Genomic DNA, 576,716 nt, shown 5'->3' on the forward strand with positions numbered 1-576,716 from the left:
CCATTTCCTGCAGGAAAGTGAGACTTTCCTTTTACCACTTGAAGTAAAAGGGGGCCTCAGTGCACATGTAAAACACATGCCGACGCCAGCGCTGGCCCCCTTTTGCCGCATCTTGGTAAAAGAGGCCCTTAAACAGTTAACCAATTAAGCAATTCCATTGGAATATCACACAATAGATAAGAGGGACAAATATTCAATAGACATGATTTATGTGACAATTTTTTCAATAATAAAAATATCATTTCCTCACTAACCAATGAAAAGGAAGACCAAATCCGATCAAACCATTCAGAGGGTCTCAATAAAATCCTGTACTGTGCTGTCAAGTATATCAAAACCTATTGTACTTCAAACAGATGCATCTCCATCTGGGCAGTAAAGGCCTATACAAGACTGTATGTAAGTCATTTGTCATTGAGAACCCTTGAAAAGACAGCATAAACTGTCATTTGTTGATTATTTTTTCTGGATTTTTAACAGATCTAGGTGATCTGTCACCCTACCATACTTGTCTAGGGATAATGTTAGGCCAGCTAAATAAGTATTGTGGAGCACATTTCCTATGTGTAAGAAATCTTTTTTCAACCTTTACACTAATTCAGTACTGTGGGAAGTTGAGAATCATTATTTATTTATTTAGATTTTGCTCACACCTTTTTCAGTAGTAGCTCAAGGTGAGTTACATTCAGCTACACTGGATATTTCTCTGTCCCAGGAGGACTCACAATCTAAGTTTGTCCTGAAGCAATGAAGGGTTAAGTGACTTGCCTAAGATCACAAGGAGCAGCAGTGGGATTTGAACCGTCCACCTCTGGATTCCAAGACCGGTGCTTTAACCACTAGGCCATTCTTCCACTCCATTATTGCCCACATGTACAATTATGGCCCATGTAGCTTGATGAGTTCTCACTGACTTCTTATGGTTGATATTATTTTTTTTTAAATTTTTTATTTATAACCATTTAAATTTTTACAAGCGATAAAACAACTTGCCAGAAATACAGAGAAAGTAATATATATGAATTATTTCAGTCAGGTAATTATATTCCCTTCCTTAGACCACTAAATAGGGAGAGTGAAACAAGATTAGGAGATCAATTAAACAGTAAACAGAAAAAATGTGGTATTAACCTGATTATCCCCAGATATTACTCGTCTAATTCATTATTCCACATTGATCATCTGGTTGGCTTCTTCAAGGCCAATACGGTGTATAGTCAAATCATTTCATTGAAAACATACTTATTGTCCAATATTAGTTAGAAATAATACATCTGATTACATTTTATGGTTGGTATTAATTGATCCAAATCAATAAACCACCCACACAGTGTGAAAAAGAGGTAAACTCTACCTGCTCGGTGTCAATGGAGAAAAGACCTTAGTGACAAGTACAGAGAAAACAGGGGGACTTAAACCCTGAAAAAAAAATCACCATCATAGGTCAGAAAAACTCCATTACTTATATAAGATATATGGGTCTTTAAAAAACACCCCATATTACCAGTGTCCGTAAATCAATTCAATGGACTCCAGTGACTATAAGGCTAAAAGCAATATGGAGGAGATTGTATACATGGCACCTAAGAAATGAAAGTAAAAATCAATGCTGACTAAGCGTATTCTGTAAGTGGTGACTAGATTTATGTGCCTTATATAGAGTATGCGTAGTTGGTATTTCAGCACCTAAAACTATGTGCCTCCATTTACACCAAAAAATGTGGAGTAAATCCCTGCGCATAGATTGAGGCACACTGGGTCACATTCTATAACTACGCATGTAAATTTTAGAATTTCCACTAAATGTCCATTTCCCCACCTATAACCAGGCCCTTTTTGTCTCCGTGCATTAGAAGATAGGCACAGTGCATTACAGAATACACTTAGCAAGTCGTGTGCATAAATTGTAATTATTGCCAATTAGTGATCATTATTGCTTGTTAAGGGCTATTATCAATGCTGATTAGCTTATTAAGCCAATTAAGTTAGGCGTGTTGTTTTAGCATACTTTTGGATTTCGGCACAGATCTTTAGGCGTGCTTTATAGAATCCAAGGGTATGTTTCGTAGCAAAACATCCAAAATTGGATTTAGACGTCATATTGAAAATACCAAGTGACTTATGCAAGATATCAAGGAATGACAGTTGAATTAGAACCCTGGTTTCCATGGTAACTTAAGGCCAGCATATCTGAAGCCTGTGGCCATTTGGCAACCTACCAAAAATTTGATAGGCAAATAATTTATTTTTTATTTTTTATTTATGAAATTTTTCAAATACTTACAAGCATATTAAACTTGTTCAGAAAGTTGGTTAATTGTAATTTAACAACATAGGAAATTATAATCATTTTTATATATTTCTAGAATTAAACCAACATAAGTCCACATTTGGGGAGTTCAAAATAAACATTACGTTGAAGAATAAAGAATATATAAATAAAAAGAGTAAGTGGACGTGTGCTTGATCCTATACATAATAACTCAAGCATTATTAATTATTGGAGTTTCTACTCCAACTACCCTTCTAGTTGTAATAAATGAGTCAAGTTGAGAAAGATCATAAAATACAAATTTCTCAGAGTGATAGTTAACTAGACATTTGCACGGAAACTTAACAAAAAAGGTTGCTCCCAATTGAATCACTTCTTGTTTCTTTTGAAGAAATCTTTTTCGACGTGCTTGAAATTTTTAATCCCTTTAAAAAGTTTTTCTCGATTTTTATAAAACATTTTCAATATCCAAACTTTGTCCGGCAATAAAGCCACCGTCGCTACCAAAGTAGCTGGTACCATTTGCTCAGTATCTGATGTTTCTAACAAACTCGTTACATCTAAGGGTTGATTTCCTTGTGGTTGTTGATTTCTAGGAGGCAGGTAATAAACTTGGGCAAATGGAGGTATATTCTCCTCCTCTATCTGAAGAATTTCCTTAAAATATATTTTTAACATCTCTCTTGGAGCAATAGAAAGTAAATAAGGAAAATTTGTAAATCACAAATTATTGCTTCTAGAATAATTCTCCAATATTTCTGATTTTCTTCTTAAATTAGTTAAGTCTTTAAGCATAATATTTTGTACTTCTTGAACTTGTTGAATATCTTTTGCTTGCTTTTCGACTTGTATATTCAGTTGTTTAACTTTCTCTTCTACCAAATCAACATCCAATTTTATCTTCTGAATCTAAGGGATTAACGCTTTTCCCAAATCGACTATCAATGTCCAAAGACTATCTAATGTCACTTCTGGAGGTTTAGATGTTTGTAAAGACACAAATGAAGTAGCTTCTACCTCTGATAGTTGTGCAGAAATACCTGCCAAACTTGAGACATTCTCTTCCACCATCGCTGTTTCAACCACCGTGGTTAATCCAGCTCCCACTTGATCTAATCTTGCCTCTCGTCTTCCTACTTCTGTAACCACACTTGGACTCAGGTTCGGAGATGCCAACTTTGGCGAGCTAGTTCCACATGGCTGAGGTTGGGGGAGGTGCGCAATTGTCAGGGCTTAATGAAACTTCCAGCCCAGGACTCTCCTGCAGGCCTTCAACTGCCGTGGAGCTTGTCTGCGGGCCACTCACTTACGCTGTAGGATCCATAGTCCTCTGCAAAAAAGTATCACTCTGGCCACTTAGAGTTGGGGTATTCAGCCGCTGAGAGGCTGGGGCTGCAGCTTTTCCCCTTCTCTTAGGCATTTTCAAATATAGGTAAAAATGTTTGCAGGAGCTCGAACACACGTCCGCTTCACTCGGCGGCCATTTTGAACTCTCGATAGGCAAATAATTTTATGATTGCCAGTATCCACACAATTCTTGTTACAGTGCTGGACTGGAGAGCTAGAGCTGACTGGGAACCAAGTATTAAAGTGCCTGTATTTATTTCAGAATACTGCAAATATTGTTCTGTTTAATATATTGTATTATTTTTTGTGCATTTGGTTTGTATGGTATATATATATATATATATATATATATATATATATATATATATATATATATATATATATATATATATATATATATATTTATCTTCTCCTTCCTTTTACACCATATCCCTCCCAATCTCCTTTACCTATCATTTCCTTTCCTGTCTTACTCCCCCATTCCATTTCATATATTCTTGTGCACTATTACCATTTTGTTTATCACAGTTTATAATTTTCTTATTACATGTTATCTGTAATGATTTTTACTATGTAAGCCGCATTGAACCTGCTGTATGTGGGAAAGTGTGGGGTACAAATGTAATAAATAAATAAATATAGGGGTCCATTTACAAAAGGCACGTTAGCGTTTTTAGTGTGTCTCTAGCATTCAGCGTGCACTAAAAATGCTAGCACACCTTTGTAAAAGACCCCCCATAATTCCTTTGAATATATTCAGTTTGCATATTACCATGAGTAACAAGTATTGGGGGGGAGGCAGCAGTTGTACCAGTGACAAAGAGGGGCATTTTCAAAAGGTCGTCCAAATCAGAATTGGGGCGTCCTCACGAAGTTGTCCAAAATCAGGTAGGCATAATCGAAAAATAGTATGGACATCCTTAGATATTCCAAAATCACAGCGCAAAATGACCAAATCAAGGACGTCCAAAGTGTGGTAAAAAGGACGTTTCTTGCAGAACCGTAGAAGAAGGACGTCCATCTTACAGAACCGCCATCCTTCAGCAGTTCTCCAAGAAACATGTCCTTTTTACTGTACTTTCCACTATGAATGTAAATTTATATTTCCCGTACCTGGATGTTCCGCAACTACATTCACTGTACATCGAGAAATATAAGGAATATTCATATTTTTGTATTGTATATATGAAGAGGTTCGCACACTTGATAATGATCCATATAAGGAAGGCTCCGCATGTATGAACACGTACTCATCCATATAAGGCCCCGCACACGTGATGACGGTCAATGCATGTCATGGACATCCATGAGTCATGGTCATCCACATGTGGACCCATCATATATGAGCCAGGACGTCCACATGCAGACCTGTCCATATATGGAGCTGTGCATGTAAGGACGTCCATCACGCATGGGCGTCCTTATAAGGCGATGCACGTTTTCCAACGGTTATTCACTGAGAAACATGTCTCTCAGATGCGAGGCGAACTTCAGCAATGCTGAAAGTTTGTGCCTAGTGCATCTTTGCCTCAGGCACCGACGCAGTCTTTTCATGCACCACCATCACCTGCCCCCCAGGACTGCCTCTATTTAAGCCTGGACTCAAATAAGAGACAGGTTGGAAAGGTAAGTGTTTGTTTCCCCCCACCCCCAGTCTTGGGCTATCAGGTCCCCCTCCTGTAGCTACACATATAAGAGATCCCTCAGCAATGTAAGCACTAACTCTAGTCTGCATTCAAGGGTAATCAGTGATATGTGCACATGCACATTCATTAATAGAATCAATGTACTAGAAAGGAAAAACATTCCCACATCCCTACAATACTGCACACAAACCGTATTCTCTGTCCTCATGTCCACCTCAATGACATCACCTATACCAATGTAATGTCCCCCCCCCCCAATCAGTGTTGTGTGTGTCTCTCCAATTTGACTTCCAAATGAAGATGTGTGCTGAAGGCAAGAAGGGCCATCCCCTGACTCCTGGTGTACAAACTTGTATCTTGCAGACGTTTTGGCATTAGGAGGGACCTCGAGTCCCTGAAGCGCAGGTTTCGGTGGATCCGGAGCGAGAGCCCCGACATTATAAGAACAGAGTGACAGCGCCTCAGGGCTCGACGTATTATAAACAGGGCACCTGTACTCATTTGTAAATGTATTTATTTAATAATGCAAATGTCGTGTACAATATCAGTGTCAGACAAGCTTCCAGGGTTCCTGTCATGTCATCTCATGCACCTTACACCCCATGGGTATAGCCCAGGGCTCACCACACCTTTCCCCATCCCCCCGCCTCCGGCTAGCCAGCTCCTGCACTATGCAAGCCTTGTTGGATGTGCTGATCTCAATGACAATCCTTTTACATACACAGGGTGGCAGCAGCTGCAGCAGCAGGAGGAGGAGGAGGAGAAGGAGGAGGTGGCGACCACAGCACCAGTGGCACAGGAGGAGGAGGAGGTGGAGGAGGAGGAGGCCACAGCACTAGTGGCTTAGGAGGAGAAGGCTGAGCAGCAGGAGGAGGAGGAGGACGCCCAATGGGCAGATATGCCTCCTCTGGAGGGGGAGGATGAAGAGGATGAGCACCCACCAGCCCCAGCAACACCACCACCACCTATAGACTGTAGTCAACCAGTTGCTGCTGGAGGTGGCAGCACTGCGGCACTCTGTCGAGGACCGCCAACAGACCCATAGTCATCTCAAGCTGCTGGTGATTGAGTTGTTACGAAGGCTATTGAAGGGACAGGAGAGGGGTGAATGATGTTGGGGGAAAATAATTTGTATATAGTTTGTTATATATACAATTTTACACTTTTTGCACCTAACAGGGTCTGTGTGTGTACTTTGTGCACTACATATGTGGTATTATCAATGCTGGGTTGATGTGAGAGCAGTCAGCAATCTGGGTTGCATGACAGGTGAACTGTGACAGAGAAACTTTGGTATGTATGTGTCATAGGTGTGGCCATACAGAAGGCCACTTGTTCCTTCCAAACTGCATGGCTGTATGGTAAGGGGGGGAGGCTGGGTGGCATTTCTGTTGAGGAACAGAAATGCCCATCCAGCCTCTTTCCCCTTACCATAGAGCACAACAGCATAGAGTTGTGTAAATAATAGGTATGTTGTCTAGCACTAGTGATCTGCCAAGTACAAACTTGCAGATAACCATAGGTATCGCATAGACTATGTTTGCTCTCTGATCAGCAGATACCCTTACCAACAACCAAACCACATTTGTGATGGCCAGGAAGGAGCTACAAACAGCTGGGTCATCTTTGTCACATTGAATGTATCAGCAATGGTATATAGTGCTGAGGAGAAAAGGGAAACAACAGTAAAAGCATTAGATGGATGTTTACTTCATCACAATTGCAATATAATATATCAGGTACAGAAGGGCACAGGCTAAGGGCACCAGTGCCTATATAATTGTAGGACTGTGTTGAATAATGTGGAAAAGACATTCAGTGCATTTATGCTTCCCCCCTTCCCCAGCAACCTTGAGAATGGGTGGGCACTTCATAAAAGGGGACTGGGGTTCACCACATAAAGAAGGATGGAACCTAGCGGGGAGACACATGAGGTGCAAAGCAGGAGAAAAACTACCAGCTGTGGATACCCGTGAACCTAGTGAAAATAGAGTTAAGATTTGAATGCAGAGAACATAGAGAGAATGGGGAGCCCTTGACCATGAGGGATGCACACATCCATTCACAGGTCCTCTTCCCCTCCCCCACCCCTACCCCACAGGCAACCACAACTGAGTGTGTCCAATAGAGAACAAGATATCTGTACAATGAATTGGGTAGAAACAATCATGGCTCTCAGAGTCCAGTGTATTACAGTCCACGGCTGTTTCTTGCAATCCTCTTGACCAGCTGTCCTGCAAGATGCAAGAAGTGTTTGTTTAGCACCTACATAGCAGAAAGGGAAGAGGTGGCTGAGAGGTATGAGCTTACCTTGAACTTGTGGTGCAAGAATCTGTTGGCCCCAAGAGACCAGAGGCTGCCTGCTTCAACAAAGGAGAGAGAGAATGGGGGGCAGTGAGGGAGCACATCACACACAGCAAGGAGCTCCTGGAGGGTAGAGAATGGAGAGTTGGTCAGATGTAGAAAATGCAGAGTATATGCTAAGCTACCAGCTAACACCCAGTCTGAAGTTTTGGAAAGGAAAGGTACAAAGCCCACACACCAGTTATCTTGCAAGAATTGGCAAAAATGTCCCGTCCCCCCCCCCCCCCCCCCCCCATAAAAAACAAACAGGTGTACGGAAGCATACAGTGGCAAAAACAAGGTTACTATAACTGAAGCTAAAAGGCTTGAAATACCACCCTATAATCTAAAGAAAAACCTGTAAAGTGCAAGCACAGAGAAAACCATTTTAAAGAGGCGCCAATAAAGGGAATGCAAACTTCCAAACTGGAAGAGCAGCTGGGGACGTTTATAATTTTTACCCATTATCGAAATTAGGGTGTCCAAAACACAGAGCAGCTGGGGACATCCATAGTTCCCCCACCCATAATCGAAATGAGGACGTCTAAATTGGCAGAGCAGCTGGGGACGTTTAGGGATTTTGTCATAATCAAAATGACATCCATCTCGGGGACGCCCATCGCGTTCTGACATGGGCATCCCTGGGATAGTATTTAAGCGTCCTTCTCAGTATTTTGAATCTTTGCATCGCATTGTTACAATGGCACAAAAGCAGGCACCCACCCGCAAGGGTAATTTCAGTGACCCTGAAACTGAACTGCTGGTGCAGGAAATCCAGAGAAGGCATACACATCTCTTTACTCCCACAGGCCAGAGGCTGGCTGCTACAACAAAGCAGAGAGAATGGGAGGCAGTAAGGGACCGGGTCAACGCGGTCTTCCACTTTGACAGGGATGTGGAAGACTGCAAGCGGAAGTGGCGCCAGCTGAGGCGTGATGTGAGGAAGAAGGCTGGTGCCAACCCCCCAGCAGATGACACTAATAACTTGACCCCCCCCTAAAGCGCATCATTCATGGGCTCTTGCCCCAGGAGGGGATCCATGGCATTGGGTCCCTTGACACATCAGCACAGCCTGAGGGCTCAGGTAGGTTGACCATTAGGAACCTGGGGTATCTGTTGTGCTGCACTACACTCTGTTTTACACTAGTGGGGGACAGTGTAGTGCTCCTAAGTAGGGGAAGGGGTGAGAATACCACATGCAATACAAATTACTATTCATTACAGACCATGACACAGGGAGTAGCCAGGTGGAGGGGGAGGGGGAGGTTTCCAGCTATGTGTGCGTAGGTTACCACTGTTTCACAGCTTTGGGGGCCTTCCCCACTCCCTCCTCTTTTCCCATCACCAAACTGTGCATATCTCTTTCCCACACCTCTGTGCTGTAGCCACTGTGCACTCCTTCCACAGTTCTATGTCTACCCACCTGCCTGTGTGGCTCTCTTGCACATCAGTCTCTGAAGTACACTGCACTCCTCGTCTCCAGCTCTGTACCATGTACAATGACATCTGTGGCTTGCCTGCCAGTCCCATTCCTCACCATCTCTTTGCTGGGTCTTCGCTTGTGGGGCTATGTATATGAATGCTGAAAAACAAAAGGGGGTTATTCTGACCAACACACTTCCTCCCCTTTTGCTATACAGGTGATGACAGCCAGCCAGATGTAGAAGCTGGCCCTAGTGGCCACCAGCTGCAGCACATTGAACAGCACACAGAGCAGCAAACCAGTGGACCTGTAGGTGTGCCTGCACAAGAATGCACGCAGGACCAGTCACATGGGGTAGAACCACAGGACCCAGCAGCAGAAGAGGCTCTCCCTCCACCACCTGCAGCCTTTGCCAATGGTGGCACAGAGGAAGAAGATACAGAGGGGGGGCACATCCTCAGCAGAGGCCATAAACCAGAGGAGGCAGCTACTGCGCCTCGCGACACAATTGCTGGGCCAGAATGTGCACCTGGAAGATTACTGGCGCCAGAAATTGGAGCTGCAACGGGAAGCACTACAGGTGCAACAAGAAGCGGTACAGCCCCAACGAGAAGCGATACAGCAGCTCCAACGGCTAGAGCACAGCATCGAGGGCCTACGTCGTGACCGGAAAGCACCTAGTACAGCCCTGATGCAGCAATAAGTGGCATCTACTTCCACCACTGCACAGCAGCCACCCGCAAAGAAGAGGAGCTTGAGATCTTCAGCCCCCCCCCCCCCCCCAGCCACTGATCCAGCAGCCACCACACCAGCTCCCCTTCTGGGTCTTATGCCCAGGTTGCAGGGAAGCCACAGACCGCCAGGTGGCCGGACTTCCACAGGGCAGCCGAGGCAGCAGGCTGTCTTGTGGACACAGAGGAGGAACAGTGGGAGCTCATCAGAGGAGAACTCTCAATAGAGTTTCCCTGCAGCACCAGCTGCAAAGGAACACGGTGGGAGGGGTAGATGGGAACAGTAACGGGCCAGGGGAGGGAGCGAGGAAAGGATGGGACATGCTGGGGGTGGGTGGGTGGAAGGAGTGTGAGGGTTGGAGGGAGGGGAATATGTACAGAGCGGGTGAAGGTAGTGGGAGGGGGGGTGGTGATGGTGTTGTATAAGTAGTGTGTGATAGAAATAAATGTCAACTTACTCCACACAAACTTGTCTCGATGAATCTTTGCCTGGCTCTGACCCCCAGCTGGTGTGCACTCTGCTCTGCTCTGGTCTGTGGGCGGGAGGTGGAGGGGGCTCCTCATCCTCTTCATCTGGGGCCTGCTGCTGTGGTTGCTGTGGCTCTTCTGGGAGGGCCTATCCTCTGCTCATTGCCAAATTATATAGCATGCAGCATGCCAAGAATATCTTTGCCACCTTTTTGGGGCTGTACAGGAGCTCCCCTCCAGAACGGTCCAGACAACGAACCTGTTCTTAAGTTGTCCGAAGGTGCGCTCGATGATGCCACGGGGTGGCTCCGATGTCTACTATTTTAGTTCTCCTCTGACCCTATTTGTGAGTGCACTATGGGGGTCATGAGCCAACTCCGCTGTGGGTAGCCTCTGTCACCTTTGGAGAGAAGCAGGATGAGAAAGATGAGTGTGTATTGTTTGGAGTTGGTACCTTGTGGAGGTGGGGGGGGGGGGGGAATAGTGGGTTGTGGAGTGAGCTGGAGGGAGACAGTGCTGAGGGTTGCCCGGTGGATGAGGTATAGTTTGGGCAGATCCATGCTGCACTTACCTAGGAGCCATCCGCCGGTGATCTCCCCTCGGTCAAACCTGTGGAATATTCCTGAGTGCTGCAATAAATAGGTGTCATGGGTGTAACCTGGGTATCGGGTACACACGTCTAGAATCTCCCCCTGGGTGTCACACACAACTTGCATATGAGTGAGTGGAATGCTTTCCTGTTCCTATAAGTGGCCTCTCATGCCCGGGGGGGGGGGGGGGGGGGGTCTGAGTGCGACATGTGTGCAGTCAATGGCGCCTATGATCGAGGGGAAGCGAGCTACAGCGTAGGTCAGCCATGTTGTTCTGCAGGGCCTGGGGGGGGAGGGGGGAAGGTGCTGTACTCAGAGGTTGGGTAAGGAAAGGCATCAAGGAACTGGGTGAGGCAGTTAGAAATGGAAGCATGGGTGAGACCCGTGTTCACAGGTTGGAAACTCCCAGTGGCCAGAAAAGATAGAGAAGCAGTGATCTTTAGGTGCACAGGATGGGGTTGTTCTCTACGGGTCCTGGGCTGCAGAGGGGTGGAGCTGGTCGCAAAGGTGCTGAATGGCAGCCCTACCAAACCAGTACCTAGTGAGACACTGAGGTCTAGGAAACTACAGGGCCTGAAAACTCTGGGGCGTAAGTACCCTCCTGCGGTGCCTCCCCTCTTCCTCCAACATGAACAGCCACCTGTGCATTTAGTGCCTCCATTTCCCCACACTACAGGTGCAATGCGGTGACACCAGTGCTCAGCTCTCCCTACCAAACCTGGTGAAACATAGCAGCAACAAACAGAAGCTGACACTCACTCTCCCACCACCGACAAACAATGTGGCCACACACAGCAAAGCCACACTGCAAGCATTCTCTGACCCACTGCAAACTCTCCTGCCACACCCTCTAGCCACTCACTCTCCAAGCAGCAAACGGACAGTCTTCACAAACACGCTGCAGCAGTACACAGGACAAAGAGACAGACAGAGACAACAAACAGGTATGGGAATGAATATGAACCTTGGGACAGTGAATGGAGAGGGATAGGGGGAGGGGATGGGGGAGATACAGGAAGGAGTAGTGGTGTCTGGGTTTGGGGGCTAGAAGGGATAGGGAAAGCTGAAAAAGGTAAAACACAAAAGAGGCAGGTGAGGGTGAACGTGTTCTGACTAGGGGACACAGACAAAGGTAACAGGTACTCAACAAACTCTCAGCTTTCTCTGCAAACAACGATTCAGCTTTCTCTCCCAACAATGTTCTCGCCACTCTCCAACTCCACAAAATCGCTAATGGATCTATAGACGACTTCCCCCTTACCCTGGTCGCTTTTATTTCCGGTCTAACCTAAGGACGCCCATGTTCACACCCAAGCGAAACCATTTTGCTAGCCGTTATACGTTGGAGGCGCCCATCTCGTAATGCCACCCATAACACTCACCTAACATGCCCCCTGTGGGGACAACCATAGATGGGCGTCGTCGCTCTGAGGACGTCTTTACAGCCCTGTTTCGATTATTGGATTTGGATGACCTTCTTTTCACAGGGACGCCCATGTGCCTTTTGTGTGCTTTTTGGGACACCCTTCTCTTTCGAAAATGAGCCTGATAGTAAAAGAGACACAGAACAGAGACAGTGTGACCAAATTGAATAGAAAAATAGAATGTTCAGATAACAAACGATGAAAAACTTTATATTTTTCCTGACTTTATGCATTGGAATATGTCAACTTTGGAAAATGCACATTTCTGATATTTTGCCTTTCAATATCTATGTCTCTGGTCTTGCTTACATGTAGGGTTTGACTTCTTGAGGTTTCCAGTTCATTATTTTGCCTTCTATTTCTCTTACTGAGCTGCAGTCCCTTGTTTCTTATTTATTGAGGGTCTGTCTGTGTTTTGCGCATGCGACCAAGGTATAATATTTTGCTTGCATGTAGTTTTTATGTAGTAATCTGTAGTAGTCACATTTGTTCTGTTTTCCTACTAGGTGGGAAAACACAATTGCTCAGATGTACAACATGTATAGAATATATAAACTTTTATTCATACTACTATAAACTTTTACATTTAACAACTAAGGAGACGAAATAAGGGAATAAAGATAATCTCATAAATTAATCCCTGAAACCTACCACAGTCTACAACAGTAAATGTCACAGCGTTTTTTTTTGACCATTAAGGTTGACCCTGGCTGGGGTCCTACTCTGTCTGGGTGAACTCTGTTCCTCCTGAGGAAGCCAGATGACAAAATATGGATCTATATCGAGGACAGACTTTAACATGTAGATTTTATTGCTGTTAACAGAAGTTTTGGTGAAATATTTATACTTTGGAGTTTGAAAGAGGAAGGGGTGGTATCCTTCAAGGGTTTTTTTCATAGAGCCTTGATCAAGGAGGTTTGCTTTTGGATATCCCTGAACAAATGATAACATCTTGGCTTGTTTTAAGCTACTTCAAGACATTAAGGGCTCTTATTGTTGATGGCCTATTGCTCTCCTACAGATCTGGACCTTTTAGGTTTACAGGACTGTTTGGTAGAGGTGGATAAATGGATGGCCCTGAATCTGATGGTTTTGAATGTTGGGAAAACTGCTGCATGCTGGTTGGTTGGACATTTGCCATGCCCCACTGGTTACCTAAATGTTTACAGGGTAAAGTGCAATTGTCAGATTCATTCCATTGTTTGGGTTGTCTGGATCGATTCGGGACTGAAGTTTGAACGACAAGTTTCACAGGTGTGCGATCTGGGTTTTGCTTCTCTAAGCATGCTATGAGCAGTTCACCCCTATTTTGATGAGACAATTTTGCATACCTTGTGTTTTCTTGTTTCTAAACTGCATTATGGTAATATAGTCTATATGGGGAGTCTCAATCAGATATGAAGTGGTTACATACAGTTCAGAATGCAGGGATTCGATTACTTGGGAGGTTGACAAAGAGAGATCATCTGACCCTTCTTTATGTTTAATATCATTGGCTCTCCAAAGGAGTTAGACCTATGTATAAAGTGTTCACCATGGTACACAGGGTGTTGTATAACGTCAAGCCTGGTTATTTGGCTAATCCTGCTGCTTCCTTATGTCTCAGGAACAAGGGTATTTAATAGCCCCTCCTCCCGTAGCTCAGATTCGACTTTCCTCAATGAGAGAGAGTATTTTTTTTTTTTTTGGGGTTTGCTCCTTATTTGTGGAATCAACTCTGCAAAATATTCTGGAAGAGCAGTCTTATGCTCGTTCAAAAGTTAGATTGAAATCTTATTTTGTTGCAAGTTTATTTTGGGTTGAGGTGAGATTGTTTTCTGATCATGTGACTTGCAAGGAAGACTGATGATAATATATTTTGTGCTGTTTAGCTGGCCTGTTGGTGTGAATGTGTAGTCTATCACTTTCATATTTAATTGGCATCTTAGTCTGATTTTTCTTATATTTTATGAATATGTAAACCACTCTGACTTGCCTGACAAATAGGGTAACTATTTCAAGTGTTTTTAAACTAACTATTAACTTGATAGGAAGCTTTCGGGAGGTCACTAAGAAGGCTGTGGGATTAAGGTAGCAGTGATGCAGAAATTAATGGTTTGTTTCTCCAAAGGGAGGTGCAACATTAGTAGGAACTGATTAGCTAATAGCATACCCCAAAAGGCTGCTGGGAAATCATTTATATTTTGTGGGATTGTAAGCTGATTTACATATAAGAAGAATAACTTCCATGGAAAGAAGGATTACTGAATGCTTAATAAACATATTGCAGAACATTCATATAAGATAACTTGGACTTTTTTTTCCCTCATCCTGAGTTTGAATGAACTTTAAAAGAGGGCCCTACCAAGCTTCAAGCCTTCAAGTTTTTCAATAGTTTAATCTTGCAGTTGAGTCTGTTAACTACTTCTTTTATGTCGCTGTAACCGTAGGGGACCTTTTTATGAAGCCGTGGTAAGCCCACCAATCCGGCACTACTGCCGGGCTACCTCAGGAGTCTGGCGGTAATTCCCACCAACTAGTGTGTGCCATTTCCGGCACTATAAAAAATATGCCCTATTTTTTGAAGCACTGGAATTTAGCTGGTGTTTATTGGGCAGCAACCGCATTCTGCCTGGTTACTGCTGGGGTTAGTGCAGGAACTCTTACTGCTATCTCAATGGGTTTTGGTAAGGGCTCCTCACCAAAGGCTGTGTGGTAAGTTCACTTACTGCATGGCCATTCTTTTTATTTAATTTATTATTATTTTATTTATGGCATTGTATCCCACATTCCCCACCCATTTGCAGGCTCAATGTGGCTTACATAGATTTATTGACATTGTCATATCAGGATATCAGATACAGTTAGTAATGTGTAGCGATCGAGGAAGGGAAGAGGAAGAAGGAAGGAGTGATTGGGATAGTTGTATAAGGTGAGCTTTCATAATTAAGTGATTTGGTGAGGTGGCTTTGTGAGGTTTATAGGTGCTCATTGTAGGCCTGTTGAAGACGAATGTTTTCAGAGATTTTCGAAAGATAGTGTTTCGTTGATTGCTTTCAAGTCTGTGGGTAATGCGTTCCATAATTGCGTGCTCATGTACGAGAAGGTAGTGGCATGCAAATGGACAGCCTTTTACCTGCTGCAGTAAAAGGGGGCCTCAGCACCACATCAAAAATACAGTACATGCCGATGCTAGCACAAGCCCCCTTTTACTACAGCTTGTCCTCTTAGTGGACAAGTGGTGTTTGCTACACTCTCCTTGTTTATGAGAGATCCTTAAGTGTGATAACTTACTTTTATCATCTCACTACTATGTGGGATTATTGAGGTGTTCCTACTGGTCAGGCATAGTTTTAAAAAAAAAAGTCACATACACAATTTGATCAGAAATTCAAAATTTAATTTCTTGACCATACATTTGATTGATTCAAACTAGTAGTTTAAAGAGCATGAAGCGAGTGAAATATTTCTATGGTGCCTTTCAGTGACACATATTTCTATATAAACATTTTGAGTATAATAGCTGTATTCATCTTGCTGTAGCTAGTGCAGATTTTCTTAGAAAAATCATTTGTGTGTCAAATGTTGCCTGGAGACAAGGGATTTTTTTTTTTTACTTGATATCGCTCTGAAGTTGGATGAGAAGAACTGTTTTCATTTATTATAAGAAAGTATGTTTCTATAATAAATTACATTATAAGACATTATTAAGTCTGAAAAGATTGGACCTTAGACTTAGTAGACATATAAAAAATTGTTCTTACATTCTATGACAGACAAGAAGTGTGTTCTTGTCTGTCATAGAATGTAAGAACAATTTTTATCTGTCTACTAACTCTGTGTCCAATCTTCTCAGACTTAATATCATCCACAAAGATGCAAACCATGCTTTCAAGTCCTTCCATATTATGCTTACAAAATATTAAACAGAATTAGCCCTAGGACAGATCTCTTGGTACTTTATTAACCATATTGTTTCCATGGAGTTGATTTAGCTGATTCTGTGCTATTTTACCACAAGCTTGAATTTGCACCGTCATTCCAATATGTTTGTAGCCTGATATTACTTTCTCCCATTAGTTACCTTATTTGCATTAGTTCTAGGGTTGCTACTGGCTCTAGTTTTATGGAAAGGCTAATTTGATTCTGGTAGAAATGTCTTTTTGAAAACTGTCCCATCCCCTCCCCCTTTATATAGTGTGAAAAGTATGGGGGCATGGAGTGAGAAACAACTAAGGCAGGAGGGGAGAAGGACTCCTTTAGATGTCCTAAGCCACACAGGAGAGCAGAGCCCATAGATTCCGGTCCCCAAGGAGTCAAACAGGTCAGAGAAAGCAGCTGGTGACCTTCCTCAGAGAGAACAGTGAGACCCCAGGACTACAATTCCCAGCAGCCCTTGAGAGAGATACAGGGTAGAGCCAGGAAGAGTTATCCACACTACCAGTCCCAGAATGCTAAGGGGAGGGAGGAGGATCTGAGGAGGATTAATCAGGTGGATGAGGGGCAGCTGAAGGAGAGGACTGTAGAAGAGCCTATGGATTGGCAACGGTGGAGAGTGGGAGTGGAGAGAGAGAAGAGAGCATGGAAGAGGAGCTATGGACATTTCTGTTTTGGCTAGAGTAAGGGTAGAGAGTTAAAAGGGCTAATGGCAGCTTGGTTCTCCGGCCTATTGAAGGGAGGGAAAAGGTGGCTACGTCAGCAGTGAATCAATAAATGAAGGTTTCAACCTGGTCAAGTGGGAGGTTGTCAGGAGTTGATACTGACAGAGAAAGGGTGGGACCCTACATTCCCTGGCCTGCTAATGGGAGGGGAGTGGAGTAAGCATTGAAGCTGAACAAGCCGTAGTATGTTTATTGTGACTGTGTTAAAGGAGAATAAGGGAGAACCAGAGAACTGGTTCTTTGCACTTGCAGGACGTCAGACTCACAGAAACAGAAGCCTGCGCAGCCGCGTTGCTGATCTGCAAGGGCATGGCTTCTACATGGAATGTTGCAAGTGGAATAGCAACAGTCCATGTAGAATCTCAAATAGTAGCAACAGAATCTCAATAGTAGCAACATTCCATCTAGAATCTCCAATAGTAGCAACATTCCATGTAGCATCTCAAATAGGCAGGGCCGTGCCAATACGATAAGCGGGGTAAGCCATGGCAGGGGACGCCATCCTTTGGGGGGGTGCCGCCGCACTATGCTTACCTCGCCCTCCTGCTCCCGCAAGAAGATCCCTTTCCTTTTTTTCTTCAATTTTACCTCCATCCAGCAGCGCAGCGTCAGTGAAGGAGGCGGCGCTCCCAATGTGTCTACTGTCTAGCCTTCCCCTTCGCTCATGTTCCGCCTTCTTCTGACGTCATTTCCTTGACGTCAGAAGAAGGCGGAACATGAGCGAAGCGAAGGCTAGACAGTAGACACGTCGGGAGCACCGCCTCCTTCACTGACACTGCGGCCTGCGCTGCCGGATTAAGGTAAATTTAAAAGAAAAGGAAAGGGAATGGGATGTTGGAAGGGGGGGAGAAGAGGGTGGGCAGTTGGGACATGGGAGTGGGGAGGGCAGGGGAGAGAGGAGCATGCGAGGGCAGGGTTCATGGAAGGGAGAGAGGGGAATTGCTGGATAGGGTCAGGGATGAATGGAGGAGGCAAGGGACAGATGGGCATTGATTAATGGGAGAGGGCAGGGCTCAGGGAGAGAGGGGAATTGCTGGATAGGGATGAATGGGCAGGGGACAGAGGGCATTGATTGAATGGGAGGGTAGGGCTCAGGTGAGAGAGGGGAATTGCTGGATAGGGATGAATGGAGGGGCAGGAGGACAGAGGGGCATGGATGGATATGGATTGCAGGACAGGGCTCAGGGAGAGAGGGGAATTGCTGGATAGGGATGAATGGAGGGGGCAGGGGTCAGAGGAGCATGGATGGGCATGGATTGGGAGGGCAGGGCTCAGGGAGAGAGGGGAATTGCTGGATAGGGTTGAATGGAGGAGGCAGGGGACAGAGGGGCATGGATGGATATGGATTGCAGGGCAGGGCTCAGGGAGAGAGGGGAATTGCTGGATAGGGATGAATGGGCAGGGGTCAGAGGAGCATGGATGGGCATGGATTGGGAGGGCAGGGCTCAGGGAGAGAGGGAATTGCTGGATAGGGTTGAATGGAGGAGGCAGGGGACAGAGGGGCATGGATGGATATGGATTGCAGGACAGGGCTCAGGGAGAGAGGGGAATTGCTGGATAGGGATGAATGGAGGGGGCAGGGGACAGAGGGGCATGGATTGATATGGATTGCAGGACAGGGCTGAGGGAGAGAGGGGAATTGCTGGATAGGGTCAGAGATGAATGGAGGGGCAAGGGACAGATGGGCATGGATTGATGGGAGGGTAGGGCTCAGGGAGAGAGGGGAATGCTGGATAGGGGATGAATGGAGGGGGCAGGGGACAGATGGTCATGGATGATATGGATTGCAGGGCAGGTCTCAGGGAGGAGAGGGCAATTGCTGGATAGGGATGAATGGGCAGGGGACAGAGGAGCATTGATTGATGGGAGGGTAGGGCTCAGGGAGAGAGGGAATTGCTGGATAGGGATGAATGGAGGGGGCAGGGACAGAGGGGCATGGATGGATATGGATTGCAGGACAGGGCTCAGGGAGAGAGGGCAATTGCTGGATAGGGATGAATGGAGGGGGCAGGGGTCAGAGGAGCATGGATGGGCATGGATTGGGAGGGCAGGGCTCAGGGAGAGAGGTGAATTGCTGGATAGGGTTGAATGGAGGAGGCAGGGGACAGAGGGGCATGGATGGATATGGATTGCAGGGCAGGGCTCAGGGAGAGAGGGGAATTGCTGGATAGGGATGAATGGGCAGGGGGTCAGAGGAGCATGGATGGGCATGGATTGGGAGGGCAGGGCTCAGGGAGAGAGGGGAATTGCTGGATAGGGTTGAATGGAGGAGGCAGGGGACAGAGGGGCATGGATGGATATGGATTGCAGGACAGGGCTCAGGGAGAGAGGGGAATTGCTGGATAGGGATGAATGGAGGGGGCAGGGGACAGAGGGGCATGGATTGATATGGATTGCAGGACAGGGCTGAGGGAGAGAGGGGAATTGCTGGATAGGGTCAGAGATGAATGGAGGGGCAAGGGACAGATGGGCATGGATTGATGGGAGGGTAGGGCTCAGGGAGAGAGGAGAATTGCTGGATAGGGATGAATGGAGGGGGCAGGGGACAGATGGTCATGGATGGATATGGATTTGTCGTGAATTAAGGGGTCCCGAGCCCCCCCCAAGAAGGCTTAAATGACCTTAATCTGACTCCATCTCTGAATAGCCCTAGAACTGGGGCAATCAGGGGTTGTGAAGTTCTAAGAGGAGTTTGCCACTGAAAGAGACGTTAGATCTAAGAGACCCGCATTAGTCCGCCTCTCAGCACTGGCAAGGAACAGATACCAGCCTTATGACAAACTGGATTTAGGTTACAGTTATATAATGCAGCGAGTGATAGCCTGATACAGCAGAAGCATTTATACTTACAGCCTTTCATCATTAAGTTAAGCCCACAAATCATCATTTCGAATAAGGATTTTATTTGTACATCAGACTTTAATCAGGTACATTCAGCAGACAGATTCTGGGTACAACCGGACAGAGCTTCGCCGTCTGACAGGAGCTTTGGAGAGGACTCTCAAACTGAGCCAAAATCTCTCCTCTTTTATACCCTATCTTCTCCATAGAAGTGAATGGTGAGATACCTTGCTCCTAATCTTTCTCACTTTCTGAGATCATACTTTCCCATGCGATCTGCTATCTGATGTGCCCACCTCCTTCCGTTCTCAGCTACTGCTAATTATCAACATGTTTTGGGAAGCGTTGAGATAACAGTTTCACATCTTCCGGCTGCAATACTTTTCATACCATCTCAATACCTTTCATACCATCTCATGAACTCTGTATTACCTCTGTATTATTGCATCATCTGCTTTTTTTTTTTTCAGATTCTATTAACTTGCAGGAAGAGCAAGTCCTTGCTCAGCCAGTCATAGATTTTTAAACCTAGCTGGTATTTTTACAGCCTGGAGTCCTAAAATCTGGCCTTCCACCCTTCCGGTGGGCATCTTGCTGTAGTATAATTATACAGATTGCAGGGCAGGTCTCAGGGAGAGAGGGCAATTGCTGGATAGGGGATGAATGGGCAGGGGACAGAGAAGCATGATTGATGGAGGGTAGGGCTCAGGGAGAGAGGGGAATTGCTGGATAGGGATGAATAGAGGGGGCAGGGGACAGAGGGGCATGGATGGATATGGATTGCAGGACAGGGCTCAGGGAGAGAGGGGAATTGCTGGATAGGAATGAATGGAGGGGGCAGGGGTCAGAGGCACATGGATGGGCATGGATTGGGAGGGCAGGGCTCAGGGAGAGAGGGGAATTGCTGGATAGGGATGAATGGAGGGGGCAGGGGTCAGAGGAGCATGGATGGGCATGGATGGGAGGGCAGGGCTCAGGGAGAGAGGGGAATTGCTGGATAGGGTTGAATGGAGGAGGCAGGGGACAGAGGGGCATGGATGGATATGGATTGCAGGGCAGGGCTCAGGGAGAGAGGGGAATTGCTGGATAGGGATGAATGGGCAGGGGTCAGAGGAGCATGGATGGGCATGGATTGGGAGGGCAGGGCTCAGGGAGAGAGGGGAATTGCTGGATAGGGATGAATGGAGGGGGCAGGGGACAGAGGGGCATGGATTGATATGGATTGCAGGACAGGGCTCAGGGAGGAGAGGGGAATTGCTGGATAGGGTCAGAGATGAATGGAGGGGCAAGGGACAGATGGGCATGGATTGATGGGAGGGTAGGGCTCAGGAGAGAGGGGAATTGCTGGATAGGGATGAATGGAGGGGGCAGGGGACAGATGGTCATGGATGGATAGGGATTGCAGGGCAGGTCTCAGGGAGAGAGGGCAATTGCTGGATAGGGATGAATGGGCAGGGGACAGAGGAGCATGATTGATGGGAGGGTAGGGCTCAGGGAGAGAGGGGAATTGCTGGATAGGGATGAATGGAGGGGGCAGGGGACAGATGGTCATGGATGGATATGGATTGCAGGGTCAGGGCTCAGGGAGAGGAGAGGAGAAATACTGGACATAAAGGGGAGGGAAGAGAGATGAAGGAGAAGAAATGAGGGAAAAGGAAGAGAGGAGAAAAACTGCACATGGATGAAGAAAATAGGCAGAAGCTGAGGACCAGAAATGAAGAAGAAAGGAGGAAAGGAAAGAAATAAATGGAAAGGAAGCCCTGGAAACGGAGTTAAGAGGACAGATAACCGCAGAATCAGATACTGGGCCAGCATGATCAGAAAAAGAACATCATTTTATTTTCATTTTAGTGTTTGGAATATGTCCACTTTGAGAATTTACATCTGCTATCTTATTTTGCAATGTATAGCAATTGTTTCTAAGAATATTGCTGACAATTCCTGTCAGTGTGGCAAGTGGTGAGCGATCATTTCACCGGGGGGGGGGGGGCGTCAACTGATAGTCTGCAGGGGCGCCAGAGACCCTTGGCACGGCCCTGCAAATAGGGAAAGGGAAATGGGACTTGATATACTGCCCTTCTGAGGTTTTTGCAACTACATTCAAAGTGTTTTACATATATTCAGGTACAGAACCAGGCACACCCATTAAAGGGGGGCCGACCACAACTGGGCTGAAGGCCAGAGAAGACAGAAGTGTGGGGGAGGGTACAGGGAGGGCCAGCTAGAGAGCAGAGGTAGTAGTGGGAGGGAAACAAGGGGTAGCAAGGGAGGGGGCAGCAAAGAAGGGGAGGAGCAAGGGAGGAGGAGAGAGGAATTCGAACTGCACAGGAAGTCCTTTTGAATTTGGAGGCAGGAGAAGAGCAACCTTGGGCAGCAGCTCCTGAAATTTTTACAGGCACATGTTTGTGTCTGCCCTGGGCAGAGCTAGTGCAAAGTACAGCCAAAGAAGCTCTTACAGCAGAGCACGATATTCCGTGAATTGAGAACAATTTTTACGGTATGTAGAAATTTAAAACTTTGTGTGGCTGCAAGGCATTTTAGCTTTCTCCTGCCGACCCCCGTTTAGCTTTTTCCAGGATGGCCGGCCATCTCGGGTTAGCCGCCTATCTCACGGAATTACGCGCACTAGGCTAGAGTCCCACATATGCCGCCCATAGCGCATGGCAGATGGGTTTGCCACAGCGCGGTTGCCGTTTTTGGCCGGCCATGCAGTGCTCACAATCCGCAGTGCATAGCACAGCACTGAGGCACGACTCGGAAGACCTTGTGCACAGCACTGAACCGAGGCGCAAACGATCTCAGGGAGACGAAAACACCTTTAATGGTACATCATTTTTGCTCTTCTCCTGCCTCAGCGGCACACCGCACGCCGTGTTATCTAATTCGAAAAATTAATGCGTTATAAGCCGTTTATGCCAATACGGCAACGGACCTTAAAACCCGTTATGGCCGTTGATTGTTCTACAGGCACACATGTCTAGGCCCATTTCGGTTGATCCTGCAGACCTAGTGCATAGCACGGCACTGAGGCACGACTCGGAAGACCTTGTGCACAGCACTGAACCGAAACGCAAACGATCTCAGGGAGACGAAAACACCTTTACCGGTACGTCATTTTTGCTCTTCTCCTGCCTCAGCGGCACACCGCATGTTAAGATGCGGTGATGGCCGGCCAATAATACTTGGCCGACAGTTACACGCTATACGGCAAAGGACCTTCAAGCCCCATTGTGGCTGGCCATGCCGTGTTATCAAATTCGATAAATTAATGCGGTATAAGCCATCCATGCCATTAGGGTGATGGACCTTAAGCCCCGTTATGGCCGGCCACACCGGATTTTCGATGTAATGCGGCAAAAATGAATGCGGTATAAGCCGCCCATGCCGACAGTTACACGCTATATGGCACCGGACCTTCAAGCCCCGTTGTGGCTGGCCACGCCGTGTTATCAAATTCAATAAATTAATGCGGTATAAGCCCTCCATGCCATTACGATGGACCTTAAGCCTCGTTATGGCCGGCCACACCGGATTTTCGATGTAATGCGGCAAAAATGAGTACAGTATAAGTCGCCCATGCCGACAGTTACACGCTATATGGCACCGGACCTTCAAGCCCCGTTGTGGCTGGCCACGCCGTGTTATCAAATTCAATAAATTAATGCGGTATAAGCCCTCCATGCCATTACGATGGACCTTAAGCCCTGTTATGGCTGGCCACACCGGATTTTCGATGTAATGTGGCAAAAATGAGCGCGATATAAGTCGCCCATGCTGTATAAGCCGCCCAGGCCATACAGAGCTATACAAGCCACACTGTGGTCGGCCACGCCATGTTATCTAATTCGGTAAATTTAGTGCGGTATAAGTCGCCTATGTTGTATAAGCCGCCCATGTTACGCAGCACTACAGCCATGCCGTTTTTTCTACTCGGTCGACTACGCTTCATCCTAAATGTTACTTACCGGTGCCATGTCTGTATGATTGGCCTGCCATGCGATATTTGAGATGCGGGTTTTTGCAGAAACGTCCACATTGCGATCCTCGCTAGTCAGGGTCTTCTCTTGCGGGCCACTTAGGGGGAGTCCCAAATTGGCGGGACATGCACTTCGCCACGCGTTGTAATTGCCCGCCCATACAGTCGGCCATTAACCTACAGAGGCACATATGGCAGTGGTGAATTTTGATAAGGCGGCCATTTGCATGAGTGCCGATTGTAAAAACAGTGGGCACTTTCAATACACCACCCATTTCGACTAGCAGTAAAATTTGGAAAAGTCGGCCAGTTTTATGGCGCTAAAATTCACTAGAATGGACATTCCAAATACAAATTTAACCGCAGCGGCCACCTTGGATACCACACGCATGTGTCTTTGACACACTGCATAGGCCAGAACAATTGATATCATATCGTTGGTGCCAGCATAGTGGGACACAGTACTTAGGGGCATCAGACAAACATATCGGTTACAGTATGCTACTCTCAGCTGCCGTTAGGACCAGGTTCACTGGGGGAAGGGTTGGTACAACGGTGTTAGTCCTAGAGGGCCATGTGCACTTAGCGGTCATTTTGACTAGAGCGGCCACGTGGACTAAAGCAGCTAATTTGAAAACGGTGGCCATTTTGATATAAGGACCACCGGTCTTACTGATTTATCTGCCGGGTTTACAGGAGCCCGGCCATTTTAATTTTAGCGGCCCATTTTGCATATGGCGGCCGTTTTGACTACCAGGCCAAATTTGAATGTAACGGCCATCGCCCGTGGGGCTTTAGGCCAGCCATTTAGAGAAGGGCGCACTGCACAGACAGCACGCAGCCGGATATGTAGCTGTGAGCAAGGAGGGTACAGTTTACACAGGCGCCATAGGATGCACGCAGCGATTGGGGAAGCCGGCGTCAGCGTCACCACAATCAGTTATTATGAGGTCATTTTGCTTTAAATTGTCTATTCTTTTAGTCTCTCCATTGCAGGAATGCCATTGTAGTGTGCGAAGGAGACATATGCACCAGCAAGGCCAGCCAAGCGGCCCACCAAAACTCCGCCAGCTAAGACGTGGAGTACTGCGGCCCCAGACCTTAGAAATCACAGTGGACCTACACCACAAGCACAGACGGTGCGGGGGCCTGCAAGGGAGGTAGCAGCACCGCAGACTCCACCTCCATAGTTGCGGGGCTACCGCCAGTACCGGCAAGGGGTAAGTCTAATGACAGCACCACACTCCTTCCAGCGCAGACGCATGACAGAACTAGATATGCAGTACGGGACGATGAGAACGGGTAACGGAGCCCAATATGGCAGGACAGAATGCTGTTGTGGCACCGGTCGGTGCACAGGGGACCAGTCAGGATGTGGGAGTACTTAATCACAGGAGCGATGCATTAGGTACCGTTCTCACAATACAGGTGGATCGATATCTTCTCCCTCCTTTGTGGGAGTTGCATGAGGAGGGTACCGTAGGCAGGGATAGCGTAACAGATAAGAAGCCCAAGATATTTGGGTCCTTCACGGACTGGTCGTAGGCTGTTCACATACTCAGGACACTCACTATAGTGAAGGAAACGGAAAGGGGCCCGGACTTGGTGTGGGATATGGAATATAATTTTAAAAGCGCATGAGATATTTAGGGGATGGGCATGGCTTAACTATGATATTAAATTTACAAGAAAGCAGTGCAGACAATCCATTCATATCGGGTCAGCACCAGTGGTAGTCCTTTCAGGCAATGCCGTCAGGACGGAGGCAGCGGACACGCCCGCGCGGGCAGGCATGCTGCAGGGCAAGGCAGGCTTCCCAGAGACAGGGAACAGAAATCTAGTAGCACGGGACAGGGTACTGAGGGAGCTAGCGCTCCCCCCATCAGGCTTAAGAGACAGGAGACAGCAACCTCTTAACTCAGGACAGGGTCCGGAAGCCATCAAGCTTCAAGGTTAGTTCGTTACCCTGACAGAACGGATGCATCACCACAGGTTTCCAATCAGGTTGCATGATTCCATATTAGAGGCCAACACCACAGTGACAACACTACCCCAACAATGCATCCTCGATTCACATGCATACCCCAACAATGCATCCTTGACTCACAGACATCGACAGATAGCTGCAGGCAAGATTACCAAAGAACTATTGCTAGGCTGCATAGCGCGGCTGTTTGCGGACCCGCCATTCAAGGAACGACAGTGTCTCCGATAGGCATAATACCAAGGAAGGAGCTGGGGAAAGGTAGGCCCAGTTGTAACTTGTCCCGCCACATAGGAACATCAGTAAATGACTACATTGACCATAGCAGCTGTACAGTACAATATGCATCGGTAGACAACGCCATTCAAATAATTTGGCGGTGAGGCAACTAGGCACATTGGGCTAAGGTGGGTGGAGATTCAGCTTCCTGTTCAAAGGCCGAGAATCACAAGAGTGGACGGACGTGTTACAGGTCTTTATCCGCTTGGCACAGAAATTGGACATCCTATTAGCCGTCGAAAAAACAGTAGGCCCATGGCGAATCCTTACATTGTAGGTATTGAATTGGAACTAGATGTTACAGACTGCCGGCTGACAAAATTGATAAGCTTGCCAGAGCGGTGAATATGAGGTGGCACTGTAAAAAAGCAAGGCTAAAGCAGGTACAGGAACTCCTGGGTCCAGTAGGCTTTGCAATAAGGGTGATTCCCAATAGCTTTAGCAACATCGGGAACAAACAAAGCGCATTTTCATCGTAGACGTAAACAGGACATCAAGCGAGATTTAGCAAGTTCTTGGCCCATGGGATTTCATTCTGGCACAATTCACCCACTCTCACGGAAGCCCTGCATTTTCTTTACAGATGCGGCAGATTTACTTCCAGGGAGCGTGGTGCGCAGCAAGCTCGGGTTCCAGCAGGGACCACGTAGGATATCATGTTTCCTGGGGGGACCTGGCATATCTAACAAGTCGATTGCAATTCCCTCAGACAATATGGCAGTAGTTGTCCGCCATGCACTTCCCACAAGTTATGTGCGCAGACAGATAGTTTCGCAGTGATTACAGCTAAACATATACCAGGCAGGGAGAATGGTTATTGTAACCTAGGGTTAGGAAAAAGAAAAAACTTACCCGGGGTCCGGTTTGGGGCCTCCGAGGTTCGGGCTCCTGGAGGGAGGGAAAAGCGGGTCAGTCCGAGAGGCGCTATAGAAGCGCCGAGATTTTGTTGTGTGGGCTCCCGGGGACAATTAAACAGGACCCCGGGAGTGAAGAAGGGCATTGGAGGACCGGCGGGAAGATTTGAGGCCGATTTGGGGCCGTTCGCGCGGGAGGGAGGCGGCACTAAAGTTTTCTGACTCCCGGGGACGATGGGCACATCCCCGGGAGAGCGTCAGGATTTGCTGGGTTCTCGGGTGACCGGAGGCGTCCCCGGTAATAGCGGGGTTGGAGCGGTGGTATTCTGGGTGGAGTGAGGCAGCGCCAAAATTTCTGGAGTCCCGGGGACGTTAGGGAACGTTCCGGGACTGAAGAGCTGCGTCGGGAGGAACGAGGCGATGGTCCGTGGTGGTTGGTTTCTCTGGCGGGCGGCGTTGGGCCGGGCTTCGTGGTTCCAGGAGGCTTGGGTCATTTTGGAAGCTCCGTTTAGTGTGTGGGGAATAGGAAAGATGGCCGACGAGGAGAAGACGTCGGCGCGCGGGTGCATGAGGCAGCGCGCCTCATGCACATTTCGGGATCGCGCGTCTTCGCGAGTAGGCCGAAGCCGGGGCCTAAATTTTGGGCCGGCTTCGGAGCTTTTTATTTTTGGCTCCGATTTGGCCCCAGGACGACGAGGACCGGAACCGAGGGCAGGGTTCGAGTGTGCAGAAAATCCCGGTACAGGTAAGGGGTTTTTTAATCCGAAATTGTAATGTATTTATTTTTTAAATGTGTAAATACAGTTTTTGATTTTTTAAAAATCAGGGGTTTAAGTTTTTTAAATTTGGTTTACATATTCGTGATCGGGGAATTTTTCTGGATTTTTGGGGTGGGTTAGTTTTTAAATTTAAATATTTTAGGGGGTATTTTGGAGGGGTGCTAGTTTGGAGGGGTTAGGAAAGGGTTAACAAATTGAATTCGATGTAGCAGGTAGAGGGGAAGGTAAGGAAATTTTTAAGGTGGGTTTAAAATAATTTGGGGATTTTGGGGGGATTTTAGGGGTAAATATTGTGGGGCGGTATTAAAAAGGGTTAAATTTGAAAAATAAATTCATAGATCAGGAATATAGGTAGTGCTTGGTGGTGGGTGTAAATTTGGGACATTTTGATGGAAATTTTGGGGTTAAATTATGATTTTTAGTAATTCTCCATTAAAGTCTATGGGAAAAATAAAAGTAAAATGGGGCTACAGTTGGGCTTCTCAGAATTCCGTTTGCTACTGGAAAAAAATGGAATTCTGAGGGTGAGTCTGATTGGCTGAGGGGGAGCGGAATTCTGCGCTGGGGTTCCGTTACCTAGGAGACGATGATTTGGCTGTGGTCAGAGGAGGCTGAAGACAGCGAGGCGAGAGGGTGTGTGTGTGCAGTGCTGGCGGAGTTTGTGAGAAAAGAGAAGGAATTAAAGGAAAATTTAAGAAATGAATGTGGGAGAATGGGAATGTTAAAGGGTGAATGAAGGGTAAGTGAGAGGAATATTGAAATTGTGAATGTGGACCTAAAGTGTCTGAAAGGGGTGTTCCAAAGGATTGAGGAAAAGAGTGAATGGGGTGTTAACCTGTCAGGGAAGGGGAGAATAGCTGTGAGAAAGGTTTGAGTTGAATGAGGATGTATGGGTTCCTGAAGAGTTGGGTGCGCCTCCTCTATAGATAGGGAACCAGTGATTGAGCTTAGGTTAAAAGGACATAGGGAAAATTAATTTGATTTTATTTTAGCGAAACCGGCCACAGTTTTATGATCCAAAATTTAAACCCATCTAGGATAGGGAAAACTCATATGAATTAGGGAGTGAGGGTTTTATTCCCATTTTAAGTTTTTAAGAGTGAGGTGTAGGGTAAAGACGTGCTACAGAACCGGACATCGGAGGAATCAGTTCCAGGGCCCCAACGAAAGACAGATTTCCAGAGAAACAACACAAAATTTTCATGGACAGTTAAGTGAAGGTTATTCTGTGGGAAAACAGACAATTCATTTAAATACTTACCTGAGGAGACAGCTGATCCGTGGTACCTGGAAAAGAAAGAAAGGGAAAAAAAACACAAAGAATCAATTTCTTGCAGGGGAAATTCTATACTTAATAGTTGGAAAAAAGGAAAAGTAACTGTTTATTTTGGTTGGGGGATTTAGGAAATAAACTTAAGTACTTATCTGATATATTTTCTGTATGCAGCAAGAGTTCCTGCAGGGAGACAAAGAGGTGACATAAGAATACTGACACCACATTGATTCATATTACATAAAATGTCTAGTTAGGTTTTTCTGAATTCATTAATGCTACCGTAGTTGTGCATACAATTGAAGCATGTTATAAATAAATCTTTTAAATTGTTTTACTTTCTAATTGAGAAGTTGTGTTTTGTTGTCCACAAAAGGGGGTAAAATCCTGAATTTAGTTTCAATTTCTCACTCATCCTTAGAGGGTTAGCGACGAGGTTAGTTTTTGTAGCTTGCCCCTCATGCCTGTGAGCTGGTAACTGGGAAGTTGCCACGACTATCAACATCTGGCTTATCAGTTTCCTGTCTATTTTCATCATCCACAGGCATAGGGGGGTGTCTCGCTTACATTATAGCGGATGCTCTTTCTCATTTTTAGAGCGCAGACCCGGAAATGGGACCCGATGCTGCAATAGTTAACAGACAACTCGCGGACAAGATACACAACCGCACATATAGTCAACACTTAGAAGAGCAGGGTGGTACTGCTATATTCCCGGCCCCCGGCATGTATGAAGGGAATTAGCAGAAACCAAGTCTCAATCATGTTCGCAGCCATCAGTTTTCTCGCCAAAGCGGTGGCTGTCCAAAATCCATCTAGGTCATTTGTTGTCATGAGACTGATGAGAGGATGGGGCAGGCCGGGAGTACCCTACCCAGGTAAAAGAAAACCTAGTACCGGCAGGGAAATGGGCCATCTCTTCGCAACATTAGAGGAGATAAGTGACACTGAGTTTGAGGGCCGTCGAGTCAAATGCGCATGCTCATTAGCTTTGCATGGTGCTCTGCGAGTCAGTGAGTTGGTGGCTATGTACAAGCATGCCCACCAGGGTATGTCCCTCTTAATATGTGACGCGGCCATTACAGCCGCGGCAACTGACCTACTTATTCGCAAATCAAAAATGGATCGGAACGGACATACCCTGTCCTGAACCTTCAAGCCGACTTAAAACAAATACCAAAGACCAGCCTGCTGATTCATATACTATGTACAGTACCCACTCATTTAGGATTGGGGCAGCTACAGCAGTGGCAGCGCCAGGAGTGTCCATAAAGGCCATCAAAAGACTGGGCCGATGGTGACCTAATGTATACAAGCGCTACATCAGACCCATCTAGTGTATACAAGCGGTACATTGGACCCATTAAGGCATCCACAGCAAAGTGATAATGGTTGCTTGCACTGTGCTAACATGTCTCTTCCCATTATATTCTATTACAGGTATCCATATCCAGGATGAGCTGCAGCGGATTTGGATATGCGGTCACTCATCACTTGTATGTACATTGGGCACAGGGAAAGGCGGTGGGTGCATAGAAGGGCAGCAGTGAGACCGAACAGTGAGAGCCTGTGCGATAGAGGAGCCAGGGCGATAGAGTAGCCATAACAGGGTATAGGTAAGGGAGGGATGCTTCAGGCATTCATGTGTACATTAAAAGCCATACGATCCCACATGACTTGCGAATAGATTCAAGCCATAGCATTAGGGCATGACCGCAGCCAGGAGGGGTGGGGGACCACGGCAAACGAGGTGTCGTTGCCGTGGCCTGTGGCGTTAGACTACAATGTTTACGCACAGCCAGCAATGGGTACACAGCAGCTTGACACATAACAGTTACAAGTTTGAGGTAACTACTGCTGCAGAAAGAGTTGTGTGGAAAGTTATCAAGTTGATGCAAATGATAGGCTTGCATGTGAGCAGCCTTGTTATAAGGAAACAACATGTATACAGCTTGTCTCCTGGCTTCGATGGCCGGGAGGCCTAGAACATCATTTTGTAAATGTGGTAGGTGCCTCCTTCAACGGGAGACACCAAGTGACGTCGGGTGCTTGGAAAACAGCACAAGGGGCCACAGGGGCTTGGTACGGCTTGGCCTGTGGCCCAGAATATGCAACTATGTGTAGAAGCTGTTTACCCGGGTAGAAATGCATGCTGGCATAATGATTATTAGAAGATGTAATGTAATTTGTTTAAGTTGTAACAATTTTGATGTTCCTGGCTGCGGCCAAAATAAATCCAATTCTATCGAAGATACGGCTTGTAGTGTGGTATTGAAGGGGGCAGGGGTTGATACGTCTGAGTGTGTGCCGAATGCCCGAGTTGTTAATTTGGTCCAGCGGCAATGGAGGGTTAAGTGACTTGCCCAGAGTCACAAGGAGCTGCAGTGGGAATTGAACTCAGTTCCCCAGGATCAAAGTCCACTGCACTAACCACTAGGCTACTTTTACTAAGGTGCGCTGAAAAATGGTTGTACTAGTGTAGGCGTGTGTTTTGGGTGTGTGCAGATCCATTTTTCAGCATCTGTAAAAAAGGCCTTTTTTTTATTTTTGCCAAAAATGGACGTGCGGCAAAATAAAAATTGGCGCACAAATGTTTGGGGTCTGAGACCTTACCACCACCCATTGACTTAGTGGTAAGGTCTCATGTGGTAACCGTGTGGTAATCATCTATGCGCATACAATGACGATTACCGCCCGGTTTCTGCTGCATGCCAGAAAATTAAAATTATTTTCCGGCGTGCATAGCAGATACTCGTAAAAAATGAAATTATCGCCAGGGCCACACGGTAGCTGGGAGGTAACTCCAAATTGATGTGTGTTGTGCGTGCATAGGCACCTATGCAGCTTAGTAAAAGGGCCCCTCAGAAAGCAGCTCTTTAACTGGGCACCTAACATTGGGTACCTGGGGGGCACCTGGTAGAAGCCTATTCTATAAAGGAACATAGATGCCTACTTTCCTTTATAGAATACTAGCATAACCACTTAAATACAAGCTTAAAAGTTAGACATAGACACTTAAGCCAGCAGATCTGGTGTGAGTGTTAGTGCCTTAATGCCACGGATTCACATGAAACGTAAGGCATTCTGCAGCCGATATTCAGCCAGCGGGAGGCAGGCTGGGTAAGCGCTGCAATCGGCGCTGAGCCTGGTTATTCAATGCCGGGCTGTTTCTGGTAACTGGCATTAAATATCCGATTTACTTTGGCTGGCTTAAACTTAACCGGCCAAGTTAATATTCAGCACTGGCCAGTTATGTTTATAGGGTCAGATTCTATATATCACACCTAAAAAATCTGTGTAAAACATTTCCAACTAAAAGTATTCTATAAGCAGTATCTAGATTTAGGCATGGTATATAGAATACGCTTAGCTGATATCCCAGTGCCTAAAACTACACACCTCCATTTACACCAACGAAAACACGGCGTAAATCCCGGTGCATAGATTTAGGCACAGAGGGCCATATTCTATAGCTATGTTCGTAAATTTCAGAAAGCCCACAAAACACCTGTTTCCCTGCCCATACCCATGTCCCTTTATGCCTGTGCACATTAGAAGTTAGGCACACACTGCATTATAGAATATGCTTAGCGAGTTGTGCGTTTAAATTCTAATTATTGCCAATTAGTGCTCATTAATGCTTGTTAAGCGCTGTTATCAACGCTAATTAGATTGTTAAGCCAATTAAGTTATGCACATTGTTATAGAATATGCCTAGATTTTGGCACAGATCTCTAGGTGCGCTATATAGGATCTGGGGGATAGCGGCCAAAGATAGAACTGCTATTTAGGTGATCCAATTTGGCCGCTAATCTTAGCTGACAAAGCACTGAATATTCACAGCTAGCCAGTTATATCATGTGACGTGATAGCTGGTTAGCAGCTTTGTACTAAGCAATAATATTCAGCAGAAATAACCGGCTATTCTGCACTGAATATTAGTGCTTAGCCGGCTGAGAGGGTCTTTTATTTAGGCACGCTGGCGTTTTTAGCGCGCGCTAAAAATAGGCACATGCTAAATGCTAAAGACACCAATGAATTCCTCTGGGCATCTTTAGCATTTAGCACGTGCCTATTTTTAGCGCAAGCTAAAAACGCCAGCGAGCCTAAGTAAAAGAGCCCCTAAGTGCTATTCAACCAGCCAGGAGCCATTCCTAGCTAATTAAACAGCGCTGAATATTGGTTGGTCTATGTTACCTGTGCAAATGTGAGGCTGCCCGAGCTCTGCCTATGCAAATATGCGCTATGTAAGTTAAGTGGGTATGTACAGAATAGTTCTTAGGCAGCATTTTGGATCTTATGCCTGTATATGTACCAGTGGCGTAGCCACAGGTGGGCCTGGGTGGGCCGGGGCCCACCCACCTAGGGCTCAGGCCCATCCAACAGTAGCACATGGTAATGAAAATGCTGCTCTCCACAATACTGGCACCTTCGTATGCTCAGTTTTCAGCGCATGCCTGCTGCAGACTACCAAGGTGGAGACTGGAGAGAAGCATTTTCCCACCAGCTGAGATATGTTTTTGATGTGGGGGTGGTGGAGAGAACATTTGGTGCCCACCCACTTCTTGCCTAGGCCCACCCAAAATCTGCTGTCTGGCTACGCCCCTGATATGTACACATAAATGGGTAAATACCATTCTTCTAAATATTTACATGTGTAATCAGCAAACAAATGTTAGCTCCTATGTTACAGAATCACCTCCATAAGGCCTGATTCTATGAGTCAGCTCCTATAAATAGGGCACACAGAAGAGGCTGCTGATAGGGGCCTATTCTCTAAAGGTACATAGTTCTTACCTTTCTGTATAGAATAATAACATAACAGTGAAAATACACATCTATGTTAGGCTCAAGTATTCCTACCATAGAGCTGGTATGTGTGCACATAAGTTCAAGTGATACACGTGCAGTGGCGTAGCAAGGGCAGGGCGGTGGGGGTGGTCCACCCCGGGTGCACACCACTGGGGGGGGGGGGGGGGTGTCGGCTCCGCTGGTTCCCTGCTCCCTCTGCCCCGGAACAGGTTACTTCCTGTTCCAGGGCAGATGGAGCAGGGAACCAGTGGAACCGACACCCCCCCAGCGGCGTGCACACGGCAGGCAAGAATGCACTCGGGGGGGGGGCTTGGGTGATGCGCCGAGGGGGGTTGTCATGCTGCACCCGGGGGGGGGGTGCGCAGTGCCGAACCGCCCCAGGTGGCAGCCGCCCTCACTGCGTTACTGTACACGTGTAACTTGCAGTATTCTGTAAGTTATGCATGTAATTATGAGTCCCTCCTATTCTCTGTCCAGACTCTGCCTATATGTGCAACTACTAGTAAAATATGCACAATGAGGGTCTTTTAGAAAGGGGTGCTAATGTTTTTAGCACAAACTAATGATTAGCGATCACTAAACACTAGAGACCCCCATAGGAATATATGGGTGTCTCTAGCATTTAGAGCACACTTATTTCATTGGAATGGCATTTAAAGTTATACCTGAATATTCAGTGCCAACTGCTAAGCTGATAGATGCATTGAATATACAGAACCGGAAAACATGGCATCCAGTAGGAGGTGCATGGTGTAAGCTCTCGCCTGCTCTCCTATTTCCTTGTTTATATTTTTTCCTTTACCTGTAATTATGCCCAAACAGAGGGGGAAGCAGTGTACATTCCCTGCTGTATCTGCTGTCCTGGTAACAGGCCTGATGGATCGCTATGCTGCTTCAACATCTTGCTCATGATTGATTGCCTTACCTGTGGAGACAGGGTTGAGAGGGGAACTACCTCCTCCATCTGAGGCTGACATTACTTTCAGTCCAGACGAACAGAGCCCACCTCTGATGCCAGCATTGACAGACCGTGGCTAGGAGTTACATGCAGGCACCTGTGAATTCTGTGGTGGGGCTTGCCCAGTCAGAAGAGAGACCATTTCTTGCTGCTTCCTTCTCAGCAGCATAAATATCCAGAGGTGATTTGCCCGAATCTATCAGAGAACAAGAGGGAAGTAGTGTGTTCATTTCTCTCAGTTACAAACGACCTTAAGTAAGGCTTTTTTTTTTTCCAGAAAAAACATCAAATATTACTTTTAAATGCTTTATGGTATAGAGAATTCCTTGTCCCAAAAGTTGTTGTTATTATCAGCTCAACTTTCTAGTGTTCCTGAGCAGGTCACTTTAATTGAGCAGAGGGTTTATGCCACTAAAAAGAAGTTTGAAATGTTGAAAAATAAATTTCAGAAGAAACAAAGTGGTCCTGTTACTAAGGTGAGCCAAAACGTGGCCTGTGCTGGTGTAGACAAGGTCCATTTTTCAGTGCACCTGCAAAAAAAGGCCTTTTTTTAGCTGAAAATGGACGTGCGGCAAAATAAAAATTGGTGCGTGTCCATTTTGGGCCTGAGTCCTTACCGCCACCCATTGACCTAGCTTCATCACGTGTACAATGCTGAATACCACCCAGTTAGCGCCGTGCACCAGAAATTTTCCAGGGCACGGAGTGGGCACGTGTAGAAAATGAAATTACCACCCGGGCCATGCGGTAGTCGGGCGATAGTTCAAAATTGACACACGTAGGATGCGCTTATGCACCTACACAGCCTAGTAAAATGGCCCCAGAGTGTTCTAATTAAGCACAATATGTTGCTGCTCCACAAAATTGAGAAGTTAGATAACAAATGAGACAGAAAACACTTTGATTTATAAAGTTCCCAAACATTCCTTTTATGGCACTTATTACTTTTAAGAAATATTTGAAGGAGATTCTTAAGGTACTTGAGGAATCATATCATCTGATATCTCAAGTATATTATATACCACCTTTTGTAAAGAAAAGAAGCTGAACCACCTCCAGAGGGGGCCACTATTAGATATAGATGTATCTTATGACTCTTTAAATGTTTCCCAAATAAGTGAAGGAGGTGAGACAGCAATTAAGCCTACAACATTAATAGTATTTTTTTCTGAACTCAGATCATGATTGGGTATTAAGGCTCTTTATCTGTCACTGTGACTCTCTTTTTATGAATTGCCTCTTTTCTAGCTTCTGGAGGCATAGCATAATGGTTTGGGGTGTGGCCTGTGATCCTGGAGGTGACAGGTTTGAGTCTCATTGGGGATTCTCCTGATTCACGGCAATAGATCCCTCTCAATTGAGCTGCTCTGACTGTGAACAGTGAGGCCCTCATGATCAAAAGCAAACTCTGGCGCTAGAGGCTGTTAACGCCATACTAGCGCCAGAGTTTGCAGCCGACCCATGATCAGAGCCCTCGAGCGCCTGAAACAGCGCACTTGAGGGCTCTCAGCGCAAGTAGCATGCAAATGCATGCTAAACAGGGCTTCTAGTGCAATTAGCTTGCAAATGCATGCTAATTGGCGCTTAACGCATTCATCCCCAATGATCAGCGACCAGCGCGCCAAAGATTGGGTCGCTGGCCGCAGCAAAATCAATGCCAGCTCCGAGTTGGCGTTAGATTTTGCAGATCATTGGGGAGGAATGGTGAGCCCTGTCCAGCATGCTGGCAGGCCCCCCTTCCCCCCCAAGGCAAACGCGAACGGGGGGCTGGAGGTCCGGTGGACCTCCGGTCCCCCCGACGATCCCCCCCCCATGTTCATGGAGGGCTGGAGATCCGGTGGGTCTCCAGCACCCCCGAATCCACGCCACCTCCCGAAAAACACTATCCTACCATCCCACCCACCGATGGGGGGGGGGGGCTGGAGGATCGGTGAGTCTCCAGCCCCCGAAACCCCCAGAAATCGTTGATTGGCCGCCTCCAGCCAAAGGATCTCCCACTGTGATCCATTGACGGGGGGGGGGGGGGGGGCTGGAGGATCGGTGAGTCTCCAGCCCCCGAAACCCCCAGAAATCGTTGATTGGCCGCCTCCAGCCAAAGGATCTCCCACTGTGATCCATCGACGGGGGGGGGGGGGCTGGAGGTCCGGTGGACCTCCAGCCCACCCCAAATCCTCCCCCCAGCGTTGTCCTTAGATTCCCTGGTGGTCCGTGGTGTGCTGTGGTGTCGTGACACCCCCCTCCCGGCCCCCCTACCTTTTGTTGGAGGAGGGACGCAGCCTGCCTGCCTCCCTCCTCTTCCAGTCAGTCGACGCCCAAAATGGCGGCGCCCAGCCCCGCCCATTGCATCCTGGGATGCGCTGGGCGGGGCTACAGACCATGTAAGGGAATCGCTCCCTTACTTGGTCTGTAGCCCCGCCCAGTGCATCCCAGGATGCAGTGGGCGGGGCTGGGCGCCGCCATTTTGGGCGTCGACTGACTGGAAGAGGAGGGAGGCAGGCAGGCTGCGTCCCTCCTCCAACAAAAGGTCGGGGGGCCGGGAGGGGGGTGTCACGACACCACAGCACACCACGGACCACCAGGGAATCTAAGGACAACGCTGGGGGGAGGATTTGGGGTGGGCTGGAGGTCCACCGGACCTCCCCCCCCCCCCATCGATGGATCACAGAGGGAGATCCTTTGGCCGGAGGCGGCCAATCAATGATTTCTGGGGGTTTCGGGGGCTGGAGACCCACCGATCCTCCAACCCCCCCCCCCCCCCGTCGGTGGGTGGGTGGAAGGGTAGGACAGTGTTTTTCGGGAGGCGGCCATTTAAGGATTGGGTTCGGGGGGGTGGGGATGCTGAAGACCCACCGGACCTCCAGACCCCCCCCCCCCCCCCCCCCGTCGCTTGACGGTTTGCACGGTGGCGGCGGCCTCGTTCGGCATGCTGCTTGACAGGTTTGGGCGTTTGACAGCCCAGACCTGTCAAACAAGTGCGGGAGGATTGTGCTGAGCACAATTCTCCCGCACTTTAAACATGATAATCAAACATAATAGCGCTGCTTAGATTTGCATGCATTATCTTTGATCATCGATGCAGAAAAGCCCTGCGCTGTCCCGGCGCTATTTTTAGGGCACTGTTTGGAACAGCGCAGGGCTTTTGATCATCTGGGCCTGAGGGCCCTTTGGACAAGTCTCTCTCTCTCCCTCCCTCCCTCCCTCCCTCCCTCTCCCCTTTGTTTTACAGTATCTGTTTCCCAGGGCTTGCCTCATAGTGTTTAAACCACAGCAGTTGTCAGGCTTGCATATCAGTGAAGAGAGTGAAGGCAGAGGTTCTCACAAAAATAAAACTGCAAGCTCTGTACATATTTTGTGGTGCATAACTTTCATTGTGGCTACCGCCGTTCCTCACGAAGCATCCTCAATTCTGTGAGAATTTGCCCCTGAATGTTTCATAGGGTTCCCAGCTCCTGCTGCACAGGCCTGTGACTTGCAGCAGGAGCTGGGCAAGGGTGGCTGTCGGGGGGGGGGGGGGGGGCTTGCCAACAGGTGTGGCAGCTGTTTCCAGGGTGGGGGGCACACACTTCTACCAAAATGCTTGTGTGGCATAGGGGGTAGGGCTGTGGCCTCTCAATATAAAGGACATGGGCTTGATTCTCACTGTGGATCTTTCTGGTTATAGTTTTATTTATCCTGTCATAGCTGTTGCATTGTGCTAGGTATCTGTGTGTGACATGCTGGCCACTTTTCTTTGAGTCTCAGGAGGGTGCTGTCCAACATCCCTTCCCCTCTCCTTCCTTTCATCTCATAGGGTTGGGTTTGGCTGCAGCATATTCTAGGACAGAGCTGTTATAGGGCGGTAATGTCAGTGGTACTTATGTCAGGCCCTTATGCTCTAGATGAGGCCTGATTTTCACACCATATCTTCCAGTAACTGCACCTGAGAGCCTCAGGGTCCCTGTGTATGTCGAATTGTCTACAAAACACAAGTGGGTGGAGACAAGATTCAGGTGATGGGCCTTCTTGGTGTCACATACATAGTTTTTTTTTCCAATATTTGTATTGAAATTTGTCATAGATTTATCTAAGTAAACAAGATAAACAAACAATCATAATAATAGGTCAGCTTTGTAACATATGTGAAAGATCAATAATGCATCGGTACAATGAACAGTGTATTAAGTAAGGACATGAGATCAAGATATAACAGTTATCAAGTCTGTGGACATTTAGAGTAAAACGAGACTATAGGTGCCCAAGTGGTCATTACGAACTTCACAGAATGATATTTATAAGCAAATTCTAGTTCATATTTCTTTATAATGCAGACATGGCTCCACCATTCAGAGAAATTCAGAAGTGAGTTATCTTCCATTTGCATATTATTAAATTCAAGGTGATTGTCAGTAGAATGTTAAAAAGCTTATGAGAGGATTGAGGTAGGGAAATTTCTGAACTGGGGGAGTGAAGGATGACAATGTTGGAGGAAATATGAGATTTGGAGGTAGGTGAAATATGTTGGAGATTCTGGACCAAATATAGTTCCAATACACACATACATAGTTTTTTTTTTAAGTTCCAAATTATTTTAATTAGATTTTCAATTGGTTAACAATAACAAAAAGAGAAAAACCATGAACAGGCATATAAAGCCAGAATAATGATATGGTATAACATGTCATACTACAAGAACACAATGGTGTATTATTGCAATAAGGTAATAATGCAATTACGCAAAAGAAGAGAGAAAAGTGGCATCCTATAATACTTTCCTTTATACATTTGAGCAAACGAATTACACTGAATTATATAGAGGAGAGGTCCCCATTATTAGATACACTTGAATAAAAGAGGTGAACAGGTTTCTATTCCTTTAAGAAAATTATTAATACAGTTCAACTTTTTTGCAAACTGAGCCTCATAGTTGTACCCATGACAAACTGAACTCCACCAGAAGGGGAAAGACACCTTGTTGTTATCCTTTCATTCATTGTTAACAGTTTTTAATGTAATTTCCATCAAAACATCTAGCATTTTACTCTGTTCAGGATTGAAGTGGATCTGACAACCAAGAGATCAGAATATAGTAACAGACACAAAGGAAATTGAATACTCAGTAATGTAGAGATCCTGTCCCATACCAAGTTCCAAAACACCTGCAAGTTAGGACAATAAAATAACACAATCAAGTGTAACGATAGTGGAATTACATGACCAACACAAGTTAGACAGAGTGTTATTTAACCTAGGATTTCTTTGTTTGTTTGTTTTTGATTTTGTTTTTGTTTTTTTTTTTTTACAGGGGTCCAAAATGTTCTGGCATGATACACAAAAAGTAGCACATATGAGTTTATCTTGTTGGGCAGACTGGATGGACCGTACAGGTCTTTTTCTGCCGTCATCTACTATGTTACTATGATATAAAACAATGATTGCAGTACCGGAGCAGAGGCTACTGGTCTATTAATTTGGGACAAAAAAGGGACCATTGCGGCTCGGTCAGAAATAATGATAAATCTTCTGACCATGTTTTTTGCAAAGTCATATTACAATAGTTAAAGGTGGGGACAAGTGTATTATAAAACCTAGAAGCAGAATTGCCTTCAATTAAGACATCTGTGAAAATATTGACGGTGTCTAGACAATTAGAGGCCAGGTTAGTAAGAAGTTTAGCAATGTCCATTTAGTGGGGGGTGGAGTCAAGATGGCTGTACGATCCTGACTGCAGTTGTGGAGATGTCTGTTGGTGCTTACTTTGTCTAGAATACAATGCTGCATACTAAGAAGAAGGGGGTAGCCAAGCCCACAACCTCTGTGGGCTGTACTTCGACCCTCATTCAACAGACTATTGACCGATATGTGCTCAGGATCTCTCAGATATTGACTGGGGCTGGTGAAGCTGCTGCTCTTCAGGATGGAGGAGTTTCAGAGTGCTTGGGCCTGGACTATTCTTCCACACCACCCCCACCCCAGTCTGTAAAATACCTCCTTAATTCAATGAGTGAGAGGGCAGCATCACTGGTTTTGCCAGTTGCGGAAGGCGCTTCCGGTGACTGGGTGGAGGAGGCCAGACTTACAGACTTGCTTAACATCTGGTTAAATTGAAATGTCAGTTTCTGTATATCTTCTAGTAATGGAGCACTAGACTTTTTAATCTTGATTTCAATTTGTTAATTTCCTCCTTTCTGGTTTTGTTAATGTATGAACAGTTATTAATAATTTTGCCTCTCAAATAAGCTTTGTAAGTGTCCCATACATGAACAAAATTAGTATCTGGAGATATTAAAATACTCATTTGACCATTTATATATACAGTCACAAAACTCCTTATCCTGTAGGAGATTTGAATCTCCAGCCACGCTTAGATGGATTAGAGCACAGCATTTTTAAAGATAAAGTGAAACAAGCATGATCAGAAATATGGATAGGCTCAATGGAAGTTTTAGTAATAGCTAAAAACATGAATTTAGATAGAAAAACGTAGTCAAATCTAGAAAAGGAATCATGTGGGGCAGAATAAAATATATAATCCAAATTTGTTGGGCGATGCAGCCTCCAAGTGTCAACAAGATTCCAGGTTTGAAACATATGATGTAAAGTTGCATAGCATTGAAAGTTCTAATTTTCACTTTAGATTTGCGATCAATAAATGGATCCAATAGTATGTTCATGTCACCACCAAAAATGATGTTGTCAGCATTGACTAGTGCTAACTGTGAAGATAAAGTGGCAAAGAATGAAGTGTCATCAATATTAGGAGCGTACACATTAAGCAGGGCAAATTTTTTTCTGTCCAATTTGCAGGGCAAGCAAATATCCAACGACCTTCAGAGTCACATAAGTGGGAGAGAACTGAATACTGGACAGATTTAGCTAGAATAATAGCGACTCTGGGTTTGTTTGTTTTTTCCTAGAGCTGGGGGAAAAAACAATGTTGTACCCAGTCCTGTTTCAGATTTTTAGAATCTGCAGTAGATAAATGGGTCTCATTTAAAAGCAATTTTTTCTTTTAATTGGGTGGGATACCCCTTTGATGTTTAAAGACAAAATAGAAAGATCAGTGGTCATAATAAACAGAGAAAATAAATGATGTAAGACAAAAGATAGCACACTTCCCCCAAATTCTATATATCATGCCTTAATTTCCATGCATAAATCGAAGCATAAATTAGCACAAATTGTTAGCAAGCAATTATCAGCACAAATTGGCATTAATTAAGATTTACAGGCACAACCTGATGAGAGTTCCTTTAACAAAGGCATGCCAAAAAGTGGGCTGCGCATGTATTGGATGCGCCCTGGACCATTTCTCCAGTGCGTCTGGAAAAAAGGTTTTCATGGGGTGCTGGAAAATGGACCAGCTTGTGTCTGTTTAGGGCCTGAGTCCTTAACGCCACCCATTGACTTAGCAGTAAGGGCTCAAGCATTACCTGTGCAGTAACCATCCAGCGCCAACTGCTGATTACCGCCGGGAACATCTCACATTAGAAAATAGGAAATTATTTTCTACTGTGTGTTTTTGGTGTGCACCAAACTTGGAAGTGCTGCTAGGTGCATGAACTAGCCAAGTGGTAATGCTGATTTTACGTGTGCTGCACATGCATATTTTCTACCATCAGGCTCATTTTCGAAAGAGATGGGCGTCCATCTTTCGACATAAATTGAAACATGGACGTCCATCTCCCAGGGACGTCCAAATCGGTATAATCAAAACACGATTTTGGACGTCTCCAACTGCAGTCCGTCCAAATTTCAAAGGGGCGTGTCAGAGGCGTGGTGAAGGCGGGACTTGGCCGTGCCTAAGACTTGAATGTCTTTGAGCCACAATCAAAAAAGCAAGGACGTCCTAAAGTAAGACTTGGACGTTTTCACCCGGACGTGTTTTTTTTTACAAATAAGGAACAAAAAGGTGCCTGAAATGACCAGATGACCACCAGAGGGAATCGGGGATGACCTCCCGTTACTCCCCCAGTGGTCACTAACCCCCTCCCACCCTCAAAAAACATCTTTAAAAATATTTCGTGCCAGCCTCTATGCCAGCCTCAGATATCATACTCAGGTCCATGACAGCGCATGCAGGTCCCTGGAGTAGTTTTTGTGGGTACTGCAGTTCACTTCAGACAGGCAGACCCAGGCCCATACCCCCCCCCCCCCATCTGTTACATTTGTGGAGGAAACAGCCCTCCAAAACCTACCACAAACCCACTGTACCCACATGTAGGTGCCCCCCTTCACCCGTAAGGTGTATGGTAGTGGTGTACAGTTGTGAGTAGAGGGGGGTTTTTTTTGGGGGGGGGGGCTCAGCACACAAGGTAAGGGAGGTATGTACCTGGGAGCAATTTATGAAGTACACTGCAGTGCCCCCTAGGGTGCCCGGTTGGTGTCCTGGCATGTCAGGGAGACCAGTGCACTAGAAAGTCTGGCTGCTCCCACATCCAAATGGCTTGCATTTGGATGTTTTTGACATGGATGTCTTTGGTTTCGAAAATTACTGAAAGTCAAGGACGTCCATGTTTAGGGACGTCCAAATTCAAGGACGTCCTTGGTATTTTTGAAACGAAAGATGGACGTCCATCTTTTTTTGAAAATACGCTTTTCCCCGCTCCCAGATTTGGATGTTTTACAAAGACGTCCTAATCCAAACATAGGTGTTTCTTTCGAAAATGTCCCTCCATATGTTTTGGGCATGGATCAAAAATGGAATTACTGCATTGGGCACGCGGTAGCCAAGTGGTAGTTCCAATCTGGCATGCGTTGGACGCACTTAGGTGCCCATGCACCTTAATAAAAGGGACCCTAAGAGTACTCTATAATCGGTGCCTAGTTAATATTTCAGTTCTTAAATCTATGTGCATCCATTTACACCAATGAAAATGTGGTGTAAATCTCATGCACATAGATTTAGGTGCACTGGCCCATAATCTATAACTAGAGACATAAATTTCAGAATGCCCACAAAACACCCATTTCCCTGCCTATAACATGCTGCTTCTTGCCTGCACGCATTAGAAGTTCAGCGCACATCATTACAGAATACGCTTAGCGAGTTGTACACCTAAATACTAATCAGTGCCAATTAGTGCTCATTATTGCTTGTTAAGTGATGTTATCAGGGCTCATTAGCTTATTAAGTCAATTGAGTTGTACACATTGTTATAGAATCCTTGCCAATTTTGGCATGGATCTGTAGGTGCACTGTATAGAATCTGAGGGTTTGCACCTAATTTAGGCATCTGGATTTACACCAAGTAAACCGTGGCTTAAATGGACGCAAACAAATTTGGATGTGTGGAGAGGCACTTGGCGTATTCTATGTACTGCATAGAAAATTAAGCTGATTCTGTATTTCACAGAACATGCCTAGGTGTGTCTTTTTTTTTTTTACCATGCAGATTTTTCAGGCGCCATACATAGAATCTAGCTCTTTATGTATATAGGCTGTTTGTGAAGCCAGTTGAGCGTATGTATGAAACATGAATAGTTTATATCACATTTTGCATAAGAGTAAATCAATAATCCCTCTTTAGGTTGAAAAACTGACAGGAGCAACATGCACTGATAAAAATAAAAAATAAACAGCTGACAACAGCAGGCAAATTACCACCTGACCTTCAATTGAGGCAAAACCAGAGAGTTGAGAGCTGAGGTGGCAGAAGAACTGTAGATTTGGCAATCACCAGTAATAACAATTTTATGACCATTCCATAATATATGTTACCTGGATTTAACAGCATATATAATTTCCACCACTTGTGGGTAGTGAAGAATTTTGCAAATAATGGGACGCGGGTATTTCTGCAACACTGCAGCATACACGGTAACTCTGTGGGCCCACTCTAACTCAAAGGGGCATGTTGGGGGTGGAGAGTAAGCATGACATCGCTTTGTGCCTATTGATTAGCGTACGGTTAGAACGCAAGCCTTTTCTACCTACTAAATAGGTGTTGGTAAGGGCTCACATGACCTCAGTGTGCAGGGAAACCCACGAATTAGTCATAGCACAGGCCAAGTTTTAGCGCAGCTTAGTAAAAGGGCCCCATAGTTTGCTAGCTCACCTTGAAAAACATAGTGCATTCTAAATAAATTTGTCATGCATTAAATTATGAATTAATACTTGTTAAAGGGTCTTTTTATCAAACTGCAGTAAAAAGGGCCCTGTGGAAGTGGTGGGGTCCATTTTTGCTGCGTGCCAGGGCCCTTTTTATCTCAGCGGGTAAAAGCTCCTAAAAAAGACATGGCCATATGGTAAGATTATTCTTACCACATGGCTATGGGGGGGAGCACTTACCGTCACCCATTGAGGTGATGGTAAGGACTCCTGTGGTAACCTGGTGGTAACCAGGCCACCAGGTTAGCACCACACTAGAAATTACAGAATTATTTTCCGTAGCACTGGAATTGGCGTGCACTCGAGGTGGAACTATACCGGTAACCTAAGGGGCCCTTTTACTAAAGGCTTGTCACATTGCAACCCAGAACTACCAGCGGCCCAACGCAGCCATTGGCGGTAGTTTCTCCTCGAGCGTGTGCCATTCCCGGTGCTATGGAAAATAATTCTGTAATTTCTAGCACAGCGCTAACTCAATGGTAGTGGATACCACTGGGTTATCATGGGAGCCCTTACCATCACCTAAATGGGAGTCGGTAAGTGTTCTCCCCCGCATGGCCATGTGGTAAGAATAATCTTAACCCATGGCCATGTGTTTTTTAGGGGCTTTTTACCACTGCAGTAAAAAGTACCCTGGCGTGTGTCAAAAACAGCCCCCACCATTACCTCAGGGTCTTTTTTTTTTACCACAGCTTGGTAAAAACGTCCCTAAGTCAATTAGCACGCATTAAAAAGTTATACCACGTCAAAAGTTTTTTTAAAATCAAGATAAATTTGTGAAAATGAGCTGAAAAAGCCCAGATCAGTAAGAAAGCCCAAATAAACTTACAATGAACTGAATTTTTTGCCCTGTGCATATTCCAAGATACTTGGAAGCTTTTGATGGTAAACCAGTAAGGGGGAGGATTTGCCAACTGGTGTTTGTGATTCTTCAGAGATGCTGGATTGTATTTGCTTGGACTCCAGTGACCCTATATTGGTGGGGAGCTCAGACCAGAGATGGTCAATTATGGACACCAGTAAAGTCCAGATAGCATTATATTGGTGAAACATGGGTGATATTCTCACAAAAATTAACTACACTTCTTTAAATGGTGTTAATTTTTTTGTGCTACCCAGAAGGCTATAACAATAAGGGGTGATTCTATAACAGGGTGACTCCATTTAGGTTTCCCGAGGGTGTGGGTAGGAGCCTATTTTTTTTAATGGAGCCTGTGTTATAGTATAATCCAGTATCAGTTTTATATACCGACAGTTACACCAGCCATAGGCCGGACATAAGTGTGAGTGTTAAAATACAGTAGGGACACATGTAACTTAAAGTATTCCATAAGTTACACATATAACTGGGAGCCTTGCCCATGTCCTGCTCATGCTTCATTAGAGGCCGAATGAATTTTGGTTTCAGTTTTGATTTTAGGTACCAAAACCGTTCCAAAATTTGGGTTTGGGTTTCGGCCGAAAATGACAGTGTGTTTTCAGCTGAAACTGAAACTCTCTTCTCCTCCCCCCCAAACACGCTCAGCCCCCCCCCCCCCCCCCAGCAGAAGTTGGGCCCGCCGGTATCATCTACCCTCTCCTGAGCCTCCATCCCGAGCCTGCCACCCCCCCCCCCCCCCCCCCCCCCCCAGTGGCAGCTCCCTTCTGGGCCTACTTTTTCATTGGTGGGCAGTGGGCGCAGGAATGTCCCTGCTCCTGCACATGCCTGGCTCAGAAAATGATTCCAGAATTTCCAGCAGCAGTCTCACAAAACTGCTGCAGGATGTCCTGGCAGCCATCTTGAGAACTGAACTGGCCCTTGTCAATTCCAATCTTAAAATTACTGCTGGCCTGGGACCCAGTGACAATCCTAGGTCGGCTGCCACCCGGGGCGGATCGCCGATGCGCACCCCCCCCCGGGTGCAGCACAACCCCCCCCGGCGCAATGACCCCCCCCCCCCCCCACCGGCGCATCAAACCCCTCCCCCCCGGGTGCATTCTTGGCTGCTGGGAGCAGCCGCGCGGCTCTCGGCTTCACTGGCTCCCTGCTCCCTCTGCCCCGGAACAGGAAGTTTTGGTCTAAACCTGTTTGTAGAATGAATAAGGCACAAAAAGGTGCCCTAAATGACCAGATGACCACCCAAAAAATATGAATAAACATATTACTTACCAGCCTCTATGATAGCCTCAGATGTTATAGCCAGGTCTATTAGAGCAGCATGCAGGTCCCTGGAGTAGTCTAGTGGTCAATGCAATGCACAATAGACAGGTGTGCCCAGGCCCATATCTCCCCATACTTGTTACACTTGTGGTGGAAAATATGAGCTCTCCAAAACTCACCGGAAACCCACTGTACCCACCTATAGGTGTCCCCTTCACCCATAGAGACTACTGTAGTAGTGTACAGTTGGGGGTAGTGGATTTTGGGTGGGTTTTGGAGGCCTCAGCAGAAAAGATAAGAGAGCAACAGTGAGATGTGTACCTGGGACCATTTATATGAAGTCCACAGCCATGCCCCCTAGGGTGCCCCATTGCTTTCCTGGGATGTATGGGGAACCAGTCTACTAAAAATGTTGGCCTCTCTTTCCATCCCTATGGCTTGAATTTCTAAGTTTTTCACTTGTATTTTTTTTTTTTCAAAAATGACCTGCAAAGATAAACGCATAGAATACAAAAACTTGTTAGAAACGGTATTTTTGAGAAAAAAAGATAGACATTTTGCGGTTTCGAAAATGGTCATGTTTTCTATTCAGGTTTGGATCGTTTAGCACAAACCATCCAAAGTCCAACTTGGATGTCATATTGAAAATGCCCTTCCTCGTAAGTTAAGCATGTCATTAAAGAATAGCACACCCTGCTGGCAATTTCATGGATAAATGTACAGTTATATGCATAAATGCTGATATGCTAGATATTTATTTGTGCAGCTAGCATTTAAATGTGGGCACCTAGGTTATAGAATTGCCCTTCACACATTCACTTCCTCCAGCCAGCTTTCCTAATTGTCTCTATGAATGATATCTGCAACAAGCATAGCCAAAAAAAAATAATTTGGTAAACTTTAACGCTATAGCCTGCTGCATTTAAACGTTTATGCAAATTGCTAAATTATAAGCTGCTGCCCTGCAAAGTCATGCAAATCAGCTCATTAATGCTGAATTTAGCTACTAGAGCATTTGCAAGAGACTTCTTCACGCCTGTTTTTGCAAAAAGTTAACTACACCTAAATGAAGCGTGATTATCTTTTCTTTCTTTCTTTCTTTTTTTTTTTTGCTGGATGCCCTGTAGCTTATTTTTGCATGAAAGTTCATTACAAAGCTAATTTACATCCTTAGAATTCATTCCCAAGAGTAGTGTGCTAACATGGTTTAATATGCCAGCTCTGTTTTGGAAACTGAAGTAATGGAGAGTTATGTGACTTTCCCAATGTCACGGAATAAAAGGGCAAGAAAAAAACTGAATTTGAAGCCAGGTGTGTCTGTTCCTCAGCTCAGCCCAGAATCCATCAGGCCATTCCTCCCTGCACCATTAGCTCAGGACCTCAGCCTGTCTCAGAGGTCCTGTGCATGGAACGGTTCAACAATGATGCAAAAAAAAAAAAATGCAATTAGGGCAAAATGTAGAGTTATCATTATTTTGGAAATAAACTGGCTTTCCGTGATTTCACTTCCAGTTGCTATGCACTCTCTTTTGTATATACAAATTTTTCTTGGCTTATCAATAACTGTACTATAATCTTTATCTGTCCCTGGGTAAACAGAAATGAACAAGGTATACCAGCTTTCTTGCTAGAGGTTAAATCTGAGATTCATTACTCTGCTTCTATATTATCAGACTTATTTTATGCAGTACTCTATAAAACATGATTCAATTTTTTTTAAAACAGATATGTAACTGAATGACACCATTATTTCAAGTTATTGTCCCTAAATGATTGTAAACAATATAACGAATGTTTCCAACCTATATTTGTTAAAAATGATGTCTTTTTTTCCTTTTCTCACCAACTGAATATCATCTCCTATCAGGTTCTACAATGCATGTTTGGATTTCAAACAAATTGCTATGTCAGCTTGTCATTCTGACTTCTGTAATGTTGCTATGATAATTTGTGTAGACAACTGCTTTCAAAAATAAGGAATTGGTTTGAGAGGTATTGTTGTTCTTTTATATATATGCTCAATTAATTAGCTTTGCCTTTTGTCTTTATAACTGTAGGAGTACATTTCAATCACTGTTGATTACTGCATTGTCTTTCTCAACCTGAATGTAATGTTGCTAGGATTGATGAGGCTATTGCTTGTTTATAGAGAAGAAGGGGATTTTACTTCTTCTTACCCATAGGCATATTCTGTAAAGTACGCCTAATTTATAGAATAGGCTTAAATTTCCATGCAGTATATAGAATAATGCTGAGCACCTCTCCACACACCCAAAATGTAGTCACTGCCAATTATGCCATGTTTTATTTGGCATAAATCCTGATGAATAAATTAGGTGCAGAGCAGATGTATAACAACAGGCATAGGAATTTTAGAAATGCCCATGCCCTGCCCATGGCCGTGCCCCCTTTTCAAATGTTCAACTTAGAATTTAAGCGTACCATGTTACAGGATACACTTACACCTATGTTTACTAAGGTGCGCTACAGGCATGTTAGCATCTTTTATGCAAGTTAATGGTTAATGCGCATTAATGGTTAACGCACGTTAAATGCTAACACACCCATAGAAATGTAAAGGCATGCTAGCGTTTAATGTGCCTTAACTTTAAAGGAACAATAAAAACGCTAGTGCACCTTAGTAAACATACCCCCAAGTGAGTTGTGCGCAAAAATCTCAATGAATTCCAATTAGTGCTGTTAATTGCTTATTAACATCCAACTAGCAACACTTATTAGCTAGTTAACCAAATACTTTGTATGGACATTAAGGTGCCATATATAGAATCCTGGGGTAAATGCAATTGATCAGATAATATAAATTATATTTCTTGGTACTGGTTGTAATGGTCTCAGGTTGGTTTTCTTTCTCTCACACTCTTTTTACTAAGCTGCAATAAGCATTAATGTGTACTTACCACAGGTTAAATGCACTAGCATGGGGCACGCTCAGGCATCCTGTGGTTGTTTTGGAATTGGTGCACATTACCCATTACCCACATGCTAAAAAATAAAATTTATTTTTTTAATGCTGGGGAGTCTGTCGTGCAAGGAGTGGGCATGGTTATGCTAATTAGTTAGCATGTGGGCCCAAAACGGGTGGGGGTAAGGGCTCACACGCTATTGGGGAAATTAGCATGGGACCATTATGGTAAAAATAGAAAAAAGCTGCTATTTACTGACAGCGCTAAAAGTAACCTAAGCACTTGGGAAAGACCCGCGTTGGGGCTACCGCAGGCCACTTTTTAGCGTTGCCAATTTATCTCTGTCTATCCCTATGTTTATGAGATGTAATCATTCAGACACTCATGTATCAGAATATTTGGGTTTCTAACTATCCAAGGAATTTTGAACTGAAGAAACCTTGAAAGCATTTTCAAAGATTTTACTACATTTTATAAAGGGGGTTTCTTGTATAGCTTTTCCATGCTGCTACTAAATTTATAAATAATTACCTATCCCAGTACACTTCCCTGGGGCACTCCACTACAACTTCCTCCACTGAGTAAATTGACCATTTATGGCCTTATTCTATAAAGGTTATGCTCCTAAATTTATGCTCCTAAATTATGAGGGTAATCTATATTTTGGAGCATAGAGTATGCTTGTAATTTAGAAGCATAAATTTCAAAGCATAACCTTTATAGAATAAGGCCCTTAGGAGGTAATATTGTAACAGAGCACCTAGGTTTAAAGGCCAGAACAAATGGCTATTGTGAGAGTATTTTATAAAGAAACATAGAAACCTACCTGGCTTTAAAAAGTACTAGCACAAATCTAGCAGCAAACACAGGCAAAGTGGACCCAAGTACCTTTTCACCTACTTAGGACTAGGTGTAAATATTAATTTGCCTACACAGAATGTGCATGAAAGTATGTGTCATCCTGCCATCATGCATAACTTTGTGTGGGCTAAATTCATAAGAAGCGTGTGAGGGACAATTTGATAACAGTGTGCCTATATTTAGGTAGCTAATATTCTATACTCATATGAGTATATTTACAAAAAAGTTCCAAGGCAGAATTATGGCATTTATTCGCACATATGCACACATGCACACATACATACCATTATTCTAATCATTTATACTCCTCAATGTCATAGTCTGGATCAAGAGCGGGGTACAAGGTTTTGTCAGTTCTGGGTGCCACCTGTAAGTTGTGTAGGATTTGTGGAGCAATATGTGAAAGACGTTATAGATTCTCATGGTAGTTGGTAGGTGGAAATGGTAAATAATTGTCCCCAGTTGTTCCAGTACTTGGAAAAGTCCAATAAATCTGGGAGCAAATCTTTGGGATGGTAACCTGAGTCACAAATATTTGGTGCTAAGCCAAACCTTCTGGTCAGGAGCAGCATATCGGAGACGATCAGCATGGTGTTTTTATGTAGCAGAGGCGGAGGCCCAATGCAATTGCTGACATACCTGTTCCCAAACAGATTGAATATCATTGACCACCTGCTGAATGACCAGAGTACCTGTGGGTGGCTGGAAAGGTAGTGGAATGTGTTGATGATGGCCATAGGTAGCATAGAACGATGACACCAGGGAGGAATCATGGATGCTATTGTATGTGAATTCAACCCATGGCAATAATGATGACCAGTCATCTTGCCGGGAGTTGACATATGTTCAGAGAACAGTCTTCAAAGTCTGATTAATGCATTCTGTTTGTCCATTCATTTGCAGGTGATAGGCTGAGGAAAATTGTAGTTGGATTCCTAAGAAGATGCACAATTGCTGCCAGAATCAAGACATAAACTGGGTCCCACTGTCACTAAGAATCCAGAACAGAAGACCATGAAATTGAAAAATATGCTGGAAGAATGAGTGGGCCAGGTCGGTGGCTGATGGGAGACTGGACATGGGAACAAAGTGAGCTATCTTAGTAAAATGATCTACTGCCACCCAGATAATTGTATGCCCATTGGATATGGGGAGATCAGTAATGAAGTCCATGGATATCTCATCCCAAGGTTCCTTAGGAATGAGCATGGGTTGTAGCAGACCCCAAGGGTGAGCATGTGACACTTATGTTGGGCACATTTAGGGCAGGTGAAAATAAAATGTTGCATATCCGGAGCCATCTGGGGCCACCAGTAGTGACAAGAGATCAGGTTCTTGGTCTATCGGACCCCAGGTTGTCCTGATAGCTTTTTCGTGTGTTCAGAAGGGCACAAGAGTTTTTCCTGGAGGTGTTATAAGATTTGCAGCTGCCAAGACCTTCACAGGATCCAAAATTAACTGGAGTTCATCTAGTTGTTCTGTTGGTTTGAAGGACCTGGATAAGACGTCGGCCCGGAGATTCTTTTTAGTAGGTTGGAAGACCAGGTGAAAGCCAAATCATGCAAAAAACAGTGACCACCTGGCTTGTTGGGGGTTTAGACATTTAGCCTCTCGAAGATAGAGGAGTTTTTTTATGGTAGTGATGACCGTGAATGGGTGAAGAGCCCCTTCCAGGAGATGTCTCCACTCTTCTAATGCCAACTTCAAGGCTAAGATTTCATAATACCCAATTGTGTAAATGCATTCAATGTGCATAAATTTCTTAGAATAGAAGAAGCAGGGTGCAATTGTCCTTTCGGAAACGTTTGTGAGAGAACTGCTTCTGCCCCCATAGAGGAAGCATTCATTTCAAGGACAAATGGTCATACAGAATCAGGTTGTTTGCAATACTGGAGCAGAAATAAAAGCCTCTTTTAATTTTTGAAAGGCTTCACAGGGCTCTTGTGGCCAGTGAATACTGAATAATGACTAATAGACTGCTGGTAGTAGTTTGTGAAGCCAAGTAAACATTGTAGAGGTCGCAGTCCAGAAGGTTGATGCCATTGTTTAATGGCCTGAAGCTTCTTGGAATCCATTCTTAAACCCACTGCTGATATTAAATACCCTAGTAAGAGAATAGTCTGTTGATGGAATGCACATTTCACATATAGATGGTCATTCCTCAATCATTGTAGAATATGTCTGATATGTTTGGGATGTTTAGACTTGGAAGTCCCATCCAAGTAGACAATGACCATGGAGTACAGCAGGTCTCGGAAGATGTCATTTATGAACTGTTGCAAGACAGCTGGAACCTTACGTAGCCCAAAGGGCATCACTAAATATTCAAAATGCAAATTTAATGTCATTTCCACTCATCTCCCTCTTTGATTTGGACCAAATTGAAGGCTCCGCGGAGATCCAATTAAGTGAAGATAGTGGCTCCTTGGAGTCAATCGAAGAGTTCGGGAATGAGTGGTAGTGGGTACTGTTTTTTTATCGTGATGTTATTTAGACCCCTGTAGACTATGCAGGGGCACAGGCCTCCATCCTTTTTGCTGAAAAAAACACTCCATCTCTGGCTGGCAGGGTGGAGGGTCAAATGAACCCCTTACAGAGGTTTTCTTTGATGTACTCACTCATAACTTGAGTCTCATGGCAGGAAAGAGTATAAACTCATCCTCAGGGTTATCTTCCCTGGCAACAGATCGATGGCACAGTCGAAAGGTCTTTGGGGCAGCAGGACTGTTTTTTGCTGAAGACATTAGCAAAGTCATGGTACACTTCCAGAAAAGACTGGGAAGACCCGGATCTTGTATGATGGATAAGGTAGGAGTAGTAGTCCCTATAGTGTGGACCTAAGTTAGACAGGAGTGGAAGCAGTTCAGGCTCCTGGACAGGATGTCGTTGGTACTTCAGTCAATTAATGGGAAGTGGCACTGCAAACAGGTTATTCCAAGAATCACTGGATGAATAAATCTGGGTAGAAAATAGAGTTGCAGGACTTCCTGAAGCAAGACCCCCACCTGTAAGGAAAGGGGTGCCGAGGCCATGTGTCAGTATGTCCATGTGAATAGAAGAGACACATAAGGGCTGAACCAGAATTTGGTACTGTTGAATTAACCTCTGGTCAATGAAGTACCTGGCCTCCCCTGAGTCAATGAGATCCAGAAATAGGCCCAACACTAGGCCTGGTTGTTTCCCAGTTTCTGAAGACATTTGTTGCCAAAGTGCCCTGGTTCTCCACAATACAAACAGAGGTTGATGCATCTTCAGTGGGCTTTCTCTTTCTTGGAGAGCTGGTATTGCCCAACAAGCATAGACTCCTCAGTCCCTTCACTGGCTGCAATGTAAGACCCCACTGAAACCAGGGGTCATTGGAAGCATGGGGCCAGGCAAAAGGTTCTGCGAGCAGAGGCCTGCTCCGGTGCTTCTGTGATCGTTCCTGGAAATGGACATCAATTCAAAGTCAGAGAGCAATATGTTCATCTAGGATACCAGGAATCTCACGACCTGCAAGCTCATCTTTAATTCTGTCCGCTAATCCTTGCCAGAACCTAGCCACTAGAGCCTCCTGGTTCCAACATAACTTCGAGGCCAAGGTATGGAACCAAATAGCATAGGCACCAACAGAAAGGGAACACTGCTGCAACTGAAGAAGTTCACTGGCAGCTGAGGATGGCTGTCCTGGTTTGCCAAAGACCATCTAGAAACATCTTAGGAAGCTGTGTAGATCTGAGAGAATCAGGTCTTGCTGTTCCCATATTGGTGAGGCCCATGCGGTCCAACAAGCTCATGGCTTCAGCTATCTGTCATGCTCTTGATGACATAGAAAGCTGGTGAGCCCTTGCACTGCCCTCCAGGGGAAGGTCAGCATCAACCAATCAGCAGAAGCTTCACCTATACCAGTCACGGTTCCCCGAGGGCCTTCAGGTTCGGGTGACCAGCAGATCTTGAGAAAAGGCTGAAGGGAAGGTGGACCAGGCAGGTAAGGTCGAGGTCCGGTCTGGATCAAGGCAGGCAGCAGGCAGGCCAGGTTATGGTTTGGTCAGGTTCAAGGCAGGCAGCAGGCAGGTTGGGTCAAAGTCAGGACTGAGTCAAGGCAGAGAGCAGGCAGGTTAGGTTGAGGTTCGGTCTGGGTCAAGGCAGGCAAAAGGCAGGTCAAAGTCCAGTCCAGGTCAAGGCAGGAAGAGACTAGATCTAGGAAGAGAACAGACACAATTCACCAACAAGACTCCTAACTGAAACTTTGTGGAGACTGTGAAGGCCCCAGATCAAGGGGCACGTGCATCTGACATCAGCTCTTTGCCCAGTTGATGTCTGTCAGGTCCAGTGTGTCCTGCCGCTTGCTCTCATGCCTCCCACTGCTGCCGTCTCTAGCTCCAGGAAGTGAGTCCCTTATAGTGTGAGATGGCACACATCGGTGAGTGATCGTGACACCCTTATCCATAAACAGGCCTTCTTTTCAGCTGGTATAGCCATTGCAGCCCCATTTTAACAGAACATAGACACCAGAACTGAGCCATCCAGGTCTGGACATGTCAAATTCCAGAAGTATTTTGGAAAAGGATCTGCCAATGTAGAACCTGGAGTGGAGTGGAACAGGTGGATGTGAAGCGTCTGTTCACACTTTCCAAAAATACTAGGACTAGGGGGCATGCGATGATACTACAGTGTAGTAAATTTAAAACAAATCGGAGAAACTTTTTCTTCACCCAACGCGTAATTAAACTCTGGAATTCGTTGCCGGAGAACGTGGTGAAGGCGGTTAGCTTGGCAGAGTTTAAAAGGGGGTTAGACAGTTTTCTAAAGGACAAGTCCATAAACCACTACTCATAGGCAGTCGGTGGCCCAACTGTTTGGGGAGGCTAAAGGGGGCGGGGTTAGTGGTGGGGCCAGGGGTGGAGCTTAAATGCATAATTGTCTGATAACACACAGAAAAAATAAATAAATAAAAATAAAAGTCACAATTAATACCTTTTATTAAATTTAGATATTAGATATGTATCATATGTCAAAGAATAAAGTGGTTGCTCAAAGCATATACTAACCACAATTGCTCAACTACAAAACACTATGCACAACTTTGTACAAAAACACACTCAGAACCTTACTGTACCATAAATATTACACTGGGCAGAACCTAATACACCAATATACCACCCATACGGAAAATGCAGACTGTCAACAATATGAAACAAGGATCATAATATCACAATTCTCATGTAGAGCCACAAAACATCCTAATTCATGTTTAATGTGGATAAAATGCCATACATAAGTAAATAAATATAAACATTTAATGTTGAGCACCTGATTCTCAAAGTGGACATATTCCAAACACTATAATGAAAATAAAATTATCTTTTCTACCTTTGTTGTCTGGTGACTTTGTTTTTCTGATCATGCTGGCCCAATATCCGATTCTGCTGCTATCTGTCCTCTTAACTCCGTTTCCAGGGCTTCCTTTCCATTTATTTCTTTACTTTCTGCCTTTCTTCTTCATTTCTTGGCCTCGCTCCCGTCCCCCCTCTAGCCATCCATACCCACCCATTGATTCTCTCCTCTCCCCTGCTCCACCTCCAGCCATCCACACCCACCCACCCATTGATTCTCTCCTCTCCTCTCTGTTCCCGGGCAGATTTTCTAACAGGAGATTCTCATCCAATCAGAGAGCTTTATTTGAATGCAGATTAACATACAGACACTCTAATGGGATCAAAGTTCACATTTTTGATCAGAGCCATGCCCTAACATTAAGGCTGTAAACATTTCCAACAATTTTTACCCATAAATATGCAAATGAGAACTTCCCAAAAATGGACTAATTTGCATATGGCTTGAGCAAATTTGAGTACATAGCATACCAATCCCACTTCCTAGCACCTAAATTCTGCAATTAGATTTAATGCAAATACTTTTAAAACTTATTTTTAGCACTTTTAAAATTTCAGGGGTCAGTGCAAGTCTCTTTGGTGTGAACTGCTCATGTGCAGGAATTCATGATCCTAATTAAATATCTCCCTGGCAACCCAGGACACCTCCAGACAACCCCCCTGCTCTGCTCTCCCAGCAGTAAGATAATCAAATTACAACTGGTTATACACAAGGCTAGAGACGGCTTTCACATGCAGGCTGCAGCTGCTGCTATTTAAACCCCCCCAGAGCAGCAGGACTCACAGGAGAACTACTACTAATACTATTTAGCATTTCTATAGAAACAGCTGATCCATCCTGCGGTGGCTGGGGAGGCATAGCCTCCCCAAGCCTCTTATACCGGGCGCCTATGCCGCCACTAAATGGACTTGGGAAAAATCCACAATTCCGGGAATAACATGTATAGAATGTTTGTGCGTTTGGGAAGCTTGCCAGGTGCCCTTGGCCTGGATTGTCCGCTGTCATGGACAGGATGCTGGGCTCGATGGACCCTTGGTCTTTTCCCAGTGTGGCATTTCTTATGTACTTATGTACTAGATGATCTTCACAGAAACTGAGACAAAGGATTTGCCTCAATGTTAATACTGCTAGATTTTTTAACAGCTTTTGACACTGTGGATCATAATATCATGCTAGCACAACTGGCAGAAACAGGTATCAGTGGAACAATACTTGTCTGGTTCAGATCCTATCAGACAAGCAACAGTACATATTGTTCAGTAGCACCTCATCGCCACCATTGGCACTGACCTGTGGGATTGATACTGTCATCTATTCTGTTCAATATCTACCTCAAGCCATAGCCAAGCTGATTCAGTCGATGAACACTCAGTTCTACATCTGTGTGGATGATGTGCAGCTACTCATACCCATTGAACCTGCCCAGTGGTGTGCTGGAGCCAACTTGCACCGGCTCACAAGAGCCAGTTGTTAAGTTTTTTGGCATCTTGCGAGCTGGTTATTCTCCGAGTGTGAGCCAACATATCTCTCCTCCCCCCATCCCGCAAGCTAGTGGATTCTTTGGGGCACTTATCCCTCTCAATTTATTGTACTCGCCTATTTGTTATTTCACTGTTGTAAGCCACATTGAGCCTGCCAGTGGTGGGGAATTGTGGGGTATAAATGCTGTAAAATAAATAAATAATAAATAAATCCCCAGTCTTTCCTGCCCACTGCCGGTGCTGACCCTCCTCCTGTCATATCTTCTTTAAAATGGCTGCCAAAACTTATAAGGGCAGCCTTGCAAGACATCTCCTTCCTATTTCTTCCCTCCTCTCCATCCATATGCATCTCCTTCCTCTCTCTTCCATCCATGTCCAGCTTTTCTCCTCTCCCCCCTCCATGATCCATGTCCAGCATTTCTCCTCTCTCCTCTGCTCCATCTATGTTCATCTCACTTCCTCTCTCTCTTCCCTCCCCTCCATCCATGTCCAGCATTTCAACTCTCTCCCCTCCTCTCCATCCATGTGCATCTCCTTCCTCTGTCTGCCCTCCCCTCCATTCATGTCCAGAATTTCTCCTCTCTTTCCTAAATCCATGTGCATCTCCTCCTCTCTTCCCTCCCCTCCATTCATGTCCAGCCTTCCTACTTCCTCTGTTTTCCCTCTCCTCCATCCATGCCCAGCATTTCTCCTCTCTCCCTTCCCCTCCATCTGTGTGCATCTCCTTCCTCTGTGTTTCCTTCCCTCCAACATTTCTCCTCTCTTCCCTCCACTCCAACCATGTCCAGCATTTCTCCTCTCTCTCCTCCCTTCCATCCATGTGTATCTCCTTCCTGTCTTCCCTCTCCTCCATCCAATTCTTTGACTGGATGACTGGAGAATTGAATCAAGGATATGCTATAGATGTAATCTACTTAGATTTCAGCAAAGCTTTTCACACGGTTCCCCACAGGAGGCTCTTGAATAAACTTGATAGGCTGAAGATAGGACCCAATGTGGTGAACTGGATTAGAAACTGGTTGATGGATAGATACCAGAGGGTGGTGGTTAATGGCATTCACTCGGATGAGGGAAAGGTGAGTAGTGGAGTGGCTCAGGGATTGGTGCTGGGCCCGATGCTGTTCAATATATTTGTGAGTGTCATTGCCGAAGGGTTAGAAGGTAAAGTTTGCCTTTTTGCAGATGATACCAAGATTTGCAACAGAGTGGACACCCCGGAGGGAGTGGAAAACATGAAAAAGGATCTGCAGAAGCTAGAAGAATGGTCTAATGTTTGGCAATTAAAATTCAATGGAAAAAATGCAAAGTGATGCACATAGGGAGTAGAAATCCATGGGAGACGTATGTGTTAGGCGGTGATAGTCTGATATGTACAGACAGGGAGAGGGATCTTGGGGTGATAGTATCTGAAGATCTGAAGGCGACGAAACAGTGTGACAAGGCGGTGACCGAAGCCAGAAGGTTGCTAGGCTGTATAGAGAGAGGTGTGACCAGCAGAAGAAAGGAGGTGTTGATGCTCCTGTATAAGTCATTGGTGAGGCCCCACCTGGAGTATTGTGTTCAGTTTTGGAGGCCGTATCTTGCTAAAGATGTAAAAAGAATTGAAGCGGTGCAAAGAAAAGCTACAAAAATAGTATTGGATTTGCATTACAAGATGTATGAGGAGAGACTTGCTAACCTAAACATGTATACCCAGGAGGAAAGGAGAAATGGGTGATATGATACAGACGTTCAAATATTTGAAAGGTATTAATTCACAAACAAACCTTTTCTGTAGATGGGAAGACGGTAGAACTAGAGGACATGAAATGAGGTTGAAGGGGGCAGACTCAAGAAAAATATCAGGAAGTATTTTTTTACGGAGAGAGTGGTAGATACTTGGAATGCTCTCCCACGGGAGGTGGTGGAGATGAAAATGGTAAGGGAATTCAAAAATGTGTGGGATAAACATAAAGGAATCCTGTTCAGAAGGAATGGATCTTCAGAAGCTTAGCAGAGATTGGGTGGCAGCACCGGTGGTTGGGAAGCGGGGTTAATGCTGGGCAGACTTCTACAGTCTATGCCCTGAAAATGGCAGATACAAATCAAGGTCAGGTATACATATAAAGTAGCACATATGAGTTTATCTTGTTGGGCAGACTGGATGGACTGTACAGGTCTTTCTCAGCCGTCATCTACTAGGTTACTATGTAAAAGTATTTCCATGTAATTTTATTGAGTGTCCTCTAGTTTCTGTACTTTTTGAAAGAGTGGATGGGCTACTGAATGATGGATGTGATCCACAGTTGTTCCTGCCTTGGTAGCAACTATCTTCAAAAAGGCTTTTCCTGATCCCTACCTGTATGTTCTGATGTACTGTCTCAATCATATGGTGCTATTTTAAAGATGCCACTACCAGGACAGGAGTGGATGGGGGTCATTCTTGCCTCCTTGAAGAACCAGGGCTTTCAAGATAGGCTTAGGGAAATTAGAGGTAGGTTTTCAAGGGAGGGACCTTGATGGAAAGTGTGAAAGACCAGGGAGAGGCAGCTCTTTGAAAGTCTATTTGTATTTTCATATTTGCACATGTGGAGAGAAGTGGGAGGAAGGAATGGTGACCACTGCTAGGCCACCAAGGCCACCCTAGTGGCCACAGGTTTGGGACTTCCCTTATTTTCCTTATAGCCAATCTGCCCCTTTAACTTAGTCCCTGGAATTGTCACATTCTGGATTAGGAAGTTGATGCTCATAGAAGAAAGTTAACTACATCTATACCAGTACAGGATAACTTAAATTTCTTGGTATGATATATGGTAAAGGTTAACACAAGCTACTGTATGTAGACCTTTTTACAGTGTAGTGAGCTGATTTGCATGAATCTGTATGTGATGCATGAATCTGTATGATGAGCCTGACTTTGTATGCATTTAAAGATATAGTAACACAGTTTAATACAATTTATCAGCAATGAGCTTGGGTTAATTTATCAACAACATTCAAAATAGAAAGCTGTACAGCATTTATGGATGATTAAATCTACTTTTATTGTTGTGCTACTTCTCTTAGATCCAGACCCAGCCGATTTTCCCTCATGTCTACTTTATCTCCATCAATATCCCTTGCACATCTGGAAAAAAAAATTAACTTGTTTTCTCCCAACCTTGTGAGAACACTGACCTTTCTCTGTAGACAACTACTATCAAGAGAGTAACTGTCAAAACACTTGGCCTTCTCCATCTTATCTATTCAATAGAAGAAACTCTTGTCTTCTCAGTAACTATCGTGTTTAGCTTGAAGTGTATAGAGTCTGATCGCTGCAGTGTCTCTTGATACATTCCATTGCACTGAAAAAAAAAACTATGCCGACACAGATCAGAATTTTGCACTGATCTGCACTGTGCTGGCTTTATTCATTATTCCCCAGGACATCAAAAGCTCCAAAGAGAAATGGGGAGAAAAAGAGAAAAAGAAAATACTGCCAACCTGAAACAAATGTGGCTATTAGCCAAGTCAAAAAACAAAACAAAAACTATTTACCTCTTTATTAAGAATAAGAAATGAATACCATTATTTCTCATTTCCTCTTTCCTATGCCTAAGAAAATATGTATTTGTTTTTCGGTCACACCATGTATGCCCTTTAAAATCTAATGATATTCTTCAAGTTAAGCTATCTGACAAGCAGATTAGCTTGAAAATGCACATGATGCAGCTTTTCTCTACTCCTGACCTCTAGACTTCTACAATAATGATCCACATCAGCAGAAACCAGGCATTTAAGAAAAACTAGTACCAGTTTCAGTCTAGAAAACTAGCTATAAGTTAAAATACGAAGAATCTTTGCAAATTTATCAGTTTAATATATAATAATGTAATAAAATATAAGCTACTTCTTTCAAAGGAAGCAATATAAAGTTACAAGACACGTATTCTATAGCTAAAACAGGGGCATACTGTGATATCATGACAAGTGTGGAAAAATGCTAACATCTGGGCACTGGAATAGCTAATGGAAAACAGTAGCTTCATATCATTCAAAGTCTTCTGCTCTTAACAAAGATAATATTAACTGTAAGGTGCTGTGGAAGGATACCGCATTGCGTAGCTGGAGTGTACAGATCTTAGCTGCAGGGAAAATTGTGACCACATTTTATAAAATCCTGAAAAAGGAAGGTTTCCCAGCTAGATGAGGCATACAAAAAGTGTAGGTGGTAAATCTTCAGCTACAGCATGAGCAAATCAATTGGAACCACTTTGAGTACAAAACAAATAAGCCTAGTTTGCTCTGGATCTTTATTTAGCCATATTCCCAGCTGTTTTAGTTGTAAGGATGAACAATTGAAATGTTCATCTCCTAGGGTGTTCTGCATTGTGTAGTGGCATAGCTATGACTTATCCCAGTTAATTTTATAGTTGGAACAAAAGAACAATTAACTACCCCCATCAATGCCAGTAAAGAGGTTTTCAGTTTTGTTAAGAATAGCAGCAGATCGTTGGCATATGCAGCCAACTTGCTCATTGTAATCTATGATAATCCATGCAAATCTCATGCATATTCACTGAGAATATCCTGAAAATCAAACTGGTTGGATGTGTCCCAAGGACTGGGTTGAGAATGTACGCATTCTAACGACAACTAGAATATATCATGAAGGTGGAGACATTTGAAGTGTTGAGCAATGTTCGTTAACTTACCTCAATGAGACTTTCTCAACCATTTATTTAAACCATTTATGCTCTGCTAATCCATATTCAGCTCAATATTCAAGAGTGAGCATGGTTTTTTTTTTTAATCTAGTTGCAGCAATCAAATGTATATATTTGGTTCTGCTATACAGAGAGAATGTGGTGCTGAGTATACATGGAGCGTGCACACCTCCAGCAGCTGCACCTATAGTAGCAATATTCACATGCTATGAAGGTAATTCTATAAGGGGGTCCTAGTTTAAGGAGCAAGTATGTGACTACTTAGGTGCTATGTTATAAAGGCAGATAGGCACCTATTTACCTAAATACTAGTATGAGTGGCATTGTAGTCATGGTCATTTACACCTGCTTACCTTTGACCTCTTCAATGAGACCATCTCCTGGTAGCAAATATGCTTTAATTTGATTTTGAGGGCCCTCCAGGATTTGGTGCTGGTAGACATTACTAAAAGAGACTAAAATTACTGGACATTAGAGACCTTGGACATAATTTAAGACTGTGCAGAGTCCCTGACCCTCAATCCAAAATTAACTTCCTCTGAATATTACCCTTTACAGTTATTTCCTGTTCTGAAGTCCACAGCTACATACTCCTCCTCACTGTCCCTTCTAATATCCAGTTTTAGGCTACTAGGCAGGCAGAAGGACCAGAGCTCAATTAGGGGTGATCAGGGCAATATGGAGAACAGGAGGAGCAAATTCACAAAGCTGCTCTCATGCATATGTGGTGGAGTTTTACATGTTTCCCCCAAGTGCATTTTTTTGAAATCAGTGCTTTCACTGGATGTGAGGAGCCACCAATGTGCAGCCCTGAACTTATTTTACAAGATGTCCTACACTTGGCTGAATCTCTTGTAAAATATGTGTGGGGATTCTCCATGTGCTGACATGGCCATCTGAAATCCATTCTCCATGCCATTCCTAAAATAGGGCTCTTAATGTGTGTTAACCACACTGCAGATAATGCAGATGCACTTAACGCCAACTATTAAGGTTGTGTTAATAGTTTTGCATTATCTGCTACCTTTATTATTAATATGCAGTATCACACTTCAAGTTGAAATGATCACTGATAATAGTTTGCTCTCTTCTTAAGGAATGTACACTATCCTCCAGATTCTATATAACCTGCCTAGCTTTCTGTGCCGAAATCCAAGCATATTCTGTAACAACCCGCGTAACTTAATTGGCTTAACAAGCTAATCAGTGTTGTTAATAGCACTTAACAAGCAATAACAAGCACTAGTTGGCAATAGAATTTACGCACATAACTTGCTAAGCGTATTCTATGATGCACTGCGCATAAATTCTATTGCATGCAGGCAAAAAGGGGCATGATTATGGATGGGGACATGGGCATCTCATAGGGATTCCAAAATTAAAGCATATCATTATAGAATGCGGCCCAATAAGACCAAGGGTCCATCGAGCCCAGCATCCTGTCCACGACAGCGGCCAATCCAGGCCAAGGGCACCTGGGAAGCTTCCCAAACGTACAAACATTCTATACGTTATTCCTGGAATTTTGGATTTTTCCAAGTCCGTTTAAAATTTTTCACTATGTGAGTTAAAGAATTTATATTAATACTTATCTAACAAAGTGGAAGTCCAAGATATAGAAATACACACTTTGATTATGGAAATGGCTGCCTAAATCTATGTGCCAGGATTTACTCCACAGTTTTGTTGGTGTAAATGGAGCTGCATAGTTTTAGGCACTAGGATATCAATTAAGCAAATTCAGTCCACCATGCTTAAATATAGACTATGCTTAGGTGGAAATGTTTTCCGTGTGGATTTTCTAGGCGCCATATATGGAACCTGGCCCTATGTGTAAAGAAGGTGCACTTTTCTTAAAGAGTGTGCACCATGTGCAAAGAGGTAGTCTTCTTAAAGTGTTCACTTTTTCCAAATAGTGTGCATATGTGTGTGCATGCACAATGATTCACACATGCATGTGCTGTTGGGAAAGGAGTGTGTACTCTTTAAGAAAAGTGTGTCCTTTTTGCACAGAGTGCACACTCTTTACAAAGAGCGGGCCTTCTTGGTGGTATTTGTTCTGGAATGAAAAAAAAAAAACCCACTATAAAGAAGACACAACAATTTTTGGCTGACCATCCTTACTGCAAGTTAAGGGGGAAATTTTATATGTGGTGCCTTAAAAATCGGTGGATTTTATAAAGTATGCCTAAAATTAGGCATACTTTATAGAATATGGTCACGTGCTGTTCTTGTGCCTAAAATTTAGGTGCACCCATTTAGGCCACCTAAAACCAGGCCTAAATACCTGCACCCAAGTTAGGTGCAGATTGGGTATAGTCTATAATAGTGCGCAAAGTTTTTTGAAATGCCCCAAACCTGCCCATTCCATGCCCATGGCCATGCTCTCTTTTTGACTGTGCGCATTAGAATTTTTGCGCACCACATTATAGAACACGCCTAGAAAGTTGTGCGCGTAAATTCTAATTAAAGCCAAATAGTGCCACTAATTTCTTGTTAGTATCCAATTATTGTTACCGATTGGCTTGTTAATCAACTAAGTTGTGTGCGCGCAATTTGGCTGTGTGGCCAACTTAGTGCGCACAACTTAAGGCGCCATATATGGAATTTTGAGGTAAGTGTAATGCACTGTTAATGCCCAGTCTTTGCTCCAATCAACATTATGTAATTAACATAAGAATTAACACACGCTGTGTCATGCTCTTTGTGTAAACTGTTAACATTAGTGTGTGTTGACAGTTAATGCATTCTAATTCCCATGTTAACTGCAAAAAGCAGTTTAGTAAAAGGTCCCCTACATTTTATCATAATTGGCTAGTACTGTGCACTGCCTCCAAGTTCCTACCTAAGGTAGAAACAATCTTTCCTAGGCCTCCAATTGGAAAGGTGAGCAAGCCTTACATAGGGGCCCTTTTACTAAGCGGTGGATAGTTCCACCCCCAGTGTAAAGCATTTCCAGTGCTAGCAGAAATATTTGAAACATACAGTGGGGGAAATAAGTATTTGATCCCTTGCTGATTTTGTAAGTTTGCCCACTGACAAAGACATGAGCAGCCCATAATTGAAGGGTAGGTTATTGGTAACAGTGAGAGATAGCACATCACAAATTAAATCCGGAAAATCACATTGTGGAAAGTATATGAATTTATTTGCATTCTGCAGAGGGAAATAAGTATTTAATCCCTCTGGCAAACAAGACCTAATACTTGGTGGCAAAACCCTTGTTGGCAAGCACAGCGGTCAGACGTCTTCTGTAGTTGATGATGAGGTTTGCACACATGTCAGGAGGAATTTTGGTCCACTCCTCTTTGCAGATCATCTCTAAATCATTAAGAGTTCTGGGCTGTCGCTTGGCAACTCGCATCTTCAGCTCCCTCCATAAGTTTTCAATGGGATTAAGGTCTGGTGACTGGCTAGGCCACTCCATGACCCTAATGTGCTTCTTCCTGAGCCACTCCTTTGTTGCCTTGGCTGTATGTTTTGGGTCATTGTCGTGCTGGAAGACCCAGCCACGACCCATTTTTAAGGCCCTGGCGGAGGGAAGGAGGTTGTCACTCAGAATTGTACGGTACATGGCCCCATCCATTCTCCCATTGATGCGGTGAAGTAGTCCTGTGCCCTTAGCAGAGAAACACCCCCAAAACATAACATTTCCACCTCCATGCTTGACAGTGGGGATGGTGTTCTTTGGGTCATAGGCAGCATTTCTCTTCCTCCAAACACGGCGAGTTGAGTTCATGCCAAAGAGCTCAATTTTTGTCTCATCTGACCACAGCACCTTCTCCCAATCACTCTCGGCATCATCCAGGTGTTCACTGGCAAACTTCAGACGGGCCGTCACATGTGCCTTCCGGAGCAGGGGGACCTTGCGGGCACTGCAGGATTGCAATCCGTTATGTCGTAATGTGTTACCAATGGTTTTCGTGGTGACAGTGGTCCCAGCTGCCTTGAGATCATTGACAAGTTCCCCCCTTGTAGTTGTAGGCTGATTTCTAACCTTCCTCATGATCAAGGATACCCCACGAGGTGAGATTTTGCGTGGAGCCCCAGATCTTTGTCGATTGACAGTCATTTTGTACTTCTTCCATTTTCTTACTATGGCACCAACAGTTGTCTCCTTCTCGCCCAGCGTCTTACTGATGGTTTTGTAGCCCATTCCAGCCTTGTGCAGGTGTATGATCTTGTCCCTGACATCCTTAGACAGCTCCTTGCTCTTGGCCATTTTGTAGAGGTTAGAGTCTGACTGATTCACTGAGTCTGTGGACAGGTGTCTTTCATACAGGTGACCATTGCCGACAGCTGTCTGTCATGCAGGTAACGAGTTGATTTGGAGCATCTACCTGGTCTGTAGGGGCCAGATCTCTTACTGGTTGGTGGGGGATCAAATACTTATTTCCCTCTGCAGAATGCAAATAAATTCATATACTTTCCACAATGTGATTTTCCGGATTTAATTTGTGATGTGCTATCTCTCACTGTTACCAATAACCTACCCTTCAATTATGGGCTGCTCATGTCTTTGTCAGTGGGCAAACTTACAAAATCAGCAAGGGATCAAATACTTATTTCCCCCACTGTATTTCTGCAGGGGTTTAGCCAGCGGTAATCGGGTAGTGCTGCCAGGTTAGCGTGGGGGCCCTTACCACCACCTCAATGGGTGGTGGTAAGTGCTCCCCCCCCCCCTCATAGCCATGCAGCAAGTGCAATCTTACCACATGGTCATTTCTTTTTTCGGCCTTTTTATCTGCTGCGGTAAAAAGGGCCTCAGCACACGACAAAAACAGCCACCATCGCTAGCACAGGGCCCCTTTTTTACTGCAGCTTAGTAAAAGGACCCCATAGTTTGGATAGCAAGAAAGCTAGTACCTTCTACTTGAATTGGACAAAGCACTTACAAGATCCATCAACTTTTGTTTCATTTGACCTGCATAACTCTGATCTTGTTGTAATCAAACATATTGAGGCCAATATTAAAAGGGTTTAGGCTCCTCTCAGAGTTAGGCCTATTAAACCACCCTCTTTCAAATTTTCAGTGGCGTTCCTAGGGGGGCTGACACCCGGGGCGGATCGCCGATGCGCCCCGCCCCCCCGGGTGCAGCGCCCCCCCCCCGGCGAAAGGACACCCCCCGTGAAAGAGCCGCCCCCAGGTGCACGCCGCTGGGGGGGTGCCGCACGCGTCTGTTTTTCATTCGTTCCATGCTCCCTCTGCCCCGGAACAGAAGGAGCATGGAACGAACGGACAGGCGTGCGCGTGGCACCCCCCCCCCAGCGGCATGCACCCGGGGCGGACCGCACCCACCGCCCCCCCCCCCCCCAGGAATGCCACTGCAAAGTTTGTAGTGAATTGAGGGGAATGAATATAAATTTTAGGTTTTATGCTGATGACATTTGTTATTTGTTCCTTTTAAAAAGGGTTCAGATTGCAGACTTTTCTGGTAGCAGAGTTTTGCTACTAAGGATTAGTTTTCAGTGAATGGTCTATTGTTAAACTTGCAGAAAATAAAGACAATAATTATAAGTGTTGATGCAAATTATAACCTTCCCCTCCAATATCACTTAAGTTCTTTATGTAATACCGCTTGTATTTTTACTCTGGAATAGCAATCGCCATGACGGATCAATGTAAGCCACATTGAGCCTGCAAATAGGTGGGAAAATGTGGGATACAAATGCAACAAATAAATAAATAAGAAGAAACTAAGGACAACTTTTACCAAGCTGTAGTACAAGGGGCCCAGCAGTAGCATTGGTGCATTGATTTGCCACATGCTGAGACCCCTTTTACTGCAGTAAAAAGAAAAAAATAAAGGAAATGGCTGTGCCTAAAAAGCCTAAAAAGAGTTTGAGTCCTGAAAAGACAATAAACAAACTACCTGCCTACAAAGTTAAGAATAGCTGACCACAGTGTATTGTGAAAAATACAGAAAAAAGAAAATGTGTATGTATGTAAAAAATGAATAATGTGATAAGGTTTACTGGAAGGCAGTTCTGTATCAGGTGTTTCAGTATACCTTTTTGTGCTATTCATTTTTTACATACATACACATTCCCTTCATTACAAGTAACCTTCTTGAATTCTGTTCACACTTTCTTTGCTTACATTTGACTCAATTAGCAATTTTTTTTCTTTTTTTCTGTATTTTTCACAATAAACTGTGGTCAGCTATTCTTAACTTTATATTTTACTTAATTTGAATTTTTATTTTCCATATCTCCTCTTCTTTATTAATTTGGTTTTGCATATTTTTGCACAAAAAAACTGCTATTTTTAACTACTATTTACTCCAGTTTCATTTTATACCCTGTATACAATATTATGTTCAGCACCATTCACAGTTTTTTGAGATATGAATATTTCATATATGCTTGTTTTTAGTCACAGTTTGCATTTTATCCATTTTCAACATGTTATATTTACATCAAGTCCACATTTTTTTTAGTATAAAGGTACAATATTCTTATTTTTTTGCAAGTATTTCAAAATGGTTCTCTCCTCCTCCCCCTTTTTTCTACATATCGAACATAACCAGTATCATAGTAGGCGTAGCTTGATATCAGTTCATATCCAACTAAAGGTATTTACTTGGGCCAACATATATATATATATATATATACACACACACACACACACAGTGCAATCCGCTTAAGTGCAAGGGTCTGGGACCAAAGAAATACATGCAGTTAACCGGTGCGTGCACTTAACCGTTGTTACCCAAAGAAGCTTGACATCTGATAAACTTATGTACAGTACTGTTTATTATATGTATAGTATACAGTCCTCATTAACTGACGTTATACAGTCTCCGTTAATTGACGTTATACAGTCCTCGTTAATTGACGTTAGGCTTACTTGAAGTAATCAGTCACAGTCCTCTGTACACTCTTGTGTCTGTGAGTTCCATAGACTACGTCTGCCAGACGGTAAAAACTGGCATAGCACTGACATCCAACAGCCTCCAGATAGGCCCGCACGGTGTTGAGACTCTCCAGCACTCTTGCAAAAGTGACAGGAGGTTGTTGAATTTCGTCAGCATGTGCCTCGCTGCTCATTTCATCATCTGTTTCATCATCAGCCGTTGCCTGCGTGTAGGCGCATATCTCGACATCAGTGCTGTCATCAGCTGTTTGTAGATCATAATCAACAGCTAAGTAGTGATGAAACTCCTCTTCAGTAACACTGGCTGGGATGTCAACAGCCTGTTCATCTGACGCGATTGCAACAGCTGCATCTGTTTCGTCCCTCTCCACATCCCTAACAAAGCTTGCCCGCTTGTAGCAGTTCACAATGGTTGCCTGTGTAACATGATTCCAGGCTTCTTTCTGCATATGTAGGGAATCCAACAGTGATAGATTACGAGCCAGTTCAACAGCATGTTTATCCTTGCCAGTGTGGTCATCCATAACGCTTATCAGACGATGTAGCACAAGAGCCTGATAATGTTGTTTGAAATTGGCTATTATGTCCTGATCCATAGGTTGAATCAGAGAGGTAGTGTTTGGTGGCAGGAAGACCACCTTGACGTTAGATAGCCTGACATCATCACTGTGTGCAGCACAATTATCACAAAGCAACAAAATCTGATTCTTTTGTGCCCGCATTCTAGTGTCTAACTTCTTTAGCCACTGCTTCCATGAATTTGCGTTAGACTCATATGACATAGGAAGTCGCTTAACATTCTTGAAGCAATGGGGCTGTTTGCTCTTTCCAATGATGAGGGGTTCCAACTTCTCACTCCCATCCATATTGCAGCAAAGGAGGATCGTAAGTTGGTCCTTCGACGTTTTACCTCTAGTAGTTCAGGCATGTTTGAATGCAAGTGTTCCATCAGGAATCGCTCGCCAGTAGAGACCATTTTCGTCAGCATTGAAAATGTCACGAGGTGCAAACTCGTTCAAGATGGTAGGAAGAACCGAAACAACCCAATTTTCAGCACCAAAGCAATCAGCGTCTTGTTTTTCTTGAATTTTATGTTCCTCTCCTTCCATCTTTCCAACTATCCAACAGTGGCTTTGAATTCAGTTAGTCCAAGACTTTCAGCTAGCTGATTAGCTTTCTCCATAAGCAGTGGACCACTGACAGGAAACTGACTGCTCCTGACATGAGAAAACCACCGAAGAAGAGCATCTTCTACCTCCTCAGCTTTTCCCGCCCGTTTCCGTTTCCGTTGTGAATTTGTATTGTTTTGCCAGTCTTCCAGAAGCTGGTCTTTCTGCTTCAAGATAAGTGAAATTTGACTGGGACTGACACTATATTCTTTAATGTTATACAATTAGGGACTCAATAGAGCTGCTGGAGCACTCGTATTATCAATCACTAAATAGCTCCAGTCTTATTGAATACAAAATATCTTTATTAAACACGTGTGCTTCAAAACCTGCTCACGTGTGTTTAAAACCTTTATTCACAAACAATGTTCTCTTATATCTTTCATACTCATTCACACCTTATAGTACCTGCATAGAAAATCTATAACAAGGAGGATTTATATATACATGACTTTCTTGAATATCATTACACACTGTGTCAGAGTTCATAATTTCTTGTCTCTCAAAGAGACTTCACAGAATTAGAAATACGGGACCTTTGCATGTGTCCATTCACTCTGCTCTTCCGGTTTCCGGTTTCACATAAAGTTTCATGAAAGTTCAAGACAAACCCCAGCACACTTCTCTGGGGATAAACAACTCCACTTGCAATAGATTTCAGGCACTACATAAGCAGAAGGAGACTTTCAATCTCATAACTGCTGTTACTCCAGTCCTTAAGCAAGCATCGGCTCCTCTATGCAGGACCGCATTTCGTTCTCTTCATCAGGAGGAACCACCATATCCCTTTAACCAATTCTGTTTGGCAGTTCAGAGTCACGGCAGTTGGGTCCCGGCCTGAGAAAGTCCTTTGTTGGCACGCTGCCAAACAGAATTGGTTAAAGGGATATGGTGGTTCCTCCTGATGAAGAGAACGAAATGCGGTCCTGCATAGAGGAGCCGATGCTTGCTTAAGGACTGGAGTAACAGCAGTTATGAGATTGAAAGTCTCCTTCTGCTTATGTAGTGCCTGAAATCTATTGCAAGTGGAGTTGTTTATCCCCAGAGAAGTGTGCTGGGGTTTGTCTTGAACTTTCATGAAACTTTATGTGAAACCGGAAACCGGAAGAGCAGAGTGAATGGACACATGCAAAGGTCCCGTATTTCTAATTCTGTGAAGTCTCTTTGAGAGACAAGAAATTATGAACTCTGACACAGTGTGTAATGATATTCAAGAAAGTCATGTATATATAAATCCTCCTTGTTATAGATTTTCTATGCAGGTACTATAAGGTGTGAATGAGTATGAAAGATATAAGAGAACATGTTTGTGAATAAAGGTTTTAAACACACGTGAGCAGGTTTTGAAGCACACGTGTTTAATAAAGATATTTTGTATTCAATAAGACTGGAGCTATTTAGTGATTGACTATATTCTTTAGCAATAGATGCTTGACTTTGTTTGTTTTCTAATTTTTTAAGAACTTCTATTCGTTCAGCCAGTGTTAAAGCCTTACAGTTGCGCGATGACGATGACGACTCCAGTGTACACTCTATCAACATTCTTTCACTTCTTACCGAGATTTCAAATTTATCGCCCCTTTGTCTCGCGCCAATCGGCTTCCATATTCCGTGCGTGTGCTTATGCGGAGTATTTCCTGCAGAGCAGCAGTCTTAAACCATGCATATAAGCGAATCTTGCACTTATCAGTGGTGCGCTAAACCGAAGTTTGTCCCCATAGAAATTGATGGTGCCAAAAACGGGACTGAAGTACGGCATGCAGTTAAACAGAGCATGCGCTTATCTGACGTGCACTTAAATGGAGTGCACTGTATATATATATATATATATATATATATGCAGTTATGTAGTTTTTATTTTTTATATATATTGTAAAAGGGGTCCGCTTCCTCCTCTTTGGTGGAGCCGGCAAGCCTGCAGGGCTCCCAGGGTTCCAGGAAAGAATGCTGCTGATACTGGGACTCAGGGCCAAAGTATTTTATTGTCAAGGCAATTTCATACCAAAAATCATAATTCATTCTTCATAACAAAAGATACAGCCCTCTTAATATAGTCTTCAAAAGAAAAAGGTACAGCCCTCATAAGATAATCTTCAAAAGAAAAAAGGTACAGTCCAGGTCCCAAAATCCCTCAGCAAACGTTCAGCTCCTCATGAGTTCAGGCCCTCTACTAGGCCTGAGCTTTCCCTTCCCCCCTCCTTTAGAAGGGTTCAGTAAGAGTTCAGCATACTTTCAATATAGTGTTCATTATTATCAAGCACAACAGTTCAGAACAAATCTTCATGGACAGTCTTTGCACATCAAACCCATATCACCAATCAGGGCCAGTCTTAGCAAGTGCGGGGCCCTATGCAGACCAATTTGGTGGGGCCCCATCCTAGCCCCGCCCCACTGTAGCCCCGCCCCACCCTAGCTCCGCCCCATTGATACGATTATTCCATTTTTAGAACATTTTATAATGAAATTTCAAATAACGACAAATGAAGCTAAACTTGTACAAAAAAACTGATTGAAATAATAAGCACAATGCTATCATGAAACCTCCCCTCCCCAGAAATTATTCAGTTCAAGTCCACTACAATTAGTAGTTCCAATTCTCATAACAAAGGAGAATAAAGGAAAATATTAAGAAAAGATTCAGTACTTTCAAATTCCCCTATTACTCTGTAACCCATATATGCAATAAAAGAAAAATGAAATGAAAAGATATACAATAAAATTAAGTGATGTGTAAAATATAATGTACAATATAAAAACATATAGACCACCAAGGTATTAAAATTGTTTTAAAATATATACCACAACTCTCTGACTCAAGAAGACTCCGACTCTGTCTGTCATCCATAATTGTCTGACAACACACAGAAAAAAAATAAGTAAAAATAAAATAGACACAATTAATACCTTATACACCAATATACCAGCCATACGGAAAATGCAGACCGTCAACAATATGAAGCTAGCAAGGGATCATAATACCACAATTCTCATGTAGAGCCACAAATCACCCTTTTAGAGGTAGTGTGTCATGATTTAGGCTCTACACCCTTTCTGATGTTTGGTGCCACCTTAGTAAGGCCAACACACTATCTCTCCACGGCAAAACACTGTACACAAACTTGTGCAAAAACACACTCATAACCTTAACAAACCATAAACAGCACTAATTCCAAGGACAGGACGAGCTACAACCTTATGCGTGGCGTGGAAAGGCAACTGTAATTACACCGGGCTCTAAAACACCAGTGCACAACCTAGTGAAAAAACAAACAAACAAAAAGGGCTGCAAACTATACGCTAGCAGAATACTGTACCTTCCTTGATCACACCTGAAAAACACATGAAGGCAAAATACTGAACTGGAAAGTTACCTCAAGAAGTCAGACTCAGCATGCAGCAATACTACAAAAATTGATTACTTGAAAAATATCACAGATGCAGATTTCCAAAAACTATTCAAATTACAGCCCACCAGATAGAACAAATGTGGGGACTAAACTTCCATCCAATATCCTATTAGCGTCCCAAACATATATATTCACTGCAGGGTTTACAAATTTTTATAGTCATCCACGATTTACTCCAAATTATTTTCGGGGTTCATCAGATCTAACTGCCTCTCACATCCATCTGAACAGTTACGTTCTTTGCGTCACAAGCGCAATGGTGTGGTGCAAATCCTCATTGAATCCCCTTCTTATCATTCATATCACACTGTTTAATTTCCAAGTCGTATAATTTATGTAATCCAGCAAAACTGTTTTTAATAATAAAATATGCCCAACATATCTCAGTGCATAAAATTATCTTTAAATGACGGCAGCTTGTAAACGCTAGGGAACCCCCACCATTTCCAAAAACTGACATATTCCAATTAATAAATCCTGAATAAAATAGTTTTTTTCTACCTTTGTTGTCTGGTAACTTCGTTTTTCTGATCATGCTGGCTCAGTATCCGATTGTGCTGCTATCTGTCCTCTTAACTCCGTTTCCAGGGCTTCCTTTCATTTTTATTTCTTTACTTTCCGCCTTTCTTCTTCATTTCTTGCCCTACATCCGTAAGTAAAAGCTGGGTCCTCTGCAGACTTGACTGTCCAGTGGATCCAGCTTCTGCCTATTTTCTATATTCATGTGCACTTTTTCTCCTCTCTTCCTTTTCCCTCACCTCATCGCCTTCCTCACTCTTCCTTCACCTCCATCCATGTCCAGCATTTCTTCTCTCTCCTCCATGCATCCATGTCCAGCAACCCTCCTATCCCCCCTGCCATCCATCTATGTCCAGCAACCCCCCGTCCCCTCTGCCATCCACCTATGTCCAGAAATCCCCCTCCCCTGCCCTCCACCCATGTCCAGTGACCCCCCTGTCCTCCCCTGCCATCCACCCATGTCCAGAAACCCTCCTCCCCTCCATCCACCCATGTCCAGCGACCCTGCTGTCCCCTCTGCCATCCATCTATGTCCAGCAACCCCCCCATCCCCTCTGCCATCCACCTATGTCCAGAAACTCCCCTCCCCTGCCATCCACCCATGTCCAGCGACCCTCCTGTCCCCCCTGCCCTCCCCTGCCAACTGCCATTCACCTATGTCCAAACCCCCCTCCCCTGCCATCCACCCATGTCCAGTGACCCTCCTGTCCTCCCTGCCCGCCCCTGCCATCCACCTATGTCCAGAAACCCCCTCCCCTCCATGCACCCATGTCCAGCGACCCTCCTGTCCCCCTTGCCATCCACATATGTCCAGAAACCCCCTCCCCTGCCATCCACCCATGTCCAGCGACCCTCCTGCCCTCCCCTGCCAACTGCCATCCACCTATGTCCAAACCCCCCCTCCCCTGCCATCCACCCATGTCCAGTGACCCTCCTGTCCTCCCTGCCCGCCCCTGCCATCCACCTATGTCCAGAAACCCCCTCCCCTCCATGCACCCATGTCCAGCGACCCTCCTGTCCCCCCTGCCATCCACATATGTCCAGAAACCCCCCTCCCCTGCCATCCACCCATGTCCAGCGACCCTCCTGTCCTCCCCTGCCAACTGCTATCCACCTATGTCCAAACCCTCCTCCCCTGCCATCCACCCATGTCCAGAAACCCCCCTCCCCTGCCATCCACCCATGTCCAGCGACCCTCCTGTCCCCCCTGCCCTCCCCTGCCAACTGCCATCCACCTATGTCCAAACCCCCCTCCCCTGCCATCCACCCATGTCCAGTGACCCTCCTGTCCTCCCTGCCCGCCCTGCCATCCACCTATGTCCAGAAACCCCCTCCCCTCCATGCACCCATGTCCAGCGACCCTCCTGTCCCCCCTGCCATCCACATATGTCCAGAAACCCCCCTCCCCTGCCATCCACCCATGTCCAGCGACCCTCCTGTCCCCCCTGCCAACTGCCATCCACCTATGTCCAACCCCCCCTCCCCTGCCATCTACCCATGTCCAGTAACCCCCCCCGTCCCCCATGCCCTCCACCCTTGTCCAGCACGAGACTCGTTTCCCTGCTCCCCCTCCAGGCACCTGAGCCCCCCTCCCGTCCGAGCCCCCCCTCCCCGCCAAACGACCCTCTTCTACCACCCGACCCGGCTGGCACCTCACCTGACCCAACATTTCAAAAAAAATCTTCAAGCGGCGATGCCTGCGTCTGACTAGAAGAAGAAAAACCACTTCGCGGTTCGTCCATTGGCCGGCCTTCCCTCATGTCCCGCCCTCTGATGTAACTTCCGCAAGGGTGGGACATGAGGGAAGGCCGGCCAATGGACGAACCGCGAAGTGGTTTTTCTTCTTCTAGTCAGACGCAGGCATCGCCGCTTGAAGATTGTTTTTGAAATGTTGGGTCAGGTGAGGTGCCGGCCGAGTCGGGTGACAGAAGAGGGTCGTTTGGTGGGTCGGGGAGGGGGGGCTCGGACGGGAGGGGGCTCAGGTGCCTGGAGGGAGGGGAAGCAGGGGAACGCGGAGAGTCCCGTCGTTTGACATGGGTGGAGGGCGGGCGAGCAGCGGAAGTCCGGTGGCAAGGCAGAGCTGAGGCGCGCCGCGCGGGGCCCTATGCGGCCGCCTCGGTCGCCTCTGCCTAAGACCGGCCCTGTCACCAATCACCTGCCTTTTCACAGCACAGAGGGAACCCTGTACGTAGCAGGGTTGGCAGTTTCTCCCACCTCTCAGCACCACGCCCGGTGTGGCTCCTCCACTGCCTTCAAGTGCTCGGCATGGCAACCTTTGAATTCTCCCACTCCTTGGTGGCTGGCTCCTCTCCCTTAGGCAGCTCTACTGGCAGGCTACTTCCTTCCTCCACATACTCCATGGAATCTCTCTCTCCATTCGTCTCCCCTCTCTCCTGGTGACTGACAGCCTCCAGGATATCTGCTCTCCCCTTCTCACAGCTGGGGGGAATTATATACTGATGGCGAATCCAGGGAAACTGAGCTTCATCCTTCCCTCTCCCTCTAGTGGGGAAGGGAGTAACAGGATCACCCTGCCTCGAGCCATTGCTCCCCCTGCTGGGGCTGGAAATCCATTCCATCTATTTAGGACTACTCTCTTCTCTCATTCTTGCAAGGACTTCTGGGACCCGTAGTTCTTGGCTCAACTGCTTCACTGGGGATTCTCTGGGGCTTGCCTTGTCACAATATATATGTATTTATGTATTTTATAGTCATATTAATATATTATCATTACTTATTATTATCAAACATATAAACGGCAAGTAACCGTACTCACTTGCAAATGCGCAGTACAGACTTCCCTCTCTATCCCGCCCTCACATCAAGACGTCAGAGGGCGGAACAGAGAGGGAAATGGAGTCGAATTGTCGGCCGCCGCCGCTGCCGTCTGGAAAGGAACATCGCACAAAACAACCTCCACCCTCCCCCCCATCCCCGCAGCCACTCCCACCCCCTCCATATCAGGCCCCCTGCACTGACCTGACAGCGCCTCTCACCTCGTGTGGAAGCGCTGTAGGCAGCCATTTGCATTTAGTACATCTATAAACTGGCACTTAGATGTCTTTCATGCATAAATGTCTAAGTTGTGATTTTACAAATCTGGGATACGGACTTCCAAAAGTGAAGAATATCTAAATGGCAAGGGGGTGTGTGGTCTGGCTGTGTTTTCTTAAGGACTAGGACCAGCCCAAAAATAGACATTTATTCCCAAATTAAGGGCCCTGTTTACTAAGGTGCATTATCATTTTTAATGCGCTTACAATTAGCGTGAGTGCTAACCGTGTAAGCGTCTATAGGGATATTGTAGGTGCGTACACAGTTAATGCGCATACATGGTTAACGCACGTTAAAACTGTTAACGCACCTATAAAGCAGCTTAGTAAACAGGGTCCTAAGAAAGGGAATGAATATGTACAAAAGGATGGATGTCAGGAGTTAGACTTGCATCCCAGGACACCCAGGTGTCAGAAAAGTGCTCATAATGAACAGCACTCCACTGAGAGTAGACAGCAATGGGTTTTTTTGTCTACCTTCTTCCCCCTCCCCCCCCCCCCAAACTAGCAAGGGATGCTGCTCTGTGACTGCTTCGGGATAAATGGACATCTATGGTGCTCATTTTCAAACTAGAAAAAAACACTGGAGACACCACTCAGAAGTGTATAAACAAAAGACCAAAAACCAAAGAGCAGTGTGGCAATATTCTCTCTTGTATGTACACATTTTTATATTTTGCATTTTATATATATTTTAATGATTGTTCAAATCACTGAAGCCCAAATTTATTCACTAAAGGTGAAAAAGGAGCAAAGCAGATCCTTTTCTGACATTCTAGCAGAACTTGAGAGGTCCTGACGTTTGTCTCCATTCTGATTTGGACATCCGGTCTGAAATGCCAGACTGTACCCATATTGTTTTATTTTTTGTATTATTTTGATTATTACTTATGTTATTTTTGTTCTTTGCCTAGAGATGTAAGATAGGCGTGCCATAAATCTGATAAATGAAATGAAACTTTTTATAAAAATACTAGGGAGCTTAAAAAGTGGATGGCATAGTTAGGAGTTTACTAATGATTTTCAACACTAGCACTTATGTTTATTAAGAAGTGCTATAGGCACATTAGCATTTTAATGTTTCTTAAATGCTACTGCACCCATAGGAATGTATAGGCGCATTAGCGTTTAATGTGCTTTAACTTTAAAGGTGCATTAAAATCGCTAATGCACCTTAGTAAACATACCCCTAGGTCCCTGTTTACTAAGCAGTGCTAAGGGTGCACTAGCGGTTTTAGCATACACTAAATGCTAAAGACACACATAGGAATATAAGGGTGTCTCTAGCGTTTAGCATGTGCTAATTTTAGGCACGCATTAAAAATGCTAGCGCATCTTAGTAAACAGGGCCCTAGGATTATAACTTGTATGATTCTTAACTTCAGCTGAAAATTCCAAATTTTGGCTGAAAATAGGGCATACATAAAGGAACCTATCTTATGTGCCTAAATTTAGGAGCTGAGCTTTTGAACTATCAGGCCTACTATTTCAAATTAGATAGCAAACTACTTTCTCCTGCTGCTATGCTGAAGCAGGTCTAATTCTAGATGGATATGTCAAAGCTCATAATGTTAGAGGAATGGTTGCACCACTTGTCATTTAGGATTAGCTTTTGCTAAGGAAGTTGCCAAGCTGCAAAATGGACTTCTGTCAATTCATTTTCTTTTTATTAATGTGTAGACACTGATTCCCAATGGAATAGCTGGTTTGCTCTGTGTGTCCTTTGGGGTTTCTTTGAAGGGTAGAATCCAACTCCATTTCACAAAGGCCAACTTTTGCCTTTTTTGATTGGTAGTTTGTTATAACATAAACACTTTGCTCTTTTTTTTTTTTGGAAGACAAACTTTAAAGATTGCACTTGATGGCTGATTCATCTTGTTTGCTGATAAAACAACATGCCTAAAAATGCTAGTGTGCCTTTGTAGAAGGACCCCTTATTGTATTTGAGTTTATATTTGGTCATTTTATTATTGTTACAATGTTAACAAAGTTGTAAGTTTTATGTTAAACTGGACCTGCTGTACACCGCCTTGGGTGAATCTGTTCATAAAGGTGGTTAATAAATCCTAATAAATAAATAGGACTGCACTGTCTCATCTGCTATTCCATAAATGTTCTCTCTATACATGCTACTTTTATACACTGTATTTCCCTTGTTTCCTATGTAATTACTAATTGTATATGTTTATTCAATCATGATGATACCATGATGGAGCAATGTAAGCCACATTGAGCCTGCAAATATGTGGGAAAATGCGGGATACAAATGCAATAAATAACACAGTCCTATCTTTCGGGTCATTTCACCAAGCTGCAGTAAAAGGTGCCCTGCGCTAGCGGTGAGGGCTGTTTTTGTTGTACACTGAGCCTCTTTTACGGCAGCACGTAAAAAGGCTGAAAAAGAAATGGCCATGTGGGGGAAGCACTTACCACCACTCACTGAGGTAGTGGTAAGGGTTTCTGCACTAACCTGGCAGTAACCAAGTAGTGCACAGCACTGCCCAATTACCACCAGGTTAGTGCCTGTGGAAATATTTTTTGAATTTTCTGCTAGCGCCAGAAATGTGGAAATGTGGGGGTGGAACTATCACTGGTGCCCATGTTGGGCCAGCGGAAGCTCCAGATTGCCGCACAGTAAGCATGCGATGGGCTTACCTCCACTTTGTAAATGGGTCCCTTTATGCATTTCTTCATAGCTGGTTAACTGACAAATATCGCACTTAACTGCCTATGTTTTGGCTGGCTCCTTATACCTGGAAATTCAATGCTGGCTGAATATCGAGCCCAAAGTTTTTATATGTAACAGATATTCTCAGTAGAAAGCAGGATAATCAGATATGCATTAGGGAAAGACAACCAGGAAATTTTTGTTTCTGTCATGCACTAAGGGGTCCTTTTACAAAGGCACACTAGTGGTTTTAGGGCACACTAATCATTAGTGCATGCTAAACGCTAGCGATGCCCATAGAACTATATGGGCGACTCTAATGTTTAGCCCATGCTTATTTTTAACGTGTGCTAAAAATGCTACAGTACCTTTGTACAAGGACCCCCTATATCAGAAAGAGGGCACATTCTTTTCCTGTGCTTGTGAATATGCACCAGTTTTCGCATTCATAATGGTTCACACATACATGGTGGTTTCACTATTGGGAAAGAGTGTACAATCAGGCAGTAAATACATCCCAAGTAATCCTATATAATAATTCTCACTGCCAATGTTCGAATGTGCCAGGGACCGGGCCTCCCTCGGAGGTGGTCTGCTAGGCAGGCACGCACTGACGTCAGTGACAGCTGATTTGAAACCAAGAGGAGGGCTACTCCTCCCCCTGCCTTGGAATCAGCTGTCACCCCCGTGTTACGGCCCCCTGGACCCCCCTTCCGTGAACCTGGTGACCCCCCTCCCACTGAAAACCGCCCCCTGCCGCCGTTGTCGACTACCTGTGCTGATGGGGGACCCAAACCCCCGACAGCCGAAGTGCTGTTCTGCCCTTTGTGTTGATTCCTCAATGCTCTCCTCAATCTCTTCAAGTTTCTGTGCGTGCGTCAGACGTCAGACTCATGCACAGAAACTTGAAGGGCAGAACAGCACTTCGGCTGTCGGGGGTTTGGGTCCCCTGTCAGCACAGGTAGTCGACAACGGCGGCGGTTTTCGCCGGGAAGGGGGGGGGTGACAGGGTCGCAGAAGGGGGGTCCACGGGCCGCAACGCGGGGTTGAAAATGGAGGGAGGGCAGACTGTGAAACACCGAGGGTGGAGGATTGCCTGCCTAGCGCCCGTTTCCTTGGTTTCAGAAATGGGCCTTTTTCCTAGTAAACAAATAAATCTTTATGACATGCTTCCACATAGTGCACACTATTTCTACTTACTCCCAAATTCTATAACATTGCATGCATATTTATGGCTTAAATGTGCACTTATGCACATAATTGCGGTAAATTTCTATTCTATAAAGTTAGCTCCTAAATTCTATAGCATGCAACTGCAAAGGGGTAGACATGTGGGTGGGGCAACAACAAATTCATATAAACTAAAGTGACAGTAACAAAGTACACCTGCAATAATTATCTTCAAGGAACACAGAACACTGATTTTTTTTTTTTTCAAAACTTCATATGGGAATTTTATTTCTGTTTTTATTTAAATAGGCATAGTGAAGGTGAGTTTACCTGTAGTTCCAGGGGTGCCGAGAGACAAAGCTGGGCCTGGGATAAACAACCCCTTGTCCCCCCACCCTGCAAGTGCCTTTCACCCCACACAGCATGGGGCCCCCAAACCTGCTTACTTGCTTAATACTTGTCGCCTGCTCCTGGGTGCCAGGATCACATTAACTCTGCTCTGCCACACAAGTCCTTCTTCCTGCCATATCCCCTCCTGTGTTTGTGGAAACAGGTGAAGTACTTCATAAAGGAGGTGATACGAGACAGCAAGAAGGACCTGTGGCCAGCAGAGCAGAGTTAATGTGATAATGCAATAACCCAGCACTGCAGCACACAGGAGCAGGAGACTAATCAGGCATGCCAGTGCCAGGCAGGCCCCCCCTTAGGGATATCTTGCCCTCCTGCCCTTCCTCTCAGCGGCCCTGAGTAGTTCCATAAATATTTGTAGATAATCTAGAGTCAGCAGATATCAAATGAGGCTTTGAATGAGTTATTAAGGAAGAAAATATAAAAATAATTCACATTGAGTATTAAAACAGTAATGAAACATATGTACAGTGTTAACCTCGTACAACAATCAGAAAGAACTACATGTAAATTTTATTAAAACAGTTCAAATGTAACAAAGAAAAGCTATTTACCATAAGAATAAGAAATTGTAATTCTTCTAGTATTTTTATTTGATCAAATAATTATCAGAATCATATACAAATGGTTAAAAAATTCAAGTACACAAAGACACTAGAACCAATTCAGATACTGGCACATATATCTACCTGAAAACATTTACATTACTGGCAAAGACTAAGGGCCAGTTTCATAACTAGATTTAGGAGCCCTTTTCAAACCATGGTAAAAATTTGCAGTTACTGCAGCTTAACATGGGACTTTACCATGTGGTGGCTGCAAATTTAATGCAGCAATTTGGAGTTCATGCAGAAGCCCTTAACACCTACTATTTAGGAGGTGGTAAGAAGACCTGAACTAATGATTAACATGTGGTATTTGCATTGCACTAACTACCAAAATCCTTTCACATCCATTCTTTGCCCATGACACACCACTAACCCATAAAGAACTTAGGGCCCTTTTTACTAAGCTGCGCTATAGGCGTGCACTAACTAGCATGCACTAACGCTAGAGACGCCAATAGAAATATATGGGCATCTCTAGCATTTAGCGCGTGCTAAAACTGCTAGTGCACCTTAGAAAACAGGGCCCTTAATGAGTGGCTTATCTCACAGTACCTGCAAAATTACCTGAAAGCTCCTTAACACAGTTGTGTGCTAGCAGTCACTACATGGAAAACCGCACACTAAGGGCTTAACATGGTTTAATAAAAGGGCCCCTTAATAAAGTGTGCTACTTTGTTAGCTTGTACTAATACCATCAACGTGTATTATTAGTAAATATATCCTATTACATAAAATGGGACCTGGAGCGCTGTTCCCTCTAAGCTGAACGGGAGTCCTCTAATTGCACTGCTGCCAGTAGGGAGCGGTTTTTCAATATTGTGTTTTGAATTTCTAGGGACAGAGAGGTTCCATGGAGTCCTGCAGAACTTGCCTGTCTTTCACTATTGAACATGGGATAGTGAAACAGCACCTCCCACTGGCAGGACTGTAGGTGGAGGACTCCTGCTTAGCTTAGAGAGAACAGTGACCTGGAGAAAATAAAGCATGTTAATGTATGTTACATGGTAGCACTTTTCAAAAATCTTGCCCTTATATAATCTTGTTTTCTTATAGACACAGAATGGAAGAAACTGACTGTTCAATTCCTTATATCCATTATATCTGGGATCCAACGTGACCTTTCTCAATGATAAATTAAAAACTTGCTGCTATATTATTGCATATGAAAACAATGACATGATACACCACTACAAAGTATACTTTCAGTCTTTGAGAATTTATGTTCACAGAAAAATATCTTGCCACTTTGCTTTCTGTCCAGATATACATCTTTGAAAAGATATCCTGTATTCCTCACTAATGAATAGTTTCATCATACAATATATAAAAAAATTGATCTGTATAACCTAAATGTGATCCTTACAATTTAAAAATATAGTAGACAGCTACTAAACAGTGAAAGTCTTAATGTAACAAATAGTGCATAAGGCACTTTGACTTATGTGAGTACAAATGTTTACAGTAACAGCTATCAACAACACTGTAACTATTTATGTTTTGCTAAAAATAGGCCAGAGTGATGGTCCAGTAATAGTGCTGGACACTGTTTTGCGAGAGATATTCCCAAACCCAGTTTTTGTTCATTAGACCAGCAGGGGTTAACAACATTGTAAAGGAACAAAGAAGTTCATAGATGGTAGGATGGAATCCCAGTAATTGCAGAACAGTGACAATTCCAGGACAATTTTGGGACACAGCTGGACAAATATTCCTGTTTGAAAATTCCCACTCTTCTGTTGAAAAATGTTCATTTATAAGAGTAGAAATACTGGGTCAGACCTGCGGTCCATCTAGCCCAATATCCTGTTTTCCAAACAGTGGCCAAGCCAGGTCACTAGTACCTGGCAGAAACCCAAATTTGTGGCAACACTCCATACTACAAATCCCAGGGCAAGCAGTTGCTTTCCATGTCTGTCTCAATAGCAGACTATGGACTTTTCTTCCACAAACTTCTCCAAACCTTTTTTAAACCCAGATACACTAACCGCTGTTGCCATATCCTCCGGCAAAGAGTTCCAGAGCTTAACTATTCGTTGAGTGAAAAATTTTATCTCCTATTTGTTTTAAAAGTATTTCCATGTAACTTCCTCGAGTGTCCCCTAGTCTTTGTACTTTTGGAATGAGTAAAAAACTAATTTACTTCTACTCATTCTATACCACCCAGGACTTTGTAGACCTCTATCATATCTCCCCTCATCCATCTTGGTGTTTTATCCATGGAAATGGCTTTAAAAATAAATTGCTTTCCATATATTTCCATATACGTGAGTCTATAAAATAAACTTTAATTTTACATTTTAAGAGACATTTTTCATGCACAACACTGTATGCAACACAATATTAACATGCATGTTAAAAGGGTTAGAAAAGAAGTTAATGTTGCTCTGTTAAAATTTGCATGTACAGTGGGGGAAATAAGTATTTGATCCCTTGCTGATTTTGTAAGTGTGCCCACTGACAAAGACATGAGCAGCCCATAATTGAAGGGTAGGTTATTGGTAACAGTGAGAGATAGCACATCACAAATTAAATCCGGAAAATCACATTGTGGAAAGTATATGAATTTATTTGCATTCTGCAGAGGGAAATAAGTATTTGATCCCCCACCAACCAGTAAGAGATCTGGCCCCTACAGACCAGGTAGATGCTCCAAATCAACTCGTTACCTGCATGACAGACAGCTGTCGGCAATGGTCACCTGTATGAAAGACACCTGTCCACAGACTCAGTGAATCAGTCAGACTCTAACCTCTACAAAATGGCCAAGAGCAAGGAGCTGTCTAAGGATGTCAGGGACAAGATCATACACCTGCACAAGGCTGGAATGGGCTACAAAACCATCAGTAAGACGCTGGGCGAGAAGGAGACAACTGTTGGTGCCATAGTAAGAAAATGGAAGAAGTACAAAATGACTGTCAATCGACAAAGATCTGGGGCTCCACGCAAAATCTCACCTCGTGGGGTATCCTTGATCATGAGGAAGGTTAGAAATCAGCCTACAACTACAAGGGGGGAACTTGTCAATGATCTCAAGGCAGCTGGGACCACTGTCACCACGAAAACCATTGGTAACACATTACGACATAACGGATTGCAATCCTGCAGTGCCCGCAAGGTCCCCCTGCTCCGGAAGGCACATGTGACGGCCCGTCTGAAGTTTGCCAGTGAACACCTGGATGATGCCGAGAGTGATTGGGAGAAGGTGCTGTGGTCAGATGAGACAAAAATTGAGCTCTTTGGCATGAACTCAACTCGCCGTGTTTGGAGGAAGAGAAATGCTGCCTATGACCCAAAGAACACCGTCCCCACTGTCAAGCATGGAGGTGGAAATGTTATGTTTTGGGGGTGTTTCTCTGCTAAGGGCACAGGACTACTTCACCGCATCAATGGGAGAATGGATGGGGCCATGTACCGTACAATTCTGAGTGACAACCTCCTTCCCTCCGCCAGGGCCTTAAAAATGGGTCGTGGCTAGGTCTTCCAGCACGACAATGACCCAAAACATACAGCCAAGGCAACAAAGGAGTGGCTCAGGAAGAAGCACATTAGGGTCATGGAGTGGCCTAGCCAGTCACCAGACCTTAATCCCATTGAAAACTTATGGAGGGAGCTGAAGCTGCGAGTTGCCAAGCGACAGCCCAGAACTCTTAATGATTTAGAGATGATCTGCAAAGAGGAGTGGACCAAAATTCCTCCTGACATGTGTGCAAACCTCATCATCAACTACAGAAGACGTCTGACCGCTGTGCTTGCCAACAAGGGTTTTGCCACCAAGTATTAGGTCTTGTTTGCCAGAGGGATCAAATACTTATTTCCCTCTGCAGAATGCAAATAAATTCATATACTTTCCACAATGTGATTTTCCGGATTTAATTTGTGATGTGCTATCTCTCACTGTTACCAATAACCTACCCTTCAATTATGGGCTGCTCATGTCTTTGTCAGTGGGCACACTTACAAAATCAGCAAGGGATCAAATACTTATTTCCCCCACTGTATGTGTGTGTTTTAAAAATACGTACATAATTTGGAATTTTGTCCACATTCCACCCAAACTCCTTCTTTGAGCATGCCAACTTGCATCAAGTATACTTTTCCAGGCATTAAGTAAATTCCTAAAAGCCCATTTATATGCCTAACTTAAGAAAAAAGTTTGGTTAAATAAATATATCTTAAGTTGAGAATTAGACTTAATAAAGACAGACATTCTTGGTGCATAAGGTGGTCTTTTATTAAGCCAAGGCAGCGTTTTTAGCTCGCTGTAGAAATCAGCTGGCGGTAAACACTGAGACACCCATTATATTCCTATGGGTGTCTCGGTGTTTACTGCCAGCTGATTTCTACCGCGAGCTAAAAAAAGCTACCATGGCTTAGTAAAAGACCCCCTAAATGTTGGCACTCTCCTTATAGAATTACCCCAAAATGGGCAATTTTGTAAAAGGTAGTTTCCACTAGTAAAGCACTATGGGCCTCTTTTGCAAAGCTGCGCTACCAAAAGAGAGAAAGACCATTCAATTCCTATGGGCTTCCTCTCATTTGCTGCGTGGCAATTGCTAGCGCAGCTTTGTAAAAGAAGCCCTATATTACCCATGAAAATAGCTTTCAAAATATCCCTCAGTGTGTACAAATGGCCAAGATGAGTGCCAGCCAACTGTAAAAACATTTATTTAGAACATATTTGAAAATGAAACCCTGGAAATTTTGTTTAAATCTGATCACATATAATATTAACTAGAGTAGGATTACTGGACAACTGATATTGATTTACTGGAAAATAGTAAAAGGGAAATACCTATGGCTACCAAGGATTCCCTAGAACAGGGTAGGTTAGGCCTGATTTTACTCTCTTGCATGCATGGACTTCAAAGTTTTGCATTTCTTAAGAAACAAACAACCACAGCTCTATGCATTCAGTGGGTCCAGATTAATTTGTACTACATGGCAGGGAGTCAGCTGATAAACTTGAATTATAGCTTCTGCTGGATAATGTTTTTTTTATTTTTATGAACAAATAGTTTGCCCTATCTTATATCTCCACTAACACACCTGGCTTGAGATCATGGAGCAGTTTCTCCAGAATCATGTCATCATAAGTTCAGATTGCAAATACTAAGAAGATAATTTGAAAATTTATTTCCATGGATAAAGCAGTGGTTTACCTATAGAAATAGGCTTCTGCAAAATTATCGTCCTACATATAAATAAAGTGCGTATTAACTGTAGGCATGTAAGTATACCTGCATTTTGAAGGTGCATTCTCAAAAGTGTGTTCGGGGAGGTCTTAATAGTTATGGAACAGTAACCTAGTGGTTAGCACACTTGGCTATTCAAGGTGACTCGTTCAAATCCCACTGCTGTCCCTTCTAATCTTTGACAAATCACTTAACCCTCTATTATCTCAAATACAAATTCAGGAGCCCTTTTACTACACCACGCTAAAAAGTGGCCTATGTTGTCATCAGCACATGGGTTTCCCACACACTGTGGCCACTTTTAGTGTGGCGGTAAAATGGCTGCATGTCCATATTTTTCTTCAATGGCCACCCACTGATTTCCCAATTTTGTAAGCACTAAAGGCTCCCATGCTAACCCCATGGTAATCAGGCAGCATTCAGCAATGTGTCCACAATACCCAATTAGCGTAGGCATGCCTACTCTCTGCCCATAGTCATGCCTCCCGTGTTGAAAAATAAAAAGTATCTTCAGCATGGGATTAGCACATGCTGATGAGCACACTACCCCAGGAAACCTCAGCGCATTCGGTGCCAGTGCTTTGTGCCACATTGTAGGAAAAACACAAAAATCTAAAAATATGTTACAGAAACTATATTGCAAACAGAATCTATAGACAGCAGACATGCAACATTTTCAGGACTCCTTAGATCGTAAGCCCTCCAGGGACAAGGAAATACCGTGTAGCTGCATATAACTCACCTTGAGCTACAAATGAAAAAGGTATTAGCAAATCATATCACATACTTCAGAATTTTCAACAATATGTGCTAGGTTTATGGCAGAAGAAAATATCCATACAATTAGTGGGTATAAGTACATGTAGCCACTATTCCTGGGAAAATTTGCAAAGTTGAATATTTGCATGTATCTTTTACCAGTTTGGCCAGTTATATAATTACACCTTAGATGTCACTTTTAAGCAACAGCTCACCAACCCTAGCCTCAGTTGACTAAGGGAGTGGAAGACTCAATATGTGGGCCTGGACTGGAAATTTCCACATACCAATGTACAACACTTACCACCTGAACCACCAAGCTGGCCACAGAAACCTGTTCTTAAATTATTTCTATAGTGCATTACAAATGTTTAACAAAAACAGTTTCAAATATATTTTAACAATCATATAAAATAATACACAGAGTATCAACTTTAAGTTGTTATAAAACTTTGCTTTTTATGGCTTTTGAGGCATGTGTCAGTGTCACCAAAAGAAGACACTATACACTACAGCTGCACCTAATAACAGTAGTCTGAGCATTCTGTGATCATAAATTGCAGAGGCATAATTACAGGGGCTAGTTCACAGTTTATTTGTGCTGCTTGTATATAAGAGATGATTTCTTACCTGTAACAATTGTTTTTCCATAGACCTCATGGCTGATCAGGCATACAAATGGGTGACATCATCTGATGGAAGCAAAATGGAACAGCATTCCCAGATATCAGAAATAAATGTAAATTTCTAAGGAGGAGAGGAGTAGCCTGGTGGATGGTGCACTAGAATGATAATCAGGGAAACCCAATTCAAATCGCACTGCTGTTCTTTATCATCTTGGGCAAACTTAGAGGCCCCTTTACTAAGCAGTAATATGTGCTTACTGCAAGCTAAAAAACACTATCAAGGGGTGCACTGAGGCATCCCACAATATTTTAAAGATTGGCACGCTTCCCAGCGGGCAAGTATGGGGGCAGAAAGTAGATGTACCCAGTGCTAATCAGTTAGTACAGCTGTATCGCCATGACCTGATTAGCGCGTGGTTCGAGCGAGAGCCCTTACTGCCTAGAAAATAGGTGTAAGGGCTCCCATGCTAATGGCTATGTGCTAATTGGGAAATTAGCACGTGGCTATTTTACAACTGCACTAAAAGTGGCCTCAGCACGTGAGAAACCTATACCACTAGTCACAGCACAGGCCACTTTTTAGTGCAGTTTAGTAAAAGGGCTCCTTAGACTGGAAGCCCTACAAGGAGAGGAAATACCTAGTATCTGGATGCAACTCACCTTAAGCTACTACTGGAAAAAAATGTGAGCTAAATAAATAAGTATCCATGGTCTCCTTGGTGTTCTCAGTTAATTTCATAGCTTAGAAAGGAATGGAATTCTCAGGGAGATGGGAAGGACTGTGTGCCTGATCAATCCTGCTGTCTATAGAAAACACACATTACAGATGAGAAACAATGCTTTTTCCATTGATAGCAAGATTGAGTTAGGCACACAACTAGATGACGCCCAAGCTCAGGGATGCTCAGTTTATCAAGTTAGTCCATTGTCCAGGATTAGCCCAATCAAAGAAAAATGTGCGATACTGTTTTCATCTAAATTATCTTCACTAGAAGGTTTTGCCACACATCAAATATTCTTTCTGTAAAGAAATATTTCCTTGATTACTACTGCGTCTACCTTCTTTCACCTTCATCCTATAGTCTTTATTACAGAAATTCAGTCACAAGGGCTATAGTGGGAATTGAATGCAGGTTGCCAGGATCAAAGCCCACTGCACTAACCATTAGGCCACTACTCAATAGGGGTGTAGTTGTTAACATGCATTAAGGGAATAATGCATGATCTTTGATCCCTAACATGTGATAAACAGAAAAATTGTATGTTATTTTACTGTAATGCACCTTGGTTTAAGGTACCATGGACTGCATAATAATGATTTGCAAAACATGCAAATGCTTGCAAAGCACCTAATTAATATGCAAATGAAGCAATGCAGCTTACATTTAATTCTGTAAACTGTGCTATTTTTTTTCAGCCCAGAAACATCAAGGTGCTAACATATGGCCTGTTTCTGGATGCCATCTTAAAGGGGCTGGCACAGTTAACAAAACTTGAGGACCAAGGTCCCCTCTCCCATCTCCTACTTCTCTCTTCTTTCAACTAAGAATCACCTAAGATACTCTCAACCTCCAGACTCCTGACCCCATGAAGACAATGAAAGACAAAGAGCTGAAGGTCCACCATACCCTTCATCTCCCATAGCCTCCTCCCCCAGCTTATGTTCTATATGTATTGGTAGTCCAGGGCATCATAGGACAGGAGCAATCCTCAGTTACTCTTTTCCCTGCAGGCTCTGGGTTCAAAATGGCACCCATGATCCCTAGTGGTAGTACCACAAGAGTACTGCTAGGGGTCAGTCTGCCATATAAGGGCAAAATGACCTTGTGACTGAGCAACTAGAAGTCAATTATCCAGATACAGAACAGCTAAGTGGTTTTGTCTGTGAAGGTGGGCAGCTGTCACAATGAGGCACTTGGAGAACGCCTCTGGGAACAAAGGTGAAGCCAAAAGGAAGGACTTTGTACTGGAAAATGGATTGAAAGGAGAATCTGAGGTATTTCTTGCAAGAAGGATGGATCAGAATAGGTGTATATGCATCTTTGAGTTCTAGAGTACACACCCAGCCTCTTTTCTTGAGCAGAGAAAGAATAAATGAAATTATAGTGACTCTGAATTTTTCTTTGAGGAAAAGGTTGAAGTCCCTGAGACTGAGGATAGGGTATAAATCTCCCGCCTTTTTTTTTTTTTTTTTTGAGAAAGTATCATGCATAGAACTCTTCCTGAAGCAGGACAGGTTCTATGGCATTGACCTGGAGCAGTAGATGGATCTCCTCCTGCAACAGAGGCAGGTGACTGGAAGGAGGTTTTTCCCTAGTAGAGGTCAATCCGGAAGATGGCTGATTAATCCTTGGTAACAGCCATTCTGAACAAAAGAAAGGACCCAAGTGTCCATGGTGATTTTCTGCCAAGTTGTTGGAAACTGAACCTTGGCTCCCATAGGCAGGGCAGGATGAAAGTTTTGAAGGCACTAAATTTGAGGAACATAGTTAATAGGACAGCTGTTGCTTAGGTTGGCTAAAGATCAAATGCTTAGTTTGGCCCTCTCCCTTTGTCTACATTTAAGCCAGGGCTTCTCATACTGTGAGTTCTGACCTCCAAATTAAGCTGTAAAACCCGCATTTGGAGTCATGATCTGGGTAAGCTGTCCATACAAATCCCTACACCTCTGGGTGTCACATGTTTTCTGTGGCCTCAATAATGGTCTTACAGCTACAGAAAGTTTAATAAGCACTGGTTTAGGCACTGCAGCCTGTTGCCCCTGTTTAGTCTGTTTTTGGTAGTACAGCCTCCTTTGGTATAATAACTATGTCTATACTGGTTGAATGAGGTGCACCTAGCAGGAGTAGCTGGTGTGGAGGGTTGAATAGTTGAGAAATGTTGAAGTGTGGAGAAGCGGCCTTTAATCATGTAAGTAGTCTCCTTTCCCTTCTCTCCAAGGAGTGAGTCTCCAGACTGCAAGGAGTGCCTGCTAACTTGGAGTAGACATCTTCACGTAAGCCAGCAGTGCACAACCATCTCAAAGAAATCTCAAGCAGTCCTGATAAGGTGAGTGACAAATGTATTAGTTTCTACTGGTATGGATGCTAGCTGCGCCTAAAATTATGTAGAGGGAGAGCAGCAATTCTTGCAGAGAGCACAGCTTCTTGAAAATATGTCCTTTTCAATATGGTCTGTCAATTTACAATCTTTCCTAGGGGGATTATTAGAAAAATCTATATATTTGTTGGTTTTCTGCACAGCTGCTTCCTGAGGACTGTGACAGTTGAACTTTATTAAATCCTGGAGATGGTTGGACTTTAGATTTCACATCTAAGCATTTAGGGGGTAATTCCGTAACTGATCACCTCCATTTAGGTGCTTTAAAGCCATGTATTAGATGCCTATTCTGTAACGGAACCTAGGTGTTTAGGTTGAGTTAGGTTCCATTATAAAATACAAACATAACCTGGTATCAGTAAGCCTAATATTAAGGCACCTGAAGTAACACCAGACACAGAGTTGTTTAAAATTCAAGAAAATCATCACCAGAACTTCAAAACATAAAATTTGTATATCTAATAAGCCCTCCACATTAAATGGAAGTGAGTTCAGAGAGGACAGAAGGAAAGAATAAACCAATAGGATCTGAACAGAAAGCTCTTTACAAACATGCAACATCATAGGAATGTGGTGGTTCTTTAAGTTGTGCTATAGATGGAACATTCAATGCATCTTTAAGATATCCCTTCACAAAGTCCTTAAACATCCTTCAAAGAATAGAGTGGGAATGCTCAGGTAGCTGAAAAGAAGTCAGTAAGGAAGATTCAATAGGTACTATAATCAATACTGATATCTTAGGAGTAAGATATTGTACAGTAGAACTTTCTGCACCGAAGGAAGTGGTCGTAGGACTGAACAACTCCACAGAAGAAGCATTGATACTGCTCTGATGTTTTTGCACTGAAAGAGAACTCAAGCACCTTCTTTTATCAGAAGAATCTATGCAAAGGAAGCCATATTTCAAGATTTTTCCAACAGCAAATTCTTTTTGGTATCCAAGTGCTCTCTAAGTCAATTGAGGCAATATATTCATGCTCTTAGAGACATTTGAACACAATGCTTGCAGTCCTTTTTGTAATTTTCAGGGCTGAGACACAAGATACATTTGGTACATGTGTCAAAATTTTTGATACTTTGAACATGGATGAAAGCTCAACTTAGGCAATAAAGAAACAAGAAAAAATTGAGATTCAATTAAAAACTATGTCATACAGCAAACTAGTGGGTGAACTTTGTTTCATGTCCATTTGGCTGAGCAGAAAAAAAACCTGAGAAGCTGAGGAGACTACTGCACACAAAGGGCATCAAATGCTCAGTACTTTGCATTTAAGTTCTGAACTTTGCGAGAGCAGTTCCATTCTTGCATTGTTGGATGACATCACCCACTTGTGTGCTTGGCCAAATCCTGCTTGTCAATGGAAAATATGAGCTATACTATATATACGAAAACTGGATTTTTTTGTCTTCTATTTTTGTAGCATTTTTTCCTTTTATAATATGAACTTTTATTACAAATATACAGTAAATGGCACAATATAAAAGAAAAAGATTCATTGCTGGAACACAGTTTTAAATGACATAAAGCTAATGTATTCACATTTTCTAACAGAAGATTCTGTGATTTTATTCTTGCATGTGAGATTGCTGTGTAGTGTTGACCAGTATATCCTGTCATAGAGCTAAACTCTATCGTTATGCTATACTAGGTTGCTGTCAGAGGGAAATTGGACCGGCATTGATGGGATACATGATGGAAACCAGCAGAAATTAGTGTTACCCAGTGATTAAAATAATAGCCACAATTTTGAAAAATATACCAATCAAAACAGCTGGATTCCAAATCTGGGAAGATACTGTGGAATATTTGCTTACAATGCATCAATACATAACTATATTTTAGCCTTAGCAAGGTAATTTTCAATGAGCTGACAGTACAGGTTTGTGGGTATACAGTGACCCCGGGCAAGTCACATCACCCTCCACTATATCAAGTACAGCTTAAGATTGTAAACCCAGCTCAGCAGAGGAAACTTTATGTACCTGATTCCAACATGCCTGAAACTTTGATTTGGAAAATGGGAGCAACTAAATCTATGACTAAACTATAGCTAGCTGCTGTTGTCAAAGAGACTTTAAGGTCCTTTTACCAAGCTGTGGGAAACGTTGGCCTTAGCATGCCCCTTATGTGGGTTTGTTCTCCATGTTTTTCCTGCAGCTGGAAAATGGCCAATTTTATTTTTTTGAATTAATGGCCATTTTGCTATTAGAGCGTGGCTATCAGCAAACTATGGTAATCTAGCAACAATAAGGGCTGCTTTTACAAAGCGGCGGTAAGCCTAATGCAGGCTTACCACTCGCTAAACAGGAAGTACCACTGGGCTACTGCAGCAGCCCAGCGGTGCTTCCCACCCCGAGCACGCCATCATATCTGGCACTACAAAAATATATTTATTTTTGTAGTGCAACGGTGTACCCGGCGGTAATCAGGCAGTGCCATGAGCTGCCTGGACACTGCCGGGTTAGTGTAAGAGCTCTTACCAAAGCCTCAATGGGTGGCAGTAAGGGCTCCCCTGAAATGGCTACACAGCAAGTGCTTTATGTGCCACAGGGCTATTTCATGTAGAAAAGAAAGACTACCCTTTACCTGCTGCAGTAAAAGGGGGCCTCAGCGCCCATCAAAAACATGTGCTGATGCCAGTGCTGGCCCTCTTTTGCCGCAGCTTGGTAAAAGGGATCCTGGGTGCGTACTGATTAACATAGAAACACCTACTCTTCATCCCCTGACATGCTCCCTTCATGGAAAAAAATTAAAAAATTATTTTGCACATGATTTGTGCATGTTAATGCTAAATTTTCTGCAGAACACCTGAGTGTTTCCCACAATAAACCCTTTTAAGCTGTGTTAGGTGTGCATTACTGCCTAATGCAGCATAGTAAAAGGGCCCCATTGTGACAAAAAATGTTGCTGGAGCAAAATATGTAGGATAAATTGTTGGAAAGCAGGCAAAAGGATTTCAAACTGAAACCCTCTTCTATACTTTCTCTGACCCTGTCTCGCTCCTTTACCAGAGCAGTTTCCTTTCCCTGCAGGGGGCACCAGGACAATATTCAATAGGACCCTTTCTGCTGGTAGACACCTACTTTCCACCTGCACAGAACCACTTTGGACATTGACTCAATTATTTAAAAAAAAGAAGGTAAATATTGTTTACTATATATTAGTGGGCACCTATAATGTCGGTGCATGGAGGTAATTTAACTAAAAGGGTGGTCTTTTCAGTCTTTAATACACTATACAAAATGCTTTTCTTTCTTTCTACTGCTTTCATTATGCTGGTTATATATACCTGTCAGATTAAATTATTTAAAAAATCATGAATTTTAAACTCACTTTTTACCCTCAACCATTCTAAAAAGATTATGAGTAAATTTGTATATCAAATTTTGTACTTTTACATGTTATTAAGTTAATGTGAAGTGACTCCTTATATTGTAACTGAATAAAACTAACAATACCATCCTACAAAAATCGTAAATATCTGTACACTAGTCAAAAAACATGGTTCAAGATCATATGTCATTACATATCTCCTAGATTACATTACTTTGATATCTAACCCCTCCTTTTATAAAGCCGTGCTAGCGGCTTCTGGCACAGTAATGCCGACATAGTACATTCAAAGTGAATGTGCTGCGTCAGCATTGCCACGTGGCTTTGTAACAGGCGGGGGGGGGGGGGGGGGGGGGGGGAGGGGGGTGTAAATCTGCATGGATCTATATCATGGAGACTAATACATACAAGTACCATAGACTTATTGGTGCACACAGCAGCAATAAGTGTAAGATGCCTATTTATTCTGCAGCATATCAAACTTAACTGTGTAAATTATAAACTGTTGTTCTTAACTGGAGTAAAAACTTCCAACACAATTTCATTTTATTATTACTAGTATAAATCCACCAAAGTGCAGAACTCTGAACTCCCACGGGGAAATAACAACAGCAGAAAACAAGTTGTCCCTCTCCAGAAATGAGAGGGACAACCTTCATACTTCTAAGAAGATTTATTGATAAAAAGACTCGACTCGGTACGGCATTTCGGCCTATGGCCTGCCTTAGGAGTCTGTTGTTGACAAATAAATGACAAAATCTCCAATGTAGTATCTTTTTCAATGCAAAAAACATTAAAGAAGGGTCTTGAAAATATTTGGCACATCAGCTACGCGATCAGAGAAAGCACTGATTTTTAACTTAAGGTCTTTTTGAAGACCATGCTTTAATGTTTTTTGCATTGAACAATAGACTCCTGAGGCAGGTCATTTTATTATTACTGTCATAACGTCCTTTAGTTCAATGCATATGCAAGTCAATATTCAGCTGTCATACTCAGGTTTATTTTAAACACCAGCTGCAGAGGTCCAAAAATATTTGAATATTCAGTGACACTATCCAGATAGTGAATATTTGGAAAAGGCAGTCAGCACCAGAACTTATCCGAATAGAGGCAATATTCAGATTCTATCTACCCTATCCTAAATTATCAAGGGGCCCTTTTACTAAGCTGCATAGGCGCCTACGTGCACCCAACGCGCGCCAATTCAGAACTACCGCTCCGCTACCGCGTTGCCCGGGTGATAATTTAATTTTTTATGCATGTACAGTACACGTGCTGGAAAATATATTTCATTTTCCAGCACGCAGCAGGCGGTAATCGGCATTGTAAGCCCACTGACGATTACTGCTCTGTTAACGTGTGAGACCTTACCGCTAAGTGAATGGGTGGTGGGTTAGTGGAGCCCTTACTGCCACCTCAATGGTTGTTGAGAAAAAAGACAGCCTTTTACACACTGTGGTAAAAGGGGACCTCAGCGCACTTCGAAAACATGTGCTGATGCTAACGCAGGCCCGCTTTTACAGCGAAGAGAAGCAAATAAAGTGGAATTAAAAACATGGTACATACTGGTGTCTCTAACAAAATTAATACCAGCCAAAAAGGTCTGAGGTGAAACTAAGCATAGCGGCAAGTGCTCCCCCCTGAAATGGCTGCACAGCAAGTGGTTCACGTACCACATGGTCATTTCTTTTCAAACAAAAGAGACAGCCTTTTACCCGCGGTGGTAAAAAGAGGCCTCAGTACGCAACAAAAACATGTGCTGATGCTAGCACAGTACCCCTTTCACCACAGCTTAGTAAAAGGACCCCTCTGTTAGGAAACTCAAACATTTCAGGTGGATTTCCTTGCAGTTTCTCCCAAGCCCAGGTCCAAATGAGAAGTTAGCTAACAGTTATGTGTGACTCACAGCAAATGCAAACACCGATGGGGAAATTTTTCTGGATATATATGTATTGCTGTTCGAATATATGGAGCAAACAGATGCTTTGAAGAACTGCTCAACTCATTCCCAGAGTAATTCTCCTTGAAATGTCTGTATGCTGCAGTATATAAGTTCAGTCTTTTCTGAATCTGCTATTTAAACATGTATGTGGAGAAAAATAGAGTAGGGGAGGATCAATCCAATTCCAGCACAAAGGGTAAACAAAATAAAGTTAGTGAAGACAACCTTAAATTTTAAAATGAACTTGATGCCAAAATGTGTTTCGGTGCACAAACACCTGCCTCAGGAGTCAACAATATCTGCAAATGTGAACAGAAAGCAATAAAAAAAAAGCATAAGCCATACATATACAGTGGGGGAAATAAGTATTTGATCCCTTGCTGATTTTGTAAGTTTGCCCACTGACAAAGACATGAGCAGCCCATAATTGAAGGGTAGGTTATTGGTAACAGTGAGAGATAGCACATCACAAATTAAATCCGGAAAATCACATTGTGGAAAGTATATGAATTTATTTGCATTCTGCAGAGGGAAATAAGTATTTAATCCCTCTGGCAAACAAGACCTAATACTTGGTGGCAAAACCCTTGTTGGCAAGCACAGCGGTCAGACGTCTTCTGTAGTTGATGATGAGGTTTGCACACATGTCAGGAGGAATTTTGGTCCACTCCTCTTTGCAGATCATCTCTAAATCATTAAGAGTTCTGGGCTGTCGCTTGGCAACTCGCAGCTTCAGCTCCCTCCATAAGTTTTCAATGGGATTAAGGTCTGGTGACTGGCTAGGCCACTCCATGACCCTAATGTGCTTCTTCCTGAGCCACTCCTTTGTTGCCTTGGCTGTATGTTTTGGGTCATTGTCGTGCTGGAAGACCCAGCCACGACCCATTTTTAAGGCCCTGGCGGAGGGAAGGAGGTTGTCACTCAGAATTGTACGGTACATGGCCCCATCCATTCTCCCATTGATGCGGTGAAGTAGTCCTGTGCCCTTAGCAGAGAAACACCCCCAAAACATAACATTTTCACCTCCATGCTTGACAGTGGGGACGGTGTTCTTTGGGTCATAGGCAGCATTTCTCTTCCTCCAAACACGGCGAGTTGAGTTCATGCCAAAGAGCTCAATTTTTGTCTCATCTGACCACAGCACCTTCTCCCAATCACTCTCGGCATCATCCAGGTGTTCACTGGCAAACTTCAGACGGGCCGTCACATGTGCCTTCCGGAGCAGGGGGACCTTGCGGGCACTGCAGGATTGCAATCCGTTATGTCGTAATGTGTTACCAATGGTTTTCGTGGTGACAGTGGTCCCAGCTGCCTTGAGATCATTGACAAGTTCCCCCCTTGTAGTTGTAGGCTGATTTCTAACTTTCCTCATGATCAAGGATACCCCACGAGGTGAGATTTTGCGTGGAGCCCCAGATCTTTGTCGATTGACAGTCATTTTGTACTTCTTCCATTTTCTTACTATGGCACCAACAGTTGTCTCCTTCTCGCCCAGCGTCTTACTGATGGTTTTGTAGCCCATTCCAGCCTTGTGCAGGTGTATGATCTTGTCCCTGACATCCTTAGACAGCTCCTTGCTCTTGGCCATTTTGTAGAGGTTAGAGTCTGACTGATTCACTGAGTCTGTGGACAGGTGTCTTTCATACAGGTGACCATTGCTGACAGCTGTCTGTTATGCAGGTAACGAGTTGATTTGGAGCATCTACCTGGTCTGTAGGGGCCAGATCTCTTACTGGTTGGTGGGGGATCAAATACTTATTTCCCTCTGCAGAATGCAAATAAATTCATATACTTTCCACAATGTGATTTTCCGGATTTAATTTGTGATGTGCTATCTCTCACTGTTACCAATAACCTACCCTTCAATTATGGGCTGCTCATGTCTTTGTCAGTGGGCAAACTTACAAAATCAGCAAGGGATCAAATACTTATTTCCCCCACTGTATATGTACAAGATCATATAAATATTAAAAAACAAATCCATATACATACAAACATATAAATAAATAAACATATAAATATAGTAAATAAATAAAGATTTAAACATTCTAAAGTTAGCACTAATAAAAAACATATCAGTATGGATAATTATAAATAACAATGTACACAATTCATATTCATGTAAAAATAACAAAATGTGCATATGAAAAAAAGGAACAATTATATAAAAAACCAAAACCGTGTCAGTTTAATAAATGAATAAAGATCGGAAACTATAAAACTAGCACCAATAGATAAAAAAGACATACCGGTATGGATGATCATGAGTAAACCATGTCCACAGTTCCATGTAAATGAAATACAAAAAGCCACTAAAAAGGAACCATAGACCCAATTGTTAAAACATACAGTTCAATGTGTGAATACACATGTGTGCATACATTTTGTGCACACAATATGCTGAGGGAAGTCTCTCGTTGAAAAAGTGGAAATGATGAACCAAAGAGTGATACATAAATATGCACTAACCCCCAGATTCTATATATGGCAACTAAAGTTCACATGCAATTTGGCCACCTGGCTAATTTGCGTAAGCAACTTAATTAAAAAGTCAATCAGTGCCGATAATAGGCCACTAACAAGCAATTATTGGCAATAATTAGATTTTAAGGGCCCCTTTTACTAAGTAGTGGTAAGCCCAATGCAGCTTACCGCTGACTAAACAGGAAGTACCGCCGAGCTACTGCAGCAGCCTGGTGGTACCTCCCACCCCTAGCATGCTGTCATGTCCGAGCTACAAAAATATTTTTATTTTGTAGTGCTGGCGTATACCCGGTGGTAATCGGGCAGTGCCATGAGGCAAGTTCTCTAGTTGCTGCATGATCATTTCTTGCAGAAAAGGAAGACTTGGTAAAAGGGGTCCTAAGTGCGTAACTTTCTAAGGGCCCTGTTTACTAAGGTGCGCTAGTATATTTAGCTTGCCTACACTTAGCGTGCACGCTAACCATCTAGGCGCCTATCGGGATATTGTAGGCACGTACATGGTTAACACACGCACATGGTTAACGCGTGTTAAAAATGTTAACGCGCCTATAACGCTGCTTAGTAAACAAGGCCCTAAGTGTATTCTGTAATGTGATTTGCATAAATTCTAATACGTGGATTTCAAAATGGGGCATGGCCATGGGAGGGGCATGGGTGGGTCATGGGCATTCTTAAAAAATATGTGCACTGTTATAGAATATGCTCAATCTGTGCCTAAGTTAGGTGTGGGCATTTACACCAGGTTTTAGTTGGTGTAAATAGTTCGCATAAATTTTAGTCACAAGAATGGGCGTTGCATGTATTCTATAAACTGCACCTAACTTAATGCGAGGTTGTAAAGAATTGCACTAAGCGTGATTTTTTTTCATTGCCAATTATTTAGGCACCATATATAGAATCTGGTCCTAAGAGCGTAAGGGAATAATGTACATGAGAGAATAAATAACTGGTGAAAAATGAGTATCAAGGAAACAGTGAAAGTGAATAGGAAAGTGAAAATATGATACTTCAAATGTGATACTCCAAATGTAAAAAGAAATGAAAAACACAAAGACAGAAAAATATATGTGCCAAAGAAATCCAGAACTACTGCAGGAGCCTGGCAGTAGTTCCCACCCCCCAGTATACAAAAAATGTTTCTACTTTCGTAGCGCTGGTGCTTACCTGGCAGTAATCGGGCAGCGCCGTACTGCCCGGTTACTGCCAGGTTAGTGCGGGGGCCCTTACTGCCACCCCAATGGGTGGTGGCAAGTGCTCCCCCCCTGAAATGGCCATGTGGTAAGTGGTTCACTTATCGCATGGCCATTTCTTGTTGAGAAAAAAAGACTGTGGCAAAAGGGGACGTCAGCGCAAGTCAAAAATACATGCTGATTTAAACCTGAGATTTTTAAACCATGCATTTTAAATCTGAGATTAGTATTCCACAGATCTCCTCTTTGAGAGGATGGTCTTCCAAAAAAGTATTCTCAAAGGAGGTGACGTAAATTTGCCAGATATGATGCCATAGTTGCACCAATTCATTTATTAAACTCATGTGGTTATGTTTTTTTTTTTTAAATATAATTGTTTGTTCTTTTCATATGAACATTGTTTTGTTCTTTAACATGAATATGAATTGTGTACATTGCTATTTATAATTATCCACACTGATATTTTTTTATTAGTGCTACCTTTAGAATGTTTAAATCTGTATTTATTTACTATATTTATGTTTATTTATTTATATATTGTTTGTATGTATATAGATTTGCTTTTGAATATGTATAAGAATTTGTTTGTTGTATACATATATGTGTACGGCTTATGCTTTTTTATTGCTTTCTGTTCATGTTTGCAGATACTGTTGACTCCTGAGGTAGGCGCTTGTGCACCAAAACACATATCTGCATCAAGTACATTTTAAATTTTAAGGTTTTGTTAAGTATATTTTGTTTACACGTGTACTGGAATTGGATTGGTCCTTCTCTACACTTTTTTTTCGCCACATTGCTGTTTTTTGCATAGGGGGCTTTTCTTTTTTTTTTATGTTGATTAAAACATGCATGCCAATTTACAAATGTAAAGCTGCCTTTACAGATGTAAACAGCATGCAACCCTCCTAAAATCACCTTAATGTATAAGTAAACTAAGATCTCCTATCCCCCGCAATACAAATAAATAAAAAGTTTGAAATTACAAAGCCTTACAATTAAATTATATTCCAGTCTAATTCTTACCCAGTTTTGAGAACTCTGCAATAAATACTTTCAGTGAAAGCCTAAAATCATATTAGCATTTCCCTAAATACTAGTTTCTCTTTCTGATTGATCCTCCCGTTCTTTTGAAGCATTAATAGCAACATCTTCATTCTTATTGCTTGTCAAAGGTTCTGATTCTTTGAGAGCAGCATTCTGATTCGAAAGCTTCTTTTCTTTCTCCAACAACCTGTAGTTAATGGCATTTCCAATAAACAGCCAGATACTTGCTGTTATAACAATGACTCCACATATAAAATACATGTATTTATAGTTTCCAGTTATGTCTATCAACCAACCTGAAAATAAAAAAAAAGAAGACTTGTTAGACCATGTAAGTAACCCAACCATGAATATACCATAAATACTTTTAAGGAGTTTCTATAGACGCCCATAGGAATATTATGGGCATCTACACAGTGCACACTCATTTTTAGCACATGCTAGAAATGCTAGCGCGCCTTTGTAAACAGGGCCCTTAGTGTACTTATAAGTCACCTTTGAAAAGAGTAATTTGTTGCTGTTACTGTAAGGAAAATAGTATTTTATTAGACATTAAAAAATATCTAAAAATTGTTTCTTCTGTCTTTTGTCAGGTTTTTAAGATATCCACAACAAATACACTTAAGATAAATGTGAACACACTGAGGACTCAGTATAAGCAAATTTATCAGATGGATATTCACAGTGGATATCCTGAAACTTCAACAGGACACTCAAGAAAGGTTTGGAAAGCCTTGATCTTATTTAGGCTGACAAGGTACTAAATGGCTCCAGTTCACTAGGAATAGGCTGATATAATCCTACTTTTACCTAGTTGTATGGAAACAGTTTGGTATTTCTATGGAAAATATGACTATAAATTCAATAACATCATCTGGCAAAAAACATTATTGGATGCTTGACCTACTGCAATTCCTGTTAACATAAAGGGGCCCTATTACTAAGCTGCGCTAAAAAGTGGCCTGCACTGTTTTTAGCGTGTGGGCTTCCCACGTGCTGAGGCCACTTTTAGCACAGCTGTAAAATGGCCGTGATTTTATTTTTTCCATTAATGACCATGCATTAACCCACAGATTCTATGTCACACCTACTGTTCTGTGCCGAAATCTAAGCATATTCTATAACAACACATATAAATTAATTAGCTTAACAAGCTAATCAGTGTTAATAACAAGTCTTAATGATCAATAATGAGCACTAATTAACAATACTGAGCACTAATTGGCAATAATCAGAATTTATACGCACAACTTGCTAAGCATATTTTATTGTTAATGCCTGATTTTAGTATTAACTGCAACTTAAATGCTCAATTTATTAAATGAGCTTTTAGCAAATCCATGAATTAAAACGATCTGCTCAATGGCTGCCTTCCTTCTGCTGGAGTCAAACTGTGGCTCAATCCAGAGCAACACTTGCATGGCTATATGACCAATTCTATATCTATTCCTTTGGTGGTCTTAAGTTGTGAGGGGGAAGCACAAAGGAGTGCTCCTCAATCGTGCCCTGCTGTTGGAGAAATGATACCTGATAAGCTAATGTATGTCTTTTCTCTAGAAGAGCACTATTTCTTCAGCTGCTCTACCAATGGGTCAAGATGGAGGTCTGCTCCCTCCTGCCCCTAACACTTCTACTGATCATCGTCAGAAGGTCAGGCAGGAAGTGGAATAATCAGCCTTCAGTGGTGGGTAAAGGTCTACCTGGAAGGGTCTATAGATTCACCTGGTGAAGTAGGCAGTGACCCAGAAGTGGCTTTGATGTGATGAGGGAGGGCAGAAGAGTATGTGACCCACATAGGGCTGTAAGATGGCCTTAGAGGGCTAACAATAACTTAATTATACCTCCTGAAGTGTAGTTTAGCTTTGAGTCAAAGCATGTGTTAATATAAATCATCAGGGCTTTTATCAGCTGGTACGCATTGTTCCGCCTCCTTTTTTCCTGTCTTCCAAAAAATATCCCACCAATTAGATATCTTACTTAAAGTTTCTCATAATGGGGCCCTTTTACAAAGGTGCGCCAAAAAGTGGCCTGTGGTACTGTGGTCATGTGTTTTGGACAAACGCTGGACCAGTTCTCCACCATTTCTGGAAAAAAAGGGTGTTTTTTGGGGGGTCCGGGCAATGGACATGCGGCAAAATTAAAACCAGCGTGAATCTATTTATGGTCTGAGCTCCTAATACCACATATTGACTAAGCGGTAAGGGCTCATGCGTTACCCACGTGGTAATCGTCCAGTGCGCGTCAACTGCCGATTACTGCCGGGAACGCCCCTGTGGTAGAAAATAGAAAATTATTTTCCACCGCGGGTTTTTGGCACATGCCAGAATTATCACCAGGCGCACACGCTAGCTGGGTGGTAATGTTGATTTGATGCACGCTCCATGCGTGCAGGCCCTTACGCACCTTGATAAAAGAGACCCAATGCTTTTTTTTCCAATAGTGCACAATCCAGACTTGAGCCTGTGACCTTCAGGTTCAACTTCTGAGTGGAGCTATTCTACTAAAATGGTATAGGGAACTGTTTTTTCTTTAGGGTGACAAGTGCCTCTGGAAGATTTCATCAGTTGTGTTTTGACTAGGTGACCCTGCAGCCCTTAACAATTTGTTTGTTTTCAGTTGTAGTTGCTCCTATAATTTTAATTTGAAAAGCTTATGAGCTACAAGACAGCTCCAGGTCATCAGGGGCAATCTGGGCCAGCTCTGATTTAACTCTCACTACATGCAATGAGAACAAATCCAGAACAGGCTCAGCTTATCTCTGAATGACCCAGATACATCAGATATATTTGCTTTTTATAGCATAAATTCTATCTCAGCTGTGCTCCTTGTGTATTTTGGTGTTTTGGCCAGATAATATTTATGTTCTATATATATGTAGGACCAGGCATTCTGCTGATATGTAGTTTCTGTGGAGAAATGCTTATTTGTTCTGTTTTCTCAATAAGAGATGTTTTGGTATTCTAGGGACTGGTGCAATATTTGCAAAGCTACCTTCCTTTTTATAAGTTGCATGGTTGGTGAAAAGGGTATGGCTACTGTGGGGGTATGGCTATTGTAGGGGTGGGCAATGGATACCTACCTTGTCCCCTAAATTTGGCTCTGTTTAGGCACCAGAACCTTTTTTCCTAGAAAGAAACCCACTGCAAATCATGGAGTGTAACACTATTTGCAGCAATATTTGTAAGATTCATAACTTGCTTTGCATATATTTGTATGCGACATAGCTCATTTAAATATTCTTCATGTTAAGGTTGTGATTTTTGTGAAATCATTAACGTAAATGAATTAACACTGATTTAGGGGTAAATTCTATAAATGGCACCTACAAAGTTGGTGCTGAACACCCCCCCTCTTAAGCAGTATTCTATAAGCTGTGCAATTTATAGCATACTAGTAAAAAAGGCCCGTTTCTGTAATAAATGAAACGGGCGCTAGCAAGGTTATAGTCAAATGTTGATTGTTGTTAACCAAACAGTTCATAGAAAAGTGCTGTAATGAGAAGGAATAATTGTGAAGGGTGTATAATGAAGAAGATGGTCCATGAGTATGGGTTTTTTAAAATTGTAATTCATGTGTTGCCCTGTCGTACCCCCAGGTTATTATGTAATGTTGTGTTTTGTTAACTAAAGCGTTTTGTTAAATGTGTTGTCCTAATAATGAATAATTGTGAAGGGTTCATATTTAAGATATTTGTTTTCATTTTTAATTTGTAAATTGTATTTCTTAAATTTTCCAAGTATTATGACATAAGATATAATGTTTATAGACAGAGAGAGTGAAAGACTGTGTGTGTGTGTGTGTGTGTGTGAGAGAGAGAGAGAGAGAGAGAGAGAGAGTGTGTGTGACAGAGTTAGAGTGTGATAGAGTGTGTGTGTGGCTCCAAGTTGCATGACCCCCCCCCCTTCCGTCCGAGGTGCAGGCCACCTACAGTGTGTGTGACAGAGATATTGTGTATGTTAGAGACAGAGAGTGTGTGTGTCTGACACAGAGAGAGTGTGACTATGTCACAGTGTGTGTGTCTCAGGGTGTATGACAGAGATATTGTGTGTGTGTTTCCTGGGATTGTCTATGTTTGAGACAGTGTGTGTGTATGTGAGAGAGTGTGTGTGTGTGAGAGAGAAAGTGTGTACCAGATGCAGTGTGTGTGTGAAAGAGAGAGTGTGACTGTGTGTGTGTTTATGTCAGATAAAGAGAGTGTGTGAGAGACAGAGTGTATGTGTGTGTGACAGTGTGTTTGTGTGTGAGAGTGAGAGAGAGACAAACTGTGTGTGTGTGTGTGTGTGAGAGAGACAGTGTGTGAGAGTGAGACACAGAGAGTGAAATACTGTGTGTATGTGAGAGAGAGAGTGTGTGTGTGTGTGTGATAGAGAGAAAGTGTGACAGAGAGTGTGTGTGTGTGTGGCTCCAAGTTCCATGACCCTCTCCTTCCCTCCCTCTCCTTCTGTCCGAGGTGCAGGCCCCCCCTTCCATCCGAGGTGAAGGCCCCCCCCCCGTGTTCGGAGTTCCACACTCCCGTGCGTTTTCCTCTGAGTGTGTATGTTTAAGAGAGACTGTGTACGTGAGAGTGCCAATGTAAGGGTGTTCTCCATCCCTCCTTTCTTGCAGTAACATCCACAGTCCATGCCCTCTGCAGGACCACAGGGGCAGGCAGTGAGACAGAGTGTATGTGTGTGTGAGAGAGAGTGTGTGTGACAGTGAGACAAAGAGAGTGAAAGACTGTGTGTGTGTTTGACAGAGAGATAGAATGTGACAGAGTGTGTGTGTGGCTCCAAGTTCCATGAGCCCCTCCTTCCCTCCCTCTCCTTCCGTCCGAGGTGCAGGCCCCCCCTTTCCGTCCGAAGTGCAGGGCCCCGCCCCTTCCATCCGAGGTGCTGTCCCCCCTTCCGTCCATCGCAAACCTATCGAGCGTCCCCTCAAGAGATAGTAGCCAGTAGTAAACTTACCCAGAAGAGTTAGACCCTTCGGAGTAGGATGAAAAAGCTCTTCTTTTCAGTCCGGAGCTCTAACCGAAGTTGTCCGTACCTGCACAGCGGTAACTCTGGAGGGAGGCTGTTGTACTCTGGAGGGCGGCTGTTGTCCCAGTCAGTGGTGTTTCGGGATGGCGGTTGGTGAGCGTGGCAGGTTCGGGAGGGCTGCTGGTGAGCACAACAGGCAGTGTCGAGCCTTTTCGGGTTTTTTATCTGTGAAATATGCGCGTTCCAGTTGGGGGGGTTGGATCAGCTGTGAGTTTGCGATGCCCTGCACAGCGGTAACTCTGGAGGGAGGCTGTTGTCCCAGTCAGTGGTGTTTCAGGAGGGTGGTTGGTGAGCGCGGCAGGTTCGGGAGGGCAGCTGGTGAGCGCGTCAGGCAGTCTCGAGCGTTTTTGTTTTTTGGCTGTCAAATATGCACGTGCCAGTTGGGCGGATTGGATCAGCTGTGAAGTTCCCCCCCCCCCCCCCCACGGGTTCTTGTCATAATGGGTCCAGTGACGTCAGCCTGATCTACGGAGCCTAGCAGACCAACTCAGGAAAAAGCCACGGACACAGGCAGCAAGACCATAGAACGTTGGAGGTGAGAATTATTATATAGGATAGGCTTAAGTGGAGAGTCATACGTAAATTTATCCACAGCCATTTGTACCAATGAAAATGTGATGCAAATGCCCGTGTCAAAATTTATATGCACAGCACTATAATCTGTAATTATGCGCGCAACTCAAAGCCATGTCCCCATTCTACCGAAGGGAGAGTAAACTGATGTTATATATTGGGTTTTCATTATAGGGGAATGTCCTTGATACAGCTCATGGCTGAGCGAAACATGCATGTCGGGCAGCTGAACCCCTTGGTCTGACATTAAAAAGAGAAAAAGGTAAGTAAAATCTATGGCCCTCCCATTTCTTCACCCCCTTTTTTGGAACATGTATAAATTTTAGGCATGGATCCCGCGCCTATCTTACTCATGAATCTGAATTAAATCCAATTAGTGCCAATATGTGTTAAAAACCAATTATTGACACTAATTGGCTTGTTATTCAATTAGGGGCCCTTTTATTAAGCTGTGTAAGGGCCTTCATGCGCCCAACATGCACCAATTCCAAATGTAGGGTGCAAGGAAAGCACACTAAAATCACTACAAACCATCTAGAACACAGCAACGAGACTAATATTCAAAAAGTTGAAATACGAAAGAGCAACTCCACTACTCGAGAAACTATATTGCCTGCCAATCAAGGCAAGACTAATCTTATAAGTACACAAGTACATAAGTATTGCCATATTGGGACAGACTGAGGGTCCGCCAAGCCCAGCATCCTGTTTCCAACAGTGGCCAATCCAGGTCACAAGTACCTGGCAAGATCCCAAAAAAGAACAATACATTTTATGCTGTTTATCCTAGCAATAAGCAGTGGATTTTCCCCAAGTCCATTTTAATAATGGTCTAAGGACTTTTCCTTTATGAAGCTATCCAAACCTTTTTTAAAAAACCCCGCTAAGCTGACTGCTTTTACTACATTCTCTGGCAACGAATTCCAGGTTTAATTACACGTTCAGTGAAGGAAGAATTTCTCCGATTCATTTTAAATGTTGTATTTTGTAGCATCATTGCATGCCCCCTAGTCCTAATATTGTTGGAAAGAGTAAATAATCGATTCACGTCTACCCGTTCCACTTCACTCATTATTTTATAGACTTCTATCATATCTCCCCTCAGCCATCTTTTCACTAAGCTGAAGAGCCCTAGCCGCTTTATCCTTTCCTCATAGGGAAGTCATCCCATCCCCTTTATCATTTTCGTCGCCCTTCTCTGTACCACTATATCTTTTTTGAGATGCAGTGACCAGAACTGAACACAATATTCGAGGTGTGGTCGCACCATGGAGCAATACAAAGGCATTATAACGTCCTCATTTTTGTTTTCCACTCCTTTCCTAATAATACCTAACATTCTATTTGCTTTCTTAGGCACCGCCGCACACTAAGCAGAGGGTTTCAACGTATCATCAACGATGACACCTAGATCCCTTTCCTGGTCAGTGACTCCTAATGTGGAACCTTGAATTACATAGCTATAATTTGGGTTCCTCTTTCCCATATGCATGACTTTGCACTTGCTCACATTAAACATCATCTGCCATTTGCATGTCTAGTCTCCCAGTCTCATAAGGTTCTCTTGTAATTTTTCACAATCCTCTTGCAATTCAACAACTTTGTGTCATCAGCAAACTTAATTACCTCACTAGTTACTCCCATCTCTAGACCATTTATAAATATGTCAAAAAGCAGCGGTTTCAGCACAGACCGCTGTGGAGCCCCACTATCTACCCTTCTCCATCGACAATACTGACCATTTAACCCTACTCTTTGTTTTCTATCTTCAAAGCTAGCACCCTCATTTTCAAGATAATATTTGGAATGGCACCAGAATATATGCAAGAAATGATTGAATTATCTCCAAGAAACACAAACCCAGAAACCAGAAGCTACCTACTTCTCTACTTACCCAACTGCAGAAACGCAACTTACAGAACCACATATACAGTAGGATTCAGCTACCTGGGTTCCAAATGGTGGAACTCAATACCAAAAGCCATAAGAAGTATCACTGACTATCTCCTGTTCAGAAAAGCTATGAAAACCTACCTATTCAAACTATTCTACAACTAACCACATAAACTACTGACAACCTCCCTACGTCACAAACGTAAAACACTAAAGTAATTCCACCCAAATGTAAACTGTAAGCCACTTTGAACCAAAACTTGTTTTTGGATAACAGTGGGATACAAGAATGCATAAATAAATAAATAAATAAAAGTGGGAACAAATACGATATTCAAGCTTAAACTTCTCGCACTATGCTGAACCAAACTGTGATGCATTAGCCAACCATACCTACAAGAGTGGTTATTTACAACTGATGAGTGATATCCCTGGAAATAGACCCCTGATGCAGGCATTTCTTGCTGAAAGACAGATTGTGTCGGGTCTGATTAATAAAGCTGAGACGCCCCCCAACTTGAAGGCTCCTTGTGCTTTCTTGCTGTTCACGTTCACTTTTGTGCTTTTGGATTCCCTCTCCTTTGTGTATTGTTCAACATTTACGTGCGTAACTTACAGAATACTGCAAGTTAAACGCTGAAGTGCTACATTTATGCCCGCACATTTACATCTGCTATTGACATGGCATAAGTGGGTGCACCTAAATACAGGTACATAGATGCTGACATGCTAGTATTCTATATAACAGAATTTGGGTGCCCAGATGTTGTTATAAAATTAACGCTCAGTATGCTGCATCTAGGTGCCACATTTGTGGTACCCAGTTGTAAAATTGCTCCCTATGGGGTAGCTCTTCAGATAAAATGAAATCTAGTCAAGAAATAAGGATGGGCCAAATGCTCGTTTTCAAGAGTGATTCCAAATGTGTCAGAAGTCCGGTGTAAATAGGTGGCAACATGCCATGCAATTCACAAACTGCTTTCATTTTTTCTGAAGAGCTATCATATCAACCTGTGATGCAGGCATAGATGCTGAAACACGGCCCGTGTTGGGTCTGGAAATAAATTTCCTTAGTTCTGAAGGCAGGCCCTTGGGGCTTTTTTTCTGTTGCTCTTTCATGTTTTATGCTTTGGTTGCCTTCTCTTTGGGTCCTTTTTCCTAAAGGGTTGCCACGTGGCAGCCTGGAAATACCACTGGCCCAAAACGGGTTCCACCCCCAGTGTGTGCCATTTTCTGGCGCTAGCAAAAATATTGAAAAATATTTCTGCAGGGAGTTGCCCGGCTGTAATTGGGCAGCGTTGCACATTGTCTGGTTATAGCTGGATTAATTAGCGAGCCACCTCAATGGGTGGCGGTAAGTGCTTTCCCCATAATGGCCGCAGGGAAGTGCAAAATTACCATACGGCCATTTCATTTTTGGTAAAAGGGGCCCTGGCACATGGCAAAAACAGCTGCTGCCACTAAAGCAGGGCCCTTTTCACCATAGCTTAGTAAAAAAAGGTCCCCTTTGTGCTTTTGTAACATTAGCAAATAGCCAGAAATGCAACTAATAAGAAAAATCCATTTTTTAAGGCCACACCAGTAAATGGGTTTAGTGTGCAGAAAAGTCCCACATTAGGGCACACTAAGCCCATTTCCTAGCACAGTTTAGTGAAAGGGTTCCTAAGTCTTTTGATGTGAGCATTTTGATCAAATCATATAAACACCATAAAATGAATCAAAAATGTGCAAAACCATTCTCATCCAAGATTTCTGCTGTAAGTGAATTCATATGTAGATATACCATTTAGATATAGAGAAAAATAATGTAAGACATGACTTACCTCCTAGTGGTGGACCAATTAGAACTGGACAGCATTCTATAATTGTAACAAGTCCAACAGCACTGGAAAACCTGGCAGCACCAACAATATCCATCAGAGTTTCAAAGAGAACACTGCTGACCATTCCAAAGGCAAACCCAAAAAAGATAGAATACACAACAAGTCCCGTGTAGTCATTAGCAAATGGGCATAAGACATGGCAGACGCCATTGAACAAGACAGCAAAACTGAAGAAGTACTGAATCTTTGGGCGGACTAATTTAGAGTTTGCTACAAGCCCCATAGTAGGTCTGGCAACCATATCTACAAAAGCTAAGATAGATAACAAAAAAGCAGCAGAATACTCATCGATATTCATATGCTTGGCATATGGAGCCAGAAATACAATAGGAGCAAAGAAGCCAACGAACATGATTACATTTCCAGATAAATAAATAAGAAATCCTCTGTGTTTAAAGAGGGATAGATCTAAATATGCACTAATGGTCTGGAAGCATGATAATTTTTTCTTGTTGTTCTGCAGCTCAGAATCTCCCTCTCCTTTTTCCATATCTTTCTTTACTGACACAGTTGCCACTGATCCAACGGGTCTCATGAGAGATCCTGCCACACAGCAGTTCAATAGAATTCCTCCCAAAATGAGAAAGCTTCCTCGCCAACCAAATTCATTAAAGAGAAACTGGTTGAGTGGTGCCAAGGTGCTTAAAAATACAGGACTTCCAGCCATGGCCAATCCATTAGCAATGGGCCTCTTTTTAAAGAAATATTTGCCAATGATGGTTAAAGCAGGCTGCAAGTTGAAGGCTAAGCCCAGACCTGAAAAAATAAAAGTAAAACATTATAATGGTGTAAATGTAGAATAATTTATATACTATACAATGTGTAAGTTAAATAATAACAGGTGAAGTACTTCTGCTTGTCATTTCTATAGCACTACTAAATGTATGTAGCATTGTACAGATAATAAAAGACAGTTCCTGATCCATGAAATGTACTATCTAGTCAAAATACAGACAACAAATAGCAGGTTTAAGGAAATTTATTTCAACAAACTTGGTAAAACATGGCTATGATATGATATCTTTTTTGGGATCTGCAAACTGCGCAAAATGCTGTTGCCTGCTTTTTGAAGGATTATCCCACCAAAATATATCCCATAAGGAGCATGCTAGTGACAACTAAAATAGTAAATATGCTCCCAAGCAAACAAATACTAATACTGTACAAATGAGGCAGCATAAAAATTCACAATAAATATTATGGGGCCCTTTTACTAAGCTGCGTTGGCGCCTACGCATGCACAACGCACATCAATTCAGAGTTACCACCCGGCTACCACGTGGCCTGATGTAACATTATATATATATATTTTTTTTTGTTTGTTTGTTTGTTAAATTTTTTTTAAAGGTGGACATATTATAGGCCAGGACTTCCTACACCTGTCTTGTGAACCCTATAGCCGGTGAGATTTTCATAACATCCACAATTAATATGGTTTTGTCAAAAGTAGATTATTGTAACTCTCTATTTGGGTGTTCCAGAGTACAGGCTTAAAGCATTACAAATAGTACAGAATGCCTCTGCTAGACTGGTTGCTGGCATCTCTAAATTTGAACATATAACACCAGTGTTGATACAACTTCAGTGGTTGCCTGTGAAATACAGAGTACAGTATAAGGTTTTAACTCTCACTTATCAAATGATTCATGATTCATTGTATTTTGGCCAGGTTTTCACTTTGTTTTCATCAGAACGGTCTTTAAGATCTGATTTTACTAAATGTTTGAATTTGCATTTGGTATCTTCTGTGTATTATGTAAAAAGCATCAGCTTTTTCAATTGCAAGAATGCCCTGCCTGACCAGTTGCGCATAAGCAATAGTATTCAACAATTTAAGCAACTGTTAAAAAAATAGTTTTTTTTACAAGCTTTTTTCTGAAAGGCAGTGCAGGTTTGGAGAGTTTGTGATGGCAGCACTTTATGTCATGTATGTTAATGAAGATGTGTTTTGTTATTTTTAATTTTGTATTTTAGCATGCATGTTTTTATGGAAAATGCTTAGTTTAAAAGTGCTTAAAATAAATAAAATCTCAGGTATATTCATTGTGGATATCCTGAAAATTCAAAGAGCTTTACGGTCCCCAGGATTGGCTTGGGAAACCCTGGTGTAAAACCCCAATTTGTTATTTAGGAGATCATCACCCTGAGAGAACTGTAGAGAAAGAAGAGATTATGATCACCCGGAAATCCTCATTGAAACTGATAAGAAGCTGAATACAAGAAAATCAGACATGGTGGTACAGATGAAAAACACAATGGCATTAATAATAGAAGTGTCAGTGGCAAGTGATTATTTTGTGCATTGTGTGGAGAGAGAGAGAAAGAAGAACTCAAGTACCAGGAAATGAAGTCAGAGACCATGAATATATGGCAGAACGATACACAAATGTTTTCCATCACATTAGATACTACAGATCTGATTAAATTTAATTTCCAAGCATACCCTGATGAAGTGTAACTCATAGTATTCTCTAAAGGGCCCTTTTACTAAGGCACGGTAGGCACTAGCACATGCCTACGGAACAGCAAAAGCAGTGCCATGGGACGCACAAAGGCATCCCGTGTTAGCGCGCCCATCAATGTGCGCTAATCCTGTGCTGAAAAATATTTTTTATTTTTCAGCGCAGGAGGTGTAGCTATGGGCAGAGAGTAGGCGTGCCTTGCGCTAATCAAGTAGCATGGGCATATTGTGTCCGCTATACTTACTCATGTAGGATTCTAAAATAGCAAAACAGCACTTATACGTATAAGTTCTAACATACCATTTTATGTGTGTTAAGTGTTGGCACTTGTACATGTAAGTTGTCAAGCTCTGTCTCTTGATTTTTCACATTGACAGTTGTATGTATGCTCCCGCCACATGCAGCTTCAACATACATGAGTATTCCTGCATGTATTTTAGACAAGGCTCTAGGTCTGGAGAATTTTTTCTAAAATGCTACTGGAATGGTACGCATCCTGACCTAGACATATCTCGCCCAATATTTAAAACCACTGAACTGGCCAGGAATAGCTCCTGGCTGGTTAAATGGCACTTAACAGGCTGTGGCAATATTTGGCGGGAGATAGCTGGCTATTTCCTGCCGAATATTTCTGGTTAGCACTTAGTGGATAGCCGGTTATATTGCACTATATAACTGGCTATCCGCTGATATTCAGCACATCATTGGCTAAGGGCCCCTTTTACCATGCTACGGCAAAAGGGGGCCGGCGGTGGCATCAGTGTGTGTTTTACACAAATCGCTATCCAACCAAGGACTTAACCCGTACATCTATGCTGACGATGTCACAATATACATCCCGTTCAAACAAGACATAACCAAAATCACAAATGAAATCACACACAGCCTCCAAATAATTAACGCATGGGCGGACGCATTCCAACTAAAGCTAAATGTAGAAAAAAACACAATGTCTCATCCTGTCCTCACAATACAACACAAACAAACCCAATACCATAAACACCCCAGACTACACACTTCCGGTCTCAGACAGCCTGAAAATTCTGGGAGTCACAATTGACCGAAATCTCACACTCAAAGACCATGCGAAAAATACAGCAAAGAAAATGTTCTACTCAATGTGGAAACTTAAAAGAATCAAACCTTTCTTCCCAAGGGAAGTATTCCGCAGCCTAGTACAATCAATGGTGCTAAGTCATCTAGACTACTGCAATGCCATTTATGCCGGATGCAAAGAACAAATCATCAAGAAGCTTCAAACTGCTCAAAACACAGCAGCCAGACTCATATTTGGGAAAGCGAAATACGAAAGCGCCAAACCCCTAAGAGAAAAACTACACTGGCTCCCACTAAAAGAACGTATTGCATTCAAAGTTTGCACCCTGGTCCACAAAATCATCTATGGGGAAGCCCCGACCTACATGTCAGACCTTACAGACTTGCCTATTAGGAACGCAAAAAGATCATCACACACATTCCTCAATCTCCACTATCCTAACTGTAAAGGGCTAAAATACAAATCCACATACGCGACCAGTTTCTCATAAATCTGAACGCAACTATGGAACGCACTACCGAAGGCCATAAAAACAACGCAAAACCTAACCATCTTCCGAAGGCTACTGAAAACAGATCTTTTCAAGAAGGCATACCATAACCATCCATCTTAAATACTAAATAATAACATTATACACGATCTTTACAAAACCGAACTTTATCGCATGACTGCTTAACCTCTTTATTATTAATGATCAAGAACCTTCTTGCAATACCATAATGCATTTTTCTCTACAACGTATGTATGCACATGGTATATATATATACCATGATCTGTTCCATATATATTATGTTCCATTATGTTACCATGTATGTATGCACCTTAACACAATACCATTTGTAATTCTGTTACCCGGAAATGGCAACTGCCATTACAGCAAATGTAAGCCACATTGAGCCTGCAAATTGGTGGGAAAATGTGGGATACAAATGCTACAAATAAAATAAAATAAATAAATAAAAATACGCCGAGGCCCCATTTTACCACTGCTGGTAAAAGGGAAGTCTTGCCTTACTGCAGGAAATGGTCGTGCAGCAAGTAAAGCATTTGCTGCATAGCCATTTCGGGGGGATGGGGGAGCCCTTACCGCCACCCATTGAAGTGATGGCAAGGGCTCCTGCATTAACCCTGCAGTAACCGGGCAGCGAATGGCACTGCCCGATTACCTCCGGGTACACTCTGGCGCCACAAAAATAAATAAATTTTTGTAGCACCAGAAATGACGGCACGCTAGGGGTGGGAAATACCACTGGGCTGCTGTGGTAGCCCGGCAGTACTTCCTGTATAGTGAGCAGTAAGACTGTGGTGGGCTTAAGGTCATTTAGTAAAAGGAGCCCTAAGTTTGGTGACCAAATTAGGCTGCCACAATAGCTGGAATATCTTTAGCTGGTTTAAACTTGACCGGCCAGCACTGAATATCAGCTTGGTTGGTTATATTTAAACTGGCCAAAAAACCCCCGAATATTTAATGCCGGTCATCGGAAATGGCCCGGCATTGAATATCCAGGCTCAGAACTGACCACGGGAGGCAGCCCAGCTACCTCCCATGGTCTGAATATCGGGCCCACCATTTCCAATTCCTACATTCTGTCTAAAATGAGATTTTATGCATATTTTGCCATACTTCAATAGCAAGCGAGTGGTGGAACAGATGTCACATTGCTTTTGCAATAACAACAGAAAAGCATTCAAGCTTTTATCATAAAATAGAAATAAGAGTGAGATACAGACACAAGTGAAATCAGGGGGTAAGGAGAAGTTAGGATGGTAGCATCAAAACACATTCAAATGCTAGATGATTTCTTTGCTGCTGTTTGATTGAAACCCGGCTTTAAAACACTTTCTGTAATATGAAGTCCCATTTCTCATTGGCTGTTGGCAAATAGAAGGCCTAATCAAACAGTAGGAGCATTGAAAGTCCAATGTTTAGAACAATATGGGGTTGATGTACTGGAATTAAAATATTCAGAATCTGAATTTAATTGAACAAGAAGCTGCTATCTAAATAGAGTCATTTGGGGGTTTATTCAAGTTTTTATTAGCATATTTTTATGGCTTCTGTAGGATGACTACTTGGCAAAAACAATAAATTTTGCTGTAGCCTAAAAAAACATATTTGAACCGCGCAGCACTAGCCTCACAGATATTACATTTATACCCTTCACTCTGCCCACAACATGATTAAGGATACCCACATTTGCGGGTCCTAAAATAAAGAATGGAAGCATATTAAGATACGTTTTTGAAGTTTTATTGAATTTTATTAGACATAATAAAGTGTAGGAGTTATAATAATGTGAAAGTAATTGTGGCCGATGATGAGATAAGCAAGTCGTCGGGCAGTGGTTCCAACGTGAAACAAGTCACTGCCAAGGCTTCATTTCACAGTTTCACTCCTGCTCACATACTGATAAAATATTATTTTGCGCTGGGTTATATCTATCTATCAATCCATCTATCTATAACTGCAAATCAGTGCATTTTTTCATTTCATTTTTTCTTTTAGTAAGTAGAATATGACAGAGTAAACCTGTCGTCTCAAGTATTCAGCGGGATACTCATGCTTTTGTGGGTCATGCTTCACACTCCCACTGGCGATCCAAGAACTCAAGCTAAGCAGTCTCCCCTTCCACTGGTAGCAGTAGATGCATTAATAATACATCATCACCTGCTGCCATGGGACCTGTCTCGCGATAAGAGCTGCAAAATCTCACAGCTCTTATCAAATGACTGGTCCCGCAGCAGCAAGAGATGACGTTTTATTAAGGCATCTGCTGCTGCCAGAGGGGGAGTCAGCTTGTTGGACTGCAGCCGTGAAATTGAGGTGTATCGGGGTGGAGCCAGGAAGCGGAGGAGGTGAGGTTGAAGGCAGGGCTGGGGATTATCCTAAAATCTCCCTCTCAAAATTTGGGCCCCCTTGCGGCTCTGCGGGTAGATACAGATAGTAGAAAAACTAAATGCAAAACTACAGCCAAGCAGTAAAAAATATTTTTAAAAAGCCAGAAAACTAGCAGTTTGGAGATCCTTTTCTTGCTGTGAGAGATTTCCAAGCCTGTCCTTACTAGTTTAACGTTCTGTGACCATTTCCCTACAGAGGCAGCCTTGCTTACAATGGAGCAGGTGAGCAGAACAATAAACTTTATTTAAACTTGTATTTGAGAGGCTAGAACAGTATAGAAAACAGAAACCCAGCAAGTTTAAAAGTCAGCTCTCACTACCAATCCAAACAGGTAAAAACAAGAGAATCAATATTCTGCCAACACAGTCAGCTGCAGTGGTCAAAAATATCTAGATATTCAGCACCACTATCCAAATAGTGGCCAGTGCTGAATATCCAAACAAGGGAGTCAGCACCTGAATTTATTCAGATAGGGGTAATAATCAGTGTGCTATCTGAAAAACTTATTGTGATAGCAGACTGAATATTGCCACTAACCAGGACTACCCTGGCTCTGTTCACACTCCATCCTGGCATTTTCTGCATCAAGGGTTTACTGACCATTCGGCAACCAGGCAGTGGCTGAGGGCCCAGAGGTTATGCCTTGTTACTACTACTACTACTACTACTATTTAGCATTTCTATAGCGCTACAAGGCATACGCAGCGCTGCACAAACATAGAAGAAAGACAGTCCCTGCTCAAAGAGCTTACAATCTAATAGACAAAAAATAAATAAAGTAAGCAAATCAAATCAATTAATGTGAACGAGAAGGAAGAGAGGAGGGTAGGTGGAGGCGAGTGGTTTCAAGTGGTTTCGAGTCAAAAGCAATGTTAAAGAGGTGGGCTTTCAGTCTAGATTTAAAGGTGGCCAAGGATGGGGCAAGACGTAGGGGCTCAGGAAGTTTATTCCAGGCGTAGGGTGCAGTGAGACAGAAGGCGCGAAGTCTGGAGTTGGCAGTAGTGGAGAAGGGAACAGATAAGAAGGATTTATCCATGGAGCGGAGTGCACGGGAAGGAGTGTAGGGAAGGACGAGTGTGGAGAGATACTGGGGAGCAGCAGAGTGAGTACATTTATAGGTTAGTAGAAGAAGTTTGAACAGGATGCGAAAACGGATAGGGAGCCAGTGAAGGGTCTTGAGGAGAGGGGTAGTATGAGTAAAGTGACCCTGGCGGAAGATGAGACGGGCAGCAGAGTTTTGAACCGACTGGAGAGGGGAGAGGTGACTGAGTGGGAGGCCAGCAAAAAGCAGATTGCAGTAGTCTAAACGAGAGGTGACAAGGGTGTGGATGAGGGTTTTGGTAGAGTGCTCGGAAAGAAAGAGGCAGATTTTACGGATGTTGTAAAGAAAGAAACGACAGGTCTTGGCAATCTGCTGGATATGAGCAGAGAAGGAGAGAGAAGAGTCAAAGATGACCCCAAGGTTTCGAGCTGAGACAGGGAGAATGAGAGAGCCATCAACAGAAATAGAAAACGGGGGGAGCGGGGAGGTGGGTTTGGGGGGGAAAATGAGAAGCTCGGTTTTGGTCATATTTAATTTCAGGTGGCGTTGAGACATCCAGACAGCAATGTCAGACGAGCACACTGAAACTTTGGTTTGGATGCAAGGTGAGATATCAGGGGTAGAAAGGTAGATTTGGGAGTCATCAGCATAGAGATGGTAGGAAAAGCCATGGGATGAGATTAATGAACTAAGGGAAGAAGTGTAGATAGAAAAGAGGAGGGGACAAAGAACAGAACCCTGAGGTACGCCGACAGGCAGAGGGATAGAAGTAGAAGAGGATCCACCAGAGTGAACACTAAAGGTGCGGAGGGAGAGATAGGAAGAGAACCAGGAAAGGACAGAGCCCTGGAATCCAAGTGAGGACAGGGTATCGAGAAGTATGCTGTGATCGACAGTGTCAAAAGCAGCGGAAAGATCAAGAAGAATGAGGATGGAATATTGACCTCTGGATTTAGCCAGTAATAGGTCATTGGAGACTTTAGTAAGTGCAGTTTCGGTTGAGTGGAGAGGGCGAAAACCAGATTGTAGTGGGTCAAGAATAGCATGTGAGGAGAGAAAATCAAGGCTGCGGCAGTGAACAGCACGCTCAAGTAATTTGGAGAGAAAAGGAAGGAGGGAGATGGGTCGGTAATTAGAGGGACAAGTAGGGTCGAGTGAAGGCTTCTTAAGGAGAGGTGTGACCACAGCATGTTTAAAGGCAGCAGGGACAGTCGCAGTGGAAAGTGAGAGGTTGAGAATGTGACAGATAAAAGGAATAAGAGCAGGAGAGATGGCATTAAGAAGGTGGGTGGGAATGGGATCAGAGGAACAGGTGGTACATTTTGAGGAAGAAAGGAGAAGTGTAGTTTCCTCAATAGTAACTTCAGGAAAGGAGGAAAGGGAATGAGGGGAAGGAGAGAGGGGGGAACGGACTAGTGGAGGGAGAGGTGGTGAGGTAGAGAAAGCAAGGTTTATCTTTTCAACCTTGTTGTGAAAGAATTCAGCAAGGGTCTGAGGAGATAATGAAGGGGGAGTTGGGGGAGGGGGCACCTTGAGGAGAGAGTTCAATGTGGTGAAGAGAAGTCGAGGATTTGAGCCAAGAGAGTTGGTCAGTTGGATATAATAATCCTGTTTGGCACGTAAAAGAGCAGATTGGAAGGAGGTCAGCATGAACTTAAAGTGTAAGAAATCAGCAAGGGCCCGAGATTTCCGCCAGAGGCGTTCGGCGGAGCGGGTACAGGAACATAGGTGGCGGATATTAGAAGTCAGCCAAGGTTGGGGTTTTGTACGCCTTACAGGGCGGGTCATCAAAGGTGCAAGAGTGTCTAAGGCAGAGGATAGAGTATTGTTGTAAGAAGAAACAGCCTCGTTGACAGATGTGGATGGTGCCACAGTAGAGAGGAGGTTTGAAACATGGGAGGATAGAGATGAAGGGTCAATATCGTGAAGATTCCTAGATAAATTAGATAAGATAGGACGGGACTGGGAGGGAGGAGATTTAAGTGTGAAAGTTATAAGATGGTGATCAGAGGAGGGAAGATCAGAGGCAAGGAAACTAGAGTGTGAACAGTTGGAGGAGAAGATGAGATCAAGAAAGTGACCATTTTGATGAGTGGGGGAGGTGGAGCATAGTTGGAGATTAAAGGAGGACGTTAAAGCGAGTAACTTGGAAATATAAGAGTTGGAAGGATCATTAGCAGGAATATTAAAGTCACCAAGGATGAGAGAGGGGGAGGAAGGATCATGGAAGAAGGCAAGCCAGGCATCAAAGTCACTGAGAAAGGATGAAAGGGACTTATCAGGGGGACGATAAATGACCGCTATTGGAAGAGGCAGAGGAGAGAAAAGGCGGATAGAGTGGACTTCAAAGGAGGAAAAACAGTGAAATGAGGTGGAAGAAGGGGTTGAAATCTGGAGGAGGGAGATAGAAGTAGTCCAACACCGCCCCCCACGGCCAGCAGGGCGAGGAGTATGTGAAAATAGATAACCGCCATGGCACAGGGCTGCGACTGAAGCAGAGTCATCAGGGCAGAGCCAGGTTTCTGTTATGGCGAGCAGATGAAGGTGACTCGAGATAAAGAGGTCATGGATATAGGCGAGTTTGTTACAGATAGAGCGGGCATTCCATAGGGCGCAAGAGAATGGCAGAGAAGAGGAGGGGAGTAGAGAAATAGAGATGAGGTTAGAGAGGTCGCGGTGAGATCTGTAGAGTTGGGATAATAGTTGGTGAGGGGGGCCAGGATTGGGATTGATGTCACCGGCTGAGAATAAAAGGAGGAGTAAAATTGAGCGGAGGAGAGTAGGAGAGGTGTGGCCACGAAGGCGTCGAAGGCGAGAGGTATTTAGGTGGAATGGGGAAGGCAAAATGGACGGAAGAAAGAGGCAGAGATTAAAAGCCAAGAGGGAGGAAGAGGGTAGGAGAGAAGGTGAGGTGATGAAGTCGATGGATGGGCAGTGAGTTCCTGTAGCAGAGAGAGGTAGGGGGTGAGGGAAAAGATTAGGAAGGGACAGGGCTAGGAAGAGAATATGAATAGGGGCCATAAATGACTGAGGTACTTTAGCAAGATTAGATGTAAAGAGAAAAATGCCCCTGAGGCCCTGAGTGGATCGGAGTGGACCTGGGTGTCACCCCGGAGAAGGCTGTAAGGATATGCAGATGAGCTCCACAGCACCTGAAAGGCAGCCGGTGGTAGAGCTGGGCACCTCTCTGCTGAGGAAAGGCTTACCAGGGGTTAGGCCGAAGCCAGCATTCCTCCCCCTGAGGGTCGCCTGATCCTAGCCAAAAAGCACCTGGAAACTCTGTGCACTTAGAGCGAAGGCCCTGGGAAGATCGGGGTGGAACTGGAGTCACCCCGGATACAGCTGTGAGGAAATGCAGAAGGGCTGCAAGTCCTCCATAGCACCTGGTGGGAGCGCTGGGCACCTAGAGCGGAGGCCCTGAGTGGATCGGAGTGGGTGTCACCCCGGAGAAGGCTGTAAGGATATGCAGATGAGCTGCAAGTCCTCCACAGTACCTGAAAGGCAGCCGGTGGTAGAGCTGGGCACCTCTCAGCTGAGGAAAGGCTTACCAGGGGTTAGGCCGAAGCCAGCATTCCTCCCCCTGAGGGTCGCCTGATCCTAGCCAAAAAGCACCTGGAAACTCTGTGCACTTGGAGCGAAGACCCTGGGAAGATCGGGGTGGAACTGGAGTCATATATAGGAGTGGAGGAGTGGCCTAGTGGTTAGGGTGGTGGACTTTGGTCCTGGGGAACTGAGTTCAATTCCCACTTCAGGCACAGGCAGCTCCTTGTGACTCTGGACAAGTCACTTAACCCTCCATTGCCCCAAGTAAGCCGCATTGAGCCTGCCATGAGTGGGAAAGCGCAGGGTACAAATGTAACAAAAAAAACAAACAAAAAAAAAATATATATATGTGTGTGTGTGTTTATACACATATGTTTAAAAAAACCCCAAAAAACTCTCATTTGTATATATATGTCATGTATATGTTATATTTTATGCTGCAATACTTATGGTTCCTATTGTTGTAAGTTATATATATATGTGTTTACTTACAACATGTTTTGACATGCATATATGTATTTTATTAATAAACTATTATTTTTATGTTTAATGTAGACCCCTGACGCAGGCGCTGTGCGCCGAAACACGGACCGTGTCGGTCCATTCTAGGATTGTTTCATCTATACATTTGATTAAAATCCTTATCCCCCTTTTTTGAAGGCTCCTGGTACTTTTTGTTTTGCTGCCCCTAAAAATGGCCATGCGGTAAGATAACTCTTACCAAGTGGCCATGTGGCGGGGGGCACTTACCATCACCCACTGAGGTAGCGGTAAGGGCACCTGCGATAACCCGGCGGTTACCTGGGCAGAGAGCGGCAATGCTCGATTTCTGCCAGGTTAGCGCCACGCTACAAAAAAAAAGTTCCCAGCATGCCAGAAATGGCACACACTCAAGCTGGAACTACTGCCGGCAGCTGTTTTGGGCCGGTGATAATTGTGAGATAGCATGCGGTAAACCCGCATTGAGCTTACCCGCCGCCTTGTAAAAGGGCCCCCTTGTGTTTTGGACAAAACATTAAATTTAAATCTCTACATGTCAATTCTGAGACATGGGAAAAAAGGAAGAAAGAAAATAAGAGTGTCAGCATTGATTTGCATCATATATCTCATTTATAGGCACGGTTACGAAGATGCACGCATTTCAGTTCTGTCGTGGCTATTGTTTGTGACCATTCTCTTACCTCCAATGAATCCAATGCAAACATAGAGCTCAACAACACTGGTGCAGAAAGAGGCAGCAATCATTCCACAGGAACATAAACAGCCTCCTGCTATCACCACTGGACGACTACCATATTTGTTAACCAAAATGCTGCTTATGGGACCTGGAGGAGGAAGAAAACATAAGAAATATTAGGTTTCCCATAATTTAGAATTTTAATACTGTTTTGAACATTTATTCTTAGAAATCAAAGCATGCTTAACGTGTAAACAGGGAATGTTAAGATAAGCCTGAAAGAAGTCAGCTATATCTGCATCATTTTGAGGGCTCAATAAAAACATTTGCAAAATCAGGGAATCCTAAAATATTGTTTCAATCACAGAACTCATCTCAGTGTTAAAGGCAAGATTCATCGAGGTTTTTTTTTACCCCCATAGGCATTAAATGGAAAAAAGTGTTAGAGGGCAATTTTAAAATGTATATCTGGATGTAAAACAGTGTTTTATGCACTGAAAAAGATATTTATAAAATTGCATATACAAAGAACCATTTTAGATAGAACGTGGAAATTGGAATTGATAAGTCCAGACAGGGATGTGTACAATTCCATTAATATTTAGAAAAAGAATCTGCCAACATAGAACCTTTTCCAAAATACATGAAGGAATACACGTGTGTGTTGTGGCTATGTGTGGGGGAGACCTTATTTTACAATTGTAAATGTGGAAAAGATCAATGGAGGCAACTTGACAAATTATGAGCAAAAACAAAGATCAACTTCACTGCATACACAACTGATAATCATCAAAATCTCACTCAGTAGAGAAAAACGTGTGACTTTTAAGTGAAATGGGGAAAATGTCTCATACACCTGTGGCAACTCTGTAACTTTTTAGGTGCACACAGCGTAAAAAGTAATCATAGACATCAAAAACCCCCAAACACTTTTTTTGTATGTTTGTCTTTTGAAATGTGCAACATTTTTTTTTTTTTTTTGGGGGGGGGGGGGGGGGGTTCTTAATCTTTTCTCAGTCAACCAAACCATAGCATGCTACTGCTAACAACAAAGAATTGAATCACTTATCTTCAGCCCGCTGTCCAGTTCATGTGAAGGGTGGTACATCTCCGCTTCCAGAAAGTCCCTGTACTTTTGTTCTTTCTGGAAGCGGAGATGTACCACACTTCACATGAACTGGACAGCGGGCTGAAGATAAGTGATTCAATTCTTTGTTGTTAGCACGCTGCGGTTTGGTTGACTGAGAAAAGATTAAGAAAACCAAAAAAAAATTTTATTTTGCACATTTCAAAAGACAAACATACAAAAAAAACGTTTGGGGGTTTTTGATGTCTATGATTACTTTTTACGCTGTGTGCACCTGAAAAGTTACGGTGTTGCCTATAACTTGACAACTTATACATGTCAGTGCTGAAAATGACATGTGTACCAGCATATTTCAGAACTTACAAGTGAAAGTCTGCCATTTTGGAAAATTGCATATGTGAATGTTCCTAATTAACTACAGAAGCCAGAATCTTTCCGTATTTTTAATTTTGAGGGAAGGGAGAGAACAATGGAATATTAATGAGGAGACCTTCCTTAATCCTGTAAAGGGCTAGCCAAAACAATCACTTGTAAAAAATCTACAGTATATGGGACAGGGAGCAGCTGCAAATCCCAACATTGATATATTTAGACATATACAAGTGTTCCCGTTCTGTTCACACCCTGCCAATACTATACCCTCTTATGATTTACATATGTAACTACTAGATTTCTAAAACTGGGTTTTTCCATTGCATGTGAGATGCACATGTAAATCATGATCATGGCTTTCTAAAATAACTACCACAGTGTACTTTTGAAATTATGTGTTAGCCAATTCACACATAACTTTACCTGGACTGAGTAGAGGGATTCCTATGGGCAGAGTTTGGGAAAGATTTGCATTTATGTATATACTTTTGATAATATACACAAAGAGGTAAATTCAATATAGTTCCTAAAAGTTAGGTGCCACAAAACTGGGCGCTAAGCACTGTTCCCTCTAAGCTAAGCAGGAATCCTCCACCTACACTTCTGTCAGTAGGTGGTGCTGTTTCACTATCACATTTTCAATAGCAAGGGACAGGAAAGCTCTGCAGGACTCCAGGAAACCTGGCCTGTCTCTAGAGATTAAAAAAAATAATATTGGACATAATTTAATACATTTCTTGATTAGCTTTCGAAGGTTGCCCTTCTTTGTCACATCGGAAATAAGCAAATGTTGGTAGATGACAGTATATACAAGTGAAACATCAAAGCATTTCAGTGACACTCTAACAGGATGGGGGTGGGTAGGTGAGAGACAGGGAGATATGCATGGAGACAGGAGGGTGTCAAAGCACATTTAACCCTACTCTCTGTTTTCTTTTAACCAGTTTTTAATCCACAATAGAACACTACCTCCTATCCCATGACTCTCCATTTTCCTCTGGAGTTTTTCATGAGGTACTTTGTCAAACGCCTTCTGAAAATCCAGACACACAATATCAACTGGCTCACCTATATCCACGTTTGTTCACCCCTTCAAAGAAATGTAGTAGATTGGTGAGGCAAGATTTCCCTTCACTAAATCCATGTTGACTATCAGGCTTATTTTTGAAAGAGGAGGGCGCCCATCTTCTGACACAAATCGGGAGATGGGCTTCCTTCTGTCAGGGTCGCCCAAATCAGCATAATCGAAAGCCGATTTTGGGCGCCCTCAACTGCTTTCCATCATGGGGACGACCAAAGTTCCCGGAGGCGTGTCGGCAGCATAGCGAAGGCGGGACTGGGGCGTGCCTAACACATGGGTGTCCTCAGCCAATAATGGAAAAAAGAAGGGCATCCCTGACGAGCACTTGGCCGACTTGGTCCATTTTTTCTTGCGACCAAGCCTCAAAAAGGTGCCCGAACTGACCAGATGACCATCGGAGGGAATCGGGGATGACCTCCCCTTACTCCTCCAGTGATCATCAACCCCCTCCCACCCTAAAAAATACTTAAAATTTTTTTTTGCCAGTCTCTATGCCAGCTTCAAATATCATACCCAGCTCCATGGCAGCAGGATGCAGGTCCCTGGAGCAGTTTTAGTGGGTGCAGTGCACTTCAGGCAGGCGGACCCAGGCCCATATCCCCCCTACCTGTTACACTTGTGGTGGTAAATGTGAGCCCTTCAAAACCCACCAGAAACCAACTGTACCCACATGTAGGTGCCCCCATTCACCCCTTAGGGCTATGGTAGTGGTGTACAGTTGTGGGGAGTGGGTTTTTGGGGGGGGTTGGGGGGCTCAGCACACAAGGTAAGGGAGCTATGCACCTGGGAGCAATTTCTGAAGTCCACTGTAGTGGTCCCTAGGGTGCCCGGTTGGTGTCCTGGCATATGAGGGGCACCAGTGCACTATGAATGCTGGCTCCTCCCACAACCAAATGGCTTGGATTTGGTTGTTTCTGAGATGGGCGTCCTCGGTTTCCATTATCGCCGAGAATCAGGGACGACCATCTCTAGGGACAACCATCTCTAAGGTCGACCTAAATGTGGAGATTTGGGTGTCTCCGACTGTATTATTGAAATGAAATATGGCCGCCCATCTTGTTTCAATAATACGGGTTTCCCCACCCCTTCGAGGGGACGTCCTGCGAGGACGTTCTCAGGAAAACTTGGGCGCCCCGTTCGATTATGCCCCTATTTGTCTCATAAATCCATGCTTTTGAATATGCTCTGTAATTTTGTTCTTAATAATAGTCTCTACCATTTTGTCCGGCACCGACGTCAGACTCACTGGTCTATAATTTCCTGGATCTCCTCTGGAACCTTTTTTAAAAATCGGCGTTACATTGACCACCCTCCATTCTTCCGGTACCACGCTCGATTTTAAGGATAAATTACATATTACTAACAATAGCTCCGCAAGGTCATTTTTCAGTTCTATCAGTACTCTGATACATTGAAACCAGTGGTGTGCTGGTAAATGTTTAAGAACAGGCTCTCTCCCCGGTCCACCTCTGCGCCCCCCCCCCCCCAAATTGAAGAACTGGCTATAGCCGGGGAGAGAGCTGTGGGGGGGGGGGGGGGGGGCAATGCATTACTCTCTCCAGGAAAAAAAAATTAAATGATCCCAGGTTCCAATCGAATTCATGTTTAATGTGGGATAAAATGCCATAAATAAGTAAATAAATATAAACGTTTAACGTTGTGCACCTGATTCTCAAAGTGGACATATTCCAAACACTATAATGAAAATAAAATGATTTTTTCTACCTTTGTTGTCTGGTGACTTTGTTTTTCTAATCATGCTGGCCCAATATCTGATTCTGCTGCTATCTGTCCTCTTAACTCCGTTTCCATGGCTTCCTTTCCATTTATTTCTTTACTTTCCACCTTTCTTCTTCATTTCTTGCCCTACATCTGTAAGTAAAAGCTGGGTCCTCCGCAGACTTGACTGTCCAGTGGATCCAGCGTCTGCCTATTTTCTCCATCCATATGCAGTTTTCCTCCTCTCTTCCTTTTCCCTCATCTCATCTCCTTCCTCTCTCTTCCCTCCCCTCCATCCATGTCCAGCATTTCTTCTCTCTCCATTCCCTCTCCTCCATCCATGTTCAGCATTTTCCTCCCTCCCTCCATCCATGTCCAGCATTTCTCCTCTTTCCCCTCCATTCATGTTCATCTCACTTCCTCTCTCTTCCCTCCCCTCCATCCATGTCCAGCATTTCTTCTCTCTCCCTTCCCCTCCATCCATGTGCATCTCCTTCCTCTGTCTTCCCTCCCCTCCATCCATGTCCAGAATTTCTTCTCTCTCCCCTCCATCCATGTGCATCTCCTTCCTGTCTTCCCTTCCCTTCATCCATGTCCAACAATTCTCCTCTCTCCCTGCCCTCCCCTCCATCCATCCATGTCCAGCAACCCTTCCAGCAACCCTCCTCTCTCCCCTGCCCTCCCCTCCATCCACCCATGTCCAGCAACTCTCCTCTCCTCTCCCCTACATCCACCTATGTCCAGCAACTCTCCTCTGCCCTCCCCTCCATCCACCCATGTCCAGCAACTCTCCCCTCCCCTGCCCTCCATCCATCCATCCATATCCAGCAATTCTCTTCTCTCCCCTTCCCCCTCCATCCATCCATCCCCAGCAATTCTCTTCTCTCCCCTGCCCCCCTCTATCCATCCATACCCAGCAATTCTCTTCTCTCCCCTGCCCCCTCCATCCATCTATCCATCCTCATCAATTCTCTTCTCTCCCCTCCCTCCATCCATCCATACCCAGCAATTCTCTTCTCTCCCCTGCCCCCCTCCATCCATCCATACCCAGCGATTCTCCTCTCTCCCCTGCCCTTCCCTCCCACTCCCATCCATGTCCAGCAATTCTCCATCACCCCCATCCTCCCCTCCCATTCATATCCACCTGCCCGCCCTCTTTTGCCCCCAACATCCCCCTTTTTCTTCCTGCCACAGTGCCACTCTGCGTTGTTTAAATCTTTTTTATTACCTCCGTCAGAAAGAGGAAATGATATCAGAAGGCGGGACTCTGAAGGAACGAACTCACAAAGGGAAGGCTAGAGATGGGCAGGCCTTTCAATGATGCGGCCGCTTCGACAGAGGTAATAAAAAAGATTTAAACCCCCAGGGTGGCGCAGGCAAATGAGGGCTGTGGGAGGTGAGGTAAGTGGGGTAAGCATGGCTTGTGGTGCCCTCCTGCCACGCTTACCTTGTTTACCGGAGCCGGTTCGCCGTGCAGAACAACCGGCTCACAAGATCTTAAAAAATTTAACAACCGGCTCTTGCGAGCAGGCTCCAGCACACCACTGGTTGAAACCTTCTGCTCAGTGTGCTGCTGCGGCTAAGAAAACAAATAGAATGTTAGGTATTATTAGGAAAGGAATGGAAAACAAGAATGATGTTATAATGCCTTTGTATAGCTCCATGGTGCGACCGCACCTCGAATATTCTGTTCAATTCTGGTCGCCGCATCTCAAAAAAGATATAGTAGAATTAGAAAAGGTGCAGAGAAAGGCGATGAAAATGATAAAGGGGATGGGACGACTTCTCTATGAGGAAAGGCTAAAGCGGCTAAGGCTCTTCAGCTTGGAGAAAAGGCGGCTGAGGGGAGATATGATAGAGGTCTATAAAATAATGGGTGGAGTTGAACGGGTAGATGTGAAGCATATGTTTACGCTTTCCAAAAATACTAGAACTAGGGGGCATGCGATGAAGCTACAATGTAGTCAATTTAAAATGAATTGGAGAAAATGTTTCTTCACTCAACGTGTAATTAAACTGTGGAATTCGTTGCCAGAGAATGTGGTAAAGGTGGATAGCTTAGCAGAATTTAAAAAAGGTTTGGACGGCTTCCTAAAGGAAAAGTCCATAGACCATTATTAAATGGACTTGGGGGAAATCCACTCTTTCTGGGATAAGAAGTATAAAATGTTTTGTACTTTTTTGGGATCTTGCCAGGTATTTGTGACCTGGATTGGCCACTGTTGGAAACAGGATGCTGGGCTTGATGGACCTTTGGTCTTTCCCAGTATGGCAATACTTATGTACTTATGTAGGTAAAAGCAGCTGCATTTTTTCATGGTAAGGGGAGGAGGGGCAATTTTCAGCTCTCAATTTTATTTGGTTGCTGCTTAATTATTCAGGTAAAGTCTTTAGAAATATGCCCTCTCTGTGTAATCTGTGCTATATAACTTTATGAGATGAACTGCAATCCTTTTAGGTCTAAATGAAAATGTTTCCTTTACCAAAGTTCTGTTTGATCAGATGCAAAAAGTTGGCATTTATTTAGCCTAGATTTTATGAGGAGCTTGTAAAACTCAAGCCATAAAGTGATAGTTCCATTTCATATCTGAAGGTAATTGTGGTGGTAGCAGATCTAACTTTAAGTCTACAAAGAGGGGCATAATCGAACGGGGTGCCCAAGTTTTCCTGAGGGCGTCCTCGCAGGATGTCCCTGTGAAGGGGCGGGGAAACCCGTTTAATCGAAACAAGATGGGCGGTCATCTTTCGTTTCGATAATACGGTCGGGGATGCCCAAATCTCCACATTTAGGTCAAGCTTAGAGATAGTCGTCCCCGATTTTCGTCGATAATGGAGCCTGAGGACGCCCATCTCAGAAACGACCAAATCCAAGCCCTTTGGTCGTGGGAAGACCCATCATTCGTAGTGCACTGGTCCCCCTGACATGCCAGGGCACCAACCGGGCACCCAAGGGGCACTGCAATGGACTTCAAAAAAAGCTCCCAGGTGCATAGTTCCCTTACTTTGTGTGCTGAGCCCCCCCAAAACCCACTCCCCACAACTGTACACCACTACCATAGCCCTTAGGGATGAAGGGGGGCACCTAGATGTGGGTACAATGGGTTTGTGGTGGGTTTTGGAGGGCTCACATTTACCACCACAAGTTTAACAGGTTGGGGGGATGGGCCTGGGTCCGCATGCCTGAAGTGCACTGCAGTGCCCACTAAAACTGCTCCAGGGACCTGCATACTGCTGTTATGGAGCTGGGTATGATATTTGAGGCTGGCACAGAGGCTGGAAAAAAATATTTTAACATTTTTTTTAGGGTGGGAGGGGGTTAGTGACCACTGGGGGAGTAGGGGGAGGTCATCCCCGATTCCCTCTGGTGGTCATCTGGTCATTTAGGGCACATTTTTGTGGCTTGGTCGTAAAAAAAAGGACCAAGTAAAGTCATCCAAGTGTTCGTTAGGGACACCCTTTTTTCCATTATCGGCCAAGGACGCCCATGTGTTAAGTACGCCCCAGTCCCGCCTTCGCTATGCTTCCGACATGCCCCCGGGAACTTTGATTGTCCCTGCGACAGAAAGCAGTTGAGTGCGCCCAAAATCGGCTTTCGATTATGCCGATTTGGGTGACCCTGGGAGAAGGAAGCCCATCTCACAATTTGTGTCGAAAGATGGGCGCCCTTCTCTTTCGAAAATGAGCCCAAAAGTGGAACAAAGAAAGATTTATTTGACATATAATCAATATTTTTTTATTTTTGTTACATTTGTATTCCGCACTTTCCCCACTCATGGCAGGCTCAATGCGGCGGGCAATGGAGGGTTAAGTGACATGCCCAGAGTCACAAGGAGCTGCCTGTGCCGGGAATTGAACTCAGTTCCTCAGGACCAAAGTCCACCACCCTAACCACTAGGCCACTCCTCCAACAGAGCTCTCAGGCAGAATAACATTTATCAGTCCAAATATATAATGAATACCCCATCAATTTTAAAAAGGGAAAAAGAATCTAGGATGCTAGATCTCCTGTTTCTATCTCTCAGTTCCATTATTTTTATGGCTAAATATAGCTTTCTATACAGATCCTTATAAATAGGTAAATGTTCTGTGATTGGTGATTTTTCAAATTACCTCAAGCAGACAATTGGGCTCATTTCAAAGCACTTAGACTTACTGAAATCTATAGTTTATAATGGAACTTTGTAAGTCTAAGTATTTTGAAAACACACTTCCACGTCTAACTGGAAAGAAAGCACAATATAGCCAGGTATAAAGTCATCCCTAATGACCTTCAATTCTGAAGAGATCACTCCCAAACTCTACTGTCCCTATATAATGGAACATTTTCATTACTTTACCTTTGGAGAATACATCAAGGAGTGAATTTTAGAGAGTTTAGGAACTATGGCAGCATGTAGAAATTTAAGGATGACGTGTTCTGGGTAGGATTATTATTTTTATTATTAAGCCTACTTGGACCAGTCAACATTGATGCTATACTGTACCTACTGAACACTGCCTTGGGTGAATCTTTTCATAACGGCAGTTAACAAATCCCAATAAATAAAATTCCTAAAATGAGAACACACTGTTATAGAATAATGGGGATATGGGCTTAAATACAGTAGGTGCGTACATTTATGCCATGTTTCAGTTGGTGCAAATGGCCGTGCCTAAAGTTAGGTACGATTCCAGGATGTAATCGCTATTCTATGAAGCACGTCTATCTTTAAACGCAGCTTATAGAATAGCGCTTCTTTGGCGCTATAGAGAATCTAGCCCTAAAGGCATCCCACTGTGGCACCTACATCTTCATGCCAATTTATAGAATCCCCCCATAACTTTTAAGCTATTACTTTGAGATGACTTTTCAAATGAGAACTTAGGGGCTCTTTTACTAAAGTGCAGTAAAATTTGGGCTTAGCACATTTTAACATATGACTTTCCTGTGCAGTAAGCCCAGATTTACCATGGCACTTCTTAGGGACCTGCAAAAAATTGACACTTACTGCTTCTAATTTAGGTTATACTATAGGCTCCCGTGTTATCCTGCTTTTTCCGGTTAGCATGTGCTTTAATGCATTTTGTGGTAAGTCTCTTTTTCATGTGCTAGCCGTGCGTCAGGGCTTAACACCCTCTAGTATAAAAGCCTCTTAGGCTCCTAAGTTTGGCGGAAAATAAAGCACAGATGTTAGGAACCTAAATTTTGGAGCTCAGTTTTTTTGGAATATTAGGTCACATGTTTCTATGACTATTGAATTTACTTATATATCTTTTCAAATATATATCTATATGATTGATACAAGAATTTTAAGCAGTATATTACTTCAGAGCATAATAAATTTAAGAAGAAAACAAAAAAGTTAAATTGAAATATAAACACATGGTTATATTCTTTTGAACTTTATAAATAAGCTGCATGCCCAGAGGTTATACCAAATGTCCTATATGCCTTTGTGAAATAACCACACACTACACTAATAGCATTACCTTGTGATGTGTCAGTTGCAAAAACACTACCACGAACTGTTAACATTTGAAACATTACCAGTTTGTAATTTAACCTGGAAAGTGTGTAAGTGCACACATTAGAAATCAACTGTAGCTGGAAGATGCTTGGAGGAATTAATAAATGCTTCCACCAGATGAAAAGACTGACTGATTTTGCCTGTTTAGCATTTATTGGTGATTAACTCAATTCCCAGGGGCCTCATATGGTCATTTGAATCTAAACTAATGCAACCTCTGCAGCTCTGAAAAGTTTCAATGATTTTAAACTTTATTACTTCTGACCTTTGCAGTAATCCATTGCCATAATGATCAGTCCCTCATCAAAGTTAAAAACTATTGAATTTTTCAGCTTTAAAATTAAAAATGTTCATTTTATAACAGACATGAACAGAATGTCATTTCTTATGCTTTCTGGCTTTATATGATAGTATGATTGTTAATAGCTGGGCTCTAGTCCAAACTATTTGTGCAGCTATACATCTTGGCTTTTTTCATCTGAATGAGTTGGCAAATCATTCAAATCTATAGAGCCCTTTTACTAAGCAGCGGCAAGCTCACCGCAGGCTTACCACGCACCAAACAGGAGCTACTGCCGGAATACAGCAGAAGCCTGACGGTAGCTCTCACCCTCAGCACACGGCATTTCCGGCGCTACAAAAAATATTTTCTATTTTTGTAGTACTGGTGTTTACCCAGTGGTAATTTGGGCAGTGCCACGTGCTACCCTGTTACTGCCGGGTTTGCGTAGGAGCCCTTACCGCCACCTCAATGGGTGGCAGTAATTGCTCCCCTCTGAAATGGCTACACGGTAAGTGGTTCACTTTCCGCACGGCCATTTCTTTTTTTACAAAAACAGACAGCCTTTTACCGAATGCGGTAAAAGGGGGCCTCAGCAAGTGTTGTTCTAACAATTTTTCATCTGATGGCAAACTCTGAATACATTTGACAACTGAAGCAAGAACATCAAATGTGTGGGAACCCTTCAGTTTTATGGCCAGACAATACTACTGCCAGGGCTCAACTAGGACCATTTTGAACCTGGTGATCAATGGGATAAGAACAGCTGAGGCTCTCTCTTGTCTAAACACCAGGTAGCCCCCCTGTAAGGGCCAGGGGGTGGAATCAGGGTCCTCAATAAGTTGGAGAAGAGCAGAGATGGATTCCAAGGGCTTAGTCAACAAGAGAAAAATGTCATCCCCAAATTCAAGTCTTAAACACTGAATCACCAAGCTTGACCCCATGAATATCAGGGTGCCAGCAAATGCTACTCAGCAAAGGCTCTAAAAATAATATAAATAATAGGGATGAAAGAGGACAGCCCTGATGAGTCCCCGATTGGAGGACGAAGGAGGAAGACAGCACCCTATTCACCAAAAAGCAGCAGTAGGTTGATGATAAAGAGCCTGAAGCACCTGAAAAAATAGTCGAAGAACCCAAAAGTGCCAAGGACCCAAAAAAGAAAATGCCAGTCTAAATCAAAGGCCTTTTCAGCATCACAACTCAAGGCCAAAGCCTCTAGGCTATGCACATTACAATACTCCCAAGCTGAAATAATTTTTAAACATTATAAACAAACGCACCTACAAAGCTAACCTGATCTTTATTAATCAGGTGGGGCAGGATAGTGCTAAGCGTCAAAACCATAAGTTTAGCTAAGATTTTTACAGTCTACATTCAATAAAGAAATTGGTCTGTAAGAGGACACGCTATTAAGACCCTTGTTCAGCAGAATATAACGGCTGAAAAAAGGCGCAAAAACATGATGACATGTCCTTAGGATCCGTGTACTGATTGGCTGACCCATCATAAATAGAACTAATCAACTCAGGGCCTAATCAGGGATGTATCGACCTAGACAAAGTGTACCCTCTTATCACGTTCATGCAAAGTGGAATTTACAGCAGCCTGCACCGCCTGAAAGCTTGTGCGATGTGCAACAGTAGGGTTAGTTATATACTGTCGCCGTTCACAAGCCAGGGTTCAGGACAAAGCCAAAATGTCTTGGTTAAGTTCCATATGCTTTCGCATCACAAATGCAATTGCATTGCCTTGGAGCACTGCCTTAGCTGCTTGCCAGAAAAACAGTGGGTCATCGCGATGCACAGCATTATTACAACAAAAATCTTCCCAATTGTCCTGCAAATATTTGTGAAAAACAGGATCCTCATAGAGATATTTGGGAAAGTCCAATATGGCGTAAATTGAAATGCTACAGCTCCCTGTATCTGCATCCAAACCAAAGAATGGTTGGATAGAACAGGCTCCTCAATTTCAGCCCACAGTACCTGGGTAAACCAAGACTGTGAAACAAAAATGGAATCTAACAGAGAGGCTACATTATGAGCCCTCACAAAATGCGTAAATCATTGCAACATATGCCAAATGTCCACTACATTTAGGTTAGATAGGGAAGACCCCATATAGGGAGTTGACTTTCTGAGAAGTTGCAGGCAATCTGCCCAGACTAGGATCCATGACCATGATCATATTAAAATCTCCAAAAAAGAAAAATAGAAAAATTACCCAGACACCAACATTTTTTGATGGCATTTAATAAAAAAGCATGACTCTACACCAGTGGACAATAAACACTAACAAATTCTGCCACTTTAATTTTACAACTATATAATGCCCTCATGCATTACACATGGTTTGTTCCACCACACAAGGAAATTGCATTCCACTGAGAATGCTGCCACTACCTCCCTAACCCAATTACATCTTAGCTTAGTATGCTCTGATATGGTTGTGATAATCCACCATTTTTTATGTTTTGTGTTTTCCATTTAGATTGATTCGGTGGTTTTGCCATTTTTTGTTTACATTATAGTGCAGTTATACATACTAATGCAATACACACTATTGTGTAAAGTAGCGTATAAGTGCCCTGGTGCACAATTGCAAAGGGGATATAAACATGGGCATGGCATGGGCATGTTTATCATCAACATGTGCATCTTATAGAATTAATATCAGGCATACACGTTGAATGGTCCATTTAGGCGTATCCACTTATGTCTATGTCTATGTCTATGAGGGTTCACATGAGTATTCTATAATGAAATCAGAGTGCCCTGATTCTGTTGCTGGTGCTCCCTGCATTGCATCGAGGTGTCCAAAAGGAAGCACCACTTTATTGAATTGCCCCCCCTCCCTCCATGTATTTGTTCAACTGTGGAATTTACTTCACCTGATTAAATGAAGGCTTAATGATTCACATGATCCTTTTATGTTTTATTAATAGCTTTTAAACTAAAGAAATAGTGAATCAATTGGAAGGGTGTCCAATCTTTTACATCTGCCATATTCACTTTATAAAATTATTTTTAATCTTCAAACATTAGCTGTGAGAGGGCGGGACACAGTGAGGGAAGGGCTGACGTGATGAGGCAATTTGCTTCTTTTACACACAGAGCAGGCTGGGTGCCGGGTGGCACGAGAAGAGGGTCGTCTGTCGATGGAGCTGGTAGGCAGGGGGACTGGGGAGGGGAAGGGCTGGGGACTAGGTCTGGGGGGGGGGGGCTCAGATGGGAGAAGGGGACTGGGTCTGGGGGGGGCTCAGATGAGAGAAGGGGACGGGGACTGGGTCTGGGAGGGGGGGCTCAGATGGGAGAAGGGGGCAGGAGGGAGAATGGGGCTGAAAAGGGGGGCCCTAATGCAAGGCATGTGGATGAAGGGGGACTGGAACTGGGGGCTGAAAAGGAGAGTAGGTGGGATAAGGGGGCTAGTACTGGAACTGGGGGCTGAAAAGGGGCAGGGGCTGAAACTGTGGGGACTGGGGGCTGAAAAGGGGACAGGGAGAAGTGGCTGGGACTGAAGCTCGGGACTGGTGGGGAAAAAGGGTTGGGGTTGAAACTGGGGACTGGGGGCTGAAAATGGAACAGGGAGAAGTGGCTGGGGGCTGAAGCTTGGGACTGGTGGGAGAAAAGGGCTGGGGCTGAAACTGGGGACTGGTGGGATAGTGGGGCTGAAACTGGGGGCTGAAAAGGGGGGCAGGTGGGAGATGTGGGCTGGGGCTGGAACTAGGGGCAGGTGGGATAATAGGGCTGGAACTGGAGGAAGAGAGAGAGAGGGGGGACAGATCCTGGATGGAAGGGGGAGCGAGAGGGCGGGCAGACCCTGGATGGATGGGAGAGGGAGGGCAAATGGTGGATTGAAGGGGCAGAGAGAAAGGGCAGACAGTGGTTGGAGGGCATAGAAAGGGCAAACAGTGGATGGAAGGGGGAGAGAGAGAGGGCAGACGGTGGATGAAAGGGGCAGTGATAGAAGGCAGATTTGGATGGAAGGGAGAGAGATGGCAGACAGTAGATGAAAGGAGCATGGAGAGAGGGCAGACATTGGATGGAGGGGACAGCAGAGAGGGCAGACACTGGATGGCAGAGAGAGAGAGAGAGAGAGCGAAGACAGATGCTGGATGGAAGGAAGACAGTGAAAAGAAGAAGAGGAAAGCAGAAACCAGAGACAACAAACTGTAAATAAAATATATATTTTTATTTTTTTGCTTTAGGATAAAGTAGTACTGCAGATGTGTTAATAAATGTTTATAAATAGAACATGTAAATAAGGTAATCTTTTTATTGGACTAATTTTAATACATTTTTGACTAACTTTCAGAGAACAAAACCCCCTTCCTCGGGACAGGATAGGATACTGTAACAGCACTATACTGTATTGACCTGAGGAAGGAGGTTTTGACCTCTGAAAGCTAAATGTATTAGTCCAATAAAATGGTATTATTTTAATTTCTATATTTGTTTTATTTCTATTTGTTAATTTGTAAAGTGGTGATTGGTATTTGTTAGTTTTTTCAAATTTACATCTGCTGTCTTTATATTTTGCAAAGTACTAGAGGACATTTTCTGTTTCTGTGGTGTTGCATTGTATGCAGAGTCTGGCATCTTGGGGGTTCAATTTTTGTCTAATTTTTAATTTTTGTCTAAATAGAAAGTTTATGATTACTTATTCTATAGTGGATTAGGGTGTATCTGTGTTTGTGAAAAAGACATGGCTTTCAGTTGCATTGACTGTGCAGGATCAATGATCTGTACTATTCTGTCTGGTTTCATTTTACAGTAGGTGAATTGATGTTCTAATGCTCACTGTAGTGTTTAAGATGCTTTCCTTTTCCTTGTGTGACTCGTAGAAATTACTGCTTATAGTATGGTAGAATTGCTCTAAAGGTCCTGAGTGTTTTGTATTCTCGGTATGCCTACTACTAGATTTTGGAGGGGGTTGTTAAAAAATGACCAGCCCCGGGTGTCAACTACCCTAGGTACGCCACTGTATTCAAGGCACTTAACCAGGTAGTGTCAGGAATATTGGCACTAACAGGCATTTACAATATAGGCTAAAGAGGGGCATTCCGAGGGTAGTGACAGGGAGGAACCAGTGTCTGCATATCTAAGCGACCAAATAAGATGACATAAACATCAGGATGCCAACACTGATATCAGCCAGCACCCCCACAGCTTCTGGGTAGTGGCTGAAGTTGTTGGATGTGATCCCCTCCCTCCCACCCCTCCTGTAATCAGATCCCCCTCCCAAGCCCTCCTGATTCTGACTCCCCTCCCAAGCCCTCCTGATTCTGACTCCCCTCACAAACTCTCCCCCCCACAATCAGCTCACCCCCCCAAAAAAATCAGACCCTCCTATGAGATTGACCTGCCTCCCCCCCCCCCAAGACCAGGACCCCTGGGGCCTACCTACATCTGTGATGGTCAAGGCATCCTAAACAGGGGAAATCCCAACTAGTTCCTGCCGCTAGTGGTTCCATGTGCTAAAATGGCTACCATGATTGCTAGTGTTAGTTCCATGGTATTGCCAACAAAGAACACAAGAACCCAAGCATTGCTATATTGAGACAGACCGAAGGTCCATCAAGGCAAGCATCCTGTTTCCAACAGTAGCCTATCCAGGCCATAATCATCTGGTAAGATCTCAGAACAGCACAACACATTCCATACTGCCTATCCTAGAAACAAGCAGTGGAGTCTCCCCAAGCCCCTTTCAATAATGACCCATGGACCCCTCCCCTAGGAAGTCACCCAAACCACTAGGGGTCAAGCCTTCCATACAGGGAAGGTTGACCTCTAGCTGTAGTAACATAGACTTAATGCTAAAATTCAGGGAAGCCATTTTAGCATATGAAACATATATCCAGCAGCAGTCCAATCAAACCTGGATATTCAATACCAGTGCCCAGACAGGCTTGGAACTGAATATCCAGGTCTACTGAGCCAGTAATGGTCTGTGTTTGGAAAACCTGCTGACCACCACCAGCTGAATATTGATCTGTTCATGTTTTAATTTTTACCATGAAGACATTGTGCCAGCTTCATTTGACTTCAGGGATAATTGAAACATATTCATCAGGGATGCCTAAATCTAGAACACAACTGTATATATGCTGTCTCCTTTCTTCTTCTTTACAATTTTTTTCTTTGAAAATCATGTTGTTTTGTTAATTGTTAAGGTGATTGTTCAGTTTATCCACTCTTTTTTGTTATCTTTTTTTGTGGTAATTGCATTTTTATCTCATATTTGTTGGTAAATTGAATATGTCAACTTTGGGAATGTGCTTCTTTTACATCTTTGTGTTCTGTTCAGTTTAGTAAGAAATGCATATCTGTGTTTATTTTTCTGGTTTCTTGGGGTTTTCCAATATTTACTTGAACATTTCTATTTCTAATCTATGATCCCTTCTTCTGTAATTGTGAGGGACTTTTGGCATTTTCCACGTATGGCTGAGGTGCTTCTGTTAGCATGTAGTTTCTGTGCAGGGATCTGTAGCAGTCCAACATCTTCTATTTGTCAGCAATCTTGTCCCCTAAAATACAGCATATCTAGGAGTCCTTTTACAAAGTTGCGCTGAAAAATGGCCTGCGGTAGTGTAGACGCGTGTTTTGGGCATGCGCAGAATCATTTTTTAGCGCACCTGCAAAAATGCCTTTTAAAAGTTTTGCCGAAAATGGATGTGTGGCAACATGAAAATTGCTGCGTGTCCATTTTGGATCTGAGACCTTACCGCCAGCCATTGACCTAGCGGTAAAGTCTCACACGGTAATGACCTATGTGCATCAAATGCCACTTGATGCGTGTAGCTGAAACACACCAGAAAATTAAAAAAAATTTCGGATGCAGCTTAGTAAAAGGGTCCCCTAGAGACTTATTTCTAAGAACAGCATGGATACAGTACACAGAACATTGAAGTGATGGAGGGAAGGAAGGCGAAAAATCTGGGCTTCGGGAGAAAAGGGAGGAATGCTAGGATAGAGTGGGGGTGGAGATTCATAGCACTTATTTGGCAGAATCCCAAATGAAGGTTTTGAGTTATTTGCAGTAAGATATGTAGGGAGAGCAATATAGGTCTCTATAGGACCCATTATGTAGTCAGACGGCACCCAGTCATAATAGCCCTGACAAAACAGCCTGGTAACAAAATAACCCTTGACATTTCACACCCTAAAAAAATAGCCCTTGACAAAATAGCCCCTCCCACAAAATAACCCTTGACAAAATAGCCTCTACACAAAATAACCCCCTTAAGAAAACAGCCCCCTAAGAAAAAATAACACATCACAAAAAATATAATAAACCACAACTGAAATCTTTACTGATAAAGACTCCTACTACCAGGATTCAATTGCATAAAGCATATATAAATAAACAAAATTCTATAGCTACACACTGGTATTTATGATCTGTTCCGCTATTTACAGAAACTATTCTTCCATCAACATACTAATAAAATATATATATATATTGTTTGGCAAGGTAAGATTATTAGGAAAAAACGTAGTCCCATATTCTGGGCAGCCTGATCGGGCCCTTTTGTCATGCGGCTAACTTGTCAAGGGTTATATTGTGGGCAGGCCGTTTTGACAGTGGCTGTTATGTCAGGGACTATTATGTTGGGAACTTTTCTTGTTTGGAGCTTTTTTATCGGGACTATTTTGACCAGGTACTGAGGGGAGGATATCTGAGCTCTTTCCCTTCAGGTGGTGCTCTCTTTTCCAGTACTTTTTGTCACATAAATTGAACCCCCCCCCCCCCCCCCCCCACACACACACACACACACTTTGCTGATTACATTATCTTGAGCTTGACTTGAATGCATGCAACTGTACCAATAATTTTACATGAGATGGAAAGGTATGGAGGCATGTCTGGGTTCAAGATTCATATAGCAGTACCAGAGGTGATGAAGGGCTATGACATCTTAGGCTAGTGATAACCCTCGAGAATAATTAATTAAACTAAATTATGATCATTTAATTACATTGAAAACTTAAGTGGCTGATATCTTGCTGATGAGGATACTCAGCACATAAAAAGTAGCAAGTTCATTTGATTTTACTTAGTAATATTTGGAAATAATCCTAAAATCTAATTTTTTAGAGGAAGGAAAAGACCTCAAATGCTTGGCTTGTTGTCGTTAATTTAGCAACAGAAATACCATGCGAACATCCTCACTAGTCAAAAAAACCTTCTCAATTTTTCAAATTTTTTAAAGTGAATAAATGCTCAATTTTTCTGTTCATTGTTTCACATTATTTGATCAACTAAGAATTAAGGGACACATCATTTTTATAAAAGTTACTTCATTCAGGGGCCCTTTTACTAAGCCGCGTAAGCATCTATGCGTGCTCAACGCAAGCCAAAATGGAGTTACCGCTTGACTACTGCATGGCTGTTGCGGTAATTTCATTTTTGGCGCGTGTCCGATATGCACATCTGAAAAATATTTTTTTTATTTTTGGGCACATGTAATGGATGCACGTCAAGTGGCATTTGAAATGCGTAGGTCATTACCGCCCGGATTCTTTACTGCTAGGTCAATGGCTGGCGGTAAGGTCGCAGACCCAAAATGGACACCCGCAAGTCCATTTTTGGCAAAAAGGCCTTTTTTACAGGCGCGCTAAAACATGTATTGGCGCACGCCCAAAATCCATGCATACACTACTGTAAACCATTTTTCAGCACGCCTTAGTAAAAGGACCCCTCAGTTTCTCCGGTTTGCAAACCAGAGAAACTGAAGTACCTTTTTAAAAAAAGATGTAGTCGATCAAATAATGTGAAACAATGAACAGAAACGTTAAGCATGCATGCACTTTAAAAAATTAGAAAAATTGAGTAGGTCTTTTAGACCAGTAAGGACGTTCGCACGGCATTTCTGTTGCTAAATTAATGACAACAAGCTGAGCATCTGAGGTCTTTTCCTTCCTCTAAAAAATTAGATTTTAGGATTATTTCCAAATATTACTAAGTAAAATCGGATGAACTTGATCATTTAATTAAGGAATTAATAAGAGACCTAGAAAAACAGTCTATGTCAAAACTCTCATGGGAAGGGTGGCTATGATAAAAATCTTGACACTGATGAAACTGCTGAACTTTCAAACATTTCTGATAGCACAAAACAAGCTCCTAAAACAACAGTTACTCTTGGTTGTCAGATCAATATTATAATAGGTTAAGTGCGAGGGAGAGTCGGGGGTGCCAAGTATTACAGAGTATGGGTGCTCTGTGCGTAAATTTAGGCATGGGAATTTGCATCATGTTTTCGTTGATTTACACGCAACTCTCCTTTTAAGCATTAATTCTGTAAACCATGCCGAACTTTAGGTGTAGCTTATAGAAAACCATTCACGCAGGTATTTTTCAGTGCCAATTTTTTAGGCACCATATATAGAATCTAGCCCTAACTGGTTAGCACATAGTTAACATGGGACCCTTACCACGTCCAAAAAGGGGGCAGTAAGTACTGCCTCAGTAATTTTTGTAAATGGGCATGAACTAATGCTAACATTACCACATGACCATATACTGAAAAAAGGAACATAGTCTTTTTTCATTGCCATGGAAAAAAATGGCTAAACATTACAGTAATGTTGGGATGCATGTGTGTACACAACATGCTAAAAAATTAATTTTTATTTTCTGCAAAAGGGGCATGTCTAGGGGCGGACAATGGCGCTTAAGTGGTTAACTAATCAGCACTGTCAACTGAATGTTAACAAGCAATTATCAACACTAATTGGCAATTACAATTTACACGCACAACTCATTAAGCGTATTTTGTAACATGGTGTGCGTAAATTCCAAGTCGTACAGTTGAAAAGGAGGTGTGGTTATAGGCATGGAATGGGTGTTTCTAAAATCTATGCACTTTATTATAGAATACACCCACTCTGCGCCTAATATAGGCTTCGGGATTTACACCAAGTAAAACATGGCCTAAATGGACGTGACCAAATTTGGTCACTTAGAGAGGCGCTCTGCATATTTTATATACTGCATAGAAATTTAAGCCTATTCTATAAAATTTAGGTGTACTTTAGAGAATACGCCTAGGCATATTTTTTTACCGTGCAAATATTTCAGGCGCCATATATAGAATATAGCCCTTACTGCCTACAATACAGGTGGCGTTAAGGGCTCACACGCTAATCTTTTTTAATGGCCATGCACTAATGGGAAAATTAGCACCTGGCCATTAATAGAAAAAATAGGAAATGCAAACATTTTATTGATGCGGTAAAAATGGCCTTAGCACGTGGAAAAGAACTGCATAAGGGTGCACTAAGGCCACCTTTTAACACGGTTTGGTAAAAGGGCCCCTACATTTATTGAGGGTCCTGTTTACTAAGGTGCGTTAGCATTTTTAACGCACCTATAATTAGCAGATGCGCTAACCATGTAGGCGCCTATAGGGATATTGTAGGCGCGTACACAGTTAACGTGTGTACATGGTTAACGTGCCTATAACCCGGCTTAGTAAACATGGCCCTAAATCTGTTAAATCTGTTTAAAATCAAAATATTCTCAATGCAATTTTTAATATGGTAGAAATCCTGAAAGAAAACAATTTTCTGTTTCTGTTAGGACCAGTAAGTCTCTCTCCTTAAATCAATTTCAAACCACACATAAGTACACACATATATCTTTGTTAATAAAATATTGTGCATGCATAGCTCCATATCATACAAGGTAAATGTCTGTCAAGACTGATAAATTGTTACCATACAGCTGTTCGCATACCTTTTTCATAGGTACTAATGAATGATTGCTTAAATGGAAACAATTTCCTCAGCCTGATGGAGCATTAAATTGTAGTGCTGTCAGTTTAACAATGAAAGCTAATCAATGTCAAAAATAAAAAAAAGAAAGAAAAAAAAAAAGAAAATAAAGAATCACTAGTTGAATTCAGTAGAATCCCATACTGAATGAAAGGAATATAGTGAATCTCATAGAGCAGCAAATTATAATGTCTGATTCTGGTTTATTGCTTGTCATACAAGTCTGCTATATAATGTAGTTGACAAGCTTCTCTGAAATACTAATGATTAAATCTGATGAAATGAGAACACCCTTGAAACTAAACAGGCTGCAAAATTAAATTGAATGACTACCGCAGATAGATATGTTTTGGAAATGAAGGCCCATGCAGTCAGTTGTGAGTCAGGTTTGCTCATTATATAAGAAAAAATATACATTTTGAAGTGGGGTAAGTCAAAATATCACAGTTAAGGACCACAAGCTTTCTAGGCATTGTAAATATTACCAGCTGTTCTGATGCTTTTTTGACAACTACATTAAAACTGGGTTATTGTGCATGGTTAATAATGGCATCTAAAGCTTTGATGCAAATATTTTTCTCAATGATTTAAAATGAAAAAGCTTTTTAAATATTTGAGCAAACAGGCAATTTTGCAATCAAAACATTGTAAGAAAATTAGACCTAACCCTCTTTGCAGTCTGCAGTTGTATCCTGGTGTTACCCTAGGGTCACATGGAAGGTAATTTTATGACCTGGTTTAGAGCAGAAGAAACAATGTATTTCAAGCCTATTTTACAAAGAGGCAGTTTCACTAGGCTACGGGACAAAGTGGTCTTGGTGCACCCTTATGTGGGGGTTTCCTGTGTTCTAAGGCCATTTTTACTGCAGCTGTAGAAATGGCTTTTTTGTATATTTTCTATTAATGGCTATGCACTAATGTTGCTATTAGCGCACAGTTATTACAAAAATTAACGTGTGATCACTTACCGCCACCCATTTTGTAGGTATTAAGGGCTCACGTGGTATTCATACCCTAAGCAATTAGGGGTACTTTAACAAAGCCATGGTAAAAAGTGGCCTGCGGTAGTGTGAGTGTGTCTTTTGTGTGCGCGTTGGGCCACTTTTTACTGCAGCTGGGAAAAAAGCTATTTTTTAATGGGTCAGGAAATAGGCCAGCCATTGACTTAGCAGTAAGGGCTCACAAGCTACCCGTGGGATACCGTGCAGCGTGCGCTAACGTGGCCGCTCTGCTGATTACCACTGGGAGTGCCCCCCACGGTAGAAAACAGAAAAATATTTTCTACTGTGGGATTCAGCGTGCACCAAACTCAGAACTACCATATGCGCTACCACTGCGGTAGTGTTGACTTGGCACGTGCTAGCCACATGTTAGCCTTCCAAACCTTTGTAAAAGGGCTCCTTAGTGTGCACCAAGGGGCTCTCTTCCTAAGCTGCGGTAAAAAGCATCCTGCACTAGTTTGGACGCATGAAATTAACACGTGCTGAGCCATTTTTTACTGCAGTGGGTAAAAAGGCCTTTTTTTAAATGGAGTAGTAAATAGTCTGCATTAATATTAAAAGTAGTGTGTGGTTATTTACTGCCTGAGTCCTTACCACCACCTATTTACTTGGCAGTAAGGGCTCATGTGCTACTTGTGTGGTAATCAGACAGCAAGCGTTAATGTTGATGATACCATGATGGAGCAATGTAAGCCACATTGAGCCTGCAAATATGTGGGAAAATGCGGGATACAAATGCAATAAATAATAATAATAATAATAATAATAATAATGTGGAATGCCCCATACAGTAGAAAATACAAAATTATTTTCTAGCAAAGGAAACAGTTCTCATTAAATTTGAAACTACCACATGGCGCTCCCGCTACCCCGGTAGTAGTGTCAATTTAGCATGCACTACGCAAGCATCAGCCCTATCGCAGCTTAGTATAAGGGTCCCTAATGTAGCTGCCTGATTAACAAGGAATGCCCATTCTCCAGCACCAGAGAGGCCCCCTCCAGATGTTCGAGAACTGCAGCTCCTAAATTTCAGAGAAGCAGGTTAATGCTGGAGGAGTAGAGCCTAGAGCCCAGTAAGGGGACTGTGAAACTCAAGATGTGCTCTCCTAACCTATGGGACAGTGAAAAAGGGGTACAGAATTTTGCCACACCATCCACCTGGAATGCCATTCAATGAGAACTGTGAGTATGTAAAGTTGCATAGGAAAATGAAGTATCATGGAAGTTGAGAGAGGCATGAAGTCTGTACATTAAGGAGTCCTTTTACTAAGGTGTGCCGAAAAATGGCCTGCACTGTTGTTGGCGTGTGTATTGGAGGCGCGCAGGTCCATTTTTCAGCGCGCCTGCAAAAAGTGAAGATACTTACTGTAGTAGGTAGTCTCCGAGGTCAGCAGGTTGATTTTTCTCACATGTGGGTCGACATCCGCGTCAGCCCAGGAACTGGCATTTTGCCATAGCAAAAACACAAAAGTTTTGCTAGAGCCTTCTGGTACGTGTGCAGCATGCACCGCATATGGTTGGACTGACTTCACACACGCCACGCAAGCACGTACCTCAGTTAAATCAAAAAGCATAACAAATAACTCCAAAGGGGAGGTGGGAGGGATTGTGAGAATAATCAGCCTGCTGTCCTCGAAGAATACCTGCTACAGGTAAGTATCTTCGCTTTCTCCGAGGACAAGCAGGCTGCTTATTCTCATATGTAGGGTATCCCTAGCATCCAGGCTCACTCAAAACAATGAACATTGGTTAATTGGGCCTCACAACGGCGAGGACAGAACATAGATTAACCTGAAACTATATACAGCTAGCTGAGAGTGTAGCCTGAAACAGAATAAAAACGGGCCTAGGGGGTGGAGTTGGATTCTAAACCCCAAACAGATTCTGCAGCGCTGACTGGATTTAGTGAAGGGAAATCTTGCCTCACCAATCTATTACATTTCTTTGAAGATATTGTGTATCTGGATTTTCAGAAGGCGTTTGACAAACTACCTCATGAAAGACTCCAGAGGAAAATGGAGAGTCATGGGATAGGAGGTAGTGTTCTATTGTGGATTAAAAACTGGTTAAAAGATAGAAAACAGAGAGAGTAGGATTAAATGGTCAGTATTCTCAATGGAGAAGGGTAGTTAGTGGGGTTCCCCAGGGGTCTGTGTTGGGACCGCTGCTTTTTAGCAACCAAACTGACTGTTGCATCGAGTATCCTGCTGAAGGCAGTAGTGTGATGTGAATGTGTGGACTGATGACCACGTTGCAGCCTTGCAAATCTCTTCAATGGAGGCTGACTTTAAGTTAACCACCGACACAGCCATGGCTCTAACATTATGACATGGCCCTCCAGAGTCAGCCCAGCTTGGGCATAAGTGAAGGAAATGCAATCTGCTAGTCAATTGGAGATTGTGCGTTTTCCGATGGCGACTCCCCAACTGTTGGGATAAAAAAAAACAAACAAACAACTGGGCGGACTATCTGAAGGGCTTTATCTGCTGCACGTAAAAGGCCAATGCTCTCTTGAGATCCAAGGTGTGCAAGCTGCTTTTGCCAGGATGGGGATGGGGAAAAATGTTGGAAAGACAATTGACTGGTTCAGATGGAACTCCGACACCACCTTCGGCAGGAACTTAAGGTGCATGCGGAGGACTACTCTGTTGTGATTAAACTTAGTATAAAGTGCATCCACTACTAAGGCCTGAAGCTCACTGACCCTACAAGCTGAAGTAACAGCCACCAAGAAAATGATCTTCCAGGTAAAGTGCTTCAGTTGGCAGGAATTCAGTGGCTCAAAAGGAGCTTTCATCAGCTGGGTGAGAACGACATTGAGCTCCCATGACACTGGTGGAGGTTTGACAGGGGGCTTTGACAAAAACAAACCTCTTATAAAGTGAACAACTAAAGGCTGTCCAGAGATAGGCTTTCCCTCTACATGCCGATGATAAGCACTAATTGCACTGAGGTGAACCGTTACGGAGTTGTTCTTGAGATCAGACTCTGACAAGAGTAGAAGGTATTCAAGCAGGGTCTGTGTAGGACAAGAGAGAGGATCTAGGGACTTACTGTCACACCAGGCGGCAAACATCCTCCATTTGAAAGAATAACACCTCTTCGTGGAAACTTTTCCGGAAGCAAGCAAGACTCGGGAAACACCCTCTGAAAGACCCAAGGAGGCAAATTCTAAGCTCTCAACATCCAGGCCTCCTCGAAATCCACCACCTGCTCTTCTGATCCCATCCCCACCAACCTACTTAACATCATCTCTCATACTGTCACCCCCGCCATCTGTCATATCCTCAACCTCTCTCTCTCCACTGCAACTGTCCCTGACACCTTCAAGCATGCCGTAGTCACACCTCTCCTCAAAAACCCATCACTAGACCCTACCTGTCCCTCCAACTACCACCCCATCTCCCTCCTACCCTTCCTCTCCAAAATACTTGAGCGCGCCGTTCACAGCCGCTGCCTTGATTTTCTCTCCTCTCATGCTATCCTCGATCCACTTCAATCTGTTTTTCGCCCTCTACACTCGACAGAAACAGCCTGTAACGACCTGTTCCTTGTCAAATCCAGAGGCCACTACTCCATCCTCATCCTCCTCGATCTATCCGCCGCTTTTGACACTGTCAATCATGATTTACTTCTTGCCACATTGTCCTCATTTGGGTTCCAGGGCTCTGTCCTCTCCTGGTTTGCCTCCTATCTCTCCCTCCGCACCTTCAGAGTCCACTCTCATGGATCCTCCTCCACCCCATCCCGCTATCTGTTGGTGTTCCCCAGGGATCTGTCCTTGGACACCTTCTCTTCTCAATCTACACCTCTTACCTGGGCTCCCTGATCTCATCTCATGGTTTCCAGTATCATCTCTATGCTGATGACACCCAGCTGTATCTCCACACCAGACATCACCGCGGAGACACAGGCAAAGGTATCGGCCTGCTTATCCGACATTGCTGCCTGGATGTCCAACCGCTACCTGAAACTGAACATGTCCAAGACCGAGCTCATTGTCTTTCCACCAAAACCCGCTTCTCCTCTTCCTCCACTTTCTATCTCAGTTGATAACACCCTCATCCTCCCCGTCTCATCTGCCCGCAACCTCGGAGTCATCTTTGACTCCTCCCTCTCCTTCTCTGCGCATAACCAGCAGATAGCCAAGACCTGTCACTTCTTCCTCTTTAACATCAGCAAAATTCGCCCTTTCCTCTCTGAACACACCACCCGAACTCTCGTCCACGCTCTCATTACCTCTCGCCTTGACTACTGCAACTTACTCCTCACCGGCCTCCCACTTAGCCACCTATCCCCCCTTCAATCTGTTCAGAACTCTGCTGCACATCTTATATTCCGCCAGAACTGATATACTCATATCACCCCTCTCCTCAGGTCACTTCACTGGCTTCCAATCAGATACCGCATTCAGTTCAAGCTTCTCCTTCTTACCTACAAATGCACTCAGTCTGCTGCCCCTCACTACCTCTCTACCCTCATCTCCCCTTACGTTCCCGCCCGAAACCTCCGTTCACAGGACAAATCCCTCCTCTCATTACCCTTCTCCACCACCGCCAACTCCAGGCTCCACTCATTCTGCCTCGCCTCACCCTATGCTTGGAACAACCTTCCCGAGCCCTTACGCCAAGCCCCCTCCCTGCCCATCTTCAAGTCTTTGCTTAAAGCCCACCTCTTCAATGCTGCGTTCGGCACCTAACTCTTTCAGGAAATCCAGACTGCCCCAATTTGACTGCCCCTATCAGACTGACTGTTCACATGTCTTTTAGATTGTAAGCTCTTTGAGCAGGGACTGTCCTTCTATGTTAAATTGTACAGCGTTGCGTAACCCTAGTAGCGCTTTAGAAATGTTAAGTAGTAGTAGTAGACTGGAGGTTGGGATGTAGAAGCGACCCCTCGTTCTGAGTGACGATGGTTGGAAAACACTCCAATCTCCATGGTTCTTCGGAGGACAACTCTGGAAGAAGAGTGAACCAAATCTGATGCGGCCAGTAGAGTGAAATTAGGATCATGGTTCCTCGGTCTTGCTTGAGTTTCAGCAAAGTCTTCCCTACTAGAGGTATGGGAGGATACGCATACAGAAGGCCTGTTCCCCAATGTAGGAGAAAGGCATCTGACACTAGTCTGTTGTGGGCCTGAAGACTGGAACAGAACTGAGGGACCTTGTGATTGATCCGAGTAGCAAAAAGATCCACCGAGGAGGTGCACCACGCTCGGAAGATCTTGTGGGCGATGCCCATATTTAGCAACCACTCGTGAGGTTGCATTACCTTGCTCAGCCTGTCGGCCACACTGTTGTTTACACCTGCCAGATAAATGGCTTGGAGAAACATGCTGTGACGGCGTGCCCAATGCCACATCTAGATGGCTTCCTGACAAAGCGGGTGAGATCCGGTACCCCCCTGCTTGTTGGTGTAGTACATAGCAACCTGATTGTCTGTTTGAATTAAGATAATTTGGTTGGATAGCCGATCTCTGAAAGCCTTCAGAGCGTTCCAGATAACTCAGAATTCCAGGAGGTTGATCTGAAGACCTTTTTCTTGAAAGGACCAGGCTCCCTGAGTATGAAGCCCATCTACATGAGCTACCCACCCCAGAAGGGATGCACCGTGTGTCGAAGGAGATCGGTGATGGTGCTTCTTCGCCTTCGCTCAATGCCCGTCACCGAGGCTCCTCGGTGCCGAGGATGATGTGGAATCCTCACGTCTCCTCGGGGTCAGGTCCGACAATGGTGAGTCCCAGGGGGCCTCGAGACAGGTGGAGATCCACTCAATGCATCACTTCTCCCAATGTCTCTTGGACTCTCAGCAGCCATTACCTCTGCTCCTGACGTTGATATGTCACTCGATGTCGACGTCGCTGACCTCGGTACCAATGTTGATGCCGACGTCGAAGGACCGGGCCGAGCCTCAAAAGGTTTCTCTCGTTGGGCTTCTCGAGCTACTTGGGTCTGTTTCTTCATACAGACACAGATTATAAGCAGCTGGGCTGTGGTCGGGCCCAAGGCATTGGATACACCAGGAATGGGTATTGGTACATGAGATGGTCCGTTTGCACCGAGTACAACGTTTGAAGCCGCTGGGTGTCCTCGATGACATGGAAGGATAAACGGCCTCGGCGAAATTAAAGGACTCAACTGTGGCAAAATAAAAGGGGCACAAAAAGGGGAGAGACCCGACCATGCGGCCTAAAAAGCGATACAAACAATACGATACAAACATGAAAACATGCGAAAATACTCAAAAATCAGACTCTTTTCCAGGGCCTTACCAAGAAGCACAAGAGGAACCTGCCGCACCTCAGCGCGGAAAAAGAAAACTGAGGTACGAGCATGCACGGTGCGCGCTGCATGCGCTCCATAAGACACTAGCAAAACGTTTTTTGTTTTTGCTATGGCAAAATGCCGGTTCCTGGGCCGACACGGACATTGATCCACATGTGAGAATAAGCAGCCTGCTTGTCCTCGGAGAAAAGGCCTTTTTTGGCCGAAAATGGCTGTGCAGTAAAATAAAAATTGGCGCATGTCCATTTTGGGCCTGAGACCTTACTGCCACCCACTGACTTAGCAGTAAGGTCTCACGCATTAACTGCGCGGTAATTGTCAGTGTGTGTACACTGCCGATTACCACCCAGTTAGCGCCATGTGGTAGAAAATAATAAATATTTTCTGCCGCACGTATTGGACATGCATAAAAAATGGAATTGCCGCCTGGGACATGCGATAGCCGGGCAGTACTCCAAAATGACATGCGTTGGATGCACATAGGTGCCTACGCGCTTTAGTAAAAGGGCCCCTCAGACTACAAGAGAGGATAGCTTTGTGCTAAAGAGATAAGAACTTAATCCAGTAAGACAGGAAGCAGAAAGGGTCTTCACTGTGAAAGAGTGAGAGGCAAGGAGAGTGTCATAATAATAGAAGGAGCAGTTCCTTAAAGGAGCACTGCGAAAGAGAAGCAGTACTGCACATGAGTACTAGAAGAGAGGAGAACTATGAAGAAGAATTTCAACCACTAGTATTTTCTTTCCTGAATGTTCATCCCCTACTTTGTGGTCTGTGAAAGAAAAGATGATGTGAAAGAAAAGATGAATAGATTTTTTACTCACTTAGTAAATATAACCAGAGACAAAGGCTGTGATCGATTTTTGGAGGTGAGCGGTTAGTTGAAAGAGACTGAAGAGATGAGAAGTCATCTGGCTATCGCTTGAAAGAGTAATTCTCACTTTCTTTTATGCACTGGATACCCCAGGGTTTATTATATTTTGTAAATGATTTCATGTGTATTAGGAACAATTCCTCTAATTCTATAAATAGCATACACAGTTATGCATGCAATTGTGCGTATAGCACTAATTTATGACCCTATTCTATAAAGTGTACACATAACCAGTCTAGCACGTACCTGCAAAGGCAGCATTCACACGGGAGCGGAACAGGCAGTTCATGGCGTTAAAACCATTCTAGCCTACATTTTATAGAATACTATCAATTATGAATGCAAGATGTGGCAGTTGGGTTCACACATTGACACCTGACATAAACATGGCTTAACTGGTCACACCTAAATTTAGGCGTGTTTCTGCCACTAGTTTGGCACTCAGGATTTTGGCACCTTTTAGCAACCTGTATAGTTTGCCTCTCCCCTCAAGTCCTTAGGATTGTATTGAAGACCAGACTTAGCAGTGGCACAAAATTAGCTAAAATTAACTATTATTTCAGTGAACAACAGAAAAATCCTTATTTTATGGAGTAATAGTTATTTCTTCATAGGCCAATGGGGCAAAAAGTGACATCAACATTCAAAAGGACACTGAACAGTAATAATGGATCTTTATATCCAAGGAAGCAGTGGCGCACCAAAGGCAGGGCGGTGGGGGCTGTCCGCCCCATGTGCACACTGCAAAGGGTTGCAGGGAGCAGCCTTGCAGCTGTCGGCTCTGCCGGTTCCCTGTTCCCTCTGACATTACTTCCTGTTCTGGGGCAGAAGACCAGCAGAGCCGACAGCTGTGCGGCTGCTCCCTGCATCCCCAGGAAGTGATGCACCAGGGGGGGTGGAGGTGATGCGCCAGGGGGATGGAGGTGTTGCGCCAGGGGGATGGAGGTGTTGCACCAAGGGGGTGCACAGCGGCGATCAGCCCAGGGTGGCTACCAACCTAGCAACACCACTGCAAGGAAGAACTATTCCTATGAAACACAACAAAAGTGAATGATACATACATGTAGCAGGTGTTCTTCGAGGACAGCAGGCTGATTGTTCTCACGACTGGGTGACGTCCGCGGCAGCCCCCACCAACCGGAACAAAACTTCGCGGGCGGTCCCGCACGCAGGGCACGCCCACCGCGCATGCGCGGCCGTCTTCCCGCCCGTGCGTGACCGTTCCCGCTCAGTTGAATGACAAGCAAAAATGATGAAACGCAACTCCAAAGGGGAGGAGGGAGGGTAGGTGAGAACAATCAGCCTGCTGTCCTCGGAGAACACCTGCTACAGGTATGTATCATTCACTTTCTCCGAGGACAAGCAGGCTGCTTGTTCTCACGACTGGGGTATCCCTAGCTCTCAGGCTCACTCAAAACAAGAACCCAGGTCAATTGAACCTCGCAACGGCGAGGCATAACAGAAATTGACCTACGAAGAGCAACTAACTGAGAGTGCAGCCTGACCAGAATAATTCGGGTCCTGGAGGGTGGAGTTGGATTTACACCCCAAACAGATTCTGCAGCACCGACTGCCCGAACCGACTGTCGCGTCGGGTATCCTGCTGGAGGCAGTAATGTGATGTGAATGTGTGGACAGATGATCACGTCGCAGCCTTGCAAATCTCTTCAATAGTGGCTGACTTCAAGTGGGCCACCGACGCTGCCATGGCTCTGACACTATGAGCCGTGACATGACCCTCAAGAGCCAGCCCAGCCTGGGCATAAGTGAAGGAAATGCAATCTGCTAGCCAATTGGAGATGGTGCGTTTCCCGACAGCGACCCCTATCCTGTTAGGGTCGAAAGAAATAAACAATTGGGCGGACTGTCTGTGGGGCTGTGTCCGCTCCAAGTAGAAGGCCAATGCTCTCTTGCAGTCCAATGTGTGCAACTGACGTTCAGCAGGGCGGGTATGCGGTCTGGGAAAGAATGTTGGCAAGACAATTGACTGGTTAAGATGGAGCTCCGACACCACCTTCGGCAGGAACTTTGGGTGAGTGCGGAGCACTACTCTGTTGTGATGAAATTTGGTATACGGAGCATGAGCTACCAGGGCTTGAAGCTCACTGACCCTACGAGCTGAAGTAACTGCCACCAAGAAAATGACCTTCCAGGTCAAGTACTTCAGATGGCAGGTATTCAATGGCTCAAAAGGAGGTTTCATCAGCTGGGTGAGGACGACATTGAGCTCCCATGACACTGGTGGAGGCTTGATAGGGGGCTTTGACAAAAGCAGGCCTCTCATGAATCGAACGACTAAAGGCTCTCCAGAGATGGCTTTACCTTCCACATGATAATGGTAAGCAATAATCGCACTAAGGTGATTCCTTACTGAGTTGGTCTTGAGGCCAGACTCTGATAAGTGCAGAAGGTATTCAAGCAGGTTCTGTGCAGGGCAAGAACGAGGTTCTCGGGCCTTGCTCTTACACCAAACGACAAACCTCCTCCACTTGAAAAAGTAACTATTTTTAGTGGAATCCTTCCTAGAGGCAAGCAAGACACGGGAGACACCCTCAGACAGACCCAACGCAGCGAAGTCTACGCTCTCAACATCCAGGCCGTGAGAGCCAGGGACTGAAGGTTGGGGTGCAACAACGCCCCGTCGTTCTGCGAAATGAGAGTCAGAAAACACTCCAATCTCCACGGTTCTTCGGAGGACAACTCCAGAAGAAGAGGGAACCAGATCTGACGGGGCCAAAAGGGCGCGATCAGAATCATGGTGCTGCGGTCTTGCTTGAGCTTCAGCAAGGTCTTCCCCACCAAAGGTATGGGAGGATAAGCATACAGGAGGCCGGTCCCCCAATGAAGGAGAAAGGCATCCGACGCTAGCCTGCCGTGTGTCTGAAGTCTGGAACAGAACAGAGGCAGCTTGTGGTTGGTCTGAGAGGCGAAAAGGTCCACCGAGGGAGTGCCCCACTCTCGGAAGATCTTGCGTACCACTCTGGAATGGAGCGACCACTCGTGCGGTTGCATGACTCTGCTCAGTCTGTCGGCCAGACTATTGTTTACGCCTGCCAGGTATGTGGCTTGGAGGAGCATGCCGAACTGGCAAGCCCAACGCCACATCCCGACGGCTTCCTGACACAGGGGGCGAGATCCGGTGCTCCCCTGCTTGTTGACGTAATACATTGCAACCTGATTGTCTGTCCGAATTTGGATAATTTGACAAGACAGCCGATCTCTGAAAGCCTTCAGTGCGTTCCAGATCGCTCGGAGCTCCAGGAGGTTGATCTGAAGATCCTTTTCCTGGAGAGACCACAGTCCCTGGGTGTGAAGCCCATCGACATGAGCTCCCCACCCCAGGCGAGATGCATCCGTCGTCAGCACCTTCGTGGGCTGTGGAATTTGGAATGGACGTCCCAGGGTCAAATTGATCCGAATGGTCCACCAGTGCAGTGAAGTGCGGCAACTGGGGGAGAGGCGGATGACATCTTCTAGATTCCCGGTGGCTTGAAACCACTGGGAAGCTAGGGTCCATTGAGCAGATCTCATATGAAGACGAGCCATGGGAGTCACATGAACTGTGGAGGCCATATGACCCAGAAGTCTCAACATCTGCCGAGCTGTGATCTGCTGAGACGCTCCGGTCTGTGAAGCCAGGGACAGGAGTTTGTTGGCCCTCGCTTCGGGAAGGAAGGCCCGAGCCGTCTGGGTATTCAGCAGAGCTCCTATGAATTCCAGAGACTGGGCTGGCTGGAGATGGGACTTTGGGTAATTTATCACAAACCACAGCAGCTCCAGGAGTTGAATAGTGCACTGCATGGACCGGAGAGCTCCTGCCTCCGAGGTGTTCTTGACCAGCCAATCGTCGAGATATGGGAACACGTGCACTCCCAGCTTGCGTAGATACGCCGCTACCACCACGAGGCACTTTGTAAACACCCGTGGGGCAGAGGCGAGCCCAAAGGGCAGCACACAATACTGAAAATGCTGTGTGCCCAGGCGGAATCTGAGATACTGTCTGTGAGCTGGCAGTACCGGGATGTGAGTGTATGCGTCATTTAAATCCAGGGAACATAGCCAATCGTTTTTCTGAATCATTGGCAGAAGGGTGCCCAAGGAAAGCATCCTGAACTTTTCTTTGACCAGGAATTTGTTCAGGCCTCTCAGGTCTAGGATGGGACGCATCCCCCCTGTTTTCTTTTCCACAAGGAAGTACCTGGAATAGAATCCCTGCCCTTCCTGCCCGGGTGGTACGGGCTCGACCGCATTGGCGCTGAGAAGGGCGGAGAGTTCCTCTGCAAGTACCTGCTTGTGATGGGAGCTGAAGGATTGAGCTCCCAGAGGACAATTTGGTGGAAGGGAGGCCAAATTTAGGGCGTATCCGCACCGCACTATTTGGAGAACCCACTGGTCGGAGGTTATGAGAGGCCACCTTTGGTGAAAAAAATTTCAACCTCCCTCCGACCGGCAGATCGTCCGGTACGGACACTTTGAGGGCGGCTATGTTCCCATGGATCCAGTCAAAAACCCGTCCCCGGCTTTTGCTGTGGAGGCGCAGGGGGCTGCTTAGGCGCACGCTGTTGACGAGAACGAGCGCGCTGGGACTGTCCCTGTGCCTGGCGAGGCCTTCGGGCCGGCTGGGTGTACCTACGCTTGGGAAAAGCATAGGGCGCAGCCTGCCGGGCCCGGGAAAAACGTCCACCTGCTGAGGTGGATGCTGAAGGCGCCCAGTGGGAGAGCTTGTCGAGGGCGGTTTCCCGCTGATGCAGTTGGTCCACCAGCTGCTCGACCTTCTCACCAAAAATGTTATCCCCCCAGCAAGGGACGTCGGCCAGTCTCTGCTGGGTGCGGTTGTCCAGGTCAGAGGCACGCAGCCATGAGAGCCTGCGCATCACTATACCTTGGGCCGCAGCACGAGTTGCCACGTCACAGGTGTCATATATACCCCTGGACAGGAACTTTCTGCACGCCTTCAGCTGCCTGACCACCTCCTGAAAAGGCCTGGACTGCTCCGGCGGGAGCTTGTCAACCAGGTCCGCCAGTTGCTTCACATTATTCCGCATGTGGATGCTCGTGTAGAGCTGGTAAGACTGGATGCGGGTCACGAGCATGGAAGGTTGGTAGGCCTTCCTCCCAAACGAGTCCAGAGTGCGAGATTCCCGCCCCGGGGGCGCAGAGGCGGTATCCCTCGAACTCCGTGCCCTCTTGAGAGCAGAGTCCACGACCGCCGAGTCATGAGGCAATTGGGGCCGCATTAACTCTGGGTCCGAGTGGATTCTGTATTGGGACTCTGCTTTCTTGGGGATGGTGGGATTAGATAATGGTCTCACCCAGTTCCGAAGCAGTGTCTCTTTGAGGACATTGTGCAACGGTACCGTGGAGGACTCTCTAGGTGGTGATGGATAGTCGAGGACCTCGAGCATCTCAGCCCTCGGCTCATCCACAGAGACCACAGGGAAGAGAATGCATATAGACATGTCCCTGACAAAGGAGGCAAAAGAGAGGCTCTCAGGAGGCGAGAGCTTTCTCTCTGGTGAAGGCGTGGGGTCGGAGGGAAGGCCCACAGACTCCTCTGAGGAGAAATATCTGGGGTCCTCCTCCTCCCCCCACGAGGCCTCTTCCTCGGTGTCGGACATAAGCTCGTGCAGCTGAGTCCTCAACCGGGCCCGGCTCGACGTTGAGGCACCAAGGCCTCGGTGTCGTCGAGCGGTGGACTCCCGCGCCTGCGGGGATGAAGCTCCCTCCATCGACGTCAACTCCACCTGCGTGGCGGTCGAGACCGGCGCCAAAGGCCTCGGCACCGGGCTAGAGCTCGCCGGCGCCACAGTCAACGGCGCCGGCACAGTCTGGCGCATCAGCCCTTCCAGGATCCCCGGAAGGATGGCTCGGAGACACTCGTCAAGGCCCGCTGTCTGGAAAGACGAGGGGGCCGGTAGAGGCATCGCTGCCGGAAGCTGCTCGGGTCCAGGAGACTGCACCGAAGTGCTGGGACCCTGACGCGGCGGTACCTCCACTACCGAGGGGGACCTCTCCTCTCGACGCTGACGTTTTCTCGGCGTCGACTCCTCTCCGGTGCCGGGGGCTGGATGCATCGATGGCGACCGATGACGGTGCTTCTTTGTTTTCTTGCGATGCCCGTCATCGGCGCTAGGTGGAATGGAGGAGGAGGAGGTCGATCCCCCTCGGCCTCAAGGGACCGGGTCCGACAGGGTTCGGTCCTGAGGGCCCTGGGTAGAGGGAGTGACCGGGGCCGATTGCCCACGCGGCCTCTCACCCCTGCCGTCACCGGAGGACCGGCGGGCCGACGGGACCTGTACTCCTGGGGTCGATGCCATCGGTGCCGATTTCGCGGACATCGATACCGGTACCGAAGAACCGGCCATCGATACCGATGCCGTCGAGGTCGACGTCGAGGGGCCGGCGCAAGTTCCAAAAAGACGGTCCCGAAGAACTTGCCTCGCTACTTGAGTCCGTTTCTGGAGACCAAGACACAAAGTACACGACTTGGTATCGTGCTCCGGCCTGAGGCACTGGAGGCACCAAGTGTGAGTGTCGGTCTGCGAGATAGGCCGGCCGCACCGACCACACTTCTTAAATCCACTCGGGACCTTCGAGGACATTGACGGAAAAATCGCGTCGGCGAAATCAAAGTCGTCGATGGTAGCGGTAAAATCACACCTCGAAAATAAATTGACCGCATGGCCGCAACGCGACGCCCCGCTAAAAGACGAGGGAAAAACAAGGACAGCGCGTTTTTTTTTTTAAAGAAACTAAAGAGAAAACGCGGCAATGAAAATAAACGAAAATTAAACGAAGATTCGCGAACAACGCGATCCGGTTTCCGGGGCTGACAACGAGAGAGCCGTAACACGTCTCTCTCCAGGCGCGGAAAAGAAAAGACTGAGCGGGAACGGTCACGCACGGGCGGGAAGACAGCCGCGCATGCGCGGTGGGCGTGCCCTGCGTGCGGGACCGCCCGCGAAGTTTTGTTCCGGTTGGTGGGGGCTGCCGCGGACGTCACCCAGTCGTGAGAACAAGCAGCCTGCTGGTCCTCGGAGAATAACAGCATATATAATAACACACAATAATGTGTTACGAATAAATAAGCCCTATTGGCATTAATAACATGTGAAAATAAAACATGCATTTTAACACATATTAGCATGCATGACATTTTAGCAGATATGAATCATACAGACATCAAGAATGACCTTTGTGAAGACTGGATATTTTCAGACAAGTACCATATTTAAGAAATTGTTGAAAACTTTTGTATTTTGTACAAGCATTTATTGATGGATGAAGATTAGTCTGTCTTAGCAGCTCTTTCTAGTATGATATTGCAATTAAGATTTATGAGTTTATATGTTTGTTAATGTCTGGTGGGATGTGTTTTTTATTGTGAATATTTTTATTGTAACCTGCTTTCATTTTAAAGTGGGATATAAATTCATTAAATAAATAAATATTTATGAGAGCTTAAGTTCTGCTGTACTTTTGAAGTCTAAGGGGGCAATTCTATAAGTGGATGCCTCCATTTGGGCACCCAAACTAGCGCAAGCCATTTTTTAACGTAGCTTAGTAACAGGGCCACTTAGTACGCACTAACTGCTTAGTGTACGAATACCACGTGAGCCCTTACCACCAAAAAAAATGGGTTGTGGTAAGTGATCACACAGTAAATTTTTTTAATGGCTGTGCGCTAATAGCATCATTAGCGCATACTCCTGGATTCTATATAGCACGCCTAGAGTTATGTGCGGTGCATATTCTATAACTACGCATGTAGATTAATTGTTTTAACAAGCTGTTAAGCATTAACAGCTATTAATAAGCAATAATAAGCACTAATTGGCATAAATTAGAATTTACACGCTTACATTGCTAAGCATATTCTATAATGTACGGCGTCTAAATTCTAACATGCGGAGGCAAAATCAGGCGTGCTTAGGGGCATGGAAATGGGCGTTTTGTAAGCGTTCCAAAATGTATGCATATCGTTAATGTGCCAGTGCACATAAGTCTGCACACAGGGATTTATACCAGCTTTCCATTGGCGTAAATGTACTGTTATGACTGGGGATGTGAGCCCTTGTGCCCCGACTGTGCACGGCGAAGATGGAGGGACACCGCACTCGGTCAGGCAGCCAGACAACCCATAGCTTCACCTGGGAAGCGACCACCGTTCCCCGAGAGTTGAGCCCCCAGGTGCAGGCGGCCACCAGGACTTCTGGAACCAGCGAGGTTGCACAGCCACTGACCCGACAGGCGGGTGAGCAGACACAGTCCCGGAGCAAGGAGTCAGTGGTGCAGCGAACACAGGAAACAGTCTGAGGTCTGGGCAGGCAGCAACACAGTGTGTAGTCAAGAAGCAGTCCGAAGGTCTGCGCAGGCAGCAACACAGTGCGCAGTCGAGGAGCAGTCCGAGGTCAGGTACACAGAAAAACACTGATACGCTGATAGCCGGCTGTGGAACACAGAGGTAGACCACGACCTGTACACAAATAGAAGCCGAAGCATGGAAGGACTGGAGGCAGGGCTTTAAATAGTTTAGGAATTAGGCTCAAACATGTGCAGCTGATCCAAGATAGCTGCCCCCATCAGAGGAGATGCTCTACGCCCAAATATGGGCTTCCTTCCTGAAACTGCCCAACTCCAAGATGGCTGCCACCACCTGAGACACCATCCCAAGATGGCCATCCTAACCTGGAGATACCCACATCCAAGATGGCCACTGCATCCTCGAATGCCCATACCCTGCGCAAGCAGGTTGCACCTCTGGAGGAGTGTAGCAGAGCGTAACATGTACGTGCAAAGATTTAGTCGCAAGGACTACACCTAAGCATATTCTAAATACCACATATAGATTTATGAATGGTATTTAGAATACGCTTAGGCGTGATTGCCTAAAACATAGTAATTTTATGCACCATATAGAGAATCGGACCCATAGCCATTAATAGAAAAAATATAAAAAGGCCATTTTTACAACTGCAGTAAAAATGGCCTTCGGACACAGGAAAAACCCATGTAAGAGTGCACCACTTTGTACCGTAGCCTAGTGAAACTACCCCTTTGTAAAATAAGTTTGAAATACTACTGTAACCTAGTATCGGTGGGCTTTACATTTCTGTGCCTGCAGTTATACCAGCCATAGACTTGACTTAACTGTGGTCTTGTAAATGCGGTAGGGATACAAATAACATACAGTAACACTAAATTACAAAAGTAAGTTGGAAGCCCGTCCCTGCTCGCCCAATCTGTACACCCTCCTTATATTTACATGTTATGCCGCTTAAGCATGCTATTACAAAATAGTGCTTAGACACCCTGCTGGCACTTATACATGTAAGTGCTAGTATTGTTTACATTTATGCACCCAATGGGCATGCAAATGAGGGAGCCCAGTTGCTAAAATGTCCTGTCACAAGTCCCAATAACCTAGATTCCACTCATCCTAGAAAAAGAATAGGATATAATAAAGCTCTTTTAGCAGTTCCTCATCTGATCAAATCTCTTGCATAGTGAATGTTATGACCTGCTGATGAACTATTACATTTTTCTACCACATCCAGCACTTTTCCGATTGGAAACTTCTCAAACTGTACATCATTTATGCATTGTGTAAATCAGTAAAATACATAAGTAATGAGCCCAATTGATTGAACAGTAAAAGAAAAACAATATTTCTGACAAGAACTTTAATTACAAGTCTCTCTTTAGTACAGGTTATAGTTTCAGAAAAAAAAAAGACTTACCGAAGTATGCAAATGCTAATGAGAAGTTTTTCTCACAATCTCATGGATTTGTTTTCTACAATACACATATTTACTTATCTGACGCAATACATATTAACACAGAAAACAATAAACTGTTTCATATAGTGCAAGTCTGCAAGTACTTTTTACATAGCAACCAGGGATGTAGCTATGGGGGGAGGGGGCTCAAGAGCCCAGGGCCCCCAATCTTGGCTTATTATCATACCTCCCCCCCTCTCCTGCCTTTCTTCCAAAGTATACATATTGAGATCTGTAAGTCTGTCCCCATTTTAGTAGCCGCCTTCTGGACCAATTCCATCCTGTTTATATCTTTTTGAAGGTGCAGTCTCCAGAATTGTACAATATTCTAAATGAGGTCTCACCAGAGTCTTAAACGGAAGAAAAAAAGAAGCAGATCAGTCACCTGCATTATAACTATTTATTTCTCATTCCGGAATTGGTGATCGCCGTTACGGAACAATGTAAGCCACATTGAGCCTGCAAAAAGGTGGGAAAATATGGGATACAAATGCTACAAATAAATAAATAAATAGATGTATCCACACTTTATTTGTCAATCCACATATAAAACAATGCCCGACATAGGCCATGTTTCGCCCAGCAGGGCTGCGTCAGGGGCTACTAAGTGATCCTCTCTATTACGCCTTTATTGCGTGGTCTTACATATTCCAATAATCGTTATCAAATTTCCACTTCATCAAGTTCTAAAAAACCAGCATAGATCATACTGGCCAGTATTGTAGTTCATGGATGGAAGACTAACACTGGAAGTCAACCATAAGATACATATATGTAAGATCTGTGCTGGTTTTTTAGAACTTGATGAAGTGGAAATTTGATAACGATTGGCCACCTTAAGATCATCACATATGATCACACCCAAGTCCCGCTCCTCTTTCATGCATGAAAGCTCTTCACTCCCTAAACAGTACTGTTCTCTCGGGTTTTCAAGCCCAAAAGAATGACCCTGGATTTTTTGGCATTAAATTTTAGTTGTCAAATTCTGGACCAAGCTTCGCTAGGTCCTTCCTCATTTTATCTGCACAATCAAGGGTGTCTATCCTACTGCAAATATTGAAATCACAAAGAGGCAAACTTTACCAGACAGCCCTTCAGAAATATTGCTTACAAAAATGATTAAAAAAAACCTGCCAAGAACTGAATCTTATGGCACACCTCTGGTAACATCCTTGTCCTCAGAATGAGCTCCATTTACCACTACCCTCTGACACCTTCCACTCTACCAGTTACCTAAACCAGTCATTTCAGGGTCCATAGAAAGGGCACTCAGTTTATTTATTAGTCATCTATGCAGAACCATGTCAAAGACTTTGCTAAAATCTAAATACATCACATCTAGCACTCTCCCTTGATCTAATTCTCTGGTCACCTAGTCAAAGAAATTAATCAGATTTGTCTGACAAGAACTGTGTCTAGTGAATCCATATTGCCTCAGGTTCTGTAATCCACTGGATTCCAAAAATGTTACTACTCTTTCTTTTTAAAGCGTTTTCATGAACTTACCACAGAAGTCAAACTTACTAGCCTATAGTTCTCAAATTCTTCCTTACCTCCACATTTGTGGAGAGGGTCCACATCTGCTCATTTCCAGTCCTATGAGACCACTCTTGACTCTAGAGAAGCATTTAAAAGGTTAGCCAACAGAGCTGCCAGAACTTCCTTAAGTTCCTTCAGTATCTTTGGATGTATGCCATCTGGCTCCATTAATATGTCCACTTTTAGTTTAGCTAGATCCTCACTAACACAGACCTCTGAAAATTGTTCAGGGGCTACCACACCTCCATTCCTATTTGAGTTTGTCTTCTGCAGTCCTGCTCCTGGCCCTTCAGCTGTGAACACAGAACAGAAATATTTGTTAAGCAATTTTGCCTTATCTTTATCAGCCTCTACATATTTCTCCCTTTCATCTTCAAATCTCACAGTGCCATTTTTGTACTTCCTCCTATCACTAGCATATCTAAAAATGTCTTGCCCTCCCATTTTACCATATTGGCTATTTTTCTTCCATTTACATCTTTGCTTTCCTGACTACTCAACCGGCTTCTCTTAGCTTTTCTAAATATTGTCACCTGACTTCCTCTTTCTGGGAGCTCTTGCAGTTTATGAAGGCTAACCTCTTTTTCTTACCAAAAGCAGTCTTCTTTTCCTCGTACTTTTATTTAATTTATTTACAAAAGAGGTTTGTTGCCCTTACAATAGCTCCTTTCAGTTTTACCCACTGCTTTCCTACTTTTTCCAGATGTTCTCATCCAGAAAACAATTGTTTGAGATAATCCACCATCTGAATAAAGTTAGTTTTTTTGAAGTCTAGAACCTTCATTTTGAATGAACCCCTTCCACACCTATCTTAATATTAAACCACACCTTCCAGTGATCATTGGATGCTAGATGATCACCCACTATAGCATCAGAAACACTTTCCCAATTCGTAAGAACTAAGTTCAGTATGGCCCCATCCTACGTGGGTTCCATGACCAACTCCTGGAATAGTTCTCCCTGTAGAGAATATAGGATCTCCCTACTTCTAAAAGAGACAGATGAATACTCCAATCAGCACCTCTTCAGGTATACTATAGTGCTTATTTAAAAAGCTCTGTTCAAGTTTTAGATGTCTGAAAACAAGCATTTAAACATCCTTATTGCATGGAAGTCCACATACTTTTTTTTATAAAGCCAGAATATGGATGTCTACGACTACGCACATCCTTATAGAAGGGGGGATGGTCTGGTCATATTTTGGGAGTGGTCAAAAGAAGACATACAGCTCTGACTGCAGAAGGGGAAGGGACATCCATGTTCAAAAACGGATGTCTATATTTGGACCTGGTACTTGGCACATCCAGGTTACAGAAAAGTGCCCCAACTGAGCAGTTCTCCACCGAATGGGAAGTCACGGAAGGCATTTTCCTGTCCCTGGACAGCTCACAATTGTTTAAAAAGGAAAAAAAAACAATTACAAAAAGTTTCAGGAAGACTTGAACTGGCAACCTCTGGATCTTTGCCCTGGTTCTCAGCAGGCTGCTCTAACTATTAGACTACTCCTTCACATGGAAGTCTGTGTAGAATATGGACATTCCTCTGCTGCCACATATAAATCCATGTCCCTTGCTTTGCCCTGTTTATAGATGGAACATTTCAGTTTGTAAAATGGATGTTCATGCTGGACATAACCAGAACCTGGACATCTATTTGTCATGTATTTTAGAATAGTCTGTATATCAGCAGATCCTGTTCTAAAATGCATGAGATATGGACATCCATATCTGACGTGGGGACCTTAACGTCCATATTCTGAGTCAGATGTCCTTTCTAAAATACAACTCCATATCAATCAACTAATTCACCATTTTCACTTGTTTGTTTACACCTTCAAAAAAACAGAATAAAAGCAGAATAAATTGATAAGGCAAAACTTGCCTTTGCTGAACACAAGTTGACTCTTTCCCATTAAGATGTGTCTATTTATGTGGTGGTACTGGGGCAACCTGTAGGTGAAGCTTGAGCAGAGAAGGTTCTTAACCTGTTAGCAGCGATATTTAGACTACTAACTGGTTAAGAAGTTGGCTAAAGTTAGGATAGCAAAAACGTTGTTCTAACTTTTGCCACTGAGCTAATCGGAACCAGTCTGAATATTGACCGCTGCCTGGTTAACTTCTGGGTAGTGACAACAAAGGTTTCTGGTGACCCATTCCTCCCCTGCAATCTGGATCCCTCCATCCTCCCTAAAGACAGGATGCCACCATCAGATTCCCAACCCCCTACCCCGTAGGTCCCTGCAGGACTACCTTTTCTTGCATTGTGGTCTAGGGAGTCTTATGGTTAGGAGTGATCCCTACTCACTCCTGGCCATCATGCATCTAGCCTCAAAATTGACACTGCAACCTCTACTGGCAGTCTTCCAGTACTCACTAGTACCTTGAACATGTTGCTAGAGGTCTCAGCAGCTATTTTTAGGATATAGCCACATCAAGGAAGAGAAAATGGGTATCATTCCTGCCCTTAGGAACCACTAGACCACCAGGGCAAAGAAGACAGACCTAGTGGTCTACGATGACGGAGAAGGTTAGGGCCTGGTCAAGGGATTCCTTTTTTCAGAGAGAGAGAGGGAGATCTGGATTATGAGGGAAGGAGGAAAGGCTCACAGATGGTGAGGGTACCTGCCTTTCCTTATGTGGGTCCCGGCCGAAATTTCGCCAGGGCCTGTATAAAGGCCAGGGCCCTTTGGCAGAATTAGGCCCAGAATTCAATACCAGGCCAACACAGGCCAAAATGGCTCCAGATATTCAGTGCTAGTGCCTGGACATGGCCCGCCATCAAATATCTAGGCCTAATTCTGAATGCAGTGGTCAGAATTTGAAAAAAAACATAATTCAGAGCGCCATTTATAAAACAGCATTCAGCACGCATTTGTTTTGACACCCAAATTTTGGCACCATTTACTGAATCTAGTCCATAGAGCCAAGATGGTTAGAGAAATTTTCTTTAGCTCTATCCACATACATACGGATTCAGATAATGGTGCAGAAAAATAGACGCTGGGAAAAATCAGTGTTCAGTGCTATTCTACAAAGGGTACGCTGGGATGAGCGCCCTTTATAGAATAGCGCCAAGTGGGGAATCCCATGCCCAAATTTGGGCATGACAACTTATGCCAGCTGAAATCTGGTGTAAATCAAGTTAGGTATGGATCCCCAGAATTCTATAACACTGGATACATCTTTTGAGAATACCCCTCACCTACCCATGCCCCTCCCATGGCTATGCCCCCCTTTTCAGTTGCAGCCTATGGGATTTGGATGCCCAGGCCTATAGAATAGCACACAGCCAGATGCGAATACAGTCCCTAATTAGTGCCAATTAACATCAATAATTGATGGTTAGCATCAAATTATTGATGCTAATTGGTTCATTAATCAATGAGGTTGAATGCACACCTTTGGATCGTGCCCAGATTTGGGCACAGATATTTGGGCACCCTTTACAGGTTCTGGGGGATAGTGCCTTTGAAACTCAAAGGTCAATCAACATGATGTCAAGCACAGAAGTTATAACAAATTAAATTCACTAATAAAAGATGATTTTTTTCAAGCTGGAACAGCTAAGCCATATCCTAAACATATGGCTCATGACCTTAAGCAAGTTACTTTGGGGCCCTTTTACTAAAGCTTAGAACATGCTAATATACATTAGGGTGCACTGACTGCCACGTGGCCCATAGATATATAAAATAGGACATGCTGCATTTAGCGTATGTTAATGACTGTTAATGTGTGCTAAGTTTTAGTAAAAGGGTCCCTTTATCGCACGTTGTTTAGCTACAAAAATTTAAACTGTAAACCCTCCGAGGACAGGGAACTGCCTACTGTACCTGTATGTAACTTGCTTGGTACTGAAAAGGTGTGAGCTAAATTCAAAATAAATAAGTCATAAAATAAATGACAATACATTTTTTAAAAAGTGCCAACTGCAGAGCATAGTTATCAATGTGGATTGCTATTAAGGCATGTTATTTTACTACTAACTTTTTCTACTTTAGCTCAGGACACTTAGGCCCCTGTTTACAAAGCTGTGCTAGTGGCTGGCGGTGCGGTACTACTGACAATGGGCTGTGTCGACAATGCTGCATGACTTTGTTAACAGGGGTTAATAGTAAAACAACACATCTTAACAGAAAAATGAAGTCAGCATAGAGAGTAATGTTTAAGATAAAGTTGCATATATTTACTTCATCATTTAACTAGAATATTCTTAACATTTAACTTTCTGCCTTCTTTAACACATATTATTAATTAGGGCTCTGTAGCAAGATGATGATCAGGAAAAAAGGATATATTAAGAAATCAAAAACAATGAAGTTTGCATAGGCACTTTTTTCTTAAAAAATTTAAGGATCCTTGTACAAAAGAGTGGTAGTGGTAGAGCTGGATTGGTGAATGGTGATTTGGACCTACCACTGGGCTCCTTGGGGAGCCCGGAAGTAGTTCTGACTCCTGCTGCATGCCAATTTCAGTGCTAGAAAATATTTTTTAAATTTTCTAGCACCAGGAGCATACCTGACAGTAATCAGACAGTGCCCCGCGCTGGAAGTGGTAAGGGATCTCCCAGGAAATGGTCATACAGCAAAATTGAACTTACCGCATAGCCATTTCCTTATTTTTTTAAAAAAGCCTTTTACCGCAGGGCCCCCTTTACCGCCGTTAGGTTTACTGAAGGATTGTCCAAATGAAATTTTTTATAAACATATTCTCTGTACCACTGCAAAAATCAATGAAAGTGCTTTATAGATTTTAGAAGATTCTATAATTACAGTATTCATTTTTATCTGGCAAAAATAAGGGGAATAATATTGTATCAGCTGACAACAGTTTTGCCGCTTTAATGAGAATACACTATTTCAGCACAAAGGGCCCGGTTACTAAGGTGTGTTAGTGTTTTTAGCATGCCTACACTTAGCGTGTGTGCTAACCATGTAGGCGCCTATAGGGATATTGTAGGCACCTACATGGTTAATGCACATACATGATTAACGCGTGTTAAAAACATTAAACATGCCTATAACGTTACTTAGTAAACAGAGCCTTTAAGCTGATTCTCACCAAAGATCTTTTTTAAGACCAAATTTGTACTAAAGCATTTTAGGAATACTATCCTTTGGAGATTTACCCATTCACTTAGCCAACAAGACTCCTGAGGCAGGCCTGTGGCTGAAACACAGATCTGTGTCGAGTCTTTAATACATTATTTTAGACACCAGACTGTTGTCTTGATCTATCAGCCCACTTCCCACTGTCTTTGTGCTGATATTCTCTTCATGGGATTCTGGCGTTCGTCCACCCGTGGCGGACGTATCAGCTGACATAACATGCATACAGAATGCAGTTAAATTACACTCATTTTGGAAGTTGCCCCTCCAAAACTATATGCACTAAACACATTTATGACTGCTATTGTTTTCTTTCAATACTCTTTATTACAGGAGACTTTTTCTAAGTTGTGGTAAGTGTTAATGCACACTTAACGCAGCAAAAATATCTTAACGTAGGATGAACTAAAGCATTCCGCTTTTCTTCTGTCATCTGTCCATGCAAAATGGGCGGTAATTATTTTTTTTTCTAATTTTTTTTGGAGAGGCCCTGTCAGTGGTGGAGAATGGGCGTTGATGTGCGAATCAGCTAGCACATCTACATTACCACTGCACTAACTAGTTAGTGCGTCCATAATGCAGGAGCCCTTAGCATCTCATAAATAAGAGCCAGTAAGTGTTCTCTTAGTAATTTTTTTAAATGGCCACATACTAATGCTAACATTATGATGTGATATGACATGGTTTTTATAGCCCAACTCCCGGAATACTGGTTCAAAGTGGGTTACAAATATTAAAAACAATACAGCAAAATTAATAGTGAGATTTTTGAAACAGATGGGTCTTCAAACTCTTCCGAAAAGGCAAATATGTAGGCATTGTTCTAAGAAACAGGTAAAGAACACTATAACTTAACTGCCTGATAGGTATCCTTTCTCCAACACCCAACAGTGATGGAAAATAAAGAAGTCGGGAAGTTTCTGATCTCAAAGAAAAAGGTGTCAATGCTAAAAAGTGCAAAGTGATACATTTGGGGAGTCGCTGGTGAGGCCCCACCTGGAGTATTGTGCTCTATTCTGGACTGCCTCAGGGATTGGTGCTGGGTCCAATTCTGTTCAATATATTTGTGAATGACATTGCAGAAGGATTAAAAGGTAAGGTATGCCTTTTTGCTGATGATACCAAGATTTGTAACAGAGTGAACATCCCAGAGGGAGTACAAAACATTAAAACAGATCTGTAAAAGTTAGAAGAGTGGTCTAATGTTTGGCAATTAAGATTTAATATAAAGAAGTGCAAAGTGATACATTTGGGGAGTAGAAACCCAAAGGAGCTGTATGTCCTAGGAGATGAGAGGCTGATATGCACAGATGGGGAGAGGGACCTTGGGGTGATAGTGTCCGAGGACCTTAAAGTGAAAAAACAGTGTGACAAAGCAGTGGCCATAGCCAGAAGGATGCTAGGCTGCATCAAAAGAGGAGTAAAAGCAGAATAAAGAGGAGGTGTTGATGTTCCTGTACAAGTCACTGGTGAAGCCCCACCTGGAGTATTGTGTTCAGTTTTGGAGGCCGTATCTTGCAAAGGATGTAAAAAGACTAGAAACAGTCCAAAGGAAGGTGACAAAAATGATATGGGGCTTGTGCCATATGATGTATAAGAAGACTGGAAGACCTAAATATGTATAGCCTCGACGTAAAAAGGGACAGGAGAGATACAATACCAATGTTTAAATACTTAAAATGTATTAATATAAAAACAAATCTCTTCCAGAGAAGGGGAAATGATAAAACTAGAGGACATGAGCTGAGGTTGCAGGGTGGTAGACTTAGGAGTAATGTCAGAAAATTCTTTTTCACAGAGAATGTGGTTGATCCCTGGAATGTCCTCCCGAGGGAGGTGGTAGAGACAAAAACAGTAACAGAATTCAATGAACACAGAGGAACTCTATTTAGAAAATAGATGGTAGAAAACAAAAATAAATTTAAAAAAAACAAGCCTTAAATGGCTGCAGGGGGTGGATGTGTGAGTGACACTTGGCTGGCTACTCTAGCTTTAAAAAACTAAGGCTGGTGCCAGGCAGACTTTGTAGGTCTGTTTCTGTATATTTATTTATTTGTTGCATTTGTATCCCACATTTTCCCACCTATTTGCAGGTTCAATGTGGCTTACATACTGCAGTAGTGGCAGTCACCAATACCAGTATGAACAAATACAAAGTAAGGTTATGACAGGATAATGATCAGGATTGATAGACACATTGGGGTCACAAAGGGAAGAGCAGGTTATGTCCAATACGAACATTTATATTGTTGTGTTGCGGGGTTAAGGCATTTAGGTTGGGTCGTTTGAGTATGCCTTTTTGAACAGGTTAGTCTTTAGGAGTTTCCGGAAGATTAGATGGTCGTATGTTGTTTTCACGACGATTGGTAGTGCGTTCCATAGTTGTGTGCTTATATAAGAGAAGCTGGATGCATAGGTTGATTTATATTTACATAAGTACATAAGTAATGCCACATTGGGAAAAAAACAAAGGTCCATCGAGCCCAGCATCCTGTCCACGACAGCGGCCAATCCAGGCCAGGGGCACCTGGCGAGCTTCCCAAACGTACAAACATTCTATACATGTTATTCCTGGAATTGTGGATTTTTCCTAAGTCCATTTAGTAGTGGTTTACGGACTTATCCTTTAGGAAACCGTCTAACCCCTTTTTAAACTCTGCTAAGCTAAACGCCTTCACCACGTTCTCCGGCAACGAATTCCAGAGTTTAATTATGCGTTGGGTGAAGAAAAACTTTCTCCGATTTGTTTTAAATTTACTACACTGTAGTTTCATCGCGTGCCCCCTAGTCCTAGTATTTTTTTGAAAGCGTGAACAGACGCTTCACATCCATCTGTTCCACTCCACTCAATATTTTATATACCTCTATCATGTCTCCCCTCAGCCGTCTCTTCTCCAAGCTGAAAAGCCCTAGCCTCTTTAGTCTTTCTTCATAGGGAAGTTCTCCCATCCCCACTATCATTTTAGTCACCCTTCGCTGCACCTTTTCCAATTCTACTATATCTTTCTTGAGATGCGGCGACCAGAATTGAACACAGTACTCAAGGTGCGGTTGCACCATGGAGCGATACAATGGCATTATAACATCCTCACACCTGTTTTCCATACTTTTCCTAATAATACCCAACATTCTATTCGTTTTCCTAGCCGCAGCAGTACACTGAGCTGAAGGTTTCAGTGTATTATCGACGACAACACCCAGATCCCTTTCTTGGTCCGTAACTCCTAACGTGGAACCTTGCATGACGTAGCTATAATTCGGGTTCTTTTTTCCCACGTGCATCACCTTGCACTTGCTCACATTAACTGTCATATGCCATTTAGCCGCCCAGTCTCCCAGTCTCGTAAGGTCCTTCTGTAATGTAATTTGAGTCCTTTGCAGCTTGGGTGGTGGAGATTTAGGTATGTTTGTGTTGATTTTGTTGTGTTTCTGGTTGGTAGATCTATAAGGTCTGTCATGTATCCTGGGGCATTGCTGTAGATGATCTTGTGAACCAGGGTGCAGATTTTGAACGCAATACACTCTTTGATTGGGAGCCAGTGTAGTTTTTCTCGTAAAGGTTTGGCACTTTCGAATCTTGTTTTTCCGAATATAAGCCTGGCTGCTGTGTTTTGAGCAGCTTGGAGTTTCTTTATGATTTGTTCTTTACATCCCGCATAGATTCCGTTGCAGTAATCTAGATGGCTTAGTACCATGGATTGTACTAAGTTGCAAAATATTTCCCTCAGGAAAAAAGGTTTCACTCGTATGAGCTTCCACATTGAGTTAAACATTTTCTTTTGTTGTAGCTTTTACTTGGCTTTCCAGTGTGAGATTTCGGTCGATTGTAACTCTGAGAATTTTCAGGATATCTGAGATAGGGAGGGTGTGATTTGGGGTGGTTATGTTGGTGGATTTGATTGTGTTACATTGTGATGTGAGGATGAGACAGTATGTTTTTTCTATGTTGAGTTTTAATTGAAATGTATTTGCCCAAGAGTTCATGATGTTCAAGCTGAGTTTGATTTCTTGGGTGACTTCTGTTAAATTATTTTTGTAAGGGATGTACAATGTGATGTTGTCCGCGTATATGAAAGGGTTAAGGCCTTGACTGGATAGGGACTTGGCTAGTGGGGTCATCATTAGGTTGAAAAGGAGCAGTGATAGTGGCGATCCTTGAGGTACTCCACAGTCTGCTTTCCATGGTGATGATAAGGTCGATTTTGATTTCATTTGATAGGTTCTACTCGTAAGAAAGCCCTTGATCCAGTTAAGTACACTTCCACCAATCCCGAAGTATTCTAGGATGTTTAGTAGTATGTTATGGTTCACCATGTTGAATGCGCAAGACATGTCGAATTGTAGGAGAAGTATGCTTTTGCCTGATGCAATTTCTTGTTTGAATTTGGCTAGGAGGGTAATTAGTACTGTTTCGGTGTTGTGGTTGGAGCAGAATCCTGATTGTGAGTTGTGTAGTATTGTGAAGTTGTTTATGTAGTCAGTGAGTTGTTTGGTTACCACGCTTTCCATCAGTTTGACTACCAGTGGGATTGAAGCTACTGGGTGGTAGTTGGTGATATCGTCAGTTTTTTTCTTGGTATCTTTTGGTATTGGGGTGAGTAGGATGTTGCCGTTTTCCTTGGGCAAAAGCCCATGTTGAAGCATGTAGTTTAAGTGGGATGTGAGGTCTGCTATGAAGTGGTGGGGAGCGGATTTTAATAGGTAACTGGGGCAAGTATCCAATTTACAGTGAGTCTTAGAGAACCTATTAAGCTCTTGGTTGACTATTTTGACAGTGAGGGGAGCGAAGCTTGTCCAAAGTCTGTCCGCTGGGTATTCACCGGGGGTTGGGTCCAGACACTCAATGAAGTTTTCGATGCCAGTGATGTTTTGAGGTAGCGTGTTATGTAGGTTTACAATTTTTTCATTGAAGTATTTGGCGAATTTGTCTGCAGGTGGGATGTCTGTATTAGTTGCGGTGACCAAGGTGATGTCTAATAGTTTGTTCACGAGTTGGTATAATTTTTTTGTATCTTTGTACTCGGCCCCTATTCCTATTTTGGTTTTGTAGTGTAACCTTTTGGCTTGTCTTGTTGCGTATTTGTATTTTCTTTGAGTTTGTTTCCATGCATTGAGTGTTTGTGTATCTTTTGCTTTTTCCATGCTCGTTCGAGTTTCCTGGATTGTGTTTTTAGTTTTTTCAGTTCTTCATTGTACCATGGTATCGAGTTGTGCCTACGTGAGGTCCTTGTTTGTAAGGGTGCTATTTCGTCTAGCACGTTTTTACATCTTGTATCCCAGTCTGAGAGATAGTGTGTGGAGTCCATTTGTGCTGTCCATTCATTGTTGTACATCTGTTGCCAGAATGTTTCTGGATCTATTTGGCCTCTTGTGCTGTAAGTTGTGCGTTCTTGTGCACGCTGTGAGCCCATTTTCCGCCATTTAAGGGATATTTAGTTTATAGTGGTCTGACCATAGTGTGTTTGTCCATTTGATCTCTGATATTATTAGATTCTGGTCTGAGGACAGTTTGTGAGAGATAAGGTCAAGTGTGTACCCTTTGATGTGGGTTGCCTGAGTGTGTGGCCATTTGAGGTCCCATAGATGGAGGAATTCCTTGCATTCGTGTGCGTTGGTAGAGTTTGGGTCTTCTAGGTGGAGGTTGATGTCTCCCAGTACTAGTATGTTGGGATGGGCAACACAGGTGTTTGATATGAAGTCCATGAAGTGTGATTGGCATTCGCTCCAGTTACCTGGTGGTCTGTAAAACAAGACACAGTTTAGGTAGTCATATAGGGTAGTGTGGTTGATTCTAATGAAGGCAATTTCAAGTTGCGGTGATATGGACTCGGCAGTGGTTTCGGTAGTGAAGTATGATCGGTGGATCAGTGCTATGCCTCCACCTCTCTTTTCCTTTCTGGTCCAGTGAGTGATTTTGTAATCTGGGGGGCAGAGGTCTAGGATTATAGGGTCCTTTTGGTCATGGATCCAGGTTTCATTGATGAAAAGCAGGTCGAGGTTTACTGACGTGATTCAGTCTGTTATTATTGCTGCTTTATTTACTACTGATCTGGCATTGATACAGCCCACTTGAATTTTTTTGGTAAGGGTCATTTATCATTGGTGTTATGTGGATTTTTGTCAGTAGTCGATTTTTTGTTGGTGTGGGTTTGTTATGACCTTTCTTTCCCTTGTGTTGAGACTGTCCGTAGGTAGGTGTGCCTCCCTTGTTTTGGTGGTAGTCAGTTTGGTGAGGTGTGGTGTGTTTGGTCATACTTTGGTGGTTATATAGTATGGGTATGATGTTGTACTCAGCGAGTGGGGTGGTTAGTGTTAGGTGAATCAAGGATAGGGAGTAGTTTGCCAGTGTTCATTTTGGGATCAGTTCACTCAGGACTGCTGATATGCTGTGATTAGATGGGTACTCACAGTTAGATGTTCGGAAGGATTGCCCTGGGGTGCAGAGGCTCCTTGGTTGTGCCGATGGTTTGGGGTATAGATCTCCCCTAGGCACTGAGGTTCCTTAGATTTGCGGTCTGAGTCATTGGGCTGAGGTGGGGTTCCTGGTGAGATGGCCTCAGTGGAGGTTAAGGACGTCCAGCTGGGTAAGTAAATGGGCCTCGTCTTCCTCCTGAGAGGGCGTGGCCTTCCCTCTCCATAGCTGCCGTGATCAGCTTGGGATCCCTGTGTTCCTTGCTGTTCCGTGTGTTCACGGTGGGTGGTTGGCTGCTCGTCACTCCCTCGCCTCCCAGTGTGTGCAGGGGCGTCTGCTGCGGCCAGAGATGTCGAGGGGCCGTTATCCTAATGGTATCACCGCTACCCGAGCAGTGCCACCGCCATCCGATCTGTGCTGCTGTCGACCGAGCCACAGCACGCTCTTGACCGGGAGGGGACTGTCCTCGGCATCGGCCCCGTCGGCAGGAGTCCTCGTGCGCTCATCTTTAGTCCGAGCTCGTCCTCCGCCTATCAGTGAGGCCCTCCATCTGGGAAGCGGAAGCGGGTGGGGGAACGATTTCACCCAGGCGACGCCGTGGCCACAAGGCAGGATTGGAACCGCGATCGAGCCCCAAAACCCGACCACTCGCCTCGGCGGCCCTCGGTGTGTCCCGCTCAGCGGGTCCTTTCGTTGCAGCCGGCAGAACTGTGCAAGTCCACCTATGCAGCACCGCAGCCATGAGACAGGACTGGACCCGCGGTCAAGCCCTGGTGCCCGACCTCTCTCCTTGGCAGCCCTCGGTGTGTCCTGGAGGCGTTCCGCTCAGTGGCTCCCTCCGTTGCAGCCGGCAGACTGTGCGGTCCTGATCCATACACGGAGGCGCGGTCCCACTCTGCGTCCGGCTACCAGTCGGGGTCACCGGAGCAGCAGCAGATCTGTGACCATCTTGTCGGTGGCCATCTTTATAATTGATAATGGCAATCTAGTTTAGAATAAGCTAGAAAGGGCTTCAATGACAACTTCAGAAGCTGGAACCGAGGACAGTGCTGGGCAGACTTTTATGGTCTGGGTCTCACAAATGACAGGATGGATTTGGATAGGCTGGAGTGGACTTTGATGGCAATTCCAGTAGGTGGAACATAAGGATAGAGCTGGGCAGACGTCTACGGTCTATGTCCCAGAAACGCCAAAGAAAGACTCATGATAAAGTATATATCACATTCATTGTTGATTTAATCATGAATTGATAATGAGCGTGGCTGTTGGGCTGACTAGATGGACCGTTTAGGTCTTTATCTGCCGTCACTTACTATGTTACTATGAGAAAGTAAACAGCGTTACTAAATATTCTGGGCAAAATCCTTCAAAGATTTTATAAATCCAACAAGCCAACTTGAAAGATATCCAAGCAGTTATAGAGAGCTAATGCAGGTTCATGAGACATTGAGGCGTATTTTCAAAGCACTTAGACTTACAAAGTTCCATAAGTTACTATCAGGCTTATTTTCAAAAGAGAAGGGTACAAATCGTAAGATGGGCGTCCTTCTCACAGGGTCGCCCAAATCGGTATAATGGAAAGCCGATTTTGGGCATATCCAACTGCTTTCTGTTGCGGAGATGACCAAAGTTCATGGGGGCGTGTCGGAAGCGTAGCGAAGGCGGGACTTGCCCATGCCTAACACATGGGCATTCTCGACCCATAATGGAAAAAAAAGGGCGTCCCTGACGAACACTTGGACGACTTTACCTGGTCCTTTTTTTCTTACGACCAAGCCACAAAAAGGTGCCTGAACTGACCAGATGACCACCGGAGGGAATATGGGATGACCACCCCTTACTCCCCCAGTGGTCACTAATCCCCTCCCACCCTAAAAAAAAATTAAAAAAATATTTTTTCCAGTCTCTATGTCAGCCTCAAATGTCATACCCAGCTCCATGACAGCAGTATGCAGGTCCCTGGAGCAGTTTTAGTGGGTGCAGTGCACTTCATGGCAGGCGGACCCAGGCCCATCCTCCCCTACCTGTTACATTTGTGGTGGTCAATGTGAGCCCTTCAAAACCCACCAGAAACCCACTGTACCCACATCTAGGTGCCCCCTTCACCCATAAAGGCTATGGTAGTGGTGTACAGTTGTGGGTAGTGGGTTTTGGGGGGGGGGGGTTGGGGGGCTCAGCACACAAGGTAAGGGAGCTATGTACCTGGGAGCTTTTTCTGAAGTCCACTGCAGTGCCCCCTAGAGTGCCCGGTTGGTGTCCTGGCATGTCAGGGGGACCAGTGCACTACGAATGCTGCATTTGGTTGTTTCCGAGATGAGTGTCCTTAGTTTCCATTATCGCCGAAAATCAGAAACGACCAAGTCTAAGGAAGACCATTTCTAGGGACAACCTAAATGTCAAGATTTGTGTGTCCCCGTCCGTATTATTGAAATGAAAGATGGACGCCCATCTTGTTTCGACAATACGGGGAAAACCCCTTCGCCGAGACATTCTGCGAGAACGACCTCAGGAAAACTTGAGCGCCCCTTTCAATTATGCCCCTCCACGGAACTTTGTAAGTCTAAGTGCTTTGAACATGAGTCCCATAGGGTTGCATGATCAGACCTCTTTTTGCCAAAGATCAATTTAGCTGTAGTATTTCATAGAACCTGCAGTCTGGAAATAAAGGGGGTCTTTTACTAAAGCTTAGCTCGAGTTGTCTGCTGCAGGGCCCATTTTATTCCTATGGGCCCTGCAGCAGACAACTCCAATCGAGGTCTCAACCCATTCATCTATGCAGATGACATTACAATCTATATTCCCTTCAGACAGGACTTAACAGAAATAACCAATGAAATTAATGATGGCCTCAACATTATGGACTCCTGGGCAAACTCATTCTAATTGAAACTGAACACTGAAAAAACACACTGCCTCATCCTCTCATCACAACACAACAAGTACAAACACACAACTATATGCACCCCAGGACACACAATCCCTACTTCAGATAGCTTAAAAATACTCGGCGTCACACTCGATTGCACCCTTACACTCGAGAACCAAGTAAATAACGTAATAAAGAAAATGTTCTATCCAATGTGGAAATTCAAATGAATAAAACCTTTCTTCCCGAGGGAAACTTTTCGAAACCTAATACGATCAATGGTCCTAAGCCATGCAGATTACTGTAACGGAATCTACGTGGGATGCAAAGTACAACTCACAAAAAAACTCCAGACCGTCCAAAATACACCAGCCAGATTGATATATGGTAAAACATGATTCGAAAGTGCTAAACCCCTATGAGAAAAGTTGCATTGGCTCCAAATCAAAGAACGGATCATCTTCAAAATATGCACTCTGATCCACAAAATTATCTACGGCGTAGTCCCAGGATACATGACAGACCTAATAGATCTACCAACCAGAAACAGAATCAGATCATCATGATCATACCGAAACCTACATTATCCAAACTGTAAAGGACTAAGATACAAAACAACTTACGCATCCAGCTTCTCCTACATAAGCGCACAACTATGGAACGGACTCCCAAATGCTGTGAGAACAATCCGTGACCACTTAAACTTCAGGAAATCACTCAAAACTCACCTCTTCAAAAAGGCCTATCCCACCAATCCAACATAAATCCCAGCACCCAGCAACACAGCATAACTAATGATCGTAATGGACAATTTATAATCTTCACTTCCTTCGACCCCATGACGCCTGACTCACACCTACCTCATCTGACCACAACATAACTTTGTATCTGCTATCAACCAAATTGGCAAATGCCTCTACGGTAATATGTACGCCACATTGAGCCTGCAAATAGGTGGGAAAATGTGGGGTACAAATGTAACAAATAAATAAATAAAGATAAGATGCACATATGCATGACTAGGAATAAAACAAATAGAAAAAAGCCCTTTTTGATGGCCAAGCTAAAAATGGGCTTAGCGTGCAGGAAACACTCATGTAAGGATGCACTAAGCCCATTTCTTACCTCAGCTTAGTAAAACAAGCCCCTTCATTATCAGTTAACCAGAACACCTCATCAGTCACATACAACAAAAGACCAGAGGGCTGACTACAGCATGCCATAGATAACATATATCATTAGGAATGGTTTAAAAAGCATCTGGAGACTTAGAACAACATTTTTGATATAATCTACATACCCAACTACTATTTTATATAGAAAGCATTTTTGAGAAATTTTACTTACATACTTTGAAAATCCAAAATTCTGAGCACAATTTAAAACTCAGTCCCCAAGAATGCCTTGGCTTTTTGTGGGTAAAGGTATATATGAAATGGCTTTCTGTGCTTATCTAGATATACTACAGTCAAATTTAGAAGCAGCTATTTCTGTAATTAAATCTCCATTTTATATAAATAAATAGCTTTTTAAAATTATCCCTAAAATATAAGACAAAACAATTTATTCCTAACTGACTTAGTTCTGGTTTATGTTTATACTGACAACAAAAATGAAATAAAAAATAAAGAATTGTTTTTGCAGAAGACTGGAAAGACCAGATTCATTAGAGAATGCCACTGTGTAAAATAAAGTTAGGAAGTGTTATCCTGAACCAGAAACACTTGACATCTCAGCTTTGAAGAATCTTCTAGTTGCAATATTTGATGTGGGATGCAACTAAAAGCTAGCAAATTTGTTGTTATTCTCTTTAAACATTTCTTCCTGTCTTATTCTAGGTTCATTAGTAAAATTCACAGTTCTCCATTCTTGTGTCATCTCATTATGAATCTTTTTTCATCTGCAAGTCTCAAATTAACCTGACACAGATGTTTTACATATATTTTAAACTAAATGTGAAGTATTCCCTCATGCCTCACAGGCATTTGGAAAGTTGATGATAACTTCTGGGTTTTCAAGGGCACTCTAAACGAGGTTATTAAAATTCAACAACTTCTCCTGTTCTGGAAGAGAAGAAAGGTTCCAGACAACAAGGGAAAAGCAATACAGGTCAGTTCAGTAGAAATGCCAACATTTTCAGATTTGTGTTGTTTTTAGTTTTCATATCTATAAATTTAATTAATACAAAATTTATATTTCAGCAGAACAATCACTAGAGCCTAGTTCATGAAAAAAAAAAAAGTCAAAAGATGTATCCATCTGGTGTCTGAGTAAGTGGATTTTACAATAGACATTTCCATAGCAGTCTGTTTCATCTTTACAGACAAAACAGTATAACAATACTTGCTCAGACACTGCCTTGAACTTATTACATGAAATCATGTTTTTCAAATGGTACTGTGTATGCCAAAAGCACTGAAAAATGCAAAGCACATATTAAACACCTAGCAGCAAATCTGAAAAGTGTGTGTGTGTGGGGGGGGGGGAGGAGGGGGGGATTATTTAAAAAAGCTTAGCTTGAGTTATCTGCAGCATTTTATTCCTGTGGGCCCTGCTGCAGATAACTCAAGCTAAGCTTTAGTAAAAGACACCCTAGGCTTTGTTCTTTCTCTCTCCACCAATGTCTTCCTCTCACTTTTTAAAGAAAGGGCCACAGGATCAGAGGCGTAGCCAGGTTTTGACATTAGGGGGAACAGGCTTTTATAAAATAGGTGCCGGTTGGTGTCAGCTAGACAGCAGTGCCTGTGTTGTTCTCAGGTGCAGTGCCTGTGTTTTTCTCAGGTGCAGTGGCTGTGGCGGGCAATGATTAATACAGGCTATCTTTGTTGCGTCCTGCCTACAAAGAAACAGAAGTTATATCAGGAGACAGGATGCAGAAGAGATCCTTGGAATGGCCAGAGCAGGCAACCTGTCTTCGTAACTACAATTAAAAATATTTAAATTGTGACCATCACCTCAGGAACAGCACATATACTCCTTCTAGTGCTGGGCACTTCATTCAATCAGATGGGCTTTTGTTTGTGTGGTGACTCTACAGGATGTGGAGACCACTAGTCCTGAGTATTTTTATTTTGTGTGACAAGGGCCACCAAAGGCAGCCCTTGCCCCAGAGCCTACTTTCAAATAGGGCCAGACAATTTGTGAAATAACACAAAGCTCTGCAAAATGACACCCAAAACTATACCAAAAAACTTAAAACACCATAATAGCCCTAACCCTCCTATGAAAAGACGGTGCTACAAATATTACACTGGGACCTAGAGCAATGTTTCCTTAGGTGGTCCTGGATTACCCCCTTGCCATTCAGGTTTTTAGGCTATCCACAATGAATTTGCATGTAATGGAGGCAGTATATGCCAATCAATTTCATGCATATTTATTGTGGATATCCTGAAAAACTGACTGGCAAGGGGGTACTCCAGGTTCAACTTGGGAAACACTGCCCTAGAACATCAAACTTACCACACCATAACAGCAGTAATCCACCTATGAAAAGACAGTGCTATATATATTACACTGGACTATAGAACACCAATATACCTACTGTTGGGAAATTGGGACAAGCTGCACTGTTACACATTCCTACACAGACACTACATGCTATCAGAATCCTTCATCTCAGTCGCACATGCAGAACATGGACAGACCCTTATCTAATACAGAATAGGGAGCCACACACAAAAAAAACATACAAACAAAAGTTGAAATAGAGACCCCCTCCACTCAGCCCAAGAAAGTCAGACTCAGTGCAATACTGGTAAAAGAGAAACAGAAAGCATTTTCTCCTGTATGTTGCAAAATAAAAGTAGAAAAACGAAAAAAAAGGTACATTTTACAAAGCAGGTACATCTCAGTCCTTATGAAGTAGTACATAAAAATATATTTTTTCTACCTTTGTTGTCTAGGAATTGAATTTTCTAATTAGGCTGGTCCCAGTCTTTTTTTTCACATTCCATGAGTCAGTCTTCCAAATTCTTTTCCAGGTTGGCCTTTCCACTTCTCTCTCCTCTTGTATTCTTCCTTTCCTTCTCTATATCTATCCGGCATTGATCTTTCATTTTATGTCCCCACTATCAAGTAGCTGTGCACCCTCTGTGTTTTTCTTCCTGAGCAGCTGACTTAGAACATAAGGAGGGGCATAATCGAACGCGAACGCCCATCTCCATGGGCGTCTATCTCCGAGAACGGGTACGTGAAGGGGCAGGACAAACCGTATTTTTGAAAAAAATGGGCGTCCATCTTTTTTCCGATAATACAGTTTGTGCCAGCCAAATGCATCGGATTTGTGCGGATTTGAGATGGGCGGTTTCATTTTTCAGCAATAATGGAAACCAAAGGCGCCCAGCTCAAAAATGACCAAATCCAAGGCATTGGGTTGTGGGAGGGACAAGGATTCATAGTGCACTGGTCCCCCTGACATGCCAGGACACCAACCGGGCACCCTAGGGGGCACTTGTAACAATTAAAAAAACAAAGCAAACTACCTCTGAAGTCCATAGCTCCCTTCCCTTGGGTGCTGAGCCCCCCCAAACCCACTCCCCACAACTCTACACCATTACCATAGCACTTATGGCTGAAGGGGGACACCTAGATGTGGGTACAGTGGGTTTTGGGGGCGGTTTGGAGCGCTTCCATTTACCACCACAAGTGTAACAGGTAGGATGGGCCTGGGTCCACCTGGCTGAAGTCCACTGCACCCACTAACAACTGCTCCAGAGACCTGCATACTGCTGTGATGGAGCTGGGTATGACATTTGAGACTGGCATACAGGCTGGAAAAAAAAAGTTTTTAAAGTTGTTTCTTTTGGGTGGGAGGGGGTTAGTGACCACTGGGGGAGTCAGGGGTGGTCATCCCCGATTCCCTCCGGTGGTCATCCGGTCATTTAGGGCATTTTTTGGGACTTGTTCGTGAAAAAAAAGGGTCCAAAAAAGCGACCCAAATTCACGCTAAAAACGCCTTTCTTTTTTCAATTATCAGCCGAGGACACTCATCTCTCCTCGGCGGATAAATACACCCCAGTCCCACCTTCACCATGCCTCCGACACGCCCCCGTCAACTTTGGCCGTTTCCGCGACGGAGTGCAGTTGAAGACGCCCAAAATCGGCTTTCGATTATACCGATTTGGGCACCCATACGAAAAAGACGCCCATCTCCCGATTTGGGTCGCTTTTTGGATGCCTTTGACTTTCGATTATGAGGCGGAAGAGTAGCCATACTGGGTCAGACCAATGGTCCATCTAGCCCAGTATCCTGTTTCCAACAGTGGCCAAGACAGGTCACAAGCACCTGGCAGAAACTCAAATCATTGCAACATTCCATGCTTCAAATCCCTGGGCAAGCAGTTGCTTTCCATGTCTGTCTCAATAGCAGACTAAGGACTTTTCCTGCAAGAACTTGTCCGAAACTTTGTTAAACCTAGATACACTAACCACTGTTACCACATCCTCCGGCAAAGAGTTCCAGAGCTAGTGTTATAAAGATGGAATATACTGAATTTAAATGGAAGTAAAATTAAAATAAACTCTCCTTTCATTGGTGGATATGGAATCACATCTTCACTTCATCTGTTTTGTAGAACTTTACACTGTAGTTACATAAATGGATTATTCTGTTTCAGGGACAAGTGGTTTTATAAATAAAAAAAAATAGTTTGTTTCATGCAGATTTCTTCTGTTTAAACATAACTAAACTGGATGTAAGCCCCTAATGCAGCCCATTGGCTTTCTTATATTTCATTCCTATGATGACATATACTGTGCCAACAATGAAAACTCTTCTCTCTATCTGGTCAATAATAAAAGGAGATCATTGTGAACACTATCACCTCTAAAGGGTTGTTTTGTGGCTGTACATGAGGAATTGTGATGTTGAATCAATTAGTGTATGTTTGTATCCCTAGTCATGCATCCAAAGTTTATATAATTCTTTCAAGAAAGTCAGTTAATCGTTTAACTTATTAGTGGAACATAATCACTGAGGCATGGTATAGTCACATTTTCACTATGGTAATACTAGAGCCCAACTAAGGAACAGGTTATTTTGAATTAGTCTTCACTGGATCAAACTTGCTTTCCTTGTGCCCATCACCATAGAATTCAGTTATATCATGGGAGCAAGTACATAGACATGTCTGAAACATTTGACAAAGGTGAGATTAGCATATATACCAACTGGGATTAAAAAGTCTGTCCTTTAGTGATGCCACTTGTTCAGAAATCATAGCCATAAGTATAGACAGTTATTCAAATACTAGTAAAAAAGGTCCATTTCTGAAAGAAATGAAACGGGCGCTAGCAAGGTTGTCCTCTAATGGCAATTATGTTTTTAAGGGAAATGTTAGGAGAGAGTATGTGTGAGAGAGTGAATGAGTATGTGTCAGAGAGTGAGTATGTGTGAGAGAGAAAGTATGTGTCAGAGAAAGAGTGTGTGTCTGAGAGAGAGACAGACAGAATGTGTGTGTCTGTCTGTGTGAGTGAGAGAGTGTAGTGTGTGTTCCGTGTGCACCAATTATGCTCTCTCCCCTGCATTCATCCATATGCAGCAAACGTCCTCTGTGCTGCATCCATGTGCAGCATCTCTCCCCTGCCCCCTCCATCCATCATGGTGCAGCAATTCTCCTATGTTCGTTGCCCTCCCCCCCTACATGTGCATCAACTCTGCATTCTCCCCTGGCCTCCTCCCCCCTCCTCCTCCTCACCTCCCCCTCACCCCCTCTCTCCCCTCCCCCTCTCAGGACCCCCTCCTCCTCCCCCTCTCTCTCGTCTCAGGACCCCTCCCCCCCATCTCTCGTCTCAGCCCCCCTCCACTTCTCTCTCGTCTCAGGACCCCCTCCTCTCAGGACCCCCTCCCCCCCCTCTTGTCTCAGAACTTGGTCAGTATTTGGGGGGAAGATGCTTGGAGTCGGTCAGAGCAGAGGTGCCATAGCCCTACCCCGAGCCAGCAGAGCCTCACCCACTTCCCCATGTGGGGTTCACTCTTACAGCAATTCCCCTCCCTTTCTTGGTTGGTACTCACATGAGGTCGGGGCGGTGGTGGTGCAGCAGGGCGCAGAAGGCCAGCCCGTCGTGGAAGGAGGCACTCAAGTTGCGGATCTGGACGCTGGGTGCGAGCCGGTTGTTCTTGAGGGCGAGCCGGCTGTTCTGCCCCGAGCACCTGAAGTAGGCAACCACTTGGTCCCTGGTTGTCCAGCGAATTATTCGGGGAAGGCAGGAAAGATCCCCAGTCTTGCCTGCCCGCTGCCGGTGCTGATCCTCCCCCGCTGAGCAACCCTCCTCTCCACCTACCCCCCTCCAGCCACCCATGTCCAGCGACCCTCCTCTCTCCCCTGCCCCCTCCAGCCACCCATGTCCAGCAACCCTCCTCTCCCCCTGCCCCCCTCCATCCACCCATGTCCAGCGACCCTCCCCTGCTCCCCTCCAGCCACCCATGTCCAGTGACTCTCCTCTCTCCCCTGCCCCCCCTCCAGCCACCCATGTCCAGTGGTGGCCTCGTGAGATTTCTGCTGAAGTCTCGGTGGTCATTATGAAGAGCGATCCGTCAGCGGGGGAGGGTCAGCACTGGAAGCAGGCAGGCAAGACTGGGGATCTTTCCTGTCTGCCCCGAAGAATTTGCTGGACAACCTGGGTGGCTGGAGGAGGGGCAGGGGAGAGAGGAGAGTCGGTGGACATGGGTGGCTGGAGGGGGGGCAGGGGGAGAGGAGGGTCGCTGGACATGGGTGGCTGGAGGGGGGCCAGGGGAGAAAAGAGAGTCGCTGGACACGGGCGGCTGGAGGGAGGGGGGCAGGGGAGAGAGGAGGGTCGCTGGACATGGGTGGCTGGAGGGAGGGCAGGGGAGAGAGGAGGTGTGTCTCTGAGGGGGGATACCCGGCAGTACCGGTAGTCTTGAGGCTGGTTGTCTTTCTGCTTCGGTGAAGTTGTGTGTGTGAATCTGTGTCTGGGCACGCGGGTTGCGCTATTCTTTGAGTCTGTTGGTGTGCCTCGTGCTGCTATCGTGTGGTTGGTCAGTGCTGCTTGTGACGAACCAGGAAGCACACTAACATCAGGACAGGAGATGGATACAGTGTTACAGGCAGCACGAACCCTACAAACCCTTCACTGCCACGGAGTCAGCTTCAGAACGTTGGAGGTGCTTTTTATTATAGTAGATTATCACATTCACACACCAGAACAAGACATCCATATACACATTGTAAAACTACAACTTCTATAGAGTACATTCTAAACTTTTTATTTTCTCATTTCCATTTTCCAAAATTCTAGACAGCAGATGCACAGATCAGAAGAACCCAAAGCAGTCCAAAACAAGTAAAGTCAGAAACAACAGTTTACACCTAATTGTTCAACTGCCCTTAGGATTCATTCACCTTTGGGTATAAAAAGTAAAACCATGTGTATGTAAGGACTAAATAAACAAATTAAAACAAAGTTTAAAGCAAATGCTACTACTACTACTACTATTATTTAGCATTTCTATAGCGCTACAAGGCGTATGCAGCGCTGCACAAACATAGAAGAAAGACAGTCCCTGCTCAAAGAGCTTACAATCTAATAGACAAAAAATAAAGTAAGCAAATCAAATCAATTAATGTGTACAGGAAGGAGGAGAGGAGGGTAGGTGGAGGCAAGTGGTTACGAGTCAAAAGCAATGTCAAAGAGGTGGGCTTTCAGTCTAGATTTAAAGGTGGCCAAGGATGGGGCAAGACGTAGGGGCTCAGGAAGTTTATTCCAGGCGTAGGGTGCAGCGAGACAGAAGGCGCGAAGTCTGGAGTTGGCAGTAGTGCAGAAGGGAACAGATAAGAAGGATTTATCCATGGAGCAGAGTGCACGGGAAGGGGTGTAGGGAAGGACGAGTGTGGAGAGATACTGGGGAGCAGCAGAGTGAGTACATTTATAGGTTAGTAGAAGAAGTTTGAACAGGATACGAAAACGGATAGGGAGCCAGTGAAGCGACTTGAGGAGAGGGTAGTATGAGTAAAGCGACCCTGGCGGAAGACAAGACGGGCAGCAGAGTTTTGAACCGATTGGAGAGGGGAGAGGTGACTAAGTGGGAGGCCAGCAAGAAGCAGATTGCAGTAGTCTAAACGAGAGGTGACAAGGGTGTGGATGAGGGTTTTGGTAGAGTGCTCGGAAAGAAAGGGGTGGATTTTACGGATGTTGTAAAGAAAGAAATGACAGGTCTTGGCAATCTGCTGGATATGAGCAGAGAAGGAGAGAGAAGAGTCAACGATGACACCAAGGTTTCGAGCTGAGGAGACAGGGAGAATGAGAGAGCCATCAACAGAAATAGAAAACGGGGGGAGTGGGGAGGTGGGTTTGGGGGAAAAATGAGAAGCTCGGTTTTGGTCATGTTTAATTTCAGGTGGCGTTGAGACATCCAGGCAGCAATGTCAGACAAGCACGCTGAAACTTTGCTTTGGATGCAAGGTGAGATATCAGGGGTAGAAAGGTAGATTTAGGAGTCATCAGCATAGAGATGGTAGGAAAAGCCATGGGATGAGATTAATGAACCAAGGGAAGAAGTGTAGATAGAAAAGAGGAGGGGACCAAGAACAGAACCCTGAGGTACGCCGACAGGCAGAGGGATAGAAGTAGAAGAGGATCCACCAGAGTGAACACTGAAGGTGCGGAGGGAGAGGTAGGAAGAGAACCAGGAAAGGACATGCCCTTAATATGTAGTCTTAATAATGAATAAGCAATAATGAAACAACGATGGACTATTCAGTAGTAAGCAGTCTGAGCCAACAAATTTATTTCACACTGAACATAATTAACTTCATATGAGCTTGGTGGCTAATAGTGTGCTGAACTGGACAATGTTCACACTCACAAAAAGCCCAGCGCCTATTAGCTTAATTTCAACTTTCAGCAGAGCAATTTCAATTTTCAATCCAGAATCAGTGACAATGACTTTAAAAAGCTAAGTTCCTTTTTTTTTGAACTTTAAGATATTATATATATGTTATAATAAAGCTTGTACAAGTAAATAATGATTACAAAATTGGACAGGTGAAGAGGCAATGGCGAATTAAGAGAGTTAAGAGTCATGAGTATTCTCTTCTCTTAATAAATGAATTGTCGCCGCACAGCTAGTGCCGCTGAGGTCCACTTTACTATGTGTGGGAAATATATTGAATATATATATATGTTGTTTTGATTAAAAACTGATTCTGGATTGAAAATTGCCCTCCAGGATATAAATTCACTCACTGGACCAGAAAGGAAAAGAGAGGAGGAGGCATAGCGCTTATATAACGATCTCATCTCACCATCGAAACTACTGCCGAATCTATAACAACCCATCTCGAAATAGCCTCAATCAGAATCCACCACAAAACCCTGCTCGACCACCTAAACTGTGTTCTGTTTTACAGACCACCATGCAACTGGAATGAAAGCCAGTCAAACTTCATGGACTTCATTTCAAATACTTGTGTATCCAAATCTAATATACTAGTATTAGGAGACATTAACCTTCACCTAGCAGACCCAAACTCTACCAATGCACGAGAATGTAAGGACTTCCTTCATTTATGTGATCTTATATGGCCACACATGCAAACAACCCATGTGAAAGGGCACACACTCGACCTCATCTCACACAAACTGTCCACTGACCAGAACCTAATAAAATAACAGAAACTAACTGGACAGAAACACCATGGACCGACCATTACAAACTAAACCTATCCCTAAAATGGAGGAAAAGGGGTTCTCTCCACATACGAGAACATACAACCTACACCAGAAGAGGCCAAATAGACTCGGATACATTCTGGCAACAGATATACAATAACGATTGGACAGCACAAACGGACTCCATATACTACCTCTCAGAATGGGACAAAAGATGTAGAGACATATTAGACGAAATAGCACCCTTACGAACAAGAACTTCACGCAGATACAACTCAATACCGTGGTTCAATGAAAACTGAAAAAATTAAAAACACAATCTAGGAAACTGGAACGCGCATGGAAAAAAATAAAAGATGAACACATACTCAACGCATGGAAACAAATACAACGGAAATACAAACACGCGATAAGACAGACCAAAAGGTCATACTACAAAACAAAAATAGGGCCGGATTACAAAAATATGAAGAAACTATACCATCTTGTGAATAAACTAGTAGACACAACGCCGGTCACCACAACCAACACTGACATCCCATCTGCAGACAACCTTCCTAAATACTTCAACGAAAAAATTGCAAACCTACGCAAAACTCTACCTCAGGACAACACGGACATCGAAAACTTCATCAATGGACTAGACCCAACCCCTGGTAAATACCCGGCAGACCGAATCTGGTCAAATTTCACTCTCCTCACTGCCGATACAGTTACCCAGGCGATTAATAGGTACTCCAGCAGTCACTGTCAATTGGATACCTGCCCCACCTACCTAATAAAATCCGCTTCCCACTGCTTCATAACAGACCTCACATCCCACTTAAACTTCATGCTTCAACAAGGTATCTTTCCTAAAGAAAAAGGCAACATCCTACTCACCCCAATACCAAAAGACACCAAGAAAAAAAACAAATGACATCACCAACTACCGCCCAGTAGCATCTATCCCATTGGTAGTCAAACTAATGGAAGGCATGGTAACCAAACAACTTAATGATTACATAAACAAGTTCACAATACTACATGATTCACAATCAGGATTTCGCCCCTACACAGCACCGAAACAGTACTACTTACTCTCCTAACTAAATTCAAGCAGGAAATAGCAATAGGTAAAAGCATTCTTCTCCTCCAATTTGACATGTCCAGTGCGTTCGACATGATCAACCATAATATACTACTAAGACTCCTAGATTACTTTGGAATCGGTGGAAACACTCTCAAATGGATCAAAGCAGTGGTGTGCTGGTAAATGTTTAACAACAGGCTCTCTCCCCGGTCACCCTCTGCGCCCCCCCCCCCCCTAAATTGCAGAGCTGGCTATAGCCGGGGAGAGAGCCTGGGGGGGTGGCAATGCATTACTCCAGGATACAAAAATTAAATGATCCCAGGTTCCAAGCTAATTCATGTTTAATGTGCGATAAAATGCCATAAGTAAGTAAATAAATATAAACTTTTAATGTTGAGCACCTGATTCTCAAAGTGAACATATTCCAAACACTATAATGAAAATAAAATTATTTTTTTCTACCTTTGTTGTCTGGTGACTGTTTTTCTGATCATGCTGGCCCAGTATCCAATTCTGCTGCTATCTGTCCTCTTAACTCCGTTTCCAGGGCTTCCTTTCCATTTATTTCTTTCCTTTCCTCCTTCATTTCTGGTCCTCAGCTTCTGCCTATTTTCTTCATCCATGTGCAGTTTTTCTCCTCTCTTCCTTTTCCCACATCTCATCTCCTTCCTCACTCTTCCCTCCCCTCCATCCATGTCCAGCATTTCTTCTCTCTCGCCTCCTCTCCCGTGCCCTCCATCCACCCATGTCCAGCAGTGACCCTCCTCTCCCCTGCCCTGCATGCTCCCATACCCAGCGACCCTTCTCTCCCCTGCCCTGCATGCACCCATACCCAGTGACCCTCCTTTCCCCTGCCCTCCATCCACCCATGTCCAGCAGTGACCCTCCTCTCACCTGCCCTCCATCCACCCATGTCCAGCAGTGACCCTCCCTGCATGCACCCATGTCCAGCAGTGACCCTCCTCTCCCCTGCCCTCCATCCACCCATGTCCAGCAGTGACCCTCCTCTCCCCTGCCCTGCATGCACGCATGTCCAGCAGCGACCCTCCTCTCCCCTGCCCTCCATCCATCCATGTCCAGCAGTGATCCTCCTCTCCCCTACCCTCCATCCACCCATGCCCAGCAGTGACCCTCCTCTCCCCTGCCCTGCATGCACCCATGTCCAGCAATGACCCTCCTCTCCCCTGCCCAGTGACTCCCTTCTCTCCCCTGCCACCCCTCCCGAGTTGTTCACCGGCGACTTCTCCTCCCTCCCTCCCTCCGGATCTGTCCCTTACCGACCTGACTCTTCTAATTCTTTGGGGCAGGCAGTCTTGCCTGCCTGCTACCAGCACCACTGACTCTCCCCTGCCGGTTCGCGCTTCAAAATGGCCGCCGAGACTTCAGCAGAAGTCTCGCGAGGCCGCCTCTGGAAGTCTCGGCGGCCATTTTTAGCAAACCGGCAGGGGAGAGTCAGCGCTGGTAGCGGGCAGGCAAGACTGCTTGCCCTGAAGAATTAGAAGAGTCAGGTGAGGTCGGTGACGTGAGGGATCGGATCGGGCGGGCGGGAGGAGAGCCGGCTCGCACTAGGGAACAATTGGCTCGCAAGTCGGTACAAAATTTAACAACCGGCTGTTGCGAGCCAGTGCGAGCCGGCTCCAGCACACCACTGGATCAAAGGTTTCCTAACCACCAGAACATATCAAGTGAAATCAAGTACAAACATATCATCACCTTGGAAACCAGACTGCGGAGTACCGCAAGGATCACCATTATCACCGATCCTTTTCAACCTCATGATGACCTCACTAGCCAAGGCCCTATCCATCCCAGGCCTTAACCCATTCATCTACGCTGATGACGTTACAATATACATCCCCTACAAACACGATCTGGCAGAAATCACCAACGAAATCAAGCTCAGCTTAAACATCATGAACTCATGGGCAAATGCATTCCAACTAAAACTCAACATAGAAAAAACACATTGTTTCATCATCTCATCCCAATACAATACATACAAACCCACAAACATTAACACTCCAGGTTACACCCTCCCCCTCTCAGGCAGCCTGAAAATTCTTGGAGTAACAATCGACCGGTACCTCTCACTAGAGAACCAAGCGAAATCCACCATAAAGAAAATGTTTTACTTAATGTGGAAACTCAAACGCGTGAAACCATTCTTCCCAAGGGAAATATTTCGCAACCTGATACAATCAATGGTACTAAGCCACATAGACTACTGCAATGGAATCTATGCAGGATACAAAGAAAAAATCATAAAGAAACTTCAGACCGCCCAAAATACAGCAGCCAGGCTTATATTTGGAAAAACACGTTTTGAAAGCACCAAACCCCTCAGAGAAAAACTGCACTGGCTCCCAATCAAAGAACGTATTGCTTTCAAAATCTGCACAATAGTTCATAAAATTATTTACGGTGAAGCCCCGGGATACATGACAGACCTCATAGACCTGCCAACCAGAAACACTACAAGATCAGCACAATCATACCTAAATCTCCACTACCCAAGCAGCAAAGGACTCAAATACAAATCAACTTATGCATCCAGCTTTTCCTATTTATTTGAAACGATTTTTATTAATGATCAAACATATGAAACAGAATTAGTAAAGACACATAATCAATACTCATAGTGACACAACATATGCCTTAAAGTACATCTTAACTATATCATCAGTTTTACAACATTTACCACCCCCCCCCCCCCCCCCTTGTTATACACTCTGTATCTGGAACCTCTTACTTCATGGTAATGATGCCTTCCAAAAATTTTTATCATACCATACATGTCTATGAGCAAGGCGTATACATCTACTGGGTTACCCTTAAGCTAGGGCCTTCCAAAATTGTTAAGTACAGCACTTCTAGCCTTATGAGAAATATTTTGCAAATAGGGGTTCCATACATCGAGAAATTTCTTTCTTCTGATGCCGCCCTGGTTTCCCATAACATGAGCTCATGGAGTCTATTCCTCCAGAGCCAAACAGAGGGTGATTCCTCCTGCATCCAATAACTAAGTATACATTTTTTCCCTACTGCATATGCTTTACATAAGAATACCTCCTGATTTTTATCTGATATCCCATATGCATTACTTTTGTTCAGAAGTACTTCTCTCCATGAGGGGAGTAACCCTTGCCCTAATATGTGTTCAAGATATTTCTGTACCGCTCTCCAAAATAATTTTATTCTATCACATCTCCAAAATGCATGCAAAAATGTGTTCCTTCCTCCGTGGCATTTAGGGCATTGGGCGCCAGATGTCCATCCCACCCGTGCTGCTTGTGATTGTGTAATGTATCCCCGATGGATAACCCTATATTGACTCTCCTGTAACTCAGTCCCTTCCACTTGCTTGGGTATATCTCTAATCAATTTTGCAAAATTTATCCCTTTCAACTCGTATCCCAAATCTTTACTCCATGTATCTGTAAGCTTCTCATATGTTCGAGGAGGACTGAGTGCCAGTAAAGCTCTATGTAAACTCGATATTGACATCTGTCCATATATATCCCCCCCTCAAGAATTCGCGCAACCTATATCCCATCTTCGCGCCCAAGGCTGCCTGGTCCAAACTAAACCAATAGTGATGTAGTTGTCTATATGCGTAATAATCCTTGTTGGTAAGTGGAAGTCTCTGCTGCAGATCCCGGAATCCATATAAGCTCCCCTCGTCATTCATTAAGTGTTCAAGCAAAGTAATTCCCATGTCCGACCATCTAGCAAATATCCCTTCCTCTAGCCCCGGGGAGAAATCCCCATTCCCTCGCAGTGGGAGTTGGTCACTAATATTGGGATCTTGTCTCCAGGATTGCATAAGGAATTGCCAAATGCGTCGCAGTGGCTGCAATAGTATGCTTTTCCTACAGAAAGGTGGCAAGCTTTTTGTTTTAGCCTGCAGGAGATAATTCAAATGCCAGGGACCAAATAATGCCCGTTCCAAACTAAGTGGCGTATGTTGATTTTTATTAAGCAGTCAATCCCTAAGATGTCTCAAAAGGCAGGCTTGATTGTATCGTTTAATACTGGGGAGTCCTAACCCTCCCTGTGCCCATCCATCGTACAGATATTCAAATCATAATTTGGATTTCCGCCCTCCCCATAAGAATTTCCGACTCATCCTGTTCAACTTACGTAAATCTTTACCCAGTATATGTATTGGCAACACCTGTAAAATATAGAGCCATCTCGGGAATATGATCATTTTAAATAAGTTAATTCTACCCATTAACGATAAAGGTAAATGGCTCCATCGCTCGAGCGAGTATTTGGTGTCTTGCAGCAGTTTTCCTATATTATTTTTATAAAGTGTGGCAGTATCCATAGTCAACCGTATTCCTAGATATCGGAAGGATTCTTCCGCCCATTTCAATGGAATCTGGCCCTGCCAACCTCCGACTTGGCCTCCCACCTTCTGCAAAGCTTCAGACTTCTCCAAATTTAGTGTAAAGCCAGAGAAATCACCAAACTCTGCCATACACTCTAAGAGAGCTGTCACTGATGTTTCAGGGTGAGTCACGTGTGCCAGCGAATCATCAGCGAAAGCTGCAATTTTAAAGGTGTCTGAGCCGATCTTAACTCCTTGTACATCGGGTGTCTGTTGGATGTTTCTTATCAGTGGGTCTAATGTTAATACAAACAATAAAGGTGACAGGGGGCATCCCTGCCTAGTCCCTCTGTGTATTGAAAAGGGAGGTGACAAGATTCCATTAACCCACACCTGGGCTTGTGGAAGACAGTATAATGCCCGGATCGCCTCCTGAAAAAACCCTTGTATACCATAAGCGTCTAAGGTGCCAAATAAAAAGTCCCACACCACCCTATCAAACGCCTTTTCGGCATCAAAGCTGACTAACACCGATGGGATGGCCTGCATGGACACCGCCTCCAAGGTTACCAATATCTTTCTCACGTTTTTAGTAATAGTTCTGCCTTGGATCAATCCCACCTGTGAATCTTCAATAATATCTGGCAGTACTCTAGATAAACGATTGGCTAAGACTTTGGCAAATAGTTTGGCTTCAAAATTAAGTAACGATATTGGCCTGTAGGATTCAGGTTTCTGTACATCCGGCCCTGGTTTTGGAAGTACTATGATCTGTGCTGTTCATAAAGAAATGGGCATTTGCTTCTCTTGCACCATGACATTGAACATTGAGGTGAGGGGTTCTACAACTTCATCTCTCAGCATTTTGTAAAATTCCCCTCTATAGCCATCTGGGCCCAGGGCCTTCCCCAATGGTCCTTGTTGTATTGCCCATGATACCTCATCTATCGTTATGGGAGCATTTAGCATGCTTAGGCTCTTTGTATCTATTTGCGGAAGATCTTGCCCAGCCAAATATACCTCACTGTCCATCGGGGGTGGATCTGGGATAGCATATAGCTTCTGATAATATTCTTGCATAATTCTATTGATTAAAACATCTTTATTCTCTAATATTCCATTTGAGGACTACAACATGTTTATTTTATAATTGCCCTGCCTAGGATTGGCTAACCTAGCCATTATCCTTCCACTTTTATTAGCGTATTTGTATAACTGATATCTATAGTACACATAATTCCGTTGGGCCTTATTATGGAGTCTCTCATTTAAAGTTTGCTGCAATTCCAGTAGCTTGATTTTTACTACGGCGTCATGTTGACGGCTGTACTCACGTCGTAGCCGTGTTATTTCCTTTTCGAGCCTTAGCAGGTCCCTCTCCCACGACTTTTTCTGGTGACTTGTATAAGCGATAATCTCACCCCGAAGTACTGCATTAGCGGTATCCCAATAGAGAATTGGAGTCGCCCGGTGTCCCTGATTAGTGTCTTGAAACTGCTTGTATTTGTTAAGTATGAATTTCCGAAAACCCTGATCTTTATAAAGCCTAGTAGGGAACTTCCGTTGGAACTGACCAGGACTACCCTCTGAGGGTTCCCATAAAACCATCACCATTGCATGATCTGAAATTTGGATAGGACCTATTTCTGCTGCGCGAATTTTTGTAAATAATAGGCGAGAGATAAAAATATAGTCAATCCGCAACATGGTGCCGTGTGCACGAGACAGGTGAGTGTAATCACGCTCTAGTGGATGCAGAGTGCGCCACACATCCACCATGTCCAGGACTTCACCTAACATACCTATGCCTCTAGAAGTCGCACCCGATCCCCTTTTGCCTCCTTGAGATCTGTCTAATTTTGGATCGCCAACTTCGTTGAAATCCCCTCCTATCAGCAGGGGAATTCCTTCAAAGCTTGTTAAGTGATGTAAAAGTTGTTTGTAAAATGACTTATTATACGTATTTGGAACAAATACATTACATATAACTACTGGTTGACGCTCTATTGTCAAGTGTGCCAATACATATCTACCCGCCTTATCTGCGATAGTCTTATGCGGAATGACTTGAACCCCTTTCTTTATTAAAATTATCACCCCCGCTTTTTTCGCCTGCGCTGGAGATTCATAATATGTACCCACCCACCAGCAGCGTAGTTTCTTGTGTTCTTTAGCTGTTAAGTGTGTTTCCTGAAGTAATGCTATTGAGGCCTGTTGTCTATGAAGTGCTTGAAGTATTTTCTGTCGTTTAATTGGCGTGGAGATACCCCCCACGTTCCACGTTACCACTTTAAGGGCCATCACGTGTTGTCAAGTACCACAGATAATATTTCCCTGATACCGTCACTGAATGGGCAGGGGGGGCATCCCAGCCTATACCCCCACCATCTATGATTAAATAAAATATCACAGAAATACAGTCCTCGTGTAACTGCTAATGTGTGACCTGTATGCTCCTTCTCCGCTGTTACCATGAAGTTCCTGCACTCCCCTGTGCCCCCCTCCCTCTCTCCCCCACCCAGCCCCTGTCTACCCATTCTCCCCATCTCTTACCGGCACCTAGGGTGCCCTACTTCCATGCATCCGATCTGGGATCCCACCCACATTGACATACAACCACCCCCCCTAACCAGAACAAGTTCAAAACCATGAAACTCAGCCACTTATGTTCACAGGCCTCCTGGTCCTTGCCGCTCCAACTCCTGCAAGGATATCAAACTCACTGTTGATCTTCCAAAGCACTGTTCATGTGTTTCTGGACGTTCTCGGCCTTTCCTCCTCTAACTGGTCCACCAATGCTTGGGCAGTTTTTGCAGTGTCACAAAATCTTACTATTCCGTTGTGCTGGATTCTGAGTTTAGCCGGGTACAATAAGCTGAAACTGATCTGCATTTTATGTAGTCGCCCACAAACTTGCGAAAATTGTTTACACTGGAGGGAGACTTTAGTAGAATAATCTTGAAAACACAGTATCTTATGTCCATCCACCTCCAGCTTTTCCCCTTTCCGAAGAGCTGCTAACACATCCATCTTATGCTGATAATTGAGCAGCCGCAAAATGACCACTGTTGGGCGGACATTGGTCTCCTTTTTTGGGCCCAGGCGATGTGCTCTTTCTATCTTCAGCAGCTCCGTCGTACTCTGATTCGTTAAGATCTTAGCAAGCCAAGGCTCCAAAAATCCTCTCAGTTCCGTATCCTGTATAGATTCTGGTATTCCTACCAAACGGAGATTATTCCTACGGGACCAATTCTCCAAGTCGTCCACTTTATCCTCTAAGATTGTGACCGTTTTTTGGAGATGTTCTATAGTCTGTGAGGCTTCTTGTGAGGAGTTTTCCACTTCCCCCGGTCGCTGCTGGACCTCCTGGAGCTCAGTAGTAAAAGTAGTAAATCTCTGATCCATTCCATCCAGCTTATCGATAATTTGCTGTAGCTTGTGGTTCATGGTGTCCTCCACCGCCGTTTTAACCTCAGCAACAATTTCAGAGGCCCAGACAGAGCTCACCGATGGCGAGGGTGGAGAAACTTTTTCCGCCATTTTGCATCCACCGCTCTTATTTTTATCCAGCTCTTTCTTGGAACTTCTGGTCGCCATACAAAAGTTCTGGGGGCGAGTGTAATTTAGTCCGCTAAAGAGAAAAACAAATCTCTGCCCCTAGTGCTAATCTAGCTGCTGCGGTGAACCGGACAGTTGATATCTTTAAATTGTTCTGAGTAGTGTTTGAGTGCTGTGTAAATCTACTCTTGATTGCCCAGGCTTAGTCTTCCAGACATATTCTGTCAAAGGCTCAGCGCTGTCACAGGCCCCTGCCCAGACTGTTATGTCCTCCCGCACTAAAAGGTGCGTTCTCTGATGTTGAGGTACTGAGTAGGTGCGTTAGCTTAAGCCTGTATATATGTTCCCCATCTGCAAGCGTCTCATGCCCACTCTCAATAGGCCATGTTCGTACACTGCTTTGTCCCGCTCTGTCTCTTGTCTTCCACCACACCCTCCGTTATCTACTCAGATCGCCGGTCCTGATCGCCGACACTAGGTCCCGCCGGTATAAGTTTTCCCACCTGTGTTCCGGTCTCCCATCAACTGCGGGCCTGTGGCTTATCTGCGTCTCAAGGTGCTCACCGGCTTTTCCTGATCACGGTTTTTCTCTAGGGTGGGTGTGTACGAGTTCGCTTGATTGTACCGTGCTGTCTGCACGGATCGGGATTCGTGTTTCTTAATCTGGATTGGGAATCATTCTGATGTAAGGTGGCATCAAATCCACTATGTTTCAGGGGCAAAAGCTCTCGTTTTGATGGGATCCCCGAACTTCGCCGACAGGAGCTTACTGTGCGGCGGCCATCTTGGCCGGCAGCTCCACCGGAAGTCCAGCTTTTCCTATTTAAGCGTGCAACTATGGAATGCACTGCCAAAAGTAGTAAAAACTACGCTCGACCACCTAAATTTCCGAAAAGTCCTAAAAACAAACCTGTTCAGAAAGGCACACCCCTCCAACCGAAATGGACATATCCTAACTCTTCCTCTTCCTCTCTAAGTTCCCCCAATGTATTTACCATACATGAACCTTATTCTACCATAATATCATCTTATATTTGTTTATACCGGAACTGGCAAACGCCGTTACGGTACTATGTAAGCCACATTGAGACTGCATACAGGTGGGAAAATGTGGGATACAAATGTAACAAATAAATAAATAAAACTGAAATTGCTCTGCTGAAAGTTGAAATTAAGCTAATAGGCGCTGGGCTTTTTGTGAGTGTGGACTTTTGTTACCTGGCCCCCGCATGGCAAAGAAATATGAACTTTTTAAAATTGACCTTTATAAGAAGATGTATCGTATGAACCTGACAATGTTAGCACATTTAGACTGACTGGACAGAACTTCTGCATGAAGGATGCCCTCCCCTCATTATTCAATACCTCTCTGTGAAATAGTATTAATAAAAAAGGCAAGTGCATTTTTATAATATACTACTGTGATCCAGAAAACAAAAGGAGCAAGTTCCCACATGCCATAATCTTTTGATGTAGGCACAGGAAAAAAAGATATTAAATGCTCCCAGGTTTCAACCTAATTAATGTTTTTTTTTAAATTATACTTTTAAATAGTAAATCTGATTGTTAAGCACCTGGAAACATCTCTACATGAATACAGGGAGTCCCTATAACTAGCCCCTCCAAATGGCATGATTTAGAACAAAGCAGTACTCCAACCCATGAAACCAAAACTTTCTCTGTATACACATCCCTATGCTGCACCTGCACAAGCTGGCATGCTTAAAAATATAAGAAAAGATGATCAAATAAAAATGCTACCAACAATTAAAATCAACAATGTGGATAGAGCAGCTCCTCCTAGATTTGCTTGCTTTGAGGTTAACAGCTGCGCGGAGCAGAGGAAAGGAAGAGAGACAATACAGGCAACAGGTAAAAGATGGATACAGCAGTGGCTTGCCTTTCAACGTTTTGAGTTCAACCTCCTTGTTCATGCCATTGCCTCCCCAACTTGGCTGCAACAAAAATGAAGCCGCGGGCGGGGCCATAGCCTTATGTATGCTACTGGTGCCTCTGCCGGTTTCTTTCATCCGCTCCCTCCTCCCAAACAGGAAGTTACATCTTTGGGGGTGGGGCGGGGTGGAGGCGGCAGTGGTGCACACAGGGCTCTAGATCAGCGCATGGCTTCATTTGGTTGCAGCCAAGTCAGTTGGGAAGGCAGCGGTTTGAGTGACCCAATTAGTGCGGGGCAGGGAAGGGATGCTCACGGTTCCTCTAGGCTGCTGCAGACTCATAAAGCAGCAGCCGGAAGGAAAGGTTAAAACAGTATGAGGCGGCAGGCGCTTTGGGGACATAGGCACCATTTTTTCTAAAGATTGTTTGGGGGAGCGACTGCTCCCCCTGCGCCCCCCCCCCCCCCCCCCCCCCCCAGCTACGAAACTACACAGGATGTGAGAGAGGATGGAGGAGGAGAAAATGGAGAGTTGAGGTGAGTGAGATAGCTGGGAAAAGAGAAAAAGAGCCAGGAGAGAAAAGGAAACCAGTTTGGGTATTGAAAATTCTATGATTCCCCTGATGCCAATTCACTTCTGCCAGCCTGAACTTGAGCCTCTGTTTTCTGACAATCATTGCAGCCATAATGCTTAAAGTAAAAACCCCTGGATTCTGTTTAGCGCAACAAGTTATGTGCACAAATCCAGTCGTATTCCAGATTAGTGTGTGCAACTTAATTAGTTAACAAGCCAATCAGCGCCGATAATTGCCACATAACAAGCAATTACTGACACTAATTGGCATTGATTAGAATTTATGTGCACAATTGTCTAGGCATATTCTGCAATGTGATACGTGTAAATTCTAAGTCCCATAGTTGAAAAGAGGGTGTGGCCATGGGTGGGTTGTGGGGATTTTATGTACATTGTTTTATAATACACCTGGTCCGTGCCTAATTTAGGTATTGGCATTTACACCAAGTTTTACTTGGCATAACTGCCCGAGACTAAATTTAGTTGTATTGATGGGTGCTCAGCATATTCTATAATCTGCATGGAAATTTTAGGCTTATTCTATAAAATACACCTAGATTTAAGCATACTTTATAGAATACGCCAAGGCATATTTTTTTCCGCACAGATTTTTCAGGTGCCATATATAGAATCTAGTCCATAATGCTTAAAGTAAAATTGGTAGCTGATGCAAGAGACTTCTAAAAAGCCTGTAATCTTCTTTACCATAAATTTCTTCTTTTTGTTGCCTCCTGGGGTACTGGAAGAGCAAAAACATAACATTACAGTGGAGGCGGTGCATGCAAATATTCAATTTATATTCATTGCGGATATCCCAAAAACCTGACTGGCTGGGGTGCCTCCAGGACCAGGTTTGGGAACCACTGCCCTAGATTAAAATAATAGCCATTCCTGTGTCTCGCTAGAGACATCTCCAGTTTTTAACACTTGGATATGTTTGTTCATGGCACCTTTCACCATTAGAAAGTTAGAAACGGGTCCTTTGTATGTAAGTTTATGTTTCTCCATTTGAACAGTAGTTAACCAAACTACTTTAGTCCTCCTTAGGGAGTTTAGATGTAATCACATATTACCATGCTCCCTCCCCTGCACTCTGCCATGGCCCAGAAGGGGCTCCCAACAAGCCTGCGATCATACCGCAGTAAAGATGTAGTCTTATTCATTGGGCTTGGCCCTATGTCATGATGTCAAAGGACCAACCAGCTACTGCCAGAGTCCCTCTGCAATGTTATCTCTGGCTGGAATTCCAATCAGCAGGGAAGCATCTCATACTAAAAGCAGGTATATCTCCTCTCTCTCCCTTGATTTGTAGCATCAAGAAGCCAACCAGCCACCAAGAGGGAGTTCCTCTGTGATATTGCCTTTGGCTGGAACACCATGCAATAGGGAGGCCTTTCATACTAACAGGTACATCTCCTCTTTCTCCCATGGTTCTAAGCAAGGGCATGATCTTATTTACTGGGCTGGGCTCTATATGATGATGTCAACGGGCTAACCAGCCACCACTGGGGAATCCCTTTGCATTCCAAGCAGCAGAGAGGACTCTCATACTAATAGAGGATATACTTCATCTCTTTCCTTCACAAAATGCAATCCACTATTACTGTGTGAGATGTGATTGGTTCACACTAGAGACAACGTGATAGCACCATCCCTCTAGAAATGTTTGTTGAGACATATACTTATGTTTGGAAAAATCCTGAATACTTGGCTGTATGGAGAGTGTCTATAAAACCCCTGAAAATGTGTGCTTCAAAATTTGAATTTTTAGGTCAGCTGTTTGTATCTTGCTGAATATAAGAATTTTTTTAATTTATGTTTCTCTTTCTGGTCTTAGTTTTGGACTGTCATTTTAATTGAAGTTGCATTTAGAGTGTTCTGTAGATTTTTTTGTGGATGGCTAGTCATTTTTTTTCTTTTACTAAAACTAGGCTGCTTTTAACTATTTTGTATTTCATTGTTCAGTTGTATATATTTGTGTATCTTGTTTCAATTTTGCTTTCTTATTGTTAAGTTTATGCTATTATTTGTAGTGTATATTGACACTATTTATTTAGTTAACATTTATTTACTTTTATTGTACATCATCTTGGGCAATCTTGGCTGATAAGTCGATGGATAGATCCTGAAATCATTTTGTGATAAGTGCTTAGAACTGGTGCTAAATATTTGATATATTAACAATGCTATGGATATTCATCCATGATTAAGACAAAAACTGTTTAAGATGGACAAAATTTCTTAAGTGTGTTATTTTCAGCGTAGTGCTTATTAATGAGATGAACAATGTGCTTGACCTATTTGCACGACACGATCTGGAAGGCCATATGGATTACCAGATGGTATCCTATAATTGAATACTAGTCATTCTTAACATGAAGTAAGTGCTAAACACACAGTACAATAATATTTCTTTTAATATTTTGACTGAATTACTTATAGTACTTTTATTATTTTATAAAACAATGTCAAAAGATATTAACCTGCTATTAAGACAAAGGTGCCAGTTAACAACCATAAGAAATCTACCAGTGAAGCAGTAGATTCTCTGCAAATACTACAGTTTTGTCAGCTCACAATGATTAATAAGCCAAACTCTATACTCTATCAAGCACTTGGATCTCAGGTGTTCTCCAGAAAATGCTAGTTACCTTAATGAGCATTTTGATGAACGGCATGAGCTAAACCTTTAAGTCTCAGAATAAACTATATATCATTGCTATCAATCTGTCAAGACCTAAATATATGATAGCGGCCTATAAAATATGGGACAAAGGTTTGGAAATGTTTGTCATGAAGACAATTGTTAGAAATAAAGTTTGAAGTTGTGTATGATTCAGTTCATTATTACGGATAACTTTTTTGGTCTTGACTGTATCATGAGTTCTGGCGATAGAAAGCAAATGGAGTTAAGTGGGCCTGTATGAAAGGCATTACTGTAGATCTTACATAACTATTTACAGACCCCAAAATTCTATATATTGCACCTTAATCTCCGTATGGAAATCAAAGTGTATTATATAACAATGTGTATAACTTAATTGGTTAACTAGCTAATCAGCGCAATCAATTGGATGCAAACAAGCAATTATCAGCACTAATTGGCATTAATTATGATTTACGTGCACAACTCGCTAAGCATATTCTGTAATGTGGTGTGCATAAATCCTGAGTCACACAGTTGAAAAGGGGGTGTGGTTATAGGTGTGGAATGGGAATTATTAGAATACACTCACTCTCTGCCTAATATAGGTGTTGAGATTTATGTCAAGTCAAACATGGCCTAAATGAATGTGACCAAATTTGGTCACATGGAGAGGCGCTCGGCGTATTCTATATACCACTCAGAAATGTAAACCTATTCTATAAAATTTAGGCATAATTTAGAGAATATGCCTAGGTGTACTTTTATACTGTGTGGATTTTTCAGGCGCAACATATAGAATCTAGCCCAGAGTGTACAAGCAATCCTTTTTTTCCAGCATCAATATGGCTACCAATATCCTACACTGCAAATCTTAAAAAGAAATACTTTAAAAATAATATCCTAGCATCTATAATAGATTGACAGCCTCACTTTCTCTGTGATCTTTCCACATGAGAAAAAGAATAATCTAGGTCTTAGATCTATTCTGATATAACTGGCTACCAAGTTTTTTGTTTGTTTGTTTTCTTGATTTTCCAAACCAATTGGGAGACTTTGGAGCACGTTTTCAAAAGAGAAAAACGTCCAAAAAGTGGCATAAGTCAGCATTTGGACAGTTTTCTCACAAAAACATCCAAATTGGTATTTTGAAAATCAATTTTTAGATGTTTTTCTATGAAGTCCATCAGAAGTGCGTTCAAATCACAAGGGGGGTGACAGGGCATATTAAGGGCAGGATCTGGGTGCTCCTAACACTTGGACGTTTTTCAGCCATAATGGAACAAACAAAACCATCCAGGACTAAAACTAAGACGTTTTGAGTTAGATCTGTTTTTATAACGAATAAGGCACAAGAAGGTGCCCTAAATGACAGATGACCACTGGAGGGAATGAGGGATGATCTCTCCTTACTCCCCCAGTGGTCACTAACCTCTTCCCACCCTGAATAAATGTGATTTAAAACATTATTTACCAGCCTCTACACCAGCCTCAGATATTATACTCAGGTCCATTAGAACAGCATGCAGGTCCCTGGACTAGTCTAGTGGTGAATGCAGTGCACTGCAGACAGGTGCCCATACCTCCCCCTACCTGTTACACTTGTGGAGGAAACTGGGAGCCTTCCAAAACTCACCAGAAACCCACTGTACCCACATATAGGCACCCCCTTCACCCGTAAGGGCTATGGTAGTGGTGTACCGTTGGAGGTAGTGGGTTTTAGGTGAGTTCTGAGCTCAGCAGACAAGATAAGGGAGCATTTTATGAAGTCCACTGTAGTGCATCCTAGGGTGCCCTATCACTTTCCCAGGATGTGTGGGGGGACCAGTCTACAAAAAATGCTGACTCCTCCTAAATCCCAATGGCTTTTTTATGTGCATTTTGCACTTGGATGTTGTTCAAAACAGAATTTTGGAAAAAATAGACAGATGTTTTTCTTTTTTGCAAATGACCTTCTTTCCTATTCAGATTTTGGACATTTTTTGCAAAATCTCCAAAATCGGACTTAGACGTTATATTGAAAATACCCCTCTATGTAACTCTGTAAATCTAAGAGGCCCTTTTACAAAGGTGTGGGAGGGCTAATGCACAAGTAGCATGTGCTAAATCAGCACTACCAGCAGGTTAGCTCGTGCGCCCAGCGGTAATTCTGAGTTTGGTGCGAACTGAGTCCCGAAGTAGAAAATATTTTTCTACCTCGGGGGCATTCCTGGCTGTAGTCGGCAGTGCAGCCACATTGGTGAATGCTGCATGGCAGTAAAGGCTCAGGATGCAAATAGGCAAACGCTAGTTTTAATTTTAGCACATGCCAATTTCCTGGCCCATTAAAACATGGACTTTTTTCCCCAGCTGCGATAAAAAGTAGGCCATTGCGTGCCAAAAACATCTGCCCACACTACCACAGGCCACGTTTTACTGTGGCTTTGTAAAAGGACACCTAAGTGTTTTGAAAATATGCCTCCAAATTTCTGGTGAAGCAATGTGTTGAAGTACATTCACAGCGCAAAACAGTATTCTATAGTAACTCTCCTCATACACTGTATTCAAGCTTGTTTGTATTCTATATGGCTTTAGAGGGTAGCATTTTCTTTATGCACTGAAGCAATAAAACATCAAGTAGACTAAAATAGCAGGTACAAATGGAGGAAAAATATATATACAAATGATCTGATGCTGGAAAACCTGATCATTTTGTTGTGTAAATGATCTCAATACAATTTTTTTAAAATTTTTGCAACAGATATTTTGTTTAGTTGGTTAGCTATCGGCCTTATTTTCAAAAGTGATGGGCGCCCATATTTCGACCCAAATCAGGAGATGAGCACCCATCTCGCAAAGGCGCCCAAATCGGTATAATCAAAAGCCGATTTTGGCCGTCTTCAGAAACAGGCAAAGTTGACAGGGGAGTGTCGGAGGCGTGGTGAAGGCAGGACTGGGGCGTGTTTATCGGCCGAGGAGAGATGGGTGACCTCGGCCAATAATCGAAAAAAGAAAGGCATTTTTAGCGCGAATTTGGGTCACTTTTTTTGGACCCTATTTTTTTCACGAACAAGTACCAAAAAAGTGCCCTAAATGACCAGATGACCACCCCTGACTCCCCCAGTGGTCACTAACCCCCTCCCACCCAAAAAAACCCCCAACTTTAACTTTTTTTTCCAGCCTGTATGCCAGCCTCAAATGCCATCACAGCAGTATGCAGGTCCCTGGAGCAGTTGTTAGTGGGTGCAGTAGACTTCAGCCAGGTGGACCAGGCCCACCCCCCCCCACCTGTTACACTTGTGGTAGTAAATGGGAGCGCTCCAAACTGCCTCCAAAACCCACTGTACCCACATCTAGGTGCCCCCCTTCAGCCATAAGTGCTATGGTAATGGTGTAGAGTTGTGGGCAGTGGGTTTTGGGGGGATTTGGGGGGTTCAGCACCCAAGAGAAGGGAGCTATGGACTTCGGAGGTATTTTACTTTTTTTTTTTTAATAGTTACAAGTGCCCCCTAGGGTGCCCGGTTGGTGTCCTGGCATGTGAGGGGGACCAGTGCACTACGAATCCTGGCCCCTTCCACAACTAAATGCCTTGGATTTGTTCGTTTTTGAGCTGGGCGCCTTCGGTTTCCATTATTGCTGAAAAACGAAACCGCCCAGCTCAAATCCGCACAAATCTGATGCATTTGCCGGGCACCAACCGTATTATCAGAAAAAAAGATGGACGTCCATTTTTTTCGAATATACAGTCTGTCCCGCCCCTTCATGTACCCGTTCTCGGAGATAGACGCCCATGGAGATGGGCATCCGCGTTCGATTATGCCCTTCTATGTATTTCTAGGCTTAGTCTTTTCAGAAAGGTGGTTGTAAAATGTCTTCCTTTAAGTGTTCTCTGTTTAGGATTTGTTTATGAAATAGTCAAAAAATATGTCTGGGTAACATACGTTTGATCTTAAGAAGGCCCGCTACACTGGTTAACGCCAGACAAAATATATCATTTCAAGAGAGGCAGAGACAAAGATGTTCTGGGAAACACAAAGTTTATCTGGACAAAACTGGTTATGGCGAAAGGTTGCCCTAATATTCTTTATCTATTTAGGTGCCACTGAAAATCTGTGTAAAGTTAACCAGAATAAGACATCCAATTAATTTTCCCACAGGTTGCATCGCTGAATATTGAACTTTAAGAGTCCTCTATTGTGTTGTATTTCCCATTGGCTAGCATGGAAGGGTCTAATTGATGCAGCACCTTAGCAGTTACCGAGCAATTCTATAACTGGCGCCTCCATTTAGATGTCCCGAAAGCTGGCAATAGAAGCTTAGGGGTCCTTTTACTAAGCTGAGGCAAAAGGGGGCATGAGCTGGCATCAACACATGTTTTTTTATGTGCGCTGAGGGCCCCTTTTACCGCAGCGGGTAAAAGGCTGTTTTTTTTTAAAGAAATGGCCATGCGGCAAGTGAAGCACTTGCTGTGCAGCCATTTGGGGGGGGGGGGGGGCACTTACCGCCACCCTTTGAGATGGCAGTAAGGGCTCCCGCACCAACCCAGTGGTAAACACCGACAGTACAAAAATAAAAATATTTTTGTAGTGCTGGAAATGTCATGTGCTGGGGGTGGGAACTATCACTGGGCTGCTGCAGTAGCCCAGCGGTACTTCTAGTTTAGCGAGCGGTAAGCCCACATTGGCTTACTGCTGCTTAGTAAAACACCCTTAATCTATAACAGCTCTGCGTACATTTAGTAACGCTATAGAAATGATAAGTAGTAGTAGTAGTAACTTAGGCATCCTGTTCCATTATAGAATACTAGCATAATCCGGTATCAGCATGCCTAAAATTTATTTACTGAGGGGTCCTTTTACTAAGTTGCAGGAAAAAGGGCCCTGCAGTAGTGGCAGGGGCCATTTTTTCCACATGCCAGGGCCCTTTTTACCGGAGTGGGTAAAAATCCCCCCTCCCCCCCCCCCAAAATGGCCATTAAATAATTTAACTCATCGACTGGCCATGCGGCGAGGAACACTTACCGCCACCCACTGATGTGGCGGTAAGGGCTCCCATGGTAACCCGGAGGTAACCAGGCAGCACGTGGTAATGCCCAATTACCACCAGGTTAGCATCGGAAATGGTGCACGCTCAAACCAGAACTATCACCAGCGTTGGGCTTACCGCTACTTTGTAAAAGGGCCCCTGAGAAACTAATACACATGGAATCATAAAAACTGCTTTGAAGTTGTCATGCACTTCTAGACTTGTTTCTACTTTCTACTAGATACTCTTGTGAGCTTCTAAGTTTGCATTTGTTCTCTGTCTTTTATAAAATAATTAGATACTGGCATGGTTTTTAATCCATTAATTTTAATCCATAGTAAGAGGGTTTTTTGCCCCTATCATCAAAAAAATGTCAGCCAGTATAGTCATGTGTAAATGCTGTCTCATGTTTCACTTTTGATTTGATTTTTACTGAACAGGTTGGTACAGATTAGTGTAGGCTCCACAATACGATGCTTTCTTATTATAATTGACTGTCAAAATGAATTTAACAGTCTTGTGTTAACATTTACATATTCATTTTTATAACAAAGTTACAGAAATAACAAACAATTACAGTATAATAATCCTGGGAAATTAAAAGTGCTAGACTGAATATCTTGACTATTAAAATAATTTTATGAGAAGTGAAATATGGATGTATCAAAGTATATGTATAAATAAAATTCAGTTTTCCATTTGTATGACTTCAAAAATGACTGCTACTCAAGGGATGGAAATTTACATTGCAGGCTCAGTTCTTGCAGATTGAAACCTTAATGCTCACTGTACCCTTTGCAAAGGGGGATTCCAAGTTCCATACTTACAATGCTGATCACAGTTGTATGGGGTGAGAGGATTGATGGAGGATAGGTTGGAGTTTGAAGAGTTGCTTAGTTATTTATTTTTGTAAAAGATGAGTTTTTATGTTTTTTAATTGTATTGCTGGGGAAATTTATTTATTGCAACATGTCAATCACTTTGGGTTTGATTAAATAGGCGTGGACAATAAATGTAAATAAATAAATAAGTCTTCTCCATTTTTTTTTCAGCCAGTTAAGAGAAATCAGAAGGCTGTACTCCATAAAGCTGTTACCACAATAGTCAGGGCACAGTAGAGCAAGTGGTATCAGAGTAAGCTATCCAGCTAGATGAATCAGTGAAATGTTTTCTTTTTAAATCTAGTTTACCTTTTTATTCCATAATATAAGGACTTTTCTTTTCTGTTTACTATGGCTTTTCTTGCATTGTGTGTTGGTGAAAATGATACAAAAAAGTTTTCCCTATAAAGTAGCGCCAAAATATAGGCATGACAAAAAATAATGGTTAGCACCAATTCTGCAACAGTGTAGAATTGGTGTACAAAGCTGCTTTGGTGCACCAATACTTAGGTGTGACATCTTACACCAGGTCAATTGCAGGGATAAGCTGGCACACTTAAGTGCACCTTGCAATGTGCGCAGCTGATATTATCCTATAAGGGTCACGCACTAATAGGCGGAACATCCATAACACACACAAGCTCCACCAACTGGTGCAACCCATTTGCTGTTACATGGCATTCAATTAGCATACCAATTTTATGGAACAGTGCGTAGCAAATACACACATAAATGCCAATTTGTGACATCATTCATGCATGTAAATGCGCTTATTCTATAAATCAATGTGTGCAATTAGGACCAAATTCTATAAATTGCGCCAAAAAATCAGCACTGAAAAAAACCCCACACTTAGGGCTAGATTCTATACATCACGCCTCTATTTCCATGTGGACATCAACGTGTATTCTATAAAGTACAATTTAATTTAGGCATACATTATAGAATACACCAAGTACTGCTCCACGCTACTAAATTTAGTCACGGTTAATTACTCCAACTAAAACCTGTTGTAAATCCCGATGCCTAAATTAGGTGCAGAGCGGGTGCATTCTATAACGAACATAGATTTTAGAAACGCTCACATCCCATCCATTCCACTCCTATAACCATGCTCACTTTTCAACTATGCAACTTATAATTTACGTGCACCAAGTTACAGAATACACTTAGCAAGTTGTGCATGTACATCTTAATTAACGCCAATTAGTGCTGATAATTGCTTGTTAACCAATTAACAGCATTAGCTAGTTAAACAATTAAGTTACACACATTGTTATAGAATACGCTTCGATTTCCATGTGGAAAATTAATGTGCCATATATAGAATCCTGAGGTTATTGCTATTCTATAAATGTCGCCAAAAGTTAGGCACGGTTTATAGAATACATGTAGCAACTGTCCTCACAACTAGAATTTAGGTGCAATCATTTACACCAACTAAAACCTGGTGTAAATGCCCGCACCTAACTTAGGTGCATATTGGGCATATTCTATAACAGTGCACGTAATTTCTAGGAATGCCCTTGAACCACCCATGCCCCTTCCTTGGCCATGCTCCATTTTGTTATCTGCGCATTAGAATTTACATGCACCACTTTACAGAATATGTTTTGAAAGTTGCATGTTTAAATTCTAATTAGTGCCAAATAAGTGTTGTGAATTGCTTGTTAGTGGCCAATTATCGGTGCTGATTAGCTTGTTAAGCAATTAAGTTGCGCACACTAATCGGCTATGCACGCTGATTTGTGTGCAACTTTAGTCACCATTTATAGAATCCAGGAGTGAGTGCCTACATTTAGGCACTCATTATAGGCGCCCTTCATAATATATGTTATTTATGAAAATTTGAATTTAGCTCCTTATTTTTCTCACATGTTATACTGCAGCTTTTGAGTCAACTGCATTTTACATCTGCCACAGTTCATCTGCTTTCAGAATATATAGAATCAGTACATTCACATAGTCCTTACCTCCTGCATACATGACAGCCAGCATAATGGATGATATCCATGCTATCTCACTATATGAAGTGTTGAAGATTTCTTGAATTTCTTTGAAGAAGACTGTAATAGCTTTGGGAAATGCATAGGAAAATCCAATAGAGATGAAGGCCCCAAAAACTACAACCCAGCCCCATCCTCCGTCTGGAGGTGTATACTGAGCTGGTTGTCCTCCAGCTGGTGGTGACATCTTGGGACAATATCAATACACCAACAGAGCTGTAAGACAGAAAAAATACTTTTCAATAAGCATAATATTGGCACTTGCATTGCATCTGTTCCTGACTCACACATGAACAAATAATCTATTACAACCTTATAAATTGGAGAAATAATTTTGGCTGCAGCTTTATTAACCAATCAAAAATTCATAACCAACACAAATAAAAACGTTATTATCAATATTTCAATGCAACCTTCACTTTTCTTATTACCTTTTATAAAGCTAGTCGGTGCCGAGCTAGCTGCATATATTTATTCTATCAAATGTATTAAGACTCCATGAACCACCTTGTAAAGTGAGACCTGCAGTGACGCCAAGGCCTCACTTCTACTTCTGGCAGTTTCGCACACAAGCAGATTACATTGTAAAATTCATATAGCCAGTAAATTCATTGACCTTAAATGAAGGCTGTTTGAAAATTTCTCATTTAAATTACCACAGCTGCGACTTAAACTACCTCTTTTAACATCCCTAAGCATCACTATCCCAACTACAAAATTACCCAAAATCCCAATCCCAACCCTCACTCTTCTAAATTTTGGGAGGGAATGGGTGGGATGAAACTTCTTGCTTCAGTTCCCTTAATTAGCTTTCTTCCTTGCCGCCCATCAATTCTCCTCAGCTTGGAGCCTGACAATTTTCCTGACTTTCTTGTGCTCAATTACATCAAATTTAATTAATTTTAATTCCTAAGTCTTTATAAGACTCACATTGCAAAATAATTAAATCATCTTCCTATCGAGTATACATCTCCCCCACCACTTCAATGTCAATATTATCCACCCAAAAATGGTCTTATGGGTTTTCTTTAATTTCTTCTAGCTTTATAATGCAGAAGACAGCAATACAGATCCTAAAGTTTATGCATGAAATATAGCATAATCTGACTAATTTGTAATAACCTACTTGCACAAATATTATGTTGCAACAAATCATAGATGAAGTTTGGGAGAGGTGTGAGAGGCAAAGCCATCATTTGGAACCAGTCGGGTTATCAACTGCACAGATACTAAGAGGTCCTTTTACTAAGGTGCGCAGAAAAATGGCCTGTGCTGGTGTAGATGCTTGTATTGGACGTGTGCAGGTCCAGTTTTCAGCGCACCTGCAAAAAAGGCCCCTTTTTTGGGCCAAAAATAGACTTGTGGCAAAATAAAAATTGGCACAGGTCCATTTTGGGCCTAAGATCTTACCACCACCCATTGACTTAGCGGTAAGGTCTCACACATTATCTAGGCGGTAATCGTCAGCGCATGTACACTAACGATTACCACCCAGTTAGCGCCACACGGTAGAAAATAGAAAATATTTTTTACTGCGCATATCAGACTTGCGTAAAAAATGGAATTACTGCCCGGGGGTGTGCGGTAGCTGGGCAGTAGTTCCAAATTGGCACACACTGGATGCACATAGGCACCTATGCGCCTTAGTAAAATGGCCTCTAAAATATGGGATTATGCAGGTGGCAAAGGCAGGTAGTTCCCCTTCCACTGCAGCACTTCTTGCATGAAGATGGAGAGGGTAAAGTGTCCTCAGTGTCAGAGAGTTGCGCTCTATCACATGTGACCACTCCTTGCCTCTATTTTTGTGCAGTGACTGGAAGCCATGGGAAGAGTAGCAGGGCCACAGCTCAATCCTTGACAACAGCTCGCATAACTGTAGCTCCTCCTGCAGATCCTGGGCATCCAACAATGGCCCTCTGTGTTGTCTCTCACCACTTACCCTGTGCTGTGAGAACACAGCTGCTGCAATGAGCTCTGGGGGCGGAAGGGGAGAATAAAACAGAGAAATTCACTGGGGCTGTGGTGCATAGGAAATAAAAGAAGGGAAAAGACCAAGGAGATGGTAGAGGAGGGAGACACATGGCATCAGGGTGGTGAGGAATTGCAAAAAAGATAGAGTACAAGGAAAAGGAACAGAGAAACAGAGGAGGCAAAAACACAGAGGATTACAGGAGAGGGAGTTTGTTTGTTTCAAGTGTACAGCGCCACATACGTCAAGTAGCACTATAGAAATGATAAGTAGTAGTAGTTTGTAAATCGCTCAGATCTGAAAAGGTGTATGGTATATCAAGTTTTAAATAAAGAGAAAGAAAAAAGAGAACATGGTAGAAGGAGCACGGAAGACAGGGCATATCGAATGGAGCTTAAAGCAGAGATGCAGAAGTGCTGATGGCACAAGAGTACAGGGGTTTGTCAGACAGAAGCATGAAACTAAAGTCTGCAGTAGCTGGCCTGGTACTAAAGAAGTGAAGGGGGAAGCACTGGAGTCCAAAGGAGTGACACAGAAACACAACAGAACATGCTGCCATCTCAGAAGCCAACGGGAGAACTGAACCCGAGATCACTAGGACATAGAGAATTGTACAGAAGACAGAGGATTGCAGATCCCCTGAGCTTGGGAGTAATGCTCATTTATGGTCTGTGGCAAAAAGGAAAGTGGCATCAAGGTAGAATAACTGACAGGCTCTCTTCCCCCTTCTGATAATTCTCAAGTTTGGGGGTAGCCATCCATGATGTGTGGATTAGGCCAATTCAAGATCTGATCATGGCAGCAACAATGGTAACTCATTGTTCAAGCCTTCAGCTTGAATGAGCATGTAGTCCAGTTTACAGTTTATTCAAAACTTGATATATTACCATAAGGAAAAACCACACAGCAGTTTATAATACTGTCATAGGTAACATTAAAGAATAGAGCAAGAAAGAAAGCACATTAAAAGAAATATCACAATAAAGTAAAGAATAATAAGATACCAAAAAGAAAAAAAAATTACAATCCATCTCACAGAGAAGGTAAAGTACATTTGTGTCATCCAGGCTCCCAATGCTAGCTCAGTCTCCAGTCCACGTGCCTTAATGCTGAACTAGAGAAATATGGGAGGGGCATGTGGTTATTTTTTTTATGTTAAATCTTAGGATGTTCAAGTGAATTTATGAGATAATTCACTTATTACTAGGGTGTTCAGAAAATCTATTAATAGAAATACAATGCTTGATTTCACATAATCACTAGTGCTCCACTGGAATGAACATTCATTTTCAAAATATGGATATTGCCAGATTCACCCATCTAAGAAGAACTCGCCTAGCAGATAAGTGATTTCTGTTTTGAGTTTTGGATAGTCATAATTTGAGCCTTTGATTTACAGCACAAGTGCTATGGATAGTTCACATAGCTCTTGGACAATATAGGCTAGATTCTATATATGGTGCTTGAACATCCGCACAAAATCTATTTATTTATTTATTTATATTTTGCTCACACCTTTTTCAGTAGTAGCTCAAGGTGAGTTACATTCAGGTACAGTGAATATTTCTCTGTCCCAGGTGGGCTCAGAATCTAAGTTTGTACCTGAGGCAATGGAGAGTTTAGTGACTTGCCCAAGATTACAAGGCGCAGCAGAATAAATTTCTGTTTAAGCATATTCTATAAGTGATGCCTAGATTTAGGCAAGGCATATAGAATATGCTTAGTTGATACCCCAGTGCCTAGAACTGCGTGCATCCATTTATACCAAAAGGTAATGTGGTGTAAATAATGGAACGAAGATTTAGGTTCAGAGGGTCATTTTCTATAACAATGCATGTAAATTTTGGAATGCCCATAAAACGCCCATTTCTCTGCCAAATACTATGACCCTTTTAGCTCCGCACATTAGAATTTAGGCACTGTGTGTTACAGAATATGTTTAGCAAGTTATGTGCATAAAATAGGCACGTTCTAAACATGAAAGACACCAATGTATTCCTATGGGCATCTTTAGCTTGCGTCTGTCTATCTTTAATGTGCGCTAAAAATGCCAGCGCGCCTACGTAAAAGACCCCCTTAGTTTCCTTGTCAGTCAATGGCAAAACTGTACACTACAACAATTTATATAATAACAGTATTCTTTCCATGCATCACTATTGCATGTAAGGCATTCCTTTGAAGTACATTTTATAACAGAATAAAGATTCTTTGTTCCTTAGCTGGAAAAAAAATGGGAAATTTGCCCAGGGCCCCACAGTGCCTTGCATACAAAATGAACCATTTTTACAGCCTATGAAGGCATGTAATTTCTGGGAAAAAAACCCACAACTTAAAAGGACAATAGCATACATTTCTTTTTACTGCCAACACAGTTCTGAGGTAGAGGAGGAATCTACAATTCACAGGCATCTGTCAGAAAAATAAATGCACAGTGGTAGAGGACAGTTTTCAAAAAAGTCGATTCCACCTCTCTCCTTATCCAGGTCCAATTCTTTAAAGAGTTACTTGGCAATTTTTGGTTTCCAGAAAAAAATCTGAATGAAAATCACCTATTCTTTTGCTTTATGAGGACTAGAACAAGTAAGATACTCCAAGTCAAAAAGCAATATCTATCTTTGGGGTCCTTTTATTAAGCTGTGGCAAAAAGTGGCCTTAGGGGCCATTTTACTAAGCTGTGATAAAAAGCGCCCTGCGCTAGTAGCAACAGTCGTTTTTGCCATGCGCTGAGGCCCTTTTTACTGCAGTGGGTAAAAAGGCTGAAAAAAGAAATGGCCATGCAGTAAGACTGCACTTACCGTGTGGCCATGTGGGGGGAGCACTTACCACCACAAATTGAGGTGGTGGTAGAGGATTCTGCGCTAACCCAGCAGTAACCGCAGCAGCACAGAACGCTGCCCGATTCCTACTTCTGACAGATTCATCATTTAGGGAGTGGAGGAGTAGCCTAATGGTTAGTGCAGCGGGCTTTGATCCTGGCAACCTGGGTTCAATTCCCACTGCAGCTCCTTGTGACCTGGGACAAGTCACTTAACCCTCCATTGCCCCAAACAAAAACTTAGTTTGTGAGCTCTGCATATAATGTGTACAGTGCTGCTTACATCTAGTAGCACTATAGTAATGAATACTAGTAGGGTAAACCCTGGGGGTGGAACTACCATGGCATCCATGTTGGACTGCAGTAGTTCTGGATTAGAATACATTAAGTCCACTTTGGACTTATTGCTGCTTAGTAAAAGGGCCCCTAAGTGCACTCTTACATGGGTCTTTCCTGTGTGCTAAGGTTATTTTTACTGCAGCTGTAAGATGGCCTATTTTTAATTATTTGTATTAATGGCCATGTGCTAAAGTTGCCACTAGCGCATGGTCATTTTTAAAAATTACTATGTGAACACATACCATCAACCAATTCATAGCACTCAGTAATGTAGATGTACTAAGTGGTTAGCACAGTAATGTCCACTCTTCACCCGTGACACGCTCCCTCAAAAATATTAGCACACATTTTGGAATTACCACAGGATGCCTGAGTGCATCCCGTGCTACTCCATTTTTAGCTGCGTTAAGCGCACATACATTAGCTTAGTAAAATGGTCCCTTTTTAGCCCTACCTCTCCCCAACCACAATAAATGCAATGGAGACTAGCTGAAACAAGGTTCTTTGACTTTTAACATAATACTTCCATATTGGACAGGCTTTCATCATCTAGACTTTTCTAGAGCAGTATTTAATTCCATCTGTACACAAATCAGAAAATGGACATCCTTCTCACAGAAATGTCCAAATCGGTATAATCGAAAGACGATTTTGGACGTCCCCAACTGCACTCCGTCGCAGGGACAGCCAAAGTTCAAGGGGGCGTGTCGGAAGCTTAGCGAAGGCGGGACTTGGGTGTGCCTAACACTTGGACGTCCTTGACCCATAATAAAAAAAAAAGAAGGACGTCCCTGACGAGCACCTGGACGTTTTCACCTGGACCTGTTTTTCTTACGACTAAGGTACAAAAAGGTGCCTGAAATGACCAGATGACCACCGGAGAGAATCAGGGATGACCTCCCCTTACTCCCCCAGTGGTCACTAACCCCCTCCCATCCTCAAAAAACATCTTTTAAAATATTTTGTGCCAGCCTCAGATGTCATACTCAGGCCCGTGACAGCAGTTGCAGGTCCCTGGAGCAGTTTTAGTGGGTGCAGTGCACTTCAGACAGGCGGACCCAGCACCATCCCCCCCACCTGTTACGTTTGTGGAGGAAACAGCGAGCCCTCCAAAACCCACCACAAACCTACTGTACCCACATCTAGGTGCCCCCTTCACCCATAAGGGCTATGGTAGTGGTGTACAGTTGTGGGTAGTGGGTTTTGGGGGGCTCAGCACCCGAGGTAAGAGAGCTATGCACCTGGGAGCAATTTATGAAGTCCACTGCAGTGCCCCCTAGGGTGCCCGGTTGGTGTCCTGGCATGTCAGGTGGACCACTGCACTACAAATGCTGACTCCTCCCACGACCAAATGGTCCTTGGTTTTGATTATCGCCGAAAATCAGAAACGTCCATGTCTAGGGATGACCAAATCTAGGGACGACCAGATGTAAGGATTTGGACGTCCCTGACAGTATTTTCGAAATGAAAGATGGACGTCCATCTTGTTTCGAAAATACAGGTTTCCCCGCCCCTGGATCGGGACGCTTTGCGAGGACGTCCCTTTCGAAAATGCCCCTCCACGTATCTTTGGACTAACTATTTAAAGGAAGAAGTTCAAACTTGTTCCAATTAATTTTGTAGCTAGAATTATGTGAGAATCTTCCAATGAGCTGAAGCAAACCACAAATAGAACTGGGGTTGGTTGATATGATATAAAAGCATATTGTCCACATAGATGAATAATTTATATCACTTTTCCCAAAATATAAATCCAGTAATATTTCTGTTTGCTAATAGCAAAAGCCAGTAGTTCCAAAAGTGATAGTGGAAACCCCTGCATAACTCTTCTATACAAAACAAAGGGGCCCTTTTACTATGCACTTACGTGTGTCAAATTAGAACTACCGCCCAGCCACTGCGTGCCCTAGGTGGTAATTCTAATTTTGACGCGGATCCAAAACAATTGGCAGAAAATAATTTCTATTCTCTTCCGCATGGCACTAACTAGGCGGTAATCAGCAGTGTACGTGCGCTGACGATTACCGCCCGGTTAACGCGTGAGACCTTACTGCTTAATCAACGGGTGGCCGTAAGGACGCATTTTTGCAGGTGCTCTGAAAAATGGATCTGCGCACGTCCAATACACGTGTATACACCAGCACAGGCCATTTTTCAGTGCACCTTGGTAAAAGGGCCCCAAAATGCTCAGAAAACAATGAGTAATAAAATCTAGTGGTGGAGCAGAATACAGTAAATCTAACCATTTTAATAAAATTGGGCTCAAGCCTAAACTAATGCAGTACACTAAAAAAATGCCCATTTGATTACAATCAAAAGCTTTCTCCACACCTAAAGACAAGATACAGGCATATAAGTATTTTGACATTAAAAAATCTGATGTTGCCCACATTCAAGTGGTCCTTCAAGCTACCTACTTGCTTAGGATGGATGATATTCATAACATTAGTCAGCTTCATAGCCAGAATCTATAGGATAGATTTAAAAATCCAAGATGTCTCCAATAAAAATATCAGAACTTCTGCAAAAGTTCAATCACCTGTTCCATTATCTAAGTGCTCCTGTAAGAGCCAAATGGATTAATATTCATCCACAGTGTTCAACATTTGCTTAAAAACTGACTTTCACCAGTTAAATTAGACCTGAATATTCTGGCACGAGCACTGAATATTCGGACCTTATGCAGCAACCAGAAGTTATATGAGTATGGACAATATACAGTGCCGTACTGGCATAACTAACCAGACAAAATTAGAACTGCCATTTGTGTGGTCCTACATGCCCGGTTAGCTATGTGGGCACTGGCACTGAATATTGCTGGTGGCCGCATGATTTCCAACTCTGCCTTGATTCTATACCCAGACTAACCGGCACTAACTGGAGAGTGCTACAGCAGTTAGAGCTGATATTCAATGGCACCGTTCAGTTACGTGCAGCTGAATACTGACGCCTGGCCCACTCAGCATGGTTTAAGTGAAGAAGGAGCCACTCCTACATAAATATTGCCACACTGGGACAGACCAAAGTTCTACCAAGCTCAGCATCCAGTTTCCAACAGTGGCCAATCCAGGTCACAAATACATGGCAAGATCCTGAAAAAGTTCAATACATTTTATGCTGCTTATCCCAGAAATAGCAGTGGATTTTCCAGAAGTCAATTTAATAATGGTCTATGGACTTTTCCTTTAGGAAGCCGTCCAGACCTTTTTTTAAACACAGCTAAGCTAACTGCCTTTACCACATTCTCTGGCAAGGAATTCCAGAGTTTAATTACACGTTGAGTGAAGAAAAGTTTTCTCTGATTTACTACTTTGTAGCTTCATCGCAAGCCCCCTAGTCCTAGTATTTTTGGAAAGAGTAAACAAATGATTCATGTCTACCCGTTCCACTCTACTCATTATTTTATAGGCCTCTATCATATCTCCCCTCAGCTGTCTTTTCTCTAAGCTGAACAGCCTTTTCAGCCTTTCCTCATAGGGAAGTCATCCCATCCCCTTTATCATTTTTGTCACCCTTCTCTGTACCTTTTCTAATTCCACTATATCTTTTTTGAGATGCGGTGACCAGAATTGCACACAATATTCGAGGTGCAGTCGCACCATGGACCAATACAAAGGCATTATAATGTCCTCATTTTTGTTTTCCATTCCTTTCCTAATAATACCTAACATCCTATTTGCTTTCTTAACTGCTGCAGCACACTGGGCAAAGGGTTTCAACATATCATCAACAATGACGCCGAGATCCCTTTCTTGGTCGGTGACTCCTAATGTGGAACCTTGCATTACATAGCTATACTTCAGGATCCTCTTTCCCACATGCATCACTTTGCACTTGCACACATTAAATGTCATCTGCCATTTAGACACCCACAGGCTTATTTTCGAAAGAGAAGGATGCCCATCTTTCGACACAAATCAGAAAATGGGCATCCTTCTCCCAGGGTCACCCAAATCGGCATAATCGAAAGCCGATTTTGGGCGTCCCCAACTGCTTTTCGTCGCGGGGACGACCAAAGTTCCCGGGGGTGTAACGGAGGCATAGCGAAGGTGGTACTTGGGCGTGCCTAACACATGGGCATCCTCGACCCATAATGGAAAAAAAAGGGCGTCCCTGCTGAGCATTTGGATGACTTTACCTGGTCCAGTTTTTGTTACGACCAAGGCACAAAAAGGTGCCCGAACTGACCAGATGACCACCGGAGGGAATCTGGGATGACCTCCCCTTACTCCCCCATGGTCACTAACCCCTTTCCACCCTCAAAAAAAAAACTTTAAAAATATTTTGTGCCAGCCTCAAATATCATACTCAGGTCTGTCGCAGCAGTATGCAGGTCCCTGGAGCAGTTTAAGTGGGTGCAGTGCACTTCAGGCAGGCGGACCCAGACCCATCCCCCTCCAAAACCCACCACAAACCCACTGTACCCACATCTAGGTGCCCCCCTTCACCCATAAGGGCTATGGTAGTGGTGTACAGTTGTGGGGAGTGGGTTTATGGGAGCTGAGCACAAAAGGTAAGGGAGCTATGTATCTGGGAGCTTTTTCTGAAGTCCACTGCAGTGCCCCCTAGGGTGTCCGGTTGGTGTCCCAGCATGTCAGGGGGACCAGTGCACTACGAATGCTGGCTCCTCCCACGACCAAAGGGCTTGGATTTGTTCATTTCTGAGATGGGCGTCCTTAGTTTCCATTATCGCCGAAAATCAGAAATACCAAGTCTAAGTACGACCATCTCTAGGGACAAACTAAATGTCAAGATTTGGGCATCCCCGACTGCATTATCGAAACGAAAGATGGATGCCTATCTTGTTTCGATAATACGGGTTTCCCCGCCCTTTCGCCAGGACATCCTGCGAGGACGTCCTCAGGAAAATTTAGGCCCCACTTTCGATTATGCCCCTCCCAGTCTCGTAAGGTCCTCTTGTAATTTTTCACAATCGCTTAAACCACACTAAATATAAATGCCAAAGAAGTTTGGGTGAAAAATAGTTATACTTTTTTGGGAAAAAAATGGCCATAAAGTTATCTCATTCAGCAGCCTTCTGAGCATTAGGTAATTTTATGGAAGAAGTCATATTTTGAAATCGCATAGCCAGACCTTCAATTGTAGGGGTGCCTGAGCCCAAAGTGGTAGTGGTGGTGGCTCAAAATTTTGCCTTGCTCATTGCTACCTGCTCAAATACCTGAGCTGACGGGGATCCACAAGCCCTGGAAGTGAAACAGGTCCTCCATCAGCGACCTGGTAGTCAGCAGAACTATCTGTGGGCTGCCTCCGCACTGCTCCCCACCCCATGCATGCTCATATTTTGCACATGTGCAAAAGATGAGTATGTATGGGTAGGCCTGGGCCTTAAAAGTGCCACCGATTGCCAAGCTGCTGGTAGAGGAGCTGTTTCACTGGCAGGGCTTAGGGATCCCCACCAGACACAGCAGTAGATGGTGTCACAATTTTGGAGGTACCTGAATCCAAAGTGTGTGTGTGTGTGGGGGGGGGGGGGGGGGGGATACTGGCCTCCCTGTCGCTATGTCATGGGATTAGGTTTAGGATTTATTCTTGCTTGATATATAACCTACTGGGGATGTACTTGTAGTAATTGTAATATTCCACAAGCTGGTTAGCAATCTGATGGGCATTAGTGAGCAACTTATCTTTAGCCCTAATAGCATGAATCTTGATGTTCTCTGCTCAGCCTTTAGATAATTCACAAGGGCCTGCCCAGCCTTGTTCCTCCCTTCATAATACAGTTGGCTCTCCCAGAATAACTGTATTCCTGCCCTCTCACCCAGTATATTATTATATTAAAATTTAAATTGTGTAGCTGAATAGCATCATCCTATTGCTGACTAATAATATATCTGGCTTCCAGCACTTTAATATCAGCCTTCAATTTAAGCAGAACTTTTCTTTTCTTGAAATGACAAGAAGAATATTTGATAATTTCCCCCCTTATTTTACACTTTATAGACATTCTATATGACATGCCATTTAGTTTTCCCTGTAGCATTAGTGTCAGATCTCTCCATGCCTTCCAATTATCATCCTGTATCAAACCTATGTTTTATTTCTAAACTTGCCGAGACAGTGATGTATTCACAACTGATCTCTTTTATTGAAAGCACTCTGGTTCTTCATCTGCGTCAAGTGGGTTTTCATCAATTTCATTCCACTGAGGCAATTCTCACAGCTCTACTGAGTGATCTCCTTTCAACTCTAGATAAAAATGATATACCCTTGATTGTATCTCTTTATCTATCTGCTGATTTTGTTAATCACTCTCTTCTTCTTTATCATTTATCAGAAATTCGGTTTTTGGTTCTGCTTTTAATTGGTTATCCTCTTTTCTTCTCAGTCACTATTTCTCAGTTTATCTGGATTCCATTACCTTCTCCGCTAAATTGTTCTTGTATGGGTTTTATTCTGGCTCCTCTACTTTTCAATATTTTCTTGAGTCCCCTCACAACACTTATTCAGATTTTCAACATTAACTTTTACTTTTATGTAGATCATATCTTAATGTTCTTTCCAATGTCAGCTTTTCACTTGGACCTTTCCCCTCTCCAACATTGTCTTAAGTCCATCACCCACTGGCTGGCTGATGATAAGCTGGTTCTTAACCCCAACAAAATGACTGCTTGCTGGATCACCAGTCCTGTCTCTCTCAACTACTATCTGCTCCTTTAGTATTATTCGATTTCTTTGCTAAAGATCAAACGACTTCAAACCCTGCAAAATTCTCCTGCACATTTCCTCTGTTGTGCTAGAAGATCACACCATGTCACTTCATTACTCATCCAACTCCATTGTCTTGTTCCTTTTTGGATTTATTTCAAAGTTCTCCGTCTAGTCCATGACGCATATCTTATGGCTTTCCTTCTTTTTATGGCTTCTCTCACTGTCCCCTACACCCCATCAAGGTTCCTTAAATCTCTTGATTCCCATCAGTTGGTTTTGAAAGTCCCCAAGCAGGCATATCTTGAATTGACAAGACATTATGCTTTTTATTTTCTTGGTCCCAAGTTTTGGAATGACCTCCTCAAAGATTCAGGGGGAAGTATCATACAAACTGTTTAAATAACTTTTTAAGACTTATTTCTCTCAGGCATTTCAGCATCAGTACTGAAAACTTTTCTTGTCACTCTTTTGGTCTGTCTTCATGGTGTATTGTGTGTCATTTAATGCTTTAATACCCCTTTTTACCTTTTGGCTTGTTGACTTCTTTGCTGTGGATGGGTCTGTCCTATTATAACCTTGAGTTCCTTTCCAATTTTACTTTTGTTTTTAGAACTGTGAACCACCCTGACCTGCTTGCTTAGATTAGGTGGTATCATTTTTTTTTTTAATTTGTAGAAGAACTTTATTGAAAATCCAAGTGCAAGAAGGAACAACATTCCAGCAACAATAACACAGAATTAACCCCCACTCTTCCGTTAAAGCCGGTCTCATTTCTTCACACTGAATCCACTACCGAAAGTGTAGAGTCTGAGTTGGATTCTGACGCTGGGGCTGGCCCTGCATGGCGGTGTGGTGTTTTCATCAAGGTCTTGTTAGCAAGTTTGATCTTCTCCTTGCCAGGACAATTTTGGGATTTTTTCATAGCGCTTCAAGTTCTTTCTCAAATTCTGTCACTCCCGTGCAAAAACAAAAGCAGCAGGAGGATAAGAACTAGGCTGCCATCAAGTCCAATGATGTCACTTCCTGCTTGGGCAGTATCAAATTTTAAAAAATATAAAGAATACTGATTACAGTTCTTAATCATCTCAGTATAGACTATCTTGCAGTAAGGCTGCATCAAAATTCTAGATTTTCTTCAGGTCAAAAAAAGACTATCTAGTGTAACTGTTGTACTTACATTAACTGATAAGGATAGGTTCAACAGTGGCTCCCAACAACCCCCTAGTTAAGTGTTTGGATAGAAGAATATAATCAGGACACATAAATGAGTTAATGAAATAGAATTAAATACATAATCTAAATCTTGGGGGTGGCATAAATGCCAAGCATAAATCATGCCCCACTCACTCATTATTATTGTAATACAGTGTGGGCTTTCAATGGTTTCAAATTTAGTGAAGACTTCCTGTGTAAGATGGGGTCATTGGGAGTTCCTATCTCCACATAGATTGCTGATATCATAGATATTAGACGTGAAAGTATCTGAGAAAAAGAACTTAGGAAAACCTACATTAGGGCCATATATATTCACTAAAGGATAGGTTTTGTGAGTCATCTCAGTATAAACAATAACCCAAAATCCAAAGACATCACAACAAGATGATAAAATTTTATAATCCAAAGATTTAGCTAACAAAATGGCTACCCTACCTTTTTTCCCACTTGCAGATGAGTAGAAACAATCTTGTACCCATTCCCTTTTCAATTTTGCAAACTCTGTTGCAGAGAGGTGGGTTTTCTGCAAAAGAGCTATTCCTGTATTCAGTTGCATAAGGTACATAAGCAGCTTCTTCTGTTTTATAACATGGTCCACCCTTTTTACATTAATTGAAGTAATTTTTTGAAGTCAGATCGTCAAGATCCTACCTAAACCTACACTACCCAAATTGCAAAGGACTGAAATACAAACAACTTACGCAGCCTGCTTCTCCTACATAAGCGCATAACTATGGAATGGGCTCCCAAAAGCTGTGAAAACAATCCACAACCACTTGAACTTCAGGAAATCACTAAAAAACAACCTCTTCAAAAAGGCCTACCCCAACGACCCCACATAACTCTCTTCACCTACCAACACAGCATGACTATGATCGAACAGGACATCACGCAATCTTCATCCATTCCGACCCTCCACTTATACCTCATAGATCACTATACAACTTTGTATTTGTTATCCACTGACTGGGCAAATGCCTTTGACGGTACTATGAAAGCCACATTGAGCCTGTAAATAGGTGGGGAAATGTGGGATACAAATGCAACAAATAAATAAATAAATTTTATAAGTTAACATATCCTAACTTCTTAGGCAGGTATAAAAGAAATGCAAGGGAAACAAAGCAGAATAACTTGAAAGAAGTGAAAAACAGAGATCCCAGAATAACCATTTATGAAGTGCTAAGATCACACTCTTTTCATTTACATGTACCTGTCTGCTTTTCTTAAACAGAACTGTAAACAGAAAAAATTATAACTAGAAATTTCAACATCTGACACGTCACATTCACACATCATACACCTGAAATAAGAAACAACAGCCACTAACTATATTTGAAAACACTCCAGAAAGAGCTGACAAATATGGGGGGAGACACCTTGTCCCATGACTTGCCAGATGGAGTCAGTTGAGCATGCCATCTAAGTAAAACAGTTACTGGAACAAAGAAAATGTGCTGCCATCTGATGTAAAATACATATGGCCTCAAGAAGGTCTGACACCGGAGTTGGGCATAATATTCAAAATAAACATCCAGTTCAACAGTCAGAACAGATCAGGTCATCATTCTAATAGCTGCTTCTTGCTCCTTCAAATAATGCTTCAACTCCAATGGATTTGTATAGGTCTTGATTTTTATTGCAGTGGATCACCTTCATGCATGCCAGAGCAAGCAACCCATAGCGCACCTCTAATCCTTTCAGTCTTGGCTACAGAGCAAGACATTGTTGCTATCTGTCTACTGTCACTTTGGCATTGTCTGCTGAAATAAACACCTTATGGCCCTGCCATAGCAAACCCAGACTCATCCAGTCTTTAGAAAATGTATGAGCTTCACAAAAGTCCACAAGCCCTTCAGGCCTTCCAGTTTCCTTGATGGAACACAATGGGCTGCAGAAGATGCATAAATTGAAGCTTAAGAAAAGTCTTGAAATATTCTTCAATCTGAACCTTTTGAACCTTGTCCTAAGATTAGTTGAGATATTTCTTTTGCTAATGTTTCCATTGCTTCCTACTACTACTACTACTACTACTATTTAGCATTTCTATAGTGCTACAAGGCATACGCAGCGCTGCACAAACATAGAAGAAAGACAGTCCCTGCTCAAAGAGCTTACAATCTAACCTCAATGATATGGATTGCTTTACAGACACCTGCTTGCTGAGTCGCCACATCCAGCTTTTCAAGGCATTGTTTCAGAGTTGAGAGTCAAGTATTAACCTGAGCTACATCAGTTTTAATATTCTTACCATCCATACAAGCCTCTGTGAGTAAGGTAGAAATATACTTGAGTTGTTCCATTACTTCCGCCATATTGCCTGCCTCTCTCCACTCTCGGTCTTGTTTAGTCAGACATAACAGATTAGATTTTGCTCACTCCTGTATTTACCACAAAAGGCAGCATCTGTCTTGCCAATTTTGCCCTGCAGCACCATCCAGAAGTGAATGTTAATAAAATCGGTGGCAAATGCAGCACAAAACTATTAATTTATAAGGCAACATTCAGGAGCTCCACTCTTACACACCCATGAAGATCTGGCTCTCGAGTGCCCCCCATTATATTAGAATTTCAACTGAGACTGTTGTCTCAAAATTCCAATCTAGCAATCTATGAGGACCTTTTACTCAAGTTCACTATTGAATTAGTGCCTGTTGTTAGCGCACAAGTGAGATCACCATTAGTGCTCACTGTCATGCCAGTATGATAATTGATGTGTATAGCATGTCATGGGGTGGTTTATGAACATGTAATGGGCATGGACTGCAAACTGCAGTTATTGCATATTAGTTTACCATGAGCTAGTGTAACTGTTGTAGTTAGCATGGATGCACTTTGCTGTCTCCTAGATAAGAGTCAGTAGGTACATCCGCATTATTTTGAATACATTTAAGACTACATTCAAAAAATGTCACCCAAAGTTTGGTTTAGAAAAAAATCCACAATGAGCACTATTCTTAGGTGACGTTTATAGAACACCACATAGAGCTGATTTCCATGCAAACGTTTGGGCACAAGGATTAAAACCTGGTATAAATTCTGCATGTAAGTTAGGAATGGATCTCCCGAATTCTATAATACTGTGCGCATCAGTGAACGTCCCTGACCAACCCATGCTCCTACAATGGCCACACCCCCTTTTCAGTTGCACACTAAAAGATTTGCAGATACATTTTTATAGAATAGCTCATAAAGCTGATTTCCACACAAACATTTGGTACAAGTGTTTAAATCAACTGAAAGCTGGTGTAAATCCTGGCATGTAAGTTAGGCACGGATACCCCAAATTCTGTAAATACCGTGCACATTTTTAGTGAATGCCTCTGACACATCCATGCTCCTCCCGTGGCCACACCCCCTTTTCAGCTACACACTAAAAAATTTGCACATGCTTCTTTATATGGTTTATTTGCGCTGAAGAGAATGTGCCAGAAATCATTAAGAGAGCAGCGTTAACAAGCTGGGGAATAGGGAATTGTGAAATTTGATAAGTAAGGAGGGACACCCATCTTAAAAGCCTTGAAAGTCAAAGTGAGAAGCTTGAAAATAACACAGTATTTCACCAGAAGCCAGTGATACTTCTGCAGTAGGGAAGTAACATGATCGAACCTACGGATGTGACAAAGAAGATGAATAGTAGTGTTTTGGAATGACTGGAGACGCTTAAGGTTAAAACGACTAATTCCCAAATAAACAATATTACAGTAGTAAAATCTTGAGACAGGAGGGATAAAATAAGTGGATGAAACGAGGTATGATCAAAATTTTTCCTGATACAGTGGAGTTGATGCAAAGTAAAGAAACCTGTTTTACAAAGACCAGAGATCTGAGGGGTAAAAAAAAAAAAAGACTTGAGTGTGATACCTAAATAACAGAACAACTCTAGAGAGGAAACGGGGGTGCCGAAAAGATTTAAAAGAAAAGATAGAGCAGAAAGGCCACCAGTAAACCAGCAACAGTTTTTTTTTGATAGTTAAGTACTAGTCAAGCAGATACTTTGTCCAAACAATCTTGCAGAGGGCCAGTGTTGGGAGAAGGAGGATTTGTGGCAAAAATAAGAAGGATGTCAGTTTTTGGCAAGAGGCACGTGCAAATCCTAATTAGAACCAATTAACTGCAATAATTGGTTGTTAGCACCCAATTACTTCTAGTTATAGGCTTGCTACTCAAAGTGGGCGTGCAACTTGGGTGTGTGCCCAAATGTGGGCACACAATTTTGGGTGCCATATATAGAATCTGGAGGTTAATGTATGGTAAAATACTTTTCTGTGTGGTAACAGTATCGGAATATGCTGTGTACACCCAACAACCTTTGCAATTATTGCATACTATTTTTTGTATCTAGTCCATATTAAATGCAAAACTTTACCACACTTTAGTAAAAGGGCCCCTAAAGTTGTAAAGATTTAAGCGGTTGCTTCCTTTTCCCTGCAGAATACTTGATTATTTCCCTTCTTTCTAAGCATTTCAGATTATTTTGTATTGTGGTTCTTATTTGTTAACTAAAAAAAATTCCAAGGTTCTCTTAGAAAGCACTTTTATACATTCAGTATCTTCCTTCAAGGAGGGGTTGCATCTCCACAGTGCTATAGAGGAACTAGATATACCCAGGTCCAAAATGAGAGCAAAAAAAGACATGATCAAGAACTAATATAAGCTCAGCTTTGACAGATTCAGTATGGAGAAACAATAGCTTTGAAAATACAAAAAAGTAATCAATACAGGAATACGAATCGAAAGGACAAGAATAAAAGGTAAAATCATTGAAGGGTGAATAAGCCTCCAGGGATCTATTATCCCAGCTTCATTTATTAAAGTGTGCAACACTCTGAATGCATTATTAGGCCTCATATGAATCTGAGATCTCCTATCTAGGGTTATATCAATGACAACCTGAAAATCACCAGTGAAAGAAGCTTGTTGGAATGCAGTTTTAAAGAATTCTGGGCAGTCAGAACTCAGACATAAACAAGACTATGCTTTCTGTCTTTAATTTTTAAAACTACCTTACCAAAAATATTGCCACAATTGTACATTATAACAGTGATGCATCAGCAAGATGTGACAGAATTTAAATTAAGCTGGTTAATATATAAAAACTCTTACCACCTAAGTGCTTTGTAGTTTTAAAAAATCTGGGTCCTGCTCAGGGGCGGCCAGAGCCAGAGAGGGGGGAGCACATTTTTGCCTCCCTCCCCCCGCGGCCTCTCTCCACCCCCCTCCCCGCCGTCAACCCTCCCCTGCTGCTTACTTTTGCTGGCGGGGGGCCCCAACCCCCGCCAGCCGAGGTCCGACCCGCAGTCTTCATATTTCGTCTTCCTCTGTGGCCATGCTGCAAGGAAGTAACGCTGCAGTGCTGCTTCGTTGAATCCAGTTCGGAGTCTGACGTCGCAGCACGTTGTACGCGCGTACAACGTGCTGCGACGTCAGACTCCGAACTGGATTCAGCGAATTAGCACTGCAGCGTTACTTCCTTGCAGCATGGCCACGGAGGAAGACGAAATATGAAGACTGCGGGTCGGACCTCGGCTGGCGGGGGTTGGGGCCCCCCGCCAGCAAAAGTAAGCAGCGGGGGAGGGTTCACGGCGGGGAGGGGGCCCAGGGCAAAATCTGCGGGGGCCCAGGCCCCAGTGGCCCCACGCAGATACGCCCCTGGTCCTGCTAAAGGCTACACGGCAATTCTACAAACTAGGTACAAGCATATATGCACATATATACCAGCATGCTGCCTAAGCCTTATTCTGCAAATGCCTGCTTAACTTACATAGCATGTATTTGAAAGGGGGCAGAGACAAGGGCAGAGCATGGATAGGAAATAGGTGGGGCTCCACCTTAGATGCATAATTTATAGAATACTGTAAATTATGTGGTTATCTGCCACACGTGGAGGGGCATTTTTGATATGACATCTAAATCCGATTTTGGACGCTTTCCAGCTTATTTTCGAAGGAGATGGCTGGCCATCTTCCAACACAAATTGGGAGATGGCTAACCATCTCCTGAAGCCGGCCAAATCGGTATAATCGAAAGCCGATTTTGGCCAGCTCCAACTGCTTTCCGTCGCAGAGCCGGCCAAAGTTTCCAGTCCAGGCGGAATATAAGATGTGCAGTTTTGAATGGAAGGCCAGTGAGGAGTAGGCTGCAGTAGTGAAGGCGAGAGGTAATGAGAGAGTGGATGAGAGTTTGGGTGGTGTGCTCAGAGAGGAAAGGGCGAATTTTGCTGATTTTAAAGAGAAAGAAGCGACAGGTCTTAGCTATCTGCTGGATATGCGCAGAGAAGGAGAGGGAGGAGTCGAAGATGACTCCGAGGTTGCGGGCAGATGAGACGGGGAGGATGAGGGTGTTAGCGACTGAGATAGAGTGGAGGAAGAGAAGTGGGTTTTGGTGGAAAGACGATAAGCTCGGTCTTGGCCATGTTCAGTTTCAGGTGGCGGTTGGACATCCAGGCAGCAATGTCGGATAAGCAGGCTGATACTTTGGCCTGGGTCTCCGCAGTGATGTCTGGTGTGGAGAGATACAGCTGGGTGTCATCAGCATAAAGATGATATTGGAAACCATGAGATGAGATCAATGAGCCCAGGGAAGAGGTGTAGATTGAAAAAAGAAGGGGTCCAAGGACAGATCCCTGGGGAACTCCAACAGAGAGCGGGGTGGGGGTGGAGGAAGATCCATGAGAATGTACTCTGAAGGTGCGGTGAGAGAGATAAGAGGAGAACCAGGAGAGGACAGAGCCCTGGAACCCAAATGAGGACAGTGTGGCAAGAAGTAAATCATGATTGACAGTGTCAAAAGCGGCAAATAGATCGAGGAGGATGAGGATGGAGTAGTAACCTCTGGATTTGGCAAGGAACAGGTCATTACAGACTTTAGAGAGTGCCGTTTCTGTCGAGTGTAGAGGGCAAAAACCGGATTGAAGTGGATCGAGGATGGCATGAGAGGAGAGAAAATCAAGGCAGTGGCTGTGAACGGTGCGCTCAAGTATCTTGGAGAGGAAGGGTAGGAGGGAGATGGGGCGGTAGTTGGAGGGACAGGTAGGGTCTAGTGATGGTTTTTTGAGGAGTGGTGTGACTACGGCATGCTTGAAGGTGTCAGGGACAGTTGCAGTGGAGAGAGAGAGGTTGAGGATATGACAGATGGGGGGGGGGGTGACACTAGGAGAGATGGTGTTCAGTAAGTTGGTGGGGATGGGATCAGAGGAACAAGTGATGCATTTCGAGGAGGAAAGAAGGTGGGCGGTTTCCTCCTCGGTGATATCAGGAAAGGAGGAGAAGGAGGCTTGGGTTGGTTGGTTGAGGGAGAGGGTTGAAGGGTGAAGAGGAGGAGGTGGCTTGGTAGTGAACTCAAGGTTGATCTTTTGCACCTTGTCGCGGAAGTAGTCGGCCAGTGATTGAGGAGAGAGTGAGGGGGGGTGGGTGGGAGCGGAGGGCAATTTGAGGAGGGAGTTAAGGGTGGCGAAGAGACAACGAGGGTTGGAGCTGAGAAAATTAGTCAATTGGGTGTAGTAGTCCTGTTTGGCAAGGAATAGGGAGGACTGGAAGGAGGATGGGCATCTCTAGTGTTTAGCATGTGCTAATCATTAGCGCAAGCTAAAAATGCTACTGCAGCTTAGTAAAAGGCCCTATTACTTATTATTGAAACAGGTCTAGACCAAAACATCTAACTTTTAACCATGGATATTTTTGCTTTGTTTCATTATGGTAGGAAAAACATTCCAGTTTTGGGAATGCCCAAATCCTACTCCCAACACGCCTTCTTGTGATTTGGATGCACTGTATACAAACTACACAGAAAAGTGCCTTGAAAATAGGTTTCGAAAATAGCGATTTGGACATTTGGGTAAAAACAAAGTCCATCTGCCACTTTGTGCCACTTTTTGGCATTTATCTGTTTTGAAAATGAGCCTCTTAGACACTCACACACCAGCTTTATGGCTAGCATAAGTGCTCACGCCTACATGGTAAGCATGTATATCAGGGGCGTAGCTACGGTTGGGCCTGGCTGGGCCCAGGCCCACCCAATCTCAGCCCAGGCCTGCCCAGCGCCAGCCCCAGCTCCCATTGCCGGCCACTGCTGCTTTTCCTGTTGAGCAGCAGGGCCGGCGCTACAAAATGAAGAAGCGCTAACACTAAGGACGAAAAATGTAAAAAAAAAAAAAAGCGCGGCACCGGCAGGCACTGTCTAGGCAGCCTTGAGGCATTGGCTGCTGGCTCGCAGGCTCCTCCCATCTCCTATGTCACTGCCCCTAGAGCGACGCAGAGGCAGTAACGTAAGAGACAGGAGGAGCCTGCAGAGCTAGCAGCCAATGCCTCAAGGCTGTCTTGATAGTGCCTGCCGGTGCCGCACTTTTTTTTTTTTTTACATTTTTCGTCCTTAGGGTTAGCGCTCTGCTCAGTCAGCTGAGCACTTCTTCTTTTTGTAGCGCTGGCCCTGCTGCTCAACAGGAAAAGCAGCAGTGGCCGGCAATGGGAGCTGGGGCTGGGGCTGGCATGCAGGGCGGGCCTCGAGGAAAAGAGAAAAGAGGGAAAACATGGAAGGATGGGGAGAAAAAGAGGGAAAACAGATGGAAGGATGGCAGAGAAAGGGAAAACAGATGGAAGGATGGCAGATAATGAGGGAAAACATGGAAGGATGGCAGAGAATGAGGGAAAACATGGAAGGATGGGGAGAAAGAGGGAAAACATGGAAGGATGGGGAGAAAGAGGGAAAACAGATGGAAGGATGGGGAGAAAGAGGGAAAACAGATGGAAGGATGGGGAGAAAAGAGGGAAAACAGATGGAAGGATGGCAGAGAAAGAGAGAAAACAGATGGAAGGATGGAGAGAGAAAGAGGGAAAACGGATGGATGGGGAGAGAGACTCTGGATGGAAGGATGGGGAGAGAAAGAGGGGAGATGGATGAAAGGATGCAGAGAGAAAGGGGAGAGACTGGAAGGATGTGGAGAGAGAAGGGACAGTGAACAGAAAAGGGTAGAGAGATACAGAGACACTGGTTAGAAAGAGGGAGAGAGAGACATTAGATGGAAACAGTGGCGTACCTAGGGTAGTTGCCACCTGGGGCCGGTCATTTTTTAACACCCCCCTCCAAAATCCAGTACTAGGCATACCGAGAATACAAAACACTCAGGACCTATAGAGCAATTCTACCATACCATAAGCAGTCATTTCTATGAGTCACACAAGGAAAAAGAAAGCATCTTAAACACTACAGTGAGCACTAGAACATCAATTCACCTATTGTAAAACGAAACCAGACAGATAGTACAGATCGTCAATCCTGCATAGTCAATGCCAACTGAAAGTCATGTCTTTTTCACAAACACAGATACACCCTAATCCACTATAGAACAAGTAATCATAAACTTTCTATTTAGACAAAAATTAAACTGAACCCCCAAAATGTCAGACTCTGCATACAATGCAACACCACAGAAACAGAAAATGTCCCCTAGTACTGTGCAAAATATAAAGACAGCAGATGTAAATTTGAAAAAAACTAACAAATACCAATCACCACTTTACAAATTAACGAATAGAAATAAAACAAATATAGAAAATAAAATACCATTTTATTGGACTAATACATTTAGCTGTCAGACGCCAAAACCTTCTTCCTCAGGTCAATACAGTATAGTGTGTTACAGTGTCCTAACCTGACCTGAGGAAGGGGGTTTTGTTCTCTGAAAGTTAGTCAAAATGTATTAAAATTAGTCCAATAAAAAGATTACCTTATTTACATGTTCTATTATAAACATTTATTAACACAGCTACAATACTACTTTATCCTAAAGCAAAAAAAAATAAAAATATATATTTTATTTACAGTTTGTTGCCTCTGGTTTCTGCTTTCCTCATCTTCTTTTCACTGTCTTCCTTCCATCCAGCATCCGTCTTCATTCTTTCTCTGCCGTCCAGTGTCTGCCCTCTCTGCTGTCCCCGCCATCCAATGTCTGCCCTCTCTCCCTGCCCTTTCCATTCACTGTCTGCCCTCTCTCTCTCCCCCTTCCATTCACTGTCTGCCCTCCCCCTCCCCCCCCCCCCCCATCCATCCAGGGTCTGCCCTCCCTCACCCCCTTCCATCCATCCAGGGTCTGCCCTCCCAACTCCCCCCATCCATCCAGGGTCTGCCCTCCCTCTCCCCCCCCCATCCATCCATCCATCGTCTGTCCCCTCTCTCTCTCTGCCCCTTTATTCAGCCCCCAGTTCCAGCCCTCTTATCCCACCTGCCCCTAGTTCTAGCCCCAGCCCACATCTCCCACTTGCCCCCCCTTTTCAGCCCCACTATCCCACCAGTCCGCAGTTTCAGCCCCAGACCTTTTCTCTCACCAGTCCTGAGCTTCAGCCCCAGCCACTTCTCCCTGTCCCCTTTTCAGCCCCCAGTCCCCCCCAGTTTCTGCCCCTTTTCAGCCCCCAGTTCCAGTACTAGCCCCCTTATCCCACCTACCCTCCTTTTCAGCCCTCCAGTTCCAGCCCCCTTCATCCACATGCCTTGCGTTAGGGACCCCTTTTCAGCCCCAGACCCATTTTCCCACCAGCCCCAGGCATGGCTCCCATTTTCTCGCATGGCCCCTTCCCCACCCCCCTTCTCCCCACCCGTCCCCTTCTCTCCTCTTCTCCCATCTGAGATCCCCCTCCCCACCCCAGTCCCCTTCTCCCTTCTTCTCCCGAGACCCCCTCCCCACCCCAGTCCCCTTCTCCCATCTGAGACTCCCCTCCCCACATCCCCTTCTCCCATCTGAGACCCCCCACCACCTTCTCCCCACCCCTTCTCCCCACCCCCTTCTCCCATCTGAGACCCCCCAACCCCTTTTCCCATCTGAGATCCCCTCCCCACCCCAGTCCCCTTCTCCCCTCTTCTCCCATCTGAGACCCCCCTCCCCACCCCAGTCCCCTTCTCCAATCTGAGGCCCCCCTCCCCAGTCCCCTTCTCCCATTTGAAAACCCCCTCCCCAGTCCTCCTCTCCCATCTAAGCCCCCCCAACTCGACCCACCTGCCACCTTCGTGGAGAGACGACAGCCCTCGTCTCCTGCCTCCATCCTGCTGTGCCTTAAAGAAAAATCTGAAAAGCGGCACGGCAGGCATGCTTCGTGTCTGCCCTGCCTGCTTGTAAAAGAAAATGCCGGCAAATCTCCTCGTCGACGTTGCGACATTGCGTCGGGTCTTCCCTCACTGGGTCGTGCGGGACCCAGTGAGGGAAGACCCGACGCAATGTCGTGACGTCGACGAGAAGATTTGCCGGCGCTTTCTTTTACAAGCAGGCAGGGCAGACACGAAGCATGCCTGCCATGCCGCTTTTCAGATTTTTCTTTAAGGCACAGCAGGATGGAGGCAGGAGACGCGGGCTGCCTGCAGTGCCGACGGAGCACCCCCCCCCACCCACTGACACCCAGGGCGGACCCTCCCCCCTTGGTACGCCACTGGATGGAAGGATCAGGAGAGAGGGTAGATGGATGGAAGGATGGGGAGAGAAAGAGGGAAGACGCTGGATGGAAGGGTAGGGAGAAAGAGGTGACACTGGACGGAAGGATGCAGAAAGAAAGAGGGGAGACTACTGGAAGGATGGGGAGAGAGAGGGGAGACTGGAAGGATGGGGAGAGAAAGAGGAGAGCTGCTGGATGGAAAAGGGGAGTAGTGAAAGACTGGAGAATAAGAGGAAGGGGCATGGGGAGAACAAGAGTGAGAAAAAGATGAAAAGCCATAAGTAGATGAAGGAAATTAAAGAATGGATAGTAAGAATGAATTAAATCAGGACAGAGAGAGAGAGAGAGGCAGAAAAATATTGAAGAAAGCAAAGAAAAAGGAGAGAAAAATGGCAAATGGCCAGGAAAACCTGGCAGAAGAGTTAAGTGAAAACGAAGGAAAGCAGAATCTAGAGACTGGGAGCGACACAATGAGAAAAAGTAAATGGCCATACAAGAAAGGTAAAGAAAATAATTTTATTTTTAATTTAGGATAAAGTAATATGTTACCTGTGTTAATGAAGTTTCAGAGACCAATACTTCCTTCCTTAGGTCAGGCGAGGATACCGTAACAGCATTATACTGACCTGAGGCAGGAGGTTTTGCCTCTGAAAGCTCACTGAAAAGGGTGTTAGGCTATTAAATAAATTTTCTGAAATCTGATGCACTGAAAACCAGCACTTTACCCTGTGTGACAAATGCATCTGATTAGCATGACTAAATTTTGCTGGGGGAGGGGGGTAGAGAGAAAATTTTGTGCCCACCCACTTTGGGTTCAGGCCCATCCAAAATTGGCAGTCGGGCTACGCCACTGATGTATATACTCAGCTATGTTGACATGCTTAAAAAACAAAGTAGGTGCTTACTTTCCTTAATAGAACAGGCTCCTAACGCATACTCTCTGGATGACTTTCTGCTCCATCTTTTCCTTTAAATCTTTTCGGCACCCCTGTTTCCTCTGCAGAGTTGTTCCATTATTTAGGTATCACACTTGACTCAAGTCTTTCTTTTACCCCTCAGATCTCTGGTCTTTGTAAAACAGGTTTCTTTACTTTGCGTCAACTTCACTCTATCAGGAAGTATTTTGTTCATACCTTGTTTCATTCACTTATTTTTTTTTTTAATTTATTTATTTATTCAATTATTCAAATTAGTCCAAGAAACATCTTGTTTAGAAAGTGTCATACATATACATAAATCTTTCTCAATGAAAACTTAATCACAAAAAGTAAAATAATTTCACTCTTCATAAGAAATTGACACTCAAGTCCATAAATCGGAATCCAAAATATAGGAAAAATACTGGAAACTGACAATAGAAAAAGAAAATATAACTGGATATCGCACTACATTAAGAGGGGATGCCTAATTATTTTATCGTTTATCCAATTTTGCTGAGGCTATAAGTGCAGAGACATGAGCAGGTTCCATAAATACATATTTTTTTTACCCCCAAGCCTTCTTATGCACCTGCAAGGGTATCTTAAAAAAAAGGTACCCCCCAAGTGCAACACTTCAGGCTTTAGGAGCAAGAATTGTTTCCTCCGCCGTCTAGTCTCCTTAGAGACATCTGGAAACAGGAGAATTTTAAACCCTAAAAAAGGCTTTTCTTTATTACGGAAAAACATGCGGAATATCCAATTCTTGTCTGGCAGTAATGCCACAGTCGCCACCAAAGTGGCGGCTGAGGCAAGTTCAGAGTCAGTAGTTTCAAGCAAAAGAGAAATGTCTATTGGTTTATCAGGTATCCGATTCGGGTCTTTCCCAGGAATATAATAGACCAAGGTAAAGAGTGGAAGATTCTGTTCAGGAATATCCAAGATCTCACGCAAATAGCGTTTTAACATTTCTTGAGGAGTTACATTTTGTACTCTAGGAAAGTTGACAAATCTTAAATTATGACTTTTAGTATAATTATCAAATACTTCAGTCTTCATCCTGAGACTGGTCAAATCTTTTATCATCGTAGATTGGATTACTTCAAAATTCGAAATTTGTTTTTTCAACTTTCTCCTCTAATTTCCCAAATTTGTCCTTCAAATCTTTAAACTCCTCTTCTTTTTCTAGGAAGTCAATCTCCAAAGATTTTAATCTTGGTAACATCTCATTATTTTGCTTAAGAAAAATTTGACCCAGGTTAGACACCAAATCCCATAAGGTATCTAATGTCACATCTTTTGGTTTTTCTACTAACGCTCTGGGAATTTCAAACCTTGTGGAAGTCTGCTCCGGAGTCCGACTCTGTTCCTCAGCTCCTCTCCCCTCACTCCGCGGCGTCTCATTAGGCAAAATGCCCTCCGTTCTCTTCTCCGTTGTTAGCTGTGCTTCCAATCGACGCTCTACAGGGCCCTCTGTACCTTCCGGGGTAGACCCTGTCGATTCAAGAAGAAAAGAACTCGCGCCAATCGGCTGGGGAGGTGGTGAACGCATAGCGGGGCTTAGCGTGACATCAGGGCCAAAGAAAGCCGAAGTCTCCAGTTCGACGGCGTTTCCAGCTGGCAACATCCCGCTTAGAGAGGCAGGACCCGGCGGTCTGAAGAATCGATCGATGGTACCAGGCAATGGGGGGGGGGGGGGGGGGGGTAGCGGGGAAGCTCTAGCCGCTACTCTCCCTCGACATTTAGGCATTTTTCAGGTAAGATCCCGACCTGCAGCGTCTTAATGAAGTGCAGCCATCTTGGATCCTATCCTCTCTCATTCACTTATTTTATCCCTCCTGTTATAGAATTTCCCTATAAATTTTGTCCAAACACCCTGATGTCCATCCAAAACATTCTTTTATATCTAATAGACTTAAGAGGGCAGATGAAAACCAAAGTATTCTTCAATTGCATAATATTATCATAATGAGTGGCATCATATAGTCTGGTGCTAGGCCATATAATATTTTAAAAATAATTATACAAGCTTTAAAATATACTCTAGCCTAGATGGGAAGCCAATGGGATTTAACTAATAACAGAGTTACTTTATCATAAGTTTTGGCTGCATAAACCAATCTAATTGCTATATTCTGCAAGGTTTGTAACCTCTTCAAAATTAATTGCATACAGCCCACAAAAAGTGCAATACAATAATCTAAGTGACTTAAAATCAGGACCTGAATAATCAATCTGAATTGCACTGGTTCAAAACAATGACTCTTCCTAATCTTCTTAAGGTAAAAAAAAAGATTTTCTTCGTTAGCTGAGCCATATAATTCTCATATATTGCTACCAGTTTGAGCCTCTGTTGCTAGGAAGTTAGTGGTATACAAGAATCATATTACATTAAATCCAACATCACTCCTAATATTTTAAAGTCTGATTCAACTGGAAGACAGGAACCATCTATACGTATACTCTGACACAAGGCCTGGGCCGCTGAGAGGGGTGGCGGGGGTGGTGGAAGATTTCCCCCTGGCCCTGCCTTCAAAGGGGGCCCGGCGATGGGTGTCTCTCTTCTACTTCTGATGGGACCCGGGTGATCACGTCTCGACAGGAGCAGGAGAAAGAAAACTCCGGTGCTGGGTCCTCCTTAGAGGCTGAGGAGGAGCACTCACAGGGCTTTGGGGCACCTGACTTCCTCCAGTGTTGTTCTCCGCCACATTGCCTGTCCTGTGGCTGCTTTTCCCCTCTTGCCGTGCATGCTCAGTTTTGTACATTGGGCTGGACATTTTTTTGAGTGCTAATCAGGACCTTTTAAAGGGAGAATGGTGACTAGTTCAAAGTTGTCACTGCTATGGTAGAAGGAACATTGAGAAAGTGGGGGTGTTGGCGATTGTGTAATAACTTGGCAAGGCAGATTCTGGCCACGCCTCCTATTCAGGGCAGATATTTACTGCTTGATACATTGGCGGATAGATACTGCAGTAAGTGAATTCATTTTATCTGCACACATTTAGTACCACCTGATGCATTAACTAAATAAACCCAGTCCTGCCCAATAAGCATCTTTATTTTTTGAATGTAGTCTTAAATGTTCATCAATCACCCCATGACATGCTATGCACATCAATTATCATACTGGCATGACAGTGAGCACTAATGGTGATCTCTGCTGAGATTTACGTGGATAACTTATCCAGATAACTAACTAGTCACCGGTTTGTCGAATATCAGCTCCAAACAATGTGTTAGGTTATTATTGTCATATTCATTTTAATTCCTCTTTTGGAATCATTACAATTATTAGTGATTTTATTTTCTTCAGCCAGTTTTTAATAGCCACATTGGGATGATATAGTATTTAGGTGATAACCAATTTGATTCCCTTGTAAAATGTACTGTCTCTTACACATATCATTGGCTAGCTCATTTTGCCTCTTCCCCTACATTTCTTCTCTTCTAATTTCTCCAAAAACCCAAAGCTCTCTGTGTATTAGCTCAGTGGCTCCCCAACCTGGTCCTGGAGGCACCCCAGCTAGTCAGGTTTTCAGGATATCCACAATGAATGTTCATGAGATAGATTTGCATGCAGTGGAGGATGCTGTGTATGCAAATCTCTCTCATGAAAATTCATTGTGGGTATCCTGAAAACCTGACTGGCTGGGTGCCTCCAGGAACAGGTTTAGGAACCACTGCATTAGCTAATCTCTGAAGTTTGGTCAACAGGTACAGACCCCTTATGGTCATTCATTAAAATAAAAGTAGAGGTTCTGAAGCAGAGGAAAACATCACCTAGTTTGGTAGAAACAGATCTTTAAAGATGTAACAGCTATTCACCTTTCTGTTTTAATTGCCTCAATACCAAGCAATCCTACACAATTCTCTTGGATCCATTAATAGCCTGCTAACAAGATACAGAAAATATGCCTTCAAGAGAAATGTCTGCTATTGCACCTGAAGAACTAATGTACTATTTTGCTGATTTTACAATGCACTGTTCTATTTTTTCCCCCCTGTTATAAATAGAAGGAAATATAGTGTCTCATGGAACCCCCACCCCCCCCCCCCCCCCCAATAATCTGGTGAAACTTTCACAGCACTCACTTTAATAGAATCAGTTTGACCAATTTCTTCTTATCTAAACTACTGCTGTGCTTGGCACATTTGTCAGTCTGTTTTTGATCTGTTAGGGTATTTTGAAAATACCTGCTGTGATGCTGCCCACTTTGAAATAAAACAGTACTTGTTTCCCTATCCATTGAGTTTAAGCTAGTTTCTGACAAACCTCCTCATATTTGTTAACCTTGACTTTCATGGGGCACATGTACAATTCATCAACCAATAAAAGTGCTCAATCCAAACCATTCATGACTCAGTATTGAAAACTTGTGCACAGGGTTTCTCAACCAAGGCCTCGAGGAACTCAAGTCAGCTGGTTTTCATGTTATCCACAAAGAATATGCATTAATATTATCAATAGCACTGACTAATATTATCAGTACCACTGACTAATATAATGTTTATACCAAATACAAAATATATAACCATTCAGAACTCATTCATATACAGTGAAACCTCGGTTTTCGTTGACATCAGTTTTCGTTGATTTTTTCGACTAGAAATTTGTCTTGGTTTTCGTCAGTTTCGGATTTCGCTGATTGTTTTCGGATGGATTATCGATGAAAACCGAGGTTTCACTGTACTGTTAAAACTACAATCTTTATAACAAAATCATCATATCACAATTGTTAAATCAGAATGCCACCATTAGACCCATCCCCCATGTATTTGAATTATATACAAACAGTTCATATATCTAAAAGTTCTTCATGTTGTAATTGACTCATATCAGAAGAAGCTGCTGTACGTTCATTCAATAGTTCTAAATCCTTTATGTCTTCTCAATCTTCTAAGGTTCAACAGACCCCGCACATAGGGATTGCCAAGCTCTTAAGAACAAAATCCATCTTGCATCCCAATAAACAATTAAAAAGAACCACATGCCATCAGGGGATCATGGAGTATCAAACATCATCTTCATCCACTCAACATTTAATGTAAAAGTTCTTCTGGTCCCAACACTGGCCGTGTTTCTTTACAACTTCATCAGGAGACCGTGTTCGTATTCAGCCTCTAATCTCAATCAGGCATACCGCTTGGTGCTCATCAACATCCGGTATCTCTACCTCACTTCCTGAAAGATTGTAGTTTTAAACAGTGTATGAATGATTTCTGAATGGTTATATATTTTGTATTTGGTATAAACATTATATTTAGTCATTGGTATTTGTAATATTAATGCATATTCTTTGTGGATAACTTGAAAACCAGCTGACTTGAGTGCCCCAAGGCCTTGGTTGAGAAACTCTGTGCACAAGTTTTCAATACTGAGTCATGAATGGTTTGGATTGAGCACTTTTACTATTTGGTTGGTTGATTCAGAAGACATAAAGGATTTAGTACTATTGATCGTATAGCAGCTTCTTCTGATATGAGTCACTTACAACTTGAAGAAGAACTTTTAGATATGTGAACTATTTTGTATATGCTTCAAAGCCATGGGGGATGAGTCTAATGGTGACATGCTGATTTAACAATTGTGATATGATGATTTTGTAATAAAGATTGTAGTTTTAAACAGTGTATGAATGAGTTCTGAATGGTTATATATTTTGTTTTTGGTATAAACATTATATTAGTCAGTGGTATTGGTAATATTAATGTGTTGTGACTAATCTGCATATTCTGTGTATGAAACAAAGAATATGCATGAGATATATTTGGATGTACTGCCTCCATTGTATTCAAACCTATCCCATACATAAAACCAGACTGGCTTAGGGGTTCCCCAAGGACTGGGTTGAGAAACTCCGATTTCAGACAAGATGAGTTATTATCTTAGCACTTATTTCATAAGAATTCTAACACCTCTAATCATGAATACTCTAGTTGATGCCAACAGAAGCTAATCCAATTGTGTCTACACAGCTATACTGTAGGAATTCTTACCAAAAACATCCTCCAGAAATTATATTTCTCCAGCTATACATTCAGGTCTGAAGAAGGGGTTTCTGAATCCCATAAAGCGTTCTTGATCACTTGCACATGGGTTTCTGATGGCCTTGTAACTACCCAGCACTACTCCAACCATCTGGTTTGAATGTGGAGGACTGAAAGGACAAACACTATGGATCCCCATGAGAAAACAGGAGATGAATCGGGGAATTTGAAGGCAGTCAGAATCTTCTACACAGGTTTGCAAAACAGAGACAATCTTTTTGCTCATTGTTTGAAAGCTATCACAACCTACAAACACACAAGTTTTTTTCCTGGAAAAAATTAAATTTGTAGAATTCAGCATGCAATGGGATTTCATATTCATATATACTGTTTAATATATATTGTGATAACCCTGGGTCCTGTACTCCTCTAGCCCTCTGGGCTGCTGTACACCACTCCCAACCTTGTTGTTCCCCGCAACCAATTCAGGTCAAGGCCACAAAGTGATCCAGCCCATGTTTTCCTCTTTTATTCCAGTTAGGGTTACCATATTCTAACACTCACCCCCGGGGTTCCTGATGCACTCGGTGTATCTCCCAGAACTGGATGATTGCAGTCGGGCCAGGTTCTGGAACCACACTGTGGAACACCGGGAGTGACGTAGAGACACTATCCACGTCTCCCACCCTCAAAGAATGGGAGAGGAAAAATAAACTAATTTTTGAATTCTTTCCCAAATTTTATCTAGTAAAGAGATGCAACACTCTAGATTTTCTTTAAATACTATAACAAATTTTATTGTATTAGATTTACTTGTAAAACCTTTTCATTTGTCTTATATGCAAATAAACAACATTAAACTTTTCTTATAACAGATACCAAATTTGTTTAACAATCAACTCAAAGAGTAACTCTGTAATTCATTCTTTTTCAGATACTCCTTCCTCAACCCGAAAAATAAATCATATAAGTATTGTTCTTTCTGTTTTCAATTTTTCATAAAACAATCTTGTAAAGCTTTTTCTGTCGTTTATTAATCTATCACAAGAATTTGATTCTTTGTGTCTATTTTGTTTTTCAGGTTTCCTTTTCTAACAACGTTCACCTCCCAGGATCAGGTAAGTATATAGTTCTTTCCTTTTTTTCCCTGACCCCCTTGTCTTTCCCTTATTTAGAATACCCCTTCACACATAGTCACTTATCTACAGAAAGATCTTCTTTTCTCCGGAATGTGATGCCGTCTTTCTTGCGGTGGGGCCCTTGTTGTTTTCAGCGAGCTGCCAATCACTCCTCCGTAGATCTTCACCCTAAACCTACCCTTAAATAAACTAAAGGTAGGCAAAAACCCTAGCTACCTGAATTCAAGGAACAATTTTCTTTTCTGGGGAGAGTTTTAAATAAAAACTGTGGCCCAAGTAAACTATTAAAATAAAGTAATCAAATGTTTTCCCTATCTTCCACGCCTATGCTATTTTATTTTTTTCTTCCCTACTTTACTCAGAGTGGCTAGCCAGCACTCTTTTACTGCGTCAAGTCACAACATACCACTATCAGCACTAAATGATAAAATTCCAACTCACCCCTTAGCCTTACATGTACACCAATCACACAGCTCTTCTTCCCCTAAATTAAGATTTTATTTCCCAAAATCACCCCCTTTCTGTTCCCACGCTCTTCACTATTCATACATACAAATCTCTAACCCTGCTTCCCTTTACCACCCCATCACCAATATAATGGAACCCCAAACACCATTAAATTTTAAATCAACCACCTCTCAATCATACATTCACTTACACCTTCACTCCAGTCAGACACTGTCACCCAAAAACCCCTCTGTATACCAACTCCCTTCCTTTTAGCCCTCTTTTCCTCCTCACACTCTCCACAACACATCCAGTCACTCCGGCTGCCTAACCAACTCTGCCAACTGTCTCCTAGCCCCGTCACCTAGGATACCTGACTTTGGCTTGGGTTCTAAACCCCATCTGACCAATCAAATGTCCCTTTTAGCATTCTGCTGACCAGCGGAATTCTAGCCAGCGCTGCTTCATCTCCATTTTATTTTTCCTTTTTCCATTGAAATCAATGGAAAAAAATCTAAAATTTTACATAAATCACCAAAACTTTCACCCAAATCACCCCAAAAATTAACACTAAAACAATTTCCCACCTGCCTACTTAACCCTATTTTTAAATTTTGAAATACCCCTATTTAAAGCCCATCTACACCTATTCTTCCAAAAAGCCCCCCCAAAATTCTAAAATTAATTAAAAACTACATCAAAAATTCAAACTCTTTCCCCGCTACCAGCCACATCGAAATTTAAAATTTAACCCCTAATTAACCCCTTAAAATCAGCCCCTTCCCAAAACACCCCTCAAAAATATTAAAATTCAAAAACTAAATCACCCGAAAAATCACAAAAAAAAACCCCGACCCCAAAACTGAAAACAGAATTTAAATTCAATAAAATCCTGATTTTTTTAAAAATAAAAAACACTATTTCTTCAATTTAAAAATAAATAAATTAAAATTTTAGGTCAAAAGACCCCTTACCTGAAAGTAGAATGTTCCCACTCTCGAAGACCCCCATCTGTTGCGGTCCCGACGCTTTCCACGCGAAATCGGAGTTAAAATAAAAAAACTTCCGAGCCCGGGCCCAAAATTTAGGCCCCGGCTTCGGACTAAACGGGAAACGCACGATCCCGATTCGTGCATGTAGTGCGCCCCCTACGGGAGCGCGCCCGCATGTTTCTTTTCCTCTCCCGACGCTCCTCTTCACTTCGGCGCCTAGAGCCAAAGCCAAAAGCAGCCCCAACCGGCCCCGAAACGGGGCGAAGAAACCCAGCTTCATCCCCGGCTTCGTCCTTCCAAACCCGGTGACGTGCCCAACCATCCCCAGGCTGCAAAACGGCGCCGCTGCCCCCCCTTTTTTTTTTAAAAAACAAAACGCGACGTCAGCCCCCAGGCCCTCGACCGTGCCAAAAACAGGCCCGAAAATACCGGGTAAAACCCGGTCAGCCACTACTCGTTCGGGGGATGTGCTCAACCATCCCCGAACGCTGGCGAACCACGGCCCCTCCACCAAATCGGGGTGCCAGCCTCCAGGAGCCCCCGGACCCCAGGTAAGAGAAGAAAAAAAACCATTTTTTTTTATCCTTATATTACAATATGCCTCCAGAAAAGGAGGACACATTGATCCAGTCCATGTTTTGCTTCCATTGAAAGTAAAAGTAAAACCCAGACTGGCTCAATCTGCCCTCCTTTTTCTGGAGCCATATGGTAACCCTAATTCTAGCCAACCAGTGCTTTTTTTGTAGAAAAAAGGTGCCAGTACTCATTATGGGCAGGGTCACCCCATATGGCTCTGCCCCTATGATAGCCACACCCACATTAGTCATACCCCTTATACCAGCCATGGCACATATAACCAGACATCATTGAAAATATTATACTAGTATAGGAGAAAAAAAATAACTTGTGATTTGTTTTCATTATAAATAATTTCTGTAAGCTGTTACAGCTCCAGTATAACCAGTGCAAAATAAGACAGCAGATGTAAATTCTCAAATTGGACATATTCCAAACACTATAATGAAAATAAAATGATTTTTTTCTACCTTTGTTGTCTGGTGACTTTGTTTTTCTATCCATATTGATCCCAGTCTCTGATTCTGTTGGTCTCTATCTGTTCTCTTAACTCCGTTTCCAGGGCTTCCTTTCCATTTATTTCTTTACTTTCCTCCTTTCTTCTTCATTTCGTGCCCTGCATCCATAAGTAAAAGCTGGGTCCTCCTCCGTGGAATTGACTGGAGGAGGAATAACGTGGATCCAGCTTTCGCCTATTTTCTCCATCCATGTGCAGTTTTTCTCCTCCCTTCCCTTTCCCTCATTTCCATCCATGTGCATCTTCTTTTTTCTCTCCTCCCCTCCATCCATGTCCAGCATTTCTCCTCTCTCTTCCCTCCCCTGTATCCATATAAAGCAATAATTCTCTCTCCCCTCTCCTCCATCCAAGTCCAGCATTTCTCCTCTCTCCCCGCCAACCGCTCCATCCATCCATGTCCAGCAATTCTCCTCTATCTCCTGCTCTCCTCTCCATCCACTTCCAGCATTTCTCCTCTCTCCCCTGCCATCCCCTCCCATCCATGTGCATCTCCTTCCTGTCTTCCCTCCCCTCCATCCATGTCCAGCATGTCTCCTCTCTCCCCTGCCCTCCCCTCCCATGTCCAGCGATTCTCCTCTATCCCCTGTCCTCCCCTGCCATTCATGTCCAGCGATTCTCCTCTCTCTCCCCTTCCCTCCCATCCATGTCCAGCATGTCTCCTCTCTCCCCTGCCCTCCCCTCCCATCCATGTCCAGCAATTCTCCTCTCTCCCCTGTCCTCCCCTCCATGTCCAGCAATTCTCTCTTCCCTGCCCTCCCCTCTCATCCATGTCCAGCATGTCTCCTATCTCCCCTGCCCTCCTCTCTCATCCCATCCATGTCCAGCGATTCTCCTCTCTCCCCTGCCCTCCCATCCCATCCATGTCCAGAATGATTCTCCTCTCCCCTGTCCTCCCCTCCCATCCATGTCCAGCGATTCTCCTCTCCTCTCTCCCCTCCCCTCCATGTCCAGCAATTCTCTTTTGCCCCCTATCCTCCCCCTCCCTTCCATGTCCACTGACTCACCCCAGCCTCCACCTGCCCCTGACATCATTCAAACCCCAGCCCCACCTGCCCGCCCTCACCTGCCCGCTCCCTTCCGTTCGTGCACCCGGCTGTGCTCCATGCATTGCAAAATTTTTGTTTACTCGAAGTCGTGGCGAACTGGCAGTGAAGGCAGCAGGCAGGCAGGCTCACCTCCTCGTCGCTCGCTTCACTTCCCTTCCCTCTCAGCGTGTCCTGCCCTCGCGGAAACGAAATTACATCAGAGGGCGGGAAGCGCTGACAGGGAAGGGAAGTGATGCGAGCGTCGAGGAGGTGAACCTGCCTGCCTGCTGCCTTCAATGCCGGTTCGCCGCGACTTCGGGTAAACAAAAGTTTTGCAATGCAGGGAGCACGGCTGGGTGCACGAATGGAAGGGAGCAGGCAGGTGAGCCGGACCACACAAAAAAGGTGCCAGTACGCCGTACCGGCACATACCGGCACAAAAAAAGCACTGATTCTAACATATCCAGCAAGCAAAAGAAACAAATCCACAGTTCCAACAAACAGAACTCAATATTCAATAGGAGTCAATATCCTGGAATCCTGGGTGACAACTTTTAAGTTAAAGTTGAAAAATGAAAATACTCAGTTCCTAATGATCACTTCCCCATACTGTAAGGAGACCCCATCCAGCATTGATGTGGAGGGAATTACATATCCCATTCTAAATCAATTGAAAGTTCTAGGGGTCCCCTTAGAACGACAACTTATCTTTGAAATTCAGGCTGCATTGGTGATATCCAGAATGTTTCAGAGGATGTGGAAATTAAGAAGAATAAGTAATTACTTTCCTAGGGACATGTTTAAAATTCTGGTACAGTTGATGGTCCTGACTCATATGGACCTACTGTACTGTAATGGAATCTACACTGGCTGCAAGGAGCAAGTTCTGAAAAAAAAATTGCAAACAGCGCAAAATACAGCAGCCAAGCTAATTTTCAGAAAATCGAGATTCGAAAAAGCCAGACTATTACTACAAGCTCTGTATTGGCTTCCGATAAAAGCACAGATAGCATTCAAAATATGTACCATGATATACCAGATCATCTTCAGATCAACCCCAGCATGTATGAAAGATCTGATTGATCTCCCTCTGAGAAACGCAAATAGACAGGTGCGGAGCTACCTGACTCTTCACTACCCAGAAAATAACGCAAAACAGCAGGGTTTTTATACCAGGGCACAACACTGTGGTGGTACCCATTACCAAAAGATGTAAGAGGAATAACCCAATATCTGAGTTTTTAAAAAACATTTAAAAGCTTTTTTCTTCCAAAAATCTCATTATGTAGGGGAACACAAAGTTTCTTCCTAGTTGCAGTATGATCTTAATCAGTCCACCTCTGATGTATAAACTGTCAGGGCCGTGCCAACACGGTAAGCGAGGTAAGCATGGCAGGGGGGCGCTTCCCTCTGGGGGGCGCCGCCGCACCATGCTCACCTCGCTCGCCCTCCCCCCAACATCCCTTTTCTTTTTTTTTCCTTTTTAAATGTACCTCCGTAGCGGTTCCGGCAGCGCAGCATCAATGAAGGAGGCAGCGCTCCCGACATCGCTAGCCTTCCCTTCGCTGTGTTCCGCCTTCTTCTGACGTCAAGGAAATGACGTCAGAAGAAGGCGGAACACAGCGAAGGGAAGGCTAGCGACGTCGGGAGCGCCGCCTCCTTCACTGACGCTGCCGGAACCGCTACGGAGGTAAATTTAAAAAGAAAAAAAAAGAAAAGGGATGTTGGGGGGAGAGAAGAGGGCGGGCAGTTGAATTGAACAATGGGAGCGGGAGGGCAGGGGAGAGACGAGAGCATGGATGCGAGGGGGGGCGGTCATGGAAGGGAGAGAGGGAAATTGCTGGAAAAGGATGAATGGAGGGGGCAGGGGACAGAGGAGCATGGATGGGCATGGATTGGGAGGGCAGGGCTCAGGGAGAGAGGGGAATTGCTGGAAAGGGATGAATGGAGGGGGCAGGGGACAGAGGAGCATGGATGGGCATGGATTGGGAGGGCAGGGCTCAGGGAGAGAGGGGAATTGCTGGAAAGGGATGAATGGAGGGGGCAGGGGACAGAGGAGCATGGATGGGCATGAATTGGGAGGGCAGGGCTCAGGGAGAGAGGGGAATTGCTGGATAGGGATGAATGGAGGGGGCAGGGGACAGAGGAGCATGGATGGGCATGGATTGGGAGGGCAGGGCTCAGGGAGAGAGGGGAATTGCTGGATAGGGATGAATGGAGGGGGCAGGGGACAGAGGAGCATGGATGGGCATGGATTGGGAGGGCAGGGCTCAGGGAGAGAGGGGAATTGCTGGAAAGGGATGAATGGAGGGGGCAGGGGACAGAGGAGCATGGAAGGGCATGGATTGGGAGGGCAGGGCTCAGGGAGAGAGGGGAATTGCTGGAAAAGGATGAATGGAGAGGCAGGGGACAGAGGAGCATGGAAGGGCATGGATTGGGAGGGCAGGGCTCAGGGAGAGAGGGGAATTGCTGGAAAAGGATGAATGGAGGGGGCAGGGGACAGAGGAGCATGGATGGGCATGGATTGGGAGGGCAGGGCTCAGGGAGAGAGGGGAATTGCTGGAAAGGGATGAATGGAGGGGGCAGGGGACAGAGGAGCATGGATGGGCATGGATTGGGACGGCAGGGCTCTGGGAGAGAGGGGAATTGCTGGATAGGGATGAATGGAGGGGACAGATGGGCATGGATGGATATGGATTGCAGGGCAGGGCTCAGGGAGAGAGGGGAATTGGTGGAAAAGGATGAATGGAGGGGGCAGGGGACAGAGGAGCATGGATGGGCATGGATTGGGAGGGCAGGGCTCAGGGAGAGAGGAGAAATTGCTGGACATAGAGGGGAGGGAAGAAAGATGAAGGAGATGAAATGAGGGAAAAGGAAGAGAGGAGAAAAACTGCACATGGATGAAGAAAATAGGCAGAAGCTGAGGACCAGAAATGAAGAAGAAAGGAGGAAAGGAAAGAAATAAATGGAAAGGAAGCCCTGGAAACGGAGTTAAGAGGACAGATAGCAGCAGAATCAGATACTGGGCCAGCATGATCAGAAAAAGAAAGTCACCAGACAACAAAGGTAGAAAAAAAATCATTTTATTTTCATTTTAGTGTTTGGAATATGTCCACTTTGAGAATTTACATCTGCTATCTTATTTTGCAATGTATAGCAATCTGTTTCTAAGAATATTGCTGACAATTCCTGTCAGTGTGGCAAGTGGTGAGCGATCATTTTCACGGGGGGGGAGGGGGGGGCGCCGCCACCGCCAACTGATAGTCTGCAGGGGGGCGCCAGAGACCCTAGGCACGGCCCTGTAAACTGTATTCTTTATAAGCCATATTGAACAAATGACAGATTTTTCTTGTTAGTGATATAAGCTACATTGAATCAGCATCTGATGTAAAATCGTGGGATATAAATGTTACTAAATTTTAGGGAGCACTAAAAACGCTAGCGCACCTTAGTAAACAGAGCACTTAATAGGGGAATCCTGTAACTAAGAGCTGGTTTACAAGGAACCGGCTCCCTAGAGGGGATCTTTGGGGGGGGGGGGGGCTATTTCCACACATATCCCCCTTCTTCCCTTAAGGAGATGTCTCTCATTCCTTTACTAGCCCCACGTGCTAACACTTTTCCATTCAGTGTGCTCTGCCAACCTCTGCATGACTGCAGCCAGGGAAACTTCCCTTCTAATCCAGGGGACTCCACTCTGGATATTCTCCTTTCCTTGAGCTCCAAACTGCCCTTGCACTCCTTATGTGTGAATCTGGTGGGAAAAGTGCCATGGGGCACCGGGACCATGCCTCCTTCATCACAATATCAATATAAATAAATATAGATGCACACTTGCTTTTTGTTGGGAGGAAAGAACACGGGGATTTGGAGAGATATTTTAAAACATATACATGTCAATATTCAGACCTAGCAGTGGCAGCATGTTTTTGAGCATCAGTCACAGTGTTAAAAATAGGTGTATATTCAGCATCACTAGATACACAGTGGCATCGAATATGCACAGCAAACTGTACAGCGGCACTGAATTTAAGTATTTTCATTTTTATGCTACAGTTGGCTATTTAAAAAATGTGATCATCATTGGGTCTCATAACTGAACAGTACATTTCTAAAAATATCTTTCCCATTTGATGTTTGTTCATAGAATTCTTTTGTTATTTCTCCTTAGCCTTTGTGATGTGGACTTAGTTTATTCCTGTAATGCATAAATAAAAGAAATTATCTCCCAATCATGTGTTTTCTCTTCCCAACCAAAACTTATGACAATGGTAAAATAGACATGAGAATCAAAGACAGAAATGTAAGTATTCAAAAAAGAAAGTTACCTGCTGAGCAGGAAATGACACTAACTGGAAGGATTCTTGAGTGAGCACCTCTGGAAAAAAAAGAGCAAAACAAAATGCAACTCAATTAGCAATCCAAAAGAATCTGAAACAATCCCACCTCAGAAATGTGAGTTAAAAGCCTCCCAAAGACTCTGCAACGTTTTTGATATGAAAGAAAATATTAAATCTAGTAGTGAAAATAAACATAATCATTATTATATATGAATGTAGTCCTTCATGAAGAGTCATTGACTGGTAACAGAGCTTCTTCACTCACTAAAATCAGTATGATGATCATAATGAAAAATCAAAATGGAGCTGAAGGAAATCAAAACAGACATAAAAAAAGCATACTGAAAACAATAGCTGATTTTTAATGATTTGGGCATTCAAGTGATGAAAGTGGAACACAGTGCAAGGAAATGTTTATTCTAGTATGAGATATTAAGAATGGCAGATTAGTATGCAAAAGTAAAAATACACATTATGGACAAAGCGGGACAATTCCATAATTTGGTGCCAAGATGTAAGCATCCCAATTGGGCATGATTAGCACTAATTCTATTACAGCATTTAGAGCTTTTTTCTAGGATAAGCAGCATAAAATGTATTGTACTTTTTGAGGGATCTTGCCAGGTACTTGTGACTTGGATTGGCCACTGTTGGAAACAGGATGCTGGGCTTGATGGACCTTCTGTCTGTCCCAGTATGGCAATAATTATGTACTTATAGTGAGTCTTTTACAAAGGCACGGTAGTGTTTTTAGCACACACTAAACGCTAGAAATACCATTGGAGTATATGGGCATCTCTAGTGTTTAGCGCATTCTTATTTTTAGCAGGCACGAAAAACGCTAGCGTACCTTTGCAAAAGGACCCCTCAGATGCTCCTGTTGTTATAGAATAATAACATCAACCTGCTTAGGTACACCAAAGGTAGCTACCCTAGCTAAGATAATGTCCAAGCACCTTTCTGACCTCATTGGCAACTTTCTTTAAACTAGTCCCTTAGGGCCTCTTTTATGAAGTGGCAGTAAGCCCAACACGGGCTTACCGCTCGCTAAAAAGGAAGTACTGCCGGGCTACTGCAGAAGCCCGGCGGTAGTTCCCACCCCCAGTGCGCCATCATATCTGGCACTACAAAAATATTTTAATTTTTGTATTGCCGGTGTGTACCTGGTAATAATCAGCTAGTGCTGTGTGCTCGGTTACCACCAGGTCAGCGCGGTAAGGGCTCCCCCCAAAATTGGTTGCGCGGCAAGTGCTTCACTTACTGCACGGCCATTTCCTGAAAAAAAAAGACTTACCTTTTACCTGCTGCGGTAAATGGGGGCCTTGACGTGCATCAAAAACACACACCAATGCCAGCGCAGGCTCCCTTTTACCGTAGCTTGGTAAAAGGGGTCTGTTTTTTCTTACTCCTGTTACTCTATTTTACCTATCTATATGTTCCATCTTTGCTTACACCCTATGCTGTCTATTAAAATGCTTCATTGTGTATTGTGTTGACATTGTAATGTAGCATACTATGCCATACTTTGTACTGTTGTTTGAATATTTGTACTGCTATAATTATGTTTGACTTGTTCTTGCTGTACACTGCCTTGAGTGCATTCCTTCAAAAAGGTGGTAAATAAATCCTAATAAGGACCCTGTTTATAAAGCTGCGCTGTAGGCACACTAGCATTTTTGGGGCACGCTAATGTTAGAGACACCCATTTATTCCTAACGGTGTCTCTAGAATTAGCGCATGCTAAAAATTAGCATATGCTAAAAATGTTAGAGCATCTGTGCATGAACTCACATGTTTTATAAAATGCACATGCATACTGCACATCTACCTCTGCTCCACTCAAATTATGGGCTCTGTTTACTTAGGTGGGCTAGCGTTTTTAGCACATACACAAAATTAGTGTGCATTAACTGTCTACAGTTGTGGGTAGTGGTTTTGGGGGGCTTGGGGGGCTCAGCACACAAGGTAAGGGAGCTATGCACCTGGCAGCAATTTATGAAGTCCACTGCAGTGCCCCCTAGGGTGCCCGGTTGGTGTCTTGGCATGTCAGGGGGACCAGTGAACTACGAATGCTGGCTCCTCCCACAACCAAATGGCTTGGATTTGGTAGTTTCTGAGATTGGCGACCTTGGTTTCCATTATCACCGAAAATCAGAAACAACCATCTCTAAGGACGACCATCTCTAAAGTCGACCTAAGTTTCACGATTTGGGCGTCCCAACCGTATTATCAAAACGAAAGATGGACGTCCATCTTATTTCGATAATACGGGTTTCCCCGCCCCTTCGCCGGGACGTCCTGTGAGGACATCCTCAGGAAAACTTGGGCACCCCTTTCAACTATGCCCCTCTTGGTGTATCTTTACATTAATACTATGAAGGCAATTTTCTACAGGGGTGCATGAAATTAGGCACCCATATGAGACTAGATTCTATAACTGGTACCAAAAATTCGGCACCGGAAAAAATCCATGCTCAGCAATATTCAATAAATGGAATTCCGGATGAGTGTTCTTTATAGAATGGCACTGGGTGCCAAATTCCGCTATCAACTTTGGGCGTAAGGACTTATGCCTGTTGAAACCTGGTATAAACCATGGAATGCAAATTGGGCGTGGATCTCTGTAATTTTATAACACTACACCTAAATCTTGGGAATGCCCCTGACCCACCCATGCCCCTTCCACTTTTTGAGTCACATGTGTTCCAATTTAGGCACCAATTGTTACAGAATAGTATGCAGTCAGATACGAACAAGAATCATAATTAGTGCCAATTAAGTGCTTGTTAATGCCAATAATTAAAACATTACATAGTAATGTAGTAGATAATGGCAAATAACGACCTGTATGGTCCATCCAGTCTGCCCAACAAGATAAACTCATAGCATAAGGTAGATGTAATACTACATATGCATACTTGATCTTGATTTGTCCTTGCCATTTTCAGGGCACAGACCATAGAAATCTGCCTGGCACTAGCCTTATTCTCCAACTGCTGAAGCTGTCATCAACCCCCTCCAGCCCATCCAAATCTCTCCAGCCACGATCGGTGCACAGACCATAGAAGTCTGCCCGGCACTGGCACTGGCCTTGTTCTCCAGTTCCGGAGGCAGAGGACTGGCAGAACTGACAGCATATGCTTGAAGGCTGCTGCAGCCCTGCACTTGCTTTTTTTGTTTGTTTTTTTCTGCCATTCCTGTCTGCAGTAGTGGTTCAGGAAGGAGGGAAGTCAGGATTTCAGGATTTGCTGCGGCACCCCAGAGAGTTCAGTGCGGCGAACCAGGTTGCTGCAGCAGCACACGGTTTGGGAATTGCTGACTTAATGCATTCTTAATAAAAGAACAGAGGACCTGAGGGATTTTGAGACAGTTCTAGGTGAGCTCACTATCATTATATGGGACCTTCAGGCTTTCTCCCAAAGGAATTATATTATATATACATATATATATATATATATATATATATATATATATATATATATATATATAGTGATAAACACAGTGTCTGCCCTTACTTGAGGAGGCCGCCAGAGGGCGCTCTCCCACTGAAAACCAGGAAAATGCCCATTCTGGTCACTAGAGAGAGCTCCAGGGATCTAGCTGAGTGTTGACTTGCATGGGCCAGTAGAGGGAGCTCCAGAGAGATAGCTGGGGGAGTGAGAAGAGACTTCTAGGCCCAGATCTTTCTGGAACCAGAGGGGCGAGGTCTCAAGAGGTGGGGAGGTTTATTGGACACCTCATAAATAGCTTCCTCTCAGTAGAGGAGGGAGTTTTTTTTTGCTCGGAGAAGAGATGGGAACCTGGAGACCTGAAGCCTGGACTGTGTGTCCCCAGTACTGAGGAGGGTGGATTGTGTGTCTCAGGACTGTGTGTCCCAAGTACTGAGAAGCAGGCTGAAAATCCTGGGATAAGAAGTCCCCAAAGTACTGATGTTGGCACTGTGACGTGTTTAAAATGAACAAACAGCCGTGGGATGGAGGATAGGACCGTAAGGTTAATGAGAGTAAAGATGGTCCTATCCAGGGGTGGTGGCTGTTATACCCTGAGACCCAGGTGTCCCACAGTAAATGGGCTCAGGGACTGAATTTGTAGTAAACGAATAATAGTTGGAAAGAAAGGTTCCCACAAGACAGAAGTCTAGTTCTAATAAATGGAATTTGCATCTGCTCAGCTAATCTGCATATTTCTGAAAGCAGAGGAATCCTGGCTATATTCCAGAGAAGGGTGACCAGGGGGCCCCACCAGAAGAACTGGAAAGGGGGTTGGTTACCAGGAGATACAGCGGGGAGGCCGGTCCAGGACCGGAGGTTAATGAAGAGGTCACCCTGAGGGAAAGAGGAGGCCCAAACATAGAGGCCCGAGTCACCGGAGTGACAGAGCAGTCTAGCTTCAAGGTTGTTCACTGAAGCAAAGGGCTGGTGAGGCCAGGCAGGAGCCACTAGAGAGCTGCAACACACCTGAGAGCACCCCCTGTGGGCTTACTATATATATATATATATATTTTTTTTTTTTTTGGCCTTCTAGAGCTGGGTATGTTATCTGCTCCAGTAAGGTCCTAGGCAATCATGTTCAGGAGCATCAGACCACTGCTTTGCAGCCGGATACTTCTGGGATGGAAAGAACACGGCTTGCGGCATTTGCTGCAAGCTACATTACTACATTTATATTAATGAGCTGATTTATATGTATTTGCATCTCATTAGTATATATCTCACAGTAACTAAAAATACCTTGTATTATGGCAATGTAACTTACATTAGTATCCTTTAACATACATAAAAGGGCAAATAACACACATTACAATGATAATAATGTACCTTCATAACTACCCCCCTTAGGCGATATGCTGGCATACGTCAATAAGTGTGCAGGTATGCACATATATGAAGTATTCTAAACATTTATGTGTATAAGGGTGGGTTAAAAATAATAAAATCTAAATAACATATGTGTACATATTAGTACCTAGTTTATAGAATTGTTCTTGTATGTACTTTTGTAAGCTCTTTGGACTTTGAGTTTATGTATATTATGGTGTGTTTTATCAATTGTTCACTGCCTAGATACTGGTGTCATAAGGATTTAAGTCCTAAACTTAAACCCTGAAAATACTCAGATCTCATAGTTTCCATCAAACCTGCTGTTTTGTAGCTGGTTTGAAGCTTTATAGTTCCAGCATTCACTACTTAACAGAGAAACTTAGAATGCTAAAAAGTTTTTCAGATGACATCAGAATGACTTTTGTTGGACAAAGGCACTGAGGCAACCTATCTTAAAAGAAAGTGTCTGTCTGACAAAAGACTAACATAAGGGGACATAAACAGGAAGGTGAGTTTAACAATATAGCAGTGGAAAAAGGAGCAACAATCCAGCACAAATTACTGAAAGAAAAGATCAGAAAGATTATAGCTGATATTGAAAGTTGCCTTAACAACACAGTATGAGACACGCTATCAATTAGCTTGCAATCACCACGGCAATCATCACGTTTCATACAGCATTGAAATCATAGACAAGCCCCAGAAAGACCTTGAAAAATTGAATGTTAACAACAAGAAGATTTGACCATGAGACAATCTATAAGCATCAGTGCATGCCAAAACTATACATTACGAGAGCTGAATGAGGAATGGATCTTACAGAAACAGATTACATATACAATGCTAGTCATTAGCCTCCAGGCATATTTCATAGCATCAGTGGATTCAAATGTGTACAAGGTATTGAAGTATGAAAGTAAACACGCACAGTTGGCTGCCATCCTTAACCTAAGATAAACATTTTTTTTTTTAAAGATGGAATGAGGGAGATTTGTCCATTATCTATGAGGAGGGAAGCAACAGAATTTACAAAAACAGAGGGAAAAACAGTCTTTTAAGGAATCAGATTGGACAAGAAACAACTAGTGGCAAATGCACAGCATAACGCTTTGTTGTTATAGCCCGCAATACCTTGTAGTTCAATGCAGATTACATACAAACAGAACTGGACATTCCAGGAAATACAACAAAAAATTAATCAGCAAGTCTAATACATTCACCTTTTTCCATGGATCTTAAATAAATAAGTCTTAAGCAATTGTCTAAAATGTACATAACTCGACTCCTGAATTATCAAAGGAGAAACATCTTTACTTAATTTATATGCCTGATAAGAGAGCAGAAAGTCTATGCAGTTCTTTCTTACTTTATTCCTCATTGATGGAAAGGAGAATAAATTGATAGATCCGGAAACACAAGTAGCATTTGACAAAGCAAAATATCGAGTCAAATGAACAGGAGCTAGACTATAAGAAACCTTGTATATTAAACAAGCTAATTTGAACGTGACCCTTGAGGCTACTGGCAACCAGTGAACTTTAGAATAATATTCTGATAAATAATTAGAACGTTTTAGAGAAAAAAAATCAACCTTCATGCTGTATTCTGGATTGTATATATATTGGGAAATGGTATGTCAATTAAAACCAGACACAAGAATGTTAAGGAGAGGTGCACGTTAGGAGTGATGGACCAAGAAAGGGATCTAGATGTTGTCGCTGATGATACGTTGAAATCTTCTGCTCAGTGTGCTGCTGCGGCTAAGAAAGCAAATAGAATGTTAGGTATTATTAGGAAAGGAATGGAAAACAAAAATGAGGATGTTATAATGCCTTTGTATCGCTCCATGGTGCGACCGCACCTCGAATATTGTGTTCAATTCTGGTCGCCACATCTCAAAAAAGATATAGTGGAATTAGAAGAGGTGCAGAGAAGGGCGACGAAAATGATAAAGGGGATGGGACGACTTCCCTATGAGGAAAGGCTAAAGCAGCTAGGGCTCTTCAGCTTGGAGAAAAGGCGGCTGAGGGGAGATATGATAGAGGTCTATAAAATAATGAGTGGAGTTGAATGGGTAGATGTGAAGCATCTGTTCACGCTTTCCAAAAATACTAGGACTAGGGGGCATGCAATGAAAATATTTTTTTCACTCAATGTGTAATTAAAGTCTGGAATTCGTTGCCAGAGAATGATTACTATGGAACTTTGTAAGTCTAAGTGCTTTGAAAATATGCCTCCATGCCATACATTTTGTTGTTATTTGAATATTTTTACTGTTGTAATTGTCTATTGCTTATGTTTGATTTAATCTTGCTGTACATCACCTTGAGTGAATTTGTTCAAACAGACAGTAAATGAATCCAAATAAATAAATATTAGTCTATCTTCTGTGTATAAATGTGTTGACTTCTTTCTCAATGGCATGCATGTTTACAATTTCCCAATACAACCAGTATGACAATGAAAAGAAAGGATGTCAATATATTCAAATAGCAGTCATCTTTCTCAATGAGATCTAAGCCTGGTTATGGTTATAACGTCCTATGCAGATGGCTACTCTTTTTTCTGTTTCCTTATCTTCTACCTCTGGACACTGTGCTCTAGTCTATTTTATGGTATGTAAAGATGCATGAGATCTACTAGAGGTGTACTGTATATTGAAGCTGCAGGGTAGAAGAAAACTGATGTGCTATTTGTAGAAGACTTGTTCCTTAATTTAAGTGAATCAAGTCCAAATATTTTTTAAACCAGAGTAAAAGACTGGTATTTCAAACATTTCGGGGAACTAAAAGCCCAAAGGCATAAATATGAATACTATTAAATTTAAAACCATATTATAAAGAAAGCCAGCACAACAAAATGTTACAGCTTAAGAAAATATACCGTTGTCTCAGTTCCTCCCTAATGAAAATCCTTTCCAGGAATTGAAATGTTGACACCATATGCATATAAGATTCCTTTGCAAATTGGCCTATCAAAACTACAAACACACATTTATACCTGCTATTTATTCATTTACACATAGAACGTTTGAGAAAATTAACATGCATTCTTTTGAAAATCAAAAAGGGAGGAGGAGAGCGAAAGACAGAGACAGAGAGAGAAAGACTGGGAACTAACCGAGCTGAGGGAGAGAAACTGATGAGGACTGGTAAGGGAAGAGATGTAAAGACTGATGGACTGATAGGGATTAGTGGTTGATGGGAGAGAAGCTGATGAAGCCAAACCAGAGAGGAGGAGAGAGAGAGAAAGAAAGAGAGCAGAGACCAGTGGCGTAGCCAGAAGGCAATTTTTGGGTGGGCACTAGAGAAACACCTGCCACCTGATACACCCATGACCTGCCCACATCCCTACCCCTACCGCACACCTACTCCACTCCCAATAACTTCAATGGGAGTGGCTTTGCTGGCCTCAGTGGCTGCAGGCCACATTGAGAGCTAGAGGAAATACAAGAGGGTGCACTCTTCATCCTCCATAGAGCCACAGTCCTCCAACACACATATGCTTCCCCCAAATATGCCCTAAATATTACAGTGGGGCCCTAAAATATCAATACATCTATCAAGAAAACTGAACAAGCCAAAGTACTACAGAATACTACACAGAAAATTGATGTTAACAGAATACTTTGGTCACACACACACAGAACACAAATGCCAAATACAGAATAAGTGACCACAAACCATAAACAAATTAAAATCCCAAGAAGCCAGACCTTGAATGTAGCATAGCACAGAGAAATACAAAGAGATGCATTTTCTCCTATACTGTGCAAAATATGATAGCACATGAAAGAGATAGTGTTAGGGGGGGGGGGGGGGGTACAACTAGGGTAACTGCGTTTGGCCCCCTAGCCAGAGAGAACCCCAGGCCAGCTGGAAGCTGAAGAAGGTGCAGCCTGTTAGTAAGCTTTGGGGTCCCCTCCCAAATATCTGCCTTAGGTCCCAGCCATATTTAACACCAGCTCTGGCAGGATGTACATTTCAAATCTGACATATTCTAGTCAAAAAACTAGAAAAATAAAATTATTTTTTCTACCTTTTGTTGACTGCTCATTTTATTTTTTCAAGTCATTTTGGTCCCAGGCTCTGGTTTCTACATCCTTCTGTCTTCTCTTAACTCACTCACCAAGGTCTCATGTCCATTTGATATTTATACTCTCTCTCCATGTCCAATATCCATCTTCTTCCATATCTGTACCTCTATCTTCCTCCATGTTTAGTATCTCCGTTTCTCTGTCCAGCTTCTGCCCTCTCTTCGTCTCCAGTGCCAATATATCTCTACTCTCTCTGACCCTACCTCATCCAGCTTCTCTCTCCCTCTCTACTCTTTCCAGCATCTGGTTTGATTGCTTGATACCCTGCCTGCCTGCCCACCCACCTGCCCTCCCTCCTTCATGCTGTAGGTTTAGTATTTGATCCCCTTTTTCATCATCTCCATGGTCTGGTATCTCTGTTTCCCTTCCCTCCCTCCTTGTGCTGTTCCAGCAGTTCTCCCTTCTCTTCAATTCTCCTCCCCCTCTTCCTCCCACGTCCAGCAGCTCTCTCCCTTCCCTCCAGCTCCCTCGTCCTCTGAAGTCCAGCAGCTCCCTTCCATCCAGTCCCCTCTTCCTCCCATGTCCAGCAGCTCTCTCCCTTCCATCCAGTCCCTTCTTCCTCTTCCTCCCATGTCCGACAGCTCACTCTCTTCCCTCCAGTCCCTTCTTCCTCTTCTTCCCATGTCCAGCAGTTCTTTCTTCCATTCAGTCCCCTCCTCCTCTTCCTCTCATGTCCAGCAGCTCTCTCCCTTCCCTCCAGCCCCTTCCTCCTCTTCCTCCCATGTCCAGCAGCTCTCTCCCTTCCATCCAGATCCTCCCACATCCAGAAGCTCTCTCCCTTCCCTCTAATCCCCTTCCTCCCACAAGTCCGGCAGCACTATTCCTTCCTTCCAGCCCCCCCCCCCCCCACAAGTCCAGCACTTCTGCCTTCCTCCAATCCAGCCTGCCCCAATCCAAGATCCCTTGCTGCCTTTTCTCCTGCAACTCTAGGTCCAGCTGTCCCGGAGCACTGCCTGCCTCAAATTCTGCTCCTCCCTGCCGCTGCCTCAGTCCCTGCAGCTTTCTTTTTGGGGCTGTCACTGGCAGCACTGCAATTCACATAGGCAGCTCCGCTCCGCTCCCCCCTGCCACATCCATCCGGCCCTGCGTAAACAGGAAGTGCATCAGAGAGGGCCGGATGGATGTGGCAAAGGGGAGCGGAGCTGCCTGTGTGAATCGCAGCATTGCCGGAGACGGCCCAAAAAAGAAAGCTGCAGGGACCGAGGCAGGGGTGGGGAGGAGTAGAATTTGAGGCAGGCAACGCTCCCAAATGGCTGAACCCAGAGTTGCGGGAGAAAAGGCAGCGAGGGATGTTGGATTGGGGCAGGCTGGATTGGAGGAAGAGACTGATGGGAATGGGATTAGAGTTAAGACACCAACTAGTAAGGACAGGTCTGAGGAGGAGAGGAGGAGTGGTGGAAATGAACTGAAAGGTCTGCAAACCTTTTGGAGATTGATAAGTGTTCCCACAGCCTAAAAGACTGAATACCGGGCTCTATATACTTTCTTCATCTGTCTTGCTCCCACTCCTTCTATGTCTGCTTCTCTCTTTAACTCTTTGGGCCCTATGCACAAAACTTACCTGGCCGGTACAGTGTGTTTTTGACCGGATCCAGCAAGTTTTGTGACCACAGTATTCAGCAAGTGATGCACAATGGGGTTCTGTGGGCTGTTTTCCATTTGTGGTGGCAGCCAACGGGAATTGCATGCAAATGAGCTGATCAGTATTCAAATGTGCATTCCAAGAGATGCACAACCATTTTCCGAGCAATGCACAGAAGCAGCCCCTACCTTTTATAGGAAAATTTTAATGGGAGGTCAGGAGCTTTTGGTAGTGGTTGGATCTCGTCTTTATAAATTGACTCTATAGTATCTCCAAGGAGGACATGAAAGAAAGAAGGGTTGTGCCAGTCCAGCTGACATGCCCTGAGCTCTGCTGCTATGGATCTGATGCAAAAGTGCCTTTCTGTAAGCAACACTAGCCTCCTTCCCGGGACACACCATGCAGCTTACGCATCTCTTCCTTTGAAGTGCACTCATTTGCATGTGATTTCTTTTGGGAATCGCTCACTATTCCCACATCAGTATTTTTTACTGAGGTGGAAATTGCGATCGGTGCTTTATGGGGACTTTTGTGCATCTCTCTCTCTGTTTCCTTCTAGATCTTTTTCTCTCTTGTCATGCAAAAGCACCCATGTTTCTAATTTTAGGCTCAATGTTCAACAATCAGATACAGCTGAACATAATTTTTCAGAGAAAAAATGGCAGATGAGAACAGAAGGGAACAAGAGAGAGTTAATGGATATGCAGTGAAATCTATACCGCAGAAGTCCTCTAATCAGGATCTTCCACAGAAACAAATGAATCCTTGATAGCCTACTCTATACATAATCCTCTAAATGTTACCTTTGTACCATTAATATTATTAGCATTGTCTCCCTATTCACATAAAATAAGCTTTAATCCTTCATCCTTCTCTCAAGTTATCCAAATAAAAAAGGATCACAGTCCTATTTTAAACTACCACAATATAGGAGTAATTTTATAAACATTTTTTCCCAACAGATAAACCTCATTTTACCCATGGAAAAAGGCTTTCATAAAATTACACCTGGTACAGAGAACGTTCATGCCACCTTTCTGCAATATGAGCTTAGGCATGTTCAGGGGAGGAGTTTGACCCCCAAGCTAGTGTAAATTTATGTGAGTACATTTATTGGCAATTGTTGCAGGTTTTGTGAGGCTTTTTATTTTTAACGACAAATATATTGCTATATTGTCTTTATAAAACAGCCCCAAAATAGCTGCTTACTTATAAAATTATCCACTGCAAACCCAATTTTGCAAAGAGTATCTAGGTAGGAAATAGGACACTCAAGACATGATGTTCACAGTTTTCCAAGTACTTTTTAAAGTACTTTTTAAAAAGGTTCATTGAATGTAGAACCTTTTGTACAATACGTATAATAATGCCAGGAAATACACATGTAGACTGCAGCAAGACTTTACAGAATGACTAGGTTGAGCTCCTTAATGGAGTTAATTTGCCCTTATATCAGTGGTTCCCAAGCCTGGTCCTGGAGACGCCCCAGAATATCCACAAAGAATATTCATGAGAAAGATTTGCATGTACTGCCTCCACTGCATGCAAATCTAACTTATGAATATTCACTGTGGATATCCTGAAAACTAATCAGGTTTGGGAACCACTGCCTTATATTGAAAGTTGACCCCTAGTGGTATTACCATGCGACTATAGCTAGGGGTTAGTACCACAATTTTGACACCTGACGCCAGACAGGACAGGGGTGGAGGGGACTGCTCCTGCCCCATTTCACTAAACACCATGGAGGACCTCAGGTAAGTCCCAGGGGTGGCTGGAGGGTCCTGAGTGGTTTGGTAATGATCAGATTAGGATACATGGGGGGGGGGGGGGGGGGAGGCTTTGCGACACAGAAAGAAGCTTGGATGGGGATTCGGGGAGGTACTCAAAGGAAGTGAGGATCAGAGTGCTGGTGTTGGGAAGTAGGGGATCAGAGTGCTATGATCGGAGGTGGAGGGTCAGGATTCATTACCATGGGTATGCAGTCTGTGGTCTAAAATACTCATATGGATGTTACAGTGCTGAGCTAGACATGTTTGGCAGAGAGGTAGTCATTGATGTTCTCAACATCTGCTTTTATAAAATGTGTTCTCCCACTGGATATAGCCATCACAGAGATGTCTGTATCACAACTCTCTAAATATACAGAGGTTTCATCTGTGAGATTCGTAGAACATGAACAGAAATTTAACACTCTAGAACAGAAATTGATGAAAACTGATTCCCAGATAGCTCAAATTCAATCTGTGGCTAATTTCTCGATGAAAGAAAGTTTAATAGTGTATGCTAAACTGGAATGTTTAGAAAATAAGTCAGGTGCAAACAATTTACATATTTAAAATTTTCCTATACCTCCTTGCTCCTCTTGAATTGTTAAAAATGTACTTTAAAGAGATTCTTCAGTTCACTCAACTAGAGTCTCTGGGTGTTGTGAATGCTTTCTACCTTTCAAGAGGTAGAAAAGTAATTAATGAGGAGGGTGCCCAAGACATTATTTCTTCACCTGATAGTTTAGATTTGTCAAACTTTCTAGAATCCTCTCATTATTTAATATCTAAAAGGAGTACTTTGTTGATTGTATTCCAGAGAGAACACAAATAGGCAGTTTTAAAGCTTATTTTATTAAGAAAAACGTGCCTTTTTGTGTTCACACAGTACAATTGTTTCCTGATGTGGCTAGGGTTAATCAGTTAGGTAGGACAGCATTTCTGCAATTGAAGCTAACATATTCCATTTAATAAATTCAAAATAAAACACTTTTTTTTCTACCTTTGTTGCTGGACATTTTATTTTGCCATCATGCTAGTCTCAGTTTTTTTTTCTGCTCTGACTGTCTTCTGCTAATTCTCTTTCCAGTGGCTGTTGTCCATTTGTCTCTTCTGTCTTGCTCTATTCCCTCACTACACCTGTCTTTGACATATTTATCTTTCTTTCATCTGCTTTCTGCCTTTCTGTCCATTCAAATTTCACCATATTCCTTCTTTTTACTTTTCAGCTATCAACTTTCCATTTCTTTCTCTCATGCCCTAGCTCTCCCATTTCATATCTCACTCCTTCCCTGCCTCCTATTCCTTTCCATCATTCATCTACTTCCTATTACTACATTTCTATCTTGTAACTCACTTTCCTCATGCATATCCTCTCCCTCTTCCCACCCTACCCTTGTGGATAAACATCATCCTGTCCTTTCTCTCCATCCCCTTGCATCTTCCTATCCTATCTGCCTTCCCTCCTGCCTCCCCCATGGTACATCATCTCTCTTCCTCTCCCCCCCCCCCTCCCATGGTCCCACATCATTCCTATTTCTTTCCTGCTGTTCTTCCCTCCTGCCCCCATAATCCAGATCTCTCCCTCCTTCCCTCCCTTCTGCCTCACGTCTAACATTTCTCCCTCTCTTCTGTCCCTCCCTCCCTCCATTCCATATCCATGTCTAGAACCTCTCTTTCTTCCCCACTGTCTTCTCATCAAGGATCTCTCCCTTCCTTCCTCTATCTCCATCACCCCTTCCCCAGGTCCAGCACCTTTCCCTCTCCTTTCACCCCTTCCATCCCATTGCCTACTATTTCACTCTCCCTCCCTTTTATTCTCATAATTTCTTCTTCCAGTACCCTCCCTCTATCTCTAGTCTAGCAAATGCCCCCCTCTCTCTCTCTCAACCTCCCGCTCTCCCAAAGCTACCTTAAAACAGCTTCAAGGGGCCCCTGTGGTCCAACATCTCTTCCCCATCTCCCTCACTTTCCAGGTCTAAATTTAGTGCACTTTTCTTCACATGGAACTGCAGACATGGCAATGAATCTCATCTGCTGCCTGCAGTCAAACTAGAGCATTCCTTCTGCCACATTCCGCCCCTTCTCACTTAACTTCTTCTTTCTACCTGGGCGGAACACAGCAGAAGGGAAGCTCCAGGGTGGCTGCAGCCCCGTGTGAAGAAAAATGCATTACAGGTAGACCAGGAAGGTGAGGGAGATGGGTAAAAGATGTCAGACCACAGAGGCCCCCTGGAGCTTTTTTAAGGTAGGAGTGCAAGAGTAGCCTAATGTTTAGTGCAGTGGGCTAAGAACCTGGGGAACTGGGTTCAATTCCCACTACAGCTCCTTGCAACCCTGCGTAAGTCATTTAATCCTCATTGCCCCAGGTACAAACTTTTGTGAGCCCACTAGGGACAGAAAAAGTACATATAATATATGTAAGCCATTTTGGTTATACCCACAGAAAGGCAGTATATCAAATCCATACTTGCTGCTGTGTCTGCTGCCCCTTGTGAAGAGAAATGCATTAAAGGTATATCAGGAAGGTGAGGGAGATATGAAAGAGATGCTGAACCAAGGAGGCCCCCTGAGCTATGGGGCACAGGGCTGCTGTCCTGTTTTCCCTTCCCGCCAACCCAGTATTCAAGCATGCATTTTTGAATGGGATCTACATCAGCAGACCCATTTCTAAAATATTTGTAAAATTGTAAACATCTTGACCTGGATGTCTCAATTCCAGTTTGTATGTCCATTTTAAAAGCAAAATTAGAAATAAATACATATTTTTCCAGCTCATTCAAAACATGCTTACAATATGCACCACTGGAAGACTGTGCATGCTGAGGATCTACATACACAAATAATGGTAAAATAAATGCTTTTATTAGTTGCTGCTATAGTGCTAACCATGTGAAAAAGAGATCTTTATATATGCCATTTATACATGCAAATGCTGCTGTTTATAAAGTAACAACTGATCAAGCTTTCCAAAATGACTTCCTATTGCAGTCAGACAGTGACACTATCATTTGAATTATGTATGTCACATATATCAGGGACAGGATCTGTCATCTATAGCAAATTTGGATTAATTTTTCAAAATATGGAACTCAGGATGCTGAGTTATTGTTATATGTTATTGGAGCTAGCCTTGCCAATGGTACACCATCTCTCTAATTCTATAAGAGGACAACTAAACCGAATAGCTATCCTCCGGATTCTATATAGCGTGCCTAAACTTGTATGCAGAAATCCAGGCGTATTCCATATAATGTGCATAACTTAATTGGTTAGCAAGCCAATCAGCCCAGATAACTGAATGCTAAAAAGCAATTAACAGCACTAATTGGGACTAATTAGAATTTAAACACACTACTTAATAAGCTTATGAAGGTAGTCCGCGTAAATTCTGCCATGTGTATCTGGAAAGGAGGTGTTCAGAGAGGTGTGACATGGGCGTTCCTAAATTCTACGCATGTGTTTACATAATTTGGTGCTCCGTGCGGAAATTTGGACATCAACATTTACACCAAGTTCTCCTTGGCATAAATGCCCGTGTCTCCCGGAACGATGCACATCCTAGCTTTATGCACTATTCTATTAATGGCACCTTGGACTTAGACTTTCTTTTGAACAGACTGCCTTTCCTATGGACTAAACTGTTCCTGTAATTTGGGGTTCTGATATATTGATGTTTTGGCCAACCATGCTTTTCAGTTCCTCAGAACAATTCAACACAGACATCTGTCTTGGTTGATGGGAAGAACTAGGTGTTGCTCTTGATTTGAGGGGGGGGGGGGGGGGGCTTCCAGGTAACAGCTGGCCATACACTCCCTACTGTGCTGAGGTGTCTTATCAATAACAAGCCTACAACTACTACTACTAATAATAATAATAGTCAATTCTACAGCACTACTAGATATATGCAGTGCTGTCTATGTAATGCGGTCTAATGTGATCTAATGACACTACAGAGTGGGATTCAAGTCCCGTTGTACCTTAGGCTTCTGATATATTTACTTTTTTTTGGTAAACCATGCTTTTCACGTCCTTAGAACAATCCAACATAGACATTTGTCTCAGCTGATGGGAAGAGCTAGGTGTTGCTCTTGATTTGGGGGAGCTTCCAGGTCACAGCTGGCCAGACAATCCCTTCTGAGCTGAGGCATGTCTAATCAATAACAAACCTAAAACCTGTCTATGTAGTGTGGTCTAATGGCTAGCACACTGACCTCTGATACTACAGAGTGGGCTTCAAGTCCCACTATAGCAGCTGGTCAGTATACATATCTTAACCAAATCAGCTGGCTATTGCTTTGGAAAACAGACCCATGCAGTGGGTCTGACAGTGAGCTGGGCTCCCTATGCGGAAAAGGACATGGGCCTCTCACCATCTACCAAAAAGGAAGAAACTAGATTGAAGTGGGTCTTCTACTTTCTTGGACCCTCAGGCACTGTCCAATTGTCTCAATAGTAAGTGTTCCTATGGAGCAATGTGTTTGAAAAATCCCAGACTTACTGTGTGTCATGGGTGTGGAAGTGGTCCTGCGAGAGGTCTCCAAGAGACTTGTCTGTGGTAGGGTGTGCTATACTGAAGTCTTCTGTTTATATGGATACAAGGTGTGAGGGTGAATGGGAGAGGGAGTTGGTGTTATTACTAGGATTCCCATTTGTCCGGATTTACCCGGACATGTCCTCTTTTTGAGGGCATGTCCGGGCAACCGGGCAGGTTTTGCCAATCTGCCCGTTTGTCCAGAAATCCGGACAAACGGGCAGATTGCTAGCCTCCCCTCCCCTTACTTACTAGTGCCCTGGTGGTCTAGTGACTTCTTTCGCCTTCGGGGCAGGAAAGAGCCCCCTCTTTCCTGCCCGGAGCGCTGCCCTGCATGCATCCTTCCTGTTGGTGATACTCAGCACCAATTCAAAATGGCCGCCGAGAGTTGAAGTGACCTCGCGAGACTTCAACTCTTGGCGGCCATTTTGAATCAGCCCTGAAGCGGTCACTAGACCACCAGGGCAGTAGTAAGGTAAGGGGAGGGGGTAGCGGGGAGGGGGGGCAATGGGGTATGTGACTGGGGGGAGGGGAAATTGTGACAGGGGGTGGAGTGGGATGTGAAAGGGGCGGGGCTGGGTGTGTGGTGGGGCGGGGCATGTGTCCTCCTTTTTGGGGGACAAAATATGGTAACCCAAATTATTACCATGTGATAGATGCCTTACCAAATTGTTTTTCCAGGCCATTAGATAGTGACAATCTCACTCTCTAACCTGAACATGCTGATCTCCAAAAACATCTTCAGATGACAGACACAAACATAATGGTAATTAATCAACAAAAAGGTAATGACACTTAATTACCACAACAATCTCCGTAGATGCTATAATTAGTGCAACAGTGGACATTATTTTGTCTTTAGGACTCCAGAGAGTGTGTTCATGTACTCTTCTGTGATTTCGGTTTTACTTGGTGATACTTGGCAATTTTGCTGTGTGCTGTGACTCAATCCTATACCCATTTCATCTCCAGTTTTCTCCCTTCAAACCTACACCTGCTTCACTTCTGTCCATTCCTCCCTTCCCATTACCTGCTCTCCCTATCCCCCACCCCCACCCTGAATACCATCTATGTATGCAACTTGGTGTGTTTGTCTGTGTGTGGGTGTATCAATATTATTGTGTGTAGTAGTATTTGCCTTAGTGTATTTGTGTGTGTGAGTGTGTGTGTAGTGTGCTGCAGCCACTTGTCTTTGTATCCCTGTCATTGCTTCTGTCCCATTGTTTGTGTGCTTGCGTGCATGTATATGAGTGTTTGTATGTGTGTTTGTGACTGCAGCACACAGTGATGGTGGAGGTGTTCTTGGGGTGGTTGATGGTCCGGGGGGACAGGCCCAGCACAGGAGGAGGAGGGAGAAAGGGCGAGGGCAGGTGCAGCGGATATACAGGCCTAGGACCAGGTTTCTAGACCTAACAAAATGAGCACTGTGTGGCTTGGTATAGTTTTAATGAGACCATAGAACACTTATGAGGATATGGTCTCCTTATTAAATCTAGTACCTGGAGGGGGCATGCCCTGCCGGTTCATGTGGGAGTCAGACATATACTTTATCATTCAGGGGTGGCCGGTTCAAATCCCAGCTCTAGGAATCTTCTTGCATTTTGCACTTACCCCCCCCCCCCCCCCCTCCCCGGGAAGTAGCCTTCATGATTTTAAGAAGCATCTCTATACATTCCAAAAGAGGTAGACAAGTAGTTAGCACACAAGACTTATAATTCAGGGGTGGCAGGATCAAATTCCAACACTAGGAACTAAGACCCAGAGCTGTTTACGATAGGAAGCCAGTGGCCAAGTGGTTAGAACACCAACCGTACCCTTCTGGGGTGGGGAACTCAAATCCTGTCACTGGTGACTGTGCCTCCTTCCCTCCCAACCTGCATGCATCTTGCACCTGCCTCCTCAGGGATGCAGGCTTTCCAATTATAAGAGGAATACCTACACTAGGAAGGTAATGACCAGTGGTTAGAACACTAGCCTTATCCTTCTGGGGTGGGGAGTTCAAATCTTGTCACTGGTGCCCATGCTTATGCCTGCCCCTTCCCCCCAACCTACATGCATTTTGCACCTGCCTCCTCAGGGACACAGCCTTTCCCATTATAAGAGGAGGACTGCTAAACTAGGAAAGCAGTGGCTGAGTGGTTAGAACACTAACCTCATCCTTCTGCGGTGGGGTGTGTGGGGGTGAAATCTTGTAACAATGTAAAACAGACTATTCACAAAACTGTTCAGTAATTCAATTGGTGCTGCTTAAATGCTAAAAATACAACAAATAGATGGAAAAGCCTCAAAGCTCAGTTTGGGACACAGATATCCTGACAAATGTTTAAATAACCATACAGTTGAGCATCAAAAACACGCGCTGACACCAGCACAGGCCCCCTTTTGCCGCAGCTTTGTAAAAAGTGTGCAAATTTGGCTATGCACCCAATTTGCATGTGCAATTTAATTGAATGAGTCAATTAGCACTGGTAATAGCAATTATTTGTGCTAATTGAATTTAATTAAAATTTACATATGTAAATTTAGGCATGAGATCCACACGAGTCCAAAAGGGGGGTGCACCTATGGATGTGTCATGGGCAAATCAGGGCCAATTTATGTGCATTATTATAGAATAACAGGGATCCGTACCTAATTTAGGCACAGGTATTTACATCAAGGTTTCATTGATGTAGCCGCAGTTCCTGGTGCTAAGTGCTATTCTATAAACAACCCCTAACTTTAAGTGCCGTTTATAGGATAGCACCAAGCACTATTTCTTTGTGCCAATTTTTTAGACACCATTTACAGAATTTAGTCATATATGGTGTGCAATAGTTACAGATCTGTTTTAAAGAATGAAGACCTGACTAATCGAGGGTTTGTACTTGAGACAGATGCTGAAAACTGTAATACTGAATTTGCATTCAATGCATCCGATTCCGAATGCTACATATCACACAATTGGGGCCAAGGGTTAATTGCCTTTACCTGGTTTATGCATTCCAATAAATTTATATATGTAGGTGCTAAAAAAATGGGGGCAAGGATAGGCTTTTAAATGAAGAGCACAATAGTCAAAGCAATTTTTCAAACTGCAACTCATCTCTACATGTTAAAATTGCTTCTAAAAAATAACACCTTTGAAAAACAGGAGTGGCATTAATTGCTTTGTGTTCTCTGCCATGTGAACAGTTAACTTGTGGTAACTACACAGTTCCTTTTCATTTTGCACTTCAAAATGGTATTTCCCATTAGTTATTTAATGTGGAAATTAGCAAGATAACAGTTAACACACAGTTCTATTAGCACATGCTAAAAGCTACATTATATTGTTAACATAGCTTAGTAAACCGGTCCCTAAATATTTCCTTAGAAGCATTACTATTAGTTCAATAACACAAGTGAGACCAAACACACAAGACTAGACATTATGTGGCCTGCATACCAGAATAAGGTTCTAGCTATGCCACCCTCTCTGTATTGTATGATCTTGATGTGATATGCCACACTATCCAGTATGAAGAAATGTATAAACCCTATGTTGTAAAAAGGCTTTTAGATAAAAGATCATAATTTGGGCATGATTTACAAAGGAGTAGCAGTATCTTACTTCCTTAGGTATCTCCAACCCTAACTATAAGCCAAATGGTAGAATTAAGCTCTGTTCTTGCCATCAGTTTTTTTTTTTGTTTGTTTAATTAAAATCAAAGATTAGTTGAGCAGCAGATTGCATTGGCAGCATTCATCCATTTCTGATCTTTTCTAATCTATTAAAAAATGAATAGTCAAATACCTTGAGAAAACTATGCTTTTAAAATTGAGCTTTGTAAAGTAGCATTAACTATGCCAATCACAGCATAAGGAGACCTATTGAAATGAAATAATTGACTCCATGGCCCCAAGAAGGTATAGCACTATATGTGGTTCTTTCATATCCTGAAATCTTAACAACATATAAAACTAATACATGCATACCATCAGCATTTGCACTAATCCTCACATTTCCCACATGCCTCACACCGTATCCTGTAAATGAAAACAGACAGGTTTCTAATTAATGTGGCAAAACAACTGACTGCAGGTTTATTAATTCAATAAATGTATTAACAACTTCAAAACACTTAACTCAAACACTCCCTAACATAGTCTTGCCTATGGCAGCCTTATCCCACCCTAACAGAGCCAGTCAGTGAGGAACTAGCCTCCATCAGATATATCCATAGCAATATCATGACATAGACCTCAGCGGGACCTGTTGTGATGCAGGGCAATTCCTCTGCCCAAAGCAGTGTCACACACAAGCATAGCCCATCACATTCTCCCTTAATCTTCCTTTCCTCTATTTCCCTGCTGCATCTGAATTCAATATCTTTCTTCCCCTAATTCTTTCTGCCCCAACACAAACCTGCTGTCGCGGCTCTGATGTCACTCCGGTATTGATGAGCTCTCGAGTCTTCCCGAGCCCCACTAGGGCCAGGAAATCACCGAGCACCCCGAATCTTCACCCGCGGCGACCGCCGTTCACCGAGGGTTGAGCCCTCAGCTGCGGGCGGCCAGCAGGACTGCTGGAACCGCGGGGTGACGGCTGGCCTGGCTGGATGTGGGTACAGAGTCCTTGGTGAGCGTGGCTTAGCCGGGCGGCTCGCTGAGCACGGGGAACGGACACAGTCTTTATTGGCAATAGCCAGCAGGATGGCTAGCTGGCACGAGGAACAAACACAGTCGTCACTGGAAATAGCTAGCAGGACGGCTAGCTGGCACGAGGAACAAACACAGTCCTCACTGGAAATAGCTAGCAGGACGGCTAGCTGGCACGAGGAACAAACACAGTCTTTACTGGAAATAGCTAGCAGGACGGCTAGCTGGCACGAGGAACAAACACAGTCTTTACTGGAAATAGCTAGCAGGACGGCTAGCTGGCACGAGGAACAAACACAGGCTTGGAATGTGGCTTCAAACAACAAAACGGAAGCACTGGACCCCTTCCGTGTTCCCGTTTAAATCCCCCGCTCGTCCTGGCTGGGGAACCGCTGGAACCAATCCTCTTCGCCCAGGCCGGCAGCGGGAGCCCGGATTGGTCCTCCCGTCCGATGGGCGGAGTTCCTACGCGGATGCGCCAATCCGGCGCAAGTGGGCGGAGCCTCCTCGCTGGTCCCGCTGTAGCGAGGAGGACGACGACGCCGGCGCCACCATCTTGGCCGGCGGATCTCCTTCTCCGAGGCCGGCGCTTGTTCTTCTGGATCGCCGGCCTCGGAGCAGCCTGCAGTCGCGGCGATCCCCGTGGCAGCCTTCCCCCGCTGCCCCGCATCCCACGGGCGCCCCAGCCTCGCGCTTCGGCCCGCGGACCGCCAGGTAAGGGCCCGGAACGGGACAGTATCCTCCCCGGATGACCCCTTCTCCCGGGGCCCGGGTTTGGACGGATATCGGGCGTGGAAGGCTTTGACCAATTCTGGGGCATGAACATTAGCCACGGGTTCCCAGGAATTGTCCTCGGGGCCAAAAGATTTCCATGATAACAAATAATGCAGTCTTCCCCGCCGCCACTTTGAGTCGAGAATTTCTCCTACCTCGTACTCCGGGTCCGGGGCCACCTGGAGATCTTCTTCTTGGGCCGGGGGCGGGTGCCACCCGGACCCCCGGAACCGCTTCAATAACGAGATATGGAAGGCGTTATGCACTCGTAGGGTGCCGGGTAACCGCAACCGATACGTCACTGGCCCAATTCGTTCTTGGATTGGATATGGTCCCGCATATCGAGGTCCCAATCTTCGGGAAGAACCTCGGAATCTCAGATGTTTCGTGCTTAACCACACCTTCTGTCCTGGTTGGAGCACGGGAGCGGGCCGCCGATGGCGGTCAGCAAAGATCTTGTCCTTGGTCGCGGTCTTCTGTAATTGTTCCCTAGCCATCTTCCAGACCTTTTGTAGGTCGGCCACGACTTGGTCCCCCGGCGGGGTTATGGCGGTAGCCGGGAACGGCCCTGGAAGCCGAGGATGTCGTCCATATACCAGGAAGAACGGGGACTGCCCTGAGGACGAGTGGTCACTTTGGTTATAGGCGAACTCGGCCCAGGGAAGTAGAGAAACCCAGTTATCTTGTCGTTGGTTGACAAAAGCTCGTAAGAATCCTTTCAAGGTTTGATTAATCCTCTCAACCATGCCGTTGGTTTGAGGATGGTAAGCGGATGAAAAATGGTTCTCCACCCCCAAGGCCGTGCACAAAGTTCTCCAGAAGCGGGAGGTAAATTGGGGTCCTCGGTCACTGATGATCCGAGTGGGTAGTCCATGTAGTCGAAAAATGTGGTGAATGAAGGCTTGAGCTAGAGAGGCGGCCGACGGGAGGTTCGCGAATGGAACAAAGTGAGCCATTTTAGAGAACCGATCTATCACAACCCAGATCACGGTATGACCCTGGGAGCGAGGTAAGTCAGTGATAAAGTCCATGGATATCTCCGACCAGGGACTGGTCGGCACGGGCAGTGGCTGTAGGTCTCCCACGGGGGGTCCTCCTACTGGCTTGGTTCGGGCACATACCGGGCACGAGGTAACAAACTGGAGGATGTCTCGTCTCATCTGTGGCCATCGATAATGTCGTGTGATGAATCGGAGTGTCTTTTGGTACCCGAAGTGCCCGGCCCATCTAGACGAGTGCCCCCATTGCAGAACCTCTTTCCGATCGGCGGCCGCCACGAATTTCTGGATCGGTGCGACCTCCCCTGTGGCCGCACTGAGACAAGCGGGGTCTAACATCGGATGAGTCTCCTTAGTCTCTTCTGGTACCTCGAAGGCCCGGGAGAGCGCATCTGCCGGGGTATTTTGGGAGGCCGCCCGGAACACTAATTGAAAATGAAACCTGGCAAAGAATAATGACCACCGAGCCTGTCGGGGATTCAACCGTTGAGCCTCTTGGAGGTATAGGAGGTTCTTATGATCCGTGATGACCGTGAACCGGTGTTCCGCTCCTTCCAGCAAGTGTCTCCACTCCTGCAGTGCTAGTTTCAAAGCCAAGAGTTCTCTATCCCCTACCGTATAATTCCGCTCGGCTGGGGAGAATTTACGTGAAAAGAAGGAGCACGGTTGGCGCCGGCCTTCGGGGTTGATTTGAGAAATGACCGCCCCGGCCCCTAGGGCGGACGCGTCCACCTCTACAATGAAAGGTTTCTCAGGGTCGGGGGTCAACAGAATGGACGCGGACTCAAAAGCCTCTTTTACCCGATGAAAAGCCGCTTGCGCCTCGGGCGGCCAATCCCTGACCCTCGCGTTCTTGTGGGTGAGCGCCGTCAACGGGGTGGTCAACCGGGAGTACTGGGGAATAAATTGGCGATAGTAATTGGCGAAGCCCAGGAATCGTTGTAAGGCCTTCAGGCCCTTCGGTTGAGGCCACTCTCGAATGGCTTGGAGCTTGTCTGGCTCCATCTGTAACCCCCCTGGAAGCAGGATATGCCCTAAAAAGGGTAAGGATCGCTGATGGAAAGCGCACTTACTCAGCTTAGCAAATAGATGGGCTTGACGTAGGCGGTGCAGTACTGCACGAACATGGCCCGGATGCTCCAGGGGGTCCTTAGAGTAAACTAGGATGTCGTCCAGATATACAATCACCGTGGAATTTAGCAAATCCTCTAATACACAATTGATAAGGCGTTGAAACACCGCAGGGGCATTGCAGAGACCGAACGGCATCACCCGATATTCAAAATGTCCCTCGTGGGTGTTGAAAGCCGTTTTCCATTCGTCCCCGGACCGGATTCGTACTAGATTGTAGGCCCCCCGCAAATCTAACTTCGTGAAGATCTGAGCTCCTTGCAGTCTGTCCAAGAGCTCGGGAATGAGCGGCAGCGGGAACCGATCCTTCACGGTGATGGCATTTAATCCCCGATAGTCAATGCAAGGTCTCAGCGACCCATCCTTCTTGGTAACAAAAAAGAACCCTGCCCCGGCTGGGGATGTAGACGGCTGAATGAACCCTTTCCGTAGGTTCTCATGGATGTATTCTCGCATTGCCTTGAACTCTCCTCGGGACAGTTTGTACAGTCGGCCCCGTGGGGGTACCGTATCCGTCTTCAAATTGATAGCACAGTCAAAAGACCTATGCGGTGGTAGTACCTCCGCCTCCTTGGGATTAAACACATCTGCAAAGTCTCTATAATCCATAGGCAAGGAGCCCAGTTCACCCGGTCCCTCCTCGGGCAACGTATTTAAGGCCGGACAGCTGCCAGCCCGACCCTTACAACAAGTCTCTTGACAGGAATTACCCCACGCTTGAATTCTTCCCCCGGCCCAGTCGATAACCGGGTTGTGGTATCGTAACCATGGCAGTCCCAGAACCACAGGGTGGATGGTCCGGGATAATACTAAGAATTCGGCTTCCTCCCGATGGTTCTCCCCCACTTGCAGTCCCAACATTGGAGTAATCTCCGTGACCGGCTGGGGAAGGGTAGTTCCTTGGATGGAGGTTATCCGCAGCATCGGCCTCCGGGGGAGCGTGGGCCAGCCCATTTGCTGCAGCAGTTCGAGCCCAATAAAATTGCCCCCTGACCCCGAGTCCACCAGGGCTCGGGTCTGAACCGTGGCTTCCTGCCACCGTAAGGTCACCGGTAGGATGATCAGGGTGTCTGGTAGGGGAGCGGAGTGCCCCAAGAACCCTCCCCTCAGGGTGCCTTGGGGAGCGCATTTCCCGGCCGGATGGAACAAGTCCGGAGGAAATGCCCAGCCTTCCCACAATAGAAGCACAGTCCGTTTGACTGTCGTTGCTGTCTTTCGGCGGGAGTCAACCGTTGCCGGCCCATCACCATCGGCTCCTCCCCGGGCTCCGTAGTGTCCCGGTTCCCCTGGCGAGAGGACGGCCCTTTGCTCGTCCGGGAGGTCCCTCGTGCCCACTTCTGCCGCTCCGCCCGGGCTCTGGCTTGCTCCTGGAATCGGGTGTCCACCCGTATACAGAGTGATATGAGGGCATCCAATTGTCCGGGAATCTCCCGTCCCGCCAATTCATCCTTGATTCGTTCTTGTAATCCCTCCATAAAAATGGCCATCAAGGACTCCGGATTCCAACGCGGCTCCGTGGCTAAGGTACGGAACCGGATGGCATAATCGGCCACCGTACCTTCTCCCTGATGAATCCGGAGCAGTTCCGATGCCATGGAGGAAGGTCTTCCCGGAAGGTCGAACACCATCCGGAACCGGCGCTGAAATTCGCTATAATCATCCAAAATGTGGTCATGTTGTTCGTTCAGGGGGGCCACCCAGTCCTGGGCTTTTCCTTCACAAAGGCCCATAATGTAGCCCACCTTACTTTGGTCCGAAGCAAAGGCCTCCGGTTGCATCCGGAAGGCCAGGTTACACTGGTTGAGGAACCCCCGACAACCTCCCGGGGTCCCATCGTATCGTGCTGGTTCAGGGAACCGAGGTCCCACGCGGAACCCTCCCATACGGGGAGCCGCTGCGACCCCTTGGACCGCAGCGGTCTGGTTCTGTACCTGAAGCGTGGAGAGCTGAGAACATACATTCTGGAGCGCCCCAGACAGGGCATTGAGCTGTTCCTGTTGCTGCTGGAGAACCTTGGCCAGGTCCCGTAGATCAGGTTGCGTCGGCGAGCTCATGGCTTCCGTTTTCTGTCGCGGCTCTGATGTCACTCCTGTATTGGTGAGCTCTCGAGTCTTCCCGAGCCCCACTAGGGCTAGGAAATCACCGAGCACCCCGAATCTTCACCCGCGGCGACCGCCGTTCACCGAGGGTTGAGCCCTCAGCTGCGGGCGGCCAGCAGGACTGCTGGAACCGCGGGGTGACGGCTGGCCTGGCTGGATGTGGGTACAGAGTCCTTGGTGAGCGTGGCTTAGCCGGGCGGCTCGCTGAGCACGGGGAACGGACACAGTCTTTATTGGCAATAGCCAGCAGGATGGCTAGCTGGCACGAGGAACAAACACAGTCGTCACTGGAAATAGCTAGCAGGACGGCTAGCTGGCACGAGGAACAAACACAGTCCTCACTGGAAATAGCTAGCAGGACGGCTAGCTGGTACGAGGAACAAACACAGTCTTTACTGGAAATAGCTAGCAGGACGGCTAGCTGGCACGAGGAACAAACACAGTCTTTACTGGAAATAGCTAGCAGGACGGCTAGCTGGCACGAGGAACAAACACAGGCTTGGAATGTGGCTTCAAACAACAAAACGGAAGCACTGGACCCCTTCCGTGTTCCCGTTTAAATCCCCCGCTCGTCCTGGCTGGGGAACCGCTGGAACCAATCCTCTTCGCCCAGGCCGGCAGCGGGAGCCCGGATTGGTCCTCCCGTCCGATGGGCGGAGTTCCTACGCGGATGCGCCAATCCGGCGCAAGTGGGCGGAGCCTCCTCGCTGGTCCCGCTGTAGCGAGGAGGACGACGACGCCGGCGCCGGCGGATCTCCTTCTCCGAGGCCGGCGCTTGTTCTTCTGGATCGCCGGCCTCGGAGCAGCCTGCAGTCGCGGCGATCCCCGTGGCAGCCTTCCCCCGCTGCCCCGCATCCCACGGGCGCCCCAGCCTCGCGCTTCGGCCCGCGGACCGCCAGGTAAGGGCCCGGAACGGGACACCTGCGACCACTTACCCTATCCCCTTAAGTTACTCCCCTCACCCTACCCCTACCCTAACCACTCCCTTTCAAGTCACAAATCACAAGAGCACCTAAAGGGAAGGGAGGCAGGAACAATTCTCTTACACATTTCACTTCACCACTCACTCTCTTCCCAGAATGCCATTACAGCCTGCCAATTCATTGCAACACAACACCCAGCCAGTCAATCCGTTTTACTTCATTACCCAATCACTGCCTTTCTTTCCCCAGCATCCTTCCTATTTCATACAAAGTTGCTACCTACTACCATGTCCCTTACCCCTATCAACACTCACCACCCACTTCACTCCCCCTCCCCCACATCTTTTCTGCACTATTTCTGCACCGCCACTGTTATCTGCCCTCAGTCTACAACTAAGGGCACCATTATTTTATTTATTTATTAGGATTTATTTACCGCCTTTTTGAAGGAATTCACTCAAGGCAGTGTACAGTAAGAATAGATCAAACATGAGCAATAGGCAATTACAGCAGTAAAAATATTCAAGTAACAATACAAAATAAGTCTGCTATTGAGCTAGACATAGGGGGAAGCCTCTGCTTTCCCTGGGATCTGTAGCATGGAATGTTGCTATTAATTGGGTTTCTGCCAGGTACTTGTGACCCGGATTGGCCACTGTTGGAAGCAGGATACTGGGCTGGATGGACCATTGGACTGACCCAGTATGGCTATTCTTATTAAAACCAGCACTGCTACCACATGTATTTAGGAGTAGAGATGTGATCTGTGACCAACAATCAAAGTTTGCTGCATTGAGGACTTGAAGCCTCTGCACTTGTAAATACATTTATTGCCTCCTCTGCTGAAGAAGGGAAAATTAGGTTCTTACCTTGGTAATTTTCTTTCCTTTAGTCATAGCAGATGAAGCCATTACGTATGGGTTATGTCCATCAACCAGCAGGGGAGATAGAGAGCACTCAAACTTTCACAGTGCCCTCTTGGCCAGCTAGCTCCACTGCCTCTTCAGTATTTGAAGCTTCCAAAGCAGTATGGCAAACTGCAATGGGAATCACAAGAGCTTTCCTCACAGCGAACGATGGCCCATCACAAGGGTATGAACTCATAAAGGAGGGAATGCACATCCTCCTGGAGGGAATAAACTCATCCTCATTATTGTATAAGTGGAGGGGAACACACGCGCCTCCTGGAGGGAATCACACATCCTCCCAACACACTGGAGGGAATGAACTCATCCTCCTATTTATAGAACTGGAGGGGAACACATGCGCCTCCTGGAGAGAATCAACACATCCTCCAAAAAAAACATGCTGGAGGGAATGAACACATCCTCCTAAATTTAAACTGAACATGAATCCTGAAGATTGTTTTCCAACTTTCTCCCAAGGAAGGAACTTCAGGAAATTAGAGCAGAACCTGAAAAACAGATTCACAGCATACAATCATACAGGGAGGGCTCATGGCTTCATCTGCTATGACTAAAGGAAAGAAAATTACCAAGGTAAGAACCTAATTTACCCTTCCTTGTCATCAAGCAGATGAAGCCATTACGTATGGGATGTAACAAAGCAATCCCTAGATAGGGTGGGAACAAGCCACACCACGCACTAGCACTTGTGCACCAAAACGCGCATCCCTCCTGGCAGCCACATCCAGCCTGTAATGTCGGGCAAAGGAGAGCTTAGAAGCCCATGTTGCTGCACTGCATATCTCTGGAAGAGAGAGTGCTCCAGTTTCAGCCCAAGAGGAAGAAATCGCTCTAGTAGAATGTGCCTTAAAGGCTACAGGCAGAACCCTGCCGGCCAGCAGATAAGCTGAAAAGATAGTTTCTTTGAGCCAGCGGGCAATAGTGGCTTTAGATGCTGGAGACCCTCTGCGAGAACCGGATAGCAAAACAAACAGATGATCAGAAGTCCTGAAAGAGTTAGTAACTCGCAGATACTGCAGCAGAGTCCTGCGCACATCCAAAAGGTGCAGCTGCCCAAAAGATTCTGGAAACTCTTCCTCTGAAAAAGAGAGCAAGAAAATAGGCCGGTTTAGGTGAAAAGCTGAAACCACCTTAGGCATAAAGGAAGGCACGGTCCGAACCTTGACTCCGGACTCTGAAAATTGCAGAAATGGGTCTCTACAGGACAGTGCCAGGAGCTCTGACACCCGTCTCGCCGAGGTAATGGCCACCAGAAAAACGGCCTTCAGTGTCAAATCTTTCTCCGATGCTCGCCGAAGCGGCTCAAAAGGAGATGCCTGCAGGGTTTTCAAAACTAGCCCCAGGTTCCAAGCTGGACAGGGTGCTCGCACTGGAGGTCGGAGCCGAAGCACCCCTCTAAGAAACCGTGCCACATCTGGGTGAGCAGCCAAAGACACGCCTTCCACCTTACCACGAAGGGAGGCCAACGCTGCCACCTGCACCCACAGAGAATTATAGGCCAAGCCTTTTTGTACACCTTCCTGCAAAAAGTCCAGAATCGGCGAGACAGGAGCCCGCATTGGAGCAATGGCTCTGGAAGCACACCAAGACTCAAACAGGCACCAAATCCTGGCATAAGCCACGGAAGTGGACCGCTTGCGGGCTTGCAGGAGAGTGGAAATAACTTTATTGGAATAACCTTTATCCCTCAATTGCGCCCTCTCAATAGCCATGCCGTAAGACCAAAGCGGCCGGCGTCCTCCATGGCTACCGGTCCCTGAGTCAACAGGTTCGGTACCAGAGGTAACGGCAGAAGAGCCTCCAGGAGCATCTGTCGGAGGTCTGCATACCAAGGTCTCCTTGGCCAATCCGGGGCGATGAGGACCACTTCTCCTGGGTGCAGCCGAATCCGCAAGAGCAGGCGCCCTATCAAGGGCCATGGGGGAAACACATAAAGTAGACCCGGAGGCCAGGGTTGAGCCAAGGCATCCAACCCCGCCGAGCGAGGATCTCTCCGTCTGCTGAAGAAGCACGAGACTTTGGTATTGGCACTTGTCACCATTAGATCCATCACGGGCTTGCCCCATTTGGCACAGATCTGCAGGAATACTTCGTCTGCCAGATTCCATTCTGCTGGATCGATCTGATGCCTGCTCAGATAATCGGCCTGCACATTGCTCTGACCTGCAATATGAGCTGCCGACAGACACTGAAGATGCAGCTCGGCCCAGTGGCAAATCAGATCAGCCTGCGTGGCTAGTGCTCTGCACCTTGTTCCGCCTTGTCGATTTATATAGGCCACCGTTGTCGTGTTGTCCGACATCACTCTGACAGCCAATCTTTCCAGGGTCACTTGAAAGGCCAGAAGCGCCTGAAACACCGCTTTCAACTCTAGGCGGTTGATGGACCACTCCGACTCCTCGGGTGTCCATAGACCCTGGGCATGCTTCCCCTTGCAGTGTGCGCCCCAGCCCTTCAGGCTGGCATCTGTTACCACTAGGCACCAAACGGGGAGCGTCAGCGGCATTCCTCGCCGCAGCATGCTGTCCGAGAGCCACCACTCCATGCTGAGTCGGGCCGCAGCGAGCCAAGTAAGTCTGCATTGGTAATCCTGAGAAATAGGAGACCATCTCCGGAGAAGGGAATACTGTAGAGGTCTCAGGTGCGCTCTCGCCCAGGGTACCACTTCCATCGTGGCTGTCATCGATCCCAGCAGCTGGACAATGTCCCAAGCTCGCGGGCGGGGCATCCTCAGGAGCAGACGGACCTGATTCTGAAGCTTGCACCGCCTTAGCTCGGGTAGGAACACATAGCCCAAGACTGTGTCGAACCTGGCCCCCAAAAACTGTAGAGATTGTGAAGGGGACAGGTGACTTTTGGCCATATTGACGACCCAGCCTAGAGATTGCAGTACTGAGACCACTCTGGCTGTAGCTTGTAAGCTCTCTGTTGCAGAGTCTGCTCTGATGAGCCAGTCGTCTAGGTACGGGTGAACCCTGATACCTTCTCACCTGAGAAAAGCAGCTACTATCACCATTACCTTCGAAAAGTTTCGTGGAGCTGTGGCGAGGCCAAAAGGCAAGGCCCTGAACTGGAAATGTTTTCCCAACACCGCAAACCTCAGAAACTTCTGGTGCAGGGGCCAAATCGGTATGTGCAAGTAAGCTTCTTTCAGGTCTAGAGACGTGAGAAACTCTCCTGGCTGTACCGCCGCAATGACGGAGCGCAGGGATTCCATGTGGAAATGCCGCACTCTCAGGGACTTGTTCACTTCTTTTAAGTCCAGAATAGGGCGAAAGGACCCACCTTTTCGCGGCACCACAAAGTAGATGGAGTATCGGCCGCAGCCTTGCTCGGCGGGAGGCACCGGGGTCACTGCCCCTAACTGAATCAGACCTTGTAAAGTCTCCTCCACTGCCGCCCGTTTGACGGCAGAACCGCATCGGGACTCCACAAACACGTCTCTTACTGGGGCGTTGAATTCTATTCTGTATCCATCTCTGATCAGGTCCAGAACCCACTGATCTGAGGAAATCTTGGCCCACTCCTCGACAAAGAAGGAAAGCCGTCCTCCGATGACAGGCATCGAGGAGAGGGCCGGCGCACCATCATTGAGAGGGTCGCCCCTGAACTCCTGGTCTTGAGCCACCGGCTGCGGAACGCTTGTCCGAGCGAAAGGAGTTCCTCTGCTGACCACGGGCACGTGAAGTGAACCCAGCAGAACGCCCTGGGCGGTACCTTCTAGCTTCACGGAAGCGAGGTCTGTACGAGGAGTGGACCGCCTGGCCCTTAGAGGAAGGCCTCTGCCTATCTTCGGGCAAGCGCTGGGGTTTTGGATCACCCAGGCCTTTCACAATTTTCTCCAACTCCTCACCAAATAGGAGAAGTCCTTGAAAAGGCAACTTCACCAACCTTTGCTTAGAGGCCATGTCCGCTGCCCAGTGTCGTAGCCACAGACGACGGCGAGCCGCCGTTACTGCTACTGCCATTTGTTTAGCCGAAGCTCTGACAAGGTCATAAAGGGCATCAGCCAGAAAGGACAAGGCCACCTCCATCCGCGGAACCACATCCAAGAAGGGCTCCGCTCCATCTCCGGGCTGAGCCACTGCCTGTTGCAGCCAAGCTAGGCAGGCTCTAACAGCATAACAGCTGCATGCAGACGCCCGAACAGTGAGACCTGCAATTACAAAGGACCGTTTCAATGCTGTTTCCAGCCTACGGTCTTGAACATCCTTCAGGGCAACACCTCCTTCAACAGGGAGGGTAGTTCTCTTTGTCACCGCAGTGACTAGGGCATCCACTGTAGGCATTTGAAAACGAGCCATATGTCCCTCACGCAGAGGGTATAACTGCCCCATAACCCTGGAAACTCTCAAAGGTCCCTCGGGATCAGCCCACTGAGCCGAAACAAGCTCTAGGATGGAGTCATGCAAAGGGAAGGCCCGAGCAGCTTTCTTGGTACTAGCCATCCTGGGATTACCCGAAGAGGCCATGCCACTGTCAGGATCTTCAATCGAGAGGGCCTGCAGGGTATCTGAAATAAGCGCTGGCAGCTCATCACGGTGGAAAATCCTCACCGCGGAGGGATCATCCAGATCCTGTGGTAAATCTGCACCTGACTCTGGTTCCTCAGACCAAGAAAGTCTGTCAGAGTTCTCCGAATCCTCACACCCCGACCACGGGGGGGAAAAGGTGCACCACAATCTGAAGGGGAATTAACCCTTCTGCGCTTATCTTTAGGCCAAGCATCCAGGAAAAAAGCCTCACTGGGCAGTCCCAGGCCAGAATCCATCGGGGGGGGGGGGGGGGGGGGGGGGGGGCAATCAGAGGAGCCTCAGGCGACCCTTGAGGAAGGGCTCTTTTCATCATGTATGCTTTATGCAGCAAAAGCACAAAATCCGGGGAGAAAATCTCACCCTGGGCACCCAAATCCTGTCCGGTTATAGCCACTCCTGAAATAACCTCATCTCGAGTGTCCCACCCGGCTCAGGTCTCTCCGTGTCCACGGAGGCCGCACCATGCGGTGTAAGCAAAATGGCGCCCGCTGCCAGCTCAGAGCAGGAAGAAACATCGCTCGCCATGCTCGGGCCGGCTCCTACGCCAGTACAGCACGATTTACAGAGCCCTGCTGCTGATTTGCGCTTGCCACAAGTGGAACAGCGCTTTACATTGTCCGCAGCCATCGCCGAAAAACGGCGGTAAAATTCAAAATGGCGGTTTCGCGCCAAAATCGCCCCGATCGCGGGCCCACCCCGGAGGAGTTGGAAAACACTCTTACCTCAAAGGATCTAGTGTACAACTACGATCCTGCTGAAAATCAGGTCAAAAACCTCTGTTCCAGCGTCTCTGCATTTAAAAATGCGACGCGACTTTTTCTTTTTTTTTTAAGCTGTGAGGAAAGCAGAGGTATTGAAGACTCCGGAGGCTCAGATGAGTGGGAAAGGCAGGGAAAGGGCGAACCTATATGCCTGCATCCACTGTTGGTGGGTAAGGACAGGGAAAGCAAGGCAATATGTCCACATCCACAGAGGTATGGGTAAGGCAGGGAAAGGGCTAACCTATGTGCCTTTAAAGTGAAGCTGCTATAGCCTCCAACACCCCGGTTAACAACTGGCAAGCCAGGAACCACCTCCCGGCAGATTTTTCTGGAGCTCGAACAAGCTGCAGCCACCCTGCTAGGGGAGATAGAGAATACTGAAGAGGCAGTGGAGCTAGCTGGCCAAGAGGGCACTGTGAAAGTTTGAGTGCTCTCTATCTCCCCTGCTGGTTGATGGACATAACCCATACGTAATGGCTTCATCTGCTTGATGACAAGGAAATACCTGTTCGGCCTGAATTGAAGTATATCAGTAAAACAAAAGAAGTGGTTCAGAGCACATCTAGCGTGTGGTCTCAGTTATTCAAGACGGAGAATGTATGGACTGTAACAGCCTTTTTCGGCCTCCTGGATATGTTTCCTGTCTCCACTCATGCCCTAATACAATTTAATGAAATGTAAAGCAAGCCATGTTATTCTTTATACATGGTAATGAGTTTGATTTTAACACATTTGAGTGCAATGTATCTCATTACTATTTTATTTGATTTCAGATGGATTTTTATTGTGGTGAGCTGCGATATCACTGAATAATGCACATTTCCACAGTTAACTTGCAGTATCAAAAAATAACATGCTTTATAGCAATAATACAGCTTAGCAGATAGATTCCTAAATTATACTAGGCATTTAATGAAAAGATACATGCAAATTGATCTCAGCTGCTCAGAATTATACTCATATACTCCCTTCTCCTGAGAATTTATTCCCAAAACACTGTCTTATTTCCTCCCGCTGAGACTTTTCAAACCTGCTGAGAACCTTGGCTTTCCTTTACGGATGAAGTGATACAACACTTTAGTACAATGCAGTACAGCCAACCTCAAATCCAACTAAACTCTACTGACTTGTATTTCCTCTGTGTCACAGAACAATCAAGAGTACTGCACAGAGATATGACCTGAAAATAATAGCAAAACGTGTGTCTAAGTATTCTATTTTTTAATTGAAATGGTGTACTACATACTCCTATGTAAACTATGTGCAAAAAGTCAGGATCCTTTGGTCAAATTGTACGTTTAAGAATCCCTAAGTGAACCACAGATGCTAAAACCTCTATTAGTACAGAGTTAAATTGGACATCTGTCTGCAAATTTTAATGCATCATTGCTATTTATTTGCTGACCTTAACAGACTGAAAAGTATAAAAAAGTGAGTATGGCAGATGCCTAATGTTGAATATCCTTCAGATGATTCATACCTTTGTTTTAAAGTTGATAATAAGGTCAAAAAGATTTAAAAGGCAATTCTATAAGTTACTGTGTGGAGTTATCTATGTCTTGTGCACATAAGGGCACAGAAAAGTAACACTTATGCATGTAACTTCACTATGCACTATTCTATAAGGTAGCATGTAAGTGCTATAGTGCATAACTGCAAGGGTGGAGTTAAGGGTGGAGCTTGGGAGGGGCATGGGTGTGTCTCCAACTTACACATGCAACTAAGAGAATACATGAGTTACATGTGGTGCATGGCACATTTAGATGCAGTCAATCACACCAACCACAGAGCTGGTGTAAATAGTTGCACCTAAATTTTGGCATGTCAATGCAGTATGTAAACAGGACACCCAGATGCCATTATAAGATAGGTGCATTGGGGCACCTAAATGGATGCACCTTTTTATAGAATTGCCACCTAAGGACTCTTTTTACAAAGGTATGCTAGCATTTTTAGTGCATGCTAAAAATAAGCGTGCGCTAAACACTTGAGATGCCCATATTTTCCTATGGGCGTCTCTAGTGTTTAGCATGCTCTAAAACACTAGCGTGCCTTTGTTAAAGTACTACTACTACTACTTATCAGTTCTAAAGCGCTACTAGACGTATGCAGCGCTGTACACTTGAACATGAAGAGACAGTCCCTGCTCGATAGAGCTTATGATCTAATTAGGACAGACAAACAGGACAAACAAGAGATAAGGGAATATTAAAGTGAGGATGATAAAATAAAATAAGGGTTCTGAACAAAGATCCCCTTAGTGACTTGCTAGGCTGTCAATTGGTCAGTTGAAGAATAATTCCATGGTTGAAAAAATACTTTGAGCCCCCTAACCTCTCAGCTTGTAATTTGATCTGTGTACTTCCAACAATCATGTGCTACTCTACTGGAGTATTTGAAAATGAAGTATCGGAAATATATAAAACATCTCAAAAAAACTTCCAAAGAGCAATTACAACTGTCAGAACCACTGTTATGAAATAGAAGTTATAAAGAACTGTTGAAGTCAAGGCAAGATCTCGGAAACCAAGAAAAAACTGCCAACCTAACTGCCCCCAAAAATGATCAGATATGCAAAAACAGAACCTCACAGATCACTGCAAATAAACTGATAGTTGAGACTGGAGTATATACGTCCACAGGTCCACAGTTCAGCACTGATCTGCAAGAGAGAATTCTCAGAAGAAAAACTTTTCTACCACCTCATCACAAAAGTCATTATCTCCGTATGGAAAACAAAACCATAGTAAATCTGAAACTGTTTGGAATAAAGTGTTTTGGACTAATGAAACAAAATTAGCACTATTTGGTCATAAATGCAAAAGATGCATTTGGGGAAAAAAGGTTGAAAAATGTGGAGACAAGAATATTTTGCCAAACATTAAACATGAGGGCGGATCCATTATGCTTTGTGGTTGTGGTTGTGTGGCAGTCAGTGACACAATAAATTCTGTGCAAAAGGAAGGAAAAATGGATTCAACTAAATATCAACATATCCTAGAAGCTAATGTTCCATAGTGATTGAAGAAAGTGATGCAGAACTGAGGTAGATTTTTTTTTTCAGCAAGACAATGATCTGGAAAAAAAATAAGCTTCAAAATCAACCATAAAGTACTTACATGAAACAAAGATGAACATTTTGGAATGGCTTTCACAGTCCCCAGACTTGAACATGATTGAAAATCTGTGGGGAGATCTCAAACATGCAAACCGACATAAGAACATTTCTGAATTAGATTTCTGTGAGGAAGAAGGGGGAGGGAAAAGGGAGGGATTTTATATTTAGCTCACAAGTGGGAAAAATTCCAAAACTAAGAACAGAAAGTCTCTTAGCTGGCTAAAAGAAACATTTGGAAGCTGTCATTCCTCTCAAGTGTTACAAAGTGCAGACTAAAAGGGTGTACAAACTTTTGAATCTACCATTATGATTGTTTTTCTTATTTTTGAATCTGTAAACAGGTTGTGTCAGCTCTGTTCTCTTAGGAGCACTTTTACTAAAGTTTATAGCACACTATAGCAGTACTTCAACAAGGCCTACCTCAAGAATCCATAACTAACTATAACACACCACCATTTCACCCTTATTCTAAATATCTTCCTTACACAACTGCCTGACTAAATCTTCTTGTCATCCTTGATATCTTTGTAACACCAACTGTATCTTTTTACCCTGGAATGGTGATGCCATAACAGGTCTTTGTAAGCCACATTCAGCCTGCAAATAGGTGGGAAAATGTGGGATACAGTTGCAATAAATAAAATAAATAAATACTGTAACCCTGGTCTCACCATACACACAATTCTGGGCACCAGTTAGCCCATCATGGGTCAGGGGGCACCAGAGATTAAGGCCACAAAATTACAACACATACAGGGAGGATATTTAGATTGTAAGCTCTTTTGAGCAGGGACTGTCTCTTAGTATCAGGTGTTCAGTGCTGCGTGCGTCTGGTAGCGCTATACAAATGTTAATAATAATAATAATGACTTCTGTTTAACTTCTGTCTTACTGAGCTGGGCACAGGCCTCGGTAGGATAAGAATCCAGATAGGCCATAGGGATTTGAGTTGAGGCTTTATTTCTCCTTAACATAAGAACATAAGAATAGCTATACTAAGTCAGACCAATGGATCATCTAGCCCAGTATCCTGTTTCCAACAGTGGCCAATCCAAGTCACAAGTACCTGGCAGAAACACAATTAGTAGTAACAATTCATGCTACCTGTCCTGGGGCAAGCAGTGGCTTCCCCATCTCAATAAGACTATGGATTTTTCCTCCAGGAACTTGTCCAAACCTTTTTTAAACTTAGATACACTAACTGCTGTTACCACATCCTCTGGTGAGTTCCAGAGCCTAGCTATTTTTTGAGTGAAAACAAATATTTCCTCCTATTTGTTTTAAAAGTATTTCTATGTAATTTCATTGAGTGTCCCCTGATCTTTGTACTCCTTTACTCTCTACTCTTTTTCTTTCCCAGTCCAGGAGTAAAATAAGGGTGAAACAATTAGAAATCCAGTCCACACAGTGCTGGGTACAAACAGCAATATTCAAAGAAGATCAATACAGCCCCTAAACAGGGCTAATACATTCACTAACAGCATCAACTATATACACAGCGTCCCCTACTAAGAGCAAATGCTCCCACAGCTACTTCAGTTTGTTAAGCTCCAAAGAGCACAACGACACATGCACTATCATAGGAGAACCCAAATATGCACAAATAAAGACAACTCACTAGCAACAATAACAATAACTAGCCCTCAACCCCCAGATCACATGGACTGCCCCTTCCCTTCCCCCTCCCCTTTTGTGCCCCCTCTACTCAATATTTTAGGTGCTCGAAGTGGACCCAGAGGTTTCAAGTGGCACTAGGCACAGATACAGGAACCATCTTCAACAGCCCACCTCCCTCAGGGGCTATACAGAGCCACTAATCTTAATCAACATATTTCAGACCTCTACTGCCTGCCACTTCTGCTGTTGGTCCTGTCTTTTTCCCTTCAATTCAGACGTTACTTTTTCATATACCTGTAGTCTATGCTCCCAAAGAGCTGTATGCCAGGCCACCCTGGTGAGTTCCTGCCACATTCTTGCAATCCCCATCTTAGATGTCAGAATCAATAAATGAGCAAGGCCTTTTGGGGGCCCAGCATCAGGTGAGCAATGGGGAATTAAACCCAACAAGCAAGTCAATTTTTCTTGTGCCCAATCTTCCCCTGTCCAGTGCTTAACTTGGGCCTAAACCTCAATCCAATAAGCAGTCCCACCATAGATGCTCCAACATCCCCCTCTGCCCACAATTTCTCCATCAATCACCAGATGCCCCCGCTGCTGCTTTCTCTTCCCTTACTGGAGTCGAGTATGTTCTATGCAAAATCTGGAACTGTAATTCATTATATTTAGTAATGGCCATACATTTGTGTGCTTACCAATACATCACTTGCCAGTCTTCTTCCCTCAGGGGACCCCCACCCAGATAGCCCACCTAGCCTCGGATTCTGCCTTCCCTGTACTGGGAGCTGGGGCATCTCTGCCTATAAGCACGAGAGTAATCCTTTACGATGGGCGGGCTTAGAAAGCACTGTTTCTAACTTCTTGGGCTCTTGGTGTAAATTCACTCTGGTGTCCCTCCCCAAAAGAAAATCCCTACCCTGAAAATATTGATAGAAAGGAATCTTGCATCCCAAGAGGTCCTCCAATTGATCATGTGCTACCAGTATACCCTGAGAGAATAGAACTCTACACAAAGAAAAGCCACAGCCTCCAATTGGAGGTGTAGAGTACAAAAATAATTGTGGACCAAGGCTGATAGTCTTTAAGCAAGCTATACAGATTTGTGTCCCCCCTCCTCAGCCATAATCAGGGAATTTAATATTATCAAGTCTTCCTCACTAATCTTAAGGAGGTGCAGCCCCTGAAGGTATTCCTTTATATCTACTTCTGAGTCAATTAGTTCAGAGGAATATGGATTCCTGGGCTATCTCCTCATGAGTAAATTTAACCTCTCCCACCACAGACACAATTTTAGTAACACGTTTTTCCACTTTGTCACTTTTTTAAATGATAGGCTAAACATTTTCCTCCATCTTATTCCTACCCTCTAAATATTCTCATTTAGTGTGTCTCATCAAGTATTCTATATGGCCTGTATCTAGGTCAGCAAGCTGACCCTTGATACTCTTGAGTCTTTCTTTCACTAGTTTATTCAAGGCTGTAGGTAAGTCAGGTTTAATGGGTATGAGTAGCTGCACATCATCCGTATAGATGTAGAACTGTCCATTGACTGAATCAGCTCAGCTAGTGGCTTGAGGTAGATATTGAACAGAATAGGTGACAGTATCGATCCTTGTGGTACCCCGCAGGTCAGTGACCATGGTGGTGATGAGCTGCTGCCAATCATTATGGATTGTTGCCTGTCTGATAGATAGGATCTGAACCAGGCAAGTACAGAAATGTCATACTGTTAGACCAAACTCCATCAAGCCCAGAAACCTGTTCTGAGCAATAGCTAATCTAGGTCACAAGTACTCACCATGTTCCCAGAGAACAGATCCAAGACTTCTATCTCATAACCAAGAAGATAACCAGTAGCTATTTCAAATATACATGGCTAATAATAGCTTATGAACTTTTCCACCAGGAATTTGTCTAAATACTTTTAAAACTCAGTCAAGGTAACTCTTTCACCACATCCACCAGCAACAAATTCCATACTTGAGCCCTAACCTGCTTAGCATTTCCTCAAAGATAGTAAATAAGGTATTTGCAATAATATTCTATATAGATACTGGGCACCTAGCCAGGAAAAGCACACAACCACATAGGTTTAACCTGCTTTAGGAAGGCCATGTATGTATCTGTATACCTTTATAAAGTTATACCTGCTGCAAGGCAGGAATAATTGTGCATGCATGTGCCAGAAAGAATTGGCTCAAATGCTCATATTTTGCAAAAGACATGCAAAAATGTAGATTCCACTCCTGTTCTGTCCATTTTTCATCCCCTTGGGATGAAATACCTGTATTTGTCCATACAATGCCCATGCTTGTAATATTTAAAAGTAGGCCCTGTTTTCCAAGTGTCTACTTTTATGTAAGTATACCTCCAGACAATTTTATAAGTGCCTACTTAAGCATGTAAAATACTGATTTACAGGCTAAAGTGACAAAATTATCTCAGAGAGAACCTGTTAATGCAGACTCATAAATTTGCCCCATCTCACTTGTGCTGTTTTGCTCACATACAGAAATATTTATGAATAAATTCTCTCTTTCAAGTTTTAATCTGATTTCATGAGTAATTGGCAGGGTGTCCTTGAATAGTTCCTCTTCCTCAATGCATTCCAGAAATTGTGTTAACTCTAAACTATCCTGAATCCTATCAATATATTTAAACAACAGCAAATAATATTTTATAAGTTGGAGAGACAGCTGTCCTTGACATCTTGCAAACTTCCTGGAGGCACTATTTGAGTATGTCAATAACTGATGAAAAAAATTAGTTTTGGAAAATTAACAAAATGCAAGTTATTTCTTCTATTAGAATGATTGATAACTTCAAGTTCCCCATGAAAAACACAGTTATTCAATATGGAATTATTCTCTGCTTGGAGCACAGAAATCTGACCTTGTACAGAAATAGTTTTATCACTGGCCTTCAAATTCATTTCCAGATTAGTAACCTTGGACTCAGTTACATTATCAACAGTAAATAATTTCAGTATACTGCACAACTTGAAAATATGCTTCTGTTTTCACTATCAGGCTTGTTTTCGAAAGAGATGGACGTCCATCATTCAAAATAAATTGGCACTTGGACGTCCATCTCTCAAAGACGTCCAAATCAGTATAATCAAAACCTGATTTTGGACGTCTCTAGCGGAAGTCCGTCGCAAGGACGTCCAAATCTGAGGGGGGTGTATCGGAGGCATGGTGAAGGCGGGACCTGGGCGTTTCTAAGACATGGATGTTTTTAAGCCATAATGGCAAAAAGCAGAGATGTCCAAGTCTAAAACTTGGACGTTTTCACCCGGACCTGTTTTTTTTTTTTAAACTCTTTATTTATAAGTTTTTCATTTACATCAAACGATATAAAGATTGGCAATATCAGAAAAATAAAATAAAGGAATATGCATTTATATCATTACTTACAGAAAATAGTAATTCAAATTTTGACCTCAATAAATTGAATCAAGATACTAGGAAATATTTATACCAGGAATTAATAATAATAAACAATGTTATTTAAACGGAGGGAACGTAACAGATATCTGCAGCCAACTAAACAGCATTTTTAATTAGGGAGGCAAGTCTCCAGGTGAATTAACACTCTCCTTGGAATCAATAAATTCTAACAGCTTCGAGGGAGTAAAGAATATATAGTTAACCGATTCAAAAGTAATATAACATTTGCAAGGAAATTTTAGCAAAAAAGTGGCACCCAGTTTAAGAACTCTAGTTTTATAAATCAGAAATTCTTTTCTCCTCTTTTGCGTACTCCTTGTCAAATCTGGAAAAATTTGTATCTTTTGGCCCAAGAAGACATCATTTAAATGGCGAAAATATAGTCTCAGGATATTATTTCTGTCCATTTCCAGTGCAAAAGTCACAATAAGTGTTGTTCTCTCTGTAATAGTTTCCAGAGAGTTCTCTAGAAATTCTGTCAAATTTAAATCTGGAGTAGATGGCGGTTGCTCCTTTAAAGGTTTAGAAACACCCGAGATATACCGGGTTCTCGTTATAGGGGGATAACCCTCCATTGGAATTCCCAATATTTGGGTAAAATATCTTTTCAACATATCTATAGCTGTAACTAAAGGTGATTTTGGAAAATTTATTAACCTTAAATTATTCCTTCGAGCATTATTTTCCAAATTTTCTAATTTCTTTTCCTGTATTCCTTTTTCTTTAATTAAGGAGACCGTTAGATTTTGAAGTTTTCCAACCTCAACTTCCATCTTTAAAACTTTTTCTTTTTGTTCCTGAAAATTATTAGACAGATTTTCAGAAGTTTGTTTTAATTCCTTAATTTCACCCTTAATGGAAGTATTCATTTGAAGTAAAGTGTTATTGACCCCTTGAATTGCATCCCATAATGTGTTCATAGTCACCACTGCTGGTCTCTGTAGTCCTCCATTACTCCCGGTAGTGGAGCCTCGGGGACCAGGGGCATCGACCTGCAACTGCTCCTGAACTGCTGTTTCCTTCCCCGGGGTTGAGGTACTCGAAGGTCTTCCTCCCAACGGCGTTGAGAATACCGCTTCCAACTGCCGTGGTCCCTCGGGCAACCTTTCACTTCCGGGCTGTGGAGGGGCAGTGTAAGAAGGAGGACTCAGCGTCGCTCCTTCAATGCTGCGGTCCGTGCCCAAAGAGGTCGAACCCGTCAAAGCAGTCATCTGTTCGCCATGGATCCCAATTCCAAAGCTCTCCAAAGTTGCTTGTCGAGAGATTGGCGTCGTCGGTGGAACCACGGAGGTAGGAACCGCCGTCTTCCCCTTTCTTTTCCCCATCTTAACGTCGGAGAAAGAACTTTCCTCGCTAGTTTAACGATGGGTCTCAGGAGCTTTGGGAGCACACATCCGTTTCTGACGCCATCTTGATTCTACTCCCGGACCTGTTTTTATTACGAATAAGGCACAAAAAGGTGCCCGAAATGACCAGATGACCACTGGAGGGAATTGGGGATGACTTGCCCTTACTCCCCCAGTGGTCACTAACACTCTCCCACCCTCAAAAAACATCATTAAAAATATTACTTGCCAGCTTCAGGTGTCATACTCAGGTCCCATCCATCCCACTGGCTTCTCTTATATACAGACTTCTAACAAGCCCCATTCCATGTAGCTTCACTTAAAGTTCCCCCTTCTTCAGTTTATAGTTTATAATTTATTTAGATTTGCTATACTGCCCTGAGGCAGTTTACACTAGTTAAAACATAAGAAAAAGGAACTACAGTATATTTGATAGGAAAGAATAATCAATCACCAAAGAATACGCAGACAAAAGGTGTAATATAGATACTGTACTTCCCAATCATGGCTTTACTGCTTTAATTCAATCTCTAAATAGATTTTTCTATGTATGTTTTGCTTTTTGACTAGTCTGTAACCTTCATGACATCTCTTCCATGTGTCTCTTCAGCAGGATGTACACTTTGTAGCTCTATATATTTAGCAGTACTAGTAGATGCAGGACACAAAGGAGAATAGGTGAGAATGAGGAGAAAAGGTGGTTAACAAGATGCATGGTCCAGGGATCAAGGGGTGAGGAAGGGAGGTTGAGAGAATGAACATGCCTGTAGTACAGAAGATTCAGAGGGCAGGTTGAAGGAGGAACAAGTTGTAGAAAGGATGGATGGGGAAAGGGGAGATGAGGGGAGAGGCAGGCGTAGGTAAGGTAACTATGGAGGCTGTGGAGAGGGGGGAAAGGGATTGCCAGAGGGAGACAATTTTTGCAGACCAGGCATCAGCAAGATCCATGAGAGGCAGAGTGGTGGCATCATATATTGAGAGAACAGTGTGGGCTAGGGCCAATTCCTCAAGAATGTGAAAATCAGCTTAAGGACGGTTCGTGGCAGTCATGATTTATTTAGTGAGGTACTCATGTCTGTTGCGTTGGACCTCTAAGCAAAATTCATAAAAGTATTCATGGTAATGTTGGAGGGCACCATTTTCTTTCAGCACAATGAAGATAATGCTGCAGGAGGTGGAGCCTTGGAGAGAACCAAGGGTGATAAGTGAGACAAGCTCAAAAGCAAGAGAGGAGGGGGCATATGTGTCAATCAGGTGGTGAAGGGAGGAGTGAAGAGAGTTGACCTGGGAAACAAAAGGCAAGGAGGGAGATGATGGTGGAAGAGAGGCTACTGAGGAAGCTAAGAGGTCAATAGCTGAGTGAGTGAGTGTACAGAAAGGGAAGGAAAGCGTAGTTGCAGGAGGGTGAGAGAGAGAGAGAGAGAGAGAGAGAGAGATCAACAGTAGGGTTAAATGGTCAATATTCTCAATGGAGAAGGGTAGATAGTGGGGTTCTACAGGGGTCTGTGCTGGGATCGCTGCTTTTTAACATATTTATAAATGATCTGAGATGGGAGTAACTAGTGAGGTAATTAAATTTGCTGACAACACAAAGTTATTCAAAGTTGTTAAATTGCAAGAGGATTGTGAAAAAGTACAAAAGGACCTTATGAGACTGGGAGACTGGGCATTTACATGGCAGATGACGTTTAACGTATTCAAGTGCAAAGTGATGTGGGAAAGAGGAACCTGAATTATAGCTATGTAATCCAAGGTTCCACATTAGGACTCACTAACCAGGAAAGGGATCTAGGTGTCGTCATTGATGACACATTGAAACCCTCTGCTCACTGTGCGGCGGCGGCAGCTAAGAAAGCAAATAGAATGTTAGGTATTATTAGGAAAGGAATAAAAAACAAAAATAATGCCTTTTTATTGCTCCATGGTGTGACCACACCTTGAATAATGTGTTCAATTCTGGTCACTAAATCTCAAAAAAGATATAGTGGAGTTAGAAAAGGTGCTGAGAAGGGCGATGAAAATGATAAAGGGGATGGGACCATTTCCCTTTGAGGAAAGGCTAAAGCGGCTAGGGTTCTTCACCTTGTTGAAAAAATGGCTGAGGGGAGATATGATAGATGTCTATAAAATAATGAATGGAGTGGAACGGGTAGATGTGAATCACTTGTTTACTCTTTCCAAAAATACTAGGACTAGTGGGCACGAAATGAAGCTCCAAAGTAGTACATTTAAAGTGGACTGGAGAAACTTTTTCTTCACTCAATGTGTATTTAAGCTCTGGAATTCGTTGCCAGAAAATGTAGTAAAAGCAGTTAGTTAGCAGGGTTTATAAAAAGTTTGGATGGCTTCCTAAAGGAAAAGTCCATAGACCATTATTAAAATGGACCTGGGGAAAATCCATTGCTTATTTCTAGGATAAGCAGCTTAAAATATATTGTACTTTTTTGGGATCTTGCCAGGTACTTGTGACCTGGATTGGCCACTGTTGGAAGCAGGATGCTGGGTTTGATGGACCTTTGTCTGTCCCAGTATGGCAATACCTATGTACTTATGTTACATGAAAAGATGTGAGAGAGGACAAAAGGGAAAGCTAAGGGGAGGTGAAAACAAGGTCAAGGGCGTTACCGGTAGAGTGGGTAGGAAAGGAGACATGTTCGGTGAGATCAAAAACAGACGTGAAAGAGAGAAAGGATGTAGCAGAGTCAGAGGGGGGCCGACTGAAATCCCCTAACAGCAGAAGGGGAGAGAAAAGAGTGTACCATTCAGAGGTAGCCATCAGTTCGTCCATAGAGAGGACTGGAGAGGGAGGGTGATAAAGAGGAGCAGGTAAAAGGTGGTGACAGGAAGGGAGACAGGAAGGAGAATGTCATCAGATAAGGAGAGACAGTTGAAAGGGCAGTCAGAATCCCACAGAGAGAAAACAGAGACAGGCTACACCACCACCATGACAGGCAGGGCAGGGCGTGTGAAGGGAGATAATACCTGCGGGCCAGGCATCTAGGAGGGAGGCGGTGCTGCTAGGGCGTAACCATGTCTCCATGATGCATAGGACATCTAAGGTGTGTGAGAAGAGATCAGAAATGAGGGTGTCCTTGTGTCGGAGGGAGCAGGTGTTGAAGAGACCGATAAAAAGAGTATGGGCAGAATAGCTCAGAGTGCAAAGACAAGCGGGGAAAGAATCACCAGGGAGAATAAGTGGGTATGAGGATGAGGGCAAGGCTTGGTAGGAAGGCATGGGTGAAGGAGAACAAGGATAGGGTGATTGAGAGCTAGGACATAGTAGAGCAGGCAGCCAACAGTATAGTAGATGGGGAAATGAGAGAAGAGTCCGAGAGGATTAAGGAGAAGAGGAGAACAACCACAGTGTGTGTGTGTGGGGGGGGGGGGGGGGGAGGTCAGGTAATCAATTCTATTCCAAAGCTGGATATTCAGGCAGCATTGGTCATGGAGGGAAACACTAAAGAGTATCTGTGACCAGAAGATTTGCCTTCTTTGCCTGTTTCCTTGCCTTCTTTACAGCCATTGTCCAGACCGCCCAGTGGTAACACTAGATGTGTTATGGTCAGTGATAGAAACTCTACATAAATTATGCTCTTCCTTTGTAACAATTTCAATTTCCTCAGTTACTAAGTTGAAGGACATGGGAAATAAGAGTTGAAACAAGCTCTACTTACAAGCATAATATATCTGAACTAAATAGGTCTTCAAACTTTTAAGAAAAGAAAAATAGGAGTATTGTTTAACAGATACAGGAAGTTTGTTCCATAACAAAGCAATCTGATACACAAAACAGCTGTCAAAAATTTCTTAAAATGTACACCTTTGAAGCTTGGAAAAACTAAAAGATGACAATGGATCATTTGAGATTTTTTTCCTAGGATCTGTTAGTATAATGAACTCTATCAAACATATAAACGGCGAGTGACCGAACTCACTCGCAAATGCGCAGTAGAGACTTCCCTCTCTGTCCCGCCCCCGCGTCAATACGTGATGATGAAGGCGGGACAGAGAGGGAAACTGCGCTCCCCCCCCCACGAGGTTGCCGCCACCGGTACCCCCCCCCCGAGTCGCCGCCGCCGCCCCTCCACCCGGCCCGAGCCCTCTGATTGCAATTAATTCAACTTACATCGCCGCAGCATGCAGATCAGCTGAGCTCCGGTCGGCCTTCCTTCCCTGCCTGTGTCCCGCCCTCGCCGACGGTACGTCACACGAGGGCGGGACAGAGGCAGAGAAGGAAGGCCAGGCCGACGGGAGCTCAGCTGATCTGCGTGCTACGGCGATGTAAGTTGAATTAATAGCGAACACAGGGTCTGGGCCAGGTGGAGGGGTGGCGGCAACTCGGGGGGGGGGGGTACCGGTAGTTGCGACCTCGGGGGGGGGGGGGGGCTTGGAAAACCCCCATTCCAATAGTAGCCCGTTTTATCGGGCTCAACGGCTAGTTAAATATAAAGGGCTCCTTTTACAAAGCAGCCCTACCGATTAACATGCGCTGAATGCAAAGAAGCCAATGGGAATTGAATGGGCTTCTTTGCGTGTAGTGCGCTGTTGATTGGTAGCACCATTTGGAAAAGGAGCCCAAAGGTACTTGACCAAAAATTGTTTCATGTGCAAAACATGCCACCTTAAACATTAATCTCACTTCAAAATCCAAGAACACTCCACAATTACACTAGAAATTATTTCATATCAACATATATTGTGGATTAAAAGAACACTTTATGTTACAATAAGATGAAAAATTATCGAGGAAAAAGCCTCATAAACATCTGTGGTGCTCATATGCATTCAAGATAAAAAAACAAAGGAGGAGCACACCTCACGGAACCGTGAGCTGTGTAAGAAAAAAGTGAGGTGAGTCCAAAGAGGATATTGAAGAATCTTTATTGAAAATAAAGCTGAAAAACGGCCCGACACAGCCGTGTCTCGGCACAAAGGCCTGCCTCAGGTGTCTAGTCAATCTCTAATGTTATGATAAAACGTCTAAGAAAAGAGTATTGTCAATATCCAGTCCATTGAATCCTAAAGTTGCGAAAGAGCTGAGCTGCAATAGCCGTTCGACCAGCTGGGGTTTGTAGTGCAAACAATGCATTTTGTTACACTACTCATATGCATTCAACATGAAAATAGGAACTATCTAGACTTAATCATCAACGGGCAAAAAATCTCCTATTTTTATATATCATCACTCTATTATGCTGAATCATTTTCTTCTCAAGAATAACACAGTTCATATTTCAAATGTAGTTTTCCTTTATATATAAAATGCACTCTTCAGGCATAGATAATCAAAACTTCAATCACACTTATCTTTTACTCCCACTTTGAATGGGCTGTGTCAGCATTATCGCACCATAATCTGCTAGCGCGGCTTTGTAAAAGGGGCGGGGGGAGGGTAAGTGACTTGCCCAGAGTCACAAGGAGCTGCAGTGGGGAAAAATAGCATACATTTAATCATGCATTAATCATGATTACAATTTTAATCAAAATGCAGCCTTAATGAAAACATTAAACAAAACCAGTGATAGTGGAGAGCCCTGGGGGACTCCACATTGTAGTTGCCAGTTAAAAAGAAATTTCACTGTTTTTTTTAACACTATAGGTCCTGTTAGAAAGAAATTTCTGAAACCATTCCAAAACTGTTCCTTTCAGTCCCAAGTCTCCTACTTTAGTCAGTAACAAATTATGATCTACAGTGTTAAAAGCACTGGAGATATCAAACTGCAATAGGATGATTTGATTTCCAAAGCTCAGTATCCTCCTCGCTTCAGAAATCAAGAGGGGCATTCTCAGTCCAAGTCCGAATTGAGATGTTTTACTCATTATATCTGGGTTTCCCTTTTGAAAAGGGTTCAAAGATGGATATTTTTGCACAAAAGGCATCTAAAAAAAAGAATCATTTTTCAAAATGAAACATCCAACTTACGAACACCATAAAACCAAACATAAAATGTATGTTTGGCATCATTTGTACCAAATTTACCACACAGACATCCATGCAGAGCAGAGGGGCAACCTAATGGTCAGTGCAGTGGATGTTAACAAATGGCACCCAGGTACAGATCCCACATTAATTCCTTTATTATGCATTGTGAGCCCTCAAGGCACAGAAAAACCAACCTACAGTACCTAATTGTATACCATTACAATACCCTTCAAGCCTGCAGGTGTCTATTATATGAAGGTACAGTAGGTTTTCTTGTTGTATCTAGAGGGCTCACAATTTCCATCAAAAAAGTACTAGTTAGAGTGGTATTTGGACCTGGGTCTCCTTGTGTACAGTCAACTGCTCCGACAACTAGGTAACTCCTGAGAGCTGCTTGCTGCTCTGTTTGTATGCCCATAACAGGGGCTTATCTGCGTGGGGCCACGGGGGCCTGGGCCCCCGCAGATTTTGCCCTGGACCTCCCCTACCGCCGTCACCTACCTTTGCTGGCGAGGGACCCCAATCCCCGCCAGCTGAGGTCCGCTTCCTCGTGCCGCTGCCTTTAAAAATATTCCTTCGGCTGGCGGGGGACCCCAACCCCCGCCAGCCGAGCCGAGGTCTTTTAAAGTTATTTTTCGTCCTCCGGAGTCCGTGCTGTTCAAAGCTGCTCCTTTCGAAGTCTGACGTCGCTACATGTTGTAGGTGCAGGACGTCTCCTGCACGTACAACGTGCAGCGACGTCAGACTTCAAAAGGAGCAGCTTTGAACAGCATGGACTTCCGGAGGATGAAAAATAACTTTAAAAGACCTCGGCTCGGCTGGCGGGGGTTGGGGTCCCCCGCCAGCCGAAGGAATATTTTTAAAGGCAGCGGCACGAGGAAGCGGACCTCGGCTGGTGGGGGTTGGGGTCCCCCGCCAACAAAGGTAGGTGACGGCGGCAGGGGGGGTTGGCACTGGCAGTGGTGGCCGGGGGGGGGGGGGACGGCGGCGGCGGTGGTGGCAGCGGGGGGGGGCTATAATGTGCCCCCTCACTCTAGCCCTGGCCCCCCCTACCGCCGCATTTCAGATACGCCCCTGGCCCATAATACCTGTTGCTGTCATACCGCCTGGTATCCCCTTTCAGTTTCAGTTCTTAGGGAGGTGGGAGGGGATTAAAGAGGGGTCAAGCTCCCTCCAGTGGTTAGCTGGTCATTCACAGTATCTTTTAGTAACTTTGACATGATTGAAACAGGTCTAAATTTAAAAACAAAAGTGCTTCTTTTAGACTTGGACGTTTCTTCCCATTCCATTATCACTGAAAGATATCCTAATTTCCGCCAAATATGCCTCCAACACACCCCCTTGTTATTTGGATGAATTTAGCGGAAAACATCCAAATTCTGCCTTTTCAAAAATTGCAATTTGGACTTGTTGGCAGAAGGACATTGTTATGGCCCTTTTGAGACATCCATCTGCTTCAAAATTGAACGCTCAAGGCTAAAGGAAAACTTTGATAACTGGTCAGAGACAAGATATTCAATTAATCTTGTAATCAGAGGACTACTTGCAACCCGTCTCAAGTTACAAGTTTTTGAGAAATCTGAGACAAAAGCTCTGTCCCATCACAGGTTGCAAGTAGCCTGAGAGGAGAACACAACAACAACAAAAAAAGGTAACGTTAAGAACTTTTCAGGAGAGTTCTCTAATAACCTATCTGGACAATAGTAAAGAATACAATTAAATGTAGATAATTTGTTCTAAACTAATAGAATTAAAGTCAGACCAAAATTTAATTTAATTGCAATACATTTATATTCTGCTCGGCCCTTAAGTTCAAAGCGGATTACAATACGAAAGAAAAATGCATTCATAATATATTATACAAAATAATACAAAGATATCCAAACAGATATATCCTTTAAAAAAACTACAATAAAATAACATTGCATTATTCATAGAAGCAAGAACAGTAATACAGACAACATCAAGCACCTCCAGTCAGATATTTCCTAAAAAAACAGGTCTTCAATCTACCTACTAGAATTACAACTGGAGTACAACCTGGTAGCAGCAATTTTATTAACTGTAAGATTTTGTTGGAAAACAACAATGCCAAATCATCATAAGCATAAAAGAATAGCCATACTGGGTCAGACCAATGGTCCACCTAGCCCAGTATCCTGCTTCCACATGTGGCCAATTCAGGTCACAAGTACCTGGCAGAAACCCAAATAGTAGCAACAATCCATGCTATCAATCTCAGGGCAAGCAGTCGATTCCTCCATGTCTATCTCAATAGCACTATGGACTTTTCCTCCAGGAACATGTCCAAACCTTTTTAAACCCAGGTACACTAACCGTTGTTACCACATCCTTTGGGAACGAGTTCCAAAGCTTAACTATTAACTATTCTTTGAATGAAATAAATATTTCCTTCCATTTATTTTAATAATATTTCCATGTAATTCCATTGTCTCCCCTGGTCTTTGTACTTTTCAAAGATTGAAAAATTAATTCACATTTACCCGTTCTACACCACTCAGAATTTTGTAGGCCTCAATCGTATCCCCATCAGCTGTCTCTTTTCCAAGTTGAAGAGTCCTAACCTCTTTAGCCTTTCCTCATATGAGAGAAGTTTCATCTTCTTTATCATTTTGGTAGCGCTTCTTAGAACTTACATAAGTAATGCCACACTGGGAAGAGACCAAGGGTCCATCGAGCCCAGCATCCTGTCCATGACAGCGGCCAATCCAGGCCAAGGGCACCTGGCAAGCTTCCCAAATGTACAACCATTCTATACATGTTATTCCTGGAATTTTGAATTTTTGCCAAGTCCATTTAGTAGTGGTTTATAGACTTGTTCTTTAGGAAACCGTCTAACCCCTTTTTAAACTCTGCTAAGCTAACCACCTTCACCACGTTCTGCGGCAGCAAATTCCAGAGTTTAATTTTGCGTTGGGTGAAGAAAGATTTTCTCTGATTTGTTTTAAATTTACTACACTGTAGTTTCATCACATGCCCCCTAGTCCTAGTATTTTTGGAAAGCGTGAACAGATGCTTCACATCCACCTGTTCCACTCCACTCATTATTTTATATACCTCTATCATGTCTCCCCTCAGCCGTCTCTTCTCCAAGCTGAAAAGCCCTAGCCTCCCCAGTCTTTCTTCATAGGGAAGTCGTCCCATCCCCGCCATCATTTTAGTCGCCCTTCGCTGCACCTTTTCCAATTCTACTATATCTTTCTTGAGATGCGGCGACCAGAATTGAACACAATACTCAAGGTGCGGTCGCACCATGGAGCGATACAATGGCATTATAACATCCTCACACCTGTTTACCATACCTTTCCTAATAATACCCAACATTCTATTCGCTTTCCTAGCCGCAGCAGCACACTGAGCAGAAGGTTTCAGTGCATTATCTACGACGACACCCAGATCCCTTTCTTGGTCCGTAACTCCTAATGTGGAGCCTTGCATGACGTAGCTATAATTCGGGTTCTTTTTTCCCACATGCATTTGAAGTCTATGCATTTGGGATTGAGAGATACCGGAATAAATGGATTTACAATAATCTAACTGGGAAATGACAAAAAGCATGAACTAAAGTATGGAGTGATTGGAAATCCAGAAAGTTTTGAACTGAGCAGAGATGTCGCAATGCATGGAAGCCACACTGAAGAACATATTAAGAAAGTATCCCAAGGAGTCTTTTTCAAGTTAAAATTACTAGCACGAATTAGAAAGTATTTTTAATTGAACATCTTAATGTATTAGCTCAAGCTACTATATTATCTGTTCTGGAATATTGCAATCTTTTGTATTGTAGGATGCACCAAAGAATCCTTAACTTATCTACAATTTCTTCAAAATACAGCGGAAAAACTGGTTTTTAATGGTCATAGTGCTGAAAGACTGACTCCATATCTTGTCAAACTTCACTGGCTGCTAATACAGGCACGCTGTTTTTTGTTTGTTTGTTTTTTAATATGTACTGTAGTTTTTAGAGCTCTCCATGGACTAGGTTCCAGTTACATGTGTAAACCTCATCTCCCTCTTTTTCCTAAAAGAATTTCTCGTATGAAGAACGCATTGATTTTAAATTTCCAACGAGGAGTGCTGTTCAATATCAAAAGTATTTTTCATTTCAAGCAGTAAAACATTTGAAATTTACTACCTCTTTACATTCAAACAGAATCCTCCTACCTTCGTTTTAGAAGATTGTTGAAGATGTTTTTGTTTAAAAAACAATTATCTTGATTTGTTATTTCTTAGAAGTTAATTTTATTGTTGCAATTTCCAGGGATTTTATTACGTTTCCCTGATGTTATTTATTTTCTAATTTGCACTAAACATACTAGTAATGACTGGTAATGAAGCAGACTAGAAGCTCACTGTATTGTATTGTATTGCATTATGCTGTAATACAACAGTCCACTAACCACCTATTCTCAGATATATGGAGAGGCCTCTACTTATATCTATAGTTCATAGAAATGTATACTGGAATAGAATAAATGACAAAGATTTTCCCAATCTAAAGCCATCCCTAGCAAACCAAGTATAAAAGCACTAACCAATGCATTCTTATCTAACCCACAACCACAAAATTATAACAGTATAAAAAGAAACACATTGAGGGGATTTTCAAGTCAGAATAGGAATGTCCATGTCAGAATATCCCAAACGGATGTCCAATGCACATGTATTTTTGAACAGAAAATACATCACGATTTCCAGTTCGAAAATATGTGAGACGAACATCCATGTGCTGGAGACGTTCAACATAAACAGCCATTTTACAATCTGGAACGTCCAAATTATGAACGGGACAAAACAAGGGACACCAACGTCTGTAACATAGTAAATGATGGCAGATAAAGACTTGTACGTTCCATACAGTCTGTCCAAAAAGATGAACTCATAGCATAAAGTATGATGTGATACTACATATGTACTTGATCTTGATTTGTCCTGCCATTTTCAGGGCACAGACTATAGAAGTCTGCCTGGCACTAGCTGCATTCTCCAACTCCTGAAGCTGTCATCTAACTCCACTCCAGCCCATCCAAATCTCTCCAGCCCTGATAGGTGCACAGACCATAGAAGTCTGCCCAGCACTGGCCTTAATCTCCAGCTACTGAAGCTGAATCTGTTCAACCATGATCAGGGTACAAAAGTAAGTCTGCCCAGCACTGGCTTTGCTTCCCAATTACTGGTGTTGCCATATAATCACTGCTAAGCTTGTTTGGTTCCATGTCTTCTACACAAGATTCATTTGTGTTTATCCCATGCATTTTTGAATTCCATTATAGTTTTCATCTCCAGCATCTCCCACGGGAGGGCATTCCAAGTGTCTACCACCCTCTCCGTGAAAAAGTACTTCCTGACAGTATTCCTGAGTCGGCTCCCCTGTAACATGAATTCATGTCCTCTGGTTCTACCACCTTTCCGTCTCTGGAAAAGATTTGTTTGTAGATCAATACCTTTCAAATATTTGAATGTCTGTATCATATCACCCCTGTCTCTCCTTTCCTCCAGGGTGTACATATTCAGGTCCTAAAGTCTCTCCTCATATGTCTTGTGAGTTGTGATGCAAACCCCAAACAATTTTCACCACTTTTCTCTGAATTGCTTCAAGTCTTTTTAAGTCCTTAGCAAAATACTGCCTCCAAAACTGAACACAATACAGTGGGGAGTCACCAACAACTTGCACAGGGGCATCAACACCTCCTTTCTTCTGCTGGTTATGCATCTATCTGGCCATGGTCACCACCTTGTTGCATTGTTTCGTCACCTTGAGATCCTCAGACACCATCACCCCGAGATTCCTCTCCTGAGCTGTGCTTATCAATCTTTCTTCTCCTATCTGGTACATCTCCTTTGGATTTCTGCATCCTAAGTGCATCACTCTGCACTTCTTCATATTCAATTTTAACTGCCAGACCTTTGACCATTCTTCTAATTTTTGGAGATCTCTTCTCATGGTTTCTACTCCCTCCAGGGTAGCCACACAGGCATCTATGCACAGCAGATGAGTAGCCTGGTAATTAGTGCAGTGAACTATAAACCAAGGGACCCAGGTTCAAATTCCACTTTAACTCTTTTTTTTTTTTTGTAATTATGAGTCCTCCAGGACCAGAAAAATACCTACTGTACCTGAATGTACACCATTTTAATACCTTTCAGGCTTGCAGATAGTTTATATATTTAGGTACATTAGGTATTTTTCCATTCCTGAAGGGCACAAAATTAAAAAAAGAAACAAGTGTTAAAGTGGGATTTAATCTGGGTCCCTTATAGTTATAGCCCACTGCACTAAACACTAGGCCACCTCTCAGATCTACATGCTGCTCTGTTCAGAATGCCCATAACACCTGAAGTTGTCACTGAGCCTGGTATTCCTTTTCAGTTTTACATTCAGGAGAGAGGGATGGGTAGGGACAGTAACGTTGGGAATTAAGGAGGTATCATTAAGGAGTGCTAAGTGCTATTTTATAAAGGGTGTAAAGGGGGTCCCTTTACAGAATAACGTTAAGTGACAATTTTTTTTTTTTCACCATATACTGCATCTAGCCCATGTCTTTATTTTATTGTTGTAATGTTTTATTTATTTAGGGCCCTGTTTATTAAGCCGTGCTATAGGCACTCTAGCATTTTGTGCACTAAAAATTAGTGTGTGCTAATGCTAGAGATGCCCATAGGAATATATGGGTATCTCTAGCATTTAACGCATGCTAATTTTAGTGCGTGCTAAAAATGCTAGTGCAACTTAGTAAACAAGGACCAAATACGGATAATGTAGTTTTTTATGAATGTTTTAAATTGTACCTCATCTAGATCCATGGATAGAGCAAGTAAAAATTTAAAAATATACAAGTAAAGTAGCATATTGATTTATTTATGTCTGCTTTATATATATGTATACGGTGCCTACAATTTCTAAAATCTAAGCCCCAGTATAACAATACACACTTGCAAAGAACCAGTTCAGCTCTCCCATCTAGGTCTAAGTTGCTCTGGATAATGTTTCTTAAAATGTAGAAACGTTTACTTTCAATTAATTTAGGGCTCCTTTTACAAACCCGCGCTAGCCATTCCAATGTGGCAAATGCGACAAAGCCCATTCAATTCCTATGGGCTTCATCGCATTTGCTGCACCAGATTCGTTAGCATGGCTTTATAAAAGGAGCCCTTAACCTATCGCTGATCACTACTTTAATGTTCATATCTACTTCTTTCCTAAATTACTGAAATGGTCTCTGCATTTTAGACATTAAAGAAAGCGTAAGTATACATCACTGAGATATCTTTGCAAAGTAAGAACTCATTACAGTAATTTTAAAATATTTTTAACACAGAAAACTTTTAAGGTGTTATATGGTCTATGGCTATGTGGGTTGTTTTCTACAATTTTTACTTTGTGACCCTCATCCTAATTCCCTAAATTCTGACATTGCGACGCCATTAGTATAATGCCATCAAATGTTCTAAGGAACCAAGCATTTGCTGAAGCCTTTTAGGTGAGGAATATAACAGATTTCTTCTCCTTAACACAATTAAAAGACATAAAGCATAAAGAGATATTATTCAACCTGCTGATTAGAAAACACTTAATTCAAATAACTAATATGCTGGAAGAGAAAGGAACGTTAACCCGTGGCCATGGTAGGATATGCTTGCTGAGTCACCTTAGCCAGATACATCCAGAAAAATGCAGCATAGATAGCATCATGTGCTACTATGTCACATCACAGTAGACGTAAGAGAGATTTCATGACTCTTTCAGGTTACAGCCACATCTTCACTGATGTTACAGGTTTTATCAGCTGCATTGAGGATCTAATTATATTGTATTCTTTGAAAAGCACACATATTCTATAGTCATAGGAGCCAACTTTTCAAAATTATTGGGGTGCTAAACCCAATGGAAATTACCTCTCCCTGGACATATTCAAGAAGGTTATTCAATATTGGGGATGCAGTCTACTAAAAATCCCCAATATTGAATAACATCCCAATGGCTTGATTTTCTACATTTTGCACTTGTTTTTTTTTTTTTTTTTTTTTAATGGACAAAAAATACAATGTCCAAAGCAAAAAACCTTGTTCGAAAACTGTATATTAAAAAAAAAAAGATTTTTTCTTTTTTGAAAATGACCCTTTCTATTCAGTAATACAGACAACATCAAGCACCTCCAGTCAGATATTTCCTAAAAAGCCAGGTCTTCAATCTACCTACTAGAATTACAACTGGAGTACAACCTGGTAGCAGCAATTTTATTAACTGTAAGATTTTATTGCAAACAACAATGCTAAATCATAAGCATATAAAAATAGCCATACTGGGTCAGACCAATGATCCATCTAGCCCACTATCTTGCTTCCAATAGTGGCCATTCCAGGTCACAAGTACCTGGCAAAAAAAACAATTAATAGCAACATTCCATGCTACCAATCCTGGAGCAAGCAGTGGCTTCCTCCATGTCCATCTCAATAACAAACTATGGACTTTTCCGCCAGGAACATGTCCAAACCTTTTTTAAATCCTGATACGCTAACCACTGTTACCACATCCTCTGGCAAAGAGTTCCAGAACTTAATTATTCTTTGAGACAAAAAAATTTTCATGTGATTTTTATTGAGTATCCCCTGGTCTTTGTATTTTTTTTTTTTTTGAAAGAGTGAAAAATTGATTGGTCGCTCTTCTTTGAATCTTTATCTTTTTTGAGATACAGTGACCAGAACTGAACTTCATACTCAAGGTGAGGTTGCACCACTGAGTGATTTCAGCATATTATCTACAAAGACACCAATATTTTTCTTGAGTTCTGACTCCTAAGTTGGACCCTAGCATAAGGCATAGAAAAACACATTAATATTATATGATTTAATAAGTGTGGCCAAAGGACTTAGGACAATATTAAATAAGAGAGGTGAAAGAATAGAGCCTTGTGAAACACCACAGCTAACGGAATGGGAGATTGAGTCCTCTGACTGAAACTGAACAGCAAAGGTATGGCCCAGTAAAAAAGAAGAGAACCCATTATGAATTGTCCTGAACTATCCAATATCTAAAAGACAAAATAATAGAAGAGAATGAGCAACTAAACAAAAAGCAGCTGAGAGATCGAGAGAAATAATCAGCGTAACATCACCGGCATCAGAAGTTGGGGTTCACTGAGAACAGCAGCGACTACCATTTCAGTACAATGAAACTGATGAAACCTAGCCTGTCTGGGATGGGGGACTGAAGATTGTTCAAATACCACTTTCTCTAAAAGTTTAGATAGGAAACAAAGTTTAGAAACCAAATGATACCACTTTCTAAAAGACAAGATAATAGAAGAGAATGAGCAACCAAACAAAAAGCAGCTGAGATATTGAGAGAAATTATCAGCGTAACATCACCGGCACTATAATGAGCTAAAAATTGGCCACAACTCAAGTTTTTAGTGTTTGCAAGATTGGTAAGCTATAAGATTTTTCTTTTTTTCACTACCCCACGTTGTGGGTGCACTATTCGTTTTTGTGTTTGGCATGTTTTCATTTTATCACAATGCACACAAGTATATCATTTTACCTAATGTTTTAAATGAACAGGCGTCATACCACTATTTGGGCATATATTTGTTACCATTAACTTCCCATTGGGTTACTAATGCATGAAGATTATTAGGTGAATTTTCGAAACAGAAGGGCGCCCATCTTCTGACACAAATTGGGAGATAGGCGTCCTTCTCCCAAGGTCGCCCAAATCGGCATAATCAAAAGCTGATTTTGGGCGCCCAAAACTGCTTTCCATCACGGGGACGACCAAAGTTCACGGGGGCGTGTCGGCAGTGTAGCGAAGGCAGGACTGGGGCATGCTTAGGAGATGGACGTCCTCAGCCAATAATGGAAAAAAGAAGGGCGTCCCTGACGAACACTTGGGCAACTTTACTTGGTCCATTTTTTTTTCACGAACAAGCATCAAAAAGGTGCCGAACTGACCAGATGACCACCGGAGGGAATCGGGGATCACCTCCCCTTACTCCCCCAGTGGTCACTAACTCCCTCCCACCATAAAAAAAGTTTAAAAATACTTTTTTGCCAGCCTCTATGCCAGCCTCAAATGTCATACTCAGGTCCATCGCAGCAGTATGCAGGTACCTGGAACAGTTGTAGTGGGTGCAGTGTACTTTAGGCAGGCGGACCCAGACCCATCCCTCCCCTACCTGTTACACTTGTGGTGGTAAATGTGAGCCCTCCAAAACCCACCAGAAACCCACTGTACCCACATGTAGGTGCCCCCCTTCATCCCTAAGGGCTATGGTAGTGGTGTACAGTTGTGGGGAGTGGGTTTTGGGGGGGGGGGGGGTTGGGGAGCTCAGCACACAAGGTAAGGGAGCTATGCACCTGGGACCTTTTTCTGAAGTTCACTGCAGTGCCCCCTAGGGTGCCCGGTTGCTGTCCTGGCGTCAGGGGGACCAGTGCACTACGAATTCTGGCTTCTCCCATGACCAAATGGCTTGGATTTGGTCATTTTTGAGATGGGCATCCTCGGTTTCCATTATCGCTGAAAACCGGGGACGACCATCTCAAAAACAACCTTAGGATGACCATCTCTAAGGTCGACCTAAATTTCATGATTTGGGCATCCCCGACCGTATTATCAAAACGAAAGATGGACGCCCATCTTGTTTCAATAATACGGGTTACCCCGCCCCTTTATGGGGCTGTCCTGCGAGGACGCCCTCATGAAAACTTGGGTGCCCCCGTTCGATTATGCCCCTCCACGTCATCAAAGTAAATATTTATTAGGTTGCAGGGCTCAGCATCCTGCCAGCAAAGGAATGCCTAGCACGCCTGCACGAGGTGGGAGGGCTGGAGGGAGAGGAATATGTTGCCCCCCCCCTCAGTCCACCCCGTGTCCACTCCCCTTAAATTGCAGGGCTGGCTACGCCCCGAGAGAGAGCTTGTTGTCAAAAATTTACCAGCACACCACTGCCTTTATGCAAAGAACATATTCCTTTATATCTCACCTATAATAATTTGTTTGTCCTTGAGATAGTCTAAATCCTTGGTTACTTACTGCACATGTATTAATTTGCTTTTGAACTTAATGTAATTTTTTTTTTGTTACATTTGTACCCCGTGCTTTCCCACTCATGGCAGGCTCAATGCGGCTTAATTTGTGCTATATTCTGTACATTATTATGTTTTATTCACTTTATTGTTTGTTCGTTAGCCACATTGAACTTGAGTCTATTTCAGGTTAATGTGGGGTATAAATGTCATGAATAAATAAAATAAATAAAAACACATGTATTATAGTGAATTTATGCATTTATAAAGCTATAATCTGTCTTTTCAATGTAGGCTGCAAAGTGGGGCAAGTTTTTCTAGACTTTTCCCCCTATAGGCAAACAATTTAAAATGAATGGCAGAGACAAGCAAGTTTTAAACAATGCTCTTACTCTCACAAAAGAACAAAAATTGAAGCAAAACAATCACATTCATCCACTAATTTCATTGACAGTGATACAATACAGTACAGTCTGTTCTGTTTACACAAGACACAAACACTGAGTTACAACAACTTGTGAGCACTTGTTCCCAAATGCTAAATGATCAAGGGTGTGTCTTACACCTCATTAAAAAATACACAGTCATTTAGGTCAAGGCATATTCTTCTGTTTTTAATATTTCATTAATAAAACATTACAACACTAAAAAAAAAATAAAGCTACATTTTGCAAAGTACATCTAGGGAGGAATGGGGAATTCCATTGCTGGGATGTGTACAATTCCCTAAGAAATTTACAAAAGCCTCTGCTGAATACAGAGCCTTTTGCAACATACATATAAGGACATTGGCAAATACATGTGGTTAGTTGCTGGTACGTACACCAACAGCATCGACGTCACAAAATTATGGGGCACATTTTCAAAGCACTTAGACTTACAAAATTCCACAGGTTACTATGGGGCTCATTTTCAAGAGAAAACCATCCAAAAAGTGGCATAAATCTGCATTTGGATGGTTTTCTCACAAAAAATGCCCAAATTTATATTTTCAAAACCAATTTTTACACATTTATCTATGAAGTCCTTCAGAAGTGCATTCAAATCAGAATGGGGCATATCAGGGACATGTTAGGGGTGGGATCTGGGTGTTCCTAACATTTGGACGTTTTTCTGCCATAATGGAACAAAACAAAATGGTCCAGGACTAAAACTAAGATGTTTTGAGTTAGACCTGTTTTTATAACAAATAAGGTGGGAGACCACGTGATGCGCTGAGAGAGAAGGACGTGTGTTTGTGCTCTCCGAGGTCCCTGCTAAAACTGGAGCACTGTGGAATCAGAGACATATCCTCATCGAAGGGAGGTCACTTCCAACAGACCTGGGAGCGTTTCTGGGACACACTACAATCCGTAGCACGTAGCAGACTTTTGAATCAATAGAACTATGTTCTTGCCAGAGTGGTTCACTTACTGTTTTGGCTAATAATGTCCAGAGTTTTAGAAAGAAGGGTGGGGGGAGGAAGGGAAAAGGGGAGTATACTTGTTGAAAAAGCCTATTCTTCTGTATATTAATTGTGTATGATGCTAATAAAAATGATTTCAACTTAACAAATAAGGCACAAAAAGGTGCCCTAAATGACCACTGGAGGGAATCAGGGTGATCTCCCCTTACTCCTCTAGTGGTTAGTAACCCGATCTCACCACCAAAAAACACCAGCCTCTATGACAGTTTTAACATTTACGTAAGATTTAGTTTAGGTCAACATTTTCAGATAGTATTTGCTTAATGTATAGCGGCAACATTTAAATGATACAATTAAGGTTGAGATTAAGTTAGATTAAGATTACATTTGAGCTATTTTTAGTGTTAAGATTAAGGTTTAGTTTAAGAATCAGTTTGTTTAAATTAACTCCTGTAGGATATTTCATTGTTTCATATTCACTTTTATTTTGCCAAGTTTTGATTTCTTTACATGACACAGGAACCGATTACTCGACCAACCAATTCCCTTCAGATCTTTGACTGGTGCTTAATAGCTTTAGGACTTGAATTTCTGCTAATTTTTCTGTTTCGAACCCTATTATTTGCAGTCTAGGAGCCATTTACAGTATGCTCCTATGCCACACTGATAACATACTGCTGTTCATGATCGTTTATTTGCTGTGTTTTGCTTTTAGCTTTACACTTGTGTTTGCCCTCATTCTGTTTATTCTGGAACAGTATCAATACATTGGACAAATTTCCATTTCTGATTAATTTAGCAATATATGTAGTTGCTAACCCTCATCCATTTAATTGCAGGTTTTTCACTTTACCAAAGAATGCTTGACGCCCCTATTAATGAACTAGTATTTCTGGTTTTCATCCACTTTTTGTGTTTCACTATTATAGTCACTCTTATTCTTACTTTTGTCTGGTTTCTCCTGGAGACATTCTCTATTCTCAGCGATAACACTCTCTTTTTAAAACACTACCTAACATATACAGTTCCTCTGAAGCTGTATACCAATTTACACTACAATGTTTGCTGCTAAACGTTTCCTACTATCCCTTACCCTTACACTCCTATACGCCCAAACTTTCTTCAGTTGGGCTCAGACCTCAAAGAACAAGCCAAAGGGAGATGACAAATACTTCATAAACTATCTATTATCACCAGATACCTTAATGAAACCCCTGAGACTGTTACCTTGCAATTGGATGTTTGCCATATTGCCAGCTGCGGCGTCCTTGAGACCCAGAGACAATTTGCTCGAGCCAAAGCCAATGTTTACCTTTGTAAAAAAGTGACTCTGACATTTGAGGATTATACTCGCAACCCCTGTACCTCATGGAATGATGTCTGGTGGTATACAGGACCTAATTACCCGACTGAGAGTCACCCCCACTGGAAGGACCCCTTCCGACAAAGAATTTCTATAATTCGACAACCCGGTGTTAATACCAACACCTGCCAAATGTCACATTGCAATCCTGTGTTGATCACCTTTAGAGGTGTAATTACTGCCATGAACTGTACTTAGGGTTACCATATGGCTCCAGAAAAAGGAGGACGGATTGAGCCAGCCGGGTTTTACTTCCATTGCTTTCAATGGAAAGCAAATGCTTTCAATGGAAGTATTGAGCCAGCCGGGTTTTACTTCCATTGCTTTCAATGGAAAGCAATGGAAGTAAAACCCGGCTGGCTCAATCCGTCCTCCTTTTTCTGGAGCCATATGGTAACCCTAACCGTACTTATGGCATTGGCCTAGATGTGGAAGGAGAAGACTCTGTCAGTCGCTTCCGCATCACTGATATCCCGGCACCACCTTCAGGAGAACCCCATAATCTTCTTTGGCCTAATCTCTTTGATATCCAGTATTTTCCAGGAACTAACACCTCCATTAAAGTCCTTTCTATTACAGATCTCAGAGATACTTTTGCCCTTGAAACTGGATTCACTGACTCCAATTTATGGCTAGAATGGATACGTTATACCACTAACAGTTTGAATGTTTCTGTTATATTTGTTCTACCCCTCGTCCTGAACCTACTGTTGTTCCCTTCCCCTTGGATTTTGATAATGACTTTAATGGTACCTTGTGTATTCTAAAGTTGTTACAGAGCCACACACCCTTGTTGATCCATTTTGCTTGTCACTTCATTTACTTTTTCCTCCAGTTCCCCAGGATAAGGTCTTCACCAAACCACCTCTTTTCCGAGTTCCTTCCCAAATTATGCATTTTCCTTTGTTTAGTGCGATCTAATGCCACAGACCCTTATTTTGTTGGAAATCTGTCTTCATGTTCTTTCAAAATTAGTAAGATCCTTCCCCTCTTTGATTTTTCAAAATTTTCCACTCCCCATGCTGATGTGTGCTGGTACTGTGGTACCAAAATATTATACCCTACCTTACCTCCCAATTGGCAAGGGCAATGTGCCCTAGTGCAATTTATAATCCCTCTCACTATTGCCACTCATCATACTAATACCACTTCACCTTCTAGACCACGTAGGGAAGTTAAGCGTTCATTTGATTGCAGAATTTATCTCGATTCCATTGGAGTGCCAAGGGGGGTGCCCGATGAATTCAAGGCCCGCAATCAGATTGCTACAGGTTTTGAATCCATACTTTGGTGGGTAACCATTAACAAAAATGCTGATTGGATAAACTACATATACTACAATCAGCAGCGTTTCATTAATTACACTAGAGACGCTGTTCAACGCATTGCAGAACAATTGGATGCTACAAGCCGCATGGCTTGGGAGAACGGGATGGTTCTTGATATCATGTTGGCTGAAAAGGGGGGCGCGTGTACTATGTTTGGTGGCCGTTGCTGCACCTACATTCCCAACAACACTGCCTCTGATGGCACTATTAGAAAAGCTTTACAGGGACTTACTACTTTAGCTGAAGAACTTGCTGAAAATTCTGGTGTCGATACCTCTTGGACTGGATGGATGGATAATGTTTTTGGAAAATGGAAAAACTTTATCATTTCTGGTATTACTACTCTGATCATTGTGATAGCTGTGCTTGTGCTCATAGGGTGTTGCATTATACCATGCATAAGAAGATTAGTACAACGCTTGATTGAAACTGCCTTGACTAAGAGAGATCCTGTAAGGTATGCTATGACCCTATATGAGCCATTAAAACCTGCTGATGATGCCAATACCATTTATACCCTGATGCACCCCATTCCTGCTGATGCCATCACCCCTGCTTCTGATATTGAATCTCCTGTCTAATTTGCTTTCATCTCTTTGGGGCATTGTCATCTTTCAATCAGGTTAACACACCATCTTTTTGTGGTTCTGTTTTGTCTCTTGCACCTCTCCATTCCTATGTGGGCCATTTTTGTACATTCTCCCCCTAATATTTCCACCTCTCTAGTGCTCATGAGATCACTTGGCCATGACGGGTAAGTAGGACTAGCAGTCCCAACCTAAGACAGCCTTTGGTCAGGGTGCTAGCCTCCATAGTCCTGAGTTGTGAACATAAGGCCTAGATGCATGACCTGGCCTATTACTATAGCTTATCCAATCATATATTTTTGACGCCTTTTCTATAAAGGCCTTCAAAGGGGGGAGATGTCTATTATGGGTATTATGCAGGCCTGAAATCATACTTTGGCTCAGGCTCTGAAATGACAATAAAACTGACAAGGCCCATTTCTATGTGATTTTCAGTTGAACTGCTCGGTGAGTCAAGAGCTCATGATCTGTTGAGACAAGCTATATGAGGAAGGGGTGCAGGTGCAAAATTTCATAATTGTGTCAGACACTATCCTTGCCTAGCCCACCTGCAAATTACAGCTATAAAATAGCACTTTAGGCAGACTTTTGGCATGTATGTGTGCACAGACACATGTATGTACCGATGACCTAAATATTTACATGCATAACAGGCACAATGATGTTGGCACCTACTTTACAGAATTCCCCATGTCTGTTGGGGGTATTTCTAGCACTTTGTAGAAGGTGGCCATGCAGGTAACAAACAGCAATGCCATTTCTGAATGCTAACAGCAGCCAATAGTATAGAATGCAGTTTTCTATTTTTCCGGATGTATGGCTAACTATACTACTGCAATACATAGTGTCATGGTCTATTCCAGGCTGTCGCGAGCAACCTGGGCACAGTCGCCGGTTGTAAGCCCTTGTGTTGATCCTAGAGCAAAAGTTCCAGGCCCAAAAGCATAGGCAGTCGGAAAGAATAGGCAGTCGGAAAGCCCAGTGCTTCACCTGCATCATCTGCCATTCCCCAGCGGTTGAGCCCCTGAGTGCAGGCGGCCGGCAGGACTTCTGGAGGATCTGGGCAGAAAGGACTACCAGGAAGGGGACCAGACTAGGCAGCAAGGGAGCGAGGCAGACAGCCACCGCAGATAGTCAGGTCTCAGCAGAGATCCAAGCGGTCAACAAGGAGGAAGCACAGTCAGGTTCAAGCAGAGGCCTAGGCACGCAGCAATCAGGAATCAAGGTCAAAACCAAGCCAAGGTCTAGGCAGGTGGCAGTCAGGAAGCAAGGTCAGGTCCAAGCAGAGGTCTGGTTGGCAGCAAGCACAGGAGAGAACTCACCAGTGCAACCAACAAGGTAGTAGCCGAGGCAAAGAAGCAGTGCAAGGTTCCTGGTTTTAAGCTGAAAGCATCTGACGTCACTGTAGACGCGCTCAGACTGTAGACATGCCCAGTTGTAGACATGCTCAGACTGTAGACGCGCCTAGACTGTAGGCGCCCTGGAGGAAAGAGATCAACAGCATCGTGGGTGCGTGTGTCTGGCTCCGCACGTAACACTCCAGGTTTGTAACACATAGTCCCCATCTATTCTCTACCCATACTGCACCTCTCAGCAGGAATCTCCAAGTTAGATGTTTAATATGAGAGCTAGCATGTGCTAACATGTAATGTAGTGCCATGCTGTTAGTACACATTAAAAGCCACATTAAATACCTAACGCGGTGTAGTAAAGAGTCCCCTAAGAGTGAGAAAGTAAAGTTCCTCTGCTTCCTCTGATGATAACTTCAAGAACTACAAGGCCTCAGAGAAATTTACAGCATCGTAGCACAGAGATCCAAGTAGAAACCTGTAGTGAACCTTTGGATCTCTTCAGTTTGTGACAGTTCCTGGCCTGTGATGTCTGCAAGTTAGTAATCTGCTTTCATTCTGCAACTTTCTTTTCTAACTCAAAAAAGAATTCAGCAGGAGCAACCATCTCATTCAGCCCTCAGAATCAAATTCACACTAGTATGCCCTGAACCTTACTGTCTAATAGATTCATTAAGTTACTTCTTATAACCTGGCACTGCACATATTTTCAAGAGATTTTTATAATTTTATCTATTCCTTCCTCCAACTCTCTCATGCTTTGATTTAGGCTAACTGTTTCCTACTCTGCATATTTTCAAGAGATTTTTATAATTTCATCTATTCCTTCCTCCAACTCCCTCATGCTTTGATTTAGGCTGTTACCTGCAATGCACACTGTTAACAAAATAATTTAATTTCAGCTTTGCCCACATCTAACCATTTTGTTAAAGATCAGAAAATGTACTTTGTTTTTGCCTGCTCATAAAATGTGATTCTTGTAACAGATGAGTGTTAAAGTGCCAGAAGCAATTTTGATAGTGTATGAAGGATAACATAAAATGAAAGACAACCATACTATGATCAGAAAATCCTGTAGGAACTATCTGACTGCAGCCAATAAATCTGATCAGATGGATTCTACATTTTAACAAATCAATCTTGCTATAAATAGCTGGCTGGTACTGGTGCACAACCCTGTGTATTATGCAATTTTTGGACTGCAGTTCCTCCATATATCTCAGATATGGGTAGGCAACTCTGGTCTGTGAGTGACTCAAGCCAGTTTGGTTTTCAGGATACCCATAACAAACATGCATGAAACAAATGTATTTGCATAAAATGGTGGCAATACATGCAAATATATCTCATCCACATTCACATATCTGTGTTGTGCTTCAGAGGCAGTCCCAAACCTTCACCCTTAGATTTTGATTCACTAATTAAATATCTTCATTCCCAGTCTCTAGCTACTTTCTTTTGTCTGGACATTGTTTCACTAAGGGGCTGATGCACAAAAGTCCCTGTAAAAAACTGTTCTCTATTTTCACCACGGTAAAAATTACCATGGTGAAATAGCGAATGATGCTCAAAACAAATCACATGTAAATGAGCTGCACGGACTTTTACCATGCAGCTCAGGTAGGGAAAGCGCCAGGGCATGAGCATACCAGTCAGTCGGTAAACGTGGCTGGCTATGTGTATGCCCAGAAAAGATTCACTACACACGGAATTCATGTGCATGTACGAGCTATGTGTATGAAAGCTGTGTGAGTTTTTTTTTTCTTCTGGCAAGCAATCTGCACCTGCCACCCTGACACATAATTTTCACCAAAAACACTTTTGTGCAAGAGTGTAAGATTGCACAAAAACTGCACAGCCCGAGAGTTATTTTGAGGCATGAGAAATGAAATCCGGTGTCCCCAGAACCATTAGGCGGCAGCTCCTGGCTTGGGTGACCTCTAGGATCTCATGGGTCACGGCTGTAGTACAGTGTAACACCCCAGACACAAATCAGCAAAGTTGTATGCATTGGTCCTATACATTACAACATCTTATTATGACATACGCTTTAAGAAGGCAACGGGGGAATGGGCATAGCAAAAGAGTATATGCATTTTATTTACAAGCAGCTTGGGACAGAATCAAACCAAAAGGAAATCCCGAAATAAAGACCTGAAAGAAAATGCATTCGAGCTAACTAAGCAAGCTGATATCCTATTACATTTAATTTAATTTAATTTAAATCACATCCAGGAGTCCTCAGCTACCGATAAACCCTGAAGAACTTGTTGTTTGGATGGCCACGTCCCATTAAACAGATATTCCATAAACAAAGGTACTGCTGATACTGGCCTTTCCGCAAATATAAAAGCTTGTTTGTCGCATTGAAAAGGATCAATTTCCTTCTACTTTTTAATCTTTGAATTTTCTATGACGCCCCGCTGATTCGGAGCTCAGCTGCCTCTACCGCAATAGAAAGCAAGAAAGAATAAAAAGAAAAAGATGAGAAAAAGCAGGAGGAAAGAATCCAGCACAAGCAGAGACAGCGTTCAACTACTCGCTGTAGAAGATCAGGTACAAAAAAACAGATGCCTCTTCAGCTTACCATTGTGCTGAAAGCTCCTGACCGCCCATAAAAAATTTGTCATAAAAGGCTGAGGCTACAGTCTGTGAATCACTTGGAATGCACATTTAAATACTAATCAGCTTGTTTGAATAAATTTGCGTGTGATTCCCATTGGCTGCCACCACAGACAGAAATAAGCCAGCAGAGCCCCTTTGTCATATCTTGCAGAATACCATGCTCGTTAAATTGGCTTGAACCAGTCTAAATCGCACCTTGCTGGCCCATTAAGTTTTGTGAATCAGGCCATAAGTCATTTCCTAACTGCTATCCTTCGTTATCTGTCACAGGCCCACTGCAGTTAAAGTATGATAACAATACTACCAAATGGTTATCCGGAGCAGACCACAGGTGGCCTAGGTGTACTTCTGCACTGCCATTGCTCTATGGAAGAGAGATTTGATGGTACACGGAGGGGGAAGGGGGGGTGGAGAGACAAGAGGGGACAATGAAAAAATCTGCTCAGAGAGGAACATGCTGTGTATGCTGTCTAGGTGGGCACTGGGCAGTAAAAAAATAACTATGCTTGGATGTTTATGTGGGTGGCAACAGAGAGACAGATACAGTGGCTGTGTGTGTGTGTGTGTGTGTGTGTGTGTGTGTGTGTGTATGGGGTGGTCAGCAGAGAGATATACTGGGAGTATGTAAGGGGAGCATGCAAGCTATATGTACTGTAAAAATCAGCACATATTGCCTGTTTGGGGAGTGGGAGGGGTGCAGCATAAGGACATGCTACCTGTGTGTGTGGGTGGGAGGGAAGTGATGCATAAAAGAGGGACATGTTTATACTTATACCCAGGTCACACCATTTTTGGCCATTTTTAGTCCCAAAACTGCCCTCAACTTATACACAAGATCGACTTATAGATGAGTATATATGGCAGCTTTAATGAGTTTGGGGTTCCAGTATGTGGTGGTTCAAATATTTTCTCCAATTTTTGAGATTAAAGGAAGTTTGTATGCTTTACATTTGCATGGAAATCAAATGGACCTTTTTGAAGAACTAATAGTGACAGGTATTTTTCTCGCTTGCTTTTTTTTAAGGGAGCAGGAAAAAAAATTTGAAATATAAGCAGTAAATAGAGAGACCTGCTCAGAGTGACCTGCCCTGGGGGACCACCAGCCTGACGGGTTTTCAGGATATCTTAATTAGCACTGAAAACTCTTCATTGTCTCCCTTGCATATAATTGCTGTTCAGAACAGCGCCAGAAAAATACCACCAGATCAGTGCAGCAAAGGAATTCCCTAATGCTCAACGCTAATGAGATGCAAATTTAGGCACGCTCATAGTGTTAAGCAATAGGGAGTTCAGTGAGAGGACTGTGCCTGGCGCATGCGCTCAAGATTTCTGCGTTAAGCACAGCTCTTGAGCGTATGCCCAGAATGTCGGGGAGGGGAGGGAAGGAGGAGGAAGAAGTGCCAGCTCCCATTGTGACTGTACCCACTAGACATGTATACTTGAAAACTCAGCCAATGACATTAGAAGGGTTTACAATGTGTAATTAAGTCAAAGTTACACATAAACTTTCTACAGTTACTTTGATTCTGCTGCTATGTAATTTCAGTTACTTTTAACTAAAGGAGAAAACCTCAGCTCGGCACATTTTCCAAAACAAACAGGCACTATTCTTAACCAAAGCGGAAAGCATTTTTCCCCTACAAGAAGGATAATATACCAGTTCAGGGTGTGTAGTGAGGAAAAGTTGCGAGCTTTTCCTATTTCTTCTTCTCCCAGTTCAGCTCACTGCCTGTGCAGACACCCTAACGCCAGCTCCGAGCTAGAGTAGGGTTTGCAGCATTAACAGTGTCCTTGTTAGCAGCGCAGTTCACTGTGCATTTGAAGGAATAGAAAATTCCCTCATTTGCATGCTCATTGTGCTATTCTTCAGCGCTTTGTTGGTTCCTGCACGCCGACCCTTCTTAGCATTGTGCGCTTGTAAACGCGGGCACTAATCCAGAGCTAATGGCCTCTAGCGCCCGCATTTGCTTCTGGACATCGGGCCCTAAATGTAGTATCCTTGAATATCTTAGATGAGAAAAAAGCCTCAGAATGCTTGCAAGCTCTATCAGGTATATTTATGCTTACTTGCTTAAATCATTGGCATAAAAAACCTCTTGAAGAGCATTATGCAGTTCACTGCAAAAAAAAACAATTTGTAATCTACTATAAAGACAAAAAACATTCTTCTTATCTGAACTATTAGATCCACCCAACGACGGCCAGCATTTCGTTGGAAAGAGAAGTAACAGGAAATAAAGCCACATGGGTCTGGCGGCCTGCATGTGTCTTTTCTGCCACTGATATTCAATGCCGGTGTCCAGGTTTGGCCCAGAATTGAATATCAGGGCATAATATTATTTATTAGGGTTTATTTACTGTCTTTTTGAAGGAATTCACTCAATTTAGCAGGCAACAGTCAGCATTTTAAAAAACCGCTGACCACGCTGGCCGAGTATCGTCTGGAATGAATATTCATGAGGTAGATTAGTATGCACTGCCTCCGCTGTATGCACATTTATTTCATTTATATTCAATGTGGATATCCTGAAAATCTGACTAGCTCAGGCTCTCCAAGACATGCTTAAGAACCGCTGAATTCAGTACAGTTGGTGAAATACTCTGCATTCAAGTAATATGGATACTGTGGTTTATATACTCCTTCCATGCAAGGAAAAGATACAGAGTGGTATTTAGAAAGGACATACAATGCAGAATTCAGATGTCCAGGTTGGAGTTTAAAAAAAAAGGTTTGGAGAAGTTATTGGAGGAAAAGTCCACAGTCTGCTATTGAGACAAACTTGGGGAAGCCACTGCTTGCCCTGGGATTGGTAGCATGGAATGTTGCTACTATTTGGGTTTCTTCCATGTACTTGTGACCTGGATTAGTCACCGTGGGAAACAGGATACTGGGTTAGATGGACCCTTGATCTGGCCCAGTATGCTATTCTTATCAAGATCTCAGGTTATACTAGTATTTTAGAACAGGATTTGCTGACATAGAGCCTGTTTTAAAATATATTCAGGAATAGACATGTATTATGAGAGGTTATTGAGTAGACGGCCTCAAGGAAAGCGAGAGGAGGCATTCACAAAACTCTTATAGAGGGGGAGGGCGCCCTCCGATGGCCAAGAGATTTATTGGAATAAGGAATAGGCCCAGGGACCACCAGGCCCACAATGCACCTGACCCAATACAGGACTCACAGGAAGTAAAGAGGGAGGGGCAGGATTGGGAGATAGCTTCTAATCAGAAAGATGAGGAGCAGCTGGGGGAACCCTGGGAGGAGGAAGAAGAAATGGAATGGGATAAAAAGGAGGCTATAGAGGAGAGTGAGGAGGAGGGTATGGAGGTGACTGCATTAGCATGGACTGCTGGGGCTAAGGTGAGAGGTTTCCTGGCTGCTGTACTTCCTCAACTGTCTAGAGTGGGTAAGACCGAATTGATGCAGCTGGGAAGGAATCTGTGGCAGCAAGTAAACCAGAAGATTAAGCATGGGGCAAAAGTCAAATACTGTGTGTTGTAAAGATCTGCTGATTAGCAAATTGATAGGTGAGGAGCCCAGAAGGAGGAAGTGGTGGTTAAAAACATTGTATTATGATCAGCAATGAACCCCTGTTTGGCATTGTGAATGTCAACAAAGGTCAAGGAGTTTAAGATGAGACAATATTCTGCACTGCTGAAATTACTACAACTGAACTGATGTAAATAAAAGAGCTTCCTTTATTATAAAACGATTGGAGTCTCTGTCCATTTGTTGGGATGTACGGACTAAAGGCACAGTGATTCAAGGTAACCAGGCCGTGGAGATGGGAGACTAGGAGTAAGGCCGATACTACGAGGGACAGGAGCCCTTTCAGCATATCTGCTAAGCAGGGTCGACCCAGACCAAAGCGTGGAAGGGGGACCTGCTTACAGTATGCATTGATTATATGTAGGTGGAACATGTATTTCACAAGCATCAACATCCAAAATATCAATGGGCACAACACAGCAACATAAATATGTAGGGGCTGGTATTTCAGAACATGCACTTATGTGTTGGCAGACACATGCAGATGTTAGCCATTTTACAAACACACATATCTATGTTTCTAAAGGTGCACATGACGGAGAGGGTCAAAGTACACAGCACCAGTAAACCAAAAAAGAAGCACAAAGGGAATGGTTCTTGAATGCCCTTTGAGCTTCTTTTTTGACTTTATGTTGCTAAAGGTGTCAAGTCAAAGAGCCCAATATCCATTGCAAATATCACTTTTGAGGGGCAGGGGGGACAAGAAATTAAGGGAGCTAGCTCTCTTAATCTCTCCATTGGAGGGCTGAAAAAAATGGATCACCTTGCTAAATCCTAAACATTTTGGAGGGCAGGTATAAATACTGAAGTTTTTGGACACAGATGTGCATCCCCTTTCTGAAACGGAAAATACACACATATTTTGTTGCCCCAACCTAGTCCCATCAAAACATGCCCAGACCATTCCCCTTTGCCATAGGCATGTTTTTAAATTTTAGATGTGTCTATCCTGGCTTTGTAAAATCAGAATTTAGCAACATACAGAACCGATCTTGTTTTATTGCTTCTTCACCTCTTTAATCCTCTTATCTTCCCCTGCCTTCAAGCACATTTGGAATAAGAGCAGTGGGATGAGACAAAGCATGCCCTAACTGCTAGGGTCTGCAAGGAGAAGGGCATGAAGCCTAAAGTGGCTACGTACTCATTAGAAAACTGATTCATTTTTCTAATTTTCCCACTGAAACAGAGACACATAACTCACAGGAAAAGCACTGAAGCTCTGAAAGAAAGGCATTGTAGCAAACACAGCAGCTCTTTCACATTAAAAAAAAAATTACCAGTGCTGTACTCCACATGTGATTACACATCCCTCCAATGATTTCTGCAAGGATTTTTTTTTTTTTAACTGTTGAGCGAAAAAAAAAAAGAGATGGAATCAGTTTAAGCTATTTTAGGCATAAAAGACTCCACCACAGACACTCTTTCATACTCAACATTTTTGTTAAGGTCATTGGATACACTCCCTTACAGTCCATACAACTTACCAAATCTCAACAAGTGATAGTGCAGTAGAAGGGCGGTGTCCAAGGTCTGCAGGGAGGGTGTGGGGTGAACTGGAGATGAGAGGAGGTGTGGGTCTCCAGGGAGGAAAAAAATTAGATGGCCCTCATATTTCCCAAGGTACTGGGGGCCAAGAGCAGGTTCCCTTTGGTTCTCCAATCAATGGAGGGAGGGATGCGAGATGGATCTGAGGTAGAGGGCACATTTCCCAGGTTTGCCAGGAAGAGTTGAGGGATGCCATGGAGGGTTCAAGGGAAGACTCCTTGCTTCTTCCCCCTTCCCATGGGACATATAAAATATTTTTGAAATCTAAAAGGAGGTGAGTACAGCTTACTTCTAACTCTGCTGCCACATTGCCTTCCAAACAGTCTTCAAATTCTATTCCCATGCAGCTGGACAACTGAGAAAGCACTTTAGTGCTTCACCTGGGGCTGAACTCTTGCTGTAAGAACCGTGAGATCTCATGACTCATCATGAGACTTTGACAATCAAGCAGCAAAACTTGAGGCACTTTAGTGCTTTACTTATTCTCAGATTCCACTTAGCCATCTATCCCCCCTTCAATCTGTTCAGAACTCTGCTGCACGTCTCATATTCCGCCAGAACCGATATACTAATATCACCCCTCTCCTCAGGTCACTTCACTAGCTTCCAATCAGATACCACATTCAATTCAAGCTTCTCCTTCTTACCTACAAATGCACTCAGTCTGCTGCCCCTCACTACTTTTCTACCCTCATCTCCCCTTACGTTCCCGCCCGTAACCTCCGTTCACAGGACAAATCCCTCCTCTCTGTACTCTTCTCCACCACCGCCAACTCCAGGCTCCGCTCATTCTGCCTCGCCTCACCCTATGCTTGGAACAACCTTCCTGAGCCCTTACGCCAAGCCCCCTCCCTGCCCATCTTCAAGTCTTTGCTTAAAACCCACCTCTTCAATGCTGCATTCAGCACCTAACTCTTACCGTTCAGTAAATCCAGACTGATCCAATTTGACTGCCCCTATCGGTCTGACCGTTCACTTGTCTCTTAGATTGTAAGCTCTTTGAGCAGGGACCTTCCCTCTATGTTAAATTGTACAGCGCTGCATAACCCTAGTAGAGCTTTAGAAATGTTAAGTAGTAGTAGTAGATTGCATCAAAAAGTGTATAAAGACTAAATGAGAGGTGGTGTGGCAGTAAATGTAAGAGCAGTGTGTGCTGCACTCACCTTTTCCAGTACTGCCACTGCTCAAGGATGGCTAAAAACAGTTTGCTGCCTGAGGTGAGGAATAAGATGGCATTCCTCCCCACCAAGGCACCCAAAGGAGATGGCCTCCTGAAAACTCTGGTCAAGCAAGAAGGTAAGGAAGTTGAGATCTCATCAATTAATACACTGGTCAAGCAGTTGCCACAAGAAAAAAGGATGCAATTTATATTCCCAGGCTATACACTAAAAAATAATGACACTTTGCCAATGGTAGTTATACTCAACAAAAATTAAGTTAAATTATTTAGGGGCCCTTTTACTAAAGCTTAGCATGAGCTAACAGAATTAGCAGGCGCTAAATGATAAGAAACCCACAGATATAAATGGGCTTCTTATCATTTAGTCCGCTAATCCATTAGTATGCACTGAGCTTTAGTAAAAGGCCCTTTAGCTTTGAACTCTTACATAAAAAATACTGACCCCTGAACCTGCACTATCATGGCGTTAAATGCAAACATATATCTATCCACAGAAGCCTGAATGCAGAGCAGAACTATGGCAAACATGGAAAACATATTAAATAGAAACAAATGTGATAAAAACATAATATAAAAAAAAATAATCTAGCAATGTTTCAATAAAATAAACTTTAAAATGTAGCATTCCAGTGTACCTGAATGTAACTCACCTTGAGCTACTACTGAAAAAGGTGTGACAAAAATCCAAATAAATAATCCCTCAAATAAACAATAATACCGTATTTTTCGGACTATAAGACGCACCGGACCATAAGATGCACCTAGGTTTTAGAGGAGGGAAATAGGAAAAAAAAAATTTTCCTTTTTCCCTCCTCTAAAACCTAGGTGCTCCGGTGCGTCTTGTCCGAGTTTTGGACCGCCGTCCCGTACTTACGCGATGCCATGTTCCGTGGTGGTCTAGTGACGTCTGGGCAGGAAAGAAAGAATCTCGGCGGCCATTTTGAATCTCGCCGAGACCGTCAGGAAGCAGTGAGGAGCACGGAGAGCAGCGCGATGGGCAGGAAAGAGGGGGCTCTTTCCTGCCCCGACGTCACTAGACCACCACGGAACATGGCATCGCGTAAGTACGGGACGGCGATCCAAAAACGCTACCTTCGGACTATAAGACGCACCCCCCATTTTCCTCCCAAATTTTGGGGGAAAAAAGTGCGTCTTATAGTCCGAAAAATACGGTAACACCCTGTAGTTGCAGGAATCTATTAAATAAAATGGTTTTAACACAGGCTGGAAAATGTCTGATGCTGGTTTCATCTCAGTAACAGCAACATAACTCCTCTCCAGTAGACAAAAAGACAGCATTGTAAATATTGCAGTGAGCCCTAGAACATCAATACACCTATTAGGAAAATTGAAAAAGTTGATATATTGCCTTCTTATGGCGGCCTTTTACTAAGCCACATAAGTGTCTACGCGCGCCCAACGTGCGCCAAAATGGAGTTAGACCACATGGCTTTTCTGGTAATTTCATTTTTGGAACGTCTGAAAAATATTTTTTAGTTTCGGACGCACATAAGGGACGGGTGTCGTGGCATTTGGTGTGCATAGGTCATTACTGCTGGTTATTACCTGAGTCTTTACCGACAGGTCAATGGGTGGCGGTAAGGTCTCAGACCCAAAATGGACACGTGGCAATTTTCATTTTGCTGCACGTCTATTTTTGGCAAAAATAAATAGGCCTTTTTACAGGCGTGCTAAAAAATGGGCCCAAAACCCGCACCTACACTACCGCAAGCCATTTTTCAGCGTGCTTTAGTAAAAGGACCCCTTAAGGAATAAACCAAAGCAGTGTACAGTACAAAAATACAGCACACAATGAAAGGAACTACAACAGCCAGATTCCAAACAAAACAAAGGAAGAGAGAAAGAAGAAAAAAAATATCTATGCAGAGACTGCTAAACCAAAGGACCGTTCCACTGAACTGTCAGCCTAACCATCTTATGGAAAGGCAATAGAAAATAGATGTGTTTTAAGTACACCATGAACCTTGAGGTAAGTCTGTTCAGATCCGAGTTCAGTAGGAAGGCTATTCCATAGGGAAGGGGTGCGACAGAAAAAAGCTGTCTGCTGGATTTCAGACGAGAACAGTGAAGAGGTGGGATGGGTAATTGGTTAGAATAGGTGGAATGGAGCAACTGAGCTGAGGCATAGGGAGTAATAACAGAAGAAAGATAGGCCAGGGTACCTAAATAATGGACCTTATCAGTCATTGTTAAATCTTGTATTGTATCCAAAACGAAATAGGCAGCTAGTGAAACTGAGCAAGAAGAGGAGAGGCTCAATCTCCACAGACACTCAATGCTAACACAATTCCTGGCTTCAGTCACACATACAGAACCCAGATAGATCCAAATACATGATAAGTGATCACAAACTAAAAGTTGAAACATCTAGACAAATATATATAAATATATAAATATATATATATAAAATTCTAAGAAGCCAGATTCTTCATGCAGTGCAGCAGAAAAGAAACAGGAAGAGATGGTTTTCTTTCTGTACGGTGCAAAATATATAAACACATCAATATTCGGCCTGTGGCAATCTGAGGGCTTTATTTTTTTTAAACACTGTTGTCAGCTAAATTAGACCTGGATATTCAATGCTGGACTATGTAGGGGCACCACCGTTCAACATTTTGGTCTTTGGTGAACTTGGAAGTTATGTAACCGCTAGTCAATATTCAATACTGGCACCCACATAATTCACCAGGCAAAAAGAGGACTGCATTTTATGTGGTCTTATCTGCCGGTTTTGTATGCGGGTACTGGCACTGAATACAGCCAGTACCCGCATACACTCCAGGTCCACTCTAACTGTCCCAGGACCATTCCAGCACTGCTAAGATACTAGCAACCCGCCAACTCGATGTGGTTTAAGCAGGCAGGAGCCTCTCCAGTCCATTTAAACAATGCTGAATATCAACCCCAATAATAGCTGATGTTAGTTCCCAAAACTGACATATTCCAGTCAATAAATGAAAATAAACATTTTTCCACCTTTTGTTGTCTGGTGATTTTATGTTTCTAATCATATTGGCCCCAGTCTCTGGTTCTTGTTTCCTCTTTGCTCGCTAAGGCCTTTTTTCTATTTGTCATTTCTTTTCTCTTCTCCCGTCTTCTTCTCTTCCTGCCCTACCCTACCCTACCCTACATTAATCTCAAACAGTGATCTTTCGTGATCTTGTTTCTTCTATTTATTTTTCCATCTCTCAATCCCCTCAAATTTCATCCATTTTCACCATCCAGTGTTCAAGCTCCTTTTTTTTTACTGCTTCTACAGTGGTGGAAATAAGTATTTGATCCCTTGCTGATTTTGTAAGTTTGCCCACTGACAAAGACATGAGCAGCCCATAATTGAAGGGTAGGTTATTGGTAACAGTGAGAGATAGCACATCACAAATTAAATCCGGAAAATCACATTGTGGAAAGTATATGAATTTATTTGCATTCTGCAGAGGGAAATAAGTATTTGATCCCCCACCAACCAGTAAGAGATCTGGCCCCTACAGACCAGGTAGATGCTCCAAATCAACTCGTTACCTGCATGACAGACAGCTGTCGGCAATGGTCACCTGTATGAAAGACACCTGTCCACAGACTCAGTGAATCAGTCAGACTCTAACCTCTACAAAATGGCCAAGAGCAAGGAGCTGTCTAAGGATGTCAGGGACAAGATCATACACCTGCACAAGGCTGGAATGGGCTACAAAACCATCAGTAAGACGCTGGGCGAGAAGGAGACAACTGTTGGTGCCATAGTAAGAAAATGGAAGAAGTACAAAATGACTGTCAATCGACAAAGATCTGGGGCTCCACGCAAAATCTCACCTCGTGGGGTATCCTTGATCATGAGGAAGGTTAGAAATCAGCCTACAACTACAAGGGGGGAACTTGTCAATGATCTCAAGGCAGCTGGGACCACTGTCACCACGAAAACCATTGGTAACACATTACGACATAACGGATTGCAATCCTGCAGTGCCCGCAAGGTCCCCCTGCTCCGGAAGGCACATGTGACGGCCCGTCTGAAGTTTGCCAGTGAACACCTGGATGATGCCGAGAGTGATTGGGAGAAGGTGCTGTGGTCAGATGAGACAAAAATTGAGCTCTTTGTCATGAACTCAACTCGCCGTGTTTGGAGGAAGAGAAATGCTGCCTATGACCCAAAGAACACCGTCCCCACTGTCAAGCATGGAGGTGGAAATGTTATGTTTTGGGGGTGTTTCTCTGCTAAGGGCACAGGACTACTTCACCGCATCAATGGGAGAATGGATGGGGCCATGTACCGTACAATTCTGAGTGACAACCTCCTTCCCTCCGCCAGGGCCTTAAAAATGGGTCGTGGCTGGGTCTTCCAGCACGACAATGACCCAAAACATACAGCCAAGGCAACAAAGGAGTGGCTCAGGAAGAAGCACATTAGGGTCATGGAGTGGCCTAGCCAGTCACCAGACCTTAATCCCATTGAAAACTTATGGAGGGAGCTGAAGCTGCGAGTTGCCAAGCGACAGCCCAGAACTCTTAATGATTTAGAGATGATCTGCAAAGAGGAGTGGACCAAAATTCCTCCTGACATGTGTGCAAACCTCATCATCAACTACAGAAGACGTCTGACCGCTGTGCTTGCCAACAAGGGTTTTGCCACCAAGTATTAGGTCTTGTTTGCCAGAGGGATTAAATACTTATTTCCCTCTGCAGAATGCAAATAAATTCATATACTTTCCACAATGTGATTTTCCGGATTTAATTTGTGATGTGCTATCTCTCACTGTTACCAATAACCTACCCTTCAATTATGGGCTGCTCATGTCTTTGTCAGTGGGCAAACTTACAAAATCAGCAAGGGATCAAATACTTATTTCCACCACTGTATCTATAGCTTTCCACCTCTCCCCCACCCATGTCCAACATCTACTCTCTCTCTTCCCTTCCTCCCATCCACGCCAGGCATTCCTTTTTTTTTCCTCAATTCATGTCAAGCAGCTCTCCTCTCTTCCCTTTCCCCATGTCCAGGAATTCACCTTTTGTCACTTCCTGCCCCTTCTCGTTATCTCCCCTGACCTCACCTTCCAACTCCAATGACCAGCATCTCACATTGATCTCCTCTTCAACCTCCCCCATATCCTACATCTCCCCCTGATCTCTCCCTCCATTTCCCCCATGTCCAGCAACTCTTCTTCCACCTTCCTACTGTTCAGAATCTTCCTTTCCACATTTAAATACTAATCAGCTTGTTTGAATAAATTTGCGTGTGATTCCCATTGGCTGCCACCACAGACAGAAAAAAGCCCGCAGAGCCCCCAGGTTGAAATCCTGTGGAATGGGATTCAATTCCCTCTGCAGCTCCCTGTGACCCTGGACAAGTCACTTTGCCCTCCATTGACCCAGATACAATATACTACTTAGATTGTGAGCCCATTAGGGACTGTGCAAAGTACCTGTACAATTGTATATAAAGTGCCTCAACTTGTGCTCAAAAGAGAAGGTATATCAAAAATTAATAAAAGTTAGGGTTCTTTTACTATAATTTTGGGCTAAAAATAATGCTTTAACTTTAGAGATGTCGCAGAACTGGCATGAGGAGATTTTGCATGATTGAAACATAGAACATTGTCATGCTCCTCACCTGTTCAGGAAACTGCTAGAGTCCTGCAGCATGCCATGCCTACCATAGGCGGTCGGTGGCCCAACTGTTTGGGGAGGCTAAAGGGGGCGGGGTGGGGCCAGGGGTGGAGCTTAAATCCATAATTGTCTGATAACACGCAGAAAAATATAAATAAATAAAAATAAAAATCACAATTAATACCTTTTATTAAATTTAGATATTAGATATGTATCATATGTCAAAGAATAAAGTGGTTGCTCAAAGCATATACTAACCACAATCGCTCAACTACAAAACACTATGCACAACTTTGTGCAAAAACACACTCAGAACCTTACTGTACCATAAATATTACACTGGGCAGAACCTAATACACCAATATACCACCCATACGGAAAATGCAGACCGTCAACAATATGAAACAAGGATCATAATATCACAATTCTCATGTAGAGCCACAAAACATCCTAATTCATGTTTAATGTGGGATAAAATGCCATACATAAGTAAGTAAATAAATAAATATAAACATTTTATGTTGAGCACCTGATTCTCAAAGTGGACATATTCCAAACACTATAATGAAAATAAAATTATCTTTTCTACCTTTGTTGTCTGGTGACTTTGTTTTTCTGATCATGCTGGCCCAGTATCCGATTCTGCTGCTATCTGTCCTCTTAACTCCATTTCCAGGGCTTCTTTTCCATTTATTTCTTTACTTTCCGCCTTTCTTCTTCATTTCTTGTCCTCGCTCCCCTGCCCCCCCTCCAGCCATCCATACCCACCCATTGATTCTCTCCTCTCCTCTCTGTTCCCGGGCAGATTTTCTAACAGGAGCTGCTCATCCAATCAGAGAGCTCTATTTGAATGCAGATTAACATACAGACACTCTAATGGGAATTTTTAGTCAAAAACACTAGCTAAACCCTTCGTTTTTGGATGAAAGTTCATATTTTTGATCAGAGCCATGCCCTTACATTAAGGCTGTAAACATTTCCAACAATTTTTACCCATAAATATGCAAATGAGAACCTCCCAAAAACGGATTAATTTGCATATGGCTTGAGCAAATTTGAGTACATAGCATACCAATCCCACTTCCTAGCACCTAAATTCTGCAATTAGATTTAATGCAAATACTTTTAAAACTTATTTTTAGCACTTTTAAAATTTCAGGGGTCAGTGCAAGTCTCTTTGGTATGAACTGCTCATGTGCAGGAATTCATGATCCTAGTTAAATATCTCCCTGGCAACCCAGGACACCTCCAGCCCACCCCCCTGCTCTGCTCTCCCAGCAGTAAGATAATCAAATTACAACTGATTATACACAAGGCTAGAGACGGCTTTCACACAGCTGCTGCTATTTAAACCCCCCAGAGCAGCAGGACTGGCAGGAGAACTACTACTAATACTATTTAGCATTTCTATAGAAACAGCTGATCCATCCTGCTGTGGCTGGGGAGGCATAGCCTCCCCAAGCCTCTTATACCGGGCGCCTATGATGCCCACGAATATTGTGAGTGTTTACTTCCTGGTTGCTGCACTTCCCTTTTATAGCCCTAGATGAGGCACTGACAGATGACTCACTTCCTGGCTAGGGATATAGAAGGAAGTGCTCTACACTCCTCCATTGCTTCAGCAACAGGCTTCCAGAGTTGTGCCTCTCCAGTGTTCATTGCCTGGCCAGTTCTTGCTTCCAGCCTTGTTTGTTCCTGTGTCCAGCCCTGCTTGTTCTAATCTTCTAGTCCTGCTTGTTCCAGTCCTGCGTGTTCCTGTCTCCAGCCTTGCTGTTCCAACTACTCCATGGCCTTGACTGTGTCAGGCCAGACCACAAGGGTTCTTTTAAGAGCCAACTCCAAGGACTGTCTTAAGAGCCAACTTCTAGACAAGACTTGTCATGTTCCAGCCAGTCTGCTAAGCACTGCCTTGTCCTTCACTTCTGCCTGTCCAAGTCAGGTCCTGCCTTCTCCAGCTCCTAGACACTGCCAGGAAATCCCATCTGCAACCGTTGATGAGAGCCTGTGCAGCACTTACACCACACAGGTACAGCCAACCTCATCACGGTCCAAGGGCTCACCTTCCGCAACCGTGACAAATATATGTAGCAACAGCCTAAAGTCATGCCTAGTGTTACACATAATAAAATGAGTCTCACTCAATTGGAGGGGATCTCATGCTCACACACATGCATCACAGCCTTGGGGAGCCAAAGAAATGAAGGAGTGGTCAGGAGCATTCCTCAGGCCCCACTAGACAATCAAGAAAAGTACTGCAACAGTCAGGTTTCCCAGTCTGGTCAAAGAAGTAAAAAAGGACCAGACCAGAGCAGTGTACCAGCAGACTTCTCAGTCCCTCTAGGCAAAGAATTGTAAAAAACGGGAAAGGAGGCAGCAGGGGTTAAAGGGATACAACCAGCAGGGTTTCCCAAGCCCATTGTCCCATAACGAGGAGAAGCATACCACCAGGGATTTTCTCTCTTTGGGGTGGAACAAACTTGGAGTCTCTAAACTGGAGGCAATAGGCAACAGGGCAAACCATCTGCAACAGTACAAAGAGATGTAGAATCCCCTGGGATACTATCCTCAAAGACTGATGAAAGAACTGAATATTTCTTCTTCAAGAGGCCTTTAAATAGGCAATTGATTAGCATAAAAGGCGAACACAAAACTAGCAGGGGATCATGGACTGTAATTGAACTTAATCAGCTCATGTGGTTAAGGAGCCCTCTGATTTCTCTGCCAGGCTCTTTTTTTCCAGTTATTTAACAACACACAGGTGGTGGAAAGGTCTGCACTCTAGCCTTATTTTCCATTTGCCAAAGTATCTTCCCTTTCTCTGAGAACTTTTTGCAATATGAAAGCTAAATCTACATATGCTTTAATCTGGCAATATTTGACAGGGATGGGAAGAGTATAATACAGATACCAAGCAGTCAGATAAAAAGAGTGCCCCTGCTGCTATAAAAGAATTCAGTGAATTAGATTACCTGTGTTACAGGCAGATAGAGTGTTTATAAAGGCTAAAGTGAACCTGATTACTGCAGATTCATCCAAAGCTGTAGAACTGCAGTCAGTTATCAGGGAGCTTAAGGACAAATTAGCTGAAAGTGAAATAAACATTGAGGAAAAAGCAGACATGTCCGATAGCTTCTTTAAAAGAACAGAAAGCTTACAAACAGCCACTAGTTAACTTAGGGGTCCTTTAACCATAGGCGTAGACTGGGGGGGCGAGGGGGGGCAATGCCCCCCCAAACGACGCGAGGCGCCGCCGCGCCATTAGTTTAAAAAAAAAAAAAACCACATGCAGGCAGGCCAGGCACGCGCTCCTCTCGGTCCGCTTGGCTTTCCTGCCCTCTCTATCTGCGTCCCGCCTTCCTCTGACGTCATTTCCTTTCGGGCGGGACGCAGACAGAGAGGGCAGGAAAGCCAAGCGGACCGAGAGGAGCGTGTCCGTTTACCCCCTCTCTTCCTCCCTCCCTCCCTCCGGCGCAGGCAGCAGTCTTCCAGCGTTCCTGGCAGCGGTAGCGTTGTACACGCTGCCTTTGGCTCTGCCCCGAAGCCTTCTCTTCAAGTTCCTGTTCCCGCATAGGTGGGAACAGGAACTTGAAAAGAAGGCTTCCGGGGCAGACCGAAGGCAGCGTGTACAACGCTACCGCTGCCAGGAACGCTGAAAAAGCTGAAGACTGTTGCCTGCGCCGGAGGGAGGGAGGGAGGAAGAGAGGGGGTAAACGGAAGTCACGATCTTGGACCTCGCGGGGGGGGGGGGGCAGCAGTAGAAGATGGATGGGACTGGGAGGGGTGGGAAGCAGAGGGAAGGAGCAAGAAATGAATGGGACTGGGAGGGGTGGGAAGCAGAGGGAAGGAGCAAGAGATGAATGGGACTGGGAGGGGTGGGAAGCAGAGGGAAGGAGCAAGAGATGGATGGGACTGGGAGGGGTGGGAAGCAGAGGGAAGGAGCAAGAGATGGATGGGACTGGGAGGGGTGGGAAGCAGAGGGAAGGAGCAGGAGATGAATGGGACTGGGAGGGGTGGGAAGCAGAGGGAAGGAGCAAGAGATGAATGGGACTGGGAGGGGTGGGAAGCAGAGGGAAGGAGCAAGAGATGGATGGGACTGGGAGGGGTGGGAAGCAGAGGGAAGGAGCAGGAGATGAATGGGACTGGGTGGGGTGGGAAGCAGAGGGAAGGAGCAAGAGATGAATGGGACTGGGAGGGGTGGGAAGCAGAGGGAAGGAGCAAGAGATGGATGGGACTGGGAGGGGTGGGAAGCAGAGGGAAGGAGCAAGAGATGGATGGGACTGGGAGGGGTGGGAAGCAGAGGGAAGGAGCAAGAGATGGATGGGACTGGGAGGGGTGGGAAGCAGAGGGAAGGAGCAAGAGATGGATGGGACTGGGAGGGGTGGGAAGCAGAGGGAAGGAGCAGGAGATGAATGGGACTGGGAGGGGTGGGAAGCAGAGGGAAGGAGCAAGAGATGAATGGGACTGGGAGGGGTGGGAAGCAGAGGGAAGGAGCAAGAGATGGATGGGACTGGGAGGGGTGGGAAGCAGAGGGAAGGAGCAGGAGATGAATGGGACTGGGTGGGGTGGGAAGCAGAGGGAAGGAGCAAGAGATGAATGGGACTGGGAGGGGTGGGAAGCAGAGGGAAGGAGCAAGAGATGGATGGGACTGGGAGGGGTGGGAAGCAGAGGGAAGGAGCAAGAGATGGATGGGACTGGGAGGGGTGGGAAGCAGAGGGAAGGAGCAAGAGATGGATGGGACTGGGAGGGGTGGGAAGCAGAGGGAAGGAGCAGGAGATGAATGGGACTGGGTGGGGTGGGAAGCAGAGGGAAGGAGCAAGAGATGAATGGGACTGGGAGGGGTGGGAAGCAGAGGGAAGGAGCAAGAGATGGATGGGACTGGGAGGGGTGGGAAGCAGAGGGAAGGAGCAAGAGATGGATGGGACTGGGAGGGGTGGGAAGCAGAGGGAAGGAGCAAGAGATGAATGGGACTGGGAGGGGTGGGAAGCAGAGGGAAGGAGCAGGAGATGAATGGGACTGGGTGGGGTGGGAAGCAGAGGGAAGGAGCAAGAGATGGATGGGACTGGGAGGGGTGGGAAGCAGAGGGAAGGAGCAAGAGATGGATGGGACTGGGAGGGGTGGGAAGCAGAGGGAAGGAGCAAGAGATGGATGGGACTGGGAGGGGTGGGAAGCAGAGGGAAGGAGCAAGAGATGAATGGGACTGGGAGGGGTGGGAAGCAGAGGGAAGGAGCAAGAGATGGATGGGACTGGGAGGGGTGGGAAGCAGAGGGAAGGAGCAAGAGATGGATGGACTGGGAGGGGTGGGAAGCAGAGGGAAGGAGCAAGAGATGGATGGGACTGGGAGGGGTGGGAAGCAGAGGGAAGGAGCAGGAGATGAATGGGACTGGGTGGGGTGGGAAGCAGAGGGAAGGAGCAAGAGATGAATGGGACTGGGAGGGGTGGGAAGCAGAGGGAAGGAGCAAGAGATGGATGGGACTGGGAGGGGTGGGAAGCAGAGGGAAGGAGCAAGAGATGGATGGGACTGGGAGGGGTGGGAAGCAGAGGGAAGGAGCAAGAGATGAATGGGACTGGGAGGGGTGGGAAGCAGAGGGAAGGAGCAGGAGATGAATGGGACTGGGTGGGGTGGGAAGCAGAGGGAAGGAGCAAGAGATGGATGGGACTGGGAGGGGTGGGAAGCAGAGGGAAGGAGCAAGAAATGAATGGGCCTGGGAGGGGTGGGAAGCAGAGGGAAGGAGCAAGAGATGAATGGGACTGGGAGGGGTGGGAAGCAGAGGGAAGGAGCAAGAGATGGATGGGACTGGGAGGGGTGGGAAGCAGAGGGAAGGAGCAAGAGATGGATGGGACTGGGAGGGGTGGGAAGCAGAGGGAAGGAGCAAGAGATGGATGGGACTGGGAGGGGTGGGAAGCAGAGGGAAGGAGCAAGAGATGAATGGGACTGGGAGGGGTGGGAAGCAGAGGGAAGGAGCAGGAGATGAATGGGACTGGGTGGGGTGGGAAGCAGAGGGAAGGAGCAAGAGATGGATGGGACTGGGAGGGGTGGGAAGCAGAGGGAAGGAGCAAGAAATGAATGGGCCTGGGAGGGGTGGGAAGCAGAGGGAAGGAGCAAGAGATGAATGGGACTGGGAGGGGTGGGAAGCAGAGGGAAGGAGCAAGAGATGGATGGGACTGGGAGGGGTGGGAAGCAGAGGGAAGGAGCAAGAGATGGATGGGACTGGGAGGGGTGGGAAGCAGAGGGAAGGAGCAGGAGATGAATGGGACTGGGTGGGGTGGGAAGCAGAGGGAAGGAGCAAGAGATGGATGGGACTGGGAGGGGTGGGAAGCAGAGGGAAGGAGCAAGAGATGGATGGGACTGGGAGGGGTGGGAAGCAGAGGGAAGGAGCAGGAGATGAATGGGCCTGGGAGGGGTGGGAAGCAGAGGGAAGGAGCAAGAGATGGATGGGACTGCGAGGGGTGGGGAGCAGAGGGATGAACCAGGAGATGGATGGGATTGGGAGAGGTCAGGCACAGCAGAGGGAAGGAGCAGAAGATGGATGGAACTGGGAGGGTTGGGGAGCAGAGGGAAGGAGCAAGAGATGGATGGGACTGGGAGGGTGGGGAGCAGAGGGAAGCCTACTGGAAGGAAGACACTGCATAAAACAGAAGACACTGGGATTAAAGCGAATAGAAAAACTAAATGATCAGACAACAAAGGTAAATAAAAGTATTTTATTCATAATTTATTAATTGAAATGTGTCAGCTTTTTGAAATATGCATCTGTGATATTTTGCCTGTAAATTTCATTTCCTTCCTCCATATTAGCATATTCATTTGCATATTTATATATGCAAATGATATGCTAATATGCTCCGCCCATTCTTTGCCCCCCCAAATGAAACAGTCAAACTACGCCTATGCCTTTAACACAGCACAATTTGAGGCATTTTTGAAATTTCTTTTTCAAATCTTGCACTAATAGAGCATGTTACCTGTAAAAGGTTTACGGGGAAGCACCTACTGCCTCCTATTTAGGAGGTGCTAAGTGCTTCTGCTAAAATTCAGCATTAGCCAGTTAGGGGTGAATTGTATATATGGCACCATCAAAATCAGCACCAAAAAAACACGCTTAGTGCTATTCTCTAAACCTCGCCCAAAGTTAGATGTTTATAAAATACGTGTAGTGTCTGTTCCCGTGACTAAAATTTAGGCACAACCATTTATGCCAACTAAAATGTAGTGTAAATGCCCCTAGCTAATATTCTATAGTAGTGCATGTAATTTTTAGGCACACCCATGACCCGCCCATACCCTTCCCATGGCCACACCCCCTTTTGAGATCCACACATTAGAATTTACACACACCACATTACAGAATAAATTAGTGCCAATAATTGCTTGTTAGTGGCCAATTATTGGTGCTGATCGGCTTGTTAGCCAATTAAGTTGCACATGCAATTTAGCTGCACTGCTAAATTTGCGTGCACATCTTTAGGCACCATATAAAGAGTCTGGGGGTTAGTGCACACTAATGTGAATGTGCTAGGTGGTTAACACTTCCATGCCCTTACTCTGTCCATGATATACCCTCTCTAAAACCTATTTTAAAAAATGGTTAACGAGTTGCATATGCTAACAGGCAATACTGCAAAATGCTTTAACATGTTTTGCATGAGCCCATTTTTAATGTGCTAAGTATGTGTTAGGGCTTAACACCTTTTAGTGAAAGGGCCCCTTAGAGAGAGAGCAGTCGATATGGAAAATAAACAGAACATGGCATACATGAAGATACTGGGCATGCCTGAAATCAGAATGAAGACACCCCAAACTCTGTGAAGCACATATAAACACATTTGGCTTAATTTTATAACAGGACATCTAGGACAAAATCCAAGGAAGTGCCTTTTTTAAAAATAAGAATTTCAATATTACATTCCAAGAAATATCTCTTGATACAGAAACTAGAGAGATCCTATACACAATACAAAGAAAGAATAATACAAAATAGGAGGGAAAATAATATGTTGAACCACTCAACACGGTCTACAAATAGCGAGAGAGAGAGGAGGGCAAGGAAAATTTCCAGAACAATTTTTTTTTAAAACAGGAATATGGCCAAAGGGAAGAATCACGGTAGTACAATCCATTTATGGAATGGAAGTACTAGCTGGTGTGGGGAAATGAATCAGGGATACCCTATCCTTGGAGTCCAGAAAAGCTGACAATTATACAGGATCAAAAAAAGTATACTTCACAGATTGGTATTTAATAACACATCTACAAGGAAACTTAAACCAAAACAACATCCCTAGTTGAACAACCCAATGCCTTAAAAGTAGAACTTGTCTTCTTTTCTGGGTAGGTCAAGAATTATCAGGAAAGACCTGAACGTTGCAATTCAAAAATAAAGTTCCTCTATTATAAAAGAAATGCTTTAATACCCAGTCCCTATCAGGTTCAAGCACAAAGTTAGCCATTAAAGAGGCCGAAGCCGATGACTCATCATTTTTTCAATCAGTTGACTACAGTAATATTCAAGGGATCAGCAGAAATGTTAAAACCCGCATCCTCCAGTCGGCCATCATCTTTCTTCACAAAGGATGGAATATAATAAACCCTCGACTTCAGGGGACAAGATTGTTCAGATATTTTAAAAACTTCAAAAAAAAAAACAACCAAACAACAAAAAAAAAAAAAACGCTTTAGAGTTAAAGCTAGAGCCAGAGATGAAACCTTAGGAGTGGAGGAGTGGCCTAGTGGTTAGGGTGGTGGACTTTGGTCCTGAGGAACTGAGTTCGATTCCCACTTCAGGCACAGGCAGCTCCTTGTGACTCTGGGCAAGTCACTTAAGCCTCCATTGCCCCATGCAAGCCTCATTGAGCCTGCAATGAGTGGGAAAGCGCGGGGTACAAATGTAACAAAAAAAAAATTGTGAAGTCTTTCTATGAGCCACATTTTCTTTTTTTTTCTCTTTTATTTTATTCAAACAAAAATTTTACAATTTAAACACTTGAACAAGAGATGCGGAAAGGAAATACAATTTAAGGCATAATAGAAAAAAGAAAACAATCGTCAGTCCTCATTAGGCTACAAACGTATGGTGGTGGCATGTACAGAATAAGCTCAGGAGAAGAGCACATAAGAAATACATATAGCCAAAAATGCCCTTTATATAATAATCTCAACATACTAGTTGTTACCTGTGGCCACTTTTTTAATATCTATAAAGGCATGCAACTGTTCTGGAAAGAAAAAGTCATATTTTACCCCTAGATATTTAATTACACATTTACACCGGTAATTTAAGATATGCATCCAGTGCCACGATTTCCATTCTCATAGCTAAAAGAGCCTTTCTTCTCTCTTGGGTTTATTTCGTGACATCAGGGTTTACCCAAACTTCCTTGACATAGAATAAAGATTGTGATTTTGAAAAGAATAGCTGCATCAATGCATTTAAATCTTGCTCGAATATAAACGACACTAATAAGGTCGCTCTTTCAGAATCTTCAAATAGAGACATCTCCAATAACTATACATTCAACAAGTCTATCCTATTCATTTCTTGGTCCATTACCCCAGGGTTCTCCTCTGGAACGTATTTAGTTGGAATATAGTATATCCGATTTAAAGGGGGAATAACTTCAGAAGTACAGCTCAACAATTCTATCAAATATTTCTAAAATACTTCCATTGTTGGAGTAACAACCGGGGATTTAGGAAAATTTAAAAATTGAAGATTTAATCTGTGATTATAGTTCTCAGTCTGTTCAAATTTCCTTTGTAACATCAGTTTATCTTTTATCATTGTAACTGAGACATCTAGCAACTTCTTACTATCTTCTTTAATCTCCACAATCTCAGTAGTAAGTTCTGCTTTTGTACTTTCTAAAGATTTAGACAAACCATCCACAGTACTCACTAAAGCAGAAACTTCAGCCGTAGATTTGGCCACCGTAACATCCAGTCTCTGAAGAGTTTCCCTTATGCTCTACTACTACTACTACTATTTATCATTTCTATAGCGCTACAAGGCGTATGCAGCGCTGCACAAACATAGAAGAAAGACAGTCCCTGCTCAAAGAGCTTACAATCTAATAGTAGCTCTCCAGAGTCATCACCTTGAGCTTCCGTATTAGAGACATACGCTCAACTGGAAATCCCACAGCACTCAAACCTCTGTTGGGACCCGCCTTCTCAGTTCCTTAAACCAAAGGCCTACCTTCAATGCCTTCCAATTCAGGAGACCTCTGCTGTGATGCAAATCCTTCGGGAAGAGGCGGTGGGTTGAGAACCGGGAGATAACGAGTGACATCTACCCCAGGTCTCCGGGGTCTCCTCCTCCCAGAGCAACAGCAGGGCTTCTCCCGGTATGAACAGGGTTCTTGCGACGAACCTCTCAATAGATTGCTGCTGTGGTGAGGAGGTTTTGGCCATTGAGAAACCAGCCTTAACTGTCCCCTTTCGTTTAGTATGCGGCTTATTGGAAATAGAAGAGAAGAAAAGAAAACACGGAGCCACCAAAGAGAGATCTCTCAGCTGCAATCAGAAACGTGCCACAATCTTGACATGCCCCCCACCCACATTTTCTAAATTCTCTATTTTCCCATGTAATAAACCACAGTCCTTAATCAGCACAAAATGCTGATCCGTTAATGTTTTTGAAATAGTTTCCAAAGTTACAATTTTATTCTCACAGGTTGCCATTCAATGCTTCAAAGTCACATTTTTATCACATACAGATTGAGTTAGAGCAAGCATTGGAGCCGACTCTGTGGGTGCTGTGGGTGCTTGAGCACCCCCAATATTGAGAAAATTCCTTGTATGTGTCCAGGGAGGGGTTATTTCCATTGGGCTTAGAACCCCAATAATTTTGAAAAGTTGGCTCCTATGAGAGCAATCAAAGATTCAAATTTACCAGAAACAGAGAGCTCAAACTTGGCAAAAGCCTCCCAAAATGTATCCAAAGTCACCAACGAAGGCTTAATTGCAAAGACAGTCCCACCAGAAGTCAGCCTCCCGCTTCCTCTAGACTGTGATCCCAAGGCACTCTCCTCACTTCCAGCTGGCCTCACAGAGACGGAACCCACCATTCCAATGGTGACTTGCGGCAGCGCTTCCTTTGCACACAGAGCCCCTGATACCGGAGAATCACCCACCCTTTTGGCATGCTGCGTCCCGGAAGGTGCATCAAGTTTGCCGACACACCTTCTCTCATCGACCCATGCAACACAGCCCCCAACCTGGAATAGATATCGCCAGTGGTAACAAAACAATCCATTGGTTCAGCTGCGGAAGAGACAGGCTCCACTGCAGGGTAAATCTGAGTCTTTTTTTGTTTAACCATTGAAATCTTAGAAGAAAAAATTGTTTGTAAGGAAAAAAATTCACAGCAGTTGGAGGGAGGTTTGCTCACCAGCAACTTCCAAGCGTTACGGGCACCACCAGGAGGGCGTGCTGGCCTGGCGTTAGTCTCATTTGGGCACACACTGCATGCACGTAGAGCCTACTGCAGCTTAGTAAAAGGGCCCCTAATTTTCCTTAGTGCATAAGCCCTTAACTACACCTATTTTGTAGGCATTAAGGGCTCAAATACTAACCATATGCAAATCTGTTAGCATATGGCAATGTAGCTGTGCTGATTAGCGCAGAACACGCCTACTCTGCGCCCCCAACCCAACCCCAGTGCTAAAAAAATAAGTTCTTTTTTCACAAGGGAAGCACGTGTAGATTTGAAAATTACCACAGAATGTCTCAGAACACCCCACAGTAAGCACTTTTTTGCTGCGATAAGCACACAGTGGTGTTCATCGCTGCTTAGTAAAAGGACCCCATAGACAGCAGTAGCTATCACTTGTGAAAGCCCAATCATACAATACACTGATTTAATATCCTTGTCCTCATCAATAGACATTTCAAACAGTTCCTCCCCCACCTCTCCTTTTCTACTCTACCTGGAATGCATTACAATTTGGGGAGACCAACACAGCTGAGTACATGTTGGAGGGTGCATAATGATCTATCACCATAGTGTACCAAGGAATGTAATTTTGAAATTTCACTATGGTCTGTCTTACAGCACAAGAGGAAAAACTCATCAGAGGTGGAACAAATCTCTCTATGCTAGGTCATCAGGCTTCTTGCAACTAGTCAAATGGGTTATTGCAACCACTATTTCTCTGTTGCCCTGACTCCATTCAAGCAGGATTATGCTCATGGGTTAGCAAACAGCTGAATCAGTAACTATTCAGGGCCAAGCTACAATGGCTATCAGGGCCGTGCCAAGGGTCTCTGGCGCCCCCCTGCAGACTACCAGTTGGCGGCGCCCCCCCCCCCCCTGCCTGGCTCCAAGGCAGCGATTCCCCTCTCTCCCCTGCCCTCCCGCTCCCATGTAGGAACTGCCCGCCCTCTTCTCCCCCCCCAAGATCCCGTTCCTTTTTTTTTTCTTTTAAATTTACCTTCCTCCGGCAGCGCAGCGTCATTGAAGGAGGCGGCGCTCCCAGTCCCGACGTCTCTAGCCTTCCCTTGTTCGCTGCTCACTGATGTCATACGTCAGAAGAAGGCGGGGCAGTGAGCAGCGAACAAGGGAAGGCTAGAGACGTCGGGACTGGGAGCGCCGCCTCCTTCAATGACGCTGCGCTGCCGGAGGAAGGTAAATTTAAAAGAAAAAAAAAAGGAACGGGATCTTGTGGGGGAGAAGAGGGCGGGCAGTTCCTACATGGGAGCGGGAGGGCAGGGTAAGCACGCAGCGGCGGCGCCCCACAGAGGATAGCGCCCCCCTGCGGCGCTTACCCCGCTTACCGCATCGGCACGGCCCTGATGGCTATTGCTCACAAATGTGCTGCTTTCCCAAGAAATGCACAAGAACATTTACGGATTACAGATGTGACTAACAAGACTATACTCTTGCAACCATCACTGCAGCTTTCCCAGGAATTGAGATGTAGAGAAAACAATGGGACAGAACCTCCATTAGGAACAAAACAGCAATCCAGAAATGTTTGATGAATCTTTCCCCCCAAGAGCTTAACCAGAAACAAAGATGCTCCATGGTTAGAACTTTTTTTAGTGGATAAAATTATGGTTCCTCAGAATTTGGTACAAAGTTGAGGTCTGCATGAGTGTGGATTTAAGCATGGCTTTACTGAATGAATTTTGGTCTGGCATAGCTCATTTATGGAAGAGCAACTAAACGGGGCTTAAGCTAACATTGTACCTCACATGGAGAGGCATTTTCGATATGACATCTAAGTCCGACTTTGGACGTTTTGCACAAAATCTGAATAGAAGGTAATTTTTGAAAAAGAAAAACGTATATAATTTGTTTTTGCAAAAATACTGTTTTTAAAGAAGGTTTTATGAATTGGACATTTTGTTTTTTTTGGTCCATTTTTGAAAAAAACAAAATCCAAGTGCAAAACACACAAAATCAAGCTATTGAGATGTAGGAGGAGCCAATATGTTTAGTAGACTGGTCCCCCAGACATCCCAGGAGTGCAATAGGGCACCCTAGGGAGCACTGCTGTGGACTTTAAAAAATGTTCCCACGTACACATCTCACTGTTGCTCCCTTATCTTGTATGCTGAGCCCTCCCAACCCCCCAAAGCCCATTACCCCCCCCCCCCCCCCAGCTGTACACCACTACAATAGCCCTCATGGGTGAGGGGGCACCTATATGTGGTTATAGTGGGTTTCTGGTGAGTTTTGGAGGGCTCACAGTTTCCATCACAAGTATAACAGGGAGGGGAAGGTATGGGCCTGGGTCCACCTGTCTGCAGTGCACTGAACCCACCACTAGACTACTCCAGGGACCTGAATGCTGCTCCAATGGGCCTGAGCATAACATCTGAAGCTGGCAAGTAATGTTTTTAATCACATTTGTTTTTTGGGGGGAGGGGTTTAGTGACCACTGGGGAAGTAAGGAGAGGTCATCCCTTATTCCCTCCAGTGGTCATCTGACCAAATGACCACTGGAAGGATTGAGGTATAAACCCCCTTTCTCTCCCAGCAGTCACTGACCCCCTTCCACACACACACACACACACATACCCCCAAGCTGTGAAAGAAACCATACATACCAGCCTCTATGACAGCTTCAAATGTTATGGCCAGCCCAGTCCTATTAGAGCAGCAAGCAGGTCCCTGGGGCAGTCCAGTAGTTAGTGTAGTACACTATAGAGAAGGGGATCCAGGCCCATAACCCACTCTAACTGGTACGCTTGTGGTGAAAAGTGTGAGCCTTCCAAGACCCACAAAAAACCTACAGTACCTACATAGAGGTGACTCCTGAAGCATAAAGGCTATTGAAGTGGTGTACAGTAGGTTGTTAGTGGATTTTGGAGGGCTCCCTTATATAAGGGAGTAATGGTGAGATGTGTGCCTGGGATCTATTATGTGAAATCCATTGCAGTGCTCCCTAGGGCACCCCACTGCTCTGCTGGGATATCTGTGTAACTAGTCTACAAAGAATGCAGCATCCCCCCCCCCCCCCCCCCCAAAATACATCCCAATGGCTTGTTTTTGTGTGTTTTTCTCCTGGACTTTTTTTTTCCTTCTGAAAATGATCCTAAAAATAGACATGCTGACACAAACATCTAGCAAATGGCCATATTTGAAACATTAAGTTGGACAAATTTCTGGTTTGAAAATGGCCATGTTCACTACTGGATTTATGGATGTTTTACGCAAAGCATCCAAAATCAGATTTAGACATCAGATCGAAGATGCCCTTCAAAAACTCACATAAATCAATAGGCTTAAAATATTTCAGGAGAAAGCAGACCCGAGGAACAACCTAAAAGAAAAAGGTAAAATAATTTTACAGGAGAACAAGATCAAGATATTCTCCTATCTTCCAAAATTCAAGCAAGCTAGAAGCCACAGCTTCAGCAGTGTAAAGAAGTTCCTACAAAATCATTTCATTCACTATGGATGGGGTTTCCTTTCTCTGTACATTTTCAAATTAAATCAAAGACATTCTATCTAACCACCATAGAATAATGTATAGAGACATAAGAAAACCTCATAAGGGATCAGACAAATCCACCAAGGGACTTAGAAAACAAAGAAATATTACCCCCCCCCCCCCCCCCCCCAAAAAAAAAAAAAAAAAAAGTTTAAACTACAAAAGCAAAACAACAGGAAGAGCATTAGAAGTGAATACTTCCTTTAATTTAAGGTGATTAACAATATAGGCTTTATTAAAGTGGAATTCTGAAGTTTGTAATGGCTGTGTTTTATTTTCTTTAAATATCCAAAACAATGAAACAGAGAAAATAACGGCAGCTAAAGACTGTACGGCACATCCAGACTGCCCATGCACACACCAGCTATTCAGCTCTACAATCCCTTCCTCCTCCTCAGAGATCCTCTGTGCTTGTCCCATTCTTTCTTGAATACATGTGGAGGGTAATTCTGTAACAGCACTGCTACTTTTAAGTGCCATGAACATGTCTATTTAGAGTCTATTCTATTAAGAAAAGTAAGCCTCTATTTTTCTTTATAGAATAATCATGTAACTGGTCAAACATGCCGATATATTTTAATCCGTAAGCACTTATCCCAGCCACAGAGCTGTTGTAAATGCTCATGCCTAGACTGGAAAAGTATGTGTATAAATCAGTGGCACTCCTAGCTTGTTCGCCACCTGGGGCAGGCCACCGCTGCACCCTCTACGGCATGGCACATCACCCTGCCCCAAAGCACATCACCCCACCACCTTTCCTCCTAGCAAGGGATTGCATGGAGCAGGTGCGCGGTTGTTGGCTCTGCCTGTCCCCTGCCCCAGAACAGAAAGTAACATCAGAAGGGGCAGGGGATCAGCAGAGCTGATAGCTGCATGCCTTCTCCGTTCACCCCCTTGCTGCCTGCACCTGAGGCGGACCGCCCACACCACCCCACCCTTGGTACATTACTCATATAAATCATAGAATTCTATAATTTACATGCATAAATTTTCATCCTAACAATATTCCATCCATGTGAACACCCACCTTGAAAGTATGAACACTTGGATTTCAAAGATTTATTACCTGTCAATGAATGTTGCTACTAAGGCTCCAGAAGGAGGACTGGTTGTAATTGAAAAGGATCCGGACTTAGACCACATAGCTTTTCTAGATACCTCATAGGATTTTTTTTCCAAACAGAGCAACCCTTCTGGTCTCATTAATGTTTGGATGTGATGAATGTTATAAAAAAGGCTTATCTTCAGAATAAAGATGCTGAGTCCAATATTCAGCACTACTTAACTGGTCAGGAATGGCTCCTGGCCAATTAAATAGCGCTTAGCCGACTAACAGGCTTATTTTCGAAAGGGATCGCCGGCGATCTTCCACACAAATTGGGAGATCGCCGGCGATCTCTTGATCCCGGCCAAATCGGTATTATCGAAAGCCGATTTTGGTTGACCCCAATTGCTTTTTCATTGCAGCGCCGGCCAACCTTCAAGGGGGCGTGTTGGAAGGGTAGCGAAGTCGGGAAGGGGGGGCGGGGTGTGGTTACGAGATGGCCAGCTCGAACGAGCATTTCGTCAGCCAGGCTTGGTCAATTTATTTTTAGGACCAAGTCCCAAAAAAGTGCCCCAACTAACCAGAAGATCACCGGAGGGAAGCGGGGATCACCTCCCCTTACTCCCCCAGTGGTAACCAACCCCCTCCCACACACACACAAAAAAAAATTAAAACATTTTTTTGCCAGCCTGTATGCCAGCCTCAAATGTCATACCCAGCTCCCTGACTGTACTTCAGGTAGGTGGACCCAGGCCCATCCCCCCCCCCCTACCTGTTACACTTGTGGTGGTAAATGGGAGCCCTCCAAAACCACCCAAAACCCACTGTATCCATATGTAGGTGCCCCCATTCACCCCTTAGGGCTATGGTAATGCTGTAGAGTTGTGGCCAGTGGGTTTTGGGGCAGATTTGGGGGGCTCAGCACACAAGGGAAGGGTGCTATACACCTGGAAGCTAAATGTGTAATTTTTTAAATTTTTTAGAAGTGCCCCCTAGGGTGCCCGGTTGGTGTCCTGGCATGTGAGGGGGGCCAGTGCACTACAAATGCTGGCTCCTCCCACGCCCAAATGCCTTGCATTTCGCCGGGTTTGAGATGGCCGGGTCCGGTTTCCATTATGGCTGGAAAACGGAGCCAGCCATCTCATCTAAGCCCGGCAATCCTATTCTAAACCCGGCGAGCGATTTGGCCGGCGCCAAGTGTATTTCGAAAATACGCTTGGCTCCGCCCGCTTACGGTGCCGGCGAAATAGATGGCCGGTGCCGTTCAATTATGTCCCTCTAAGTGCAAATATTGCTTGGGAGATAGCCAATTATCTCCACTGAATATTAGCGCTTAGTGCACAGCGGCTAACTGGCTATATTGTGCGAAATAGCTGGCTATCTGTGAATATTCAAGCCCTGGCCAGCTAAGTTTAGTAGGCAAATTGGACCGCATAAATAGCAGTCCTATCTTTGCCTCCTATTAACTTAACCAGTCAGTGCTGAATATTCACACTGCTGGTTAAGTTAGAGCCAGACAAAAAAAACTCTAGATATTCAATGCCAGTCACCAGAAATGGCCCAGGACTGAATATCCAGGGTCAGCGACATACGCCACCAGCTGAATATCTGGGAGGGGGTTGCCTTTTGTGGTCAAAAGGTACAGTTGTTCCCAGATGTTACCTGTTGAACTCAGCCTTTTTGGCTTTGAAACCTCAGGTGATTTTGATGTGTGCTTCTTTCTATCTTAGATTTCCCCTGTAAGTGTTTAATCACACAATCTGGGAATCAATCTGTGTTTTTTGAACCACAACAGTTAGAGTTCTTTATAGCTAATACAGGGAAATAAAAATTAAATTATGATTTCTGCCTAATTAGTTGTGGGGGTGATAATAGTAAGAATGTATTGAATTATTGTTGGCATCTTGATGCAAGGCATTGGCCTCATTGCTTTTCTAATTCCTCTGATTTGTTTTTGTTTTATTCCACTTCATCCCCAAGTTATGTGGGCTGAATGCTTAGAATATTTTACTTTTTGTGATGATTATTTTGATTGGAATTGTTGGTTTCTTTTCTTTCTTTGTAAAGATTTGTAAATATTAATAAATAATTTTTTAAAAAAGTATGCACCACTGAAGACTAGCCCATAGATGCAGAATAGCATGTAGCTGGATTGTTGTCATTTGCACACAAATGTGTTTAAATATGCACGTAAATGACTAGAATGCCTACTCAAAATTTAGGTGTCTACTTATGGAAGTACCCACATGCTGACCTTGTCTCCACCACCTTAACTGGCAGACGGTTCCACTCATCTGCCACTATTTCAATAAAGAAATATTTCCTTGGAATACTCCTGAGTCAGCCCTCTTTCACCCTCATCCCTCCATCCATGGATAATTTAACAGTGCACATAAATCTCCCAAGCTTCCAAAAGCAGGAATGGAGAGTTCACTTTAAACCATAATCTGAGGACGTAATGATAATTTGACTAATTGGAGCAAAGTTGTTTGACTGTTTATAGGGTGGATGCCTATTTAAAACTTCAAAAGGTGAGATATGCTTATAATTTAATGCTTGGTAATGAAACTGAATGGTCAGTATTTATGCAAAAATATTTATACTATGCAGATAATAACAGGGCTGGTTATTTGCTGGCACAGTATCTTAAGAGGCTTAGAGCTAGAGTTCCTGTTATTATTCATCATCTTGGGAATTCACATTGTAAGGACTCTGATATTGCATTCCTGTTTCAAACATTGTAGAAAGTGTTATACTCTTCAAAGGTGAATTTTATAAAAACAGATTTTGAAAATTTTATGGGCAGGCTTCCCCATCCAATGCTCAATCCTCAACAACGTGCTGAATTGGATAATGGTATTGTGATGGGTAAGATTCATTAAGCTACTAAGGCTCTCTCACAAAGGACAGTGAGTCCTTGGGCCGCAGCACAACCCCGACTGAGGTAGACAAGTCCCCTGGGCTGGCATAAGGCAAAGTGATCCAAAGCAAGAACCAAGGTAGGCCTGGGCAAGGCAAGACTAGACAGGACAAGGGTATGCTGGGCAAGGCAGGACTAGACAAGGCTAGAACTAGGCATGACTGGGCAAGGTAAGACTAGGCAGGCAAGACACAACGGGATAAGGCAAGACAGACAAGACAGGCACTGGATCCAGATGAGGCAAGGAAAAGCAAGACAGCAGGGCTAGAACTGGAACCCAGACAGGACAAACCAAGACAAGGAACTAGGCTAAAACTGGGTCCAGAAAGGCAAGGTGAGGGCAAGGCTGGATCCAGACGGGGCTGGACAAGACAACAAGCAAGACAGACAAGTCTAGGACTAGACGCTAAAGGCAAAGGAAGGCAAGGTCTAGGCAAGACAGTTCTAGTGAGGGAAGGAACGAGTCCAAGGCAAGGCAAGACTGGCCCGGGTCCAAGACAAGGCAAAGTATAGAGGCAGGGCAGGTCAGTAGCTTGGCAGGAACTCTGAGACAAGGCAAGGCTGGAGCTTGGCAGGAACTCAGAGACAAGGCAGGGCTGGAGCTTGGCAGGAACTCAGAGAAAAGGAAGGGCTGCAGCTAGGCAGGAACTCAGAGACAAGGCAGGGCTGCAGTTTGGCAGGAACACAAAGACAAGGCAGGGCTGGAGCTTGCCAGGAACTCAGAGAAAAGGAAGGGCTGCAGCTAGGCAGGAACTCAGAGACAAGGCAGGGCTGAAGTTTGGCAGGAACTCAGAGACAAGGCAGGGCTGGAGCTTGGCAAGGCAACGCAAAAGCAGGAACAGGAATCAGAACACACACGCACAAAGCAGGAGCACCTTGTAAGCAAGACGTTTGACGAAGCACCTCACGAAAGACTCCAGAGGAAATTGAAGAGTCATCGGATAGGAGGCAGTGTCCTATTGTGGATTAAAAACTGGATAAAAGATAGAAAACAGAGAGTAGGGTTAAATGGTCACTATTCTCATGGAGAAGGGAAGATAGTGGGGTTACACAAGGGTCTGTGGCTGGGACCACTGCTTTTTAACATATTTATAAATGATCTAGAGATGGGAGTAACTAGTGAGGTAATTAAATTTGCTGAAGACACAAAGTTATTCAAAGTTGTTAAATCGCAAGAGGATTGGGAAAAATTACAAGCGGACCTTATGAAACTGGGAGACTGGGTGTCTAAATGGCAGATGACGTTTAATGTGAGCAAGCACAAAGTGATGCATGTGGGAAACAGGAACCCAAATTATAGCTACATAATGCAAGATTCCACGTTAGGAGTCACTGACCGGGAAAGGGATCTAGGCGTCGTAGTTGATGATACGTTGAAACCCTCTGCTCAGTGTGCTGCGGCGGCTAAAAAAGCAAATAGGATGTTAGATATTATTAGGAAAGGAATTGAAAACAAAAATGAGGACGTTATAATACCTTTGTATCGCTCCATGGTGCAACCGCATCTCGAATATTGGTTGAATTCTGGTCACCGCATCTCAAAAAAGATGTGGAATTAGAAAAGGTACAGAGAAGGGCGACGAAAATTATAAAGGCGATGGGACGACTTCCCTATGAGGAAAGGCTAAAGCGGCTAGGGCTCTTCAGTTTGGAGAAGAGGCGACTGAGGGGAGATATGATAGAAGTTTATAAAATACTAAGTGGAGTGGAACAGGTAGATCTGAATCACTTGCTTACTGTTTCCAAAATTACTATGACTAGGAGGCATGCAAAGAAGCTACTGAGTAGCGCTATAGAAATGATAAGTAGTAGTAGTAGTAAATTTAGAAAGAATTAAAGAAAATATTTTTTCACATAATGAATAACTAAACTCTGGAATTAAGTTACGGGCGTATCTCTATGTGGAATCTAGGCGCCATATATAGAATCTGGGGGTAAATGGTTATTTTTGGTTAAGTGCCACTGAAAATTAGCTGTTAGCCCTGAACAGGTGATTTAACCATCCAGGTGCCCTTTCTGGCTGGTTAAATCACTGAATATTGATCCCTTGGCGGCCCTGTTACAAAGGCGCACTGAAAAATGGCCTGTGGTAATGTAGGTGCGCATTCTGGGTGCGAACAGAATACATTTTCAGCGCACCTGTAAAAAATGCCTTTGTTAAATTTTTGCCAAAAATGGACGTGTGGCAAAATGAAAATTGCTGTGCGTCCATTTTGGGTCTGAGACCTTACTGCCAGCCGTTGACCTAGCAGTAAAGTCTCATGTGGTAACCGGGTGATAATTACCTACACATGTCAAATGCCACTTGGCGAGCGTCTAATACTTGCATCCAAAAATAAAAAAACATTTTCGGACATGTGTGTGTATTGGACGGGCGCGAAAATTGAAATTACCACAAGAGCAACATGGGATCCGGGCAGTAACTCCATTTTGGTGCACAATGGGCACACATAGACGCTTACGCAGCTTAGTAAAAGGGCACATTAGTGTATTGCAGTGGTTTCAGTTGGATTCACAATACATTAATATGATTTGGATTTTAGATTCAATTCACACTATATTAATATGATTTGGTTTTTAGATTCTGCAACCTGTGCAAGAGTCTTTCTTAAAGGCTTCCTGTCAAAGTCATTTGCCCTATTTATGGGAACTAAACAAGGTTGTCCATTGTCATCTTTATTATTATTTTTTTAAATTTGGCCTTAGAGTCTCTTACTATTGCTATTAGGGAGCCTGAAAATATGAAAAGAATAGGTGTCACAGGTTTAGTAACAAACTGTCTGCTTATGCAGATGATTTCTTACTTTATGCACATATTCATTCCCTACCTAATATACATACCAATAGAATAATTTTCTAGACTTTTTTTGGTATAAGATTAATTAAAGGAAGTTTATGGATATGCTCATTAATGTGCATTTATATAGACAACATTTGGAAGATCTTCCTCTTGTGTGGGCCCCAAGTAGGCTGAGATGTCTGGGGGAATGGTATTTCTACTCTCTATAACTTAATAAGGTAGCTTTTCTGCAAATTGTTGATATTTTCCTGAAGTGGTTGCCTCTATATCTGTCTTAGCGGGGGCAATTAGATGCTGTTAAGATGGTATTGGCATCCAAGCTGAATTATATTTTGAGTTTCATACCTTTTCTTTTCCTGATTCCTTTTATAAAGTAGTAGAAAGTAAATTTTCTAGGTTTTTACAGTGCAGTAAGGCACCAAGAGGGGCATAATCAAACGGGGCGCCCACGTTTTCCTGAGGGCGTCCTCGCAGGACGTCCCGCAAAGGGATGGGGAAACCCGTCTTATTTAAACAAGATGGGCGGCCATCTTTTGTTTCGATAATATGGTCGGGGACGTCCAAATCTCAACATTTAGGTCGACCTTAGAGATGGTCAACATAAATGTTGAGATGGTTGACCTTAGAGATGGTCGTCCCCAGTTTTCGGCGATAATGGAAACCGAGTACACCCATCTCAAAAACGACCAAATCCAACTCATTTGGTCGTGGGAGGAGCCAGCATTCGTAGTGCACTGGTCCCCCTGACATGCCAGGACACCAACCGGGCACCCTAGGGGGCACTGCAGTGGACTAAGTGATGCACTAACTGAACGGAAAAAGCCCTTCACTTACCGATCCCTTAGCGATTCGGAAAGGAATGGGCATGCATGAAGGAAATCGCATGCAAATGAGCTGCTGTTAGCTCATTTGCACAATATTTCCTTCCTAAGAAGGGGAAGCCTGAGCAGAGCAGCCAAGCATTATGCGTGGTTGCTCGGCGCATGCCAAAGACGGCTTCATACATGCAGACAAACTGCGTGTATAATAGCTGTCTACAACCTTAAATAAATTGCCATCTACAACCTTAGAAAAATACAAGTCCAGGTGAAAACGTCCAAGTGGTCGTCAGGGACGTCTTTTTTTTTTTTAGAATATGGATGAAGGATGTCCTTTGCTATGCCTCCGTCCCTGTGACAGCAGTTGAGGACGTCCAAAATTTGGATGTTTCTGTGAGAAGGATGTCCATGCCTGGATGTTTCTATAAGAAAGACATCCATGCCTTTGCTAGGCCTCCAACACTCCCTTTATTTATTTGGATTTTGGATCACTAGTAGCAGAAGTGGGATTTGAACCGGACACCTCTGGATTGCAAGACCAGTGCTCTAACCACTAGGCCACTCCTCCATTCTACTCTACTTCCTTGAAATTTAGCTGTCCCTGTGGGGGGGGGGGAGGCAGTTCAGTGTACAAAATGTTTGAAAGAAGGACGTCCATGCCTTCGCTATGCCTCCGCTGACACACACGTACCTCTTCCCCCAGGGACCTGCATACTGCTGCGATGGACCGAGTATGACATTTCAGGCAAAAAAAGTTTTTAAAGTTGTTTTTTTTCGGGGTGGGAGGTGGTTAGTGACCACTGGGGGAGTCAGGGGAGATCATCCCTGATTCCTTCTGGTGGTCATCTGGTCAGTTCGGGCACCTTTTTGAGGCTTGGTCGCAAGAAAAAATGGACCAAGTAAAGTCGCCCAAGTGCTTGTCAGGGACGCCCTTTTCTTTTTTCCATTATCGCTCAAGGATGCCCATCTGTTAGGCACGCCCCAGTCCCGCCTTCGCTATGCCTACGACACGCCCCCAGAAACTTTGGTCGTCCCCGCGAAGGAAAAGCAGTTGGGGACGTCCAAAATCAGTTTTTGATTTGCCGATTTGGGCAAACCTGAGAGAAGGACGCCCATCTCCCGATTTGTGTCGAAAGATGGGTGCCCTTCTCTTTCGAAAATAAGCCTGCAAGTATAACACTAAAGAAATTAAAATAGGTTAAAGAAAGAGGTGGTGTCAATGTTCCATATTTCAAATTATATAGTGTTGATGGGGTGGTTCCTAGGTGGTTACAGTTGAAAAGGGCATTAGCAAGTTCTTTCCCTTTGCTTAGTTTGCTTATGGTTCAGACTCTGAGGTAGAACCACATTCTCCATGGATAATTGCTGAGTCAAAAATTCTAAGATTTATGACCAAATGCTTGAAATTGTCATGGCCTGGGTTGAAGGCAATTTCCCTTTGGTTTAACCTTGAATTGAAAATACAAAATAAAGTATTTAGCTGGACTAAATGGCATGATAGAGGTATTTGATTTGTATATCAGCTCCTTCAGGTGGGTGAATTTAAGACATTTGAGAGAATATAATTTGCAATCTAAACACTATGATCAGTGGCTGCAGGTGGAGCACTGTTTGCAGAATTCACAGATAGCTGTTCGGTTAATGGGTATGACTTCTGAATTGAAAGACTTCTGTATTGCTCTTGTTTATTTGCCTAAGAAGCCATTTAGGAATAGATTGTATAAATGGCACCGAATAAAATCAGCGCATAAAAAAAAACATGCTTATTTACTATTCTATAACCCGCACCTAATATTAGGTGTAGTTTAAGAATACATGTAGTGCCCGGACCTGTGACTACATTTAGGCATGACCATTTATGCCAAGTAAAACCTGGTGTAAATGCCTGCACCTAACTTAGGTGAGGATTTGGCATCTTATATAACTGCGTGTAATTTCTAGAAATGCCCATGGCCATGCCCTCTTTTGAGATCCACACATTAGCATTTACGCGCACCACTTTACAGAATATGCTTTGAAATTTGTGTGTGCAAATTCTAATTAGTGCCAATAATTGCTTGTTATTGGCCAATTATTGGCACCGATTGACTTGTTCGATAATTAAGTTGCACACAAATTTATCCACATTGCCAGATTTGAACATGCAACTTTAGTCACCATACATAGAATCTGGGGGTTACTGTATATAAGCGTGCAAAGCACTTGAGAGGGTTTGGGAGCATAATTTAGAGGAGGGCCTTTCTGGGTCACAATGGAAAAATATTGGATTAAAGTCTGTAGGCCATCACTGCCGGCAGCAGTCAGTCAACCTGTGTATTATATTGTTCATAGAGCACTATGGATCCCTTCAAATGTGGCAAAATTAACTGATAGTGGTTCTAACAGATGTTGGTTTGGTACATCTGCTGTGGGAACTTTATCTCATTTGCTGTTTTCCTGTTTGAATTTAAAACAGTTCTGGGTTCCAGTATGGGTGCGGATCAGAAGTGTGTTAAATATTCAGGCTGAATTCAATTATAAAATAGTTATTTTGAGGACAGTTTCTCTACCCCACTTATTAAGAAAAGAAAGAGCTAAGGGGTCCTTTCACTAAGCTTGGTAAGCACTACTGTGCACTTACCATGGGATGCACTCAATAATTTATTTTTTTAGTACTGGAGGCGAGTCTGAGGGTAGACAGTAGGTATGTTTCACGCTAATCAATTAGCACAGCTACATTCCTATGTGCTAATGGCCACACAAAAATGGGAAAATTAACGTGTGGCCATTAATAGAGAAAATAGAAAATGCTACCATTTTACTCCTGCAGTAAAAATGGCCTTAGCGCGTAGGAATGACCCATGTAAGGATGAGCTAAGGCCCCTTTTTACCACAGTTTGGTAAAAGAGACATTATCAGGCTTATTTTCGAAAGAGAAGGGCGTCCATCTTTCGACACAAATCGGGAGATGGGCGTCCTCCCAGGGTCGCCCAAATCAGCATAATTGAAAGCCGATTTTGGGTGTCCCCAACTGCTTTCTGTTGCAGGGATGACCAAAGTTCACAGGGGCGTGTCGGAAGCATAGCAAAGGCAGGACTGGGGCATGCTTAACACATGGGCGTCCTCGGCCAATAATGGGAAAAAGAAGGGCATCCCTGACGAATACTTGGCCGACTTTACTTGGTCCTTATTGTGCTCTAAATGACCAGATGACCACTGGATGGAATTGGGGATTACCTCCCCCTTATGCCCCCAGTGGTCACTAACCCCCTTCCACCCTAAAAAAAAAAAACGTTTTAAATATTTTTCCAGCCTCTATGCCAGCTTCAAATATCATACCCAGCTCTATGACAGCAGTATGCAGGTCCCTGGAGCAGTTTTAGTGGGAACTGCAGTGCACTTCAGGCAGGCAGACTGAGGCCCACCCCCCTACCTGTTACACTTGCGGTGGTAAATGTGAGCCCTCCAAAACCCACCACAAACCCACTGTACCCACATCTAGGTGCCCCCCTTCATCCCTAAGGGCTATGGTAGTGGTGTATAGTTGTGGGGAGGGGGTTTGGGGGGGCTCAGCACACAAGGTAAGGGAGCTATGCACCTGGGAGCTTTTTCTGAAGTCCACTGCAGTGCCCCCTAAGGTGCCCGGTTGGTGTCCTGGCATGTGAGAGGGACCAGTGCACTACGAATGCTGGCTCCTCCCATGACCAAATGGCTTGGATTTGGTTGTTTCTGAGATGGGCGTCCTCGGTTTCTATTATCGCCGAAAATTGGGGACAACTATCTCTAAGGTCGACCTAAATGTTGAGATTTGGGCATCCCTGACCGTATTATCGAAACAAAAGATGGATGCCCATCTTGTTTCGATAATACGGGTTTCCCCGCACCTTGCAATAGAAAGCAAAGACCTGCCACAGGTTACATGAATTTTACTTCACTAACAGCATTCATAAAATGGTTTTGCTTAATGATTGTGGGTTCTTAATAGCAGGATCCTAGAGCATCCACTCCATCAGATATTTCAGAGTTGCATCAGTCACATTTTTAAAAAGAGGATAAAATGGTGAAACTAGTTCAAAATTCAAAAGAAAATAATGTAAAGCATGCAGGACAGGACAAACATGGTCCTTAAAATATAGTCCTAGCACTAAGCAAGCTGCTGTATTTTGAATCCCTTGGAGTCTTAGTTAAAGCTTCATAGGCAAGCTGACCAGTAGAGCTGAACTGATCAGAGACCAGAGATTGGGAAAAACAAAGCTAAATCTTTTCTCTCTGAGGCAGTGTCTACAAATGGGTAAGTTTTCTGTACACTTTGACAGTGTCCCACTTGTAAAACAGTATACGTGGAGTAGGATCTCACACTCTCAAATTTACTGCTGACATTTGCCGTAATATTTGAATTGTGCCAAAAACAACTTCCTTCTGGAGTTCATAGGATGTAATATGCAAGGCAACCTATCAAGCCTTTGGAACCGAATATGATGAGAAATATTTCTGAATCTTTCTGCCACATTATCTTGGTCTTTGAATGCATTGCTTGGCACTTGAGAATCCTCTTACTCTTCACATAATCCCCCAGATTCTATATAGATCACCAAAATTTGCAAACTAAAATGTTGGTATGCAAGGTAGATCCATGCGCAAATCAATTAACGAGGCATTAATCAATAATTGGAGCTAATTGGAAACAATTTGGATTTGCACGTGGATCTGCCCTAATCACTATTCTACAGGATCGGCGCTTAACTTTTCTAGCGCACAACTCAAAAGGGGCATGGCCATGGGAGGGACATGGGCAGCCAAAAACACAAACAGAACGAAACCTCTATGTGTAGTCCAAACTCCAAAGCAAGAATAGAGGATGTCACAAAACACAACAAGCCAATGGGATGAAGTCAGAGTCCTTTATTCGAAGCACCAGTAACTGGACCCAAAACAGTCCGTGTTTCAGCAGTAAAACTATCTGCTTCAGGGGACACAATACAACTTGCCAAGCAAAACAAAAAAACAGGGAAATCTGGATTGTTGTTTGTTTGTCAGGTGCTTCTGCATATGTCCAACACTACAGATGGATTTACTTGGCTGTTCTAGTGTTTTGCACCAGGTTTCCCTGTTTATTACTTTGCTTGGCAAGTTGTATTGTGACCCCTGAAGCAGGCGATTTTACTGCCAAAACACGGACCGTATCGGGTCCAGTTACTGGTACTCTGAATAAAGGACTCTTTTACTTCATCACGTTGGCTGGTAGTGTTTTGTGGCATCCTGTACTCTTGCTTTGGACTAGGGACATGGGCAGGTCAGGGGGTGTCCTTGAAGTTAGGTGTGAAGTTATAGAATGTGTCATTTGCACATTCATCTCTAGGAAATTAAGCACTTGCATTTATGCCAGGTTTTAGCAGGTGTAAATGATGGCGCCTGAAGCTGAGTGCAGAAATTGGCACTAAGCGCTATATAAAGGGTGCTTGACGCTGATCATACTTTATAGAACATAAGTTTAATGCAGACCTTTCTGGCACCTAACTTTCAGCACCATTTCCTGAATTCCGCTCAATATGCAGTATAATCACTGGTTGCTGACACCTTTATAACCAAGTTCTCGTGGTTTTCTCCTTCACAGCTATATCTGGATTTCTTATTCATTGGAAATGGAATGTTCCAGGTGACCACAACTTCTTTTATTTTCTATAGTTCTCTCAGGGTTGTGATTTTAGTGCTTTTCCAGTACTGTGATGTTGTAGTGTTTACAAAGTTTCCAATAGATAAATGCATTCTTATTGTTCATTTCTGTATACAAATGTTCTCCCATCCAAACCCTGCAACAAACTATGATATGAGTGCTTTTCTATATAGAATCTCCCTATTTTGCTGGTTTTCTTTTTCTGTGCTGGCTGTGATCCATCTTGTCTGTAATCCAGTATTATGAGCTGCAACTATAAGTTTCTCAGGCTTCAGTTCAATTCTCCTTAACCGTTCATGTGTCCAGTTTTGATTGATTCCAGAAGTAACACATTGTATTTTCCACTGTATTTGTTTTCCTCATTTGCTAATCTAATTCTTTAAAGAGATTTTTTTTCTCTTGTTCTGCATTCTCATAAACATAGTAAACATAGTAGATGACAGCAGAAAAAGACTTGCACGGTCCATCCAGTCTGCCCAAGAAGATAAATTCATATGTGCTACTTTTTTATTTGTACTGTCCTCTTCAGTGCACATCGCTTGCAACCTTTTATTAATCTGGCTGCAGCATTCTGAATCAATTGGAGCTGGTGCAGACCTTTTGTAGTCAGACCAGCATAGTATGAATGTAGTATAAAATACTTGATCCTGGTCTTTGCCATTTCTGGGACACACACCGTAGACGTCCACGCGGTATTGTCCTTACATTCCAACTACTGGAGTTGCCGTCAAAGTCCACTCCGGCCCAATCCCAATCTGTCTTGATATATATGGGACACAGACTGTAGAAGTACGTCCAGCACTGTCCTCACATTCGAACTACTGGAGTTGCTGTCAAAGCCCTCTCCAGCCCATCCTAAACTGTCTTTTGCCATATATCGGAATCAGATCGTAGAAATCTGCCCAGCATTGGCCTTAGTACTTCAAAGCCGGAGTCATCATCTATGCGCCACTAGACACATCAACACACATGCAGTCATTTAAGGAACCAGAAGAGAAAGTACTGGAGCCCGCAACTCGGAAAACAGATAGTTCAAGCACCACACGCCTCCGCTTGGGCTTGCAGGCAGTCCACAACTCCACTCTCGTGCCGTGCCTGGGTTCCGGAAGGAAGCAACACCACGGCCAGCAATACTTCCTCCCCTAAAATATATACTGATGGATTCTCACTCATTCCTTCTACTTGTTGAAATGATTGTCTGTTGAATGATGATACTGGATTCTGGATGTTTACTTTCTTATTTCAACACTTTTTGTGTATATTAATTTATTGACGATGTTAAGTAGGCCCGAAGGATTATGATAGCTGCTCTATGAAGGTATTTCTGTACCAGCATGTTTGTATTTAGGCATCTCGAGTGCACCTGTTAGGAACCTATTCTATAAAAGAAAGTAAGTACCTACTTTCCTTTACAGAATATTAGCTTAATCAGTTATATACATGAGTATGTATTTTTTTTTTTTTTTTTTTAATATTCACAACTTTTCAAGAAAAACTCTTAATTTAAAAAAATGGAGGGGTTAGGAAACAAATTCAAATTGCACAAATTATACAATAATCAAATTATAGGATATGTGTTATTCCCCCCTCTAATCTCAAGTCCACAACATTGGAGAAAGAAAAAACAAGGTGCAATTCCAAGAAATATGTTCTCCACTAATACAGCAAGGAAATAATAAGAACTTAAGTGCCTTCAATAAATATTACGGAGTAGATGTTAACATTACAGCTGGCTGTAGGTTAGAAGCAACCCTTGAATCTATAAAAGAACTCAAATGAGTAGGATCATAGAAAATATATGTAGCTCAATTAACTTTCAGTACACATTTACAGGGGAAATTAAGCCAAAATAAACCACCCAACTAAATAACCTGAGGCGAAGTTTTAAGAACATTTGACACCTCTTTTAAGTTGCTCTTGTAATATCAGTAAATATTCTAATCTTATAGTTCATAAAAAGTTCATCCCTATGATGAAAAAATTGTCTCAAAATCCAATCGCGATCTGGTTCCAATACAAAAGTCACTATTAGAGTTGCTGGTATAATACTACTACTACTACTACTTAACATTTCTAGAGCGCTACTAGGGTTACGCAGCGCTGTACAGTTTAACAAAGAAGGACAGTCCCTGCTCGAAGGAGCTTACAATCTAAAGGACGAAATGTCAAGTTGGGGCAGTCAAGATTTCCTGAATAGAGGTGTAGTGGTTAGGTGCCGAAGGCGACATTGAAGAGGTGGGCTTTGAGCAAGGATTTGAAGATGGGCAGGGAGGGGGCCTGGCGCATGGGCTCAGGGAGTTTATTCCAAGCATGGGGCGAGGCGAGGCAGAAAGGGCAGAGCCTGGAGTTGGCGGTGGTGGAGAAGGGTACTGAGAGGAGGGATTTGTTTTCAGAGCGGAGGTTACGAGTAGGAACGTAAGGGGAGATGAGGGAAGAGAGGTAAGGAGGGGCCGCAGATCGAGTGCATTTTGTAGGTTAGTACCCTTCTTATCATCTTGAATTATTTGTGTAAGATTCAACATATCAAATGAGACTTCTGCTCCTTGTTCAACTTAATATTTTCTTTTTTATCATTTTTATATGGTGGAATATAGTATCTCTTAGAGACTGGTGGAAAGGCCTGCTCCGGGATCTTCAATACCTCTGGTAGATATTTCTTAAAATTATTAAAGGAGCAATAGATATGACTTTAGGAAAAATAATCAACCTTAGAGTTTTAGCCCTTAGTTGATTTTCTAAGTTTTCATTTTTATAATGTAACAACATATTTTCCTTGATCAAGTTGGACTGAGTTTGTTGAAGAGATTTTATACTCTCATTATTTGTTTCAATTATTTTCTCAATAGTTAATATTCTTGTTTTCAAGATTGGAATCTTTTCCAAAGGTAATTTTGTATTTTGAGTCACCAGTTGCAATTTTTGTGAGAAGGAAGATTCTAAACTCACAAGAGCTTCCCAAATTGAGTCTAAAGTTATAGTGGTTGGTTTTACAGACAAAAAGGACTTACTGAGTGCAGTGGATTCAGACAGAGTTTCACCGAAGGCTGCTGCTCCTCTACTGCTCTGGAGTCTGCCAAAACATTGGCTCTCTCCTGTATTCCTCCTCTGGTACTGACATCCAGCGGCTCCATGCTGCAATCTGGCCCCACTGGAGGGAGCGCTCCTTGGTCGATAAGACTAGGGGCTTCCCGCCCGTGCTGCAGCTCCATCGCCGGTATTCTCGGAGGCCTCCGCTCATCAGGACTAAACGAGATGCCTGCCTCAAGTTGGGGGAGCGGGACACCTCCCACCGCTCCCTCCAGGAGTGAGGCTCCTGGTCCCGAAAAACTTCCAGGCACAGCAAAGCGGTCCATTGGCCCCTCCTTTTTGGCACAGGCACAGGAAAAGAGTTCAACAATGAAGTTAATCAGGTATCGAGCCGCCTTGCAGCGTTCTCCTCAGAACGCCATCTTGTTTTTTCCCACATTATGCATTTATGTCTGTTTGTACCTAAACGCCAGAGACAAACATGTAATTTACAGTATTCTTATAAGTTGCATGCGTGAGTCCACCTAAACTCTACCCATGTGTACCTTCACTTATCAAATATGTGCTATGTAAGATATGTGCATATTTAAAGACTAGCTATTAAGGGCCCAATAAGCAGCCAGCAGCACGTTTGCTGACCACTGCCGGGGTCAAACCTGGATAGTTAATGCAGGGCCATTTCCGGTGATCAGCACTGAATATCCAGGTTTATTTTGGCCGCTGAAAGGTTAATGAGCTGTGCCGATATTCAGTGCTAACTGGTTAACTTTTTAGCAATCCAAGATAGGCCTGCTATTTAAACGGCCTATTTTGAATACTCAACATCGCCAAATATCCATGCCAAACAGGCTATGTCATGCGATATAGCCACGATATTCAGCAGGAGATAACTGGTTATCTCCCACTGAATATCCATGGTTAGCTGCTTAAATGCTGATTAACCATCCAGGAGCCATTCCTGGCTGATTAAATAGCTTTGAATGTTGGGGGATATGTGGATTTTTCAGCATTTACGAGCATATGTGCACACATACAAACGTATCTAGCAGTATTCAAATATTGACATTATTATTATTATTAGCATTTGTATAGCGCTACCAGACGCACGCAGTGCTGAACACCTGAGACAAAGAGACAGTCCCTGCTCAAAAGAGCTTACAATCTAAATAATACAGACAGACAAGACAGTTACGGGTGAGGGAATTAATGGGAGTTAAAAAGCAGCAGTGAAAATGTGGGTTTTCAGCATAGATTTGAAAACAGGTAGAGATGGAGCTAGACGTATAGGTCCAGGAAGTCTATTCCAGGCATAAGGTGCAGAGAGAGAAAAGGAGCAAAGCCTGGAGTTAGCAGTGGAGGAGAAGGGGGATGACAAGAGAGATTTGTTCAGCGAGCGGAATTCACGGGGAGGAATGTAGGGAGAGATGAGAGTGGAGAGGTAATGGGGGGCTGCAGAGTGGATGCATTTAAAGGTCAGTACGAGAAGTTTAAATTGAATGAGGAAGCGGACAGGGAGCCAGTGAAGTGACTTGAGGAGTGGGCTAGTGTGGGTATAACGATTCTGGCGGAAAATAAGTCATGCCGCAGAATTTTGGACAGATTGGAGAGGAGAGAGATGGCTGAGCGGAAGACCAGTGAGAAGTAAATTGCAATAGTCCAAGCGAGAGGTGACAAGGGTGTGGATAAGGGTTCTGGCAGTGTATTCAGAAAGGAAGGGGCGAATTTTGCTAATATTGTAAATAAAGAAACGACAGGTTTTGGCGATCCGTTGAATATGCGCAGAGAAGGAAAGAGAGGAATCAAAGATGACTCCAAGGTTAAGAGCCGAGGAGACAGGGAGGACGTGAGAGCCATTAACAGAGATAGAGAAGGGGGAAGAGGGGGGTTGTCTGCTGCCTGCCCCGAACCTTGCCTGTTATTGGATGTTCTCGTTCTCCATCTGCCCTCTGCTCTCCTGGTCCCTGTCCGGGTCAGTTCGGCACCCCGCGGTTCCTGAAGTCCCGTTGACCACCTGCAGCTGGGGGCTCAACCCATGGTGAACGGCGGTCGCCGCGGGTGAAGACTTGGGGTTGCACGGCTGTTCTTTAAGGTCCCTCGGGGCCTTACGGGACCTAAGGGCTCACCGTCCTTGCAAATAAGACAGGAACCTGAAGCCATGAGCTCGCCTACGCAACCCGATCTACGGGACCTGGCTAAAGTTCTCCAGCAGCAGCAGGAGCAGTTGAATGCCCTGTCGGGGGTCCTACAGAATGTCTGCTCTCAGTTAACCTCGGTCCAGGTACAGAACCAGGCCGCTGCGGTCCACCAGGTCGCCGCAGCGGCTCCCCGTCCGGGAGGGTCTTTCCCGGGACCTCGGTTCCCTGAGCCTACACGGTTTGATGGCGTCCCCAGAAGCTGCCGGGGTTTCCTCAATCAGTGCAACTTATACTTCAAGATGCAACCAGAGGCTTTTGCATCAGACCAGATAAAAGTGGCCTATGTTATTTCCTTGCTGACGGGACGGGCCCTAGCCTGGGCGTCCCCGCTATGTGAACAGCAGGATCCGCTCTTGGACAACTATGCGGAGTTCCAACGCCGATTTCGCATGGTGTTCGATCTTCCTGGAAGGCCGTCGTCCGCCGCTTCCGAGCTGCTGCGGATCCAACAGGGCGAAGGGACCGTGGCAGACTATGCTATTCGGTTTCGGACTTTGGCCACTGAGTTGCGCTGGAATCAGGAGTCCCTATCTGCAATCTTCCTGGAGGGACTTCAGGATCAAATCAAGGATGAGCTGGCTGGCCGGGAGGTCCCGGGGCAATTGGATGCCTTGATCTCGCTCTGTGTCCGGGTGGATACCCGTTTTCAGGAAAGGGCTAGAGCCCAAGCGGACCGGCGGAAGGGACCCGGGGGTGGGTCCCGGTCTAATCGGGGACCGTCCCCCCGACGGGGCTCCAGAGAACCCAGGCTTTTGCCTGTATTGCGGAGAGGCCAGTCACTTTATCCGCACTTGCCCCGGGCGGCCGGGAAACGCCACTCCCAAGGCGCCCTGAGGGGAGGGGTCTTGGGGCACTCTAATCCCCTACCTGACCATCTGATAACTCTCCCGGTGACTCTGCGGTGGCAGGAGACGATGGTTCACACCCGTGCTCTCTTGGATTCCGGGGCCGGGGGGAACTTCATTTGTCAGGAACTCTTGCGGCAGATGAGCTGGCCTACACTGCCCTACCGACCCGCTTTGCAAGTGACATCCATCCAGGGTACAGCGTTACCCCAGCCTATCACGGAGGTGACTCCATTTTGGGGGCTTCAGGTGGGGTCAGATCCCTGTGAGGAGGCTCAATTTCTGATCTTACCCCGCACCATTCATCCTGTGGTACTGGGCCTGCCCTGGTTACGGCGCCACACCCCTGTAATAGACTGGACTTTAGGGAAAATACAGGCCTGGGGTGGCGCCTGCAAGGAGGCCTGTTTGAAGGGCCGGGAATCCAGCTGTCCCGCGGTAGTAGCCACCCCTAGAACTGTGTCAGCCTGTCAAGCTGCTCTGCCAGAGGAGTACCGGGAGTTCGCTGATGTGTTTAGTCCCGTGGAAGCGGATGTACTACCGCCTCATTGGTCTTTTGATTGTGCTATTAATTTGATGGCTGACAAGATGCCACCACGGGGCCGTCTCTATACACTGTCCCGGGAGGAATCAAAGGTCATGCAAGCTTATATCCGGGCGAATCTCCAGAAAGGGTTCATCCATCCCTCCACGTCCCCTGCCGGGGCAGGATTTTTTTTTCGTGACCAAGAAAGATGGATCCTTGAGGCCCTGTATTGACTACCGGGGCCTGAATGCCATCACCATGAAGGACCGATACCCTCTGCCCCTTATTCCAGAGTTGTTTGATCGGCTGCAGGGGGCCCAGATCTTCACTAAGTTGGATCTCCGTGGGGCCTACAACTTGGTCCGTATCCGGCAGGGGGACGAATGGAAAACTGCATTTAATACGCATGAGGGACACTTCGAGTACCGGGTGATGCCTTTCGGCCTCTGCAATGCTCCCGCGGTGTTCCAGAGGTTCATAAACTTCGCTCTAGAGGACCTGCTTTATGCTACGGTAATTGTTTGCCTGGATGACATCCTGATCTTTTCCAAAGATCCCCTGGAGCATGTGACCCACGTTCGAACTGTTCTTCAGCGCCTACGACAATTTCGCCTGTTTGCCAAGCTCAGCAAATGCTCCTTTCATCAGCAGTCTCTGCCTTTTCTGGGACATATTCTGTTACCGGGAGGTCTGCAAATGGATCCAGATAAACTCTGCGCTATCCGGGAGTGGCCTCAACCCCAGGGCCTGAAGGCGCTGCAACGGTTCCTGGGGTTTGCGAATTACTATCGTCAATTTATTCCTCACTATTCGCAATTGACAGCTCCACTGACAGCGCTCACTAAGAAGCATGCGGATGTCCGGAACTGGCCAGCCGAGGCGCAAGCAGCATTTGGCCTATTGAAGAAGGCCTTTGAATCTGCTCCCATCCTTCAGGCTCCAGATCCTGACAAGCCCTTTGTGGTAGAGGTGGACGCTTCCGCTTTGGGTGCCGGGGCAGTCCTCTCTCAAGTTAACGCCAAGGGCCGGTGTCAACCTTGCTTCTTCTTCTCCCAAAAGTTTTCCCCAGCAGAACGCAATTACACCGTGGGAGACAAAGAACTGCTAGCCTTGAAGTTAGCTCTGCAAGAGTGGAGACATTTGCTGGAGGGGGCAGAGTTTACGGTGATTACGGACCATAAGAATCTCTTGTATCTGCAGGAGGCCCAAAGGCTGAATCCGCGGCAAGCCTGCTGGTCGCTGTTCTTCGCCAGGTTCCGGTTTCAACTTGTATTCCGGTCAGCTGCTCAGAATACCCCTGCGGACTCCCTCTCCCGAGCCTTTGAAGCTTCAGAGGACATTGAAGAGCCTCATCCTATGTTGGATCCAGTCTGCCTCAGTGCGGCCCCGGGGGAGGTCACCCCGTTGCGGAAGCTTGTGCCTCCACAGGACCGAGGAAAAGTAATACGTTGGGGACATTCTTCGGTATGGGCCGGACACTTTGGGTTCCAAAAGACCCTCCATCTGATTTCTTGACAGTACCAGTGGCCCCACATGAGGCAAGATATCCTTCAGTTTGTCACGACCTGCCCTACCTGTGCCCGGACCAAGTCTGTGGTGGGGCGCCCCTGGGGAGAGCTGCAGCCTTTGCCCGTCCCTGCAGCCCCCTGGGAGGAATTGTCTATGGATTTCATTACGGACCTTCCCCGCTCCCAGGGGCACACCGTGATTTGGGTTGTGGTAGATCGGTTCTCCAGTATGGCACATTCCGTTCCCCTGCCAGGGCTTCCATCGGCAGCACTGTTAGCCCAACAGTTCATCCAGCATATTTTCCGGCTCCATGGGCTACCAGCCAGGATCATCAGTGACCGTGGAGCCCAGTTCACTTCACGATTCTGGAGAGCCCTGTGTTCTGCTCTGGGGGTTGTTACCCATTTCTCCTCTGCCTACCATCCACAGACCAACGGAATGGTTGAACGGATTAAACAAACGTTGAAGGGGTTCTTGCGGGCCTTTGTCAACAAGCGGCAAGACAACTGGGCATCCCTTCTTCCGTGGGCCGAGTTCGCCTACAACCACAGTGAACATTCTGCCTCTGGGCAATCTCCGTTTTTCATGTTATATGGACAACACCCGCGGCTTCCATCACCCATTCCCTCTGACTCCTCTACGCCCATGGTTACTCGAACCCTGGCGGACCTGCAGGAAGTCTGGAATATGGCCCAAGAGCAACTACAGAGAGTGGCCGCCAAGTACAAGTCGTTTGCTGACCGACACCGGCGTCCCGCCCCGGTGTTGCAACCGGGGCAAAAGGTATGGCTAGTACTAAATACCTAAGGCTCCGGGTACCCTCTAGGAGGTTGGGGCTACGGTACATCGGGCCGTTTGCTATCCAGTCTCGGATCGGAGCTGTGACATACTGCCTGCGGCTACCTAGTACTCTACGGATCCATAATGCCTTCCATATTTCTCTGCTGAAGAGCTTCCGGGGGTCCAAATGGCATCCACAGAATAAAGAGTCAGTTGTTCCAGAGGCTGACCCCGATCCCAAATACGAGGTTGAAGAAATCATTGACTCCAAGAGGCGTCGGGGAAAGCTGCTCTACCTGTTATCATGGAAGCATTTCGGTCCCGAAGATAATTCCTGGGAACCGGCTACCAATGTACATGCCCCGGAGTTGGTAAGGGTCTTTCATGATCGATATCCTCATAAACCTGGCCCCAGGAGGAGGGGGGGCATCCGGGGGGGATACAGTCGCGTCCGTCGCTCCCTCCGGCCCCGCCGCCGCGGGGGGCGGGAGCCGGCATCCACCTCGGCAAGGGTCGGCGATCCGGAGGCCGCTGCGGGGAGCCGGGGCCCGTCGCGGTGGTGGTCCAATCCGGGGCCGAGGCCAGAGGCTGGCAATTGCGGCCGCCGGTCTCTCGGTCGCCGGCTGTGGGGGCGGTGTTTGCGCTGCGGGAGGAGGCGGTGCCGAGGCGCGATGGCCGGCATCTTCGTCTCTCCCGGGCGCGGGGGTCCGGAGCTCCGCCTCTGAGGTGCTGGATTGGGAGGCCAGGTTGATGGTTCCGCCTGGGGAATCAGACAGAGCCAATCAGAAGGGCTCTGTCAATAACCAGGTTCGGATTGGTCGGCTATATCTGCGGGGGCGGGGCAGCTGATGCCGAACAGTATTTAAGGAAGGGGACTGAGTTAGAACTTTGCTTCAGGTTCTGTTCCCGAGGCCCGTCTTCATTTGTTCCTGTACTCTTCTGTGTTCCTTGTTCTTCTGGTATTGACCTTTGGACTGTTCCTGGTTTTCCCTGCTAGCCGCCTGCCTCGACCTCTTGCCGGTTCTGGACTTCGTTGTATGCTGCCTGCCCTGAACCTTGCCTGTTATTGGATGTTCTCGTTCTCCATCTGCCCTCTGCTCTCCTGGTCCCTGTCCTGGTCAGTTCGGCACCCCGCGGTTCCTGAAGTCCCGTTGACCGCCTGCAGCTGGGGGCTCAACCCTTGGTGAACGGCGGTCGCCACGGGTGAAGACTTGGGGTTGCACGGCTGTTCTTTAAGGTCCCTCGGGGCCTTACGGGACCTAAGGGTTCACCGTCCTTGCAAATAAGACAGGTGAGTTACATTCAGGTACAGTAGGTATTTTCTTGCCATTGGAGAACTCACAAGTTTATACCCGAGGCAATGGAGGGTTAACTGACTTTCCAAAATCATAAGTAGCAGCATTGGGATTTGAACTGGGCTTCCATGGTTCTCAGCCCACTGCTCTAACCATTAGGCTAGTCCTCAATTTCATTACATGCATATTTACCCCCGGATTCTATATAGCACGCCTAGAGATCCATACTGAAATCTAGGCATATTCAATAACAACGTGCGTGACTTAATTGGCTTAACATGCTAATCAACATTGATAACAGCACTTAACAAGCAATAATGAGCACTAATTGGCAATAATTAGAATTTCTGTGCACAACTCGCTAAACGTATTCTGTAATGAATGTGTCTAAATTCTAATGTGCACAGTTCAAAAGCAGCGTGGCTATGGGCAGGGAAGTGGGTGTTTCATGGGAATTCCAAAATTTACGCGCACAGTTATAGAATATGGCCCAGTGCACGTAAATCTATGAACAGGGATTTAGGCCACGTTTTCGTTAGCCCAAATGGATGTGCATTATTTTAGGTGCTAGGATTCTCTGCCTAAATGTATTTTATATACCGTGCATAAATCTAGGCACCGCTTACAGAATACACTTAGGTGGAAATCTTAACTGCGTGGATTTTTTAGGCACCATATATAGAATCTGGCCCTTAGTATAAAAAGTCTCTAACAGGGTGACTACAATTAGTTGCCTGAAAGGCATGTGGTAGAAGTATAATCTATAAAGGAAAGTATAGTGTAACGGAGTACATATGTTTTATGCCAACCATAGAGCTGGAGTAAATGCTAGCATCCTTGTGTGTGTGTGGGTGAGACTAACAAGTTAGTTACTTCTTCCATTAAAGGCTTGGTTGAAGAGCCAAGCTTTCACCTGCTTCCTGAAGTAGAGATAGTCTTGTGTTAAGCAGAGCCTTTCAGGCAACGCATTACAGAGTGTGGGGGCTAATCCGGAGAAGGCTCACTTGCGGGTATCACATTGTGTAATGCTGTAAGTTGCATATGTAATTATAGCCCCACCCAAGCTCTGCCCATATGTACACCCTCCTTGTGAATATGTTATATGTTAACCCCCCGAGTCTATATAACATGACTTAAGTTGCACGCGCAAATCCATTGGTATTCTGGATTTGCGTGCACAACTTAATTAGTTAACAAGCCAATCAGTGCCAATAATTGCCACTTAATCAATTATTGACACTAACTGGCATTAATAAGAATATACTCACAGAACTGTCTAAGCATGTTCTATAACATGATGCGTGTAAATTCTAAGTCACATAGTTGAAAAGAGGGCTTAGCCAAGGGCATGGAATAGGTGGGTCGTGGGTGTTTCTAAAATCTATGCGCGTGGTTATAGAATACACCCAAGTCCATGCATAATTTAGGCGACGACATTTACACCAACTTTTACTTGGCACAACTGCCCACAACTAAATTTAGTTGCTCGGACAGGTGCTCATCATATTCTATAAACAAAATTTAGGCTTAATCTACCACGAGCTAAAAATGCTACAGCAGCTCAGTAAAAGACCCTCTAAGTGTTCTAGTGTGTAACTACAAAAGCAGCAACATGGGCATGGCATGGGTGTTCTAAGCATGAGCTTTACTAAATACTGTCAGGTGCCTGACTGCTGCATTTAGGTGCGTCCATTTATACCAGCCATAGAACAAGAGTGGTCGTGCTTAAATTTAGGTGCCTAACTGCTAACTTTTGCTAGTATTCTATAACGGATTAAATGCACAATATATATTATACTAGATTAACACCTAGATTGTGGGTTCCTAACTTTTATAGAATTTTCCCCATTATGAACATGGGGGCAGACTCAAGAAAAATGTCAGGAAGTATTTTTTCATGGAGAGAGTGGTGGATGCTTGGAATGCTCTCCCGCGGGAGGTGGTGGAGAGGAAAACGGTAACGGAATTCAAAAATGCGTCGGATAAACATAAAGGAATCCTGTTCCGAGGGAATGGATCCTCAGAAGCTTAGCTGAGATTAGGTGGCAGAGCCGGTGGTGGGAGGCGGGGCTGGTGGTTGGGAGTCGAGGATATTGCTGGGCAGACTTATATGGTCTGTCCCAGAGCCGGTGGTTGGGAGGCAGGGATAGTGCTGGGCAGACTTATACGGTCTGTGCCCTGAAAATGACAGATACAAATCAAGGTAAGGTATACACAAAAAGTAGCACATATGAGTTTATCTTGTTGGGCAGACTGGATGGACCATGCAGGTCTTTTTCTGCCGTCATCTACTATGTTACTATGAACAAAATTCTATAAATGGTGCCAAAAAATAAGCACTAAGCTCTCTTCTGTAAATCCTCATGCCAAAATTAGACATGGTTCCCCTTATTCTGTAACACGGCATGCAAATGGCCGGCCATCTTTTTCGATAATACGGTTCGGGACCGCTGTTTGTAGCACCGGCCATATAGATGGCCACCGCCGTTCGATTATGCCCCTCAATGTTGTTAAACAATTCAGAAAGATATCATGGAGGTATACCTTGGTTACATTTGAGTATTCATTCCTGGATAGCATCAGTGAATTCAATTTAGAGCTTCTGCTTTTAGATATTCATAAATTGTAAATGTAAGTGTTTGTTTTCAAGCTAATAAGGTGCTTTTGATGAAACAAAAAAGAGTTTATCAGTTTTCAACGCACAAGTACTTCTCTCTCTCTATCTCTCTTGTCTCTGCTACTCACAAGCAGCCAGCTGTGAATGGCTCTTGTGGCCGCCATAAGTGACAGCTTTAATGGCAGGCCCTAAGCGGGGAGAGGTTGCCAGCACCACCCACAGCTATACCAAGAGGATTAAGGGGTCCTTTTACCAAGCTGCGGCAAAAGGGGGCCTGCGCTACCATTTCGTGGGGGGGGGGGGGGAGAGCACTTACCGCCACCCATTGAGGTGGTGGTAAGGGCTCCCATGCTAACCCAGCAGTAACTGGGCAGCGCACGGCACTGCAACCAGGTAAACACCAGTGCTACAAAAATAAAAATATTTTTATAGCACCGCAAATGGAGCACTGGGAGTGGGAACTAATGCTGTGGTAGCCTGGCAGTACTTCCAGTTTAGCGAGTGGTAAGCCCACATTGGGCTTACCGTTGCTTAGTAAAAGACCCTCTAAGTGATTTGTCCCAGGGTACAAAGAACTGCCGTGGGGTTTGAACCTGAGCTCTCTGGTTACAGGTACCTTTGCAGGGTTCCTTTTCCAGGTGAATAAAATTCAAGCATTTATGCAATTGAAGAGCCATCAGCACACAAAAAGAACATACCATTAGCAGTTAGGTGGCACCATTTTTCAAGATAGTTTTGCCATGGCAGGAGTACATAAAGATTCCTTTTGCACCCCTGTTGAACCATAGCCTTTAGGTAAACCTGGGGAATGATGGGGGAGGGGAACAGGGGCCCTGGGTGGGCATTTTTTATGGGGGTGATGCTTCCTCGGGCAGGACTTGGTGAAAGGAGGCTAGTTTTTTATTTCCACATTTTGTCCCCAGCATAGGACAGAAGAGTGAGGAAAAGTTTGTGGTCATCAGGATTGTGCCGCCCCCCCCCCCCTCCTTTACACACACACACACACACACACACACACACACACACACACACACACACAGACTATTTAAAAAGCCACTGCCACTCAATAAGGAGGTGATTGTAAATTTTACTTGCATTCCCACAGCAAGAAATGTGCCAAATTAACAGCTACGGCAATGCAGATGAAATGTTTGTGTGGTTGTTACTTATAGTGCTCATTTGCATCTGTAGCTAAATTTTACACCAAACAGCTGCTAACCTGTGAAATTTTTCTCAGGCTAGTACATCAACCTGTAAGATAGTTATGTACGATTGTACAGCTAATTATATAGTGTGGTATATTAGTATAACGGAGATAGAAACTCATAAAAATTGTTTATAGTGGAAAGAGTTTGTTTGGAAAGAAATTACTATTTGAAGTGCAGTGGCTGCTTAGCAATACTTATCAGTTGTTTAATAGTAATCTGATGTAACTGCAGACTTTTTCCAAAGCACGTGCTGAAGCAGGAAAGGCAATCACACGTTTCTAATCTTATGACAAAACACACAAGCCTTTCTCAGGAAGACATTGTACACTCACTATGCATTCCTGTTATAATGTTTCTTTAATCTTTCAGCTGACCTCTGAGAAGGTCAAACTATTTCACAAGCAAAGGACAAAAAGGAGAAATTTACAGTAAATAGCCATTGCTTTTGCCAATGAAAAGCCCACTTTTTGACCTTTCCTACTCTACTAAAATGCTGTCATCTGACTGTTCCTACAGCATCACATTTCCAGGCACAAAAGGTCAGAAAAAGGAAACTGGCATATTTAAAAACTCCTCTCAGGTCACTTTTGCAGCTAATAACAGCATACTTGGAACTTCAGCCACATGCATTTTAATTCAGTTTGACTTAATTATGTATGTTATTCTGAGGTCCACAGGGGGTACAAAATCCACTGGATTTTATGCTATGGAGTTTACAGAAATCTATAGAAGTCTGCATCAGATTTCTGGAATTATGTCAAATTACAGAAATCTGTGGTAAAATACTGAGTGTTCAATTCAAACAGTTTCTCTATTTCTTTAATAGAAGGTTTGCAAATTGATTTGGGAGATTCAGTGATTGTCCATAGCATTCCACAAATGTGTTGCAAACTTATAAAGAACAACTTACTTTCATGTGTATGTAAAAAAGTACTGCCACAGAATCATAGGTGTTGCCCACAGGGTGGCATGGGATCATAGGAGCTGACTCTACCCCCAATATTGAGAAAATTCACTGTGTGTGTCCAAGGAAGGGTTATTTCCACTGGGCTTAGCACCCCCAATAATTTTGAAAAGTTGGCTCCTATGCATGGGATGGCAAATACTATCCCAAAAGAATGGCTTGCAACCCTAGTTTCAGCCATTGGATTGGGCCTGGAGTAGCTATAACCTTGTCCAATTTGATGACTGGCTGTTGCTGTCCTGCTTCTTTTGGCTCTGGCTGCAGCAGGAAACACATTTAGGAATAGATTTTGTAAAAGGCCAAATTTGGGCAATGAAAAAAATCTGCATGGAATGTTATTCTATAAATGGTGCTCCACTTTGCGTGCCATTTATAGACTAGCGCACATCATTAGTAAATGCCCTTGACCTGCCATGCCCATCCCATGGTCATGCTCCCTTTTCAGTTGTGCACTAAAAGATTTGCGCACGAATCTTTATAGAATAGCGATTAGCAAGATGTGCATGCAAATCCTAATTGGAGCCAATTAACTGAAATTAGTTGTTAGCACCCAATTATTGCTATTTACTCAATTAAGATGAATGTACGATTTGGGCGCACAATTTTGGGCACCATATATAGAATCTGTGGGTTAATGAATTATCATCCACTGCCATGGATTAGATCTTGCAATAAAAGCTGTAAAATCACACGGTGAGTAGTTGTGGGGTGGATGGTACGGGGAAGGGAAGAGCCTGGTAGGCAGGTAGGTAGGCAGGTAAGTGGCAATGAGAAGGGGGAGGGAAGAGCATCTACCAAGTTTCCAAGTTTATTAGGGGCTTATATCCCACCCATCAAATAATATCTGAGCAGCTTACATTATAGAGGGAGTAGTAAAAGAGATAGAAAATGCAGTGACAACAGACTATGAGGGAAGAAAGGAATTAAATACAATTTATTGTAGGAACCTTGGGAGAGAAATACAAAAAAAGGGACTTGTGATGTCCAGGATGCTACTGCAACCACAGGGCATGGTGTTAACATGGATAGCTCTAACTATATGCATCTACAAATTAAAAGGTTTTTAATTCAGTTTTGAAATTTTGCAAGGAAGATGATAGATGCAGGTGAACCAGCAGTTTATTCCAGAGCTCAGGGCCCTGAACCGAGAAGTTGGATTGTCAGGTAGTGTCATATATGATTTCTCAACAGGATGGCATTACAAGTTGGTTCTGTTGGGAGGACCTGAGTATGCGAGACGGGCAGTAAGAAGTGAGAAGACAGGATTTTTATTTATTTTTTATTTTTTGTTACATTTGTACCCCGCGCTTTCGCACTCATGGCAGGCTCAATGCGGCTTACATATACAGGTACTTATTTGTACCTGGGGCAATGGAGGGTTAAGTGACTTGCCCAGAGTCACAAGGAGCTGTGCCTGAAGTGGGAATCAAACTCAGTTCCTCAGTTCCCCAGGACCAGAGTCCACCACCCTAACCACTAGGCCACTCCTCCACTCCAGGATAGGTAGGCTGGTTCGCTGGAGGTGTAGATTTTATAAAAGAGAAGCAGTACTTTGTAGGTTATACGATGGGTCAATGGGAGCCCGTGCACTGCTTTTAATAATGGGGTAGCATGAGTGAATTTATTATGGCCAGTGATTAACTTGATAGCTGTATTTTGACTAGCTGTAAGCATTGGAGACCCTTAACACGAAGTCCTTTGTACAAAGCATTGCACGTTAACTGATTACTCGGGAGTGTATATTGATTACCAGGGGATGTAGAAGAGTTTTAATGGAGCGGATGGAGAGTTTGAAAAATGAGCAGTTAACCACAGCAGAGATCTGTGGGATGAATAAGAGTGCTGAGGCAAAAATAACCCCCAGTATTTTTGCACTTTGAACTAGAGGAACCAAGATGGAACAAAGTTGAATAGGTGCTGCTAATGACAAGGCACACTGATATGTGAAAAGAAGCATCTTTGATTTGTTGGGATTTTACATGAGTCTATTGTTAGTAAGCCAGTCACTTTGGTCATTCTATTATTGTGACATATGTGTGCAGGGTTTGATGGATCAAGTGTGCATAGAATCTGTATGTCATCTAGTGGGAGAGAAGGGGCAAGGAGGAAAGAGTTTCTGGAGATTTTATGAAGAAACTGAGAGGCGGTGTAAAGAGATGAAACTGTAGAATGGCAGACAGAATGTGGAAATGGGATCGAGAAGAGGTTGAATGAGGAGTAATAGGAAGCTGGGGAGAGGATACAACAGATAAGAAAGGGTCCAGATGCTAGGAGTATTGAGTGACAGGGAAGGAAAAACAAACAGACAAGATAATGGGAGAGTTTGGGAGAGGGTGAGAGTTGGAGATGGAAAGGTGTAGGTAAGAATTGAACAGAGGAGACTATGCGATGGAAAGCCAAGGTGAGATCAGTGGTGTAGTTTGGGCTGAGGCCCACCCAAAACTCTAGCACTCTTATGGCTGGCAGGGATCCCCAAGCTCCACCAGCTGAAGATGTCCTACGGTGGCCAGAACAAGTGATTTCTCTACCTGCTACAGCCGTGGAGCTTTCCACCCATTGCCTAACCCCCCACCCCACCCCGCGTGCATGCTCGTATTTCGCACATGCACAAAAACTGAGTGTGCAGGAGGGAAGAGGCTGGCATTGCAGCAACAGGTGGAAAGTGCCGTGGGCTGTAGCAAGTAGGAAAATCACTTGTTCTGGCCACCGGAGGATACCTGTCACGTTTTCAAAGCTGGAAACTGGGTTTGTGAGCCCTTGGGCCACTGCCGAGGAGCGGCAGTAGCAGGCAAAACCACCCCACGCTAGAGACAGGGCAGATCTCTGACAAACAGTTAGGCTTCACCTGCACCTGGCCACCTTCCACCAAGAGTTGAGCTCAAGGCTTCAGGTGGCCGGCAGGACTTACTGGACAGGGCAGGACTGGCTAACAGTTAGGCAGCACAGGGACAGCAAGGCAGGGAAAGGATAGGCTAAAGGACAGGACTGAAAGCTGCGAGCAGCCACTGAAAGAGGGAACAAACACAGCCAGACACAAGACTGAACTGAAAGCTGCAAGCAGCCACTGAAGCAGGGAACAAACACAGATAAACCCAGAACTAGGCAAGACATACAAACAAGACACAAGACTGGGAAACAAGCAATACAGGAAACAAGCAATACTCTAAACTAAACATAGACTAACTAGAACAGGCAAGACTTCAGGCAAGAACAAGAGCAAGGAAACAAACTCAGGCTGAAGTGCAACAAGCACCAACATACCAGGGCCTTAGACGCAATGCAAAGGCAAAGCAGCAAGGTTTCAGAATGGCTAATAAGCCCAGCAGCACCTGGAGCTCACTGCAACAATCACCAGGAAACTACGGGTGCTGGGTAGGTTCAATCCAAGCAAGCAAGTCTGGCAGCCTGGAAGATCCGGACCAGACTAGCCTGAAATCTGGAACAGGTGACGGTCCACAGCAGCCACCGGTTCTGGCCACCAGAGGGCGAGGTGAGCACAGACGTAACAATACCTTCAACTGGCAGGGCTTTGGGGGTCGCTGGTGCAAGGGCAGGAGTGGAAAGAATGGGGGGGGGGGGGGGGGGGAAATTGTGTGCCCACCCAATTTAGGCTGAGGTCAACCCGAAATACTATGTCTGCGTATGCCACTGGGTCAAACATGAAAACAGGGAGGCTAAGGACTGGAGAGTTAGAGAATGGGAAAATGAAGAGTAAAGTCTGAGGGCCAGATGCACTAAACTTAACGAGCCATTAACGAGCAAGTAGTAAACCGTGGCATGCACTAATAGGCAGATGATCAAAAGCAAACGCCGGCGCTAGAGGCTGTTAGCGCCATACTAGCGCCGGCGTTTGCTACCGCCCCATGATTAGAACCCTCGAGCGCGTGAAACAATGCGCTCGAGGGCTCTTTGTGCAAGTAGTATGCAAATGCATGCTAAACAGGGCTCAGCGCATTCATTGCCAATGATCAGCGGCCAGCGCACCAAAATTTGGGTCGCTGGTTGCGGCAAACCCTACGCCAGCTCCGAGCTGGCGTTAGGATTTGCAGATCATTGGGGAGGAATGGTGAGCCTTGTCCAGCATGCAGTTGCATGCTGGCAGGCCCCCGTACCCCGTACCCCCCCCCAAAGCAAACCTGCCCTCCAGTCCCCCCGACGATCCCATCCCCCAGGGTCAGGGAGGGCTGGAGATCCGGTGGGTCTCCAGCCCCCCAAAACTCCCAGAAAACGGTCCCTGGTGGTCTAGTGGCCGCCAGCCAAACCCCCTCCCAACCTCCCACCCAGCGAGCGACGGGGGGGCTGGAGGTCCAACGGACCTCCAGCCCACCCCAACTCCCCCCCAGCGTTGTCTGACGATCCCTGGTGGTCCAGCGTAAAAGACAACCCCCTCCCGGCCCCCCTACCTTAGTTGGAGGAGGGAGGTAGCCTGCTTCCCTCCTCTTCCTTGGGTTGACGAAGCCGCAAAATGGCGGCGCCCAGCACTGCCCAGTGCATCCTGGGATGCGCTGGGCGAGGCTACAGACCATTTTGCGGCGGCGTCAACCCAAGGCTGGCTGATACTGGTAACAGCTAAACACGCTGTGATTGGCTGAGAGAGACCTGGAGGGAGGGACATCCAAAAAGTTTTGATTTGGATGTCCTCGCACGTCCCAATCCTGAGGGGGGGGGGGGGCGCAAGATGAAAACAACCTTGCAGGGAAGTCCTTCCCAATTGCAGGTAAGAAAAACATGTCCAAGAAGGACGCCCATCACAAAAGCTGCAGGAAGATGTCCAGCTCATGTTAGATGTCCCTGAGGAGCACTTGGATTTTTTTTTTCTTCAGGTTATCAATAGAAATCAAACAAAATAAAACATGGAAAAGAAAATAAGACGATACCTTTTTTATTGGACATAACTTAATACATTTCTTGATTAGCTTTCGAAGGTTGCCCTTCTTCCTCAGATCGGAAATAAGCTCCTCTATTTTTTCTTCAGAGAAGTCCTTCCTAATTGCCTGATGTAAGCCTGCCTTTAACATGCAAAGCAGTAAACAATGGAAATGTTAAGAGCAGTAGCATTTAAATTAACTGGGGCTCTTTTCAGCACTGTTTCTCTTCTGAGGTTTCAGGCTGCTAACAAGTTTCCTGCTGGTCAGGGATGGTCCTTTTTTTGTTGTTGTTTCTGAGTGAAGGAGGTCCATAAAGGCCGTCCTTGGCATGGGCAGAGCAGCCAGCATAACGCGCTTGGCTGCTCTGCGCATGCTCGACCGGCCAACTGGCCTCCGAGGGAATAGAGAATGCAAGTAAGCTACAACGAGCAGCTCATTTGAATTCCCTTTCCTTGATGCATGGCCATTCCCTACCGATTCACTATGGAATCGGTAAGGGAAGGGCTCTTCCGAGGACCTTAGTGCATCTGCCTCTGAGTGGAGAAGCAGAGAAGAAAGAATTGGAGAAAAAATGAAAGAGAAGTGTCAGCTGTAGAGAAGGAAGATGAGAATACAATAAAAGAGAGAAGAAATGGTAAAGAGGTGCAGAAAAAAAAGAATTTAGAAGAAGACTGACACAAGGGAAGCGTCAAAAAGACTGGGACCAGCTCAATTAAAAAAATAAAATGCCTAGAGAGCAAAGGTAGAAAAGAGCAACCTATTTATATAATACATTTTAAGGACACGAATTGCTCACTTTGGAAAATGTACATCTTTTCTATTTTCATATTTTGCAGAGTTCAGGAGAAATGTATTTCTGCTTCTCTTTTGCCAGTCTTACACTGTTTTTAGAGTCTGGGTTTGTTTTTGTTTTTTGGGGTGGGGTTTTGGAGGGTCTCCAGTTTTGTCTACATAATTTTTGTGGTCCCCTATTCTGTATCAGATGAGGATCTGCTGTATTCTGCATGTGTGACTGAGGTGAAGATTTCTGCTACCATGTAGAAATCTGTAACAGTGCAGCTTGTTCTAGTTTCACACTAGTAGGCATACTGATGTTCTAGGGCCCAGTGTAATATTTACAGAACTGTCTTTTCATAGGTGGCATTGCTGCAGTTTGAGTGTTGGGGGTTAGGGTTGTTGCAGTGTGGTAAATTTGCTGTACAGGTTCTTTTTGCAGGGTTTTGTGTTATTTTAAAGAAGGCTCTGGGGCGAGAGTTGCCAAAGTACTCAAAGACAGGAATGCTCAAGACCAATGATCTCCACACATCTGATTTAAACAAAGTGTCTGGCAGGGAAGGACCATATGCTGTTCTTGAGGTGATGATTTGAATATTTTTTTTAACTTTATTTTTTATTTTTCAGTAACAAGCACAAGTTTACAAGGTTCCTTTATTTGATAATCTGCTTAACGGCAACAATTAAAATGGGGTACATAAAAATATAACAGCAATATCAACAAAACAAACTGAAGGAACGCCAACCAACTGAGAAAAGAGGTAGAAAGAAAAGAAAAGTAAAATACAACAGTAAAAAAAAAAAAAAGACAAGAACCTGCTGGATCTCCGGGGCACCAAACCCCAGTACATAAAACCAAAATCTCTGCTAGCCAAAGATTAAAAAAAAAAAAAAATTTAAATAGGCTACAAGGACTTAAGTGAAGGCCTCCTGAAATGGGTGTGCTTTATGTAACCTCTTGAAAGTCAGCAAAGCAGTTTCTAGCCTTAATGAGGTTGGTAACTGATTCCAAGGTTGAGGTTCTGCCACATTAAAGTAAATCAAAACAATAGAAAACACAGAAGAAAAAAAAATGAATAAGCAATATCATAAGTGGTAAACAACAGATAAGGAGAACAAATAATAGAATATGGATTAATAAGGCCTAATGTGAAACTCTCATTGAAACCATCTAGGCCCTTTCTTATCTCTCTTATCCTCGTCCCAGCTTCCTATTACCAAGGTCAGTTGTTTCCAATTAAGATATTCATTAAGTCCAAAAAGGCTCATAGGGTCCCTTTTAACAAGCTGCGGCAAAAGGGGGCCTGTTCTGGCATCGGCGTGCATTTTTGACGTGCGCCAAGGCCCCCTTTTACCACAGCAGGTAAAGGTAGGTCTTTCTTTTTTCGGGAAATGGCTATGTAGCAAGTTACACTTGGTTACACACTGATGCAACAAAAAAAACATTTTTGTAGCACTGGATATGACGGTGCGCTGGGGGTGGGAACTACTGCTGGGCTGCTGCGTTAGCCCAGTGGTACTTTTTAGTGTGAGGTAAGCCCGTGTTGACTTTGTAAAAGAGGCCCTGAGTTGATCAAGGGTTTAAAAAAACATATTTAGCCCAGCATATCAAACCAAACATTTACATGGAAAACTTAACAGGAATGATGCTCTCAAACGTTTAGTCTCTTGTCTTAAAGCCAAAAATGCTTCCATTCTTTCCTGAGTGTTCTTAGTTACATCCGAATATATCCATATCTTTTGGCCATAGAATAAAAACTGAGAATTTCAGAAGTACAGTCTTAAGACTGCATTACATTCTGATCAAAAACAAAAGATGCCAATAAAATGGCCCTTTCAGACACTTCCGATAATGGTTCCTCCAATATTGCAGATACAGTCATCACATCAATTTTTCCTTCTTGAATTTGGCCCCCTGGTGCCTCCCTTGGAATATTCTTAGAAGAAACAGGAAAATAAAAAATCCTATTTAAAAGAGAAAGAGCTTTTGGGGAATAAATTCAGCACTTCTATCAAATATTTTGTAATTATATCTCCAGAAGGCATCCCTAGGGACTTGGAAAAATTCAAGAAGCAAAGATTAAACCCCTGTTTACAAATCTGTGCTAGTGGCTGGCGGTGTTGTAGTAATGCCGACACAGCCCATTCTCTTTGAATGGGCTGTGTTGGAATTGCCACACAGTTTTGTAAACAGGAGCCTGTCTCCTATTGTAATTTTCAATTTCAGACCTTTGATGCAATAACATTTTATCCTTAACTATAGCAACTGTAACTTCTTTCTGAACATGTTGAATTTGGGTCGAACATTCCATTTTTTAAAATTAATTTGCAATATATATACAATAAACAAAATCAAGCAAATAATCAGAATGCACATTAGGGAAAAAAACCCAAAGAGAAAAAGATCTTAATATCTAGTCCACATCTAGGGAGCCAATAAGACCAACAAATAAAAAGGAAAAAGAAAAAAACTAAGGCAAATATATCAAGCTGTATGGACAAACGTTAAACTTATAATTACTACCACCATTTACACAACCAAAGAACTACATTATTAAACTTTACCAGCCTGAAGAACAGGTTTAGCTTCTGGAAATAATTCCAATTGAGAAGGATTAAAAAAAAAACTATATCTATTGCTCCCATAAGTGAGCAGGCATTTATTTACATGGGAATTTAAGGAAAAAAGTAGATCCCACAGCCAAGGCCTTAGGCCTTAGTTGCAGGAACTGTTTCCTCTGAAGTTGAGTCTGTCTGGCCATGTCTGGGAATATATAACTTAGTGGACCACAAAAGGGGAAACCTTTTTTTAGAAAAATAAAGCTTTACAATTGCATTTTTCTCAAGTTCAGAGGAAAATTTAATCAACAATGTAGTTTGCTTGGAAATTAAGTCTTCAGAAGATTCCAAAAAGTTGGAAATATCCAGGATATCAACAGACACAATCTGATCCATTTCTCTAGTCTGTTTAGAGCTTCTCAGAACATAAAAAATATTCTCAACAGATATAGTGAGGCGTATTTTCAAAGCACTTAGACTTACAAAGAGGGGCATTTTCGACAGAAATGTCCAAGTTGGGATTTGGACATCTTTGTAAAATGTCCAAATCCGGGGGCGGTGAAAACTGTATTCTGGAAAAAAGATGGATGTCCATCTTTCGTTTCGAAAATATAAAAGACGTCCTTGGATTTGGATGTCCTTAGACATGGATGTCTTTGACTTTTTGCAATTTTCGAAACCAAAGACGCCCATGTCTAAAATGTCCAAATGCAAGCCATTTGGATGTGGGAGAAGCCAACATTTGTAGTGCACTGGTCCCCCTGACAAGCCAGGACACCAATCGGGCACCCTAGGGGGCACTACAATGGACTTCATAAATTGCTCTCAGGTACATAGCTCCCTTACCGTGTGTGCTGAGCATCCCCAAAAAACCTTAAAACCCACTACCCCAACTGTACACCACTACCATAGCCCTCATGGGTGAAGGAGGGCACCTAGATGTGGGTACAGTGGGTTTGTGGTGGGTTTTGGATGGTTTGCTGTTTCCTCTACAAACGTAACAGGTAGAGGGGTATGGGCCTTGGTCCGCCTGTCTGAAGTGCACTGCACCCACTAAAACTGCTCCAGAGACCTGCATGCGCTGTGATGGACCCGAGTATTACATCTGAGGCTAGCACGACATATTTGTAAAGATTTTTTTGAGGGTGGGAGGGGGTTACTAATCACTGAAGGAGTAACGGGGGGTCATCCCCGATTCCCTCCGGTGGTCTTCTGGTCATTTCAGGCACCTTTTTGTGCCTTATTTGTTTTACTTTAGGACGGGTCCCTGCTTTTTTTGATTATGGCTCAAAGACGTCCAAATATTAGGCATGCCCAAGTCCCGCCTTCAGCACGCCTCCGACACGCCCCTTGAAATTTGGACGTCCTTGCGACAGACTTCAGTTAGAGACGTCCAAAATCAGGTTTCGATTATACCGATTTGGACGTCTCTGGGACAGTGGCGTAGCCAGACCTAACATTTTGGGTGGGCCCAGAGCTAATATGGGTGGGCACTGTGTATATAGGTATGAGTAGTGTTTCTTGCTACAAAATAATGCATTAGAATGCACTTGATGAATGATTTCTAAGTAGTATGCCCAGCCAGTGGCATACCAAGGGGGGGGGCGATGGGGGCGGTCCACCCCGGGTGCACACCGCTGGGGGGGGTGCTGCGCGCCTGTTGGCTCCGCTCATTCCGTGCTCCCTCTGCCCCAGAACAGGTTACTTCCTGCTCCGGGGCAGAGGGAGCATGGAACGAGCGAAGCCGACAGGCGCGGCACCCCCCCCCCCCCCCCAGCAGGTAAAAATGCACCCGGGGGGCTGTGTCCTTTCGCCGGGGGGTGGGGGAGTCACGCTGCACCCGGGGGGGGGGGGCGCATCAGCGATCCGCCCAGGTGTCAGCCATCCTAGGAACGCCACTGTGCCCATATTTTAAAATATAGTTTACACTATCCCACATCTTAAACTTGACCAGGCGTAAGTCTACTATAATGGCAAACATCTCAACACACATGACAGGATCCTACAGTATAATTTCAGAAATGATATCCTTCAAACTTTGCTTCCCTACCCCTCCATCCAACCCTGTAGCCCGGCATCAGACCTTCTCAACTGTACCCTACCCTCCTCCTCCACCCATAGCCCAGCATCAGCCCTTCCCTTCCCCATCATCCATCCCATATATATGCATCAGCCCCACCCTACCCCCCCCCCCTCCCGAAGCACACCAGCATTAAATATAAAAACCTTTTTTTTTAATGTCCTGGGCACTGCAGAGGCCACCCCACCCGGGAACCTGCCCACATTAAATATGTTTTTTTTTTTATTTTAAATCTGGGCACTGCAGAGACCATCCCCACCCAACATTATTGGTGGGGGTGGGCTCTTCAGTGCCTAGGGAAAAAAGATGAAATATATCTTTTTTCTTCTAGGCAGTGAAGAGCCCACCACCAACATTACACTCACACACACACACTCACACACAAAAACACCATTCAGACAAAAACTGAAATGGAGACCCCTCCTTCTCTCCACTCAAGAAAGCCAGTCTCTAAAAGCAGGGCAATAACAGAAAAAAAAAATTTTTTCTCCTGTACCCTGCAAAGTACAATACTAATTTTTTTTTTTTTACAAAATGTACATTTCACAAAGCAGGCACATCTCAATCTTTAAAAAAATATTAAATAAAAATATATATTTTTTATTTTCTACCTTTGTTGTATGAGCACTTTATTTTTCTGATTGGGCTGGTCCCACTTTCTTCCACTTTCCATGTGTCAGTCTTCTAAATTCTTTTCCATTTCTTCTCTTTCCTCTTGTTGTCTTCCTTTCCCATTCAATCACCAAGTCCCACTCATTTTCTGCTCTGTTCCCCTTTCCTCCACACCCCTAGCTACATCCATCTTCTGTTTCTTCTCCCTCCCCCCACCCACACCTTCTAGTCTCATCCATCTTCTGCTCCCTCTTTCTCCTCGACATAGTTCCATTCATCTTCTGTGACCTCTCCCTTCCCTCACACCCCCTAGTCCCAACCATCTTCTGCTCCTTTTCCATCTCTCTCTTGCTCTCCCCCCCCGGTGGTTTCATTTTTTTTAACCCTTTGCCAGCTGGTCTCGCCCCCGTCTCTCTTGCTCTCCTTCCAGCAACCCCCCGCCCCCGCCACAGCACCGGAGTCTTCCAGTTCTTTCTCTCCCTCCAGCCCCGTGCTGCCCGGTATCATCCCCTCCCCCTAGTCTTCCAATCCCTCGCGTCACCGGTAGCTTCATCGAGAAAGCAGTACAAACACTGCTTTAGACCTGTCCCTGCCTGGAAGCCCTTCTCTCTTCTACAACTTCCCGCCTACACGGGAACAGGAAGTTGAAGGAGAAAGAAAGGCTTCTCGGGGCAGGTCTAAAGCAGTGTGTGTACTGCTTTCTCGCTGATGCTATCGGTGGATCGGGGGTTGGAAGGCTCGGGGGGGGAGGGGGGGGGGACGCGATACCTGGTGCTGCAATGCTGGAAGGAGAGAAAGAAAGAAAAATGCATTTTGGAGAGCTGCTCTTTCCTGTCGGCTGCGGGGCTATGGCAGAACTCAAAGGCTGGCTGTGCACTGATTGGAGGAGCAGGGAAAACAGGGTGGGCCTAAGCTGAGATTGGGTGGGCCTTGGCTCACCCAGGCCCACCCGTAGCTATGCCCCTGCACTGGGAGATGGACGTCCATGTTCCGATTTATGACGTCCATCTCTTTCGAAAATGAGCCTGATAGTAACCTATGGAAATCTGAAAGTCTAAGTGCATTGAAAATGAGCCCCGATGTCTACCTGAGGATATTGCAAAACATTTTTAAGATACATCTTTAGAAGCTCTAAGGGGGCCAGGTAATGAGTTACTGGAAAATTCAAAATTTTAATATTTTTTTATCCTATGACAATTTTCCATAGATTCCAGTTGAGAATCAAATAAGGAACTGCAGAAAATTGTAAAGTAATAAGGGAGGAATCAATTTTTTGCAAATGAGTCTCAAAATTCTATAATTTATCATCGTGTTCATCAAACTTAACTGATCCCTCCTTAGAAAATTCCATAATGAAGAAATAGTCCCTTGAAGAGAATGTTCAATCCTTGTGACAACTTGCCAAATATCTTGCAAAGAAATTGACATTGTAATCAATTGCTCCCTTCGGGCCAAACTCCAAGGGAAGTTGAACAGGTGCAGGAACAGGGGCTCTGACAGAGACCCCCCTCTAACCCTGAAAGCCCAGTTTCCCTCCATGAATCGAAAAGTTAGCATTAGCTGCTCCTTCCAACGGCATGCTAGTGCCAGACAGAGTCTGTGGGTACAGTGGGTTTCTGGTGGGTTTGGGAAGGCTCACATTTACCACCACAAGTGTAACAGGTAGGGGGGGTGGGCCTAATGTGGATGCACTAAAGCACTACACTTTAGTTTTGACAGCTGCACACACTAACCACGCACTAAATATTTTTTTGTATATTTTTAACAGGGTATGTCCAGGGCAGAGAGTGGGTATTCCTGTGCTAACCAGTTAGTGCATCTATATTACTGTATGCTAACACCTACAAAATAAGTTGCTACCAGTACAATACAGGGCTAAATGTAAAACTCTCTGTCTGATCTTCAAGGCCCTTAAAGGAGATGGCCCCGAATACTTGAAGAACAGGATGACCCTCTACACACCTCCAAGGACACTAAGGTCCTCCCAAGGGGTATCCCTAACCACACCCTCCCCAAAAGACATTACATGATGGGATACCTGTAAGGTAGCCCCCCAAACTCTGGAATGCACTCCCTGAAAGGCTCTGCTTAACAAAAGACTATCACTACTTCAGGAAGCAGGTGAAAGCTTGGCTCTTCAATCAGGCCTTTAATGGAAGAAGTAACTAATTTCTTAGTCTCTCACACACACAAGGAGTGACACAGGCTGCACATCTTTGCATATACCCTACCCTGTCTATTAAAATGTTCTATTATGTATTGTGTTGACATTGTAAGTAGTATACTATTGGCCTCATTTTCGAAAGAGACGGACGTCCATCTTTCGACACAAAACGGAAGATGGACGTCCTTCTCCCAGAGACGTCCACATCGGTATAATCGAAACCCGATTTTGGACATCTCCAACTGCAGTCCATCGCAAGGACGTCCAAAGTTCAAGGGGGTGTGTCGGAGGCATAGCGAAGGCGGGACTTGGGCATGCTTGACACTTGGAAGTCTTTGACCCATAATCAAAAAAAACAAGGACGTCCCTGACGAACACTTGTACATTTTTACCCAGACCTGTTTTTTTTACGAATAAGGCACAAAAAGGGTTCCCGAAATGACCAGATGACCACCGGAGGGAATCGGGGATGACCTCCCGTTACTCCCCCAGTGGACACTAACCCCCTCCCACCCTCAAAAATCATCTTTCAAAATATGTTGTGCCAGCCTCAGATGTCATACTCAGGTCCATGACAGCGCATGAAGGTCCCAGGAGCAGTTTTAGTGGGTACTGCAGTGCACTTCAGACAGGCGGACCCAGGCCCATACCACCCTACCTTTTACATTTGTGGAGGAATGCCAGATTATGCAAATCTAAAATGTGAATAGTGCTTCTAAAATTAGTGCTATTAAATCTCACTGAATTAAGGTTTAGAGACCCTTTTACTAAGCTGCGCTAAAAATTGGCCTGAACCATGACTAGCATGTGGGTTCCCAATTCATTGAGGACACTTTTAGCGTGGCTGTAAAATGGCTGCACCTATTTTCAAGGCATTAAGGGCTCACGAGCTAACCACATGTTAAATCAGTAGCACACAGCAATGTAGCTGCACTAACCATACTCTCCACCACCTGTGCTAAAAAGAAATAGCACGTGGAAAGTGACTGCAGATCACTACCATGGGACACCTAAGCATGCCTCGTGGTAGTGGTTTTTAACCTGCGATAAGCATGCGTTAGTGCTTACTACAGTTTAGTAAAAGAGCCTCAGTTTATTTCTGTGGCTACAGAATTCTTCAGAATTTACTTAATGTCACAAGATCTGTTGTTTTGTACAAATATCTAATCTAATCTATAATCTATGATCCATCCTTTTAATATAAAACATTACTTTACAAAGAGAATTGAGTGAAAAGTATATTGCTGAAAATCTGTTGAAAGATGAACGATTTCTTTTGCAGATTATTAATACAGTACTCTTAGAAATAACGCCAGACATGTTCCAGTGTGCAAGCAGACAGACCAATTATGGTAATCTTTTTATGCCACAAAGAACCCATTTACAAGGAAAATAGATTAAGAAGCCTCACTGCAGGCCACTCAGAACCTGCCTTGATCCTTCTCAAGTCAGAACAGGTTTTGTTAAGAGCTGTCCTCCAACAGAACGGCACAGGTTCTAAGTTTCCAACAAAAGTGAACATACATGAACCCATAAACCATCCACTAGGCAAGGTCGTCTTTATGTGGTTGTGACCCTACCAAACTCCATGGCAATCACACCACACATGCCTATAGATGGCCCAGTAGCATGGGCTCAGCAGAAAGAGCTGGAAAGAACATGAAGCAGGAGAAGCATGGGGCTAGCTACTAGGAAAGCACAGTGGCAGAAAGGTTATGGGGGTATTTTACTAAAGCTAAGCTTGACTTATCTGCAGCAGGGCTCACAGGAATAAAATGGGCCCTGCTGCAGATAACTCAAGCTAAGCTTTAGTACAAGACCCCCTATGTAAGCATGGGTCCTATGAATAGCTTTGATTGTTATGGCCACTGTAATCTAAACACAATTCTACCAACAGGTAGCATGTTTAAGCAACAGAGATATGAATACTCCCCCCCCCCCCCCCCCCCCACCACACCACACACACACACATGCAATTTGAGTCTGCCACTGGATTATCAGGCCACTTCTGATTCAGAAGATGTGGATGGGCATTTTCGAAATAACATCTAAATCTGAATTTAATGTAAAAAAAATCACAAACATGGCCATTTTCAAACCAGAAAACAACCAACTTTTTGTTTTGAAATTGGCCATGTGCTAGACGGTTTTGTGCTCAGTCCATCTATCTTATAGGACCATTTTCAGGAAAAAAAAAAAGTCCAAGGGGGAAAATGCACAAAGATAAGCCTTTGGAATGTGTGGGAGGGCCAGCATTCTTAGTAGACTGATCACACAGACATCCCATCAGAGCAGTGGGGCATCCTAGGGGGCACGACTGCAGTAGACTTCACATAAAAGGTCTCAGGTACACATCTCACAGTTACATAAGAACATAAGAATAGCCATATTGGGTCAGACCAAGGGTCCATCTAGCCTAGTATCCTGATTCCAACAGTAGCCAAACCAGGTCATAAGTACCTAGCAGAAACCCATTTAGTAGCACCATTCAATGCTAACAATCCCGGAGCCAGCAGTGGCTTACCTCAGGTCTATCTCAATAACAGACTATAGACTTTTCCTCCAGGAACTAGTCCAAACCTTTTTTTTAACCCAGATACACTAACCGCCATTACCACATCCTCTGGCAGCGAGTTCCAGAGCTTAATTATTCTTTGAGGGAAAAAATATTTCCTCTTATTTGTTTTAAAAGTATTTCTATGTAATTTCATTGAGTGTCCCCTGATCTTTGTACATTTTGAAAGAGTGAAAAATTGATTCACCTCTACCCGTTCTACACCACTGGGGATTTTATAGATCTCGATCCTATCTCCCTCAACCGTCTCTTTTCCAAGCTGAAGAGCCCTAACCTCTTTAGCCTTTCCTCATATGGGAGGAGTTCCACCCCCTTTATCATTTTGGTCACTCTTCTTTGAAGCTTTTCTAATTGCACTATATCTTTTTTGAGATACAGCGACCAGAACTGAACGCAATACTCAAGGTGAGGTTGCACCTCGGAGCGATACAGAGGCATTATAATATTCTTGTTCTTATTTTGGATCCCTTTCATAATAGTTCTATGCATCCTGTTTGCTTTTTTGGCCACAGGTGCACACTGGGCAGAAGATTTCAGCGTATTGTCTACAATGACACATAGATCTTTTTCTTGAGTTACCCCTTATATTGTAAGATGAGCCCTCCAAAACCCACCAATAAACTACTGTACCCAACAGTTCACCACTACAATAGTGCTTATGCCTGCTGGTGTCACCTATTTGTAGGTACAGTAGGGTTTTGGACGGCTCACACTTCCCATTACAAATGTACAAGTTAAGAGTGGGATAAGGGCCTGGGTCCCCATCTCTACAGTGCACTGCACCGACCACTAAGCTACTCCAGGAACTTCCTTGCTGCTCTAATAGGACTGGCTATAACATACGAAGCTGTCACAGAGGCTGGTATGTACTGTTTATTTCACAGGGGATGTGAGGGGGTTAGTCACAATTGGGGTAATAAGTTGGTTTATGCCTTAATCCCTCCAGTGGTCATTTAGGGCATCTTATGGTCACATGGAGGGACATAATCTAACGGGGCGCCCAATTTTCCTGAGGATGTCGTCGCAGGACGTTGTCACAGGATGTCCCGGCGAAGGGGCGGGGAAACCCGTATTACTGAAACAAGATGGCCAGCCACCTTTCGTTTTGATAATACGGTCGGGGACGCCCAAATCTCAACAATTAGGTTGACCTTAGAGATGGTCATCACGGTTTTCTGCGATAATGGAAACTAAGGATGCCCATCTCAGAAATGACCAAATCCAAGACATTTGGGCGTGGGAGGAGCCAGCATTTATAGTGCACTGGTCCCCCTGACATGCCAGGACACCAATCGGGCACCATAGGGGGTACTGCAATGGACTTCAGAAGTTGCTCCCAGGTGCATAGCTCTCTTACCTTGGGTGCTGAGCCCCCCCAAAATCCCCCCAAACCCTCTCCCTACAACTGTACAACACTACCATAGCCCTAAGGGGTGAAGGGGGGCACCTACATGTGGATACAGTGGGTTTCTGGTGGGTTTTGAAGAGCTCATATTTACCACCACAAGTGTAACAGGTAGGGGGGGATGGGCCTGGGTCCGCCTGCCTGAAGTCCACTGCACCCACTAAAACTGCTCCAGGGACCTGCATACTGCTGTCAGGGAACTGGGTATGACATTTGAGGCTGGCATAGAGGCTGGCAAAAAATATTTTTATAGTTTTTTTTAGGGTGGGAAGGGGTTACTGACCACTGGGGGAATAAGGGGAGGTCATCCCCGATTCCCTCCGGTGGTCATCTGGTCAGTTCGGGCACCTTTTTGAGGCTTGGTCGTAAGAAAAAATGGACCAAGTAAAGTTGTCCAAGTGCTCGTCAGAAACGCCCTTCTTTTTTCCATTATCTGCCGAGGACGCCCATGTGTTAAGCACGCCCCAGTCCCACCTTCGCTATGCTTCTGACACGCCCCCGTGAACTTTGGTCGTCCCCGCGACGGAAAGCAGTTGAGGATGCCCAAAATTGGCTTTCAATTATGCCTGTGAGGATGCCCATCTTGCGATTTGTGTCGAAAGATGGGCGCCCTTCTCTTTCAAAAATAAGCCTGTTAGTCATTATTGACTAGGTCTAGCCAAAAACATATTAATTTTGGCCCCAGGCATTTTCATTTTATTCCATTATTGCAGAAAAACATCTTTTGGTGCTGCCCATGTCCCACCCAAAACACACCACCTTGAAATTTGGATGAACTGTGGAGCAAAACGTCTAAAACTAAGGAGTCGAAAATTGCAACTTGGATGTTTTGAGAGAAAAATATCCTTCTGATGTTTTTTTTTTTAGACTTTTTTGTTTTGAAAATGAGCCCTTTAATGTGCTTAAAAATAGGATTTGATATTAAGATTTAACACAGTGGTTCCTAAACCTGTCCTAGGAGACCTCTGCCAGTTGGGTTTTCAGGATATCTGTAAAGAATATGCATACAATAGAACTGCATGGAATAGAAGCAGTGGATGTAAATCTAGCTCATGTATAATCCTCAGGGATCACTGCTTTCACCAACTCTCTTCAACTTAATGATGACACCACTGGCCAAATCACTTTCCAACCAAGGCCTCAATCCATACATCTATGCAGACGATGTCACGATTTACATCCTGTTTAAAAATGATTTAACAGAAATCACAAATAAAATCAATCACAGCTTCCAAATAATGAATTTATGGGCGGATGCATTCCAACTAAATCTTAACGCAGAAAAGACACAATGCCTTATCCTTTCATCACAATATAACAAGATCAATCATACTAATATAAATACCCCAAACCACAGTCTTCCTGTCTCGGACACCTTGAAACTCCTGGGAGTCAGAACTGATCGAAATCTTACTTTAGAAAGTCACATGAAAAATGTAACAAAGAAAATGTTCCATGCAATGTGGAAACTTAAAAGAGTAAAACCTTTCTTCCCAAGGGAGGTAGTCCGTAATCTGATGCAATCAATGGTGTTAAGCCATTTGGACTATTGCAATTCCATCTATGACAGATGTAAAGCACAAATTATTAAGAAACTCCAAACAGCCCAAAATACTGCAGCCAGACTCATATTCGGAAAAGTGAAATATGAAAGCGCCAAACCCCTCAGAGAAAAATAACACTGGCTCCCACTAAAAGATTGAATTACATTCAAAACCTGTACCCTGGTTCACAAAATTATTCATGGCGAGGCCCCGATATATATGTCAGACCTCATAGACCTACCAGCAAGAAATACAAAAAGTTCATCACGCACATTCTTGAACCTCCATTACCCCAAATGCAAAGGACTTAAATATAAATCAATATATGCATCTAGCTTCTCCTACATCTGCACGCAACTATGGAATGCACTACCGAATGCCATAAAAACAACGCACGATCTGGAAGCCTTCCGGAAATTACTAAAGACTAACCTGTTCAAAGAGACTTATCAAAAGGATCCTTCATAAATGACCTGACATCAAAACTTTACCAGAACAAGTTAACACTGAACTCTTTTACTTGGTTACTTTAATCACATTATCATTACAGAACATTATACATTACCCTTGATCCCAAATACCTAAAATGAATTGTATATCTATTTACTTCTAATTTACTTTATATTTTCTGTACTTTAATTGTAATAATATTCTGTACTTCTCATTCCAGAAATGGTGATCGCCATTATGGCATAATGTAAGCCACATTTAGCCTGCAAAGAGGTGGGAAAATGTGGGATACAAATGCAGCAAATAAATAAATAAATAAATACATAAATCATTGTAGATATTCAGAAAATCCAATTGACCAGGGGGCTCCAGTATATATATCCAGCATAAGCAGTTGCCATTTAACACTGAATGGATGTGCACCAGAAAAGACATTGTGATCCCGAGATTTGCATTCAAAAAGTACTTTAAGCAAACCCTGCCCCGGGAAAAACAAGGCAGATATTTAAACGAAATTCAATTGCAGGCTGTTCAATAGCTGTAATAAGATGCTTTTCAATATATTAAAACATTTCCCTTCTTGTGCAATAATTTTTTACTATCTAAAAATGTCAATAAATTGACATGTTTTGCATTGCAGACATGATACAGTTCTGCAGCATAACTTAAAAAGTTTTGGCTGCATAATTTTCTGTGGCAGCGAGGGGTTAGATTTTGCAGCAAAATGCAGAGAATTAAAGGGCCTTGTTGTAACAGAGCACTAAGATTGTATGACTTGTTTTTGGTTTTGGCACAGTTTGTTGTTTTCTGCTAAGAAGGTTCATTTGTTTGAATTTGTGTATCCTGGCACATTTTATTTTCAACAATCCAAACAAAACTGTAGCTTACAGCATATTATTCTATTACCAATACATATTAATGAACAAGCAATTTCAAAATTACCTTTGTTTCCCCTTTAAAAAATGTGGTTGAATTTGTCACATGATAGGATGTAGTATACTCAATAGTTAAAACCCAGATTTTGACTACAGTACAAGAATAGCTAACAATAGTTTAGCAAACAACTCGTGGTATAATATACAAATATGGTTACATGCTTATGATAATAAATACAATTCAGTGATATCTGTATTGGTTTAAATATACAGCATATTAAATATATATAACTCTAAGCTCACATACTGAAATAGAAAAAAAAATCCAAAAAAACAGTACACTACCTGGTAATGAACTTGTAGTTCAAGGTAATAACTAATCCAAATACACATAGAACTCTTATTTACTGTTGTCTCATATACTTGTGGCATGTGTACAACTTAACATATGACTGTATGAAAGTTCTTTCCTGCACTGATTGGTTCTCTGGCTGACATGCCCCTTTTCCACTTTGCCAAAAGCCAGCTCAAAAGAAATGACTCACATACATCAAAACTAGGGAAGGTATAACCTTTCATTGCTATTCAGAGTACTGCCAGGTCTTTCAAAGACTCCAACTCTAGCACTGCAAGTCTCTATTTTTTACTTCCCATCCTACATGTTTCTCTGCCATTTTCCAAAGCTGGAATTTTGTTACTTTTGCTATGTAGTTTTATGAAAATCACAGCAAATTATTTTCATATCAAATTCTCCTTTTGTCTGAATCAGTAATTTTAAAGTCACAAACAATTTCCATGAAAAGAGGATTCTTCTGCTGTATGAAACACTTTGTCCCAATGCAATCTAGAATATTTCTTTGCTTCCTACTGCAACTAAATAACTGAAATGTGTGGATTTCTTTAACAGAGTTTCAGGAACCCATGTGCAGCTCTGGCAAAACTGATAACCTTCTTAAAAAGGAAACAACAACAACTGTGGCAAAATCTGTAATTGTTTTCCTGAAACCAGAGGGCAATATTGATTACCTGTAACAAATGTTTTCCATTGACAGGAAGATTGATAAGGCATACAAGTGTATGATGTCATCAGATGGTGCCAGGACAGAACTGCTTTTCCAGTGCTCAGAACTTAGTGTAAAGTCCTGAGCATGTATGACCAATTCCCATGCACAGAAGTCTTCTCATCCCCTCAGTTCTGTAGCTATAGAAAGAACACAAACTCTCCAGGAGATGTATTGGAATGTGTGCCTTATCAATTTTTCTGTCTACAGAAAATACCTGTTACCAGTATAATGTGATCAGGGCTTTCAAGGGATTCAGATGTGGTAGCTATGTTAGTCCATTTTTTAAAGGTAATAAATAGAAATAAAACAGAACATAGAAAATACTACTAATTATTTCTATAGCACTACTCTGTACACATTATATGCAGGTACTTTCTCTGTCCCTAGAGGGCTTAAAATCTAAGAGGGTCTTTTACTAAGGCGCGCTCACTTAATACATTTTTGATTAGCTTTCGAAGGTAACACTTCTTCTTCAGATTAGAAATAAGCAAATGATGACAAATAGAATATTTTGTGTGAAACACAAAAGCATTCCAATGACAGTTTCACAGGAAGAGGGTGGGGGGAGGGGATTATGTGAGAAACAATGAGAACTGGGTGGGTGAGGCTAAACAGTAGAATTTTATGATTTATAATGGGCTAGAAAACCCAGATCTTTGTTAAGTCCTGTCTGGTGGTTGTCAACATATTTCATCATTTTGACTTCAAAGGTCTTATGTTCCTGGATTGTCAAAGTTTCCTTTTAGTATTCTCACCATAAAATCTTTGATGCAGTGTTCTGATTTTGTAAACTGTTGTCCCACAGAAGTGAAATGCTGGTTGGCATTTGTCTATGTAGATTAAATCTCATCTTTAGCGTCTGGTTGTTTCTCCAGTTAATCCCCAGCCCTCCTATGAATCTGGGGTTTTTAAAAATTTGTTTGTTTTGTTTTTTCTTTAAAGCTGGCAGCCATGGCCTGATGCCTCAAATGATAACCTTATTTCTGAGAATCTTCAGGAGGCTATATTTCACCTGCAGCCAGCCTTTCCTCTCCTTCCGTAACACCCCCCCCCCCCCCCTCCACCACCACCACCGAAGCATCTTCACAGGTCTATGGCAATAAAAATACAACAAACATGGGGCCTCTGTAATTCAAGCATTCTTCAAAGCCAAAGCTCCTGCTGGTCCCACCCCTCAGATGCATACTTTTCATGTCAGAGAGGGCAGGAAGGCAAGGCCTTCAAGGAGCACCTGAGTTCAAGAGACCCACATTTATTGTATTCTTTTTAATTGCTACCATGGCCACCAAGCTGTGAATATGCTGTTCCAGTGGCACATTGGAGGGTGATGGATGGGTTAGTAAGGAAAATGCAGAAACAGGAGACAGGAAAAAGGAGATGCAATGCAGGGACCATGTGAGAGGGGGAGATATAAGGGGTGGGATATATGTGACATGGGGTGAGGGAGGACTAGGAGGATAGGGGAGATATGTAAGACAGAGAAGAACAGGAGGATGGAAGGAGCTGCTGGACATTAAGGGAACTAGAAAGATAGAGCAGGGATACTGGACACAGGGATGGGGCTAGGGAGATGGATGGGAGACGCTACACATAGGGGGGCATAAGGAGATGGGAGATATTGGGGAACATGGACATACAAATGCTTTTGACCAATGATGATGGGTTGGCACTGGTGCAGTCAGCAAGTGGGAGCTGCTGGGTTGCAACAGACCTCTATCAAATTTCCATTTTGTTTTTTCCTGTCTTACCGTATTATTTTATAGATATTGGATAAGTGTCTGTAATCCACTTAGATGTCACTAAGAATGGTATATCAAATAGCAAGTAAACTGTAAATTACATTACATCCTTCTCTTATATTCCACTTATTCCCAAAAGTGTTCAAAGCAGAGTACAAAAAGAGAACTAAGTCATACCCCCAGGAGTAAGCAATAAATAAAATTACAGAAACCATGTTATAAGAAAAATTATAAAAATTTTATAAAAACATAATACTTTTGAGATACAATGTATTCACAAAACAAAAAGGTTTTTATAGGCCGTTAGACAGAACTTAAATTTAAAGAGAGTTAATTATTGATAGGGAACTGAAAAGGTGAGAGTTGTAATGGATTTAACACCTCTCTGATCAGGGAATACAAGTCTAAACTGATTTGGTATAAAATATGTTTTAGATAAACATGTCAAATGAATCAACTCATACATATATGAGTTCCTTAAATTTTAAACCAGAGATTTCAACCTAGTCTTTGGGACACACCCAGTCAAGTTTTCAGGATATCCACAATGAATATGCAAGAGATAGATTTGCATGCACTACCTCCATTATATGCAAATCTATCTCATGCATAATCACTGTGGGATCCTGAAAGCCTGATTGGCTACATGTGTCTTTAAGACTGGGTTGACAACACCTGCTGTAAACTAAAGGAGTGATATTGGATTAAGAGGAGAACAAGGAGATGAAGGGATGATTCTGGACACAGGCGAGAACAAAGGAAACCAAGAGGATATACTGGATACTGGGAGGGGACATAGGGAGGTAAAGAGAAGATGCTGGACACAAGTGGAGAGGAGGCGGTGTGGAGATGCTGAACATAGGGGAAGAGAGGCAGAGGGGAGATGCTGGAAAAAAGGAAAAAGGCTAGAAAGACAGAGGGAAGATGATAGACATGGGACATTGGGAGAAAGAGGAAAAATGCTGGACATGGGGGGTTGAACATAGAGAGATGGAGGGGAGATGCTGGACACAAAGGACATATAAAGATGGAAGGGAGATAGGAATCGAAAGAGGGGGAGATGCTGGATTCAAGATGGGAGAGAATGGGGGAGATGCTAAACATGAGGGGAAACAAAAGAGCAAAAGAGGGAACAGACATTGAATTAGACAAGCATTTGGATGACTTTACTTGGTCCAGTTTTTGTTATGACCAAGGCAAAAAAAGGTGCCCGAACTGACAAAATAACCACCGGACGGAATCGGGGATGACCTCCCCTTACTCCCCCGTGTTCACTAACCCCTTTCCATCCTCAAAAAAGAAATTTAAAAATATTTTGTGCCAGCCTCAAATGTCATACTCAGGTCCATCGCAGCAGTATGCAGGTCCCTGGAGCAGTTTTAGTGGGTGCAGTGCACTTCAGGCAGGCAGACCCAGGCCCATCCCCCCCTACCTGTTACACTTGTGGTGGTAAATGTGAGTCCTTCAAAACCCACCACAAACCCACTGTACCGACATCTAGGTGCCCCCCTTCACCCATAAGAGCAATGGTAATGGTGTACAGTTGTGGGGAGTGGGTTTTGGGGGGGGGGTTGGGGGGCTCAGAACACAAGGTAAGAGAGCTATGTACCTGGGAGCTTTTTCTGAAGTCCACTGCAGTGCCCCCTAGGGTGCCCGGTTGGTGTCCTGGCATGTGAGGGGGGCCAGTGCACTATGAATGCTGGCTCCTCCCATGATCAAAGGGCTTGCATTTGGTCATTTCCAAGATGGGCGTCTTAAGTTTCCATTATTGCCGAAAACCAGAAACGACCAAGTCTAAGGACGACCTAAATGTTAAGATTTGGGAGTCCCCGACCGTATTATTGAAATGAAAGATGGATGCCCATCTTTTTTGATAATACGGGTTTCCCTGCTCCTTCACCGGGACGTCCTGTGAGGACGTCCTCAGGAAAACTTGGGCGCCCCTTTCGATTATGCCCCTCACTGTGGATGATACACTGAAACCCTTTGCTCAGTGTGCAGAGGCAGCTAAGAAAGCAAACTGAATGTTAGGAATTATTAGGAAAGGAATGGAAAACAAAAATGAGAATGTTATAATGCCTTTAAATTGCTCCCTTGTTTGACCGCTCCTCAAATACTGTATGCAATTCTGGTCACCGCATCTCAAAAAAGATATAGCTGAATTAAAAAAGGTGCAGAGAAGGGCGCCAAAAATTAAAATGGTGATGGGATGACTTCCCTATGAGGAAAAGCTAAAGCAGCTAGGACTCTTCAGCTTGGAGAAGAGATGGCTGAGGGGAGATATGATAGAACTCTATAAAATACTGAGTGGAGTGGAACAGGTAGACGTTAATTGCTTGTTTACTCTTTCCAAAAACACTAAGACTAGGGAAAACACAATGAAGCTTACTAAGGAATACATTTAAAACAAACCAGAGAAAATATTTATATTCACTCAATGTGTAATTAAACTCTAAAATTTGTTGTCAGAGAATGTGGCAAAAGCAGTTAGCTTAGCAGGGTTTAAAAAATGTTTGGATAATTTCTTTAAAAAACCATCTATAAGCCATTATTAAGATGGACTTGGGAAAATCCACTGTTTATTTTAGGATAAGCAGCATAAAATATGTTTTTCTGTTCTGGGATCTTGCCAGGTACTTGTGACCTGGATTGGCCATTGTTGTGAACAGGATACCGGGCATGATGGACCTTTGATCTGTTCCAGTATGGCAACACTTATGACTTGTTTTTGGTACCGCTTCTAGATTTCTGCTAAGAATGTCTAATGATTCAAGTTTGTATGTTCTGACACATTTTATTTTCAAATATCCAAACAAAACTGTAGCTTATAGCATATTACTGTAGCTTTTTCATTTTGCTCCTTGGTTTGTTTCTTCTCTGATGCTGCATTTGTTAATGTGTCCCAGGTCACTAAAAAGCCCCAGTTAACGTAGTTGCCTCAATGAACAGAAACAACTAACCAACCAATGCACTTCTGGTCATAATCTTTTACTAGCAATTTCACAATTACCTTTATTTCCCCTTTCAAATATTTGATTCTGGACTGAGGAGAGACATGTTGGACACAGAAGGAGAGAGAAAGAGGAGGGTTAGTGAAAGACTGAGGAAAATGTGGAAGAGGTGAGGAATGAGGGCTGGTGTAAAAATTGAAAAGAAATGAAAGAATGCTGAAAGAAAAAAGATCAATATCCAAGATGGAAGGAAATGAAGACAGGAGACAGAAGACATGGCAGAAGGACTGGAAACCCCAGAAGGACAGCTAAGATAAGACAAAGGAAAGCACAAACCAGAAACTGGTACCAACAACATTAGAAAAATAAAATGATCAGACAACAGAAATAGAAAAAATAATTTTATTTTCAATTTAGTGATCAGAAGATGTCAGTTTTTGGAATGTATATGTACTGTCTTTATGGTTTGCACAGTACAGAGGGAAATGCACTTTGTTCTATTTCTTTGATGTTGTACTTCATGCAGATTCTAGCTTCTTTAGGTTTCAGTTTAATTTTTAGTTTGTGGTCACTTATGGTAAAATTATGTATAATCATACCTGATAATTTTCTTTCCATTAATCATAGCTGATCAATCCATAGACTGGTGGGTTGTGTCCATCTACCAGCAGGTGGAGATAGAGAGCAAACTTTTGCCTCCCTATATGTGGTCATGTGCTGCCGGAAACTCCTCAGTATGTCGATATCAAAGCTCCATCCGCAGGACTCAGCACTTAGAGAATTACACCCACGAAGGGACACTCTGCCCAGCTCACCACCGCCGAAACGGGGGAGGGGAATTAACCCAGCTCATCCCCACACAAGTGGGGGAGGGGAATCCGTCCAGCTCATCCCCGCGGAGCGGGGGAGGGACACCACACCCGCCGATGCGGGGGGATCTGGCTTATCCTGCAACCGCAACCGCGGGAGGAGCTGACTGACCCTAACACCGCCGAAGCGGGAGGGGTACAAAGCTGCCCTACAGCCGCACGAAGCGGGAGGGAGTGCCGGCAGAATTTATGTCTCAATCCAGCCCCGTAAAACGGAGGGGAGAGGAATGCAGCAGCTCACTGTAACACAAAGTCGTCTCAACTCTTGAAGAATCCAAGTGAAAGAAGAACTTGAACACGAAGTCCTCCTGAAGTAACTGAAGGCTAAACTTGAACCTAAAATTCAACCAGAATATAAACAGTACAGATATCTGGGAGGGGCTATGGATTGATCAGCTATGATTAATGGAAAGAAAATTATCAGGTATGATTATACATAATTTTACCTTCCATATCATCAAGCTGATCAATCCATAGACTGGTGGGATGTACCGAAGCAGTACTCACCCAGGGCGGGACATAGAAATCCCTGACCTCAACACTGAAGCTCCAAACCGGGCCTCCGCCCGTGCAGCCACAGTCAAACGGTAATGCTTGGAGAATGTATGAGCCGAAGCCCACGTTGCCGCCTTGCATATCTCTTCCAAGGAGACGGATCCGGCCTCTGCCATCGAGGCCGCCTGAGCTCTCGTGGAGTGAGCCTTCAGCTGGATAGGCGGCACCTTCCCCGCGGCCACATAAGCCGCTGCAATGGCTTCCTGGACCCATCTTGCCACTGTAGGCTTAGCAGCCTGCAGACCCTTACGAGGACCTGCAAACAGGACAAACAGATGATCCGATTTCCGGAAATCATTGGTCACTTCCAAGTATCTGATGATGACTCGTCTCACATCCAGATATTCAAGAGCGGAGTACTCCTCTGGGTAGTCCTCCCTACGAAAGGAAGGGAGACAGAGCTGCTGATTCACATGGAAGCGAGAACCAATCTTGGGCAGGAAGGAAGGCACTGTGCGAATAGTCACTCCTGCCTCAGTGCACTGCAGAAAAGGCTCTCGACATGAGAGCGCCTGGAGCTCGGAAACTCTTCTGTCTGAAGTGATAGCCACCAAAAAGACTGCTTTCAACGTCAGGTCTTTCAGAGATGCCCTCGACAAGGGTTCCAAAGGCGGCTTCTGCAATGCTCTTAGCACCAGGTTGAGATTCCACGCAGGCACCACTGAGTGCAGAGGAGGGCGCAGGTGATTAACTCCCTTGAGAAAGCGCACCACATCTGGCTGCGAAGCCAGGGAAGCACCCTTCAGGCGGCCCCTGAAGCAAGCCAGAGCCGCTACCTGGACTTTAAGGGAACTGAGCGACAGGCCTTTCTCCAGACCTTCTTGCAGGAACGCCAACACTGAAGAAATTGGGGCAGTGAAGGGAGAAAGTGAGCCTGCTTCACACCATGCTGCAAAGATACGCCAAACCCTGGCGTAAGCAGTAGAAGTAGAGCGCTTCCTCGCTCTCAGCATAGTGGCGATGACCTTGTCTGAGAAGCCCTTCTTCCTCAGACGCTGCCGCTCAATAGCCAGGCCGTAAGACCAAAGGGAGAGGGATCCTCCATCACCACGGGACCCTGATGTAACAGGCCCTGCTCCACTGACAGCCGCAGAGGATCGTCGACTGAGAGCCTGAACAAGTCCGCATACCAGGGACGTCTGGGCCAATCCGGACCCACCAGGATTACCCTGCCGGGATGCTTTGCCACCCGGTCTAGCACCCTGCCCAACATGGGCCAGGGCAGGGAACACATAGAGAAGCTCTTGTGTCGGCCACTGTTGGAGAAGAGCATCTACTCCCAGGGATCGAGGGTCCCGTCCTCTGCTGAAAAAGCGCGGCACTTGGCCATTGGCCGATGACGCCATCAGATCTAGGCTCGGCTGGCCCCAGCGCTTCGTGATGTCCAAGAACGCCTGAGCAGATAGTTGCCACTCTCCGGGCTCCAAGGTATGGCGACTGAGAAAGTCCGCCTTGACATTCATGACTCCGGCAATGTGGGCCGCTGAAAGCTGCTCCAGGTTCGCTTCCGCCCACTGGCAAAGACTCATAGCCTCCTTGGCTAGAGGGGCGCTCTGGTACCTCCCTGGCGGTTGATATAGGCCACAGCCGTGGCATTGTCCGACAGGACCCGTACAGGCTTCAACACGAGTACCGGGATGAACTCCAATAACACCAAGCGAATGGCTCTGAGTTCCAGGAGGTTGATAGACCACTTGCCTCTGCAGGAGACTAGAGCCCCTGCGCTGTCCTTCCCAAACAGTGGGCTCCCCAGCCCATCAAATAGGCGTCTGTCATGACGACAATCCACTCCGGGGTCACCAGAGGCAATCCTGCAGACAACTTGTCTGTCTGCGTCCACCAGCTCAGCGCCTTGCGCACTGCTGGGTCCACGGGAAGGCGCACAGCATAATCCTCCGACATCGGAGTCCAGCGCAGCAGCAGAGATAGCTGTAGTGGTCTCATATGAGCCCTGGCCCAGGGCACTACTTCCATCGTGGCCGTCATAGAGCCCAACAGCTGCACGTAGTCCCAAGCCCGAATAGGAGAGGCTACTAGGAACTAGTCCACCTGAGCCTGAAGCTTGACAATCCGATTGTCTGGCAGGAACACTCTGCCCACTTGGGTGTCGAATCGAACTCCCAGATACACCAGGGACTGAGTCGGGCGCAGCTGGCTCTTCTTCCAGTTGATGATCCATCCCAGGGAGCTCAAAAGAGCAACTACCCGGTCCATAGCTTTGCCGCACTCTGCATAAGAGGGGGCTCGGATCAACCAGTCGTCCAGATAAGGATGGACTTGTACTCCTTCCTTTAGCAGGAAGGCCGCTATGACCCCCATTACTTTGGAAAAGGTCCGCGGAGCAGTAGCCAACCCGAAAGGGAGGGCTCTGAACTGGAAGTGTCGTCTCAGGACTGTAAAACGCAGAAAGCGTTGGAGAGGAGGCCAGATGGGAATATGCAGGTACGCTTCCTTGATGTCCAAGGAAGCCAAGAACTCTCCTGCCTTCACTGCCGCTATAACAGAGCGGAGAGTCTCCATGCGAAAGTGCCTCACTTTCCAGGCCCGATTGACCCCTCTGAGGTCGAGGATAGGCCGGACAGAACCTCCTTTCTTTGGAACCACAAAGTAAATGGAGTAACGTCCCTTGCCAATCTGATTTTTTGGCACCGGAACGACCGCACCCAGGCGGATCAGGTTGTCCAAGGTCTGCTGCACTACCACAGCTTGACCGGAGACTTGCAGGGAGAGAGTACAAACCCGTCTCTTAAGGGTTGGCAGAACTCTAGCTTGTAGCCGTCTCTGATGACTTCCAGCACCCACGCGTCTGAAGTTATAGTGGTCCACTCGCCCAGAAACGAGGACAGCCGTCCTCCAATCTGCACTGGGGCGTGGACCAAGGCCCCGTCATTGGGTACGAGACCCTGGGGGAGGACCGGAGGGAGCACCTCCGGGACGGCGGTCTCTGCGAAAGGAATGCTGCTTGGGGGAGAAATTCCTCTTGAAGGAAGAGGGGGCAGAGGAACCCGACTTGCCCGGGCGGTATGGAGGTATCGGGACGAGTACTAACCCGAGCCCTGACCTCTGGTAATTTCTTGCCCTTAGACGTGCCGAGATCGGTCACGATTTTGTCCAGCTCGACCCCAAAGAGCAGCTTGCCTTTAAAAGGCAATCTAGCCAGGCGGGATTTAGAGGCGTGGTCAGCAGACCAATGTTTCAGCCAAAGCCACCGCCGCGCAGAGACTGTCTGAGCCATGCCTTTAGCTGAGGCTCTCCAGACATCATACAGCAAGTCTGCCAAATAGGCTAAGCCTGATTCCAGGGCCGGCCAATCAGCCCTCAAGGAATGATCCGAGGGGGAAGCCCGCTGCACCATAGTCCGGCACGCCCTGGCCACATAGGAGCCGCAAACTGAGGCCTGCAAACTTAAAGCAGCTGCCTCCAAGGACGACCTTAAGGCCGCCTCCAATCTTCTGTCTTGGGCGTCCTTTAGGGCCGTGCCACCTTCCACCGGCAACGCCGTTTTCTTAGTCACCGCAGTGATTAAAGAATCCACGGTAGGCCACAGATAGGCCTCACGTTCACTCACAGCCAAAGGATAGAGGCGGGACATAGCCCTAGCCACTTTAAGGCTCGTTTCCGGGACATCCCATTGAGCCGCAATTAAGGTGTGCATGGCATCATGCACGTGGAAGGTTCTAGGCGGGCGCTTCGTCCCCAGCATAATGGCAGAGCCAACAGGGGCTGAGGGAGAGACGTCCTCCGGAGAGGAAATCTTCAAAGTGTCCATGGCCTGTAACAACAGGTTGGGCAAATCCTCTGGGCTAAAAAGCCGCGCTGCAGAGGGGTCATCCGCTCCATCCGAGCGGGGATCTATCTCCTCCAAGGAATCCGCAAAGGATCGTTGGGAGACCTCAGACACGCTGCCCTCATCTACATCGGAGGAGACAAAAGTCCTCCAAGGCCTGGAAATCAACCCGAGGGCGTTTACCTCTGGGAACCTCAACCTCTTTATCAGAAGAGGGAGCAGGGGCAGCGTTTTGCATGAGGAAAGCCTGATGCAGCAGCAAAACAAACTCGGGGGAGAAACCCCCCAGACTGTGCACTTCCGCAGCCTGGGCAACAGCCCTAGAAGCACTCTCAACCGGCGCTCGCAATAGCGGGGGAGAGACATGCTGCGCATCCAAAATGGCGTCCGGCGCGAAACTCCGTGAAGGAGCCGCGCGGGAAGAACGGCGCTTAACTTTAGCCGCTTTTGTGCCGTCGCCCAAATTAAGGGCGTTCATGGCATTAATGTCTCCAACCTCAAGGGCGGCCCCGAAGAAGCCGTCCGAGCCGCGTGGCCGGCCAAGATGGCGGAGGCGAGGAGCGGGGGATGGGCGTTTATGGCGGGAAAAAACCGCCACGCCGGAGGAACGACCGGGACATTCATCGGTAACTAAACTATCACCCATCAAGGGCGAATCAGGTTGTAAAACCCCCGCATCCCCTCTAGAAGCGCTCCAGCGATCCGGGGAGCGACCCTTTGCGCCCTCGCCCTCCGACGCCATTGCCACGAGGAGAAGAATCGGGGAACCCCCTGCCCGCTATAAAAAGGTAAAATTACCTGCTTGCCGCTCCGAGCTGTAACGAACTGGTGTCCCAGTGAGTAGCTGCAATGAACGTTTAAAGAAACGTCGAATTAAACGCCTTTAAAGACGTTTAAAAATATATATATTTTTTTTTAAACGGAGCCAGCGGGAGGGGGGAGAAAAGGAGGGACCTGGCACCACCAGGTTTGCACTTGCTCAAAAGAGCCCTCAACCCCAGGCCTCAACAAAACCTAAGGATTAGGCTTGGAGGCCTAGCCAGAGCTGCTGCTGTGTGTGACCACCACCTGCTGAGATAGAGAACATACTGGGGAGTTTCCGGCAGCACATGACCACATATAGGGAGGCAAAAGTTTGCTCTCTATCTCCACCTGCTGGTAGATGGACACAACCCACCAGTCTATGGATTGATCAGCTTGATGATATGGAATATGTACTTGATGAGGCTCTACGTTCTTAGCATGGAGTTTCTACATATGGATCTGTATTTTGTAATCTAGTTTATTTAGTTTGCCTGCATGGAGGAGTGCCCTAGTGGTTACAACACCGGTCTTGACATCCAGAAGTGGCCAGTTCAAATCCAACTGCTGCTCCTTGTGATCTTGGGCAAGTCGCTTAACCATCCATTGCCTCAGGTACAAACTTAGATTGTAAGCCCTCCAGAGACAGGGAAATACCCAGTATACCTGAATATAACTCAACTTGAGCTACTACTGAAAAAGAGGTGAGAGCAAAATCAAAATAAATAAATAACAGGTTCCAGAGCTGAATGCAATATTTATGGGTTGGTTCTTTGTGCAAGTTTTGGAAGCTAGTGTCACTGTGGAATGGTAGATTTGCTCTATAGACCCTGAATGACCTTTGTAGGGTTTTGCATTAGTTTATAATAACCCTCACATTCTGTACAGGGCACACAAATTTGAGCATGGATCTCAGATCCACATATAAACTAATTATTAGGCATTAACGATCAATAATTGGTGTTAACAAGTACTTAATTAGCAGTACATAAGTATTGTCACACTGGGACAGACCAAAGGTCCTTCAAGCCAAGTATCCTGTTTCCAACAGTGGCCAATCCAGGTCACAAATACCTGGCAAGATCCCAGAAAAGCTCAATAGATTTTATGATGCTTATCCCAGAAATAAGCAGTGGATTTTCCCCAAGTCATTTTAATAATGGTCTATGGACTTTTCCTTTAGGAAGCCGTCCAGACCCCTTTTAAATCCCACTAAGCCAACCACCTTTACCACATTCTCTGGCAACAAATTCCAGAGTTTAATTACACGTTGAGTGAAGAAACATTTTCTCCGATTCGTATTAAATTTACTACTTTGTAGCTTCATCGCATGCCCCCTAGTCCTAGTATTTTTGGAAAGAGTAAACAAACGATTCACGTCTACCCATAATTAGGAGCTACACACAGATCTGTCTTATGCCCTATTCTATAATATGTGTGTGTCTAAATTTCAAAGCACACAACTTAAAAGGGAGTGTGGCCATGGGAGAGGCAGGGATGTTCCCAGGCATTCGCTGTGATTTTATAGAATACCTGCATTTGTGCACCTAACCGCCATTAGTTGAGCGGTTCATAATGATGCTTAAATTTGCATGCCATTTACTGAAGCTGGCCCTATGCCTGGTACTGTTATATATTGCACTGTGGTTCTCACTTTTTAAATTTGTTCCTTGGTGTGTAAGCACTTTATATCTCCTTTGGGTTTTTTTTTTCAGAATATATATTTACAATAACACTGTCCTGTTCCATTATGCAGTGTTAGGACTTGGTATGTTTTAGAGTCCCAGGCTACATAATTAAGTTGGTATATAGCTTGGGAATATGTTACTTTCCTTTTTCTTGGGGCTGTCACCTGATCCTTTGTTTCCTGACTGAAGCTCTGAGAAGGCCCTTCTATTTTTGGATGCCTCACTGGGGAAGTGGGGCAGTTCATCCTTTGCCTCAGATTACCTTGAGCCACCTTTGCCTGAGATGCCTTCTGTTTGAAGAGGGCATCAGAAAAGGCATGAAACAACTTTCAGCTGCAGTCTTTTCATCTACCCGTGGCACACCACACTGTGAGCCTGCAAATAACAGTGGGAAGTTGTAGAAGGCTTGGGAAAAAAACAGGGACACAAAATGATCATCAAATCACAAAAACACTTTATTTCTGGTACTTGCAGAAAACATGCAAAGCCCAACATGGCACTGTGTTTTGTCATGATGTGCCTGCCTCAGGGATCGTGAATTAATGATGTATCCAAAACAGCTTCGGAATCTAACACTAGGGAAACGCTTCTATGATTATGAAACTAGTCTTTAGAAAGACCTTGGCACTCGCGATTCTCCTGTAGCAAACTGCAGTGTAAGCCACAATACAGAAAAATACAGCGCGTCTCTCGCAGGTTTAATAGGGAGTTGAAATGTTGCATGTAGGTCAAGGGGCTGTTTTGCACCTTTTCTGAAGAGTGCTTTCTAGTGTCATGCCACTGATTTAAGATGCTGAGCTTTAATCCCTGAAATGACCATAGCAGCTGTCACATGTCCTTCCTTCCCCAGCCCTGGCCAACATCAACTCTTCACTTGGTTCCAGCCTGGAGCCCTGAGCCCGCCACTCTATGTTACTATGTTAATACTGACTTTGCCTATGAGTATCCCTGTCAATGTCAGCATGTCTGTACTTGTGTTTGTGCTATTGCCTGCTAAAATTGGACCAGTCTGGTGTACCTGGCCAATAGGTCATTGGAGGAAGAATAAGAGAGGTTGGGTCATCATTATTATCATCATGAAGGTAGGAGAAGGGACTGATTATTAAGTCCAGTGCCTTTATTGGCCTTGTTGGGAGAGACAATGGAGTTTAGGGAGCAAGAGGGGGGGGGGGGAATGAGAAGGGGTGGGGGCAGTGGGACACAAAGAAGTGAGTGTGGGGTGGGACTGGAGAAATGGGAAACAAAAAAGGGTAGAGAAAGACTAGTAGGGGCAGAAAAGTGTAGGGAGTACAGAGGGAAGAATGTAGCGCGGCCTGAGAGAAATAAAGAAGGGGACAGGTTAGGGATAGAAACGAAAAAGAAGAAGGTTTGAAGTAAAAGGAGGGGAAGAAGGGATAGTGGGAACATTAGGAAAGTTCAGAGTATGAGAAGACTAGATGGAAGGGATAGGGGCAGAGAAGAGAATGTGGGTGAATGACTTTACAGTGGGGGAAATAAGTATTTGATCCCTTGCTGATTTTGTAAGTTTGCCCACTGACAAAGACATGAGCAGCCCATAATTGAAGGGTAGGTTATTGGTAACAGTGAGAGATAGCACATCACAAATTAAATCCGGAAAATCACATTGTGGAAAGTATATGAATTTATTTGCATTCTGCAGAGGGAAATAAGTATTTGATCCCCCACCAATCAGTAAGAGATCTGGCCCCTACAGACCAGGTAGATGCTCCAAATCAACTCGTTACCTGCATGACAGACAGCTGTCGGCAATGGTCACCTGTATGAAAGACACCTGTCCACAGACTCAGTGGATCAGTCAGACTCTAACCTCTACAAAATGGCCAAGAGCAAGGAGCTGTCTAAGGATGTCAGGGACAAGATCATACACCTGCACAAGGCTGGAATGGGCTACAAAACCATCAGTAAGACGCTGGGCGAGAAGGAGACAACTGTTGGTGCCATAGTAAGAAAATGGAAGAAGTACAAAATGACTGTCAATCGACAAAGATCTGGGGCTCCACGCAAAATCTCACCTCGTGGGGTATCCTTGATCATGAGGAAGGTTAGAAATCAGCCTACAACTACAAGGGGGGAATTTGTCAATGATCTCAAGGCAGCTGGGACCACTGTCACCACGAAAACCATTGGTAACACATTACGACATAACGGATTGCAATCCTGCAGTGCCCGCAAGGTCCCCCTGCTCCGGAAGGCACATGTGACGGCCCGTCTGAAGTTTGCCAGTGAACACCTGGATGATGCCGAGAGTGATTGGGAGAAGGTGCTGTGGTCAGATGAGACAAAAATTGAGCTCTTTGGCATGAACTCAACTCGCCGTGTTTGGAGGAAGAGAAATGCTGCCTATGACCCAAAGAACACCGTCCCCACTGTCAAGCATGGAGGTGGAAATGTTATGTTTTGGGGGTGTTTCTCTGCTAAGGGCACAGGACTACTTCACCGCATCAATGGGAGAATGGATGGGGCCATGTACCGTACAATTCTGAGTGACAACCTCCTTCCCTCCGCCAGGGCCTTAAAAATGGGTCGTGGCTGGGTCTTCCAGCACGACAATGACCCAAAACATACAGCCAAGGCAACAAAGGAGTGGCTCAGGAAGAAGCACATTAGGGTCATGGAGTGGCCTAGCCAGTCACCAGACCTTAATCCCATTGAAAACTTATGGAGGGAGCTGAAGCTGCGAGTTGCCAAGCGACAGCCCAGAACTCTTAATGATTTAGAGATGATCTGCAAAGAGGAGTGGACCAAAATTCCTCCTGACATGTGTGCAAACCTCATCATCAACTACAGAAGACGTCTGACCGCTGTGCTTGCCAACAAGGGTTTTGCCACCAAGTATTAGGTCTTGTTTGCCAGAGGGATTAAATACTTATTTCCCTCTGCAGAATGCAAATAAATTCATATACTTTCCACAATGTGATTTTCCGGATTTAATTTGTGATGTGCTATCTCTCACTGTTACCAATAACCTACCCTTCAATTATGGGCTGCTCATGTCTTTGTCAGTGGGCAAACTTACAAAATCAGCAAGGGATCAAATACTTATTTCCCCCACTGTATACAATTACCTCTTTGGGGATTACACTGATTCTAAAAGCAGCAGTACATTCCTTTCGTGTTCATTTAGATTGTCCTTTATCAAATAAGATCCAAATCACATTGATGGTTAGGTTACCATTAATGTGACTACAACAGATTTGGCTCTTGACAGTGATTTTGAATAGGAAATTAATGGCTACCATAATCCAGCCTGATAACCAATCACCTAATTATTATAAAATTATTATAACTATCTATATCAAAAGCTCCCCCAAAGACCTTGAAATGTAAAAAAAATAAAATAAAACTCCAGTCTGGCAACCTCTGTGCTGCCATGGAGGAGAATGGTCTCCTGAACAGACAGCATCACTGTGGAGAAGCAGGAAGTGATCCTGTAGCCAGGAACTGCCCTCCGGGGATGCAATATTCTCTTGCACCTAGTATGTGATTCCAGGGGCTTTTGCCCAAGAAAGAAGGGGTAGGATGGATGTTGTAGTTAGAGATTCAATCATTTAGGAATGTAGATAGCTAGGTGGTTGGTAGACGTGAGGATCTCTTGGTCACCTGCCTGCCTGGTGCAAGGGTGGCGGACCTCACAAAGCAACTAGATAAGATTTTAGACAGTGCTAGGATGAGCCTGCTGTCTTGGTACCAATGGCATAGAAATGTGGAAGGGGGGTTCTGGAAGCCAAATTTAGGCTCTTAGATAGAAAGCTCAAATCCAGAACCTCAAGAGTACCATTTTCAGAAGTGCTCCCTGTTCTACACTCAGGACCCAAGAGATAGGCAGAGCTCTAGAGTCTCAATACATGGAACAGGCAGTGGTATAGGGACGGGGTTTTTAGACTTGTTAGGAACTGGACGGCATTCTGGGGAAAGGGAAGCCTAGTTCAGAAAGATGGGATTCACCTTAACCAGGGTGGAACCATGCTGCTGGCATCAACTTTTAAAAAGGAGATAGAACAGCTTTTAAACTATAAACTGGGGGAAGGCCGACAGTCACTCAAAAGCACGTAGTTTGCTCCAGTATGGCAACACATATGTTCTTATGATGTTGAATCTTATGTGCCTGTACAGCTATTTATCTCATCAGGGTGAGATAAATGAATTCCTTTTTTTATGAATATAAGGCTGACTCATTGGGAAACTACAGGAGTCATTTATGCATTAAGATAGTAATTTTATAACAGGATGCCTATGTGCAAACCATGACCTTAAGTATTCTAACAGTTCCCATGACACTTCTGTCCTCTCCTCCTTTGGGTTTTTAGTTTGATAAGAAACCCATGGGAGAAGGCAGGGTTGCTACAGTGGCTTTAGCAAACGCTAGCTCACAGGTCCACTGCAGAAAGCAATGCCCTGCACACATTTGCTAGTGTACTGATTAGTTGGGGGTTGAGGGAGAATGTAAGTAGCAAGGTGGTGAAAAGGATGGGGGTGTAGAATAAAAGTAGAGGCAGAAATGATAGTCACAGCATGGACATCCGAGATGCATTTTATTCAAACTGTTGAAGGTTGAAAGTATGCTACTGAGATATCAGTTTGCCAATATATTTTCTTAAATTTAGCAATGTACATCAAAGTCTAAGCTTTTTCTTCTGTATTAACTGTTCGCTACTCTTGATATGAGAGATTCTAAATCTACAAAATCTGTTTCCCTTCAACGTATCTCATACTTTCCATTCATCTAAACACCTTGATCAATGAATACCTTTCTTGTGTGATATTGTATCTCTTGATAAGGAGTTGGCATCATAATTATAAAATGATTCCTTTAGAATAACTGTTGATCAAAGTGTACCCCTAATACTAAACATGGTCTTTGGTTTTATGAAAGATTACAGAAATTGTGTGTGCTGGGGAGGGGATGTTGTAACATATAGAACATAAATATCAAGATAATGGTATATGTGAATCCATGGTGCAGGCAGCAAGAGATTGTTTTTATTTTTTTTATTTTTCTTTTCTTAATGTAAAGACTATTACGGAATCTTTGAATAAACCTAGGGAGCTTTACAATACTGTACAGGTCTTGACACAAGATGATAACTTTGTACGACAAGTTGGTGTTTTATCACCTACAGAGTTAAGTGCACTATTTTCCAAGCACACAGAGGACCTGATGAGCTCTTCTGATCGTCAACTTATTTTGCCAGAGTATTCAGTGGACTATGAACACTCTTGGTGCTCATTTGATTTGGTTGGGAAGACTGAGTTTTGTCAGATTATTCAGTCTCTTAAGGCCACTGATTTTCACAATATGCATGCTTTCCCTTTGGCAAGTCCTGCGCTGAAAGCAATAGTTAATTCTTTGCAAGTACTACTACTACTTAACATTTCTAAAGCGCTACTAGGGTTACGCAGCGCTGTACAATTTAACATAGAGGGACAGTCCCTGTTCAAAGAGCTTACAATCTAAAAGACAAGTGAACAGTCAGTCCGATAGGGGCAGTCAAATTGGGGCAGTATGGATTTCCTGAACGGTAAGAGTTAGGTACCGAACACAGCATTGAAGAGGTGGGTTTAAGCAAAGACTTGAAAATGGGCAGGGAGAGGGCTTGGCATAAGGGCTCAGGAAGGTTGTTCCAAGCATAGGGTGAGGCGAGGCAGAATGAGCGGAGCCTTGAGTTGGCGGTGGTGGAGAAGGGTACTGAGAGGAGGGATTTGTCCTGTGAACGGAGGTTTCGGGTGGGAACGTAAGGGGAGATGAGGGTAGAGAGGTAGTGAGGAGCAGCAGACTGAGTGCATTTGTAGGTAAGGAGGAGAAGCTTGAATTGAATGCGGTATCTGATTGGAAGCCAGTGAAGTGACCTGAGGAGAGGGGTGATATGAGTATATCGGTTCTGGCGGAATATAAGACGTGCAGCAGAGTTCTGAACAGATTGAAGGGGGGATAGATGGCTAAGTGGGAGGCCGGTGAGGAGTAAGTTGCAGTAGTCATGAGAGCGTGGACGAGAGTTCGGGTGGTGTGTTCAGAGAGGAAAGGGCGACAGGTCTTAGCTATCTGCTGGATATGCGCAGAGAAGGAGAGGGAGGAGTCAAAGATGACTCCGAGGTTGCGGGCAGATGAGACGGGGAGAATGAGGGTGTTATCAACTGAGATAGAAAGTGGAGGAAGAGGAGAAGTGGGTTTTGGTGGAAAGACGATGAGCTCGGTCTTAGACATGTTCAGTTTCAGGTGGCAGTTGGACATCCAGGCAGAAATGTCGGATAAGCAGGCTGATACCTTTGCCTGGGTCTCCGCGGTGATGTCTGGTGTGGAGAGATACAGCTGGGTGTCATCAGCATAGAGATGATACTGGAGACCATGAGATGAGATCAGGGAGCCCAGGGAAGAGGTGTAGATTGAGAAGAGAAGTGGTCCAAGGACAGATCCCTGGGGAACACCGACAGATAGCAACCATAAAGTCCCTTTTTAAAAAGAATTATCTAGATGTGAATGTAGTTTCTAATTACTATTCTGTTTCCTCGCTGCCATTGTTGACAAAAAGTGATTAAAAGGGTTGTGCTGACTCAACTGTGTGATTTTTTTTTTTTTTACAAAACTGCTGTGTTGAACTTGTTTCAAAATGGTTTCAGGAGAGCCCAGAGCATGGAAATTTTATTTTTGAGTACTCTTGATGTACTCTTGAAAGGAGGAGTAGCTTAGTGGTTAGGGAACTGGGTTTGATGTCCAGGGGTACTGGATTTTAATCCCACTGCTGTTCCTTGTGATCTTCAGTACATCAATTAACCCTCCATTGTCTTTTCTACAAAATTAGATTGTGAGCCTGACAGACAGCAGTTGAGCAACTGCTGAAAAAGATGTGAGCAATATCCAAATAAATAAATGCACTTTACTAAGCTAGACATGGAGGAAGCCACTGCTTGCCCTAGGATAGGTAGCATGGAATCTTGCTACTGTTTGGGATTCTGCCAGGTGCTTGTGACCTTGATTGGCCACTGTTGGGGGCAGGATGCTGGGCTAGATGGATCATCGGTTTGAATCAGTATGGCTATTCTTATACAGGTTAGATCAATGTTTGAACTACTTTTTTAGTGCAATTAGACATTTCAGCAGCTTTTGACAATGTGAACCATTAGATCCTACTGCATTCATTTGGTGTGACAGGCAATGAACTAGAGTGGATCAACGATCAAGTCATTCCTTATAAATAAGATGCAAGAAGTTGTCAGCCCAGAAGAATTGATAGCAGATGTACTACACGACTCCTCATTATCAACGATTCTTTTAAATATATATTTGGCACCTCTCTGTTGGAGTTTGAAAGCTCTGGAAGTACATTACAGAATATACATTGTTTTTCTTCCTATTTAGTGATATCCCTGGAAATGCTGTGATGAAATGACAAAAACGTGAAATATCCCCAAATTACCTCTGGTAAAAATTCCAAAACCTTAATCATACAAACCAGGGTATAATATCCTGGAAATACTCTCAGTGCGGGAATTGACCCAGTAGTACACAAAATTAGCAACTGGCCTTTATATTTGAGTATAAGGAGAGACCTCAGAGTAGAAAACTCACCCAAATGAGGCTACACAAAGTGTTTAATGTCTCTAAGGGTGAACAGTCTATTTTCATGCTTGCTAATGCACCCCCGTGCTGTGATATAAATTAAACATTCCCACGGCACACTCCTTCTGCTAATGGAGGCTACTAATAGGTCAACTCCGCCACTGATTTCCAATGACCTCGTGTGCACAAAAAAAATCTATAGGTACACAGCTACTATATCATTCACTTTTAGCTATTTACTAAATAGTAACATAGTAACATAGTAGATGACGGCAGAAAAAGACCTGCACGGTCCATCCAGTCTGCCCAACAAGATAACTCATATTTGCTGCTTTTTGTGTATACCCTACTTTGATTTGTACCTGTGCTCTTCAGGGCACAGACCGTATAAGTCTGCCCAGCACTATTCCCGCCTCCCAACCACCAGCCCCACCGCCCAACCACCGGCTCTGGCACAGGCACAGACCGTATAAGTCTGCCCAGCACTATCCTCACCTCCACACCACCAGCCCTGCCTCCCAACCACTGGCTCTGGCACAGACTGTACAAGTCTGTCCAGCACTATCCCCGCCTCCCAACCACCAGTCCCGCTTCCCACCACCGGCTCTGGCACAGGCACAGACCGTATAAGTCTGCCCAGCACTATCCTCACCTCCACACCACCAGCCCTGCCTCCCAACCACTGGCTCTGGCACAGACTGTACAAGTCTGTCCAGCACTATCCCCGCCTCCCAACCACCAGTCCCGCTTCCCACCACCGGCTCTGGCACAGGCACAGACCGTATAAGTCTGCCCAGCACTATCCTCACCTCCACACCACCAGCCCTGCCTCCCAACCACTGGCTCTGGCACAGACTGTACAAGTCTGTCCAGCACTATCCCCGCCTCCCAACCACCAGTCCCGCTTCCCACCACCGGCTCTGGCACAGACCGTATAAGTCTGCCCAGCCCTATCCCCGCCTCCCAACCACCAGCCCCGAATAAATTAATGAAACAAAGACACTTAGCGTTGTAGAGTCAGAAGGGCCTTCCGTCAAACTGGCAAACTCCTGGTTGATGAAAAGAATTTTTGTGCTTATGTCAATATTATGATTCCACTGGTCCAGCCATTTCCCATATTAATTCAATTCTGTCCATGTCCACACAACACAAAACTTAATCCTCTTTGAAAATATAGTTCCAACCAGAATTATAGGATATCAGATAAGATCGCCTTAGGTCCCTCTCTGCTCAAACACAATTTCCAAAAGTAGAAACGACGAAAGTCCGACTCTGCAGGATTTTGAAAACTTCTTTAGGAACTCATCACGTAATAAGTTGCTACTTGTAGAAAATTCACTACCGGGAGAAACGATAAGTGTATATCACAGCAAGGGGGTGCATTAGCAAGCATGAAAATCAAATAAAAAAACATATTAGGGAGTAGACCAGTGATTGAGATGCTTGTCCACCCTTAGAGACATTAAACACTTTGTGTAGCCTCATTTGGGTGAGTTTTCTACTCTGAGATCTCTCCTTATACTCAAATATAAAGGCCAGTCGCTAATTTTGTGTACTAATGGGTCAATTCCCGCACTGAGAGTATTTCCAGGATATTATACCCTGGTTTGTATGATTAAGGTGATGAAATGACAGCAGGTTTTTTTCTTCTATTGCCTCCTGGTTGAAGAAGAATAAGTTAACACTACACGTGGTAAAAAAGAGAAATCAAAGTGGTAAGTAGAACATGGGGTTCCCATTCAGGTGTCTGTGAGAGAGTAGACAATTCGGTGTTCATCAGATTTGTAGCCATGGTATAATCATGGATTTCTTGTCCTTTAAGCCCCAGATGCAGGCTGCAATTCATCAGTCTTTCTTTAAATTACGCTTGTTAAACATGCTAAAGTCAATTCTGACTGCAGATTTTACAGCAGTTTTGCAGATCATGATCCTTTCTAAATTAGATTACTATAATTCATTATATCTCTGTTTGCCATCTTCTAGTCTGCAGTCATTGCAAGTGATTTAAAATGCTGCCATTCATTTGCTTTCAGGGGCTGCATGGAATCATTATACACTACACTTGGCTATACTGCACTGGTTAGTGGCAGAGTATTAGATAAGGTTTAGAATTTTATTTCTAATTCACAAAGCATTGCTGAAGAATGGTCTCTATTGCATATCTAATGTTTTCAAAATACAAAAACCCCCTCTATTATTGCAATCTAAGGGCATTATGAAATTTCCAATGACATCAACCAAAGCCTACATATCATGCACACATGGGCGGATGCATTCAAGCTGAAACTCAATGCAGAAAAAACCCAATGCCTAATACTCACCTCACAACACAATACGAACAAATTCACCACCACTGACACACCAAAACTGAATCTTCCAATTTCGGACACCCTAAAAATTCTTGGAGTTACCATCGATCGACACCTAACACTTGAGAGTCACGCGAAAAACACAACCAAGAAGATGTTCCACTCAATGTGGAAATTAAAAAGAGTAAGACCTTTCTTCCCAAGAACCGTCTTCCGCAACCTGGTACAATCAATGGTACTCAGCCACCTAGATTACTGCAATGCACTCTACGCTGGCTGCAAAGAGCAAATAATCAAGAAACTTCAGACAGCTCAGAACACTGCAGCTAGACTCATATTCGGTAAAACAAAATACGAGAGCGCTAAACCTCTACGGAAAAAGATGCACTGGCTCCCACTCAAAGAACGTATTACGTTCAAAATATGCACCCTAGTTCATAAAATTATTCAGAGATGCACCAGCCTACATGTCAGACCTGATAGACCGACCACCAGGAATGCTAAAAAATCATCCCGCACATTCCTTAATCTTCACTTCCCAAACTGTAAAGGTCTCAAATACAAACTAACGCATGCGTCAACCTTTTCCTACCTGAGCACACAATTCTGGAATGTGCTGCCGCGCAATTTAAAAACGACCTATGGAGTGGAGGAGTGGCCTAGTGGTTAGGGTGGTGGACTTTGGTCCTCAGGAACTGAAGAACTGAGTTTGATTCCCGGCACAGGCAGCACCTTGTGACTCTGGGCAAGTCACTTAACCCTCCACTGCCTACCGCATTGAGCCTGCCATGAGTGGGAAAAGCGCGGGGTACAAATGTAACAAAAAAAAAACTAGCTAACTTCCGAATTCTACTGAAGACTCATCTCTTTAACAAGGCATACAACAATGATCAACAAATATGAAATCCTGTACACATAACCAGAACTGCTTCCACAGTATCTACTTGCCAAAATATTAACATGTCTCTTCATTATCACGCTACCCACGATCCTTTCGCTACTACTAGATGTATATTTTCTTATATAATTCTTATATATTTCTTATTATGTTTGCTTGTTAAAACACTATCATGTTCTATCATCATGCTACCCAAAATCCTTCTGTTATTACTAAATGTATACTTTCTCATGTATTTCCACTACTCATGATGTATTGTAAGCCACATTGAGCCTGCAAAGAGGTAGGAAAATGTGGGATACAAATGCAACAAATAAATAAATAAATGGGGTCCTTTTACTAAGGCACGTTAACAGATTTAGCATGCGCTAATGATTTGCGCATGCTAAATAAGACACCCATAGGAATATAATGGATATCTTATCATTTAGCATGCGCTAATCATTAGCATGTGCTAAATCTGTTACCATGCCTTAAGTAAAATGACCACTATGCATTTAGCAATGCCAGCATTGTGTAAGACACATTTTAAAGAAATTAGAGTTTGCTCTTTTTCTATCACTGGCACGAGGGACCAGAATCACCTACCCATCAAGATCAGAATATTAAGAGAGATCAAGCATTTTGAAACCCAACTGAAAGGTCATTTATTTGCGGCAGCATTTGGAAGCACAAATTCCCTTGGGAAAACTGTTGAATTTTAAGAGGCTTGATATTAATTTGACTGCAATTTGGAATAAGAGATCTTTTTTTTTTTGCTATCTATCTGGGTTGAAGGTGGACTTTTGAACAAACAAATATGAAGGTCAAATATTTCTGTCCAATACTTATTTACCTTGTATCATCTAATAAGAAAGATTTGTTTGGAATTAATGAATGAAAACAATCTTCATGTAGATCCTACAATGTGATTAGCTGTTGTGTATAACAAGTAAAAGATAGCGTGAAAATGGCAATCAAAACTGACTGCTTAATTTTCCTACAAATGAGAATAGCATGACCTGAATTAGAGTTTTAGTTAAATATTCTCTTCCTTCATATTTCCTGCTGATGAACAACTATTATAGAATGTAAGATTTTCAGAGAAGCATGGTTTATTATTTCTCTCTTGTTGTCAACAAAATTTTCTCACTTGCAAAATTGGTTTTGGATTCTTTATCCCACACCTATTTAGAATACGAAAAAAAATATATCAAACTATATTAGCACCAATGGTTAAATGTAAAACAATACCCTTTTTCTTCTTTTGCTCAATTCTCTGATGCTACATTTATGTTAGTGTGTCCAGATCACTACAATGCCCCAGTTTTTGTTTGTTTGTTATTTTATTATCTTTTTAGCAAATATAGTCTCAAGTATCCAACTTGTTAAAGCAAGACAGACAGGTACAAAAAATAAAAGAAAAACAATAAATAAACCTTTGTTATATCCTCCTAAGACCCCATAAAAAGGACAGAGTGCAAAGATAGGAAAATAAAGGAGATCTTAAAGAAAATTACTCAAAGTCTAATGTGACAAACCCTCATCTCATCATTATCACAAAAATGCCCCAGTTTAATGTATTTGCCTCAATGCTGACTTCACTAATTCAAGTATGGTAATTTGTTTCTATACTGTACCACTTTCCCTAGTGGCTGTGTGAAATACAATGTGGAAGTGAGTATGCAAATGGCTTTCCCACTGGAAAGGATCATGGGAGGTTAGCTGATCTCATACAGGGTTATAAGAATTAGAGTTCAGTAGAAAAATGTGTCTGCCTCCTTTTCTGCCAACTTTAATAGGGAGCATATAGCTCCTGAGAGGCTGATGTCTGAGTGCTGGACTAGTCCCTGGAAACAAGACAAAGTAATGGAGTTGTGGTATCTTGTTTCCTTTTCACCATAGAAAAGTTAATGGGTTGCCTTGTTCCTACCATCCTAAACCAGGTAGACAGCCTGAAGAATCTGCAGCTCCAGATTTTAATATACTGAGCCCTGAAGTACCCAAATGGTTTGGGTAAAAAACAAGGAAATAATTCATCTGAGGTGGTGATGCCTAAAAGGAAGACGACACAGATTTTGGACATGCCTTACAGATCAGATGATGGAATTCCTGGATGCAAGACAAGAAAGGATTCTGTGTAGTGCCTTGTAAGTCAAGAGTTTCCTAACTGTGGAAGAGAAGTAAAACTACAGAGGAAGATTCCTATCAGAGGAACCATAAGATCTTTGATTTAATGTTTCTAACTCTTCCTTCTCTAAGTTCCCCCATTGTATTAACCATACATGAACCTTATTCTACGACAATATCACCTTGTATTTGTTCATACCGGAACTGGCAAACGCCGTAACGGTACTATGTAAGCCACATTGAGCCTTCAAATAGGTGGGAAAATGTGGGATACAAAATGTAATAAATAATAACAGGTAAAGTGCCATCCCTTTTTCCACTGGGCTAGTCATATTCCGGAATTTACTTCTCAGCCTCTCAACTCTGAAAGAAAACGCTGTAAAATATTTTTATTAAAGGTTTGATATTCTGTAAAGTATTGATCTGAGTACTTATGTGAGTTTGTTTTCATCACTGCACAGCTATATTACTAATGATAAACAGTATTTGGATAGCAGGGTTTCAAGGATTTTTGGAAAGAGATTCATTACTGTACAAAATGCTCTACGTAACCAGGGCAACCACGACAAATGAAAAGTTGTATCTGTGGGAAAAGTATGTAGGAGGAGGCACTTGCTGAATAAGACAATAGACTGTATAGTGTCAACCATACAGAAATGGAGTGGACCAGAAATTACAGTGGGGGAAATAAGTATTTGATCCCTTGCTGATTTTGTAAGTTTGCCCACTGACAAAGACATGAGCAGCCCATAATTGAAGGGTAGGTTATTGGTAACAGTGAGAGATAGCACATCACAAATTAAATCCGGAAAATCACATTGTGGAAAGTATATGAATTTATTTGCATTCTGCAGAGGGAAATAAGTATTTGATCCCCCACCAACCAGTAAGAGATCTGGCCCCTACAGACCAGGTAGATGCTCCAAATCAACTCGTTACCTGCATGACAGACAGCTGTCGGCAATGGTCACCTGTATGAAAGACACCTGTCCACAGACTCAGTGAATCAGTCAGACTCTAACCTCTACAAAATGGCCAAGAGCAAGGAGCTGTCTAAGGATGTCAGGGACAAGATCATACACCTGCACAAGGCTGGAATGGGCTACAAAACCATCAGTAAGACGCTGGGCGAGAAGGAGACAACTGTTGGTGCCATAGTAAGAAAATGGAAGAAGTACAAAATGACTGTCAATCGACAAAGATCTGGGGCTCCACGCAAAATCTCACCTCGTGGGGTATCCTTGATCATGAGGAAGGTTAGAAATCAGCCTACAACTACAAGGGGGGAACTTGTCAATGATCTCAAGGCAGCTGGGACCACTGTCACCACGAAAACCATTGGTAACACATTACGACATAACGGATTGCAATCCTGCAGTGCCCGCAAGGTCCCCCTGCTCCGGAAGGCACATGTGACGGCCCGTCTGAAGTTTGCCAGTGAACACCTGGATGATGCCGAGAGTGATTGGGAGAAGGTGCTGTGGTCAGATGAGACAAAAATTGAGCTCTTTGGCATGAACTCAACTCGCCGTGTTTGGAGGAAGAGAAATGCTGCCTATGACCCAAAGAACACCGTCCCCACTGTCAAGCATGGAGGTGGAAATGTTATGTTTTGGGGGTGTTTCTCTGCTAAGGGCACAGGACTACTTCACCGCATCAATGGGAGAATGGATGGGGCCATGTACCGTACAATTCTGAGTGACAACCTCCTTCCCTCCGCCAGGGCCTTAAAAATGGGTCGTGGCTGGGTCTTCCAGCACGACAATGACCCAAAACATATAGCCAAGGCAACAAAGGAGTGGCTCAGGAAGAAGCACATTAGGGTCATGGAGTGGCCTAGCCAGTCACCAGACCTTAATCCCATTGAAAACTTATGGAGGGAGCTGAAGCTGCGAGTTGCCAAGCGACAGCCCAGAACTCTTAATGATTTAGAGATGATCTGCAAAGAGGAGTGGACCAAAATTCCTCCTGACATGTGTGCAAACCTCATCATCAACTACAGAAGACGTCTGACCGCTGTGCTTGCCAACAAGGGTTTTGCCACCAAGTATTAGGTCTTGTTTGCCAGAGGGATCAAATACTTATTTCCCTCTGCAGAATGCAAATAAATTCATATACTTTCCACAATGTGATTTTCCGGATTTAATTTGTGATGTGCTATCTCTCACTGTTACCAATAACCTACCCTTCAATTATGGGCTGCTCATGTCTTTGTCAGTGGGCAAACTTACAAAATCAGCAAGGGATCAAATACTTATTTCCCCCACTGTATGAGGAAAATAATACAAAGGAATAAAAGTGAGAAGAAGAGAGAGGATACGTAAAGAAGATGATCAGATAGAAGAAAATGATGGAGAAAACTGGTATCAAAATTGCAGACAGGATCAATTTTATTTATTTATTTTATTTATTTATTTGTTACATTTGTATCCCACATTTTCCCACCTATTTGTAGGCTCAATGTGGCTTACATAGTACCGGAGAGGCATTTGCAGATTCCGGTGTAAACAAATACAAAGTGATGTTGTGGTAAGATAAAGTTCATGTGGCACAGCCACATTAGGGCATCGTATAACGGAAGAGTTGTATTATGTCCGTTACATACTTTAGTTTTGTTGTGTTGCAGAGATCAGGCATTTATGTTGGATCGGTAGGGTATGCCTTTTTAAACAGGTTAGTTTTTAGTGTTTTCCGGAAGTTTAGGTAATCGTACGTAGTTTTCAAGGCTTTTGGTAATGCGTTCCACAGTTGTATGCTTATGTAGGAAAAACTGGATGCATAAGTTAATTTGTATTTGAGTCCTTTGCATCTTGAGTAGTGCAGATTGCAGTCAGAATAAGTTTTTGAAAGAAGAGAGAGAGACAGGAAATAATTAAGAATAGAGTAATGAGAGAAAGAATAATGGAGAGCTTTGGTAAGTACTCGCACTTATTGCTGTAAAATGTATTTTCTGCAGGCAATACCAATGAAAACTGGAGTAAAAGAAGGAAAAGAATCCCAGGACATGAATTCCACCCCCCCCCCCCTCCCAAAAAAAATGCACATACCATTCTTTACATTAGCAGATCAAGCAAAGATTTCTCAGTCTTATTTCTTCTTGCACTACGTAGTGCAAAGGTAAGAAATGTTTCTCTTAAGCATTGCTACTTCCACCCTGGGGCAGCTTAACCATTAGGCAAACTAGGCAATAGCCCAGAGGAGGTCTCTTCAACCCTCTTCTGAAGGCACACATAGCCAGTTGGGCTTTCAGGATTACTGCAATAAATATGCAAGAGAGAGATTTGCAGGCAATGGGTCTCCAATATATGCAAATTAACCTTATCCATATTAATTAGAATATAAGAACATAAGAGTAGCCATACTGGGTCAGACCAATGGTCCATCTAGCCCAGTATCCTGCTTCCAACAGTGGCCAATACTGGCAAAAACCCAAATCGTGGCAACATTCCATGCTACAAATCCTAGGGCAAGCAGTTGCTTCCCCATGTCTGTCTCAGTAGCAGACTATGGACTTTTCCTAAAGGAATTTGTCCAAACCTTTTTTAAACCCAGATAGGCTAAGTGCTGTTACCACATACTATGGCAGAATTCCAAAGCTTAACTATTCATCGAGTGAAAAAAAAAATCCTCCTATTTGTTTTAAAAGTATTTCCATGCAACTTCCCTGAGTATCCCCTAGTCTTTGTATTTTTGGAACGAGTAAAAAATTGATTTACTTCTTTCTACTCATTCTACACCACTCGGGATTTTGTAGACCTTTATCATATCTCCCCTCGTCCGTCTCTTTTCCAAGCTGAAGAGCCCTAACCTCTTTAGCTTTTCCTCATACTAGAGGCGTTCCATCCCCTTATCATTTTGGTCACTCTTCTTTGAACCTTTTCTAATTCCACTAAATCTTTTTGGAGATATGGCAACCAGAACTGAACGCAATGGAGTGATACAGAAACATTATAGTATTTTCAGCCTTATTCACCATCCCTTTCCTAATAATTCCTAGCATCCTGTTTGCTTTTTTGGCCGCCACCGCACACTGAGCAGAAGATTTCAGCATATTATCTACGACGACAGCTAGATCTTTTTCTTGAGTGCTGACCCGCAGGGTGGACCCCAGCATCAGGTAACTATGATTCAGATTCTTCTTTCCAATATGCATCACCTTCCATTTACATTAAATTTCACCTGTCATTTGGATGCCCAGTCTTCCTGCAATATTTCACAGTCTGCACGTTTTAACAACCTTGAATAGTTTTGTGTCATCTGCAAATTTAATCACCTCCACCTCACTCATCATTCTGATCTCCATATCATTTATAAATTTGTTAAATAGCACCGGTCACAGTTCAGATCCCTACAGCACTCCACTGTTCACCCTCCTCCACTGAGAGAAATGATGATTTAACCCTACCTTTTTATCCCATGATTCTTTAATTTTCTCAGGAGTCTCTCATGAGGAACTTTATCAAAAGCATTCTGAAAATCTAGATACACTACATCAACCGACTCATCTTTATCTGCATGTTTATTCAGCCTTCAAAGAAATGAAGCAAATTGGTGAGGCAAGACTTCCCTTAAACCATATTTGTCTGTGTTTTGTAATTTTACTCTTTATAATTTCCACTATTTTGCCCGGCACTGACGTCGGGCTTACCGGTAATTTCCCGGTTTACCCCTGGAACCCTTTTAAAAAATCGGTGTCACATTGGCCACCCTCCAATCTTCAGGTACTATGGATAATTTTAAAGACAGGTTACATATTTCATGCTTGAGTTCTTTGAGTACCCTTGGATGCATGCCATCCAGTCCAGGTGATTTACTACTCTTTAATTATGTAATCCTGGAAAGCTGATTTGGAAGTTGTGCCTTCAGAAGAGGGTTGAGAAATAATGGCCTAGGGTGGCAGATTCTGAGTTGCACCAAACATCAACAGCAGTCAAAGTAAACAATAGGTCCTAACTACAATACCCATTGAAAGAACCAACAGAATGTACTTTCACCTACAAGGAGAATGGACAATAGACAATTTTCAACTAGCCCATTTATTCAGTTGACTAAGTTTTGGAAATTGCTCTCATTATGTGGTAGCTTCACCCCATGAAACTGTTAGAAGTTACCAGCACCATTTTGAAACTGGCGATGGCAGGAGCAGTAAACAACCAGAAGTTCTGAAAGGAAAGCTCAGAGGGTCCTATAGGGGGGCAGGGTCTTTAAGGGGCAGGGGAGAGCATGCTTCGGCTCCAGCTCTTTTAAGAAAGTTCCCCAGGAAGTTGATTCCAAGTTGCATTATTTATATACTGCAGGAGTCACTAACCTGTGGTACTGATATACCACAGGTTAGGGATCCTGTGGTAAAACTAAATGCATAAGTACATAAGCATCACCATACTGAGAGAGACCAAAGGTCCATCAAGCCTACTGTTTCCAGCAGTGGCCAATCCAGTTCACAAATACCTGGAAGGATCCCAAAACAGTAAAATAGACTTCATGCTGCTTATCCCAGGAATAAACAGTGGATTGTCCTCAGTCCACCTTAATAGTAATTTATGGATTTTTCTTTTAGGAACTTGTCAAAAAAATTTTAATGCTGCTATTCTAACCACTTTTCTACATTCACTGGCAATAAATTCCAGAGCTTAATTACACGTAGACTGAAAAACTATTTTCTGCAATTTGTTGTAGATGTACTTCTTAGTAATTTCATTGTTTTTGATCATGTTTACGTTTATTGAAAACTTATGGTCAGAGTGGTTTGAAGGCTACAAAACAGAAACTGAAAGGAGCGCCATAAAGCAAGACAGGACAGAACTTATATATATAGACACAGCCACAACAAAGCATCATAGTCATCCATTATATGCAAGCAATTACTGGCCACAACCTGATCAAGATAATCTAGTCCCCGTTAACCATGCAAAAGTTGTAGCTTTTAAGAGCTATTTTGAAGATTCCTTGTCTAGTAAAGGCAAAAGTTGTAGCTTTTAAGAGCTATTTTGAAGATTCCTTGTCTAGTAAAGGTGGAACTTTCTGAGAAGTTCTGAGAGAAGAGGACATTTCTCTGGTAAGTGAACGCTACTTTGCTGGTGCTTTGGGAACTTAAAGATTGGGGTTTAAAGGAGGAATTGTAGGTTAGTGTTAGGCAAACTTAAAAAGCAAATTTCAACAGCTAACAGAAAACAGCTAATCTCCATAGTATTTTCCACTTAGTTTTAAAAGCCTTGTACCACAGCATTAACAGATAGAATCTAACAGCCACTGCAGGATCTAATTTAGTATTCCCACCCACCCACCCCTAGGACAACTCCTCATTTATAGTCAGTTATTGTAATTAGGGTAACAAGCAAGGAGTGCTCTTATAGAGTTTTAAATACATTTCATTACCATCTAAGAAGAAAATACTAAATAAATCATACAATACACTATATAAAGTAAAAGACACTTTTACAGTGGGGGAAATAAGTATTTGATCCCTTGCTGATTTTGTAAGTTTGCCCACTGACAAAGACATGAGCAGCCCATAATTGAAGGGTAGGTTATTGGTAACAGTGAGAGATAGCACATCACAAATTAAATCCGGAAAATCACATTGTGGAAAGTATATGAATTTATTTGCATTCTGCAGAGGGAAATAAGTATTTAATCCCTCTGGCAAACAAGACCTAATACTTGGTGGCAAAACCCTTGTTGGCAAGCACAGCGGTCAGACGTCTTCTGTAGTTGATGATGAGGTTTGCACACATGTCAGGAGGAATTCTGGTCCACTCCTCTTTGCAGATCATCTCTAAATCATTAAGAGTTCTGGGCTGTCGCTTGGCAACTCGCAGCTTCAGCTCCCTCCATAAGTTTTCAATGGGATTAAGGTCTGGTGACTGGCTAGGCCACTCCATGACCCTAATGTGCTTCTTCCTGAGCCACTCCTTTGTTGCCTTGGCTGTATGTTTTGGGTCATTGTCGTGCTGGAAGACCCAGCCACGACCCATTTTTAAGGCCCTGGCGGAGGGAAGGAGGTTGTCACTCAGAATTGTACGGTACATGGCCCCATCCATTCTCCCATTGATGCGGTGAAGTAGTCCTGTGCCCTTAGCAGAGAAACACCCCCAAAACATAACATTTCCACCTCCATGCTTGACAGTGGGGACGGTGTTCTTTGGGTCATAGGCAGCATTTCTCTTCCTCCAAACACGGCGAGTTGAGTTCATGCCAAAGAGCTCAATTTTTGTCTCATCTGACCACAGCACCTTCTCCCAATCACTCTCGGCATCATCCAGGTGTTCACTGGCAAACTTCAGACGGGCCGTCACATGTGCCTTCCGGAGCAGGGGGACCTTGCGGGCACTGCAGGATTGCAATCCGTTATGTCGTAATGTGTTACCAATGGTTTTCGTGGTGACAGTGGTCCCAGCTGCCTTGAGATCATTGACAAATTCCCCCCTTGTAGTTGTAGGCTGATTTCTAACCTTCCTCATGATCAAGGATACCCCACGAGGTGAGATTTTGCGTGGAGCCCCAGATCTTTGTCGATTGACAGTCATTTTGTACTTCTTCCATTTTCTTACTATGGCACCAACAGTTGTCTCCTTCTCGCCCAGCGTCTTACTGATGGTTTTGTAGCCCATTCCAGCCTTGTGCAGGTGTATGATCTTGTCCCTGACATCCTTAGACAGCTCCTTGCTCTTGGCCATTTTGTAGAGGTTAGAGTCTGACTGATTCACTGAGTCTGTGGACAGGTGTCTTTCATACAGGTGACCATTGCCGACAGCTGTCTGTCATGCAGGTAACGAGTTGATTTGGAGCATCTACCTGGTCTGTAGGGGCCAGATCTCTTACTGATTGGTGGGGGATCAAATACTTATTTCCCTCTGCAGAATGCAAATAAATTCATATACTTTCCACAATGTGATTTTCCGGATTTAATTTGTGATGTGCTATCTCTCACTGTTACCAATAACCTACCCTTCAATTATGGGCTGCTCATGTCTTTGTCAGTGGGCAAACTTACAAAATCAGCAAGGGATCAAATACTTATTTCCCCCACTGTATATTAGGCTAATATCCTTAATACTGTAGCAAGTTTTAAAATATTGGAAAACTCAAAAACACTAAGATGGAGTCAGCAGTCCAGCAGCGAGAGGTGTGCTATCCAGTCTTTTGCATTGAGTGTCACATGTATGATTATCTCCCAGTTGGTGAGATGTCATATGTTTGCGCCCGATGCAAAGAGCTCCTAGCTCTTAGAGAACATGTCCGTTCTCTTGAGGCCAGAGTAGCAGACTTGGTGGAGCTGAGGGAGACAGAGAGGTACATAGAGGAGACCTACAGGGATGTTGTAGAGAGGTCCCACCTCCAGTCTAGTAGCCCTTGTGCTACCTTGGAGGAGGGAGGTCTCCTAGAAGGACAGCATCACCCTGGTGAAGTAGGAAGTACTCCTGTAGCCAGGACCTGCCCACCAGGGGATGTACTATCCTCTCGCACTGAGGATATGTCTCCAAGTGCTGCCCGGGAGGGAAAGGTTAGGACAGCTGTTGTAGTTGGTGATTCGATCATTAGGCATATAGATAGCTGGGTGGCTGGTGGACGTGAGGATCGCCTGGTGACTTGCCTGCCTGGTGCGAAGGTGGCGGACCTCACGCGTCACCTAGATAGGATTTTAGATAGTGCTGGGGAGGAGTCTGCTGTCTTGGTACATGTGGGTACCAATGACATAGGAAAATGTGGGAGAGAGGTTCTGGAAGCCAAATTTAGGCTCTTAGGTAGAAAGCTCAAATCCAGATCCTCTAGGGTAGCATTTTCTGAAATGCTACCTGTTCCACGTGCAGGGCCCAAGAGACAGGCAGAGCTCCAGAGTCTCAATGCGTGGATGAGACGATGGTGCAGGGAGGAGGGTTTTAGATTTGTTAGGAACTGGGCAACATTCTGGGGAAGGGGGAGCCTATTCCGTAAGGATGGGCTCCACCTTAACCAGGGTGGGACCAGGCTGCTGGCGTCGGCATTTAAAAAGGAGATAGAGCAGCTTTTAAACTAGAAATGGGGGGGAAGGCCGACAGTCGCTCAAAAGCGCATGGTTCGGGAAAAGGTATCTTGCAAAGATACCTCACAAACAGGGAAGATAGGGTTTCTGGATAGTGAGGTTGCACAACAGACCGTGGTAGGCCAGGTGCCCTTAAATACAACTAAAGATCAGACAAAAGATGTCAAATCAATACTGTCAGGTACTAAGCATCATGCAAATAAGAACAACAAACATACTCTGAAATGTCTATATGCAAATGCTAGGAGTCTAAGAAATAAGATGGGAGAGTTGGAATATATTGCACTAAATGAAAAATTGGATATAATAGGCATTACTGAGACCTAGTGGAAGGAGGAAAACCAGTGGGACACTGTCATACCGGGGTACAAAGTATATCGTAGTGATAGGGTGGACCGGACTGGTGGAGGGGTAGCATTGTATATTAACGAGAGCCTTGACTCAGATAGATTACAAATTCAGCAGGACACAAATCACACCTTTGAATCACTGTGGGTTGAAATTCCATGTATAAAAGGGAAAAAAATGGTGATAGGAGTGTACTACCGTCCGCCTCGCCAGGATGAGCAGGTAGACACAGAAATGATAAAAGAAATCAGAGACGCGAACAAAATGGGCAATGTGATAATAATGGGTGACTTCAATTATCCAAATATAGACTGAGTAAATGTAACATCGGGACATGCTACAGAGATACAATTCCTTGATGAAATCAAGGACAGCTTTATGGAGCAACTGGTGCAGGAGCCGACGAGAGAAGGAAAAATTCTAGACTTGGTCCTTAGTGGAACGCATGATCTGGTGCGGGACGTTATGGTACTGGGCCGCTTGATAACAGTGACCATAATATGATCAGTTTTGACATCGACCTTGAAGTAACTGTACACAGAAAGTCAAATACGTTAGCGTTTAACTTTAAAAAAGGAGACTATGATAAAATGAGAAGAACGGTAAAAAAAAAACTTAGGGGGGCAACTGAGAGAGTAAAAACTGTACAACAGGCGTGGACGCTGTTCAAAAATACCATCCTGGAGGCCCAGGCCATACATATTCCGCAAATTAGAAAAGAAAGACGGAAGTCCAAAAGACACCCGGCCTGGTTGAAAAGTGAGGTGAAGGAAGCTATTAGGGCTAAAAGAAACGCCTTCAGAAAATGGAAGAAGGAACCATCTGAAAATAACAAGAAACAGCATAAGGAGTGTCAAAACAAATGCAAGGCGCAGATTAAGAAAGCCAAGAGGGAGTATGAAAAAAAGATAGCATTAGAGGCAAAAAAACATAGTAAAAATTTTTTTTCGGTATGTTAAAAGCAGGAAGCCGGCAAAAGAATCGGTTGGGCCGCTGGATGACCGAGGGGTAAAAGGGGCGATCAAGGAAGACAAAGACGTAGCGGAGAGACTGAATGAATTCTTTGCTTCGGTCTTCACCGAGGAAGATTTGGGTGGGATACCGGTGTCGGAAATAGTATTTCAAGCGGACGAGTCGGAGAAACTTACTGACTTCACGGTAAACCTGGAGGACGTAATGGGGCAGTTCGGCAAACTGAAGAGTAGCAAATCTCCTGGACCGGATGGTATTCATCCTAGAGTACTGATAGAACTGAAAAACGAGCTTGCGGAGCTACTGCTAGTGATATGCAACTTATCCTTAAAATCGAGCATGGTACCGGAAGATTGGAGGGTGGCCAATGTAACGCCCATTTTTAAAAAAGGCTCCAGGGGAGATCCGGGAAATTATAGACCGGTGAGTCTGACGTCGGTGCCGGGGAAAATGGTAGAGGCTATTATTAAAAACAAAATTACAGAGCACATCCGAGGACATGGATTACTGAGACCAAGTCAGCATGGCTTTTGTGTGGGGAAATCTTGCCTGACCAATTTACTTCAATTCTTTGAAGGAGTGAACAAACATGTGGACAAAGGGGAGTCGGTTGATATTGTGTATCTGGATTTTCAAAAGGCGTTTGACAAGGTACCTCATGAAAGGCTACAGAGGAAATTGGAGGGTCATGGGATAGGAGGAAATGTCCTATTGTGGATTAAAAACTGGTTGAAGGATAGGAAACAGAGAGTGGGGTTAAATGGGCAGTATTCACAATGGAGAAGGGTAGTTAGTGGGGTTCCTCAGGGGTCCGTGCTAGGACCGCTGCTTTTTAATATATTTATAAATGATTTAGAGATGGGAGTAACTAGCGAGGTAATTAAATTTGCTGATGACACAAAGTTATTCAAAGTCGTTAAATCGCGACAGGATTGTGAAAACTTACAAGAGGACCTTACGAGACTGGGAGACTGGGCAGCTAAATGGCAGATGATGTTTAATGTGAGCAAGTGCAAGGTGATGCATGTGGGAAAAAAGAACCCGAATTATAGCTACGTCATGCAAGGTTCCACGTTAGGAGTTACGAACCAAGAAAGGGATCTGGGTGTCGTCGTCGATAACACACTGAAACCTTCTGCTCAGTGTGCTGCTGCGGCTAAGAAAGCGAATAGAATGTTGGGTATTATTAGGAAAGGTATGGAAAACAGGTGTGAGGCTGTTATAATGCCGTTGTATCGCTCCATGGTGCGACCGCACCTTGAGTATTGTGTTCAATTCTGGTCGCCGCATCTCAAGAAAGATATAGTAGAATTGGAAAAGGTGCAGCGAAGGGCGACTAAAATGATAGCGGGGATGGGACGACTTCCCTATGAAGAAAGACTAAGGAGGCTAGGGCTATACAGCTTGGAGAAGAGACGGCTGAGGGGAGACATGATAGAGGTATATAAAATAATGAGTGGAGTGGAACAGGTGGATGTGAAGCGTCTGTTCACGCTTTCCAAAAATACTAGGACTAGGGGGCATGCGATGAAACTACAGTGTAGTAAATTTAAAACAAATCGGAGAAAATGTTTCTTCACCCAACGTGTAATTAAACTCTGGAATTCGTTGCCGGAGAAAGTGGTGAAGGCGGTTAGCTTAGCAGAGTTTAAAAAGGGGTTGGACGGTTTCCTAAAGGACAAGTCCATAAACCGCTACTAAACGGACTTGGAAAAATCCAAAATTCCAGGAATAACATGTATAGAATGTTTGTACGTTTGGGAAGCTTGCCAGGTGCCGTTGGCCTGGATTGGCCGCTGTCGTGGACAGGATGCTGGGCTCGATGGACCCTTGGTCTTTTCCCAGTATGGCATTACTTATGTACTTAAGGGAAAAGATGGGAATTCCAGAGACACTGGGCTATAAATAAAAAGAAAAAGAAAAAGTAGAATTCCTAATAATCTCCAAATGAGCCAAGGAGGGAGGCGGTAGAACCGATGGCTGCACATGTGCTGATCAAAGGGAGCAGCCCAGAGCATAAGGGATGGGTAAGTGCTAAATGATATTGTGGAGTCCCTTCATGAAATGCCTTATGCACCAAAGACTAAAGTTTAACTTGGATCTTAAAATGTATTGGTAACCAATGTACAAGAGAAAGTAAGAGGGTAGTATGATCAAATTTACTGGTGCCACTGTAAGCAAGCCGCTGTATTTTGAAGTGATTACTCTTGAGAAGTTGTTGGGCAACACCTGCAAAGGCAGTGTTACAATAATCCAGATGGGAGATAAGAATGAAGAATATGGACATCAAAGTAGCTATGAACCCCCTAGTCCTAGACACACCTAGCCAGATTTTCAGGATACCCACAATCAGTATGAATGAGATAGATCTGCATAGAATGGAGGTAATACATGCAAATTTCATGCATATTTATTTATTTATTGTGAACATTTATATCCCACATAATCACACCAAGGCAGGCTCTATGTGGCTTACAATGTTGTAGGAAGAGTACAGTATAATAATAGATATGCAAGATGAAGTAGAGAGTAGAGGAGGGGAAGAGAGGGGTCAACAGGGGAGAGGAATGAGGGAGTGTAGGGGATCAAGTAGGAGTGGAGTAAGAACGATCACACAGGTAAGGTAGAGATTTCTTGAACAGACTGTGTTTGGCTGTCTCTTTTAACGTTGATTGTAGATATTCTGAAAACCTGACTGGCTAGGTGTGTCCCAAGGACTGGGTTGAGAATCCCTGTCCTAGTCCAGGGGTGGGCAACCACAGTCCTTGAGGGCCACAATCCAGTCACGTTTTCAAGATTTCCACAATGAATATATGTGAGATCTATTTGCATAGGCTTCTATATCTCACTTCAACTGAACCCTAGCCTCTTTAACCTCTTCTCATAAGCAAGGTTAAAGAGACTAGAGTTCAGCTTTATCACATCCCTTTTATCATTTTGTCATTTGTACCTTTTCTAATTCTGCTATATCTTTTTTGAGATGTGGTGACCAGAGCCACACTATGGAGTGATACAATATTCTCTGTTTTATTCTCTATTCCTTTTCTAATAACTCCTACCATTCTATTTGCTTTCTTGGCCACCACTGCACAGAGCAGAGGATTTCAATACAACAACAACGATAACACCTACATCCAACTTTTACTGCTCCTTAGTAACTACCTTTAACGCTGATTTTTGACTCAGAATTTATTTCATTCATAAGCTTCAAGCAGTTAATATGAATATAGACCAACATATTACAGGGAGATCAAATAATAAACAGTGCCAACATGAAAGCTTTCCAAAATGGCTACTTTCTACAGGACTAGCCTCAAATTCAAATAAATAAATCATTAATTTTGATCAGTCACTAATATGTAAATGCCTGAACAACTTACAACAAAAATATTCATACAAATTAAAATACAAAAATCCCCATGTATTCATGTAATCAAATACAACCGAAATCCTATTTAAAAATACATCCACACATAATTAAAAACTGCCCCCGTTATAATTCCCCATCTTATGTACACTACACTATCTCCTCTAAATCTTAATATCCGCTAAATATCAAAGCCCATAACCACTTGCTGCTATAACAATGTCTTCGCTAACTTGCAAAAATACAAATACAATTCGACTCTCGCCAAATACTTTCTGGAATTTAGTCTAAAGATTTGGTGCTGGAAGATATTCAGCATGAGTCAAATTATTAAAATTTATTTTTTTAACATTATCCTGTTGGCAACAGAATGCACTTTTCACTGTGTGCCTTGAGCTCCTTTCTTCAGATGTCAGTCACGTACAACATTCTTTCACAACTAACAATGCTAGCAAAATATAGGACCTGGTTACTACGACGCAATAGCATTTTTAGCTTGCGCTAATGCTAGAGACACCCATATATTCCTATGGGTGTCTCTAGCATTAGTGCACACTAAAAATGCTAGCACATCTACAGCGTGGCTTAGTAAACAGAGCCCTATGTCTTTTAGAGTTGCAACAGAATGCAAAAATACTAGACATCTATGGACTTTGTTCATTTTATCTTCCAAATTACTTAGGAAACTTGACACATATGGAAAATAATTTCTTAAGCAGATCTTGTTCACTCTGCACAGCAATAAATATGTCTAAATCACTAAAAAATATATGTCACACAAAGAGTGGAACAAACATTCAAGCCATCAACAAATAAGTGTTTGTAATCCCTCCTAGTCCTGAAAATCATTTTCTTTTCTAGATTTACCTTCGTAGACTATGGGGTCCTTTTACTAAGGTGTGCTAAAAAGTGGCTTGCACTACAATTAGCGTGTAGGTTTCCCATGGACTCTAGCTACTTTCTAGTGCGGCTGAAAAATGGCTGCGGTTGGATTTTTTTTTTTTAATAGCCACATGCTCATTTTCCCATTAGCGCGTACCCATTTCCGCTGGGAGCCCTTACTGCCACCTAAATAGGGGGCGGTAAGGGCTCCCAAGCTACTCCTGCACTAATCGAGTAGCGTGCATTAATGTACCTGCACTACCTGATTAGTGCAGCATACCTAGTCTCCGCCCCACAGACATGCCTCCCTTCTGGAAAATAAAAACTATTTTGCAGCATGGGAAGTGCATGTCCTGCGGTAGTGCTCTTTTAACACAAGGTAGGCCTACCATGGTTTAGTAAAAAGGTCCCTATACGTCCTGGTCTTCACACAACTGAGTGAGAATAATTGCAGTCCTTTTATGTTCTATGATGCAAAAAGCACTCAGGAACACCTTGCACATGTTCATTGACCTCAACAGGTTTGCCACAACCTTATCAATCTGCTAGACATTCCCAACACAACTCATCAGACCAGGCTCATCTGTAATACAATCCTTTTCCTTCATTCTGTGTTATTCTCTTAGACTGTGGAAACTATACTCCCATTTCCTACTTATCCTATATAATAATTCTCACCTCCAACGTTCTGACTTGCCTGGGACCGTGGCTCATTCTGAGTTGGTCTGCTAGGCTCCGTAGATCAGGCTGACATCACCGTAGCCATTATGATGTCAACTTCAGAACCCGGGGGGAAAAGAAAACCATGCCTCACAGCTGATCCGTGTCCAGAGGAGGGTCGCTGGACATGGTTGGCTGGAGGGGGGGTGCAGGGGAGAGAGGAGGGTCGCTGGACATGGAGCTGGAGGGGGGGGCAGGGGAGAGAGTCACTGGACATGGGTGGCAGGAGGGGCAGCAGGGGAGAGAGGAGGTTCGCTGGACATGGGTGGCTGTAGTGGATGCAGGGGGAGAGGTGAGTCGCTGGACATGGGTGGCTGCAGGGGAGCCGAGGAAAACCTTGCTAGCGCCCGTTTCATTTGTGTCAGAAACGGGCCTTTTTTACTAGTAGAGAAATAAACTTCTGTGGAAATTCTGAAGACTCCATGTATGATTATAGAAAGCATTGACAGGGTACAAGATGCTGTTTTAAAAGGACAGCTAGCTGAAGGGCAACCTGAGAACAGAAAATTTGTGAGGCAGAAAACTTGATGGGTGACATGAAACAGAGCCAGGCCAAGAAGACCATCCTGGATCTAACAGCCAAACATAAACCAAATCAAATTTATTTGCAGAGAATAAGTAAGCATGCAAACTTGATCCAAAAGAAACTTCAATATTTTCAAGCTGTATGTGTTCTTTGTGTGTGTGTATATACATAGTTTTACTCCTTTTGCCTATTTCTTTTTCTTGGTCTTCTTTCAAGTTGTTTTACAACAAGCCACTTGCCAACATTTCTTCATTTCTGATCTGGGGAAGAAGGTATTGCCTTTGAAAGCTAATCAAAAAATGTATTAGTCCAATAGAAAGCATCATCTTATTTTGTTCTGTTTTATTTCTATTTGTTACTTTTCTAACAAGAAAAAGAATAAGACATACATCTCGTTTTCATGACTGTCATTTTATATTTTGAACAGCCTTTCCTTTTTTGTCCTCATTTCCCTTTCCCAGGGATATACTGATTGAGGGTCAGGAGGGTGCCAAAGCCCCCAGATGCCAGCCTGAGAGGGACACTACAGAAGGAGCTAGAAGGTCAAAGAACAAAAGTGTGTTGCCCTTGCACTGTTTGTGTGGGGGTTACAAAAGTAAACAGTAGGTCCCAGGCACTGCAGAATACCAACAATCACCACTGCCTTACTTCCCTTCTTCCTATTTTCTGGCTCGCAGAAGTTTATCTGCAATCAGCATCTGGGTAGGAAGGGGGTGGAGCTGAAGAACCATATACTGTAAAAGGAAGGCTAGGCAGAAAGTGTGCATAAGCAGCATATTGCAGGTAGATGTGTGGGAAACCTCCAGCATTTCTCTCTCCACCTTACAGTTTATAAAGCCCTGTGCAGTTTAAACTATGAGCTGATGGGAAGAAAAGCTGCTTCCAGTCCCCCACAGACCTCAGTGAAAGAATTAGGTGGGTAATAATGTGCATTTGTAAACAATAGTTGAATCTATGTGAGAGCAGAGTTCAGTAGGACAGAAAGCTGTGGGTGTGCACTGTATCTAGGGCAGTGTTTCCCAAACCTGGTCCTGGAGGCACCCCATCCAGTCAGGTTTTCAGGGTACACCCAATGAATAGTCATGAGAGAGATTTACATGCACTGCCTCCACTGCATGCAAATCTCTCTCAGGAATATTCATTGTGTGTACCCTGAAAACCTGACTGGGTGGCTCCAGGGACAAGTTTGGGAACCACTGGTCTAGGGTTAGAAAAGCACCATTTAGGGGAAAAGGTCTGTGAAAAGAGGCAGCCAGAGAAATGGGCAAGGCTGGTCAAAAGGGAATAATGAATGGAGCAGGAGAATGAACAGGTATGAGATAGTTAACACAGCTGTCTACAGGTAATGGTGGTGCAAGAAACTGTAGAGGTCAGGGTGTGTGTGAGGCCATGGTTTGGGAAAGAAGAGATGGATATAGCAGTGTTCAGCTAATATGCTGCCCTCGAAATGGGGCTTTTTTTTTCTATCGAGGTTCTCTTCAACACTGCTCTGATAGGTAAAATACCCAATCCTGAAAGCGTCGCCTAAGTCAGTCATCACATAATGGGCCCAGGCCCCATAATTTCAGGTCCACAAAAGAGCTACAACCTTTATTTGCCCCTCATATAAGAAGAAACACATTCCAAACTAGCCAACTGCAAAAATAGAATTTCTGTGCCAGAAGCTCGCTGGCTAGAGACGTGGAAAGATGGACAGATTGGTGCTTCCTCACCCCTTTGCCTTCCCGCCCCGGAAAACGCGAGACTAGCGCTATCTTGGACAAAGCCCCGCATCCTACATACGATTACGCGCGCGCCATCACACAATCCAACCACCTACTACAGCACAGAGATCCAGGTCAGACGCCGCCACGTGACCATCCCATTTTCAACCCATCACCTGGCGAATCTCTTTGTTTTTGAATGGCGCCCGATTCTCTGACATCCCGGCAGCTCTCGCGTGGTGCAGCGGCGCTCCCGGCATCAATTCTCCCCCGCCACCGCTCTTACCTGATGTGGTGACAAGGAGGTAACGGTGGTGGTGGACGGACAGACTAATGTTTCTCGTCGCTGTTCGGTAAGTATTTCCGTGGGAGGAGTGCAGTGAGAATGCCCTGGGGTAATGTGTACAAATTCATCTAATCTCCCTCCCAGACATCTTAGCGTCGGCAGTGCTGCTGGCTCGCTCTGCAGGTTCAGGCAGTCAACTACGAGGTGAGTCCAGTCCAGCAGAGAGCAAGTGCAATTGGCAGTTTAGCAGGAGACTTGCTAGGGGAAACGATACTTTCTGTTATTTGTTTAATTTTGTCTTGTGTATGTTGTGGAACGATTTTTTGTAACTCTTTTCTTTAAGAACTGTGGTTACTTATTGTTCATTCTTCCTCTTCATCGGAGTCTAAAATAAATATTTCCACCCACTGAATTGTTCGTTTTGTTATTTTTAGTTTTCTATGGTAATTCTAAAAGTCACTTTAGCTTGAATCAACTTGCATGCTCATAAAAAAAAAAGTCCTACAGTAATCGCTGGGTGGTTTTTTTTTTTTAATCCATCCAATTTCACAGATTAGTTTTTTTTTTTTTTTTTTTAATGTAGACGTGCCTAGTACCTAAAGAGAACAGCAATGGTCAGGTTATTTCTAGAATTATATTTAAGCTTGGAACGGCTCTGTTGCTGCTTGGGCATCCGTTTGAAGTGCACACAGGAGAGCAGTAGCCTGGGCTGAGAACCAAGGAAGCAAGAGTTCAAATCCCATTGCTGTTCCTTGTGATCTTGGGTGAGTCACCAGGGGGCTCATTTTTAAAGCACTAGACTTACAAAGCTCCATAAGTTATTATGTAATAACTTTCAATATCGCAATTAAATAAAGTAATGGGACTTGCTTATCTTCTTTTCTCAAGTCTACTATGTATAGCAAGACAACATCCCTCTGTTTTTCTAATTGTAGGAGAATCGGCTTCAGACACTCAGTGAGCAAATTTATAAAAGTATATATTGCTCACTGACTCTTACCGGTGGCTTCCATTTTAGTATAATAAGCCTACCTCGAGTATCCTCATTAGCCTGAAACTTCTACTTTTCTTTATTTCCTTTTTTTTTGTGTCACTTTATAATATTTTACTTAAAAGGTACACTTATCTGCTGCTCTCCGTATAGGACTTCCGGTACGCCCTACAGCGAGCTCCCGTTTCGCCTCTAGCTTCCTAAGGAGCAGTACCGTTTCAAATCTAAACATAAAGAAGACAGCTTGTTACATTCACAAAGAGGGTAGAGGGAATCATTTACCTTAAGCTTAGGAAACTTACTTGAGACTTTCCTATACTTTCAAACTTGCAGCGTCTTTTCCTTCTAAGATGGTGGATGCTATTTTTATGACGTCGGCCAAACGTGGCCAATCATGTTCTAATTATTGTTTAAAGAGATAGACCAACTTGCCTCAAAGAAAGACTTTCCAGTCTATCCTGGCATTAAGTCCTTTAGGATCTAAGGTTTGCAGTCTATGTATCCACCTTTGCTCTTTATGGATTAATGTCTTGTTCCTGTCCCCTCCTCGTTGGGATGCAGGAACGTGCTCGATAACAATACATTTGAAATCCTCAAATTTATGCATTTTTTCTATACTATGCTTCACTAAAGGTGCCTCTTTTCGTGCCACCTTTAGATTATGTTTATGATCTGTTAAGCGTAATTTCAATTGTCGAATGGTTTTTCCCACATACACTTTGGGACAAGGGCACATCATGATATATACAACATATGAAGATTCACATGTAGTGTTACTTGTTAAATTGTATACTCTGTTATCAATAGGGTTGATAAATTGGCTTGTAGTTAACATATTGGGGCAAAAACTACATTTCCCACAATGAGAATGTCCCATGTTGTTCACCGCTGGTTCCTCACGTTTTTGGAGTAATTCTCTCAAATTCCTATCCCTGCTATATGCTATAATCCGTAGTCTATGTAGTCCACCATCTTAGAAGGAAAAGACGCTGCAAGTTTGAAAGTATAGGAAAGTCCCAAGTAAGTTTCCTAAGCTTAAGGTAAATGATTCCCTCTACCCTCTTTGTGAATGTAACAAGCTGTCTTCTTTATGTTTAGATTTGAAACGGTACTGCTCCTTAGGAAGCTAGAGGCGAAACGGGAGCTCGCTGTAGGGCGTACCGGAAGTCCTATACGGAGAGCAGCAGATAAGTGTACCTTTTAAGTAAAATATTATAAAGTGACACAAAAAAAAGGAAATAAAGAAAAGTAGAAGTTTCAGGCTAATGAGGATACTCGAGGTAGGCTTATTATACTAAAATGGAAGCCACCGGTAAGAGTCAGTGAGCAATATATACTTTTATAAATTTGCTCACTGAGTGTCTGAAGCCGATTCTCCTACAATTAGAAAAACAGAGGGATGTTGTCTTGCTATACATAGTAGACTTATGTAATAACTTTGTAAGTCCTAAGTGCTTTAAAATACACTTCTTAATCTTCTATTGCCTCAAGTGTAACCTACAAACTTAAAAATAGAAAGCAACTTACTTTGAGCTACAAGTGAAAAAGGCATTGCACCCAAAGTTAAACATGAAATGCATGCTAAACTTGTATTCTGTAAAAGTCGTTCCATGCAGAGCACCCTTCTTTACAGAATACAAGCTTAGTACACAGGGCCGGTCTTAGCAATTGTGGGGCCCTGTGCAGACCAGTTCAGTTGGGCCCCCTGCCCGAGCCCACTCCTGCATCTCCCACTCCCCCAAGCCTGCATCCTCCACAATAAGCCATAATTTATCAGAGTTTAAAAGGAGGTTTAGAGCTCTCGGAACCCCACCTCACCCCGTACCTTGATGTGCATCCACCATGTTTCAGTAAAGAGTGGCAGACAGCGGCAGCGATTTTCATATCCCATCAGCTGCTGAGCCCAGAGCCTCCTCACTGCTGCATCCCACCCATGTGGAAGCAGGAAGTGACATCAAAAGGGGGCAGGACACAGCAGCAAGGAGGCTCTGGGCTCGGTAGCTGACGGGATATGAAAATCACTGCCTGATGTTCTCTACTGATATGCAGATGCACATTAAGGTACAGAGCATGGAGGTGTTCCAAGACAGGAGGACAGACGTGCCAGAGATGTGGGGCCCCTAGGAGCATGGGGCTCTGTGCAACCGCTCCTGTTGCCTCTGCCTAAGACTGGTTCTGTTAGTACCTATAATTCTGTGCCTAACTTTGGGCACTATTTGAGTCCCCCCCCCCCCCCCCCCAAAAAAAAAAGAAACGGAAACAAATCCAATAATAAAGCAACACAGCAAAGTACATAAAATTACATTAGTGGAGTGGAGGAGTGGCCTAGTGGTTAGGGTGATGGACTTTGGTCCTGAGGAACTGAGTTCGATTCCCACTTCAGGCACAGGCAGCTCCTTGTGACTCTGGGCAAGTCACTTAACCCTCCATTGCCCCATGTAAGCCGCATTGAGCCTGCCATGAGTGGGAAAGCGCGGGGTACAAATGTAATAAAAATAAACAAATAAATTAGGTAAAACTTTTTTTTCCACTATCATGTTCTATAAAATATGACAGACTAGGTGCATGAAATGGAAGGGGTGGCAAAAGATCTTCTAGATACATTCCAACCCTAGGTATTTGGATACATTTGAGCTTCTGAGTTCCAAGATAGAAATAAGGCTTACATATTGGGAGGTGACTCTTTATAGGCTGGTCCAGTACTGAAAGAGAGCATCCATATTGCCTCTGTCCTTTTTTATGCTTTGTACACTTTTGCCAACCCGGGTCTCCTTGGCAAGCAACTGACCCTATGGAAGTTTAAAAAAAAAAAAAAAACTTTGAAAAAAAAAAGGGGGGGGGGGGTAAGCTACACCCGAATATTAAATATGAAGGTTCTGAATGCAAAATCACAGGTAATGAATGCATTGTGTTCAGTTTTGGAGGCCACATCTTGCTAAGGATGTAAAAAGACTAGAAGCGGTCCAGAGGAAGGTGATAAAAATGATATGGGGTTTGCGCCACAAGAGATATGAGAAGACTGGAAGACCTGAATATGTATAGCGTAGAAGAAAGAAAGAGGGCAGGGGAGATATGATACAGATATTTAAATACTTGAAAGGTATTAATATAGGAACAAATCTCTTCCAGAGAAGGGGAAATGTTAAAACTAGAGTACATGAACTGAGGTTCCAGGGTGGTAGACTTAGGAGTAATGTCAGGAAATTCTTTTTTTACGGAGAGGGTGGTCAGTGCCTGGAATCCCCCTGGCCGCCCTATAGTTTCACTGCTGGAACCACTGTCTACCTATGTTGATAAGTTTTTACGTCCTCTAGTGCCACAGGGTCGTTCTTATATTAAAGATGCTACTCAATTTTTGAATAAACTGGAGCAGTGGGGTGGTTGCACTGACAACTTATTTGGTGACTTTAGATGTCACCACCTTGTATACATCAATCCCCCAAGATGAGGCTCTAGCCGTGATTAAGATTTCCCTACAACGAACTCAAATGAATGAAGATCTATCATCTTTTATACTAGAGTTGGCTTCGCTAGCCATGAGTAAGAATTTTTTCCAGTATGACACCAGAGTGTTTCAAGAAGTATCTGGAGTTGCCATGGGGGTAAGGATGGCCCCCTCAATCGCTAACCTCTTCATGACCCATTTTGAAGAACGGTTTGTCTATCCGAGCACCTTTTGTGGTTAGCGGACCAACAATCACTGTCAGAGATAAGTTATTTGAATGGTTGTCATCCTAAAAAAAAGTTTACAGCTCATTTTGACCGTGAAAGTATTAATTTCTTGATGTGTCCATACAAAAGAAATTTGGATGTCTCTCTACGAAAATACATAGAAAGGAAACCGATACTAACACCTTCTTGCACTACACTAGTTATCACCCATGGAATCTACGGGATAGCCTTCCATTTTCACAGTTTCTAAGATTTACACGTGTCTGCTCAGAGGAACGGGATTTTTGCCGTCAAGCCAAACAGATGCATACCCGTCTACTGGAGAGAGGCTACCTGGAAAGAGTAGTACGCCGGGCTTACAAGAGAGCAAAATATAATAATAGAAGACTTTTATTACAAGCCAGCTCGAGGGAGGAGACGGACACTAAGGTACAGACGTGTGTGTTGCGACACGTACAACGATCTAGTAAAGTGTTGCAGATTATAAAAACACATTGGACTATAGTTCAAACCCTCCCGACCTTTGCTGAGTCCAGAATTCGTTTTACTTTCAGTAGAGGACATAATTTAAATGAGTTACTCTGTTCCCCTACCTTACCCAGTGAAGACCGACTCATACAGGACTTTGTGGGACATAGAAAATACAACATGTGCACTATGCGACTTAATGATCGAAACCAGCGTCTTTACACATCCATCAACTAAAGATACTTACAGATTGAAGATCAATACCACTTGTAAATCAGAATTTGTAATCTATTGTTTAATCTGTCCCTGCAACAAAATTTACGTGGGACAAACATCTAGAACCTTGTTTGTCAGACTTATAGAACACAAAAGCGTGATCAAGATTATTAAGAGCACTTCTCCCTGAGCGTTACATTGTGAAAAATTTCAACATCAATTCTGTAGTTTACGCTGTTTGGTATTGCAACAGATTTTCGGACACAATAATGCCTTGAAACGCCAAGCCGTACTTTGGAACGAACAAAAATGGATTTTTAGGCTTAAAGCTTCAGTGCCCAATGGGCTTAATTCTAAACTGGAATGGATCCATTTTTTTGTGAGGTTGACAGCTGGCTAGAGTATTTGATTACCTGTACGGCGCTGTAATTAGGAGGGTCATGGTCCGTGACGTATGACGCTAAGGGCTATATTAACCGGCCATTTTCCAAGATGGGCGTCTTCCTTGTCATCAAGCAGATGAATCAATTATGAATGGGTTGTATCCATCAACCAGCAGGGGGAGATAGAGAGCACTGAAAAACCATAGTGCCTCATGGCCAGCTAGCTCCATCTGCCTCTTCAGTATTCTCTATCTCCCCAGCAAGGTTGGATGCAGCTTATTCAGCTCCTTAAAAAAAAAAATCTGCCTGGGGTGGTTCCTGTGCTTTGGCTAGTGGTAGCAGGGGTGTTGGGGGCTATTGCAGCTCCACTTTGAAAGCACATAGGTTCGCCCTTTCCCTGCCTTACCCAGCCCCCGATGTGGATGTTGACAGATAGGTTTGCCCTGTCCCGGTCTTTTCCCACACTCTTTTGTGGATGCAGGCACATTGGTTAGGCCTTTCACTGCCTTTCCCCACTCTACTGATCCTCCGGAGTTGGAAATTTGCCTCTATTGCTGTTGCCTCTAACTTTCCTCACAGTGTTAAAAAAAAAAAGGTCGAGCTGCGATTCCAGAAAAGAAGTTTTCTTCTGATTGTGCAGCGTGACTGGAGCTCTGTGGACTCGGTCTGGTGAGGTAAGAGCGTTTTGTAGCTCCTCCAGGGAGGGCCCGCGATCGGGACGATTTTGACTTTTCCGCCGTTTTCATTGGTGGCTGCAGAGGTTGTTAAGCGCTGTTCCCGTTGTGGCAAGCGCAGATCCACAGCAGGGTCCTGTAAATCGTGCTCTTCAGACGTCAGGGCCGGCCCGAGCATGGCAAGCAATGTTTCTTCCTGCTCAGTGGAGCTGGCAGCGGGCGCCATTTTGGACGCGCCGCATGGCACGACACCCCCCCCCCCCCCCCGCAGAAGTGAAGGGGTTGGTATCTGGAGGGGAGCCTCGTGTGGAGGCTAACAGGGGAGCTTCTATCCCTGGACTGGAACAGGGAGGCCAGGGTGAGCCCTTCTCCCCTGAGTTTGTGTTGCTGCTACATAAAGCATTCATGTTAAAAAGAGCTCTCCCGCTTTTTTCAGCCTTTTGACAGTAGACCATTCATCAATTGCTGGGCGTCATATAGAATACGCTGGTTTGTGGTGTCTATGCTGGTTTTTTATAAAGGAAATTCCTTTTATCCTTCCTGATACATTATTTATTACCGCTCCTATTCGATGAAGATATAGACTAGCCCCTGACGCAGCCCTATTGTTGGGCGAAACACGGCCTGTGTCGGGACTTTGTCTTACATACGGTATCTTCAATAAAGTCTTTTGGATATTATATTGATCTGCTAGTTTGTTTTCCACATTGGATTTTGCAGATCGCTTGCCTTGTTGTTTTCTGGGACCCCCTCCAGTGGAGCCCGGCCTCGGATTGCTGTCAGGTGCGTTTTCCCCTGACAGCTAGCCGCAAGACAAGCGCAGAAGGGTTAATTCCCCTTCAGAGAGTTGCGCACCCCCCTTCTCCCCCCCCCCCTGGTTGGGATGTGAGGATTCTGAGGGGTCTGGCAGGCCCTTGTGGTCTTAAGAGCCAGAGGAAGGTGCAGGATTGTCACCAGATCCAGATGATCCTTCCGCGGTGAGGATTTTCCACCGCGACGAGCTGCCAGCGCTTATTTCTGATGCCTTGCAGGTCCTCTGTATTGAAGATCCTGGGAGTGGCGAAGCCTCCTCTGGTAATCCGAGGATGGCAAGTAACATAGTAACATAGTAGATGACGGCAGAAAAAGACCTGCACGGTCCATCCAGTCTGCCCAACAAGATAACTCATATTTGCTGCTTTTTGTGTATACCCTACTTTGATTTGTACCTGTGCTCTTCAGGGCACAGACCGTATAAGTCTGCCCAGCACTATCCCCGCCTCCCAACCACCCGCCCCTCCTCCCAACCTAAGAAGCCTGCTCGAGCCTTTCCTTTGCATGACTCCATCCAAGAGCTTATTTCGGCTCAATGGGCTGACCCTGAGGGGCGTTTGAAAGTCACCAGGTCAATGGGGCAATTATACCCTCTAAGTGAGGAGCATTTGACGCGCCTAGCTGTGCCTAAAGTGGATGCCCTAGTCACGGCTGTGACAAAGAGAACTACCCTCCCAGTTGAAGGAGGAGTTGCTCTGAAGGACATGCAGGACCGACGCCTGGAATCAGCTCTGAAACGGTCCTTTGAAATTTCAGGCCTAGCCTTACGGGCGTCTGCATGCAGCTGTTATGCTGCCCGAGCCTGCCTCGCTTGGTTGCAACAGGCAGTGGAACAGCCTGGGGATGGAGCAGAGCCCCTTACTGAGGTGGCACCGCGGATGGAGTTGGCCTTGTCTTTCTTGGCTGACGCCCTTTATGGTCTGGTCAGAGCTTCGGTTAAACAGATGGCGGTGGCATTGGGCGGCTGACATGGCCTCTAAGCAAAGGTTGGTGAAGTTGCCCTTCCAAGGCCTTCTATTTGGTGAGGAGTTGGAAAAAATTGTTAAAGGCCTGGGGGGTGCTAAACCCCAGCGCTTACCTGAGGATAGGTCGAAGCCTCTCCAAGGGTCAGGCGGTTCCCTCCTCTTACAGACCTCACTTCCGTGAAGCTAGAAGGTACCGCCCGGGGCGTTCTGCTGGGTTCACTTCTCGTGCCCGCTTTCAGCAGAGGAACTCCTTTCGTTCGGACAAGCGTTCCGAAACGACCGGCTCAAGGCCTGGAGTTCAAGGGCGACCCTCTCAATGATGGTGCGCCGGCCCTCTCCTCTATTCTTGCAATAGGAGGACGGCTTTCACTCTTTCTCGAGGAGTGGGTCCAGATTTCCTCAGATCAGTGGGTTTTGGACCTGATCAGAGATGACTACAGAATAGAATTCAATGCCCTGGTGAGAGACGTGTTTGTGGAGTCCCGATGCGGTTCTGCCATCAAACGGGCGGCAGTAGAGGAGTCCTTACAAGGCTTGATTCACCTAGGGGCAGTGTCCCCGGTGCCTCCCGCCAAACACAGCTCCGGCCGTTACTCCATTTACTTTGTGGTGCCGCGAAAAGGAGGGTTTTTTGGCCCATCCTCGACTTAAAGAAGTCAACAAGTCTCTAAGAGTACGGCTTTTTCACATGGAAACCTCATTGCGGCGGTACAGCCAGGAGAGTTTCTCACGTCTCTTGACCTGAAAGAAGCTTACTTGCACATTCCTATTTGGCCCCCACACCAAAGATTTCTTCGGTTTGCGGTGATGGGAAAACATTTCCAGTTTCGGGCCTTGCCTTTTGGCCTCACCACAGCTCCCCGAACCTTTTCCAAGGTAATGGTGGTAGTAGCTGCTTTTCTCAGGCGAGAGGGTATTCGGGTTCTCCCATACCTAGACGACTAGCTCATCAGAGCGGACTCGACAGAGGAGAGTCATCAGGTAACAGCCAGAGTGGTCTCAGTACTTCAGTCTCTGGGCTGGGTCGTCAATATGGCCAAAAGTCACCTGACCCCCCTCTCAATCTCTAGAATATTTGGGGGTCCGGTTCGACACAGCCTCGGGGTTTGCCTTTCTACCCTAACAAAGGCGGTGCAAGCTTCTGAAGATGCCTCGCCCCCACGCTTGGGACATTGTCCAGCTGTTAGGGTCGATGATGGCCAGCTTGGAAGTGGTGCCCTGGGCGAGAGCGCACCTGAGACCTCTGCAGTGCTCCCTGCTTCAACGATGGTCTCCAATTTCTCAGGATTATCAGTGCAGACTCACGTGGCTCCCTGCGGCCCGGCTCAGTATGGAGTGGTGGCTCTCAAACAGCATGCTGCGGCGAGGAATGCCGCTAGCACTCCCCGATTGGTGCCTGGTGGTAACAGATGCCAGCCTGACGGGCTGGGGTGCACATTGCCAGGGAAGGCATGCCCAGGGTCTCTGGACACCCGAGAAGTCGGAGTGATTTATCAATTGCTTGGAGTTGAAAGCGATTTTCCAGGCTCTTCTGGCTTTTCACTCAACCCTGGAAGGATTGGCTGTCGGAGTTCTGTTGGACAACGCGACAGCAGTGGCCTACATAAATCGACAAGGCGGCACTCAGTGCAGAGCACTGGCCACACAGGCTGCGCAGATTTGCCACTGGGCTGAGCTACATCTGCAGTTTCTGTTAGCAGCTCACATTGCAGGTCAGAGCAACATGCAAGCCGATTATCTAAGCAGGCATCAAATCGACCCAGCAGAGTGGGAACTGGCAGACGAAGTGTTTCTTCAGATGTGTGCCAAGTGGGGGACGCCCGTAGCGGATCTTATGGCCTCAAGCGCAAATGCCAAAGTCCTGTGCTTTTACAGCAGACGGAGAGATCCTCGCTCAGCAGGGTTGGATGTTTTGGCTCAACCCTGGCCTCAGGGCCTCCTGTATGTGTTCCCTCCATGGCCCTTGATAGGGCGAGTACTCCTGCGGATTCGGCTACATCAAGGAGAGGTGGTCCTCATTGTCCCGGATTGGCCCAGGAGGCCGTGGTATGCGGACCTCCAGCGGATGCTGGTAGAGGCTCCCCTTACTTTGCCTCTGGTACCGAATCTGTTGTCACAGGGACCGGTGACCATGGAGGATGGCTGCCGCTTTGGTCTTACGGCATGGCTATTGAGAGGGCGTAATTGAGAGACCAGGGTCATTCCAGTAAAGTCATTTCCACTCTCCTGCAGGCCCGCAAGCATTCCACTTCCATGGCTTATGCCAGGATTTGGCTCCAATTTGAGGCTTGGTGTGCTGCTAAAGCGATTACACCTATGCTTGTCTGACATTGCTGTCTGGATGTCTCAACGCCACCTGAAATTAAACATGACCAAAACCGAGCTTCTCATTTTTCCCCCAAACCCACCTCCCCGCTCCCCTCGTTTTCTATTTCTGTTGATGGCTCTCTCATTCTCCCTGTCTCTTCAGCTCGTAACCTTGGGGTCATCTTTGACTCCTCTCTCTCCTTCTCTACTCATATCCAGCAGATCGCCAAGACCTGTCATTTCTTTCTTTACAACATCCGTAAAATCCGCCCCTTTCTTTCTGAACACTCTACCAAAACCCTCATCCACACCCTTGTCGCCTCTCGTTTAGACTACTGCAATCTGCTTCTTGCTGGCCTCCCACTTAGTCACCTCTCCAGTCGATTCAAAACTCTGCTGCCCGTCTCGTCTTCCGCCAGGGTCGCTTTACTCATACTACCCCTCTCAGGTCGCTTCACTGGCTTCCTATCCATTTTCGCATCCTGTTTAAACTTCTTCTACTAACCTATAAATGTATTCACTCTGCTGTTCCCCAGTATCTCTCCACACTCGTCCTTCCCTACTCCCCTTCTTGTGCGCTTCGATCCATGGATAAATCCTTCTTATCTGTTCCCTTCTCCACTACTGCCAACTCCAGACTTCGCTTCTTCTGTCTCGCTGCACCCTATGCCTGGAATAAACTTCCTGAGCCCCTACGTCTTGCCCCATCCTTGACCATCTTTAAATCTAGATTGAAAGCCCACCTCTTCAACATTGCTTTTGACTTGTAACCACTTGTACCTCTCGCTTCTACCTACCCTCCTCTCCTCTTTCCTGTACACATTAATTGATTTGCTTACTTTATTATTTTTGTTTATTAGATTGTAAGCTCTTTGAGCAGGGACTGTCTTCTATGTTTGTGCAATGCTGCGTACGCTTTGTAGCGCTATATAAATGCTAAATAGTAGTAGTAGTACTATGCGGGCTTCTGTCTCGCCGATACTTGACTTTTTGCAGGATGGTTTACAAAAAGGCCTTGCCTATAATTCCCTGCGTGTTCAAGTGGCAGCCTTAGCATGTTTGCGAGGGAAGGTCACTGGCCTCTCCCTGGCTGCTTATCCGGATGTGGCACGGTTTCTTAGAGGGGTGCTTCGGCTCCGTCCTCCCATGCGGGCTCCGTGTCCGGCCTGGAACTTGGGGTTAGTTTTGAAGGCCCTTCAGTGTTCGCCCTTTGAGCCGCTTAGGCGAGCTTCAGAGAAGGATGTGACCCTAAAGACGGTCTTTTGGGGGGCCATTACTTCGACGAGACGGGTGTCTGAGCTCCAGGCACTGTCCTGTCGAGACCCTTTTCTGCAATTTTCAGAGTCCGGAGTTATGGTACGTACAGTGCCTTCCTTCCTGCCTAAGGTGGTTTCAGCGTTTCACCTAAACCAGCCTATTTTCCTGCCTTCCTTTTCCAGAGAGGAGTTCCCGGAAGCCTTTGGGCAATTGCACCTCCTAGATGTGCGAAGGGCTCTGTTGCAGTATCTGCGCATGTCAAATGCTTTTAGGACCTCTGATCATCTTTTTGTCCTGTTATCAGGTCCGCGCAGAGGGTCTCCAGCGTCTAAAGCCACTATAGCCCGTTGGCTCAAGGAAGCTATTTTTTCAGCCTATCTGCTGTCTGGCCGGCCTACGCCTGAAGCCTTCAAGGCACATTCCACAAGCGCGATTTCCTCTTCTTGGGCTGAAACTGGAGCACTCTCTCTTCAAGAGATATGCAGTGCAGCGACATGGGCTTCTAAGCTCTCATTTGCCCGACATTACAGGCTGGATGTGGCTGCCAGGAGAGACGCACATTTTGGAGCACAAGTGCTGGCGCGTGGTGTGGCTTGTTCCCACCCTATCTAGGGATTGCTTTGATACGTCCCATTCGTAATGGATTCATCTGCTTGATGACAAGGAAGGGAAAATTAGGTTCTTACCTTGGTAATTTTCTTTCCTTTAGTCATAGCAGATGAATCCATGATCCCTCCCTGATTGACTCTGTTTTATGTTCAGCTTTTCCTGTAGATATGTTCCCTCATTGGGAGAAGTTGCAAAACAGTCTTCAGGATTTCTGTTCTGTTATAGGAGGTTGAGTTCTTCCCTCCTTTGTGTTATTGCTTCTGTTCTGGGGCGTTCATCCACTGTGAGGAAAGTTCATGTTATGCTACATTGCAGTGAACACTGCTTTGGAACTTCAAATACTGAAGAGGCAGATGGAGCTAGCTGGCCATGAGGCACTATGGTTTTTCAGTGCTCTCTATCACCCCCTGCTGGTTGATGGACACAACCCATTCGTAATGGATTCATCTACTATGACTAAAGGAAAGAAAATTACCAAGGTAAGAACCTAATTTTCCCTTTCTCGCGACCGCCGGCAAGACTGAGCGGAGGTAGGCACTGTGTGTGAGGGATGCATTACACTGATGGCATTTATTAATATATAATGTATTCGATTTTCAGAATATTTGGTCTGTGATCCTGATGCAGAGAGGGTTCAAAACACTGGCCGCCGTAGATCACAGCCAACGTTCACAGCCTATATCCACAAACGTGGAGGTTAAGACCATTGAAGGACACTAAAAGCTAAGTTGAAAAGCTTATTGTTTAACCTGTAACACCTGGAGGTTTTTTCAGCCGATGATGAGGAAGTCCAACTCCGTTTAAAGCATTTGTTTGCATACAAGAGGAGTTTTCTCGAGGCTTTTTCCTCCAGTTACATACACACACCTGTGCCGTTTTATATGATAACCCTGTTGTTATTTTTGATTTGTTTGAACTGTTACAGTGGTTGAACCCTGATTTGAATTTTGGATCTACTCTAGTAGGTGGAACATACGGACAGAGTTGGGCGGACTTCTACGGTTTAAGTCCCAGAAACACCAATGAACTCTTGATACAGTATATAATATCACGTTCATTGTTAATTTAATCATGAATTGATAATGAGTGTGACTTCTGGGCAGACTGGATGGACCATTCAGGTCCTGATCTGCCATCACTTACTATGTTACTATGTTATTCCATAAAGTTGGAGCAATACAGTGAAAAGCTGATTCTTGGGTTGAGTCAAAACATGAGCAGTAGACTCAAGGGATTGTTAGTCTAGATTTAAAAGGAACATTTGTGCTGGGATATATGGCATGACTAATGACATCAGGTAGGCAGGACCATTTGAAAAGAGAACCTTGTATGTTAAAGCTAGGCTATTAATCTGAATTCTGTATTGTATTGGGAGCCACTGGTGATGGCACAATTTAACTTTTTCTCATATTCTCTCTTGCTAATGGGTTCATGTTCTGGAAGGATTGAAGGCATTTAAGGTAGAATTACTGATGCCTGCATGCAGTAGTCTAGTTGTAAGATAGCAAAGTTGTATATAGGAGTCGTATACACTGAGCCATCAAGGTATTTATGGATAGCATGAAAGTGACAAGAGCAATTAAACTGGATTTAGTAACGGCAGGCCTGATGTTCCCAGCTTAATTTTTCCTCTAGGTGGACCCTAAGATATTTAAAGGTATCCACTAAGGCGATCATTTTATCTTGATTAGATGTAAAACCATAGGGTGAAAGGGTTGGCTGTGAGCCACAATGCAGTGGTCTTAGCAGAATTAAGGCTAAGATGATTCTCATTGAGCCACATTAAACACTGAGGCAAGACTGTGCGTTAAACTGAAGAAAGATTGAAGCAAGAAGGAAAGTAGTTAGATGTCATTTACATAGTTGTAGGCAGTGATGTTGTTATCTGAATTATAGTAAAGAGAGAACTCAATAGGCGATTGAAAAAGAGTGGAGCCAGAATTGAACCTTGTGGGACACCATAGGGAAGTAAAATTATTGAGGAGATAGAGGAGATGAACAAAACGGAATAGGTTTTATGAGAGAGGAATGAGTGGAACTGGTGGTAAAACATTCCAGTGATGTTCCATGCAGAACAATCTAGGTAGGAGTAAGTTGTGCTCAATGAAACCGTTCCAATGATGCCAATGCCAGGAGTGTTATGGAGGTAAAATTCCTAGATGTAATAAATGACTGCTTCTCAAAACAACTGGTCCAGGAACTAACAAGAGGGGGGACTATTTTAGATCCTGTCCATAGTGTAATGCAGGAGTTAGTATGAGAAGTAATGGTGATGGGTCCGCTAGGAAACAGTGATCATAATGTGATCAGATATGATTTAGTAGTTGGCGTGAAGCCTTTAAGCTAGGGGTGGGCAACCTTGGTCATCAAGGGCCGCAACCTAAGTCAGGTGTTGAGGATTGACCCAATGAATATACATGAGATCTATTTGCATACAGTAGAGACATTGCATGCCTGAGTAGTGAGATTGCCCACCCCTGAACTAAGGAAATCTACTGTAGCAACATTTAATTTTCAAAAAGGCAACTACGATAAAATGATGAAAATGGTTTTTAAAAAGCTAAAAGGATCATCCACTAAGGTTATGACTTTAAATCAGGCATAGATGTTGTTTAAAAATACCATCTTGGAAGCACAGACCAGATGTATTCCATATGTTAATAAAGGTGGGAAGAAGAGCAAGCAGCATAGTTAAAGGAAGAAGTGAAAGATGCTATTAAAGCCAAAAGAACATCCTTAAAAAAAAAAATGGAAAAAGGATTCAGGAAGCAACATAAGCACTGGCAAGTTAGATGCAAAATTGATACAGAAGGCTAAAAGAGAATACAAAGAGAAACTTGCCACAGAGGCACAAGTATATCAGAAATAAAAAGCCTGGAAGGAATCCATAGGACTCTTAGATCATCAAGAAATAAAAGGGGCCCTCATAAAGATCAAGGCCATAGCAGAGAGACTTAGGGTTTGTTTGTTTGTTTGTTTGTTTGTTTGTTTTTGTTTTTTACTAAAGCTTAGCTTGAGTTATCTGCAGTGGGGCCCATTTTATTCCTATGAGCCCTGCTGCAGATAACTCGAGCAAAGTTTTAGTAAAAGACCCCTGAAAGAATTCTTTGCTTTGGTCTTTAGTGAAGAAATGAGATCTTCCTGTACCAGAAATGGTTTTCAAGGGTAATAATATGGAGGAACTGAAAGAAGTCTCATGAACCTGGAAGATGTACTGAGCCAAATTGACAAATTAATGAGTAATAAATCACCTGGACCAGATGGTATATACACGAGACTACTGAAACATGAAATTGCAAAAGAGTATTAAAACATGAAATTACTGATCTGCTGTTAGTGATTTGTAACCTGTCATTAAAGCCGTCTATCATACCTGTAGATTAGAAGGTGGCCAATATAATGCCAATTTTTTTAATGGGTTCCAGGGGTGATTGGAAAATTAGTGGAAACTATTATAAAAAATAAAATTACGGAACACATAGACAAACATGGTTTAATGGGATAGAGTCAACATGGATTCAGCCAAGGCTCACCTTATTGATTTGCTTTGTTTCTTTGAAGTTGTAAATAAATTTGGATAAAGGTGAGCCAGTTGATGTATGTGTATCTAGATTTTCAGAAACCTTTTGACAAAGTCCTCATGAGAGATGCCTGAGGAAACTAAAAAGCCATGGGATAAGAAGCAGTGTCGTATTGTGCATTAGGAAGTGGCTAATGGATAGAAAATGGAGGGTAGGGTTAAATGGCCATTTCCCTCAGTAGCGGAGGATGAATCGTGGAGTTCCCCAGGGATTTGTACTAGGACCAGTGCTATTTAACGTATTTATAAATGATCTACAAATGGGAACAATGAGTGATGTGACTGAATAGCTTTGTGTCATTTGCAAATTTTAAAGTTGTTAAAATGTATTCAGACTGTGAAAAATTGCAGGAAGACCTTAGGAAATAGGAAGACTGTGTTGGATTATTTGTAGTAAATAATTAGCAGATTTTAGTACACACAGCTTCAGCTTTAGAAATGTTAATTTCTTTCTTCATCTCTCTCTCATTCACCCCTGAATAATTCACTGCTGAGTCACTTTAAAGTTGAAGTAACAAAACATCTGTTTACTCACAGTTTGTAGTTAGATTATAATCAGACAGGCTTATATATACATATTACTATACATTTGTATTATCAGCTCCTTCCATGTGCTTAGATGGTAATGGATGCTCACACCACCATAGATCCTCTCAGATTAGGAGAGAACATGAGCTCCATGTGCTCCATGTGCTGCATGTGCTGCATCTAACCCCCACAGGAAGTTGCATAGCAGTGTGACCTCTCTAAGTAATTCACATCAGAGGTCACAGAGTAATCACAGAGAAATAATAGGTGACAGTCAATGCATGTAAAATACAATTACATTCCAACAAACCCCTTCTCATGCATAACTGTCATGCAATTATTTATTCATACAAAGTCCAAGCTTTATACGCAGATTCACAAAATGTTCTCTGGGTAACGGTTTGGTCATGATGTCAGCTGTCATCTCACTGGTGTGACAATAGTGTAGACTGATGACCCCTTCTTTTGCCAACTCTCGCACGTTGTGGTATTTCGTTGCGATGTGCTTGGTGCGTGACTGAACCTTGTCATTCTGTGACAGTCGGATGCAGCTCTGATTATCTTCCATTATCTGGATTGGTCTCTTTTCAGCTATTCCGAAATCCAGCAAAAGTTTTTCAATCCACATCAGTTCTCTGCACGCTTCCGATACGGCCACGTATTCAGCTTCTGTAGAAGACAAACTCACAATACTTTGTTTATGACTGGCCCATGAAATTTGTACATTTCCATACATAAACACATATCCACTTGTGGATTTATAATCAGAATGATCCCCTGCCCAATCTGAATCACAGTAACATATTAGTTTTGGATTACTATTGGCTGAAATCTTTAATTTACAATCAATGGTACCCTTTAAATACCTTACCATCCTTTTAACTGCAGTCCAATCTGATTTGGTAGGTGAGCTGACCCTTCTGCTCAAAATTCCTACTGCATTTGCTATATCAGCCCTGTATGTGGTAGCTAGATATAAAAGCTTACCTATGGCTGATCTATATTGGATGTTATCTGGTAAAGGTTCTCTTACTGTTTCATCCTTCAGAAAATCAGTGATCATGGGAGTGCTTACAACTTGGGCATCTTGCATACCTAAACTTTCAATAAGCTCATTTATTTTCTGCTTCTGGCTTAGAAGATAAGAACCATCATTTTGTTTCTCAATTTCTATACCAAGATAGTATGACACATTACCAAGTTCTTTTATCTCAACATTGAGGTTTAAACACTTTACAATGTCCTTGTACTCTTGCTCACTTTCGCTTGCAATGAGCAGATCATCAACAAAAGCTAAAATGTATGCATATTGTCCATTTGTGCACCTAGTGTACAAGCATTTATCTGCTTCACCTTGCTTAAATCCTAAATTGGTCAATATTTCATGCAATTTTTCATTCCAACATTCTGCACTTTGCTTTAATCCACAAAGACCTTTGTTTAATTTACACACTAGCTGTCTTTGTTTTGTATTTATGAAACCTGTTGGCTGTTCCATGTACAAGTCTTCAGTTATTTCTCCATGAAGAAACGCTGTTTTCACATCAATGTGTTTGACTTGCATGCCTTTTGAGACTGCAATGCTCAGAAGTGTTCTAATTGTCGCGTGTTTCACTACAGGTGCAAACACTTCATCAAAATCTTCTCCATATTTTTGAAGATATCCCTTTGCGACTAATCTGGCTTTATACCTTTCCACTTTTCCTTGTGCATTCCTTTTTAACTTGAATACCCATTTGCATCCTATAGCTTTCTTGCCAGGAGGTAATTTTGTAAGAATCCAAGTATTATTTTTATGCAATGCATCAATTTCTTCTTGTGCAGCTTTATGCCATTCAGCAGCTTCTTCTGCTGGCATTTTCTCAATCTCATCCCATGTTAAGGGCTCTTGAGCTTCTGCTGACTTTGTTAGGTAAGACAGTCTTGGGGGTGGAACACCTTTGTTTTCCCTGGATGAGCGTCTGACAACAGGTTGGTCTGACCTTTCCGCATCCTCTAAATCTGAGAGTCCTTCTCCAATTGATTCCCCTTCTCCAACTGTACTGTCTTCTTCAATGATCCTTTCTGTGTCTGTTTCCTCTGCCTGTTCCTCGTTAGATACAGATGAGTTGCTTTCAGACATCTGCCTTGGTATGGCATTTATATACACTGGCATGTCTATTATTGTTCTAGTTTCATATTCTGGATGATAAGGCTCATCTGGGATAATCCAGCCTTTATCAACCCTTTTGTTTTCATCAAAATATGTAACATGTCTTATGCCAACAATGCCAGTTTTCAGATTCAAAATTCTATATCCTTTGTGTCCTGGAGCATAGCCAACTAAAATGCCCCTTTCTGTTGTGGAATCCAGCTTATGCCTTCTTTGTTTTGGTACATGAGCATATGCTGTACTTCCAAATGTTCTTATGTGTGACAGGTTTGGCTTCCTACCATGCCATGTCTCATGTGGTGTGCGCTCAGCGCCTTTAGTTGGCATTCTGTTTTGTAGGTACACTGCTGTGAGAATGGCTTCCCCCCATAGTCTTTTAGGGAGATTGCTATCTGACAGCATACATCTGGTCATTTCCACAATTGACCTAAATTTTCTCTCTGCAACAGAATTTTGCTCTGGTGTATAAGCTACTGTTGTGATATGCTGAATGCCTTCTTGTTCTAGAAATGTGCGCATGCTTTGTGAAGTGAACTCACCACCATTGTCGGTCTGAAGAACCTTTGGTTTTCTTTCAAATTTATTGCTCACCATGGCTACGTATTTCTTCAGCATGTCTGTGACTTGACTTTTTTCTTTCAGCAAATAGGCCACACAATATCTAGAGAAATCATCCAAGAATATTAGCACAAATCTGTTATTTCCCAATGATGGGATATTAAACGGTCCACATAAGTCACTGTGTATTAAGTCCAGCACTTTATTACTCCTATTTCCTGTGTATGCAGGAAATGAGGGTCTCACACCTTTTTGAGTAACACAGTCTATGCATTTCTCCATTTTACCAGCATCTGCACTTATCTGAATGCCGGTGGCTAGTTGCTTACTGTGAAGATCCTGGATCACCTTAGAATCACGATGTCCCAGGCGGCGGTGCCAGATTTCCAGACTACATTTACCATCATTCTTCCTTACTTGCGCCATATGTGAGGCTTCACCTGAAATGTTCAGCTTATAAACATCATTATGCATAAAAGCTTCAGCACACACTTCATCATTTTTAGAGATTGTGCACTTACTGTTTTCAAAATGAATCACAAATCCCTTCTTATCTAATGTAGATACACTAAGCATATTGCAAACTGCTTGGGGAATATACAAGACATCACTTACAGGAATTTCTTTAACTTCATTAGACACTTTGCATTTTAAGAATCCAATACCTTTTGCTTGGATCTTAGCAGTCCCTGCGTTTGCAGTTTTAAGAATACCTTCCTCTGGACACATTTCCTGAAAGAAATCTTTACAATTGGTTAAATGGCATGTGCTCCCTGAATCCAAAATCCAAGTACTTTCATTTGAATTATTATTTACCATAGTCAAAGATTTTTCTGCCATTAGAAAGCCCTTGTGTTTATCTTTGTCCTTCATACATTTCCTGGTTTGAAAATTCTTTAGTTCCATTGGCTTAGGTGAGCTAGAGGGAGTGTTTTGTGTTTCCTTACACCATTTAGATACATGTCCCTCCTTTCCACATGAGTAGCAAATCAGCTTGCCCTTGGGTGGAGTTTTCCCATAGCTCCGCCTTCCTCTGTTCTTTGCCAAGAAATTTGTTTCATTTCTCTCTGACTTGCTTTGAGAACACATCTCCTCAGAATCATTTATTATGCATTCCTGCCTTAGTTTTGATGTTGTCTGTTCAAAAGATTGCCCTTCAATGGCCTCATTTACAGACCTAAAAACATCAAACTTCTTTGATAGTGAGGTAAAAAGAAATGCTCTTTTCAATGCATCACACATGGGAATTCCAGAAAGTTCTAGCTTTTGAAATGAAGACATAAGATGCATAATGTGATCATTACATTTACTTTTATCCCTTAATTTGGTTTCATTCAACTCTGCCAACCAAATTGGTTGCTGCTTTGCATATGTAGTTGCATACATAGTTCTCAGTTTATATAAAATGTCCTTTGGTGTATCTTTTCCCTCTACTAATATGGCTTGTTTCTCTGAGAGAGCTTCCAAAAGCATGCACTTCACATAATAGTTTGCATTGTCCCATTCAGCCATATTTTCAGCTGTTCTGTCTTGGTCTAAGCATATATTTAATCTTTTTGCTCGAAGGAGACATATGAATCTTAGTTCCCACTGCCGATAATTAAACTCAGTTAATTTAGGCACCTTGAGAGAATAGAACAATGGTGAATTTCTTCCCTCAGCCATTTTCTTAGCCTTCTGTCTGCTGTGTGGGGGGAGAGAGAGACAGACTGAATCTTTCCTTTAAAACTTAAGAGAAAAATGTGGCCTTTTTTTCTGCCTGGTAATATTTCTCTTCTTTTTCAATTCCTGGACCCTGGGCCCATAACCCTTTTGTTGGATTATTTGTAGTAAATAATTAGCAGATTTTAGTACACACAGCTTCAGCTTTAGAAATGTTAATTTCTTTCTTCATCTCTCTCTCATTCACCCCTGAATAATTCACTGCTGAGTCACTTTAAAGTTGAAGTAACAAAACATCTGTTTACTCACAGTTTGTAGTTAGATTATAATCAGACAGGCTTATATATACATATTACTATACATTTGTATTATCAGCTCCTTCCATGTGCTTAGATGGTAATGGATGCTCACACCACCATAGATCCTCTCAGATTAGGAGAGAACATGAGCTCCATGTGCTCCATGTGCTGCATGTGCTGCATCTAACCCCCACAGGAAGTTGCATAGCAGTGTGACCTCTCTAAGTAATTCACATCAGAGGTCACAGAGTAATCACAGAGAAATAATAGGTGACAGTCAATGCATGTAAAATACAATTACATTCCAACAGACTGGGCATCCAAATGGCAGATGAAATTTAAGGAGGATAAATTCAAAATGATGCACATGGGGAAAAATAATCCAACTCGTAAGTTACCTAATGTTTGGTTTCACCTTAGGAGTCAGCACCCAAGAAAAAGATATAGCTGTCATCGTGATCAGTACACTGAAGTCTTTTCCCAGAGTGCAGCGGTAGCAAAAAAAGCAAACAACTACTACTACTTAACATTTCTAGAGCGCTACTAGGGTTACGCAGCGCTGTACAAATTAGTAACTAAGGACGGTCCCTGCTCAGAAGAGCTTACTAAGAATTATTAAGAAAGGGATAGAAAATAAGACACAAAATGCTGTAATGCCTTTGTATCTCTCCATGGTGTGACCTCATCTTGAGTATAGTGTGCAGTTCTAATCACCATTTCTCAAATAAAGATATAGCAGAATTACAAAAGGTTCAAAGAAAAGCAACCAAAATGATTAAGGGGATGGAACTCCTCTCTTATGAGGAAAAAGTCATGGGTTTTCAGCTTGGGAAAGAGACAGCTGAGGGGGATATGATAGAGGTCTACAAAATCCCTGAGTGGTGTAGGACAGGTAAATGTGAATCGAAGTGCTACTACTACGTATCATTTCTATAGCGCTACAAGGCATAAGCAGCGCTGTACACCATACACAAAAAAGACAGTCCCTGCTCAAAGAGCTTACAATCTAGATAAAGACAGGTAAACAGACAGAACAATAAGGGTAAGGGAATAAAGAGTTGAGGATAAAAGGACAGGGCAAGTGAGTAGTGGTTAGGAGTCAAAAGCAGTGGTAAAGAGGTGGGCTTTAAGTTTGGACTTGAAAACGGCCAAAGACAGGGCTAGATGTAGAGGCTCGGGTAGTCTATTCCAGGCGTGAGGTGCAGCAAGATAAAAGGAACGGAGTCTGGAATTAGCAGTAGAGGAGAATGGGGACAGATAAGAGAGATTTATCTACAGAACGGAGTACCCGAGAGGGGGGGTAGGGAGAGACAAGAGTGGAGAGGTACTGGGGAGCGCTAAGACTAGAGGACACTCAATGAAGTTACATTGTAATACTTTTAAAACGAATAGGAGGAAATTTCACTCAGCCAAAGGATGTGGTAACAGCGGTTAACATATCTGGGTTTAAAAAAGGTTTGTACAAGTTCCTGGAGGTAAAGTCCATAGTCTGCTATTGAGATAGAAATGAGAAATGCCACTTAAGTCCCTGGGACTAGTAACATACAATCTTGCTACAATTTGGGATTCTGCCAGCTACCTGTGACCTGGATTGGCCACTGCTGGAAGCAGGATACTGGGCTAGATGGACCATTGGTCTATCCCAGTATGGCTATTCTTATGTTTTTATGAGTAAACCATGGTCAAACACGTTTGTTGAGAAAAGGTATGTTTTAGTGTATATTTTTATTATTGTTTTACTATATCAGCCCCTTAGTGACGACCCTGAATATTCATTTTAACAACAGTTATTTTGAAGAGATCCAGATTTTACAAGATGTTTTTTTTTTCCCAAGCTCAGAAACAACAGAGGTGATCTATACACAGAGTGGAGGTAATAGTGTTCTTCTGGCCTATCCACTACACACTTGACACTCTCCCTGTAGCCTCCGATATTATACCTGTTTGTGGCCCTGCTCACCCATTACTCCACCACACCACAGTTGCACTGTATACCGAAGTCCTCGCTTCCACCTGGTTCCAGGTATGCATATACAAAAATGCTACAGTTCCCTTTCTAGAAAATGGGTGCCTCTTCTTGACTCTGAATATATTACTTTCTCCTATGATCTCACAACAAACACTACAGTGAGTGGGGTGGGTTGGTGAGTAGTCCCAGGTTTAGGTGTATACAACTGTCTAGTGTGCCAGATTTTGAAAGTACCAAATATATTGGTTAAAATGGAGTCTGATTCTGCTTTCTTAGGACCAGGCTCTATGATCTCTGAGGAAGAAACTTCCTCTACTCTCCAGCTCCTCTTTTCAGAACCTGCATCTTAAATCAGGTCTTGTTGGTGAGATTAAGAAAAAGTCAGAATTGGATACTTCACTTCTGGGCTCCCTGGTGTAGGTCCACAGAAGTTTCCACTGACAGGAGAATGTCAGTGAAAGTGTTGACGGGGGGAGGGGGCAGAGATTCTTGTCCAGGTGCCCCACCTCCCCCCCCCCCCCCCCCCCCCCCCCACCCAAACAGGATTTCAGGAGAGGAGGAGAGTTCTATGTCTTTTTCAGGTACCTGCAAGGGAATTTCAGAAGTCTATAAGGTGGGTGAAACTTGCAAATGAGTCTGTTCCCTGTATGTTTGTGAACATCTATGTGACTTTGAGTTAATGTATAACTGTTATTTTATGGTTATTACACAAATGAAATTATTTTTCTACTCATCACCATTCAGCAGGTTTCTCAGTACATTTTCGATTTTTGGAATGGTATAAACTGGTTTACATGTGTCTCTGTTACCACTCTATGAAGAGTCCAGTGGGGATTTTTTAACAGTACACAAAACTTCTTTAACGAGGAAAAGACCTCAAAACACCCAAACACTTACTTTTAATTTAAGCGTCTTTAGCTGGGGTCGTGGTATTCATCATTGGTCAGAAAAACCTTGTAACTTTCTTTATTTAAATAATATATTTTGTCATATTTTATTCATCCTTTGTTAAAATAACAATTTACTACTTCTTATTTTAAAAAAAAGTCTAACTTATTTGACCATAAATCCAGAATTGTGTTGCACAATAATTCATAAGACAATTCATAAAGCAGAAGAAGTCGAGCACTTAACTGACATCCAACGGTGGCCAGACCCGTTTCACTCTGTCAGCTTCTTCAGGGGTTGTGCATCGACATTTATAACAAAAAAAGGATAGTGTCATTCCTTTAAAGATCACCTACAAAACGTACCACAATATTAGTTTATAGGGATGTAAAGAAAACTGACTATTTTGTTTTAGCATATTTAGTGTATTATCCTACAGCTCAGTTGATTTTAAACCCCCAGAAGCCTGAGATGATTTGGTTCCCTAGAAAGAGGACCCTTCCTTTTTTTTCAACAAAATATTGCAGGATCCTTGTTCCTAATTAAAGACATTGCTCTTTCTTTGGGAATTGTATTGGATAGGTTTGGGGGTCTTTTGACTCCTCATATCTCTCCTTTGTAAAGAAATCATTCGATACGAATGATCAGGTTCCATAGGTCTTATTTGAATTCCAGGGTATTTTGGACCCTAATCCATGCACTGATTTTAAATCATCTAGATTATTGGAACTCACTCTTAGCTGTGACCCATTATATATCCTGAGGTTTGTTCTACTTCTGCAAAACATGGTAGTGAAATTATTGTGTGGTCTGATTGTGTTATATCCTTATTGGTTGAAGAATACTAGCTTCTTGCGATTTGCTGGATAAAATTTCAGGTTGTCTCAATAGCTTTTTACAATGGACAGCATCTTTATTTCCATTCTTTTGTTTTTTTGTTGTACACAATACTTCCTAAGATCATTACAGGCCAGTCTTTTTGGTAGTTTCCCCAATTTAGCAGGCTGAGACTGGATTGTATAGGAATTCGTGCTTAGCGTGCATCATCTCGACATATAATTTTAGGTGACCTTTTGAAAATGACCTCCTTGGTATCCTGCTAATTGTTCAATTGTCCCTGAAATGAATGTTGTTCTAGTCACGCCTTTCTTTCTCTCTCTCTCTCTCTCATTCCTTATGTAATGTAAAGTGTAATTTTTAGGGATGTGTATTCATTTAAAACATTTCCTATACTGTTTCATGTCATTTTCCTTTCCTGAAACAGAAAAGAACAGAGAAAATGATAGCAGGTAAAAATCATATGGCCTATCCTGTCCTATCCTATCCATGCCATCTACTATCCCTTCCGCTCCCTTAGAGATCCTGTGTGCTTTTTCCATGCTTTCTTGAATTCAAATAGTCTTCATTTCCACCAGCAGGCTGTTCCATGCATCCACCACACTCTCTGTAAAGAGGTATTTCCTTAGATTACTCCTAAGTCTATCCCCTTTCATCTTCATCCTATTTACTCTTATTCTAGAACTTCCTTTCAATTGAATATACTTAATGTCTCTATCATATCACCCCTCTCCCACTTTGTCTATCCCCATATGCTTTATGACAAAGGTCACTGACAATATTAGTAGCTGCCCTCTGGAATGACTCTATCCTGTTTATATGTTTTTGAAGATGCGGTCTCCAGAATTGTACACTAAGCCATGGTAGGGCTAACACTTGGGTAGCATGCACCAAATCGACACTACCGCCAGGGTAGCACAGGCGCCCGGTGGTAATTCCGAAGTTGGCACGTGGTGTTATCTGCGGTAGAAAATAATAGTTTATTTTCTACTATGGGGACACTTACGCAGTAATAGGCAGCATGGCCACATTGGCGTGCTGCCTGATTACCACACGAGTAGTGCGTGAGCCCTTTCTGCCAAGTAAATAGGTGGTGTTAACGGCTCAGCAGTACATTGCATAAGTATATAAGTATCGCCATACTGAGACAGACAGAAGGTCCATCAAGCCCAGCATCCTGTTTCCAACAGTGGTCAATCCAGGCTACTTTTCATATTAGTGCACAGCCATTTACTGCCTCATTAAAAAAAGGCCTTTTCCCAGCTGCAGTAAAAAATGGCCCAGGGCACGCTAATTTCACACATACAAACTAGTTCAGGCAAGAGTCTTATACAACGGCACTATCACCTCCTTTTTTCCTGCTAGTCATTCCTTTTACTATGCACCCAAACATCCTTTTGTTTTTGCTGCCTCCTTTTGTACCTGTTTGGCCATCTTAATATCATCAAATTATGGTCACCCCAAGTCCTGCTCTTCTTTTGTGCACAGAAATATTTCACCCCTTATAATGTATGGCTCCCTTTGGTTTTAGTAGCCCAAACACATGGCTTTGTATTTTTTTTATCATTAAATCTTAGCTGTCAATATCTAGACCATTCTCAAGCTTCACTAGATCCATCTCATGTTATTTACACCATCAGAAATGTCTATTGTATTGCAGATCTCGGTATCATTCACAAAGAGGCAAACCTGTAAACCACCTTAATTAGTTGATAGTGCCATTTCATGCATACTTTTTCTCATTGCAGGGTGAGGCATTCTTGATAGGGAATTAAGGGGTTTTGGAACTGCTAAATGCTTTAACATTTTCAAAAGTATGTGCTTATTTGAACTCAGAAAATAGTTCTAAACAAATTATCAGATAAAACTCGGTGCATGTAGTTTTCCTGAGTTAATCTGAACATGAAAATGTATGTACTTTGGGCAATTATAAAATTATCCTCACTATAAATATGTTTCGGAAATCATGTCACAGATTCTGATGCATGTGTCATCTGTGACTCTGGAAGTAGACTTAAAAAAATAAATAGATATGTTTGTTAATTAATAGAAATCTGTAGTCCATTGACTGAAGGTAATCTCTAAAATGGCTGGCTTGAACTAAAATTTTTCCCTTAGTTCTCATCAAACAAACAAAAAATTAAATAAAATGTTATCACATTGAAAGATGTTCCCTTTTGTGGGCAAAGAGTGACTTTGGGCCTCTCTTACAAAGCCACGCTAGTGATTCTTGCACGGCAAATGAGAGGACCCTGCTCAGTTCCTTTGGTCTTCCTCTCATTTGCCACATGAGAATTGATAGTGTGACTTGTAAAAGACACCCTTCATTTGCCACTCAAGCAAAGAGGAAGGCTTTTCTGCTTCCTGCATGGGCTACGTTTTTAAGGTTCACCTGTAAATGTATAGTTAAATATTTTTGGACTAGTTACATAAGTACATAAGTATTGCCATACTGGGACAGACCAAAGGTCCATCAAGCCCAGCATCCTGTTTTCAATAGTGGCCAATCCAGGTCACAAATACCTGGAAAGATCCCAAAAAAGTACAAAACATTTTATATTGCTTATCCCAAGTTCATTTTAATAATGGACTATGGACTTTTCCTTTTGGAAGCCGTCCAAACCTGGGGCTGGTGGTTGGGAGGCGGGGATAGTGCTGGACAGATTTGTACAGTCTGTGCCAGGGCCGGTGGTGGGCAGCGGGACTGGTGGTTGGGAGGCGGGGATAGTGCTGGACAGACTTGTACGGTCTGTGCCGGGGTTGGGAGGCGGGGCTGGTGGTTGGGAGGTGGGGATGGTGCTGGGCAGACTTGTGCGGTCTGTGCCGGAGCCGGTGGTTGGGAGGAGGGGCGGGTGGTTGGGAGGCGGGAATAGAGCTGGGCAGACTTATACGGTCTGTGCCCTGAAGAGCACAGGTACAAATCAAAGTAGGGTATACACAAAAAGCAGCAAATATGAGTTATCTTGTTGGGCAGACTGGATGGACCGTGCAGGTCTTTTTCTGCCGTCATCTACTATGTTACTATCAGGCTCATTTTCAAAGCACTTAGCCTCCCAAAGTTCCATAGAAACCTATGGAACTTAGCCTCCCAAAGTGCTTTGAAAATATGCCTCTATGTTTTAAACCCCTGTTAAGCTAACTGCCTTTACCACATTCTTTGGCAACTGATTATTGTGTGCTGAGTCACCTATCAGCGTTTAACCAGACAGGAGCCTCTCCTGCCTGTTAAACCTTTTTTGAATACTGGGAGGTCAATAAAATAAACATCATCCTAAACAATAAACTTTATAAAGGCATCCAAAAACCGAATGGAGAGGAAAACGATGAAAAGAAAGAGACCAACTAAATAATACAAACATCAGAGAAGACATCCAAAAACTATAAGGAGGAAACCATTAAAAGAAAGACACAAGTAGAGAAACAAGACTAGCATCTATTGTCAGAGCCTAAGAAGAGCTAAAGAGCTGCCATGGATGAACTGGAGCATCACCTCAGAGAAGTAGATCAAATACCGGCTTAAATAACTTGATCTTAAGTTGTTTTTGAATGTAGTTGTGTCTGCTTAAATTTGTAATGATTGTGGAACTAATTCCAGATTTCCGGCCCAGAGATGAAAAAACACCAAGCACACGTCTTGGCGAAATGGATCTTATATAGGGCCAGAATAGAAATGTTTTATGCATCCTCAGATTGCAAGTACCTGGCCGGGTAATTAACTGGCATATATTCTGAAAGTTTATATGAAGAATCTTAAACTGCATTCAGTATGAAATGGATAACCAAGGCAAATCCTGTTGGAGAGGTGAAACATGTTGCCGATGTGATAAGCCTGCGAGTCACCTGGCTGCCACATTCTGAACCTTTTGAAGAAGGTTTAAGAGTAGAAACAAAAAGCTCAATATGTAAAGCCTTGCACTAATCCAGTCAGCTGATTACCAACAGTTGCAAAACTGAATAAATGTCCTCAGAAGACAGCATCAGCTTTGCCCAAGCACATATAGTTTGAAAAAGTGGAGCACAAACACTACTATGGCACTAATATGGAATTTCATAGATAATGTAGAATATAACAGTACACCAAAAATTATGAGCTCAAATAAGACCTTAACTAGAAAACTATCTAGAACATGGATTCTCAACCCAGTTCTTGGGACACACCCAGCCAGTCAAGTTGTCAGGATATCCACATTGAGCATACATAAGATAGATTTGCATTCACTCCCTCCATTGTTTGCAAATATATCTCCTGCACATATTCATTGTGGATATCCTGAAAACCTGACTGGCTAGATGTCTCCCGAGAACCAGGTTGAGAACTACTGATCTAGAAGAATCGATGAGATATAATAGGTTGGTGTTCTTGAGAAAAAAATAGCTTCTTTCCTGTTAGAGGAGAAAGGAAGACAGAGAGGAGTGGAGGAGTAGCCTAACGGTTAGTGCAGTGGCCTGAGAACCATGGGAACTGGGTTTGATTTGCAGTACAACTCCTTGTGATTCTTGGCAACTCACTTGGCCTTCCATTGCCACAGGCACAAAGTAAGTAGTACAAAAGAAGTAGCAGCATATAATATGTAAACTACTTTAATTATAACCACAGAAAGTCAGTATATCAAATCCTATTCCCTTTCCATTTGAATGAGGAGGCTACAAGAGTGAGGATGGGGGTAGAAAACAGAGCAGGGTAATGTTAGGCAGCCAAAGATACACCCACATGGATTAAAACAACTGAAACACTCAGGTTTCCTCTAGCACCAGGTCCAGAAAGCAAGTGAGGTCTGTGTTTGTTTATGATTTATACTGTAGCAGGTACTAATTAGATTTTCCACTCTCAACATCCACAAGCTTTGCAAAAGATGTCATAGATGTGTAGACCTCAGTACCACCCTTGTCATCCCCCTCCCCCAATACTTCTAGTTTCCAAGTTTATTTAAAGATTTTATATCCCACCCATCAAAAATACTGTCTGAGCAGCATATAATCTAATACAGAGAGAGAAGGAAAGAAGATATCTTGCCGCCCATATTTACATTTGTTGAATCACCTTTAAATATGTGATCAATCTGCTGCATCTTTTTCTTGTTATATTGATATACTAGTAAAAAAGGCCCGTTTCTTAACGCAATGAAACGGGCGCTAGCAATGTAATGAGTTCCTGCCATTAATGTTTCCACGGTTGTATTCTGAATATAATTGTTGTTTACATGTGTAAGATTTCTTTATATACAATATTTTTTGTGTAAACTATGTTACAATGTGGTAAAAGTTTTCCTTGTTCAGGCCCTTCAATCAGTTTAACAATCACATCAGAAGAGCTCCTTACTCGTGAGAATACAACATACAGTTGCCCATGTGAGAGACTGAGAGTGGCAGTGTGTTTTACAGACAGTGTAAGAGAAAGATGCACAGAGTGATTGAGTGTGTGTGTGTGTGTGTGTGATATGTCTGTGTGTGATGTGTGTGAGTGACAAAGTGATTAAGTGTTTGTCATCCCTTCCGTTCTGTGCACTTGCCTCCACTGATGTTCGTACCTCCCTGTATATGATTGTTTGTTAGAGATTCAATGCACTCCACTTCCCTCCTCCAAGTTCCGTTCTCTCTGATTGGTTCTTCGTTGACAGTGAGAGCCAATGAAACGCTGAACTACAGACTTACGAACCCTACAGTGCCACGGAGTTAGCTTCAGAATGTTGGAGCTGCTTTTTATTATATAGGATGAGAAACATTACATTCTTTACCTTTACTGTTCAGTTATAACCTCTAATTTATTTGTGTGATTTAACATCATCTGGTATTTTCATTTTGTAATATTTTACAAGGATGTTTTGGTTGCTAAAATTGCAAAACAAATAAAATTGCAAAACTTTCAATAAAAAAGTTTGGTCTTGAACTTGGAGAGTGAAAGAAAAAAAGAGGAAGCAAGAAACAAAAGAATAGATAAATGGAAAGAGGGTAGAACTACAATTCTGATAGGAAAGCAGGGGGAATCATTGTGTCACCAATGCTTTGACATATAGATTGCAGTAGTTACAAAATCATCATCTCCACATGGATGCTTTTTCAAATTGCTGATATTTCTATATGGAAATTGCACACAGGTCTTCTAAAATAACCCTCTATACTTAAACATAAGGAAAACAAGAGCTGTTGTACAATCATATCAAATTACTAAAGGAAAAAGAAAAAAATATATATATATATATTAGAATATAATCTTTTTTTTTATTTAGAATTTTTAAAGTAATCAGTACAAACAGCACTCATTAAAAAAAAACAAAAAAAAACCCCGGAATAGCCTACATCACAGGGCTGAGGGAGGAAATACGGAAAATAATATACAAAATCTAGATTACTCCATATGCATCCTGCTTAATTTAAGTCAATCTAATATTTTATCTACTGTGATAAAGTCACATCCAGGATAGTTGGCTTAAGGCAGCTTCAGTCTGAACTACAAGTCCCAGAAGGCATTGCAGGCAAGGAGCCAGGGGTTGAGATGGAAAACCCGGACTAGACTCCTAGCTGCACTAAGGGAGGACATGGGTGTAAGCTACCAGGATGTGTAGAGTGGCTGCCACTAGGCGGAAAGAGCGTTAGGAAACCCTGTGTGCAGGAGCTCATCATTGGTCTCATTAGTTTAATGCTCAACTCGGCTGGTATGGGTGTGGGGAAGCTAATGAAAGGGGAATGATTGGTGGTGGTAGCTGAAGCCAGGGATTGATTAGGCAGGTGGGAAGGAGTCCCAGCAGTTCAGGAGAGAAAAGCAGATGGAGAGAAGGTGTTACAGGCTGAAAATCCTTGGGCAGGGAGGTCCCTAAAGTACTGAAGCAGGCTGAGATTCCTTGAGTGAGAGGAAGTCCCAAAAGTATTGAATTCATTGTGAAGCTGATGCAGGTGAAAACCCTTGGGTAGAAGGAGTCCCTAAAATATTGAACTTTTCTGAAGGTAAAGAGGATAGAAGGTAGAAAATGCTGCTTAGTGACTGAACTGTGATGATGAGCTGAAAGAACTGCTAGTCTTGGGAATTGAATTACTGTGCACTGGATAAAGAGCCCAGACTGGAGCCTGTAAGCCTGTATTGAATCCTGATATGTGCTATGCTGCTGTTGGAACTGTGTACTAGAAACCTGCATAGAATAAAAGTCCTTAAGATTGAAGTTACTGGTGGACATCTATTTCTTCATTGTACCGGGAGCCTGTGGCTGGAGGAGATTGTTCTATCCTTGGCTGCACAAAAGAGGCGCCTGGTTACACTACCTATAAATATATTATCTCATTTCCTTATCTAACAATAACCTTTCTAACTGTTTTGGCTGAAAGAAAACATAACTAGCATCAGGAAATGCAATCAAACATTTGTAGATAAATTTTAAAAAGAAAGTAGCATCAAAGGCCTAAACCCTTGGTTTGAATTGAACAAACTGCTTACATCTAGCTTGCATTGCTCTAGAAACATCCAGAAACACTGGTAATAGAATGTATTCTTCTAATTAGTTCACAGTAAGGAAGGGGGCCAAAAAGAAAAAAAATTGATATAGAGGAACATATTCCAAGAAAGGCAATATAAAGCATAGTAACATAGTAGATGGCAGCAGATAAAGACCAGTATGGTTCATCCTGATCTTGATTTTAACCTTTGCCTTTTTTTAGGGCATAGACCGTAGAAGTCTGCCCGGCATTGGCCTTGTTCCAAAATTTCTGATGTTGTCATAGTCTCTAAAAAGCTCCACTCCAGCCCATCTAGGCTTATTCAGCATTGATCAGGGCACAGACCGTAGAAGTCTGTTCAGCACTGGGTTTCCTACCTAATCTCTCCCAAGCTTCTTTGGATCTGAACCTTCTAAACAGGATTCCTTTTGTCCCACACATTTTTGAATTCTGTTACAGTTTTCATCTCTACCACTTCCCGTGCGAAGGCATTCCAAGTATCTACCACCCTCTCAGTGAAAAAATACTTTCTGACTTTATTCCTGAGTCAGCGCCCTTTCAACTTCAATTCACCTAGTTCTACCACATTCCTGTCTCTGGAAAAGGTTTGTTTGCAGATTAAAACCTTTCAAATATTTGAGCATCTGCATTCTTCCACCTGCTGGTGCCTTATGATTCATAGTAAACAGAGACATTAATTTTCATGTTTTTCCCTGCTCATTTTTGTTTGATAATGACATAGAATGACATGGGATATGTCATTGACATTTCTCATATTGTTGCAAACGAATGCTCATCCACAGGAGCAGAGAGACCTGTCTGAAGAAAAGGAGAAAAATCATGGGTGAGTAGGAAGGCAAAAGGAGACCGAGAAGTGAATGACCTAAAGAGAAGAAACTATGAATCTGCAGGGTGGGGCAAGAGGTAATTTTGGAGAGAGAGGGAGGTAAAAGCTGAAGGGGTGAAGAAATGGGAGGGATAGATAAGAGATGGAAGGAAGGAGAGTAGATGAGCAGATGTGAGAGAATGTAGAGAGAAGATAAGCTGGGGGGGGGGGGAGGATGACCTATTAAATTATAAAAACAAATAGATATGCACACTGCAGAATCAACCCCCCCCCCCCCCCCAAAAAAAAAAAAACCCTCAAAATACTGCATCACAAAACTTTAAATGCCTTTTCTCAAAAGCTATACGTGAGCTGCTTCAGGAAACTTGGGCCTTGCCCTAAGTGTTATCAGGTGGTTGAGGCTTAATTGCTATTAAACAACATTTGCTTCTGAAAATGTTTTTTGGCTTGGGCCCATCTGTGTTTTCTCTGCATCTGCTTGCAGGGCTGTCTATATTTGTAAGAGATTTAAGTCTGTCCTTGGGTAACCTAGAAAGTATCTGTGCATCCTATCATACTTCCCCTCTCCTGTTTGCTTTTGGCAGCACATATGCTTTACTAATTAACTATTTTCAAGTTTTAGGAACAGAAATTCTGATGTAATACAAAAATGATCTAGTATTAAGGAAACAGATGAATTTGTTTGTAGAAGATGGACTGAAGTCCTGCTGTTCATATATTTCTCATTATGAATATTAAATGTATTTTAATAAAAAAATAAAATATTAAATAAAAATAATGATTTGTTCATAAGGGGGCAATTTTAAAAGCTATTTTCATGGGTAAAACAGAGCAGTTGGGGCAAATCGCCCAGAAGTAGTTCCTGATCTGCCTTCTGCCATTTCCAGTGCATTTACAGCCAACATATGATATTTCCAAGAAATTAAACATTTCTGACCTTAAATATCTAATATCTCAGAAGGAGTTACATCATAAACTGTCTGAACAGCTCCTGAGTTCTGTCTTTACAGATAAGACTGTGTAGTGATATGGAACAAATTTTGCAATATACTCTACTGTACAAGTGTTGATGTTCTTGGCTCATTATAAGGAAATACCAGTAGTAGTCTGATGAAAATGATACAAAAATAGCTCAATTTCTAGACAAGATACACATACTGGTTTTGCTGGCAAGTCTCCTAGAAATAAGGCTCCCTATATCCAAGACAAGAATGAAGTTCAGACCTGACTATAGCAAAAGAAAAATAATGGGAGAATAAAACCAGAGAGCTGTAGGAAACAGCAAATAGATACATCTGACTTTTCTATCAAGGTTTCCATGCTGTTTATAGTTCTACAAAAAAAAAAATGGCGATGCAGTTGTTTATTCAGCAGATGATATTAAAATCCTGATGGAAAGGATATGATATAATATGAGTCTTATATCCCACCAAGTACCACTGGGGTAGTTCAAAGCAGGTTACAATAAAAAAAAAAAATGAAGAAACAGAAATGGCCACAGGAGTGGCCTAGTGGTTAGGGTGGTGGACTTTGTTCCTGGGGAACTGAGGAACTGAGTTCGATTCCCGGCACAGGCAGCTCCTTGTGACTCTGGGCAAGTCACTTAACCCTCCATTGCCCCATGTAAGCGCATTGAGCCTGCCGTGAGTGGGAAAGCGCGGGGTACAAATGTAACAAAAACAAATGATTAACAGTAATACTCTTGAATGCTAACTGGAACATTCAACTGTTTTCTAAATCTCTCCAGCATGTCTGAAGAGGCTCTAAGTAGCATCCATCAATGAACCAGCATCTTTGTCTGAGGTCAGTAAAGCAGTCTGGTATGTGTCACCAGGGGAATCCTCAGAACTATATGACATATCATTTCTTGATTTTCAATGACATTATATTCTTCTGAAACTTAACAATTCTTCCAGTGTATTTGGAAGCAAATATCTGTGACCTAGTATTTCAAAAATGAATTAATTTTCTATCTCTATAAAAGGAGGAAGGATAGAACCTGTCTCCTCCTAATCAGAGCCCAGGCAGCAATAAGCGGCATTGGATGGCCCATGATAGCAGAGATTTATGCGGGGCTTAGCGGGAGCTAGATGATCAGGCTGCCTTTCAGCACAGTAACATCACTTCCTCCTTGAATTCATTCAACTTTTCTGCTATTACCTTGTTCTCCCTGAGTACTTCTTTTACCTCTTGTTTTCTAGCAATCAAAATGACTCCTTCATGGGTTTTTGCTTCAAATGTACTCAGAAATTATTATTATTAGTTTTTGCCTCTATAGCAAGTTTCTTATTGGATTTTCTATTGGACTGCCTTATTACTCTTTTATATCTAACGTGGCAGTGTTTGAATTCAACTATTGCATATAATTTTAGAAAAGATTACTTTGGAGAAACAAGGAATTTAGGGGCCCTATTACTAAACCACAGTAAAATTTGCAGTTGCCTTAACATGGGACTTAACACAGCTTAACATGAGACTTCACTATGCAGTAGCTGCAAATTTAACACAGCACCTAGTAGGGCACTCGCAGTATTTTCCAGTACAGGTTCTGCATGAACATGTGGTATCTGCCCTCTGTTAAAGTGGAAACGATACCTCCTATTTAGGATATGGTAAATGGTCTTATGTTAACTCCATGATAGTTAATATGTTGTATGTAAAAAACATTAACTGTCAAATGCCTTTCATGCTCACTGTGCACATGCCACACCCTGACACAGAAAGCACGTACAGTTTACTACACAGTAACTGCTAAATTACCCCAAACTTCCTCTACACAGCTCTGCACTAGCAATTACTAGATGGTAAACCACACATGTAAGGCTAAAATTCTGTATATAGCGCCAATAAAATTGTATGCTAAGCACTATTCTATACACGGCACTCAAGAGTTGGGCACTGTTTATAAAACAGCATTGTGCCCAGACTGGTGCTCAATTTTAGGTGCAAGGATTTATACCAAGTAAATCCTGGTACAAATGTTTGCATGTAAACTAGGTTTAGATTTCCTTTATTCTATAGGTTATCAATAGAAATCAAACAAAATAAAACATGGAAAAGAAAATAAGATGATACCTTTTTTATTGGACATAACTTAATACATTTCTTGATTAGCTTTCGAAGGTTGCCCTTCTTCGTCAGATCCACTCATACCCCTCCCATGGCGAGTCCCCTTTTCAGATCTACTTCTAGAAGTTACATACAGATCCCAGCACCTAAAGATGCGCACATAAATTTCATTTAATGCCAATTAGTGCCAGTAATTATTAGCACCCAATTATTGGTGCTAATTGGCTTGTTAATTAAATTGCAAACACAAGTTGGGTACACACCCATGTTCCATGTGCAATTTTAGTTTAATATCTTTTATTGGATTTTATCATAATACAATACAAGCAAGAGTGCACCACAGTTCAACAAACAGTTACAAACATGGCAAAACTGGAGCTCACATTCAAAAACAACTATCCACAACTAGAAAAGGGGGGAAGTAAAAAAGGAGGGGGGGTGCTGTACATAGAATTAGCTGTAAGTACTTAACATGGTTTAGTGTAACCCATATAGGGTTAAATTATTTTACCTGGGATGCCTCTGAGGGTGAGCTCCGGGGTGGGGAACCCAGCGTGGAACAGAGAAAAAAGGGGGAAGTGCTCCGGTGCACTTCTCCGGTGTTTTTTATTTTCTAAATGTGTTGGCGGGCGTGCTGTTGGGTGGCACGCGCTGAGGGGAAGCCACGAGGAGGGAGAGAAGCAGCTGATGGCACGAGCCAGATGCTGGCTTGTGCCAGGGAGTGCAGCAGACGCGTGCAGAAGAAAACTTAAAAATAAACACAGTTAAATGCTAAATGAGGTAAGGAAAATGTATTCAAATATGTGTAAAGTGCTGTATATTGCTGAAAATGTCATAATTTAATGTAAAGTGTATGTTTATAGGGGATTGCAAAGTGTTAGGTTAGTGCAGGGGCTCATGCCATATATGACATACTCAAGTTCTAAACGGCTTGTGTGGCATTTGGGAGGTAAGCTAAAGGCTGTGCAGACCTGTAAAAGTGGTCTCTGCGCAGTTCAGCCAAGAAATACATTTAAATTGAGTTTTGAGAGGTTTGGGTAATCAATTAAAAATATTGGTGTGTGTCTGCAGTGGGAAAACTTAATTTTAAAAGCCGCTCGCGTGTTGTCAGGAGGCTTTAGGCAAGTGATTTTGGTTTGGATGGGAAAGCTGTTGCCTGAATCTTAATTTAACTTCATATGTTAGAAGTGTCTTTGATAAATAAAATATTTGGGCGCAGTACCAGTCTGGCTCACTAATAGAAGTGAACTTGTAAGGAACTGGTGTGAGTTTCAAAATACTTCTGTGAGGGGTTATCTGCCTTGTGACAAGGTTTAACTAAATAATCACCCCAGTAATTGTGAGCTTCATCAATTTAAAGAAGAGGGGAAAAAAATCTCATGATTATAATACCCCTGTCTCTGAAAGAGCGGTGACCTGCTGCAGAGAAAGAAAAAAAATCAACACATAGGATTTAATAATCCTAGTGCTTATATTAAATTGTGATACATTTTGGGGGATTTATTGGTTTGGGAGGGTTTAGATAGGGATGTTCAATCATATTTTATTTTACCTGGGAACAGCTAGATAGGGAAAGGAATAATTATAATGAGCCACTGCATATTAATATGAGTGGACTGGATAGAAAAGGGTTAAGGTTTTTCTTATTAAGTTGGTTACAGCTTAGAGTAGTAGGTCCTTCGGAGGAGTTCCAGTTCCTGCCTGCAGTATACCCGCTATCATCTTGAAAAGAAAAACAGCACGGTACCGGTACCCAACAATAAAAGAGAGAGAGATTCATACAAAAGTGCTGGAGAGGAGTATCCTTTAATATATCAGCCAGAATCAACCAGGCCCTGTTTAAAAACATTGACTTATAATACTTACCTTATTTTTCCTTGAAGAAGTTCCTGCAAAAGAAAACACAAAACAAAGAATCAGCTCTTACAGTTGTTGAGAATTTAAGAAATACTGTACTGTTGTGTTATATATATTAGAGAAGAAAATTTTGTTAGATTAGTAAAATATACTTATCTAATTTGTCTTTGCGATTTGGTGATGTGAGCCATGATATACCTATAAGAAGAAAAGGGAGAAAAAACACAAACTATACTTACCTGCTTGATGGATGAGGGACCTGAAAAAGAAATAATAATAAAGAATCAATTCTTATAGAAGAGGGGAATGTTTAGACAAAACTTTAAGATTAAATGAATATTTAGTTAATGAATTTTGCTAAGATCAAATTATACTTATCTGATAAAACGTAGGAGAAGTTGATCTGTTGGATTGTTGATGTACTAAAAAAAAAAATATTGAATTTGTTAAACGGATCTGAGCTTTACACATACCCATCATATAAATAAAAATAATAAGTTATTGAATTATCAATGTAAATGTCATTTGTTTTCCTGAGTTACATTAAAATATATAACCAATTTAGTTTCATTCCTCTCCCCGTTTTAGAAACAGGGAGACGTGGCTAGTGTTAATGTCTGTACCTTAACCCTGTCCGATACACGATATTTTGCCCGAGGTATTCTAAGGGTATTGTAGGGTAAAGTATCGTGCCCAGGGTGAGGTCACAGTTACATTAGTATTAGGAGCCCTTAGAAAGAAGTTTAAAGGATCAATCACAAGGATTATCAATATGCAAGAGGTATAGAGATAATTTAAAACCACCATTCTGGAAGCACAAATAAAAAGCTTACCATATGTTAAAATATTTATTTATTTAAATTAACTCATACCTTTTAAATAGTAGCTCAATGTAAATTACATTCAGGAACTGGAGGTTAAAGCAGAGGTGCAAGGTGACCACTTAAGTTTGTGGTGCACCAAAAAATTTGCTAAGAAGAGTCCCCTTTATCATTTTGGTTGGTATTCTTTGAACCTTTACTAATTCTGTTATATCTTTTTTGAGATATGGCAACCAGAATTGAACACAATACTCAAGGTGAGGTTGCACCGTGGAGTGATACAGAGGCGATATATTATTCTTGGTCTTGTTTACTACCCTTTTCCTAATAATTCCGAGCATCCTGTTGGCTTTTTTGGTCGCCCCCACACACTGGGCAGAAGATTTCAGCATATTGTCTACAATCATACCTAAATCTTTTTCTTGGTTGCTGACTCCCAAGGTGGACCCTAGCATCAGGTAACTATGATTTGGATTATTCTTCCCAATGTGCTTCACTTTGCATTTGTCCACATTAAATTTCTTCTGCCATTTGGATGCCCAGTTTTCCAGTTTCCTAAGGTCTTCTTGCAATTTTTCAGTCTGCATGTGTTTTAACAACTTTGAATAGTTTTGTGTCATCTTAAAATTTAATCACCTCATTTGTTCCAATTTCTAGATCATTTATAAATATGTTAAATAACAGTAGTCCCAGTACAGATCCCTGCAGCACTCCACTATTCCCCCTCCTCCATTAAGAAAAATAGCCATTTAAACCTACCCTATGTTTTCTGTCCAATAACTAATTCCTAATTCCCAACAGAACATTGCCTCCTATCACATGACTCTTTAATTTTCTCAGGAGTCTCTCATGAGGAACTTTGTCAAAAGCTTTGTGAAAATCTAGATATACTACATCAACTGGCTCAACTTTGACATGTCTATTCATGCCTTCAAAGAAATGAAGCAAATTGGTGAGGCAAGACTTCCCTTCAATGAATTCATGCTGACTCTGGCCTATTAAACCATATTTGTTTATTTTGTAATTTTATTCTTTATAATAGTTTCCACTATTTTGCCCAGCATTGAAGCCAGGCTTACTGGTCTGTAGTTTTGCAGATCACCCCTTGAACCCTTTTCAAAAATCGGTGTTATATTGGCGGGGCTGAGTACCCTCTTTAGAATAGCACATAACACTGATTCTCTCCCCCAAATTTGGGCACTAGCATTTATGCCTGTTGAAATGTGGTGTAAATGCTGGCCACCCAATTTATGGCATTTGGGTATGTAAATGGTACTTTTCTATAACACTGCACCCAAATTTTCAAAATGCTCCTGATTCACCCATGCCCATAGCCCCTTTTGGGTTGCACGCTATGGGATTTAGTTGCCCAGGGTTATAGAATAGTGTACTGGGAACTGCACATGCAAATCCAAATTAGTGCTAATTAATGATAAAAATTGATTGTTAGCATTCAATAATTAACTGCAATTGGCTCAATAACTAATTAAGTTGCACACACATCTCAGGATTGTGTCCAATTTTGGGCACCCAACTTTGAGTGATCTTTATAGAATCTGGAGGGAAATGCGTATCCTTCATTTGGGGGCCCTTTTACAAAGGCACACTGAAAATGGCCTGCGGTAGTGTAGGCGCATGTTTTGGGCGCGTGCAGAATCATTTTTCAGTACACTTGTAAAAAAGACTTTTTAAACTTTTTTCCAAAAATGGACTTGTGGCAAAATGAAAATTGCCGCATGTGCATTTTGGATCTGAGACCTTACCACCAGCCATTGACCTAGCATTAAAGTCTCATGCGGTAACCAGGCGCTAATGACCTACAAATGTCAGATGCCACTTGGCGTGTGCCCAATACACACATCTGAAAATAAAAATTATTTTTCAGATGCACGTATTGGATGCACACCAAGAATGAAATTACCGCAAAAGCCACGTGGTAGGCTGACAGTAACTCCATTTTGGCACACCTAGATGCTTACATGGCGTGGAGGGGCATAATCGAACATGAACGCCTATCTCCATGGGCGTTTATCTATGAGAACGGGTCCGTGAAGGGGCGGGCCGTACCGTATTTTCGAAAAAATGGACGTTTGTGAGCTGGCCATTTTTTTAGCGATGATGGAAACTAAAAACGCCCAGCTCAAAAACGTCCTAATCCGAGCCATTTGGTCGTGGGAGGGGCCAGGATTGGTAGTACACTGGCCCCCCTGATATGCCAGGACACTAACTGGGCACCCTAGAGGTCAGTGCGGTGGACTTCAGAAAAGGCTCCCACATGCATAGCTCCCTTACCATGGGTGCTGAGCTCCCAACCCCCTCCCCCAAAACCCATTACCCACAAATGTACAACACTACCATAGCTCTTAGGGGTGAAGGGGGCACCTACACGTGGGTACAGCGGGTTTTGGAGGCCTCCCATTTACCAGTACAAGTGTTGCAGGTGGGGGGGGATGGGCCTGGGTCCACCTGGCTGAAGTGCACTGCGGTACCCACTAAAAGTGCTCCAGGGACCTGCATACATGCAGGCCTCTAGGACTTGTTGCTGCTGTATAACATTGGCACACCAGTTGACACCTGAAGACTAATCTCTCCAAAAACGTCCTTTATTGGAATAAGCACGTTTACTCACAGTTAACTGCAGAGGTTGTGCCCCACTGGCAACGAGTCTCCCTGGTACTGAGATTAGCAGTAGGTCAGAGCTGGCAGAATGCTGTACAATGCCCTCTTTCAGCCACATTCAAGGTAAGAACTAAGTTGTCTAACGTGGCTAACACAGGAAAGGGAACTAAAACTGGCTTACAAAAATGGCCACTACCGCATGGACTACAACAGGAAACGCAACAGGGCACACTCTGACCCAGTAGGCAGGGGGAAAAGCACCATGGGAGAAGAGCCTACCAACTACCAACATTGTGAGACTGTAACACAAGCTAATGAAATCACGGAGCCCAATACCCTACACCCACCACAATGCAATGCTGATGTGACCCTGTAGTGCACCCAAGAGCCACATCCGACCCAGGGAAAGGCTGTGAGAGGATCGAACACATTCTGCTGTCATGGAGGTGGGTACGGCATTTGAGGCAGGCATACAGGCTGGGAAAAAGTTTTTAAAGTGGGGGTTTTTTTGGTGGGAGGGGGTTAGTGACCACTGGGGGAGGTCATCCCCAATTCCCTCCAGTGGTTATCTGGGCAGTTGGGGCACTTTTTTGGGACTTGTTCATGAAAAAAAGGGTCCAAAAAAAGTGATCCAAAATCACGGTAAAAACACCTTTTTTTTCGATTATCAGCTACAGACACCCATCTGTCCTCGGCTGATAACCACGCCCCAGTCCCGCCTCCGACACGCCCCCGTCAACTTTATTTGTTTCTGCGACAGAATGCAGTTGGAAACGCCCAAAATCGGCTTTTGATTATACCGATTTGGGCACCTTTGCGAGAAAAACGCCCATCTCCCGATTTGGGTCGAAATATAGGCGTTTTTCTCTTTTGATTATAAGCTGGTTAATAAAAGGGCCCCTTGGTTTTTAGATTTTCCATTTATATGAGGCAAGCATGCCACCAACTATGCAAAATTTTCCACAAACCTTCGATAGAAGCTGGCGAAGCCAAGGAAACTTTAATTCTGTTCTGGTTTTTGGTACAATCCATTCTTTCTTCTTTTTCACTTTTATTTATAGGAATATTTTCAAAGATACACTTCAAGCAATAAACACTTGTTACAGAAAACAGGGCAATTAGTGTAAACAAAAAATATAATAAAATGTCTTCTAAGAAATCATTCACAAAGAAGCAAATATTATATATACAGTAATTTCTGCCCCTTGATTCCCCATTAAGGACTCCAGAAACATTGAGCGGAATAATAGAAAAAAACATATCTAAGCAGGTCATCTATACTCGAACACAGTCTATAGCTTGCAATTAAGTGCACCATGCATCCAGACTAATCACAACACTTGGGCAGAAACTGTGGAAATTGCATATCTCCACATCGTCGTCTGGGTATGAGCAGGGGTATTCAGTAAGGCCGACTTACTTTTCCCCCTCCACTTCCTCATAGCTACACTGCAAACAGAAAAATCTAAATTTAAACAAAGAGGCAGATTGCTTGCAGGTAGTCCAACCCTCAGCAGCCAGCTTGGGGTCTCAGCAACCCATTTTTACAATACTGAGGTGGAGGGGGGAAGGTCGGGTTGGGAAGATGCAGAAGTGATGGCACAAACCATCTGTTACAATATTCAGCCATATGAAGAGCAATTTTATAATCTAGTTATCTGCATTTATGCACCAATTGTGCCGATAAATGTCTAAAATACTAGAACTTGCATGGGTATGTGTGCACTTATTCACATAAATGCTAGCAGGGCACCTAAATGCTATTCTGAAAATGCCTGCTTAACTTATATAGTGCATATTTGCAAGGTGAGTGTAGATGGGCAGAACAGGAATGAGATGTGTGGGGCTCCCATTTTATTTTTATTTATGACATTTATTTCCCACATTGGCCCGAGTAGAACACAGGTTCAATATGGCTTGCATAACAATTAGAAAAGCATGAACATGTTCAAAATATATTAATAGTAAAATGTATCGTATAATGTTAAACCTGTAAAACTTGAGTTAAGAACAGATGTAATTAAATACTTACCTCCCTGTTTACTAAGCTGCTGCACAGCAATGCTGACACAGCCCATTCAAAGTGAATGGGCTGTGTGGGCATTAGCGCACAGCATCCGCTATCATGGTTATTAAACAGGGGGGCAAGTGATTTAAGCTAGATTATTGAAATATGGAGGAAAAAGGTAATGGCTAGGATTAGCTGGGATAGACAGGAGTAGTGGGAGGTGGGATGAGGTAAAAATTAATGCCATGAGTTTGAGAAGAATGCACTGAAGCAGTGAGTTTTCAATAGACTTTGGAATAACAAATAATCAAAATACTGCAAGTTATGCACATTTCAACTGCATTTAGGTGCTGAAATTGCATCAGCTCTGTGGGCACATAAATGTTAGGCACACCAGTTGTGGGTTATGCTAGTATTCTATAATAGAACGTGGGTACTCAGATTCCATTATTGAATAGGCTTCTACTACATAGCCTTGGGGCACCTAAATCAGTATACCCAGTTGTAGAATTGTTTCCAAAGTGGATAAGTTATCCCTTTACTTTAGGACTGTTAAATAGAGGCTTAAATTAAATGGATGGTTGCCAGCAGCAGTCAATGATTAGAAGCATATTTGGTGGCATTAAATAAATGGATAATGCCACTGATATGCACATGAAGTTATGTGCTGGTGATGACACTTAATTTATGTGGCAGCAGCACTAGGATGACAAAAACTGTCCATCAAAGTACTATTAATGCTGAGTGCAGTTAGCACTAATTGTTGGTCATTGGCCATATTTTTGCCACCTATTAATTTGGAGGGAGGTGCGTGGCTATTTTTAGTGCTGTTTCCTGTGATACTAATTTTAGGTAGACCCAATGGTTCAGAGGCTTCCCTGTGTACTGCTATATTAGAAACCTAGCTTTGATTCATGAACCCATTTTCTGTTCTTTGTCTCCTTTTGGGGAAGGCGTCACACAGTAGTGAAATTTACAAAATGGCAAATTATATACTGTTTTTGTAGGGAACAGTGATTAACATGGATGGGCAGTCAGAACATTTTAGTTTTGTATCATTTTCGATTCATTTCCAGAAGTTTAGCCATTTTTTCAACATGGGAGCAAAGTCATTGACCCCCTAATTCTATAAGTTGCCAAAAACTCCATGTGCAAATTTGGGTGTGCGCCCAATTTGTGCACACAATGTAATTGAATAATAAGCCAATTAGTGTCAATTGTCTTTTTAACAAGCAATTATTGTCACTAATTGAAATCAATTAATATGAACATGTATAAATTTAGGTGTTTAATCTGGGCCTAAATTTTACGCACGTCCCGGAAAAGGGAGCATGGAAACGGGAGGGTCATGGGTGTTTCGGTGTGGAACGTGGGGGTGGATTTGAGTTACACATGGAATTATAGAATATGGGGGTTCTGCATATAAATTTAGGCGGGGCATTTGCATCACATTTTCATTGGTGCAAATGTACATGCCTAAATCGATGCCTAACTAGGTGTGGCTTTTAGATTAGCATTTAAGCATTTTTTTCCATTCTGATTGTTTAGGCACGATTTATAGAATTCATCCCTGAGTTTTCACTATTTTGAAAGAGGGCGTACTATATGCGAAAAGGATACACTCTTTCTAAAAGAGTATGCACTATCCTGATTCTATAAACTTGCACATATAAATGAATGCTTAGCATGCAAATTTACACACATAAGTTATAAAATAAGGGCATTTACATATGCAATTTGTTTAATTAGATGCTAATCGACCTTAACCAATAATAGGCCATTATTGCTGTTAAATAGAATAACTGGCTCTAATTAGCAGTTACATGTGCAAGTCCCCTTAGTATCTACAAACAGCATTTTCACAATTTTGAGCACGCAAGTGATGCAACTGCAAACAGGTGTACACCTGAGATGGCCATGGGTAGGTCAGGGGTATGCCCATGATTAGTGTGTGTATATAGAATACTGTTAGTTACATGCATAACTGACATCAGGTACAGTAACTTATGTCTGTCATTTAGCTAGCGTGTGTGAGAACACCTAAAGTTCTGTGTGTAAAAGACGTTTTATGCTAGTATTCTATAAAGCAATTACACACAGATCAATCCAGAGACTTGTGGGTTATGTCCCTCTGCCAGCAGGTGGAAATAAAGAGAACTTCAGAGATTTGATATATCTGGTCACTCGCTGTAATCTAAACCTCAGTATTCTCTCTATCTAGCAGGTGGAGGGCCATACCTGTGCAGCACTGAATTGATCTGGCTCCTATCCCTTTCCAGTGTGGTGTTGTAGCCTAGATCTAGGGTTGAGGTCTTCCTATGTGGGATAGCCAGGGTACACCCGGTGGGGCCGGGTCCCTCCCTCTTTTCCCCCCATTCACCCCCTCTTGTCCTGGGGCCATTTTGCCAGGACACTCGGTCTCTTCAGTTCTTCTGCCTGTTAAAAAAAAAACACACCGATTAATAGACTGATTTTGGCTGAGGTAAGCCTTTTAAAAATAAAATAAAGAGAGCAATCAAAGAACCTAGTGCCATTTTTGCTTTCTCTCAGCAGGGCACTCCTCAGTGGAGCAAATTGGACCACATAAAAGTCAGTTCTATCTTAATATGATGTTGCTTGGCAATTGAGTGCTGAATATTGCACTTAACCTCATAAGAGATAGACTGTTGCATACATCTGGATATTCAGTGCTGATGCCCGGGTATGGTCTGGCTTTGAATATCTAGGGAGAACACCAGCAGTGGCTAAAAAGACACTCACCACTGCTGGCTGAATATCTACCCTTTCATTTTTTTTCTCTGTGTAGGATGGTCAGATTTGGTTGTTCTAATTTGTTCTTGAGTTCTTTAGCAGCTTGATCTCTTGCAGGAGTGTCTTCAGGGAGTTGAATGTTGTTTTCCAGAAGAAGAGGAAGGCCTGTGGATGTCTTTGGGGGGCATAGGGGTGGCTATTCTAGGGGGAGGGGAGTCTGGGATGTTTGCGAGGGGTAGAATGCTGTCTTTGAGGTGGCTCTGATCAAGAGAGGGTCTTTGTTGAGGGGATTGAGGAGGTGGGAATTGAGTTTGTATTACCTCTGGCCACTTTAAGATAGACCTCAGCACCATCAGGCCACATGTTAGTGGCCTAATGTTCCTAGGGAGGAAAGATAAATTATCTTACAAGGTTGATCACAGATTGTGTTATTCATTTAAAGGCCCTTTTACAAAGCATCAGTAAGCCCAACTCAGGCTTACCGAATGCTAATTCAGGACTACCACCAACCCAATGTGGCTGCCGGTGGTAGTTCTGTCTAAAGCATGTGCCATTTCCAGTGCACCGGAAACAAATATTTTTTTAATAGTGTAGCACTAACCCGGTGGTAATCGGGCATTGCAGGGTTACCGCCACCTCAATAGGTAATGGTAAGTGCTCCCCTTCGCATAGCCACATGGTAAGAGTTATCTTTTTTTTTTTTTTTGGGGGGGGAGCTTTTTACCTGCTATGCTAAAAAGGGCCCTGCCACGCAGGAAAAACGGCCCCTGCTGCTACTGCAGGGCCCTTATTCCCGTAGCTTAGTAAAAGGACCCCTTAATGTGGGAGTTACTATCTTGTCATGCTGAGTTAATGAAGGGTAGTCACTTCTGCAGTAAATTAAGTTGTAGTAAAATGTGATGTTATACAGCAATTTAGAACTAACTTCCGATATGTCTTATGATATCCTTATAATTCTGTTGTAAGCCATATGGCAATTACTGAGCTAGATAACAAAAAATCTGATGTGTTGTTTATGTAGGATGTAATGGATTTAGTCATCAACTATTCAGTAAGTTTTGTTCCTGTATATTGGCACCTAATAATAGCTCTCTGAATCTTTGGCGTAATGTAATTACATTTGATTATTTTTTTTAAACTAATAAACTTTCATTGCAAAGCAATTTCACATTGCACATTAATTTAGTATTTTTATATTACAATGTTAAACAAAGATCAAACTCAAATCTTTGTTGAATACTGATACAGTTATCTTAGATTATGAATAATGTGGCATAATTTAAAAACACCTAAATTAAGCTGTTGTATTTATAAAAGAAATGTTAACAGAAAGATTGTATTGGTAGCTGCTATTTTTGTAAAATTTCAAACCTCAAATTGAGCATACTGTTCAAATAAAAACAAACACTTTTAATAAAATAAATCTGCAACACTTTGAAGATGATGATAATGTCAAATATGGATACCTTAATATTTTGGAGAAGTATCATTTCACTATAAAAACAACTTTTTCAGAGTCTAGCATTGTATTCACAATAGTCTCATCCACAGTTTCGTATTTATAATGTAGGATAAATTTGAGTGCAGAGTAGAGAGCTGCACGGCTTCCGTCCCCGCGGGGACGAAGGCAGTTCCTGCGGGGTTCCCGTGGGGATGGAACCAGTTCTGCGGGGTTCCTGCGGGGACGGAGGCAGTTCCTGTGGGGTTCCCGCGGGGATGGAACCAGTTCTGTGGGCTTCCCTTGGAAGTGTAAGCTGCACCTGCACCAGCCTCTCATCTACCGCATACCAATTTATTTGAGTGCTGTCTCCTCATCCTCCTCCTCTTCTTCCTTGCTTTAACAGCATAAATGTGGAAAGTCTTCCATTAAGGAGGTGGTAGAGTCACAAATGATGACGGAATTCAAAAAGGGGTGGGATGAACACAGAGGATCTCTAATTAGAAAATGGAAGTTATATAAAAGCTAACCTTAAATGGCTGCATGTGTGTGGATATGTCAAGTGACACTTAGATGGCGACTCTGGCTGTGATGAACTAGAGCTGATACCTGGCAGACTTGTATGGTCTGTGTCTCATACATGGCAATCTGGTGTAGGATGGGCTGGAAAGGGCTTAGACAGCAACTTCAGTGGCTGGAACTTGAGGACAGTGCTGGACAGACTTTTACGGTCTGTGTCCCACAAATGAGAACATGAATAGGCTGGAGTGGGCTTCGATGGCAACTCCAGCAGTTGGAACATAAGGATGGGGCCAGATAGACTTCTGTGGTCTTTGTTCCAGAAACACGAAAGAAAGACCATAATCAAGTATATAATATCACACTTGTTGATTTAATGATGAATTGATCATGAGTGTGACTATTGGGCAGAGTGGATGGACCGTTCAGGTTTATTTGCTGTCACTTACTATGTTACTATTAATCCTCTTTGCTCCCAGGCTGGTGCAAAGACCTCAGCTCTGACACAGGCACGAGAATCAGATGTCACCTGACCTACTGGCGCGTGCATGTGGCGGCCTCTCAGCACACACTGCCAGTGAATCAGAGACAATCTTACATGTGCGCACCAGAGTTCCAAGTTCCAACTTCCGTTCCTTCCTTGCCTACAGTGCTGTGGCTCAAATCCAGAAAGAGACTGAGGGAGCTGACTGGAACTTTCTTTTATGTACTATTAAATTCTTACGGGGATGGGTTAAATTTTTGCGGGGACGGGTGGGGACGGGTTGGGATGGTTTAAATTTTTGCGGGGATGGGTAAGATTCCAGCAGGGACGGGCGGGGATGGGTAAGATTTCTGTCCCCGTGCAACTCTCTAGTGCAGAGCTGGTCTACTTGTTACACAGCCCACCATAACCTGAGTGACAAAGGAAGCCCTTATTGCTATATTTGCTGGTTTATGTTTTGCTAAAAAAAATTCTGGTGGCGACAGAATGAAGCTTCTTTAGAGGTACAGATCTGGTCCACCTATATGCCTCCTACTGTTTTCCACACCTACCCACCCACTCCTCTTAACAGAGACTCTTAGGAGTCCTAATTCCTTTCTACTTTAATCAAACTTTCCCTTTTCTTAATTAAGCCTACGTGTTTTTGATTTTTCCAATCACGGCCTTGCTGTTTAACTCAAATTCTCCTGTTTTTGTTTTGCTTTTCTTGGCTGTCTGTGCTGACTAGATTATAAGCTCCAAAGAGCAGGAACTGTTTTTGTTTCTATACAGAGCTGAGTACTTCTGGTATGCCCTATGGAGGGAATTCTATAAGTGATGTTCAAAGTTAGGTAGTCAGAAGACACCACAATACATTCAGAAGTATCAAAACTCATAAAATTTGAAAGCGGGAAAAATTGGAGAAAAACTCTTACTAAACTTTGAAAAACAAACCACAACAAAAAGCTCTCAAACAGCAGTAAAAGCTTACTCAAGGGAACACATCACTGGTCAGAAAAATTCCAGAAACACCCCACGTCCAAGCATCCACACTTTACCATACTTTCATTTTTAAATTTCATTTTCATTTTTTTTAATTTTTTGAAACTACCAAAGTATTTAGCTGCTACAAAAGCAATGTAGGAGGTGCTCCAAATAATTTGATGCCCATTGACCACTTCCTCTTCTTCCAGTTCTGAAGATGCATAAGTGTTGGCAAAAACAATCTGGTGTCACCATATAACACTCTCAACTCCTTTCAGTTAGGCACCAGGAAGGTTCATGCTAAACTAGTATTCTGTAAAGAGTGCTCTTCATGGAGTCCCTTTCACAAAATACTTTGGGGGTCTTTTACTAAAGCTTAGCTCAAGTTATATGCAGCAGGGCCCATTTTATTCCTATGGGCCCTGCTAAGCTTTAATAAAAGACCCCCTTAATCTTTACAAAATGACAGGTACTCCGCTAATGCGGTATAGCAAGAAGTACTCATATATCATTGATATCACATGCAATAATTTTTATAAAAGTATATTAAAGGAAATGACCTCACATCACTCAAATCACTCATATAATATCCACCAAAGGACACCTCAAAGGAAATCTACCTCATCGGGTTATTTCCAACCACCATATCACAATTCAATAACCAGTGTTACAGTGTTCAAGTGTCCAGAATCAAAAATATTAAAAATATATATAATATTTACAATAATATGACAAAGCACTGCTACTTATATAAAGCTGTACTAAAAAATCACTTATAGTGCATTGCATGTCAATGTAACTTTTTCATGCCCTCAAGAAAGAGGGCTTTATTTTCAATCACAAACTCTCTTGCCGATGCCCCTTCTCATCTTCACTGAAATTGCCCAACCACAGACAACCTATCATTTTATAAATTATATATTTTGTGAACAGACTGGTATGTTTTAGAACTATAAGATTTGTAGGAGTTTTACAAAATGCTAGCTTAGAGTGGATCTCGCACCTAACTTTGGGCACGGCATGCTGGGTGTGTAAATGATCCTATTCTATAACACTGCGCCTAATTTCTGGGAATGCCCCTGACCTGCCCATGCCATTCCTGTGGCCATGCCCCCTTTTGATGTGCGCTATAAAATTTAGGTACACCTTTTATAGAATAGAGTACAGTGCAGGTCTGCACGTAAACCCAAATAAGTGCCAAATTTGGGTGACCTATATAGAATCTGGGTGTGTATGAATACTGATTTCAAAATATTTAGGGGTCCTTTTACAAAGGTGCGCTGAAAAATGGCTTGCGGTACTGTAGGCGTGGGTTTTGGGCACGCGCCGAGCCATTTTTTAGCGCACCCGTAAAAAGGCCCTTTTAAAATCTTTGCCGAAAATGGACGTGGGCCAAAATGAAAATTGCAGTGCGCTCATTTGGGGTCTGAGACCTTACCGCCAGCCATTGACCTAGCGGTAAAGACTCACATGGTAGCCTGGCGGTAATGACCTATGCACGCCAAATGCGCACCCAAAAATAAAAAAATATTTTGCAGATGTGTGCATTGGACGCACCCCAAAAATGAAATTACCGCAAGATCCATGCAGTAGTCGGGCAGTAACTCTATTCTGGCACACGTTGGGCATACGTAGACGCTTACGCGGCTTAGTAAAAGGACCCCTTAGGAAAGTAAAATGGGACTTTTACTCACAAAAATCTTGCTTTTTAAAAATTTTGTCTGGGTAACTATCAGGCTTATTTTCGAAAGACGCCCATCTTTTGACACAAATTGGAAGATGGGCGTCCTTCTCACAGGGTCGCCCAAATCGGCATAACTGTTTTCCATCGCGGGGGCGACCAAAGTTCATAGGGGCGTGTCAGAGACGTAGCAAAGGTGGGACTTGGGCATGCCTAACACATGGGCGTCCTCAACCCATAATGGAAAAAAAAGGGCGTCTCTGCCGAGTATTTGGACGACTTTACCTGGTCCTGTTTTTCTTACGACCAAGCCACAAAAAGGTGCCCAAACTGACCAGATGACCACCGGAGAGAATCGGGGATCACCTCCCATTACTCCCCCAGTGGTCACTAACCCCCTCCCACCCTCAAAAAACTTTTTAAAAATCTTTTGTGCCAGCCTCTATGCCAACCTCAAATGTCATACTCAGGTCCATCACAGCAGTATGCAGGTCCCTGGAGCAGTTTTAATGGGTGCAGTGTACTTCAGCCAGGCGGACCCAGGCCCACCCCCCCCCCCCACACCTGTTACGCTTGTGGTGGTAAATGTGAGCCCTCCAAAACCCACCAGAAACCCACTGTACCCACATCTAGATGCCCCACTTCACCCGTAAGGGCTATGGTAGTGGTGTATAGTGGTGGGTAGTGGGTTTTGGGGGGCTGAGCACACAAGGTAAGGGAGCTATGTTCCTAGGATCAATTTCTGAAGTCCACTGCAGTGCCCCCTAGGGTGCCCGGTTGGTGTCCTGGCATGTGAGGGGGACCAGTGCACTATGAATGCTGGCTCCTCCCATGACCAAAGGGCTTGCATTTGGTCCTTTCTGAGATGGGCGTCCTTAGTGTCCATTATCGCCGAAAATCAGAAATGACCAAGTCTAGGGACGACTATCTCTAAGGGCTACCTAAATGTCAAGATTTGGGTGTCCCTGACCATATTATCGAAATGAAAGATGGATGTCCATCTTGTTTCGATAATACGGGTTTCCCCGCCCCTCCACCAGGACGTTTTTCGAGGACGTCCTCAGCAAAACGTGGGCATCCCCTTCGATTATGCCCCTCCACGCCTGCCAAACTTTTAGTGCAAATTGTCTCTGTCACGTGGAGTGTAATTTTATATAAGCTGGGATGTATAAATTTGCAAAATAAGTCACCAGCATACACGTATACTACCAAAAAGTACACATGTATAAATATCTATGCATTTTTATGTATGCATATTTTTATGTGATATGTGTGCCAATATGTCTGCATGGGACAATTGCAAAATGGCAGAGTTCGTAAGTCTAGTCTTGGAGTCTAGTCTGTCGAGCAGGGACTGTCTCTTCTTGTTCAAGTGTACAGCGCTGCTTACGTCTAGTAGCGCTTTAGAAATTATAAGTAGTAGTTGGAGTTCCAGACACCTTCCTCTTGGCCCATCTAATTTGACTCATGCTTGGGCAAATTTGAGGAGGTACTTTAATAGATGAGCCTGTAGGAGATGATAAACTGAAGAGCCACAGCATAGCTATAGATCCAGTGGAAGGGGATAGAGAGTACATGAAAGAAACAGCTACATAATATAGAGTAGAATGCTGTACTACTGTGAACACAGACTAAACTGCTATCTTCCATATGGACAGAGCTGGGAAAAGGACATACTGTGCCCTTGTCACATTGCCTGTGCTTGCCCATGCCCAAAATAAGATCATACAAAGACAAAAACTATAAATCAACACTAAAACCACACTATGTAATACAGTATGAACACAATCATATCTAACTTAAAACAGCATACATGTGCACACACTATTCCACTCAAAATAACTGGAGACATCAAAACAGAAGGTACCTCAAACTTTCAATCACTTTGAACTCTGAAAATGCCTATAGGTATAGGTAGTGACAAGGGATTTATTTTGGACCAGTGGTTAGGCTGTGCGTTTGTGCCAATCAATGGATTATAATTGGATTTTGAATGAACCTATTGCATGTGTTGAACCTTAATTGGTGGAGTGTCACTGGTTGTGAGGAGTGATTGATGGATTTCTCCTTCCAATTGTGTAAAGTTTCTTTCTCTTCATATATTGAATGATATGCTGGCATCTGCTATTTTGAAAAAAAATACTGAAAGAGTGAAAGTATGGCATTTTGAGAAAGTTCAACGTGCCTGTACCTGCCAATATATCTTCTGATGACAAACACAGTAAATGTTACATAGAAGATGAGGGAGTGCACAGGTTAGGACAGGTGGTATGTCGTGCTTTAACAAAGGATTTATGAGAGGGAAACCAAAGTACACTCCCACTGAAGCAAAGGACAATAGCACAAGGAGCCTACAAGACCAGGGGTGTCGAATCAATTTTATTGGACAGACTTGGGTCTTGAAGGCTCCTTGTGCTTTTGTTCTATGCTTTAACAAAGAACAGTCATGTCACCATATGTACTTGTATATCATTTGTTTACTGGGAGGCCATGGGTACTAGAGATGCCAAGTTACACATTCTAGACTGGAGATTTTGTGCCAGTCCTGATTTTTGACTTATATTCCAAGCAGTGTGGGATTAACAGTGCCTGACCCTGCTCATTGAAATGAGTGCTGCAAATTCAATAATGCACCATTAACATTAACAATACATTTATATTCCGCCATATACCTTTCAGTTAAATGCGGATCACACATTAAAGACAACTGGACATTTCCAGGAATAACAAAACATAACCTAACAAAAACAGAACATCCCTGAGCTAAATATTCTATTCAACATTATTTAGCACACATTTTCTAAACAGGTAAATTTTAATCTGTTTGCGGAATTGGTTATAAGAGATTTCAAACATCAAGGATGAAGAGGATGAGGGGAAGGGGAAAGGCTCACTGATGGCAGAGGGAGGGTGTCTTTTTCTTTGTCTTTCTCTTTCCCCCCCCACCCACCGGGAGTCTAAGGCAATCACTCATTCACTCATGAGGAGAGAGGGGGTTTTAGGCCTAGCATCTGTGCACAGTGCAGGCTGGACAGATCCCCAATCCATGACCCAAAGTTGCAGGTCAGTGTTCTCGAGGCTTATCTCCATCCTCTCCAATACAGGCTCAATTCCAGGGGCAGGTATAGGACAAGGGGCAGCTGTAGCTGGAACAGATTGAGGTCCTGCTCTGTGTATTGGAGAGGAGAAGGTTAATGGCAGGAGCCCATTGGCCTCTCCTGGGCTGTGCCAGTAGCTTGTGGTGTGGGATAAGGGCAACATACATGTCTTGGGAGTGAGGCATGGGAATGAGAAAATGCAGTGAGCCAGTCCCATGCTGGCTTATCAGAGACAGGATCTCCTATGGCAAAGGACTATAAACCCAAATGTGTCCTTATTGAGGCAACAGTCTGGACAGCACCTTTGTCTCTACATAGGTTATGTTGTGATGTCGCTTGCTGAAAGACATATTTCACAATGTCCCTGCAAGAGTGTGTGCATGAATGTGAGAGTGTGTAAGTGTGCTGCAGCCACTTGTGTTGGTGTTAGGTGTGTCCATGGCTGCTACACCTAGGGTTACCTTATTTGCTCCCCCCAAGAAGAGGACACATGCCCCGCCCTGCCCCCTTGTCACACCTAAGCGTGTCCTATCCTACCTTCCCCTCCCCTTACTGTACTGCCCTGGTAGTCTAGTGACCTCTTTGGGGCAGGAAAGAGCCCCCTCTTTCCTGCCCAGAGCAGCTGCAGACTGTCTTGCTGCCTCTTGTACCAGCGCTGATTCAAAATGGCTGCCGAGAGGACATGCCCTGGTAAAACCGGATGTATGGTAACCCTACTCAGGACCTAACAAACAGATCAGACACTTGGCCTTGCAGTCACACACGCAGAACAGAGATAGCCCCTCTTCAAATTCTTGAAAAATTAATCTGAAATTCTAAGAAGCTAGACTCTGCATGCAGCACAATACCAGAAAAATAGAAATAAACACATTGCTATACATTACAAAATAAGACAGCAGATGTAAATTCTCAAATTGGACTTATTCTAAACACTTTGTTGGGTGGTGACTTTGTTTTTCTGATGATGTTGGTCCCATTCTTGGATTCTGCTGCTTTCTGTTCTCTTAACTCTGTTTCCGGGGCTTCCTTTCCATTTATTTCTTTACTTTCCTCCTTTCTTCTTCCTTTCTTGCCCTACATCCATAGGTAAAAGCTGGGTCATCCGTGGACTTGACTGGAGGAGGTATAGAGTGGATCCAACTTTTGCCTATTTTCTCCATCCATGTGTAGTTTTTCTCCTCTTTCCTTCCCTCATCTCTGTCAGTATGCATCTCCTTCCTCTTTCTTTCTTTCTTCTTCCCTCTCTTCCATCCTTATGCATCTCCTTCCTCTCTCCTCCATCCATGTCCAGCATGTTTTCTCTTCTCCCTCCATCCATGTCCAGCATTTCTTCTCTCTCCCCTCCATCCATATGCATCTCCTTCCTGTCTTCCCTCCATTCCTGTCCAGAATTTCTCCTCTCTCCCCTCCATTCATGTGCAATTTTTCTCCTCTTTTCCCTTTCCCTCATCTCTGTCAGTATGCATCTCCTCCCTCTTTCTTCCCGCCCCTCCCCTCCATCCATATGCATCTCCTTCCTCTCTCTCCCCCTCCTTCATCCATGTCCAGCACTTTTTCTCTACCCCCTCCATCCATGTCCAGCATTTCTCCGAGGACAAGCAGGCTGCTTGTTCTCACGACTGGGTTGACGTCCGCGGCAGCCCCCACCAACCGGAAGAAGCTTCGCGGGACGGTCGGCACGCAGGCCACGCCCACCGCGCATGCGCGGCCGCCTTCCCGCCCGTGCGCGACCGCTCCCGCCAGTTACTTTTTTTCCGCGACTGAGAGAGTGGTGCGTTTGCCTCTCTCTCTGTTCAGCCGCCGGATTTTCGACCGCGTTTACGCGGATCGTCGCTTGGACCGTTCGGTTCCCTCTGTTTTTGTTTGTATTGTTTTAAAGAAAAAAAAAAAAAAAAAAGAAATTTTTTGCGCGTGTGGAGCACGCGCTCCCCTTTTTCCCTCGCTTTCTAGCGGGGACGCCACGTTGCGGCCTAGTGGCCGCTCGGTCGGTTGATTTTTTCGTGGTGTGATTTTAGCCACCATTGCCGACTTTGACTTCGCCGACGTGATTTTTCCGTCGATGTCCTCGAAGGTCCCGAGTGGATTTAAGAAGTGTGGTCGCTGCGGCCGGCCGATCTCGCAGACCGACACCCACGCTTGGTGCCTCCAGTGCCTCGGGCCGGAGCACAATCTCAAGTCGTGCGCTTTGTGTCTCGGTCTCCGGAAACGGACTCAGGTTGCGAGGCAAGTTCTGCGGGACCGTCTTTTTGGAACTTGCGCCGGCCCCTCGACGTCGACCTCGACGGCATCGGTATCGAAGGCCGGTTCTTCGGTACCGGTATCGATGCCCGAGACATCGGCACCGATGGCAGCGACCCCAGGAGAACAGGTCCCGTTGGCCCGCCGGTCCGCCGGTGAGAGTGGGGTTGAGAGGCCGCGTGGGCAGTCGGCCCCGGTCACTCCCTCAACTCGTGAGCCACGGGACCGAACCCTGTCGGACCCGGTACCTCGAGACCGAGGGGGATCGACCTCCTCCTCCTCCATGCCCTCCGGCGCCGGTGACGTGCACCGGAAAAAAGATAAGAAGCGCCGTCACCGGGAGCCCTCGGTGCACCCTGAAGAGGAGTCGACGCCGAAGCGTCATCGCAGAGAGGAGAGATCTCCGTCGGTGGTGGAGGTACCGACGCGTCGGGGTTCCGGCACCTCGGTGCCGTCTCCTGGCCCCCAGCAGCTTCTGGCACCGACACCCTTACCGGCCCCACCGCCTTTCCCGGCAGCGGGCCTGGACGAGTGCCTCAGAGCCATCCTTCCGGGGATCCTGGAAGGGCTGATGCGCCAGGCTGTGCCGGCGTCGGGGGTGCTTGCGCCCCCGGCGCCGATGACTGTGGCGCCGGCGAGCTCTAGCCCGGCGCCGGGGCTGTCGACACCGCCGCCGCTTGCGGTGCCGGTCTCGACCGCCACGCAGGTGGAGTCCCCGTCGACGTCGATGGAGGGAGCTCCGTCCCCGCCGGCGCGGGAGTCCACCGCTCGACGACACCGAGACCTTGGTGCCTCGACGTCGAGCCGGGCCCGGTACCGGACTCAGCTACATGAGCTAATGTCCGATACCGAGGATGAGGACTCGTGGGGGGAAGAGGAGGACCCGAGATATTTCTCCTCAGAGGAGTCTACGGGCCTTCCCTCGGACCCCACGCCGTCACCGGAGAGGAAGCTCTCACCTCCTGAGAGTCTCTCCTTTGCCTCCTTTGTGCGGGATATGTCTATAAGCATTCCCTTTCCCGTGGTCTCTGTGGAAGAGCCGAGGGCCGAGATGCTCGAGGTCCTCGACTATCCATCACCACCTAGAGAGTCCTCCACGGTACCGCTGCACAATGTCCTGAAGGAGACGCTGCTTCGGAACTGGGTGCGACCACTAACTAACCCCACCATTCCCAAGAAAGCAGAGTCCCAGTACAGGATCCACTCTGACCCAGAGCTCATGCGGCCCCAGTTGCCCCATGACTCAGCGGTCGTGGATTCTGCTCTCAAGAGGGCACGGAGTTCGAGGGATACCGCCTCAGCGCCCCCGGGGCGGGAGTCTCGCACTCTGGACTCATTTGGGAGGAAGGCCTACCAATCCTCCATGCTCGTGACCCGCATCCAATCTTACCTGCTCTATATGAGCATCCACATGCGGACCAATGTGCAACAGCTGGCGGACCTGGTCGATAAGCTCCCGCCGGAGCAGTCCAGGCCTTATCAGGAGGTGGTCAGGCAGCTGAAGGCGTGCAGAAAGTTCCTGTCCAGGGGGATTTTTGACACCTGTGACGTGGCATCTCGTGCTGCGGCCCAAGGTATAGTGATGCGCAGGCTCTCATGGCTGCGCGCCTCTGACCTGGACAACCGCACCCAGCAGAGACTGGCTGACGTCCCTTGCCGGGGGGATAATATTTTTGGCGAGAAGGTCGAGCAGATGGTTGACCAACTGCATCAGCGGGAAACCGCTCTCGACAAGCTCTCCCACCGGGCGCCTTCAGCACCCGCCCCCGCGGGCGGGCATTTTTTCCCGGGCTCGGCAGGCTGCACCCTATTCTTTTGCGAAGCGTAGGTACAACCAGCCGGCCCGAAGGCCTCGTCAGGCACAGGGACAGCCCCAGCGCGCTCGTTCCCGTCAACAGCGTGCGCCTAAGCAGCCCCCTGCGCCTCCACAGCAAAAGCCGGGGACGGGCTTTTGACTGGATCCATGGGAACATAGCCGCCCTACAAGTGTCCGTACCGGACGACCTGCCGGTCGGAGGGAGGTTAAAATTCTTTCACCAAAGGTGGCCTCTCATAACCTCCGACCAGTGGGTTCTCCAAATAGTGCGGTACGGATACGCCCTGAATTTGGCCTCCCTGCCTCCAAATTGTCCTCCGGGAGCTCAGTCTTTCAGCTCCCATCACAAGCAGGTACTTGCAGAGGAACTCTCCGCCCTTCTCAGCGCCAATGCGGTCGAGCCCGTACCACCCGGGCAGGAAGGGCAGGGATTCTATTCCAGGTACTTCCTTGTGGAAAAGAAAACAGGGGGGATGCGTCCCATCCTAGACCTGAGAGGCCTGAACAAATTCCTGGTCAAAGAAAAGTTCAGGATGCTTTCCTTGGGCACCCTTCTGCCAATGATTCAGAAAAAACGATTGGCTATGTTCCCTGGATTTAAAGGACGCATACACTCACATCCCGATACTGCCAGCTCACAGACAGTATCTCAGATTCCGCCTGGGCGCACGGCACTTTCAGTATTGTGTGCTGCCCTTTGGGCTCGCCTCTGCCCCACGAGTGTTTACAAAGTGCCTCGTGGTGGTAGCGGCCTACCTACGCAAGCTGGGAGTGCACGTGTTCCCATATCTCGACGATTGGCTGGTCAAGAACACCTCGGAGGCCGGAGCCCTCCGGTCCATGCAGTGCACTATTCAACTTCTGGAGCTGCTGGGGTTTGTGATAAATTACCCAAAGTCCCATCTCCAGCCAACTCAGTCTCTGGAATTCATAGGAGCGCTGCTGAATTCCCAGACGGCTCAGGCCTACCTTCCCGAAGCGAGGGCCACCAATCTCTTGGCCCTGGCTTCGCAGACCAGAGCGTCTCAGCAGATCACAGCTTGGCAGATGTTGAGACTTCTGGGTCATATGGCCTCCACAGTTCATGTGACTCCCATGGCTCGTCTTCACATGAGATCTGCTCAATGGACCCTAGCTTCCCAGTGGTTCCAAGCCACCAGGAATCTAGAGGATGTCATCCGCCTCTCCACCAGTTGCCGCACTTCACTGCTCTGGTGGACCATACGGACCAATTTGACCCTGGGACGTCCATTCCAAATTCCGCAGCCCACGAAAGTGCTGACGACGGATGCATCTCGCCTGGGGTGGGGAGCCCATGTCGATGGGCTTCACACCCAGGGTCTGTGGTCCCTCCAGGAAAAGGATCTGCAGATCAACCTCCTGGAGCTCCGAGCGATCTGGAACGCACTGAAGGCTTTCAGAGATCGGCTGTCCTGCCAAATTATCCAAATTCGGACAGACAATCAGGTTGCAATGTATTACGTCAACAAGCAGGGGGGCACCGGATCTCGCCCCCTGTGTCAGGAAGCCGTCGGTATGTGGCGTTGGGCGTGTCGGTTCGGCATGCTTCTCCAAGCCACGTACCTGGCAGGCGTAAACAACAGTCTGGCCGACAGACTGAGCAGAGTCATGCAACCGCACGAGTGGTCGCTCCATTCCAGAGTGGTACGCAAGATCTTCCGAGAGTGGGGCACCCCCTTGATGGATCTTTTCGCCTCTCAGACCAACCACAAGCTGCCTCTGTTCTGTTCCAGACTTCAGACACACGGCAGGCTAGCGTCAGATGCCTTTCTCCTTCATTGGGGGACCGGCCTCCTGTATGCTTATCCTCCCATACCTTTGGTGGGGAAGACCTTACTGAAGCTCAAGCAAGACCGCGGCACCATGATTCTGATAGCGCCCTTTTGGCCCCGTCAGATCTGGTTCCCTCTTCTTCTGGAGTTGTCCTCCGAAGAACCGTGGAGATTGGAGTGTTTTCCGACTCTCATTTCGCAGAACGACGGAGCGTTGCTGCACCCCAACCTTCAATCCCTGGCTCTCACGGCCTGGATGTTGAGGGCGTAGACTTCGCTGCGTTGGGTCTGTCTGAGGGTGTCTCCCGGGTCTTGCTTGCCTCTAGGAAGGATTCCACTAAAAAGAGTTACTTTTTCAAGTGGAGGAGGTTTGTCGTTTGGTGTGAGAGCAAGGCCCTAGAACCTCGTTCTTGCCCTGCACAGAACCTGCTTGAATACCTTCTGCACTTATCAGAGTCTGGCCTCAAGACCAACTCAGTAAGGAATCACCTTAGTGCGATTAGTGCTTACCATTATCGTGTGGAAGGTAAAGCCATCTCTGGAGAGCCTTTAGTCGTTCGATTCATGAGAGGCTTGCTTTTGTCAAAGCCCCCTATCAAGCCTCCTACTGTGTCATGGGATCTCAACGTCGTCCTCACCCAGCTGATGAAACCTCCTTTTGAGCCACTGAATACCTGCCATCTGAAGTACTTGACCTGGAAGGTCATTTTCTTGGTGGCAGTTACTTCAGCTCGTAGGGTCAGTGAGCTTCAAGCCCTAGTAGCTCATGCTCCATATACTAAATTTCATCACAACAGAGTAGTGCTCCGCACTCACCCAAAGTTCCTGCCGAAGGTGGTGTCGGAGTTCCATCTTAACCAGTCAATTGTCTTGCCAACATTCTTCCCCAGGCCGCATACCCGCCCTGCTGAACGTCAGTTGCACACATTGGACTGCAAGAGAGCATTGGCCTTCTACTTGGAGCGGACACAGCCCAACAGACAGTCCGCCCAATTGTTTATTTCTTTCGACCCTAACAGGCTAGGGGTCGCTGTCGGGAAACGCACCATCTCCAATTGGCTAGCAGATTGCATTTCCTTCACTTACGCCCAGGCTGGGCTGGCTCTTGAGGGTCATGTCACGGCTCATAGTGTCAGAGCCATGGCAGCGTCGGTGGCCCACTTGAAGTCAGCCACTATTGAAGAGATCTGCAAGGCTGCGACGTGGTCATCTGTCCACACATTCACATCTCATTACTGCCTCCAGCAGGATACCCGACGCGACAGTCGGTTCGGGCAGTCGGTGTTGCAGAATCTGTTTGGGGTGTAAATCCAACTCCACCCTCCAGGACCCGAATTTATTCTGGTCAGGCTGCACTCTCAGTTAGTTGTTCTTCGTAGGTCAATTTCTGTTGTACCCTCGCCGTTGCGAGGTTCAATTGACCTGGGTTATTGTTTTGAGTGAGCCTGAGAGCTAGGGATACCCCAGTCGTGAGAACAAGCAGCCTGCTTGTCCTCGGAGAAAGGGTATGATACATACCTGTAGCAGTTGTTCTCCGAGGACAGCAGGCTGATTGTTCTCACCTACCCTCCCTCCTCCCCTTTGGAGTTGTGTGTTTCATATTTTATTGCTTGTCATTCAACTGGCGGGAGCGGTCGCGCACGGGCGGGAAGGCGGCCGCGCATGCGCGGTGGGCGTGGCCTGCGTGCCGACCATCCCGCGAAGCTTCTTCCGGTTGGTGGGGGCTGCCGCGGACGTCAACCCAGTCGTGAGAACAATCAGCCTGCTGTCCTCGGAGAACAACTGCTACAGGTATGTATCATACCCTTTCTCCTCTCTCCCCTCCATCCATGTGCATCTCCTCCTCTGTCTTTCCTACCCTCCATCCATGTCCAGCATTTCTCCTCTCTCCTGTCCCCTCATGTGCACCTACTTCCTATCTTCCCTCCCCTCCACCCATTTCCAGCATGTCTCCTCTCTCCCCTCCCCTCCATCCATGTGCATCTCTTTCCTCTGTCTAACCTCCCATCCATTCATGTCCATTTCTCTTCTCTCCCCTCCATCCATTTGCATCTCCTCCTGTCTTCCCTCCCCTCTATCCATGTCCAGCATGTCTCCTCTCTTCCCTCCATCCATGTGCATCTACTTCCTCTGTCTTCCATCCCCTCCATCCATGTCCAACATTTTTTCTCTCTCCCCTCCATCCATCTGTGTACAACTCTCCTTTCTCCCCTGCCCCCTCCATCCATCCATGTCCAGCATCTCCTCTCTCCTCTGCCTCCTCCATCCATGTTCAGCAATTCTCCTCTCTCCCCTGCCCTCCCCTCCATGTCAAGTGATTTCTCCTCTCTCCCCTCCCATCCATGTCCAGCAATTCTCCTCTGCCTTTCCCTCCCATCCATGTCCAGCAATTTCTCCTCTCTCCCCTGCCCTCTTATCCCATCCATGTCCATCAACTTGCCCCAGCTCCAACCTGCCCCCATTTTCAGCCCCCGAGTTCCAGTTCCAACCCCAGCCCCACCTGCCTGCCCTCTTCTCCCACTGCATCCCCCTTTTCCTTCCCTGCATCCCTGAGTTTAAAACTTTTATTTTACCTTAAGTCACGGTGGCAGTGAAAGCAGCAGGCTCGCCTCCAGCCTTCCCTTCCCTCTCAGTATCCTGCCCTCTTGGAAACAGGAAATTACATCAGAGGAGGGTGGGACACTGAGAGGGAAGGGAAAGCTGGAGGTGATCCTGCTGCTTTCACTGCCACTGCTGCTGCAACTTGAGGTAAAATAAAAGTTTTAAACGCAGGGCGGCAGGAAGGAAGTTGTGCCGACCCTGACTGTGCTGTCACCATGCAGGTCATGTGACCAAACAGGGAAACCCGGACAAATAATGAAAAGTGGGAAACTCGCCTGGACTCCCGCCGGTGCCTTCAAAAAGAGGACATATCCAGGGAAACCCGGACATATGGTAACCCTAGCTACACTATGGCTAACAATGTTCCCCCAAGCATGATCAGGGAAAACATTTGGCCTCCTCCATACCAGATTGCACTGTCTAAAGGGCTGTGGTGGTGATCATGTGGATAATTGTTAGCCAGTGGCGTAGCCAGACCTGATAGTTTGGATGGTCCCAGAGCTAATGTGGGTGGGCATTATGTATATATGTGTGAATAGTGTTTCTTGGGATACTACTAAATAATGCCATAAGAGTATACTTGATCATGGGTGTCTAATATAGTTATATTATCCTATAACTTCAACTTGACCAGATATGTCTACTATAAGACAAACATCTCAACACACATCAACGTATCCTGAAAAATAATAACAAGCAAATGGCACATATCCTTCCATTCCCGTCCCCCATAGTCTGGCATCAGTTTTGCCCTTCTCTGGCCTTCCCAATCCCCACATCCTCACCCAGAATATAATAAACAATGTTTTAACCTTGGTACTGCAGAGCCCACACCCTCCCAACAGCATGAAATAGAACACTGTTTATTTTTTAACCTGGACCCTGCAGAACTCACCCCACCCAGAAGCTCACCAGTATAATATAATTTTTTTTTTTTTTTTACCTGGAGTCTCATCCCCTGGGCAATACAAAAATGCTTCTTCCATAAGTTTACTGCTCTGGATGAATCCCTGATCAATGTCCACATGGCGCAGGACTGGAGAGGCAGCCTAATGCTGTGGCAACTGCTGACTCCTGGTGTCGGTCTGGGGCTGGATGAGTACCCAGATTTTCCCCAGTGCCATGGGACGAGTCCCATTTATTTAAGTGTAGTACCGAGGCTCTGGACTTTGCTGCAGGTTTCTCTGTGTCCTGGAGGGTCACTAATAGTAGAGACCCAAGATATGCCAGGCTGACTTGCAGGTAAAACAATAACAAAAAAATCACTGGAGATGCTGCTGCTGCTGCTGCAACAGGCTCTTAGATGAGGCACTTCCTGTTGCAAGTGGCTGACCATGTCAGCAATAACCTCAAGCAGAGACATTAATAATGCAAAAAGTGATTTTTTACAGTGGTGCCAAAACACATATATGTACATGTGCCCCCCCCCCCCATCCACCCAGTGCTATACAAATGTTCAACAGTGCCCTCCTGCCCCCCTTAGTTTATACAAATGTGCAACAGTTCCCTCCCCCTCCCCCCCCCCTCCCAGTGCTATACAAATGTTTGACAGTGCCCTCCCTCCCCCCCTCCAACTTTGATACCCTGTATGGGCCCGCAGCATCTAGAATCAAGGCCAATTTCCAAACTGGGATCTGGTGACATATCGTCCTGCACCTCAACTGGCATCTACTCAGAATGTAAAGGATCCCATGGAGGGATGGATGGTGGAGGACCCAGAGGTTTGGATCTGAAAGCAACAGGCCTGGCCACATGACCCACAAAGTCCTGGGAGAGAGGTGGGGCCAGAGTGACCCTACAACCCCCTCCCCTTCCCCTGGCTGCCCTCACCGGCCTTGCAGGCTCAGACAGGGTGGAGTTGGAGGAGGTAGGGATGGGGCACTGGGCCCAGCGGCTTGTGGCCCAGGTGAGGGGTTTGGTTGGGACACAGGGCCCGGCGAACTGGGGGAGCTGGGTGACAGCTGCTGGCATGGTTCGCAGGTGGAGGCTAGGAGGTGCAACAGCTGTTGTTCAAAGTTCCTCCTAGCCTCTGACTCCTCCCTTACAGCTGCCACCAGGCCATGCTGCAAAGCAGCCAGCACCTGCGGGATGCCTGCCACCTCCTGGTGCACAGCAGTGAGCTCTTGTCTGACTCCCGCACACCAGTGAGCTCCTGCTGCACACCACTGACCTCATCCCTGAGCAGATCCTGTTCATGAGTGACCTGCCTCCCCACTACTGGGAATGGTTCATTGGTGGGCTCCTACTCAGGGTGGGCCTGATGGAGATGGTGATGTTTGGGGGCTGGGCAATGTTCTGGCATCTCTGCTGGCTCCCGCTCCTCTGTCTCCACTTCCTCTTCCTCCTCCCAAGCAAGGGCATCAGCATCCTCGATGTCCTCCTCCAGATGCAGCATGTCCTCAAGCTGCTGCTGCTGCAGCGGGATGTTCCAGGCCCTGCCTTTCAGTAGGGCCTGTTGTAGCAGCAGTGCCTTTGGGACCGCCTCCTCACCATCACCCAGTGCAGCTGCAGCCTCTGCCTTTGCAAGAAAGGAGCAAACGACACATTAGCATGGCCAGACTTTGGACAGTCCAAGATATAGCCACAGGAAACAGGGATAAGGCATGAGCAGTCTGGCCTCCAAAGGAAAAAGGAAGCAGTTGTCTAAAGTACCCCTTTGACAACACCTCAACACACATATTTGGAGCTAATGTATTTGGAGTGTGTTGCCAGTTACAATGGAAATAAGGAACATCCCCAATCGTTCATGTGAGGTGGGGTTGTCCAATGTCTAGGACTTGGTTCTATATCCTGGGATATTATTTGTGTAGATTTGTGGCCATGCTTTACCCACAAAATATCACCTGTCCTTAGCCACAGTCCATGGAATGTTTCAGTATTGGAAGTGGTCAGGCACCCATTGAACTGTCTGTTACATTCCCCATAGTATGACGTGGCACAACACCACATTTTCTAACACATGTCACTTGCTTTCTTTTGCTGGTACAGGCCAGAGCTGAGTCTCATGATTGGCATGAAAGGGTTGTGAAATGGTTCACATGAAGAGCAAGAACAAATATTAGACAAGCAGAAGCACAACAGACACCCAAACAAGAGCAGCGAACCAAGGAAGAACAAGCACAACAAGGGTTTCTACAAATGTCAACTTTAAAGGAAACAGCACCTAACTTGGGCAAGATTGGGAAAAACCTTTTTTCAGGGGTCACAAATGTTTCCACAATACATTCACTGATTCAATGCATAGACTGTATGTAATACCTGTGTTTAAAAGCAAAATGAGATCCAACAGCAAAAGTACAAGAATGTAAGCCACAGTATCTGCACAGAACAAGCTCTGGTCCAATTCCCAAAGTCGTGGTTATTGACTGTTGAAATTGGACCAGAGCTTTTTCTATGTAGATGGTTCTGAAGAACCAGTCTCTCACGCCTCCATCTTGTCCGGACTCTCAAACACTCTTCCTAACACAGCAATCGCACTACTTTATCCTTCAGTATGGAATGACCCACGTGGAGAGGCATTTTCGAAAGGGACGTCCAAGTTGCGATTTGGACGTCCTTGCGAAACGGTGAAATCCAGGGGCGAGGAAACCCGTATTTTCGAAACAAGATGGACGTATATCTTTCATTTCGAAAATACCATCAGAGACGTCCCTAAGACATGGATGTTTCTGAGTTTCGGCGATTTTTGAAATCAAAGACGTCCATGTCAAAAACGTCCTAATGCAAGCCATTTGGGCGTGGGAGGAGCCAGCATTTGTAGTGCACTGGTCCCCCTGACATGCCAGGACACCAACTGGGCGCCCTAGGGGGCACTACAGTGGACTTCATAAAATGTTCCCAGGAACATACTCCCCCAAACCCCACTACCCACGACTCTACACCACTACCATAGCCCTTACGGGTGAAGGGGAGCGCCTATATATGGGTACAGTGGTGGGTTTTGAAGGGCTCGCTGTTTCCTCCACAAATGAAACAGGTGGGGGGTATGGGCCTGGGTCTGCCTGTCTGAAGTGCACTGCAGTAACCACTAAAACTGCTCCTGGGACCTGCATGCGCTGTCATGGACCTGAGTATGATATCTGAGGCTGGCACGACATATTTTTAAACATGTTTTTTGAGGGTGGGAGGGGGTTAGTGACCACTGGGGGAGTAATGAGAGGTCATCCCTGATTCTCTCCGGTGGTCATATGGTCATTTCAGGCACCTTTTTGTGCCTTATTCGTAAGAAAAACAGGTCCAGGTGAAAACGTCCAAGTGTTCGTCAGGGACGTCCTTGTTTTTTTCGATTATGGGTCAAAGACGTCCAAGTGTTAGGCACGCCCAAGTCCCGCCTTCGCTACACCTCCGACATACCCCCTTGAACTTTGGACGTCCTTGCGACGGACTGCAATTGGAGACGTCCAAAATCGGGTTTCGATTATACCAATTCGGACGTCCCTGGGAGAAGGACGTCCATCTTCCAATTTATGTCGAAAGATGGACATCCTTCTCTTTCGAAATTGAGCCCATTAGTGACCCCGGGTCACATTTGCAAAATATTATACCACCTCCTTCAATCAAAGATCAACCCAAAGAAAATTAAAATACTGCACTCTACATACTGTTACCAGTTAAAAACAAAAAAAATAAACTATAGGTATAAAATGGGCTTCTTAGCATTTAGTGCTTGCTAAGCTGTAGTAAAAGGGCCCCTTTGTCTTCATGGATCCTACCCATTTGGAGTTTATTCATTTTGGGAAATCTACTCTGTAAATATCCTAATTTCTTACGGGTGTTGGATGTTATAAGGGTTCTAGTTGTATGTTTTCAGCTTTGATGGATGCCTCCTTTTTTGTCTACTTTTGTTGGTATATTTGAGCTGCTTTCTTCTCAGTGTGGTCTAGGTGCAATACTTCACTTTTGCTTTTGTACTTTTTTTTCTTATTTTATGTTTAAATCATCTTTATTCATGTGACAAAGGTTGTATGTGATACAAACAAGTATTACTATCAGATTATACCCCGCCTTACCAAACTACCTCCCCCCTCTCCACCTCTCCCCAAGACCACTATCTTTTTCTTATTTTATTAACCTGTACTGTATGTTGTGGATTTTATGCTTGGGATGGAAATTCACATAACTGAGAAATATAAACATTTTAAAAATTAATAGTAAAAAATTGCAAAGGTTACATGGAGGGAAAACTGCTTTACTGAGGGGATCTTTTACTAAGGTGTGCTAACATTTATAGCTTGCGCTTAAAATCAGCTGGCACTAAACGCAGAGATCCATAGTAAAAGACCCCGTAAGTCCAGTGAGGTGTGTATGAGATTTAAGGAGAAGTCTAATTACTAAAAGTTAAACAAGGCTTAGGCAAAAAAAAAACCTTTATACTGTATGTGTATTTGAAAAAGCATGCTGGAGTGCTGCCTTGTCAAAATAGACGCTCAGTATTTATTATATATAATAATGTCTACCACACACATACACACAAAATTAGAGCATCATTAAGCAACTTCAGTTAATTAGTTAACATGTGCTAATGTATATTAAGGATTGCCATGTACTAATTTGAGTTACCCGCATAATTAGTAAATAACCTCCATTGAAAATAATGGTCTTGTGGTATTGAACATGCATTCATGTGCATTAACACATGAATGTAAATTATTAAAATGAGGCTATGAATTTGATGTTTCTGATTTTAAAACATCAGACAGCCTTTTAGGAGAGTGAGAAATGGAGAGATAGGGTACTGTTTAATTAATAAATAATTAACTAAAGAAATCCCACTGGTACTACTGAAAAAAAGTAGGCAAAACAAAAACTGAGGAAAATAATCTGGCTGAATCTTTGAATGTTTAAACAAATATAATTAATATAAAGGGAAGAAAGCAGTGCTCTAAAAGACAGCAATTTTATATATGATAGTTACATAAAACTGACGCGAGAGAGAAACATTGCGTGAGATATGGAGTCCCATTTTACATACTGAGGGCCCTGTTTACTAAGGTGCGCTAACGTTTTTAGCATGCACTAAAAATTAGCATATGCTAATGCTAGAGATACCCATGTGTCTCTAGCGTTAGCGCGCGCTAAAAACATTAGTGCGCCTACAACGCAGATTAGTAAACAGAGTCCTGAATCTGCCTGGGAAATGGGACTCTCAAAAACCACATCCTTGTTGCACCCCTAGTCTCCCACCTTAGATATCTTACCTTCAACAGACATCCATCCAAATACATTTCTACTATCCCAGATACCTTCTATACATGCATCACACCCCCATCAATTAGGGGGCATAGTTATCAATCTGCACTACTGTTAAGACTTGCTATTTTACCACTAACTCATGCTATTTTATCACAGTGTTCTGCCCTTTCACTGACTGTGATAAACTGCAGATTAAACCAGTGTACAGAACATCACTGTGAAGACTCAGAACTCTTGAACCAAAATATTCTTTAATGCAAATTCAAACAAAAGAAAATGACTTACATTTAGATATGCTGGACAAGAGTGTCTGCCTTGAAGAACTGGGAGTTTGTTCTCTACCAGCTCACTTTATACGAGAGGAACTGGGAGATTTCAGCACCAAGCTGAGATAGTAGTCCAAGTGCAAAACGCACAAAATCAAGACATTGGGGTGTAGGAGGAGCCAGCATTTTTAGTAGGCTGGCCCCCTGACATCCCAGGAAAGCAATAGAGCAACCTAGGAGGCACTGCAGTGGACTTCATAAAATGCACCCAGGTGCATATCTCACCATTGCTCCCTTATCTTATCTGCTGAGCCTCCCCCAAAACCCACTACCCCCAACTGTACACCACTACCGCAGCCCTTATGGGTGAAGGGGGCTCCTATATGTGGGTACAGTGGGTTTCTGGTGAGTTTTGGAGGGCTCACAGTTTCCTCCACAAGTGTAACAGGTAGGAGGAGGTATGGGCCTGGGTCCACCTATCTACAGTGCACTGCACCCACCACTAGACTACTCCAGGGATGCTGTTCTAATGGACCTGAGTATAACATCTGAGGTTGGCATAGAGGCTGGCAAGTAATGTCTTTAATCACATTTTTGGGGGTGGGGGTGGGAGGGAGCTAGTGACCAGTGGTGTAGCTAGGGTCATTTTTTAACACCCCCCTCCAAAATCCAATACTAGGCATGCCGAGAATACAAAACAACAACTATAAAGGCAGATCACAATCACTTTTCTAAGGACCATATATCAGCTACATCAAATTTCTACAGTCCCAGATATTCACTTTTCTCCCCCTAATTTCTTCACCAAAACAGTTCTTAAATCATATTCTTGGAAAGCTTTTTCCACCCTTGCCACATTAATTGATTTGATTTGCTTACTTTATTTTTTGTCTATTAGATTGTAAGCTCTTTGAGCAGGGACTGTCTTTCTTCTATGTTTGTGCAGCGCTGCGTACGCCTTGTAGCACTATAGCAATGCTAAATAGTAGTAATAGTAGTGGTGCTTAATTGTCCAACAATGACTTTTGGCAATCATATTAGCACTCAAATCTTCATAGGCTTAATTTTTATATTTAAATATGTTTAATGTACTTATCTTTTCAACATTTTCAAACATGGGGACTCAAACACTGCCCGACATGCATGTTTCACCACCTGGCTGTATCAAGGGCTTCCCCTATAAAACAATAAGCAATTAACTTCTCAGCCATAGAGTGGGAAAGATGACAATTCTACCTCCCCTCCCCACAGCATTTTCTACCCAAACATATCGTTATTACCCTTATGCCGTCCAACCGTCACCTCAACAACATTACTTAGGAAAACTTCCTGTCAAGATGGCCACGGCGTCTTATCTAAACATATTTAAAGGATCGTCATCATGACATATCCAGGAACCCCAGCTCCCATTGGACAGAATCGAAACTATAATCGGAGACCTTTAAATTAAGGAACTCCACTCTAATTCAGCGTTTAAACCTCGTGGACTCACAGTATTTAACAATAAATATACCATTGTTCCCGATAGTTTAAATTTTTTTTCACAGACCCTCCCTTGCTACCCCGCTGTATCTGTTCCAATACTCGCCATCTAATATCCCCCACCTCATGATTTTTTTGAACCCAGTGCTCAACCAGGGGAGCCTGAAAATTCTGTGTCACAATACATGATTTATGTTCAGTCAAGCGCACCCTGATTGAGCGACTGCTCCTGCCAATATAGATCAAATCACAAGGGCATTGAATACAATATATGATGTTACTCGAACCACAGTCCATTGTGCTCTTAGCCCTTATGGTCTTATTAGTATTCGGATCCACCCATTCTGATCCCTCCATCGTCATATTGCACCATTGGCATCTCCCACACTTTTGATGTTCCCCCCCCCCCCCCTTCCCTTCCTCTAAGTATAACAAACCTATTCCTCATTAACTTTTCACCTATCGTCTTAACTCGTGTGTACGAGAAAATAGGAGGTTCAGGGAAGCAAAGTTCTACTATATACCAATGTTTTCGTAAACTTTGTATAACCTGCTGGCTAACATCTGTAAAGGGTAGAACACAAGTCAAACTCTCAGTTTGAACTTTATCGTTATCTGCTAGCAGGAGGGGGCGCTGAGCAAACCTTGCTCTAAGGTAAGCTTTTCTAATGGCAGATTTTGGGTACCCCCTCGCTTGGAATCGTAAACATAGCTCATGTGCCTTTATTTTAAATTCCTCTAAGGAAGAGCACACCCGTCTAACCCGTAAAAACTGACTTATGGGTAACCCACACTTCAGTCTAAATGGGTGAAAGCTTCCAAAATGCAGGAAAGTATTTCTGCTCACTGGCTTCCTATAAAGAGTGGTAACCAGCCTTGCACCCTCCTTATAGATCAGCATATCTAAAAATTCAATTTTCTCTTTACTAGCTGATTTGGTAAATTTGATGTTCACATCCAGGGAATTTAACCAGTCCACAAATTCATCTAATTCTTGTTCCATTTTAGTCCATAAAAAGAAAATATCATCCAAGAATCTTTTCCAACACATTGTGTCATTACATCTCACAGACGGAGATTTGGTGAAGAAATTAGGGGGAGAAAAGTGAATATCTGGGACTGTAGAAATTTGATTTAGAGAATACAAAACACTCAGGACCTATAGAGCAATTCTACCATACCATAAGCAGTCATTTCTACGTGTCACACAAGGAAAAGGAAAGCACTACAGTGAGCACTAGGACATCAATTCGCCTATTGTAAAACGAAACTAGACAGAATAGTACAGATCGTCGATCCTGCACAGTCAATGCCAACTGAAAGTCATGTCTTTTTCACAAACACAGATACACCCTAATCCACTATAGAATAAGTAATCATAAACTTTCTATTTAGACAAAAATTAAACTGAACCCCCAAGATGCCAGACTCTGCATATAATGCAACACCACAGAAACAGAAAATGTCCCCTAGTACTGTCCAAAATATAAAGACAGCAGATGTAAATTTGAAAAAACTAACAAGTACCAATCACCACTTTACAAATTAACAAATAGAAATAAAACAAATATAGAAAATAAAATAATACCATTTTATTGGACTAATACATTTAGCTTTCAGAGGCCAAAACATCCTTCCTCAGGTCAATACAGTATAGTGTTGTTACCAGGGGTGTAGCCAGACTTCGGCGGGAGGGGGGTCCAGAGCCCAAGGTGAGGGGGCACATTTTAGCCCCCGCACCATTGTCGAACCCCCCCCCCCCCGCCACCAAATATGATCCCCCCCGCCGACGACCCTCTTGACCCCCCTCCCGCCGCCAACCCGCTGTCGCCTACCCTTGCTGGTGGGGGACCCCAACCCCCACCAGCTGAGGTCCTCTTCTTCTGGTGCAAGGTTTCGTTCTGTTTCTGAGTCTGACGTCCTGCACATAAAACGTGCAGGACGTCAGACTAGAACGAAGCCTTACACGGGATTGGGAAGAAGAGGGGCTCGGCTGGCGGGGGTTGGGGTCCCCCACCAGCAAAGGTAGGTGACAGCGGGTTGGCGGCAGGGGGTCAAGGGGCAAATCTAGGGGGCCCAGGCCCCCGTGGCCCCATACTGGCTACGCCACTGGCTGTTACAGTATCCTATCCTGACCTGAGGAAGGGGGTTTTATTCTCCGAAAGTTAGTCAAAATGTATTAAAATTAGTTCAATAAAAAGATTACCTTGTTTACATGTTCTATTATAAACATTTATTAACACAGCTACAATACTACTTTATTCTAAAGCAAAAAAATAAAAATATATATTTTATTTACAGTTTGTTGTCTCTGATTTCTGCTTTCCTCATCTTCTTTTCTCTGTCTTCCTTCCATCCACCATCTGTCTTCGTTCTCTCTCTACCATCCAGTGTCTGCCCTCTGCTGTTCCCTCCATCCAATGTCTGCCCTCTCTCCCTGCCTCTTCCATCCACATCTGCCCTCTATCTTTGCCCCTTCCATCCACCATCTGCCCCTGTCTACCCTCTCTCTCTCCCCCTTCCATTCACTGTCTGCCCTTTCTATCCCTTCCATCCACTGTCTGCCCTTTAAATCTACCATTTGCCCTCCTTCCCTCTCTCATCTATCCAGGGTCTGCCCTCCCTCTCACTCCCCCTTCCATCCAGGATCTGTCCCCTCTCTCTGCCCCTTTTTTCAGCCCCGAGTTCCAGCCCCCTTATCCCACCTGCCCCTTGTTCTAGCCCCAGCCCACATCTCCCACCTGCCCCTTTCAGACCCCAGTTTCAGCCCCCACTATCCTACCAGTCCCCAGTTTCAGCCCCAGCCCTTTTCTCCCACCAGTCCAGAGCTTCAGCCCCCATCCACTTCTCCCTGTCCCCTTTTCAGCCCCAGCCCTTTTCTCTCACCAGTCCTGAGCTTCAGCCCCAGCCACTTCTCCCTTTCAGCCCCCAGACCCCACATTTTCAGCCCCTGCCCCTTTTCAGCCCCCAGTCCTAGTACTAGCCCCCTTATCCCACCTACCCTCCTTTTCAGCCCCCAGTTCCAGCCCCCTTCATCCACATACCTTGCATTAGGGCCCCCTTTTTAGCCCCAGACCCATTCTCCCACCTGCCCCAGGCATGCCCCATTTTCCCACCAGCCCCAGACATGGCCCCCATTTTCCCTCATGGCCCCTTTTCAGACCCCAGTTCCAGCCCCCTTCTCCCATCTGAGAACCACCTCCCCACCCCACCCCAGTCCCCTTCTCCCATCTGAGCCCCCCCCGACCCGACCTGCCTACCAGCTCCGTCGACAGACGACAGCCCTCTTCTCCTGCCACCACCCTGCCTTTAAAAAAAATCTGTGAAGCAGCGTTGCAGGCAGCGCCTCGCATCTGCTCTGCTTGTAAAGGAAGCAAATCTCCTTATCATCGTCTGGCCTTCCCTCACTGTTTCCTGCCCTCTTCTGAGGTAACTTCCTATTTCCGCGAGGGCGAGACACAATGAGGGAAGGCCTGACAATGACGAGGATATTTGCTTCTTTTACAGGCAGAAGCAAGGCGCTGCCTGCGACGCCGCTTCACATAATTTTTTTAAAGGCAGGGTGGTGGCAGGAGAAGAGGGCTGTCATCTGTCGACAGAGCTGGTAGGCAGGTGGGGACTTTGGGTGTGAGCAGCGGGAGCAGAGCACCCCCCCCTACCTGCTGACATCTGGGGTGCACCGCCCCCACCGCCCCGCCCTTTCTACGCCCCTACTAGTGACTACTGGGGGAGTAAGGGGAAGTCACCCCTGATTCCCTCCAGTGGTCATCTGGTCATTTAGGGAACCTTTTTGTGCCTTCTTTATTATAAAAACAGGTCTAGCTCACAACATCTTTGTATTAGTCTTGAACAGTTTTGTTCTGTTTCATTATGGCTGAAAAACGTCTTAAGTGTCAGGAACACCCAAATCGCACCCTTAACATGCCTCTGACATGCCCACTTCTGACGGACTTTATAGAAATATGTCTAAAAATTTGTTTTGAAAATACCAATTTGAACGTTTTTGTGAGAAAAACATCTAAATGTAGACTTATGCCACTTATTGGATGTTTTTCTCTTTTGAAAATAAGCCCAACAGTAGTTTAAGACATATGAGTTGTGGATGATGCTGGGAACAGTTTGGATATGCTTTAATGTCTCTGCACATTAAGATTTTGTCATATCTATTTGAACATCAATAAGATACACCTTTAAAATAGCCAAAGGATGTAATCCTAAAATCTTTGGAAAATTAAGGGAATGAAGATTCACGTGTCTAGTCTGGTTTTAAAATTGTTCCATCTTGCAATGTAGTTTATCCTTTACCAATGATTGCCCAGCCTCTATATAATTTTTCAATGTTTTCTTCATAATTTCTAATTTAGCTTGATGATCTACTTGTAGACTTAATTTTTGAGCTAAAGTTCCACAGGATTATTTAAGTAAAGAAATATCTGTTGAACAACTTGTAACTGTTGCTGCTAGTTTGGTAGGAAGCTCTCAAATAACTCCAAGTATTACCTCTTCGATCAGCCGACTTGATTCTGTTGTCACTGGATGCTCAACTTGGATTCCTCCAGATGGAATTACAGAAGTTCCAGACACAAGTTGCCTATCAATGGGAATCCCCAGACCAGTTCCCCCCACAATGTCTGCACAACACTGTGGCGTACATTAAGGGAATGACCTAGGCCGGGAGTAAGGACAGGAGCTTCATTTCCTTGTGGAGTAGCTATTTTCTCTCCCAAACCTTGTGTCACAGAATTTGCCAAATTGCTTGTGAGGACTGAGGGAAACTTCTCCCCTAAATGACTCTGTATTTCAATCTATGCAGGGCAGAGCAGAGGAAAACTAAGGAGTACTTTTACTAAGCCATTGTAAAAAGCGTCCTGCGTTAGTTTTGGCAACTAAAATTGGCGCACACTGGACCACTTTTTACCATGGTGGGAAAAAGACCTTTTTTTTAAAATGGTGCAGTAAATGGTCATGCGCTAATATTAAAATGAGCATGCAGCTATTTACTGCCTGAGCCCTTACTGCCATCTATTTTGTAAGCTAACCCTGCGATAATCGGGCAATGCATGGCAATGTGGCTGTGCTGCTGATTACCACTCGGAACTAAAATTTTGCCTCAAAAGCTTTTATTTGGAACACTCTATTTACCATATAAACTATTGTGTAAGATCATAACTGCACCACACAAAAAAAGAGGAATATAAAGAGTAACCTCCCACCCTGGACTAACTTACAATCCCTGGTGGTCTAGTGGTGGAGTCAGGGAAGGAGTGATGCCCCAGTTGTGGCAACCATTTTGAGAGCAGAGCTGGAATGGGCAAAAGTAACTGGGGACCGCTCCTGCCCCAATTATACCACTAGATCACCAGGATTGTAACATTGGGGGGAGGTGATGGAGACAAATGGGAGAAAGCTCAAATTTTTGGTTTCCACCAAAAACACAAGATCATTTTGGGCTGAAATTAAAAATATGGCTGAAAATAAAAATAACCTTTCAGTCGAAACTGAAATGAGACAAAAAAAGGATTTTGGCCAGTTTTGGCACCATCACCAAAAGCAAAACTAAAATTCAGTCAAGCTCTACTCCTAGATGACTTTGAATCCAAAAATATTGGATAAATAATAATTTTAATCTGTCTTTTCTTCAGTAAGTATCCCTGTGGCATATTTATTTTTCTTTAGCAGACTGCTTGCCTCCTACAACTTCATCTGCTTCTTTTTCCAATTCACTTTTCTCTATTAAGAATTCTGCTCTCTCTGTATTTTCTTGCAATTCAATTTCCTTTCCCCTTTCTGCTTTTTTCTTGCAAGTCTCCACATCAGAGAGGGATATGTCCCTGTGTACTGTTTTTTTACAATAGTATAATCAACTTACTCTTTGACTTCTCCTTTATCAACTGAACATTCATGAACTCTTGCAGGTTTTTGTTCATTTAATTCAATCAAATCTTCAGTCTCTGTATTTCTGTCTCACTGTAGGAGTGATTTTAGAAGGGTTGCTGCCATTTACATGTGTATACTTCTGATCATGTAAATTAACATATGCATAATATGCACATATAATTAGCAGGGTTTTAAAAAAAAATGTCATTTCTACATGGAAATAAAACCTATGTGGGTATAGTTTGGATGGTCATTCAAATTACATATGCATTCACATTTTACAATGGCAATACGTGTATACCATGGGACATTTCCATATTGGTATTTACATTTGCTTCAAGTTACACACTACCATGACTAGCTGCTTGTTTGGACCTGGGATCTGGAGTGATGCTTGAGTAGGGAACAGTGTTTACCTCTCAGGAACTTGAATTTCAGAGCGTGGAGTAGCCTAATGACTAGAGCAGTGTGGACTGAGAACCAGGGACATCAGGTTGAATTCCCATTATGATTCCTTGTGAACCTGAGCAAGTCACTTAACTCTCCATTGCCCCAGACACAACTTAGACTGTGAGCCCACAAGGGATGGGGAAAGCATTTCTATATATTATGTAAACTGCTTTGGTTGTACTACAGAAAGGCAGAATATCAAATACATGACACCCGTATTTGGCTTACCTTGCATATGCAATTTTACAAAATCCATCACCTATACATTTAAATTTTGCCACTTACATCTATAAGTAGCATCACTGCCACACATATGTATAAATAGTGTTGATGCCCCCTGTACAAGTCATTGGTGAGGCCCGACTTGGAGTACTGTGTTCAGGTTTGGAGGTCATATCTTGCTAAGGACATAAAAAGACTTGAAGTGGTTCAGAGAAAAGCGACCAAAATGTTATGGGGTCTGCATTGCATGACATATGAGGAGAAACTTGAGGACCTGAACATGTATACCCTGGAGGAAAGGAGAGACAGGGGTTATAAGATACAGACATTGAAATATTTAAAAGGTGTTTATTTAAAAACAAACCTTTTCCCAGAGATGGTAATGTGGTAGATCCAGAGGACATGAACTGAGGTTGCAGGGGGGCTGACTCAGAAATAATATCAGAAAGTACTTTTTCACGGAGAGGGTGGTAGATACCGGAATGCACTCCCGTGGGAGGGGGTGGAGATGAAAACAGTAACGGAATTCAAAAATGAATGAGATAAGCACAAAGGAATCCTGTATAGAAGGTATGGGATCAAACAAGTTTAGTGGTAATTTGATGGCAACACCAGTAATTGGGAAGCAAAGCCAGTGCTGGGCAGACTTCTGTGGTCTGTACCCTGATCATGGCTGGACAGATTCAGCTTCAGTAACTGGAGAGCAAGGAATGTGTCCTGAAAATGGCAAGAACAAATCAAGATCAAGTATACGTATGTAGTATCACATCATACCTTATACTGAATTGGACAGATGGACCGTACAGGTCTTTATCTGCCATCATCTACTATGTTACTATCCAGCACATTTTCAAAAGTGATCACCAGCCATCTTCTGACACAAATCGGGAGATGGCTGGCGATCTCTTGAACCCGTCCAAATTGGTATAACCGAAAGCCAATTTTGGCCGGGTTCAACTGCTTTCCATTGCAGAGCCGGTGAAACATCAAGGGGGCGTGTCGGTTAGCGTAGTGAAGGCAGGAGGGGGCTTGCTCTCGAGATGGCCGGCTTTGCCCGATAATGGAAAAAAAAGGCAGGCTTGACGAGCATTTCGCCGGCTTTACTTGGTCCCTTTTTTCTCATGACCAAGCTTCAAAAAGGAGCCCCAACTGACCAAATGACCACCAGAGGGAATCGGGGATGACCTCCTCTTACTAACCCAGTGGTCACCAACCCCCTCCCACCCAACTCCCCCCAAAACCCTTTTTTTGCCAGCCTCTATGCCAGCCTCAAATGTCATACCTAGCTCCATGACAGCAGTATGCAAGTCCCTGGAGCAGTTTTTAGTGGGTGCAGTGTACTTCAGTCAGGTGGACCCAGGCCCATCCCCCTACCTGTTACACTTGTGGTGGTAAATGGGAGCCCTCCAAAACCCACTGTACCCACATGTAGGTGCCCCCCTTTACCCCTCAGGGCTATGGTAATGGTGTAGAGTTGTGGGGAGTGGGTTTTGAGGGGGATTTGGGGGGCTAAACAACCAAGGGAAGGGAGCTATGCCCTAGGGTGCCCGGTTGGTGTCCTGGCATGTGAGGGGGGCCAGTGCACTACAAATGCTGGTTCCTCCCACGACCAAATGCCTTGGATTTCGCCGGGTTTGAGATCACCGGCATTATTTTCCATTACGGCCGAAAACCAATGCCGGCCATCTCAAACCCGGCGAACTTTGACATTTGGCCGGGTCCAACCATATTAGCGAAGAAAAAAATGACTGGCCATCTTTTTTGAAAATATGGTTGGCTCCGCCCACTTACGGTGCTGGCGCCGGAGATAGCCGCCCTTAGAGATGGCCAGCGCCGTTCGATTATGCCCCTCCACGTTGTGAAATGGCTTCTTTTGATGTGCATACCACCAAATGCATGTAGTGTTTTTTTATGATGCTATATATATTTTTTATTTTAAAAGTTTCATGTTTTTGACCCTTTTACAAAATACTAAGGGCCCCGTTTACTAAGCTGTGGTAAAAAGTAGCTTTACCTTGCCATATGATCAGTTTAAGTTACTTGGTCAAGCCCTACTCCTGTCAAAAATAGATTATTGTAATCTTATTTTTCTATGAACATCTAGATACAATCTCCTATGCTTACGTAAATATGACAGGATTTCTAAATTTTATATAGAACTTCACTGGTTACCTGTTGAGGCTAGGATTAGGTTCAAGTTCTCCTGCTTCTTCTTTCAGTTACTACATGGAGAATGTCCAGCATATTTGCTATCTCATTTTGAACTGTTTAGTCCTTCTAGAAGTAGAACTTTAACATGCTGTCCTTTTGTATTTCCCTCTGTTAAGAGCATAAAACTGTTGAGATTTGTGATATACTTTTCGCTTATCAAGCCCCCCAAATATGAAGCTCATATGCTAACTGTTTTCTGAATAATTATGATTATATTACCTTTTTAAAAAATTGCTTAAAACTGCTCTTTTTAAGGATTGCTTGTTGTTTCTGGTTGAGTTTTTATTTTTAGTCTCCTTTTATTGTTCATATAGATTGTATTGATTCTTATCTTATTGTAAACCGCTTTGAACCAATTGTTTGGTACTAGCAGTATATAAATTGTAACTGTATCTATTTTCTGTGTGCTACGGCCATTTTTTACCACAGGGGTGAAATGGCTGATTTTCAGATATTTTTCATTAATGGCCATATGCTAATTTTCCCTTTACTACATTTTTTTTGTTCTGGAACAGCTTTGTTCTTTTTTAGATTTAAAGAAGCTTCTTCCAAGTTAATTATCGCATTTCTTCTTCTGATGATTAGAATAGTGCTTAGATAAGGGGACCCCACAGTTTTGACTGTGAAGGTGTATAATATTGACTGAGTCAGAGGAAGGAATGGATGGATAATAGTTATGGAAAAGGTGGGGAGGGAGAGGTGAGTAAGAAAGGAGGAATGGGAAGGAAGGGTTGAAAGGGTTAGTGGGACATTGGACCCTAAGTATGATAGCAACTACCACTCTATGACAGCTTCAGATGTTATGATAAGCCCCATTAGAGCAGCAAGCAGATCCCTGGAGTAGCCTAGTGATTGGTGCAGTGCACTGTAGAGAAGGGGACCCAGGCCTATCTACCACTCTAACTAGTACACTTGTGATGGAATGTGTGAGCCCTCCTAAACCCATCAAAAACCTACTGTACCTATATATAGATGACACCTGCAGGCATAAGGGCTATTGTAGTGGTGTACAGTTGGGTGCAGTATTGGATTGGGTTTATTATTTTTAACCCACCGTTATCCAGGGCGGCTTACAAAAGTATATATATAAAAAATATTAAAACACACAAAAACTAATTCTTCAAAACACATAATCAAGAAAAAAAAAAAAAGGAAATGATATCCAGGACTCTTAAATAGACAAAGAACCAGCATTGGCAGGTATATAATAAATATTAGTACACTCTAGCTCAATAAATCTACAACTTTGTGAAGATCCCCACACAGGTTCACACTCTCTGTTTATAAATCTTGTGGTGCTCCCACCCGGACAGTAATGCTTTTGGAAGTATCCGATGGATGGCAGTGAATGCTAGTTTGGAATAAGAACTTTTTGGAAAATACCCCTGACGCAGCAACCGCGAAACGGGGGCTCCCTGTCGGGTAACCAGAGAGAGGGGCCGTGAGTAGATGGACACTTTGGCGACTATACTAAGCTAAGTGCTTTGAGGGCGGCCCCCCTCTGTTTGTTTTTTGAGACAATTGCATTCATTTTTGAAGATATTAATTCTGCCAAGTAAAGAAACAATTGAGATACATTGAATTTAGGAAATACAGTACATAGGTAGAATAGATAGTGGACACACTAAGTAGACAGTAGAAGAAAATGCATTTATGATAGATATTATTTATATGTGGAGTTTTTTGAAGTCACATGATGGCACGCCGAGCTCTTGCCTTATAGCCCACGGAAGTGGATTGGCGGGGCGGCGGCTCTGAGACTTTTTTCTCCACATTACACTATATATTTTGATACATTTGATATATTAGTGATATCTAGGCACTACTGGGAGTATGAGCCTGTGTGGGGATCTTCACACAGGTATATAATAAGCCAGGCCTAATAAATGTGCCTTCAATTGATGCTTGAACATTTGTACCAGTCGTTCATCTTTAAGGTAATTTGGCAACTTATTCCACAATGATGGACCTGCTATAGAAAAAGTTTCTTTTCTGGTTAGTTCCAAGTGCACTCGATTTGGAGCAGGCACTACAAGATCACTAGTCATCAGTGATCGTAATTGGCAAGATGGTACATATTTTTGTACAGCAGCAGGTTTTTGGTGGGTTTTGGAGAGCTCCCCATACAATATAAGGGTGAGATGTATACCTGGGACCATTTATATGAAGTCCACTGCAGTGCCTCCTAGTGTGCCCTACTGCTCTGCTGGGATGTCTGTATGGCCAGTCTACTGAGAATGCTGCCCCCTCCCGCCGCCCCATACATCCCAATGGCTTGTTTTTGTGTTTTTTTTCCCTTGAACCTTTTTTTTTTTTTCAAAAAACATCTAGCAAATGGCCATTTTTGAAACAAAAAGTTGAATGTTTCTCTGGTTTGAAAATGGATTTACTGGATTGTTGGATGTTTTTCCTAAAACATCCAAAATCATATTTTGACGTCATATCAAAAATGCCCCTCTTTATCTACCTTGGAAAGATATGGGGGTGAGTGAGCAATCGGCTTTGGATATATCAGTTATTCCAGAATCATCTCAAAGGCAAGTCTCAGATAGAGCCACTTTACTGGTGAATTTTGTGTTTAAATAAGATTTAAATATGGTTATGCTTTTGTACTTTTGCAAATCATAAGCTCTTTTTTTAAAATAAAAAATATGGATTTTTCCTGCTGTGGCGAGAGTGACACAGGAGAGGTAGAAAGCTTTCCTAGCATTGTGGCAGAAAACATTAGCCTTAGGTGCAACCTTTATGCTACAATACCCATGTAAATGTATTATTAGACATGTGGACTGAGGCTGGGGAAGAGGAGGAACCCATGGACATTACAGAGTAGGATAGCCAAAAGGAGATGAAAGCTGAGGCTTAACATGCAGTACAGGTCATAAGTCCACATTTCCTCTACTGATATTGATTTGACTACAGATTTGTACAATTCAGCACTTTATTTGCATTGATTTGAGAACATTGTTGCTCATGCTCTGCTGCACTGATTTGTCAATTCCTGAGGCGGGCACCTTTGCACCGAAATGCAGATCTGCATCGAGTTAGTTTATTTTTAAGAATTTGTATTTTAAGAACTTGTTAAATAAACCTATTTTTTGTACCATTGTGTTGGTATTGGATTGGTCCTCCCCCACTTTTTTCTTTATTTATATGTGTTTTGCGCTGGGGGGGGTTACCTTTTTTTTTTTTTTTGAAAACATAACTGATTAAGTGTGATATTTCAGCACTTAGGGGTCCTTTAACTAAGCCGTGGTAAAACGTGGCCTGCGGTAGTGTGAGCACGTCTTTTGGGTGCATGCTGGGCCATTTTTTACCATGTCTAGAAAAAAAGGCCTTTTTTAAGGGGCCAGAAAATGGACGGGCACTAAAATTGAAACCAGCGCGCATCCATTTTTGGCCTGAGACATTACCGCCACCTATTGACCTAGTGGTAAGGTCTCATGTGCTACCCGTGCAGTAAACATGAAGCGTGCACCAACTGCTATTTACTGCAGGGTAAGCGGCTAAATGGTAGAAAATAGAAAATTATTTTCTACCATGGGATTCAGCGAGTGCAAAATTCAGAATTACCACGTGGCTAGCCAGGCGGTAATGCCAATTTGGCGCTATATGCGCGTAGGCCCTTACGCAGCTTAGTAAAAGGGCCCCTTAACCAGCTATGGTGAACCTCATAAAGATAGGACTGACTTTTATGTGGTCTTATTTATGTGGTTACCTTGGCCGTTATGTACTAAATATTACCATTTAACCAGCCAAGTGCTGACTCCGCCCCCTGGAATGCCTCCAAAATAGCCAGTTTCACATTGGACCCTAAGTGGTCATTTTCAGTGGCACTATCTGGTAAGTACTCAGGCCCGTGCCAAGGGTCTGTGCCGCCCCCCCGCAGACGAACAGTTGGCGCCCCCCCCCGCAGATGAACAGTTGGCGCGCGCGCCCCCCCCCGTGAAGATGATCGTGGCGCGCCCTGGGGGCCTTTAAATCTTTTACTTGCAGTCGCAACAGCGTCTGTGAAAGCGGAGCGCTGCCGACATCTCCCTTCCCTTCGCGCTGTTGGTTCCCTCAGTGTCCCGCCTTCTTTTGACGTCAGAAGAAGGCGGGACACTGAGGGAACCAATAGCGTGAAGGGAAGGGAGACGTCGGCAGCGCTCCGCTTTCACAGATGCTGCTGCGACTGCAAGTAAAAGATTTAAAGGCCTCAGCGGCGCGGGGCGAGGGTAAGCACCGCGGCGGCGCCCTCCAGAGGTGGGCGCCCTCCTGCTGTGCTTACCCCGCTTACCGCATCGGCACGGCCCTGTAAGTACTCCTGAATATGACCGGTTAGCCCCAATCAAGTAATTATGTTAACTGGCTAGGAGCCATTTCTGTCTGGTTAAATCACTTTGAATATCAACCCCCAGATACAGTAAAACATTACAAATTGCAAACAGAAATTAAAAACTTGAGCAAACAAATGCATATTCAATAATTTCTGATATTATTTATTATCCTAAGCTAATTAGGCAATGAATTTCACAAATATATCAACTTCAGGACCTACTCTTTTTCAAGGTTGGTGTCAGCCCAATTGGATGATGTCCCTCGGCAAAAGGGTAAGCTTCTGGCTCAAGCAGCAATGATCCTCTTGATCGGCAAACACCCACAATGATGGACAGCACAGGACTTACTGTGCTGGTAGGTTAAGCAACTGCACAATCTCTAGTTTCTCTTCCATTCCAACAACACTGTTCCTTTAGTCATGAGGCCTGTCCTTTTGCATGGATAGTATCAGCCTGATTGGGTGACATCCCCTGATAAGGGCCTCTGGTTCAAGTGGCAGTGATAGTCCTAATCAGTAAAAACCCACAATGATGGAACACACAGGACTGATGGAGATGACAAATCTATAGCCTCTCCTATCTCGCCCTTTCCAATAACATCAATAGTTAATCTGGGACAAAGGCAGTGAGCACAGTGTATGAGCTGTTCTTTGGGAATACAGCAGTTACAGGAGGTTGCAGGGAGGTCAATTTAGGAGTAATGTCAGGAAGCACTTTTTCACAGAGAGGATAATGGATGCCTGGAATGCCCGCCCATGGGAGGTGGTGGAGATGAAAATGGTAACAGAATTCAAAAATCTGTGGGATAAACACAAAGGGTTCCTGTATGGAAAGAGAATATAAGCAAAACAAAACTTAGTGGTGCTTAGACAATAACTTCAGTAATTGGGAAATAAGGCCAGTGTTGGGCAAACTTCCATGGTCTATGCCCTGATCATGACTAGACACATCTAGATGGGATGGAGTGGGCTTCAACAGCAACTCCAGTAGTTGGACAGTATGTCCAGTGCTGGGCAGACTTCTACAACCTGTGCCCTGAAAAAGGACAAATCAAGACCAAGAATATATTATATTGCAACACATACTATGAGTTTATTTTATTGGGCAGACTGGCAGTGGCGTACCAAGGGGGGGGGGGGGGCGGTCCGCCCCGGGTGCACGCTACTGGGGGGTGCCGTGGCACGCGCCTGTCGGCTGAGTCCGAGTTCGCTAACTTCGTTCGTTCGTTCGCTGCAGCTCCCTCTGCCCCGGAACAGGTTACTTCCTGTTCCTGGGCAGAGGGAGCTGCAGTGAACGAACGAACCAAGTTAGCGAAGTTAGCGAACTCTGACTCAGCCGACAGGCGCGCGCCATGGCACCCCCCCCCCCCAGCGGTGTGCACCCGGGGGGGGTGTCATTTCGCCGGGGGGAGAGGTGTCATTTCGGGGGGGGGGGGGGCGCGCTGCACCCGGGGGGGGTGCATCGGCGATCCGCCACGGATGTCATGCAGGCTAGTAACGCCAGTGCAGACTGGAAAGACTGCAAGTCTTTATCTGCCATCATCTACAATGTTACTATGTAGAAGTGGAAGTCAGACAAATATGAGGAGCCATATATCAGCCATATCAGGGTGAACTCTAGAAAAGAGGAATGGTCAGCAATTTCACTCAAAGGCTGCTTTGATGTTTGGATAGCAGGGGTGCAGGTGTCAGGAGTGTTATTGTCACAGGTCAAAGGTGAAGGTAGTGTACTCTGGAGAGGTGAGAGGGGCTGTATAGAGGGAATTTTGACTTTAGCTACACAAGGGATGTTTGTACAGCACCAGCATCAGTTGTGCTAAGTCATATCATGCATTTCTTTAAATAGCTCAGTTGTTTAGTAACCAGGAGAATGATTTAGCAGAGAACTTGGGTTTGCTTTTCAGCATTTTGCTACTGGCTGTTGTACAGAGCCTAACAGGTGTGGAAATATCACTCAAATGAATTTTTTCCACTCCTGCTTTATACAGCAGGGCCAAATTCAGATCCAGCACAGCTGCAAAAGCAGTTTTCTGAAATTAAAAGTTAATCCATCTTGGATCTGGATTAGCTGCCATAGACGTTCTCAATTGCCTGCAGAGTGCCTGTTCCCAACCTGCAAAAAAAAAAAAAAAAGTTTTCCTTTTATCTCTATAATACATCTGGTACTTGATGTCATATCTTGTAGTACAGAGGGCATTTTATTAGATTCTAATTGTCTTTTGCTCTTCTCCCTACCCTCATAAAAACGTAAGTGTTGCTTTACTGGGACAGACCGAAGGTCCATCAAGCCCAGTATCCTGTTTCCAACAGCAGCCAATCCAGGTCACAAGTACCTGGCAACATCCAAGAAAATTAAAACAGATTTTATGCTGCTAATCCTAGAAATAAGCAGTGGATTTTCCGAAGTCCATCTAAATAATGACTTATGGACTTTTCTTCTAGGAAATTATCCAAACTTTTATTAAACCCTGCTAAGCTAACTGCTTTTACCATATTCTCTGGCAATGAATTCCAGAGTTTAATTACATGTTGAGTGAAGAAATATTTTCTCTGGTTTGTTTTAAATGTTCTACTTAGTAGCTTCATTTCGTGCCCCCTAGTCCTAATATGTTTGGAAACAGTAATCAAACAATTCACATCTACCCGTTTCTCTCTACTCAGAATTCTATAGACCTCTATCATATCTCCTCTCAGCCGTCTCTTCTCCAAGCTGAAGAGCCCTAGTCACTTTAGCCTTTCCTCAAAGGGAAGTCGTCCTATCCCCTTTATCATTTTCTTGCCCTTCTCTGTAGCTTCTGTGATATCTTTTTTGAGATGTGGTGACCAGAATTGCACACAGTATTCGAGGTGCAGTTGCACCATGGAGCGATAGAAAGAAAAGGCCTGAGAGCCTGTCTCGACGAGAAGGCTCAGGAGAGGAGATTAGTGTTTGGGGGGGGGGGGGGGGGCAGCAGTGCTCTCGGCCGGCGGGCTTGGGGTCTGGGATGATTGGTTGGCTTAAAAGAAGTCAGCCAGCCCTTGAGCCCGTTTCTGCAAGCTGATTGGAGGAGAGTTTGCTGGGGGCGGGGCTTTTTGGAGGGAATAAAGACTGAATTTCCTCCGAGGCTCAGGGCATTTCCTGATCCTCGGAGGTGGCTTTTCCCACCCTTACATTTAATATGATGGGGCGAGGTTTCCTCGTTGTGTTGTAGATTTTGTTTTTAGATGAATGGCAGAGTTGTCGCAGTGGCAAAAACCCGAGCTACAGGAGTAATAGCTCATGGGGATGAGCCAGGTCATTAAAAGCGGGTCGGGTGACCCGGAATAAATGTGTGGAGGTCCAAACAGGCCAGGGCTCTTGCTGTTAGGGCAGAGCCGGGATGAGGAAGAATTGCGACGACAGCAAGAAGCGGAAGTTGCTGCTTTGCTTTTGACAACTGTAGCTCGGGGGTGGGGGGTTATCATTTTCTGATGTTAATTGAAAAGTTTAAAATGTTAATAAATCAAGCTGCGGCCTATGGTTATCCTATAATTGTGTGCAAAATGGTTATTGATTGATGAGGTATGGTGAGAAAGCAAAGTAACTGGCAGGAGGGTAGAGACATGCCTGGTAGAACAGATCCCAGCTCCAAGGGTTAAGGCATTATAACCAGGGGCGTAGCTACGGGTGGGCCTGGGTGGGCCCAGGCCCATCCAATTTCGGCTCAGGCCCGCCCACCCACCCAAGCGCACACACTGCAGCAGCCTTTTTACCATGTTTTCTACTGTCATCATGATCGCGATCGTGTAGCAACGTAGCGTGCGACGGTAGACGGCACCCACTCAGCTGATCTCCAGGCTCCGTCCAGCCCACCTACCTTCGGGCTTGCAGACTCGGCAGTCAGCACTGAAATGCAGCTCGCGTCGCACAGCTCATTCCATCCTACGTGCAGTATGACGTGTGCGGCGGCGGCATGCTCAGCCTCGCTCTCACTCCGCTCTGCTCCACTTTTGGCCATCTGCAGCACAGTGAGAGTGAAGGAGGGAAAAGGACGAAGTAATGCTGACCTGCGGGGCGGACTGGGAGTGAGTGGCTCAGGGCTATACTTGCAGGGTGGGAGAGGGGCAGGCTGGGAAACAGTGGCTGCACCTGTGGGGGATGGGGGGGGGACTGGAGGCCGAAGAGAAGGGAAAGGAAAGGAAAGAGGTTCTAGACCTACAAAAGGGGGGGGGGGGTTGGCTGGAGAGAAGGCAGAGAGGTTCTGGACCTGCAAGGGGGAGGGGCAGAAGGCTAACTGGCTGAAGGGAAGGGAGAGAGGTTTGGGACCTGCAAGGGGGGAAGTGGTTGGCTGAGGCAAGGGAGAGAGGTGCTGGATTTATTGGGGGGGGGGGGGCTGGAGGCAAGGGAGAGAGGTGCTGGACCTGCAAGGGGGGGAGGACGATGGAGGGAAGGAATAGAGGTGCTGGACCTACAAGGGGGAGAGGCTGGGGGCTGGAGGAAAGGAAGAAAATTGCTGGACCTGCAAGGGGGCAGGCTAGAAGGAAGGGAGGTGCTGGACCTAAGGGGGAGGGCTAGAGGGAAGGCTTGCAGGGGAGACTCGAGGGAAGGAACAGAGGTGCTGTAGCAGGGGGAGAGATTAGAGGGAAGGGAGAGAGATGACGGGTCAAGGGGATGAAGGAAGATGGAGACAAATTTTTAGCTCACAGTGGGAGAAAGAGCCAAAAGCTGGAAGGAAGGAGAGAAGCTGGATAGGTGGGATAGCAGAGGAAAGAGAGACATTGATGTGGGTGAGGGAGAAAGGAGAGATACAGAAACAGATCTGAGATGCTGTATGGGGATGGCATATGAACACAGAGGGGCACTGCCTGACAGAGAGGGGGGTGGGAATTTGGGAATAGAGAGGCTATGCTAGACACTGGGAGGGAGGGGTATATGGACACAGGGGAGAGATACTAGATATAGGGGAGAATAGGGAGGTACTGGATATGGGAGGGCATAGGGATACAAGGGGTGATGTTGGACACAGGGGTAGGGGATAAAAGGGTGATGGATGCAGGCAGTGGTGTGCTGGTAAATTTTTAACAACAGGCTCTCTCCCCGGTCCACCTCGGTGCCCCCTCCCCCCCGTCCACCTCGGCGCCCCCCCCCCCGCCCACCTCTGCCCCCCCCCCAAAATTGCAGAGCTGGCTATAGCCCGGGGGGGGGGGGGGGGAGGCAATGCATTACTCTCTCCAGGTTCCAATCTAATTCATGTTTAATATGGGATAAAATGCCATAAATAAGTAAATAAATATAAACTTTTAATGTTCAGCACCTGATTCTCAAAGTGGACATATTCCAAACACTATAATGAAAATAAAATTTTTTTCTACCTTTGTTGTCTGGTGACTTTGTTTCTCTGATCATGCTGGTCCAGTATCTGATTCTGCTGCTCTCTATCTGTTCCCTTGACTCCGTTTCCAGGGCTTCCTTTCCATTTATTTCTTTTCTTTCCTCCTTTCTTCTTCATTTCTGGTCCTCCACAGACTTGACTGTCCAATGGATCTAGCTTCTTCCTATTTTCTCCATCCATGTGCAGTTTCTCTCTTCAATTCCTTTTCCCTCATCTAATCTCCTTCCTCTATCTTCCCTCTATGTCCAGCATTTCTTCTCTCTCCCTTCCCTCCCCTCCATCCATGTCCAGAATTTCTCTTGCTCTCCCCTCCATCCATGTCCTGAAACTCTCCTCTCTCCCCTGCCCCCCTCTACCCATCCATGCCCAGCAAGTCTCTCCCCTGCCCCCTCTCCTCATCCATGCCCAGCAAGTCTCTCCCTTGCCCCCTCTCCCCATCCATGCCCAGCAAGTCTCTCCCCTGCCCCCATCTCCCCATCCATGCCCAGCAAGTCTCTCCCCTGCCCCCCTCTCCCCATCCATGCCCAGCAAATCTCTCCCCTGCCCCCCTCTCCCCATCCATACCCAGTGATTCTCCTCCCTCCCCTGCCCTTCCCTCCCGCTCTCAAACATGTCCAATGAACGATGTCCTTCGCCCCCACCCTCCCCTCCCGTTCCCATCTGTCTTTTTTAATTACCTCCCTCGAAGTGCGCGCTATTTAAAGCCCTGCTGCGTGCCGGCCGTCTCTCCAGGCTTCCCCTGCTTGCTTCGGTGATGTTTGCGCCCTTAGTCCCGCCTTCGCGGAAAAAGGAAATGATGTCAGAATGACGTCAGAAGGCGGGACTAAGGGCGTGAACATCACCGAAGCAAGCAGGGGAAGCCTGGAGAGACGGCCAGCATGCAGCAGGGCTTTAAACGCGTGCGCTTCGATGGAGGTAATTAAAAAAGACAGATGGGAGGGGGAGGGGAGGGTGGGGGCGAAGGACATCGTTGGACATGTTTCGGAGCTGCAGGGGCGGTAAGCATGACCTGTGATGGCGCCCTCCTGCCATGCTTACCTCCCCTAATGGAGCCAGCTTGCCCCCAACAACAACCGGCTCGCAAGAGCTGTCAAAATTTAACAAGCGGCTCTTGCGAGCTGGACAGAGCCGGCTCCAGCACACCTCTGGATGCAGGATTTTGAACACAGTGGAGATACTGGACAAGGAACTTTGGGGACACGAAGATGGGAGATGGATCGTGGACATGGAGAGAGAAGGCATGACAAATAGACAGGAGACCTGGTGGGTGAATTAACACTGAGGAAAGCAGAAACCAGAGACTAGGACCAAGCTGATTTGAAAAATAAAATAGCCAGACAACAAAAGATAGAAAAATAATTTTATTTTCTATTTTGTGATTAGAATATGTCAGATTTGGAATGTGCATCTTGCCAGAGCTGGTGTTAGACATGGCTGGAGCCCAGGCCATAAATTTGGGAGGAAGCCCCAAAACCCATCACCAGGCTGCACTGCCTTCAGCTTCCATCATGCTTGTGGCTCTCTCTGGCCAGGGGACCAAGAGCAATTGCTCCAGTTGCATTCTTCTAACACCATCCCTGGCATGTACTATCTTTACATTTTGCACAGGAGGAAATGCATTTCTTTCTGTTTCTCTGGTATTGTATTGGGGTTTTGATTAAATTTATGTTTATAATTTGTAGTCGATTATTCTATATTTGGCATTTTTGGTCCATGTGTGTGATTGAGGTATTCTGTTAGTATGAATTTTCTATGTAGCCTTCTGTAGTAATTTTGGTTTGTTCGGTTTTCCCAATAGACATATTGATATTTTAGGACCCCACTGTAATATGTAGGACAATGCCTTTTTCATAGGTAGGATCCTTGTTTTGGAAGTTAGTGCAGGCATCATAGATTTGCTCTAGGTTATGAGTGACATTTTGTTTTAAAGATTGTTTTATTTACTATATGGCGGCTGTTGAGATTATGGTGAGTTTTATTGGGAAATGTCCTAATTCTGCTCTGCACCCATTGGGACGGGGTGTGGGGGGGGGGGGGGGGGGGGGGAGGTGTCAGGGGGTTCTGTGGATGCAGAATTTATTTGCCTTTAATACTAGACTATACCTTTTGGGATCGTTTCTATAGCGTGTAACTAGAGACATGTGTTGAAAAGTGTTTGGTCTTGCTATACAGGCTAAGTATGTGTGTTAGGGGACCGAGGCTGAAGAGTGCAATCTCTTGTACTTGCCCTAGCCCTCAATGTGGCCTGCAGTCACTGAAGCCTGCACTGCTACCCTCATTGAAGTTATTGGGAGTGGGGTAGAGGTGGAGCATGGGGTGGGGCATCAGGTGGCAAGTTTTTCAATTTCAAAAAGTTGGCAACCCTGGTGCCCACCCATCTGACCTGTTGGCCCACCCAAAAATTGCCTTCTGGCTACGCCACTGGTTATAACATTCTCATTTCTGATTTCCATTCCTTTCCTAATAATTCCTAACATTCTATTTGCTTTCTTAGCTGCCACCGCACATTGAGAAGAGGGTTTCAATGTAACATCAAGGATGACACCTAGATCCTTTTTCTGGGCGGTGACTCCTAATGTAGAACCTTGCATCATGTAGCTATAGTTTGAGTTCTTCTTTCCCACAGGCATCATTTTTGTACTTGGTCACATTAAACGTCATCTGCCATTTGAATGCCCAGTCTCCAAGTCTCGTAAGGTCCTCTTGCAATTTTTCACAATTCTTTTGTGATCTAATAACTTTGAATATATTTGTGTCAACAGCAAATGTAATTACCTCACTAGATATTCCCATCTCTAGATAATTTTAAATATATTAAAAAGCAACAGTCCCAGCATAGAACCCTAGGGAACCCCACTATCTACACTTCTCCATTGAGAATACTAACCATTTAACCCTACTCTTTATTTTCTATCTTTTAACCCATTTTAAATCCACAATAGAACACTACCTCCTATCTTATGACTCTCGTATTTCCGCCGGAGTCTTTCATGAAGTACTTTGTCAAATGCCTTTTGAAAATCCAGATACACAGTATCAACCAGTTCACCTTTATCCACATGTTTATTTACTCCCTCAAAGAAATGTAGTAGATTGGTGATGAAAGATTTGCCTTGACTAAATCATGTTGGCTTTCTAGCTTATTTTCGAAAGGGAAGGACGCCCATCATCCGACACAAATCGGGAGATGGGCGTCCTTCTCCCGAGGTCGCCCAAATCGGCATAATCGAAAGTCGATTTTTTGCGTCCTCAACTGCTTTCTGTCGCGGGGACGACCAAAGTTCACGGGGGCTTGTCAGCAGTGTACCAAAGGTGGGACGAGGGCGTGGTTAAGAGATGGGCATCCTCGGCCGATAATGGAAAAAAGAAGGGCGCCCCTCACGAGCATTTGGTCAACTTTACTTGGTCCCTTTTTTTTTCATGACCAAGCCTCGAAAAGGTGCCCAAACTGACCAGATGATCACCAGAGGGAATCAGGGATGACCTCCCCATACTCCCCCAGTGGTCAACAACCCCCTCCTACCCTAAAAAAAACAAAAACATTTTTTCCAGCCTCTTTGCCAGCCTCAACTGTCATACCCAGTTCCATCACAGCAGTATGAAGGTCCCTGGAGCAGTTTTAGTGGGTGCAGTGCACTTGAGGCAGACGGACCCAGGCCCATCCCCCCACCTGTTATACTTATGATGGTAAATGTGAGCCCTCCAAAACCCACCCAAAACCCACTGTACCCACATGTAGGTGCCCCCCCTTCATCCCTAAGGGCTATGGTAGTGGTGTATACTTGTGGGGAGATGGTCGTCCCTGGTTTTCGGCGATAATGGAAACCGAGGACGCCCATCTCAGAAATGACCAAATTCAAGCCCTTTGGTTGTGTGAGGAGCCAGCATTCGTAGTGCACTGGTCCCCCCTCACATGCCAGGACACCAACCGGGCACCCTAGGGGGCACTGCAGTGGATTGCAGAAAAAGCTCCCAGGTGCATAGCTCCCTTACCTTGGGTGCTGAGCCCCCCAACCTTCCCAAAACCCATTCCCCACAAGTGTACACCACTACCATAGCCCTTAGGGATGAAGGGGGGCACCTACATGTGGGTACAGTGGGTTTCTGGTGGGTTTTGGAGGGCTCGCTGTTTCCTCTACAAGTGTAACAGGTGGGGGGGATGGGCCTGGGTCCGCCTGCCTGAAGTGCACTGCAGTACCCACTAAAACTGCTCCAGGGACCTGCATACTGCTGTCATGGAGTTGGGTATGATATTTGAGGCTGGCACAGAGGCTGGAAAAAATATTAAAACATTTTTTTTTGGGTGAGAGGGGGTTAGTGACCACTGGGGAGTAAGAGGAGGTCATTCCTCCGGTGGTCATCTGATCATTTAGGGCACATTTGTGTGGCTTGGTCGTAAAAAAAAGGACCAAGTAAAGTCGCCCCAGTGTTTGTCAGGGACGCCCTTCTTTTTCCATTATCGGCCAAGGACGCCCATATGTTAAGCACGCCCCAGTTCCGCCTTCGCTATGCTTCCGACATGCCCCTGTGAACTTTGGTTGTCCCCACGACGGAAAACAGTTGAGGACGCCCAAAATCAGCTTTCAATTATGCCGATTTGGGCGACCCTGTGAGAAGGACGCCCATCTTCTGATTTGTGTCGAAAGATGAGCGTCCTTCTCTTTTGAAAATAAGCCTGAAAGTGTGCTTGCAGGGCTGACAGAAATGAACTCTCATGAAATGGTAATTTGATTTTCAATATTCATGAAAGTATATAGCAGATCCTTTTTTAATAGCTTAGGTTTAGATATTGAGCACAGTATTTCTGCAGAGCTTAATTATATTTTGAAATGTTAGAGAAACAATTTTTAAACTTTTTTTTGCCAACCTTTCTATTGTCATATAAGAAACCACTAAGGGGCCTTTTTACTAAGCTGCGTAGGCACCTAAGTGCACCCAACACATGCCAAATTGGAGTTACTGCCCTGTTACTGCATGGCCATTGCAGTAATTTCAACTTTGGTGTGTGTCCACTACGCACGTCTGAAGAATATTTTTTATTTTCTGGTGCGCGGCAGCTACGCGCGTAGACCATTACCACCCGGTTACTGTATGAGACCTTACCGCTAGGTCAATTGCTTGAGGTAAGATCTCAGACCCAAAATGGACACGCGGCAAATTTCATTTTGTCGCACGTCTGTTTTCGGCAAAAAAGGGGCATATTTTGTAGGTGCGCTAAAGAATACTTCTGCACACCCCCAAAACTCATGTCTACACTACTGCAGGCCATTTTTCACTACCACAGGCCATTTTTCAGCGTACCTTAGTAAAAGGACCCCTAGCTTTGGGGACCTTTTACTAAAGTGTGGTAAAAAATAGGCCCTAGAGTGCCCTATGCAACCATAAAAATGGCTTTTTTTTTCTATTTTTGCATTAATAACTACAGTACATGCTAATGTTGTCATTAGATTGTAGCCATTTTTTAAAAATTACTGCATGAGAACTTACTGCCACCCATTTTGTAGGCAGTAAGGGATTATGTGGTATCCGTGCGCTAGCCAGTTAACACATCTACATTACCATGCGCAAACTGGTTAGCAGAGGAACGCCCACTCTCTGCCCCTGACACATACCCTCAAACAGAAAAATAGAGAAAGGGGTTGATATTCAGACTGCGGTAGTTAACTTCCGCAGTCACCTCTAAACCTAGATATTCAATGCCAGGCTGTTTCCGGTGACTGTCAAGTTTATTTTTGGCAGGTTAGAAAATAAGAGGCTATGTTGATATTCAGACTTAGCCAGTTATCTTCTAACTGTCCAAAGATATCCCACAAATTCACATGGCCAAATATAGCCACTAAAGTGGGGCTGAAAATTGGCGAATAGCCATTTATGTCGGCTAATATAACCGGTTATCTGCTAGCTGCTAACCGGTGAAATTCAGGAGGAAATAGTCAGCTATCTCCTGCTGAATATCACCAGATAGCCGGTTATGGGCATTTAACTGGCCAGATGCCGATCCTGGCTGGTTAAATGCTTTTGAATATCGGGGGTAAATATTTAGCATGTGGTTAGTGCATGCAGATTTCCAAGATACTGCAGGATGTCTGGGCCTGTCCCATGATACTTGATTTTTCGCTGCGTGAGGCACACATTAGCGCCTAAAGCAGTCTAGTAAAAGGATCCCTTATCTTTTATGTAAAGCTATGGAACTTGCATCATTTACAAGGTAAACAAGGTAATTATATAAAACTTGCATAACTTTTACATGTGTCAATACCCTTTGTATCTAAAAAAGAAAATTAGAAAGCCACTATTTACATATTCAGATCAGAAGCATGCACAGTTTTAAAAGGAGCAGGTTTAATGTGGGTTGGAAAAGTATACTTGCATTCCCAATTATTGCAAATTACAATACACATATAATTTAAAAAAAAAAAAAAGAAAGAAAGGGGGCGCCAGAGAGTTTTCAACAAAGATGGACATCTGATCTGACTTCTCAGTTCTTTACTAGAAATTCATCCCATTTAACAAACTTAGGGGCCCTTTTACAAAGGCACAGTGGGGCCACCATGTGGGTAGCACATGCCAATTCAGTCCTACCGCCAGGGTAGCACGGGAGCCCAGTAGTGGTTCTGAGGTTGGCACGTCCAGTTTCTCATGGTAGAAACTAATTTTCTACTGGGGGGGGGGGCATTCCTGGCGGTAATCAGCAATGCGACCACATTACCACACACTGCCTGATTTTCGCACGGTTAGCTCGTAAGCACTTACCGCCTGAGCCTTTACCATCTACTAAATAGATGGTAAAGGGCTCAGGCAATAAATAGATGCATGCTAAGTTTAATATTATTGCATGGACATTTACTGCCCCATTTTTAAAAAGGTCTTTTTCCGACCATGGTAAAAAGTGGTCCAGCACGCGCCAATTTCACATGTCAAAACTAATACAGGTCACTTTTTACTGTGGCTTTGTAAAAGGGCCCCATAGACTATCCAATAGTTAAAATTGCAGATCATACAATTAGAAATGTCTTCCTCAAAATTGCTGAAGGCCGATTCTTCTAAAATGTCTCGATTTAGCTCTGAGGGGTCATTTTATGAAGCTGTGGCAAAAAGGGGCCTGTGCTGGCATAATCAGGTGTTTTGTATACATGCCGAAGCCTCCTTTTACCGCAGTGGTTCATTATCCACACGGCCATTTCAGGGGGGGGAGAGCACTTACTGCCATCCATTCAGGTGGCGGTAAGGGCTCCCATACTAACCCGGCGATAACCAGGCAGCACACGACAGTGGTTGATCACTGCCAAGTACACACCAGCGCAACAAAAATTGGACTATTTTTGCAGCGCCGGAAATGGCTCGTGTTGGGGGAGGGGACTACTGCTGGGCTGCTGTGGTAGCCTGGTGGTACTTCCCTTTTAGTGAGTGGTAAGCCCATGTTGGACTTACTGCCGCTTCATAAAAGGGTCCCTAAGTACAAAAAGCACAACCCTTCAACCTCTGAAAAAATGGTGCCAGGTAAGTGCCCTCCAACCTGAACTGAAACTATTCTCGAGGAACTGCATATGCTTCATGAACTCTCTTCTAAACATTTTGAGGCTACCTGTGAAATGAAGGCTGAAAAAGCAGCAATAACCCTCTCAATGTCTACCTTCTCTGCACGGATGCAGATGAAGCAGCAATTCAGTTAGTGCAGCATCAGGATTCCACTGTGAAGAACTTTAAAAAACTGGCATTAGAACTTGAAGATTTGTCTAACTGTTCATGCAGCAACAATATCAGAATTCTGGGTCTGAAAGAAGATCTCAAAGGGGCAAATATATCTGAATTCCTGCTAAAATGGATCCCAGCCCTGTTAAAACTCACATTTGACCCGCCTCTCGAATTTGAGTACGTGCACTGGACACTGACACATGCTCACCCGAGACCAGTGGTAGCAAAACTACTATAATTTCAGCACTACTTGAAAATCTTAACAGCTGTGCATCAGTGGCGTAGCTATGTGGGGCCTGAGGGGGCCTGGGCCCCCGTAGATTTCAGCCTGAACCCCCCTCCCGGCGAACCCGCCCCCGCCGCCGCCTACCTTCTCTTTTGCTGGCGGGGGACCCCAATCCCCGCCAGCCGACATCCTCTCCGTCCTGCTGCAGTCAAAAAAGTCTTCTTCCTTCTGTTGCATGCTGACGTCCTGCACGTTGTACGTGCAGGACGTCAGACTCAGAGAACAGAACGTTCTGTTCTCTGAGTCTGACGTCCTACACGTACAACGTGCAGGACGTCAGCATGCAACAGAAGGAAGAAGACTTTTTTGACTGCAGCAGGACGGAGCGGATGTCGGCTGGCGAGGATTGGGGTCCCCCGCCAGCAAAAGAGAAGGTAGGCGGCGGCAGGAGAGGGTTCGTGGTGGGAGGGGGGTCGGCAAAGACAGGGGCGGCAATGGCGGGGGGCGGCGCCGGGGGGGGCTAACATGTGCCCCCTCCCCTCGGGCTCTGGACCCCCTTCCCACCAAAGTCTGGCTACGCCCCTGCTGTGCATATATGCACTAATCTACAACTGGAAGGAAAAAAGATCCTTATAGTAACTGATCTCACTAAATCTACTGCCAGGTAAAGAAAGTCTTTCTTAGAAATGCAAGCGAGATAAAAATCTATAGGGGCACTGATTAGAATTTAGGCACACAACTCGCTAAGCGTATTCCTTAATGATGTGTGCTGAACTTCTAATGTATGGAGGCAAAAAAAGGGGCGGTTATAGGAGAGGAATTGGGCATTTCATTCACATTCCAAAATTTAGGATTCCTAGTTATAGAATATGGCCCAGTGTGCCTAAATCTACAAGCTGAGATTTACACCAGGTTTTCATTGGTGTAAATGGATATGTGCAGATATCAGCACTGAAATATCAACTAACCATATTCTATAATCAGTTTTGTAACAGAAAAGAGGAAAAATAACAAAGTACTAAACCAGGAATCAAAATTTCATAATCAAAAATCAATATTTGTCTCCCTTCCATAATCCAGCCCACAATTATCAAAGGAAGCAAGAACAAATTTTAAGAAATTAACATACCAATATAGAAGGAAATATAGAGGGCAATAGGTGGTGTGTACTATGGAGTGGACAAATTGGCCAGTCAAAGGGCAGCTGAGGCTACTTCCCTTAGAATCCAAAAAGACAGTTATTTGGGACAGTCCACAAAATATATAAATAACAAATTGAAACTTAATTACACATTTACAGGGATAATTTAAGCAATATAAACCTCCCATCACATGGTCTCAAAATTAAAAACTGATGATGCCTTTTTTTTGTATTATGTGGGAGACATCAGGATGTACCCGAACATTACAATTCAAGAAAGGGGTATTATAATTTCAGAAGAAAAGCTTTAGTACCCAATTCCTATCAGGTTGTAATTCAAAATGTACAATTAATGCAGTTGGAATTACATTAGCTTCTTCTCCCTCTAAAAGTTGTGTAGCATTCAAAGAATCAAAGGAAATACCAATTTTAGGAATATTTAGTTGTCCTTATTCATTCTTTTTAAATTGAGGAATATAGTATGCCTTCAAAGCAGGAGGACAAAATTGTTCTGGAATTTTTAAGATTTCAAAGAAATATCTCTTTAAAATTTAAACTGGTGCTATTGATGGCAAATTTGGGGGGTCATTTACTAAGGGATAGCTTCAGTTATCTGCAGCAGGACCCATAGGAATAAAATGGGCCCTGCTGTAGATAACTTGAGCTAATCTTTAGTAAAAGACCTCCTTGGAAAATTGATAAAACATAATCTGCAAGAACGAACAGAATTTCCCAAATTCTCCAATTTACAATAGTTATCTAACTTTGGACTATTGGTCAGAAATCATTCTTGAAGTTTTCTCTGATTGAATTAATCTATTTTCCATCAATGTTACCTTTGTATAAAGTCTCTGTTGGTCCTCAACTGATTGTTTTTTTTTTTAGTACAGACAATAAAGAGGCAAATTTCTGTGAAATAGAGTTCTCAAAATTAGCAGATGCATCCCAAAAGGAATTCAAAGTAACTAGAGATGACTTTTACCTCAAAAATGAAGTGCTCTGTGAATCCTGACAATTTCCTGGAAGTCACGGTGACCCTGTTTCAGGACCTCTGCACACTGCATCAAAATATGTCGGGTCTACCAAAACTCTAGTTTTGGAGTGCTGGGTTTGCTGGCATAGTCACTCCTCTGGGCACAGAGATGTTTCAGCTGCAGGCAAGAGAACTCATTTCTAGCCTTGGATTCTTCAATGTCGCTAGTGGTCATGAAACAATCCATCAGACTGAGAGGCAGAGGGTCAGATGGCACCACAGGTTGGGTGTGTGTCTTTCCTTTTCTTTTAACCATTAAGATCCAAAGAAAGTTTAAGAATAAATATTTAGCATGATGGAGAGAGATGCTTCTCATGCTACCTTCAACATTTCCATTTTGCCATCCTCAAAAGTGAAGTTTAATTTGAAGGGGCATTTTTGATATGATATCTAAATCTGATTTTGGATGTTTTGCTGAAAACATTCAAAAATCAAGTGGTAAACATGGCCATTTTTGAACCAGAAAAATGTTTATCTTTTTGTTTTGAAATGCTCAATGCATTTTACTTTTGTGACCATTAAAAAATAATGTTCAAGGGACAAATGCAAAAAAAACCCAACTAACCAAAAACACCCCCAAGCCATTGGGATGTCTGCTTCTGCTTGTTGGGCCACCCTGGCCTGACTACGGGTCACCATAGTGGAAATGCTGATTCCACTATCAAGGGTAGTGTTCATTGGACCCATGTCGGTCCCACACAGCATTGGTACCAGCATGTTTTTCATTATGCCTACTTCTCTGTATCCAGGCTTGGTACCCCAGTTCAGGAATACATGAACAATGGGTACAGTCTCTCTGGATCCATTGGCTAGCAATACCTCTGCAGTGCGCCCTGGTAGAATAGCATCTTCCAGCACTAGCTCTGGTCATAACAAAGTCATGCTAGAGCCTGTGTCCACAAGCCCAGTCACCTGTGTTTGGTTTACAGTTACCAGATTGCTGTAGTGTTGTAAAATACATCTGCTTCCTTGCTTGATGGATGGTCAGTAACCTTTTGTGCTGTAGTAACTGTGTATGTCTTCTTCGTGGTACTGGAGCCACCCACGAAAGCCACCAGCTTAGGTGCAAGAGCTGGAATGCTCTTTAGTGCAGGCTTTGGATTATCTGGGCAATCCACTTTGAATCTGCTTTGAAATGTCCTGTACACCTGCACTAGAAACAAAGATGTTCATGCCTAAAGTCTTTATGTTTTTGAGGAACACTGGAGGGTTTACTGTCAGCCTCTGAGGTTGCAAGAATATTTGGCTTAGGGCCCTGGCTTCCCTTAGATCCCAGAGTTGCAAGAATATTTGGCTTTAGGTCCTAGTTTCCCTTAGATCCTGGATGCTGCAGATAAGGATGGCTTCTCTTTGCCATCCAGGGAAGGTTAGCCATAAAGATGTCAGCCAACTCGGTTAGCCTAATGTCAGTCCGGGCAAAATGGTAGAGACTATTATAAAGAACAAAATTACAGATCATATTCAAAAGCATGGATTAATGAGACTTCAACATGGATTTAGTGAAGGGTAACCTTGCCTCACCAATCTATTAGATTTCTTTGAAGGGGTGAACAAACATGTGGATAAAGGCAAACTGGTTGATACTATGTATTTGGATTTTCAAAAGGCATTTGACAAAGTACCTCATGAAAGACTCCAGAAGAAATTGGAGAGTCATGGGTATAGGAGGTAGTGTCCCATTGTGGATTAAAAACTGGTTAAAGGATAGAAAACAGAGAGTAGGGTTAAATGGTCAGTATTCTAAATGGAGAAGGGTAGATAGTGGGGTTCCGCAGGGGTTAGTGCTGGGACCACTGATTTTTAACATATTTATAAATGATCTAGAGATGGGAGTAACTAGTGAGGTAATTACATTTGTTGACGACACAAAGTTATTCAAAGTTGTTAAATCGCGAGAGGATTGTGAAAAATTACAAGAGGACATTAGGAGACTGGGAGACTTCGCATCTAAATGGCAAATGATGTTTAATGTGAGCAAGTACAAAATAATGCATGTGGGGAAGAGGAACCTGAACTATAGTGACATAATGCAAGGTTCCACGTTAGGAGTCACCAACTAAGAAAGGGATCTCGGCATCATTGTTGATGATACGTTGAAACCGTTTGCTCAGTGTGCTGCTGCTGCGACTAAGAAAGCAAATAGTTTGTTAGGTATTATTAGGAAAAGAATGGAAAACAAAAGTGAGGACGTTATAATGCCTTTGTCTCGGTCCATGGTTTGACTGCACCTCGAATACTGTGTTCAATTCTGGTCGCCGCATCTCAAAAAATATATAGTGGAATTAGAAAAGGTACAGAGAAGGGCGACGAAAATGATAAAGGGGAAGGGACGAATTCCTTATGAGGAAAGGCTGAAGCATTTAGGGTTCTTCAACTTGGAGAAAAGACGGCTGAGGGGAGATATGATAGAAGTCTATAAAATAATGAGTGGAGTGAAACGGGTAGACGTGAATTGTTTGTTTACTCTTTCCAAAAATACTAGGACTAGGGGGCATGCGATAAAGCTACAAAGTAGTAAATTTAATACGAATCAGAGAAAATGTTTCTTCACGCAACATGTAATAAAACTCTGGAATTCGTTGCCAGAGAATGTGGTAAAGGCAGTTAGCTTAATGGGGTTTAAAAAAGGTTTGGATGGCTTCCTAAAGGAAAAGTCCATAGACCATTATTGAACTGACTTGGGGAAAATCCACTGCTTATTTCTGGGATAAGCAGCATAAAATGTATTGAACTTTTTTGGGATCTTGCCAGGTATTTGTGACCTGGATTGGCCACTGTTGGAAACAGGATGCTGGGCTTATTAGACCTTTGGTCTGTCCCAGTATGGCAATACTTATATACTTATGTACTTATAACCCAGTGCTTTCTCTGGAGTATGGGGCTTGTGATCTTGAACATGTTCTCTCACCTCTGGAAAACAACACCGCAGAAACTTCCCTAGGACCATCAGGTCTTAGCAGTCCTCCAGGGTTTTAGCTTCAGCTCCACTAAGCCACCGCTGAAGCTGGTATCTTAGCTGAATCACAAATTCACTGTGAGTATCATCCGTCACCTTTTGCAAAGTCCAGAACTTTAATCTATAGGTCTCAGGGGTAATGGCATAATGGTTCAACAAGACTTTGCATACCTCCTCAAACAGGGAGCACTTCTGCATGGACAGTCCTTGGAATGCCTCAAGTGCTGTAATATTGAGCTTTCCTCCCAGATAGTGTACCTAGTCCTTCTGAGGAATCTCATTGAGGTGGCAAATTTTTTTAAAGGCAGTTAGAAATCCATCTATGTCACTTCTGGTATCATCAAACTGTGAAAACAAGTTGGGCCTGATCTGGGCTGCGGATCCTGACTCGGGCCTTAGTTCAAGGGTTGGGCTGAAGCTTTAGATATGAGCCATTTCCATCTCCATCTTTAATTTCTGCAGCTAGAACTCCCGTTCCTCTCACCACTGTCACTGTTCCTGTGCCTCTTGCTGCTGTCACTCTTCCCATTCCTCTTGCTGCAGCTGCTGTTAGTCTAGCTGCTGTCGCTCTAGCATGTAGATCTGCCAGATCTCAGCTGGTGTGGCATCTGGCCCTGCCAACTCACAGACCTCTGCCCATATGGGGTCTGCTCTTCCCTCAGGGGAACTCTGCGCAGGCCTGTCCTGCAGCTTCTTTCCACTGAGGTTATCCAGTTGCTCTTGTGTTAGGCCAGTTGCCATCAGCACACTGCTAATCTCCTAACACTACCAGAAAAAACTGAACAGGAAAGGGACCCTTTTACTGTTGCACTTGTTCACTGTGCTCTGTGTCTGAAGGTTACAGATTAAAAAAAAAATCTGAACCACTCGGTGGATGGTGATCCTCACTCCACACACTGAGTCTGACATGCTGTCACCAAAAAACAAGGATTAAAGGTCTGTCATGAAATGCCTAGCCACCTGCCTAGGATTACCCTGTGGCCACTTAGAGGGTCTATCCCCAGCATAGTTCAGGTCCGCCTGCACCTGCTGCTTGTGCTCTACACTAGCACCCTTCTCCCATTGACTTGGTCACAACCACCTCTGGACTAGTCTCCCTGTTTCAAATTATCCCCAGTGATTTCTAGGTTACTGGAGCCACACTCATAATGGTCCCACAGTTCCCAGAAAGCACTCACAGACCCAACAAACAAATCACCAGGATTTTTTATCATACCAAACAGGCAGAATGAACAACACATTTTGGAACAGAGAACAAAAAAAAATGTGCAAAAAGTGTGCAAATAGTAAACAGTAACAAGTAACTGAAAAATGGATCAATTAGAAAACTAACTAAACATTTGCATACTTCCTAGAAAGTACCTGGGGAGATCAGAACATATATAACTGTTCACCAGTTATCAAATATAACTGTTTTTTTACAGGGCTTCAGCAAAGAACTCTCTCTCTCTCTTTCTCTTCTCCCAGGCTGAAACTGAATTCAAAACCAGTAAAGTCCAAATGAGATGAGCTCCTGGGCCAATCAGAGCCCAGTCAACAAGATTTCAAATATATACTGCTTCTTGCTTCTTATTTGTGTCAAAGTGAAAAAAAAAAACACGAGTTCTCTGTAACAGCTTTAGGCATAAATATGCACCATCTGCTGGTCAAACTAGACAAATACATTTCAGAATCAACTGAGGCAGGAAAATATCTAATGCATTTTACTGGCTTAAAACACACAGTTTCTTCACACTGTGCTACAGGGAGTAAAAGGTATAAGTACAAAAATAAGAACAAAACATTTTCTCTAAATATAGAAAAGAAGCGTAAGGCAGGTAAAGTCTTAGAATGCACGGGCTTCTCAGAGTCTGATAAACCTTTTGGTAATGGCTCTGCTTTCAATTTGAGACTATCTGAAACCCTGTCTGATGACACTATCTGTAGTCAAGCTGAACTTGACCCCTTAATTTTGCAGCCTACTCCTCAACAACATGTTGAAGAAGGGGCTGAGGAAGTGAGTCAGTCTCACAATGTATCATGTCCCAAAATACACATGGATCACTCTGAATAATGCTCAGTGTCCTTCTCCCTTGTCACAATTCAAGTAAGGTGCAAAGGTGACACAGATATCTTTGATCTAAGAATAACAACTTGACAAAGCATTGTCAGTCAAGTAAATCTGTCTGTATATATATCAAGAAGGTATATATATATATATATATATATATATATATATATATATATATATATATATATATACAGTGGGGGAAATAAGTATTTGATCCCTTGCTGATTTTGTAAGTTTGCCCACTGACAAAGACATGAGCAGCCCATAATTGAAGGGTAGGTTATTGGTAACAGTGAGAGATAGCACATCACAAATTAAATCCGGAAAATCACATTGTGGAAAGTATATGAATTTATTTGCATTCTGCAGAGGGAAATAAGTATTTAATCCCTCTGGCAAACAAGACCTAATACTTGGTGGCAAAACCCTTGTTGGCAAGCACAGCGGTCAGACGTCTTCTGTAGTTGATGATGAGGTTTGCACACATGTCAGGAGGAATTTTGGTCCACTCCTCTTTGCAGATCATCTCTAAATCATTAAGAGTTCTGGGCTGTCGCTTGGCAACTCGCAGCTTCAGCTCCCTCCATAAGTTTTCAATGGGATTAAGGTCTGGTGACTGGCTAGGCCACTCCATGACCCTAATGTGCTTCTTCCTGAGCCACTCCTTTGTTGCCTTGGCTGTATGTTTTGGGTCATTGTCGTGCTGGAAGACCCAGCCACGACCCATTTTTAAGGCCCTGGCGGAGGGAAGGAGGTTGTCACTCAGAATTGTACGGTACATGGCCCCATCCATTCTCCCATTGATGCGGTGAAGTAGTCCTGTGCCCTTAGCAGAGAAACACCCCCAAAACATAACATTTCCACCTCCATGCTTGACAGTGGGGACGGTGTTCTTTGGGTCATAGGCAGCATTTCTCTTCCTCCAAACACGGCGAGTTGAGTTCATGCCAAAGAGCTCAATTTTTGTCTCATCTGACCACAGCACCTTCTCCCAATCACTCTCGGCATCATCCAGGTGTTCACTGGCAAACTTCAGACGGGCCGTCGCATGTGCCTTCCGGAGCAGGGGGACCTTGCGGGCACTGCAGGATTGCAATCCGTTATGTCGTAATGTGTTACCAATGGTTTTCGTGGTGACAGTGGTCCCAGCTGCCTTGAGATCATTGACAAGTTCCCCCCTTGTAGTTGTAGGCTGATTTCTAACCTTCCTCATGATCAAGGATACCCCACGAGGTGAGATTTTGCGTGGAGCCCCAGATCTTTGTCGATTGACAGTCATTTTGTACTTCTTCCATTTTCTTACTATGGCACCAACAGTTGTCTCCTTCTCGCCCAGCGTCTTACTGATGGTTTTGTAGCCCATTCCAGCCTTGTGCAGGTGTATGATCTTGTCCCTGACATCCTTAGACAGCTCCTTGCTCTTGGCCATTTTGTAGAGGTTAGAGTCTGACTGATTCACTGAGTCTGTGGACAGGTGTCTTTCATACAGGTGACCATTGCCGACAGCTGTCTGTCATGCAGGTAACGAGTTGATTTGGAGCATCTACCTGGTCTGTAGGGGCCAGATCTCTTACTGGTTGGTGGGGGATCAAATACTTATTTCCCTCTGCAGAATGCAAATAAATTCATATACTTTCCACAATGTGATTTTCCGGATTTAATTTGTGATGTGCTATCTCTCACTGTTACCAATAACCTACCCTTCAATTATGGGCTGCTCATGTCTTTGTCAGTGGGCAAACTTACAAAATCAGCAAGGGATCAAATACTTATTTCCCCCACTGTATATATATATATATATATATATATATATATATATATATATATATATATATATATATATATATATATATATATATATATATATATATATATATCCTATATAATAAAACACACCTCCAACATTCTGAAGCTGACTGCATAGCTGAGGCATTCCTGCTCTCTGTATCCATCTCCTGAATTGTCATCACATACTTCCGGGTTCGTCACAAGCAGAAGTGACCAACCACACGAGGTTTCTCGGCTTCAGAATGTTGGAGGTGTGTTTTATTATATAGGATTGGTCAGTTCCTTGAAGCACAGCCCAGTGGCGTACCAAGGGGTGGGGGCGGTTCGCCCCGGGTGCACGCTGCTGGGGGGTGCCGCGGTGCGCTTGTGGGCTCCGTGTTCGCTACGCTAACTTCGCAGGTTCACTGCAGCTCCCTCCCTCTGCCCCGGAACAGGTTACTTCCTGTTCCGGGGCAGAGGGAGCTGCAGCGAACCAGCGAAGTTAGCGTAGCGAACTCAGAGCCGACAGGCGCGCGCCGTGGCACCCCCCCCCAGCGGCGTGCACCCGGGAGGGTGTCATTTCACCGGGGGGGGGGGGGGGGCACATCGGCGATCCGCCCCGGTGTCATCGAGGGTAGGAATGCCACTGGCACAGCCAGAGCTCAGCGCAGGGGCGTAGCCAGACAACAGATTTTGGGTGGGCTTAGGCAAGAAATGCGTGAGCACCAAGTGTCTTCCCCCCCCCCCCCCGCACCACCACCAGCTGGCGAGAAAACGTTTCTTTCCACCTTGGCAGTCTGCAGCAGGCAGACTGAGCATGCGCAGGTGCCAGTATCAAGGAGAGAAGCGTTTTCATTACCATCAGGGAGGACCTGAACCCTAAGTGGGTGGGCCCTGGCCCACTCAGGCCCACCTATGGCTACGCCACTCAGCGTCCTGCACAGTAATGCTCAGACACCAGAGAGAGAGAGAGAGAGAGAGGGGGGGGGGGGACCTGACACCAGAGAGAGGGGGGGGAGGTATATCTGTCACACACACACACTCTCTCTCTCACACACACTCTCTCTCTCTCTCACAGTCAATGTCTTTCTCTCTCTCACTCTCACACACTGTCTCTCACACACTCTATGTCTCACACTGTATCACATTCACTCTCTATGTGTCACACAGTCACTCACACACTCTCTTGGTCTCATACACTCAGTCTCGCAGAGAGTCTGTGTCTCACACACACACTCTCTCTCTCGCACACACTGTATCTGTGTGAAACACACGCTCTCTCTCACACTGTGTCTCACATACGCACTTGCACACACACTCTCATTCTCACACACACACTCTCTCTCTCACAGACACACTCGCACCCAGACTCACTCTCTCTCTCACACACACACACACACTCGCACATTCACTCTCCCTCTCACACACACTCTCTCAAACATACACACTCCGAGGAAAACCTTGCTAGCGCCCATTTCATTTGTGTCAGAAACGGGCCTTTTTTACTAGTATATATATATACAGTGGTGGAAATAAGTATTTGATCCCTTGCTGATTTTGTAAGTTTGCCCACTGACAAAGACATGAGCAGCCCATAATTGAAGGGTAGGTTATTGGTAACAGTGAGAGATAGCACATCACAAATTAAATCCGGAAAATCACATTGTGGAAAGTATATGAATTTATTTGCATTCTGCAGAGGGAAATAAGTATTTGATCCCCCACCAACCAGTAAGAGATCTGGCCCCTACAGACCAGGTAGATGCTCCAAATCAACTCGTTACCTGCATGACAGACAGCTGTCGGCAATGATCACCTGTATGAAAGACACCTGTCCACAGACTCAGTGAATCAGTCAGACTCTAACCTCTACAAAATGGCCAAGAGCAAGGAGCTGTCTAAGGATGTCAGGGACAAGATCATACACCTGCACAAGGCTGGAATGGGCTACAAAACCATCAGTAAGACGCTGGGCGAGAAGGAGACAACTGTTGGTGCCATAGTAAGAAAATGGAAGAAGTACAAAATGACTGTCAATCGACAAAGATCTGGGGCTCCACGCAAAATCTCACCTCGTGGGGAATCCTTGATCATGAGGAAGGTTAGAAATCAGCCTACAACTACAAGGGGGGAACTTGTCAATGATCTCAAGGCAGCTGGGACCACTGTCACCACGAAAACCATTGGTAACACATTACGACATAACGGATTGCAATCCTGCAGTGCCCGCAAGGTCCCCCTGCTCCGGAAGGCACATGTGACGGCCCGTCTGAAGTTTGCCAGTGAACACCTGGATGATGCCGAGAGTGATTGGGAGAAGGTGCTGTGGTCAGATGAGACAAAAATTGAGCTCTTTGGCATGAACTCAACTCGCCGTGTTTGGAGGAAGAGAAATGCTGCCTATGACCCAAAGAACACCGTCCCCACTGTCAAGCATGGAGGTGGAAATGTTATGTTTTGGGGGTGTTTCTCTGCTAAGGGCACAGGACTACTTCACCGCATCAATGGGAGAATGGATGGGGCCATGTACCATACAATTCTGAGTGACAACCTCCTTCCCTCCGCCAGGGCCTTAAAAATGGGTCGTGGCTGGGTCTTCCAGCACGACAATGACCCAAAACATACAGCCAAGGCAACAAAGGAGTGGCTCAGGAAGAAGCACATTAGGGTCATGGAGTGGCCTAGCCAGTCACCAGACCTTAATCCCATTGAAAACTTATGGAGGGAGCTGAAGCTGCGAGTTGCCAAGCGACAGCCCAGAACTCTTAATGATTTAGAGATGATCTGCAAAGAGGAGTGGACCAAAATTCCTCCTGACATGTGTGCAAACCTCATCATCAACTACAGAAGACGTCTGACCGCTGTGCTTGCCAATAAGGGTTTTGCCACCAAGTATTAGGTCTTGTTTGCCAGAGGGATTAAATACTTATTTCCCTCTGCAGAATGCAAATAAATTCATATACTTTCCACAATGTGATTTTCCGGATTTAATTTGTGATGTGCTATCTCTCACTGTTACCAATAACCTACCCTTCAATTATGGGCTGCTCATGTCTTTGTCAGTGGGCAAACTTACAAAATCTTGGTGACACACTTCAGGCGAAGGCTAACAAGCATCGTCATCTATCACCCTCGACACATGGTGCCGGGAGCTGTGGAGTGTTGAAGGATTCAGCACCTGAGAAGCATCGGTGCCAGGAGGATCACTCTTCCTCCATACAGGAGGTACCGATATGCCTGTCTCCTAGCAGCCAAGATCCTGCTCCTGCTTCAACCTCTGTGGTTCTGCAACCTGCGCCTCAACTGGCACCACAGCTTTTCCTGGTTTTAGCCTTTGATGAGCAAATCAGTGTTGGGGGTGCTTGCGTCTACCCAACCTCCCATTGCAGACCTGCCTGGCCCTCATCCTGTGGTGCGGTCTACAACGCCAGCGCCGCTTGCGTCTATGGTGTCAACTGCTACCCAAGCTGGCACCCCCTGATGTTGGTGGACGAAGCTTCACCAGTTTTGAGGCGGGAGTCAACTTTGCGATGCTGCTCTCGGGGACATGGTTCCTTGTCCTCCAGGCAGGTTCAGTCTTGGCAATCTCATCGGGCGATATTGTCTGACCCCCAAGGAGAAGCGCTCATGGGATTCAGAGGAGGATCCCAGATACTTTTCCTCAGATGAGTTTTATGGGATTCCCTCTGAACCCTCCCCTCCACCTGAAAGGTGACGGTCTCCCACGGATAGCCTTTCATTTTCATCTTTTGTAAAGGAAATGGCTGAGGCCATTCCATTTCCTTTGGAAGTGGAGGATGAGCCCAGGGACAAGATGCTCGAGGTCCTGGACTATGCATCTCCTCCTAAGGAGGCTGTGACTGCATCTTTCCGTTAGGTACTCAAGGAAGTCCTCATCAGGAACTGGGAGTCCCCTCTTTCAGTCCCTGTCAAGCCCAAGAAGATTGACACCCAGTATCTGATCCACGGTACACCTGGTTTTGATAGGCCTCAGTTGCCTCACAATTCCATGGTGGTGGAGTCCGCTCTTAAGATAACCAGGATTACTAGAGACTATGCCTCGGCGCCCCCAGACAGAGAAGCTAGAACACGGGACTCTTTTGGGAGGAAGATGTACTAGGCTTCAATGCTCATCTCCCATATACAGTCCTACCAGCTCTTCACGAGCGTCTATTTGTGAAACTTGGTGCAACAGCTGTTGGACTTGGTGGATGTGCTCCCTCTGGAGTACGCCAAACCTTTCTTGCCAGTTGGTCAAGTGTGTCAAAAGTTCTTGGCCAGGGGCACTTATGACACTTTTGATGTGGCATCCAGCCTCTCTGCTCAAAGTATAGCAATGCACAGACTGTCAATGCTGCATGTTTCTGGCTTGGATCACTCTGTTCAGCAACGGTTGTTGGATGCCCCTTCCCGGGGGGGTGGGGGGGGGGGGGATAACCTTTTTGGAGAGAAGGTTGAGGAGGTCGCTGACCAAATCAAAAAGCATACTGATACAATTTCTTCTCTCCTGCCGGGCGCCTTCTACATCCACCTCCTCAGCTAAGAGGCTTCTTGGCAAGCCATGGTGCGGTTCCTACTACTATTCTAGGCATAGATACACTCCTTTGGCCCGCCAGCCTACTCAGGCTCAGCCCAAGCATGCTCATTCACATCAACAGTGTGTGCCTAAGGCCCCTGCTACTCCCCAGTCAAAACAAGGAATGAGCTTTTGACTGGCTTCAGCAGAGCATAGCCAGAGTAAAAGTATTCATTTCAGATGACTTGCTGGTCAGGAGGGGGAGGCTAAAATTTTTTCACCAAATGTGGCCTCTTATAACCTCTGACCGGTGGGTTCTTCAAATAGTCCATCTTGGATACACCCTCAATTGGTACCAAAAACCTCCAAATTGCACACTAAGAACACATCCATACAGTTCTCAGCACAGGCAGGCAGCACAGGCAAGTTCAGGATGGTTTCCCTGGGCACCCTTCTCCCAATGATTCAGAAAAATGATTGTCTATGCTCTCTGGACTTAAAGGATGCATATACTCACATCCCAATACTTTCAGCCCACCAGAAGTATCTCCGATTTTGGCTTGGGACACGTCACTTTCGGTACCGAGTGTTGCCTTTTGACCTAGCTTCAGCTCCCAGGGTCTTGACCATGTGTCTAGCGTTAGTTGCAGCACCGCTACACAGACTGGGAGTCCACTGTGTTCCCATATCTCGATGATTGGCTGGTGAAGAGCACCTCAAAGGATAATGCTCGGGAGTCCATGCGGATGATTATTTGGGTGCTAGAGCTACTAGGGTTTGTTTTAAACTACCCCAAGTCCCATCTACATCCTGTCCAGTGATTGGAGTTTGTAAGAGCCCTGCTTGACACACAGAGGGTTTGAGCCTACCTCCCGGAGACGAGAGCTGACAATCTTATCTCACTGGCATCCAAGGTTTGCACCTCTCAACGGGTAGCAGCTCGGCAGATGTTGAGATTCTTGGGCCACATGGCTTTCACAGTATATGTTACACCCATGGTACGTCTTCACATGAGATCAGCTCAATGGACCCTGGCTTCTCAGTGGTCTCAAGCCACGGGAAGTCTAGAAGTCGTCATTCAAGTGTCATCAGAGCTTGCACACTCTCTTCAGTGGTGGACAATTCAATCCAATTTGACTCTGTGACTTCCATTCCAAATTCCTCAACCACTAAAAGTGCTGATGATGGATGCATCTCTTTTGGGATGGGGAGCTCATGTAGATGGGCTTCACACTCAAGGAGCTTGGTCTTCCCAGGAAACAAATCTTCAGATCAATCTCTTGGAGCTTCCGGTAATCTGGAACACTCTAAAGGCTTTCAAAGATCGGCTATCTCATCAAATTGTTCTCATTTAAACAGACAATCAGGTTGCAATGTATTACACCAACAAGCAGGGGGGCACTGGATCACACCCTTTGTGTCAGGAGGCTGTCTGGATGTGCATTGGGCTCACCAGCATGGTATGTTTCTTCGAGTCACTTATCTGGTGGGTGCAAGCAATACCCTGGCCAACAGGCTGAGCAGGATAATGCAACTGCATGAGTGGTCTCTCAATATGGGCATAGTCCGCAAGATTTTCTGAGCATGGGGTACCCCCTCAGTGGATCTTTTTGCCACTCAGATCAACTACAAGGTCCCTCAGTTCTGTTCCAGACTTCAGGCCCCATGTCAGACTAGCATCAGATGCCTTCTTCCTCAACTGGGGGACAAGTCTTCTGTATGCATATCCTCCATTACCTCTAGTGGAAAAAACTTTGTTGAAACTCAAGCAAGTGTGATTCTGATAGCATCACACTGGCCACAGCAGGTATGGTTTACTCTTCTTCTGGAATTATCCTCCATAGAACCATGGAGATTGGAGTGTTTTCTGACCATCATCACACGGAACAAGGGGTTACTTCTCCATCCCAACCTCCAGTCTCTGGATCTCATAGCCTGGATGGTAAGAGCCTAGAATTCGCTTCCTTGGGTCTTTTGGAGGGTATCTCCCAAGTCTTGCTGGCTTTCAGGAAAGATTCCACTAAGAGGTGTTACTCTTTTAAATGGAGAAGGTTTGCCATCTGGTGTGAGATCAAGGCCCTAGATCCCTTTACTTGCCCTACACAGACCCTGCTTGAATACCTTCTATACTTGTCAGAGTTTGGTCTCTAAACCAACTCCGTAAGGCAGAGGTTTTCAGCCCAGTCTTTGGAGCACACCAGCCAGTCAGATTTTTCAGGATAGTCCCTTGAATTAAATGAGGATATCCTGAAAACCCTGACTGGCTGGGTGTGCCCCGAGGACTGGGTTGAAAACCTCTGCTGTAAGGGTTAACTTTAGTGCAATGCGTTTATCATCAACATGTAGAAGGTAAGTCCATCTCTGGGCAGCCTTTAGTTGTTCACTTCATGAGAGGTTTGCTTTTGTCAAAGTCCCTGTCAAACCTCCACCAGTGTCATGGGGTCTCAACATCGTTCTCACCCAGCTGATGAAAGCTCCTTTTGAGCCACTGAATTCCTGCCATCTGAAGTACTTGACCTGTACGGTTGTTTTCTTGGTGGCTGTTACTTCAGCTCGTAGGGTCAGTGGGCTTCAGGCCTTATTTATTTGTGCATTCTTTTATCCCACTATTATCCAAGAACAAGTTTTGGTTCAAAGTGACTTACAATTTACATTTTGATGGAGTTACAATAGTGTTGTGCAATGTTGAGAGGTCATCTATAGTTTGTGTGGTTATTCATAGAGTTTTTGAAGAGATAGATTTGAAGTGGAAAAGCTAGTGGTAGCTTTTGTGTTCAATTGCCACCATATTCAGTGCTGGGCCTAATCTGGGTACCAGCGCTAAATATCTGGACACAAGGTGCCCACTGGGAGCTACCCAAGTACTGTTAGTATTCAAAGGCATTCAATATTCAGTTTTCAATAGCTATCCAGGCACCACAAGTCAATATTGGCATGTATATAAGTGTTGCCATACTGGGACAGACCGAAGGTCCATCATGCCCAGCATCCTGTTTCCAGCAGTGGCCAATGCAAGTTACAAGTACTTGGCAAGATCCCAAAACAGTACAATACATTTTATGCTGCTTAACCTAGAAATAAGCAGTGAATTTTCCCCAAATCCATCTTAATAATGGTTTATGGACTTTTCTTTCAGGAAGATATCCAAACTGTTTTTAATCCCTGCTAAGCTAACTGCTTTTACCACTTTCTCTGGGAATGAATTCCACTTCTGCCCAGTGGCCTAGTGGTTATGGTGGTGGACTTTGGTCCTGGGGAACTGAGGAACTGAGTTTGATTCCCACTTCAGACACAGGCAGCTCCTTGTGACTCTGGGCAAGTCACCTAACCCTCCATTGCCCCATGTAAACCGCATTGAGCCTGCCATGAGTGGGAAAGTGCGGGGTACAAATGTAACAAAAACAAACTATCTGGCAATGAATTCCACTTCTGCCCAGACTCCCTCCCAGATTACCGTGGTACTAACTGGGTAGTGATGCAGCAGTCTGCCTAGATTTTTAGTGACATTATCCAGTTATATGCTGCTGAAAATTTGGATATGATCTGGTCAATGCAACTTAACCAAGTCAGAGCCTCTCGTATCTGGTTAAGTAGTGAAGAGTATTGGGCGTTATGTTTTTATATTCATTTGTTTTAATTTCATTCAAATAGATGAATCATTTTGCAAATATAAGAATATGCTAAAACTTTAAAGGTAGAAAATGTTATAGGTCATTGAAGGCTTGATATTCATCTAGCACAATACCTCTTCTAGAGTCAATGAAAGGAACACCTGAGCTATGGATAAATTCACTGTTCACAATTTTAATCAAAGTTAAACAAAGTTGAACAAGCACTACTTACAGTTTGAATAGGAGACAGAAAATGTTATGTTGCCAATTTTTGTTATGATTAGAGGAACACAATCCTAAAGGTAAGTGCACCAGAACAAAAAGATGGATCCCTGCTGGGCACAGATGGCTTTTGAGAATTGCCAATAGACTAGCAATCTTGAAAACTGAGTGTACAATCAGGGACAATAGGATGATAGCAGCTCTCTGAGACAGGATGAATAAAGGTTATGTGATGGTGCATAAAAGATCAGAAATACTTTAAAGTCAATTGACTGGAAAGCAAAACAGGCATCTAGTTCTGGTCTTTTAAATATTATGTGTGCTTATTAAATACAACATAGCCAAAACAGGTAAATAACAAAACCTGTTGTAGAAAAAAAATATTATATAAACATCATAGTATTTTAAAATTAAATACCAAACAATGTATTAACTCTAAACTAGAACAGAGGAGTAATCTAGTGGTTAGAGCACCATGCTGAGAACCATGAAATCAAGGGTTTAATCCCACTTCTTGCACTGATGTACCTTCAGCAAGTCACTGAATCATCCATGACCTCAAGTACTAAACTTAGGAACTTACTCACTAATATACATTAATGAGTTAATATATTTTGATGCACATTAATCCTCCTTAATTTGACTTTGGTGTATGGGTTAGCAGCTGGCTGCAGAGCCTCACAAACTACGGCACACACAGGTTGCAGGTAAAGTCAAACCACGTACACAAAGGACAATGGGAAACCTAGTTTCCTCACAGGCTTGGTACTTCTAGTAAAATCTCTTCAAGCACAATCACAGTTTCATCAGCCTGTCCCTGACATGGCTCCACAAGTCACTATATAATAGCTTCTCAAGCAGCAGCAAGCTTAACGGGAATGAAACGAGAAGAGGAGAAAGTGAGGTTCAGTGAAAAAAGAATCCAAAAGGTTAAAACAGGATATTTTATTAAGGCAACTTAGTTCCATGTGTTGAAAAAACACAGTTCCATATGTTGAAAAGACTCGACATGACAATGTCTCAGCAATATTGCCTACATCAGGAGTCTGTCAACCTTATAAAAACAAAATAGAAACATATGAACAATCAGAAAATACAGTGTTAGACACAACAATCTCATCAATGATCATAAAAGGTAGCCTTGATCTGAGTGTTCCATTAAGGGTGTTGTGTAGAAACATGTCATCCATATGAAATGTGTTGATGTGAATGATAATAATATATCTGTATACTGGTAAAAGAAGTATCCAAACAATAAATTTTATGCAGACAAAAGTAAGCAAAGGAGATTGAATGCATTGGACAGCCATCAACAAAGTGTGCAAGTCAATAGTTCCAATACTAAATTAAATAAAGTTGGAGAAAGGAGCACCCCTATCTCATCCCTCATTTAATAAATTTGTGCAGGAAGCCATACTTGTTTAGGATAGTGCCAAAAGACCCTGTCAAAGGCCCTATGGATCAATCTGGGTATTTAGTAACTTTGAGAAATGCACAGGACATTAAATAACCTCCTAGTATTATTAACAAAGATCTCCCCTTAACAAATCCTGTTTGGTCTTTGTAAATTATGGGGTCCTTTTACTATGCTGCGCTATGAAGTGACCTGCAGTATGATTAGCGCATGGGTTTCCCATGCACTGAGGCCACTTTTAGCGTGGCAGTAAATGGCCACATTTTCTATTTCACCCATTAATAGGCATGTGCTAATTTCCAAATTAATGCATGGCCATTAGTACAGGATCCCTTACCACCACCTATTTACTAGGTGATAAGGGTTCACGTGCTAACCACACGCTAATCAGTTAGCACACAGTGGTGCAGTTGTCTTAACCTATTAGTGCTGGGCATGCCTACTCTCCACCATTCATTCATTAAAAGCTAAGTTGCTTACCATATTATAAAATAACATTTATCATTTAAATGTACAAGATTTGAGATGAAAGTTGATTTCTATCATTGAGCACTTTGATCAAGAACATCAGAACACCGAGATTTAATATTTAGGGACCGGTGACGATTTTGGGGTGGTCAAATGCGGCATTGATGTTTATTGACCACTTGATCCCCATGCTGAGGTATGTTAAAATTTCATAAAATAATTTGATGTGTTTATATGCAAGCTTGGATTGTTTATTGCCAGTGATATACAGAGTTCAGCTTGTGAAGTATTACTACATTCTGCTTGATATTGTGACTACTCTCCACCCTAAACATGCCCCTGCGCTAAAAATATTTTCTGTTTTTTTGTACACTCCAAACAAAACTACTGCACCCTCAGTAGTGGATTTTAACCTGCAGTAAGCATGCATTAGTGCTTAGTAAAAGGATCCTTAAGAGAGGAAGAACATTATCAAGTCTAACTTGTAATATTGTGGCCAGCAACTTTACAGCAGTGTTAATGAGTGAGAGGCTATAATGAATCTGGTTCCTGGATTAGATGTTCAGAAATTTCTCTCTCCAAACATCATGCAAGTCCAAGAGCTGGAAGTCATTTGAAAAATTCTTGGGAGAATCATTGTGAGAGGTGCAAGGTAGGAGTGGTCCAATCTTAGGTTTAGATTGGATCACTCCTACCTTATTTCCTCCTATCACCAGGGCAGAGGTGTCAAAGTCATGCAAGACCAAAAATAAACTCTTTGTAAAATTCCCCTGCATTTAAGTTAGGCTAACAGAGATTCACCACTGAAAGATTTTGTCCATATAACATTTTTCAAATTTAAGATATCTTTCCTTTGGATCTTTAAAAGCAGTGGCTACAGTTCTTTTCTGTGTTCTTGCCATTTACAAATGTTTTAACTTGACTGGGGTATAGTAAAATGATTGGATCATTATTTCAAACAAGTGTTTCCTGCCATTAAATGTTCAGGAAAATGATCATAAATACTAGCCGTCCTCGGACTGGTCCTGATGTGACTTCAATATCAGTAGTGTCTTTGACATATTTAGCATGCTTTGCTATCCTTATGTATCTTAGGGAGACTTTAACTAAGGTGCGCTATCATTTTTAGCTTGTGCTAAAAATCAGCTGGCGCTAAACTCTGAGACACCCATTATATTCCTATGGATGTCTCAGCATTTAGCGTCAATTGATTTTTAGCGTGCGCTAAAAACTCTAGCATACCTTAGTAAAAGACCCCCTTAGTTAGTTATATAGTTTACTCCCAACTTAAACACCTACCCTCATAATCTGAAAATTGTAACCTAGGCCACCTTATGTTTCCTGGGGTAAAACTAAGAAAGCCTTCCTATTTTCCTGTGTCTGTTTAGTTACATTCAGTAATTTCTCATTTCTCTTATCTAGAGGTTGAGTCATACACCAGGCACAGGATCTCGTTCTCTACTGAGTTTTGTTACTCAGTTTCATAGCTGCTTTGACATCTTAGGAATTAATCTTCTATGCAGCTCATTTGACATTTTGGAGATGTTCAGTATTGTCTCTGGTCATATTTTGTATTGATGGCCCAATTTTATGGAATAATCTCCCTTTAAGACAGTCAACTTAATTTCTTCTGTTTAGAATGCAACTACATGCATATTTGTTCCAACCAGTGTTTGCCCCAAATTAATTGGCCTTTTAATTTTATTTTCCTTGTTCATTTTGAAAGATTTTTGCTGGATATTGTTTGTTTTAGTATGTTTAAATTTTATGAATAAGATAAACAAAGAAGGGGGTCCACGTCTTCCACAAAGTAACAAGCAGAGTACACAAGGGTGGCAGTGAACCAAGTCCAAATGATCAGCCCAAACAGATAGTAAAGGCAACAAAACAAAGTTTATTAGGACCCTACATGGTCCGTGTTTTGGCTAAACGCCTTCCTCAGGGGTCTAAAAACATAAGATACAAATTTAAAAACATAAATGTAAACAATAAATAATAAATGTTAAGGTATAAAAGGGTGATAAAACTGTGTACTCTACATTTTATGAATGTCTGTTATAACCCACTTAAACGTTGTAGATAAAGCAGGATAGAAATCTATTAAATACATAAATATTATATTTCTGACCTGTTGATGAAACAGAACATCTTTTGCTGCTATTGCTGCTGTTTCTAATGTTTCACCAGGATGATATAAACTATTTTTGCATTGTCTGACATCATAAGGTTTCCATCATTGTCTTAATGAGTGAGGGAGGAGCAGTGTCATTAGGGAGAGTAGGTATCTGTTCTCCTTTCTTCAGTTTATTCTGGTGGTCACTGGGATTCCAACAGGCTCATTTTCGAAAGAGATAGAAGTCCAAAGAGTGACATAAATCGGCACTTGGATGTCCTTCTCACAGAGACGTCCAAATTGGTATAATCGAAACCGCATTTGGGACGTCTTTTTTTGTTTAAATCTATTTATTAATTTTATATTTTAACAAGCATTCTACTTGTACAGAAATACAGCGTTAAATATAAACCAAGAAAAAAAAGTATCATACATTATTATTCATGACATAATATTTATATATATATATTCAACGTTTCCTTAGACCACTATTCGGGGACATAGTCAAAACTTGAGAAGAATTATTTGTGGATTAACTTAGCATATAATAAGGCTACACCTGGTGGCTTTGCATAATTCTTATATTATCTCAGTTGTTTAGTATCTAGAAAAGATTTCAACTGTTCTGGTACAAAAAAAGAATATTTAGTCTCAGCAAAACGGACCAAACATTTACAAGGGTATGCGAAGAAAAATGTCCCTCCCAATTTCAGGACTTCTTGTTTCATTTTCAGAAAATCTTTCCTCCTATCTTTGGTCTGTCGGGTTACGTTGGGATAAATTCAGATTTTCTCCCCATAAAAAGGGGTCTTTGGTAATTTAAAGTAAAGTCTCAAGATCGCATTTAAATCCTGTTCAAACACAAATGTAATTAGCAAAGTGGCTCTGATGGTTATTATTTCAATTGATTGCTCCAGAAAAGCAGAACTATTATCAACGTCTTTATCGGAAGTCAGTTGCAAAGACGTCCAAATCTTAAGAGGGTGTATCGGAGGCATGTTCGAGGCGGGACTTGGGTGTTCCTAAGACTTAGACGTCTTTGAGCCATAATGGAAAAAAGCAAAAACGCCCAGCACTAAAACTTGGACATTTTGAGCTGGACCTGTTTCTATTACGAATAAGGTACAAAAGGTGCCCCAAATGACCAGATGACCACTGGAAGGAATCGGGGATGACCTTCCTTTACTCCCCCAGTGGTAACTAAACCCCTCCCGTCCCCAAAAAGTGTGTTCAAGAACATTACTTGTCAGCCTCTATGCAAGCCTCAGATGTCATATTCAGGTCCATGACAGCAGCATGCAGGTCCCTGGAGTATTTTATTATTATTATTATTATTATTATTATTATTATTATTTATTGCATTTGTATCCCACATTTTCCCACCTTTTTGCGGGTTCAGTGTGGCTTACAATACATTATGAATAATGGAAATACAATTTGTTACAATTCAGGTTATGGATTACATTGTGAAGAGTTAAACGAGTCAAAATCAAATTCGTTAAGGAGTAAATCAATTGAAAGAACATTGAGACATTGGAAGGAGACAACAGGAAATTAAGGGGCATTATATGAAGCAAATGGTACACATTTTTCTGTGAGTAAATGTTTGGGTGTAGTGAGATTAGGGTTAAGAATTCATAAGTAGATGTATTGATGTATAACTGAACAGTGAGTGTGAGCTTTATGTGTTGTGGTTTCTTCCGTAGATTTTATCAAAAAGATGTGTCTTTAGTGATTTACGGAAGTTGGTTTGTTCGTAGATCGTTTTCAGGTTCCGCGATAGTTCATTCCAGTACTGCGTGCTCATGTAGGTAAAGGTTGATGCGTGCAGCGTCTTGTATTTCAGGCCCTTGCAATTAGGGAAGTGGAGGTTGAGGAAGGTTCGGGATGATCTCTTAGCGTTTCTGGGTGATAAGTCGATTAATTCAGACATGTAGGCTGGGCTTCGCCGTGAATAATTTTGTGGACTAATGTGCATACTTTGAACGTGATTCGTTCCTTGAGTGGAAGCCAGTGTAACTTCTCTCGTAAGGGTTTTGCACTTTCATATTTTGGTATTCCAAAGATGAGTCTGGCTGCTGTATTCTGGGCTGTTTGCAGTTTCCTCAAGATTTGCTCTTTGCATCCGGCGTACAGTGAGTTGCAGTAATCCAGGTGGCTGAGTACGAGGGATTGTAATAGGCTGCGGAAGACGGATCTTGGGAAGAATGGTCTTATTCTTTTCAGTTTCCACATGCAGTAGAACATCTTTTTGGTTGTGTTGTTTGCATGGGTTTCGAGTGTTAGGTGTCGGTCGATAGTAACTCCAAGGATTTTTAATGTTTCTGAGATTGGAAGGCTTAGGTTAGGTATATTTATTGCAGTGAATTCGTTCGTGTTGTATTGGGAGGTGAGTATCAGGCATTGGGTTTTTTCTGCATTTAGTTTCAAACGAAATGCATCTGCCCAGGTGTTCATGATGCGTAGACTTTGGTTGATTTCATTGAATATTTCTTTGATGTCTTGTTTGAAAGGGATGTATATTGTTACATCATCGGCATAGATATATGGGTTGAGGTTATGGTTTGATAGGAGTTTTGCCAACGGGGTCATCATTAGGTTGAAGATGGTTGGTGAGAGAGGTGATCCTTGTGGTACCCCACATTCAGGTGTCCATGCGGCAGACGTGGCTGAATTTGATGTGACTTGGTATGAACGTTGGGTTAGGAACCCCTTGAACCAGTTTAGGACATTTCCTCCTATGCCAAAGTATTCAAGTATGTGTAGTAGGATTCCGTGGTTTACCATGTCGAAGGCACTAGACATGTCAAATTGTAGGAGGAGTATGTTGTTGCCGGTTGCAATCATTTGTTTGAATTTAGTCATGAGGGTAATTAATACTGTTTCCGTGCTGTGGTTCGATCGGAATCCTGATTGGGCATCGTGTAGTATTGAGTATTTGTTTAGATAGTTTGTGAGTTGTTTAGTTACAATTCCTTCGGTTATTTTGGTTATTAGTGGTATGGATGCTACAGGTCTGTAGTTGGTTATTTCCCTCGCGCTTTTCTTTTAGTGCACTTCAGACAGGTGGACTCAGGCCAATCCCCCCCACTACCTGTTACACTTGTGCAGGAAACTGTGAGCCCTCCAACACCCACCAGAAACCCACATATAGTTGCCTCCTTCACCCATAATGGCTATGGTGCTGGTGTACAGTTGGGGGTAGTAGGTTTTGGGGGCTCAGCACACAAGGTAAGGAGCTGTGTTCCTGGGAGCATTTTATGAAGTTCAATGCGTGCCCCCTAGGGTGCCCAATTGCTGTCCTGACATGTCAGGGGGACCAGTCTACTAAAAATGCTGGCTCCTCCCACATCCAAATGGCTTGAGTTTGGACATTTTAAACTTGAATGTCTTTGTTTTGAAAATGGTCGAAAATCAAAGACATCCAAATCGCAAAACGTCCAAATCCAAGAACGTCCATGGTATTTTCGAACACAAAAGATGGATGTCCATCTTTTTTGAAAATGACCTTCTCCCCACCTCCGAATTTAGACATTTTACAAAGACGTCCAAATTCCGACTTAGACGTTTCTTTTGAAAATGCCCCTCCAAGTTATTCCCCTGGCAGTTATTTGTTTTCATATCAGTGTCATAGCTGAAGGAAAATTTTGGGTGTTCTTTTCTACTGTCTAAAAAAAATTTCAGCTGAGTTTATTTTTTTCTCACAATTAATATTAGCAACATCCAAATATTCCCCCCCCCCCCCCACACAAGACAACATGGAAAGGAATGTTGTGAGAATAAATTGGTTATACAATAAATACAAAAATTCATGTTACTCAGAAATTCAACTATTTGCACAGCAAATATGATTTGAGTTTAGCTGCCCTCATAGAATTTTTAGATAAGTTACTGCTCTAAAGATTACCTAGGTCCCTTTTACTAAAGCTTAGCATGCACTAATGGAATTAGGACACGCTAAATGCTAAGAAGCCCATAGGTATAAAATGGGCTTCTAATATTTAGTGCATGTTAATTCCGTTAGTGTGTGCTAAGCTTTAGTTAAAGGATCCTTTAGTTATTGTTCTTTGGAGGGGTAGGTGGATTACCATTTCCACTGACATTGTATGTAGTAACCTTTTTCTATAAAGCTCTCTCTGTCATCAATTTCCACATCAGTACAGAGAGATTATGAGACTCTAGGCTACTGAAGCAAAAGAAATATTAAAGGGATGTGCATTTCTTAAAGTTCATTTGGTGGCCCTTTACGAAGTGGTGGTAAGCCCAACGCAGGCTTATCACATACTTTTCCAGGACTACTGCCAGCCCAATGTGGCTGCCGGCAGTAGTCCTGGGTCGAGTATGCACCATATCTGGGGAAAAATCCCAGAAATGGTTAGTGTGGTGGTAACCCGGCAGTAATTGGATATCGCTACACATTGCCCGGTTACCACCTCAATGGGTAACGGTAAGTGCTCCTGCCGCATGGTATCGTGGTGAGTTATCTTATCACATGGCTATTTTTTGGGAGGGGAGGGCTTTTTAACTGCTGCAGTAAAAAGGGCCCTGGTGCTCAGGAAAAATGGCCCCTGCCATTACTGCAAGGCCATTGTTCCCATAGCTTGGTAAAAGGACCCCTTGGTTTGTTTTCGTGCCTTAAAACAATTTAGTTCATGTAACATCAATTTAAAAACATAGGGCTTCTTTTACAAAGCTGCGCTAGTGATTCCTGGGTGGCAAATGAGAGGAAGCACTTTGTAAAAGAAGCCCGTAATATGTGAATTAAAGCACAAACTCAGTTTGCATATGCTAAAAAGTCCTAACATTTATTAAAAATCATTTGAGACATTTTCCCCCTTTGCAGATCCCTTAAATATTATTTTACTTTGCTTGGCTTAACATGCAAAGATCCTTCAATACTGTACAATATGAATTTGCTCTAGGCATTCATTTTGTAGCAGATTACAATGTAACCTCTGATCCCATTTATCTCATAGTAATCAAGTCATATTGTCATATGGCAGTGTGATTAAATGATTACAGCATTGTACATATTATTTATAATCACATGGGTATATGTAAGAATAGCAATAACTGCAAAATGGTCAATCAATTATACCACTATTCATAGCAGTTCTCCCAGTGACCCAAGGAAAGGGTTTACTTAGCAATTTTCTCTAACAAAATCCATTTTCTGTTATTTACATGTTATATAGAGGCTAGCTTTGCTCTTTTGATGATAGTGTATTTTGCAACTAATTATATAAAACTGTCAGACTGCAGTACATTATGACATGCATTATTCCTTCCCAACCTATTCTAAAAAATAGAACTTACCAAAGGAAGCTTGTACAAAACAGCATTAGTTCATGCCATCAACTGGCTATTATAAATTAATGTACAATCTCATAGTACAATATATAAATGTATCTTATGGAAGATATGTTGTTATGGATCTTAGAACATCTCAGGATGTTCATTTTATATTTTTATTTCCAATCAATTTAGGGGTCCTCTTACTAAGGTGCGCTGAAAAATGGCTTGCAGTAGTGTAGGCATGGGTTTTGGTCATGTGCCAATCCTTTTTTCAGCGCGCCTGTAAAAAAGGCCTTTTTACAAATTTTTGCCCAAAATGGACATGCGGCAAAGTCAAAATTGCTGCACGTCCATTTTTGATCTGCGACCTTACCGCCAGCCATTGACCTAGCGGTAATGTCTCACATGGTAACTGAGCGGTAATGACCTATGCACGTCAAATGCCACTTGATGCACGTCCGAAAATAAAAATCATTTTTTGGCCGCTTGTATTGGACGCGTGCCAAAAATGAATTTACCGTAAGAGCCACGTGGTAGTTGGGCGGTAAGTCCATTTGGCGCATGTTGGGCATGCGTAGACGCTTACATTGCTTAGTAAAAGGGCCCCTTAGCGATTTTCCACAGATGTAAACAATGACAATTTTTTTGGTTTAAGGACACTCTCAAGCTGTTTTTAGTGGTTCTGCATTTCAGGCATATGTTTTTACTAGTTTTTAACTTTTTAAAGTTTATTTTTTGCAGTAATTATGTATACATGACCTCAGCATACATATAAGCTTGGTTGATACAGTGTTTGCTTGCACTGCAATCACAGCATTTTTATGAGAGACTGATCCCAGAATCTGTAAGTATACTGAACACTTTTAATGGATTCATCTTCTTGTTTTAGCCCAGTGAGGCTGTTTTTATCATCTATGATGTTTTTGTTTCTTTTGTAGAGCTTGCTATGTTTTAACAGCTGCACCAGCCAGGCTAATTTTGGAATTTTATATCAACTGGGTAAGTCTCTCTGGTTGTTTTACTGTTTTACCCTTGTACATTGTTTTAGCACCTAGACATTAGGATTTTTAGTATGGTGCTAGTAGAAAGAGTTCTTCTGAGAGTTCCTCTTGTGTTTTTAAAGTGTATTTATTTATTTATAATTATGCTTTTAGAGGAATTTGTTGTTAGATACTGAATAATTTTTTTTCCATTTACAGTGACTCACTGCCCCTGATGCAGTCATTTGTACTGGTGAAACATGGCCTTTAGGAAGCCCTCCAAACCTTTTTTAAACTCCGCTAAGCTAACATAAGCACATAACCCAGCTATCAAACCCAGCATCCTGTCTCCGACAGCAGCCAATCCAGGCTTCAAGAACCTGGCAAACCCCCCCCCCCCCCCCGCCACAAAAAAAATTAATAATGTTCAATGGACTTTTCCTTCAGGAATCTGTCCAAACCCCCCTTAAACTCCGTAAGGCCAGCTGCTGTCACTACATTCTCCGGTAACGAGTTCCAGAGTCCAACTACACACTGAGTAAAGAAAAACTTTCTCCTATTTGTTTTAAATCTACCATATTCTAGCTTCATCTTGTGTCCCCTGGTTCTATTATTTTTTGAAAGTGTAAACAAACGCTTCACATCTGTCTGCTCTACTCCGCTCATTATCTTGTAGACTTCTATCATATCACCCCTCAACCGCCTTTTCTACAAGCTGAAGAGCCCTAACCGTCTTAGCCTTTCCTCATAGGGAAGTCATTCCATCCCTTTTACTATTTTTGTCGCCCTTCTCTGCACCTTCTCCAATTCTTTTATATCTTTTTTGAGATGCGGCGACCAGAATTGGACGCAAACTTCGAGGTGCGGCTGCACCATGGAGTGATACAACGGCATTATAACATCCTCGTGTTTGTTTTCCATCCCTTTCCTAATAATACTCAACATTCTGTGCACTTTCTTAGCCGCCGCAGCACACTAGGCAGAAGTTTTCAACGTCTTATCAACGATGACTCCCAGATCCCTTTCTTGGACTGTGACTCCTAACGTGGAAACTTGTATGACATAGCTGTAATTCGCGTTCTTCTTACCCACATGCATCACTTTGCACTTGTCAACATTGAACTTCATCTGCCACTTGGACGCCCAATCCCCCAGTCTCACGAGGTCCTCCTGTAATCTTTCACACTCCTCCTGTGACTTGACAACCCTGAATAACTTTGTGTCATCTGCAAATTTAATTACCTCACTAGTTACTCCCATTTCTAGGTCATTTATAAATATGTTAAAAAGCAGCGGTCCCAGCACAAACCCCTGAGGGACCCCACTAACTACCCTTCTCCATTGAGAATACTGACCATTCAATTCTACTCTTTGCTTCCTATCCTTCAACCAGCTCTTAATCCATAGTAATACCCTACCTCCGATCCCATGACTCTCCAGTTTCCTCTGGAGTCTTTCATGAGGCACTTTGTCAAACGCCTTCTGAAAATCCAGATACACAATATCCACCGGCTCCCCATTGTCCACATGTCACAAATTGCTCCCAGGTGAATAGCTCCCTTACCTTGTGTGCTGAGCCCCCCCAACCCCCTCCAAAAAACCCACTCCCCACAACTGTACACCACTACCATAGCCCTAAGGGGTGAAGGGGGGCACCTACATGTGGGTACAGTGGGTTTGTTGTGGGTTTTGAAGGGCTCACATTTACCACCACAAGTGTAACAGGTAGGGGGGGTGGGCCTGGGTCCGCCTGCCTGAAGTAAAACTGCTCCAGGGACCTGCATACTGCTGTCATGGAGCTGGGTATAACATTTGAGGCTGGCAAAAAAAATTTTTAAAGTTTTTTTTAGGGTGGGAGGGGGTTGGTGACCACTGGGGGAGTAAGGGGAGGTCATCCCCAATTCCATCCGGTGGTCATCTGGTCAGTTCAGGCACCTTTTTGAGACTTGGTCGCAAGAAAAAGTGGACCAAGTAAAGTCGTCCAAGTGCTTATCAGGGACGCCCTTCTTTTTTCCATTATCAGCCGAGGACGCCCATCTCTTAAGCACACCCTAGTCCCGCCTTCGCTACACTACCGACACGTTCCCATGAACTTTGGTCGTCCCGGCTTTCGATTATGTCGATTTGGGCGACCCTGAGAGAAGGACACCCATCTCCCGATTTGTGCCGGAAGATGGGCACCCTTCTCTATCGAAAATAAGCCTGATTATCACATCACACTATTCCTTGTAAATTTCATTTGGGATAAATTTAAAACTTTCTGTCTGATTTTCAAAGCCCTTAATGCTGCTCGAAGAACAGGATCTTCCTCTATGCATCTCAAAGGTCGCTAAGGTCCTCCCAAGGAATATCTCTAACCACATCCTCTCCAAAGGAAATCACATGATGTGACACCTGACAATGAGCCTGCTCTGTAGTAGCCCCCACATTCTGGAATGTACTCCCTGAATGGCTTTGCTTAACATAGGGATGGGCAACTTGCAGTCTGGGAGCCAAATGCAGCCTGACATTCAGTTTTATGTGGCCAGTGAGAACATGAGAAGTATGCACAGAAATCATCATTAACCAGTGTTTTGGTAATTTTACACAACATATTTCACAAATATTTTCAGATAGCCACTGTAGCATTTTGTTATCATTTTTAGTTACATTTTTATTTATTTATTTATTTATCACAGATGGTCTATTTATTTATCACAGATGGTCTATGGAACTCTGTGCATTTCTCGTTTTGACATTATATATTGTTGTGGCTCGCAAGGGATAGTATTGACATTCGAACAGCTCTCTGTGTATAATATTTGCTCACCCCTGGATTAATGCAAGACTACTTCTACTTCAGGAAGCAAGTGAAAAATTGACTTCTCTCCCAAGCCTTTAATGGAAGAAGCAACTAACAAGTCACACACACAAGGCCTAACAGCAACTGCACGTTCTGTAGCAGGACTTGCTTATCCATTTTCCTGCATCTTTTCTGATTTCATGTGCAATCTTTATTAGATTAGTTACTTATTTCTGTCTATTTTCTGTTATTGTATCTTATCTATCTTTAAGTTCCATCTTTGCTCACACCCTATACTGTCTATTAAGATGATCTAGGGGCTCATTTTCAAAAGACAAAAACATAATAAAGTAATATTTGGACATTTTTCATAGAAATATCCAAATCACAATTTCAAAAATCAGATTTGTTTCTGCAGTACATGCAAATCACAAGGAAGTGTATTGTGGGTAGGATTTGGGCGTTCCCAAAACTTGGATGTTTTTCAGCTATAATGAAACAAAGCAAAAACGTCCAGGGATAAAAGTTAGATGGTTTGGTCTAGACCTGTTTCAATCATGACTAAGAGGGTCATAATTGAATGAAGATGACTATCTCTAAGGACGCCCCCGTGAATGGGTGGGGGCATCCTGTATTATAGAAACAAGATGGGTGTCCATCTTTCATTTCAATAATACAGTCGGGGACGCCCAAATCTCAACATTTAGGTCGACCTTAGAGATGGTCGACCTAAATGTTGAGATGGTCGTCCTTAGAGAAGGGTGACCTCGGTTTTCACCGATAATGGAAACCGAGGATGCTCATCTCAAAAACGACCAAATCCAAGGCATTTGGTCACGGGAGGAGCCAGCATTCGTAGTGCACTGGCCCCCCTCGCATGCCAGGACACCAACCGGGCACCCTAGGGGGCACTGCAGTGGACTTCACAAATTGCTCCCAGGTGCATAGCTCCCTTACCTTTGGTGCTGAGCCCCCCCAAACCTCCCCCAAACCCACTACCCACAACTGTACACCACTACCATAGCCCTTAGGAATGAAGGGGGACACCTACACGTGGGTACAGTGGGTTTCGGGTGGGTTTTGGAGGGCTCACATTTACCACCAAAAGTGTAACAGGTGGGGGAGATGGGCCTGGGTCCGCCTGTCTGAAGTGCACTGCACCCACTAAAAACTGCTCCAGTGTCCTTCATACTGCTGTGATGGAGCTGGGTATGACATTTGAAGCTGGCATAGAGGCTGGCAGAAAAATGTTTTTTATTTTTATTTTTGGTTGGGGGGGGGGGGGGGTTGGTGACTACTGGGGGAGTAAGGGGAGGTCATCCCCCGATTCCCTCCGGTGGTCATCTGGTCAGTTGGGGCACCTTTTTTAGGCTTAGTCGTGAACAAAAAGAGACCAAGTAAAGTCGGCCAAATGCTCGTCAGGGCCGGCTTTCTTTTTTCCATTATCTTCTTAACCACGCCCCGTCCCACCTTCGCTACCCTGCTGACACGCCCCCTTGAATTTTTGCTGGCCCTGCGACGGAAAGCAGTTGAAGCCGGCCAAAATCAGCTTTCGATTATACCCATTTGGCCGGCTTTAAGAGAAGGCCGGCCATCTCCCGATTTGTGTCAGAAGATGGCCGGCCTTCTCGTTCGAAAATAAGCAGGAGAGGTGCCTACGCGGCTTAGTAAAAGGGGCCCCAAATTGTTTGAGGCAGGCTATCCAATGATATTCAGTAGCATTTAACCAAGCAGTGCCACTGATTATCTACCTTAACCAGCCATTTTGGAACTGGACTACAGAGGGGCATTATTGGGGTGAGTTGAGGAGAAGATGGTAGTTATGCAGGTGCTGATAATAGTCAGTGCCACTGCCTGCATAGCTAAGTGAGCAGAGAACCACACGAAAAGCAGTCCTAACTATGCCCACTTAGCCGGCAATAAATTTTGGCTGGCACCCACATAATTTCTGGGTAGCTGATCCAATGTCTTTCAGCTTTCTGAACCCTCCATGATCCCTCCATAATTATCAGCACCCCCCATTCCAACCCCATAGCTCCTCCTCACTGTATCTGACCACCCTCTTAACCCTCATTTCTGATCCTGTAGGAGTGCCAACATTTTCACTGCCATAGCCAGAAAGTGGACTGTTCCAACCTCATTCCATTAGGCACCTGGGATTTTGTCTGGGTAAATCCTCGGGTGAAGGGGGGGTGATAGAGAGGTTCAAAAGGTGCAGAAAAGGTGGGTTCTTGGTTGTGGACAGGGCTTCCTATATTGGCATGGATCAGAGTAGTTCAGATCTGTGAGAAGATGGCTCAGGGATCAGAGCGGTGTGACTGAGAAGGGAACTTGGGAGTTTGGACTGACAGTTCCCCTTATTGTGGGACCTGTATAAGTGTCTTATCCAGATCCTGGCTTAATATTGACCAGGACCTATATAAGTCATTGTGGCACACCCTTGGCAGGGGCGTAGCCAGATAGCCAATTTTGGGTGGGCCTGAGCCCAAGGTGGGTGGGCATGAAATTTACCCCCCCCCCCAAGCCCCTCCAGTTTGCTCTTCTCTCCACCCCTCCCTGCCCACAAACCCCAAATATTAAATACTTGAGCTGGTGGGGTCCCTAAACTCTGCCAGCTGAAGATTTCCTCCTACTAATCGAGCAGCCAGCACTCTTCCAAATGGCAGCCGGCAGCACTTGCCTCAAATTGTTGCTGCTGCTGGCAGGCCATGCATGCTCAGTGCTTTTGCATGTGTGAAAACTGAGCATGTGCAGAAGGGCCGGTCTTAGCATCAGCTTAAGGCAAGTGCTGCTGGCTGAAATTTGGAAGAGCGCTGGCTGCCCAAGGACAGAAAATCTTCAGCTGGCAAGGTTTGGGAATACCCACCAGCCATAGCTGGTGGGCCTGAGTCCATAGTGGGTGGCCCACCTGTGGCTACGCCACTGACCCTTGGCCAGCCATGATGTGATAGTGCTGGGGCCGGATTTGGCCCAGTACTGAATATTAGGGCCTAATTCAGCCCACGGCAATCAGCATTTTAAAAAAAGTCACTGACTGTTCACTAGCTGAATATTGACCAGTTAGTAAAATTTTGAGTATTCATACAAAGTTATACACTCAACCCGGCCAATTTTCGAGCCTAACTCCCAAAGTTAGTGGCATAAATCTTTTGAATATTGGGCCCATACATTCATTTTCAGTGATCCTACCCAGCAGTGGGATAGCCAAGGGGGCGGACCTTGGGGGTCTGGGCCCCCTCACCTTTGGCTCAGGACCCCTCTGCTTTCATGGTTGGCGGGAATGCCAAGCTCCGCCAGCTGAAGATATCGCCTACCCAAGTTACGCCTGCAGCATCACTTAATTCGCTCAGGCACACTTTGGCCACTAATGCCAGCTCTCATGTTCAGTTCAGGTCTAATTGAGCATGCGGTGCGACTTAGGCAGGAGATGTCTTCAGCTGGCAGGACTTGGCATCCCCACCAGCAAAGATAATATGGCGGTGGATGAGGAGGGATGGCAAGAAGAATATTGAGACCCCCCAGTCCATTTTTAGGAACCCCCCAAAATGGACTTCTGACTACGTCCCTGCTACCCAGATGGATAGGCTTGCTGAAAATATACAAAAAGTTAAAATAGATGAGTTTACCCTTTAAATTTATACGATCTCTGTGACACTGAATATCTACGGTATCTTTTAGTTTTAAAATTACCTCCATTGCATGTCTGGGAAAGCACTCTGTATGTACAGCTCCTCTTGAAATCATACAACTTTATTCAAAAATGTCTTCAGAAATACACAGGAATCTTTCCAAAACAAACCTTGGAAATTGTGGATTATAAAGTGTATTTGGTTTCTCATGAGGAAATGCCGTGATAGTGCATCAGTGTGTTAAGCTGATATGTCAGTTTAAGGGAATTCTAATTTTCCTGTTAGCAGGAGTTGATATAATAGGGAATAAGTGAAGAGCTCTTTGATAGTAGTAATTAAAGTATGTCAGGTCTAGTTAAGTAAATGAGAATCTTCTGAACACTAATTAATGTTAACTTTGAGTAAAACAAATAGAGACCTATAGAGGCATTTTTTGAAGGTTTAGGTGCCATTAGCTTGTGGAAAAGCATATTAAAATATTTAAATTGCCACATATGTAAGCAGCAGTGTTACAACAGGCACTACTGAAATGCATATGCAACAGGGTACAGAAACGTAAAGGTTTGCTCTGGGCATGGTTTGGACAGTCTTTCAAAGTACACATGTGTTAATATTTTACAATGGCAGTAAACATATAGCTCAAAAAATGTCCACGTTGGCATGTACACCTGTTTTGAGTCTCATATAATTCTCAGGAAACTGTGGATTGGAGAAGAGCTTTGGGGGGGGGGGGGGGGGGGATTTTTTTTTTACCTTCCAAGTGTTCAAAACTAACCCCAATTGCAAAATGTTTGATTATGAGGATAATTGCTTAAACCGAAATGTGCCATTTGAACGTGCAAGTGATAACACTTGTACATGTGGAGAATAATTCTATAAGAGTGACCACTATAGGCACTGCTTATGACCTCTATTTTAAGCCTATTTTATAGAGAGAAATGTAGGTACCTACTTTTCTTTATAGAATACTAGCATATATGTCGTTTGCACTTGATTCTCTCAAGCCCTTATTAAAGACTGAAGCAATACACATATATTGATTATTGGTCCATATATCATCTGTGACTCCTTTTAAGACTCCTGAGACAGGCATCAAGCCGAATCACGGTGCTGTGTTGAGTCTTTTACATTTTACAATACAGTCTTGTCCTTTGTTGACATCTGGAGTGTTTTTCCTTCGGTGTGGAAGTGTCCTGTTGCATATACAGTGGTGGAAATAAGTATTTGATCCCTTGCTGATTTTGTAAGTTTGCCCACTGACAAAGACATGAGCAGCCCATAATTGAAGGGTAGGTTATTGGTAACAGTGAGAGATAGCACATCACAAATTAAATCCGGAAAATCACATTGTGGAAAGTATATGAATTTATTTGCATTCTGCAGAGGGAAATAAGTATTTAATCCCTCTGGCAAACAAGACCTAATACTTGGTGGCAAAACCCTTGTTGGCAAGCACAGCGGTCAGACGTCTTCTGTAGTTGATGATGAGGTTTGCACACATGTCAGGAGGAATTTTGGTCCACTCCTCTTTGCAGATCATCTCTAAATCATTAAGAGTTCTGGGCTGTCGCTTGGCAACTCGCAGCTTCAGCTCCCTCCATAAGTTTTCAATGGGATTAAGGTCTGGTGACTGGCTAGGCCACTCCATGACCCTAATGTGCTTCTTCCTGAGCCACTCCTTTGTTGCCTTGGCTGTATGTTTTGGGTCATTGCCGTGCTGGAAGACCCAGCCACGACCCATTTTTAAGGCCCTGGCGGAGGGAAGGAGGTTGTCACTCAGAATTGTACGGTACATGGCCCCATCCATTCTCCCATTGATGCGGTGAAGTAGTCCTGTGCCCTTAGCAGAGAAACACCCCCAAAACATAACATTTCCACCTCCATGCTTGACAGTGGGGACGGTGTTCTTTGGGTCATAGGCAGCATTTCTCTTCCTCCAAACACGGCGAGTTGAGTTCATGCCAAAGAGCTCAATTTTTGTCTCATCTGACCACAGCACCTTCTCCCAATCACTCTCGGCATCATCCAGGTGTTCACTGGCAAACTTCAGATGGGCCGTCACATGTGCCTTCCGGAGCAGGGGGACCTTGCGGGCACTGCAGGATTGCAATCCGTTATGTCGTAATGTGTTACCAATGGTTTTCGTGGTGACAGTGGTCCCAGCTGCCTTGAGATCATTGACAAGTTCCCCCCTTGTAGTTGTAGGCTGATTTCTAACCTTCCTCATGATCAAGGATACCCCACGAGGTGAGATTTTGCGTGGAGCCCCAGATCTTTGTCGATTGACAGTCATTTTGTACTTCTTCCATTTTCTTACTATGGCACCAACAGTTGTCTCCTTCTCGCCCAGCGTCTTACTGATGGTTTTGTAGCCCATTCCAGCCTTGTGCAGGTGTATGATCTTGTCCCTGACATCCTTAGACAGCTCCTTGCTCTTGGCCATTTTGTAGAGGTTAGAGTCTGACTGATTCACTGAGTCTGTGGACAGGTGTCTTTCATACAGGTGACCATTGCCGACAGCTGTCTGTCATGCAGGTAACGAGTTGATTTGGAGCATCTACCTGGTCTGTAGGGGCCAGATCTCTTACTGGTTGGTGGGGGATCAAATACTTATTTCCCTCTGCAGAATGCAAATAAATTCATATACTTTCCACAATGTGATTTTCCGGATTTAATTTGTGATGTGCTATCTCTCACTGTTACCAATAACCTACCCTTCAATTATGGGCTGCTCATGTCTTTGTCAGTGGGCAAACTTACAAAATCAGCAAGGGATCAAATACTTATTTCCACCACTGTACTACTCTTTGGTCCCTCTTCTGCGGTTGTAGTGCTCCTGTTCCTCCACTTTGTTGGTTCTGCCCTTGAAGATGTTCTGTCATATGCATGGCTCTGCACATTGTTAGGTGATTGGCTACAAGTGCTATATGGGTCCCCAGAAGTCCATTTCCCCATCAAGCAAGAATATTAACTTCCACTCAGTATAGAACAGCATCACACATACTTTTAGGTTCAGGAAAGATAAACATAATATAAACTGTGGAAATCCTCACAAAGGTACAATTCTTTCCTTGCTACCACATTTTCATCAAAACAGGTACTTGCTCTCCGCTCAATCTTGCCGGCGGTCACAAAATCACAGCCAACGTTTATAGAAAGACACTGAGACCAAGATTAACAAAGGACATTAAAGCTAAGTTTGAAAGTTTTTGATACTTTATTTTTGAAATTAAACACCTGGAGGTTTTATCAGCCGGTGACGAGGAAGTCCAACTCTGACTAAAGTATCTGTTAGCATACAAGAGGAGTTTTCTCGAGGCTTTTTCCTCTACGAAAAAGATGCACTGGCTTCCATTTAAAGAACGTATCACCTTCAAAGTATGCACCCTAGTTCATAAAATTATTCATGGAGACGCACCAACCTACATGTCAGACCTGATAGATCTACCACCCAGGAATGCTAAAAAATCATCCCGCACATTCCTCAATCTTCATTTCCCAAATTGCAAAGGTCTCAAATACAAACTAACGCATGCGTCAACCTTTTCCTACTTGAGCACACAATTCTGGAATGCGCTGCCGCACAAATTAAAAATGATCTACGAATTAGCTAACTTCTGAGTTCTACTGAAGACTCATCTCTTTAACAAGGCATACAACAATGATCAACAAACATAAACTCCTATACGCACATCCAAAACTGCCTCTACAATATCTACTTGCCAAAACACTACTATGCTTTTTCACTATCATGATACCCAAGATCCTGTAACTACTACTAAATGTATACTTTTTTATACAACTCTTATATATTTCTTAAATTACTTCTTATTATGTTTGTTTGTTAATACACTATCATGTTTTATCATTATCATGCTACCCAAAATCCTTCAGTTATCACTAAATGTATACTTTTTCATGTATTTCTGTTACTCATGATGTATTGTAAGCCACATTGAACCTGCAAAGAGGTCGGAAAACGTGGGATACAAATGCAACAAAATAAATAAATAAATATACACACTTGTGCCATATTTAATTGGAACCATGCTTTCATTTTGATTATTCAATTTAACTTGTACAGTGGTTCAATCCCGATTACAATTCTTTGAATCTTGATTGATAAATGTAGGTAGGGCTACCATTTAGCTCCAGAAAAAGGAGGACAGATTGAGCCAGTCTGGGTTTTACTTCCCTTACTTTCAATGGAGCAAAACCCAGACTGGATCAATGTGTCCTCCTTTTTGTGGAGCCATATGGTAACCCTAAATGTAGGTCACAATTCCTTAAATTCCAAGCAGGCTAAGAGATTCCAAATCTTACCCTTCTTGAGGCTCAGCTTTCCTTCAGCAAATGAGGCAAAAGAAAATGCACTCTTGCATTCTCAGCTTCATGTTTGGGATAACCTGCCTCTCTTTTTTCTTATAGTTCTCAGCCCAGTCTTTAAATACTCAGGGCAAGATGCATCAACCAAACGTAAAAGAATCTAAAACGTAAAAGTCCTTACCAAATTTGTAAAAATGAAGAATGCACTAAAAAAACAAGTCGCACATGTTCGGTGCGGTATTGTAAAGTAGAATGCATTAAAGAATCGTTAAACTGGTGTAATCCCCGTCAATAATCTGCCTGTAAAGCATGCGCAGAGCAGCCAAGCGTTATGATGGCTGCTCTGCGCATGCCACAAACGTAAAAAAAAAACCCCAAACAAACACGTCCTTTATGGATGGCCTTGCCCTCCCCCGCCCCGCCTGAGGTTGCCGCTGCTTCCCACTATCCCCTGCATTAAAAATCAAAACTTAAGGCTGCTCCGGCCCCCTCCCTTCCTCTCTTCCTTTCTCTATTTCTCCCCCCAGCTCCGCCTCCCGCCATCCTCCGCCCCGTGCCCCACCCGCGCTGCCCCCCCTGAAATCGTTGCCGCCACTCCCCCCTCCACCGGGCCCCACTCCCTCTTACCGGACCCGCGCAGCGCCTCTCACCTCTGTGTGAAGGCGCTGCACGGGCAAGAAGAACAGCTGATGCCTCTTCGCGGAGTCTTTGTAGGTTACGTACGTCAGACAGGGCAGGCCCAGGAGGAAAGGAGGGAAGCCCAAAGACTCCGTGAAGAGGCATCAGCTGTTCTTCTTGCCCGTGCAGCGCCTTCACACAGACGTGAGAGGCGCTGTGCGGGCCCGGTAAGAGGGAGGGGGGCCCGGTGGAGGGGGAAGCGGCGGCGGCGGTGACCTCAGGGGGGCAGTGGGGGCGGGGCATGGGGGCGGAGGATGGCAGGAGGCGGAGCTGGGGGGAGATAGAGAACGGAAGAGAGGAAGGGAGGGGGGCCGGGGCTGCTAAAATTTTGATTTTTCATGCAGGGGGAAGCAGGGAGCAGTGGGGATCTCGGGGGGGGGGGGGGGCAAGGCCGTCCATACAGGATGCTCCAGACGAGCGCCTTTGCCCCCTCCCGATCCTTTTTTTTTCCTTTTATTTTAATGCAGGGGGAGCGGGGAGCAGCAGCGACCTCGGGCGTCAATAAAGGATGCTCCAGACACGTGTTTTTGCCCCCGTCATGATTTTCTTTTGTTTTTACATTTAACTTTTTAGCCGGGCAGCCCCAACGAGAGGTACAACCTCTCGTTAAATTTTCCAGCGATTTCCACCATTAAGGCAATCGGAAAAGGTTAGTGCATCTCATTACAATAGGGTTTCTGCACAATTTGCTCATCAGCATTCCGTTTTCGTTAGCTGCTAACGCCGTCGGAAAATGGCCTTTAGTGCATGCCACGGTTTAAAACTTGTTCGTTAAAGGGTTGTTAAAGGCTTGTTTTGTTTAGTGCATCTGGGCCTCAGTCCTTTACCTTAAAACTGTTCCTCCAAAGGAGAGCCAACTACCTCAAGGCTTTGGCTTATAGAGTCTAGCCCAGTCCAGGTTTTCCCTCACCACACTACAGGGCTTCAGACACATATCTCCCCTTATACCAAGTAAGATGGGAATCTTCTTGCCTTTTTGCAATCGTCACCTCAGAGCTGGAAAAACAGAGGAGAAAAAAAATAATCCCAGCTCTTGGCTTCATACTCATATGGGAAAATCTGAAACCTGGCTCTCAACTTATTTTGAAATAGTTTTCTTTTTCTTCCTGGGAGAATCATTCTTTGTTTGTTCCATACAGAAAAAACAAAAAACAACACCACAAAAAACCCCCAAACAAACAAAAAAACAGAAATCCTAACTGCAATGCTTATCAATCTTTTTGTGGCTGTGACCCTACGGTTGCGGCCAAATAAAATTGTGTGACTCCCTGAGGTGCAGAATAATGATGCACCTATAGAAAGCCCACCCAGGTCATGACCCCAAATGCAGGTTTTCTAATTCCATTTGGGGTCTTGCCCAACACTTTGAGAAGCTTTGCCTTACAACTCTTTAGTGGTCTGCTTCCCAATACTCCATACTAGAATCTCTCTGGGCTGATCAGTTAGGCAATGGAGACCTCACCAGCAAGCAATTCATCCCCCTAGGCTTGAGCATATATACCCTCCCACCTGATTGCCCAGGGAAACATTGAACCAGCAGGTCCAGCTGTGTTTCTTTCCTTTAGAGACTGTCTCCCATTTCCAATATCTGGATCCCATAACCTTGACCTCTTGGGATTTCTCCAATCCCTTTCCTTAGAGGTACAATAAACCCTGTTTTGGGGAGCCAGATCCCAATCCTTCCCTCTGGGGAAGGATCTCCTCTATTTTTAGAGATTTTGAAGGTTGAAGGCAGCCTAACGGTAGCCTGAGTTGGGATTGCTACCTCTCTGCCTGGCCCTAGGATCCTGTGTCTATCATAGAGCATATATAAGG

At 44.0% G+C, this 576,716-nt stretch overlaps 1 protein-coding gene and 1 long non-coding RNA gene across 2 annotated transcripts; both read right to left on the bottom strand.

Moving 5' to 3' along the window:
• Positions 1-101,352: 101,352 nt before the first annotated feature.
• Positions 101,353-438,879, bottom strand: SLC16A7 (solute carrier family 16 member 7). The gene is made up of 6 exons (XM_030217090.1): positions 438,778-438,879; positions 250,927-250,976; positions 210,541-210,789; positions 123,298-123,441; positions 111,054-111,869; positions 101,353-102,045 (listed from the first exon to the last, which is right to left on the bottom strand). The coding sequence occupies exons 3-6, from the start codon at positions 210,758-210,760 to the stop codon at positions 101,792-101,794; spliced, it is 1,434 nt and encodes a 477-aa protein (XP_030072950.1). The 5' UTR covers positions 210,761-210,789; positions 250,927-250,976; positions 438,778-438,879; the 3' UTR covers positions 101,353-101,791.
• Positions 438,880-439,864: 985 nt separating this feature from the next.
• LOC115479320 lies at positions 439,865-440,108 on the bottom strand. The gene is made up of 2 exons (XR_003943650.1): positions 440,071-440,108; positions 439,865-439,992 (listed from the first exon to the last, which is right to left on the bottom strand). It is a non-coding gene; the product is annotated as an uncharacterized LOC115479320 (long non-coding RNA).
• Between the last annotated feature and the right edge of the window lie 136,608 nt (positions 440,109-576,716).

The sequence above is a fragment of the Microcaecilia unicolor genome, chromosome 10 (genome assembly GCF_901765095.1).
Source record: "Microcaecilia unicolor chromosome 10, aMicUni1.1, whole genome shotgun sequence".
Classification (NCBI taxonomy): domain Eukaryota; kingdom Metazoa; phylum Chordata; class Amphibia; order Gymnophiona; family Siphonopidae; genus Microcaecilia; species Microcaecilia unicolor.

What these genes read in the sequence shown, in the direction of transcription:
- SLC16A7 (XM_030217090.1), bottom strand. Translation starts at nt 210,760, where the DNA reads ATGTCACCACCAGCTGGAGGACAACCAGCTCAGTATACACCTCCAGAC. An exon ending in GGCTGTCATGTATGCAGGAG is followed by an intron (nt 123,442 to 210,540) that starts GTAAGGACTATG and finishes TTCCTCCTCCAG; the next exon opens with GTCCCATAAGCAGCATTTTG. An exon ending in AATTGGTCCACCACTAGGAG is followed by an intron (nt 102,046 to 111,053) that starts GTAAGTCATGTC and finishes TTTTATTTTCAG; the next exon opens with GTTGGTTGATAGACATAACT.